General features: G+C 35.2%; 8 protein-coding genes and 1 pseudogene across 9 annotated transcripts; 8 read left to right on the forward strand and 1 right to left on the reverse strand.

Moving 5' to 3' along the window:
- The first annotated feature begins 496 nt into the window (after nucleotides 1-496).
- LOC128986925 (protein Smaug homolog 1) lies at nucleotides 497-61,832 on the forward strand. 2 transcript variants are annotated; one of them, XM_054407537.1, is made up of 15 exons: nucleotides 497-668; nucleotides 16,624-16,781; nucleotides 16,875-17,032; nucleotides 48,036-48,208; nucleotides 49,189-49,318; nucleotides 50,013-50,093; nucleotides 50,919-51,060; nucleotides 51,787-51,851; nucleotides 52,633-52,739; nucleotides 53,384-53,549; nucleotides 53,931-54,154; nucleotides 54,916-55,054; nucleotides 55,779-55,950; nucleotides 56,621-56,810; nucleotides 57,650-61,832. In XM_054407537.1, the coding sequence occupies exons 4-15, from the start codon at nucleotides 48,140-48,142 to the stop codon at nucleotides 57,857-57,859; spliced, it is 1,695 nt and encodes a 564-aa protein (XP_054263512.1). In that variant the 5' UTR covers nucleotides 497-668; nucleotides 16,624-16,781; nucleotides 16,875-17,032; nucleotides 48,036-48,139; the 3' UTR covers nucleotides 57,860-61,832. The 2 variants fall into 2 exon arrangements, with proteins under 2 accessions (XP_054263512.1, XP_054263513.1); XM_054407538.1 differs by lacking the exons at nucleotides 16,624-16,781; nucleotides 16,875-17,032.
- Nucleotides 61,833-76,524: 14,692 nt separating this feature from the next.
- LOC128986255 (cuticle protein 19-like) lies at nucleotides 76,525-84,871 on the forward strand. The gene is made up of 3 exons (XM_054406517.1): nucleotides 76,525-76,568; nucleotides 83,631-83,762; nucleotides 84,229-84,871. The coding sequence occupies exons 1-3, from the start codon at nucleotides 76,551-76,553 to the stop codon at nucleotides 84,475-84,477; spliced, it is 399 nt and encodes a 132-aa protein (XP_054262492.1). The 5' UTR covers nucleotides 76,525-76,550; the 3' UTR covers nucleotides 84,478-84,871.
- Nucleotides 84,872-99,781: 14,910 nt separating this feature from the next.
- Nucleotides 99,782-112,374, forward strand: LOC128988106 (uncharacterized). Its single transcript, XM_054409314.1, has 7 exons — nucleotides 99,782-99,869; nucleotides 104,855-105,006; nucleotides 106,655-106,763; nucleotides 107,434-107,559; nucleotides 109,439-109,680; nucleotides 110,496-110,629; nucleotides 111,976-112,374. Exons 1-7 carry the CDS (start codon nucleotides 99,843-99,845, stop codon nucleotides 112,251-112,253), a joined length of 1,068 nt encoding a protein of 355 aa, XP_054265289.1. The 5' UTR covers nucleotides 99,782-99,842; the 3' UTR covers nucleotides 112,254-112,374.
- Nucleotides 112,375-121,873: 9,499 nt separating this feature from the next.
- On the forward strand, nucleotides 121,874-123,579 carry LOC128986735 (uncharacterized). Its single transcript, XM_054407240.1, has one exon. It carries the CDS (start codon nucleotides 121,880-121,882, stop codon nucleotides 123,314-123,316), a length of 1,437 nt encoding a protein of 478 aa, XP_054263215.1. The 5' UTR covers nucleotides 121,874-121,879; the 3' UTR covers nucleotides 123,317-123,579.
- Nucleotides 123,580-167,729: 44,150 nt separating this feature from the next.
- LOC128985040 (uncharacterized) lies at nucleotides 167,730-196,757 on the forward strand. Its single transcript, XM_054404416.1, has 6 exons — nucleotides 167,730-167,811; nucleotides 171,665-171,905; nucleotides 172,724-172,843; nucleotides 176,567-177,004; nucleotides 183,313-183,453; nucleotides 196,609-196,757. The coding sequence occupies exons 2-6, from the start codon at nucleotides 171,725-171,727 to the stop codon at nucleotides 196,755-196,757; spliced, it is 1,029 nt and encodes a 342-aa protein (XP_054260391.1). The 5' UTR covers nucleotides 167,730-167,811; nucleotides 171,665-171,724.
- Nucleotides 196,758-207,230: 10,473 nt separating this feature from the next.
- LOC128986734 (muscle-specific protein 300 kDa) lies at nucleotides 207,231-391,020 on the forward strand. The gene is made up of 122 exons (XM_054407239.1): nucleotides 207,231-207,288; nucleotides 222,798-222,893; nucleotides 224,579-224,662; nucleotides 225,965-226,057; nucleotides 226,915-226,935; nucleotides 227,842-228,002; nucleotides 229,521-229,716; nucleotides 232,513-232,719; nucleotides 234,026-234,172; nucleotides 237,877-238,041; nucleotides 238,846-239,016; nucleotides 240,503-240,704; nucleotides 241,716-241,933; nucleotides 243,603-243,743; nucleotides 245,442-245,606; nucleotides 246,185-246,314; nucleotides 246,889-247,082; nucleotides 248,435-248,617; nucleotides 249,145-249,279; nucleotides 250,094-250,228; nucleotides 250,621-250,782; nucleotides 251,318-251,532; nucleotides 252,334-252,442; nucleotides 253,833-254,051; nucleotides 254,976-255,243; nucleotides 255,960-256,045; nucleotides 256,278-256,448; nucleotides 257,039-257,143; nucleotides 257,400-257,574; nucleotides 260,893-261,143; nucleotides 261,661-261,816; nucleotides 262,615-262,773; nucleotides 263,566-263,765; nucleotides 264,664-264,928; nucleotides 267,620-267,754; nucleotides 268,152-268,309; nucleotides 273,093-276,306; nucleotides 276,888-277,031; nucleotides 278,108-278,247; nucleotides 278,937-279,135; nucleotides 280,306-280,481; nucleotides 286,934-287,084; nucleotides 287,312-287,471; nucleotides 289,101-289,389; nucleotides 290,299-290,469; nucleotides 292,091-292,231; nucleotides 292,940-293,135; nucleotides 293,785-294,049; nucleotides 297,660-297,837; nucleotides 298,156-298,351; nucleotides 299,616-299,690; nucleotides 301,489-301,641; nucleotides 302,458-302,598; nucleotides 303,343-303,569; nucleotides 304,474-304,602; nucleotides 305,275-305,422; nucleotides 305,794-305,958; nucleotides 306,611-306,771; nucleotides 307,288-307,450; nucleotides 308,957-309,100; nucleotides 310,222-310,389; nucleotides 311,144-311,314; nucleotides 311,732-311,887; nucleotides 312,940-313,092; nucleotides 313,504-313,689; nucleotides 314,312-314,447; nucleotides 322,941-323,116; nucleotides 323,383-323,514; nucleotides 323,819-324,010; nucleotides 324,879-325,049; nucleotides 325,371-325,484; nucleotides 326,087-326,326; nucleotides 327,068-327,211; nucleotides 327,419-327,616; nucleotides 328,374-328,565; nucleotides 329,044-329,232; nucleotides 329,433-329,539; nucleotides 329,937-330,057; nucleotides 330,582-330,791; nucleotides 331,199-331,294; nucleotides 331,921-332,116; nucleotides 332,884-333,119; nucleotides 333,874-334,088; nucleotides 334,676-334,860; nucleotides 335,646-335,940; nucleotides 336,666-336,825; nucleotides 337,174-337,364; nucleotides 337,822-337,966; nucleotides 338,247-338,402; nucleotides 339,054-339,227; nucleotides 340,391-340,495; nucleotides 341,017-341,121; nucleotides 342,524-342,697; nucleotides 344,082-344,249; nucleotides 344,922-345,035; nucleotides 345,631-345,843; nucleotides 347,421-347,555; nucleotides 348,319-348,513; nucleotides 348,921-349,044; nucleotides 349,746-349,942; nucleotides 352,952-353,112; nucleotides 353,691-353,859; nucleotides 354,827-355,096; nucleotides 355,464-355,787; nucleotides 356,838-357,016; nucleotides 357,744-357,873; nucleotides 358,409-358,578; nucleotides 359,632-359,800; nucleotides 360,202-360,384; nucleotides 361,158-361,280; nucleotides 361,899-362,050; nucleotides 379,802-379,855; nucleotides 381,949-382,123; nucleotides 382,354-382,467; nucleotides 383,050-383,244; nucleotides 383,534-383,713; nucleotides 384,630-384,776; nucleotides 385,512-385,670; nucleotides 386,252-386,464; nucleotides 387,626-387,775; nucleotides 388,775-388,885; nucleotides 390,881-391,020. The coding sequence occupies exons 7-122, from the start codon at nucleotides 229,618-229,620 to the stop codon at nucleotides 390,992-390,994; spliced, it is 22,629 nt and encodes a 7,542-aa protein (XP_054263214.1). The 5' UTR covers nucleotides 207,231-207,288; nucleotides 222,798-222,893; nucleotides 224,579-224,662; nucleotides 225,965-226,057; nucleotides 226,915-226,935; nucleotides 227,842-228,002; nucleotides 229,521-229,617; the 3' UTR covers nucleotides 390,995-391,020.
- A 94-nt stretch (nucleotides 391,021-391,114) lies between these two features.
- LOC128986733 (titin-like) lies at nucleotides 391,115-486,011 on the forward strand. Its single transcript, XM_054407238.1, has 45 exons — nucleotides 391,115-403,451; nucleotides 405,630-405,740; nucleotides 406,612-406,785; nucleotides 407,687-407,839; nucleotides 408,171-408,356; nucleotides 408,914-414,703; nucleotides 416,008-416,243; nucleotides 417,202-417,304; nucleotides 418,063-418,215; nucleotides 418,806-418,967; nucleotides 419,780-419,935; nucleotides 420,445-420,609; nucleotides 421,229-421,372; nucleotides 421,717-421,851; nucleotides 422,600-422,733; nucleotides 423,452-423,647; nucleotides 424,118-424,411; nucleotides 425,087-425,295; nucleotides 425,987-426,110; nucleotides 437,734-438,036; nucleotides 452,077-452,334; nucleotides 466,190-466,363; nucleotides 466,775-466,963; nucleotides 467,483-467,626; nucleotides 468,278-468,427; nucleotides 468,955-469,121; nucleotides 470,702-470,873; nucleotides 471,528-471,745; nucleotides 472,453-472,680; nucleotides 473,156-473,237; nucleotides 473,394-473,528; nucleotides 473,985-474,130; nucleotides 474,539-474,737; nucleotides 475,084-475,280; nucleotides 475,748-475,880; nucleotides 477,230-477,433; nucleotides 477,653-477,841; nucleotides 478,539-478,723; nucleotides 479,871-479,912; nucleotides 480,647-480,818; nucleotides 481,197-481,397; nucleotides 482,112-482,246; nucleotides 482,817-483,053; nucleotides 483,845-483,909; nucleotides 484,859-486,011. The coding sequence occupies exons 1-45, from the start codon at nucleotides 391,236-391,238 to the stop codon at nucleotides 485,067-485,069; spliced, it is 25,377 nt and encodes an 8,458-aa protein (XP_054263213.1). The 5' UTR covers nucleotides 391,115-391,235; the 3' UTR covers nucleotides 485,070-486,011.
- A 2,445-nt stretch (nucleotides 486,012-488,456) lies between these two features.
- LOC128988085 (peptidoglycan recognition protein 3-like) lies at nucleotides 488,457-492,995 on the reverse strand. Its single transcript, XM_054409281.1, has 5 exons — nucleotides 492,810-492,995; nucleotides 490,191-490,319; nucleotides 489,629-489,738; nucleotides 489,291-489,439; nucleotides 488,457-488,795 (listed from the first exon to the last, which is right to left on the reverse strand). Exons 1-5 carry the CDS (start codon nucleotides 492,930-492,932, stop codon nucleotides 488,659-488,661), a joined length of 648 nt encoding a protein of 215 aa, XP_054265256.1. The 5' UTR covers nucleotides 492,933-492,995; the 3' UTR covers nucleotides 488,457-488,658.
- A 28,817-nt stretch (nucleotides 492,996-521,812) lies between these two features.
- LOC128985041 (dnaJ homolog subfamily A member 1-like) lies at nucleotides 521,813-530,848 on the forward strand (annotated as a pseudogene).
- Nucleotides 530,849-539,870: the final 9,022 nt, after the last annotated feature.

A 539,870-nucleotide genomic window follows, 5' to 3' on the forward strand; every position in this document is an offset into this window, starting at 1 on the left:
TCATCGGGCAGGGATACCGCCTTTTCGGCAATCTTTTCCATGGTATACCAAATACTAAATACTCAAATATTATTAAGCTGCTTCCAAATAAAACAGCTGTTACAACCCTACTTGTGAGTTGCCACTTCGAAGGCCACGGCTTGAAGTTAAAGGCGGCCGTGGATAAAACACAATTTTTTAAAATTATACTACAATTATAAAATACTAAAACTAGTACAGATAAGCATATATTTTGGTTTTGGCAACACACAATCATATATTTTAAGATGTATTAAAACTATATCTTACTGCCTCTGCGTAATTTCTGATGGCCAACACTTTACATATTTACTCCCTTGATTTATAATCGACGCTCAGAAGTGTTATATACCCTCATACATTCCTCTTCCTCTTTCTTTGCTCAAACAGTTTAATCGTCTGCTTGTTATCATCTTGTTTGATGTGTGTGTGAATTCGATCATATGATTTGGTTTGGTGTTTGGATTTTGGAATGGAATGAGTAATGACAGAAGTATAAAAATGCCAATTTGAGTTCGTGGTGTACGTGACATTTAATGTAATTTGATAACTATATATCTAGGAAAATGTAGCGTGGACTAAAAATTCAGACTACTAGCTACAGTTTAAATACTCCATCTCAAAAGTTTTCAATAGCAGCATGTATTAAGGTAGGCCTAGGCCAAGGGTTAGGTTAAGATTCGTAAATAATGCCATTTTACATTTATGCCTCATAACCATTAGCCTAGTGTAGTAAAAGATACTAAATTATATTAATCTAGTTAGTGCTTACTATTTTTAATACGTTATGTAAACTCCCTACACCTCCAATAAATTAAGCGGTATTCATTTACTCTGGGTGCCCCAAATACCCAAATGAATTTTTCAGTTTGATACCTGTATAGTTTTTTACCTCCTGAATCCAAATATACCGTTGAAATAAATAAATGAAATGAAATGAAATACCATTATTTCTGACCGCTGAAGAATATTAGGCCTACTCAAGATATAGCCATACATATATACAACATTAGAATAAACAAGGCTGTATTAAGTGTTTTGAAGTAAGGTTGGATTAGGACGCTGCAAGAACAGTAGGGCGCTCCCGCACTTTTCAGGTGTGGTAAGAGAGCTGGGATAGGGAGAATCCAGGACGTTGGACTGCCAGAATCATAAGATAAGTCCAACCGTGGGTGGAATGGTGGCACGGTGAGGTCGGCCACTATCTCACACAGTTCTTGTCAGATCACGGATATTTTCAGTCGTATCTGCACTTGATAGTCAAAACCAATTCACCTGACTGTATTTAGCCTAAGTTTACTGCCCGAGCATTCCCGAAGATGAGGAAAATACCTTTTCCGCTGTCGACGATGGGTTAAGCTCCGCCGGGAGGCCACTCACCATTTTGGGGCGCTGCCAGTGGAATCAATTTGAAATACCTTACTGGAGGGTGAGGACAACTGGGACTGTTGGTCACATTTTGTCCAGAATATATTTCAACTTAAAAAGAACAATCTATATCGAATCACAGTCTAGATCGTGTAAGAAACGAACGGCTGGACACGGAGTAAGTCCTTCGGGCAAAAGCGAACTCGGTCTATTTCTGATGAAGTGTGACAAGTGTTCTCAGGCTAGTGTCCGAAGAGTGGAGGAGATTTTAGTGGGTAGTATTTACTAAACTGAATTAGCCTATATAGAAATATTCCGTTTACGGCATTGATTTTAACAAAGGTTCCGCAATTGTATTCATAAAATAACTGTTTATAACCCCCTCTAACAGGATAGTGGTAGGGGGTGAATTATTTTGTTCAAATAGCAACCCCTATTGAGGGACCCCTCGTTTTGAAAGGTTTGTAAAAAAAAACACAATGACGTAAACCTGAGGTAGTTATCTCACCCCTAGCCAAAATGGCAGGTACCTATTCCAAAATTTGATTTAGGCCAGATGTAAAAAACACCTATTTCTCAAATTTGGAAACAAACTGTATTTTCTAAACTGAAATTGATAAAAACATTCTGTTTGTGGAATTGATTGTTCACAAAGGTTCCGACTTTTTACATAACTCGGCTTATACATAAACCAAATTTCTCCATGTATTTGTTATTTGAGTTAAATTTGGTTTTTGTTTTTCGAGTTCGTTTGGCTTGGCATGCATCGGCATATATTTATCTACTGTTATTACTCAAAAAAAAAAATGTCAATTTGATTTATTTTAGAATTCTTACTTTAATTTTAGATGTTTTTCACCAGGGTTATAATTATATAATCCTACACAACTTATTTTGGTCTAAGAACCTTCAGTGAAATACCGGCTTTCATTCAAATCGGAAGAGTTTTAAGCTAAAGGTGAACAACCAACATAAAAATTATTTTTTTAAGGGTTTTCCATGAGAAAAAATCAATAGCTGTAGTATTATTTATGTTTTTTTTTATGTGTTAGACTCAAAATAATTATTAAATTATAGGCTTTAATTTGAGCTATTGATAATTTGAACCAGTTCAAGATACTGTTATAACTCAATCATAATTCATAAATTTGATTATTTCTCGGATATGAAAGGCTTATTTATTTCAACATTGCAGAACATGGGTCCTCTAGTTTTATTTATTTTCTTATTGTGTTCTTACACTGTGTTTGTAAATCCATTGCACTTTGTTTACTCTATGAAACATGTTTATGTAGTAGTATGTAGTATCTTTAATATATGTGAAATAAATTAAACAAATCATACTATTTCATTCAGCCGTAAAGATAAAAATGTATTGCATTAGTTAACAATAAACTGAATTAGCTATGTTATACAGTAAAATACACTGTTTTCAGTTTTCAGGTTTGGTATAAATCAAAGGATCAAAGGTATTTATCTTACTTCTAGTATTTAAATGCCAGGTTTTACAATATTCCAATACGTGTGATCTTTAACTATTGGATTCTGTAATGAGAGATATTAACTTAATTAATTAAGCGGCTTTTTCCATACTTTTTAAATTTGAGTTGTTGATTCCAATTTTAAAGCAAAGGTGAGGCTGTTTTACAATTGGATGACATTGGCAAAGTCTTTTGAAAAAAGATATATTTACTATTTTGTTATTGGAAATTATGCAAATTACAATGAGAATATTCGATAATGCCAGATTTTTCTGAATCATTGAAAGTTGGAAGATTTTTATTTGACAAAGGGATGGGGGAAGAGTAATAATTTTGAATCCACTGTGTTAAACCAAAGATAAAGTATTCTTACCATCAAATTTTGGAATTGAAATTGATTTTTTTTTAATATTAGGTACTCATTGTTAATGCTACAGTGGGTTAGAAAATACTTTAAACTAAAGAACTTAAGTAACTAAAGTTTTTTACATTACGTATTAAATATATTTTAGCCTTGTATTATTTTATCAAACCGTTTCAGTTAACCCGAGTTCAGTTAACCGGGGTTATACTGTATTAAAATAGAACTATATATTGGTTAATTTTAGCTGGATTGTATTAATAGTCAAAGGAAATACAGGCAATTAATCACAACTGATATAAGGTAACTTAATAAATTAAAAGAATAACATACCAATAAGTACAGCTGAGATACTATTAACATTATGGAAAGTTCCCTTTAGAAAGGAATTAACCCAGTCACCTTGTTATAAAAATCAGAGTCTACCTTGCATGAAATGGGGTAGTAGGTTTCTTTTTTTTATGTTGTTTGTGATAGTACCGAGATGCTAAATCCAAATTTTCGACCTCGGCGACCTTCCGGATCACCTCCAAAACGCTTAAAAATCGGCAGAATTACGCACTATTTTTACGTTTGTCCGATTTTGACCCTGAAGCATCACTTTTTCATAAAGAATAACCATAACCATTTTTAAAGTATATAAAATTACCTATCACATAAGACCAAAATGGTTTTTACAGGCCTAATAGTTTTCAAGGTATGACTCCGCAAACAACGGCTAAAATTACCAAATTTTGAATTTTTTTAAAGTTTGGCTAACGTTAACCCTTAAGCATAACTTTATCGTTATTTTTCATTAAAACAACCATAATTACTTTGAAACTGCATTAACTTACTCACAATTTAAGACCAAAATGGTGATTATAGGCCTAACACATTGAGAGATATGCCCCGTCAAGGTTTATAAAATCTTCCATAAATGTTTGTATTTTAAGATTCAACTTTCAAGCTATTCAATTTTGTCAAGTTTTATAAAAGAACCTTAATAAGAAATAGACAAATTTATTTCATTTCGAGTAGCCTACAGATTGTGTTATAAAAATTTATTTTTAAATGGAAATAAATCTATTGTATCTATCTACATAAACACACACGTACATTGTTACAATAAATGGTTCTCGGGGATAGAACACAGGCCTGTGACGAACGGTATTCATTTTTACGTAATTTTGATTTTGAATTAAACTGTTTACAACATAGAAATACCAAATAATGGCTTAAATACTATGATTTTGAATACCGATATGGCTTTTGTAATAGCATAAAGAGTGTATAAAAGGATTACAATCGTATTTTTTCCAAATAAACCCCATTTAAGGGGTCAAAAACATTACGTAAATTAATTAATTTGACCTAACACATTTTGTGTCTTAAACTTTGAAATGCTTAAAATTGGCTTAAATATTATAATTTAGAATACAATTATGGCTTTTTTTAATTGCATAAAAAGTGTATGAAATGAATACAACTATAAGATATACAAATAAAGCTCATTTAATAGGTGAAAAACATTACGTAAACATTGATTTTGCGTAACAGATTTTCTGATTTCAACTTTAAAATGGCAAAAAAGCTTAAATTGAATAATTTTGAATAGGATTATGGTATTATAAATTACACAAAGAGTATATAAATGGAATACAATTCTTACTTAGACAAAAAAATCATATTTAATGAGTGAAAACATTACGTAAAATACTCAAATTGTTTTTGCTAACATTTTACTTAATTTGTTTATTTCCTTGCAGTTTATATATATTTAACGCTTGAAAATGCTTTATTACACTGAAGGACTATATACTCAATGGTATAGAACCAATTTAGACTATAAAAAGTCAATAGTTTGCTTCATAATTCAAAAACAAAGTCAGATTTACAAGAATTTAAGCGAGTTTTGTTGTGCAAACCAAACATCATTTGTTAATATTTTTCAAATTAATCACTATTGACTTTTTAAAACCTCATATATAAAAAAGATACTAGTTAGAGCAAGGTAAGAAACCAAAAAATACCAATAAAAACCTACAATTTACGCAAGAATTAAGTTTTAACACAGGAAAGAGCTAAAGACCACCCACAGTGCCATGGGAACTATGGACACCTGTGGTCACTATTACCTACAAACAACCATGATATGACTCATGATGACATATAGTTTTTTTTGTCAGATATTGTAAATATTTGAATTATATACATCCTGCAGTTAATCCCATACTGATGGGTTGAAGCATTCAAAAGTTATAGGACTTTGAAATTTCAAATTGAGACAACTTTTTTCACCCAAAAAATCATATTATTAGTCTTATTTTCAATTAAGTTCTTGAAATTTGTAAAAATTTGTCCTCTTGATTTAAAGCTTAAAGGTATAGCATACCTACAGGTTGTTTAATCTTATTCCTTATCAAGAAATTGTGAAAATTCATAAGCATGCAGGCAGGCAGATCCAGTGTAAGAGTTCCTTATCTATTACCAGGCTCATGTAAGGATACCTATACCCATGTCCTTCTAGTGTCAGTGCTGTAGTTTGAACAAGTTGGTCCTTCCCCCCACTACTGCTCAGTTCATACAGCACAGACAGGACAGGAGGTCCTGAGGAGTGCCAGTAAATCCTGACATAAAAGAAGTAATATATTGCATGGCATAACAACAGCAAAGTTGAAACCTTTTTTCACTGTTGCATCTTCATTCTTTATATCAATTCCTCTTGATAGTACTGTATAAACATTTGAATTACAATAGATTTCTTCCATAAAAAACTTATAATATGTTGTTGAAATTAAATAAATTTTATATATTCTTATTATGGTTATTTTATAAAATTTGATCAAATTGAACAACTCGAATCTTAAAATACAAACATTTATGGAAGATTTTATGAAACTTGAAGAGGCATATCTCTCAATGTGTTAGGCCTATAATCACCATTTTGGTCTTAAATTGTGAGTAATTTAATGCAGTTTCAAAGTAATTATGGTTGTTTTAATGAAAAATAACGATAAAGTTATGCTTAAGGGTTATCGTTAGCCAAACTTAAAAAAAATTCAAAATTTGGTAATTTTAGCCTTTGTTTGCGGAGTCATACCTTGAAAACTATTAGGCCTGTAATAACCATTTTGGTCTTATATGATAGGTAATTTAATATACTTTAAAAATGGTTGTGGTTGTTCTTTATGAAAAAGTGGTGCTTCAGGGTCAAAATCGGACAAACGTAAAAATAGTGCGTAATTCTGCCGATTTTTTAGCTTTTTGGAGGTGATCCGGAAGGTCGCCGAGGTCGAAAATTTGGATTTACCAACTCGGTACTATTACAAACAACATAAAAAAAAGAAACTTACTACCCCATTTCATGCAAGGTAAAATGCGTTAGGTTACTGGATTAAATTACGTCCTTAAAGAGCAATTTATGAAATAATGGATATTTTGTGCAAGGTTTCTCGTCATGACTAACATTTTAAGTAACTTATATGGTTTATGGGGGTGTGACTTGGGGGTGTTCATGGGTACTTTTGGATTTATATATGGATTCATTACCCAATAATAAAATATGCCATATGACAATTAATGAGTCCATAATTAATGGTCATAAGAACGTTTTTCCGTCATTGCTTGGAGTGCATTATTAAATGTATTACTTAATTTTCAAGATAATGGTAGTTAGCACTGGCTTCAAACGTAGAATGCTGCTCAGTGAGCTACATTGTTTGTTGGTTGCGTAGCTGTTAATGCAGGCAACCTTGAAAATCAGAATACCACCAAAACCTCATTGCATATTATTGTTATTGCTGAAATTGCTTAAACAATTCATATTCCTAAACCATACCGTAGTCGACTTCCGTAGTCGGACATAATCAAGCTAAACCTAAAGTAATAGGATAGTACAGTATAGTAAAATAATGAAATTCTCCCGCCGCAGCAAACCTGCGGACTAAGCGAATTTCCATTTTTTTATGATTTTCAATTAAATCTATCTAGCCCAGATAACATTTGATTTAACGAGTACCTAGGATTTCTGCTACAAGGATGCTAACAAAGTGTGTTTTTAAAATTAAAATACTAGCCGTGTGCCCGTTCTACTTGCGGGCATCTTGTAGTAAGTTGAAACCTTCATATTCAGAACAGGAAGGCATAATAGTGTACATTTTTCCAGATACGCTGGCAAAACTATAACTGTATAGGAACAATATAAACCTTCGCAAATACAATATCGGACCGGGACATTTTCAAGCCAACACGAATTCTTCGCAATTAAATTTCACCCGATCGTGTTAGTCCATATTTTATATCCAACGATAACTAAGTTGTATATAAATAGTAGTGATGTGTTTGTACGTATAAATCACAGAAAACATACTACTGTAATATGTTTTCTGTGGTTTAAATGATTCTTGCTGCCACCACCGGTTCTAAGGAAAAATACCAGTATGTACCAAAAACCAACGTTTACAGTTAGTTAGGAACTATAGTACTTATGCCCAATGCGTTAATCAAGTCCCGAAGTTATTGATCTCCATTGATTTTGGATTTTCTCAAAAACGTTATTGAAAATCAAAGTTATTATTGCATTATTATCAAAGTAATTATTATTTGGTGGTCCTGGGCCTTGATCAAGGCCCGAAGCTATTTATCACCCTTAATTTTGGATTTTCTCAAAAACGTTCTCGAAAATCAAAGTTATTATTGCATTATTATCAAAGTAATTATTATTTGGCGGTCCTGGGCCTAGGTCTTACCTTGCCACCTACGGTAATAGCATTCAGTATACGGGTAAATAGCTACCTTCCTATAGGAAAATTCGCTAATAATAATAAAATAATAGGATATAATCTATACTATTATATAAAAATCTAACGGTGTCTGTCTGTATGTGTATTACTTGGTGCAAAAACTACTGAACCAACTGGGCTTACATTATACAAAAATATAGCTACCAAGGACCATTATAGGACTATTCACATTTCGATACTGACCGTAGGCTTTGCCCCTTTGGCTTTAAAAGTTCTGAGGTGAACATTTTAAAAGTAAATATTGATTGGTCTCCTTGGCTGTGATGAGAACACTAACAATGTTTGTTTACATTTGCTTTGACATTTAAATGTAAACAAGAAAAACTGCATATTTCACAATTTCAGACAGCTGATACAAAGAAATTAAATATAATATTTTCCATAACTATGAGGTAGGTTTATTTTAATCTAACCTTTTATCATGGATTATTTATTCTAAAACTATGTCAATGATTATAGAAAAAAAGATTCTATAACCGTTGCTGTATCAACTCCGGCTCTGCTTTGGATTTTTTAAAGCGTCTAAGTTATGAAAATAATGTTATTGGTATGTTTTCATGGAAACAGCATTAAAATTACAAAGTATAGATGTTTTATATGAATTTGGAGGCTGCTTTAAATAAATTCTAACTGCTTAACATGTGTTGGATTAACTTAACATAACTTGCACATCACATTGTTTTTTATGTGTATATTTAGGTAAATTAAGTTATTGTGTTTTGCTAAACCTATGCTTAAAAACTAAAGAATATCATCAATAACTAACTTGTACGTTGATTTTTGTTTTCTAAAATCTGTTGTATGTAACTATATTTAATTATCAAATGCTAATACAAAATACTCTTATTTTATCTTAACATAGCTTTCAGTTCACATTTACTTTATTTGATACTTTATTACTTTATTATTTGTGTTTTGTCACACCACTGATTAAATCAAACCAAGGAAAATATCATAAAACTAAGCAGTAGCCTACAGTGTTCTTTTTTTATAAAATCAATGAAATATCTGTTACTATGTTTACTTAATGGTAAGTGTGAAAATGTAAAGGCAATGGACGATGGAACTGATTAACAAAACGAGTTTGTATATTAAGTTGTTTGTTGATATTTTTGTAGAGTAGAATCAGAGATGCAATGAAGCATATACTGTATTTGCTATTACATTTTTTAGTCCTTGATGCTTTGATAATCATATTAGTTTTGTCTGCTGTCTTTAATGCTAAATTATTTGTTTAAAATTTTTTATAGTACCTATAGATATAGTTTCTTTAATATTTTAAAAAAAAACTGTATTGATAAGGCACAGCAATATTTCTAAAGTTTATAACAGCTGACTTAGTTTTGCTAATGATTTATTGTGAGTGAAGAAACTGAAGATGGAAGGATTTGTGATTTAATATAAAGATAAAGAAGAGTGAAATTTAAAAAAATGTTCATTTAAATTTAATAATTAGTATTTTTGCAACTTCAAAATTGAAATTTAAAATGTCAACAATAAATTAAAAGATATGTAAGATAAAGGTAAATCATGTATGTCAATGTTTTATTCGAAGATTTGGTAAGTTTTTCTCATATCAGCCTATAGAGCGGAGGCTGGTCTGTACCCCCCCCTCCCCCCCCCCGTGGGAATTTTTGAAATATACATTTTTGTGTTCGTATTGACATGTACTTTAAGGTTTTAGGTGTTTGCCACTTGTGAATTACAGCATGTTCCGGAAAACACAAAAATATCATGAATATATATATATATTTTTAATGGTTTTTCTTTAGCGAGTTCGTTTGGCTCTTCAACCCGACCGATTTTCATGATTGAGGTCTCAAATTGAAGGTATTAACGCACAGATTTCACATCAAGCATCGGCATATAGTTGCCTACAGTCCCACTCGGCTTATACGTAAACAACATTTTTTCCCATGTATTTCTTATGGGAGTTAAATTTGGTTTTTCTTTTCCGAGTTCGTTTGGCGCTTCTACCCACCCGATTTTCATTATTGAGGTCTCAAATTGAAGGTATGCACGCACAGATTTCACATCAAGCATCAGTATATATTTATCGACAGTCCCACTCGGCTTATACGTAAATTAAATTTACCCCTCATGTATTTCTAAAGGGAGTTAAATTTGTTTTTTTCTTTTCCGAGTTTCTTTGGCTCTTCTACACGTCCGATCTTCATGATTGAGGTCTTAAATTGGTAGTATGCACATGTGTGCATATATATATATATGAAATATATGTATATTTCACATCAAGCATCATTGTATATTTATCTACTTTATTACTCGACCAAAAAACATAGGTTTGATATATATTTTTTCATTCGTATTTCAATTTAAATTGTACAGTATTTTACCATTTATAATTATATAACCCTATATATTTTGGTCTAAGAATCTTCAGTGAAATACCGGCTTGCATTTAAGATATTAGTTATTCAAATCGGACGGTTTTCAAGCAAACGCAAGGTGAACATCCAACATAAAAAAATTTGTAAGGTTTTTCGATGATTGAATATCAATAGCTCCAGTATTGTTTACGTTTTTTATATGTTTTAGACTCAAAAAAATCAGTCAGTTATCTATATATATAACTAGCTGTACCCGCGGGCTTTGCCCCGTTTTACTTCATAAGTGAGCTCGTTCGCATGGCTCAATCACGTCCTGGTTGAAGTGCGTTCGCTATGCTCACTCACCTTTAGGTTGGAGTTCGTTCGCTGCGCTCACTTGCCTTCAGGTTAGCTCGTTCGCTACGCTAACTCGCCTCCAGGTTGAAGTTCGTTCGCTACGCTCACTCACCTTTTGGTTGCAAATTTGCTGTTGTCATAAATTAAAGCAAAAATAATAGTGCTGCACCCTGTTGGTAATCCTTGTAACTTTAATGCTATTGCACATCATAAAACAGAACAAACTTGTTTAATTGAAACAGCTGTTAAGATTCATTAATTCCATTTAAATATGAGTACTCATAAGGTTAACATGGGAAACTCCAGAGCCACTGGGGCGGAGCCCGAGAGTCCGATCAGAATAAAAACAACTTAGTTTTCCTATTTAATGCCTAAAGAATCAGTGTACCAAATTTCAGCCTCCTAGGTAAATGGGAAGTGGGAGAATTAGTGATGAGTGAGTGAGTGAGTGAGTGAGTCAGTCAGTGAGGGCTTTGCCTTTTATATATTTAGATTCCGTAAGTCAAATTTTTGTAAAGAAATTGTGAGTGACTGGATGGCCGTAGAAGGATGGGAGGGGTCTTATTTTAAAGGTCTTGACGTGAATTTTGAGGGAAAACTATTCATTTTTCTTATTTTTTTACCATAAATTCGCAACAGAATAAAACTTTTCCCATTAAAACAACATGAGGTTTAATTTGTTTACATCTTTTGAAATTAAAACAGCTGTGCCACAGATTTGAAAACAGTGATCAATACACGCATTAGGTTTACTTTTAGCCAGTCAACTATGAAATGTATACTATAATAAAACTGAAATATTGAAGATTAGTCGGAAAAACGTCTGCATTCTTTGTTTAAGCTGTGCCACAGATTTGAAAACAGTGATCAATACACGCATTAGGTTTACTTTTAGCCAGTCAACTATGAAATGTATACTATAATAAAACTGAAATATTGAAGATTAGTCGGAAAAACGTCTGCATTCTTTGTTTATATTTAAATCATATACTCAAGTTTCATTTTTTCATGCTTTTACGTTATTGTCGTGTTAAAGGAATAAACGACATAGAATAAATATTCTGTATAAATAATCAAAGAGTCGAAATTAAATCTAACTTCTGTTTTGTTTTTATTTTTAAATCATATGTTCAAGTTTATTTTAAATGATGTTGTTTTCTTTATATTTCTACACATTTTAAGGTTAAGGTTGTGTGAATATATACAACTAAAATAACCTATAAATGTTATTGGTTCTAAAATTGTGTATTTGCATTCCTTCGTAAGTAATTTTTTTTAGTGCAGTGAATATACAACGTAGAGTAATCATATTCGATCATACTTTTATAAAATCACCAGGGATTCAAGATGTTTTGGTATGTAGGCTGCTGGATATATATTCTTTTCATTATAAGTACTGTAATTAGTATGAACGCCAGGGGAATACCACAAAGGCGGGGAACTGTTCATAGGAATGACAGTGCGCGTAGGAGAGCAAGATTAGATAATGACGAACTTAATCAAGATATGTTACAACCCCTTTTTAGGAGACCCATGGTAGACGAGAGAAATGTAAAGATCCATGATGCAGGATTATTGGACCAAGAGTGCATTCAATGTAGTGCTCTTCATTTTAGAGAAGAACTAACGAATAATCATTTTATGCCATGTTGCCATAACGGACTTATTAACCTTCCTCAGTCAAAAACTAATGTAGAACTTAAAAGTTTGTTTGAAGAGAGCCCACAACTGTATAAATTCATTCGACAATGCAACAGTGCGATGGCTTTTGCTTATTTTTCAGCCAGTAAGAAAGATATTCCAGGAAAAGGACCATACTGTTTCAAAATTCAAGGACAGATTTATCGTTCAATCTCAGATTTGCTGCCTCAACATGATGTGTATATGGCCAATTGTACATTATTGACACATCAACAGCAACAGAAATTCGTCAAAGGCGTCGAGAAAATAGTGACTTAAAACCTGAAATATTGTCAAAACTAGCTGAAACTCTATTAGAAAATCCATTTGCACAAATGTACATAAGAGCTTCGGAAGAAATGGTTGTACAAGGTGACAGTGAATTAGAACTTAGGTTTGTAGACAGGATAAATATCCAGGAAAAGGACCATACTGTTTCAAAATTCAAGGACAGATTTATCGTTCAATCTCAGATTTGCTGCCTCAACATGATGTGTATATGGCCAATTGTACATTATTGACACATCAACAGCAACAGAAATTCGTCAAAGGCGTCGAGAAAATAGTGACTTAAAACCTGAAATATTGTCAAAACTAGCTGAAACTCTATTAGAAAATCCATTTGCACAAATGTACAAAAGAGCTTCGGAAGAAATGGTTGTACAAGGTGACAGTGAATTAGAACTTAGGTTTGTAGACAGGATAAATATGGATCGTCGTATGTATAATAAGCCTACTGCAGATGAAATTGCAGGCGTCTTCAATTCATCTGAAGGCGAACCTCCAATGAATTTTTAAAATTCCAAACAGGGAAGCTTTTATTTATCCTCATTAACTACAAGACCAAAGCTACCTTAGTAAACCAGTATTTATTCACAAACAATGATATGTTTGCTGCCTTTTCATGTTAAACCACTGGAGTGATTCAAATTATTTATTGAAAATGACATCAACAAAAGCAAACAAAGAAGAACAACAAACTGGTTTTTACACAAAAGATATGGTGTAGGGATGCCTATTCTGACACATAGATAATGTTATTCTAAGTTTGTTTAAATACCGGTATTGCAAAAAGTTGTTTTACATTTGAGCTTTTTAGGGACTTATGTCCCTACAAGCCACTAGTACCAACAAAAAAAAGTATAAGTCATAAATTCCCACGGGGGGGGAGGGTTTCATATTGGTGGCTCATGGTCTACTACACAAGATTTAAAATTAATCAAAACCAAAATGGTGGTATCCACTACTTACCAGATTTAAAAGTCATATAACTTAAACGTTTCTATTAAGGCTATAAAAGTTGAATTTTGTAAAAGGGTTGGCGGATGTGTAACTATTATATGCAACAGATGTAAAGATTAAAATGTTTTTATTTTGTGTCTTCTTCCCGTTGCTAAGCACGGGTACAACAGCTAGTAGTAAAATAATAATTGGGACTTCCAGTAATCCATACAACTCGGATACCGTGCCCAATTAGTTCAGATTAATTTAATACTTCTAGCAGGGGTTATTTGTGGATATTAGACATTTTACACTGATGTTTATAGTGTTATTGATCACAAATGTTTAATTGTTTAAATGCTTGTAAGAGTCAGTTTATTCATTGTTGTGTCTGTTGCCATAATCATAACAACCGCTATCGTAATTTGTATATTTCCCCAATGCTGTTCCCACTAACTGAATTTACCCTCTGGTTAGTCGGTTGGGTTTTCTTAACATTTTCCAACCCTGTTCTCACGTTGTTCTGACCTTGGAGGTTTTCTGATGGCCCATAATTGTGCTGAATTGCTGTCACTGTATTTTTTGCCACCGATCTATGACTCAACAAGGGTTGGTCAGTCGTTGGCGCCGCGACCAAAGTTGTCTCACATTCAAATATGTTTACAGCCCTGTTCCCACGCTTTTCTGTCCCAGTTTTAACTTGTTCGCTAAAATTAGCCTTATTATGGGCCCGCCATAAACCCCTGAGCCGCGCCGACAAGGGTGTGAGAGCAGACACCCACCCCTATTTTGGCGACAGGTCGGCTTTTTGTACTTGCCAAAAATGCCGCCAATCTTCAGGCTAGAACATGAAGTGTATTTTTAATATTTAAATAGACACATCACCAAGACTTTACCTCAAATAAAAAATACTAATATAAGACGAGTCCAATATAAGACAATATAACTGACAACGCTTCATTTCTGGGGTGAATATGCTCGATTGTGGTTAACTGCGTTCAATAATTAAAACAATATCTTAAACAGACGCATTTTATGAATCAGGATTATTTTTTATGAATTAAGATTAATTATGAATTATTTGGTTCTTATTACAAACCATAAACATCTAATCGCTGAAAGAACTTTGCAATATTAGCAATTACTTTCTAATTATACTTTATGCAACTATGGTGCAACTATGGTCATGGTAAAAGTATGCAATAAAACAAAATTGAGATAAACATAAATTATACGATCATACTTGGTATATAGATTCTACTACAATATATACCGTATGGTGCTTATAATATAGATAACAAATCTCGCTATCAACAGCCCAAGGGCTACATAAACACATTTTTTAACACACCCAAAACGCCACGTCCCAAGCGTGCTCACTTGCTGCGCTGTTTGTCAAGAATCAGGAAACCCACAAGCATAATATAGAAAATGCAGATGTTTAGGTATCTCTGGAATATTTATGTATCAAACGTACATTACCAACTGTTGTCAAAATCATATTCTTGTAGTTCACTATTTATTTTCCACCTTCATACTATCATAGACCAACTCTTGAATCTGTGATGCTATATAGGCCTACATGTTATAATTCCAAGTAAATTCACATACCGGTACTACAAAAGTTATCTTGTGTCAATAAGTTAAAAAAAAAGTATGTTGTGTTAAGTAAACATTTAAATGTTTAATGTTTATAGTTTTTTCACCAAAAATTGTCATTTTGTATGCCGGTCCTCATATCTATAAAACCGACGCCACGGTTAAAATTATAAATTCCCGCTTAACAATCTTAAAATACCCACTTTTATCGTATGGGTGTTTCACGAGTTTTTAATTCCCCATATTTCTCATTTCATACCCATTTCATGTCATTTATACCCATTTTGATATTAAAAATCCATTGAACTATGCAAAACACGGTTGATGTTTATACTTTTTATAAATACCCACAATATTTTGTGTATAACATTGGTATAACCACCCGGCCCACATCACTAGTAGTAGACCACCTCCTTAAAGGCGTTTAGGAAACTTATTAGGGAACTGCAATTGCTGAAAAACCTTTTTAATCTTCACATCAATACATCCCTTTGCCTAGTACCTTTTCGAGTACAATTTCGTTTATTTCAAAACAATATTCGTCTAGTGTTAGTGGACTCATGAATAGTATACTTGCGCGGATACCACTGTTTTGTTAATGCCACTGTTTTACTCGATCAACTGATGATTTACTCCTAAAAATCAAATCAAATCAATAAAACACTGATGAAGACTATTCGCACTTTGATAGCAGTGTGTCATTGCGAAAGTTTATTGGAAAATTTATCTTTCATAAATAGTATATACTTCGTGGTGGGATCCCGTTTACGTCATGCTTAGCCTTAAGTTCTGTTCAAGCATTCGTGGGCCTTGTGTCCTGTGATCACGGTTACGTCGATATCATCTCTCGTTATCACGAAAACATCGTGGTATACCACGAACGCACGAATTGATCATAAGTGTGTTGGGAAATTGGTAAACAAAAGCATCACATGTCTCGTCAATTTTCATTTTTCAAAATAATAGTGTTTTGGCTAGTCTTCAATTATAATAACTTTGCTCAATTAAATAGCCTATAGCACAACATAAAATAGTAATAATAACAATTTTAATGTGTAGGCTAATACAATATGAGGGATGTAAACAAATCTACGATGAAGCTGGTTTGGACAAAATTAGGGAACCGCTAGTATAAAAGATTCTAGGTCACTCCACACCAGGGCTACATTATACCTGATTCCACACTGTACATGGCGTACGTTGCTGTATGTATGCTATTTACTTGTAAAAAATCGCTTATACCTTCCACGGTCACGTCCAACGCGGGGCTACCGTTCGCTCCTTCAGCCTTCAGCGACATTTTTAAACGTGGCGGACACATTTTGAGCATATCATTCTTACAAAGAGCGTAAAGAGCTTCATGTAAAAAGCGTTCATTCTTAACATTCATTCTGAAACAAGTGAATAATTTAATTTGTCATTTTCAGGTTCGAGGACACGCATCAAATGATGAAATTCACCATAATGCTTTCTGTTTCTGTCGGTTGGATGTATCGATGTACCCACTCGTCTCTTTTTGTCAAACAATACAACAATACCAGCTCATCATCAAAACATAATCATCAGCTGGAGTAATCAAAACAAGGTAAGCCGCACGAAAATCCAGATTTACACCACGGGACCGTCGCACTTAACATTCATTCTGAAACAAGTGAATAATTTAATTTGTCATTTTCAGATTCGAGGACACGCATCAAATGATGAAATTCACCATAATGCTTTCTGTTTCTGTCGGTTGGATGTATCGATGTACCCACTCGTCTCTTTTTGTCAAACAATACAACAATACCAGCTCATCATCAAAACATAATCATCAGCTGGAGTAATCAAAACAAGGTAAGCCGCACGAAAATCCAGATTTACACCACGGGACCGTCGCAGCTGACATCTTTCTGAATATTTACGGTTATAATAGTAAACGTGGCCGGTATAGCATCCGCGGGTGTGTGAGCGCGTTGCCTGCTTGGAGGGCTTGGAGTACATCCGTTGGTTGCCTAAAGGCATGCTGTAATCAGTGTTTGGATTGTAAATGGACATTTTTAATCACTAAAACACTCGTTTGCAGGATTTCTGTAAGAGATCGGTTGTCATGCCTTGCTAATACTTCATAAGAGTGTGTCCTTGACCAGGTCATCTACCTGACAGATGTAAAAACCGAATTCCAAATCTTTGTTTAATTTCGAGGAACGCCACCCCATCCCTCGTTCACAGTATTTCCTCAATGCTCGGCCATCTGCACTTTATGATGGTCCCCTGGACTTTGAGCCTACATTTGACAAAAGATCTAGGTTACCTGCATTTGCTATACGGATTGGGGTTTCACATCTTCTCTTGTTTCGTTCAAGGTATTCTTCTCAATCGAGTCGATGTACCGTTGTTTATTGTGGTCAAAAATGTTAAGTGCAGGAGCGCATATTCACTGCTTTCCAAATTTGAACGTCTAACTTTGTTGTCGAGATAAATGCGCGATTGACTTCTATATTGCATTTCGTTTAAGTTAAACATTTCAACTATAAAGTTTGAATACAGCCAAACAATTGTTTTTTTATCTTTTATATATAAAAAAAACTTTTGCAAAACTTATGACAGCTAGCCTGACCTTACTATTGGACCGAATTACACGCGGGTTGTACAACAAGAAAGGTTATCGGTCCTATATGTGCAGGTCTTATTTGTATTTTGAAAATATTTATGTTAATTCCAGGGTCAAAAATGGAAATTCAACTTTTCTTACAGAGATTTTTTAATATGGGGCTAATTACCTTCTGTACATTAATAGGCATGCATGTTTTTTAAACCTTTTTTTTCGGCTCGTGTGCATCGTAGGAAAAGTCTATGCATACTAAGAAAAGTATATCCCTTTATCAATTAAAATAGGCTCAAAAATAAGCACAAAAAATGAATTTAAAATAATAAAAATAACATTGGCCTCATGGGTTGCCATGTTGGTGACGAAATAACAACAAAACATAATCAGAAAATAAAAAAAAATGAAATTAATTCCAATCATATGTTTTATTTACAGCGTGGGGAAAGAATAAAGAAGTTTGCACAATACCACAGAAAACATACTATAACCATGTAGTATGTTATAGTAGTATGTTTTCTGTGACAATACATAACTTTTCCTACATTCAAAGTTTTCCTAGGCCTGTATTTCTATTGTACAATGAGGTATTGATCAGCTTTACGTATCTTTATGAAACTCATAAAATATGTACAGACTTAAAAATATTAAAGACTATTTGAACATTAATTAACTCGTGTCTTAAATTTATTGACGACATTGTTGATGTTACATATATGTTACTGGGTGTTTTCCTACCGCAACCAAACTAAAAGTACAGAGATTAACTGTTTAGGGACAAAACAATCTCATAACTATATTGGCAAATATTGAAAGTGTTAGCTATTGTTGATTATTTTAAATTATTAATAAATTTAATGTTTGACATAACAGTCTTAATACGGGGCCATGCAAATTAAAGCCTAGGTGATATTGACACCGCAATACCTATGTATGATTTTTTTTTAACGTCCCATTCTTGAGAATATGCTATACAATTATTCAAACAAATCAAAATGGAATCAAAAGTAAGTTATGTCGATTTAGCAACTCTCTCACAAATTCTCTCGACATAATTTTTATAATTTTAATATGTTTACAAATCAATAAAAATAGAAATCTTAGCAAAATATTACTTTGTGTTAACTACTGTACTTTCTAAAATGACATATAGACGATTAAGGTTTGTCAGAAAATGACATTATCATCCCTCTATTCTCTCGACATAACTTTTGGAGTTTCAATATGTTTATTAATTTACATAATATCAGTAATCTTAGCCAAATATTTTTAGGGGTAACTACTTTCCAAAATGACTTATAGGCTATTACGCTTAGCCAGAAAACGTCATTAGTATCTGTCGAGTCCATTGGGAGTTACAACAACGCAACAAAAGACCCTTATCAGTAATGGGGGGCCTTGTGCATATCTCGAGGTACAGCTGTAGATAACACTACCTCTTGGGGTATTTTGAACTGATAAGTTTTTACGAGTCCTAAATTATCGTTTACCCAGAAATAGGATTGTTATGTTTATAAGATTCGCAGTTCTATAATTTTGTTGTAGTGAACATGCAATATTCATATGGTATGAGCTGTATTTTAATATTGTTTACGGCATTTTAATGTATGCTTACTGCCTTTACCTATGATCGTTTTTAAACTAGCCTTTGGAATCGAAGGGATTCACTTTACCGCATTGTTTACTTACTTGACAGCACCAGTGTGGTAAATTGACGGACCAATGGGGTACAGTACATGGATTGAGAGAAAAGAAGTAAAATTGTAATGCTTGGAACACCAACTTATCAACTGGTAACGACCTAGGAGGATTAGAATAATGACCAATTCAATAAATTGTTGATCTCCCGACTACCATGTTCTAAACTTTTATTGCTATCGTCCACTGATAATAATAATAATAATATAAGATACTTAAATCTTTTATTTTAATTCTGTAACTAAACTGTTTAGATTCGTTCAATATTGCAAAAAACGTAGTCTTTCTCTATTTGTATTTGAAACAGTACTTATAGTAAGAATGCTGCTAGCAACACCTGTTCCCTGAAAAAATAATATAAAGAGTTTAGGCAATGAAGTTTCAAAAACGCACCTAAAATACGGTCGTAGGCAAAGTAGTGCAAGCAACTCGCGTAATTAGTTTTTACGACACTCGTAGAAGTTTTAAAATAGTCGTTAAAATTTCTACATGTGTCGTAAAGGCTATATTTACGTGATCGTAGTGTAAACAACTTTTACAACTCATGGTAGTTATGATTTAGTTGATGTAGGTACACTTGAAATAGTCGTTAGATGAGGTATTTGACCCTAATGCATGTTTATGCGTAACTACTACATGGTGTTTAAACGAAGTATTTTTCGTATTTTATCGCAACATTCGTCAGAAATCATACCTTTCGGCGGGCTTTTACATCTTTAGTTTTTGTAATGATAATTTTGATTTATATTAATGTCAAAAATTAATTAGTAAAAATACTGCGTTATTCTTTAACTCATTTATTTATTTCAAAACGAATGATTAACACGATTGATTACGATGTAAAACTGGTGGTTGCATTTTTATACCCAATTACGCATGATTATACTTGTTCAAATGCTGTTTCATAAAGTTTCATTGTTTTATTGATCAATGATCTTAAGGTTACGTCAAAGATTATTCCTATCCCAATACTTCTTAATGATAATTTTGATTTATATTAGCTAGCAGCCATCGTCACTTCAAATTTACAATCTTTTAATGTTCTAAAAGGTGAAAACGATTATTTCTCATTATACGGTGTTACATCCTAAATGTGTACCTTTACTTATTGCGTATTTATTTTATAACTATTATCAGCTGGTTATAATGTTTACTTGTTCATTTTGTTTTTAATTTGTGTTGAATAAAGTTAGTTAAAATTGTACTTTGATAAATACTGTTTTGTTCTAATTACACACAGAACATACAGAATCCCTATTATTTGCATTGCGTGCGCGATCTCTACGAGTTATCGAAAAATTACAAATGTTAATTAAACCTCACTACCACTATGAAAACACAAAATCGTTGAGAGTTATTTTATTTTTTACATTTCATACAAATAACATTACAATATTTCAATTGAATTCACTGAAACTTCACCAACTGTAACGATACCCCCATTTTCATAAGGATGTAAACAAAGTCGTATCATGACCATCTGTTTTGATGTAAACAAAATGAAAACTTGAAAAAAGTGCATATGATTGACAACAGAATTCAGCGAAAATTCTGAAATTTTAAAACCCTATAGGATGAAGGTCTTTCACGGGATCATCAAAACCCGCAAAAGGGACATCTAGAGGATAAGAGATTTAAATTGATAATCAATATGCCTATAAACAGAAATATTTAGGATTAGATTTTCTAAAAACAAAAATCCAAGAAATCCTTTCAATAATATAGATGTTGCGAACTAATGATAAAACAATACGGTTTTATTTTTTACTAATCTCATATTTTAAGTTCAACACGTATAAGTAGCTCGGTAAAGAATTGTAAAACTCATTTTCCAACTATTTTCTCCAAGCTAATTGTTTACAAACCAAATACTGTTTTATAAAATGTGTTTGATAAAATGTGATGTTACATTGATGGTCAACATTTTACCCCCACGGTTTGACGAGACTTGCTGTTGTGCTTTGGTTATGATCGACATTCCCGCTTGTTTCATTTAATGTATTTGTTTTGATTTTAAACTGTATAAGTGTCCCGTTCAGAGCTGGTTACTGGTTGCTATGTTACTGCGTCTACGGCTCTAATGGCCGCCGAGCAACCATCATACCACATGCCGAGTTGGGGCGTTGGGGCCAGTTGGGGCGTTCAGTGGTAGGCCTATACATCGGCCTCCGAATTCTGTCTCAAGCCTGGCAGCCATCTTGCCGGGATTCAGTTTTGCAAACATAGCCGTGCACTACAATTACGCTTGTTCCTCATAATCTGCTGATTTTGCCAAAGAAAATAGTCCCGATTTATATAAACTAGTACCAAAATATGTAATGTAGGACTTCTTTATTTTCACCCCACGCTGTGAATAAAACATATGATTGGAATTTATTGAATTTGTTTTGATGTTCTGTTTATATTTCATGTAGGACTTCTTTATTTTCACCCCACGCTGTGAATAAAACATATGATTGGAATTTATTGAATTTGTTTTGATGTTCTGTTTATATTTCATGTAGGACTTCTTTATTTTCACCCCACGCTGTGAATAAAACATATGATTGGAATTTATTGAATTTGTTTTGATGTTCTGTTTATATTTCATTGTTATTCGTCACCCATAAGACTAATGTTAATTTTTTAAATTAATTTTTGTGCTTATTTTTGAGCCTATTTGAATTTATAAAGTGATTCTGCACATCTACAGGAAAATATCTTTCCAACAGTAAGCGAAGATTTTCCATGGGATTCACACGAGCTGAGAAAAAAGGGTTTAAATAAACACGCTTGCGTATTAATATATAGATATTATTTTATGGTATAATGTTTTAGGGTTTATTATCAATTTATTGTATGTTTCAGTACAGTAACATTGACCCTTTATCAACAGTTAGTCAAATTTGATGCGTTTGTATTTATGATTTTTTTTGGTAGATATTTTTCAATAATGGTAACAAAACGGGGTTTATATTAATAGCAAAATTATACAAAAAAATAGTTTTTGGAGCTATTTTAATAAGTTAACAATGTCGAAATTATCGTTAATTTATTTACAGTATAAGTTATGCGATTTAGTTAGCAGTATGACGCAGAATCACACAGACCAGAAGCGTTTTTCCAACATCTTCCATTTTCAAATCTCGGCCTCGCATTTGTTGTTAAAACCATTGAATAGTGATTGTTTAACATTCAATGTTAAACTCGAGTTGGTTTCATAACAGTTACTCTAGACCCCAGGGATTAATTATACTATTTCCAACGTCGTCAATGATTAACAACTACAAAACAACTATATAAACAAGAACGAAAACAGTTAATTAACCGATTATGTCAATATTGAGTTAATATTTCACACCAGACAAATAGTATATTATGCCAACACTGATCATTGTTAAAACCAGGTTAAACTGACAAACACAAAACAGTGAGGAAAGTAATCAGTTTAAAATCAACTGAGTACGTATAGGGACAAAGTGGTCATAAGTAAATCTTTCTTATGAAATTAGATTAGATATTAAATTAGATATTCTCATGAAATATTATTTATTGGGCTTGAGTGTTGCTATTGCTAAAGATGTCTTTTATCTTAGATTTCGCCCAACTTGCAGGTTTACGATGGCACCACCCACATCGTGTTATTTTAATACATAAATTGTTAGCCAAGTTCACTATAATTGTTCAAAATACAACATTCCAATTCAATCTTCTCCTCATTACAAGAACACATTATACATTTGAACTAAATAGTGCTTTTAAGGAAATTCGTTTTTGTTTTATGTTAACGAATTGGATTCAAAGTATGATAACTCACCTGACGTTTCTGCTACACGTGGGATGACAAAACAACCGTAATCAAAGACAGATTTGTTGAAAAATAAACTTCATTATTTATTTATAATTTAACGAATTGGGTTCAAAGTATGATAACTCACTTGACGTTTCAGCTACTCGTGGGATGACAAAACAACCGTAATCAAAGACAGATTTGTTGAAAAATTAATATCGTCATTTATTTATAATTTAACGAGGTGGATTCGAAATAAATTATAGTTCACTTGAAATTCAGCTACAGCTGAGATGAACACGTGATAATATTCTCTTATTTCTGGTCCAAAGATTTGGCCTTGGGCGGGCGTTGGGGTCGAGGGGAATGCTACCCTTTGTCGCTAATGGGTTTCTTGGTAGAAGAGCCTAATAGCCTAAATACGCTGAAGGTCTGTGACCTGTTTTACTGTTGTCAGTAAACAGTGCAAATATTTTCAACTCTATAACGGTTACATTTGAAAAACTGCATTACCTTATGTCTTGAACACAATTTACTTGCGGGAGATATATCGAGGTTGATAAAATTACATGTATTCTTTATAAATTCTGTTTGTTTAAAGTTAAATAAAAATAATTCTCTATATTTATTAAAAATATTACAAACAAAACCATGACAATGTTTGCTTTAAAAGTGGAATTAAAAGTGGCATGACCAATGTCAAAATTAAACATCATGGTTCCAAATGATTATACATTTGTTTGAGAACAGAGTTGATGGAAAACTTTTTCTCATGTCTTTGCACTTATTTGCTAGACCGAAGTTGCCAATAAAATTACATTTACATTTGATTTATTCCTTCTGATGAGAAAGCATCTCAAAGTTATCCGAGACAACAAATTATCACATTGACAACGAGATTTGAAAAAAAAAAAAAAACTAATAGTGTAGTTGTTAATGAAAAAGAAGAACGTTGATGACCAAACAATCATAAATTTAGTCTTAAAATTAGATTTCAATTGGCATATAAAATAATCTGACTTTTGGCTAATCGCAAGGCATTTTACAGTAGTTTTTTCTATATTGAATAATATGGGATAAATTGCGTTTCTTCAATTTTTGAGTTGCAATTTTACTTTCTTTTTTAAATTTTGAGTTTGTTTGTTTGTCCTAGGACGCACAAGTCCGGATTGTTTTTTAACATTACTTCAGGCTAGACCTAGGGGTTGCGGCATTATCGCTTGGATGAAATCCATTGGTGATTTGGCAGGATTTGAACCTGGGACCTCAGGGACCGAAGTCCCTTGCTCTAACCACTAGATCAGCTCGCTCCCTTCATAATTTAAACATAAACAAATTTCGCCAGGTTTTCGAAAATCTATATAAAAATAAAAATTAACTTAAATTCGGTTGTCTAAAGTGTGTTTTTTATTGAACCGCCATTATTCTGTGCTGTCAAGAGATTTAAATAACTGAATCTACTGAAATTATTAGTAGGATACTTTTAAACATTCTTAAAATAATATAAACATCATTATTAGTTCCGTGTCCCGTTTTTAGAACCTCAGTGTTCAAAATCCAAACAATGTTTAATTGAATTAACTATTCTATGGTTTTACGGTAGTGTATTTAATTAACTCTTGATATGAGACATTCATAGTACCATTTTTTTAAATAGGTCCAATAAAATTTAAGATTTTAGAAAAAGTTTAAGTATAATAGTTTAAGTACTTGTTGGGTGCACTATTCGACTCTCTATCCATGTTATGGGTATAATTTATTGATTTTTGTGTGTATCCTTTCCACCCTGTGCCTGTTGTGAACTAAATCAGCCCATGTTCTTGTTTGCTAGTGTAAGTAGTTTAGTACATTTTACCAAAGATGTCCATTTTAACTGTTTATGTGATACAATGCACTTTCATCGGACTTGAAGTTGTAGAAACTGTTTTGCAAATTTGTCTCGTAAAAAATAACTAATTTTACTAGATATTATTTTTCTAATTACGTACAGTTTAAAGCCCTTTTGATATTTTTAATGCAAATATTATGCTGCTTAATAATTGTATAAATAAATTAATTGTTTTTCCAAATATTTTTTCTTACAGTCACCCGACAAAGTGGGCTTCTTTGCACTGACACAGAAAGTTGCTAATTGCTGCATTTATTTACTTTTGCCGCACTCTTTTTTTCCACTCACCAGTATTCCAACCAAACAACACAAAATAGCGTGCTTTTATTATGCACGTAATCCGTGTACGCTTAGAAATATGTTGGCAACACTTAAAAATACTACGACTACGATCAGCTGGTGCAGTTGTTTCCCATTTCGTTCAACGCTTGGCTTTAACCGGACCTAAAACGTGTCGTTTACTGTTTGAAATACTAATTATTTCTATGCTTTATAGTAACTGTGGGAAAACTCACTAGTTACACGAATAACCATTCCTTACCATGTACAGGTAAAAGCCCATGTGACATTTTGTTTCTGTGTAGATATTATGATGCTGCTTACAAATTATGTAAATACAAATATTTGAATTGGTTTCTATCGACAATAAAATCTACTACCAACGAGTTAAGTAACCTCCACCTGATTTACTTACTACTAAAAACAGCTGATCGTTGACTATAGCATAGATGAAGATTTATTCTATGACTATAGTCAGCATTACGTAACGTTTAGTGGAAATGTACAAAAAAGAACCAATGACGTTATTTGCGTAACTATGACGTAGGCATGCATCGCTTCAATCGAAGCAGTAGACAAGTCGATGGTTCGATCTCGTCGGTGCTAGTAGGGACGAAAGGCTGTTGGAGTTTTTGAGATGTGAGTATTAGTTTGGACTGTGGATATAATTAGACTTTCCATTCCCATGTTAAATTGTATCCAGTTTTACAATAATAATCAATATAGTCAAATTGGGCAACTGACAGGGAGTTCTGTAACTTGACATTCATAAATACGCATCATGCTAAGCCTATAATCTTGCTGTATTTTATTTATTTTTCACATTAATTCTTGTGTGGAAAATAAATAAAAAAACATTTATATAGATTATTAGGTAGCTAAATGCAGGATTTACGTGTTGTAGGGTCAATTGAAAACTGGATGAGTTTCCGTACCTTCTGAAATGTAGTTAAGCTTAAAATAGTCATCGATAAAAAAAATCCAAATAATTTTCTCAAACAAATAAAAATAAAATAAAATCTAAATAATGAACTTTAAAAACACAGAAAAAAATCAAAGCTATTCGAAAATAAAACTTTCCTAAATGTTTCAAGGACCGGAACTAACAGTAGTTCTTGTGTAGTTGACTCAAACAAATAAAAATAAAATAAAATCTAAATAATGAACTTTAAAAACACAGAAAAAAATCAAAGCTATTCGAAAATAAAACTTTCCTAAATGTTTCAAGGACCGGAACTAACAGTAGTTCTTGTGTAGTTGACTAATGGTATTACAGTATGTGTAAACTAAATATGTAATACTTTCTCCTCTTGTTGGTTCTTCACTAATCGTTAAATACACATATTTTACTATTAAAATCTCGAATATATATCCTGATATTATAACTATGTGTTTGGAGGAAAAATGTAGAGACTTTGGTAACGTATTACTGTATAGGGATAGTAGTTTGTTATTACCGTATTTATTTTAGAAAATTGCATGGAATAATCTGTTAGGTACTTCTAATTATTTGCGATTTTTATACCGATATTGTATAAAGCGTGAATTGAGTCCATATTTGACTTTTTTCTGTAATAGGAATCTTTCACCACCACATTATGAATCCACAATAATTAAGAATTATGCTACACAGAACAACTAATTGTACTTCTTATTCTTGAATCGTATTATTCAACATTTAATCTGGCATTAAAACGTTTTTAATCGTAAGTAGCTTTTATTACTTAAGTCTTCGTGGTATTATCTAGGAGGGAAACGATGTACTTTTTTGTTCCGGTCCTCATGAAATATAGGTAGAGCATTGTATTTGCGTGCTAGACGTGTTTGTTTATAGTCTTCGGAATGTTATAGTAATGACCACTTTATGCCGTACTGAGGTCACTTGGGATGTAATTGTACAATATTTGAATACAAATCTTATCAGTTAAAATTACACTCTCCGAAGTCAGTAACTCCAATTAAAAGTGATGGAATCAAAAGAGGAACCATTTGAGTCAAATCATTAACCACGAATATCCCAAATGTCGTTTATGCATTTATGTTTCTCATCAAGAGTTCATTCCCCTGGGTGGTTTTTATGGTTTACAGATAACATTACATCCAAATTACATGCTGTGACATATTTATTATTGCATCCACGCGCCCAGACCTTTCTGAAACAAAAAACTCCAGCTGATAAAAACTCTGCGACGCAGTAGGAGTAAACAAGTAATTTACCCTTGAGTGGAAGGGGGGAGGAGGGTTGACTTTCACTTCAAGGTCAATTTTGGGTCGGGTGATTTGCTACTGAAGCCCCAAGAACTGATGTATAGATTATGTTGTACATAGACACTGTAGCAGGTTGTTGAACATTAAAAGTTTATTTTTTATTGATTTTTGTATATTTTCTAAGCATTTTCACTTCATTTACATATTATAATATTCGACTAGGCCATCATGTATACATGATCAAATTTTACTATTGCTAACTTTCAATCAGTTCCAGTTCTAAAAGAAGAATTTAATTTCAGGTTTTTTTTTGCGTGAGAACTGCAATTGCTTCGAAATAATCTCCTGCGGTCTCGGCAACACTGATAGCTTTTCGTTATCATGGTAATATTAACGATCATAACGAACCATCGATGTATACAACCTAACTATACACATCGATGCGAACGCCTTGCTTATTATATGCTTATTTGAATAAAGGGAAGCAGTCTTAAGTATTTTGCACCTATTAGAATAGACAGAAAAAAAAATTAGTGCAGGCGGAGAACATTTAAGTCGTTACATGCATGGTTGATTTCTGTTGTTGAACTATTCAACTATCGAATACAACCTTTATGCTGTATCGAATATAGTTTTTATGCGATTAATCCACTTTAAAGTACTCATACAACAATTAACTCTGAATTTAATAACTATCATATTCTGGGGATCTTTTGAAAATGTTTTATTCTAATGTGTATATTTCAAACCATAATATTCTTTATTATTAAGAATTTCTTCATCGTTAGCAAAATTTCCTTTAAGTATGTAGCTATTCTATTACCATGGATGCCATTGAGAGACCTAGACCCGGGGCCGATTTACTGTTTCTTTTCGATGTTGTAAGAGGCCGAAAACACTATTCGTTCACAATATTAGGCTACATGTGTTAATACTTGTCCGTGAACACGATATTTTCAGTAACTTTGGGTCAATTGTGATGAAATTTGGTTCGAACGTGTAGTGCGGCATAATCATAGTGAGTTCGTGAACTAGCAAGATCGGGTCGTAAGAACAGTGTTATTGGGTTTTGACTTTTTTCAAAATTTGGTTGTTTCTAAACTGTTACTCGTTTGTGCTTAGGAGGTAGCTTTACTTCATTTGAAATCCGTTACGCCCTTGAAAATGTTTAAATTTATAAAATATTTTCTTAGGTAACTTATAAGCGCCGTCAACGAGAATATGTGAATATCTATATATAATAATACATATATAATACATAATAATACATATAGATATTCACATCTTCTCGTTGACGGTGCTTATAAGTTACATAAGAAAATATTTTATAAATTTAAACATTTTCAAGGGCGTAACGGATTTCAAATGAAGTAAAGCTACCTCCTAAGCACAAACGAGTAACAGTTTAGAAACAACCAAATTATTTAGATAGAAATTACAATAGTATATAGATGTGAAGATTTGCATCTGGTAGACGAAACAAGGAAAGATTTGGCAGTGCCGAATTGTAAACGCAGGTAGCCTCTGCATCTGTTGACAAAGGTAACCCAACATTCTGGGGGCCGTCGTAAAATCCACATTAAGAAAAATTCCTGTGAACGAGACAAGAAGAGTTGGGAGATTTTTCCTCGAAATTGGACAAAGGATGAATGTTTAGCTTTCACATTCGACACGTGGAGCATGGTCGAGATGCATACTTGAGGTTTTGAAATCAAGACACTCCTTCAGCAAAACAACATTTTTGTGTTTGCTGGAATTTACATAAACTTAAACCCCGTGGAATGAAGCTTTTGAAATCATATCGTTTAATTTTGTTTACAAACCAATCAGTGAAAAATACCTTAACACGATGTCTCCAGTTTTAATAGGTAAATTCATATTCGCGTTAAATTCAATATCGTCTACTAATTTTAAGAGATAACTTCCTAATTCCGCATAATTGTCAAAATGACGTTTGTCTAATTTCATAATTTACTGAACACTATATAGCCGCTTTGCTCATTGCGATTTAAATAGAGCTGAATTGTTTTTTCCTTGAAAAACAATGATACCACAGCCGCAGCAAACCTGCAGACTAAGCGAATTACAATTTGTCTGGTTGGATTTTTACTGAAGTATTTCCTTTAACATGTCCGATCTATTCCCTACTTAATTCATATATAAATCCCAAAGTACACATGAACTTTTGATAAAACTACGAGTCACACCCACCATAGACCATATTATACTTATGATTTGTTCGTCATGACGAGAAACCTTGCGCTAAAAACTCCATTAAATTAAATAAATTGCCCTTTAAGGTCGTAATTCCTTTCTAAAAGGAACTTTCCATATACCTAATGTTAAAAATACCTCTGCTGTACTTATTTGTTTGTTATTCTTTCAATGTATTACCTTATTAAAATCATGTGTGATTATTTGTTTGTATTACTGTATTCGGTTTTGTTTATTTCAGTTGAAGCAATCAATAGTTTGATCAAAGATTACACATGAAGTCAAACGGGGGTAACAGCTAGTTATGTTTAACGAGTACTTCAGTTTGCTACAACAGGGAGGTCAATAAAGTGTGGTTTTTGGTAACATATTAAAACCTTAGTATGAAATAAAATAAATTTGTCAATTTTGATCAAAATATATCCATAAACAAGCAAACTACAACAGTATTCTTTTTTATTTTCTCTGTAACCAATAACCGTACAAAAACACTTCAATATACTAAACTATTTGCTTTTTATGCTTTGCAAAATTGACTAGAGAGTAATCGGAAAATGTTATGTTTTCAGGGTCAAAATGGGCAAACTCAATTTTTACCAAAAAACCCTATAACCCTGTTCCCATGGTCCTATAATTCTGGTTCACGAGCCAGTTAAAATAAACGTAGGTTTACATATTTTTACGAAATTTAATCAGAATAATAAATTTGAACGGACGGCGTTTTTGGTCTGGGGACCTCAACACGGAAAAGTAAACCGGCCTGGGCCCAGGTATTGCCGTGAGACCTACGGTAATAGCTTATTCCCTAAATGGGAAATTCGCTAATATGATCTTAAAACAAAATGTATTATTATTGAATCATTTGAAATGTAATTGCTAAAATTTAAAATAAGAGAATACTGAGACTACTAAGGAGGTCATGCGTACCTAAAACATTAGTCATTTCTTTAAGAGCTGAAAATACTATTGAAAGGACTTCTCTGATTTTAGAGATAACTTCCTATTGCCGCTTATTAACACTTAGTTTTAAGACATTTAAGAGATAAGTTTCTACTCCCGCGTTAAAGTCATATTATATTTTATATATTATAGTCGGCAAGAAGTGTTAAAACCTCTTTATTTCCTATTCAAATGAGTTGTTTTGTCCCCCATGAGACTCACGTCTAAGTCATCATTCATGGTTTATTAATTGCACGTTACGTTTACATGTGTACACCTTCGTCTCCAGTTGTAAGAGATAACTTCTGGATCCCGCGTTAAAGTCACATGTGTCGGTAAGCAGTATTATGTATTCTGTCCAGAAATTACCTCTATTTTATCGCTATTTAAATGTTGCTGTTCGGTCTCCCTGAGATTCGACCTTGTTTAGCGTATTTCAAGATGTTGTAGTTGAAAGTAAAAAATAAATTACAATAAAACATAAACACTATGAGTTAACAATTATTGCTCTACGTCGCGTCGTTTTAGAGACCGAGATATTACGTTACTTTTTAACAATTTTATACCTACGCATCACATTATTAATTTTTGCAATGCTAATAAATATGATAAGAAAATATATGTAACTATCTCTTTCCTAAAAATTACCTAATTGTAAAGCTACCCCACTGTTCTTCCATTAGAAATTCCATAAGAATATAAAATGATATGATAAATTTCAACAAATCGTCATAAAGCATCGTATGTCATGATTACCATAATCACTGCCATGCATTTTAACACATGCATTTTTTGTTTTGTTTTGCTACGTTTTTGCTTGGCAGATAATGCGCACAATATGAAATGCTCAGTCAATGTTTAGATTTTCTAACTGCTTTGCAAGTGGTAGATTCTGTAATTTTAAACCTACAACGGTTGAATATTTAAACTATATACTTACATAGACAAATTATACAAATAATTAGCTCGGGACGATTCTAGATCCTCCGATCGAGCAAGTTGTATACAGTATTTTATAAAATTATGTAATGTTAACGTAAGATAGAGAATTTTACATGCTCCTGACAAAATCGCTCTGCGCATTACTTTACTACGCATTTTTATCTGCGTTGTATAACTTTGTGTAACTAGGAGTCTTAGCTAATGGTGGTAAGAATCGAATATACAGTATATAAACTTAATACCAACTATATACACGTTTAACTATTTTCTTTTAAGAAGGTGTATGGTAAACAAATAAAGTTTAATTTCATACCAAATATTTTCCCAAGACAGCTTTTGAAAAAATCAAAACTCAGCAAGAAATGGTTCATGACTTCAATTTATTTTCCCAAGACAGCTTTTGAAAAAATCAAAACTCAGCAAGAAATGGTTCATGACTTCAATTGGGCAAATTTTCTGTGGCGGAATATTTGTTTTCGAGCGTTAAAGATAGCGATTGAAAAAATCAAAACTCAGCAAGAAACGATTCATGTCCAATTGAACAAATTTTCGCGGTAGAATATTTGTTTTCAAGTGTTAAATCTGATTAACGTTTGGACAGACCTAAAACAGCTACTGAAAAACTCAGCAAGAAACGATTCATGACTTCAATTGAGCAACTTTTCTGTAGCGGAATATTTGTTTTCAAGTGTTAAAGATAGCGATTGAAAAAATCTAAACTAAGCACGAAACGATTCATGACTTCAATTGGCCAACTTTTCTGCGGTGGAATATTTGTTTTCAAGTGTTAAATCTGATTAACGTTTGGACAGACCTAAAACAGCTACTGAAAAACTCAGCAAGAAACGATTCATGACTTCAATTGAGCAACTTTTCTGCGGCGGAGTATTTGTTTTCAAGTGTTAAAAGAAAAACACCGTTAACAATATTAACGTTTGGACGGACCAAAATTTTTTTTTTTATAATTTTGAATACGTTGTAATATTCGTTACATCAAGGATTTCGAACACGAGGTTCGTTATATTGATGTTAGGTTTCCTTATATTATAGGTCGAGTTTTGACCTTGTTAAAACGCAATTAAATAGCATACGCTACAGTTTTGTAAAGTAGAACCTCGATTATTTGTGGCAATAGGGGGTAATGCTCACAATTTGCAATCTTTATCATGAAAATAAATTCTAAAATATAGGAAAACTGGACCCCGATTTTAGAAACTGCTTAAACAATAAAATATTACCACGATCACGAAAATAACAACGCCGTGGCCGTAATCGCGTGGATTTTATGCGGGTTTTCCAATAGTACTAATACTATAATTACACTGCATCTTATAATTATCATATTCTTGGGTTCAATTGAAAAATATTTTAATTCAATGTGGAAATTTCAAACCTTAACTAATTTATTTATAGCGAATTTTCCTATAAGAGTGTAGCTATTACCGTAGGTGGCGCGGCACGACCTAGATCCGTGACCGAATTACTTGTTCTTTTTGATGCCCTTAATGGTTAATAGTTAATACCATATTCGTTAAAATTTGTATACATCGGTTAATAAATTTGTTGGTAAACACGATGACTAGAGTAATATCAGTTCGATTTTGGTAAAATTTGGTCTGCATGTCTTAAATTGTCGATGACTAGAGTAATTTCGATTTTGGTAAAATTTGGCCTCCATGTCTTAAATTTTTTATCCCAAACATTTCTTTAACTTTAAAACTTGGCGTCGTTAAGGTAAGTCGGTGAATCCAACTCGGGTCATAGAAACAGGGTGTTATGGGGTTTTTATATTTCAAAATTTGGTTGTTTCCAAACTGTTACTCGTATGTGCTAAGGAGGTAGCTTTACTTGATTTGAAATCTGTTAAGCCCCGTCAACGAGAAGATGTGAATATAATGCAACTGGTAGACGAAACAAGGAAAGAAAACTGGCAGAGCCGATGGTAAACGCAGGTAGCCTCGATCTGTTGACAAAAGGTAACCTAACATTCTGGGGGCCGTCGTAAAAATCCAGATGGCCCACATTGAGGAAAATTCCTGTGAACGAGACAAGAAGAGATGGGGTTGTTTTCCTCGAAATTGGACAAAGGGTGAATGTTTCGCTTTCACATTCGCAGGTGCATATGTTTGAGATGCATACTTGAGATTTTGAAATCAAGACACTCCTGCAGTAACAATTTTGTGTTTGCTGGTTAATTTAAGACCAAACTCTTTGATATCAAAGATGGTTATTTAAATAAACAAACAAACTCATCACATTTACTTCACTTACTGTATTCACTTTACTTTGGTGTTTGCTCCCCGTGGAATCAAGCCTTTGATATCGGATCGTTTCATTGTGTTTGTAAAACCAATCAATTTAATAAATACGTATGTTCCTATGTAGAAAGTGTACAACTTCGTCACAATTTTTAAGAGGTAAATTCCTAGTCTTGCGTTGAGTTCAAAATGTGTAGCACTTCGTCTCCTAATTTAGGGAGATAACTTCCTAATTCCGTGTTTGTGTCAAAATATTGTTAGTTTAATTTCATAATTTACAGAACACTATAGCCGCTATGCTCACGACGATATAAATTAAAAAGCTGAAAGCTGAATGGTTTATTTCGTGGATTTAAATAACATTAGGTTTGAATACATAGGTGGCTACTACAGGGAGTAGTAGCACTAAGTAGTATGGTAGTATGATACTATGGTACTACTACTACTGTAGGTAGTACTAAAGTGCGTTTTTAGTAAAATATTAAGGACCTTAGTATAAAATAAAAAAATTGCCAAGTTTGATCAAAATATAGTCCTATCCTTAAACAAGCAAACTAAAACAATTTACTTATTCTCCTTAAGATTATTAATATGGGACTTTTAAAATTACGGGGTATTTTAAATTTTCTCCTTTAACATTAAGCGCATGAAAACATTTCAATATACTTAGTTATTGGTTTTTTGTAAGCTCTACAAAATGGTTTGGAAAGAAATTGAAAAATTTTAAGTTTTGAGGGTCAAAAATGGGAGAAAAACTAATATTTACAATAAAGTTTTCTCTTGAGGGAGAGCATGATATCCTCTGATACGTTACCGTTGATTGCCCACATTGTTATGACTGCGATACAAATACGATGCGATCTTGTAATAATTATTGAAGGATATGTAATAAAAAAAACTTATATAAACCCGACCAATCAGGCCAAAATATATGTATCCCTATGTATAATGTGTAGAACTACGTCTCCAGTTGTAAGAGACTTCCTCCTAATCCCGCGTTAAAGTCTATGTGTCGGTAAGCATTGTTATGTATTGATCTTTAATTTAATTGCTAGTACCTGGGGACCGAGCTTTGCTCGGAGAAAATCATTAGTTCACTCTGAAAGCAGTCTTAGTATCGGAGATACATAAATCTGTTCCCAAACTCCACACGGCTCGCCTTTACAACGTCCTACACCATTTCCTACGTCATGGACCTGTTTCCCTCCATTCCCATAGCACTTTAAGATTGTAGATACCTTAATCTAATCGTTATTAACAGTTCCCACACTCCGGACAGCTCGCCTTGACTACTTCCTTCACCACTTCCAACGTAGCGGACCTGTTTTTCTCCCTTCCCATAGCATTTCAGAATTGCAGATACGTTAATCTAATCGTCATAAACAGTTCCCACACTCCATACTAATCGCCTTTACTACTTCCTTCACCACTTCCTACGTCGCAAACATGTTTCCCTCCCTTCCCATTGCATTTAAAGATTGCAGATACATTAATCTAATCGTCATAAACAGTTCCCACACTCCGGACAGCTCGCCTTGACTACTTCCTTCACCACATCCTACGTCGCGGACCTGTTTCCCTCCCTTCCCATTGCATTTAAAGATTGCAGATACCTTAATCTAATCGTCATAAACAGTTCCCACACTCCGGACAACTCGCCTTGACTACTTCCGTCACCACTTCCTACGTCGTGGACCTGTTTCCCTCCCTTCCCATAGCATTTTAGGATAGCCCATACCCTTATCTAATCGTCATAAACAGTTCCCACACTCCGGACAGCTCGCCTTGACTACTTCCTTCACCACTTCCTACGTCACGGACCTGTTTCCCTCCCTTCCCATAGCATTTTAGGATTGCAGATACCCTAATCTTATCGTCATAAACAGTCCCCACACTCCGGACTGCTCGCATTTACTACTTCCTTCATCACTTCCTACGTCACGGACCTGTTTCCCTCTATTCCCATAGCATTTTATGATTGCCTTTACTACTTCCTTCACTACTTCCTACGTCACGGACCTGTTTCCTTCCCTTCCCATAGCATTTTAGGATTGCAGATACCTTAATGTATTCGTCATAAACAGATCCTAGACTTCGCACTGCTACCCTTGACTACAATGTCTCGAGTAATCTTAAGTATAATCAATCTTTGGTATAATCTTTGCTCAATATTAACAAGTGATGTTTTTCCTTTTGTACTGTATTTGTAATTTGCTAGTATACTGTGGGTAGTTGGTTTATTATGAACACGTGCTACAACTTCAAGTCTTTTGTTTACCTTTTCCTTGTTATTTAATTCAACCAACATGGTTACTTAGCAACCCATAAGACTAATGTTAAAAAAATGTGACTTTCAGTTTCGTTTTTCTACGTAATTAGATTTTTGTTGGCAGTTCTAACTGCATGAAACTTGTTTTTAGGACAAAAATAAACTATTTACAAGATTTGAAGAAAATCGTCGGAGCCGTTTTCGAGATCTTTCTGCAAGCAAGCAAGCAAGCAAGCAAGCAAGCATACATACAAGCAAACATTGCTCGTATTAGAGTATAGGATTTAAATGTGTTATACAAGGTTATACTTAAAATGCTTTATTCTGAAATGGCGACTATACGATGTTGTTTTGTCTCTCACACGCATTAAAATATATGTGTAGCACTTCGTCTTCAGTTTAAGAGATGACTTCATAATCCCGCGTTCAAGTCGTATGTTTACATGAGAGATTTTCACTAAAATTAGTAATAAGTACGACTGGGAACCATTGGTAAGTGTGTAACGGTTTTTTTTAGTAGATTTGAAGAACCATAGTTTCCTATTCCGTATTCTCACCTCGTTGCGAAGCACGGACACAGCAACTAGTTTTTATAATCTCAATAAATTAAATACCGGTATGTAAATAAAATCGAAGTAACTATTTCCTCCTAAAAGACCCTAATGATAAAGCTGCTCCACTGTTCCACCATCAAAGAAATCTATCTATTTCCATAAATCATGGTGTGTCGATCACCACAATCACTGATATGCATTTCAACACGTGCATTTGTTATTTTAATTGTATAAATAATTACTTGTTAGGCAGGTTATACACAATATAAAATTCTCTAAGTATAAGTTTCGATTTTCTAGTGGAACGGCAATTGGGACACATTGTAATTTTATACGTGAAGACATTGACACTACAAACCGTAAACTAGTTACACTTGTTTCGATTAAATAAAAAATAGTATAAATAATTTAGCTATATAAAAACGATTTTTTACCCTCCAATCGTGCAAATTGCCTATTTTAGAAGACGTTGTAATCATGACGCAGGATGGACAAATATGTTCTGCGCATTTTATCGTGCATTTTTATCTGCGTCGTATAACTATATGCATAGCTAAGATTTTAGCACATACAATTGTCTGTGTCTATTAGTTTTAATTATTTAGTTTTGTTTTTGGGACTGTATGCTAAGTGGTATATTTCTAAAAACCCGAATTCACAGTAATTTAACTATCTAGCTAATGTATACCACATTGTAAATTGGTGATATTGCCGTTGGAAGAAATAAATAAATTTAATTTCGTAACCAGTTTTGAAGGCTGCACGTACAGTACAACTCATGGTGGTTGTACGTGGTCAGCACTTCACTGTAAGCCGTAAGGTACCACCAATTTGCATCTGTGACTCCAATTGGCTTTAAATACGCCTCAGCTGTGGTGTTTATGTGACACAGTGTCATCGTGCATGCTATTGTGGACTTATTGGCAGAATTAAGTGGAGTAGTACCCCTTAGAGGTACGTTTTAGTAATTTAGTTTCTATTTTTGAACTGTACCGCAAGTGGTATATTTATAATAATCGAATCTACAGTATTTGAACATTATAATCATGTAACTAGTTTTAAAAGTTGTGTGGTAAACAAATACAGTTGAATACCAACCAATTTCTCAAGACAGCAATATACTATTAGAAAAATTAAAACTCAGCAAGAAACGATTCTTGACTTGCATTGAACAAAATTTCTGCCGCGGAATAGTTTGTTTTCAAGTGTTAAACCCTGATGAACGTTTGGACAGCCCAAGAATGGTGTGTTTGTCTGCAGAGGGGCTGGGGAAAGCCCGGGTCTCTGGTGGCCTTTGTCCAAGGGTTGCTAATACCTGGTGGTAGCTGCCGAGTCGCTGGCTTGTTTATGGCCCTCGTCCCTTTGAGAGGGCGAGACGCCGCCAACATAGGAATCTAGGTTGGAGACAGGAAGTCTGCAAGTCTGCACCTATAAACTTATCGAAATAACAAAGTGTAAATCTTGGTGTGTTCTCAAGGACAGAGTTTTAGGAGTGATGACGTGGTGAATACAATATTGAATTGTGGATCGCAAAATCTAATATTGATAGAAACCAAGTTGTATGGCTGCAAAATGTGGGGTTCTGGTGTCACTTGCACATCGGATAATATTTTTCTAGAAACGACAGAAAGAACAACGAGCTAATCTTTAGTAAATATTTCGGTAATGTTGTTCTCAAGGACAAATTTTAGAAGTGATTTATTGGCGAAAATAAAACAGAACAACTGTTGATCGCAAGATCTCAGTTGATAAGGATTCTACAATATACCAAATGTTTTGTAGTATTCATATTTCTGATTGCACATGAAAATCAGATGATATTCCGTTAAAGGAAACTTTTGATATGTTCGTATTCGTAAACATAAACAGAAATATTACGGAATTGTGCTCTAAAGAAATAAATAATTGTTGGGCCTAAACATAGGTTCTTTATGTTTAGTAAATCTAAATTTAACGATGTTTATCATAGAGAGTAAACTATACAAATTTAGTTTAACACTAACACGAGACGAAAGTGATGCCATACTTTGACAAAAAATATTTGAAAGACATTTTGTTGTAACTGCCATTACTAATATGTAAACAAAGTATATCATTTCATAATCTTATGGATAAAAACAGTTTCTAAAAGTATTTAAAGATGCTGAATTTGAAGATGAAGTATTTAAGATGAATAAGTCCCGTTGTAGGGTTTCGGGACGCATATTTAAAGAGGTTATATTGATGTGTATGTATCGTCAATATTGTATTAAGTTTACTTAGAGTATTAACTTAATTTGTAATTTCATAGGGACGCATGTTAAAAATGGTTAAGCAATAATAAATGTATTTTGATTACGTAATCAATTTATGTAAAGTGATTATGATGGCGCACCTGCAAAAAAGTTAATAATTAACAATCAAAATATGTGTTAAAATTAGGCGATAACGTTAATGTAAATCATATTATAAGCATACTTTTAACCATCAAGTGTTATCACAAGTTGTGCAGGCCGTGTTTGTAAATAATAACTAGGATACCGATATTCGATCGTAGAACGGTGTTTAATGGTTATTTATGTATTCGATTTGTGCGTAATAACAATAAAAACAGTTATTTGCAATTCCAAATTCAATATATATTTATAGGTTTCCCAAGATTTGTTCTTGCTGTTTGTAGTTTTGTTTGCGTATGTATCGGTTGCACTCATCATTATTTCATATGACATCCAATTTAAGGAACGTGTTCTCTACCAAATTTGGTAGAGGTGTAATTTTTAGTGGCGGCATTACATAACTGGGTGATTATACGATAGTTGGTCTAGTGTACTCTGTTGACTTTAGTTTTGATGTTGTCATCATCAACGTAGGCATATTTAAGTTCATCAAACTAAAAATTAGAAATTTTTTTTACAATGTGCTGTATATTTGGTCAGTTGCACAATTGTTTACTTCGATATGACAAGGAATCATCATTATTTTCACGAAACTAAATCGCACTTGTCAATTTGATAAAGATAAGGACATTATTACTGTATGTAAACAATACAATCGTAAAACGTAATTTTATTCTCCAAAACAAGATAACGCCGTGCGTGTTGCAATAGCTGCCAGCTGGACGGCGGCGGTGGGTGGGGGAGGGTAGGAGTAGGAGACCGGTTGTGGTGGGGAGGGGTTGCTGGGCCGCCTCAGCCAATCCCATGCGCTTTCGCCGCCGAGGACAGTGGAGGGGGTAAACGCTTTTAAGGCGCCTCCGCGTCCCTCTACCATCATTCACCCTTAGTTTCTTGTCGCGATATTTTATTTTCAAGTCGTCAGTATGGTCGGGTTTAACAAGATGAAGAAAATACACCTGCCGGGCAGCTGGAGACCACGTAAGTTACGATTTTATATAAATATTAGGTGATTTTTGCTGATAATTGTTCAGTCTTTACACCGTTTTGAGGTAATACAACTTAAAGTAAAGAGATAACTTAGTGTTTGGGTGAGGTCTAACTTTGTTTTGCACTATAAAGTTAGGATTGTCATTTTTGCAGTATTTCTCTCTTCTTTTATTTTGGTTTAATGTTTTCTATTCGACCTTTTTTCGACTAGCAGAGTAAAGTTTATTAAATGTTTTGAGTAGATTAGTTAGTACCTTTTCTTCCAAGTCCAATATTTTTGAACAACTTAAACTAAAACTTGTAAATCCGACTATGAGTTTACACATATTTTGAAAGAGTAGGTACTAAATTGATAATTTTCGCTGAGTTTTAAGTTAACAATGAGTTTGCACTGTTCTTAAACCACGATATTTATTATTGCACAACTATTTTTTCAATTAAATTTTTAGCCCTTTTTATATTCATTTTGGTAAACCAACCGGTAACACTTTGTTGGCATTTTCTTCAAGATTTCTAAATTAGATCTTTCGGTGAGGGTTTACAATTACTAGTTCAGATATTTTATTTTTTTGTTATCTGCAGTTCTTAATTTGCATTTGGGTTCATCGGTTCATGTTGTTTTTTATATTGGATTACTAAATTAGATCTTTCGGTGAGGGTTTACAATTACTAGTTCAGATATTTTATTTTTTTGTTATCTGCAGTTCTTAATTTGCATTTGGGTTCATCGGTTCATGTTGTTTTTTATATTGGCCGACTGGCTGAGGTAATTTTAAGCAGTTTTTTACATTGTTTTGGTTTTTTTCTGGTCTGGCTAAAGATAAACTAGGCCTATTATTATTATTATTATTATGAGACTATTATTTGATGGGTGTCTGAGGGGATGTTTTGAAGGACAGAAGAATTTTTATAACTTTTGGCCACTATATGTTTGCTTTTTGATTTTTTTGTGCTGATTATTTGCTAAAAGCTACTAACGAATGGAAGTAAAAGCCTACTAACGAAACTGCAATAATATTAATATTTTTTAAAAGTTAAATAGATTGTTCACTTTTTTAATTAGATAGGCAGGCCTTTCATATTCTTATATTTATAAGATTTTATGATTGTCTGTTTGAATAATCAGGAGTACTATTACTTTTCTTGAGTTAGAAACTTTAATTGTGGTTACTATTATAGGGAAAATACCAATATGTATGACAAAATTTGATTAAAACAATGACAATAACTTGCTACTGTAGGCCTACTTCTTATCTAGTGTATGTCAGATGGGCTAACCAAATTAAGCAGCATTGAATTTATTTTACAATTAATTCCACGCTAAAATAAACAGTACGGTCTTACTCTTAGTTTCGGGGCTCAAATATTAAATGAGGTTCTCTTTTACCTTTTACAACCTGTTCAATTGGTGAGACTCAAGTTGTTTTGAAGGTTAATTTTAATTTGTTATATTTACTCGTAACCAAATCCACCACAGAGGCTTCCGGAATACCACTGGTAATTTTACTAATTAATTAGTTGGCCATTAAATGTGTTCTCACAGCTTAATTTCTTAAAATAAAACTGTTAATTGTAAAACCCGATGTCTCAAAACTTTAAATCACACTTGTTAAACAATAGAATGCTTTACAACGTTCAATTTCAGTTATATTTATAAAAATATGGGGAATTATAGGCTTATTGTCTGCCTTGCATTTTAAAATCATCCTGTCTCTGAGCCTTAATTGTTGAAACTAAATTGATTTCGAATTGCGAGACTGTGAAATTCAAACCATGTTTGACGATTTATGGAATTGTGTTTTGAAACACTAGCTACAACATATTATTATGGAATAATTTAATTTAACATTTTAAACTGTTGATCTAACTAGCTAGATAAAGGCATATTGTTGCCCAGGTGTTAGTTTTTAACGACTTTAGCAGAGTGAAGTTAATCCAAATTATTTGATAAGTTTCTTTCAAGTCCTTTAAGTTTAGTATTCAGATAGTTTTGGCTCTAACTTTTAAAGCTTAACGGGTAAAGTCCCCCATATTTTTTAAAAGTCTAAATTCAATAGACTAGATTAGCTGATGTTTTAACTACGGAATGTGTTGCACTGTTTCTAAACCACAAAAATACACATCAAAGTAAAAATTTATTCTATTTTAGTTTTTTTTTTCTAAAAATTGTCACCAGAACGTATTGTAGGCCTATTTTATCAAGATGTAGTTTGCTATGGTAAATGTTAAAACTAAATAATTTTTCAGTGATTTTTTTTTATTAAAAAGTCTTTTACAAATCTACAAGTGCTTAATGTGCTTTCAATTTTTGTCATGTGTAATAATTCAGTGTTAATATCCGAGCTTAAGAGTCATCAGGACCGCCGGGCATCTTGAATTTTTTGCCTGTAACGATAATGTTAATTGTTGAAGCATTACAGCATTGTTTGTTATGATAAAAAGTTGCAAAATATCTCACTTTTTAAAGCTATTGAAACCACGGATGTGATTTGCTATCTACTTCTTAAGATTAGTTGTTTTTTTTTTATCAAACCACATAAATATATTGGCTTAAACTATGATTTGTTTCAACCTCTAAAACAAAAGTTTTAAAAATCCGAAAAGCAACTCGCACGGAAAATATATTTAAGAATCATATACAATTTTCTGCTTGGTAATCAAGCTTACGGTGCATGATTAATATGCTTCAACGTGAACGCATGTTTCTGCTGATCGACGCTCGGACAACCACTGTTTTGCCTGGCATCTGACGGTCAACAACAATGCAAAATTATTGCCTCCTGATGACTCTTAATAGCTTATAAACTATAAATAAAGTTTAATTATTGGTTTCATCATAACAGCAAGTAAAATTGTTAGCCTTAGAGTAGGCGCTTAACCTTTGAAGCATTAAGAGGGCAAAAGCTTTTCCTGCGTCAAAAATCATAAAAATGTATTCACTTTTCATTTGATTTTTTCACATACTTTTGCAGTTAAATTATAACTAAAGTGCAGGTATTCCAACACTAGAATATTAACTGCTTTGGTTTGTCTCTATTTTACTATATAATTAATTCAGTCTTGGTCTATGCATGTGAACTGTACTGAAACATCTTTCCTTCAGGGCTTTTGTAGTACTCATTAATTATTCTTTGGAACAGTTTTTCTACAAATTACAATTTAATATTTAAATTATATTTGCGTTTTAACAGATCTTTTTTATTTTCAATAAATTGAATTGGAGTTAAAGTTTAAGGTAACAAATTTTTTAATTGCCGTTACATGAGTATATATATTTAACAGTTTTTCTCTAACCAAACATGTTCCATATCGTTATAGCAATGTGAAATTGCCAGTGAATGTGAGTATGTGTTTTATCTGGTGTTCAGGGGCACTCCCATATTGCTAAGGGTAGAGCTACTCATCATACTTAAAACTGCTAATGACACGCTTGTACGTCATCAGTATATTAGCAGGTATATAATATATAATGTATATAATTATATAATATACTAGCTGACCCGGCGAACTTCGTATCGCCAAAGTTATAGGTTTCCCCTAAGACAGACCGATGGAAAGAAAGTACCGTTAAGTTTAATTTTCAAGATGATCTCGTTCGCATCGCTCAATCACGTCCTGGTTGAAGTTCGTTCGCTACGCTCACTCACCTTTGGGTTGGAGCTCGTTCGCTACGCTAACTCGCCTCCAGGTTGAAGTTCGTTCGCTACGCTCACTCACCTTTGGGTTGGAGCTCGTTCGCTACGCTCACTCACCTTTAGGTTGGAGCTCGATCGCTGCGCTCACTTGCCTTCAGGTTAGCTCGTTCGCTACGCTAACTCGCCTCAAGGTTGAAGTTCGTTCGCTACGCTCACTCACCTTTTGGTTGCAAATTAGCTGTTGTCATAAATGTAAAAGAAATAATAGTGCTGCACCCTGTTGGTAATCCTTGTAACTTTAATGCTATTGAACATCATAGAACAGAACCAACTTGTTTAATTGAAACAGCTGTTAAGATTCATTAATTCCATTTCTCATAAGGTTAACATGGGAAACTCCAGAGCCACTGGGGCGGAGCCCTTTTAAGAATTTCGAAACGGGAAATAGTTTACTTTCTATTCGCATACCTACAGAATTTACACACCAAATTTCATAACGATCGGTGAAGTCGTTCCGGAGGAGTTTGCAGACAAACACTGTGACACGAGAATTTTATATATTAGATTTTAATTCACAATTTATAGGATACAATTTATATTTTATTAAGATATATTAGCACTCCAAATACATGATGATGTTAATGTTTGTTTTTTAGCCATACCGGTATATAAAAGTATTACATATCATTAGCAGTGAATTTTTTAAGAGCCACTAATATATCTGCTCAATCATCTTCCAGTGCCATGAGATGACAAATTTACTTATAGCAACGCTAGTGGGGCTGCCTACGATTGACAGGCAAAGCTCTCTCAAAACACTTAATGCTTTTTACCATGCGGTTGGCATTCTTGGTTATAGTAGTATGTTTTCTGTGCTCACGCATTATTCTGGAACTTTGTTGTCCCGATAGCTTCTTTTGAATACAGACTAAGTTAGCTCGGTAGGTTTATTTTTAAGTTTTATGATTTGAATTTGTTTTTATCGATCAAAATATCTACTAATTCTCAAATAATCTCGTTGCCTATATGGACGTAATATATTGTTGGTTGTTCAAACATATTTCACTTTGATATATGTATATACAGGGTGTCCGGTCATAAGTGTTAAATACAATTTTGCATCAAACTACATGGTAATGGCGACATAATGACGCACATTTGAGGTTCCCAACCTCAACCGTTGGGGAATAACAAATAAATTACGGTTTTCCAAAAATTATTGTAGTTGTTATGAAAAAGGTTATATATTACTCTGTTAAAAATGCACTAATTGTTAATTTAAATGTCACTTTCAGAATCCTCAAAAAATTTTAAAAAGATATAACACATAATCGTTGGAGTACAGAAAATATTCTACTTAAATTTCTTCGTTAAACAATTATTTTTAATACTGACGAAAATTTAAATAACATTCAGTAATTTATTTCTCGGTTACCGAGATCCGCTGAGTTTAACAAATATTACTAAAAACTTCCTTATTTAAAGGGCTTTACAATGGTGTATAATAGTTTTTATCAAGTTTCAAATTTCCTAATGTAATTCAATCATTGTTGTGAAAAAAACATGGTAGGGCAAAGAAAAGCTATTGTGAAGAATAATACATTTAACTGCAGGCAACAAATAATTTGTATTTTTTTCTCGTATGCAACGCTTTTTTATAACTACTAAGCTAAGAAAAGAAACATATAGTAGCAAAATGTGTTTGTGATAAAGTTACGGTTATCGTATATTTTTCATATTTCAGATAAGATTTCAATTAACTCGCGGAAGTTCGGTTGTGGTTATACCAAAACTACCCGACACTGATTGGACGTGGAGGAAGTGTGACATGGCCTCCTCGATCTCCAGACTTGAGCCCGTTAGATTTTTATTGTTTGTGGTTACATGTAAAGTCTAGTTTACTCGACTGTTGTAAACTCTGAAGTTGAGTTACGGTAGAGAATCTTTGAGGCTACTGGGAAAGTAAGGGAAAATTTGACGTATGAGATCACAGTTGGCGCGATTCGCAAGCGAGCTAGGGCCTGCTTGCGGGAAAACGGAGGGCACTTTACACCCAAACTGTGATTCCACCTTAAAAAAAGTTGTGCTTCGGACCAAGTATGTCATAGATTTGATTTGTATTGTGTGTTTTTACTAATGTATTGTGTTTTTTTAGTAACAAATTTTCCAAAGTCTAAACAAAAACTCTTTAGTTTGATGAAAGTGTAGTCTGGTCAATCTTAAATTACACAATCCCTCATAATCAGTGGTCAGCTCATAAAGTAGTAAGTAAAATTCATTATTTTTTTACAATATCTGTTTTGGTTTAACCGTGATTTTTCACAATAGTACGTAAAATTCACCATAGATTCGACAGTAGATAAATGTGGTTATACATCACTGTAAAGCCCTTTAAATAAGGAAGTTTTTAGTAATATTTGTTTAACTCAGCGGAACTCGGTAACCGGGAAATAAATTGCTGAATGTTATTTAAATTTTCGTCGATATTAAAAATAATTGTTTAATGAAAAAATTTAAATAGAATATTTTTCCGTACCCCAACGATTAAGTCTTATTATATCTATTTAACATTTTGTGAGGGTTCTGAAAATGACATTTAAATTAACAATTAGTGCATTTTTAACAGGGTAATATAAGCTTTTTCATGTCAACTACAATAATTTTTGAAAAATCTTAATTTATTTGTTATTCCCTAACGGTTGAGGTTGGGAACCTCAAATGTGCGTCATTATGTCACCATTACCATGTAGTTTGATGCAAAATTTTATTTAACACTTTTGACCGGACACCCTGTATACTAAATTCCTTATAATACATGTTCTATTTTTTGAAATATTATTACTAAGTAGTTGTATATGAATTGTTTGCATATGTTTTGAGTTAATTTATATTGAGTTTGAATTATAATAGTCACTTTGGTGTTCGTACTAAAAGAAATCTAATGTGATGTCCCTTAAGAGTATTTTGGTTCTTCTAAATACTCATGCCAATGTCTGGGTTGTTTGATTCTTTGGAAGAAAGAAACATACTGTGACAATTTAATTGAGCTTTTTTGTATGTGTTTACGTTAACTTTGAAAACGAACAAATTACATTCCCTGGCGTTAAAATGTGATTTGTCTTTTATTGATTTTATAAAGAGCTTCCATTAATATGTATACCACATATACCATGTATAAGTCTGAAATTAGAAATATAATTTATTTTGAAGCTAGACCTAATAATAATGTTGAGTCTGATGTGAAATTTTGATACAAAAATATAGGTAACTATAAAATAATCGATGCATTCAAAATTGTATATTATGATTTATAAGTTTTATATTTGTTAGTAAAATCCTTACGCCTTACTTGAGTACTTTACTTTGCCCTTTTATTACTTTACTTGTTTACTAAATGTTATTTTTGCAAGCAGTTTGTTCCATTGTTAGAAAATGTATCCATTGCTTCTAAAAGCCTGTTTGTAGTATCATAGCTTATCTCATTAGTTCACGTGCTCCTATATTGGCTTATAGTATTTTGCATGTCTATGAAAATAATTGTTGGCACAGGATCAAATGTAAACTCTATTTTATATTTGAATGCATTAATATTGTTGTGTCATCAAGAGATGAACTACTACACTGTTAACACAAAAATAAACTACAATTATTATACGATAATTAGGCTTACACAAAAACTGACAATACCATAACGCAATAGTAACCAGCTATAGCGCGAATGGTTGGTGAGTTCCTCAGCGCCCACACTACTCTGCCTTGTCGAAACGCCAGTTTTATTGTGTCAGCCCGAGTGGTCCTGACCCTTGTGGTAAACAACCCTGCGTTTTTTGCCCTTCCTGAACGACCGGTCCGCCATTAGAACTGCCTTGCCGACGTTGATACCTTGAGCGACGGCAGCGCCACAGCTGTAAGTGAGTAGCCAGAGAGTTAAAAGGCGATTTTGAGTTCATGTCCGGCCCCCTCTTAATTACCAATTTCTAGCATTTATAATCAAGTCAAACTGATGTTAAGCTATGGTATCATTATGTCATCAGCTATCTCAGAACCAATAATCACAGGGAAAAAATTATTAGACACTAGTGCTATCTGTGACTGGCGCAGTCAACTATCTTCTTTTTGGATCTAAAATTTGCAACAGACGGTCCAATATGGGATGCCTACGTATAGTCTAGTTGTTGTGGTACTTGGGAATGAGTCTCACGTCGCACTTTAAGTTTTTAAATTTGTTTTGTTACAGTGCCGGTGATCAGAGAAAACGCCGGATCTCCTCCCACAGTGCCGGTGATCAGAGGGAGTGCCAAATCAGCTTCCACCAACGACCCATTTCTCAAAACGCCCCTCATGAGGATGTATCAGGAGCGGTTGGCCACGATGGTCTCGTGGTTTGACCAATGGGACGAGAGTTGTCAGGTAACGTAAATGCTTCAAAAGATTTTTAGTGCATCCTAGTTATGAGGACTGGAATGAACAGCCGTTTTAATGCATGCGTTGCGGGTCTGAAGTAGGTAAAATTTTGACTCTTTAGGTGTAATAATCGTTTTTAGCCCCGAGGGAGTAAATATCAGCTGTTTTCAACTCAGTTTTAAAATCCGATTGTAAACAATTACATGTGTCGATTGTAGCTTATTGTTGCCCTAATGTAAAAAGTTCAACATATCGGTAGTACCAACATATGATAAAAAATCACACGGGCAAAAATTGTCTTTTCAACTCTCACTCATTTTCTAATTTTGGCTTCTCCTCTATCTTAAAACTTGAGCCCGGGTAGAAAAGAGTTACTTTACGCCCTAGTGAAAATAATCGTCCACAATATCTTGATTCTCATGTTCCTTTAGCTTGGCTTATCCATTGAGGCGCTCTTTATGGAACACCAATTCTATTAATTTGTTGAACAGCCTTCTATAAAATAAAAATTGATTGGTTATTATTTTGAGTTCACGACGTACCTATTCATATGTAATTTTTTGAGGTATGTGGAATATGTATTTTTAAAGTACTTTTTAGCCAAATTTTTGTTTTTGGTTGATGTGGTTGGTGGTTTAGAAGAAAAAGTGGAGTTAGGCATCACCAACATCAACCAAAGCTTGTTGTGTTTCTAGTTTTGTAATGGATCGACACTGACTACACAGTATACTGTATTGACAATGTTAATACCAAAGACATTTGTTAAGAATTTCGTACGAAGGTGGTGAGCTCAGCTAGCGTAACTGAGAAAATTGAGGAGTTAATAGAAACCACATCACTTGTTTCTACAACCTATATGGTTTATACATTCACCTACGAATACTATTTCACTATAAATTGACAGGTAAAATGTCATCACATCACACTTAAATGTGAGATTTTAATCAGATTTTATCTCTTGATAACTTAAGTTGGCAACGTTGCAGGTGGTGGCAATGCTGCAGATGTTGATAAGACTGCCGCCGACGCAGGCTCGTTTTCTCACCATTGCGCTGGAGAACAGCTTTTCAGAATGTGCAGAACTGGCTCTGCGGGAGCAGGAGGCCAACAATGCAGGTATGTTTGCAGAAAATAGGGGAATCTTTGCAATTTTAAACACAACAATCGCAATTTCATTTTAGCCTAGTCACCCTAGTCACGAGACCAATTAACTTTTTCTTTCATGATATCCCCAGCGGCCAAATACAATATCCGTTGCATGATAATTAACTTTATAGTATTGTCATTAAAGAAGATTAATTTTACTAAACATGGAACTAAACCTCCTCATGAGTTACTAATTATTTAATAGTCTTGTTGGTGCAAGTTTTCTACTGACAAAAGCTTTTCAAATAATAAATCGTTAACAATTTAATTCAAAATCCATCCCTAATCTGACATTAGATAGATACTAATGACTAAGATTTTAATATTTGAAAACAATAATTATTTTCTTGTCACAGTCTATTTAAAAGCCAAATATTTGTGTAAAGTATACACTAGTTCATTATTCATTTGAGGTGAGACCATTTTAAAGTAACTTTAAAACTACTGTAAATTGTATTTGATAAAATTTAAATCATAAATTCTTCACTGATAATAAATTTGATACCAAGTTTCTCAACCTATTCCAACCAATACCAAAATGTCATGCACTCCATGGCCTAAAAATAAAAATTCTTTCAAAATGCAAGTGGTTACACATTACAAAATGTGTACAAAATACATACTGAGTGGTTACCCGTTGGTCATTTGTTCCTTTATTTCACAGGATACATCAGCAATCTGTTGAAGGAAGCAAAAGACAAAGCCATTGAGGAATTGTTGTTGCATCTGCCATTGCTGAGGCCAGGTCAGTAAACCGCCATTACCTAGGGTAGTGGGAGGGGCGTAGGGTGTGGCTAGACTAACAGATTTGGGGTTGTTTGATGGGGGGAGGGTGGAATCCTTGGCCATTGTTGCCTCGTAACAAAGAGAATGGAGAGAACTGCATAGAAGAATGGTCAACAATGTGTTGTTAGACATTTCTATTAACCGAAAGTAAAAAAAAAATATGTCTAATAACACCTTTCTCGTTAAAAACTCTTATAGGTGTAAATATGTGTTTCACACATTATTATAAATATTTTTGTTGATACTTGTACTATGTTGATTAAGAAGTTTTTTTAAATATTATAAGTATAGTTATATTTAAAATACAACACTAGAACATTGTCGCATAGGCATCGTCATTTATTTCAGGTTTTAAATTAAATGTTTACAGTTAACAGGTTTTTAAGAGACTAGAAGATAGATATCGGGGTTAAAATTACGATGGTTGCAATTTCATTGCAGAGAAGTTTTTTTATGAATTTGATTTTACATATCTTTGTCAGTTTTCTTCAGTCAACTTGTAAATGGTCTGAGGATAGACAAAGATACGTAACCTATCATATTTGTACAATCAGTCTTGGTGGCAAGAATGTTAATATTTTTACAAACATATTACGTTAACTACATGGGCTATATTACCCATGCTACATGATCCTCGGATATGCCTGAGGATGAGTGTAAAAGTAAAATTTTATCTTGTAGTTAATATATCAGTGGATTATCTATGCCACCGATGTTCAGAAAAAGAGGGCCGAGAATTGAACCCTGAGGTAGTCCGAAATTGAGTTGACTGTTTGTATTGCAGGCAACAAGGACGCCAAACACAGATACCTGGGTGTCATTCCTGTGTTGCTGAATTACTGTGTGGAACACAATAAGTTCTTGGATAAAGCATTGAACCTGGTGGTCTACACACTGGTACATCCGGCACTCAAGGACGACCGCAAGTGAGTTCAAAACCCTTTATAGGGTGATGCTTATGTTCTCTTTGTTTACTGAAGTAGTTGTTTGAGACAGACACAGATCGTGATATTGTAAAAGATATTTGTTGTTACTGAGATAGTTGGCGTGATAAAAAGATGCTATGACTTACATCAAATCATCCTATCAGTTTTACTTGGTTAAAAAGCCTGCATATTCGATATAAATTTGTATTTTAAATCAGTGCAATCTGTCGATGACTCATTTCAACTACGTCCATTTTGACATGAAAACTGGGGGCAAATATAACTTGGAGATCGAATGTTTAGTTCTATTAATGGTCAAAGTAGTACAGTCCAATATCTTGGTCTTCCAGTCAGAAAAAAGTCCTCCACAAAAGATTTTAATTTAGTTTTTTAAAGTTATGTTAATTACGATCAACTATTGAAATAAAAAAAAATGTTCATTGTGTCAAGTAAACAAAATGTATTCAAGTTTTTCTTTTTAACAAGTAAATTTTTAACTACAGTCCCTTAATGTATAAATAAATACAGATCGAAACAAAGTAGGAACCAATTATGACGCTAATTGTTTTTAGAGAAGTAATGTGAGTTACATGATCAGATAATACGAGGCTATAACTCTGATAAGGAGCCAGAAACCTACAGTAATGGCCCATATATCATTGTTAGTAATCAGATGTGTGTTGGGCTGTGGCCGGCTCAGTGTTTTAACATGTGCTCGTGTTACAGGACATTCGAGCCGTGGCGCAGATCTCTCGTAGAGAAAATCGCAGGTGGTAGTGTAACACCTTCCGGTGAGTTGTTTGTTTATGGTTTACATTCCTCAAATAATACTTGTATGTACTTTTATTGCACTTGGGAGTAAAAACTTGATAGGTAAAGCATAGATAAAACACCACTTAGTAGATTCCTCATCCTTATGGAAGAGCTGATGACAATTTTATTGTTAATTCTGTACGCTGCACTGTAGAGGTTTTGTTTTGTTTATATAATTTGTTTCTTTTTATTTCAGTAATTTTAAACCTCGTTTAACCAAATAAAACGATCTAATAATAAACAATAACTGGTCTCCTGGTTATATAACCAAACAGTAAAACAAAACATGAAAATCACCCTAAAATAATAGAAACAAAATTTTGTCTACAAAATTCAGCCATATATTGCCAGTAAATTATTTTGGACGTTTTCAAATCCTTTGCTTTTTTTTTCAAGTACGGTTTTACTTCCTTGTGCTTGTCGTAGGATAAAGATTAAGAAGAGCTGATAAAAAATTATAACCTCTGTTGAAAGATGAACAAAATAAGTACAAAGTTAAGGTTTTTTCTGTTAAAATATATTTATGATTCACTTTTTTTAATTAATAACCCTCGGTTCTGTAGAAATCTTTGCATGAAATTTTAGCGTTGCGTATTGTGAAATACTCTGATAGACATTTTATTTCTCTATAGGATAGTAAATTGTCTTTGTTTCAAATGCTTCTCTACCTTGTTGGTTCTGTCTAGATGGTTTGAATATTTAAAAAAACCCAAACATTGTTTCTTTTTAATTACTGACAAACTGCTTATGATATTGCAGCCGCCCCAGAAGGCGCAGAAGCAGGTCAGGGCAAGATCAGAAGAAGCAACAGTCTAACTCCTCCCTTTGCAGGGTCAAGTGCTTCCAACGAATTGTGGACTTCTCAGGTAATTTGCAAACTTAAAATCTAAACTACTACTTATCCAATAAATACAATTGCTGATTGAGTAAACCTTGTGATGAATCTTTTGGGCGTGGTATTCAAACATACTAAATTTGGTAGCTATTGTCATGATGTGAACCTTAGTTTCAGTTTCGCTAGTGTTTTGTACACTCAAATGTGGTATAGAATTTAACCAACTTTTTATCAATTTATTTTATTTGCCAGCTTATATTCCATACCTTTTTCTAACATTCTTGTTTCCTATTACCACTGCTCATTCATATAATTCTGTTTAGGGTATACCATACTTTTTTACCTTGATCTTGCGTTACAGAGACACACTGCTTTTAGGTGGTTGATGATAGTATAATCAAATTTTTATTATCCATGAAGGTTTCAATGCGGTGATTGATGAGTGTGTTTGCATTTATTTATTTTACTGTGCCCCTATCAGAATTTGTTTGATCAAAATGTTATCGAACAAAATGGATACGTGTTTGCTTTCAGTACTCATAACCCATGACAAACTCATATTCAAAATTTTTGATGGTTTCTTCACTAACTAACTATTTAGAACCCTATTTTTTTCACAGTAGTTTTATATTAGCTAAAACCACCTTGTTGCTCATTGTTTGTTTGTCCCTACAGGATGACCTGTCTGTAGTACGCAGAGCCAGTTCAGGACGCAGATTCTCCCTGTCTCTCTGTGAGCCTCCCCCCCTCTCCCCACAGAGTTCACAGGCCTCCTCAGGTAGTGGCTCCGAGTCCCACCTGGATGACCTGAGGCCAGGATTTGAGGCTTGTGGAATGAGAGGTCAGTAATTGTGATAAGATCACATTATTTTCAACTATCAACTTTCTAACGTTACTCTTTTTATTCTAGTTAATGCCATTAATCAATGACTAATCTGGGTCTAGAATCGTCCCTTTTTAGGATCGAACCAGCGGCCTTTCATTTTGAATTAATTGATTAGATTAATTTTTTCCTGGAAATATTTTTACCTAAGCCTATGCATGTTACCATGGAATACTTGACTTGTCCAAGATGTAGGTAAATAAAATAACCTTTCAATTTTGTTAAGATGTAGGTTAATCCAAAAAAAACCTTGCAGTTTTTCAAGTTTTTTCAACTTTGCACCCACAATACATTTTGCACATTTCATATATTGAAATCTAACCTCACATTATGCTGCAGATGTGAAGGGGTGGCTCAAGTCGCTGAGGCTACACAAGTACTCCTGGCTGTTTTCCCAGTTGACTTATGCACAGATGTTGTCCCTCTCAGAGGAGACGTTTGATACTGTAGTGGAGTCAGTAGGAGGTGGACTCTACACAGTCACTCAGGGGGCTCAACGCAAGATACTGCTGTCCATCTCCAAGCTGCGCGACCGCTACGGGATTTTGTGCAGAGTCGAGCGGGTAAGTCAATGGTTGACGTCTTTTATATAAAATAATCTTTTTGGCCTACATTATTGTGCTGCACTATGTCTGCATCTACTTGAGTGGGAATAAAAGATGACATCTATATCTTCTAGATTTTTTATTAGGTATTATCATTGAGTTGTTGCATTAATAGTCAAAGGTATTATACTCTGAATAATGGAACCTGTCTTCTGACCGTCAGGAGACTGCTTCCATCGTACAGACTATTTTATTCAAATGCCAACCCAAAATCAAGTTTTTAAATTTGTTGTAATTATTTACTTCAACAGTTTGCCTAACCCATTTCACTTTAATGCATTTGGCGAGCTATGCATACTAACTATACCTATATTTTTTAATAATTTATGCAGGTAATGAACGTAGCATTAATTTGTAACTTGAGTTACGCAGCAGATAATATCTGAGGGAAGCTGGGGTACGATAAGAAGCATACAAGATGTATAGGGATAAAATCTGATATTTTAAATTTAAAAACATTTCTTATTTGAAAATTTCTAGAACCCATAGAACATGTTGTCTCTCAACAGTTGTAATGTTGATTTGTGAGGGAAAACTATCATCCTTTGAAAATTGATAAAAGCAGAGATTCTATTCCCATGTTGAAGTTTTTACCAGTATTAGAATGAAAATTGATGTAGTTAAACTCTTTCACCGAAAAAACATGCTGTTGATCACTGCTTTGATTAAAATGTCATTACAACAAAACACATAATATACAACATTTAATTTCATTTCAGGAGCTGGATGAACAGACTTTACTCAACGCTATGGACGAGGTGAAGAAAGTTTTGTTGACTCCTCTCAAGCCTCATGAAGACTCTGATCTATCCCCAGTGGATGACCTTCCCTCTCAGGTCACCAGGGTTTTGCATAAAGGTAACTACCACCCTGTACCTCTCAACAGAATTATACAACCCCTAATGAGTGCGGAGTGTGGGAACCGTTTGTGGCAGTTGTATACATTAGTTAGATATACATATATTGGATTGTTAATATTTTTAGGTGATATAATACTATGATAGGTCTTTCGTTTGTATGTATATATGGCCTATTTGAATATCATAATTTTAAGCCATACAATCTTTTACATTGTGCTGTGGCGATTAGGTTAAGTTAGATTAGTTCAGTTTGGCTTCGTTTTTGTATGATAGGCCTAATAACAAATAAGAAACATTGAAAAGGAAACGTTAATCGGTTAAACCATTGTGTATAATTTTAAAGATATGAATTTACAAAAGACGTTTGTACAGGAACGGTGGATTTACCAACTATCGGTAATTGTTGGAAATCCACTACAAATTTTAACAATGATTTCGGTTAATTAATGCACAAGAATTTATGATTGTTGTTAACTGAGATTTAGTGGATTCGTCCTTACAAATAACATTAAGTGCGGTTGGACTCGCCCCTGCGATCACGTTCATCCCGTTACGCGAAGTCTAAGCGTACTACTAGTTTTAGGGATATGTTATCTCAGTAAATTTACTTTCAAAGATACCTCTGAACTATACTGAAAACAAAGAATTGGATCTTTACCAAATTTCTCTTCACTGTTGTGTTGTCTTCACTAGTGTTTACAGTATATGTTTTCTTTTTTCAGTTTGCACGTATCTCCTTGTGTACCAAGTGACAGATGAGGAGGCTTTGACTTCATTCATCAGTCTGCTGGACTCCTCTCGTCAGTTGGAGGCCTTCACATCTCAACAGAAGCAGAATATGAGTAGTTGGAGACTTGAGATATCGCAACACATCAGCCAAGTGAGGCAGCAAGTGTAAGTGTAGTCATGTTATTTAATTATTGTTATTAATAGTACTATCAAAATTGAGATGTTACTTTGAAGGTGAATCTAGAATGGAGGGAGACACTCCTTGTTGCTTTGTTACTGACTAAGATCAGCTGCTTCATTTGCCAGGATAATTGAAACACAATGATCAGAGACCAGCTGGGTTCAGTTTCAAAACATCAAGCTCCTGTTCTCAGGATCGACCCAGTTACCTTTTGATTGCTAGGCGAGTTCTATAACCACTCAGCCATAATGTATACCTTTATTGTGTCAAAAATCTGTAATGTTGTAGAATTTTTGTCAGCTCCCAGAGGTTTTTTCTGATGATTTTCTACACCATTGGTATTATTAAGTTCTTAATTGTTAGAATATTTTAATTGTAAAGTAACTGTTTAACCCTTGTCAATGTTTTGATATGTCATTGGATTATGAAATTATGATGTTATTTGAAAAGAGGTTAGCGATAGAGAATACTATATTTTTTATATTTTTAACATACGTAAAATACTAAAAATGGCAATGGTGTAAAATCAGTAGATGAAAATATGCTATCATTTGTTATGTTGTAGTCTATTTAATTTGATATTGACTACAAAATCTTTGCAATGAATAACATTTTGACATGAACTGTGTCCTATAATGTGTTGTTTGGTTGCAGTCATCAACAGCATCAGCAACGCTATGGATACTTGTCAGTTCCCCCCGCTCGGTTCTCCGCTGCCCCCCGCCATGGGGTCCCCCTCACCCTGAGACACAACCTGGGAGGGCAACGCTCTCAGCCCCACTCAGGACCTCCGCACTCTAGCTTCCTAGCCAAGCGGCCCAGCCTGCAAGACAACCCCTCAGAGGTAATAATGGTTGATTTTATTTTAGACTCAATATGTATTACAAATTTAGTTGCAGATTGTGTCAATTGGTTTCCTCCACCATCGCTTTTTTTGTACAGTAGGCCTACTCCAACAACAAGTTGCCAATGGATTAATAGCATTAGCACCTCAAGTGTGGCTTCCAATATGGTTGGGAGCCTTTCATCCTTTCCACATACCATTGTAATTGACACAATCTCTACCACGAGTCAAACTATTGACTAGATAATACTACATAGACATCCAATTTCCATGTTAAAGTTGACACCAGTTTTATAATAAAAATGAAGTTGAATTTAGTTGCTACATAGTGTATTGACTTCAATATGCTAACTTCTTAACAAAAAACTACTTGGAAATTTAAATTTCTTGTTGTAACTGAGCATATTTTGTGTCTCATCAAATTTGTTTGTGCGAGTGCATGACGACAATGTTTGCATCATGAGTGTGAATGATTGCCATTTAATGCAAGTTGTAGTTACCAAACTAAGGTTTTGACCAAAGCCTGACAAATTACGTAAATATTGATTTTCCTTTGCAAATAACATCTAGATCCAAAATTGTGACCCCACTTGGAATCAAACCAGTGAGGTTAAGATTCAAAGGCGAACCCTATAACCAACATACTACAAAAATTAACTTTTCTTGCAAAAGTATTTCTTTCTTTTTCAAATTTTTTATTTCACAAACCATTCTAGCTCATTCTTTGCCTGGAAAAACGTTGCTAACATTTGTTCAGTTCTAAATATTATTGTATTATTATGCAAAATTATTATGCTTAGTGTTTCATTATGCCCATCAATAATCAATTTTTGTTACAGTACTCTGTGGATCCGTCTCACTCCATGGTACAGAGGACTCACTCTGCCCCGCCACCCCCTGCACAGTCACTAGCTCTAGACACCCCGTCTACCTCCACCTCTGCCACGGCCCCCGCAGCCCCCGTCACACCCCAGGAGACTGACCCGGAGCTGAACCTACGGCTGGAGAGTCTCTGTCTCAGCATGACTGAACATAGCCTGGAACTGTAAACTTGACAAGTTGGTGACTGTTTTCTGTTCATTGTTGTGTAGTCTCTGAGAAAGGTTAAATTACCTTGTAGCGCTGTGTAATTCTTTTGCTGGTGTAACTTCCATGGTTTAAATTCAATTATTCTTTGAGACAGTGCCACACACTTAAGTGAGGAATGGAGTGGGATGATCTGGGCAGCTCTTTTACATAGATCAGGTGTTGGTTGCAGTCAGGATAATTTATTAATCAATTTATTTTAATTTTTTAATTCAATGATATTTATGGCTGAAAGAGTCATTTCCGAATCATAAAATACCTTAATTGGGTATTTTGGGTCAATTTTTGGGGTATTTTGGGGTAATTTTGTATAATTGGGTCACCTGCCCTGGTGATTGGGTTTGATTAAGCTACCACGAGAAAACTAATACAGTTTGGAACCATCAAAACTTTTAGTGGCGTACTTTCGAAGTTCCTTAAGACATTTAAAACCATGGAAGGCTCTTGCAGCAGCAAAAAAAAAATCACTCAGCGTTACAAAGTTTAGTTGATATTTTTATTGTGTTTGATGTTCTTCTGTAATTGTTGATTTGTTGTCTTTCTATAATTTAAGATGTTTTTGCTTGATCCCATAGTATAAGTGTGTACTAGTTTATGAAGTCTGAAATAGGGTGTTGGCTATCTTACACCTTTTTTATTATAATAGGAGTTTTTGGATGTTTTTGTAGTAAAAAATATCTTACCCCCGATTTCAGTTTTTAATTTAAACTTAGTGTTAAATATCTACTCTCCACAATATTCTATGTTGCTAAAAGATTTTGGAGCTGTGGTTTGTTGTTAGTCACATGATCTCGTATATTAAAATTTGAAAAAATCCTAATTATTTTTATTTGGTAACATCAGGATAGAGTAATCAAAAAGATTATAATACGATGGTTGGTATAAATAAGTGCAAAAAAGTGAATCTGCATAATTAATATACAGCAGAACCTCTTTAATCCGAGCCCCCGTAATCCGAACGTCCACTAATCCGAACGCCTCATTGCTGCACTTTATACACACTACAGTAGTTCTTTATTGTATACTGTATTCGATGTACAGTACAGTTTACTCACTATTTTTACTACTGTATTAAATAAACACTGTATTTTACTTTATAAAGCATTTTTTCACTTTTCCCGTACCAATTACAATCAATTTTAGCCAGGTTTTAGCTAATGTTATGTAAAAACATAATATGGTCTGTAATCCGAACTATTCAATAGTCCGAACTACCCCCGGTCCCAATTAGTTCGGATTAAAGAGGTTCTACTGTACTCCATAATATGTAATATGAAAATTTCAGCTCGTTTTGGATACTAGTATCATTTAAGTTTATGAATAACTTTCTACGTTCCTATATCAATAACAAGTCAGTTCTCATTGCTAAATAAACCGTAAAGTCTGCTTATTTTAGATTTTTCAACTTCAAACAAAGTGTAGGATGGAATGATGAAACTATTATTTTGTAATTTTAAATGTTTCAAATATGGGACCAAGCAAATTAAATAAACATAATTTTTACTCAAGAACTGCTTGTAAAACAGTTTTTACTGTGTATTTGATTTTTAACTGTACATTTTTAACATCAGTTATCCTGTAATCATTAATTGTATTATTGTAATTGCATGTTTTGGTGTTTGCTCAAATGAAAACCTTGGTAGTATTACCAAGATGGGTTTCTACTATTTGCTTGTTTTACGTTGCGCCATAAACGTACAAATGGTCTAGTTTAATTTTGATATTTACCATAAGTTTTCGAAAAAGTCAACCATTTTATGCCCACTTTATTTTTTAAATCGTAACCTTTGTGAAATATATCACAAGCACAAACTTATTATATGCTTTGGAATTAATTTATTTTGTCATTCAGAAATACCAAATACACTATGGTTTTGATTCATTACCATTCATACGGTTAAAATGGGTTGGATCCATCTAGTTGGTTCTGTTTCATCTAGTTTTCTGGATTTACTATTTATTTTTTTGCAAATAAAAAACGTTTCCCAATAGTTCTAAGCCTCTCTGTCTGTGGTTAAATTGGATCTTAAAATATGAAGTTTTAAGAAGTTGCTATTTTGTAAATAATGTAATAATTTAAACAAATGATAAAAGACTGAATATGAGTTACTATAGTCTAAAACATTTTTACAGCCATATTTATCTGAACAGATTTTTGTCCAAGCTAAACCATTTTGCATGTACAGTTTTAGCGAATACATTTGAACAAAAGAAAAAGTAATTTGACATTTTTAAGGTTAATTTTTGTGTATTTTTATAGTTTGCTTTTTAGAGATGCTTTTGAGACATCTGATTTAGGTTTGATAGTTGTAAGATGTTATGATTTTATTTTTACCAAGGTGGTTTTTTGTTTTGTTTTGTTATTTACTAAGTCTAGAACATATAGGCTATATTTGTAAAATACTATCTGATTGGTGGATTGTTTTCCATTTTTGTACCGTGTTACAACTGCCAAGTCATTTTGAGTAGAGTTGTAGGTTAGTTTTTGTGATGTTTCAATCTAGTTGTTTTGATTTAGCTTTTTTTTATTATTACCGTTTTATGTTATTTTTGTAAACGTTGTGTTTTCAACTGTATATTTTTATGTTTTTCATTATATGGGACGAAAGTGCCCGGTGATTAGATTTATTAATTTCATGTTATGGGAGTAAATTCTCCGGTGATTAGATTTAAGTTGTTGTGATAATCACTGTTCTCAATGTTCGTAAAAAACAATGGAAATTTTTGCCTTCTTACATGTAAAAAAGTAACAAGTTTTTATGAATAAATGTTCATCAATTATTAAATCCATATAAGTTAAATTATTTTTACTTTTGACAGGTTAGTCATCAAATAACTCTACTGCTGTATTACTGTCATTCACATAATTATTTTTACAGAAATTTCTTGATTTACTGTTCCATTGTTTGTTTACAACAATTTTGTACATTATTTGCGAGAGTTTCAAGTTAGTGGTGCAATGATACAATCTGGAATGTTGTGCAATGTCCAGATTATTGTAAATATAGTTTCTTATTTATTCTATACCATTTTGATTCTCAGATCTATGTTATTTTTATTTTATTATTTTATTAAATTTAACCAGTGATTGTGCAATTATGGATTTGTTTTGTATTTGTGGTAATATAGTCTTAGTATAATTTGTTTTATTCTTATTGTTTCTTAAGGGCAAAGGACTTCCTATTGTCAAAAAGTAAGATTACAATCCAACATCAAATCCTCAATAATGTCAATAACTTACAAATTAAATACATAGAATTTTCATTTGTAGCAATATATTCTGGATATATTTTTCTTAAGATTGTCTACACATTTGTTTTCAATTAAAAGCCTCAGTTGAATGTAATTGTTTGAAGTCATATGTTTAAACTACTGTAAGTACCTTGTATTGAATGTAGGTCACAAATAAATTATTAAATTTAACCAGTGATTGTGCAATTATGGATTTGTTTTGTATTTGTGGTAATATAGTCTTAGTATAATTTGTTTTATTCTTATTGTTTCTTAAGGGCAAAGGACTTCCTATTGTCAAAAAGTAAGATTACAATCCAACATCAAATCCTCAATAATGTCAATAACTTACAAATTAAATACATAGAATTTTCATTTGTAGCAATATATTCTGGATATATTTTTCTTAAGATTGTCTACACATTTGTTTTCAATTAAAAGCCTCAGTTGAATGTAATTGTTTGAAGTCATATGTTTAAACTACTGTAAGTACCTTGTATTGAATGTAGGTCACAAATAAATTGACTCTTAAGTCATTTACTAAATAAAACTATTGTTTCTTTTCTATACTTCCCTCAGGAATTACCTGACTTATAATTCCTGAGTCAGGTATTATAAGATATACTTATATCTTCTATCATAATTTTAGTTTAATCTCAATAATTTTAGTTCCTGTTTGTATTAACTGGATGTTTTGGATTTTAAATTTTGACCGTTTTGATTTAGTTACTGTAACACTAATATAAACAAAGTGTATATTTGTAATTTCTAATGTTAACATAAATAAATTTTGTGTACTGGGATCTATCTCTAATAATTGTAAACCCCGTCTTCAATAAACTATTGTAGTTTGGTTATTACTTGGAAAATTCAATTTTTCTTCAATTTATATTTTATTCTGTTAAGTATACCTTAAAATTTGTCAAGCAATTCAAATACATAATAGTACCTTGTAGATATTCTCAATTTTTGATAGATACAAAAACGACTCTAGGATTCAAATTTTATACAGGTTGTACTCAGCGGCACGGGACTAATGAAAGTTAAAAGAGACAACTCAATGATAAGAGACAGTTGGGTCTAGTCTCAAAAGTTATGTTTCAGTAAAATGGACCAGCGTTATTATATTATACATTTTAGTAGACACTGTACTTTGTCTCTTGTCTAAAAAGAAACAAATATGCAAAACTGTCAAAAAGGATTTCATTAATGCACAAAAGTTACATTAACTGCCAAGGATATTTAGCTAAAAATAAATCCGAACAAGAATATTAACTCAAGTTTCAGCTATTATCCTCTTTAACATAATATTATTAAGGTCCATGCAAAACTGATGGGGAAACGTAATTTTTGGACAAGTGTCTTTGCTGCACTCCAGAGGCTCTTTCACTCTCACTTGCAGGATTTTATGGCACTTAAAAATAACTTATTTCAGACACTTGTCGATTTACAGTGGCATTACACAATAACTGTTACATTTGAAACTTTCTTATGTATATCATAAAATAAAGTGTAAAATCCTTAATTTGAGGTCACTAAACAATAAACTATAAAACAACCTCACCCAAATTGCTTTGTGAGATAAGACCCAGGAATGAATGGTTGTAACAGTTCCCTTGACAATTAATTGGCAATAAAATGTCTGATGTTACCTCTTTATTAGATGGGAACTAAAAAGAAACCAACTCTAATTTTAAATTGAAAAATAATAGTTAAACCATAAACAGTTCTTTTTGCATCTTGAAATAAAATTTAGTTGTTCAAAGTTCAAGGTTTTGTAAGTTTTTATTGTTTATGTAATTATCATTGGAATTTTCAATTTCTGGTTATTAGGAACAAGATTCATGACGATTTGAAATCTCACTCTCCCTTCAGATGAAAATAAAGTATTAAAACATGTATAAAATTAGATAGTGGTGGAGAAAAAGGATAATTCAATATTGCAGCCCAAATTGCTTTGTACCTTCACTTAGTTACCGACATTCAAATTTACTTTCGTAACTGTTGACCCTTTTGCAGGACAAGGATAAAATCACAAACTATAACAAATTAATCTGTAAGAAGGGAATTGTCTAGTGTTTGGTATCGATATCCGATATATCGGAAATATCGATATTTTGGTTCCGATATATCGATATTTTTATATCGATATTAGACTTCCGATATTATCGGGATATCGATATTTTACTTCGATATTATCGTTAGAATTAATTTTAGCAATTTTTCAAAGAATAATGCAAGAATAAAATACAGTTTAATCTTTTCTGAACTTGTTTAGCAGTTATTAAATATTATTAATAACAAATTTATTTGTAGGCCTACACACAAACTATTTCATGTACCTATCTAGTTAAAAATATATTTTTAATCTGGTTGCCTCTGCCTGCATTTGAATAGTGAGTTGGCACGGTTGGCAGAAGTGGAGTGCCAAAATGAGGTGACGGCAGTGAAAACCAAACAAAACCATTAAATTCTCATGTGTTGTATATTTTTTTGTACACAAGCCTAAAAAATTATAAATTGTAAACAATTTAACGTCATATGTGTGCAGCTAACTGCTGTTCATATGGTGGTACTTTCCTGTTAAAGGGAACATTCATTATTATCGATTATTTCTTTTTGAATATCGATATTTTATTTTTCTATCCGATATATTGATTCATTATAACAAATTAAAACATATCAGCTGACAACTTCGATAAGGATAGGCTAATATTGTTCAGTATTAACAAAGGTACTTTCCTTCTAAAGGGACATTTTTATATCAATGATTTCTTTTGATGACATATCGATATTTTTTTTACCAAACCGTCTGTATATATTCCTTTGTTTTAATATCTTCAAACGCATTTTTTTTTAAATTGTTTGTTAAGGTAATTTCCTGTTAAAGGGAAGCATTGCGTTAGCATTCCAATTCCATTAATTTTTAACGATATTTTTCCGATATATCGATATTTTTGGTCCGATATTATCGGAATATCGATATTGAGGCTCCGATATTATCGCCGATATAAATATCGATATTTTCTTTCGATATCCCAACACTAGAATTGTCAAGATTTCATAAAATATAAAGAAGATGGAAGTTTTTTAGTTTATTCCTAATTGTTTTAACACATGCATAATTATACTGTATCCCTGTTGTTTACTTACACATCTAGGTGTTGTAAACATCAAATAAAAGGTGTGTTTATTCCTCATAGTCGGGCACAAATTAGGCATTGTCAGATGTTGATTTATGTCTAGACCAAACTAGACTGCATCAACGACTTGTCTTGTTGATACTGTACAATTGTCATCGTAACACCACGATTGTTGATTGGTGATTGGTGATTGTTGACAGTTGATTGTCGACCACGAGTATTGTTTGACCGCTTTCGCTCAGTTGCACCATACCTTTTCAATTGCTTTTTTGTCGCTCCCGATTAACTGTGCAAACAGCTGACGTTCGCTGCAGCAGCTATTGACACACGGTTATGCATTAATACATGACTGTTACGATGAGTTTTGAAATTAGCATTATATGAATACGGGATATAATTCGGGTGGCGATTCAAGGGATAAATGTTGGTGACATTAATTTTTGTTTTAAACTTTAATCACGACGGATTATGAAATTTTAGATTTCCCAAAATGCCCCAATGCACAACCTTTTGTACTAATATTTGTGTTTATATTTTATTTATTTTTACTTAAACAGCAATAGCAATTCAAAGATTCAAAATCAACCTATTGACAAATTTCTGAATGGGAATTTTAAAACATAATGTTACGTTTATTTTTATAGTTATTTGAATTTTAATAAATTTAGCTGCCGACGCCGAGGGTTACACTTTTAGTTAGTTTGTTGTGTGGCGCCATTTTAGTTTGTCAAACAGTTACAAAAAAAATCGCGTGTAAAAATATTGTATATTGAATAATAGCAAATATCAGTCAAGATTAGTTATCTGTGTAACTAGTGTGCGAAGTGGCACTTTGCTGCAAGCGGCTCGTGTGGAAAGTTTATGGAGTGCAGCAAAAGAACTTTGTACTCGCGTTACACATTATATTTTTCCTACAGTTACTACAAAGCATAACATTAAGTCTTTCAACCACTATACAACATGTTTTTAGGTTAGGTTAAATCGTTGACTGTTGGATACTGAATAGTCAAATCCAAAACTTGAACTAAAGCCAGTCGTCTACCGGGCAACCCAGCGGGTGACGCGGAAACGCTCGCTGCACCAGCTGGTCGTAGTCGTAGTATCTTTAGTGTTGCCAACTTATTTTCAAGCGTACATGTATTACGTGCCTAATAAAAGCGCACCGTTTTGTGTTGTATGGTTCAAATACTGGAGTGCGGCAAAAAATGTGTGCGTCAATTAAGTAAACTGATTGCGGCATAAGTAAGTAAATGTAGCAATTAGCTACTTTGCGTGCTATAACCAGTGCAAGAAACCCCGCTTTGTCTGGTAACTGCAGGAAAACAATTATTGTATGAACAGTTTGGAAACTAAAAAAATCATGAGGCCTTTTGCAATAGCTCACCGATGGAGTTTTGTTGTGTAGAAAAATCTGTCGCAACAAGCTGTTACCACTTAAAAATAAATATGGCGAAGTAAAAAAAATTAACAAAAGACATTTTGCAAAGAACAGTAACGGTATGTGACACGAATTTGGCATAAAAAAGACATGGGTGGTGTTATTTTATGTTTTAAGAATATTAATTCAATTCCAAGGAAAAACATAAACTGTCACAAATGTTCGTCACTTTTCACACTGTTGCACACACACCTACAGTACTAACACGCACGACTGCGCCTGTGCCTAGCGTGTAAGAGTTGTTCGGTCGAGTAACTCGGCTGATACCGTGATCAGGGACAGAGTCCACTTCCTCCCTTCCCTACTGTTTATTAATTACCACAACATTGGCTTTAGGTCGGTCACTGAACCAGCAGACCGTGCGACCACACCCATAGATATGGGTCAGGGGGATTGGTTAGAATACTATCCAAATATCCTATATCTAACATACCCTGCACAGTACTATCATAGATTAAACATAATATCCCATGTAAACATAAATAATGTTTATGAATGTACCCTCCTTCTGGATCGGCAGAGGATTCCCCCCCCCCGTACGGTTATACAGTAGATGGTGTTTTATTGTCTACTATTTATTTCTTACAATAAGACCCATTTTGGAGCTATTTTGACCAAACAAAACAAACGATTTTCTACCTGGGGAAGTAAGAAACTTCAGTAGCGAGATTTTTGTCAACGAATTATCTTCCGGAACCAGAATTACGGAGTCCTCAAATTTAGTATACCTGCGACAGCAGTTTTAATGAAGTGGTAATTCAAAAGTAATGTGGTAATAGAAAAAACTGTATATTCTGTAAAAAGAATCAGAATTGTTATACAATTCGTTAGAATTTCAAAACATGCTACTTAGCGTTATTGGTATAAGTTCTAATATAGTCAAGTTTATTACCTGATTAAACAGTACCTAAAACAATGGTTATATTTAACAGTAATTTAATAGTTTTGACTGTTCTGTATCACATTATATCTGCGGCTGGATCACATTAACCTAATCTAACTATCTAATTGTAGGGTCGAGGGCTGGGAGACATAAGGTTTATGTCAGGAGTCATGTGATGCAACACCGGAATCCTTTCTCCCACAAGGTCGGAACGCCTCCAGAACTGTTACGGTTTGAATTTAATGTCCTCAGTTAAACGATACGACTATAAAACTCCAATTAAATTAATCAATCAATCGTAGATATAGAATAGTTTTATCACTGTATACAACTAGAAAAAAACTGTCAGTTATATTACAAAAATAGGTAGTATATACTCAACGTTATGCTTTTAGACAAACAACAAACGGGATTGTGTCCACTGTTATAAGTCACTGTTATATATAGCTAATCAAACACAAGATGATACAGTTTTATATAATATGGTTTAATACGACCCACCCGAGGCGAATGAAGCCGAAACACAGTATAGCAATAATATAAATTGTTCTCCATGTTATGTATAATTTTGCTGTATGTCCTATGTTATTCTACAGTTCTGTTGAACAGTTATTTCTCTTCACATTTACGATAGTTGAAGTTATCATATTATTCAGCTCTGTTCTCTGTAGTCCCGCTATTCCTTGTCAAATCTACTGTCCTGTTCTTCCTTGTTTTATGAGTAGGCCTACTACATACAGCTCCAAAGTACCTTTATCCACAACCCGTTGCCGTTGACCCTCGTCGTTTCGCGGTCCTTTTCCGTCTGCTGTTCAATCCATGATGTTCCGTAGCCTCGCTGTTCCCTGTCCAGTGTCCAGTTCACTGTTCTGTCGCTCATTGTCAATGTTCCATCTCTGTCCAAGCCAACGTCTCGCTGATCTTTGCTTTGCTCACAGTTTGATAACCATGTCCTGCCATACATCTACAGCAGGTTCAGTCCAATGTACCTTTGTTCTCTATCAGGTGGTCCCTGTCCAGCAGTCCACTGTCCAGCGTTCCCCGTTCATTGTACCGCAACGACAAAGACCCTGATTGAGATGTGGTACTTCATTGCGACGTCCTTCGACCGACAATACTTCAACATTGATCCACATCCCTTGGGACGTGACGAATGCTCCGTGCAGAACAGAATAGACCTTTCAGTTGCGATTGGAATATACTAGACAAAGAGTGCGCTATAGTCGACGCAACTGTTCTATTGCAGTCTGAAAGTGCAGATCAACAGAGCCAAAACACATAGATTGTAAAACGTTGCTTAACCACTAGAGAACTAGAATAGGCATTGGTACTGGACAATGAATATTACGTAATATTGACTACCCCATTACTCTGTTATTAACTGCAGCTTAAACAATTGCATCTGAGCCAAAGAAATAAATATCACAAGAACAACTTCTTCATTGTCAATTGTTACTATTCCTCTTACTTTTTCCTAATCTACCTCCTGCGATCCAATTCATTTTAATATTCCTCGTTCGCAGTTAGGCGAATCTGATTAAGTTTGAGTTCAGCACCTCTCAAAATACCCTAATAATAGTGTCTACTAACATTGTATAACGGTTTTTGTACTACATGTGATCATGTAGTGACCCTATAGATCAGGGATTTGTGAACCATTTGTCTGAGGATTCCCTTATTCGTAATTGTGATGGCATTAAAAACCAATTGGAAAGTTCAACTAGTTGACACATAGAGCGGATTGGAACCATGAAGTGAAGTTGTGTTTACACCTTTAACACGAACGCCATTGAATCCGCTTTGACGGCGACTGTCGTGAGCGTTACGCGTCACGTTACATGCGTTACATGCCTCTCAGCGTTATGTCACTCCACTTCCTTCTTTCGCCGAAAATTAAGTGGGTGAATGGATACATGCTAACTGTTACTTAAATAATTTATAAATCTGTCTAAATTATGGCCACAGATTAGGTAAACCCGAGATGCATTTGCTTTTGATGCGGATGTTTACATTTTTAACTGTTAATATAAAACCAAACTCTTTGTCATTATACATATTACGGGATGATTTGTATAAATCATATTTTGCATGGTTGTGATATGTAATTTTTCAAGCCAAAATTTTTGGAAAATATTTATTAGGCCTACTTTTTTATCCAAAGTCCCATTGCAAGCAAGATTGTTCAGCTATTTTGGTGGTAATGGGGGGAATGTGTTAATCAGTTTTAACTGACGTTTGATGAACATTCATCTGTTGTCTCAGCGGAAAACTTCCGTAAATCAACAACCTCGGCCTTGATTGTTACGTATGATCGTCAAATCATGACGGATGTGACGGATCCGGCAGTTCGCTTCAGTGATTCGGGTTTGCTTGGATCAATGAGGAGAGTAGTCTAAAGGTCTAGGTCCGTGAATGTTGACGAATTTCCAATGTTTAGCCGTCCTTGATCATTGGACTTTTTACTGTTACTGTCTAAGGAAACAGCTGATCTGATGAGCAAAAAAGCTGTAGTCTCATCAATTCATTCAACTATGGTCACCTTAAAATAATACGCACCCGGATGGTTCGGCTTCGCACAGAAATAAAATTCCATTCAATCCACGGAATACTTTAATACTTTTTCTTTGATATGGCGGCCATACGAAAGTAGGTATTTTAAGTCAAGTATGAATGAATATGAGTGTAGGATGAGTGGCGCGATCTTGTAGTCTTGTTAGTGAATAAGGCCGACATATTCCTTAGACTAGACATGGCTGTTTATTAATAGCCCATACAGCTAATGGCAACAGGGACCTACAGTTTATAGTGGAATCCGAACCATGTTTTTTGCCTTGGTATCAACGAATTGGTCTAATTATCAGGATACCTGAACTTAAATGAGTATGGTGTGGAATACAAGTGCCAGGTCCTATTATGTCTAATAGTTTGGGATCTTAAAATCCAGAATACTCGAAGTTTTTGACGGATGTTCACCACAGATAAGTAATATTGTACACTATCTGACAAAGATTATGGGTCTGAAATTTGGGATTGAAAATTTAAAATTGTATGCTTTGAGACCTAAGATTTCAAATGAAGTACGGGTGTAAATCCAGTACTAAAATAACGATGTCATGGCTCATGACAAAAAAAAAGTGAAAAAAAGAAAAAAACACAGTGAGGTATATGTATGTATGAATATTCACAGTAAAAAAATAATGAACAAACTTCATAATTATTGTTTCTTGCACATTGTTCATCGAGGGGTCAGGCGGGCAGTTGCACCAAGTCGCTTGCACCATGTAGCCTACTCACCTCACAATTTTACACTAATTACCAAACACTCGGCTAGTTACAGATGCTAATGCGTGAGGTTACTTACAGTTTAGATATAACTAGACAACTGTGTCATCTTGTTGAGAGTAGTGTGATGGATTCTTCTGATCCAACTTCTTGTGGAATGTACAAAATCAAGACATTCAACTAATTTAATAAACTAGTTTACTTATTCAATAGGGTAATGATGATTTATGTTTTGTAGTATATTTGAACGGATTGATCCAGTATTTTTCGAGGTTGGTAAATTAGCTAAACCTTGGAAGGCTGTGGAGGGAGTCTTTGGTAGAAATTTAAATCGTCTAGTAAGAAGCGCATCTTGGATACGAGTAGCTTTCGTGTCATTGTTATAATTTCTTTTCCTTTAAGGTGAAAAAGTATTTCATTATCAAAATTGAATTCGAGATTACTACTAAATCTACTTAAGGGGAGTCGCTACTGAAACTAGTGATTTTTAACAAAATCCTTTTAAGAATTATCATATATACTTTTTTTAAGTTCATTTAGTCTTAGGAAAAGATTTACTGCTGTTAAAGTAAGAAAAAAAAAATTTTTGTTTGATATCTCATTTTAAAGAGCAAAGAAAGCACAAACTTTCTGTGCATACTCATGTTATTTTCTCAATTAGTTTATAAGTTATGGCTTCAAAAATAGGTTTTAGAAAAATGTATAGGTAATAAGTTTTTATATTTTTTTTGTCATGTACTTTTATTTACCCAATTACAATATCCATGCACAGAAAGTTGATTTATAGTATAAACAATGTGTGGTAAAAATTTCATTCATATAGCTGTAATAGTTAAAAGGTTATAAGAACTTATATATAAAATAAAACAAAATTTTAAAGTCGCGGAAAACAGCGGTTGAAGTTGATGTCCCAAAAGAGGTGTGCACGCTTCACTTCAAATATTTTTTTCACAGTGATAAAAATATATATTATACCAAATGTTATGTTTTTCTAAACCTTACAATCCATAGAACAAGATAAAAAAATCATAAGAAAATCATGTTTTTTACAAAATTGTTAATTTTTCAGTAGCGACTCCACTTAAGGTTTAATTACATAACTTGTAATGTATGCTGACGATACATTTCTGTTAATAAGTTATTTGTTTGTGTTTCTTTCAATAAAATTGGCATTTCCAGACGTGTCTTGTAATTTACCGATCCAACCCTTGGTTTTGTTAACAATAACTTCGAACTTTTTTCGACAAATAGCATCATAAATTAGTAGACTGAAGACGGGTGGTGTTCTGAGTTTAGAATGCGTGCTTGGCAAACCAGCAGCCAAGGATTTGAAAGTTCCCTTCCAGTGTACTATCCAGACAGCTAAAATAGATTCACATTTTAGGTACCTCGCCATATCAAAAATTATCTTTTTAAATTTAAAATTTTTTTTGTGTTTAAATAATCATCAATCCAGACCTTTGTTTTCGTTTCAACCAATTACAATCGAGATAAACCCCAACACACATTCAATAAACGTCGCAGTAATGAACACTATTAATCAGAATCGTTTCTCAACTATGACGAACGTCTGTCAAATGGAGCAGTGCTGACAATGGGCATCTACGATGAGGTGACAATGATGGGTACAATGGCTGATTAGGTTGCGCCACCAGCGGCCTCCGAGGACCTTGGGGCTGGAGTCGTGAGGCAAGAGAGGAGGCGAACCGTGGACTATGGAGAGGAAGTGGAGTTGAGGGAGTAGGAAATGGAAACGGGAGTGATTGCGGGAATACCGGGAATGACCTGGAGAACTGATGAAATATTGATGAAGAAAGACCTTGGTCTAGAAGATAAAGGGGAATTTTCATTGGTTATAGTTTGCCAAGAATCTGGAGTCTAGAAATTGCCGGGGGAAAGTCTGTAGCTAAATTTTGGTTCGAAAATGCACCCAGGTAACCTTGGTCATTGGACTTTTAATAACTGATTCAGACTTAAGAAACAGCTGATCTTATCTGATACACTAACTCCACATCACCACATGATCAGTAACAAAACTGTTACATTATTTATTCTTTGTTCGCTGGAAATACCATCCCTTATGTTTTGGAGTCATATAAATATAATTTATTTTAGTCTAGAGACAAAATTTACTTTTCAAAAAGTGTTTGACTTCACTGAACTAGAAATACAACTGGCAACGCTGCTACATAATCGAGACGCAGTAATTTTGTTAGGTTGCTACCAACTAGGGAATCAGCTAATTTGTTCATGGATTTTTGTATGTACGATCCCCTAGTTAAAATGTACAATGTATGTACTTTATATTCTCGTAATGGCGGCCAATGCCTCACAATCATCTCATTCAGTGCTACCTCCAGTTGTTCCTCTAGCTCTGTTATTTCCATGCTTCTCCGATACTTGTGGTGAACACCAAGTAATCTGTACTGTAAGCTTTTCGATGCTAAATAATATTATAAATAATTCGAACTAGTTTGAAATAGAATTGAAATCTTCAAACCCAACATTTAGCAATATCTTAGGAAAACATAAATTAAAAATGGTTCTAATGTTATATAGAAATTAAGTCCGTCGAGTACGTTTGTTTAACTAACTAATTTGACCATTACATAAACCGGAAGTAATTATATTTTGGACAGAACTTTGTAAACATAGCTTGCATAACTCTTGGCATCATTCACAATGTTTTACTGATGTGTCGTAGAAAGTAGGCTGGCCAGCGGAACACTACTGAGGTAACACGGCACGCGATCGTGAATGTGTGTCCTCAGAGTTAGGTCAGAGTGTAACAGTGTTATCGTCTATAGTTAGGTCAGAGTGTAACAGTGTTACAAACTTCAACAACCCTTCTTTTTAACTGTCTAAATGATTATCACACAGATTTAGCGCAGGAATCTCAACAATGCAGGAAAAGTATATACTCGCCTGGTAACATATTTTTCATTTCTATGTAGAACTAAAGCTGAATGTGGGTTTCAAACTATCGTTCGGCATAATCACACTGCTGATATAATTGATTATTGGCAAGATTTCAACCCAAACCTTATAGGTTAGAGGTTCCGCACACTAAGGTCTCTACCAGCCATTTATACTAGACGTGATACTATTTGACAACTGATAATCATAGACAACAGAGGTTGAATAAAGGTAGATCAGCCCTCTTCACGAAGTCATTCTGTTCCCTTGTACTATGAGACAAGAAGATTAATAAAAATACCTGGACACGTTGATGTTATTGCTAATTGTAGAACCATATCAAGGAGTCGAATTTCACGTGTTTTAGGCCAAGGCTACACAAATGAACAAAATTATATTTGAGTTGTTTTTAGTTACTTTACTACACGCAATATTACAGAAACTTGAAAGTAACTAAATATAGTCAAGGCCTATGCAATGTTTAACACGACACAACTCGTATGTAGGCTGTACCCCCATCGTAGCAAACCTGCAGGCCTAATCACCTGAGGTATTTATTGGCTACAGAAATATTAAGACTTCTAAAGAAAATAGGTTTTATTTTAAGTTATAAATTATGGAGTGTGCAGGTTTGCTAAGCCTAGAGAAGTAGGGGTGTTATTTCCATAGGTTGATATTTTTTCAACCAGAAGGAACAGATAATTCTAAAACATTGCATGTAATATTTCACTGTATCAATGTATTGCAAGCCAATGTATTGATATTAATGGCTTAAAAGAATGCTGTCTGGTTGTACCTAATATAAATTCGTATACAAAAGACCAATTCTTAGAAGCAAATTTAACCGTCATATATGTTACTTCATATGTTTCAATGGTGATGGGTAGTCTTTTTTATGTGTATAGTCGTATAGTGTATAGTAGTGTGTAATAATATCAATTTAGTACAGAGCTCTCAGTGTTTAACTATAAAATGCGTTTTATCCGGGTCTGTTTTCGACCGAGCCGTAGACTATAAAAAAATATAAACATTCTATTCTCTACGACACGACCTTAGTTTTGAGTACAGTTTGTTACGAATTTCTATCAAGTATTTTCCTGGGGTACGATTCTTCATTGAAAATATGATTCCCTTGTATATTATAATATTAGGCGTGTGCAACGATTGGAGTTTCAATTTAAGGGTTTGACCATTCCCAACATTTTAGTCCAGGACTCCCATCTGTGGGATTTCTGGTTGCTAAACAGTTCCCCAACCTTCCTCAACAATATCAAACTTTCCCTAGATATCACTTTTACCCACGCTAAATTATAGCTCGATCCAATAAAAAAATTTTAAAATTTTTAAGACTGTGGAAAGTGGAATGGCAATTAAGATCTAGATTATACAATAATGGAACGTTCACTGGTGAAACTAACATTAATTTAATGACTGGTTGATGTCAATGATAATATTGGAATAAATCAACCAAATCAGAATTAAAACATGAACATTTCATAAACCATTTAAATTATTTTGTTTCTCGTGGTATAAACTATAAGTTATTGAAACATTTTTTTCAATTAAAATCTATATTAAAATTAAAATCTGTATTTTATGTTCTGTTTCGCTGTATTATGATTTGTACCGCATCACCACAGATCATTAATTACATCAAACAATCAAACACTATTATATCAATAAACACGTTTTTATGAATTAATTATGCATTATTAGTTTGTTATTTTTTCATATTCCACATTAAAGATAATTTTCTAAAAATATATTGTTTCATTGGGATAGAATAGTTTAAAATGAGGGTGAAATGATAAGAAATACATAGTAAACGTCAAATGGCATAACCGCACTAAATTAGCCAGAAACACAGCTAAACTAAATATAGTCTCTATGTAAATATATATTTGTTATTTATGTCAATTCCCAGAATAAACCGTGTATGCTAGGTCTTCTGGTTTGAACCTGTTTTTATACATTACTTCAGGCTATACCTACAGTGTTGCGGCATTATCACAAAGATAAAATATATTGATGATTGGTGGGATTCGAACCCGGGACCTCTGAGACAGAAGCCCCGCGCTCTACCACTAGACCAGCTTCTTCCCTCCCATAATATACCTTTAGTTGTGATAGATTTATACTCAAGGAGACAGGTTGAAGTATTATTGTCACGTCAATCGACTTTCAACAATAAATCCAGACTTGGAGTACTTCTTCGTGGGATTCATATGTTTTATACATTATGACCATTTTGAGTTTCAAGATCCGGGTTCTTTCATTATAAAATATACTATAACGCACGCTCTGTTTTCTATTCTACAGAATATCCTGGTAGGCGTTAAAATTTGCAGCATCCTGTACTGGCTGTAGTATAATCTAGAGTAAAATATGTTTGTATTGAATAACATTTATTGCGTCCAGAATACCGTTACTTTGATTTTTATCTTATGGAGTCTTATGGAACATGCTATGCTGTAAGTGTTGTTACATTGGCATTTAGGTACTAAATAAATAAACAGGATAGTTACTAATCTTTAAACGGTTTGGAACATTTGGGGATTGGATTACTTACATACAAGGAAGAAAATGTGTAATTACGATGTCTTTAAGAATCCTCCAACTAGACAGTTTTTTTTTTTTAATTTTCCATGTAATGTTTTTATCGCCATAGTATTGAAAATCTAATATGTTTAATTGCGTTATTTTAACATACAATATTCATCCAATGACCTTAAGTCATTGTATTTTTTAGAAATATAAGGCGTCTAAGCCACAAACCTTTTTTTAAGGTAGCCGAGGAGTGTAGCCAGCCAGATGCAATATTTTATCTTAAGAAGGATTGAGTGTGGACCCAGACGCATTTTGTTTCTCATTATTAATTATTCATGCATTCCAAAAATGAACTGAGCTTTAAATTAATGTGGTGATAAAATAATTTGTATGTGGAATGCAACAGTTCCCTGACAATAAAACCTATAGATGTCAATTTCGTAAAAATATATCTTATTGAGTAAGAATATTCTGATTATTAGCGAGGCTGGTACTGTATGCTGCGAATAGGTCAAGGTTGCAAGGTTCACGTAAAATAGTTCGATTTTAGGAATGGATTCATAGAAGTATTTTTTATTTGATCACTTAAGCGTAAAAGTGACTCTTTTTGAAACGAGCTCTTGTTAAATTCAAGGATAATAAGCGAGGGTTGAAAATACCCGTGTAGTGAACTTTATTTTTCCAAGTTTCTTTTTGACGCTTGGCTTTGCCCCGGGTGACTCTTGTCGAAAAGAGTAATTTTATCCTCTACTTACGATACATACTATGCTGCCTTATCATAGACAACTTCTAATCAGTGTTTAACGAAAGCATTTCAACCCTTCCAATTCATTATCTCAAACTCCACTAATTCCAAAAATTGAATCACTGGAAACATTGAATATATACCCTATAGGGTAAATATTCAATGCTGGAAACCAAAAACCATTTAAAGCTGAATTCAAATAAGCATAACAAAATAAATGACCTTGAACTGATTACAATCACAATCTGACCGACAGCGCAGGTGAATGCGCATGCGTAGCGCACACAGACAATGCGTTACGTCACAGTAACGTGTGGTTTGCGGTGCGCAGTGCGCTGCGTGCAGTGAGTGTGCGTTATCAATGACCTTGAGAGACGCCACGCCCCTCTCCACCCCCTCCACTACTACAGCTGTATAAGAGATGCTCGGACTTACAACGAACAGTGACCGTTGACTAGTCTAAGTGATCATGGCTTTCCTACCTCAGGTAACTTTTTATTTGGTACTAAAGAGTTAAAAAAACTTCTTGACTTAAGTTAGTTGCAGGCCTATTTTTTAAATTCAGGGTTCGCAGACATTTTGCAGAGTTTTTAAAAATTAAGTATGTGGTAAAGGATGTAAAAATATATTAATTTAAAATATTTTTGAGATTTTTATTTTTTAGAATATTTAGTACTAATAAAGTAAAATAACTATTTTCCTCATGGTAAATCGTTTAAATGTGAGTAATCATGATGATTTTTTAAAATTTCTGAACCATACAGATAAATGTTATAAATAAAAGTATTAATAGAGGTTGATAATTAATTAGGATGTCACTGTTTTATTAAAATACATGCATTTACACATACATTGAGGGTTATAACAGTGTTAAATGTGAGTTGTATTACAAAACACATTAAGGCCCGGTTTCCCCAAAATGGTGTAAACTACGTTTATAATAAACTAGTTTATTTTTAAACTCCGTTTAAAATGTGTGTTCGGTTTCTCCAACATTTTACTGGCTTCGTTTTAGATAAACGGCAATTCAAGCGGTTGGCAATCCTGAATGTGTGTTTGTAAGGAATCTTCGGTGGGCTTTGGGCTAGTGTTTCCTACAACCACCACAACGCTACGCTACAACTCAGTAGAGCAGACAGCAAAATGCGAATGCAGCTAGAATAACGTCACTGTTTAGGGTTATGTTATCAAGTTATTATAAGTTGTTGCCAAATTCAGATTCATTCCATTTATTGAAATAGTAAATTCTATCCCTTATTTAAGTAGGCTCTCTTGTTCTAGGTACTAAAGTGTCATAATCTTTATCTTCTACTTCTTCTAAAATGTATATTAACTCTTCCGCTTGAGTTAAGGGGCAAGTACTGCAATCAAAGTAGCCTAACTTGAAATAAAATCAAATGTAAAAAAAGAACTTAATAAAAACAATAAATTACAATGTAAATAAAACTTAACTTATAAGCTAGCCCTAAACCAAGCATATTTTCGTCCAAATGAATTTGTAGTTGCTTTAATTTTTTTTGTTTTAACCCCTACGTTTTGTTTTGATTTGAGGTTATGTTACTGTTGTGATTTACTAATTTGAACTCAGTTTATTTTATCCCCGGTAGTTAAACCAAGTCGAGAGGTGGTTTAGTTTGAACTTAGATTAATACCTAGTTTAAATTTGGGGAAACACAAATCAAAGTTAAACTAAGTTTAAATCGCCGTTTAACTTAAAACTAAGTTTAAATGAGTTGGGGAAACCGGGCCTAAGTTTTTTTGCGACTTCCAAAGATTTAATTGATTTTATCATTTTGATATGAAATCACTGAGTGTTTGGCAGAAATTCAGATATTCCAAAAATATAGATTACAACCGAACAAAACAATGAACATGTCTCATATATATATTATCGCTTCAAGTATTAAAATTAGTTGATGAATTTTCGAAAGTAAATATAAGGTAAAACTTTTAGTTGAATCTGATGTTCTACTAAATTTTCTAATCGTCCGTAATTTAATGACCCACATACAAGATTGTGCACTGAATCAGGCTAATTATGATTTCCCCCAAATCAAGAAAAAAGGCTTTACGAATGGTTGTGTGCGTTTATTTTTTTATTGATAAATACTCAAAAATCTCTTTTCAACAAGATTTTAAACAATTAAAATAAATACATAGGCAATCTAATGTGTTTATGCTAAAATGTGTATGCTATGTTATGTTTCTAGCTTAAGGTTGAATTTACTCATGTGTTTGGTTCATTAGTGAATTATCAATAGAACCGTATTATTACTAGATTAGAAATAATTATTGTAATGCTTACGAATGATATTGATTACCAATCATAAATTATTTACCATAAAAATTGTTTTAATATCAACAATATTTTTTTCCTATTGGGTTTGACTAAATTAAAATTAAACTGTATCAGCAAACTGGTACATTCTTCCCCACATAGTCATCACTTCGAAACCACTGTTTTGGCTTCAGGGAAACCCAAAATGGATATTTCCGAAACCTTAACTCCAAATTGTTGACGCAAATTAGGGGGAGTCAGTAAACAACGTTAATGTTGTTTGGATAGATATAACTATTACGAATAACATTTACAAAATCGCATAGAAATTAGACATTCTTGACCTTTTATATTTATTTTTCAATTTTTTGTTTAGTACCTGTAGCCTACCTGTAAAGGAAAATAATTGAGATTACTAAATCTTAAAAACATATATTTTAAAATGATGTACCGATGCCAAAAATTTTAAATAACATGTTTGATTTCTTGCTTTTATAAAATGTAGAGGAATGGTAAAAATATATTTTGATTACTCAGTATTTTTTTCTTTACAAATTGAGGAATGGTTTTAGATGCCGCAGCGAGAATTCTGGGGGAATGCGTAAAAATATTAAAAAAATATAAATGCATTTAATATAAAATTAGTTAATTGTTGTATTCGACATGAGCTGCGAATCCTTAATTGTATCAATCACGTTTAACGTAAGAATTTTCGGACAAGGTTATTAAATTAAGAGTATACTCTCTTAAGGAAACTACCCTAAAAATTGTATCATATTCTATTCTTAGCAGCTATATGCTGATACACAGCTGCTATACAGCTATATACTGTATACATTAGGTAGAGTGGGACACCGGGTCGTGGTTTAATCCATACTAGTGGTCGTAAAAAAATATGTATGGTAATACTGTTACCTCTCTATTTTCACCCCACGATGTCAATAAAAAAAATTTGATTGCAATTCTTCCATTTGTTTTCATTCTCTGTTTAAATTGCGTTGTTATTTTGTAACCAGCATGGCAACCAATAAGGCCCATGTTATAAATCTTTTAAAATTTCAAAATTCATTTTTGTGCTTATATTGCTTTATGCCTTTCGGAACTGTAGTAACTAACCAATAAAAGACTGCAGCAGTACCGAGCACAACGCCTTCTTGACTCTGATAGGCAATTAGGATACAGAGTTCATTTTGCATCTCACCGTCTACAGGCGACATCAATGAATATCAATAAACATAGATATTGGCAACAGTGTTTCCCTATAGTATATCTCTCATTTGCAATACTATTTGTTCAGCTTGAGTACAGATTATCCAGCCAATAGTATGGCAGTTCGAAATATTTCCATCAAGAATGATTTGAAAAAGCACATATTTAATTTTTATTTGGTTTAAAACATTTTTGGAAAAATTTAGGAGACTAAAATAAAGAAAAAGATGTGTTTAGCAAGTATAGACTGTTCGCAAAAATATCATAACTTTATTTTAAAGAAGATGTCGTGTAACAAATATTATTTACATAAATGCATAAACACGAATTTCAGTATATTTTGTCTTAGTTGTATAGATAAAATGAGTGGTATTATACAAGATTATTTAGTAAGTAAGATTAGTAGGTGTTTTTTTAGTTTGGTAACTAACTTAAATTGAACACAACCTAAGGCTTACTTTAAAACTTAAATCATAACGTTTTGTTCTCGACAATACCAAGGAAATGGTTATGTATTTTAGAAACAACAGCAAAAAAAAAAAACTCTTATTTTAATTTAGGAAAAAGATCAAATTAATGGTTATTTGGCAATATTATACTAACATAAATCAGTAAAATATTACAAACCTGTAATTATTTTGGTGACATACTGTATTTACTAAATGTAGCTTAAATTAATATTTCTTTGCACATTCTTATAGTTTCGTAAAAAAAAAACTCCTCACACGAACTGAAGCAAACATTCGATCTTTACCTAGGGGGGATAATACAAATACAACGATTAAAACCATCAGCATGCGGTTGAGTTTGTAATACTTAAAAGATCTTAAATCACACAAAGAATTACACTCTTGATAACACGATATTTAAGTCAAACCATTCAATTAAATTTTGTTAAATTAAATACAGTGTATGGTTAGTATAGTACGATGATAAAAGTGCTCGTTTGAAACAACGAACACATGACAGTCATGAGCAAAGAGATTTAAATCTGATCTGAAAGAACATTCATTAAAATGGTGCTGTAAACTTATACAAATTTCTTAAAAGTTCAAAGAACCTAAATACAAAACTCAACAGCCATCTTGAAAGCAATGGCCTTGCTGACCGTTTACATAATCAGCGACCCATTTGTACTAAAGACCGGTGATATATGACTTTATGTATAGTTTTCGCGCAACCTCCAACAGTAGGCCAGTAGAGCAACTGTGACATAACTGTTTAAAATTCCCGCCGACGCGGGTACGGAGACAAAATGGCTGATTGTGGCGGAAGCCACTGGTCACTTGATTGTTATTCCGTGTAAACACAGTGATGCAACTTGGCCCAAGCAGGTGCGTGCGAGGTCCGAATCCTTCCGTTTGGTAAACACAGCCGGACTTTTGCGTAAAGCGGGAAACGCTGTCTATGTTTTGGAAAAAATATTGGAAAGTTGAGGAAGTTGTGACATGTGGTTTACTTAATAGAAAAATAGAAGGTTTGCATGTTTTCGTAAAGTGATTCGCCAGCTCTGTCTTGTATTTGGTAACCGCAAATTCACGGAAAAGTCTTTTAATCCATACTTAATCCATATTCGCAGCCATGACAATTTACAAATTTTAATATAAAACGATCAAAACTGTTTTAATGTAAAATTCTCTGAAGTCAGTACATAAGCTCATAATGGGTTATGGGAAAACCATATTCAAGGGGAATATGTATAAAATTAGGAAACAGCAATTAACAAAAAAACATTATTTGCCATGTTGTAAAGTATGCGTAGTATCATTTTTTTAAATGTAAAATTTAATTTTATTTTATATTTGACGTGTTCATTGTAATTTTGATTTCCTGCAACTATTGTTATTAGGTTCCATTTACAAAGAAGAAATTGTTGTTTTTAATTTTCTTATCCGGACATTAATATTCAGGAAAATGTTTTCTATAAATAAAATTTGCAGATGAAATACATGTAACCTAAAGAATATAAATAAAGTGTAAAGTATGTAGTGTCTTAAGGTTTGTACAAAATATGTCCTATAAAAATTGTGAAACTGTACTTGATTAGCACACCTCTTGATTGTTAATACTACAGAAAATAACTTCTCATTCTGACTCGACTTAACATTGATATACAGCTGTTAGTCGATTAAAATCTATCATCCTAAGTTATTGAGTTTTGAACTGTAGGCTTAAAATCCTACTAATATTATAAATGAGAAAGTTTGGATGGATGGATGTATGGATGTATGGATGTATGTTTGTGACAAGTGAACGCGAAAAATACTGGTCGGATTGGGCTGAAATTTGGCATGATGATAGCTCACATTCCCGATTAACATATAGGCATATTCTTATTTCAAAAATCCTTTCGGGCTCCGCCCCAGTGGCTCTGGAGTTTCCTATGTTAACCTTATGAGAAATGAAATTATTGAATCTTAACAGCTGTTTCAATTAAACAAGTTGGTTCTGTTCTGTGATGTCCAATAGCATTAAAGTTACAAAAATTACCAACAGGGTGCAGCACTATTATTTCTTTTACATTTATGACAACAGCTAATTTGCAACCAAAAGGTGAGTGAGCGTAGCGAACGAACTTCAACCTGGAGGCGAGTTAGCGTAGCGAACGAGCTAACCTGAAGGCAAGTGAGCGCAGCGAACGAGCTCCAACCTAAAGGTGAGTGAGCGTAGCGAACGAGCTCTAACCTAAAGGTGAGTGAGCGTAGCGAACAAACTTCAACCAGGACGTGATTGAGCCATGCGAACGAGATAATCTTGAAAATTAAGAAGTTAAACGGGGCAAAGCCCGCGGGTTACAGCTAGTAATAAATATATCAAACATATACGTAATCGAAATATTATGGATTTGCAAATCCAAAACAAAACTCATAGTTGACGCTTCCGTACAGTCCTGCTGTTATAATCGATGACTACAGTTTTAGTAGGATGATTCTTCGAAGTACCGCGTGTAGGTACTCCAGATGATGCCACTTTCTCAAGGTCATTGTCTAGGATGGTTTTGTGACACCGTGTCCACCTTCCAGTTCTGCGAAAGTTTAGAGAAAGCTGGACATAAAATCTAAACACTTAGCCGTGAGTGGACTGCATTACGGATCGTCGCAACTAGTGAAAATAATGCGAGATTGCAGGTCTCGTGTCGCTTTTCCTCAAAACCGGATTAATTGAGATCAAATAGAAAACGCGTGATTTCGGTATGTCGTTTGAAACTGTCTTGTTTGAAGATAGTTGGAGAAAATGTTGGTCAGTGATTTGACTTACTTTATGTCAAACTATAGAATTGTATTAAAATATAAAATTGTTTTCATAAAACTACGATTATGAATATGTGTTTGAGTTTATTTTTTGCATTACAAAAAAAATGACGATACAAAAATTAGAAAGATTTATTATTACTTTTTGTAGAGTTGATTAGTTTATAGCAAAAACAATCTAAGCACACTGTTAGAAATATATTTTAATGTAGATGTGCAGAATCCCTTTATAAATTAAAATAGGCTCAAAAAAAGCACAAAAATGAATATAAAATTTAAAGTAATTAACATGGGCCTTATGGGTTGCCATAGTGGTGACGGAATACAAACAGAAAATCAAAACAAATGGAAGACATTCCAATCACATGTTTTATTTACAGCTGGGGTGAAATTAGAGAAGTTTGCACCCTATAAGTTTTTTTTGTCGAGTTTTCGACCACTTATCGACCTCTAGTTTTTTTGATGAGGCCTAACCACAGTTATTCGGACGTTTTTAGCTGTCTAACACCTTTTACAACCTTGTTAATTTTTTTATTTCCCGTATTATTTTTATGGGTCACCATTCTTGGTGAGCACATTCTTTCTCAGCCCTGCAATATTTATCACTAGGGAGCAAGTTGTAGAGCGTGGCACTTCGGTCCCCGAGATCCTGGGTTCAAACCCCACCGATCACCAATGGCTTTTCTCAATATGGTGATACCACAACACTCTAGGCCTTGCCTGAAATCTGCATTAGATCAGGCTATAACCTAGTGTCTTAAGATGTGAAGGTGGGACAGTTAAAATTTATAGATATCAAAAATGTTCACAGATCCTGTGTGTGCTGGTGCTAGCCGTGGTAGCCCAAGGAGGGTATTTAGGAGGGTACGCTCACCCCTTAGCTCCAGTCTACGCCGCACCTCTACCCTACGTAAAACATATCCAGCCAGCTATCGACTACTATGTAAGTCTTGTGGGGAAAATGCCAAATACAGTAGAACCTCAATAACAAGACTCTCGATAGCAAGTCTTGTTTGATGATTCCCTTGAGAGTCTTGCTATCAGTGTTCTCCTCTATGGCAAGTTATAATGATGTTTTATAATAATATTTCATCTGACCAACTGTCAGTTTTAATGTTGTGAAATGAATCTTTGTTTGCCCAACAATTGTGCAATCATGTTTGCTATAGGTTTTAACAGTAGCTTAGGCCTACACAGTAACACAGTCAAATATAAAGTGGTGGAAAAAACAATTCTCATAGAGCATTACTACTTAACGTATTTCTAATGGGAAATCGCTAAAACAAAATTAAAGAAGAATTTTGAGATTAAACATTTTGAGAAGCCAAACTCTAAACTACAGTGCTACCTCTAAATATAATATCAGAGGATATATCCTACAGTAAACTTAATCATTATCTTATTTGCAGGCTCATCCGAAATACTCCTACAACTATGGTGTAAAGGACTTCCATACGGGAGACGTCAAGAACCAATGGGAAGAAAGAGACGGTGATGTGGTCAAGGGAGAGTACAGTCTGGTCGAACCCGACGGCACCATCCGTACAGTCTCGTACACAGCCGATGACCACAACGGTTTCAACGCAGTTGTACACAAGACAGGACACGCAGTACATCCTCATGCAGCCCCTGCGTACCACTCTCCCTACTACCACTAACTTCTATAATCAATGCCTCTACTGTGACGTTGAGAAAAATTCCTCTTTGGTAAAGCAAATTTTGTGGATTTCCTCTTTGGAAAACTACAATATTGCCTGACGGAATTCGAGTGAGATAAACTTGTTTTGATTCAGAAGTATTCTGTGACTTGACGATGACCCTTTTTAGATTATTTATCTTTATATAGTATTCGTTTTCGAATTCCCCTAATCCATTTTCTTATATTCGTTTCCTAAGTTCCTCAAGTTCCAAGTGGATGTTTGGCTAGTTATTGTGTCACTTGTACCTGTGTTCACGGAACTGCTTCTTATGTATATAGTATAGGTATATTTTTGTATTTAGCTTTGCTCATTTTGTATCAACAGGATTGAATAAACACTATTTTAATGTAAATGTTGGTTTCAGTCGTATGATCCCTATCAATTAGTTAATATTTCTTTGATCATATTCAGAGTGGTTTTAAATGCAACTCAAATGAAACGTCCTGTTTCGAAATATCAAAAAGCTAACCGACTCTTATCAAGATAAGTACTTGTGACCTTGTTGATGTTGCTTGTGACCTTTTGATTGCTAGGGGAGGACTAAAGCGAGTCAGCTACCTAGCCAATTTCAGTCTGATTTTTGTGTTGTTTTTTGAGAAAGTTGCTTATTATCAACTATTTTATGACTGCACTAGGAATAAGTCCACCTCGATTCAATTAATCAAGAGTTTTTTTACAAAAATAACGGAATTGAGTATAATAATTGATTATAATAACTACTTCTTACATTCTAAAGGTACTTAACTGACATGACTACGTTTTTCCTTTGTTCATTGGAAATAGTTTTAACATTATTGAGTAAACTATAATTATTACTATATATTATTAAGTAGTATTATTGAGTTTTTTTTTCATATGTTACCTTGCTAACATATGAGGAACCGAAGAAAATATTTAGTTTTCCAATGTAAAAGATTTATTTTGAAAACTTGCAAGAACATTTTGAAACACTATTTTTAAAACTACCCCCGGTCCCCGGTATACCCCCCCCCCCCCAACATACAGGGTTAGGCAAAAGTCTGGAACCCCCTTGTTAACTTTTTAACGCGTTGCAGTAGGAAAACCAAACTCAACACATATTTACAACATAAGGAATTGCACTTTTTCATCAAAGTTACAAATTTGCCCCATCCCCCAAAATGGGGTATTTTGCGGGCAGCCCCAAATTTTCAAATGTAAACACCTATTATGTGACCCCTCATTTTAAAGGGTTTATCAAGAGAAATTGAATGGCGCAAACCAGAGGTCAATACTGCCCCCCAATCAAAATGGCAGCCAATTTAATTATTTAGGATGAGCAAGCAAGTCTGGACACCTCCAGGTTACTTAAAAAATTGCATATTTTAATACTGACCAAAAGGTGAATTATTTTTTTAAATAAAGGTATGCTGAGTTTAGTTTTACTGCTATAACCTGTTAAAAAGTTAATAAGGGATATTTCAAAATGACTGCCATTTTGATTAGGGGTGCGATATTGACCTCTAGTTTTCGCCGTTTAAGAGGGCGCAGGAGTCAGCCGCAGGCCTTACGCCGCTGCCACCACTTATAACATGGGGGAATTGCTTAAAACTGCGTTTTAAAAAGTACCTGTCACGAATCTAAATAACTTTCACTATAGAAACCGAGCACTTAGTGTCCTATCGGTAGTGGAAGGTTGATTTTTTTATTATCTGTCAATATTATCGGTCTATAATTTTTATTTAAGATCAATGTACCCATAAGAAACTCCGATATTTTTCGTAAACGCGGTAGGGGTTTATATTTTCCTGCGACTGTAAATTTTTTTGAAAACTATACCATTATAAAGATAATTTCATGGGGAAGGTCTCTATAGTAAAAAAAATGGATGATAATTTATTCCAAACATGTTTAAATTCAGTTTTATGAATTCACCTCATCAAGTAGTAGTAGGCGGAGAACGCTCTCGAAATAAATAGTGTCGTAGTAGTGCCGTGAAGGGCTGAAGGATAGCACCACCGTCGCTTACTGTCATGACGTCAAATAGGCTCCATTGGTGGCGCTAAGAATATAATTTTGAATGTTCACAACATTATTCATTCGTGCGTGACCGACTACTGTGAAGAGACGTGCTAATATTTTGCCTGTTATAATTATAGTTGCATTAAAAGCGTAGTAGTTTTTAATGATATTATAAATGTTTTATAAGTCTAGTGTTGTAAATAAATATTTTTCTAGTGTTTTGCCGTAGTAATCACCTTAAATAAATAGGCTAGTTGTTTTACTGTTCAACAAAGTGTTTTATTGTGTACAAATGGGAAAAGCGAGACTCACCTTATCAGCTCATCGCAAGAAAAGAAGATTAAACCCAGCACTAGTTCAGTACAATGAAAAGAGAAGGCAAGCTGTAATTTGTGAATTATTTATAGCCCTTATGGGATGCTGTGGATGACTAGTTTCTGGGTTTCAACCCCATTTTAAAATCCTTTTTATCGCCAATCGTCAAACATAATCATTCATATAACTTAAGCACTTGCCGTCGTTAAATTTAATTTATACATGAAATACCTTAAGCTTCAGTATAAACTTTTAATAATTTGAAAATGTTATGTATAAACTATTTTTGACCTTATATTTTGATTTATATAATTCAATCAATTCTGAAGTCAAATTATGAACAATTAATTAAGTTAGTTAGTTTAGTGAAGTTTCACTCTAGTGAGCCAAACACCACTGGACTGAAGCTGTTTTAGGACCATGTCCTCTCCAGCCGTCATGTAATGTACACACAACATTGTTGTATCAACGCATGTCAGTGTGACTGAGATGAGGGCGTAGGTGTTTTTTCGCGCGCTTTTCCATTATAGCTCTAGGCTCGACTAGGTCTAGGTCAAGAACCTCACGGCTGTAAAGTCGCTTCACTGTCACCGTACGCCAAACAATAGACATCCACTTTCACCCCTACCCTTGACTCTTTTGTTTCCCAACGCGGATGGAACGGTACATGTACAAATTCCACGATCTTACGTCGTTCCATTTATCCGGGATTCAGGACATTTGTACAGCAATGAATATAAATTTAATAAAAACTTAGAAAACGTTTAGCCTACTGCCAAACTGAACATGACTTGAACAAAACATTTTACATAATTCCGCATCCCAAATAATTGTGTACGCTATAAAATAATTACAGTACTGGTAATTCATAATTGATAATTGATAATTGAAAAATTCATTTCCTAATTCAATTCATTAAAAAAACATACATTTGTTATAATAAAGAATAGTTCTAACTACAAACTGTAATTGTTTTGTTTAGGCCTACATGTTTGCATCTCTAAATTATCACCCTGGTACAACGCGGTCTGATAAACGGACCTCAAATGTCATGGGGATATCATGAATGAAATTAATTGCTAAATTGAACAAATCAAACAAGACAAGTGGAGATGGGCATTCATTAATTGCATAGTGTTATATAGTCAATGATTGCATTCATCAATGGGCATTCATAAAATGTTTTCTTGTGGAGAATAATTCAAATTGTATTATTGCTTGTACTATCGAACATATACTTGGATGAAACTTAGTATGTGGCTGTATGGTTTATTTGATAGATGTAGGGTGTGTGATGGAATTTTGTATTTACTTGAACAAATCACTAAAGAAATAAAATGTTAACTCAATTTGTATTTGTTTTAGAAGGCAAGCAGAAGATGGAAATTCTACAGATCAGCAGCTTGAAGGGGGAAATCTGACTAATTGTATGCTTCAACAAGTAAGCTGTGTGGATGATGAAGAGTGTGGGACAAGAATTAGTGGTAGAAGAATAGTGAATATTGGGGACCTTTTTAAACAAATAAAACAGTTGGACAATCACAGCCCATTTGGCTGCAAATTCGCTGATTTTGAAATAGTTTCGGAGAAGAGGGTCGGCATCAAAAGTGGATTCGGTGTCAAATGTAAAATGTGCTCTTACCAAAGTACTTTGTGGACTGAATTAAATAATGAAAAACTGATGGATGTGAACACTGGTGCTGTTTGTGGGACGGTTACAACTGGCGGTGGTCATGCTCAGGTAGAGGAGTTTTTAAGTGCCCTCGACATACCACCAATGTCACAAAAAACGTTTAAAAAGTATGAAGAGAAGGTGTCAGCGGGTTGGACAGCAACGGCGTTGTTGGAGATGGAAGCAGCGGCTGCAGAGGAGGCACGGCTGGCGCGAGAGGACGGCGACCTTGATAAGGACGGCACGCCGCTTATCACCGTGGTTGCTGACGGGGCTTGGTGCAAAAGATCGTACAGGACAAACTACTCCTCCTTGTCAGGCGTTGTAAGTAATCCAATATATTGCTATTTATCTAACCTTTCACTTTTATCCTACAGCTATAGTGCTATTTATTATTTTTGTATTCTTAAATAATTTGTTGGATTTTTGTGTGCAGCAAATCGACCCCTAAATATTTTATTTGTATAGGCATATTGATTATCAGTTTAAGGCTCTTCTCCTGTAAATGTACTTTGTGCGGGTTTGGATGTTATCCCGTGAAAGCCATTCGTTCGTAGGCTTTTAAAATTTCAGAGTTTCTGCTGAATTATTTTGTCAATTGCCTGAACTTTTACAAGTTTAGGCCTACATTAGTTTACATCATAACAGATGTCCATGATAGAATATTTATTTGTTTAAATCTACACGAAAATAAGGTTATCGTTACAGTTTGTTATGTTTTAGTGAATTAAAGTAAAATATTGTTATGCTCTTATTTGTATAAAATGTAAATAATAAAATCAATTACGTTGATTTTGTGGTTGTACAGAGCAATAGTAAATTGTAAATTAATTGAAATATATATCACGAATGTAGAAGTCACGAAGTTTCACAGGCTGCTAGTAAAAGCCAAACAAAATTACATTAATAAAAAATATTATTACGCGTTTTAACACGCTATCGCGAACACCGTGCCGAGTTGAACTGGCATTGTTATTGATATTGTACTTAAAAGAAAAAAAATACAAAAATGTGTTTTTATATGTGTTTCTAAAGTTCATGAAATTAGCATTCCATAACATATTATTTTAATTAACCAAACCATTAAAAATCAATGTAACAGAGTACTTTTTAGAATATTTTAAAAACAAATTTTACATTTCGTCCATGAGCAATTCTTCTTTATTCACTATTTCAACATATTTGTTCTTATTTTTTTCAGGCGGCAATCGTGGGTTTCAGAACCAGAAAAGTGATTTTCCTTGGTGTGAAGAACAAATATTGTACTACCTGTGCACGGGCCGAAGGAAAGGGTGATGCAGCTCAACCGCATACATGCTACAAAAACTGGGGGATGAAGCAAAGTTCGACCAGCATGGAGGCAGCCATTATCTGCGAGGGGTTCAAGAAAAGTGAAGAAATGCATCAAATACGGTATGCTAGATTAATCGCAGATGGCGACAGTAGTGTCTATAAAAGAATATTAGAGAGCCGACCATATAAACATTTTACGGTCGAAAAAGTAGAATGTAAAAACCATCTGCTTCGAAATATGTGTACCAGGATGAAGGCTGTTGCATGCTCCAAAACACAGAAGTCCTCTGTACTCCTTCGGAAAAAAATTGGGGATAGCATATTGCGATGCAGGGTGGCCGTAACAAAAGCTAAAGATTACCGGAAAACAGAAAACCGACTTATCAACGAGAAGATTGATTGTTTGAGGGAAGATATTCTCAATATTCCGAGCCACATCTTTGGCGAACACAAACAGTGTAAGGAACGAGGATATTTCTGCGAACAAGACCCAACAACTGCTCCAGCAACAAACAACTTAGTACCACAGCTCACCTCTGTTGGACTATATTCAGCGATCTGTGAAGTGTTCAGAGATGTAAGTCGACATAGCCGAAGAAAAGTCTGTGCAAAACCCGCAAGCCAGAAAATACGCCACAGTAATGCAGTAATGCACTTTGTTGCGGGATTGTTTGTATTTAGTTTTCTTTTGTATTAGGCATTCATTAGGGTTTTTTAATATCCATATCCCATGTAAATTTCCCTTGTTTTTGTTTTACACTATTTTAATCTCGTATCCCATGTAAAATTTATGTTTAGTTGGTATGTTTTGATATTTTTGTAAATAGTCTGCATTTTATTATCAATTTCTGTTATAATTGTGTTTACTATTAGGCTTTTCACTAAGACAATTATTATTTTATGCAATTTTTTTAATATTTATATATTTATAATATTTATCATATATATTTATATATAATATTATATATATTTATTTATAATATTATATATATATTTATTATATATTTTTAATATTTATCAATATGACTTAACGATTCTTAAAAAAAAGTGAATCGAGAATTTTTAGAGGAGTCTTTTCTCCACGTGGTTAGTGTATGACACGCGAGTATGAGGCAGTAGGACACAAAATATAATTAGTATTTACTGTACCGTACTACAATATTGGTTACCGGCTCCCGGTGGTGGGTGGTGTTCTCCTATTAGCTTGAGGGTTTTTAGTCCTACTAGTGACCGCGGCGATGGTGGCGCTACCGCATTTTTGTATTTGAAGGCGCTGTGAAACGGTGATATTTTGGTTGACTCCGGCCACCTCTTAATTTGACTTGAGAAACCCTCTAAAATGAGGGGTCACATGATAGGTGTTTACATTTGAAAATTTGGAGCTGCCCCCAAAATACCCCATTTTGGGGGCCGGGTAGAAGTTCTAGCTTTAATGAAAAAGTTCATTTTTTTATGTTGTAAACATGTGCTGAGTTTGGTTTTCCCACTGCCACACGTTATAAAGTTAACTGGTGGTGTCAAGACTTTATCTTGCTTGCTCATCTTAAATTAAAATGGCTGCCATTTTGAATAGGGGTGCGATATTGACCTCTGGTTTATGCCATTCAATTTCTCTTGATAAACCTTTTAAAATGAGGGGTCACATGACAGATGTTTACATTTGAAAATTTGGGGCTGACCCCAAAATACTCCATTTTGGGCGCTGGGACAAAGTTGTAACTTTGATGAAAAAGTGCAATTTCTTATGTTCCAAATTTGTGCCAAGTTTGGTTTTCCTACACAACGCGTTAAAAAGTTAACTGGGGGGTTCCAGACTTTTGCCCAACTCTGTATAACATATAAGACCACTATGTCTTAAGTGCAAGATTCCTGAAGCTGAACTTGATCGTCTCTTACGACATTGTCAAAACTACCATGGTCTTGATGGATACTCATGATGGACCTTGTGGGAGTTCAAACAGGAACTTGCCATGCATATTCAATGTTTATTGTTAGTAAACAATATCTATCTCTTTAGTCCCATGATACACGGACTGCAAAAATCTGCTATTCTCATTTTCGGAGACGATGTCCAGCTTATGTTTTGTTTCATGTATTCATGGTGTCAACATCAATAATAGGTGAGTGGTACCTTATAATCTTATTGTGTGGTACCTTCAAGGGGTTTATCATTGTCGAATTATGTAACTATTCCAAGTCCATATAACATATTTGCAAGCATGTAAATAAAGGTTTATGCACATTAAGACAAAACTCTTGAAGATGCAAGTGCTTCAGAATCTCCACATAAATGTGGTCAGGTAATTGCTGTTTTAGCGAATTTCCCATATAGGGAATAAGCTATTACCGTAGGTCTCAAGGTAAGACCTAGACCCGGGACCGATTTACCTTTTCCTTTTGAGGTCCCCAGAGGCCAAAATCACCATCCATTCAAACTCATATAGAGTATATGTCTGTTAGCACGATAACTAGAACAATACCCCCGTCGCAGCAAACCTGCATCCTAAGCGAATTTCCATTTACCCGGCTTGATTTCTACTAAAATATTCCCTATAAATTTTCAGATTTATTTCCTATTTAAATAACATTAATTTCAGTGAGTAGTTAGGTTTGCTGCTACGGGGAAGATGTTGAGATGTGTTTTTTCAATTAAATATTGATAGCTTAGTATAAAATAAACCAAATTGCCAAATTTGATTAAAATATATCCATAAACAAGCAAACTAGAACAGTTTATTTATTCTCCATAAGAATAACATGGGAATTTTAAATTTACTATTTTTTAAATTTTCTCCGTAGTCAATGAACATTCAAAAACACTTCAATATCCTAAATTATTTGTTTTTTTAAGCTCTTCAAAATGGTCTAGAGAGAAATTTAGAAATTTTAAGTTTTTAGGGTCAAAAATGAGAAAAACCCATTTTTACCCCATAAAACCCCCCATAAACCCCTGATCCCATGGTCCGATTATGCTGGTTCGCGAACTCGTTCGAATAAATGTAGGTTTACACGTTTGTACCAAATTTCATCAAAATCGGATCAATTTTGCTCGAGTTATCGCGCTAACGGACACATATATAAATATATATATATATATATATATATATATGAATTTGAACGGATGGTGTTTTTGGCCTCTGGGGACCTCAAAACGAAAAAGTAAATCGGTCCCGGGTCTAGGTCTTACCATGAGACCTACGGTAATAGCTTATTCCCTATATGGGAAATTCGCTAATATTCCCTATATGGGAAATTCGCTAAAAACTATCCGATTTTGATGAAATTTGGTATAAACGTGTAAACCTACATTTATTCGAACGAGTTCGCGAACCAGCATTATCGGACCATGGGAACAAGGGTTTATGGGGGGTTTTATGGGGTAAAAATGGGTTTTTCCCATTTTTGACCCTAAAAACATAAAATTTTGGTATTTCTTTCACAACCATTTTGTAGAGCTTAGAAAAAGAAATAATTTAGTATATTGAAGCATTGTTGTATGCCTAATTGTTACGGAGAAAATTAAAAAAAAAGTGCAAATTTAAAATTCCCATGTTATTCTTATGGAGAAAATGAAAACTGTTGTAGTTTACTTGTTTATGGATATATCATGATCAAATTTGGCAAATTTATTTATTTCATCCTATACTATTGACGTTTGGTCAAAAAACACTGTTTACCTTCTCCGTAGCAGCAAACCTAAGCACTCGTTAAATCTAATGCTATTTAAATTGGGAATAAATCTTATTTATGGAAATATTTTAGTAAATATGTATTCAGACTAGTCAAAATTCGCTTAGTCTGCAGGTTTGCTGCGGCGGGGGTATTTTTTGTATATTACTTGCCAGAGGATGTTAAAATGCGAATGACAAAATACATTAAGTTACCATCGCCGGTGATGGTATCATCATTATTTATATCATCAACCGAACTGCCTAGAATAGCAGCTACTCTGTTGGATGGAGAGAAATTAGCACCTCTGAACTTGAACCACGTTTAAACATCATAATACAACATTCCCAAGCAGAGTAATACAGCATATTAGCTCAGATAGTGTAAGTTAATGGTTGGGATGGGGTTACCATGGCTTACAAGAGAGGAACAAAGGCATTAGACAGAGATCTTCAAGACATCCGCAGTAATCGTCATATTGTCGGAATTGCTGAAATATTGGCCGCAGACTTCAGGCAAACATTACTGCCATTCCTCTAGGAACACTTGCTGCTAAGGTGAGGCTCTTTAAGTAATCGTACTACAAGTGCTTTTCAAGGGTATACAAATACAGGTTGGGGCTCAACAATAACAATTAATAAAAAAAAAAATAAAAAAACAGTGGGACTATCTTTTACATTTATCCCACTATCAAAAGAGTTTGCAGTTTTCCATAGATAGAGGTATATTAGTAATTTCATAACAAGAGTATAAAGTGAGAAATCTCGCACTTCAAACATGGTCGAGAATTAGTATAAGACCCCACTTTCACTCGTGTTTTGAACGTTACTTTTTGCTACACTACAAAAAATAATTATTTTCTTCATTAACAAAACTCATAGATTTTTTTAGGTTATACCCTCAATTTAAAGTTTATATTTACTTTAGTTGTTGACAGTGGAAAATTTTCGATTGTAAACAATGTTACTTTCGGTAGCAAACAATAGACAGCTGTTGAAAATATGATGTTTCGCAGGTTGTAAACGAAACAGCTCAACTCATAGTAGTGTAGTGAAATAGTATATTTCGTACCTAGGGCCGAAAATGAGGTTTTGCCGGCTCGAGATATTTTAAGTTCGAGACGAATTCGAGAACTTAAAAACGATCGAGAGCTGCAAAACCATTTCGGTCCGTGGTACGAAAGCTATTTTTCAGCACACTATACCCCATTACCACTATTCACCACAATAATAATGCACAAAGATAGTCAACACAACTACAACTTTAAGGTTATGAGAAGAAATAGGTATTTGCAGTATTCCGTAAAGGTGCCCCCAAACGAATTTTTAATTTTGATATCTTACTTTATAGTTTTTTACCTCCTGAAACCAAATATACCATTATTTTTCACCGCTGATGAATATTTCTCAAGATATCGCCGTAAAAGTATACAACATTACAATAAACAAGATGGGATGGATAACATTTACAAGTGGAATGAATTGTGGGTTAACTAAGCATAGAGCTGACTGTTTTCAACCCATTTTACTTCACTACAACTAGAATTCAAAACAAAAATTGCTGCGTAGTGCTAGTCTGCTACGCCGTCACCAGTTCAAGTTAAGTGAAGAGAGTAACATGGTTGATGAGAAGAATAACATCGTTGATTAAACATGATAACATCGTTGTAGAAACATTTCAAGTGATTCTGTAGTCAATAATGTTTTCTATAGTAGGAATTTTGTCACATTATGGAGATATAGATGGACTGGTGGACTAATTACATGTAGTTCTTATTTAGGCATGTCAGGGTGGTAGGTCGTGCTGTATGTTAATTGGTGACTGCATTAAGTGTTTTGAAGTTAGGTTAGATTAGGAAGGTAAAGTTTAGGTTATAATGTATTGAGTTGTTAGTTTATGTCGCCTGCAGACTGCTTTTGTAAAATTAAAATCCTGAGAAAAACACTTCAAATTACTTTTTCCAAAATGCTTTGCAGGCAACATAAACTAACAACTTGATACATTATAACCTAAACTGTGACTTACCTAATCTAACCTACCTTCAAAGGACTTAATGCAGTCACCAATTCACATAAAGCATGACCTACCACCCTGACATGCCTTTTCTGACATCAAAAGGAGTTTGCTTACATTTTAGAGGTTTGGTTAGGTTATGTTAGAACAGCACCATTTTATTATGTAATTTATAAACGGCGAAATATAGGTAATAAAAATAAAATAATAAAATAAATAAAAATAAAATACTGGTAACAATAATAGGCTACATTTTATTAAATGTGTTAACTTATTGGTGTTAGAAAGTGAAAAGATTAACTTAATCAGGTGATTTTCATATTGCAGAATCAGAGTTAGCTAATAAAGTTGTCACTTCCATTTGCTTGATGACTATGATTGAAAACAATCAGCTGTTGGCTTACTTACTTGAATACTTGAATACTTGATGTCTTCATCTTTGATCGACATTATCGGATAGATTGCGTCAATTTATTTATATATACAATTTATACAAAAACTAATATTTACAAACACTATACTACAGAAAAAATTGTGGCATGGCGGTTTTGAATAATTAGGTCCAGTTACCGTATGTCAGAATCAGGATGGAAAGAGTGGCTCTTCAAGCTCGGCCAACGGCCTTTTCACCAGTGCTTTGACCTAACTTAACCCATAGTTCATTCCACTTGTAAATGTCATCCATCCTACCTTGTTTATTGTAATGTTGTATATTATTACGGAGATATCTTGAGAAATATTCATTAGCTGTGAAAAATAATGGTATATTTGGATTCAGGAGGTAAAAAACTATAAAGTAAGATATCAAAATTAAAAATTCGTTTGGAGGCACCTATACAGAATAATTACCAAGAAATAATTTGAGGAATCAACGAAAAAATATATAGTTGCTAGGCAATGGTGACAATAATACAATTCTATTGTAATGCTATGGATACTGATTGTGTATTTAATATGCATTCATGTGTTTAAGAAAGTAAGCGAGCAGCTGATTTTGCGGCTCTAGGGATGTAAAAACCTGCTCCGTCCCCAAATGACGATGACAGCTGGCAGGGCCAGCAATACTTTACTTTTAGCCACCAATTAACGTATGTAAAACAGCTAAAAATATCATAGTGTGGTGAAAAAGTATATACAATTTGTGCCCAAAATACATATATTGTGAAAAACTTCTGCCACTGATAACGCCCACCCCCTTATTGAGATAATTGGCTTAAACGGGTAGACTTCCATATCTGTTGGCACAAACAACCGAATGAAAATATCAATTATTCGATTGTTTCATTCAATATATCGTTTGGTTAGTTAGGTTAGGTTAACCTTACCTAACTAACCAAACAATATATCGAATAATCGATATATCGATCTATATTTTCATTCGGTTGTTTGTGCCAACAGATACGGAAGTCTACCCGCTTTAACTGGTGTTTAGATTTAACAACAAACGATTTTTGTTACAACAATCCAGTCAAACTTTGAAATTGGTTGCTGTCTTTATGAGCAAGGTCCTACTAGAAAAACAGGCCTTGCTGCAGCACCGGCAGCGCAACACTACGTCACAGTGGTGGATAGTTGTACTAAACTCTTACAAACCGCCAGCTTGTTTATTTAATTGGAGATATAGCCTCTAGATCGTTATTGGGGTAGGCCTACAGTTTCTTAACTGGGCTATGCTAATATTGATTGAAACTAACAAATTGAAAATATTGATTAATAATCGATATTTTAAAATATATCTATCTTCTAATTCTAATATGAGCAATGTTTGCTTGTATGCTTGCTTGCACAAAGATCTCAAAAACAGCTCCGACGATTTTCTTCAAATGTTGTAAATAGTTTATTCCTGGCCTAAAAACAAGTTTACTGCAGTTAGAACTGCCAACAAAAATCTATTTACGTAGAAAAATAAAACTGAAAGTCACATATTTTTAACATTAGTCTTATGGGTTGCTAAGTAACCATGTTGGTTGAATTAAATAACAAGGAAAACGTAAACAAAAGACTTGTAAGTTGTAACACGTGTGTTCATAAAGGCATCTACCCACAGTATACTAGAAATAACAAAATACAGTACAAAAGCAAAAACATCACTTGTTACTATTGACCAATGATTATACTGAAACTTACTCGATACATTGTAGTAAAGGCTAAGTTAGCAGTGTGGAGTGTGGGATCTGTTATGACGATTGTCGATTACATTAAGGTACATTTCCCATCCTTATGGAACAGCTGGAGCCAATTTTATTGTTAGTTCTGTCAGGTTTTCTGTAGATGACGTGCTTTGTTTACAATTTGTTTCTTGTTATTTCAGTAATTTAAAACCTCGTTTTACCAAATAACTTAATACTATTTAATCAAAAACGATAACTCGTTCACTATATTACTATATTACTATCGTTGGCTATATAAGCAAACAGTGAGACACAAATAATAAGAAAATAACCCTAAAATAATAGAAACAAATTGTAACAGCTGTTCCATAAGGATGGTAAGGTATCTGCAATCCTAAAATGCTATGGGAAAGAAGGGAAACAGAGGTCCGCGACGTAGGAAGTGGTGAAGGAAGTAGTAAAGGCGAGTAGTCCAGAGTGTGGTAACTGTTTATGACGATTAGATTAAGGTATCTGCAATCCTAAAATGCTATGGAAAGGGAGGGAAACAGGTCCGTGACGTAGGAAGTGGTGAAGGAAGTAGTAAAGGCGAGTAGTCCGGAGTGTGGTAACTGTTTATAACGATTTGATTAACGTACCTGCAATCCTAAAATGCTATGGGATGGGAGGGAAACCTGGTCCGCGACATAGGAAGTGGTGAAGGAAGTAGTAAAGGTGAGCGGTCCGGAGTGTGGGAACTGTTTATGACGATTGGATTAAGGTATCTACAATCCTAAAATGCTATGGGAAGGGAGCGAAACAGGTCCGCGACGTAGGAAGTGGTGAAGGAAGTAGTAAAGGCGAGCAGTCCGGAGTGTGGGAACTGTTAATGACGATTAGATTAAGGTACCTATCTACAATCTTAAAATGCTATGGGAAGGGAGGAAAACAGGTCCGAGACGTAGGAAGTGGTGAAGGAAGTAGTCAAGGTGAGCAGTCCAGAGTGTGGGAACCACAGACAATGGAAACCAATTATATTGTCTGTGGTGGGAACTGTTTATAACGATTTGATTAACGTACCTGCAATCCTAAAATGCTATGGAATGGGAGGGAAACCTGGTCCGCGACATAGGAAGTGGTGAAGGAAGTAGTAAAGGCGAGCAGTCCGGAGTGTGGGAACTGTTAATGACGATTAGATTAAGGTATCTACAATCTTAAAATGCTATGGGAAGGGAGGGAAACAGGTCCGCGACGTAGGAAGAGGTGAAGGAAGTAGTAAAGGCGAGCAGTGTGGAGTCTGGGAACTGGAAACCAATTGTAACAGTTAGATTTAAGTATGTATCTGCAATTGAAATACTGAAATGCTATGAGAAGGGATGGAAACATGTCCATGGCGTAGGAAATGGTGAAGGAAATAGTAAAGGCTGGCATCGCAGAGTGGGGAATGATTTTCCCCGAGCAAAGCTTGGTCCCCAGGTACTTATAAAATAAAACTATCATAACCTAACCTAACCAACCAAACTTGATGATGGTGAAAAAATCGCATGAAGGTTACCTAATCGAATCGATAGTTTCAATCAATATTAGCATAACCCAGTTAAGAAATTGTACCCCGTTATTGAACATAATTAAATCTAAGGCTTACCTTACGACCCAATTTTTTATTATAGTGGAGGCCTAGGTTTCTACGTCGAAACGTTATCGTCAGTCCTTTGTCTCATAGGCTTGCTAAACTTCTTGTTTGCCATCTCTTTTTTTACTTGAGATATTGTCGATTTAGTATAATTTGTACAAAAATTGAACACATATAAATATTTACAAAGACATAGATTAAAACAACTTAGATGCATGGCCATGATCCTTATCAAACCTAACCTCCGAGTCCGAAGTCGGAAGTCGGGATGTGATGATGACTTGATGACTAGTAGATGACTTTCACTTCTAGCAGCCTGGTCTTATCACTCCATAGAGTTATGTATTTTTTTACAAACAGGTGTTTGATATTTTATTTGTTATTTCAATTAATGAATCAAACATGATGTTTGTTTATTTACCTAAAATATATGGGAATGGGATTGCAATGAATTTATCAATGAAATCTATCCACTAGTGTCAGTGTGACGTCATGGATCCTGCAGCATGGTCTGTTTTTTCTAGTGGGGCCTTGTTATGAGTCATTAAAATAATGCCACACAATTAGTCAACTGCCTCACTTTTCCCTTATTATACAATTGTCTTGTTTTCCATTGAACAATTTATAAAGGTGTTGGTTGACAGTTGCCACATAAATCATGTGGTTGGCCCCGAGAACGTGTCAGGTATATTTTCCATCTAGATATTTGGATGTAAGGGTAGGTTTTTACGCGTTTACTACAATGTTATAATACGTTATACAGAATTACTACTCTACAAATTTGTTTATTGAAAACTTCCTAGTTAACATGAGTTGTAACTTATAGGTTGAAATGTTTGCATAATTTTCTTTGCTTGTTTATTAAATTAAAACCATGGGTTTTTCAGTAAATTTTGTATGCATAGTATTTAAAATCCAATTCAGCCATTTTTTTAAAACAATGAAGTTTGTATCATTAGTGAGGTTAGGCATGTTTTGATGATTTACTCTTCTACTACTTTTTGCTGGATTGTAGGGTATGTTCTTATTATCTTCTATATCTATACTATTACATAAAAATTTAGTGGTGTCGGTCTGTATGTTTGTTACTAATAGGCACATAAACTACTGAACTGACTGGGCTTAAATTTTACAAAAATATAGCTACCATACCAAGGACCATTATAGGACTATTCACTTTCGGTGGGCTTTGCCCCTTTGGCTTTAAAAGTTCTGAGTTGAGAATTTTAAAAGTAAATATTGATTGGTCTCCATGGCTGCTATGAGAACACATACAATTTTTGCAATTTGCTATGCCACCCAAATAAATATTCAACACAAGCTGAACTGTCAAACCACATTAATTCACAATTCCACAGCTGGTTTATCCATAAAAGCTGGTTTTTTTTATATTCTGTACAATCATGTGACATGTTTATTTATTCTTATATTTGATGGTTCATTGATTATTGATTTAATGAAATAAGTGAGATTGTATATCTGTTGCTGTATCTAACCCTAATTAATTATTTTAAAATTCGCTAATGTGAATGATTGTATTGAAAGATTTTTGTGTAAAAAATAGTGAAATTATAAAGTCACATTTACTTGAATCATTTTAACATTTTTGAACAATTAAAATGTATTTAGAGTAGGGCACACACACCTTAAAAATTGAAAATTTTTTCTCAAGGAGATAATTAGATGTATATTTTTGCCATTTTGAAAGAAATATTGTTCGCACCATTTGCCTTTTCACACATTTTTAAATCATAATTTCATATTACTACCCATAGTTTAGTTATGATGTTTTCTAATCCAGAGGTAGCTACTAGCTATGTATATTATAACTTTTGACACTTCCTGTAGATTTCACATTCTATTCTAATAATGAATAAATTTGTACAAGCGTTCCATGGTCATTACACGTATATTTTCAACCAAGTTCCTCTTACCTTAACCGACCCTTGACATAAACATTGTTTGAATGATGTTAAATTTCCTAATTCTAAGCTGATATACAAATATTTCAATTTAAAGACAACAATAAAAAACTAAGTTGTATATGCACTTGCCTTTGGTGCATGAATAGCAGGAGCTATAAATAGTAAAGTATGTTTCTGTTTGTTTTAGTATGTAGTAAGAGTGTTAGTGTTTTTGTTTGTTCACATCCATACTATTATATAAAAATCTAATGGTGTCTGTCTGTATGTGTGTTACTAATAGGTGCAAAAGCTACTGAACCAACTGGGCTTAAATTTTACAAAAATATAGCTACCATACCAAGGACCATTATAGGACTATTCACATTTCGATACTAACCGCAGGCTTTGCCCCTTTGGCTTCAAAAGTTCTGAGGTGAATATTTTAAAAGTAAATATTGATTGGTCTCCATGGGTGGGATGAGAACACTAACAATGTTTGTTTACATTTGCTTTGACATTTAAATGCAAACAAGACGAACTGCTAAACTGCATGTTTCACTATTTCAGACAGCTGATACAAAGAAATTAAATATAATATTTTCCATAACTATGAGGTAGGTTTATTTTAATGTAACCTTTTATCATGGATTATTTATTCTAAAACTATGTCAATGATTATAGAAAAAAAAGATTCTATAACCGTTGCTGTATCAACTCCGGCTTTGCTTTGGATTTTTTAAAGCGTCTAAGTTATGAAAATAATGTTATTGATATGTTTTCATGGAAACAGTATGAAAATTACTATGTATAGATGTTTTGTATGAATTTGGAGGCTACTTTAAATAAATTCTAACTGCTTAACATGTGTAGATTAACTTAACATAACTTGCACATCGCATTGTTTTTATATGTATATTTAGGTAAATTAAGTTATTGTGTTTTGCTAAACCTATGATTAAATTAAACTGAAGAATATCATCAATAACTAAATTGTTGATTTTTGTTTTCTAAAATCTGTTGTATATGTGTAACTATATTTAATTATCAAATGTTAATACAAAATACTCTGATTTTATCTTAACATTGCTTTCAGTTCACATTTACTTTATTTGATACATGTATTATTTGTGTTTTGCCACACCACTGAATAAATTAAACCTAGGAAAATATCATAAAACTAAGCAGTACTCAGTGTTCTTGAATCTTGTTCTTGAATCAATGAAATATATGTTACTGTGTTTACTTAATGGTAAGTGTGAAAATGTAAAGGCAATGGACAATGGAACTGATTAAAAGAACTGGTTTGTATATTAAGTTGTTTGTTGATATTTTTGTAGAGTAGAATCAGAGATGCAATGAAACTGTATTTGCTATTACATTTTTTTAGTCCTTGATGCTTTGATAATCATATTAGTTTTGTCTGCTGTCTTTAATGCTAAATTATTTGTTTAACATTTTTTATAATACCTATAGATATAGTTTCTTTAATATATCAAAAGACTGTATTGATAAGGCTCAGCAATATTTCTAAAGTTTATACTAGCTGACTTAGTTTTGCCTATGATTTATTGTGAGTGAAAAAACTGAAGATGGAAGGATTTGTGATTTAATATAAAGAAGAGTGAAATTAAGATATGTTATTAAGAGAGATGAAGGTAAATCATGTATGTCAAAGTTTTACTCGAAGATTTGGTCAGCTTTTCTCATATCAGCCTACACAATATTTAAAATTAATCAAAACCAAAATGGTGGTATCCACTACTTACCAGATTTTAAAGCCATAACTTAAACGTTTATATTAAGGCCATAAAAGTTGAATTTTGTTTAAAAAGCGTTGGGATGTGTAACTATTATATGCAACAGATGTAAAGATTAAAATCTTTCTATTTTGTGTCCTCTTCCCGGTACAACAGCTAGTAGTATATAATGAGATATTTTTATAAACAATGCTTCGTGAGCAATGCTTTTTAGAAACAAGATTACATGTTTCATTTAATTCAAACCATGTATTAACCAGATGTTGTAAATTTTTGTTTGTCTATGTTTGATTTTATCATTTAAAAGTAAGTAAAAGCTTTGAGTTTTTTATTTGTTTTATCGTTTAAAATGTTTTTTATGTAATTAGTAAGTTACAAGTTTTTGATAGGTACATTTATTGGAATTTAATCTTATTTTACTCTTTTTTCATGTCAGATTTCAAAAAGCACCATTTAAACATACATCAACTCCGGGCGAAGGACGGGTCCTCTGCTAGTAAACAAATATATGCCAATTATAAGTTTGTTATAGGGCGGGAAGCAGGTTTATTTTACCTGATTTCCACATTTCTTAAAAGTTGTATTTTGGGGTTTTAAAAGGGAGCATGATTGAACATAAAGATATTATTTTTGGTATTTTAAACTAAGAAGAATTGAAGATTTTCCATTTTTTCAAATTTGGATTAGCTTAGTAAGTAAAATCAAGCAAAATGCATTTTATGCGCAGAATAATTCTCATTTTGATAATTATGTCTTAAAAAATTCTGTAAGAGGAACCTCATTTTGACCTAAATCTACATATTTTTTAGCAAATAATTTAAGATTATGTATAATTTACCCTCTGTAAATGTAAAGGTTTTTGAGATTTTAACCTTTTACCTGTGGTACTGCTCTCTCAATTTTGCAAGGGGTCTGCTTGGTGAACTTTAAACTGTTATTGTTTTAAGCATTAGAGAATTTTATTTACTCGTAATATTTTTTGCTTTCTTACGTTGTTGCATACTTCATCTAGTGATAGTAAATATACAGTGTGATTGAAAAGTCACAGGGGTGATATAGTACTGTATAATGTTTACCATTATAGATCAAGTAATGATACTTGGTATATCAACAAGAATTTCTTCTCTATGTTTTTAAATATTTCCCAATTCTCCCAATAGAGTGTAGTCCCAATCAGTACTGTCCAGTCGTGCTATCTGCAGCATTTCGAGTGAACTTTGAAGGAAGATTACTAAAATAGAATGTTGTTATAGGCCTGAATTACTGAGCGTCCAATATTTTATACCAAACTTGACCTAGATGCTGTTATTTAAGAATTTTGTTTGACTCCTCATGGGCTGTCCCCCTCAAAAGGATAAAAAATTATAATAGCTTAAAAGGATATACATCTATGGCTATTACTGATCAACCAAATCTCACTTTATCTGTACCGGTAATAGTAAAAAATATATTACACCGTTCTGGGACTTTTCAATCACACAGTATTACGATTAAAACTGCATATTTTGCCATCATTGTCCATATTTAGCAACCATATTCTTGGTTAATTATTTTTAAGACTTTATAAATATTGTACTAGTACTTTATAAGACTTATAAGTTATTTTTAATTTTAAAATATTATGAATAGCCTAAGCATTTCCTTTGGAAAGATATATTTTTTGTGATTATTTAAGCTCTAAAACACTATCTTGCTACTAAATCCATCTGAACTCCTGTAATATGTTCAATTTCCAAAAGCTGAGAGAAAGATTAAATTAAATTTTATTCATGATATTTGTATAGCTCCTTAATCTTATCATATATAACTTTAGTTCATGGATTTGATGCACTAAATGAAATCCATAAACATAATGTGAAACCACATTATGGACTTGGACATAAACATAATTTGTTATATTTCCTTATATCTCCATTCATACTTGGCTTAAAATACCTACTTTGTATGGGCGTCATTTCATTGAAAAGTATTAAAAGTATTACAGTTATACTAAGTTTGGTTTTTTACAGAACTTAAAAAAGTCTCATCCCTGGGCAGCTTACTATTCTTCATGGACAAGTCAAGTCCAACTGGCAAGAGTCCTCCCTCACAGAAAAGAAATAAATCGACCAAACTGGACTACCAACATTCTCACGAGTAGGTTAAATCTCAGGAGTTCAAGGTGAGAACTTTTTGTTACTCGTAGCCAAAACGTTGGATTTTGCATAGGATACTTACTCACCTTCACCTATACAGTTCTTTTTGTTTCTGTGCAAGCTCTAGCTTCTTCTTTTTTTTTTGTTCAGGGTGTTATATCTGTGACCTGGTTTGATTGTATGTTTCCTCCGTAGACTTTTGTATACGAAGTAGACATCCCATCTATATGTACCAGCGATCGCTAATTTTCTTATTAACAAAGAGCATAGTTCTGTGAGCCAGTTATGGATTGTGCAAGTGTGTAAATCTCGACCTTAGTGTTTCTGTGATAGTTGACGTGACATAAAATACGATATATCTTACAATCAGTTTGAATTTATTAAAAATTCAGAATATTCAATGGAAATCAGTAATTTAGACTACATCAGTGCACTCTGACGGAGGCTTGATCACTTCAACTACATATATTTGCAAGGAAACCCAATAACATGATCAAGCAGCAAGCAAACTTATATCAAATTCAACAAAATGGTTGACCAAAGATCTTGGTTTTGGCAATGTAACCCAATCTGTCTCCACATTCCCTTAAAACCCATAGTGGTGCGGCAACTCGGGTATCAAATTATTCCTTTTTCCAAATTGTGATGGATGCAAGACAACAACAGGCGAGCTTTTAAATAAACTCTTGATTGAATTTAATTTAGAACCTTTAAAGTTGTCTGACTATCAGCTCAGATATCCGTACACTTTTCAGTTTCATTGATGCACACAATTTTTTGCTCTAAAGATGAACCTCCATCAGGCTGACATAGCCTTTCGGGACATAATGCAAAGATCCTACACTATTCACAAGCTTTATAACTGGTAGGTCAGTGCCTCAGTCGGAGGCACCACCAACTTCGGGCCCTAGGCAGCGATGTCGTGGGTTCGGATCCTGGAACCTGCCACTACATTCTATCTCCACTAACAGTTCTTTGCTTTCATTCCTTGTTTAGATACGTTCAACGCATAGGCCTCTGTGGCCCATGTGGATGGACAAATGCAAGGTAAAAGAGGCTGCCTACCTCTTGAAAATAATCTGCTACCAGAAGATCTTACAATAAAGCATGGTAATGGTAATCAGATACACTAGTATTAAATGTATACTAGTGCACCTGTTGCTTGAATTTGAGCAATTGCAAAGTATTACAGGTGTTATTTCAAAACGGATAACAGTCATAATTTCCGATGACTTAAAAGAGTCAACTCAAAGATAATGTAATCAATCACTCGATTTCAGTTATCGAAACTGAAAACGAACTCAATCTGAAAACGAACGCTCTTATATGTATCATGTGTTTACTATGAACAGCTGTAATTAATACAAATTATAGGTCTGTTTAAGTAAACAAAATATTTTCTTCATAAGAAATAAATTGGGATTTTGATGGCCTGTGGGGCAAAGCCCGAGGACTTTTATTACAGGAATTTGTGAAAGGGGGCGTCTACAAAAAAAAATACAAAATCTTGACACATAGTTTGTAAAAATCCGTCCATTATTAACGGAGAAGTAGTGTTTCGTAGAAATTGCCTTCCCGTATTATATATAAGGATTCTATCTTGCAGACAGATTTGTATGACCTGTAATCCCTGTAATTAAAAAGATTTAACAATGTATGGTAATCACTTTTCAGGATGTTCAACAACAGTTCCTTGGCTTCTGATGTTTTCAAGGTTGTTAGTCTAGATGAGATACCTACATTACAAGAAGTGTTTGAAAGGAATTTTCCAAAATATTTTCCTGTGAGTAATTAATGCTATTTGAGTGTCTAATACAACGGTTTATTCTTGAATAGGAACAGTTCTACGCCCTATAAGCTACATCAATTCAATGTAACTTATACAGCTCACACACATATTAGTAAAAGTGAACAGTTTTGATAAATTAATGCATTTTTGTATTTATCATTAATTATTATAGATTAAGTTTTACCGGGTGTCTTTTTATTCAACCTAAATTAAGAACTGTTTGACTTATTGTTGGTATCCCTGTGTTTTTACTTCATCATCGATCAGCGGATATGCATTGCTGCATAGTTATCAAGATGTTTAGTGTTTTGGGGAATTAACCGTAAATAACACCTATAAGGTTTAACATGGTGTTTTCGCAATCTCATAGAGAATTCTACGTCTAAGTTTTTATTTGGTTTTTTATACATCTGGTTTCCATAAGTTTTCGAAGATTCTTTAAGTAGTTTATTTATTAGGTACTAGAATATCACCTGGAAACTTAATTTCAAACCTTTCTTGGTATAAAAAATGATTGTGTATTCAAAAATATCTGCACTCTTATGAGACCTTAATTTAATTTAAATTTAAACTCTCTTTTCTCTATACGTTTATAACATTTTTAACTATTATTTACTCTAAATGTTTCTGTTAGTATTTACAGTATATTATGATGCTGTTTTAGTTAAAACAATATGTCAGAGTTTTAAAAGAGTACAAGGAAGCAAAAGTAGAACCTCCGTACCAAACCATCTACAGGTATGGGGATGTTGAAAATGGAGTCTACATCATTCAATCGGCATTTCCACTTGTGAGTCTAGTTTGTATAACGTGTTTATAATGTTTCATACATGCCTTTGCTCATATAAAATGTGGTTGAATAAAAATTAAATACCCCCAAAAATATATTCTGGTAATTTATACCAATTACATTGTGAATTTGAATGGTTATGATTCAAACAAGCATCTACAATTTTAAATAAACACATTTTTCAATCGTAATTTACTGCTGAAACTTGTATTTAATAATCTTTCAACCACCAGAGGTTATTTATGAAATAAGAGATAAATTTACCTTAGTATCGTGTTTTGTGACTCTTGTATACCTCCTCTAAGGACGGGTGACGATCGTTTCCGCGACTATGTCGCCTTCTTCAGATCCTACTCAAGAACACCAAACTTCACTCATGATGAGGTCGTCGAAACATTAAATACGCACACACAAACATATATACAAAACATAAAATTAATTATTTCACTACTACTGTGGCCACAGGTTTACATACATCATGAGTTCGATGTTCTTGACTAGAATGTGAAGAAGGTGACATAGTCGCCATAACGATTGTCATCAGCCCTTAGAGGAGGTATATGAGTCACAAGACGGTACTAAGGTAAATTAACCTCTTATTTATATGTTAACTAGCCACCATACCCGTGCTTTGCAACGGGAAGAGAACGCTTAAGAGAATATTATTATTCCATAGATCTGCTGTATGTAGATAAACTTTTAGTAATCCACTAAAAGTATTAACTTAAAATATTAACTGGTTACTTTTATTTCCCATAAGTAATTTTTTGGGAAATAAACCATAAAAATTCAATAGGTTTTTATATACATTTTGGAAAAAGAAAGTCAATGATGTTAATGAAGTAATGATTTACGCACTTAAAAATAAAACTCCTTATTCACACACTATCAAAAATTATTTATTAAATTAAAAACATAAACATATATAACTGTAAACAATCCTACTTTGACGGTTAATTTTGTATCACAGCTGCTTGGTTGAAATTAGCAACTGTTGTCATAAATGTAGACAATTAATAGTGCTGCACCCTGTTGGTACATTTTGTAACCTTTTGATGCTATTGATCATCACAGAATCAAATTGTTTGGTTTACACATCTGTTAAGATTTTTTAATTCCATTTAAATATGAGTACTCATAAGGTAAACATGGGAAACTCCAGAGCCACTGGGCAAGGCCACACTAAAAAAACAGGCCGTAATGCTCGTGAAGCATGACGTCACGATAGAAGACGGCAATGACGTAGTTTACCGTTTGTGATCAGCTGCTTGTTTTAATCTTTCCTTGGAAAATAAATAAACAAATACCCTTTGTCACAAAAATATTAAACATTACGTCATTGCCGTCTTCTGTCGTGACGTCATGCTTGACGAGCATTACGGCCTGTTTTTTTAGTGTGGCCTTGCACTGGGGCGGCGCCCTTTTCACGGATCTGCACCAAACTTCACACAAACCACCCTTGAATATTGCTTAATAATGCCTGAAAGTTTCATTACAATCTGTCGAGCGGTTTCAGAGTCCATAACGTTCAAATATATATATATATATATATATATATATATATATATATATATATATATATATATATACAAACTTCCTCTTTTATAAATATAGATTTACTCGAGACTACACAAAAATGAGGTTATTTATTGCTGTTTTTTTTATTGACGGAAAACTCACAATTTTATATGTGCACACATTCAAGGTTCTAATAATAAATGACTATATTCAAAATTAATTCCTTGTGAGAAATATGGTTTCATCCAACAAAAAATTATTTCAAAATTCTATAATTAAGTCGAGTATAATTTAAGATATTAGGGTTCTTGTATTAAGGTTATAACTTAAATAGTTATTGATTTGCAATATCATATTTCAGGTAAAGAATGTCAAGTATTCAATGTACTATGTATACACAGCTTGTGAGGATCTGTCAGAAATGAAGTACGCTTTCATGAACACTAAGCAAATCCCCTGGACAAGTGATTCTGACATGTTTCAATTTGAAATCACGCACGAAAGATTTGCTCCTGTTATTTTTGAAGTAGCCAAAACTAAAGGTGTTGACTTTACCATCAAGAAATGGAGCATGTTATGGGTGCCAGATCCAATAGATCCAAGGTATGATGGACTTGATTAACTGTTCAAAAACCATTGCATTTATCAAATAAATGTGTTCTTTTTTCTAGGACGCTCGGTTCTAGCCCGAAATCATTTTTCACATTAATTTAGGCTATAACCAGGGATGCGGTATTACCACTTAGATAAAATCCATTGGTGATTTGGTTTGATTTGAACCCGGGACATCAGGGACCGAAGTCTCACGCTATTCCACTAGACCGGCTCGCTCCAATTATTAAGTGAACAATTAAACATACCTGAACGATTACCGTTGCCCTAGCGGAGTAAATAAAATCTTCATTACACACTGCTGGGTCCTTACAAACGTATTCTCTGTGTATAAAAATGTTTTAGAACAACATGTTGTTTAGGAGTCCAAAACATCCTGGAAATTTTTGTTAATGAATGTAAATTAAAATGGCACTTGAAAAATAATTATATTTGTATAATATTTTTTGCGGATGGTTACTTTACTAGTCTACTAACTAAACCAAGTATTTGGTGACCGATATTTTGGTGTTGAGTTTTGAGATTGCGCTACTGTGCCGTTGTACCATCAAAGTGACCAAACAATCTATCCATGTTTTTGTGAACCCATTTATAATATTTACCATATATTTACCACATATAATCATGTGCATACTAGGAATATTAATAATATTATTCTATAATGTTACCATAGGATTTTATTCAATTTTGATTGATTTAAAAGAAAACTATTGCAGAAAATTTACAAGTGGGTTTTTATTATTATACACTTTTCAAAACTTATATTCACCTACAGCTTAGCTGACTGCATTTGAATGTATTTCTAGCACAATACCTGAAGATGTGTACCTGCAAAGGCTCAATCTCAGCCATGCCGCTGAAGTGAACAACAACTGGCCTCATAGATTCCCTGGTTCTGAAGTCTACCTTGGTCAACAAATCTTCAACAACTATTGTCTGGGTAACTTGATAACCAACAAACTCTCTACAAACGTAAAACTACTTCGAAAACATACATGTTACTTTCAGTGGAGGCTCCAAGAGGGGCCTTAGGGGCTCCCCCATAGGACCGTAGAAATATAAATTTAAACATACATTTCATCATAAAAACTTGATGGAGGGTTTTTGACACATTTCTAGGTGCTAAAAATGGCTTTAAAAAAATCGAAAACAACTTAACATTGGCAAAATTTATGGGGGAGGACGCCCCGTTAGCCCCCTTTGACATGGTCCTACCACTGGTTTCTTTCTAGTTTCTCAGGAGGCACTCAAAAGGAACATCAGACCTTCAAGACCAAAAAAACTAAAGCTTACATGATCATAACTTACAATTCAAAAAAGGAAAAACTTGATTTGAAAATGCAAATACTTATTTTACATACTCACAAATTTTACTTACCTGAAGGGCTATTTATAGTGAAGGCCTATTTATAGTTACTAGAGGTCGTCCAGTGGTCGAAAACTTGAGCAAAAATATGTAATGTACAGACTTACACATTTTCACCCCACGCTGTAAATAAAACATGTAATTGGAATGTTTTTCCATTTGTTTTTATTTTCTCTCTATATTGCGTTGTTATTTCGTCAACCCCATGGCAACTCATAAGGTCCATGTTAATTTTATTAAAATCTTAAATTCATTTCATTCAGTGCTTAATTTTTTAGCCTATTCTAATTTATGAACAGATTCTGCACATCTACAGGAAAATATCTTTCCAACAGTATGCGTAGATTTTCCCTGCGATGCACACGAACCGAGAAAAAAGGTTTAAAAAAAACATGCTTAGTATATAGATTCCTGTTTAAAACCCTTTATGTGCATTTTTTGTGGGAAATTGTTTGATGGAACAGTTCACATTAAATAGAAATAATCAGGTATGAATACAGTACATTCACTCTAGAAATAGACTTAAAATTGCAAAAAGGCTTAAGCAAAATCGGAAAGTAAATTTTGGTTTAATGAGTTTTTATGTAGGTATAGAAGAATAGATGAATGCAAACGGTCCAATAGAAAGTGTAAATTACTGTATAGAAATACTAGAAGTATTAAAATTAATCAACATTCTGTAGAGAAACATGTTTTAACCTATGTTGGATCAGTTTATGAAATGTACTCAAGAAAATTTTTAAATGGGTTTCACAAAAAACTTCAAATAACACACTGTGACACTGTTTTGATATTCATTTTTGAGCTTTTAATTAAGTCCAATAGAGACTCAAATCTGAATTTAATCTCTTAATATGTAAATAAAGTTGTTTTAATTCTATAATTTGAAATTTATTTTATTTTATTGTTTTGTTATTCAGGTTTGTTTCGAAAGACTGACCACAAGCTGGTGTCTTCTGCGCTCACTTTCCACTCCGGTGGAATGTATGTTATGTATGTTGATCCCGAATTTCGAAACAAGGGGTATGCTGAAGTAGTTCTTCGGAATTTGACTTATGATGTACAACAAAAAGGGAGGATTCCATTTGGCATAGTTCTTCTGGATAACACCCCTTCACTCAAACTAACGGCGAAATTGAAGTTTCAATATTTCTCAACAGTATATTCTTTGGATAGATTAAAAACAAACATTCTGTAAGTGTGATTAAACAATACACTAGGCTCAATAAATATACTACAGATTTGTTCACTATGAACTGGATTTTGTCTGTTATCAAGTAGTATTTTGAAATTAAGTACACTCTTGACTTTTTAAATCTAGGTGTTTAGTTTGGAAATGTTGTGAACTAATAAAACAAATTTATCACGCTATATGTCTTATTTTATGTTTTTATACCAATATAGTTATTTTATAATCTATAGGATGTAACCATGCGAAGCCTCAGTGGGACAAAAGTGACAACACTGCAGATACGGCCTCATGTTACAGCTGTAGTTAATTTCACTTAAAATTATTTTATAACCAGCTAATCACTTGTTTCCCTAAGCCAGGTCGTGGCCATCGTGCCTAGTGGCTACGATAGAGCCATCGTGGCTAGTTATCTCTGGTATAAGGAAGACACTTAAATTTAGTTTAAGTATTGGAAGCATTTCTAAGAGTGCTTCAACCCGATGACTTGCAGTATACATTAAAGAGTGTTACTGAAAATGAAATATTGACCCGCACTAAGCAGCTAACCTGGATAAGATTTATAAAATTAGTTTTGTAACGGCACAGATGTTTTTTTATCGTTTATCATTTCAAGAATGAACACATACCATTTGGACCTACATATAAATATTTGAGATTATGGTTGGGAGCCATACGCATAATTTTGTATACACCGCGCAACTATTGGATACTATAGACTTTTACATCTCTGACTCACCATGAAACCCAAGGCAAATCTGAGTGAAAAATAAGGTACTTTCCTGTTAAAGGGAACATTCATTGTTATCGATGATTTTGTTTCGATATATCGATATTTTTGTTTTCCGATCCGATCCATTACAAATTTACAACAATAACTAACTGATCTTGTTTAGGCTAAAATAGTCTAATATATGGATTAAAAAATGAAACTGTTCTAAGCTAACCTAACATAACCAACCAAACTTGCTGTACCATTTAAAAATTCCGTTTGGGTTTCATAATAGAAAAGGCAAGTTAAACACAGAATTTTTAAATGTTACAGCAAGTTTGGTTAGTTGTTAGGTTATTTTTTTAGAACAGTTTCTTATACTGAAAAATATTTATCGTAGTTGTCAGCTGATATGTTTCAATTTGTTAATATCGATATATCGAAAAAAAATCATCGATAATAATGAACGTTCCCTTTAACAGGAAAGTACCAAAAATAAACTGAAAGACAGCTTTGCTACTAACTGAGATCAGCTGATTAATGACCAATGTTCCCCTGTTATACGAAAGATACTAGTAAATTTGCACCCTTTGAATCTATGAATTTCCAAAATCACCCGTAAGCCGGTCTGTAGGCTAGCCGCCGCTGGACTTCTGCCAGGCTAACTTTAGACCTTCTTCTTGTGAACCTCAGTTTGCCACCAGTTCGCGATTCGTCAACTCGTTTTTGACTCGAAGGTGAGAGTCAAATAGTTAACTTTCGTGTTTTAGTGTTGTGTGAACTAGTTTTGCTTCTTGGTATAGTTTAAATTTAGAGAATTTAGGATGTTTGTGTGTGGAGTGCAGTGACTATTCTGAAGAAAGGAGTAATGGTTGAATTTCCGGTAATTTTACTAGCGGGATTCAACAGTTTTGGGTTTCATATTTTATTATTTTAGGATGAGAAAATTTAAATTGGTTAATTCAAATACACGCGTGACCGATCATTCAAATTGTCTGAATGAACTGAGCTTAGATGACTGAGTATGGTAACTAGCCCGTTGTAAACCCCTTGCTAATGCTAGTTTACATTAAACTTTTAAAAGTAAAATATAAACATAACTGTAGTGACCATTACATTACTTATAATTCTTGACAAATTAAGATAGTGACTACACTGGTCGTATTTTAATTGAATATGGTGAAGAGTAAGTGTAGAATGGAGAGAGATGCTTTTTGTTGTGTTACCAGCTGTTTATTTAATTATTTGGATCATTTATTAAATGTACCTAAATAAAATTATCAAGGACCACTAACCCAGTTTCAACCAACAAATAAACAGGGATTTATGTCTCCTTCGTTCAAATATCTAAGTTTTAATATTTAAATAAAGAAAAATACACCAATATATGCTGATAGTGTTGATAATCAAGGACTTGATCAACAAGTCTGTACAAGTTACAAGACTTTAATATTGTTTTCACCGTTCCGGGTTAAAAAATGTAAACGGAACTGTGATTTATTAAATCTTGGTTATATTTACCATTTACTTAGCTCATAACGTAACTAACAAGGGAAGTAATCAAAACTGTAACACATTTTAACTACACAAAACAATAAACAAACTTCACTCAATAAAACCCTAGGTGTACAACGACGATTCATCCCATGTCAAGGTAAAACTGATATTATTCAATCGTCATTGTGATCCGCTATTCTACAGTACAGTTGAATGTGTATTTAACTAGCTGGGCTCTAGTGGCACTTTACAGACAACTATACTTCATGGCATGTAGTTGTGTTAGGGACGAATAAATTAGATGTATAAGTTTTGTGAAAAACTTGTTTACTGACCAACAACAGCTGATTCTTTAGCTGGAATCGTATTCTAACGACAAAGTAGCCGAAAGCCACAAATAGTTTTCAACCGTCAAAAAATTGTGGATGTGTCATTATTGTCGGGACAACGTAAGTTTGCGGTTGAGGGAGGAGCCTAATTACCATATGGTTTTGAATGACCCAATGAGAACCGTGCGGTGTAATAGTTTATGTTATGTTAACATATCTACCTGACGATAAATGGGATAGGCTCCATCTAATGCAAGGCTATGGCGAGACAAAGGTGACAACGTCTACCGAAACAAATGTCACTCGTAATGGAGAGTCTGTCCAATGTTATTGTTTAGTTATTACTGTTTTCAGTATGGCAAAAGGCTGGCCGGTGCGACTATTCCACACACCAACGCCGCGGCCTTATGGAGGATATGTTTAAATGCAGAATGTACACTGAATACTAACAATTAATACCTTTTTGAATATAATCTGTAGTCGAAATCATCCCGTGTATCCTATACATACAAATACATGGATTAGTAATCTACGTTTTTATACTGAATCAGCTTTTGTGTCAGTTCAAGCATAACTTGAAATAAAATCAGACACATGTACAATATAATCTAGTTGTGTAACGATTGGTATTCGTTACATTGATCGAATATAAAGTGATATAGCAAATGATACTTTATAACCGTTAAAGAGTGTGAAAGTGAGAGTGGTGGTCGATTTCATACAAGATGTCTAGTCTATTTATAGACCTTCCCCGCCTCCGCGTACTCCGAACACTCCTTATCGAAATAATTGATCTCATCCATTGCTCCAAGAAAACGATGCACAGGACTAGACAGTTTACATGGCAATCGTTTTATATAAAAGTGGTTCAGCTCTAATAGATGAATTAATAGAGCTTAAATTTTTTATTTCAGAATATATCTGGTGAAATAGTCTTTAGAAAGTTAATTATTGCTTATAGTCTTCCCTAAAGTAGTTAATTATTGCTTTCATTTTTAATATTTACTTGTACTCACTTAAAAACCACTGATCTAGATACAGCTGGACGTAGCACTGAGACGGAAACTGCTAGAAAATCGAGACCCTGTAATTTTGTTAGGTTGGTATCAACTAGGAGAATCAGCTCATTGGCTCATGGCTGCATATGTTCAATCACAGAATCTCCTAGGTAAAAGGTAACTAGTACATCGCAAGGCTTGAGTACAACGTACTTGATCCCCTGGTACAACGCCTCTTAATTCTCTCATTCAGTTCTATCTGTATAGTACCTAGGCCTAGGTCAGTGCTTGAAACTGGACTGGCTAAGGAAACGGGAAGCGGAGAGAGTGCCGTCCTATTTTTTGCCGTGAGGGTCATAAACTGTCAAAACCGTCTGGTAATCCCGAGTTCCGTTTGACTCCCCAGAGCGTAAGATGTATCAGAGCCCGGGTGCAATTTATTAATTGGGTTACCCTAGTATTGATTGAAAATATCGTTTCGATTAGTAAACTTGCATTAAATATTTTTATAATCAGCAAGTTTGGTTGGTCTAGGTTAGGTTATAATACTTTTATTTCATCCCTCAATCAAGTTTTGCTCATCCTGCCCCCTCCCCTATCGATCTTTTCATCCCCATACCCGCCACACCGATCACTGATACCTTGGCACTCGTCAAGCCTCAGGATGTTAAATGAACCTCGTCAAAGTTTTTTTTAGGCAACTGGCACTCGGCCCTGCACTCAAGAAAACAGGATCATTGTACTATAAACTTCGTACATTAAAATTGTTTTAGATGATTTTCATCTGACAACTGGTTTATTTCTGTAAATCCTTGTACTGACAAGGGGGCAAACAATAATGAATGATCTGTGTTGCCATGGCCTCCTGGGAATTAGATAAGGATCTGTAATAGCTATTTACCTTACAAGTGTAGTAAGAGCGTTTTTACCACGCTTGGGATAGGGAAGTTTAACATGGCGGGTTAGGTAAAGATCATATACACCATTATACAAAAAATACATACTCAGTTTAAAATACGTAGGTACTCAAATTGACTTTTTGTCTTTAAGGGTATTTTTATTGGCTCATTATGATTTTGTAGTGGAAATTAAAATCTGACCGTGTCAGAGAACCCACACGACCCAATTTTCAGTATCATGTAAATCGAAATCATGAACGTGTAACAATAACCATTAAACATTTAAGATTTTACATTAACAAAACTATGCTCAAACTTGCCAGTACCAGGTTTAAGCAAGAAGCCAGATGATTAATCCTCCCACGGATAACTAGGGGTCGACACATCAAAGAGTGTATTGGGCTGTAATTACGGCGGGAAGCTGCGATATTTTGGCGCGGCGTTATTTGTGTTCGGGGGAGGGGAAATGGGTCAACATGGACACAAGTGTCAGTAAACTGATAGTAATTTTGCTCTCTACATTCGAATCCAACTGCGTGGGACGTGAATACAGCTCGAGTTAGTTCTAGTAATAAACATGGCAACAGGTGTTGCGAGCTAAAAGGTTCAGTTTGTATTTTTGTTGCAATTTGATGATTAGAGGATCACTACGGATGCATAAATAAGTTACCTCATTCCAGTCGACCTTAGAAATATCAGGTTTCTTTGTTGAGTTTTGTTTTAGTTGGGGGTGCAAGGAAATTTGCGCTATTAAATCCATATCCAGAATATTTGCCCTGTCAGTACTGTACCTAGAACTGCTGGTAGAAGAAACACTAAAGATGTTTTAAATACACGTTCTAACCAAAAAACAATAAAAAGATTTTAAAATATATGTCCGCGAAACCATTTTACAACAATTATATGATTCTTTATTAGAATATCGGGAGACAGACAACGTATATTTAGCTCTTTAATGTCACGGAACCTTACTGGGTAAATAATATGCACATAGGCATATTATGCATGTAAAACCAGATTAATTGCATGTTTTAAATTAGTCAAAAAATAAAACAAAACTAAGCACGTAACCTACATTTTATGCTCGGATTTGGCTGGTTCGGAAATTGTTTTAAATAGTCGAGTTAGAAAGTTTGAATAGGAATTTGTTCAACTCGATTAACTTATTTTAGTAAGAATTTATGTATGAGAATATTAACGAAAATAAATTACAATTAAAATTACAGTTCTAACCCTAGGTCTTATTGTAATGGCTATGATAATAGTATCATCGCCTTTGTACCATAAATTAAAGTAGCCTAAATGCTAATAGCTACTTTCCTACAGGGAAATCCGCTAAAAGCAGATTTAATATACCATGATACTTTTGTTATCCCTGAAAGTGATGTAGGCCTATTTGCGTTAAACTCCGCATAAACTGAGCTCTTTATTTTCTATGACCTACCAACAAGGGATGTGATTATAATTTTTAATAACCTTTTATCTTTGGGTTCGAAAACAATACCCTAAGCTAAGATTAAGATAGTTATCTTAGCTTACCATAGACTATTTATTTTTTATTTTTGTAACCGCCCTATTGGGGAATGGTCAAAATCCTGGTCTTGCTACTATAAGGTTATGTTAGATAGTACCATTAATTGATAGCCCAAGTAGAAAAGGTTTGTAAAGTAAAACTTTACAACTTACTACCACGTATGATATAGCTTCACACTGAAACTAATCCTCTTACTCGATAAGTATTTTTTAAAGTACTAAAATGTATAAAAGGTACATAAGTAATAGAAAGAAGAAGAAACCATTTTTAATTCTCAAATATTTCTATAATCTCAATTAATATTACGCATAAACACTATGAAATTAATTACTCTAATTTACGAACAGATTAAGAGGAATGTTGAAAGCAAGTATTATTTCAGGATGTTAATTTTGTTTTGAAATGCAAATGATAAGTTTGAAAACAGTTAAGTTATACACGCAAAGAGGGGAGCGTTTCATAAACTCCAAATTTCACAAACTCCAACGCTTAAAATATTAAATAAACAGAGTGGTTCATAACCTCCAATTTTCATAAGCTCCAAATCTATAACATTCAAATAATCACTGTTTCACAATGTCCAAATTTCACAAACTCCAACGTTAAGATACCAAATAAACAGTGCGGTTCATAATGTCCAAATTTCATAACCTCCAACGGTACAGTCTGAGCCAGAAGTCTCTACAGTGGTTGCCACAGTCAGATAGCAGGCACCGTTCGCCAGCGCTCAACTACTGATAATACGTGCATTTTATGATTGAAGAACACTCAGCTGTGTGACTCAAATACGTGTTAGCACACAATGTGCAAATCAAATTTACATTTTTACATTTTTAATACCTTTAATTCAAGCTTTCAGCTGAGTTTCTTAACTGTTCCGTCTCTCAATTAAAAAGCCAATTATTACATTACAAATATCGTAAGAGATTTTTCACCGATGAAAAATTTTAAAACATATAAATATGTTTTATAAGTATATTTTCTAATAGCTGTTAAAATTTCATGATGATTACATCAGTTGTTTTTTTGTTATGTGTAAAAATAGCCCTTTGTTAGAAAAGTGCCGAAAACCTTGTACTTTATTCATTCTACCCACTAAAAGGATGAGTTTAAACTACATAAAAAGGTAGAAACTAACATACATAAACGCAGAAATACATTTTTATAAGTAGGATTTAACTTATACATCATATTGTAGGTCACGTTTCAATAAAAGCTCATACTCGAGTATTTACACTTTTTTACTCACAGCAGTCTCGTTTCTCTTTGCAACTTAATGTGGCTAGTTCAATAATGTTCAAGTTTTGACAAGGTGATAATTTATATTTGGATTGCCTTTTCAGTGGAGAGCTAAGCATTGTATACCTCTTATTTACCAATAAAAATGCGTAATCACAAACAGTGGAGTCTTTGACTGTCGTATAAAATATTAAGGTATGAAGTTGTTGTTGTTGTTGTAACGATTATTGCATATTCTATTTAAAAATAGTGTTCAATGTAAATAATTCAACAAGTTATTAGATAGGTACCTTGTAAAGTTTTTAGATTCTATTTAGCAAATTTCCCTATAAGAAAGTACAGTAGCTATTACCATCGGTGGCATGGTAAGACCTAGGTCCGGGACCGATTTACTTTTTGATTTTGATGTCCCCAAAGGCCAAAAACACAATTCGTTAAAATTGTTATATTTGTATATATATGTGTACAGCTGTCCGTGTGAAAGCATGCATTTTCTAAATTTAAACCGACGACTGTCAGGGATTGCCCGGTGTCTTAAAATGCGGGGGTGAACGTTTTAAATAGGCCTATTTCGATAGAATGTAAAGTCAATCGCACTTTTAGCAGGAATTCCACCACATAAACTTAGAATAAGAGTAGTTTCTATTTTTGTTTATATTATTTTGACCAGAACCAAATCTAGGGTAAAGTTTAGTCAAAGGGATGCATTTACACTAATTTAGTTTACCTTAACGAAAGGAGAATAAAAGTAGAAATAATAACTGGGCCAGGTCGCTAATTCAGTGGGTTTTACCAAGAACTTAAATTATCTCCACATCTTTATATGCCTTTTCGTATTTCACGAAGACAATTTCCGAAATTACAATCGGGGAAGCATTTATATCAAAGAATTTTGTTAACTATAGACTACCGGTAAGCATTAAAATGCACAAACATACGCCTGTAAATTAAGTTACCATTCTTCGTAATGTAATGACATATTTGATGTAATACAGTATAGTATAATGATAATTAAATGCTAGAAACTCAGTTTTTATATCCCGTAAACTGATGCTGAGCCGGCCAAACTCCTAGCGCCAATGCCGCGCCAAGCGATTTTATGCCTATTTTTAATCGCTTAAAAATGATACAAGCAGGCTCCGTATCAAAAAAAGCTTCGAATAAAAAATAAAATTCATACTTTGATCTAAAACTTTGCCGCAGGAATTTTTTTCCTGACCAAAAAATAAAAAAGTTCCTCGCTTACTACATTTTTCATGTTTTTTATGGTGTTAAAAAACAATCATCTGTTTTAATTTGCCTAAATAAATTATAAAAATTATGTTAAGGTAAAAACTAGCTACATAGTAATGAGCACTGGTTTTTCCAGAAAAATAATATATCAATTTGAAATTTGTATGTTAAGAAATAAGTGTAGCAGAGCAGGTTTAGTGAATGTATGTTTGTGTAAAACAGAGAGGTTCATTCGGCCCGTCCGCCTCGGTATCCCGCCAATTCGATTGACTTACGGCAGAGACTGTACCGTTGGAGCTTATGAAACTTGGAGGTTATGAACCGCTCTGTTTATTTGATATTTAAAAGTTGGAGTTTGTGAAGTTTGGACATTGTGAATCGGTGATTATTTGAAAATTATAGTTTTGGAGTTTATGAAATTTGGAGGTTATGAAACGCACTGTTTATTTAATATATTATCGTTGGAGTTTGTGAAATTTGGACATTATGAACCTCACCCGCATAAAGCACAGCATGCTGTGAGGTACAGTAAGACTTTGGATTGAAGCCAGAGAATGATCTAGGAACGCCCACCACAATCCTCAAATACACAATTAGGTCTCATTATTTTGCTACAGATTCTTAAATAGATTCAGTTTGATTACTTAAAAATACTTAAACATAAGTTAAGAATGCTATACGCATTTAGGTTTCTCTGTTTTTGCTACAGATTCTTAATTAGAGCTAATTTTAATAGTTACTTGTATGTCACTTTAAAACCTAAGCTTATGGCCGAATGAGGGCAGTAATAAAAAATTAGGCCCCTCACTAATTTACTACCGATACTTATATAAAATTAGGTTAAATAAATAACCTGGTTGAATTTAGGCTTAGAATTCAATGAAGGAATGTAATTGGAATTACTGAGGGTCAAAGGATACACACACGTTTTATATGGTCACCCAAAAATGTAAAACCACTATTTTCAAGCAAATTTTATTATTTTTGGACTATATAAAAACCAATTAATACAAACATATTTTTATTCATGCTTTCGGTTAGTGTTATGGTATTCAATGGCTGAAAAAAATATCAAATACAATTAATGTTAAACAACGACACTCTTAATACTATCAGCTGGTAAAAAAATAAAACAGGTTTCAACAACAAAAACACTTATGCATAAAAGTGTAAACATACAATGAACAAGTTAACATGTTCAGGCTCGTTAAACGTGTATTCCTGTCACAAATAATCTTGACTCTTCAACTGAGCTCGTCGTCAGAAACTACCACGGTGAAAAAAGAAGAAACTCTCTCGGAGATCGCAAACAAAATTTGTCTGGAGAAGACAGGATATCAACCGCTAGAAAACAACGCTTACTTCAGAGTGGTAGAAACTCCTGAAAACGGAAACGTGACTTTGCCCTGCAACTACTGCGGGGAAAAAGGCGAAGATCTGCCTATGATATGGACGTGGAAAACTCGTGATTTTGGAGCTGAAGAAACCGAAGTGAAGATGGGATTGGAGGCTAATCTAACTGAAAACAGAATTTTCACTTTGCCTGATAATTCCCTGACCATACAACGTGTGAACATGAATGACACCGGGCTATACTACTGTCGAAGTCCAGTAGAAGAGTTTTCCCAGTTCCACTTTAGCCTAGATGTTGTTCAAACAGAGGTGGCCATCCATGAGAAGAGAAGAGAGGTTGACGATGAACGCGACTTTGGTGACTTCAAGGAGAAAATCATCACGCCCACGAATGAGAAGTTGGCAAGCAATTTGAGTTTGGCGAAGGACCTCGACAGAGTAGTGGTGAAGATCGTCAGCGAGTGGGATCCTTGGCTACCCTGCGATGGCTGTTTGGGAATTCGTAAGAGATACGCAAAGTGTAGAATTCGTTCTGGTGTAAACATTGCTAAATATTCTAATAAGGAAGGTGAAATGAATCCGAATGAAAAACGTTTGGTAAGCTTGAATATTCTTTCTTGTCATTCCTTATATCTAGCTAGGTGGTTTCCTGGTTTGTACTCAATCACGAGTTCTTTACCCAATTATATGAGAGTGCAAAAGTGTCAAGATGCTTGTATCCGACAAAACCGTATGCTACACGAAGCCAAATACAGACTCGACTTTCTAATGGACGAACGATCATCGATGTCATTCATATGCCCGGACACTGACTTGCGAACTAAAGTAATCTGGCGTAAAAGTGGAACAATAATCAAACCTGTTGGTGTGCCTGAGAAACGAGTTGAAAGAAAGTTTAAAATATTTCAAAAGAAAACGGATTATGAACTCAAACATGCCTTTGTGGATCGAATGAATGTCCTGCAGCTTTGCTACGTAGGGGACGAGGAGACAGGAGTGTATACTTGCTATATTGACAACAAGCCGGTTAAAGATTTTAACATTACTGTTGTCACTCCGGAAGAAACCTTGAGAGAGAGAAAGTACCACTTTATGTTGCTGACGGCTTACACATGTACCTTGTCAGCAGCTATAGTTATCCTAGGAGTAACATGGGCGATCATGAGACGCCAAGAGATGTTCCAAAGCATGGAGAACCCCGGCACATCTCAGAGTGGATATTCCAGAATGAGCGGGCCTAGTTTAGACGAACTACTACAAAGTACGGATGAAGAATAGTGACTTATCTTCCAAAGTCATATTCGGGTTGAGTGTATTGTGTTAGTATCATAGCTTAAAAGTACCAATAAGGCTAGAACTAATTCCATTAGAAAAGATCAGTTTATTCTTTCAATGAGAAGTGAGATTCGCCCAATGGGAACTGTATAAAATGTACATAAATGCGTTAAACTGTCCTAGCTTTCTTTAAAAGTCGATTTTAATCCAACCTTACATATTTTATCGTATTACAAGTATATTCATTGTAGGTACACAGTGCCTCCATTTTGAGTACCGCCATTAAACTTTGCGGGACGCCAGAACCATAGTTTTGCGCTGATGCTGGGCAACACGAGTTTTGAAATACGTTTGCTCACTGTAAAAACTCAAATTGATGTATCTAGCAATAGTTTATTGGGCACTTTTTTGTCAACGATTTTTTGCATAGCGGAATGCAATCAATGGTCCATGAGCAAAATTTCATTTTCATCTTCCTCCGTCAAATCATCCGTAAAGCCATATGGCATTATAAAACATGTTTACTACGTTTAACAAAAACTTGCGAATTTAATAAAAACACATTACAATCAACTTTGTCGTTTAAAAATACGAGTGCAAACATAACTCTTGTCCTCTTCTAGTATTAAGAACTACTTGGGTGGCAAATGTTAAGAAATTCCTAACTCTGAAAGACGAGGAGGATCATTGTTTGTTTATGTTGCTTCAACGCGGAAGTTGCTCCAGACGACCTCTATATATAGTACTGCAACAATAATAATCAAAGATGCGTTGAAATAGAGAGATGTTTGCTTCCTATCTGAATCATATAAATAGTGTGTTCCAAGGGATTTACGCATGAACTTGTCAACATGGATCATTTGCTTAATTAACCCTTCAAGTTGTGAGTAATTTTTACCAATTTTAACGAGAGAGTAAATAGTTTACGATAACTATACTTTTTCACTAATACACTAAACAAAAACAAATAACCAGTTATCGTTAAAACTAGTTCAACATTTCAGAGAACAAGTTTAGTTCTGCTGCATTCGTGACATATGTGCCTTTAATCATGAATCACAGCCTCACAATCAATAATTCTGAGTGTTTTATGTTGTTTGCCTAGTATGGTATAATTTTATCAGTGCATTACTTAATTTACCACCAACTTCTCAGTTTTATTTCGAATTTGTATTAGGAAATTAGCTTGACCTTTCGAAAGCTGTTGTTCAAAATATCTGTTGGCATCCGGATCAACAATTAACCTGAACAATCACTTGGTCTGAAATCAGCTGATTAAGAACACGATTTTGGCAGCGAGTCGAGTGAAGATGCACAATGCGTTAGAATTAATTGTTGCAATGGAGGCGGTCTGAGTTGGATGAGCCAACATTCAGATTGCACCACTTTCAATTTACTCCTCTGGTTGGGGTAGCGGATTTCTACCCCCGGATATTTACCCCCATGAAAAAACGCCTACGTCATTTTGACGTCACGAGGGGCGGGGCCTATACACGATCGAGAAACAGCCCGCGACTGGAAATCTACCCCCGGACATCTACCCCCGGACATCTACCCCAAGACATCTACCCCCGGACATCTACCCCCGGAAATCTACCCCCGTGGTCAGCTACGCCACGTATCGGCCAAGATGAATTGTTGTAATTGATTTTATTAATTGGTTTATGTAAAAAAACGGCTCTTCGGTTATTCATTAGCTTCTAATATCCAGTACACAGCATGTGATATGTCGTTGTCATGTCATATTTGATTTACGTAGCTAAATAAGGTTATAACAAATAACATTTATCTTATGTTATTGGAATTAAAACAACTACAAGATTATGCAGTTAAAAAAAAACTAGGTATTCTGAAATCAATATGTTTTTTTTCTAAATATGCTATTATGAATATGCTTTCTTATTATTTACTTTAAAATATTTTTGATGATATCATCGTTTTGGTGACACACATGTCGCGTTGACTGTTGTGTTGGCAACGACTTGGGGTATATTATTGCCCAAGAAGAATAAAGTATTTTTTGAGTTTTCGTTTTACAAGAAAAAAAAATAATATGCATAATAAGTTAATGAATAACCGAAGAGCCGTTGACTTACATAAACCAATTAATGAAATCAATTACAACAATGCATCTTGGCCGATACGTAGCGTAGCTGACCATGGGGGTAGATGTCCGAGGGTAGATGTCTGGGGGTAGATGTCCGGGGGTAGATGTCCGGGGGAAGATGTCCGGGGGTAGATGTCTGGGGGTAGATGTCCGGGGGTGGATGTCCGGGGGTAGATTTCCAGTCGCGGGCTGTTTCTCGACCGTGTATAGGCCCCGCCCCTCGTGACGTCAAAATGACGTAGGCGTTTTTTCATGGGGGTAAATATCCGGGGGTAGAATTCCGGCGACCCCTCTGGTTCAATTATTGTTACAAACCATTTACGTTTAACCAACTCGGTGATGTCTACCTATGACCAGGTATATTATATCGTTTCAGCACCACTAATCCATTGAAATTTGCATAATGTAGTTAATACTTTTCATTGAAATGGCGACCATAAAAGTAGGTATTTTAAGCCAAGTATGAATGGAGATGAGTGTAGGATGAGTGGCGCGATCTTGTAGTCTTGTTAAGGCCGACGTATTCCTTAGACACAGATCTGTTAATTAATAGCCCATACAGCTAATGGCAACTAAGGGACCTACCGTTAATAGTGGAATCCGAACCTCAGTTTTGCCTAGGTATTAAAGAATTAACCTAATCATCAGGACAGTACTGCGGATAGTCGTATAGTTCGGCCGCTTAGAAAGCGACCTCCTCCAACATTGGTTTAGCATTAGCGTGCAGGTCGTTTTCTAAGCGGCCGAACTATAGTATCCACTAGTGCGGACGTTAATATACACCAGGAAGTATCGCATCCACAGTGCATGCGATAAAATACGATAAATATCCACAATTCGTGACCTGCCAGTAGTTGGATTACAGGACTACGCCACCACCCCACCCCAGGAAAAATCTTGTATGCTTAGAAAAGCCTGCTCACACTTTTAAACCAATCCTCTCTTTAGCTCCTTAACAGTTTTAGGTTGCATGATAATTCTCCCACTAGCCACTAAACACTTCCACGTTATAACACTTCACCCTCTAGCCACTTAACTTTGAGGTTATATAAATAACATAACACTTCTCGCACTAACCACTTGATACTTCTGGGTTATAAAACACTTCTTCCTTCCACTATCCACTTAATAACATTTCTTCCAATTGCTATTAAATAGGACTAGGTTATATAGCACTTATTTCATTAGCTTCTGAACACTTCTATCCTAAATAACTCTTCTTCCACTTGTCACTAATCAGGTCTAGGGTCTAGATTATATACCAAATCTTCCAATAACCACTTAACACTTTTAGGTTTTAAAACATTTCTTCCAATAGACATTAAAAACAGTTCTATAATATAGGTTATAGGTTCATTACACGTATTACTCAGCTTATCCGTTTGGTAACCATTATTTTTACCTTGAATAGCACTTCTGCTATAATCCAATATAGCCTTATATAGGCCTTGTGTAGTATGTGAGTCATTCTTTAAAAGAAACCTAATCAAAATTACACTAAGATAACAAACAGTCCTGACATAAAAATAACAATAGTAATCCAGTAAATGTCAATTTGGCGAATTTACTATTGGCAAAGATTACATGTAATCTTTGCTATTGGTGAATTTAGTGAATTTATCACATGGTCTTCATATATTTATATGAGATTATAATATTGGATTTTGCCTCAGACTCCACGCCTTCAGTGTAATATCCCCTTTAATGTATGATTTCCTATACTAAAATACAAATTGGTGAAAATAAAATAAATGAACTAGAGTTTATCGTTAGTGCAGGCGTCGACTGAACGTGCGGCTCGGCTACTTGTCAAGACATCGCTGTCAAGTCCAGATGCAGACGACAGATTGTGAGTGGCAGATCTCAAAAATAGCGAGGCTTTCTTGAAATAGCAATGACGTCATCAGATCGCTTGTTGTAATCGGTTAACATTTATTACTGCGTTTGCTCATCGACGTTTGTCGCTCTAGCCTATATGTGGCTTTCGTTGCGGTTAAATTCCAAAACTAATTTACAGATTAAACGAATTTTAAATGTTGTGTAAGGAGCGAGATGTTATGTTTGATGCAAATATTTGTGCTGATGTAGGTAAAATCAATTGTTGAGAAAATAAGTAATGAATGTTCTTCATAATGAAGGATTATACACGGCATGCTGGTATCATTTTTGTTATTTGATCTGTTTGATATTTTGTATGTATATTTGACTCAGATTGATTACAATTATTGAATGTGAAAATGTAAAACTCTAGAATCCCCCCCCCCATACGAACCCAAACATCAAGCTATAAGCGAGGTATTTTGCAAACCGTCAGCGAGATTTTTTCACATTTCTTTTTCTGTAAGAGAAGTTCTCATTACACTAAATAAAATTGGTTGTTTGTGTTTTATTCGTAAGCTGAGACGCCGTGCCGGAAAATTAAAAAATGCCAAATGTAGCTTACCCGTTTTGTATTTATTTTACCAAAACATACCATCTCACGTGACGGAACATACAAAACGCAAGAATATATGGAAATTTAAATAATGAAAATCCTACAGAACTCTATCGGAAAACCGAAGTAGTAATTCATTTATTAATAAATGACACAGACACAAGACCTTCCGCCAGGCTGTAAAATAGTGCTACAGTATATTCTGTTTTTCATTATCATAATGTAGTCACTTAGTCAAGCCCCCTGCACATATAAATTACAAATTAAAACAGGAAAGTTCAGTATTTCAGTAATCTTTCAGTTTTCTGATTTGGAGTTAGGTTAAATGGAAAATGTTGAGGCATTACTTGAAAAAAATCAAGATTTCCAACTGAGTGGACGAACGTAGCCTTCTCGGCCACTGACTCGAGAACACTAGGCTATTTGTTCTTATTTTAAGCAATGTTCAATTCGAGCCAAAAGTTGACAACCAAAAATAGACCCCGGCACCGGATTCAACCACGACACTGTATGTTTCCTTCGTGCGCTACAGTTTCAGTCTGATATACCACAGTGGATACATAATCTATTATATCTTCAATACTGTACGCCAACACGAAATTTGTCTGTTGAACTCCGCCATTTCTTAACCAATTTTGACCATTCACGTCTCATTGGAAAGAGCGTGTCGCGTAGACTTGCAAACTGGCCATAAATATTTGAATGTGGCTTTTGAAGTTCCCATGTTATCCTTATGAAGAACATATTTGTTTACATTATGATCAGCTGGACAATTTAATTGCTGTTAATATTTAAGCTGCAATTCAAGTAAACACATTTATAAACATTTAGGCCTACTGATTTGGTTGAAATTAAATATTTACTGTTTGAATTTGGGTTTGCTTACATATTACGATGGAAAAAGCGAGAAAGCCTGGACAATTTGATATATTTCACCAAAAAAGAAAAATGAACTGATATAGTACTGTGTTTTTTGAGCAATCATTGAAAGAACCGATTTGTAAACTACGGAAACAGGAAAGTCATAGACGCCACCAAGTAGAAGAAATAGAGATAATGTTTTTAAAAGAATTTATTATCGTTATAAGCCTATTTAATAAGGACACCTACAAGATGAAGATTCCTACAAACGAAGAACGAGGTTGTTAGTCGAATTGCTACCATTTTTAGTAGGAAATATGGACTTAAGTATGTGATAATTGCAGAGGAAAACCCTCTTAGGCTAAAAAAAAAAAAAAAAAAAAAAAAAAAAAAAAAAAAAAACTGGTACGTAAAGGACATTAAATGTGTACATAAAAGTCAAGTGATTTTCAAAGAATATGACTATATCCAAGAAACCTTTACTAAAACTTTCATTGAATGATTCAATTACTATTCACAGTTAAGGGAAACGAAAAATCATCTGAACAACATCAGGCCTCTTACTCTGACGTTATTACGGTAATCAACCAAAAGAATAACAATGAAATAAAATAAAATTGTGACAGACAGGTTATGCAGGAAATCCGGTAATTCTTAAGTAATGTAAAGACATTTTATTACAATAAAAAAAAAATACTGAAATTTGTAACATACTGGCGACAATTATGGTGCCATGCAGGCTATCAATGACGAAGATACACATGGACACCCTTATGTGGTTTTGAGTAAGTAGGGAAACATTTTTAGAACACACTAAAAAATAGGATCATATTTTAAAACTGATTATATCGAACCGGTATGGACACCGTGAGTATTTCCATTAGTTAGATAATCTCTGAATTGACTCTTTCACACTCATCAAAAATTATGTCTATTATTGGTTTGCAAATCCTATTTAATACTTTGCATTTGCTCGAATTCGAGCAACATGTACACTAGTTGGTAATAAACGCGTAATTATTGGTCATCGTAATATTTTTACTATTGCTTAATCTTCTTCCTAATTCAGCAATACCTATGACAATGGTATATCACTCTAAATATAGCGTAGAAATATGGGAGTGCGTACATTCGTGTAAATAAACTTTTTAGTTTAGTAAAAAATACTTTTACTTTTCAATATGTGATTTATATTTTAAGATTATTACTTTGATCTGTTTTATCAGAGAATTTCTGTGAGTAGCTTATTCAACTGCTGTATGCTGTGCCTGAAAATATATTAGAAACAACTAGTCCTTATAGATACAATGTCTACTTCAGTATCCAAAATAAAATAGTCAAAGGTATATGATTTAAGGATTGCATACATGTAGATGGGTTTTATATGATTAGATATAGTTTTGTGGTAATATAAAAGGATACACCATGATTTTTCACTGAGGGAAGAATATTACAAGTATTTTGTGTTTTGTTCCAGCGCAGAGTGCCGAGTCTTGACGGGGGTTGACCGGAGCAACTCGCCATGTCAGGGCCACCGAGGGGGTACCGCGGGCCTCGCCCCCCTGGCTCTCCCTCCCCGACCCCCTTCCTGAGGTCCCCCTACCGACCATTCACACCGAGTCCTCCACCCATCGCCTCTGCACCCAGGAGACCCTCCATGGGGTCTCCGTGTCCCTTACCTCCTTACATACCTTGTCCTACCCCGAGATGGCCCTCACCTCTGCCTCCTGGAGTACCCCTGCCTCCGGGACCTCGCCCGTACCGTCCACCGCCCATGGTAAGTGTATTAAGTGGAGGTTAGGGTATATGGAAAATGTGTGTTTTTGTATAGGAAAACTCAAAAAGAGGGAACATTGATCAAGTTCAGTTTAAAAGTAGACAGTGAAAAGTGCTTGTGAAAATAACTATGGAAATACAGTTTAGCAAATGCGTCGCAAGGGAGGATGTCCCACTTTTTACTTAGTTATGGCATATGAATTGGGATTAATTAATTGTTGTATGATTTTGCTTTTGGTAATATTGTGTAAGTAAAGAGATCTTATTGTGATGTAAATGTCTATTATAATGGCGAGAAGGCAAATATTAGGAAAAATATATGTTGAGGGAAATAACTAGAATATTGTCCTTAACAATTAGGTAAAGAATCGATACAGTTTAGCTGATGTTAAGCAAGAGAGAAGACTATATTGCCATGTAGGTAAAACACAACTGATAGGGGAAATCATCGTTTTAGCGTATTACCCTATAGGGAAGTAGCTATTACCGTAGGTGGCACGGTAAGACCTAGGCCCGGGACCGATTTACTTTTTCATTTTGATGTCCCCAGAGGCAAAACACACAATTCCTTCATGAAATAAACATTTTGGTTTTAAGGCGTAAGGCACGATAAACATGAATGATTTCGCGAACCAGCATGATGGGACCATGAGAACGGGGTTTTACAAGAGGGGTTTATGGGACAAAATTGGTTTTCTCGTTTTTAAATCTCAAAACATACAATTTTCCAATTTCCATTTAAACATTTTGTAGCCACGAACCTAGGTACCCGTTAAACCTAAAGTTATTTAAATAGATTTAATTGAAAATCAATTCAGACAAATGGAAATTCGCTTAAGTCTGCAGGTTTGCTGCAGCGGGAGTATTTTCTTACTAGCTGACTTGTTGATCAGTCTGGCAACTGAGTATCAAGGGAGCTAGCCTAATGTGTGATGGCAATGTTTGGGCTTATGCCAAGTAGGCGAAGAACAGCTGTTGGGAAAATAAATCGCCAATCTAGTACTATCTGTTGCAGTGAATTATTATGAATGTTATAACATATTTTCGGGTGACAATCTACCCAACAAAAGAGTTTTGTTTCCTAGTTTGTTCCTATTTTGTTTCCTGGAAAAGTCTTTACCTAGTTACAAATACTTTGCATGGAATGTAATATTTTTGCCCCAACAACTTTAAACTGCCAGCACTTTATAGGATTAGTTTAAAGCAACAGCAGAAGGAACTTTGATACATAGCGGTGTACATCAACAGTATATTTCATTGCCTTGTTTTTATTCCCGTCTCCATCTGTTCGCCTCATATTATTTGTCTTTGAAATAGTGCAGAGCGGTTACTTTTCAAGCGCAATGTTGTAGAAAATGTGCACGTCGAAAAGTCAGAACTAATAATTAGCTATATACACAACCCAAAATAAACAGAAATAAACATATACTTTGACTAATCAGCTCAGACACGGTGGCAGCCAGACGTAATCCCCAAAAGGTTCAAATTGTAATTTACTACAACTATCTTAACAGTAATCAAGTCCATGTTAACAAAATTAAAGCAGCATTTCTGCAGAACGTCGGAGTTTATTACATTGTTAATTCTTAACACTTGGCCAAACCTGTATGTTTCTGTCCTCCAGACTCGCCAAACTCCATAGGCCCAGTACATTTCCGTGCCTCTGGAGCCCCCAGGCCCCTAAGTGATGACGAGGGCCCCTCTACAGGAAAAAGTTGACTAACACAGTATTTTTCTGCCCTCAGATGGGTATGGGGAGCCCCAGCCCAATGTCGAGCCCTGTGATGTGCGCTTCCCCAGAGTACCTATACTCACCACATCCTGGGGCCCAGTATATTGCCGTGCCCCTGGAGCCCCCTGGGCCCCTCAGTGACGACGAGGGCCCCGAGGGCCCCTCTACAGCGGACATCATCGCATGCCAGTCGCAGGACTATGTGGACGAGAGACTCGCTGAGTACCAGGCTACAATATATCAACTGCAAGGTAGGAACTATGAACGTAGTGTGCTGACATTTGTGAATTGCTGATTCTGATGATTTTATTTTTAATTATATTCTTACGATGGAGAAATATGAAGGTGCGTATTTTGAGGCGAAGATGGAAGTTGAGTTTTGAAAGAATTAGATACAACTTTGTTTGTAACCAAGATGGCCAGATTTCACATTCGAATCATTACAATTCTGATCTATTTCTGGGTTAAACTGGTGACCGTCTGAGTCAGCTACTAAACTATTCACGTGTGTTGCTCGAATTTCGGCAGTTTCTAGCCTGTTTGGTAAATCATATAAATTAAATTGGTTATATAAATTACTAAACTATTGTACAAAGTGGCACCTTGATGCACTTGGGAGAAGGTTTCTCGAGTGCAGCAAAGGCTCTTTGTGCTCGATTACACATTCTATTTTTCCTACAGTAAAGCACAAATAAAACATAAAGCATAAATATTGGGTATAATCAGAATAAATATGTATGAACAGATGAACTTTTACCAAACAGTTTCAACACCCTCAAATTAACAAAAAAAACGGATTAACAAATGAAAATTGAAATACAATTGTTTAACAAGTTAACAAATAAAAATCTGAATGGAATATCACAAACATAATACAAAATCTGAAAGTGACTTTCTTACACACCAAGCAGAAGAAAACAGTTCATAGCCTAGTTCTTCTTCCTTGATTTTTCAGGCAACGATTTGCTGTTTCTGCTAATTGGGGTTCAACTATATTCAAAATCATATTCTCTGTGTCCATAATTTGTAAACATTTTAATAATAACAATAACTATTGTTTCAATATCTGAACTGTGGGTTATGGGGTCTGACTTAGGGGAGGTACGAATGAGGCATTTAGTTCAAAATTACTCCGCGAACAGCGCTGTAATAGAGAGCACTTTGTCAATGAAGGTTTACTATTCGCAAAAATAGTTCTGTTCATAAAATAAAATTATAAATGCCTCAAATTCAATTTTATAATTTTTTTAATTATAAAATTAAACTATCATAACCTAACCGAACTAACCAAACTTGCTGATAATTAAATAATATAAAAAAGATTAGTAATAGAAAAAATAATTATGTTTATTAAATAAAACTAGAAATTGCTCCTTTAAAATTGTATAATGACTTAATAATAAAATTAAACTGTCATAACCGAACCAAACCAACCAAACTTGCTGATAATGAAAAAATCTGAGACAAAAAGTTAATGCAACCAGCGAGATTCGAACCCGGGAGACCTTTTGCACGCCAGCCCGGCACGCTTAACCACTAGACCACCGAAGCCGTTGTCCACAAACCGTATTGTTACGGTAATAGCCGTTCCCTCAGCTAATAAGAAGCCCACAGCTGTCATCGTAGCCTCTTCCGTACCTCCCCTGAGTAAATACCTGTGTTATGTATGTTCAATCCAAGTGTTGACGAAAATAGAATGTTAAGCGGTACAACAGGTTAAGTCGTAGTATGAATAGTCAGTCAACCAGCTGATCGTAGTCGTAGTATAAGTGTTGCCAACCCATTTTCAAGCGTACACGTATTACGTGCTTAATAAAATCACAGTGGTTTGTTTTGTTTGATTTGAATACTGGAGTGCAGCAATAGTAAGTAAATGCAGCAATTAGCTACTTTGCGTGCTAAAATCAGTGCAAGAAAGCACACTTTGTCAGGTATGTAACTGTAATGATAATGATGTATTGGCATTTTTGGTGCTCCCTCTTCTAGACTCTAAATATTCCCTCTATATAAATCCTAGATAACCTCTTAAGATATTTATATTGCGCTAGTAGAAATGAATACGATCAACAGTAGCTTGCTTGGTTTAGTGAAACATTTCTTATATACTTTTAAATAATTAATTATGTGTTTAATTAAAAAATCTGAACCCGACTCGCCAGTTTCGGCATACCATTACTTATCTGTCCAGAGCAGTGTTCATATGGGGGCGGTACTTGAGCGTCGCCCCCGACCGACGTCACTGTTACTGCCCTCAAGCCAATTTCGTCGCCAATAATAAGACTCCACTGGTAGGGGCTATTTTTGAACACTAATTTGACAATTTTCTGTGATCGAAATGAAATCCATTTGTAAATTGGTAAGTTTGAATGACTTTGAGGGTAGTAATGAGAGGTTAAAAGGATGGGAGGTTAGTTCAAAGTGAAATGATTTTGGATGTATTGAATCTTTTGGTCGATTTGCTCAATAATAAAAATAGCCATTAAGGATTATGTATTATATTAATAAAAAAAATACAAAATGGCGGATTACAGCTAAACTAAGCCGAGATAAAAAAAAATATTCTACATTTTCGACTTATTTTTGCATGTAGAATCTGAAACTGAATAGCCCGCTACGCTTTACTGAAACACCCTGTATATGCAAAATATGTGTCCTTGATAAAGATAGCTCGAGTAATTTTGATCCGATTGGCGATTGCAATTATTTAAACGTGAATGTGAAGGTGGTATAAACTTAAATTAGTTTGCGAACGAGCTAGATCTGATCATAAAAAGAAGTTATTTGGGGGGAGGCGGTTGACATTTTTCAAATTTTTATTTGTAAAACATGACCAGTAAGGAAGTGCAACGTGTTAAAACATTAGATAGGACTTAGTGAACCTACCCTACTAAGTTGGTGCTACCCTATGTACATAAAAACAAAAGTATGTTCGTTCCTTGTACATTACGAAAACATATATTTCTTTAATTGATTGAAAAGGTTTCTGTACCATTCCCTTTCAATATGAATCCCAGGCTGTGTTACTTGGCATTCATAGAAGTCATGCCAATGCTTATAACAATAATTATTATGTAGGAATTTTTACAAAAAAATAATAATAAAATGTGTTTCTTATAATTTTTATCATACACAGTTACACAGTTCATTAGAGCGAATAAAATAGAATACATTTGCAAAAACTATGGAACGTTTACTTTTTGCGGCTTTACCTGTTATCATGACATACAGGGGCTACGCAAAGAAAACAAAACTTATGCACAGCTCTATAATATTGCATAAAAGTCAATTTTTTATGTTTATTTCTGTCAAGTTTTACTTCCATCGTGAAGACCGGTTAGTGATGCAAGTATAAAGCAATTTTAAATCATTAAAATATTATATGCTCAAATATAGAATTGTGTCAAATACTATGAATAAACATAACATGTATACATTCTAGTAATACATTGATCACAGATCATATAACCAGTACCATTACCCAATAGATAGAGGACAGCAGAGGAGATTGTTTACGTGTGTGTGAGAGTGTTATTTCGAGAGTGTGCTGCGAGCAGGTGTCAGTCCTCTGTCTTCCACTCCCATAAAACTCCTCTTGTATTAACACTTACAAAACACCTGAGAAATGATAAGTTACGGTATAATGCCTTGTCATAAGACAAACAAACAAACTGGTCAAATTCACTAAACGAAACAAGGAATAGGATGTAAGACATAAAATATTTTTCCTACAGTCACCTGACAAAGTGACCTTCCTTGCACTGATTATAGCACAGAAAGTTGCTAATTGCTGCATCTACTTACTTTTGCCGCTTTTTTGCCGCACTCCAGTATTCCAACCAAACAACAGCATGCTTTTATTAGGCACGTAATACGTATATGGTTAAAAATAAGTTGGCTACACAAAAATATTATGATTTTTGTCATAGGGAGTAAATAGTATATTTCATCACTAGGGCATAAGGTGACTCTTTTCGACCTAAGGTTCACGACCAAGTTGAAGCCGAGGTTGGAAAATAAGTGAGAGCCGAAAAGACACTTTTTGCATGTGTGTTGAAGTATATTTTTCGTTATAGTGCAGCATTATTTAAGAAACAAAGGTAGAAAACTACAATATGTCTTTGTTATACTGCAGCAAAACAGCCATTTTAATACATGTGTTGCGGGTCTAGCAGCTCTTATTCTCCATAGGGAGTAAAATGTCAGCACTTGTTGACCCAGTTGAAAATTTAGATTGCAAGCAATCGCATGAATCGAAAGTATGCATAGATTGTTTTAATCGGTTGTAGCTTATCGTTGCCATTTTATCAATTAGTTCGACATATTGACTAAAAATATAAAATTAAAGTCACCAATTAATCAATTAATCAAATAATAAAATATTAATGAAAAAAAAGGTTAGGTTAGTTTATTTTAGATTAGATTTAATGCCGAATAAGGAAACATGTGTAAGAAAAACCCAAAAAGCGTGTTTTAAACTTTACTGGTAGTGCAAACAGGTATTCTATAGAATGGCTGGGCAAAGTAGATAACTAGCTTTATTTCATACTTTGCCTGGTTAATTTTAGGCTCTGTAAAGAATGCCTAGCTATTTTATAGCGGGCCTGATTGTATTACTTTGCCAGTAGTAACATATCTAACGTAAAGATGGATATTCCCCTGACAACTACAGATGCAACTTGCAGACCGACGTGTACTAAGCATTGCATCTTATGTCAGTTCAGGCGCTTAGTGATCGTGTAAATTAAATAAAGATAAACTCAGCCAGTCTATCCCCGAAAAATGAAACAAAATATTTTTACTGTTGACGTAACATTGATTATACAGGGTGAGTTTTAAATAAGTCACCCCACTTTTTTCTACATTTCTTAGGATATCAACTCCGAACCACGTTAGATAATATTTATTGTAGAGTAGTAAATACTTCATTTTGACTGAGTATACATTTTTGGTCGCCATCTTGGAACCGCCATCCATTTTAATTTTGAAATTCGATTTTGAAATATTGACATTTTAACTAAAATAATTGTAATATTTCATCAAGAAAAACAAAATTTATATAAAACTACATGAATATATAAAATATATAAATTATATAACATTTGTGTTATATTTCTTGAAAACAAAAAAACGAATTGCGGCATTGAGTTCAGCATAAAAAAGTAATTCAAAATTATGGGTCACAACACCACCTTCATATTCAAAATAACAACAACATTTCAAAATGACGGATACAAGATGGCGGCCGAAAAAATACATCGTCATAACCAAGTGAAAATAGGTCGACAATAAAGATCAGTATACACCACCAGTCATTGTCGACCTATTTTCACGGGCGCACATGAAAAGAGCCCAAAAACTCAGGCAGACGCTTGAAAAGCGCCCGGACCTCCAAGGTCCCAAACAGGATGGTGCGAAAAGAGCCCGGTCTCTTTTTAGAACTTTCACAACTGGTCTTCAAAATGTAAAGAACAAATAACACAGTTGAATTACATGAAATTATTTACAATATTAAAAGATACACTTTTAAAAGATACATTAATAAAATATATATTATTCAAAGATATTTACAATACTAAGATATAGTCTGTTTACCTAACCTAACCTAACCTAACCTAACCCAACCTAACCCAACCTAACCTAACCTAACTTAACCTAACCTAACCCAACCAAACACAACACTATTTACTAAAACACTACTATATATACACACACAATTTATAGTCAGCTTCCTCCTCCTCAGGTACCTGAGGAGACCCGGGCTCTTTCCATGCTTAAGATTAGTGAACCTTTTTGGGGATTAAAATTTTGGGCTCTTTTCATGCGCTCCGATCTTTATCTAGCACTATTTTGAGATTCTGGTCGTAGTTTGTAAATGCACAATGTTAAAATGGGCTAAGAAATAAAGTTATAAAAAGTCCTTATTACTTTAGAATGGATCAAAATATTTGTTAAACGGATTGTGGCATTGTAATCAACGTAAAATTCTAGTTTGAAAATATGGGTCACAACCCTTCCTTTACATTTGAAAAAAACTTTGTATCCATTATGGCGGATCCTAGACGGCGGTAGAGTAGTAAGTCTTACTACTCTACAATGATCTGACGTGGTTTGGAGTTGATATCTTACTTAGTAAAGTACTTAGTAACTTAGTAATTTATTTTGACTGGGTATTAATTTTGGCCGCCGTCTAGGATCCGCCATAATGGATACAAAGTTTTTTTCAAATGTAAAGGTAGGGTTGTGACCCATATTTTCAAACTAGAATTTTACGTTGATTACAATGCCACAATCCGTTTCCAAACCACGTTAGATCATTGTAGAGTAGTAAGTCTTACTACTCTACAATGATCTGACGTGGTTTGGAGTTGATATCTTAAGAAATGTAAAAAATTAGGGGGGGAACTCATTTAAAACTCACCCTGTTAAGTCGACTAATTATTATAAGTATCAATTATAATGGTTATATCAATAATGTACTATAAAAAATATTGCCTAACACGTTCTTATATTGTAATTTATTATTTAAATTTACAATTATTTTTCTAAACATTATGTTATAAACAACTATATAATATCATTTCATCACGATAAAATGAAGCTGGAAAATCTATAAGTACGGTGACTGGTAAAATAAATGATTTGTTGAAGTGTGTACGTTTAAAATAATTAGCCAAGGTTCTCTGGGGGAAAACAAATTGGCCACAGCCACAATGATTGTACAATGAGCATCTTGCGGACGTGTAGGACTAGCATAAACAAGTTTTGCACCGAGACAACAATAAGATAAAAATAAACTGTATCAGCAATCTGAAATAATTTCAAAATACATGTAACTAGTGTACCTGTTGCTCGAATTCGAGCAATTGCAAAGCATTACAGGCGACTCAAAGATTATGGAAATACTCACGATCTACACAACAGTTATATATAATCAAAATCTTTAGTAAATATCTTATCTTTTTTCAAAAAGCTGATCTTGTATTTTTAGTGTTTTTAGTGTAAAAAAACATTATTTCTATTTCTTCTACTTGGTTGTGTTCTATGACTTTTTCTATGTTTCCATTGTTTGCAAATCGGTTATTTCAATGATTGCTCAAGAAATGTAGCACAGTGTTAATTCAGTTTTATTTTTAGCCTATATCAAATTGTCCAGGATTTCTCGCTCTTTTCCATTGAAATAATTACACCAACCCAAGTTTCGTCTACAGAATCAATATGCCAAAGAATATCACCTACGTACAATCTCCAAGAAGTGGTAAAAACGGCAGAAACCAACCCATACAATAGATATAAGTTAACTACATAAGAAATAATTTCAACAGTTACTGTGATATTAGGATTTTCCACTGGTTTGGTAATAGAACATTATATTGCGAAACATGACACGATGCAGAAGAAAATCAATTTTAAAATCAGAAAAATCCATTGCAAATACTGGACTTGATTTTGACAAATTCAATAAATCACAATTTAAATATTAACAGCTGTTGCATTTGAAAGTAGTGTAGAATTATGCATAAGGTAAACAAATTTGAAGAGGCAACTTTAAAGGCTTCTGGGGCAGAGCCCCAAGGGAATTTACCTCGTTCCTCTTTTGATGGCTCATCTATAGACCAAGACCTTTCTTTAGACACCTCTACCGAGTTTCTACGCCCAGTCGTTCTCTCAATTTAGCTATGACAAAGAAAAACAGTTTCAAATTAATATATAGATTGTATTACTTAAGACTTGGCCAATGCTAAATATTTGTTCTGGCTGAATAAAGGACTTTGACTTTTACATACACTTTCCCCTGTGCAAGTGCTGGGAGTAGCTATAATATTTTATTGGGATAATCACGATGCAATAACTTTTGAAATATAATTTTTACTTAACCAAAAAATATATAAAGAAATAAAGAAAACCTGTATCGATTATATGTACATTGCCGTTTTGAAACACTTATTTTACAGACTTTTTACAAGAGGCAACATACGTGATATGTTTTGTAAAATATATTAATACAGTACTCTAATCTCTAGCATGCATAACATCAATTGACTAATAGTAGATCTTGTACCGAGTATATAATTGGCCAGGTCAATCTTTTATTGAGCTCGATTAAATAATTGGTCTGTGCAGTTGGCTTCAATAACAATTAACCATATTTTATCTGTTTATGTAGTTTACGTGTCGATAGAATAACATATAAGATATTTTTAATTGTACTAGGCCATTTTATTTTTTAATAACGCGTTGGAATTTTGAATTACGATTATATACACTAGACAAAACTCACGAAATAAATCAAATTTTGATAAACAACGAACGAAGTACGTATGTAAAAATATTGTCATGTAACCGCTTACAAATCTATGGTTTCTATTCCCGTACAATCAAAGTCTACTTATTACTTCTCACTCGGCAAAAGCTTCACTTATTTATTCTAACATTTTGGAGAGCTGTGGCCTGCGAGTATTCAATTACAAACTGTATCCATCCAAAAAAGACAGAACTTTGATATACGATTCCACTGTAATAATTATCGATTGGTACAAGCGTATAGAAGTTTGGTTTTTGGTCAGGTTAAGTTTATTTATTGATCAAACCGGTACTTTTATGCTCGTAATACGATGTCACATTATAAAAATCACAAAACATATTTTATTCACAACTATCTAGCTGGACGTGTTAATTTATTCCCTCATGACAAAATGAAACTGGAAAGTACGGTGACTGGTAAAATAAATGATTTGTTCAAGTGTCATTACATAATTGCCGGTTGGAGTGACTGGTGTTCTATATATAGAAATGACGCCCTACAGTCTGTCCGGTATGAGATGGACGTTACTACATTGTTGCGAACACCTGGTGCTGGTGGTGGCAAGGCATAACTACCAGGAGTATTTCAACTAGGGATTGACTAAACGAAAACGATAGAATCAAATTGTTACGTGAAAATTAAAAATGTTGCGTCAAATTCATTGAGCCTCCCAAAACTGCTAGTAGAGAGACGAATCAAGTCATGAAGTTTGTCAAGCTTTGATATACCGGTTTGATATACCACTTTGATCATACAGTGTTTGCATATATGAAAAATATGTGTACTTGATTATGATAGCTCGAGTAATTTTGGTCCGATTGGCGATTGCGATGATTTGGTCATGATGAATCGAATGTGAAGATGGTACAAACTTATATATGAGTTTGCGTTTATTTTTAAATCTTATATAATTTTCATAAAGAAAAAACACTTTTTCCTTATCTTTAGTATTTGTAAACCTAATTCTATTTAAATAGGAATCGTTACGAAATGTTTAAGGAAATATTTCAGTAAATATCTCAGAAATTGTTTTACAATTATTATTAACGTGACATAATTAAATCGGAAAGGACCATTGCACAATGTTCCAATAATGAATTCTTTTGAGGTTGTCCTTATTATGTTATCTTGTTACTTCCATAGTTTTTTTTTTCACTACACTACTACCCTACACTTATATACACAACTAGTTAGTTTTTCACACAGAAATCCCGTACTTTTCCGGTAAATATGACGAATCTACAAATTAATCAATCACTGAACTATATTTCGTTCAGTAGTCATTAATTTGAAGAAAAAAACAGTTGCACTGGATTAGTTGAAGTAATGATCATCTGCACTAACCAACAGACATGGCATCCAATTGACAAAAAACAACTTTTTTGAGCGCGGACGTAACTTCACATGTCACCTCCATTAATTAAAAGCGTAATTATCGCTGAATGGTAGCAGGTGACGTAACCACGGTGGTGGGTTGGTTCACATCATCGCTATTCGCAGACAGAAGTTGCAGCACTGTGCTGTGAACCGCACTGGACGATGGCCAATGGCCTGTGTGGCGTGGGCGACTGGTGTGCCACAGGGTTTACTCATGGGACCACTATTGTTTGTTGCTTTAATGGTGTGGGTGCGGCGAAAATAATTTGTTGTGATGTATATCTTACTTGGAAATGATGAAGCTACTCTGTGTCTTTTAGAATGATGGGAAATAATGGAATTAGCTTTCAATATTTCTTTCAGGGTTGGAAAGTTTAGTAAAAGAAAATTTCGTTGTTGTCGATTAAAAGGATTATTCTACTTAGCCTAAACACTACTATACGTTGATATAGTGTCAGCTACTCAATAATGATAAACACTACCCCCCTTCCTTCATGGTAGAATAATTATTCGTTTCTTTCTGTACAAGGAGACGATACGATGTGAGTTCATAGTCTTAACAAAAAAGATACCTAAATAAAATACCACTTTTATGAACGTTGAAAAAAATTTATTGAAGGAATATTGTTCGGTAAGCTCCTTTCAGTACCTCTCCTTAATGTATGGCAGCGCGTTTTTGGTTTTCTCCTTCTAAATATGCTGCATGACAATGCTGGCATTATTAATGATCTACCCGTAGTTTGGCCCTAAAGTTCGTTGGGAAAACACTTCCATCAGCGGCAACGAGTTATTAATAAAAAAATCCGTTGTATCAAGTTTTAGGGGTTGATCAGTTCACCGATGACGAAAAATACCAATGAAGATGCTATTGAAAAAGTATTAATACATTTCACTACCATTTCTGGAGATGAATTCCATCTGAACAGGTAAAAAAATACAGGTGAAAAAATAACAAACATGATACGTTGTTGAGACTGTTGTTCTGCCTCGAGTGAAAACTCTGTTGAGTCAAGGATATATTCCAAACAAAGCAGTGTCAACATATTCCAGGTTGTATCCCACAGGAGCAGGAGGATGGGAAGGTCAGGGAGTTGTGTGGGAGTTGAGAGACAAGGAGAGATGTAGGCGGATGAATTATCCCTCAATTCGCTTCACAAACTCTCTTCCTGTTGTCACAGTCACCCAAGAGTTGTCTGCAAAAAAAAGGAAAGTCAACGCATACTCAAGTAAAAACGATGTTTCCACATGCGCGTTTATAACAAAACTCCACAGTTTCCGTTTGTAAATTGTGAAGCAAATACAACATTTTAAACATACCCTTTTATGGATATATCGTATTGAAGGATCAGTTTAAGATAGTTTTGAGGTTTGTCTCGTCTTGTTTATGTAGATCGCGTGTTGTTGTTTAAATTTTTTCGTGTATTTAAAACAGGTTTGAAATGTATTCTAACAAATATAATGACCTAGTTGTAACCATAGTTTATCCTTTAGTTTTGACCCCAGAAAAAAGATTAAAATTTCTAAATTATACTTAAAATAAGAGAGAAACATAGTTGTCACCAGCTTCAGAACACATATAACAGACTGAATATCAAATTATAAAATAGGATGAGAAGTCCATTTGTACAGTTCAAAGTTAAGGTAAGAACTAATTCGTGTCGATCTATGTTTCTGTATTAAAAAGTGGGAATTGATGAAGTAAACAGCTGTGTTGTAGGGGTATACGTCGTATTTCGTACAATCATTTCCCCATAGTCAATATAACACGCAAGGTTGCCATTAGTCGCCACGGGGAGCGCTAGTGACCCAATTTCGGAGGCACAAGGCGTAGTTCTGGTCCGAAACAGCTGATGGTATCCCAACTGAATGTCATCCCAATCTGACTGTAGACGGATTAATTGACAGTTTTAATGAGTCTGCAGAAACTTCTAATCAGGCAATATTTGCTTATTAGAACATTATACGTTGTTTAATACAAACACATTTATGCAATGTAACAGATGATCACAAAACAATTAGACAAAAGCTTAGTAGTGTTGATAAGACACAGGAACTGCTTTGAAAATCACGACAGTAAATAATTATTAACCCCAGATAATCTTTCACCTGTACTTCATAAGATATGGTTCATGTATTGATTATTTACGCTTAAAATGTTTTTATATACATTTACGTTTAAGTGACACACACACACACACAACAAGTCAACTTATGTAATTGAAATGTAATCACTTATGCATTAATGATAAAGTGATACTTTTTCGTTATCACTGTTGTAATTACATGTTTCAACTACTAAGCTTAAACAAATCAGCATGATCGTTATACCCTGCATCATATGATACTGATGCTGCATTTATTCATTCTGTCACACGTTTATATTTATGTAGCAAGGAGCAATATGCTAGTAACCTATGGTAACTATATTTTCAACGCTGATTTACAATATGGTTTTACCTTCCACTAAAAGTAAATTTAGCTATTATACCTGAAATCGTTAAAAAAAGAAGAGGATCGGGACAAAATGTTCCGATGTTGATTGGACTTCAATTTCTCAATAAGTTAGATTTATTTCAAAATTATACCTAATCTATAATAATTCGTTGCTAGATGCCTATAAAACCTTTTCAAACTAGCTAACACTAAACGTTAAACATATACTAACTTCATCAGATGTACAACTAGCACAAATTGCTTCTTTACATAGTTTCTTGGTAGAGATGTACAAAGAAGGCACGTCGACTGTTTGAACGTTTCGTGTAAATACAAACCGTACACAAAGTCTACCTGAACACACAAACACAGAAAGACTCGGTCAACAGACTGAGATCCGTGATCGCTCCTGAGATAAACATAAAACATTCAACATTCTCTGATTCACGCACCCTTGCAACTTCTGTATCTTTCATGTTAAGACATCGTCTTCATTTGACGTCCAATTTTCAACAGATTATTATGGAGCCAACTAAAAAGGTTAATAGTTAACATTAATCCAAACTTTGGTGTATGCGTTTTGTTATATTTCCAGAAATAATCCTCGGCATGATTTTACCAGCAACATACAAGTGCAACATGTGACAACCTAAACCATATACTTCCCAGACTATTCGATATACAGTAGAACCTCGATAAAGTCGGCCATGAGGATTATCAAATAAGACTCGTAATCAAGGTTTACTGCTTAAAGTTGCAATAACAAGTGATTGGGGTAGTATAAAATCAAGGGTTATTGAAAATGACAATTTGTTATCAAGGGTGACTTGTTATCGAGGTTCCCCTCTGCATTATAGATGCATTGTATTATACTTCATGCTATAAAATACAACATGCTGAAATAAAATACTGCTTAAACATAAAAAGTGTGACTATTTCATATCGTAACTCACCAAGGAGTGGCCAGCCGTGACCTAGACCTCAGTTATTGTCAATTGACCACTGCTTTAACACACACGTCATTGTAATTTACAACTACTGTATAAAGTTGTTATCCTCGGATTGTTTGAAGCTTACGTGATTCCCAGGGCATAAGTTCTTAGCTTTTTTTTTGTTGAAATAACGGATGTTTCATTTTGCTAAATGTAAGTACAGTAACTCCGTAAAACGACATATCAATACAATGTGCTGTGCAATTTCATCGGCAGTGTTTTTCTAATTAGTTTTAGAGTGTATTTGTCTTGCACACATTGTACGAAATAGCGCTATGAGTTGTGTTAGTTAAGTCCAAATGAAAACGTTTCGCAGATAATATTACAGCACAGACTATTTCAGGGATCGTTGTTTAAAATAATTAGCCATGCTTCTCTGGGGCGTAACAAATTGGCCTCAGCTACAATGAGTATACAATGAGCGTCGCGTGGACATGGGGGAGTTTTCTACAGAGACTACAATAAGATAAAAATCAACTGTATCAGCGATCTGACACATACTTTCCCCCGTTAGCCTGTCAACAACCCTTATCATCAGAAATTGGTGGGAGTAACCTTAAAATTGTATAGGTATAATCATGAAAAATGCAATAGATTTTAAAAAATAATTTTTACAGCGATATAGGTTGTATTATTTGGTTTAGCATCATAAAGACCACAATATACTAAATTTAAATAAAAATCTGTCGAGAAACTTAAAAAAAATCCGATTATCCGTTGTTTTATGGGGAAATTGCATATATTACAATAACTTTTGAATCGCAGTTTTTACAGTGATGGGGGTTGTACCGTTTTGTTTAAAGTTAAAAGGACTATAGCATACAAAATAATAATCAAAATCGATCCGGTTCGGTTTGGTGAAAATCAACTTTTCTGTTATTTTATAGGGTTTGCTAAGATAATCAGGATGTAAAAATGAAAATGTCCAAAAATGAAAAAAACCCTGGAAATACTATTTGTAACCCATATACCCACACACAGACATAAGTCCCTTCGAAAACCACTTTTTTGGGTTCATGCGGACCCAAAACGAATGCAGCCACCCAAAACGCTAACTAGAAAATTTTCACAACAATTACATATCCTATGTATTGGTGGAGAAAGTAATATTTACTGCAATTTGAATTCACTTTACTGCATTTAATGGTTTTCTATAGGTACTATTAACTTGTGTATTGTGTTTGTTATTGCCATGTGCATTTTATAACGTGCGTCTTATGGGAACACTGTCTTGATGTCCATGCACAGAATACTTTGAATTGTCGTTTTAGAATTTTCTAGTTTATATTCGATGGTACACTTTACATGAAAATATCTAGATTTGTGAGTTTACATTATTGTAAATATTTTGAGCTAATATTATATATTTTTAGGTATGTCCGAGCTAATTGTTATTGCACGCCGTTTGGTAAGTAAAACTGAGATAGTTGTGTTTGTGTTTTGAGGTCTTTATATTAATATCAACATATAAATTGTATTTGTTTTATCATCAATTGACATAACAACCTGAATCCAAAAAGTTCTAATTTATGTGTTTGCTATAAGTTTAATATACATAACGAAAATAGATCCTTGGTTATGGGGACTTGCAGTAAAAAAAACGCCATACTCCTTTCAATTTTTAATTGGTTTTTTGATTTTATATAAATTGAAACACTACTGGAATGGTGGGGAACTGTAATACACTGCCACGTTAAACCATCGCTAGGACTCTCGGAGAAATTAACTTAACCTGTTCTAATTGTTAAAGAAAGACTGTGCTAGGGAACGAAAATAAAACTCGTTCTTGAACAAAACTTCTTATTAGTGGACAAAATGTCGATTTCTTTGTATGAACAAATCAGAACAACATAATTTATGTTAATACACGGTAACATCCCGATTTCATGCACCAAAAGGTGCAAATGGAACATTAAAATGTCAGTTTTAATATGGATTATACTATGATTTTTAGAAATGTGATAGTAAAGAAATCGGTTGGTAATTAGTTGTATGTTTTGCTGTGCGGCGATGTGTGAAGTGCGTAGCTGTGTCGCAACTGAGACCTTGACACATTCATATATAGTTCTAGCGCGGGCGAGCATTGAGCACTGCTCTGCCATATTGAGGTAATATACATTATGGTAATATATTTCCAGTAATATTACTTCTCTGCAGCTCTGCACAGTCGCAAAACCCAAAGGGATGTATCGTAGTGAATCTGTGAATGGCTGTCCTTGTACAACGTTTATGCAAAGTTGATAACAGAGTTCAATGAAGACCACTAGACCTAGACCACCTAGATTACGGGGTTTGTGAAACGAATATAGCCTATTCACGAATATTTTAACAGAAACTGTATGAATCTTAAACATAAACGAATAAATTCACTGACTCGAATATCTGTACAGTACTAATATCCGTAAGAGCTGGTTTGGACTTTTTCGACAGTTCTGTTTAAGTAATAATACAAACATGATCACTTTCGCGCTAGTGACGTCAATTGCTTATGTTTATGTTCCAAACATGTTCATTTATCTTTGTAATTTATCTGAAACCACTGTTTTCATAGAAGATTCACCATCTTGATACTCCAGTGTCCCAGCGTTGATAGGTTCTGCCATCGTCTCATCTACCTCCACAGTTCAATCATAGATGGAGTAATATAATCAACGGTTAAAATCAGAGATGAAGTAAAAAGTCTATGTAATCTTTGATTTGCTGAAAGATAAGGAGACCATCTGGTTTACGGAGTTCGTGAGACGTATTTCTGTCTAATCTGATGATTTTGTTGGTTATTTTAACTTGAAATGTGTGTGCATACATACTTCTACACCTTCTCGTGTTTTTTTTCTGCAGCCATTTTCCTATGCACTATCTCTTCTGACATTCATCTCACATTTCCTAACCACATTAGTTTGTTTTTAATCCTCTGAAGCAGTCTTCCACTACCTCACTTTCAATTTAGTGTACTCCTTAAATTATAAATCCCTCGGCTCGTATTCCATCCATTGCATATTCCAAACGCATAAGTAACTTATGACTAGGGATAAGTATTTTACATGGATTATTTTGGTGTTAGTGGTACCTGATATGTGGGCACTATGGTGTTAGTGGTTAAGTATGATATGGTAAATGTTTCATGCTTTGGCAGAGCCCATCTGCTACTCCCAGTTTTTCGGTACGAAATTTTAGTTTTAATTGTCTTTTAGAGGAATGGTGTGAGTAGGATACTAAGAAGCTTCGTATGGACCATCCATACCACCCCAAAACCAATCATATATTGCCTTAAAACACTATCGGTATTTTTAACTGGTTGTAGAGTATGAAATCGTATAAATACATCCCTAATTTTAATTAAAACCAGTATGGATATTAAAAGTTGTTAAGAATTATTTAAACATTTCACGATTTTTTACTCGACTAATTTACATTTGAAATAAAATGCAAAATTATTTATTATGTGATTTCATAGTGGTTGTGAAACAGTACGGGATTCAGTGTGAATGAACGTCTGGTTCACAAGAACTCGTCTCGTAGAAAGGGTGTGTGAGGGTTGTGGGGTTGAAAGGGTGGAGGTGAGTATTTGGGTTTGAAGCAAATGCGATACTGTACAGCAATCGATAGTTTTAGTCGATCGATTCGAACCCAAAAATATCGTACGAATTGAATATTAAAGTAATCTTGAAGGTATCTTAACATCATATGAAAACAAATTTCGCACCAATTAATTCGAATAATTACAAGTATAATGCAACTTATAATATTGCTCAGTACAATGTCGGATTTGAAATTTTTGCTACGTTACTAAAAATAACTATTTTGTATCACATAGAAAACGGATACAGTACTTTTTATGGCATTAGTGGACTAATAATAATTTGGATGCTTTCAAGCATTGATATTGATTTCTGCACCAGTTTATATATATCTCGAACTCCTCAATTGGACATAAAACATTTTCTAAAGACAATATTTTGCAATGAACGAACTGTACTTCAATCAACCAAACAGAAGCATATTAACTAGAAAAAGCAACATAAACATGTGTATGACAAGGAGGCACAAGGACAAAGGACAAACAGCACAACAAGAAATTATTAGTAAAACTGTTTTTGACTGGCTTGTAGAAAATCCATTCTACCATGTTGATGAGTTTTTAAATATGTCATTGCACGACTCAATTCTGTGTTTCAAGTAGTAAGTTAATTTTGACAATCATGTTAAATGTGGCTTAATTTAGGCTATTTTAAATGTGACACTGTCTATTACATGTATTATGTTTAACGACAATAAAAGATTCTATTCTATTCTATTCTATTCTATGCTCTCCACATTAGTTAACATAAAATACCACACAAATCGGTTCAATAATGCAGGCCCAGTTTTCCTTAATCATTATAATTTTAATAGATTACGAGATGCTAAAAGCTACACAAGGCATCTCATTCCATTCAAAAAATGTTTATGAATTTCATATGATTGTAAAATCTTTATATATAACAATAATTTTTATTTGAAACCTCGGGTCATTCGACCTTCGATATATCGATGTAGTCACCGCATCACCCAGGGGGTGACACACCCTTTATCGATTGTTGTAGCGCGCGCACCTGAACCAGCTGATCGGTATGACAATGACACGCAGTACACCCGCGGCGCGGACCGTGGCATCCTGGCGATCCTTCAGGAGTGGCGATGTTTTAGGTTAGGTACCGAGGCACTCTAGTACCATAGGTCCACGACACAGAGGGTGTGAGTAGAGCAGGGAACAACCTGGGAGATACCTAGAGCAATTGGAATGTTTTGATTTTGTCTAGATTCTAGAACACTCTTGCACGTGCTTTTGAATCACGGTTTTGTTTTGTTACTCTGTGCTAACGTAACAGTGGTTGCGTTTATGACGTTAACAAGAATTACAAATAACCTAAAAATGTGAAATAATTATTTGTGTTATTAGATTTTTAATTTGCATAATATAGATTTTAAATAGTATTCGAGCTTACAGCTTGGTTTACCAGCTCCGATAACCTTAGCAACGGACTACGTACGTCTAAAGTGTTCACAGCATGTTTCCTAGATCCACAAGTTTTACCATATGGTAAGTTGCGGTGGATACTTTGTCTGTTATTGCGGCATCGATATCTTTTATATTTACAAGTATGCGATTTGTTTTAGTAATGTCATCATAGGTGAAAGAGATTAATGCACTTAACAAATCTAAATGTACTTCAGATGAAATAATTTTGTCACGAAAGCGTATATACTTGTTTTAGACGTTCAATTTTTGACACATTGGTGGCTAAGTCTATACAGCTTGCTGAAATTATTCACTTCCAACGGATTTTTTTTTTTTTTTTTTGTTAAGAAAAGTATTAATTTATGTTATATTACACGATTATACGCCAACCAGATCAAAAGCTAGTTGTCACAGTGCTTGCAAATTTTGACATATAGATAAATCAAATAATAACAATATCATTAACAGTTTTTCGTGCTCGTTGAAAATAAATTTACAATAATCACACACATTTAATAGATTTAGTGTATAACGTATATTTGTATACTTTATAAATACATCGATAAATTATATCATAAATATAACGTACAATGATAAATTATACCTACATTAAAATACTTTTCAAAGCACATTTTTTATGAAATCTTCTTATCATATGGATTTTATTTTAAGGACACATATTTTAAAACATACTTTTCTGTCTGTAGTTACATGAATGATCAAGTTACTCTACGATTTACTGTTACATATTTAATATCTAATCACATATTTCTTGAATAGGCAATTTCAATCGCAAAGGTTGGCTATGGTTACATTGTTGAATTTTCGTTTCACACCATTAACGGGGGTGTGGTGCAACAACTCCAAGTGTTCGGTGAAAAGCGTAATTCTCTCAATTCAATTTGATAGTTAAAAGTTTCCTGCTTGACACATTCTTTGTGAAATAACAAGTACTAGAAATAACAAAGCATCGTGGGTTTCAATGCTTTATACAACAGCTAAAACGTACGAAAAAAGTTAAATAAATAGAACCAATTCAAATATAAAATGTAAATTAGTAATCAATTACCATTTCACTAAGAACTCAAATTTTTATAATGAAATCACGTATTAATTTTTAACGAGCTTCAGTGAGAGCAATGTTATATTAAAGTATTTTACCGTCTAAAGTCACAAGTCAATCACAACAAATCACAGTTGTACAACAAATCACAACAAATAAAATTCAATAACAAATTAAATGTATTTACATACTGTAATATTTATATTTTGACTTTTAACGCAAGACGTGCTAAGTTAGAGTCAATTTCACAGCTACAATTCTTTAGGGTTCTTCGGTAAACAATATTATTGATGGCAATAAAACACGTTTACAGTAATATAGTAATATTTCTCTTTTAAATTAATTACTATCCATATAATTCTAAACTTTTAAACAAGGTAAAGGTAATGTAGTATGTTTGGACCAGAAAATGAAAGGCTTCCTACTCCTTAATAGGTTTAAACTTAAAACCACAGTCGAATATGATCGATTCGTTCTGTCGCTAAACTGAGGCATGGCTTTCTGTCTTTTGATTTGAAAACTTTCTGTCGACGGATTCGTCATGCTATTGGGTAGGGAAACGATATCGCCAAGTTGTATTGGGAACGGTATAGCGTTCTGTAGATAAATAAATTTGTAAACCGATACCGTAGTTCTTGTTGTAGCAGACAGCAGAATTTTACTCACGGTCACAACAAGGAGCAAAAATACCACGAAAAAGTAATACTAAAAACTATTACATGACTATGAACTATGTACATGACTAGTACATGAACACGAATGTAGATAATACATTCACAACTTCATAATAATTGTTAATTAATTCTTTCTATATAATCGCTTGAACGTTTATGGCTGGGGGGATTATATTTACACAGTACCTACCACTAACATATCACTAACAAGTCACTATCAGGATGTTGAAAGAAAATTCTAAAAGGGTTGAAATCAAATGTAGACTAAATTTGTTTTTTTAGAAGTTATACCTCTAACTCTTTGGATAGAAAGTATTCTTACAACTCAAATCCCCGATTCTTTATTGTGACTCATTATTAATTAAGCATTTGCGTAAAATAGAATGTATTTATGTTTTAAATTAATTACAAGAATTATTACAACTGTTCCACTCAACAGTAAGTCGACCGTAAGCTACACGAGGAGATCTAGTTTGTCACTAGTGGAGCTTCAAATATCAATTCTATTACTCTAAATCCCCGCCATTGCTTACCGACTCTTTCGGACGACAACAACATCGTCTTACTATTATTTATTTTCGTGGGTAGATATATATATATATATATATTCATAGCAATGACTTACTTTAGAATTTGCTGATTATTCTGTAACCGTTGTTAAGACTACTCAAGTAATGAGTTATGGTACTGGTAAACATCTTCTAATAGACAATATGAGTTTAATTGACGAGTTTTCATAGGACATACTAAATAATTTGGAATATTTTAAGTGGAGTAGGAAGATTTGAAGCTGTTTTATGGGGTTCGTTTGAATATGTATATTTTTTTACGTATTTTTTTAATTATTTGTACCATACTAGTTGGTTGTAAGACCAAAGGAAAAGCTATAGTTATTAGTATGGATCATTTTATTGGATTAAAATTATTTCACCCAAGTTAAATTACAGTTAACCAATAGTAAACAACAACACCTAATGGAATGATAACTTTCCAAGTGACTACTTTCCACCGGCGAATGTCACGACTCATATAATACCTTTAATCCTCAGAAAAGGCACAGTTATTATAAAAAAAATCCTTACATAACATCTAAAACATAACGAACTAGCATTTATAATAGCATGTTAATCCGTACCCTTTGTAAAAAGTTAGGTTACCAAAAATAACATTTATCTTTTATATAATAGTATTGAAGATACGGTTACGTAAATTGATTGTATAACTAGTTCTTCTCCTTCAACATACATCTTACGGCTGAGTTGTTTTCCGATTCTGAAATCGATGACCAAAGTCATAAATAATCTACAAACCGGTTATGCCGGACTGGCTAGATGTGCAGTGGACTGCAGCTTAGAGCTATTCGGTGCAACAATGTAGTAGGTTGCATCTGTGGGGATGCACTGCATAGTGCATAATTCGCATTTACCTCGGTACAAATTTGGTTGTGTTTCTAATGTGCTCATTCCTGATGAAAACGCATTTAGTTTAATCAATAATATGATGAATTAAATTATTGAGTGCTAGGAATATACAAATAATTACTATTTAGGTATATTAATTTTTACTTTAAATTTAGCAACGAACAATTAGTTCAGAAAATAAAAGTCAATATTATGAATCTAAGAAGCATTAAACTGTTTCAGGCCTATGTTTTCTTTTAACTATTAGCTTTGAATATCTCACTATTCTGGTGAAATTTTTGAAGTAATTCGTTAAACAAAATATACGCCTCCATAAAAAAGTATGATATTTAACTAAACAAGTGAGTTATGTACTACACACTACTTTTACTATACACTTATTATGCACATACTTTTGTTATTTATATCGATGTTAGTCTATTGAGGATTAGCTGGGGGTCTGTAAATTTATGTAAACGGGTAAATTGCCCACTAAACATTTTCATCAACCCATAGTAACAACAAGATCATCAACATAGTTAACATAACACGTTAACAATCAAGATCTCAATTAAATTTACCTGTTAAATATATCGCTATAAAATCGTTCAAAGTAATTTAAATTTTAAAATTACTACAGTAAAACAAAACATAATTTTACTTTGTATTCATACATTTGTGGTTGAAAGGTTCGCCGTAATTTCATTGTAGTTTCAGTTTAACCAGGAAGATAACATGTTTATGAAACTTAACAACTTTCACACACGCAGAACAAAACGTGGCTGGTGCAGTCGCAACAATCACTGTGAAAAAAATAAGAAACTCTCGATTTCCTTTTAAGTCCACGTTTTCTAAACTGGTCTCAGAGTGTTGAGATGAGACAGACCTTGATTTTTTTTAAACCGGTTCTTCTTACAATAGCCTCGACAAAAGAATGTTGTCTGAATTTTTTCGTAGCTTTATGCTTTTTTTGTCATTTGATCATTAATGAACCACACGGTATACGAATTTCATAACTGCACAAATTTAAGTTAAAGTGCACTTGACCAATGTATAGACATTATACAAAGCTAAAGCAGAGGTTTGAAGACGTCTTGGGATCTTACATAATTCCGTCAATTGGAAAGCATCAACATGATAATGTACACGTACTGAACTTTTTTGTTTGCCTTTTCATCTTTCGGGAAAAAAGTTTTTATTTTACTATTTTTGTCGATGCATTTGAAGTATTTAAATAGCTGACCTCCTTCCTTCTTCAATAAACGTAAAACTAGATTACTTTCGTGATTTATTTAGATTTGTGAGTAATAAATCAAACTTTCATTTGCACTGGGGTTTAAATATGATAACATAATAGTCTCATTATATCAAGCAATACTGAAATATTTTTTGGTTGTGGATCAGTTTAGTTTATAAAACGGTGCATTTAATAGAAAGTCGAGTTACTAAAACCTGTTATTAAAATTTCTGTAACTTATCTACATATCCCCACACAGCTATGGAAACTACATACCGAACCTGTGCTACCAATCCATCCCGGGTCGGATTTATGAGGTGATTTTGTATGATAACGGTAGGTGACGTCAGCAAGACATTGCTATGCAGGATACTGCTATCCTTGGCCCGGTAGGATACGACCAAGGCTCCAAGAGGGGCCAGGAGCAGACCAAGTTATAACCTGGAGGTTGCTGCAATCTTCTTTGAACCTCGCCTCTTTTACTCTGATTTTAGTTCTTTGATTTTATTTCCCACGCAATCCTCTATTTTTTCAGAAGCACTTAAGTTTGATTTTTATTTTCTTAGATATAGTTTACAAATTTAATAAACTAATAATTAACTAGTGTACATGTTGCTCGAATTCGAGCAATTGCAAAGTAGTACAGGAGTTATTTCAAAACGAATATTTACAATGAGTTTAAAAGAGTCAACTCAAAGATTACCTGTGTGTAACTCAGACCATGTTTATCTTCGTTATTGATAAACCTAAAGCATTCCGGCCGGTTTTCTCCTTCTCAAAATGCCTCGCTGTACAGGCCACAGCCAGGTCATTGATAGAGGGCCAATTGAGAACGAAAAGTCGTTTTGGGGTAGTGTTAGGGCGCTTTTGTAACCTAATAGCATTGACTTTATATCTCTACACATACATCTATGTGTAGTGTATAAAGTCAATGCTAATAGTTGAGGTTGTCCAGGGTCAGGTGCTGACTGCGATGAGTTAAGCCTATTACGCGCCACTGTTCTGTAGCTGCGGTCATTATCACGATTACGCCTTCTGTCTATGTTTCGTTGTCATCACGTCGGAGGCTGAGGCATTTAAAAGAATAAAATAACAAAAAAATAACAAATTATAGCTACACAAAACAACGATAAATGCACAAATTTAAGTTACAATCATGCTAACACGATCCGTCATAGCTACACAAAAAACGATAAATAGGCAAATTTAAGATACAACCATACTAACACGATCCGTCTTGGGGGTTATGTTTACACAAACTCAAATAGTAAATAAATGTACTCAATGCGTTTCATTGAATTGAAAAATAAATAACAGTAATTAAAATATACAGCTGATAAAATGTAAACAATTGTGTTCTTCATAAGGATAACATGGGAACTTTCAAAGCCACTGGGGCAGAGCCCAAGGCACTTTTTCAAAAATGTAAGGCCAGTTTGCAAATCTACGCGACACGCTCTTTCCAATGAGACGTCAATGAATAAAATCGGTTAAGAAATGGCGGAGGAGTTCAACCGACAAAGTTTCATGTAGCGTAATAATTATAAAGACTAGTTGCTATGCCCGTGCTTCGCTACGGGGTAAGAATGCAGAAAAGAATAATTTGGTTTTACTTTAAGATACTATAATATACTATAAGGAACAGTTACATTACACTTACCAGGAAACATATATAGGCAAAGGCTCAATCGTACCTATTGATTATTTAAATGAATATCTCTTAATGTATTACAGTACCATCATTTTATATAGTGTATATCATTTAAAATATATGCAAAAGTATAACTCATTGACCACATGGCGTCAAGAAACAATTCTTGTAAACAAATCTATATATTTAATACACAGTTGTAACACTGTTTTCTCAGTAATTACTGGACCGATCTACAAGATTTATGTCTCAAATTAAAGGGGATAGTGTGTAGATTTGCCGAACTTCCTTAGAATTTACGTTTTTTCTAAGGGCTACGACCTACAGCCCTTTAAAGGTCGAGTCAATACAATTCTTATTGAAGAATATAATACACAGTTATTCGTCAGCTGTTTAATGTTTGTCAGACATTTGTTATTATTTTTATAACCTCACTTTCAGTATGCAATTATTAAACTTGGAGTTTCTGTTTATAAACACACGATTTTGATAAAGGAAAGTGTATTGTTAACTTATTTTTGAAATGTTTTAGTTTTCCTGCAAAGTGATCTGAAGGAAAGTGGTAATTGAGTTTAAGTTTGAGTATGGAATGTGAAATAATACCCATAGTAGGGGACGGAAACTTATTGTTTTGATCAATATAATTTATTCTCTACGGCCACCAGAATAATCATGGGGAAATCCGCTTGCAAGTTGTACATATAATTGCTAATGAGTGGGAAACATACAAACATTTTATAGTAGGTGACGAATCTTACTCAAGATCAGTGTTAGACGTTCAGTGGTACCAAACTTTACCTTCTCGAGATGGCGAGTACGCTGGGATACGTGGAACTACAATATATCAGTGAATTTTTTTTTCAAGTACCCAGGAAAGTTGCTTGAGAAACTGTGACTTACCATTTGGTTCTGGCGAAGAAGTATGTGACTTGATGTTTAATGGAAATGTTGACTCGGGTCATTATAGCGTTATACAACTTTTATCACTAACCCCAGGGTGTGAAAAGTACAAAAAGAAAAAGAAAAGGTAATCATTAACCGGGCGTAAAGAGACATACCGAACGAAAGAAAATGTAGAGAACCGTCGAACTAAAAAGGTAAAGAGCAGTGTTGGTGTTAAGTGCTCTGCAAGTCCCTACAAAAAATACCAACTCTTGAATTGGGGTCGTTAGATTGGATTTGTCCCTACTTCAAATCTATGAATTTCGAGTCAGAACAGACTAACTGGGACACAAAAATGTTTTAGTTTTCCTGCAAAGTGATCTGAATGAAAGTGGTTATTAAGTTTGAGTATGGAATGTGAAATAATACCCATAGTAGGGGACGGAAACTTATTGTTTTGATTAATATAATTTATTCTCTATAGCAACCAGAACAATCATAGGGAAATCCGTTTTTTTTTAAATTGTTGTCGTTGGATTGGATTTGTCAGTACTGCAAATCTATGAATTTTGAGTCGGAACAGACTAACTGGGACACAAATATTTTTCCTTATGTTGTCACAAGGGGAAGGTAAAATTAACTCCTTATCAACATTGTGAGTTTATGGAAAATCTTATCAACAGCGATTATAAAAAAATATTAAGGGTCAAAAGAGACAAAAAACTATTTGAGTAAAATATAATACAAATCTGCATTCGAAATGGTCAGTTCTAAGTCTCACATGAATCAACATCTTTCTGGTAGCGGTAGTCTACATAGTTTTAAAATCCACGACTCCTTTTCCGTTAATACCCTCTAACATTGAACAAAGTATGCCCAACTTTATATATACGACGTCAACACAGCTTTTACTCACAGTATGGGTCAAAGATTCGTGAAATGCGACCAACTGCTGATGCGTGATTTACATGTAGGCTAAGTGACTATCTTTATTCCATACAACAAATGTAATGAAAAAAATACCCCCGCCGCAGCAAACCTGCCGACTAAGCGAATTTCCATTTGTCTGAATTGATTTTCAGTTAAATATATTTTAATAACATTAGGTTTAACGAGTACCTAGGTTTGCTGCTACAAGGAAACTAATAAAGTGTGTTTTTGAGTAAAATATTGATAGCTTAGTACAAAATAAATAAATTTGCCAAGTTTGATCAAAATATATTCATAAACAAGCAAACTACAACATTTGACAATATTCTCCATAAGAATAACATGGGAATTTAAAATTTAAAATTTTTTTAATTTTCTCCGTTACTAATAATTGAACAAAAATACTTTTATATACTAAATTATTTGTTTTTTTAAGCTCTTTAAAAAGGCCTAAAGAGAAATTGGGAAATTTTGTGTTTTGAGGGTCAAAAGTGAGAAAAACCAATTTTTACCCCATAAAACCCCCCGTAAAGCCCCCTTCCCATGGTCCGATCGTGCTGGTTCGCGAACTCATTCAAGTTTATCCCGCTTTACACCTTTAAACCAAATTTCATCAAAATCGGACAAAAATTACTCAAGTTATCGCGTTCACGGACGTATATATATATTATGTCTATATATATATATATATACATATATAAAAATTTGAACGAATAGTGTTTTTGGCCTCTGGGGACATCAAAATGAAAAAGTAAATCGGTCCCGGGTCTAGGTCTTACCGTGCCACCTACGGTAATAGCTACTTCCCTATAGGGAAATTCGCTAAAAACGACGAATTTAGGAAGATACTTGAGCAAATTATCTAAATAGCATAAATAGCTGCTTATTAGGTTATCAGCATTGCCCAGTTCGTATACTATTTATTTTTCAAATGAAACTCGAATTAATATAAAACATTCATTTGGTTAAAATAATATATCGGTTTGATTAACATAAAATAGTTTATACAGGCAAACTATCAGTTCTATTTCATGTAAAAAATTAAACAACCCCAAAATAGAATACAAAGATAAACAGTATTTGTTAATTATTATTTCTTTTATTGCTGACAAAATTCCCGTGGCGGAGCACGGGCGGTTAACTAGTTAAATTAAATAGCAGAACAGCATTTCTGACAACAGCTGGAGTTTCATAACAATGTTTGTTTCCCATGTTAATCTTATGGAGAAATACGAAACTTTAAAGGGCCCCAGGGCCTCACTCTCGAATTATTTCTCTATAAAAAAAGTTTCCTGCACAACTTCACGTTACGCTCTTTCCAATGACACCAAAAACATGTCAATCGGTTCAGTAGTTTCGGAGGAGTAATTGTCACAAAAAATCTGCTTGCGTATTAAATAAGTACTAGTGAACCTGTGCGGCTCAATGCCCCGCAAAAACATATTATGAATTTAGAAAACAAATTCATCGTGTTATATATTGACTCGTCGAAAATTAAATACAGTAATAATAAAGCATTAGAAGGGAAGCAATCCAGCCTTTTTCTAGCTGTATGCGTATTATATTTAGTAAATTAATAAGTGTTCAAGTATGTTATAGGGTAGTTATTTTTTTAAGACTTTTAAAAACACATTTAACAAAACATTTTATCATATCAAACCAATAGGCAGTGAATGTAGCATATACCTATGTAGCATATTTTGAGGGTCATAAAATGCTGCTTGAAGAAAACACTTTTAAAAATAAACACTAAAAAACAATATTTTTTTCACAAAAGCACTTCCATAAATACTACGATTATAGTCTTAAAGTTACCTTCAGGAATATTACCCTGGTCAGAATTTTCCGTAATGAATATGCTTATCCTACTATTAAACAACATATAGGCCTACATATACTGTATATAGTTGCTCATGACTGAAATTGGTCTGGCTAAGAACATTGCTGCTCTTTCATTAAAGTGCTTGTGCTGCAAATGCCAAAGATAACAGAAATTAGCATCTTTCCATTTTAAAAGGTAACTTGTTTTAGACGGGCAAATTTGTTATCCTCGAAATCAAAATATGTCTTTACTCACTTGTTCCATGTTAGGACTTAGATTCTACTTTACATTGTTGTTAACCGTTCTGATCACATGAAGCTTTGTGCCATTAATGAGGCCCTTTTTGATGTATTAATATCAATAAAATCACTGCCTCCTTCTATTTGTATAATCTGTGTCTTGGCAATCCACTGACCTCTATATTTAAAAACTCGGTTGGATTTTCTAGATGGGTGCCTCTGCCTTCGACTGTTTTCGAGGACCCACTCTTCCCCTCGGCATACTGACAATTAATGACCTAACTTGTAAAGTTGATGTAGTACTTCATTAATAGGCTACTGTTAGTTTATAAAGGAAATTAGATAAAAGGTACTTGGCTTGGTGTTTTCATAACTGCAAACTCAAAATACACCCACAAGTAAAAAATAATCAAGTTATTGGTAAAAAAAACTATGGTTGTGTAAAAACATTCACATGAAGTAGATGATTTGTTTGATTTCTCGATCAGCTGTTTCGTTTCTAATGAATTAATGTCAAAGATTTGTGATTTTAAATACATCAACTATTATAGTAAAATTTTCTAAATATGGTAACTTATTCTCAACTAAATTTTACTATTCCCAGCATGAAAATAAAGTAGTGAGATCCATTATGAGTAAAGTTTAAGGCACACAATCCTTGATTGAAATGTAGTATACATTAACAGTCATAATACACAGCAATTATTATGTAGTAGACTTTGACTATTTTCAAGTAACAAACATATTGTTGCGGGCTTAACAGGTTCTTTAATATTGCCAAACCACTAACTAAATTGACCGAAGACAAGAGAACCTTTGTTTGGGACAACGACTGTGAGAAATCTTTTGAAGAGCTGAAGGCCAAATTATGCAGCGCACCCATATTGAGCTATCCACGACCAGACGGAAAATTCGTACTAGACACGGATGCCAGCAATACCGCCATTGGAGGAGTCCTTTCTCAACTTCAGGATGGAGAAGAACATGTGATCGGATACTTCAGTAAGGTACTGTCAGCACCGGAACGAAATTACTGTGTCACAAGGAGGGAGCTTCTGGCAGTGGTGAAGTCCATAGAACACTTTCACAAGTATTTGTATGGAAGAAGGTTTCTCTTGAGAACGGACCATGCCGCACTGATATGGCTTCTAAGATTCAAGTCTCCAGAAGGGCAGGTTGCTAGATGGTTGGAAAGGTTACAGGAGTATGACTTCGAATCAGTCCATCGTGCGGGACCGAGCCACAGGAATGCGGATGCACTTTCAAGAAGACCATGTGGAGACACCTGCACACCTTCCTCCGATTCGACGACTCGCTTCAAAACTCCTTCTTCCATTAAAATCGAGTTCCACTGCGCCCAATAGGTCTTGACGTTCTTAGACAATGGAGCAATATCCTGCCACGACGGTCTTCCTTTATTGTCCATCTTCCACTGCATGACGTGTCTTAGGTCTGGGTCTTCCTTCTGGTCCACTGACAGTTTCTTACTGTCCCATTCGTCGTCAACGGCGGTCACGCGATGAACTGGTGCACTTTTGTCTTCCTTGCGTGTGCACTGCACACGCAAGGAAGACAAAAGTGCACCAGTTCATCGCGTGACCGCCGTTGACGACGAATGGGACAGTAAGAAACTGTCAGTGGACCAGAAGGAAGACCCAGACCTAAGACACGTCATGCAGTGGAAGATGGACAATAAAGGAAGACCGTCGTGGCAGGATATTGCTCCATTGTCTAAGAACGTCAAGACCTATTGGGCGCAGTGGAACTCGATTTTAATGGAAGAAGGAGTTTTGAAGCGAGTCGTCGAATCGGAGGAAGGGGGGCACCGAAAACTCCAAATAATAATTCCAAGGAAGAGGGTTCCTGAAGTGCTAAGGGAAGTGCACGATGGAATTTCTGGAGGCCATCTAGGGGTACATCGTACACTGGTGAAAGTAAGGGAGCGCTTCTACTGGGCTAATCAGAAAGACGACGTCATAGACTGGTGCAGAAGATGTGTGACCTGCGCAGCATCAAATGGGCCTGTCAACAAACGAAAAGCCCCAATGAGGAAATACAACGTAGGTGCCCCGTTCGAGCGCATTGCCATTGACGTTGCAGGACCGTTCCCCATGTCCGATGCTGGAAATAGATTTATTTTGGTTGCAATGGACTACTTCAGCAAATGGGTAGAGGCCTATGCATTGCCTAACCAGGAAGCGGTAACAGTTGCAGATATATTAATCAAAGAACTGGTTAGCCGATTTGGCGTCCCGCTCGAACTTCATTCTGACCAAGGAAGAAATTTTGAGTCAGCGGTATTCTCTAGAATGTGTGAAGTTCTTGGTATCCGGAAGACTCGAACAACACCTCTTCATCCACAGTCAGATGGCATGGTAGAACGCATGAACAGGACGATGGGAAGATATCTGTCAAAGGTTGTCTCCGAACATCAGCGGGACTGGGACCAATACCTGCACCTGTTCCTACTTGCTTATAGGAGTTCTGTCAACGAAACCACCGGCCAAACTCCAGCCAACGTAGTTTTCGGGCGAGAGCTACGTCTTCCATGCGATCTGCAGTATGGATTGAAGCCGGATGAATGTGTGGTTGGCGAGGACTACGTATCGGATCTGCGGAAGAGGATGGACGAGATACATGAGAAAGTTCGTCGCAACATATCTGGAGCAAGTGACAGGATGAAGGAGAGGTACGACGTGAAGGCCGAGAAAGGAGGGTTCACACCTGGTGATCTCGTGTGGCTACATAATCCCCGAAGGCGTCGTGGTTATTCACCTAAACTCCAGAACTCATGGGAAGGACCCTATGAAGTTATTTCCCGTTTAAATGACGTCATCTACAGGATTAAGAAACAACCAAATGGCAAACCAAAAATAGTTCATTTTAACAGGCTTGCACCCTACAAAGGAGATCACGGCCAACAAGTTCGGAACCTCTCAACCGAGCCAAGAGACGTCGTGCCTGAGAGACATGGAAATGAGGGACTGAGGTTGTTATACAAGGACCTCTTCACCTTGCCAGTGGAATATGCCTTGGCACACTGCGTAGCAGAAGACCTGAGAGCGTCGCGAGGTATAGCCACAGTCTTCAGGAAAAAGTTTGGAGGGATCGAAGATCTTGCGCGTCAGAGCCCCGCCATTGGCACAACCCTTCACCTGAAGCGCAATGGACAGCATTTGTTCTACCTCGTTACGAAGGAAACATCTAACAAGAAGCCGTCCTACGAATCTTTGAAGAAAAGCCTGCAAGACCTGCGAGACAAGCTCCTTCGGATTGGAATCAAAAAGCTGGCTATTCCAAGGCTGGGATGTGGTTATGACGGATTGGAATGGAAGATTGTAAGAAATATGGTGCAGGAACTTTTTGAGGACACTGGCATCGACATTGTGGTCTGCGTATACAACCCATGGGGAACCTCCGGTGGACCAGAAGATCGCAAGCTTCAGGGGAAATCTGTTCTGGGACAGAACAGTCTTAAGGAGGGGGTAGTGTTACAAGTCAGGAGCCCCGCACAACAATAGCCAGGCGCCGTCTCAAAAGGGTTGTTTGTTTACACGGGTTTCTCCTAGCGCATCACTGATAGACAATAGACCCATGTCAACGTACTACCTCAATAGGGGCCCTAGAACCTTCTACACTTCTACGGCGTAAACACCTTTGTCTAGGCTACCAGTGGTCTCCAGAATGTTCCACGGCAAACTTATATAAGGGACCGTCTTCCGGCACACGGCAGTTGAGTTGAGTTGAGCCTTCCGAGAATCGTCGCGGCAAGCGCCCGTCGGTGTTAGTGACCAGTGCTAGTGGCAGTGACAGTGTAGTGACGGTGTAGATACAGTGTAGTGACACTAGTGACAGTGTAGTGACAGTGTTGTAACAGAAGTAGTGATAAATCCTGTAGAGGCTAGCTGTAAGTAGAACCGTTGTAAATTAGAATAGGCATTAGCTAGGTTTAGATAGGGTTAGTTAGGTGTTAGGTAATTGTAATATTTGTAAATAGATAATAATTAGTGTAAATAAATAGTTATTATAAAATCGCCAAAATAATGCCGCTTTCTGACACCAATTGTTGCGGGCTTAACAGGTTCTTTACAATAAAACTTGGCGATTTTATAATAACTATTTATTTACACTAATTATTATCTATTTACAAATATTACAATTACCTAACACCTAACTAACCCTATCTAAACCTAGCTAATGCCTATTCTAATTTACAACGGTTCTACTTACAGCTAGCCTCTACAGGATTTATCACTACTTCTGTTACAACACTGTCACTACACTGTCACTAGTGTCACTACACTGTATCTACACCGTCACTACACTGTCACTGCCACTAGCACTGGTCACTAACACCGACGGGCGCTTGCCGCGACGATTCTCGGAAGGCTCAACTCAACTCAACTGCCGTGTGCCGGAAGACGGTCCCTTATATAAGTTTGCCGTGGAACATTCTGGAGACCACTGGTAGCCTAGACAAAGGTGTTTACGCCGTAGAAGTGTAGAAGGTTCTAGGGCCCCTATTGAGGTAGTACGTTGACATGGGTCTATTGTCTATCAGTGATGCGCTAGGAGAAACCCGTGTAAACAAACAACCCTTTTGAGACGGCGCCTGGCTATTGTTGTGCGGGGCTCCTGACTTGTAACAATATGTTTCTGTAAATAAAAATTATCTCCCTTGTTATCCTTATGGAGAAATACGAAACTTTAAAGGGCCCCAAGGCCTCACTCTCTAATTATTTCCTTAAAAAGAAGGTTTCCTGCACATCTTCACGTTACCCTCTTTCCAATGACACCAAAAACATGTCAATCGGTTCAGTAGTTTCGGAGGAGTAATTGTCACAAAAATCGTGCTTGCGTATTAAATAAGTACGAGTAATGTCCAGTGGTCGAAACTCGACCAAAAATATGTAATGTACTCACTTAACTATTTTCACCCCACACTGTAAATAAAACATGTGATTGGAGTTTCCTCCATTTGTTTTGATTTTCTGTTTATATTTCGTTGTTATTTCGTAACCAGCATAGCAACGCATAAGATCCATGTTAATTTTTTAAAACTTTTAAACTTATTTTTTGTGCTTATCTTTGAGCCTATTTAAATTTATAAAGGGATTCTGCACACCTACAGGAAAATAGCTTTCCAACGGTATGCGTAGATTTTCCCTACGATGCACACGAGCTGAGAAAAAAGGTTTTAAAGAAACATGCTTGCCTATTAATATATAGATAGATAGATAGATAGATTACTAACTTGTATTCCATTTAGTTTTTATAACCAATTAATTGGTTTAAAGATTATTCAAACGCCAAAAATATCAAAGAACTGAGTAATATAGGGATGAATGTGTTTTAAAAGCCTTAATGCTTGTTTGAAACTTTAGCATTCCAGTTGTACATCTACATTTTATCATAAACAAAAAGAATTAAATATAGACTGTCAGCCGTGCTTCGATTAGCATAGCTTCTGGCGTCCACCGCTGGGAGCACCGTGTAGTTACGTAGCGGTAGCACGTACGCCGTAACCACATGGTGCTACCAGCGGTGGACGCCAGTACCTATGCTAATCGCAGCATGGCTGCCGGTCTATATTTAATTCTTTTTGTCTATGATTTTATGAACAAGAACCCTGTAGCGCCGATACATGATTTATTTTACTGCGGAAACTTTGAAAATGAAGATACGTTTCCAGTATGGATTTAGATTTCGAAGTGTACTGTAGGCGTATAAAGATCAATGATATTGGTGAATAAATTTACCTTACAATTGTCAGTGTAACCAAGTGATTCTAATACAATCCTTAAAACCTGATGTCTACTGGTTCAATCCTGAGCGATAGCAATCCTTGACCAAGATATCATTTGTCAGTAGGCCATCAGTTAATGGTACTATCTATCTCAACGTTGAAGTTAAGTAATACCAAAACCAGAGTTTGGACAGTTCCCTTTCAAAAATGCATTAGTTTAGTGAGATCTTTAGTTTTATACAATTAAATTGTGCTACGCTAATATTCTTGATATTTCTTATCTTCTTAGAAATTACATTTGGGAACGTTTCGCTTTTGAAACTTCTCTCTGTTAACGCCTATAAAGTTTAATTATCTATGGCGATTCTCATGCTTCCATTCGCGAGCTCTCTCGACGTCCTTGGCCAAAACAAGGCAGTCAAAGCCACAGCACGGGTCATAAACTGTCCAAAGGACAATAAAATACTAATTTACAACTACAAGATGGCAACCAGTCCTTGGGGAATACGAAATAACAGTTTATAACACACAACGCCATCGAGGGAATTGGAGTTTGTTTCATCATCTTGTTAGCTAATTTACTCAACAATTAACTAACTTTATACCATTGGAGAATAAGGGTAGGGTTATAAATAGCGTACATAAACCGTCAGTAATGTTATGCTTGCTTCGCGATGGGGTGGACACAGAAGAGAGCAAAAGCAGGGTTGTAAATCTACTGAAGAACAGTTATAATTCTTACCGATGATTATAAAAACAAAACTAAATTGTAAATTAAATTGGATTCGGCACTTCTCTTTGATTCGGCTGAGTGGAAAATAATAAGTTTATGGAAATGTATACAAAGTAAATGTAATTAGAGAAAATGCAAAGAAAGGTTTTTTTCGGTTTTTTGTGATGGAGACGAATTAGTACTTAGTACTTAAGGGCCCCGCCTTGAAACTGAAATTGGCCCCCGAATCATCACATCGATAATATAGGATCGTCTTTTAAGGAATGTTCAGTTGATGTCACATGCTACACGTATGTCTGTCCTTTGGCCATTCAGATGAGTTTTTGCTCTCTAAATGGGCAATAAATTAGTTATACAAGGACAACGTTCTAACTATGCATTAGCTTTTTGCCCTATTATTTTCATATAGACATGAGTCATGATTATGTCATAATGAACAGTTGCTAGTAATTTTGTCTTATAATCTTAATTCATGTAGTTGAATACGCACACTTGAACTATTGTTATAATTAATACTAAGTCTCTCTTTTGTTTTGAACCTAATAATTTTCTGTTTTGTTCCTAAATCTTCCCCCCAACGGCCTTTATGAAATCACTGTTGTAAAGCCATACACAATACTCTAGTACCAACCGAAAAAACTTTATAAAAGATTCACTAATCGTTATTTTGTTCACATTATCAAGTGACTGCACAAAAATTGCATTAAAACGCAAATAAAGTCACGCTGCAAATCATCTCAACCGGAATCATCAAATGATCAATCCGGGTTACGTTTAACCGGAATCCGGAATCCCAGTGAAGCCAATGCCGATTAGATAACCGATGGCCCCACCAAGTGTTGTGCATTGTTGCTATCAGCTGTTCAGGTCACGTGACCCCTCTGCCACTGCCTGCTATGTTGCTGTCGCCTTTCGCTTTTCCCACCACGGCCATCACGATCAGTCAGTAGTTTCGCGGACGCGGTCGGTTGAGGAGAGAGTGCGTTTGCGTAGTGTTCGCGGTCGCGTTACGCCGGTTCGGTTTCAAAAATATCGAGTTTCGAAGCTCATCGCGGTTTTTCTGTGTGATTTTACACTTAACTTGCGGTCACTGGGATTATAGTGTGAGGTATACATCTAAATGAACCTATTTAACCTGGCTTTATAGCAATAATGATTTTGATGAATTCTTTGTTCTTTTTTAGTTTTATAGGAAAATATTGTAAATCTTTAAACTTAAATGCTCTTTATTTGTATGGATCTATTATCAATATCAATAATTAATGATCAATTATAAATAATTATTTTAGATTGGGACGCCATTATGTGCGTATTTTAAACCAAATATGAGTGAAGGATGCGTGTAGGATGAGTGGTGCGATCTTGTAGTCTTGTAAGTTGTAAGAGTATGTTTTCTGTGGTTGTAAGTGACTAAGGCCGACATGTTCCTTAGACACAGCTGTTAATTAACAGCCAATACAGCCAATGGCAACTAACACAATTTGTAGTGGAATCCGAACCACATTTTTTCCTTGTAATTAACGAATTGGTCTAATTTCCAGGATAGTACTGCGGATAGTCATAGTACCATGTAGTACTCACTAGTGCGGGGCGGGCGTTAATCCACACCAGGGAGCATCGCACCCACAGTGCATGCCTATAAATATCCACAATTATTTGTTAATAGTAATTAAAACATAACAAATAGTTATAGTGATACACATTAAATGCCCTCGATTTAAAATTTCATTTTCTTATTGATTTATTTTTAAGAAAAATATTTCTATTTTACTAACTAATTGGGTGGTAAACATGTAAAATAAAGTGCATTAACTAAACAATAAAGATTATTTATTACAATAAATGCATTCAACAGTATTATCACAAACAATTCAGTATGATATTAGGTAACTTGCTATAATTTTATTGTGAGAGCTCTTGTAAATAAACAAGGTGCTTTGACCAAATCGTGGGAAAGGTTAACTGAAAAAAGACTAAATAGTGTCAGGAACCGTAAGATATATAAAACAAACAAAAAAACTGGTATTGATGATATGGTCGCCATCCTTAGGATTTGAAAATGAAGGGCGAGCGTGTATAAAGAGGTCGTTTCAAATCTGCCAGTTATGAGTCAAGTAGTGAAACTTTTGAGCTAGGTTTACAGGTTTATAGTAAAAAAATTGATAAAAAATCGCCATTGATAATGTGAGCTAGTGTCAAATACCACTTTATTTTGTGTATACTCATATTTGAACTATGTTAAACTTAAATAAAGACCTATTGCGATGTCTATTGCAATTGTGTAATTCCACACGTATACCAACTAGAAGGAATTATTTCATTATACTAATTGAATGATTGACTATGGAATCATTTCCATAATGCTTTGAAGGAGCGTCAAAGATTTTTCCTAAGGGACTTGACACTCTTGCACTGGCGGCGAAGCTAACTATCATAACGATGTTAACTGTGTTATCACTCAAGTTCTAGTTATCTAACAAGAAAGCTAACTAACTAAGCTTCCACTTAAGACTTCTTAATCACTTAGAATTCACTGTAATTTACTGCATTCACCTTAATTTACACGTTAATGTCCCAATTTTGTTTTCTATGTTGAAGAAGTTACAATATCATAAAAAAATGCTTAAATAGGGCTGACAGTTTGTGATTTAAATTAAATGCTTTTAATCACGTCCCTGTCGATTTACAATAGAATAAATATAAATTTCCTTTTTTTCTATTGCAATTATCTATCTTAATGAGTATCAACCCCCTTTTGTGTTAGTTAATAGTAAAAAATGAGCTAACCATTACTGTATGTATATTCTAAAATGTCCTGGAGTCTCTAACCATTAGATATGTTTAGCTAATATTGCTATGTTCCGACCTAGAACTCATAATAATTAGAAGACATGCGGGACATTCATTTGATTTAGACGCTACTGAAAAATAATTGGATACTACAAAGCATCACTTAAAATTAATGTGCGGTGAATACCTTAAAACCTCTGTAATACTAGTTATGTCAGAGCCACAATGTAATATGCCTAACTCTATTTTAACAACTGCTAAGCATTTTCAATTCTAAATCTTAAATGCGTAACTCACTTAGCACTTAATGAATTATTCTAAATATTGCCATAGAAGGGAGAACATGTACAATTATGAGTTTCATCAACATTTAGGTTATCTAGGAAATTAGGTATAAAATATGCTGGCTATACAAATACATCATGAGACTATAGTAATACATATTTAATCTTGTATTAAGAGCATTTTTTTTTGGGGATTACATTCCAACAAATTAACTCTCAGGAAACATTGCTTCATTGAAATAGGCTAAAAGCTAAATCCCTTCCGCACTAAAACCCAACACCCGAAAACTTCCGCTTCGTTCGAGTCCGATAGGGTTATCAGCAGCAACCCACGCTGCAGTAATCAACGTAAAGGTCGTCGGTGAAGGTGTTGTATCAGTGGCAACTTCATTTATCGACAAACTTCACCAACTTCAACCGCAACTTCAGCCTGATGAACTGTGACATTTCGTTCCTATTACCATCCGCACGCGAACTAAGCTCTTCGCAACCATTAGTGGATGTTATTCTGATTTACACAGCTTGTTTTTAGCTGTACGAGACTCTGCTGAGGTACTCGCGACCAGACACCAACTTTTACAAGTTTCGGTTTATTCTGAACTGAACTATCGTGTGCTTTACAAATGGTTACAAATGCGGAGGACTTTTTACGTTTGCGGCGACATTTTGAAAAAGAGTGTGTATTATACCATGTTGTAGGTTACTTGGTAAAATATAGTTCAGTAACAAGAAGATTTTGGGTTTACAACACAATAAAACTATTTTTTTGGCTAACAATGGCTTGTTTGTTTTGCCGAATTGCCGAGGCAATCCTTTCTCTAACGAAATCCAGCCAGTTCAGCAATCTGTATTTGTGCCTTATTAACATAATCGGTTGTTTCCAAAAACCCGCGTGCGCTTAAACTGGCGCTGATGTCATCGAGCTCTTGACCTACTCCGGTTCTGCACAGCTTGTTTAAACACCCGGTTATCCGGACACGGAGTTTTCCGTACTTCGGTTCTGCTTCGACAGTCTTCAACTCAGTTTTTAAAACACCCAGTTATACGGGTACCGTATTATTCGGACACAGTTATTCAAAGTTGGTTATCCAAACGTTCGGATACCCAAATGTCAAGTATGCAAACACATGGTGATCCAAACTATCTGTTATCCACACGTCGAGTATCTAAACACCCTGTTATCCAAATAGGACTCTGAAGAGCCAAAAGTCTTTGATATTTAACAACTTGACGAACGGCGTTGGCTCGTTGGTTTGCCTTGACCCATTCTTAACATTTAGACTACGTTTCTGTCATTATCTGATAGATCTATCGTGACTTTCTAATTATATCTAAATCTGTTTTGACTCACAACAATTTTGAGCATAGTAATTACTTTTCGATTAAAATTAAATACATTTTTGATTAGTTAAGGCCAAAGTGTTAATTTGTAGAAAACTAAATAGGTTTGATATTTTATTCAGTTGGAAGTTGTTTTTGGTCTCTGATCAATCTATGTTTAGACCATTCAAGCTTTTTTAACTTTTATGCACGGATAAATTGTTTAGTTGTTATAATGCGTATAAACGTAACAACCGTAAAAGCTTTAATCAGGCTAATCTGTTTACATCCTACCATACTATTTTTAGTGACGTACTACGGCAACCAAAATTACCTTATTCGGTAAAAAGTGTTGTCATTTATAGTGGTTTATAAGTTGTATGTCACAAAACATGAACAGAAACAAGTTTAGTAGTTTTCACTAAGTACACACATATAAAGCAATTTTGCAAGAGTGTTCTTCCCTAACTTACATTAAAACTTGCAACCCATTGCATATAAAGCCAGGTTATTCCTATTCCACACCTACTATACCTAAAATAAATCTAAAAACCTCATCAATTCCAGGAAGTGAGTGTCAAGTGATGGAAGTAACGTGAAGTGCTACAGACCAATGTGTTAAACAAGATGGAGAATGGTGGCAAGCACCCCGAATCCCCTAGGAGGGGTCTGGGGGGCTCCCCAGGGACTTCAGGAACTCCTGAGTCACCCAGGACCCCCGGAGGAACCCGGCGACTACGGGACTTCTACGAGCAGCTGTGGAGCGGCAGCAAGACCGGGTCTCCGGTGCACGAGACGAAGGCCACTGGTAAAGCCACCGAACCCCTTAGCCACCGCCACTCACCCTAAATATAAACAAATAAATAGCTCTTTCCATTTAGTAGAATAAATCATAAATAAATAATAAACCTTACAGCACACTTAGTTTGACACCTAAATAGTAAAACTTGGTATCGTAGATAACTTGTACGTATTTGTAATTTTGTTAGATCGTATATATTTCCCTTATAGTAATATATTGTTATGTAATTGATGTAAAAAATGTGCATACAGCTTTATTTGTTTTTAGTATTCCCAAATTAAAATATATTTTACGTATATTAGATAACTAAAAAAACGTAGGTAGGTAGTATAATCGTTTTATCGAAGGCGTGGATATACTCTAAAATACTATTTAATTTATTGATTAATTTTGAACGAAATGTTTTCTCAAAATATGTATCCAATGTATGCAATTCTTTGCAACTGTAGAAGGGAAAAGTTAGAAGTGCTATAAAACTAAATACGAAATTAACTTTTTAATACATAGAAACTGAAAACAACAGTTCACGTGACTTGCTCACGTGTTGTTAAGTCGTTGCCAATGCCACCGTGATATTTAGCTCAGTCAGTGTACGTACACTCTACTTACTTCATGTATAACGTCATGCATTTAAATTAGCACAGTAATTCTAGTAACTTGCGCTTACTCAGTCAAGTTTAGGTCGACGAAAATAACTATTCCTCGTAAGCTAAATTTAAATCAAACTATTGTACGGAAAACGAGAAATAATTATAGGAGCAGTTAACAAAAAAGTGGAAGTGGCTTTCGGGGTTTTGGTAAGCTGAAGGTTGTTTCCGGTCCAGCCGTGGATGTGACCGAGATGGAAAAGCGACTGGAAGAAGAGAAAAGGAAGAGGATGACAGAGAGTGCAGACTTGAGAGAGAGGGTGACGCTCAGACACGCCGGGGCTACGCCCAGGAGAGGTACCTATGAGAGGGGACAGAGGGAGATGGGAAGTTTAGGGAGGAAGAGAAGTTAAAGTGTTAGGGAAAGAATGTTTAGAGGAAGGGAGCTGGGAAATAGTAATTAAACCAGGGAATTAGAGACTTCTCAAAATAATAGGATAGGCTACTTAGCGATAGTTGAAGGAACAAGAGGATAGAGAGTGGGTGAATAGATAATAATTGAAAACAAAATTTAGAAACATTGGTATTTAGGGAAGATGCCTAGAGGAAATAAATAGGAATATGTAACTAATATATGTCTTGCAATGGTAGCTCTAGCAATGTTGAAGTAAGCAGACAAATTACGGTAAATAGAGTCTTCTGCCAAGTCTTTAGATATTAAAAATTGTTAGGTTTTGTAATAGTTTGGTTGGACACCGGTTTATTTTTATCCTAGTGTAATAAACCTCGAGATATTTAGGTTCAGTGCAGAGAGTATATATTTTTTCGTGTGCACAATCTGTCATCAAAAATGGGGAAATATATACAAAAAACGTAACTAGGACCAAGAGACGAAAACATATTTTTTGTTAAAACGTCAGTCATTTTGCTAAACTAAATTACATTCATAACATTACACTCCCAAATATTTATTTAAACGTGAATAGGCCTACTCACAAATCAAATTTTTCATATTTAAATACCTACGGTATGTGCCACATTCAGCTGTAGCTGTTAAGACCATATCCTGTACAACAGTGAAAACGCCCTTTTCTTCCGGCTGTTTCGATAATGTGTGATGGAACACCGGCCAAAGCCTGTAGGCTACTATTCAGATTAAACCATGAAAATTCCCGTGTCATTTACTTAACTGCACAAAGTTATACTTTCACCGAATGAAAAGGCGTGGTAACAATTTTACAAGTAACATTTCCGATAATTTTATCAAGCGATCTGAACTTGAAATTGCAGTCTGATTCAAAGTATTTAGCATGAAACAGCTGATCGCAGCTTTCTAGCTTAGAGCCCATAAATTTACCGATCTGCGTTTAAACACTTAACCATAGGTTGGGCCATTTGGCTAAACCTAACCATGGGTTGGTGAAGGTGAAAGTATAATTTGCCCAATCAGTCAATGATTACTCGGTATTGCACGTCAACCTGTTATCATATAACCCACATACATACATTATACAAACAACACCCGTACACATACCACGGTTATCAATGAAATGTGACCTTTAGTAGTTTGTATTCATTGCCTATTTGTTGACGTTGGTGGTGTAAAGTAACAAATACATTTTTGCTACCTAAAATGGCAAGTTAGGTTTTTATGATAAAGTCAAACTTAATTACCTAATATACTCATATGCGACATACTAGTGGAATAAATTTAACAACCTTTTACAAAACCGATTAAACTGGGAAAGACTAAACTTTTCTTTACTTTTGTTTGTAAAATTGTTTTCTAACACACCACTCATATACTTTACATACAAGTTTCACTTATACTCTAAATATTTACATGGTGGTAAATTTAAATAAATGCTAAAAATACATTTATAAGAGTAAATAATATCGAAAAGCGTTTATCGGCCCAAAATTCATATTTACCATCAATTCAAAATTTATCTGTTTGTTTAAAGTAAATGTAAACATTAATATTCAGTTTTAACAAGAAGGATTCCTTATGCAAAAAAGCGTTCAAGTATTAGAAAACCTAATTTAAAATACACAATGAAGAAGATTGCATCCTTCAGCCTTGAAGGATATTTATTGAATTTCAAGACCTAAATGCAAAACTGTGTTTACGTAGCAACGAACGACCTCAATACATACATCAACGTCTTGAAATTACTATTTCCAGACCACTAGCTTGATCATGCTGTGGTCCACTTGCTTATAGATTCCAAGTAACATAACACATGCAAGTGGGGCGTTTAGGCTGAGTAAGGTTCATTAAGTGGTGATTTGGAAAATTGGTTAATTAATAATTTGTATGCAAAGTACAGTCTGTAGACAGTTAACTGGCGTGGATACAGATTTAGACACGAGAATGGATTTGAAGGTCGTTGGTTTACCACAGACATAAAATCATTTACAAAAATAATCTAAATACCGGTACGCGTAATTTTCAGATTCATTCGATACATTTAACACATTTGATATAATTTCGCAAGTCCATTACTCAACTTAAAACACTTAAACGACCAACTAAACATGCGGGAAGGGTACGAATAAAAAAAATAAATTGAACAATAACTATTCGATTTGCAGACTACAAGCTGCTGAAGTGGGTTGTAGATCTGGTGTGATTCCAATGACAAAATATGCGTAGAAAATCAAATAATGGTCTTATTTAAAGTTTATTACTGTACCTATATTGCGAAACGTAATTATTTCAATTTGAAGGTCAAATGTATGGATATTTCGTATCGCTAGTGTTTTAATTTTTACTACGTTACAGGAAGAAAACTCATCCTCTTTTCAAATGACACTGCAAAATTAACTTGGTCAAAACCCATGAATTAACTCGATCAAAAGGACTCTTAAATAATAAAATAATAAATAATAATAAAACCGCAATGTTTGCCACCTTAAATCAGTTACTAATTGTATACCTTCTCGAGTTATGCAATCTTTCATCTGCTCTAACATCCTATCCTACCATGCGGTGGAGACTTTCGTAGACCACAAGCGTTTGCAGTCCATTGTTAACCAATGCCGTAGGTTGTAGGTGTGCTGAAGAGAGGGGGGAGCTTGTACAGCAGACATGGACCGGCATAAAGATCTGCGATTGCCACACCCGGGTTATAAACGTGATAACATCGCGGGAACAAGCGCCCTTGAGTTGGATGACAAAGCATCTAAACCCGTGTCAAAATGTTCTGAGAAAGATTAGGAGGTCAGTTAAAGAATATTGAAAGCGTAAAAGTAATTAAATATTTCATTACGAGCTTAACTTTGCCTGCCGATGCGAATCCGAGGTTGGAAGATGAGCGAGGGTTGAAAATACACTTCCACACAGTGTGATGGATGGTTTTTGACATCCTGCTCCATTATTTTAGCTGAATAACTTACAAAATTACAATTTAGAATATTCCTGTTTACCTAAATAAATTAGCTCCAGCTATTATTTCCATCTTATTTTGCTGTTGTGTACAAACAGTTTTTACCATCATTTAGAAACAACAAGTATTACTTCACCAACTCAATAATAAATCAAATTTCATCATGGTTGTCTGAGTAATGAGTAAGAGTCAATGTTATTGTAGTAAAAAAAATGAAAATGCAACACGATAATAAATACAACATTTTGACAACGATGCAATTGTATTTTCATCAGCCGGAACTATAACCAAATCAGCGGAACAATTTTAATGGCACAAAATTGTACAGTTGATGTTGATGTCCTCGACTCCAGAATTTTTGTTCAGCGGAGTAAAATGACCTCTTTACCCTAGCAACTTATCGGTTGGGAAAAGCTGTTTTCGCTAACGGCATTGCAGTGAAACGAAAATAACATTTTAGTCTTAATAAACAAAGCTAAGTACGAAAATTGTGTCCAGCCAACTTTTCAGCATGGTTTATTTGTTAGAATATTGTTGGGTAAGGAGTTGGGATTTTGATCCATTTAGGGTCTAGGGGGTCTAGGGTCCAGGCTTGTATCTAAACCTTAAATACTTCAACAATGTATTCATGACACATTGCAAGACCTACCCCCTCTCATAGGACCATCCAGTAAACCAAATCTCCCAACAGATGTAAAAGTGTCCCGATGGGGCAGCGGGGCGTCCTCTAGCAGCAGCGCGCACGATTCCTTCGAGGAAGTGGTAGAACACACGGTGGAGGAAGGTGATCTGGCGGAGGTCGACGGAAAACTCACCGGAGGAAAAGTAGTTCAGTTTGAAAGAGTCACGGTTCACAAAACCGTTCGCGAGTTTGTGCCGTCTAAGATCTCAGTGAGTCGAACCCCATCCGAGGAGCAGCTCACTAGAGAAGACTCCGCGTACTTGAGTCAGAAGAGTTTGGGTTCGAGAACATCTTCGGTGACGTCACTTGCCAGTGTCAAGTCGGAGGATTTGCTGGAAGAGCAGCACCAGTGGTACCAGGACTACCAGCACACCATACATCCTGGGGTGGTCAGACGGGAGGTGAGGAGCAGAACACAGTATGACACCCACATCCAGCAGATCAGAGGTAGGCCAGGTGTATTATATAGGTGGAGGTATTACTTATATGTTGTGGTATTGACTGTTTAATGATCGGTGAGAGTTTACAATAGTTCTTGTTATCATATAAACACTATTTGAGTAGCTTTAGGCTTGGGAGCTGTGGGTTGTGCATTTGATTCTTAATCCTCAAGAGTGAACCTTAAACATCAATGGAAATCCATTGTTTCATGTAATATTGAACTTTGCATTATTTGTAACACAGGGTTTCTGTTGGTGGAAGGCTTTTGTTTTACAAACTTTTTAGAACCACGCAAGGTTTAAATCTTAAAACGTCTCCAATTCGTTCTTGGGTCGTGGTTACCATCCGCGAGTCTCTGACAGCTTAAAGTGTCCACCTAACCTCATAGTTCAGATTTTTAAAATCACTATTGAATCACGCTTTCCATACTACTAGTTCTTCCGATATTGTACAAATAATATAGCTGACCTAATAGGGGTTAATATAATAATTTTAAGAAGCATTTTCTATCATGTCATTGCAGTTGCCAAAAGGGCTGAAGCAGAACTAAATGTTTGCCAACCTAAAGGTTAAGCCTATTTTCCCCCTAAAATTAAATACCTTCAGAATTTTCGTAAATAATACTACTCTACAAAAGTTAATAGAGTAGGCTGACATCATGGGCAGGAAGAACAGATATTCCTCTAAAATCATAATGCTATGTTTAATAAAGGATTGTGTTTGGAAACACTTTTACTAGATAGTGTGGTAGTGTTTTACCATACAGTTTCGTAAGGATAGTGCGGAGGTTAAAGTACTCTTTGACATATAAACAACTTTCTCAAAAAATAATCGCGATTTTTCAATAGTATATGCTCAATAGTTGTATAAATACAATAACACGTGATCAGCTAATACACGACATTCGCATATTTGACTCCGTGTTCCACTAAAGCTAGTTTAGGCGGACATGTCATATGACAAGATGACATTCGCGAAGACCTCTGACAATATTACGTTTAACCTTCGCATGCCGCGTAGTTAATGTTAACGCTGAGGTTGCATCACGCGCTCAAACTGTGTTAGGCTAGGGCCACACTTGGCGACTTTGTCGCGGCGACTTTTTTTCGCGCGACTTTGACGCGACGACAAAGTCGCTGGGGGTGGCCACAATAGGCGACAATTTCAACCTTTCAGTTTACTTTTTACCATACCAGTAAATATAGAGTTTCGAGATAATATATTGTACTTTTAAAATCGTGTCATTGATTATGGAAATAAATAAGGATCTATGACTGTTTATGTATGTTTTTGGATGATCTTAGAATACATTGATGGTTTTTACTGTTATTTGCAGTATCATACAATTCAAGTGGATCTTACAAATTAAATCATATAGTTAAAGTATTTTCGTACGTGCACCGGCGCCTCTTTATATTTCGTACTAGGTCACGTAATAGTCTCTAATCATTTACCAGCAACAAAGGAATACAATTTTTACTAAATTAAAGTGTTAAATTATGTTTTTAAAAACAATGTGGATGTCTAAATCGTCAGATCACTGTTTAATGTTTGATGTTGCTATCTCTTGTATATCTAAATACCCCAACCGCAAAAAACCTGCAGACTAAGTGAATTTACATTTGTTTGGCTAGATTTCCACTAAAATATTCACTTAAACTTGTCGGATTTATTTTCAATTTATATAAGATGAATTTAAATTAATGCTTAGGTTTGTTGATACAGATAAGGTAACCTAATGAGGTGTGCTTGTTAATTAAAATTTTGATAGCTTAGTACAAAATTAACAATATTGCAAAATGTTATTAAAATATATCTATAAACAAGCAAACTACAACAGTTTATTCTCCATAAAAACGGGCATTATAAATGTAGGCTACAATTGTTTAAATTATCTCCGTAAACGCTAGGCTTTCAACACCGCTTAAAATGTACAAAAGTATAAAATTTTTTAGCTAACAAAACAGTTTGGAATGGAATTGTGAAATTTATGTTTTAGGGTCAAAAATGAGAAAGAACTAATGCTATACCCTATTAAAGCCCTTTAAAACCTTATTCTCATAGTCTGATCATTCTAATTTGCGAGCCCGTTTGAATTAACGTTGGTTTAAACATTTGTACCAAATACCATTAAAATCTCATCAATTTTGTTTAAGTTGTCGCCCTAATAAGCACATAGACCTAAATAAACATAAAATATATACACTGCATACGTATATAGATGCATATGTATTTATATATATGAATTTGAACGGAGGGCGTTTTTGCCTCTGAGGACCTCAAAACGAAAATTAAGTCGGTCCTGGGCTTAGGTTCTACCATGCAACCGTAATAATTTATTCTCTATATGGAAAATTCGCTAAAAGGATGAGAAACCACAGGTATGGAGCGAATTACCTTTAAAATCATTGTTTATGGATGGCGTTCTTGATATTATAGCTTTTTTGTAGTATTTTTTTATGTGCATAGCTGTGGCAAGCTAATGGCATTGAAGACGACGCACGACATTTGAAAAATACACGAGGTTTTGGTTTCCTGCTATACCAGACGAGTTAAATCTCATATATGCTACATGACACATGTAAACATGCCGACAATTATTATGTCGATGAAAATATTTGTATTTTAAAAGCATATTTTCCATGCCAGTCCAAAACTAAATAATATAGATATGAAAATAGAGCAGCAAAGGGGGGGTGAGCGAGCGACTTGTCGCCTAGTATGGCCGGTGCCGTAAGATAACATGGGGAGCGTATTTGTCGCCGCGACCGAAAAACGCTCCCGGTCGCGTTTATTTTTCTGTCGCCGGTGGTCGCTGGTCGCGAGTCGCTTAGTGTGGCCGCTTCCATTTAATTTAATGCTACGCAGTTTCATTCATTGACGCCGCGACTTTGTCGCCGCGACAAAGTCGCCAAGTGTGGCCCTAGCCTTAATGTTATGTTAACTGCTTCACCGCATGTGACGCGTTTAGCTAATGCTTTTAGTCTAGTTGAACGTCGAGCATTTCATAGTCTTTATCACAAGTAAGATAATAGACTTAAAATATTACGAATATATGTAGTAAAAATCTCTATTGAATTATTTACATTCTAATGCTAGGACATGTTTCAATTCTTCGTCACTAAGAAAGTTCTTAACTTTCAATAAGGCTAACTCAAGATGAACAGTGGGAGTTTCATCACACCTGTAATACCTAAGGAATATTATTGTAATTTATTGATGGCAATTGTTTCGGTATTTTTTATCGTACAGGAAAATACATTTAAAATTAGTTTTCGCCATTGTATTTAGTGTTGTAAAGTTAACTGTGGATAATCGTAAATTCCGATTCCCATTACCAAATTAATAGTAAATTCAATTTGTTGGGCTGAAGATGGTTCTCATAGATATGGGATGGGCTAATATGAAGTTGTTTATGAAGATGAAGTTTAGTTGGTATGGGGTTTGGGTTGCGGTTTACCTACAAATTTAAATACAATTGTGTTTTGTAGTGTTTATATCGCAAGCTGAGTTTACTTGCCGCTAATCACCAATTCATTTCACTATGTGATAATACTGATAATACGGTTACCGGCGATGGTTCGGGTCCACCTTAAGCTGTGGATCAACTAAGTGTGGAGAACAAAACGGGTAAGACCTTTGGACAGGTAAATGCGTCTAAATTTGTCTTTATTACTGAAAGCTATACGATTATTAATTGTGTATCAAGTCCTCAGTGAAGAAATCTGGACCTTGGTATTTTAAACTAGATTACGCACAGTATTGACCAATTATTCAAACTTGTCTGTGTTGTCAACAACAAACGAGTAAGAGATGTGAGTTAAGGTTGAGAAAGCGAGAGAGAGTAAGAGGTGTTAACTGTAAAATGCAATCTGTGTTTAATCAGCTTGTTAATTGTAGCCTATTATTAGCAGGTAGTAATCGTTACTTTGAACAATTGACTATTAAATGTGATTATGACAATGTTGTACGGTATGGAGGAAAGTAATAGTTTGTTTAGTCTACGAGTACATTGCTTGTTTCGCTTAACACTTCTTTTTTAGATTGACTTACTTTAAGTTATGGTTCTGATCGTTTATTTATCAAAATGAACCTAAAATAGATACCCAAAAGTAAAAGATTAATATTATTTCAACTAGTAACTCCTGTGTTTTTTATTATACTGTTTCCGTATCTTACGTGTTTTATTGTGTTGTAGGCTTTTGTGATAGGGCTGTAGAGTAGGCACTCTTTATTCTGTGCTCAGATGTAATGCTTTACTTGGTCTATTGTAATAGAACAGGGGTTAAAGTAGAACAAATATATTTTTCCGCAGGTAACAGTTGCGAAGTAACGGTCGCAGTGCAAAGAGTTCTCACCACGACCTTGTCCAAGTTTGTTTACAGATACGTCACTCAGATGCAATTGGTTTGATAACATGAAATAGGGATTGCAGTAGAAAAAACAACGGTTTCGCAGGGAACAGTTACAAAAAGGTAACGGTTGTAGTGCGAATAGGTTCTCATCGCGACCCAGTGCCAGTTGACAAGTTACGTAATAAGTCATAAACATAACGCTGATGTCACTTCTCGTCCTGTTAGCAGCTGTAAACCGGTTAGGCACGTCCCGCCAGGCAAAAGTAGCACATGGATAAAATGTTTACAAATAATTCAACTTCTCGTCAAAAAATTTGTTCGGCATTGTATGTTCAAGAATGGATCAAACAAGTATTTCTTATTGCTTTTTATCACGTTCTTGCCACTGTATAAGGGCATTTAAGTAAAAATTAGCTGATTTTAAGGAGTAGTTTCTTATACCATCTTGTGATAAAACGTTGGCTACAATCATGTAAATTGTATTTTTTGTTAATATTTTGTTGTTATTATTAGTTTTTTAGAGGTTAACTGTAAGAAAGGACCATGAGGTCCTAAGTTCGCCTCAATGAAGAGGAATTTTCATTTCATTTCATTTTAAATTTATTAACATTGTAGAATGTAGATGGTTGCAGTGATAAGTAACATACCCACTTTTTAATAAGTTTACGTAACTGTTAATCGTAATGGTAATGGTAGTAATAGTACATGGTAGACATAACTTTGACTAACTTTATAGGCGAGGTGTAAACAATACGCCAGAGAATGTTTCAAGTAAATTTGTGAGAAATTGTTTCCCAAGTAATATCTTGATATTCGAAAATTGCCCGAGCTTTTGTAAAGGTCAGATTCCTGTGACGTACGTTATTACATTTGTAAGGTTGTTACGTGGTCACTCTATTTGACAACATTTTATGTTACCACTTTACAATAACCTAGTGCCCATCGGTGGTATGTTATTGGACAAATATTTTACATGATCTCATAACAAATTACGTCATCATCAGGGCTAGCGACATCAATTGATCTTGACAGCTCTACGTCCTTCACCTAGACAATGATAATGGTATCGCGCTCTGGGTCAGTGGACTATCTAGATACACACTTGTGTTAATTAATTTCAAAGTTTAAATATGATCTATGTTATTACTATGCATAACGATTTAGTGTAGTGTAATTGATAACTTTAAATTAAAATGAGACTGCTATCCGGTACAGTGTGTACAGAATGTATTAACATTCAAATCTTTCATAATGAAATTAATCGAGCTTATAGAATTTTGAATTAAAATATAACTCTTTTTAGAATGATACTCCGAGTTATTTATTTCAAAAGTATGCATGTAAAAAGTATATCCTCTTCGAATGTATAGATCACAATTATAGTGCTTTTTGCCAAAAAGGGTTGTTACAATTAAGGTTTTTGTCATTAGTTTCAACGAGTTTTACATTTTCAATTAGCACTTAATTGCTTAAAGGGCAAGACATTGCCTGAAAGGTTAAAGGTTGCCTTGGTTTTAAAAGCTAAAACCTCTTGGCTAAAATGCACTAAAATGTATTGAGCTTGTTCTGTATGTCTTATCAATTATTTGTAGGGTCATAATCACATATTCCGTTAAGGTCTCAAATTTACTACATTAATATTTAGATTACCAAGCCAATCAATTGTTTTTGGAGATGAACTATTATTGCAACAATCAATCGTTAGAATAACAACATAAACAAAATGAGCATTGTTGTAAAAATGAGTGTAATAGTGTACGTTATTTGAAAAGTGTACACAACCTAGGAGGGTCATCGTAGTTAGTCTTTAGAAACGTGTTCAAGATCCTTCCTCCCAAAATGGACTTAAATATCTTAAATCGCTGTCTTGACCTTTCTGCTATAATTGAGCGATTTGTAAAGTGTTAAAATCATGCTCGAAACCGCTTAGCACTAAACGTACATCGCGATGACTTGCAGACATACAGACACACAGACAGACAGACAGGAGACGGATGTTCTCACAAAGGGGTCCAAATTCAAGACAAGTGGGTCAAATACCATGTGGCAATTTGGAGTCCTTGGACAACAATGAACAGCCTCGTCCGGCCTTCGCGCCCGGTGGGTCACTAACTCGATTATAATTATAAATTATATTTGGTAATTGTGTTTAAAGGTTTTGCTAATTAATTGATACAGCACAGCGTAATTAATCTTTTTTTGTTTACCAGCGTAGGCCAAGGTGTAGTCACGTTAGTATATGTATATATTTATATATACGATTTTGCTACATAATAGAGTAGATGTTACAGATTATAAATTGACTATATCATTCTTAAATGTAATGATATTTTGGTTTTGATAATAGTATCAAGCTAAAAACCATAACAACAAATTTAAGAGGTTTGTCTAAAATGTTAATAATTCAATATAAAAATTAAACATGTTTAATACATGTTTGTTCTGGTTTTTGTTTCAATTTAACATGTTTAACGTCAAATCTATTTAACTAATCCAAGTTGGCCTTAATTATCTGGTTTGAGTTATGATAACGCACGTATCGTTAACTTCGAGTTCACACTCGTATGTAGTTCACTGATAAATAGCTGATCCGAGGTCAGCCCTTGAATTTCCAGGACGTCTAAAATTGGTTTGAATCCGATTTATGATCATTTAACAGAGTAAATATTGTTCAGAACAGTTTTATGCACATTTTGGTTTTAGCTTACTTAAGAAACGAGAGCAGAAAAACTAGGTCAGTTTAAAAACTGTGTAATGACAAGTTTGAAATGTATTTTTTTGTATATCTTCCAATTTTTAAACTCTCAAATTAATGCATTTTGAACAAATTGCACAAATATTACTACAACTATTCTTTAAACCACACCTCTAAACAGCTGGTTATTTAGAAATCAGCTGTTTGACTTCTTATTTCGTGTCCATTTTCAGCCAAGTTGCCAAAGTTTTGCGACCATCCCCTACCAAGACGTTTTACCAACTTCGTCTAATGTTAGAGCAGTGTTTTATTTATACCAAGTTAAATAGGGTCCCAGTCGGGGAATTATACGGCAAGGAAACACATAAATCATAAGTTCCATCCAGGAGCGCACGCACGCCATCTGACGGCCATCTTTGGTACTATCGACCTTAGATGTCCCCTGTGACAGGGGAAAGTGGTAAACAGATTCCTCGAGTCGAGTTTGGACCAGGAAATGTCAAGGTAAAAAGTTTAAAAGGTCCAAAGGAATCTGAAGTAGTGTTAACTACTTTTATATGTGTATAGGTGCGCCAAATCAGCAATAATGGTCATTCGAAAACATTTAACAAAATTGTTATCTTATATTCGAGTTTTATTTATAATAAACTATGCCCGTGTGTTCTTCCTTACCTCCTGGATGCTTCTTTTCAGCCAGGCTTAGATTCGCTATAGCAAATTCCTTACTATTCCGATACTGCTAGTTTTAAGTCGTATTACGCAGGGAATCAAAATATTAATAAACAAGATCTGAACCTTTATCTTCAGTACTATTCCATCACTTTAAAATACATAACAAAAGAAATCTTTTACATCCCAATTGTTTACACAGTTCTTAGTGTTTTGTTAAGATGTACTAAAAGCGATAAGTCCCAAAATAAAAAATAAAAATTTCGGTGAGACACCCTAAGTAAATGCGAGTACATTCTGAATCAAACAGTTAAAACTTTCTAAAGTATTGGTGATGCTTATAACACTCAGAAAGTCACATAATTAAAATACAGAACCGTCTAAATTCATTCAAAATATCGTTCTTACATGAGGAGAGGTCTTACATAAAATTTACTCTCAAACCACCAACTTTAACGAATGCAAATATATGTTATATTTTTGTCATTTACTGTGAAGCAAGTGCTGACAACTCTTTTTATTTGCTAGGATATTCCCTCTAGCTTATCCACCAGCGAGGGTCTGGGGTTTAGAGTTTAGACGTCGTAAACCCAGGTTTACTGTTAGGGGAGCTCCCCTACCAAAGTGATAGATCCACACGCTAAGCTACGTCGCTACCTCCACAACAATACAACAATACTACGCCCTGTCACAATCTTGGTCAACAAAATCTGATGTATTTTTTTGCCAGTGGCATTTTATTTAAAGTCAACGTGAAACTAAAATCGTTTAAGTAAAAGTGGTCCAAACCCATAAAGGTTTTTTGGAAGTACCACTAAAGTCAGAGACGCTAACCAATAGGCGAGCCCTATAACTCATATACCTAGGCAATTAATGTAGGAAAGAGCCAAGAACAAACAAGAATGATTTGGAAACGTTTAATTTATTACCTTACAATAACGTATGCCAACTTAAAAACAGCCAACCAATGCTTGCCTAGCTGTGAGTATTACTGTCATTGCAGTTTCTGAGAACTATACTGGTGACGTCAATGATTTCAAGGTTGGTCTTCACAGCATTGTGAGATTTAATTTAATTTTGCAACCTTCTTGAGCTTTGCTTGGCTCCAGAACTGTACAAATCTACTCTTGTAACATAAAACCGTAAGCTTTGTGCCTGTCCGTAATAGTTTTTAATTTTAATATACAGTAGTTGTGAATGGTCACATACTACTGTAACCAATGAGCTAAGTATACTTAATTTTTCAATTTGTTGGGTTGTAGCTACCTAACTTAAAATAGTAAACATTTCCTAGTGATGTCATAAAAATACAAATTTTGAATTTCTCTCAAAATACGAGTAATAGTCCGCATATTTTAACTACCATTTATAATAGCTTTCCTTTTTAAAATGCCAATTCGACTTTAAAGTTAAAAAAGTTAAAGTTTAAAAAATCTGGTTAATTTGATAGCACGTACAGTCAATTAAAATAGATTAAAATGCACTGAAGACAGTTATGTAGCTATGCAAAAGGTCATACCATTTCTGCTTAGTTTTGAAACTAAGAAGCGGTTTTATATTGGAAATAGTTATGAAGTACTGCATATCTAATCATAAAGAAATCTTGGTGACTATTGTATACTGAAGGCTAAACTCAATTTTAATTTATAATTTTGACTATAGATACCTACTTTATAATTTATTTCAGGCTAATCTAGTCTAATGGTCTAGTGCTGTCCAACACATTTCACGCTACATCCTCCACTTATGAAGTTTCAGCTCAACCCATATTTCTAGGCTAGAGTTACATGTTAGACATTTTGAGACGTTGTACATGACTCGTGTTATATCCGGAAGTTATACCGTTCCCTTCAGCTCTCGACAATATAGTAACTATTACTAATTAACTAGTTACTACTAGAGTGATCACGTGATAGTTTATAACAAGAAGGTGTCATGTGAAGAGCTTTAGGCCTGAATGCTTCAAAGTAGTGTCTGATAGTTGGGAATAGGTCAAGTTAAATTTGAAAGGTATCAAAGTTTGAAAGTCTTTAAGGGCTTTGGTGTTTGGGTGTATGTTCTTCGATAGTTTTAAGTAAAGTTTAGTTTGAAAGATCCAAAAGTTCCAGCCACATCAGTTTGAATAGTCGATGTTTAGCTGTTTAATGTAATTTTCTTTGATCGTTTAAGATTATGTGAAGTTTATATACATACGGCAATCAATAAAATCACTCCAGTAATTAAAATTAAGGTAATTTTGATTACAATTTCACAAGCTATCAATTAATTATGTAATTCAAATCCCCCCACAATCATCGAACCGCCACCCCATCTCTACAAACTACCCCCCCCCTTCCACGCACTACCCAAGCTGTCGGGGTGAATAATGAAAACAGTTGTCGGTCGGTGTTAGTGGGTCAGTCAATACAACTACACACTAACACACACACACACACACATACTCAACGTACTCGCCTTGCACGAGTCACCTTGTGGCATTTAACCATTGATTATTTGCATCCATTCATGCCGTGTGAATTGATCTGTTCGTGTTCCCAGAAACGGTTATAGTAATCAAAAGAGAAAAAAATTAAAATAATGCAATATGGTACCCACATTTGGGAAAAAGCTATAATGATTCTCAGGTTAAATATTTTGTGCCAAGGGCACAGCTGAATATTTGAAAAGAAAATGTGAAAGGCAATAAGACACAATTAATATGTTTATAAGTTTTACCAAAGTTGTGCTTTTCTGATATTTTATAAAATTACTAGTTTTGTAAATTGATTTATTAGTACAGACCTCCTTTTAACGAGGCTATAACAATACAGGTTCGTCATCTGTAGTGTTTTCAAAAACACAGTTTTCAAATTAATAAAACTGTACCAATTGAAGCTTTTTTTTAGCAACACCCTTGGTGAATTTCCACTTTTCTGTTTAATCAGTTATCTAAGATTACTTTGGATATTTCGGTTCTCTGTATTTTTCTAACTTGAGTACCGTACCTCACTTTATATTCTTTCAAACATTCAGTGTTAAACTTAAGTAGACATTACCTTGTTTTTTCGAAGAAGAAAAAAGATTGAATGATTTACTGAAAACTCTTCTTCAACAACCATTAATTTTTGTATATTTTTGTATTTTCGTATGTGTTCTTTTTGAAACTAAACCTAGAAACATTTTCTCTAATAATGTTAAATTTAAAACTGTGCCATTCCCTTTAGCTAAAATCATTACTAATTGTATCATGCAGTACGAGCGAATTGACCAACCAACAAACTAAAGTTATTCTTGCAGCAGTCAACACTTCGATAATAATATGAAAGGTGATTAAGATGTTCATAATCTTCTTTGATGCCAGTCGTTCACATAGTATAAGCAACATAAAAGAGAAGCACGAGCCTTTATTTATTAAGAATAAACGGGTTCGGGGTATTTACAAAAGAGTCTTTCAAAAGGTTGACCCAGTTTTACAGCAACTAGCAGGTGTTCTAGTAGGGGAGCTCAGCAGAGGGAAGGCAATTACGTTATAACATGTGGCCGTTAAGTGCCCACCGGAAACGGCCACATGATTATAATGTTGAGAAAATACTATTTACATCCGAAATTGTATATTAACATTGTTAGTTTTCACTGAGTGAAGTGTAGCGGGTGAAAACGAGCTAGACAAATGGAATTGATAGATTTCTAGAGAGACGTTGTGTATGTGCCATATATTTTTTTTAAAGAAAGTTGTATAGCTTTAATGGTAATACTGTACAGTAAATAAAACTAACTATTGCAATGATTAAATGAAAATGAGTGCATGTATTTTTTATAACAAACAAGCCAAAAATTGTTGTACAAATGTGTCAATTTTTTCAACCTGTTCTGCAAAGATTATTGAAGATAAATCATTTAATTAATGAAAATGATTTTTTAAGATTTTACCTAAGAATCCCAGACAGCACACTTTCTCCTCAGGACATCCCACGGATATTGCGACAGGATATGCAAGATATCCCATAGTGGTCCTATGGTCAACTTGGGATATCACAGGATATCCACAGGAATGCGTAATGTCCCCGCCCGGGGATGTCCTACGGATAAGCTCACACGCATATCCGTGGGACATCCGAGGTCATCCCAGGGTAGTCCTCAGGACATTCTCAGGACATATGGGACTACTATGGGATGTCCCTGGGATAAGTGTGGTCTGGGCCTGAACATAAAAAACACAAAATAATATAGATTTAGTATGAAAAGCTTAATTATAAGTTTAGTAAATTGATTAAATAGTTAATAAACACAAATTTTGAAGAAAAAAACGAGAAAAAAGTTTTTGGTCCAGATGGGTTTCGAACCTGGTACCTTCGCCTTGTGAGCCTCTTACCTTACCTCCTGAGCTATCTGCGCTTGTTGATTATGGGTGTTTTCAAGTGGTTAAAGAGTAGCCGACAGTTGCAATGGTCGCAATACTTAAAATATTTTTGATACTACAGTATAGGCTATATATGATTCTGTTAATCTGTTTAGGCCTCAAGTAGTTGAATTGTTTTTCTGGTAGTTGGAGAGGATACTGGTATTTGAATATAGATTATTTAATCACCATTAGATTAGCACTGTAATAATTGATTGTTATATGATTAAAATTAGTTTTGTTGTTGTTTTATTAATTTAAAGTTAGAATTAAATTCACATTCCACACAACTATGATAGAACTCTAGTTTTCCTGAACTCAGTGGTAGTAATATGTCAGTAAAGTAAAGTCAACCCTTGCTAGCCATAGTATTAACAAGACATATTTTCAATCTGGGAAACCTTAAACTTTTAAAATAAATTATAAAACCTCAACATCTTAATGCGTGGGAATCTTATTTTTAGAAAAAAAACAGACCAAAATTATTTGTTAAATAATGAAGACGGCCCAATTATAAATTCGGAATTACTGAAAATAATTACATCAAGAACAACACTGTAACATATCCAAAATTCACAAGATTTATTTTTCTAATATTAATTTTTATTTTTCCAATATCCTTTAAATCATCTGTTTTAACTTTGTTTAAAATTAATTTATTAAGTAAATATTTACTTTTTGTACTAGTGTAAACACAGCCTGAAGATGGAAACCAAGTTTCTGTAAGCACTAGTGAAAAAAACAAATTATTATATATATTGGCCTTGTTGAACATTTAAATTTTGATATACTGTACATTTCATCAGTGGTAGTATTTTTTTCTTCAGTTTGTTACCGGGACATTACGGGACATTACAGGATATCCAGTGGATTTTGTACATGTCCCGGGATGTCATGGGACATTCTGGGATATCCTATGGCATTCGTACATATCCCGGGACTTTACAGGATATCCTGAGGTTAACTTACAAATCCCGGGACATTATGGTATATTGTAGGATATCCTGTGGATTTCGTACTCGTCCCGGGATTTTGCGGGATATCCTGAGGATAGCTCACATATCCCGAGACATTCTCAGGACATATGGGACTACTATGGGATGTCCCTGGGATAAAGTGTGCTGTCTGGGATTATATTTAGGCATAATTTATTTACTTAGAGATAGATCCATGTATCACAAGACTACAGGTTAATCGGTTTTATGGCTGCGCTAACAACAGTTTGTTAAATTCCGTGCACGATTTGGTTCATGATTCAGCTCATATCCGACACAATTTTCCTCGTCTGTCGTATGTTGGTCTGGTCTAATTCATATCCGTAGCACGATACAATATAAATACCTTAAACTTTAACAGTTCTTTATCAGTATTTACTTACATTGTAAACTTACATACACTGAATGAGTATTGGTCGGAACTCGATATCATCAAAGAAACAAGTTACACGAATATGGCCTGAATTGAGTTGCTTTAAAGCGAAACGAGCTTGTAAACTAGTTGACTCAATTTAAACTTTCTGCCTTCCTTTTGATAACTTTTTGGAATTTATAACAAACGGTAATTCTTGTGATAAGTTTGATAAAAACTCAGTCTCTTATCATGTAAATTCAGAAAAGATGTGAAAAGTCGTAAAAATGCCATTTTTATTTATTATACTTATAACCTTATAGTAACAAATCTGGCTCAGCGTTAAACTGGATTATATTTATTGGGAAGTCAATAGCTAAAATATACCTTTGAATATTTAATTTTTTGTGTTTTAAGTGCTTAGGTTAAATGGATTGTACTTTCATATGCTAAATGAAATCAATGAAATTAAGTTCCGCCCCACCTCGTTTTGGGAGATAGGGAAGATCCTTCCGTTGTCTAGTGACCATATAGGATGTGAAATTTTAAATGACCCAACGGAAACAGGAAGCAGTTTTCTTGCCTACGATAAGTGAATATAGTTAAAACGCTTAGCGATAGTAAAAGTACATTCATTTTACCTTAAAATATTTGTATTTGAGTTTCATGTATCAATATTTTAGTATGCATCTTTCAGTCGGTTCCCTTAATGTTTTGATATTATACATAACGAGACGTCGTATGTGTTATATTTTCAGCAAGATTTTCCTAACTAGAAGGTGGCAATATCGTATTATTCAGGACTCCACAAAGTAAATTATAGTTTTTTTACTTATTCAGCAAGTACAAGTAAATGGTGAAGGATTGTGTTAAAATATTTAAAGATCTGATAAAATTTGACAACCATATAAAAAATGTCAGCATCTCGTAATACATTTAACTTGGTTCAAAGGTAAAACAAGACGCCACAAAACTCAAAAATGAGTAAAAAAATAAATAAATAAAAGACCACGAAAGTAAACATAACATTTTGAACAAGATGAAAAAACCTACAGAACATCAGGATAGCTAATGGTTTAAGGGGGGGGGGCAATGTATAATTGTAAACTGAGTGAACAGATATGCTGCAACGGGGGATCTTGTTATCAACACCTCTCCGAGGTCGGGATACCCTACGTTACGTCTGCTACAGTTGGCAGACTTCGTTCAGACGGTATTGATTGCGATATTTATAGCTATCAGATCATGACTAACCTCAAGTATAGACTCTGTGTTTACTGTTCATCTGTATCTGAGTGGCAGACCTAGTTCAGACGGTATTGATTGCGATATTTATAGCTATCAGATCATGACTAACCTCAAGTATAGACTCGGTGTTAACTGTTCATCTGTATCTGAGTGACAGACTTAGCTCAGACGGTATTGATTGCGATATTTATAGCTATCAGATCATGACTAACCTCAAGTATAGACTCGGTGTTAACTGTTCATCTGTATCTGAGTGACAGACTTAGCTCAGACGGTATTGATTGCGATATTTATAGCTATCAGATCATGACTAACCTCAAGTATAGACTCTGTGTTTACTGTTCATCTGTATCTGAGTGGCAGACTTCGTTCAGACGGTATTGATTGTAATATTTATAGCTATTAGATCATGACTACCCTCAAGTATAGACTCGGTGTTTACTGTTCATCTGTATCTGAGTGGCAGACTTAGCTCAGACGGTATTGATTGCGATATTTATAGCTATCAGATCATGACTAACCTCAAGTATAGACTCGGTGTTTACTGTTCATCTGTATCTGAGTGGCAGACTTAGTTCAGAAGGTATTGATTGCGATATTTATAGCTATCAGATCATGACTAACCTCAAGTATAGACTCGGTGTTTACTGTTCATCTGTGTCTGAGTGGCAGACTTAGTTCAGACGGTATTGATTGCGATATTTATAGCTCTATCAGATCATGACTAACCTCAAGTATAGACTCGGTGTTAACTGTTCATCTGTATCTGAGTGACAGACTTAGCTCAGACGGTATTGATTGCGATATTTATAGCTATCAGATCATGACTAACCTCAAGTATAGAATCTGTGTTTACTGTTCATCTGTATCTGAGTGGCAGACTTCGTTCAGACGGTATTGATTGTAATATTTATAGCTATTAGATCATGACTACCCTCAAGTATAGACTCGGTGTTTACTGTTCATCTGTATCTGAGTGGCAGACTTAGCTCAGACGGTATTGATTGCGATATTTATAGCTATCAGATCATGACTAACCTCAAGTATAGACTCGGTGTTTACTGTTCATCTGTATCTGAGTGGCAGACTTAGTTCAGAAGGTATTGATTGCGATATTTATAGCTATCAGATCATGACTAACCTCAAGTATAGACTCGGTGTTTACTGTTCATCTGTATCTGAGTGGCAGACTTAGTTCAGACGGTATTGATTGCGATATTTATAGCTCTATCAGATCATGACTAACCTCAAGTATAGACTCGGTGTTAACTGTTCATCTGTATCTGAGTGACAGACTTAGCTCAGACGGTATTGATTGCGATATTTATAGCTATCAGATCATGACTAACCTCAAGTATAGACTCGGTGTTAACTGTTCATCTGTATCTGAGTGGCAGACTTAGCTCAGACGGTATTGATTGCGATATTTATAGCTATCAGATCATGACTAACCTCAAGTATAGACTCGGTGTTAACTGTTCATCTGTATCTGAGTGACAGACTTAGCTCAGACGGTATTGATTGCGATATTTATAGCTATCAGATCATGACTAACCTCAAGTATAGACTCTGTGTTTACTGTTCATCTGTATCTGAGTGGCAGACTTCGTTCAGACGGTATTGATTGTAATATTTATAGCTATTAGATCATGACTACCCTCAAGTATAGACTCGGTGTTTACTGTTCATCTGTATCTGAGTGGCAGACTTAGTTCAGACGGTATTGATTGCGATATTTATAGCTATCAGATCATGACTAACCTCAAGTATAGACTCTGTGTTTACTGTTCATCTGTATCTGAGTGGCAGACTTAGCTCAGACAGTATTGATTGCGATATTTATAGCTATCAGATCATGACTAACCTCAAGTATAGACTCTGTGTTTACTGTTCATCTGTTTCTGAGTGGCAGACTTAGTTTAGAAGGTATTGATTGCGATATTTATAGCTATCAGATCATGACTAACCTCAAGTATAGACTCGGTGTTTACTTTTCATCTGTGTCTGAGTGACAGACTTAGCTCAGACGGTATTGATTGCGATATTTATAGCTATCAGATCATGACTAACCTCAAGTATAGACTCGGTGTTAACTGTTCATCTGTATCTGAGTGGCAGACTTAGCTCAGACGGTATTGATTGCGATATTTATAGCTATCAGATCATGACTAACCTCAAGTATAGACTCGGTGTTTTATGTTTGTAATTGTTTTTTACTATTTCAAGATTTTAATAAAAATTGCTCACGCTAAACAATCTTTAGCGAATAAAGTACGTTTATTTACACTTAGCTGTAACTATTAAACGCAATAGTGGGAAACACTGTACATAAATTAATTCAGCCTTTTCTATAATGTTTCCATTGTACACGCAAATGCATGTATAATTGAAACGAATACTGTACTAGTTTTTAAGCAGATTGCAACAAAGGAAATCAATTCCATCCACGAGAAAATCCCATCTAGATTAAAGTATAAAAGGAAGTTTTTGTCTCGAAGAAGAAACTACTTGGTATTCTTGACTGAGTGGCGGTTTGACCTTCACTTGGCTTTGAAGAAAGAACTAATCCTTAGAAGGTAGAGCTGCTTGCATTCCATATTTATTTATTCAAGTTATCGATTCACGTTAGCATACTTGTATTCTGTGTTTAGCCAATGTCAATATCCGTAACCAACCATAATTAACCATGTAAGAACTATTTCATGATCAGTCAAATAATAAATCTGATTGATAACAACACAGTAAAACAGAAATATCGGTGTAAAATGTCACCGCTTCTCTTATCGGTATGTTTAGATCGGCTGGTTACAATAGATTTGAAAATATTCGTCGTACCAAAATTATTTTATACCTATCTGAAATAGACTTGAAAATTCATTGGGAAAATGAATATATACCAATCAGTAAAAAAACTAATTGATCATGTTTCTTAAAATTCCAAAACCTCTACTGGTTCTCTAACTGCAAACTTTTACAAAAGTTACCTGAACAAGTTTAAAAACATGTTAAATCGTAGCACACGATTAATTTTATTCTTAAACCAATCAATGTACTTTTTTATGGATTCTCCTGTAAGTTCAAATATTTTTTTTTAATCCTTAAAATCATACTTATAATGCGTTTCCAATTAAATTTCCTAAAATTCAACAACCGTCCCCTATTCTATCTTGCTAAAACATAATGTTAAAATGGATAATAAATGCACAGTTCGGTACATCCTTTACAATAGTCATGATTTCAATGTTAATCCGTCTCCAATAATTAATATTCAAATATCTAGAACAATCTTACATCCAGGTTTGTAATTTGCTAGTATAATCCTACAATAATGGTTTCCAAAATTTCCAACGGTAATCAAACGAGTTTTTTTATACCTAGTTTAAAGTTCACTTCACCGAATGGTTAACTTTTAGCAACGGTACAGTTCAAACCCCATCACATCTGTAAATAAAAAGTCCTTCTTTTACTGGGTTATTTCTTATTATTATTTTATCAAGTCCGAAATATTTCTACTTACTTAAACTCTATACATGCTGTTTTCATATTCTCTCAATTTTAAGCGTAATTATAGTCAGATTCCAATACTAGTAGTTTCACGCTCTATTTCTCTACGCATTTTAGATTACACGGCGCTGCCTAGCAATATAGATACACGCGCACTGCGGCTAGCATTCCACCCCTTCAACACTTGCTGTCGCGGTATACAGTCTTGACTATTTAGTGTACAAGTAGATTTTGAATTTCGTATTACTTATTTAAAATATTTTGTTAATGTTAATAATTTGATAAATTTAGTAGAATTCAAATTGTATTATGGATATTATTATTATTAATTAATTAATTAAATTAAAATATTGTATGGTTGAGTAATTGTAAAAAATACCTATTTTGAAATAAATAAATAGTGAGTTATTTATAAGAATTATAACATTTAATGGGATAAAATATTGTTTGTGAAACAAACATTAAATCAGTAAATTGTTGAATTAAATATAAACTTATGCAAATTTGTCAATTATTGAATTCAAGAGCAAACGTGGATTGTTGTAACTAGGAAATACAATATCTTGAATATAAAAAGAGCCTTTCGACTTATTTCTTAAAGTTAATTTACGTAGCTTATAAGCACGGTTATATGTAAAGCTAATATCATCTTGCTAATTTTTTTTTTAAGCTCTAATAAAAAACGTTGGTATTTATAAAAAATTTTCTATTTGTTCAGGCTTATCTATAAAGAAGTATCTATAAATCCGCTGATACAATTTTAGAGTTTTTTCTAAATACGAGAAACAATTCGACGAAAAATAAAAGATCGACGAAAATATACTGACCATCGGTGAACTTAAAAAAACATTTTATGTTGAACAACATAAAAAAAAAAAACATTGTAGCCACAAAAGTAGGTGTAATGCTTTAGGCAAATTTCCGCAAGCAAATGCCTAAAAACTATGGCAAATTTCCATATAGATATGTAATTTAAAAACTCGATGTGAAATTAAATTATTGAGTGCGAAAAAAGGCTGTATGAATATCTAAAATATTTTTGTATTTTTATCCGTCTATACTACATATAGGAAACACTGTAGTAAGAATTAATAAAAATCTACTCATATGTCAAATACCCATATGATATCATGCTGTTTTTGAGAACCACAATTCTTACGTACACTTTTTTTCTGCCTTGAAACACGTAAAAAACAAAAAATAGAAATCAGCCAGACACAACAGCTTGTTCCGTAGATACATTATATGGAGTGTCCTGTACGTAAACATCCGCACTCCGGGAAATAGTTTATAGGTCAAAATAAAGATAAAATGGAGAATAAACATTTTAAGACACACTGTAGAAAAAAGGTATATTTTCAATGCCGATTTCCACTGACCTCAGAGGTGAGTGAATGGTGAAGATATACAGCAGATTGTGGCCGAGACTGTGCTAGGTCGGGTGTCAGTGTCGGTGTCAAATGTCCTGGTCTGTATACCCAGAGTCCTCCGTCGTCACTCAGTACACGGTACACGCCCCGCGACCATGGACTGGCTCCGGAGGAAGTTCGGGAGAAAAGGTAGGCACAGTTGAGAGAATAGGGGACGTAGTAAGTCTGGAAAATAGTTTGAATGATTTGGCTTTTATTCCTTTTTATACTCCGTATTGAGGTGTATAATTTTTGGTATTTTGGATACCAAAGTATACTATGCATAACCAGTCTTTTACTCAAAGAGTAAGTTCAAACAAGTTTACTATTAAAGCTATAAATTTTTTTAAAGTTTTCATACTAAAATAGTTTGTGGGGCTTAGTATTACAAGATAACATAGCTGATCACATTGTAATTATCAAATGGTTGGTGTTTCAGAATAATACTCATTTATACCAGCAAATTCAGTCAAGTGTTTTTCATTCTAAAGCTCGGGTACATTTTGAACATTGGGGTGTTTTCTTCCCGGTAGCGTATCTATTATATTATTAAAGTGATACAATAAAATTTTATGTAAACGGTTAAGGTTATTTACCAAATAAAAATATAGGCATATGGCACATCAAAATGAAGCTTAGAGTGTGTAGATTTGCCGAAAAGTATTTATATGGACGAACTTCCTAAGGGCTCTGCCCCACAGGCTGATTTCCAAAGGGCTACGCCTGGCATGCTTCCAAAGTTTACATGATTTAATTTTATTCAGTTAATGAAACAGCTGGTCAGTACAATAAAGTGGTGTTTGTTTATTTACTCGAAAAAGATGTTTGTGACGCTTTATGTAGATTTAGGAGGGTTATGGGTTTTAAAGAAAGTTTGTATACGTTTTGTAAATTATTGCTCAAGGTTTCATTTTGTAATTTATATAGTAAGCTAGATGTAAAGAGGCTTGACTAAAGTTGAAGAATACATTATGGTAAAACATGTCATTCGTGAAGCATCAGATCAGTATGAAGCAATTTATGTTACTGCTACACTAAGGTACGGTATGTTGTCATATTCTTTTGGACCTATTAACATACAAAGTAGGGGCTTGAAGTAAGTAGGTTTACACTTTTAAAATCAACTTATATTTTCAAACTAAATCATAGAGTTGCCGTATTTAAAAACACATCAGAAATACTTTAATAGCTCTCTAGGTCACATTTTCTTCCCGTTGCAAGGCACGGGTATAGCAGCTAGTGTTTAGTAAAATGATTTCATAAGACCTATAATTTATGCAAGTCAGTGTTATGCTTCAAAATGTGTAGATTATGGCCTACGTAAAAACAATTACTCTACAATGTATATAGTGGTTATTTATTTGGACGAATCGCATCATACTACTAGCACCGTTACTCCATGCATTATGTTTAGTCATATATGCACAGGGTGTACCTGAAGTAATTCCTTGGGGGTAGGATCAAAGAAATTTTATAAAAATAATACAGTATGTCAATTTGAACTTTCTTGCTTATTTTTACCCAAGGAACGTAAATTAACTATGTGCCCACCTTTTTGAAAACTCTGTATAAAAATCGATTAAGAATTTTTAAGCGATGTGGTAAAAATGCAACAGTTTACCTATTTAATAGAAAACCGTAATAAAAGCTTAACTATTGTTTCAATACACAGACATTCGACAACGCCCAATCATTCAGCCATTCAACAACATGTTGTTCGCTGGCGAGAAAATTACAGGCTTTACTAGTCATTATGTCAACTGAATCAATGTAATCAGTATAACGCTGTTGAATTGTAACACGGTATAATTACATCCCTGGATGGATTAATTATTTGTTAAATCAAAATAATGATGGTGTTTGGACTTCAATTGATACTTGTTCTGTTGAGTCAATTATTTGTTTTCGTGTAGTTTCTGTTACTGGAGTCGTTTTGTTTGTTTATAGCACACTTATTACACCACTAGCTATGTGATTACTAAAATATATTTATGCAAATGAAAATAAAATGTAGCAATGTACAATGTAAGTCCCACAGACATCAAATGCAACTCTGGTAAAAATTTTGGTTTTAGCGAATTTCCCATATAGGGAATAAGCTATTACCGTAGTACTCATGGTAAGACCTGGACGCGGGACCGATTTTTTTTTCGTTTTGAGGTCCCTAGAGGCCAAAAACAACATCCGTTCAAATTTATATATATATATATATATATATATATATATATTTATATATATGTGTGTCCGTTAGCACGATAACTCGAGCAAAAATGATCCGATTTTGATGAAATTTGGTACAAACGTGTAAACCTACGTTTATTCGAACAAGTTCGCGATCCAGCATGATCGGACCATGGGAACGGGGGTTTACGGGGGGTTTTATGGGGTAAAAATAGGTTTTTCCCATTTTTGACCTAAAAAACATAAAATTTAGCAATTTCTTTCCAAACCATTTTGTAGAGCTTAAAAAAACAAATAATTTAGTATATTGGAGCGTTATTATGCGCCTAATGGTTACGGAGAAAATTCAAAAAAATTGTAAATTTAAAATTCCCATGTTATTCTTATGGAGAATAAGTAAACTGTTGTAGTTTGCTTGTTTATGAACATATTTTGATCAAATTTGGAAAACGTTTTTATTTCTTACTAACTATTAAACAGTTTTACCCTCCCTGATGCAGCAAACCTAAGTACTTGTTAAACTAATTCTATTTAAATCGGGAATAAATCTTATATTTTTAAGTAGACATTTCAGTGTAAATCAAATCAGTCAAATGGAAATTCGCTTAGTCTGCAGGTTTGCTGCGGCGGGGGTATTTTTACTCAACGTTTGTGCGACTGAAATCTGCTTGACATTCAATGAAATTGGTTTTAGTTCAAAAGTCCTTTGTAGGTACGAAAATGATTTGATGTAATCGTAATATTATATTCTTACGATACTGTACGAGTCAGATTTAGGAAGTTACTGACTGTTCTGGTATTAAACACATATATATATCTGGTATTATGTACATATAAATCTGCAACGACCACTTTCCTATCATTACTGTACTTTTTTAATTTTTGATGAGATTAAGCTTTTGTTGTTGTTGTTTTTTTTATCTAGTATAAGACATGTAAGATGTTCCCATCTTTCAACAGCAATTCGTAAAAATCAACTCTAGTGTTTAGTTATAATTTAAAAATTCAGATCTAGTTATTATTTTCTTCTAAAAGAATATTACTTTTATATTACTTCGAACAATTCAATGCAGTGTTCTGAGCACAACGTTGATTTTTATAAATCTCCTATTTTATGGATACAATAATTTAATTTATCTTTGATCACGATTCTTTATTTTCTCTTGTAATTTAATAATTTTCAAGTTGGTAAATAACATATCTATAACATATGTTACTTTGCCTATCAGACACAAGAGCTACCCCCTAAATAATATAATACTAGAGGTCGTCCAGTGGTCGAAACTCGACCAAAAATATATAATGTACAGACTTCTCTATTTTCACCCCACACTGTAAATAAAACATGTGATTGGCATTTCTTCTATTTGTTTTGATTTTCTGTTTATATTTCGTTGTTATTTCGTCACCAGCATGACAACCCATAAAGCCCATGTTAATTTTATTCAAATTTCAAATTCATTTTTTGTGCTTATTTCTGAGCCTATTTTAATTTTTAAAGGGTTTCTGCACACCTACAGAAAAATATCTTTCTAACGGTATGCGTAGATTTTCCCTGCGATGCACACGAGCTGAGAAAAAAGGTTTTAAAGAAACATGCTTGCCTATTAATATATAGATAGATTACAAAATACGGGAAGCCCACGGTATCTTTCTACACACATCGTTTAAATGTCCCTGTACATCTAGTTTAAAGGCCACACCTACACGTATGAACAATAATCATAACCTTATTTTCCTCTAAAGTAAAAAACTTTGTCTGATGCCCAAAATACAAGTAAACCAAGACCACTATTTACAAAAATCAAACTGTAATTTAAACTGTTCTTCAAACCCATTTAATGCTACAAGCTCGATACCTCGCTTTTGTGGATTTGCGTAAAATCCGTGGGCAGAATCAAGAAGTTATTTCCCTCTGAATTCAAACAAAGTACAGCACTACAAAATACAAGTGGACCTTAAACAATGTCAGCAACACTTCAATTAAATACCAATCTCACAACCCATTTTAAATGCCACTCAATTTTACAATCAAAAAGTGGTTCCGCTCTCATTAAGAAATATACAGTACCAAGACTCAAAATAAATAACTCGATTCCCAGCACATCCTAAGGGTTTGGACCGTTACTCTTGTAATAAGTCCGCCGGCGTAGATAGGCTATCAATAAAATTGCCAAAACATAATTTAAATGGCCTTGACAACTCCGTTTAAATGCCCCAAGCTCGGCGATTCGCATTAGCTTATCCGTGGGGTGAACCAGAGGGGGTGGTGAGTTTGTGTAGTCATTTAAACAGTTGGATTGTCGGTTGTGGAGGAATTGGTGAAGTGAGTTGTTACGGACTGTAGTTCGATACCGGACCAGGTACAGCCAACAGCACGTTCTCTCTCTCACTCACTCTCTTCCTTGCGTCACGCGTGCAGGCGTGCCGCTACAGTCAGGTAAACACGAAGTATAACTATACTTACTTTTTATTTTATATTATTCAGCACTTTTTTGTTGACTTTTCCGATTGGTCAGTTATCAAGTATGTTACACTTTTTGGTTTTTGCGTAGCAGTCGTAAGCGGTCGTATCAGGTCAATAGTATTGTAGTATCATCGGACTTTGGAAACGTTGGAAATTCTGTCTATATGGTCAATCTTAGATACGCTGCTGTCAAATTTGTGCATTTTAAAAGAACCATTTAAATGCATTAAAAGGCTTGAACCTGAGACATAGCTACAGGATAATGTTTCCCTCTTGTTATTGTATTGATTATGTTATGTACTCAAATACATTGTCGTTTACGTTTTCAATATTTTGTCCTTTTAGTTTTGTATTTCTTAACAATTTTGCTTATTTGGTAGATGCATATTTTTTCCAATTTACTTCAGTACTCAATGGTCCAGCGGTGGTTCAAATAACTACGTTCATTTTCATTCTAGAAGTGACCACAACTTAGATGGGAATGAAATATCTAATTCTAGTCAAAGGTAGTTTTTTTTCACATCTGGGTGGTTAAGGTGTTTATGCTATTCGCTTAACAATTGCCGGTTTAATTGTGAGAAATGCCAATAGCTTTTTGATAGTTTTAAACGGGTATAAACTAGTTTGAAACATATTTAATTATTTTATTTTAATAGACGGTCCTGAAAATTAATGCAATGAAATGCATTTTTGTAAAACACTAATAAACAAGATCAGCTTCCGGAAAGTTATAAAATACTTAAAATAGCCTAAATATTGTCTAAATATTAAAAAGAGCTTTTATCAACAGAGTCAGTACTTCCAGGAGATAGGTAGGCCTACTTAATATTTAATAAGACGTATCTAATAAATTAACATAGCATCATTGTTTCGAGAGTTATTTGTTTTGAATTTACTGCGTTTTAAATAACTCCTGTAATAATTTTTCGAATTGGAACAACAAGTACACTAGTTTTATTTGAACATTTTTATATTGAGTGTTTTTTGTGGTTTTGAATTGCCAGTTTCAGTTTAAATTGAATACAATACAATAATACCTTAAATGCAGTAGGAAAGTTATTCTACGTCACACCATAGATTACAGTGTGTCTACTCCTTTAATATATGGTCATGCAAATAGTGCTAGAGTGAAAACAATTCCAACCAAATCTGGGAGGTTAAACAACTAAATGTTGAACAAATAAAGTAGGCTACATTTTTTTAAATTTTGATTACATCCAAAAAATATTTATTTTTATCTAATTCACAACCTAAAACATATTAACCAAAATATTTCATGATTTAACTACTAACCGACCACACTTCTCTGTAACACAACCTGCATCAGAATATCGTCCATTAAAAAATAGACATTTAAACCTACGAACTGTTATAGTGTCGTCACACAGTTTTTACCTCTCCATTTCACAAGAGAAACGTACTTTAACAACCTATAAAACAATCATTTGTTTTATAAACCTTATGTGTATGTAAACCACTGCCTTTCTTGACAAACCTATTGTTTTATTCAACGGAAAAATAAAGCATCTATCCTCAATGAATAGCTCATACAAAAAACATAGCTCGTTCATGTACAATCTACGACAATATGAAGTTTCACCTTAAAGAAGAAAACCGATACTCCTGCCCACACAGGTTTTAAATATTCCAAACACTTTAACACCTTCCATACTTTAGTCGCAAATCGTAGTCAGTGATATAGTAAAACTATTTGTGGACGTTGCTCATGTACTTAGCCATTACCAAACTGTTCAGCAGAGTCTATTTAATGTACATATCGTAGCCGATGAGCTGTAGCACTACGATGAGGTAGCTGATTGCAAGCGAGAGCGTCTTGGTAACTAGAGACATGTCTATAGAGAAGACTCCTCCAACACTGAAGCTGACTCTGGCGTTGAACGTCGATAGAGAGAACAGACTGACTGTCTCGATGATCACATCAGGAGAGTTACACGTGACCAGCTGATGGGCAAGGACAACTGTCTTGTGAGCTTCTTGACAACAAGCCTCACTCGCGGCGCAATGTACTCTGTTGTCAATGTACTTGTCTGTGTTGTCAACTCCAGCATAATATAGGTGGTGAGAAGTAACCCGAATCCACCAGATTCAGTGGACAGAAGTAACTCACATCCCGCACAACAAAGGTAGATGGCTCTGTTGACCTGGATGGCGAACAAATACAACCCGAAGTAAGAGTTGACCTTCCGCACTACCTCCTGAAGATCGACGTAGAGGTGAAATGTGTCTTCCAACTGTGATGCGATCGTTTGAGAATCTGACCCTCCTAGTTCTACAATCTTCCCATTGATAGTTGAGAAAATTCTGTGGAGTGTAACCAAGAAAACCATGTGGTACAATTGTGGTGCCAGGAAATAACAGTTTTGGAACACTACTATAAGTAGGCTAGGGTGACTGAACATCCAAATAACGACGGTCAAAACTAACAGATCTGTGATCAGGCCGATCAGTAGTATCTTTTGCTGTCGGAAGGTACTTGTAACGTGTAGATTTAGTCTGTTCCATAGACGTTCTATCTCTTCCCAGATCTCTCCACAACGGCCAAAGTAGCTCAAGTTGTAAATCATAAAAACTTGAGGGATGGTTGAGAAGATACAATTTGTTATGATGTTCAAAGCTGTGTTTATGGTTAAGGCAGTACTTGTGGTATTGTATTCATTAAAACCATAAAACGCCGAGCAGAAATACCCTATCATGATCAGAATGGCAACGAAACTAACAATTTTGCTTCGACGATGGACCCCACAACAGAACAAACACCATTCTAGAGGTTTGTAGACGAACATGGTTGCGAAATGTACTGCAACTGTGACAAAGAAACTTCACTATGGCAACAATACCTCGATATAATTAGTTTATTGGTTGATATTATTGAAGAATACAAGTGACATTGACGTTTGAGTGGCTGTCATAGGTACTTTTAATGTAGTATCAAATAATATTAACACCAGCCGATTAGATTAATAAATATTATATTCTCATGTGTCCTTAGGAGTTACTTTAATACGACCTGAAATTATTGTATGACCTTGTGTTGAATAGGTTTATTGACAAAATTGAATAGTTTACCACTAGTAAGAATTAATATTTTTATAGTTTGAAATGGCTTTACTAAATAAATATCTTTTTTCCTTTTAGATTGTATGCGGTTTCGATAATTTAATCTAAAAATATGTCAAGAAATAATGTAACATCTCTAAACCTTTCTTTATTTATTTTAGCGAATTTCCCATAATATAAGGATTACGCTGTAATCGTAGGTCTCATGGTAAGACCTGAGATAGGGACCGATTTTTTTCGTTTTTAAGTCCCCAGAGGCCAAAAACACCATCAATTCAAAAAATCCCGTAGGGTGTTAAAATTGTTTGCACAACACTGATATTTTGTCCACTATCTTACTCATCCCGTGTTGGTGCGATGTCTCAAAGAATCTTGTATGAGTCCCATTAAAAAAAATTAGGAAATAATGTTTTATGTATATATAAATATTTTCCGGCAAACATTCAGAAAGTCTCATTTGCATACATATTCCACATTGGGATACATATCTCGACGTCTGAGTAGCCAGAACCTCGGTAGTGCCGAACCTGACCTTGGCCTGAGGATGATGTTGCCTTCTGTCCGCCCAGCCTACCTTCACTCCAACCTCCAATGTAAATTAGGCACTGGAACATTAAATACCACAGCTTGCAGGGTAAATAAACTGCTCAGTTACAACTATGAAAATTATCTAGAGGAAATTTCGTGCTAATTACTCATACCAACAGTTGAATTTAATGTTTTGCAAATTTATGTGTGATGGCATATCCTCTAGCGTAAAAACCTCAGTTATTAGATGCGGGTTTCCCTAAAAATAAAATAAACTGAAGATTAAATAAAATGTAGCTTAGGGTAGGCCGATTAGAATACCCATAGAATTTTACTGTTTGTAAAACGTATAGGTATTACCATAGACTAAGCAACACGTATGTTTTATCTATGGTATTACCATTGATGTGTGCATACGGATTACTGAAGTGGACATCGAAGACCAGCTGAAGCAGACATGCTGTAGTCAATGAGCCACTCACTGAGTTTGATACAATCTATAACTATTTTCTCTTTTAGGGTTTGTTACTGTGATGGTTGCATTACGATAAATTCTTATTCTATCAGTGTTACTTGCTCAAAGGTTTTCGTATTGGACACTAATTAATTAGTAATTTTCATCAGTGCAGTCAGTCCACTTCGGTGGCTCGATTCAACATCTTTCTTTTTTTCTTGCAAAAAACTGGCAAAAATCTTTCTTAATAGAGTGCAATTTCATTTATTGAAAACGAACAAAACTATGGCAAAGATATAAAATGTTTTAGTGTCATAGTCACACTCAAATCATCAACCTCTGTGATTAATGAATTTTTGAAAATGTAAAATGGGCAAACACTAGGAGAGGAATATATCTGCAAGAGTAACACACCGATGCCCACGCACACTCAGAACAAAACAGACACATTGGTATAGATACAGACAGACACGCACACAGAAACACACAGACGCAGCCAGACAGTGGCTACGACCTCCAGTTTCAAGGTCTCAATTCCACTTTCCCGCTGCTATTTTTACCCGACACGCTCTGTGAATGGACCCACGAAACTGTGGTTACCGACAAATCGGGCATCGCAAGACAGATATAGAGTACAGATATGGAAACTCCACGACTCGACTGGCGTATTGCAATTTAACGCCTTAATGACAGCTCTTTTTGCCTTTTAACCTTTTAGGTAGCCATTTCACCCAAAACCATTGTAACTGATGACTTGGACAAAATATCATTAATTCTTCAAATCTGCAGGTTACTGATTCAATCCCGAGTGTAGACGATTTTGGATCTAAATGCATTTTGTCTATCGGCGTTAGATTGAATAGTACAAGGCCTAGGTTTCTACCTTTCCCCTAAAACCTTAACTTGCCATAGGCATAGAAATAGTGTTCACACTTCTTATAAGCATTTCAAAATGTCTTACTCGGCTTCATTGTGTTGTATTTTGTTTATATGTGACATCCTTTCATGTAAATCAGGACGACGAAAGAATGCAACAACCTTACTATATACAGTGATACAGACCAAAAATTGTTTAATATAAGTAGTAGAAAATTGTAACCGTTATTGTATCTATTTGACTTTTGACATCTTCAATTCTCATCACCCCCATGTTAATGGCATAATCTAGTATTTCATAATTTGGAAGATTCATTTTACATGTTCTTAACCTATAACGGTCATGTCAGCGGTTTGTTCAACTGTTTATCACATTTAATATCGCGTAATGGTCATTAATAGACGAGAAGTGTTGAAGGAAGTCATTAATCATCAATGATCCGTGCGGAGGTTGAGGTTATCATTAAACAGCTTTGGATCCGATACATAAATTGCTTATAATGTATTTATGCCAAATGCCAACTCCGTGTGATTTATAGTGAGGGATTGAAGATAAACAAAAACTATTTATGATCAAGGTCAAATGAGTTTACCAAAATATTTTAGTTCTCGATTATTAATTATACTGTTGTTTTGGAATGTTGACGTTTAACTAAATATATCAAATCCGCTATTTCTCCCGAAACGTGAAAAAAATAGTTGAAAGCACATATTAAAGACCACTCTGTATTCTGTGCTGAAAGAGAGTTCAGGGCTACTATGGAATATGAGAGCGTTGGTTTGATATTATATACACCCCAACACCCCTTATAGCTCCATCGTATTAAAGTGACGTTTCACTATAGTGACATCGTTAAGTCGCAGTCATGTGTACGCGTAAGTTCTAATAAGTCTAAGTAATAGGTACACTCTGCTATGCGTTTTTGTGAGACGGATTACGATTGTAATGTGTTTGTATAGTTTGGATATAACTTATTTATTAAAATTTGAAATACTGCCTGTTGTCTGCTTAAACTTCTATTGGTTTTAATTGTTTCAGATGAACAAGAGCGTGTTCAAAAGAAGACTTTTGTAAATTGGATCAACTCATACCTCTCAAAGGTAGGTTATCTGACAAAACATACAGCTATTTGATAATTTTCGATTAAGTAACAAAATGTAATACATCTATATTTTACATACTTTATTACAGGTTAGACAGAGTCTTTCTTAACGTTACAGTCGATTTGACATTAGATTTTCATTTTTTTGTCTCACATATGACCAACAGGACCGACAGGATCTGGACGTTTTTTAAACGAATAGGATGCGTGCCATAATTATATCATACAATTTTAGCCATGGAGTATTGGACAGTAAACACCGTATTGCCTGTGATGAGTATTTGCAAAACGACGAGATTATCAAGGCAGCGATTTTTATAGTGCCCTTTCATCTTAGAAGTCGTCGCCATGATAGAGTTTCCAGGCAAAATACAATCCTCAGGTGATTTAACAACTTGAGGAAGATGGGATGTATCCGAAAAAGAAGCCGTTTGGCTGAAAAAGAACGCTTTAGAATATTGAAACTGTTTAGAAAGCTTTGACTCGTAAGTGATATGCTCCAACACTTTGTTGAGGTCTCAGGCGAGAACAACGATGTATGATAAAAATTACATATGTTTATTTTCAACAAGATCCACCACGCACACTATTCAGAATTCAATAGCCGTGGTGTGTATTATTAAGTTCATTGGAAGGTTTATAGCATTTATTTCACATTTCTGTGATATTCTGTTGCCGCAAGGTCGCCAGATTTGAGCGAGTCTGAATTTATTCTGTTGGGCGTTTTCAATGTCGAGTCTACACTCACAAACCCTGAACCCTGGTGGAACTTAAATGACGACAATAAACAGGGAGGCGGCAACAATCAACAGTGACCGGATAATGTCGTGATGTGTAACAGAAGAGTTAAGAAAATTATTGAAACTTGTATGAATGAAAGTGAACTCCACGTGACTGAGACATTGTTTTCTATGCGTAAAGGGCATCTGACAACCGTAGCCAACTATTTTTAGTAAATAGTGTGTTTCTCAAGCTGCAATAGTTCACGAGCATTGTAACGTAATTAAAAAAGTTATGCTTATTTTTAAAACATCCGGTTATTTTCGGTCGCCCTTTACAGCTTAGGACTGTAGGCTCTAGATCGGAACAGTTCTACACGTTACATCAGCATAAGCCTATAAGGTTCTTGATCTATAAGGGTCTTAGCTAAAAATATGAGATGTGATTTACGGATTTGAGCCTGGGACCTCGGTTACTGAAACTCCACGCTCTACCACAAGATCATCTCGTTTGCCAACAATTGGGTGACAAGCTTCTTTCAACTAACTAAATAAATACATGTACAGTATATTCAAATGGTTATATTCAAATAGGAATTATAAAAATAACCCATCATCGACTCTTCCAAGAAAAAAATGCAGTTCAACAATCACCTGACTTTAAAATCAGCTGACTTCAATCAGCTGACTTTGTTTATCAGTCAACAGGTGTTATCCTATATTTATCCATGGCCTAGTTATCGTCTCGTGACTCGCTTTTCATACTTCACACTTCCTCAAATCTCGACTCTCCAACAAAAAAGCAACAGATGAACTATTGTTGTACGATCCATTTTACTATAAATAAATACTTGTCAGTTTTCATTTTACCAGTTTTAAGTTTTGCAGAGAACTTCTTGTGAATTAACTTTTAGACTAACCCACCTTGAAACTGTCTTGAAATTTAATTGTTCCACAAACAGATTTGTTCTAGAATATTTACATGGCGAAACCTAATTAGAATTTTTTCCCAGTAAAACAGGACGAGGTATTTTCAATCTCAGCCTTATGTGTACATGTATGTGTGTTATACATGTGAATGTTGAAGTACACGTTATTAAATGTACCAGCTTTCTCAGGTTTTTAATAGTTCAAGGAGTTTCACAGAGATTATTGTTATTGATATTTTCCTGAAACCAATTTTTTACGTAGGCTTCAGATTGCATATTAGGATAATAAATCTGCTTTTATTTACGGTATTTACCCTTACTGTAATTTACGATAGTACACTTAACGGTAATGTAATTTACGGTACGTAAACTTTTACTAAAATGTAATTCGCGGTCTGTACACTTTCCTTTACTGTAATGTATTGTATGCCCTTTACACTTTACTGTATTGCAATTTACTGTCTGTAAACTTAACGGTAATGTAATTTACGGTCTGTACAATTTACTGTAATGTAATTTACTGTCTGTAAAATTAACGGTAATATTATTTACGGTCTGTACAATTTACTGTAATGTAATTTCCGGCATGTATCCAAAACGGTAATGTAATTTACGGTCTGTACACTTTACGGTAATATAATTTACGGTCTCTACAATTTACTGTAATATAATTTACGACCTGTACACTTTCACTTTACGGTAGTGTAATTTACAATATGTACAGTTTAAGGCAGATTAATTATTTTAGTTAAAGGTGTTAGACGATTCTGAGCCAACATAAATTATATGTATACGCACACAGGTCACCTTTTACATACAACATCGCGAGTGTAGTTTCCATAAATAATATTTCCGCATCTATGACGCTATTTTCCGAATGGCTTCGTTTAGTTTTATCATCTGTTTTGCTATCTTGTAAGATTTATGTTCCCTCTACTGTCGCGTGTGGCTTCATACTCTTCTTTCTTTCCTCTATCTTGGGTTAGTGTTATTGTGGGGTTTATAAATTTGCTTTGGTTCGTGTTGGAAAAGAAATATGAAGGGCAACCCGAATAGTTTATCTGCAATATGACTATTTGTAGCTTCACATTGTGGATGTACTGTACTGTAGTAAGAGGAGACCGCAATTTCGAGGCAATTAAAAACTGTAATTTTTCGTGTTTCGATTTTACCAACAGGGTTTTTAAGTGAAAACCAAGCACCCTCTTACTCTACAATGTACTGCATTAATGATCCAAACGTGCTTTAAATTATCTCATGCCTTTACCTGTAATGTAGAATACAGTCGGTGTATAGATGATGCATTTTAAAAGAAAATTTAATGCAGGTGTTTTCTAAACAAAAGATTTAAAAAAAGGTCAGTGGGCGATATTGTTGTAATTTACAGTAAAATCATACTCTCTAAAGATATTTAACAACTTTGTTACACATTTTACTAACTAATTTCGTTTACTTCGTGGTCCTACACATATAACTTGAACCACTGTACTTTTGACAAATTTTTGTGTTATTAATTGTAAAATCTAATGGTAGGTTTTGGTGGTTTTTAATAGTAAAATATGTACCTTTTCGATATAAGGAGCCCATGATCCAAATCTGTTTGTGCAAATACTTCTTCAAATTTGGAAAATTTAATTATTTTAGTGCCGTCTTTTGTAATTTGTGTTAGTCATACTACTCAATTCACTGAGCCAACATTAGTAACTTAAGATGCATCCAGATATAAAAAAATTATAAATTCACCTGGTCTTAAGTTTGCTGCAACAGGGTTGTGGTTAAATTTTTTGAACGTTAATTCAATAACAGTACGAGAGCAACATTCTAGTAGAGTATTGATATGAAGTGGATTTGATAACATTAAATAAGAAGCACGCCTCTTTTGACTTGATATGACATTTAGGATGTCTTTGTATTGATCAGATCACTTACGATACTAAACTATGTAGTTCAGTAAAAATGAGTCCAAATCCAATTTGGAATTTTCTTAAGGGTGGCATCAGTAAAAAGCGTATAATTTGTAAAACCTCAAATAAAAAATGTTTCCTCGACTTTTAAACACTCTAACACATTACATTTGTATGTAGATCAACTTTTTTATATGTAAAAAGGAAAAAGTCTGCCTTGAATTTTCTGAAAAGTATCGCTAATGAGTATTTTATAAATTGTTACTTTTCAATTGCCAGTTAATGTATAAAATTGAGGACTTCAGAGAAGAAACATGCCAGTAAGTAGTCGAAAATATTTGGCAAAGAACACCAAACATTCCCCCAAAGTTTAAAGAAGTTTTATATTAGTTTACCATAAGCGGCCAGTTTAACAAGTTACCATATTTAACTCAATATTTACATTGGTTGTATTTTTAATTACAAAATATACTTATAAAAAAGAAGTGATGTGTTTGACAAAAAGTTGCCGACGTCTTAGATACGGTATCTTATTAAACTCTTGTTTTACAGTCAGGATTTACAATGGCAACAAAGGAGATCAAAGCTATCAATGTTCTCGAAGTGAATCTTTCTTAAGAAATGTATGGGCTGGTGTTTTCATGCATTATTAACCGTTAAGTTGCATACAATACAAATTATCCACACATCCCTCTTCTTGCTCAGAAAACCGCAGCTGCTATTTTAGGACCCTAAAAAATTTGATATAAATTAATTCAGGAAATGCCTCGTTATGGTTCACCTTTCTTTGCTATTCACTCCGGCTCCGTAGGTGTAGATAGTGAGCCATCAATAGACCTCAAGTGGCCACTTGGCCCAAAACTTGACAATTAGCTCTCGAGCCGCATGACTCATTGGCAGGCTGTCTGTTGAATGCTAATGGATGAGTATGTCCAACATTACGTCATGGTCATGCTTATCTTATCATCAGAGTGGCCACTCACACCTTAGTATCCACTTTTTTCCAGCACAGTTTTGTATTCAACTGTATCATTTGGTTGATATTGTTCATTTATTTTATTTATTTATTTATTTATTTCATTCCAACGGCAAATACCAATACTTATAGGAGGCATGATGCAACATGGCTACATACAAAGAATATACAAAAAGTTCAGATAATACAATACAGAAATACACAGAAATATACATTCATAGTTAGTATTCAACGGTTAAGCTTGCCATAATTAATTGAACATTTGTGCGTAGAACTATTACTTGAATTGAGCATAATAGTATTTATAAGATTGGCCAGAATTGAAATCCTATCTGGTAATCTTACTAATATTATAAATGTGAAAGTTTGTGTGTTTGTTTGTGTGTTTGAAGTTCAATCACGCATAAACCACTGGACGGATTGGGCTGAAATTTGGCATGATGATAGCTTACATTCCCGATTAACATATAGGCATATTCTTATCTCAAAAATCCTTTCGGGCTCCGCCCCAGTGGCTCTGTAATTCCCCGTGTTAACCTTATAAGTATCTATATATTAATTTGAAACTGTTTTTCTTTGTCACAGCTATTTTGAGAGAACGGCTGGGCGTAGAAACTCGGTAGAGGTGTCTAAAGAAAGGTCTTGGTCTGTAGATGAGCCATCAAAAGAGAAACATGGTGAATTCCCTTGGGGCTCTGCCCCCGTGGCCTTTAAATTCCCATCCCATGTTATTCTTATGGAGGAAAACGGGGGTTTTGTCACAGCTAATTTGAGAGAACGGCTGGGCGTAGAAACTTGGTAGGGGTCTCTAAAGAAAGGTCTTGGTCTGTAGATGAGTCATCAAAAGAGAAAAGAGGTAAATTCCCTTGGGGCTCTGCCCCAGAAGCCTTTAAAGTTGCCTCTTCAGATTTGTTTACATTACGACCATATGCATAATTCTACACTACTTTTTAATGCAACAGCTGTTAATATTTAAATTGTGATTTATTGAATTTGTCAAAATGAAGTACAGTATTTGCAATGGATTTTTCTGATTTTAAAATTGATTTTCTTCTGCATCGTGTCATGTTTTGCAATATAATGTTCTATTACCAAATCAGTGGAAAATAGTAATATCACAGTAACTTTTAAAATTATTTCTTATGGAGTTAGCTTATCTATTGTATAGGTTGGTTTCTGCCTTTTTTACCACTTCTTAGAGATTGTACGTAGGTATATTCTTTGGCATATTGCATCTGTAGACGAAACTTGGGTTGGTGTAATTATTACAATGGAAAAGAACGAGAAATCCTGGACAATTTGAGATAGGCTAAAAATAAAACTGTATTAACACTGTGCTACATTTCTTGAGCAATCATTGAAATGAGCGATTTGCAAACAAAGAAAACAAGGAAAAAGTCATAGAACACAACCAAGTAGAAGAAATAGAAAAAAACGTTATTTTTCTTACACTAAAAACACTAAAAAAAAAAACAAGATCAGCTATTTGAAAAAATATAAGATATTTGAGCGGAGCGAGCGAAGCGAGCGTAGCTCTTTTGGATCAACTTCAATGCAACAAATAGAGAAACATCACTCAATAACGGCTGAATGCATTTCAGCCAAACTTAACAAAATTACTTAGACTAATGGGGAGATGGTTTTTAAACAAACAAATTTCAATTAGATAACGCTAATGCAATTTAAAACGAACTTAAAATTTCCAATTTTTAACATTAGGCTTATGGGACTAAAGTAGCCATATGACAGTTTTTTGTTTACAAGAAAAATGTAAACAAGAGTACCCATAAGGTATTTCTGAACTTTCTAGACTTTTCTTTTAAACGTTCTTAAACCATTCCTATGATTTTAATAAACAAGGAAATGCTGTTAAAACATTTTTTAAGGCGCGGAATTCACTGAAAATCGAGAAAATATACGGAACTACTTTCTCAATGCGCGGAGCATAAACAAGGAGCGGAGGGATACGGACCAGTGACTACTTTCTTGGGAACCTATTTGTGTTGCCAGCTGATTAGAAACAGCCAATTTAGAAATCAGGATTTAATAAGCGATATATCGAACCGCCTCGAAATCGATATTTAATCCGATAATACATCACAGGTTATATTATGTTGAATTACATCGACGGTACTGTAAGTTATTACACTTATTAATAAAACGCAGATTGAACACTGATCTAATTTGGGCATGTGGGGAATGTAGGTCGGGGTTTATGAGTATTCGTGACTAATAAACGAAATAATATGTTTATGACGTATAATTATTATTACAGCGTGGATAAATAAAAAATATACTTTAAACGCCCAATAAAAACCAAGAATACGCTAAAAATAGTAAAGAAATTTCTGTATTAAGCTAATTAATTTGAGTTGTTTAGATAAGGCCAACGTTGTGACAAAATAGGATGACGTAATAGGAGACCAAATCTACATTGTCTCTGGCATGTCTTCCCTTCTATTATTATTATGTTTTCACATAAATCAGCTGATGTGATGTTTACTTTTCACTTTTGTTATTATTATGCCTACATTTCAGCCATGTTTAATTGTTCAATAGTATTTTTAGCAGTTCTTAAGTTTTTTGTTTTACATAAAAATACAATTGATAATTTTAGTAATTTAGGCCGGTATTACACTATCATAGTTCTATGACATATTATAGAGAGAACATATTATCATAGTTCAAAACCATTATAATAGTTGGTACATTACACTGTAATAATTTTCATCAAAGACATATGATAATAGATATATGTCATAGAACTATGATAGTGTAATACCAGCCTTAGAAGTGTTTCAATTAATTTGAGTATAAAGTATTTTACGGTTGTGTTTTTAAGTTAAAACAGGCCTACCTTTTTCGTGTTATGTTTTATTAAGGCCAATATTAAAACCAATTCAACCGATTGGAAGGGTTAAAATGAAGACAAATTTAATGTTTATAATGCACAGTTGACTTTCAAATTTCAAATTTCCCCTCATGTTTTTATACTTAAATGCTCGTTTTTTTATACTTATTGTTTTTTTATACTTCAATACTTTTTACCGATTGCAAGGGTCATAATGAAGTCCACTGTTTTTTTTGTACAGTTGAGTTTAAATGTAAAATTTCCCTCTTCTTTTTTTACTTTAATACCCGTTTTCCATGTTATTATCATAGTCCCAACTACTGTAATTTAATCTACTTTTGCAAGAGGTAGCCTATCTGAATCACATCAAGATGTACAGTAGTCAAGAGGTAAATTATTAAAATTTCAATCAATAAAACAAGCATTAGTATATTGTTTTTTTTTATTTATTTAGTTAGTTACCCAAATATTAAATCAAGTTTTCTCCGCTCAACTGGCTTTCACCGCTCTGAAAGCAATCCTAGTTACAAAAGATTTTGATTATATCTAACTGTTTTGTAGATCGTGAGTATTTCTATAATCTTTGAGTTGCCTGTAATGCTTCGCAATTGCTCGAATTCGAGCAACAGGTACACTAGTTCATATTTAAAGGGAATTAAAGAAATTAGTCAGCTGTTTCAACTAAAAAAGTTAGTTCTATGATATGGAAAAGCATTAAAAAGTTATAAGATTTACCAACAGGGTGCAGCAATATATTTTTTTGCATTTATGAAAACAGCAACAAAAAACTGTGATTCGCAATGAGAACTGTCAAAGTAGGATTGTTTACAGTTATGTTTATGTTTTTCATTTCATGAATAATTTGTGATATTTTGCGAATTGTTGGTAATTTATTTTTCTCTATTGTTTAGGTGAAGTGGTAGAACATTATGGCTATGGTAGATGTGTAATACTATAGAATACTGTAAATTTAAAAAAGCAAATTGTATCAAACTGTGTCCTCCCTTATTGCAAACGCAAAGCTTGAGTATAACTGCAATAAGCATTTTATACTTATATTCCAACCCCGTACGAAGGACGGGTACTCTGCTAGTTGTAAAATAAACAGAAAGCAATGGCATAAGCATTACTGTATAGTAATTTATTGAATGCTTTGTAAGGAAGCCTTAGAATTAAAAAAAATAATTGTCTTGATTATTTTCAATGTTAAAAGTTAGTCGATATTTTTTAGATAACCCTGAATAATCTTCCCCTTCCATGGAGAACATGAACATTAAAACTACACCATAAATTTATATTTCAATAATTACAGTTAAAATTAAATCAACCCTTTGAGATAATTGCCGTTCTTGACTAAATAAAAAGGTTATAAAGTACTCATTGAACATTAAACAATCGTTTGAATACTAACCAAAGGACTCGAAGAGGACTTGGTCACGCAGCCAGGAGAGCTATTTGTGGTACATTGTCAGTAATTGTAATAGTAGTTGTGGTTTAAGATTACGTCATGAGGCACGTTCATGTTCAGCACCAAATGAACACGACACAGACACAGCCATAGATACGCGAGTCTAATGATCGTAGGCACGCCATTGCCATACCTACACTGGAATTAAGGCACCTCTTAGGCACCTCGGTTGAGGCATTATTAAATATAGCATGTCTAATTCGGATTTGAGGCACCTGAATTGAGGTAAATTTATTACATTCGCACTCATTCCGTAATTGATAGTATTTTATATCCATATATAAAATATGTATATAGTATTGGTGTAGGCCTAACTAGTTCCAATTTCCAAAACGCAATCGTTCAAATATATTCATAACGGAAAACATGTGGCCATCCCACCCAAATGCATCCTTGTAGCATTGACTTTATACTGCAAAATACACTTCTTTCTCGTCGTATTATAAAATACGAATCGCGTTTAGATCCGTGTTTGGTAATACCTATTAACATAGACAAAAAGAATCAAATATAGACCGTCTGCTGTGCTGCGGTTACCATAGGTTCTGGCACACACCACTGGGAGCGCCATGTAGTTACGGCCTACGTCCTACGTAACTACACAGCGCTCCCTGTGGTGTGCGTTAGAACCTATCGTAACCATGGTAACCACTGCACGGCTGACAGTCTACATTTAATTCATTTGTCTACGATTTTTTCTTTTGACTATTTACAACAGTTGCATTAGAATGTAAAAAAACTCCAAAACTGTAACTACTCAGTTCCAATCAATTTATATAGAAATTGTCAGGGCAAAATGTTCATAATATCCAGTAATTACGGTACTATGGACTGTTTCCCTTTGCTAGTGTAGGGTATCTTGATTAAATGTTATCTCTCACTTTGATCCGTCAGAACACGCCTTGGGGTATATTTGCGTTAACACAGAGTGAATTGCTATGGCTAATCATTGGATACAGCGTTATACGTCACTGATGTAGCTCACTTTAAACTTATTTTTTCTGAATCGATAAAATTTGATGAAACTATGATCTTATTTCTATTATGGATAGGCTATTTTTGTAGCTTTGACATAGTAATTAACTGTTGATTTAAAGATGATTAATGAATGGACGAATTTGTGTACCTTCAATGTTGTAATTTATTCGTTGTTTAAGGGTGATTAGGTTTCGGCAAACTCAAACTGTCATGCTTTAATAAGAAATAAACTTTATTAATTCAGTTAAGAGTTTATCAATAATGCTTGTGAAAAGTTTGCACCTATGCATTATACATAATTTGTATGTTAGGAAATCGTAAAAGGCTTAAAATAATTCCAAAGGCAACTAGAAAGTACCAGTGACTCATTCACGACGATTATTCATTCACAAAGACCTTGTCGTTCATTCATGGGCGCGTGTATGCTAGTAACGTCTGTCGATGTCTTAATCAGTTGTTAGTAATCATTTCATGTCTCTGTACTGCGATGGATAACTGAAATTTTTTTAGATACTTGTTAATAATTATCCTATAAGTTTGTGGATATATATCCGAAGTATATACGGGTTCCCTTATGGTATAGCTGTAGGAATTTCTCCTACCACCTTCCGTTCGGTAGAGTTGATCTTTAAGGTTTATTTTATTATTTTACATCTTTTTATGGTTTGAAACCGGCTATTTATAAAGACCATAAGTGCAGCTTAGATTTAAATTATCGGTCATTCCGGTTGGTTTTTACGAGTTGAAAATAACACGTCAGGGTGATATTTCGCAGAAGCTCAAAAGTGCCGTAAATTACATCTGAGTTTATTGCTGCTTTGGCTGTTATTTTGCCGCGGATTTTTCTTTTCGTAGCAATAAACCCTTTCGAGTTATCTTAGTCAAAATGACAACCGAAATGGAACCAACCGAACACATAACAAATGTTTTAACGTAAAAATATTATATTAAGTAAGATTTACAAACCATGAGTGTATAGTATAAGTTACAGTTTTTTATCGTTCCAAACACGACTATATTTTGGCGGTACCCTATGCCTATATCCTAAGTAGTTTTGGTGGTTCTAACCAGGGTAAAAGATACCTACGTTATTTTTCTATTTACTTTTGAATTTGACCCTACATAATTGGAAAACACTCTCTATCAACTACGAGTGCAATTAAATGTTTTTCATGACCTTTTTACCAAGAAGGTAGAGTTTGTTCAAGAGTGAACCGTTCTCTAAGGTGCGGTTCGGTAGAACCTTGTCCTCTTTAATCTACAGGTTCTGGCTCCGTCGCCGCGGGGCTCGGGGTTCCTTAGTTTCGCGAGACGTGTAGATTGTTAGATTGCCAGATTGTTTGCATTCTAAGCAGTTCGTGGAACTGAGACTGCAACCACAGACCGTGGTTTGGTGGTTCTAAAGTTGTAGGTCCTCTCAAGGCCAAAGTTGCAAGAGAATCACGTCACAGCTGCATACTTGAAACTGTTTCGTGTTGAAGAGTAATACCAAAGAGTATACACGCATAAGACTTGTATACTCAATTGTAATATGTACACGTAATGTAAACCAATAAACCTTTCTGTAAGCCTATAACTGCGTAGCTGGCTTTTTAAAAGTATATTGAGGACGTCTTATAATAGTCCCCGGATAAATTATGATTAACGTTTCTTTTACCTAGTACAATGTTCTAATTTCTAATTAGTGTTACTTAAAACTGGAAACAGTGTCCTCTTGTATAAGAGTAATTGACTAATGACTACCATATATGTAAAAGCCTTAAACTATAACGATCTATATTCAGACAATAACAAGCATCTTTATAACAAATGAATCCAGTGCAGGGTTACCAATTATGCAACAAGTAATCTATGGATAATGGGGGGATCTGGACAGAATATATATGAGAGTGTCTAACTGTTGACAAATGAATGATTTATATTCCTCGTGCTTCACTCGCCAGAGGTTAGCCTTGAATCCCATACCGGGCGCTCTGTAATTATTTCTCTTCGTCTTTTTTAGCAACGTATAATTTTTATAAGCGAATTAATTCATTTTTTTTAGATTATAGGAGTGTCGGTCTTCAACTTTGTAATTTCGCTACTAATTTGGAAGTTCGCTACTAATTTGGATGTTCGCTTAGCCCGAAGCAAATGAGGACCAGTAGGCGTCGTTTGAATACTCTTTGAACACGGTGTTCAGGTGCAATTTTACTGGCCAAAACAGTTTGCTATCTTGGCAACGATCTCTGATCTAATGAGGTGGTGATTTCATACACTCTAAATTAAAGGAACTTTGAAATTCAAAGTGTACAACCTTAGATGCACAATACTTAGGTTGATGTAAAACTTACTGAGTTGACTACTTTTGTGACAAGCCTAAGCATGAGATTTTTCGTCAACTCTGTCACAGGAATGAGGATGAGATTTATCTAGGTACAGTGATCCATGTTCAAAGTGAGGTTGCGGCCATATAAAAACAGATGTTTCTGTGGCGGAACACCTGAACCTCTTTATATTCAATGACGCAATGGTGGCCACTGGCCTCGAAACAAAAAAATGTAGAATTTTATGGGACCTGGTTTTGCTAAAATTTAATCTTGGTAGCGGCCAGCGGGTTTTGTCCTCAAATTCTTTTTGCGAAGAGAATATCTTATGCGTTTAGGTTTAAAAGCTAGAAAATCGTCAACGTTGAAAAGTTAACAAACCGAATTTATCCGAGCCTATAAAAAGTAAAAACTTGTTGTATTACAATCAATCATTTTCATTATATACCATATTAATGACTCTGCAAACACTTATAAACGTCATTAGGTTAAGTAACATTCTTGTAAACAAGTGCGTATTTGTAATTTTACACTAAATTTTTTTTGTATGAAACCATACACTTAATCCACCTGGTTATAGTTAAAAAAAGGTAAAATAGTAAAACGTAAAAATTTGAATGTTGACGTGATTTTACACATGTTTCAATGCAATTGATAATGTTTTCACTGATAAATATTGAAAGTTTGTCTGCACTAATTCGGTGCCGAAACTACTGTAGGTGTTGAGTTTGTTCGTCACCAGACATCGGTGACTCTTCGACTACCTATGAAAATTATTTTGTATTATTATTATAATTTGGCTTTGCTAGAGGTTCAGTATATATATATTAAAAACCACAAACCAGTAAATGGTGCAAGGGGAATTAGCAGATTGCCTTTGGCCATTGATCGAAAAATTAAATTATGCTATTATTATATCATAAACGAGTGATTTTTACCATCGAATGTAAAAAAAACTAATATGTTGTAAATTTCCAGGTTAAAATCCCCATCATAATAGATTGAAATTCAGCTGTAGCTTAAATAATTAAATCAAACATTACCACCTGTAAATAACACGTGAGTTCCCATTAAATTTATTTTACGATCGAAATAAACTATACTGAACATGGCTCGGCCTCCCCCGGTACTATATACATATTACGCCCTCCACAGTAAACTTGTAAATGGTGCACGGGAATTAGCAGATTGGCTTTGGCCGTTGACCAATAATTAGCTCTGCGGTAATTTTATTTTTTGTCGAGTCAAGGTTAGACGATTTGTTAACACAATAGCTCCTCATTACACCAACGAAGCCACTTTGCCAATTGCATATTTGATATATGGCGTCCATTTAGCACAATGCTCATCTTAACCGACGAGGCGACGCTGCGTAGCCTTAATGTGCAATATGTAATAATATTGTCCAGACGCGTGGAATGAATTCAACTTACATACCTACCGTACCGTCTATTTTCATTGTCAACTTCAACGGCATTATGTACTTCGCTCACAAAGGAGGCGGTAAATATGGTATAAACGGCTACTAACTTACTGTATAAAACACTCTTTCCTGTGATCAATGGTCTTGGTTGGTGTTCTTTTTTATCTCATAGCCTGTTTGTTGGTAAAGATTCTCATGTTTTCTTCTTCAATCTTGCTTGATAAAAAAAACTGTGTTTTGATTTTGTATTTGTTTGACATTTAATTTAAAAAGTCAAATTGGTTGTCTGCTTGCTATTGCTTACGTTTGTTGTTTTTAGTTTATCACTGGCGAAACATTGACCAAAAATGGAAGATTTGAAGATTCTTAGCCTTTTATTCTTCTCTAGCCTAGTTAGTAATTTTCAGAGTTTGATCCGCTGCTATTTTGTGCAATGCCTTTGTCGCTCTCGGAGTTTCTTGAACTGTATAAGCGTTTTGGGATAACTATAGCCATGAATAGTGAGTTACAAATAGACGTTATGCTAAGTTTACAAAAACATAAAACTACCTTCATTATAAGTATTTTGATGCAAGGTAATCTGTTGTTTGTAATCAATCATTTAAAGACTGATTGACCTTCTTCCTAAAATGATTTAAGTTAGGTACTATTAATCTGTTTCAAATATATAAGCTAGGTCTAACTAGAAGTCCCATAAAGATAGGCCTAGTTTGATAAATTGTCTCAATTAAGACATCTTGTAGGTTGATATTGGGTACACTTGCTTGATATTGGTCACAAACAACCGAATGAAAATATCAATATATTTGTTTGTGCCAACATATATGGAAGTCTACCCTTGATATTTGTTTGGGGATTTATTCAATTTTTTTGTCACTGGTTAACATTGACCTGTCCTTAGAAAGAATTTCAAATCAAATAGGCCTAATCTTTATTTTGCACAAAAATTCAGTAGGCTACCTATTAAGTATAGCGTCACCAGGTTTACGAAGAATAAGTTAGGTAGTTTGTTACCGGTAATAGACTAAAGGGAATTGGAGTAAAAATCAATGTTGTTGTACAGTCTACAAAATTTGATAAGTTAGGGTAACTTAACTTAACTAAGTTTAATCTGTGAACAGATCTAAGTTAGTATAAGTCAGAAATACCCTTTGGAGTACTTTGACTAAATAGCCTATAAGTTAGTGTATCCGTGAGACGAAAATTAATTTTAACAGTCTACTTTGATTGTGGGGCAGGCTACATAGGTAACTTAAGTTAACTTGGAATTCTCAATAATGGTGTAAATACCTGCATTTATGTGATCAATGTGTTGCTAAATTGCAACCGGTTTCGACTCACAAAGGAGTCATCGTCGGGCCAGTACAGATGTCTTCTTGCTTCATTCGAAGGTCGTCAATTCATAATAAATAAATACATTTAACACGCACGAACACGAACATAGAAACCAACATTTAGGGTTAAAAACGAAGGATAATACTGCAACGGTAACAGGACACGACGTGATCGGGCGGGGGTTATGTCTAGAAGTATTATCCTTCGTTTTTAACCCTAAATGTTCGTTTCTATGTTCAAGTACGGTACGTGTGCGTGTTAAATTGATTTATTTATTATGAATTGACGACCTTTGAATGAAGCAAAAAGACATCTGTACTGGCCCGACGATGACTACTTTGTCAGTCGAAGCCGGTTGCAATTTAGCATCACATTGTTCACATAAATGCAGGTATTTACACCATTTTTCAGTAACTTATTTAAATGTGATCAGGAGGCTAAAAATTCAATATAATGGAATTCTCACGACAATATAGGCTACTTGTAGGCCTACTAATTAAGTTAACTTAGTGGACAGTGTGCCATAATTATCGTGCAATTACTTACATGCCATACTATCTCACTGGGTTAATCATCATCAAATTCTAAAATGCATTCTAAATATGTGATATTTTTCAGCGAGTTCCACCGCTTCGAGTGGATGACTTGATTGAAGACTTGAAAGATGGCACAAAACTCCTGGCTCTACTTGAAATACTCTCAGGGGAAAAACTGGTAAGTTAATGTTGTATTTAAACCTAGAACCATTCAGGCCTAAGTATGGCCTAGGCTATATTAACTTCTATTTTTGTTATTTTGTTAAAAGTTTATATCCAATCATGTCCTACAGAGCCAGGCCACTCTATACTCTACTAACTTAAGACGTATTATAATTATATCATATAGAATATTTGCTCCAAGTTGGCTGCTAAATGATTTTCAAACTGTTCCTTTTTTAACTTAGGGATTACGTTTTGTCATATATTTATGTCGAGTACTGTTTTGGTTGTTTGACCGTTGGAATGAATACTGTAAATAATAAAGAAATAAAAGACAACTTAGTGACAGTAGAGGCGTCTTGCTAGAATAGTAGTCAGCGTCTCAGCCTTCCGTGCTGGAGGGTCAGGTTCAATTCCCGGCATATATCCATTTAAAACTTTATGGGTTTGGACAGTTGTTTCCTAAAAGCGTTTGCGTTGACTTTGATTTTAAAATGCCACTGTGGTAGACACAAGAAAGAAAAGACAATGTGTGAGAATGTGCCTTACTTAGAATCAAGTAATTTTTAGTTGGCCAACTGATAAAAACTTGGCCTACTTATTGTGATAGTAAATTACATCAGTGTTTTATAAATTTTGAGAACCATTGATTGACTATTGGATACTGAAGTAGATATCCCATTTAACAGCTGTCTTCAATTTTTTATTAAAAAAGAAAACAGTTTGTGTGAGCTAGTCATTGAATGCGCTACCGGTAGTGTATAAATTTATATTGTCCATCAAATTTTCTGTTGCTAACCAAGTTCATTAGTTATAACAGTTGCTTCAGCTCATAATAAGTCATTTCATTAGTTAAACTCCGTAAAAATGTTAGTGTAGCCTATTCAACAGATTTAAGTAGGTACTAGCCTAATTTAGATTCAAAATCTGTAGGTGGCTCACATTTACTAACTTACAACGATTTTGATTGTAAAACTGGCGACAACTTTATCATGGAGATGGAATGTCTAGTTATATCAATGGTCAAAGATAGAAGTCAGTGCTTTAATTGAAGTTGTTAAATCATGATTATTTAAAGTACAGTTTACTGACCAGAAGTCCACAATAACTAACTGTTGCCAAGATCTCGCTGGCATAATATGTTGATGATTTACATTATTCAAAGTGGCATATAATTATCATACAACATTAGCGAGTAGTCTAGACGGATGCACTGCCCGACCTATTATTAGAGTTTATTTATAGAAGAAGTATGTAGTGTGAAAGTTTTTTGACAATGGAAGGAAGTTGGAGAGCATCCAAACCATGTAATGCCACATACATTTCACGGTAGGTCCTCAATAACATGGCACGGTTCTACTGGATCAATTTCGCCCGACACTTGGCACTGCATAATTTCGCAATGTGCCAGGCAATCGACCGCATTACGCTGTTTGTTTATTACTTCTTTACGTTGACGAATGGCCTCTCACATCTATTAGATTCTAGTTTATGACGGTTAAAATATTGTTTCATTATAAGCTGTATTGTCTGTTACCGGTGGTTGATTTTTATTTTCTAAAAGAAATGAAGGTGCAAATTATTGCTGTAATGCAGTGTTTAACTATTCTTTTGGAGCAGCAAATTGCACAATGTATTGAGTCAGTATGGATTTTACACTCATATTTAATGGTGAAATGATAAATATATTTTGGTTTGCAGCCTGTAGAGCGAGGTCGCAACCTTAGAAGACCACATTTTCTTAGTAATGTCAACACAGCACTACAGTTCCTACAAAGCAAAAAGGTGGGAGTAAAAATATATATGCTAAATAATTAGGTATTTTACAATTATATAAATAATTTCCTACATTTTTTGTTCTGTTTTGAATGCACAAAAAGATTACAAAAGCATGCAGTCATATTTATTTTTTGACCCAACAATTCTGTGGTTTTAAGTTTTTTAGAATTCACTCTCTAAGAGATTCAGATAGTTGTACCATGGATAAAACATACTCCCTTAGTAGATTTGTCATCCACGTGGAAGAAAAATTGTCTACACTAGATCAGTGTCGACGTATGAACTAGACACAAAAAATAAGCTTCAAAATTTACAATGGGATGAGGAGTCTACTTGTGTTGCTTAGTCCATGGTTGTAGTTCTACTATATGTTCAAGTGCGGAATAAAGAACTAACAGTGCTTGAAAAGGTCAGGTAGTACCATAAACTGATCGTACATTGAATGTTGTTAAAATTTGACATTTTTGGAAGATGGGCATGTGAAACTTAGCACTCAGAATTTCCTCAAAAGTATGTTTAATAACCTTGACTGAACGTGGTAGTTCAGTGGATGCATCTTGGGCTGATAAACCAGATGTTGCTAGATGGGAACGGATTACTGTTTCTAGTATCGTACAATTTCCCAATATAAATAAAAATCAAAGCATGTTCCTTGGTGTTGCAGAATACAGTAAGCATGTGACCTGTATATTGTTAGCAGTGTTTTAACTTGAGTACCTAAATCAAAAATTCCACATAGGTATCAGCTTGAAATAATCCCATTTTATCCTGCTTTAATGTAATGAAAATTCCCATTCGATCCAACATGAACTTTATCCTAACAAATACTGTTACATCCCAAGTGTTTTTCATGTATCAAATAGTTCTTTAAAACCTTGCTAATATTGTACTAAGCAACTAAATTTATTGGGTTTATTCTTTTACCTCAAAAGAAGTAAAAAAAGATAACTAGGTGTTAGAACCTAAAATCCTGAATCCTGTTCTAACCCCGCGCATAGCATAACAATCCTGTCCTGAATATAAAAACACTGTTCGTTAGTTTGTTTCCAAAATTGCATTCCACAAATGGTTTTTCAAGTGGAAATAATCTAGTGCTCAAATATGAATAGTTATTTTAGTGTAATTACAGTAACATGTACCGTAATATTATGCAATGCATGAATATCAGCTGAGAGACATGGTGGTAGAAGTACCGGTAATGTGATCTATGGGGGGTTAGTGGGCATTCCTTGTAATTCACTTTGTAAGACGCCCCTCAGAGGGTAAAAGCATTCTCTGTACTGGAATGAAGTATTTGACCTTTTTCAGATCAAACTAGTAAACATCAATGCAACGGACCTGGTTGATGGAAGACCAGCTGTTGTGCTAGGACTAATATGGACCATCATATTGTACTTCCAGGTAAGAACTCAAGGTTTAAATTTGATGAAATCATCATCTTTAAATAGGATACAACAGCTCTTGTTGGAAAATCTTAATTGCCCTAATTTGTAACATTAAAAAGTCAACATTGAATAGTTCTGACAAAAGATAGATATTCTAATCATGGTTAAGCCTATTTAATTGTAATGTGATCATGGGCCAACACAGATTTCTAAAATCTTATTCTAGGTTCAATTTAAAAATAAAATGATAAGATCAGGCCTATCCCTTTCTATAAGTAAAGAAAACATTTTTTTGAACACTTAAAATTTCCTTTAATTGTTCAGTAAATGTAGGGTTTCTCGAACAGTTTGTAGGAAACTGAAATTTAGTTTGATTACTTAAATTTCAAATTAACCCATGTTTTTATGTTAAGACATCATTGTCAAAATGTACTTATCAAGTTCTTTAGAATACCAAAACATTTACAAATTTAGCTAATATTGATCTGTATTAACAAAACTATGAAAGTATTAGTTTAACTTCATATCTACTACAGCTCAGCGGCTGCCTATCCTTGTAAAACATGGACTTAAACTTTAATGTTTAGAATCAAGTAATATAAAGTATATAGGCCTACACACCTTCCTTAAATATTTTCATATTATCTTTAGGATACAATCATTAAGCATTCACAATCTGTTATAAATCAATAATATTGGTTTTTAAGTACTCTAGGAGAAAAGAGCTTTTTTGTATCTTCATTGAGTTTAAAAACTAAAACGTTCTATTAACCGTTTTACTGGTATTTTAAAAACGATAAAAATGCTTTGTTGTGACGATAACCAGTCTCTTTCACCGATAGTACAAAACTAATATCTAAAACATTAACTCAGCTCCGACTTAAGGAAAACCTGGTGAGTTTGAATGTTGTACAAAACGCACATTTACTGCATGTAAAAAACTTATGTGAATAGTTTTAGGCGTTGTTTTTCTATTATAGTTGTCAAAACTTTTATTCTTTTGGTTATTTTATTTTAATCTACATTTTGATTTAATTTTGTTCATGCTTTTTTATAATATACAAGTTAATTTTTGCAACTCCAAATACAATTTATTTTCATTCTTTAAAAGTTGCATGCATAAACTTTTTATATTTTAATTGACTTGTTTTACTCTTGAAAAGAAGCCCTGTTTTGTTGGCAGGATTTTTTCTTGTTACCAGTATTAAATTGTTAATCCTATCTACCAAACATTTTAAGGGCAAGTTACTGATTTAAATCTTTTGAAATTTGAATTGAATTATTGTCAAACTTTTTTAAGATCACCATTCCAAAGCTTAACTAAAAGGCATGTGTACAAATAAAATATAGTGATGTGTTCAATCAATAGATGGATTAGGTTACTGCAGATACATTTGGATTTTGCTTGTATTTTAAAACAACCGTAAAGCCTTTTTATCTTTTAACTGTCATTCACCGTGCCATATGTGAAGGCAAATATTCACACTATGTAGGCCTACAAACATATTTCACATGTTTTGTAGCTACTGTAATGACACTTGTTGTGTAGGCTTTATGGTGTTGGTCATCTGGTATTTATGTCATCTACCTCTAGGTTGATCTAGGTAAATAAAGTTTGATTTTTATTTAAGTAGCTATTGAGAACATTTTTCATTACTATTAGTGAAAAACTAAGTTTATACACAGAACAAAATAGTCTACAATATTTTCTCAATTACCATTAACTTACCATCACTAAAAATTAACCTCAAACACAGAACTGTTCATTTTATGGATGCAATTTTCATGTACTTTCCGCAGATCGAAGAGAACACCCGAGCCTTAGCGTCCCTGGGCTACGGGTTCGGCAGCGCCAGCAGCCTCGAGGGCAGCCGAACACCCGACTCTACCAGCGAGAGTCGTCGCAAAGGAGAGGGGGCGAAACGAGCCCTCCTCAACTGGGTGTCTAACGCACTGCCAAAGTGAGTTACACAACCTTCAATGCAGTAGTTAGGCAGAAAATCTTGCAAGGGTTCAAACTTTATAGTGTTGGTATGGAGAAGAAAACACTTACAAGTAACAAATATAAAATATTACTTATCATTGAGATGGGGACGCCACTGTAGAACGGAACAATAGTTTGTGAAAGGCCTGAAACATTACAGACTAAAATGGTTAACTATTTTGTCAACACTCAAACTATGCACAAGTCAAAATGGAACCATTCAGTGTTTTTCTGTCATGAAAGAAGCAATGGATAAAATAACAATGTTTCCAATTATGTTGAACTGTCTTGGTCTAATAACTAACATAACGAATTCTTGTAAAAAGTAGTGTGGGAAAGCTGTTCGCCGTGGTTTCCCCAACTACATGACCGGGTGTTTCCATTACAATGTAGCTTAGATATACAACTGGGAATCTGATACCTAAACTAGCTGGTAAAGCATTTGCTGTTAATTGAACAACACCTGGGTTTGTGTAGCCGCCAGGTCTTTCAAGTTTCAACCTGATGGGACCAAGTAGTTCATCCTCCTTTTTTATTTGGATTTTATGTGCTAAGTTTTTTAAATTTGAATATAGTTTCAGTTAAAAATTAACACGCCACAATATTTCAGCAACAAGGAACTTAATAATTTTGTCATTTGGTTTAGAAACAATTTCAATTGTCACATTGTAACCTATGCTTTCAACTACCGTACATATTTCCAAAAACGTTTTGATGCCTAATATGAGAAAAATCACTTAAAATATTATTTGTCGGATGATATATGTTGATAAGAAAAGATTTACGTACTGTCTCGCATGTGCATTGATTTACGATCATAGAGTAGAAAATGGAGAGTGTTTGAAGCATGCAACATTCAAATAGATTCTGTCAAAGCAAAACTGATAACTCTGGAAGTCTTTCATGGCTGTCATCACGTTCTGAACGCTCAGAATATCTCAAGAATAAATTTACATTACCCCTCGGTTTACAATAGAGTTAGTTCCTCCGGTTCAACCTATTAGCTTCAGACTTATTAGCACAATGTTATTGGCTATTTATTAAGTTTTTATTTTTTTAAATAATGTAAAGGATTTGCAATATCTTATGCATCATATTAGTCTAGTGAACGGCCATATTTACAATTTAACAATCAACTAACATTTAGCAAGTTTTTTGTGAACAGCAAGAGCAGTAATGATGTTTTGATATCCTGATAGCTGATTGGTAGTTTCTTGCTGAAAAGCTAAACTAAAATGATTTGAGTTCAAGGCCTAAATTTGTTAAGGATTTATTTTGAACAGTGCAAAGAATTGTTTAATAATGTTTCTACCATCCTGCCTCTGATTGTATTTGTTTTGTTAGCTGCATCAACTACAGATTTAGACTCTGACCAGTTGGTCATGTTTGTAATTTTTATCAAGGTTTTTAAACTGTAGTATGAGTTAGGGTGTGCAGTTAAACCATTAAGTAGGTGGACTTAACTAAAAAATTGAATTGTGACGTTGGTTCACAGAGACATTGGACTACAAGTGAAGGACTTTGGTCAGAGCTGGCGGGATGGTCTAGCTTTCCTCGCCATCGTGGATCAAATCCGCAAGAACGTTGTGGACATGGCGGCACTGCGCCGGGCAACAAACAGAGTTAGACTGGAGGCTGCGTTTGATGCTGCTGAAAGAGAGCTCGGTGTGGCCAGGCTGCTGGATCCCGAGGTAACATTATCTTCATTACTCGAACCATTCTTCTGTTGAAACTGGTGGTCAGAAACCATAACCTGTAGATCTGTTCATAAAAAGCGAGGTGCAAGCTGATATATGGTTCTTCATTCCCCAAGGTCACAAATTCAAATCCTGCTAATCACCAATGGATTTTTATCTAAGTGATAATGCCACGACCCCTAAGCCTAAAGTCTGGAGTAATGTGAAAACAGTTCCATGACCTTTTGAACCGGGACTATGATGATTAACTGACTAGAAGTATAATACATAATCCTCGACAGAAAATTAGTTTTTGGAATATTACAATTTACAATGATTTCAGAAATTAATTTAACATTGTGCATGTGTGTAATACATATACAGTAGTATAATTTTTTATTTTTATTCATGATTATATATAATAACTTATACAAAATACTATTAAAAACCTGCTATCTATAAAACTAGGGGAAACCCGTCGAAATCGACGGTTACTTTCAAGGCTTACGTTAATTCAACTAACTGCGATGAATTGGGTGAAATATACATATTTTGAGCATTTAACATTGTTCAAAGAGTAATAAGTGTAAAAAAATAACAATATTGCGTTAGTTGCCAAATTTGGTTGTTCATTCAATGATTAAAATATTTCCTATCCTGTACGTCATCGGAGTTATTATTAGTATGTTATATGGTATCTCTTCCTTTGGTAGAACCTTTAAATAGTATTTAAATCGTATTGGTGGATCTTGTAGTTAAACACTTCTGCGACTTCATCAGTGTTTGAGAAAAAATATATGTTTGTTGAGAAGACACGTTCTAACTTCAAAGGGAGTTATATCCGTTACAGTGTAAGTTTGATTTTCCTTCGTCACGTCGCGTCAGTTCATATCGTACTTCTGTGCCAATGAATGAACCCTCTAGCATAGTTTTGAGAAATAGACTATGGGGTTACTGATAAAGCTGGAATTCCTTGACATGGGGGATGTCAGTTAGTTGTCTCGGCCTTATCAATAACATAAAGTTGTCAATACAATCTCTCTACGGAATGTTAGGTGTAGTGGAATACATGAAGTAAAGTTGGCTTTTATTCTTGAACTGTCAGGGGCCTCCTAGTTCATATGATCTTGGCGGCTTCATTGGCAATAAATAATGCAAATGACATAGCAATGGAACATTTCCAAAAAGCAAAAATACTGTAAAATGGCTGTTACATATACGTTTACATACTGTTAATCAACGTATATGATAAATACTTTAATCCTTTAATACGTTTTTTATGGCGACCATTCATAGTAGGTAAGCCAAGTATGAATGGAGATGAGTGTAGGATGAGTGGCACGATCTTGAAGTCTTGTTAGTGACTAAGGCCGACATTCCTTGGATACAGCTGTTAACTAATAGCCCATACAGCGAATGGCAACCAAGGGACCTACAGTTTATAGTTGAATTGGAACCAAATTTTTTTTGCATTGGTATTTATGAATTGGTATAATTATCAGGATAGCACTGCGGGTAGTTGTAGTACTTACTCGTGCGGACGTTAATCCACACCAGGGAGTATCGCATCCACAGTGCATTCCTATAAATATCCACAATTCGTGACCTCCTAGTAGCTGGATTACAGGACGACGCCACCCGTCCCAGTCAAAGGATTATGTGATCTAGTTTAAAAGGAATATGACCTTTCTGTCATGACAGTAGCTGCTTAAATTGTATTTTCTCTTTGTACCATATTTTACAGCCAAAATGTCGTGTTATTTTGAATAATGTTACAAATTCGGTGCGCCAAAGTCCGTAATATAGGCAGGTGCAAATAATTTGTCAAGATAGGTACTATTTTAGGCAATTTTTTTAAGTTTGGATTTTATTAGACACAATAAGAGCAGATATTTCTACATAAATATTTGATATTTTGTAGAATAATATGTTAAAATGTAGGCAAAAGTGGCAAAAAAGGCACACACCAACCCGTACAATAGATATAAGATAGTTCAATAAGAAATGATTTAAGAATTGCTGTGATAAAAGGATTTTCCACTGATTTCGTAATGGAACGTTATATTGCAAAACATGGCATGATAAAGAAGAAAATCAATTTTAAAATCAGAAAATAACATTGCAAATACTTATTTGGTAGAATTCAACTCCCAATAAATATGTGTTGTTTGAAATACAATTTAAAAATGAACAGCTGTTTCATTAAAAAGTATTATTCTCATGGCCAAAATGTAAACAACTCTGTGGAGGGATCTTTTAAGGCTTCTGGGGCAGAGTCCTAAGGGATTTTGCTTAGTTTTTCTTTTGATAACTCATCTACAGACCAAGACCTTTCTTTGGACACCTCTACCAAGTTTCTACGCCCAACCGTTCTCTCAAATTAGTGGGGACAAAGTTTCCAATCAAATATTTAGATTCCCCCATGTTAATCTTATGGGAGAAACTCCAACTTTGATGGCCTGTGGGGCAAAGCCCGAGGATTCTTACTACATGAATTGGTGAAAGGGGGCGTCTACACAAAAAATACTTTATTTTGATGTGTCGTTTGTAAAAATCCGTCCATTATTAACAGAGGAGTAGTGTTTTCTAGAAATCGCCTTCACGTATTATATATAAGGATTAGCGGAATACTTGTTTTTGTTTTTAGATGACTGATAACAAATACAGATGGTTAAAAGAGTAGTGGCCATTCTTAAAAATCTCTTAAGAATGCACCATTCTTAAAAATCTCTTATATAGAACATGAAATAGTTGGCATCGTTAAAATTCATCTTGTCAGCTATTTGAAATATGTCATTCGTTTGTCAACAGGACGTAGACGTAGACAGGCCAGATGAGAAGTCCGTGATGACATACGTTGCTCAGTTTTTACACAAGTACCCTGAATTGAGAAGTGATACCGGAGACTCGCTCACTGCTATACAGTCAGAATACAGTTCACTCACACATTGGCTGCAAGAGAGGAACCACTACCTACAGCATCTTAGACAGACCAACTCTCTACCCAACAACTACCAGGTTAGCAGTTATAATTAAAGTTGATGAACATGTAATTTTGAGTTTTTTACTACAAATGGCAGAGTTACACTTAACATGATGTGATCAGTCATGTTTTATACTTTTGATTTTACACTTAAATAACACTTGTATTCTCTCTGTGGCAAGAGATACAGGGTGATTGATATAAGTGTGCCAGCGGTTTTATTCAAAAACTATAAGAGATACCAAAGAAAGTTAAATGGTAAGTGCCTTGGATTTTTTATTTAAAAAATTGTAGCCAAGTGGGAAAAATTATTTTAGCCGCCATTTTCCCAATATGGCCGCCAACTTTGATTTTTCTTACAGAACACCCTGTATTTTATGATGTTTTCCGGTAGAAAATGTAATTTTAAGACGATTTTATTCTTGTGATTTTTTTCATAAACCTAATTGTTTCAAAGATAATAATGGTTAAAGTTTTGATATTTCTGCATGAGAAAGAGTATCGATAAAGGCCTATAGCAAGCATGCCAGCTGTTTTATTCTAAAACCATTCAAAATTTCACAACTTAAACCATTATTATCTTTGAAATGGTTAGGTTTATGAAAAAAATCACAAGGATAAAATTGTCTTAAATTTACATTTTTTACCGGTATACATCATAAAATACAGGGTGTTATTCCATAAGAAAAATCAGAGTTGGCGGCCATATTGGAAAAATGGCGGCTAAAATAATTTTTTTGACTTGACTACAATTTTGTTAATAAAAAATCCAATGCACTTACCATTTAACTTTTTTTGATATCTCTTATGGTTTTCGAATAAAACGGCTGGCACACTTATATCAATCACCCTGTATATTTTATGGTTTGAAAAAAAAAATACTTCAGTAGATCTTTTCTATTTTTAATTAAGTTGCACCTAACCCTGTTAGGATTAGCGTTAATTCAGATTAAACGTATTTTTTAAACACAGTAATATCAATGTATTTGGCATAATCGCTGCAACAGCATATCGATATCACTAACTTTGGCAATATTGCTTGCTCCTTTGACATTATTGACGACATTGCTGGCATTTGCGACATTGGGACAACATCGCGAGCTTCAACAACTTTCTCAGTGACATAGTTAGTTTTGTACTAATGTAAAAAAATAATAATTTCTGAACTTTACTGTGGAATAAGCGTATTTTTGAAATAGGGTTCAGAATAGCAGGACTCTCTTTAAATTACACAATTAATATCTTTTTGGGACTAGAGATTTAAATGAACGATTGACTTTTCATTAACACATTAGTTACCAAAACATTCTAATAATACACAAATGTAAACTCTAATTTCAGGAGTATGCTGCCTTTGAAAATGAGGTACAAAGCAGGGCAGAGTTGTACAACAAGCTTCACAAACTGGTTGACTCTCCTAGTCTTATCAGTATAACTGGAGAGTCCTGGAGGGAAATAGACAGACTCTGGAGACAACTGCATGCAGAGGTGAGCTACACAAACTACTTGTAGTGGATGTCATTTGGACTAACTGTAAATACAAGGAAAAATAAACGGCATCAGCAATCTGACACATACTTTCTCCAATTAGCTTGTCAACAACCTTTATGGGTAAGCGATGAGAGTAGGCCTAACTATAATATTTAATACTTAAAATCACAAAAAATGCAATATCTTTCGAAGTGTAATTTTTACAGGGAAGGGGGTTGGACTATTTTGTTTAGAATTATAAGGACCAAAAAAGACAAATTTCAATCAGAATGGTTTTTTTTTAATAAGATTTTCTCTTGTTTTATGGGAAAACAACATAATTTTCAATAATTTTTCAACTGTAATTTTTACAGGAATGGGGTTTCTACCATTTTGTTCAGAATTTAAAGGGCTACAACGTATTAAATTTTTATCAAAATCGTTCCGGCTTTTTTTTAGAGAAAATCAGATTTTTTCATTATTTTTTGGGGTTTTATGGGGAAATCACTGTTAAAAATCAAAATTTCTAAAAAATGAAAAATGTGCTTGGAGATACCATGGATTAGTACCTACATAAATCGGACCACAGGTGTAGTCTGTAGTAGCTCTGTAAATATTCACACATACAGACCCTCACACACACAGACATCACTTTGAAAACAACTTTTTTGGGTCCCTTTGGATCCAAAACCAATATATATCCACTCATAACTCAAACTTGAAAATTTTGACGAAAACAACATTACTTTCTCCATCCATATACATGTATAGGTAGTGATGTGGGCCGGGTAAATACCCAGTGGGTAGGTAAATATAAATTGGGTTTTTACCCGGGTATTTACCCCAGGCCCGGGTAAATACCCAAAAACTGGGTATTTATAATATTTATTAAAGTTAGAGAAGATTGAGATGTTTTTTTGCAATTATTACCCTGGAAGAATAGTAAAATGATGATAAAATGTGTTAAACAAAATTTCATAAGGTCACTTCTAGCATTTTACTTCTGGTTATAATCGCCATAAATACCCGGGTCTCAGCATAAAGCTTAATCGGCATAAATACCCTGGTCGCATGGTTGCACTGGTCCTAACTACTTATGATTTTTCTACTTATGAATTTCTATGATAGATAGATGAATTTATTTTATTGAAAGTGAAGAAAAATAATTTGTAAAGTAATAATTATTATTTAGAAAGACAGGAAAATTTAACCTAGTAGTGGAACTTAAGAAAATAAGGGCACACTTCCATATCTGTTGGCATAAACAACCGAATGAGTAATATTGATTATTCGACTGTTAAATTCGATATATCGATCAATATTTTCATTCCGTTGTTTGTGCCAACAGATATGGAAGTGTACCCGAAATAATTAAAATTCAATCTGTAGGATGGCAGGATTTAATAATATTTTTGTTCTAGATATTTTATTGGTATCAATGGTATCAACATTAAAAAAAAAAATTTTCATAAACTTGTGATACAAAACATTTGAATCTATAGCACAATAAATCTTTTGAAATGATATTGAGTTAGACCAAAAAAGAAGAGATACATTCTTTTTGTAGGTTTGTCCAAATATATTACTGTTTCCAACTAAGCGGTAACACAGAAAAGTTTAATTACTTTTAGTATTCTGCCATTCTGCCTATGTCAATCAAGCCTTAGGTCTGTCTAGCCTTCCAAGCCATTTAATACAATAAAAATTTTTACTATCATAATTTAATAACATTTGGATATTTACAAATTAAAATAATTTTGTTTATGCTATTTAATTGAAAAAAAAAATTCATGAAAAAATTTAATTTATTGAAAAAATTATGACATGATAAAAATTGAAATAGCCACAACCTTTTTTAATATACTATTTTTAGTAAGTTAAATTTAACTGATGTTACTCAATTTAAGACACGAAACCCCATGCCTTTTGGAAACTTTATGTATTATTTTTTTTAAAGTGCTTCAGTAAATCATTAAATAAAAGGTACTAGCAAAGTTTCAAGTTGGCTGTAAAAGATGTTATAGACTATTCTAATTTATCATGTAATATGATAACAATAACATATTTAGGGGTAAATATAAATGAATTTCAATCGATTTCATAAATACCCAAAATACCCGGGTATTTATGGATTTTGGGTATTTACCCGGGTAATTACCCAGGGTATTTACCCCGAGTTTTAAATACCCGGGTATTTTACATCACTATGTATAGGGGTAGGAAGTAAAAACTGTCAAGTGTGATGGTAATGGTACGTCTACCATTGTCATTCGCCACTATTAAATTATAATTAACTTATACTAAAATACTTGTTTGTTGCAAGATAATTTTTGATGATGTTAAGACTATGTTATTCGAGGGACTATCGTGGACAATTTTCACGAAAATTTGTCTAATCCTAGCTATCACAACGTTTTGTGACCTGGATTTTCTTGAGGGGGCTCTCCTGAGCATGGAATCAGATGCTAAATCCTGAAATGTTGTGACATGTTTTTTACTTATTGCGATGAAAAATGTACATACTGTATTAAATACCGGTACTTGTACTTTATTTTACATCAAATTAACACTTGCCTAAGGCACCTACATATATTTTCCATTAGTATTTGTAATTTTTAAGATAGCACACGCAATGAAAATAATAGGGCACACAATGCAAATAATAGGGATATGATGAGAAATATTTGTTTTTACCCTTATCAACTGCCTTTAGCCATGGACAATTCAGTAAATCCCCCTCTTATTAAATTTGGACTAATGAATGCATGACATGTAAATTCAACTTCACTCAGAGCAATAGAAAATTGTAAATTAATACAAATATATCACAGATTTTGAAGTCTCGAAGTGACGCTGGCTGCTAGTATATTTTAGTTTTATTTCCTGATGTTTACTATCCATAATTTCCTTCACAATCTATATAAATGTTTTGCATGCATACTTAGAGCAATATCTCACTCACGTGGAGCTGGAAAGTAGACATGCTCAGCTTATAGTCAGATTTTTTACCGGAGTGCGGCTGGAGCTCAGCCCTACCTGCGAGGGACCCGACTCACGCACGCACAATCACCACCGTCCTAATTGCCTGAAAGCGCCGATCCCCTATTCACTAAGTAGAAATATAACATCTGTGTATGATGCTTCAAAATTGCAATTCATTTGATGTTAGATATATACAGTAAAATGGTTAGTGTTAATACATTTGTTGTTTAATTCAATGAAAAATGAGTCCAAAATGATTATGACAAGTAGCTAGCTAATCAAAGCGTGTTAAAATATTTGTAGCTTTTACACTTTGTAAGCAATATATATATATTGTTTGGTATCATTTTACTAAGCATTTTGAGCTGAAGTCAAAAGCGTTACCAGATTTTATAACAAATATAAAATTAAAAAATTGATAGTTTAATTTCCGTGAGCCAGCCTTGACTCGCGCGGCAGTTCAATGGTCCGTCTCACGTCCGTCCTAATCCTTTGTGTCTGTGTGTGTGAGTAGGGTCGACCCTTCAGCCAGCCGCTTTCCGTCAACAATCACACTATAACTCTAATTCATTTGTAACTATGTTTTATGGTTTTACTATGAAAATAATATATCTGCAGAACAGTCACTATCCTGAAAAAGTCCAAACTGAAATAGGCAAAACATTCAAGTTTGTATAGCACAAACCCTTATACACCCTAGTATGTCTCTTGAAGATTGTATTTTTAACCCTTTGTTTCAGATGCGCTATTGGCTGAGGCTCCTGGACTCACAGTTGCCACCTCCGTTCTGTCAGGTAGGAGAGTGGCTGGCTCGGGCTGATGATCTGATAGAGTCCGATGACATCCCTACAGCCATGAATGAGGAAACGGCAACCATCATCAGTCGGAAACTAGAGGAACATAAGGTGAGTGGTGAAGGCTTGTCTGTCATCAGTTTTGCTATATATGAGTTAGATTACATGTATTTACTAGTTGTTTACAAATATGACTCATGCAAAAAATGGAGAAATGTTAGTTATCTGTGGCTGAATAAGTCTTTGGATTCATTTTTAATAGTAGTAGATTCTGGAAATCACTTGATAAAAGAAGAGGCTGCAAATATTTAACACAAAATATGAATAAAAAATCAGGCCTACTGTGAGACATTGACACATTATTATACCCTAACTTTTTTACCAAATTTGCTTGTAAAATATTATTTGCCTTAATTTAAACTCGTTATTTGCAAAAAGGTAAACTATTTTTTGCTTATCTGATAAAACCAATTAATTTTAGACACTGAAGTTGACATCCACCTATATGGACCAGCTGTGGTCAATTTTTATTCAAATAGAACATAAATGATTGAACAATTCAAAGAGTGTGGTACTGTCAAAATGCTATCGTATCCTTTAATTCCTTATACTTTATGGGACTTAAAATATGCTATATCTAGTGTTCAATCAATTCTTTCAGCTTGGCTTGGTTAAAAAATTGGCATATTTCACATATGTAACTGTAACTGACATAATCACATTCTGTTAGTGGTTCAATTCAAATGCGTTAATTTTTATTTTTATGTAAATGGATACAGTTTTAACATATGAATATGACGTCTAATTCTGTCAATAGCCTAAAATAAAATTATGTAAAGTTAAAAACTTTGGTTGTGAGGATGGCACAGATTGAATCACTCATTTAACATTTTCATCACTTCGCCATGTCAACAGGCATTCTTCGCCGAGCTGCCCAACATAGAGGCTATGTTTGAGAAGGGTGTGGTGTCTGGTGTCTCAGCGCAGGTACCTCAAGCTCAGCTGGAGCATATGGGTCGCAGACTGCGCAGTGTGCCACCAAGATCTGCCCGTCGCAGAATACGACTCAAGTTCCTTGAACATAAGGTAAACTGGACAAACCTTACAAATAATCTTTCTGGATAAGAAATAGGCTCTTTGGAACCTCTGAGATAAACTCTTCAAATTTCCCTAATGTTGTAATGCTTTTGCCAGAGTTGGTTTAAACGCTTGGTAGGGATGGTCAAGTCTCGAAATTTCGGGAAATTTTAGGGAAATTTTACATCTCGATACAGGAGACGAGATTTCTTTTTGGCCGAGATTTTTATCGAGACGAGAATAAAAAATAAAAAGATTTAAAAAAAAAATTAAAAACGCCTGCAGAAAGTAAATGCAATACCCGCAATACAGGAGCGTGTTGTAGTTGCGTTTCCTTTGCGAAGGCGTTCTTATTTAATTAATTCTTTAAATGTAAATATTACTTTAATTATTTTAATAATATTACTTTAATAACATTTGAGAAGTTTTGTTAAGTGTAAGCAGTGTGAGGAATGTTTTATTACTATAAAAAGTCAAAACAAGTAACTATTATATAAAAATGAATATTGCTTTTATTTTATGATTTATTTTATTTTAGGATAAGTTGAACTCTATCCTAACTGATATCACTATGTTTCCTAATTGTAGGCATTTTTAATAAGTAAGGCGTGATTAATAAAAAAAATTTTATGCTGATGTTTTTTAATAAAAGATTGTAAATATTCTTGCCTATTATCATTATTTTTGTATTTAAACAGTCATCTAACAATGTTACAAAATCAGGTATAAATTTTGAACGTGCATTTCCCGTTGTGTATGAGAAGGGAAATCCTGTCTCGATCTCGTCTCGAAATTTTATGAGAAATAAAAAATCTCGTCTCGTCTCGAACTAAAAATCCAATCTCGTCCATCCCTGACGCTTGGATTTTTATCAGATAATATGACCCAAAGCAGCACATCGAGAATAAAAATTTAAGAATCCTTTATTGTCATTAGACACAGTTGTGCAATAGACATTGCCAAAGCTATAAACTAAAAAAGTATAACAAGAGTCATGAACCACAGTGGACCTTATGTAACATACATATAAATTGTCATGCTTTAAGTAATTAATTTTAATTAATTTTATTTTACATTAAGCCAATTGGCTGACAGATAATGCCCGGTCACCCAAAAAGGTCTTCTTCTTCTTTCCGTGTCCGGAAATCAGACTTTGCTTTTCCAAAAATTAGCTACCGATAAAATTAGTCACCCAAAAAGGTGACTATAACCAAAACGGTCTATAATATCAGACGCTGGATTTAATTGCCTCTATCCAGTTCTTAATTTGGCGTCCAATGAAACGCTTCATGATAGGGTTAAAAGTGTTTTGGCAGTAAAATAAATGCAATATTATTTCTTGTGTACTATGTTAACATTTGAAAAGACCTAGAAGAGTGTTTTTAGCCTGTAATCATGCATCTATAACCAAGTATTGGATTGTTCCTTTACGAAAAAATTAAAAAACGCCAGAGAGATTGAAAAAGACAATAATCCACCGACTTGATTGTTCCAGTGCTGCTTGATAGCGTTCCTGCACCTGACGGAGACAAAGCTACGAGGATGGACAGTCAAGTACGGACGAGAGGACAAAGTGCAGCAATTGTTGGATCAATACACAAACTTTGTGTCTCGTAACCGCATCTTCCAGGAGTTCAACAAAGCCTACATTGACATGCAACAGGTGGTGGACGAGTACAAGAGAGAGGCCTGTGTCGGTGAGTTTTTTACTGACCCTAACTGCTTGTAACTATAGACCGATATGTGTGGTGGCTTAAAGCATAGATATAAAGAATTAAATATACACTGTCAGCCGTGCTACTGTTACCATAACTACCATAGGTTTTGGCGCACACCGCTTTGAGCACCGTGTAGTTGCGAAGGGCGTACTCCGTAACTACATGGCGCTCCCAGCGGAGAACCTATGGTATCCGTAGCACAGCTGACGGTCTATATTTAATTATTTTTGTCTATGCTTAAAGTTAGTAGTGTGTTTTACCCTGTAGGCAATCCAGTGGTGAATGATAAAATAAGATAGGTCAGTTGATCTCAGAACTCTTAAACCCAAACCTTTATTTTATTTGGAATTTGGAGGATTCTAAAGAATTTGTCCCATCCCTATGTGTGTATAGATATCTACGTTTAGTTCATGGGCAACAAAAACTGTATATTTTTATTGTATTTCATCTGTAAAAATGGTTTAGAAAGGCGGATGAATCATACAGTGAGGGGTGTATAAGGCATTGGTATAATAATTCTTGTATTTATTTTTTATTCCACCAAGATAACATGTACAAAAAATGAAAGTATAAGGTCAATTGAAATTAAAAAAGTAAATAAAAAAAAAATAAACAAAAAAAGTAGAAGTTTAGTTCTACAAATTATAATTGTTTACTCACTCATAGCATCTTACAATAGAAAGAACAAAGACTGAAGTGTCATCACAATAACAACTTAGCGTAAACTAGTGAGCGTCTAGACTCACTCATTGCACGTATTAAAAACAGTTGAAGATGGTATATAGTTCTTACTTATTAGTTGTGGGAGTATGGTGGAAACTTTAAATATCTCTGAGTTCGCTCTTGTACTGTTTTAGGATGGGTATAGAAACAAAATGTAGGCTCAGAAGTATTCCTTGTTATAAAAAAAATATCTTCTGTGGTTATTTTAATAAAGGGTCCATCAACACTAAACGGATTCTATTACTAAAACAATCCGTTTTGCCACAGACCAGAAAGAGAGCATGAGCATAGACAAGTTCATGCGTGAGACGGGTGAGAGGTGGAAGCATGTGTCCATGGAGCTACGCTGTGTACAGTCCATGCTGGAGGAGGTGGTGGCGTACTGGCGAAGGTGGAACTCCCTGTCCGAGGAGTTGCTACAATGGCTGAGTGTGGCGGAGACCAAACTGGACCTGCCTGAGGAGGAGAGGATGGAGTTTTTCCAGGTGATTTTATGTTATATAGACTGTAGGGGATATTTTTCATCTTAATAACAAAACTGAAAGTTTTCACAAAAATTTGGGATCCCTGATAATGATCTTAGGTAAATAAAACATTAAAAATTGTACTCAATCACAGCCAAAGAAGAAACAACACAAAAACAAAACTACACAGTGCACTAAATGGTTTTCAAAATGATAAAAAAAGTTTAAAAAGATAGTGGAGGTAGGAGTATACAATGGAAATTTCTGCACAAGTTATCTTGCTCAACCGGGACTCCTGAGACTCAAGTTTGTGATGTATAAATTGAAATTTTTTTGTTAACGTTTACGGCAGAATAATTTTTGAGTGAAGAAATCATTGCACCGAAGAGTTGCTAACCATTAGGTTAAATAAATATATAGGATGGAGAGGACACAGCTAACTCACCTGATGAAAGGTTGCAGATGAGTCAAAGAACACATAAAATCTTTATTTTATGTGATTTTATGTGTTCTTTGACTCATCTGCAACCTTTCATCAGGTGAGTTAGCTGTGTCCTCTCCATGTTTCTCCATATTTATTTAATCCAAGCTAAATGCTTTTTCATAAAAACATAACCATTAGGTTAGTGTTAGTTAGTAGCTTACCCAAATTGATGATGTAGAGAATATTTAGCGATGGTTAGAATTAAGTATTTTACTGCAATAGGAATAATTAAAAGTGGTTTTTGTAATCTATATATATATAAAATGTAGACTTTGTAGTAATACACTTTTTGTAAACAAGAGGTATACTTTAAATTAAATCCCAGTGGCTAATTAGGAATATTTTTGAAAACAGACAGAGTTCAGCTAGCGCACCTGAAAAAGTTAGAGCCAAAGGAATGGACTTTCAAAAAAATTCACAAACATAACACTGATATTCCATCCTAATTCTTCACAGAGTAGAGGAGTAGATTTAGATAAAACTAATTACTAGGGAAGCTTACTTTCTTATTCTTTCTCTATTTTGTTCAACTTCAAAATATTAATTTACTCCTTCCAAAACAGGAATGCCAAAAGGTACAGAAATCTTCAACCCGCTACTGTTTCTATCAGATTGTTGGTCTAGATAAAAAAGTAAGTTTACAGCTCTTCTAATGGCACAGCATTTGTTTGGGGAAAGCACAGAGCTTTGGTCTTCGAAGATTCACCAGTCACTTGAAAAAGTCTAAAGACTATTGGTGAAGAAAACATTTTATTTTAGAAGCTTAGTTTTAACTCACTCATGCTTGAGAATGAAGAATCACTATCCTTCACTTTTACTATAGGTCTACACCTAACGCCACCATGATTGGTTCTATTGGTCGCATCAATATTTTGTGTACTTCCGAGGAAAACCCCACTATGCGGATTATTTTGCGAGTATCAAATAATATACCAGATGACCATTTTTACCTCCAAATTCCCTTAGAAACTCCTGACCCTAAACAGAGATTTCACTCTATCAATAGGTTATTTTTCGTATTACTGTGTTTGAAAATCAATAGGCTAAACGATAAAACTAGTTTATTTCAGCATAGCATCACATTGTTCAAGAAAAGAAAGTTGAGGAATGATTCATGCTCCTCCACCTAAGCGAGTTAAGATTTTTATTACAATAATGTAAAGTTTTGACACGTTAAGAGTGATTCAACAATGTGTCTGTATGCAGGACCTGAGTGTGTGGAAGGACAAGCATCAGCTGTTGGGAGACACAGTCAGTTTCCTGATTGCCACTTGTGAGGACAAAGTGTCGCAGGAGCTCAAGGAGAAATACCAACAGATCAACACTCGCTGGGAAGCACTGTTCCCGGTAAGTACAAAACATTCAGCTTGTTTAGTCAGAAGAAACTATTTACTATAGTCCCTTATCAGAAATCTTAAAAAGATTCACCCTTACTACATCCTTTTAGATCGATTGGTTTAAACTGGTTTGAAAAAAAAACTTTTTTGAAAAATAAGAGTTTTGTTCAGTATGCTTATTAGGTTAACAAATTTTTGTAACATCCATTGTTAAATTTTTTATTGCGTATATTTAAAATACCTGGCTTGGCTAAATTATAAATTATTTTTGCACAATTGATCCCTCTTTTTCGGATACCTTGGGAACAAACAATCGTACAAACAAGCAGTGAGAAGTTAAAAAACCTAAAACAACAGTAACATCTTGAATTTACAGTAATGTGTGAACATTTAATAAACTAATATAATAGTTTTAAATACCTTCAGTCACCAGTTCAAATTAGTCGGCTATTGCGACCTAGGTTTCGGCACGAAGTTGTACCATCATCAGGCGGGCCAGTTTTGAGTCTTCAGTCCAATGGACGTCGTTGGGTTAAAACAAATAACAGTTCACGACATACAGCACTGTTATTTGTTATTTGTTTTAACCCAACGACGTCCATTGGACTGAAGACTCAAAACTGGCCCGCCTGATGATGGTACAACTTCGTGCCGAAACCTAGGTCGCAATAGCCGACTAATTTAAACTGGTGACTGAAGGTATTTAAAACCATTATATTAGTTATTATAACCAGTTCAGGGGCAATCCCACATCTTATGATGTCGAAATTATTTAATAAACTACTGTACTATAATAAACAATCAAGAAATACAGCAATAAAATATGTTACTGTTAGTATCGAATAATACTGGATGAACAAGTTGTCACTTGTATAAGCATCTAGACTGCCAGTGCAACTCCTAGGATCGGTAGGATCGTGGATCAGATCGAAAAACCCCCCACCACCGCTCAGTGCCGATGGCGTGACGTCAACCATTACTGCAACGATACGGAACTGAGTCATGAGCCTTTGTGGTGTAGTGGATAGCGTGTCGGGCTGATAATCTGAAGGTGCCGGGTTCGAATCCCACCGGGAGCACTAACTTTTTGTCAAGAATTTTTTTCATATCAGCAAGTTTGGTTGGTTTGGTTAGATTATGACAATTTAATTTTATAATTAAAAGATTGTAAAATTGAATTTGAGACATTTATAATTTTATTTTTAGAACAGAGCTATTTTTCGATTAGTAAACCTTCATTCAAGTTTATCATTATCAGCAAGTTTGGTTAGTTTGGTTAGGTTATGATAGTTTAATTATATTTAATTCAAATTTAATCTACAAATTATACGTTTTGACAGCGACAGTGATACAGATAACAATTTTCCACGAACAGTTAGATAAGCTATGCTGATGCGCCGGTATGATTCGGAAGCGTACGACATGGTGCGGTGGTGGGGGGTGATCTACTGATCTGATCCACGATCCTCCGATCCTTGGACTTGCACTGGCAGTCTAGACGCTAGTGTGACTTGTTTGTTGCCAGGCTACGCGTACAAACCATCCAAAGTCAAAAGTTTGTAGCCAGGCTAAGCGTACAAACCATCCAAAGTCGAAATTAATCAGATTGAGAAGCTAACTACTGTATTGATATTGATATATCTTTTTGGAAATTATTCCACTAACCTGAGAAAAAACAAAATACTGACTTACTGGGCCATGATTGCAGTGGGTGAAGCAGTACATGCACGCAGGAGACATTCTACGCAACCGTAAGGACTACCGAGCTGGAGTGGAGAGACTACAATTGTGGCTACGCAATGTCGAGGCCTTCCTGTCTTCGCCTCAGCTGGGCTCTACAGAGAATATAAAGGCTTATGGTCAACAGTTACAGGTAAATATGTAAAAATGAAGATGTAAGTCGTAAAGTCATGGACTATTACTATTGATACAACTAGACACTCCATCCCCATGTTAAAGTTGTTGCCAGTAAAAAAAAAAAAAAAACTTCGTAGTTGATGTGAGCCACCGACAAATTGTGCTGATCTAAATTGGTAATTTCTATAGAATAAAAGAACTTTTTGACCAATTCAAACTGATGGAATGACTTATTGTGAGCTATAGCAACTGAAATGACCCGTCAACTGTCAGCAACAAAATATAAGGTAGCAAATAGAATTTTAGACACCTATGTTCCTTTTTATAAAAAAAAAAAATATGATAACTGGTCCAAATAGATGGGATGTCTACTTCAATTTTATTATACATTAAACACTCCAATATAACACGTCTCCCTCTAACTTTTGTATTAGAATTATACTTTTTGAGTAATTGAATTAGAGTGGATGATGATTTAGTGTAATATTGTAGAAACTAATTGTTAGAAATTACAATTTAATATTGTTTTATAGTACTGATTTAGTTTTGTATGCATTAAAATAAATTAATACAATATGATTAACTTGCTTTCAGAAACTGCAAGGAGAAGTCGAGGACATGGAAGAGCTTTTCAAGAGCATCAGCAAAAAGTTTCAAACCCTAATACAAGACTTATCCAGAGAAGAAGTAGATAGAATGATGAACACACTGAAGAAAGAAAAGGGCAAGTTTATGAAGTGTTTTGTATATAGAATTTTGACTCAAAGGCTAGTTATTCAAAGTGCATTAATGTTGTAAATTAACCTAAATGTCATGTCAAATTCTGGAGGTAGTTACAAACATAAACAAGTCTATTAATTTGATATCACAACTTTGTCTAGATTATTATTGTATTGGTTATGATTTGATCTCTTTACATTAGGAGTTTGCAGGCAGGGGTTGAGGGGGGGTTTAAAATCTTTGTGGGCGAAATTGATTTCTCCCATATCACAATGATGAAACAAGAACATCTTTCACGATCATGGCAAAATCGTGGTCACCTCAAAACTAAGATCGTCTTTTGCGGTCACGCTGAAACCTAAAATATTTTTTCCAGTTGAGCTGAATCTAGATCTTCTTCTGCGGTCTTGGCCAAATCAAGAACATCTTCCATGGTCACTTAGAAAATCAAGAACATGTTCCGTAGTAACAGCAAAATTGTTACCGTCCTGAACCAAACCCTTTGGATAACTGTTGACCCTACCCTAAAACATGCAGACCTCTAAAGTGTTACAATGAAACTTGCTTTACTATTTCAGAGAACCTAGTGAGAGTGAGAGCTTTGATACCGTCACAACTACAGCTGTTCCATCAGATCCTAGTACAACATGAGGCTCTAGAGGCTGGCCAGACAGAGATCGCTCAGTGGCTAGACAACGCTGAGGGTCTCATGGCAACTCTTTCTCTGACTGGAGGCAAGGAAGCTGTGCAGACGAACCTGGACAGACACAAGGTAATTGAGCTGTTAGAAGTAATTTATACTGACTCTCTTCTTTTTGGGAAAATCATTTTAAAATACTCAGAACTTAAAGTAAGTTTCAATGTCTATACAGTCCAACCTCAGTATAACGAATCTGAAGGGACCGAACTGAATATTCGTTATATCAAGGATTTCGTTAAAACGAGGTTCGTTATATTGAGGTTAGGTTTGCAGGAATTTCGCTAAGTCGAGGTTCCAGAACCAACTTCGGTCAATATAGGTCGGGATTTGACCTCATTAAAATACAATTAAAGTAGCATAGGCTACAATACTTTACAGCTCAGTGTTTACATTGTACAGTAGAACCTAAATTATCCGGCATTAATAAAGGGGAGGGATCTTGAATATTGCGCAACATGACAATGGCATTGACCTTGGTACAGGTTAAAAGCTGTAAGTTTAAAATCACAGCTTGTTCTAACCCTCCTAAAACCTAGCCAAACACTGTATTGCGTATTCATAAACCATGTAAAGAACAAAACAAAACAGTAGAAAGTTTTGTAAGCTACTGCTTGTGATAGGCCGGTAGGCTACTTACAGTACAGTACTGATTTATCACAACAGAGGAATGTCAATGACAATCATTAACTATAGCATTGGTGTTTCTAGTTGAAACAAATCGTATTAAAACAATAAATTATTAGATAAGTCATTTTAAAGTGTATAATCATAGCCAACTTAAGGATAATAAAAACACTCGTAACAATTCACCATAGTTATCCCATATCGCCCAATCACAGCTTACTAAACATTACGTCGTCATCAGTCATCAGTGAATGAAATCAGTTCTCAGTGCAACATAGCGCGCGCATCGACAGCAGACAAAGATGTAAAACGGAGTAGACGAATGTTAGCGCAAGCGATTACGTCACCTTTCCATTTCATTTGATAAAGAAACAGATTCTCCCAAAACAATAAATGGGTGGGGGATTTGTTATATCGAGGGAAAGACGTAGACAATTCGTTATGCAGAGGTTAAATTCGCAATGTAGAGGTTCTGACAATGACAAATTCGTTATATTGAGGTGTCTTATTTCAGCCGAAATCACGAAAAATTTGTTAAATCAAGGTCGTTGTTATGGTTTGTTCGTTATGTAGAGGTAAAATATACATTGTGTCTTATGGAGGGTTCTAGGGGATTAAAACAAATTCGTTATATCAAGGAATTCGCTATATCGAGGTTCGTTATATCAAGGTTAGACTGTATTTTCTTTCAGTATTACTAGAAAACTCTTTCACCAGCAGATTAGAACTGAACGTTTTTTTTTTGTTTGACCACCTCTATTATTACCTTGCAATTTTGTAAATGTTCTTTAATGTTACAGTCCTTCTTCTCAAGGATGCTATATTACAAGTCAATGCTTGAAAGCAAGAACAAAGTTTTCCAAAACATTTGCAAGTCACTAGACCAGAATGAAGGCATAGATTCAAGTGATTTCAAAAACAAGATGGTCGCTCTAAACCAGAGGTTTGCAGATGTAGCTCAACGCGCTGTTATGTGGGAACAGGTAAGTTATTGATATTATATACACTTTATATTAGAAGTTTATGTATGGAAAATGCATATTGGAAGGAAAATCTAACCATTTGGGCTCAAAAATTTACATTTCACATAGGTTAATTTAATTTTCATTTTGATTTACAAAATGTATGTGTAATTATTCCTTCCTTAGACATAATAGCCCAAATCTTAATCAAAAACTTGCTCATAAATACTTTTCTGTAACTGGAACTTTATGATTACCTTGTTTCTTGCTGTTAATTTTTATTTGATATGTTAATTGCAGTTCATATTTGGCATGAAAGCTTTATCTTGAGGATTTTTACATAATGCTGAAATTGAAGATAATTCAACATTGGTTGATTATAAGTAATGTATTTTGCACAAGACTATATTATAACAGTTGCAATGACCGAATAATTAGGTTACAATAGCATAGCTCAGTTAAGTAATTCTAATTACCTCATCTATTTAATTTCAAACAAATGCATGAAATTTTAAGATGTGATAAATTATTTTTGTTTATGTTTTCAGAAACTTCAAGAAGCAATCCGCTGTTGGCACAATTTCCGTGAGATTGAAAGAGTCATCGGAGACTGGCTGCAGAATGCTGAGAAGTTAATTGCGGAAAAACACGTTGACTCAAAGGCAACTGTTGAGAATCACAAGGTACGAAACACAAACCAATTAGAGCAATTTGGTCTAAGCCTGAATTATAGTTTTAAATGGTTAGCTTACTCTGTAGTGAATCAAAGCCAAATAAAGATCCCCACACAATAACAAGAAATGATTTGAATCAGAGAACATGTATGTTGAATTTAAATATGTTAAAGTTCATAAAGTTAAAAAATGTTAATAATTTGTATGTAATTTTTTTGTAGACTACTCTTAAGAAAATAGTATAAGCAGTTTTCAAGCATGATCAGGGATTCTAATGTTAGGAGTTCTGAAAATCGGTCCTAAGTTGATCGCAAGTAGAATTGATTAAAAATTAAATAGGCTACAGTAAGAAAACTTTTAAAGTTAAGACAATTTTTTACAGATAAGAACGATTTTACAGTAAATTTTAAATTGTAAGTAGGCCTATTTAATAAAAGTTGTTCTTGGATTTGATTTTAGATTAGTAAACGGATTTTCACCATTAAAAATTTCCATTTTTTACAATTTGTTGACGTACCACTTTAAGTAAAACAGTTTCCTCAATGAAGAAATCTTTTTGAACGTTTAACTGAGTGTGAGAGTATTGTTTGTTAGGTACACTTCTGATTCTGATTAATGTCTACTCATTAATTTAAAGTAAAAATTAATTTTTGGAAAATTTCATTAAGATTCATTGTCAAATTGTGTTTTTTGTGTTACCTAACATCTGTAACACAAGACCATAACATCCGTATATGGTCTTTTGACCCGGTAGTGAATGTGTTAAAGTATTTGATCTTTTTTAACACCTTATAATCTATATTCACTTGTGGTTTTATCATAGGCATTCTTTGAACACATCAATGAGAGGTGGCTAGGAGAGCTGGTCAATGCAGCTCAAGATTTGTCAAACTGTCTTCCACCTGAAGATCACCCTCAAGTGTACAACACTGTGGAGAAGCTGCAGTCTAGATGGAAGGTGGGATAAAGACATTTCAATACTACCTACCTAGTAATAGTTACGAATGTGACAGCTGTTATTTAACATTGGGTAATTTTTCATTGATTATCGTTGCTGCCCAGACGTCCTAAGTATGCATTTGTATGTTTTCAATTATCTACATCATAATCAATACCAGATTTACAGTACTTGAGACCTTAGGCGAGATTAACTCGAGCAGTCTCTGATACCAAGGTAGAACGTCCCAGAATAGTGGTAAATCCAGCAATGATTCTAATGTGTTATAAAATAAACAGTTTTTTTAGTCCTTTGCGGCATTTCAGTGAGTTCTTCTTATTGAGAAGCAGCTATATTGACCACCAAATATGACTTAGGGTGTATTTTAATTATAATTTTATTTATTTACACAGGAAGTTGTTTCATTCGCTCCTCTTCATCTGGTGAAGCTAGAGTTCCGCCTTGACGAGAACACATTCAACCAATATATAAAGGAATTGGAGAATGAACTAGCAGCCGAGACCCAGGCCTTCAACAGGAATGAAGATGTAGAAAATATTCTAACCAGGAACAAGGTTTGTGATTAAGACACACCTGTGTACAATACTAAATAGTTACATTTCTTGAATACAATTTTTTTTATTAATTAAATCTAAGAAATTACATTTTTCATACAAATTCATTTGGATTACTTCTCATTGGCTGAGATGCTTTCTGTTAAGTTTATGTTACATAACTTACATTTTATTTAATTCCTGTAAAATTTTTTTTAACGTAATTTTTTTTTAAATATTTATTTGTGAGAATATAAGCACTTGTACTTCAATGCTTGTTTGTTCCACCAGAAACTACATTTACGAGTAGCTTACCTTCCTAATGGCCTTTATGAAGAAAATAACATGAGGTCTACATTTAAAAAGAATGTAAATTTGTTTGCTATGAAAATAATTCAAATTTTCCCCGAATAGCTGGTTCTATCTATCCAAAATTCAGTTGCTAAAATCAACAGTAAAATCATTTTAGCTGCTGGTTTTTTTACGGGGTACACTATAATCAACTATCCTAACCTCTAAAATTGGAAAATATGAATTATATAATCACTTTTTACAGCAATGTTTCATCTCCGGTCCTCCCGGCACTGATGCCAAAAGATGCTTGGCTGATATGACCAAGGGCAGTCTGTCAGTGAAGGGAGCAGCAGCCGGAGAAATGGCTGAAGCTGTACGCAAGGCGGAGCAGCGATGGGGCGAGATATGTCAACGAGCCGAGCAACTCAGGGGTCAACTACAACAGATACCTGACAAATGGAGGGTCTACAGACAGAGGTGAGGGGTCAAGTACCTTTTATGAATAAATTTACAACATTGATTTTTGGATATTGAAGTAGAAGTATACATCACTATATGGACCAGCTGTAGCCTGCGTTTTATTAAACTAAAAAGTAACTTAGTTGAATAAGCCACCTATATCAAAGTCTAATTAGATTTTTGCTTTTTGTTTTTTTTCCATTGATAATTGATGTTTCATAAACGACGCTGTAGTTCAAGCAAGTTGTCCTTTCGATTTGGCTTGATTGAAAAAATCTTGGTAAAGTACAGAAATCAGTATTGATATTAGTGTTTTATGTTGGTAACTTAGTTAAACTATGTTCTTTACTCTAAAACTGGTTGCAGCTTTAACTTGGAAATAAGTTTTTTACTAATTTCAATAGTCAAAGGTTATACTTGATCAGACTTGTCTATAATTTTATCTTACATGGTCTATGTTTACAACAGGTAGGTTAGCAGTGAAGTTATTATTTCTTTTTTTATGTTTTTCATAACATGCATACCAGATCTTCAGATTGCTTTCTCATACATTTAGTGACAACCAATGTCGAATTTACTGTAAATTTGTATAAAAAATTGGCAACGAATAATTTAAATCCATTAAACTATCTTGTGAATTGAACAAAATCAATCCTACAGCCATTTAAAAAAGTCTTCACTAGGCCTATTTAAAATATAAAAAAATAAACCTCTTTAAACATTCCAATAAATAGTTTTGTTCGAATTTGTTTATTTTTCTTTTGGGACATAAACATTATTTTATGAAATATATCAAAACCATTCAAAAAATTTGTTTAGATTTTCTGCAATGGTTCAATGGATGGATGCTGTTGATGTGAGCATAAAAAATATCCTCAAAGAACTTGCGACAGCTGAAGAGTTTGAGAGAGAGAAAGCAGTATTCCAGGTGAGATATGTGTATTTTTTAAACTTGTAACTAAAATTTTACACAAAGTATATTACTAAAATTGGTGTAAGGCCTTTGTAATGCAATTGATGATAAAATGTTAATTATGTTCCTGTTTTCTATTTGCTGCCTTGGAAGCATCAAGCTCGCATTGCTTTGGTAATATTGGCGTGAAGTTCAGTTTGTGCCGATTGCACTTGTCCTGTTACCTGCAATCTTTGTGTCCCTGTGATTGTTTGCTGTAAACGTGTAAACTATGCAATTTATTGTTTGATGTTTAATTAATCATTTTTGAATCCTCTGTAATATGAACCTTTGTGTTTAACCAATGTGTATGTACATATAGAATGAATCCTAGAGTACTCATACAGTTAAGTAGAAAGATAGACGTTTTGTAAACCCTCAGCTCTTAGCCCCTCAGCCCTTCTCTTTTACTTTTGACCAAAAACACATTTGTATAACCTAACCTGTAATTTTAAATAACTTAACATTTGATAAATCGTGCATTATCGGTACACACTCTTTGTAATTTACATGTAATATACTGATTTATCTTTCATGAATATAATTGGTTTGATTGATATAAAATATTCAGAATATTGCTGTTGTTGGCTGGGACCAGTAGTACGTAAATATTTGTAGTTTGTTTGGAATTTTGAGAAATTGTTCCCCACATCTCGGGGGCCCGTTCTTTGGCAAAATTACACAAAAAGTATTGAAAGTCTTGTCCACAAATCATCACGATTGTTACTGCGATAGTGAGGGATGATAGCAGATGTTGCCGCGATTGCAATTATTTATCACCCTATGAGCATGAGCCACAATATGGTGATGGGAAGAGAAGAGACATTTTTAGTAGTAAGGAAAAAGAATTTGCCCGCTCTGAATGTTTGGCCCCGCACTACCTAAGACCGAATCTGCCCTTCATTTCAGAATTAGAAGATTCTGATAAGGGTCAGTGGAAGATGTATAAATGTTTAATTTTTTTTAGTTTTCTCAACATTTCTCCCATGTACAATATACAATAAGGGGAAGGTGTTACTAGTAAGTAACAAAGGTATCTTTAAATGTACTGTAACTTTGCATTGTTACCAAAATGCAAGAAAAAACAAAAACAAAAATGTAAGATTTGGAGATGGTTCAAGGTGGGTTTTTATCAAATCTCACTGACATTAAGATGACAATGCTATTAAATGATATATGCTATTTAAGATGATATGTCTTCGCAAAAAAGTGTAACTGAATTATCAAATCTTGGTCGAATCTCAAATTCAAATGTTTTCTTGTAAATTCAATTATTTTGAGATTTAATGCAGATCCAAAACCAGCCGGTTTGATGTCCCAATGTAAATTTTTTACCTTCGGCAACTAAAGAGTATTGTGCCTACAGGGTATCTGTAGAGAAGTAGATGGCAAGAGAGAGGAGATGAAGTGGTTGGTCCAGACACTGGACGCTCTCTCCTCTCACTCACCTGACTCTGGGGAGGAGCAGACGAAGCTGCAACAGCTGATCACTCGGTACAAGAACCTCATACCTACTATAGAGATGACCGTCACTCGCACTGAACTGTACACCAAGTGTTACACTTACAAGAAGGAGGTGAAAGAGGTGAGTGAATCGTGAAATACATCATAATCCTTCCTGAATGGGCGATGGACGTTTGCTTTGTTTTTTCTTCTTTTTGTTCTGATGGATGGATGATGGATGTATTCAAATAGTGGTAGATGTTAGAGACGGGAAGCGGATATTTCCACAAATTAAATATTTTTGTACAAAATGTTATGTGTATTTATTTAGTAGGGATGGAAGGGAATTTTAGTTCGGATTAACACAGGATTTTTTAACTTCCTGATTCACGGGATAAGTGTTTTCTTCCCATTAAACAAGGAAAAATGAAGTTTATGTTTAACGTCTTTAGTAAAAATTCTTGCCAATCCCAATAATGACAAAAAAATCCATACATTTCAGTTCTTATTGAACTGTCCTGTTGAATGTAATCAGTGTCATCATTATCATCTCCCATGAGGCATCATCTCCTATAATTTGCTTGAAATTGTGATCATCTCTCACGTACGCAGAAGCATCATCATCATCTTCCGCGACCATGTAGACATCATCATCATCATCATGAACGATTGCAGGAATATCATCGCCGTCACTCACAATCGCGGTGAATCCCCAAAAAGTCTGAACAAAAATCCTATCTTGAGGAAATACCATATCGAACATAATCTCTCCTGAAAATTAAGAATATATCTTTCACCGAAACTTACTGAAATTTTTGGATCCGTCCATCCCTTGTATTTAGAGTAGGGATGTCCTTATAGTGTTAAAAGTAAAAAATCTGTAATTAGATTTACAAATTAATGTTTGCCAGTCCCAAGCCATAAGACTTTGTCTGTAAAGGGTTAAGTTGAAAAATATCAATTCAAGTGGATTTGAAGGTCAAAAGTTGTCTGTTCAGGAAACTAAACAATTTCTTATGTGAACTATCAAATCTTGGTCTTCTCAATGTAAATGTTTTGACCACAGGTGTGTAACCTGCTGGAGAAGGTGTGTGAGAGTACATTGCCTCGACCAGAGACACTGGCCTCGGTGGATCAGCTGATCAAACAACAAGAGACAGCTGTGGCTCAGCTGGACGCACACAGAGGCAACATTGTCAGCATGCTGCAGCAAGGCAAGGATCTCAGCAAGGACAAGGCAGCTCCTCAGTTCATCAAGGAGCAGGTGTTGTGTTTGGAGACTGAGTGGAATCAAGCATACAACACCACACTGGACAAACTCAACCAGCTCAAAGGTAAGTCTGTAGCCTTACATAGTAGGTGTGTTGCTAGCCTAGTGGTTAGTGTTTTGGGCTTGATTGCGAGAGGGACGGGGTTTGATTCCCACAATATCCATGAAAATTGTGTGGTTTGGACCTTACTCGTAATGTGTATGAGTTTTTTTCACAGATGCTACTGGCCCAGAACATTGGACATTGGTTAGGAAATTGTTTTTTTTGTCATGAAATGCTCCTCAATTTTTTTAATGTGTATTTCCAAAGTCTCCCTAAAGTTTAGCTTTTGACTCCTCATTTGGTTGATTACATCTTGTTTAGTATCCAGTTATGTCTGACACAATAATATAAATATAAACAATAATAATACTATTTATGAATGCATTAATCCATTAATGTAAATGACAAATTACACTATGGTGGGAAACGAATTTGCTTAATTATCCTGAAACTCTTTTAAAATTTCTTATCCTTTATTATTTGAATCTATTTCCCAATCTTAATTGCAAGAATTAAACAGAAATTTTTGAATGAAGATGTTTTATGCAGAGATGAAAGCAATGAATATCAAAGGCATGTGAAATTCAATAGCAGTTTATTATTTATTTCATAAAAATAAGAATTTTCCTGTAAAGGCTTAATTTGTAGCATGGAAATCAAAGCTGGTTAGGAACTCTGTTATAAATGTATGCTATTTTAGTGTTAACATTCTTATAGGGAATAAATTATGATTGCAGGAACACAAAAAGTATGGCTGAATTACCAGGAGCAAAAGAATGAAATCCTTGCTTTGCTGAACCAAGCAGAAGAAGAACTCAAACAGGTAAACTGAATATGACATATTTTATAAACAAGAAGATTACATAAAATAAACAACAACCAATCTTCTTCGTCAGGTCTCAACATTCTCATATCTTGGTTACTTCACTTCCTCTCTCTCGGTGGTTTTGGGGGGTATCTTCCAAGTACTATAAATTGAAGTTATACAAAATAGACAATGCAGTTTATTCATGAACAGTTTAGACCTTGAATTGAGTTTAACTTGTTTCTTCCAGGTTGGTAGTGGAGCATCTCCGAGACACATTGCGGCTGAGTTGCAGTCCAAGCAGGATCTGAGTGTTGCGCTCAGAGAAGCCACAGAAAACATGTTGAAGAAGCTGCGAGATCTCGGGGCTAACTTGGTGGCTGTGGCGGCCCCTGAGAATAAACCCATCATCACCAAGGAGGTATGTGATTGCAAGTTATTCGTCTGAAACTGTCAGATTATTTGGTTGTTGTAAGCCTCCGGATTAGCAATATGTTTCTGTTTATTGACACCACATTCAGCCTAGTATAGTGCATTATAGGTATACTATGCAGACAAGACTGCTTAAGATTAAGGTTTAGTAATGAGTAGTAAACGAGGCTGACTATTCGCCACTGGTAGATACTCACACTTGAATTTAGGTTAAGATAGGTAGGTAGGTTGATGTATTAGGCTTTTATGCACTTAATCAACAATTAAGTGTATTGCGTATTGTAGGTGACTCTTTCATTGTTGATTCTATACTATGACAACAACACAAGGATGCATTGTTTGAGGCACAAATGAGTGAGATCAGTTTAGTATAAATGTGTTAATGGTTTTGTTACTGACCAAGATCAGCAGATGATTTTATACATACTAATGTATAAGAGAAAAACAGTTTGGGTATTTCACAGTGTGATCTGTTTTAATTATGGTAGCCTAATCTGTCTATTATACACTCAAATAACTGAACAATTGCATTGTTTATTATTATTCTCTTGCCTCACTTTTTTTTTATTGTGATTCTAGGTGGCTGAGATTGGAGATCGGCTGGAAACAACACTTCATCACGTACAAGAACGAGTGCTCTCACTGGAGAAGTTGGCTGCTAAATGGACCACACTAGAAACTCAGGTAAAGAAACAATAGCCACCTTAGATTAGACAATAAACAGACTTAAATTTTGTTCATGTTTTAAAGTAGCAGCCTGGCACATGAGAAAAGTCTACACATTTGCCAATCTTCCAGGAAGTGTCATCAAAAGTCTGACTGATTATGAGACAAGTAAAACTTATTATTCAGTTTTAATGTGTTTACTTTAGAGTATTTTATGTAAAAGCTTCTTGCAAGTTCAAAATTTAGTACAGACAAGTAATTAACTCCGTCGCAGGTGGCGTCAGTGAAAGCGTGGAGTGAAGAAGCACCTGCAGCTGTTCAGAGCCTTCAGATGCTGGAGGTATCTCCACAAGACAAGCTCAGCAAGGCACAGCTTCTACAGGCGCAGGTGGCTGAGAGAGAGAACCTCATAGACCAGCTGACCAAGGAGGCAGAACAGCTGATTAAAGGTGATTCTCAACTACAACACAGTTTTGCCAATTGGATTCTACTATTCTAAAAATCATCATCAGGAATTAGCACAGTCAATGATTATAAAAGGGCGATATCAGATAGCTTACCTTAGAATAAATACAGGTAGGTCATAGAGACACATAAAACACACATAATGTCATCCCAGTGTTGCTACTTCTCACCAGTTTACTGCATATGCGGCAACAGCCATGACAGATACCATTTTGTGAACTCCCTTTCTCCACATGTGACATAGTCTCCCCTGGAGACAAAATATTGTGTGTTTTTAGGGATGGACGAGATTGGATTTTTAGTTTGAGACGAGATTTTTTATTTCTCATAAAATTTCGAGACGAGATCGAGACGGGATTTCCCTTCTCATACACAACGGGAAATGCAAGTTCAAAATTTTTACCTGATTTTGTAACATTGTTAGATGACAGTTTAAATACAAACATAATGATAATAGGCAAGAATATTTACAATATTTTACTAAAAAACATCAGCATAACAGTTTTTTATTAATCACGCCTAACTTATTAAAAATGCCTAGACGATTAGGAAACATAGTAATATCAGTTAGGATAGAGTTCAACTTATCCTAAAATAAAATAAATCATAAAATAAAAGCAATATTAATTTTTATAAAATAGTTACTTGTTTTGACTTTTTATAGTAATAAAACATTCCTCACACTGCTTACACTTAACAAAACTTCTCAAATGTTATTAAAGTATATTATCTATAATATTAAAACGAAACAGTGTTTTTTTATTTCACGATTCTGAATCAACCACTCGACGGTTTTTCATGATTTTTGTGTTGAAAGAAAGATAATTTTGAGAACTAGGGAATGTCGAAGCCATAATTTTAGTTTAGGGTCCCAGTTTTTTAGAAATTAAGTTTTAATTTTTAAAAAGTCTAGCAGCCGACGCTAAGATTCTAAACTAGCTTTTGGCATAAAATAATTTGCTTAACATAACAGCTGTAAACATTCAGCTTTTGTGTCACAAATTCAGCATTTGGATAAAAATGTAAAGACATACTTAGGGTTGACTTATTTATACTATGTGTAATGCTAATCATTGATACGTTCAATTCTTCTGTAAGAGGATGACATATTAATTAAATATACATAGTAAAATACTAGGATGTTCAAATTATTTTGTAAAGCAATCTTTGTAATCTTCGATTTGTTTTAGAGTAATATAATTTGTTTTAACTAACAGCTGGTTAAATATAAACTATGGAACTATGAGGTTATTATATTTACTCTTATTTTGTCATTGATTATAGGAAATAAGTAAGATTAGTAGAGATAATTAGACCACAGTTTAAAAGAGTTTAGACCAAAATTAATTAAACCACAGTACAAATCGAGGCTCTGTACACGAGTCTTAATAAAAAAGGATAAATGAAGATTATTTTACTGCTCCACTTTTCAAGGAAAAAAATAGAAAAATAATGTTTAATTGTTTAATTCTTCATGGTAGCATTTTGTTTACAATTAATGTTTGTTTGTCTGCTTTAGCTTTGTTTGGATTATGCCCGGAAATATTGATGTCATAAAAAGAAAATAAAGAATAATCAGGAATCACGATTTTAAATTACCACCACAACCTCAGCCGGGTTTTAAACAAAGATAAACAGATGGATGACATAGATTGAACACAACGTCAACATTGACCTAGGATACTGCAATTAGACAAACCATCCTTTTATGAAATCGTGTTCAGTTGTGGTTACGTTTGGGGGTGCCTATATCAGCGCCCCCAAACGTGAAAATATCACTTTTATTTAAACTATGAATATATTGTAGTTTAAATTAACTAATATGGGAAATTACATTTATTCAATGAGGGTGGGTAATTATCAAGGATAGAACTGATAACGGTATGGATTAATAAACATTGACAATTACGTCATTAGCTTTACTAGCGTGTTTACTTTTTATATTCCTGCTACATGTGACCAGTACTTTTTTTCAAATGAATGTTATTTGAACCAAACAGCTGTTTCAAAACAAACTGTTATTGTTTTTACTTTTCTTTGTTTACACTTATTTATTTAGCAATTAATGCAGTGAAATTGATATAAAGGATAGGTGTGACGATTAGTTTTGATGTTAGGACACCAAAGTTAAATTATGTGTACTGTGAATTTTATTGGATATTATCGTTTTATTTTAGGTCGTTTCTATTCAGACCTACTGGAAATTGTGTATAGTAGTTGTATTGTGGTGATAATAATTATGGAAGAGGCAGGTATGCTATGGAAGGTGGTATCGTTGACTAGGTCTATACACTTCTCAATTGACTATTACCATTGACTATTGGATACAGAAGTTGTATAAGATAAAGAAGTGTTGTATTAATAGTCAAAGCTATTACTCTCTCTACTGTAGGCTACTTATAATCAGTGTGCGTCTGTGCGAATCGGCTGCAAATCTCACTTCAACGCTTTTCAAATCGTAAAAATTTCAGAATTGCTGTTTTATTGTAAAATTATTGGATTTAAAATGCATATCGTATAGGCCTATGATGGAATAAAAACATATTTGGTCACACAACATTTGTTTAAAGATTATTTTTCACATTAAAACTGCAAGAAACTTTGTCTTTATATGTGTAAACTAGCTGATCTGAATTGTACACGGTTTTAACTGACTACTGAATTCCCGTACGTAGGGCGGGCTAACACCTCGTTAAAATAATTAAAGTAATATTTACATTAAAAGAATTTATTAAATAAAAACGCCTTCGCAAAGGAAACGCAACTACAACACGCTCCTGTATTGCGGGTATTGCATTGACTTTCTGCAGGCGTTTTTAATTTTTTTTTAATTCTCGTCTCGATAAAAATCTCGGCCAAAAAGAAATCTTGTCTCGTGTAACGAGAATTAAAATTTCCCGAAAATTTCCCGAAATTTCGAGACTTGACCATCCCTAGTTTAATGTTTCTTCTCTTTGTTCTATGGCCTATCTGTATTTCTTCTTAGGTAAAATAGCTGCTTTCCACCTTTTTTCTACAACTTCATATCCTGGTCTAAAGCCTTTTATTGTACAAAACATTTAATGTACACAGTTTGTAATTTTTCAGCTATCATTGGGTTTGTATACTAATATGTTCATTTTTTAGTTACTTTTTCCAAGAATGTGATCAGATTATAGATCACGTAACTTCATCGACAGAAAATTTTTGTCTTATACCTTAAACACAAACGTTCTAAGTTACTATCTTCAATAGTGAACCACGAACAAAGAAGTGTCTGATGCACTGACATTGTAAAACTTTTCCAATTTTAATGTCTACAGGAGGGGCTGATGAAGAGGCTCAGCAGTTGAAGGCAGAGTTGTCTGTGCTGAAGCAGTCAGTGGCTGAGCTGAAGCAGCAGATGCAAGGTCAAGGGTCAGCATTGCAGAGGCAGTCTCAGTTGTGGCGAGAGTATCAGCAACAGGTTGATGTGCTGAAGCCATGGCTGGAGAAGGCTGAGTTGCAGATCAACATGGGCACAAGCAAACCTGCGACACTGGCTGACGCTCGTGAGCTGCTCAGAGTCGTCAGGGTGAGTGGATATATTAATAATTAATATCCAGCCATAGTCAAAGAAACTTTAATTTAACCAAGAAATACAATGCTGTTATAGGTAAGACCATTGCACATTTTTTCATGTTAAAGCTTTTTAGTCAAAGAATTCTTTAAGGGTGTAGTTTTTCTTTTACAGTCATTATTATGTTTTGTTCTTGAAGCGTCTATCTTTTGTCATTTTCTTATTGTAGTTTGGAAGAAGCTTGCTCCGACATAATTGGGTTTCTCTTCGGTTAGGGCACAATGATAGAATTGGTAGTGCAAAGTTGTTAGCATTTCTTGTGTTGTATGAGTGTGTTTCTCATAGTAACAATATAGTTTCCATTAGAGCAACCCTTTAGATGTTTACAAACTGTTGAGCTGTTGCGGGGCTTAGACCACTTTCTCTTAAAGCCCTTCTCCTCAAGCTTCCTTAAGCTTTATCTTAAGGTCTTATCTTTTACAAACCTACACTGGAATTATGATTAAATAAAAAATCTGTTATAAACTTGCAGATATTCGTGGAGGAGTGTGTTGAGCATCACAAGATTGTGGAGATGCTATACACCATAGGTCGAGATCTGACGCCTTCCTCGGCACAAGACACTGCCAGTGCTCTGGCCAGTCGGTGTCAGGCTGTAGAGACAGCAGCGGGGCAGCGAGCTGAGAAGGTTGGTGTAAAGTGTTGTGCGGGAAGGTTACTACTTACTGTATGCTCAGGGTGTAAGTCCCATTCATGGTTAGGTCTGTCATAAGGAATACTGGCTATAGATATTTTGCTGTGTTTAAAGTCTAATCGATTGTTAATCGACTATAACAGCAATCTGACACATACTTTCTCCCATTAGCTTGTCAATGTCAACAACCTTTTTCGTGGATAAGCGGTGGGAGTAACAATGATATTTTATGGGGAAAATCACAAAAGTTCCAACCAGTTTTGAACTGTAATTTTTACAGCAATGGAGGTTGTACCATTTTGTTAAAAGGGCCATAAAATACTGAATTTTAAACAAAAATGTTTGAGTCGTATTTGTAAAGATCAGATTTTCCGTTGTTTTATGGGTTTTTATGGATAAAATCACCATACAAAATCGAAGTTAAAAAAATTGTATAGTTCCAACCTGAAAACAAATATACTGAACTCTCAGGGTAGCTGAGTGGGTAGTGCTCGCTTTCAAATATGAAGGTCGCTGATTTGATTCCATCTGAGATCTTTTCCAGACTTAGATGCCATTTGTCAGTGGGCTATGAATTAATAAAGCTATCTAACAAAAAGGTCGACCTTAGACAGTAACAAGACCAGGGTTTGGACCGTTGTATTCCAAAAGGTAAACAAATGTCGTCAGCGTAGAAATCATAAAAAATAAAAATAAATAGACAGTCTTAAAACAATGCAAAGTTTTGTCTTAAATTTATCTGGCTTTTATCAGGAAAAATATTTCTATATTAATATTTACTTGGTTTGACAGATGGATCGGTTAGTGAACCTGTGGGATGAGATGGAGGACACGGCACATCAGATGGAGCTATGGCTTAACAGACCAGAGTTTGCTGAAGTTCTCAACTCTGACGTCAGCCCCAACTCTCTGTCAGAAGAGGAGTTGAAGAAACAACTAGACAAGTTGAAGGTAAATCACTTAATAAGTTGAGAGCTCTCGTTGACTTTTGGATATTGAAGTAAATATCTTATTTATATGGAACATCTATAGCCAATAGTTTATTCAGAAGAACGAGTCTCTCATAGGACGTTCCACTGTAAAATTGTATTTGATCTATTAGTTGTTGATATGTGACATAAATGTTATCGTTTCAGTTTGGTTTGTTTAAAATGTTTATATCTTCAGTAATTGACAGCAGGTCACTCAGTCAGAATCTCAATTCAATTAGATTAATTTAAATTTTAATCTGGTTATAGTCTTAACATGGGATTCAGATGTCAACTTCCATTAATAGTTGCTATACTAAACATCATCTAAATGCAGCCTCAATTTGATGACCTTTAATTTGACGTGCATATCACCCTATGCTTACATTTGAGATTTTCTTCTGTCTTCTAGGCTGCCTTCCCCTGAGGGGGTAGCGTAATCATTGAATTAAATTAAATGTATTAACACTATTTTAATGCCCAGTAACATTTACCAAGTTTTGTAGCTCCATCTTTATTATTTTTTGAAATATTTTACTGTTTCGGGACTTTTTTGCACTTTTTATAAATGGAAAAGTAATTAAAGTCAATGGGTTGTAATTGGATTAGTTGTTAGATAGGGTTTGGACATGCAGATAAATGTTTTTTTATAGAAAATATTTTATTTTGAAAAAAAAATTCACTAATTTTATATTCCCTTTTTTATTACAAATAACATTTTTTAAATACTCTTTCACCAGTATTTTACATTTTTATTTTAACTAATCATGTGCAGGGCCTGAGTCAAGATCTATCAACGGCCCAGTCAGACATGGCCTCATTGAGTCAAACCGCCGATTTGATATCTCAGAGCATCGCATTGGAAGGGGCAACTGCTCTCAAGAATCGCATCCAAGAATTGAAGAGTAACAGTGGAAAACTGTCCGAGGCAATCAGACAGAGAGCCAACCTTCTGGCCGATGCTTTGGCAGCTAGGTATTAAAATGTAGAATTTCATGTTTTATATGGTTGTAGGTATCTTATTAATTGGCTTAATGCCGTACAGAGATACTTGAACACTATAATACACCTTAAAATCTAAATCTACAAGGGTTAATTTAATTTGAAGTCACAATCCACCGGGCTAATAAGGTATATATTTAAATTTAAAATAAATGTATCTGTAGCATTGAAATAACTTAACTGATTTTTTTTATGAATATGTTGGGGTTTGAACAATCAATAAGTACATGAATAAAGGCTATGTTACTTGTGCTGCTGTCACAATGAATTATACTACATTATGAATGTACGGTACTACAACTGTTTCGTGTTGTCAGAAATGGAAAACATAATTTAGTTCAAATGTCTTGCTATTATTGATCATTCATGGTAGAGTTCACTTGAGAAGAAGTGTTAATTATAAGCAAATCACATACTGTAGCACAATAAACACTTAACAAAATTTATTTTATACTGGTCGACCAGGGGCTTTTAAACATAAGACGCAGTGCTAGTGGAAGTTATATTGTAGTACAAATGTAATAAACTTTTTGTTTGGGTTATGTGTCAATTTTATAATTGAAAACAATTGAAAACTTTTATAAGGAGGGAACAATCACAGCCGGACATTCTGACCTAAAGATTTTTTCTATTTCCAAGAGCACAAACAGCTTTAGTTCAAAATACAATGTATGCACACCATACGAGCACACCACCATACCATACCATACCATACGAGATTGTAACAGGAATGCAAGTAACAAAAATCTTTATTTTTTTGTTATGCCATTACCCAATCCATCATGGGAAAAATGAAGAAATTCAAAAATACATTGTTCACTCCTCCTGAAATTGCCAGCACTACTAACTATATTGTTTATCTAATTTCCAGACAAGAGTTCACCGCCTACATGAACAAGTTCGGCGAGTGGCTGACCATCATGGAGACCAACACTGCGGAGGCTGCCGACGTGGTGCCCTCAGACCAAGCAGACGCTCGGGTACAGACACTCCACGCACTACAACAGGAGCACTGTGAGAAGCTGCCAGCCTTCCAGGCCATCTACGACAATGTGAAGCGACTCACCAACGGAGCCAACGCTCAGGAGGCCGAGCGGCTCAACCAGGTGTACACGGTCATTGCAGCCAGATACAGGGTACGTGTGGTTTGGAATAATGGTTGTTTTATATATTCATCTTAGAGAGGGATAGTTCGTCCAGAAAGTAACTGACATTTGCATCGGCATCATTTAGGGCAGGGCTATTGCCGCATCAGAATGCTCCTAAACTCAGTACACATTCAGCTACGGTCACATACACATTCAGCTACGGTCACATACACATTATACAGGGTGCGGCAAAAATACGATCTATTTTCTGCAGAGCACTGTTCAGCGACAGGTCGTCCGAGAGTGGTGGGGGTAGGCTCGTTGGAAAGCCCACACGATCCCATTTTTTGTAGTCATAGAGCAGTGGTCGCCGGAGCTAGTGCATTATTAGGTTGTTATGGAGTCGTTTTTATAAAATAGTGAATTCATTCATTGCTACTCAACGGAAGTTTCATGCATACTTTCAATTAAGGCTACATGGAGAAGTTCCCTTATGTAGCACAATAATGTGGTCGGTTACTTACTTTAGGACAACGGCTTCTGCGTTGAAAAGGAAGCTGACAGGCCTTCCAAAGGACGCCACACAACAAACATTCGATAGAGTTCGTGCTGCTGTGTGTGGAAAACAGTCCTCGTAGGCCCACCCGAAAACAAGCGGGTGCCTTGAACATGTCTGACTGCTAAGTCATACGAATTTTGAGGTTAATTCCATGTTTAGATTAGAATAATAAATGTTTAGAATAATAATCTGTATAATTTGGTAATCGCCCATTCAGATAATCACGACGGAACCTCTCTATGTTGACCTAATTGAATAAAAGCATGGAACTGCCGCTGAATTGCAATGACTAAGGCCCGATTTCACCAAATTCTCGCTAACGATGGTTTAGTTAAACTTCGGTTAAAACTAACCGATGATTTAAACCACAGTTAAGGAAATCTGGTTTCACCAACGAAAACGCGTCAAAACTAACGCTGGTTTTATAAACGAGAGTTTAGAGTAAAATCCAGGTGGCAGTGGCAGTGAACTGTCATAATACCGGGCTGTTACGGGAGCAAGTAAACATAACCTAGAAAATAAATCAGTGTTTATGAGGTAGTGAAAACAAAACTGGAGACAGCAAGCTTACAGGAATACAATAGATTCTGAGCAAAATAACAACAGAAAGCAAGAATAAATACCAAAACAATTAACATAAGTAAATAAAGGCAAAACAATGTTGATCAAACATATTCGAGGAACAAATTGCTTGAGTTTTGCGGTCGAGTCAAGACTCATCAATCCAACTTTTTACAGGGATGTTCAATATTCTGTTTGTTCACTAACCAGTTTGGTACATTTGAAGTAGTGAAAAAAACTGGAGTCAAAAGAATTACAAGAACGAGACACAATGTAGATAGCACCAAAATAATTATTTTCTATAAAATACTAGCAGAATAATGACAATTTAGGTTTAGATTTTGCTTTACTTACGTCTGACCGAACGCAAAACAATTGTTTGAACGTTGGTTAGGGTTACCCAAAGCCGGGAGAAGGAAAGGGAGCCTATTTTTTCGTACAATGAAATAATAAATTTGATAATGTTGGTAGAAGAGCCGGGACACTCTTTTTAGCCGGGATAAAAGAGTACGGCTCTTGATCGCCAATCAGTTCAATGCGGTCACTAGTCATAGATTCATAGACGCCTTAACTAAAAACCTTGTAGGATAACCTAAAGCAATGCACTACGTGGGATAACCTAAACACAAACCACTACAGGAGTTTGTATTCATTTCCTAAAGAAAAAGGCTAAACGTTTTGATAGTTCATATCTAATAATAAAATCAATTTCATCTTTGTTATTAAAATCATTAACCCTTTCTCTTATCCACCTAGTTAGGCGAATAACATAGGCTACTCTTCATTGCCATCACTAACTTTCAAAAGCTAATTCGTACCGTATTCTCTCCTACCATTTCGCCTTTCCATATAAACTTTAAACTTAAAGACAGCTGATACTTACTTAACGAAAGATTAAAGAAGTTAACCGGTCAAAATTGGGCAGTTAATTATCTAACGACGGTTTAGTCTAAACTAGGGCTAACGGCGAGTGGTGAAATCCGATTTCGTCAGTTAAGAGCTAACTGCAGTTAGAGCAAGGCTTAACGGCGGTTTAAAAGTTTGGTGAAATCGGGCCTAAATCATTACTTTTAAAAACGATTCGATAACAACCACACGTAGCTCATACGACCACTGCTCTATAACTACATAAAATGGTATTGCATAGATTTTCTAAAGAGCATACTCCCACCACCCTCAGATGACCTGTCGCTGAACAGTGCGCTGCAGAAAATGGATCGGTTTTTTTGCCGCACCCTGTATTTCTTGTAGTTTGTCTGCAGCGGAGTGTTAGGATGAACACTGTAATTTCAAACTGTACTAGTGATATCCACAAAAATCATAAACAATTTTTAAAATATTCAAGTAATGATGGTAGGTTCCTGATTTCATTCATTTGGTTTCGATACTTTTAAGTGGTAAGGTGCGGTCTGTGATCAAATATTGTTGGCAAAAATCACAAGCCAATTCAAATTTATCCCCAGACTTGTGATGTTTACTTCAAAGCAGTAATGAGAGAAGGTTACATGAGACAGTGGTTGGTGCATTGACTTTAAAAGTTATTTAAAAACTATGTAATTTGTGTCTTGTCTTGTATAGAATCGAGTTTAAATGTTGTTAAATGTACCTTTTGACTGTAGGACCTAGAAGACAAGCTACAAAGCAAGAGACAAGCCCTGGAGAAGTGGAGGGAGTTGAGAGATTGGAGCAAGGGAGTTTTGGAACAGATAGATCATCTGCATTATCAGTTAGACTCCAATGAGCCTCTGGACCAGGTAAGTCACCCTCAATTATTACGAAACCTTAGGGACCTCAAAGGCAGGTTAATGACATTACATAATTAGGGCATATTTATTCAGTAGACATAGACTCCAATACAAATCTGCTACAAGTGTTTGACTCTCAAGTCTTTCAAAAGACTTTAAGAACTTTAAAACCCAAATACAAAAAGGTTAGACTGTTCCAATGTGTTTTAGTGTAACAGTAAAGATACAAATTTTTTACTCAATTCAGTATTTTGGAAACTTTCTGAATTACTTCAGTCAGCAATTTCAACTTAAATTTAGAGACAAATAATAAATACAACCTCGAGTCAGTTTAAATTATAAGACAAAACCTTTGTAAATAGCACTTCTCAATCAATTGATTTACATAATGTGTTTCCCAATACAGGTGGAGGCAGAACTAGCCAAGTTGTCAAGTGAGGTGGAGACGTGGGGTAACACAGCACGAGGTGTCGACTTGCTGTGTGAACAATCTGCAACGGAGGTGACAGGCAAGAGTGCTCGCTCTACAGTACACGAAGTGGCCACTAGGCTGGACAGGCTCAGGTAAACAAGCTTGTTATTTGAAAGATTCTTGCGGACATTTTCCCACAAAGATAACCCTACTTCCTTCATCCATAGTTTATCTTGATACATTACCTAACTAAATCAATTGCCGTTTTAATTAATTCAATTGTTGTTAAAGCCCCGTGTACACGTAGCTAGTTTACTAACAGCTAATATTCGCTATTAGCACTAGCTGGGCACACTAGCGCGAAAATTCCCATTTACACGTGGCTAGTTAATAGGGCTTATTATTAGCGCTAGTCATGTAGAAGTGAAAAGTTCATTGGTCGCAATAGTCATTTCAGTTTAGCACAAAATGTATTTTGTTCCCTTAAGGCCATGTCACACCGAGCTCGCTTCCGTGGCGGGAGTGAATTATGAAAAATCGCTCACGATGTTATCAAATGTGCCAAGTCACACCGGGAGTTTTGTCTGCCACATGCGCAAAGGGTCATCTCGAATGGCCAAGCTATAAAGTTTAAAAGTAATACAGATTAATACAGTTTGAAAGTAAATTTAATATGTTTCTTTTGTTTGACGATGTATGTTGTTTTGTATTATCTTGGTAGAATGTTAATCACAAGAAAAAATGAATTTTGTTCAACATGCAAAAATAATGTTTTCAGTAAAAATGTATTGTTTACTATCAAATTATTTATATTGTCGACGTAAACAAATATTTTTTTTGTTTCATCAAAGGTTTCAACTTGCAACGACCAAAACTGTACAATGAATGTAAACTTGAACTTTTAAATATAAGGTTTAGCAAGAAAATTACATTAGTTTTAAAATGGCCCAATGTTTTTATTTAAAAAGTAAGTAGTCTTTATAGTGTAGCAAAAAATAACGATCAAAATACTGAAAGTGGATAATTTATCCTCAACCATATTTAAAATTGTTGAACTTCCAACATAGGGTCCAATTCATATAAAAAAATAAAAAAAAATAATTACAGATCACTTTTTAATGTACGCTAACAAATAAATAAACGCATTCAATGCTTCTTAAAACACTTTACTACTTTAAAAACCAAAAAACTTACATGTCATACCCAACAGGTAGATGTGTTTCTTATGTAAAACGAATTGTAATGAAATAATCTCAAAACTCCCGCCGCGGACGCAAACTTTTGGTGTGACATGGCTCGAGGAAAAACATCCCCGCACGGTACTCCCGCGACGGGAGCGGCGGATGTCGGTGTGACATGGCCTTTAAATTGAAATGTTTTGAGACAAATTTTAAGAATTGGTGTACAAGAGTTGTGTGAACATGAACTTAATAAAAAGAGACGATCTGTGTGGGTTCGAAAGTAGATTTTTTTTTTTTTTTTTTTTTTGGGGGGGCTGGGGTAATGGCATACCCCTGGCTACTTCGGCCTGGAGACCTTTTGTAGCACCCTTTAATTCATTCTGACAGCCCTAGGCTCCTCAAGTAGCCCAGGAGCTGAAAGACACCCAGCTTCCTTATCTCTGTTGGTTCCAGGAATAACCTCCCCAGAGATATAAGCCTTCTATGGGCCAACGCTGGACAGTCCAGCCATAAATGTTCTGAGGTTTCTACCTCGTTCTCACAGAACCTGCAGAGGTCTGTTTGTGACCTCCCTATGGTCCTGAGATGTTTCCTGATAGGACCGTGTCCTGTTAACACTCCTACTAGCAGACTAATGTCCCCTTTCTTAAGGCTCAGCAAGTCTTTCCAGCCTTTATCAGTGGGGTCGATTAGTAATTTGGACGTCCTCATACCTGGGTGGTTCATCCAGGCCAGAGCCTTTTGAACCTTGACCCAGTCTTGGACTTTGGCTACTCCTGAGCTTATGGGGGTACCACAGTAGGGTTCTGGTCCTGACAGTTGGTCTTCCGCACCCTTCCTGGCCAATGCATCGGCTTTTTCGTTCCCCTCATGCCCCGAATGTCCAGGAACCCAAGACAATTTGACTTGGTTTCGCTCTGCTAACTTTTTGAGGGTGTTTTTACACCCTTTTACTGTTCGTGACTGTGTCACACATGACCCCAGCGCCTTCAGTGCTGCCTGGCTGTCAGAGAGAATAAGGATTTTACCCTTTCTTAGATTCTTGCTAATAATATTATTAGCACAGCACTCAATCGCCAGGACCTCTGATTGAAAAACTGTTGTTGTTCTGCCCAAGGCCAGAGATATTTTGGTTTTGTTACCATACACTCCCAGCCCTGATCTCTCATCCTTCCGACTTCCATCGGTGTAATAGACCAAGCATGCTCTGTCATTGCTGAAGTTGCACTGTTGCCAGTTGTCTCTTCCCCCTATTGCAACTTGGTAAGGAATCTCGAAGTCGTATTCCTTTGTCATGAGGTCTGGTGTGCCTAGTTCCATGTCCATGCTTGGGAATCCCCTCAGGATGGACAGGTGGCCAGACTGCCTCTGTAGATTCAGCTCACCTCTGCTGCCCATTTTTAGTGCAGATATGGCTGCGCATTTCTTAACTTCCAGCCCTAGTGGGAGCATGTCGAGTATTGCCTCCATTGCAGCTGTGGGACAGGATTTCATGGTTCCACAGATCCCCGAGCACGCTAGCCTTTGCAGCTGCTGCAGTTTCCTGCCAGCTACTGTCTGCTCTGCCTTAGGCCACCATACTAAGGCTGCATATGTAACCATTGGTTTGACTATGGCTTCATAGGTCCAATGTGTGAGTTTGGGACTGAGTCCCCATTTCTTGCCAAAGGTTCTTCTGCAAGCACCAAAAGCACCTGTACCTTTTGCGAGTACATAGTCAAAGTGCCTGCTCCAGGTCAGTTTCTGGTCGAGGTAAACTCCAAGGTATTTTGTTTCCTTCACAAGTTTTACACTTTTCCCCTGAATTTTTGGGGCTGTTAGGTTAGTTCTCCTTCTCGTAAAGGAGATTAGCTCTGTTTTGTCAGGGTTAATTGTGAGCCCCTCTTTGGAGCACCACCCCTCAATGAAGCTAACGGCTGTCTGGGTAAGGTTGTTCACTGTGGCTGCGTGTTTGCCTCTGACAGTCAGCACTAGGTCGTCTGCAAAGGCTTGGAGGTCTATGTCTCTCCTGTCAGCCTCTCTCAGTAGATCATCCACCACAAGAGCCCACAGCAGGGGTGAGATAACCCCTCCTTGAGGGCAACCCTGCCGAGCAATGATAGCTGTCGAGTAGCCTCCCAATTCTGCCGTCACCACCCTGCTCTTGAGCAGGGCATTTATCCAAGCTGCTACGTCGGGGGAGATGCCCCTGCTTCTGACTGCAGCCTCTATAGATTTGTAACTCACGTTGTCAAAGGCACCCTGTATGTCCATGAAGACCCCTGCCATAATCTCCTGGTGTTCTAGGGTTTCCTCGATCTTTGCCACTAGGGTGCTTAGGGCCGTCGTTGTAGATTTGCCCTTCATGAACGCATGTTGGCTCGCACTTAGGGGGTTGATAACTAAATATGCATCCCTAATGTGGCGGTTTATCACTTTTTCCATAGTCTTTAGCATGAAAGACGACAGGCAAATTGGCCTGTAGGATTTAGGCTGGGCCTGGTCTCTACCTTTTTTCAGCAGAAACGCCACCCTTGATTTCCTCCAACAAATTGGGATGTAACCTAGGGCAAAGCTGCCCCTGAACAGAGCTATCATATGATTTAAAAGGACCTCTAGTCCTTCTTGGATGAGAGCTGGGAATATTCCGTCCCCGCCTGGAGACTTGAAAGCGCTGAATGAATCGACAGCCCACTTCACGACCTCCGGCTTGAACAGCTTACTCGAAAATCTTCTAGCCAAAGCAATGTCTCTAGGTGATTTCCTATTCCAGGGTATCACGTGTTGTCCTGTTGAGTTGCCTAGTGGGGTGTTCCCTGGGAAGTGGGTGGGAAGTAGATTAGGAGGCGAGAACTTCTTGGTGCCTCCAATACTCTTTTAAGAGAACTGGCATTGGAAGACCCTATAGAGTACTTTAAGTTTTTGAGAATGAATGCTTTAAAGAACTGTTTTGGAACTAATCACTCCACTTAAGTCCACTCATTTTAACAAACTAACAAACAATTCTACTTGTCAGACAAACAACAACTGATGCACTATCATCACTGGAGTATGGCAAGTGGCGATTAGCACTAGCAGAAGTGCAAATACGCCGCTAGTACCGCGCTAATTCGCTAGCGCTAGTGGACTCCCTCCACTTATTAGCGCTAGTATTATCAAACATGTTCAAAACGACTAGCAGGGAGTAAAATGCTAGCGCGCTAGTAATTTTTTACGCTAATAGACCGTTTACACGGAGCGAATTTATTAGCGCTAATCAACTAGCTGCTAATACTAGCCTCGTGTACACGGGGCTTAAGTGACAGACACACTTTTGTCTCATCTGTTTCTGTCTGATCCTGTTCTGTCTTATTTTGTACTCATATTCTCATAAATTTAATTTATCTCTGTTTTATCATTCATAAACTTGTTTTATTCCTCAATCCTACTACTATAATTGGAAATTTACTTACTACCAATGCTCGATTTGTAAAACATGAGGTCTCGGAGCTGTATTTATAGGTACCTGTTTGTGCCAATATTTTATCTTTACGAAAAAAAGGTACCGGAATGCCGTTCTGCCGCGTTCTGTCACAAATCGAGCACTGCTTACGAATGTAACTCAAATGTACTTGATTCAAAATTAAAATAAACCAAATAAATTTATGTAGACTACCCAAGCAAATACATACTCTTGTTAGTTGTTATATGTTTAAAAAAAACTGTCAGCAAGTGTGATTTTACCATTTATAGAGATCCTATTCATGTCATCCTTATGCTTGATTTATTTTTGCAGGGCACAACTGACAGCTAAAAAACAGTTCCAAGCAAAAATTGGGAAACAGTGGGAGGACTTCCAAACAAACCAACATAAAATGTCAGAAAATCTGTTGGCAACTCAAGGAAGAGTGCAAGAAATTGTGTTCAATGCTGATACTTGTCAAAAACTACCTTCGGCAATCAAGGAGCTGGATGTTCTATGGGAAGCTCACAACACCACCAGAACTGCCAAGGATGGTTTGGCTGCAGAAGGAAAATCTCTCATGGCTGAAGATGAGTCCAATGTCAACACAATACAAATCATCCTCGCTTCAATTGATGCCAACTGGGATAAGGTCAATGAAATAGTGAAAAACAATAGAGCACTGCTATCGAACATTGTGTCTTCTTTACAAAAGTTTAATCAAGCCAAAGATAAGCTTTACAACGCTATCAAATCCGCGGAAACCAAACCAAAACCAGAAGAAGAGAATGTCAACGACTTGACTCAAGCGACTATAGCATATGAAAAATGCAAGAAATCATTGGATACTCTGAAGAAAGCCAAATCTTCTTTAGATCAGATGGACACCAAGGCTGCAGATATTGCTAAACAAGTGAAGAAGCTTGAATCTTTTGACTTGAGAGACATCAATAATCAAGTGGAGAGTGCTCACAATGATTGGAAGAAAGCTCAAGATGATGTTAGTAAGCAATTGCAATCTGCAGAAGCTGAAATGGTTATTTGGAAACACATCGATGAGGCCAAAAATGACTTGCTGCAATGGATCGGTGAAACAAATGCTGCGCTAACTGATGCTGCTGAAAATGTTGCTGATAGTGAGATGGGTAAGACTCGACTTGCGGCTTATAAAAATGATCTACCAGCAAAACTTACTTTGAGTGCAAACATCAAAACAAAAACTGCTCAGCTGATAAAGATTCATGGTGGAAAATCCATCCCTACTTTGGAATCGCTCGACAAGTTGTTAGAGGAAGAGTTCAATGACCTTGCTGAGCTTGCAAAGAAACTTGAAGATATTACAAACACTTTGGGAGAGAGTGAGAAAGCTGTGAAAGATAAAATTAAAGTTGCCGGAGACAAAGTGGGACAAATTCGAGAGAAGCTTATGAAATGTGACAATTTGACTGGAGAAAATAACAAAATTTTACAAAGACTAAAAACATGCCAAGGGTTGAAATCAGAATTAAAATCCTTGAAATCTGATGTAGATACTATTAATAGCTCTGTGGACAGTTTAAAAAGTAACTATCCATCGTTTATCGATTCTCCTATTGTAAAAGAAACTAACAGCTTGAACAAAAGATATTCTGGTGTAACCACTCATGCAGATAAAGTGGAAAAAACTCTTCTAACATTCCTTGTAAAGTATCACAAAGAAAAGTTGTCAGCTTTACAGAGAGGCATAGCGACCTACAAAGAAAAAGTATTATGGTGCCGACCAGAACCAGGTAGTGATAGGTACAATCTAGAAGCAAAGATAGTGTCCCTACAAGATCTTGAGGCAGGAATAAATGATTGTGAACAGAAGAAAAAGGATCTTGATGCCTCCTTTGATATGCTAATGAAAATTGAAGACGATGTTAATATTCAAGAGTTAAAAGAAGAAAGAGAGCAATTAGAAAAAGATCTTGCAGCATTGAAAGCTAGTTATACTGAGACAAAGAATACATTAGACAGTAGTTTGGATCTGTGGCAAAACTATGATGTGAAATCTGAAAACTTTTCATCTTGGCTAAAAGATATAGAGGCACAAGTAAGAACAGAAGGCAGCTCACAGACAGATCTATCAGTTGTTCCTGTCAAAGTGAAAGAAATGGTAACATTTAGAGGTGACATAGAGAAGAAAGAACCTGAGCTCAAAGAAGTTGAAAAACTAGGTAATTTGATGATGAAGCAATGCCCTGAATCCAGAGTTGGTCACTTTGTTGGTCAGTTGGCAACAAGATATCAGGCTGTCAGGAAGTTTGCTGATGGATTCATAGAAAAACTTCAGACACTTGACAAAAATCATGGGCTTTACAACAACGCCATTAAGAAATCAGAGACCTGGTTAGAAGAAGCCAATTCAAAGCTCACAAACTTTGATGAGGCGATCAAAGCTGGTGCCAAACCCTCTCTTTATCAAGAAAAATTGGATGAGTTGAAGGTTTTCACAGAGCATAGAGAGGCAGGACAGGTTCTGCTGAATAAGGCAGTGGAGCAAGGAGAAGCTTTATTCCCTGATATAACACCAGCCAACAGAGATACTGTAAGAGCGCAACTGCGTAGCTTGCGTGATTCCTCAGAAACTCTCATTGACAAAGCCAATGCCATCACAAAGAAGATTGAAGGTTTGCTGATGCAACGGTCTTCCTTTGATGACAGCTACAGCCAAGTAACACAGTGGCTCTCAGATGTTGATAAAAAAATTGGCGAAAAACATGAGTTGAAGTCTACTCTGCCAGACAAAAAAATAACCCTGCATAACTACAGGACTCTAGCACAGGATATTAACTCCCATCAAGCCATTTTCAAACAATTAAAAGAAAAAATTGCTGCTCTTTCTGATTCAGAAGCAAGTGGAAAGTTTGATGACATCATGAGTAAATATGAAAAAGTATTGAAAAAAGTGGATGACAGAGTGTCTCTTTCTGAAAAACATGTGGTTGATCACGAAGCTTATGTTCAAGCACTTGAAAAATTCAGAGATTTTATGAATATACTTGTTGCTGAAGAAGCAAAGTCTGAAAAAGACGGAACTAATGCTCAGTTGGGAATTTTGGAAGATTTACTCCTTCAGAAGGAAGAAGGTGACAAACTTCTCAGCGACTGTGATGGGAGGTTAAAAGCTGTTGTACAACAGACTTCTAAACCTGGTCATGCCTTTTTGATTGGCGAGCTTGAAGAGCAAAAGAACAACTGGAATTCATTTATCAACAGGTGTAATGAAAATTTGAACAAGCTGAGACAATTGTGCAGCAGATGGACACAGTTTGAAGAGAAACTTGAAGAAATTAATGCTTGGTTGAAACAAAAAGAAAGCCAAGTAAAAGACCAGAGCCTAAGAAGTACACAGGAAGCCAAGCAGCAGCATTTAGATCGACTGCGAAATCTAGAAGAAGAAATCATTAAAAAATCTGACGACTTTTCTGCCCTGCATTCTGAAGTCACTGATGCTGGTGGTGAATTAGTTGAAAAAGTATCAAAGATTACAACTAGATACCAAACATTGCGGAACCAAACAAAGGTGAGATATGAAGTGGATATTATTTAATTTATTACGTTGATTTGATAACTATTAAATAATGATTCAAACTATACAGGTAAAAGACTGCTTACTTAATTCTAAAAACAATGTAAAATCTGCCGTGTTGAATTACAAAAATGTTATGGTTAGCTACAAGTGCTATTTTGTGTTTATATAACAATAACAACTTGAATCATGACAACCTACTAATTTCTAGTTGGCTGGTTTGATCCTGGTAAAAGCCAGTAGCCTTTTAATGTTGCAAAATTGAACCTAGCTTGCCTCAATCATTGGGTTTTTAACAAATGATCCTGGCTAAATAAACTGCTAGTATAACAACAAAGCTACTCAAGGCATCTCATCCATCGTAATCAATTTTATTTTTAATTTTGTTGCACACTTAGCCTTTTTCCAATGCTTCCTCAAAAACATTGTGCTGTTTCTATAACTAAACGGATATTTGATATATCTTGTAAAACTTGCATGTAAATTTGTCTTGAATAGGGTTTCTTGTATTTTGTTCCTCATACAACAAATCCTACAACCATAAGAAAGTATTTAACATTTACATTGTGTGGTAGGAGGCTGTGTCCCGGTATGATCAGTTTGTCAAGGAACATGCAGCTTTCAACAGCAGCAACGCAGAGTTCCAACAGTGGCTCGGTGAAAGACAAGCGGAGGTGAAACAACACAGCGAGATTGTCGGGGACCTGGCAGTGCTGCAGGTAGCTCAAGTGTAGAGTAGAATACTTTTATTATGGTTGTGGTGTTATATTCAAACATGTAATCTTTTATTCCAGTTATATCCTACATCGGCCTCTTAATCTTCTCCTATCCCTCTAGCATTACTCTGCCTGCTGTCGCCGCACTTCACTCTTTTTCCTCATCCCTTTATAACTCAACCATACACCCATTGTAAAACTTTCTCCTAGTTTTTTTCCCTCCAATACCATCAATTGAGTTTTTCTAGGGATAGGCCCTACTCTCTTCTCACATTATTTTACAAGTCCAAACAATAACATCGTCTGAACTTAGTTAATTTTTTATACAAACTTAGAGATAGCCATAGCAGCTATCTGTGGCTCTGTGTGAAAAGGCCCTAAGCCTGACATGTTCTTTAGACACAACTGTTAATTAATAGCCCATACAGCCAATGGCAACTAAGGGACCTACTGTTAATAGTGGAGGAATCCGAACCACAGTTTTGCAATGTAATTAACGAATCGGTTAAATTATAAGGATAACACTGCTGATAGTACTCACTAGTGTTGACGTTAATCAACATCAGGGAGTATTGCATCCACAGTGCTTGCCTATAAATATCCACAATTTGTGACTTCCAAGTAGCTGGATTAACAGGACGATGCCACTGTCCCAGTCCAACTTTGCTACTTTTATCTTTTTTTTTGCTCGTATCTACGCCAGTGGCATTTTTGTAATGAGGTAATTTCAAACACTTTTAAGGGAAAGCGGTCCAAACCCATTAAAGTTTTGTGGATGTGCCGGGGATTGAACCCGTCCCTCCCGCACCGAAGTCCGAGATGCTAACCACAAGGCTAACAACACAACCCTTCTTAGAATCTTAGATCAGACTTAATAGTGATAGTGGTTAGCAGTTGAAATTGTGTCCCTGAATCAAATTTATAGTCTTAGAATTGGATGGATCACTTCCTCTTTGCACTCTCATGTAGATAAAAACTGTACATTTTCAAGACTTTAAAAAAATACATTCATTCCATTCGAAGTTTTATCTAGACTAATACTGTGGAATTTACTAACCCTTAACTGCGCTTTGTTCCAGGAGAGGCAGAAGAAGCTGAGAGAGTTGGCGGATGTAAAGTCTCGTGAGAGCGCAGTATTTGACGGTCTTATGGAGAAAGGAGAGAAACTCTACGCCCACACTTCCCCTGACGGACGAGAAATCATACGGCAACAACTCAGGTAGGCGGATAACCCCTATAAAGATAATCTAGAGTTATTGTTAGTATTTCTTAAATATTTTTCTTTGATTCTAAACTTTCAGTGATGCTAGGTTTTGTTTTTACGTAACTAAGGGTCACATGTGTGTAGGTATGGTAGTTAAACAATATTATAGGCCTACTCTTGAACAGTATTGCTGAGTGGGTGTATTATTTTCAATTTCAAATTAGTTCAGCAACTCATTACTGTGGTGAAAAATGTTACATTTATCAGGACTAGTAGATTTGTTGTTTTGTCTACTAAAATAGCTGTGAGGCGAGCAGTTATTAGTTTTATGTGCTGACTTTGCAATGAGAATGTTACTGGTTCAAACCTGAGAAAACCCTTATGGTTTGATACAGGACCCAAGTATTTTTATTATTGGGCTTACATTACAAAATAATTATCCTCAGTAAAAAATCAAAATAAACAACTGATCAGGGTAATTTGGGTAAGGTGACAACAGAAAAACAGTAGTCTTGGCTTACAAAGACCCATTAAAAACTCATTGGGTTTTTATGGAGATGACTACTCCTCCTTAGGGACATTCACTAAAATATATTATTGTTCATTTTTTTAAACATAGATTATTTTGCACTTTAGTTCTGCCTGACGCTATTTGAGCCTGTATTCTTTATTTACTCCAATAATACTTTACACCTGATGCCCAGGACACTGAGGACGTTGTGGGATGGGTTCTCTGAGGAGTTGCAGGCTGGCACTCTCCGTCTAGACCAATGTCTGCTGCAGTTTGCTGAGTTCACCTTGGCCCAGGAGCAGCTCACTAAGTGGCTCAAGGGTGTGGAGAAGGCGATGCAACAACACACCGAACTCAAGGGTACCTTGCAGGAGAAGAGGGCTCAACTGCAGGTACATATATAGTAGGCTACAGTTAATTGCTCTGGAGACATTTTTGGATTTCGTGCATGTTAGAGAATAGGAGTACATTTTTATGCACCATGTTTTGACGTTTTAATTACTGTGAAAATCGAAAGACACACCTTTTCCACAGTGAGAACTGAGAAGTAATCAGAGTAAAAAATAAGGTTTCCTGTGTTGCTTTTGAATTGAAACCAAAAGCTGTAATTTACCATCTGCTGTAATGTAAAACTTCTCCTACTACAGACCCAGAACTTAACCAACTGGTTTGGAAAATGGAGCATAATCTTGCTGTAGTTGAAACTTGTTCCAGCCACAACTCACGTCACATTAAAGTTTTGTTTGTCAATTCCGATGATTCAGAGCCCAATCCATCATGAAGTCAGAGTGAGTCGGATGATTAACACTTCCAGTGTAGCAGTTTGGGTAGAAATATGGACTCCTTTCTGATTTTGGGAGAGTGTTTTCCATGCACTCAATAAAATATCTCTCAAAGTCTAAATTAAGCGTTTCCAGTCTAGAAATTTGACAACTTCTCCATAAAATATGTTGTGGAAAAATTGATAAGTTAGTTGTATTAAACAATGTTAACTTAACCTTGTACCTCTTTAATGCACCCCTAGGACACTTTAAACGGAAATTTAAACATCATCATCTGATTTCTTCATCCCTTTCTTCAAGCCTCTCTTTCTTTCAGAACTTAAGTAGCAGCATTGACTACTATACTGAAGCAGACATCCCATCTATATGGATCAGCTGACGTAAATTTTGAATTTCAAAAGAATATATAAAAGTGAACCAGTCACAGAATGCGCTAGTGTCTAAAATACTATTATCTCTACCATATTTTTTGTTGCTTACATAGTTTATGGGTCAGAACAGTTGCTGTAGCTCAGAATAAGTCATTCATCAGTTTGACTTTGAAAAAAAGTTTGTGTATCCAACATAAATCAGTAATTTACACAATCTAGTAACTCACATTAACAACTACGATTTTGATTTAAAAACTGGCGACGACCTTAACATGGGGATCGTAAGTTTAGTTGTATTAATAGTCAAAGGTAGTCCCCCCATTCAACGACTTATATATTTCTTCAAAATGAAAGATAATCATTCTAAAAATAATTTTTTTTAAATTTTCTGACATGGTTCTTGTTGTAGAATCACAAGATAATGCATCAGGAGATCACGTCACACCAGCAACTGGTAGAGTCAGTCTGTGATAAGGCACAGCAACTGGTTGACCAGACACAAGACAAGAGTCTTAACATCTATCTGCAGAGCATCAAACAGTTGTTCCAGAACATTGTGTCCAAGTCACAAGATCTGTTGGACAGGTAAGAGTTATCATATGTTCTTTGTGTAACAAAAAGGTTTGCAAAGGATGCAATGGCCATTGTGGCCGCTAATGGCATTTGACCATCTTTAATCTCAGACAAGGTGGTTTTGGTTGTAGACAGGACCTGATTAAGGGTCTAGTCGCCAGTAGGCTGACATTTTTTCGCGCCCCCCCCCTCCACCCTACAACTACCACTCCCCTCTGCCACCACTTTCAAAATTTCAAAGTATATGTTCAATACTAATACCTAATTCAAAATATTAAAAATGGCCAAAGATACTACTATTACTTTACTACTATTCAGTTTATTTAAAAACAAAAGAAAACTGATCATAAATTAATGCATGGTTTGATTAGGAACTTTTAAAACTGCAAATCTTGACTTTGAGATAATATTTTAAATTTAAGAGCTAAACAATATGTCATAGTCATAGGCACTATTAATTCTGGTTGAGTATTGATACAGAAGGTACAGACTTTGTTTAAAACAAAGTTCACGGTACGGCCTTATAAAGCTTCATTCGTACTAGGGTGGCACCGCACGGACGGGCAGCCGTCACGGAATTATTTAATATTGAACATATGGTGGAAAATGCCGGCCGTCCCAGGGACGCCGGCAACGGACAACCTGCGATTTTTCACCTTATGTTCAATGTTAGACAAATGTCATGTCGGCCGCCCGTCCGTGTCGTGCTGCACTTAAATATAGTAACAAATCGGTTGTTCAAGGAATGTAAAACTTTTTGATTTACATTTTATTAAACATGATTGTATTAAATCAAAAGTAGACATAACCTAAAATATCAAAAAACCGAACGATAATATACGTACTTTCTAAATTAACTCTGTTAATCACCTGGCCTAAATCAATTTTATTAGGGCCTTTAGATAGGGCTTTTACGCCCCCGGTCCCAACTTTAAGTCTTAGCTGTCTGGCGCCCCCCTTAAACACTTGGCTGACTGAAAAAAAAATGAAATGAAAAATCATTTATTTATACAGGCAACGTTAGGGCCACATGGCCCTTTCTTACACTTAACCTGTACTTTAAAACATAATATAAATATTTTAACATAATCAGCTTATACAATAAAACAAAACAGAAATCTACCAAAACTCAGATACAGAAACTTTTATCAAAAATCAGTAAATTTAAAAAATACTTACACACACACACTCACTCACACAAACATACAAGTCAGCGACCGCCATGCGCACAGGCCCCTACGACAAACCTACCATGGCCATACGTTCAAAATAGAGATTTTTTAGCGCTGCCACAAACCGGGAACGACTATCGAGGGATTTAACAGCTAAAGGAAGATCGTTCCAAAGACGGCAAGCAGTTACAATAAACGCTCTGTCGTAAACTGCGGTCCTATGGTGAGGCATACGCAAAGTTAATGATGCATGGCGTGAGTATCTGACACTTTCTTCAGCTACAAACCTAAAATCATCTACAAAATATTTTGGAAAATTGTTTTTAATATTGAATAGGTTAGCGAAAGAATTTTGATTGATCTCAGGTCACATAGCTTTAATAACTTAGAATGAATGTAGAAAGGTGTGATGCGCTCACTGCGTCTTAGATCATAAATGAATCTTAGGCAGTAGTTCTGAGCGCGTTGGAGAGCATCAGCGAGGTTTACAGTCATGTCATTGATCACAGAGCTGCAGTAAGTGAAGTGGGGAAAAACAAGTGATTTAACCAGGTGTAACTTTATGTGCAAAGGCAAGAAATTCTGTAACTTTTTAAGTGAGTGGATTGATGCAAACACCTTTTTACGGATGTCTACTACCGCATCGCCCCAAGTAAGTGTCGAGTTGATAGTAAGCCCTAAGTTTTTGACCTTGTCATTGTAAAGCAAATCTGTTCCATTTATAGTTATTGGATTCGTCGTCAGAAAGTCAATAGAGTTCCATAAACGTGGATGACAAATTATGATCGGTTTAGTTTTTTCGTGGTTAAGTCTGAGTCCGTGTTTGTTAGTCCAAGTAATGATTTTCTCAATATCTTCGTTCACTCTCAGAACACTTTCGTTGATCTGTTTGGGTGAAAAATGTGTATAAATCTGTAAGTCGTCAGCATACATGTGGTATTTACAGTGTGTGAGGACTGAGCTCAAGTCATTTATGTATAGTACGAACAACAGAGGACCAAGGATGGACCCCTGAGGTACACCACTAGTAACTGTCTCCCAGTCAGATCGTAAGTCATCAACCTCAACACACTGCCGCCTGTCTGACAGATAGGATCCCAGCCAGTCCAATACACCATTTGAAAACCCTATGGCCCTTAGATTTTCCAAAAGGAGCTTATGATTTACACAGTCAAAGGCTTTAGAAAAATCAAATAGGGTAAGAATCGTACCCTGCCGATGTTCCATTGCTAGTCTAATGTCGTCCGTCACACGTAGGAGTGCTGTTTCTGTACTGTGAGCTGCTCGAAAGCCAGACTGTGAGTTGCATAAGATATTGTTTTCAGTCAGAAACTCAGTGATTTGGCAGTGCACGATTCTTTCAAGGCCTTTAGATAATGCGGGCAATATACTGATCGGCCTGAAATCCTGGCAAGAAGCAGGTGCTGGAATCTTATTTAAGGGACGAATTAGGGCAGACTTCCAAGAAATCGGGAATATGCTTTGCCTTAGAGATGTGTTGAAAATGCAGGTGATAGTGGGGAGTATAGCAAAGAGAATGTCCTTAATGAAGCGAATTGGAATGCCATCAGATCCAATAGCATTACTGCGAATACGTCGAATAGATTTCAGAACATCAGACTGCAGTACAGGTTTGAAAGTGAACTTGGGGTATCCTAATTCTTGTACAGGGGAGTTTCTTTACTCCGTTATATAACTTTCAACTTGTTGTTGATTGATGCTTTGACCAAAGGAAGAGAAGAAAGAGTTTAATTCATTCAGAGGAATATTGACTCTCTGTGCTTCAGGTTGTTTCCCAAGCCCAAGACTTTTTACGTTACGCCATAAAACTCTAGATGGTTGGTTATTGTTTTCAAAAAGCATACGAATATGTCGTAATTTTGAATTCCGCAAAAGTTGTTTAACTCTATTTCGAAAATAACGATACTGTTCCATTTCTTCTTGATTCCGGGAACGTTTTGCTCTCCTGGAAAGACAGTCGCGCTCAGCCATCAAGCTACGTATTTCAGGGGTAATCCAAGGCACTGGTTGTTTTTTGGTCAAACGTTTTGAAACAATTGGAACATGTTTGTCAAACAGATTTATAATTTTGCTGTTTAGTTCATTTAACATTTCATCAAGAGATTGAGAATTTTCTATTAAGTGCCATGGTGTTTTCTGAATATCTGACATAAACTCAACTTCATTCATATTCTTAAAATCCCTATATTTTATAAATTTAGTCTTGGGTTTAGGTGCCTTAACTGAATACACACAAAATATGAGATCATGCTTGGATACTGCTGGAACTGGAAGCTGCCCATGATGTACAATGTCTACAACATCTGATACTACGATTAAGTCAAGAAGAGTTTCAGACTCGGCTGCATGATGTGTAGGGTCAAGTGGGAGTATGTTAAAGTTACATGAGTCGAACAATGTAGTCAGTTGTCTGTATTCATAGTTTTCATTGGTTGAAAGAAGGTTAATATTGAAGTCCCCCATGATCAAGACATGACTGTATCCAAACAAACAATTTAAGAGAGCGTTTTCAAAATCCAATAGATTGCCTGCTCTAGGTGGACGATAACATACACATAACAGAAAATTCTCAGCCCCAGATAGGCTAACTTCAATAATTAAAAATTCCGGTTTTGCCGAGTACTCAGAGTTTGAGCAATTTACCAGTTTAAATTTGATTCCCTCCCTGATATAAACTGCAACACCGCCACCCTGCTTGCCAGTTCTGTCATTGCGCTGCAGAATATAACCAGGGAGGTTCACTTCCTGTGATGGAATACTTGGCTTCAACCACGACTCAGAAACTGCGATTAAATCAAAATCTTTGTATCTGAAAATCTCCTTCACCTCATCAATGTGCGCACGTAACGACTGAGCGTTGATGTGCGCCGCCTTTAGATGCTTGGGGAAAGGAGATAAGGAGTGAGAGAGATAGTCGGCGGTAGACAGTGGGTGCTGAGGGAGGGGCGAGGGGGGAGTGATAAGCCGGCCGGCGTGACGAGCACTAGGAGGACGTGGACTCGCTATCCCGGGTCCACGGGTCGCAGCGCCACGGCAGGCACATCGCAGGCGCGCACACACACCGCGATCACTGACACATTCACACACACACACACATACACTTACTAAAAGTAAAAACAGACAACATAGTTTAAATTACAGAATTTTTTACACGTGCAACAATTTTGGCTCCTAAAAACAATGGTGATGAAGTTGTTGAAATATTAAATTAGGTATACTATCCAAAATGTGAGTAAATAGAGCAGTATAATTAATATGTACATAACGAAATAATATATGATTCTTCTTTAGTTTAACTAAACTTAATCGAACACTTATAAAAATACAATAGTTTTCATGTTTATTTAAACAGATAAGACACAAAATAAATACTGAAATTAAAAATAATTACAATTAAACTAAATAAATGATTTGATGTAACATAAATAAAGTACTGCATGGTAATTACTTTCCTCAAACATAAATTAACTGATAAAAATATACATACACATACACATGCATAACACGCATACATACACACACAAAATACATACATACATACACATAATATACATACATATTGTTATGATTTGTTTGGATACCAAAAACTAATTTAACGTTCTCAATATAATATCTTAGTGCATTTTAAAAAATACTATTGTTCATCATAATGGTAGAACCAGCCTATAGCATAAATAAAAATAAAATGTTATGAAACTAAAACATTCCTCTACTGAGATAAAAGTTTTAAACATAAAAATACCAGAATAAAAACATTTTAAAGCTGGGGAAATTGCATTTTAAAACATTTCGTTACCACGGGATGAAAAAAAATATATTATAATTTCAAAAATAAAATAAAAATTAATAAATATATAAATAATGTTATTCAGATTATCTCATAAATACCAGTCAAGGCTAAATAAATAATGTTCTTATCTGGGTGAGCTGGTTGAGCTGGTTGTAGTGGGAATTAGCACCTCAGCCGGCAGGTCTTCTATGCGCGTTGCCACATTCTTCTTGCCATTTTTGACCCACAGCACCCTGCCGTCAAGCGTCCAGACGTTCTTGGCGCCGTACTTCGTCGCAACTTTCCGGTACAGCTCCAGGCGACGATGCGTAAGATCCTCTCTTATGGTGATGGATGTTCCTTTAAGTTTCTTCATTAAGTTAAAAACTGACTGCCTCGTTCTGTAGTTGTTGAAACGAACAATAATCGGTCGTTGTTGGGCCAACTCGCCAGGCTCCAACTCCCGTTGTCGTCCAACACGATGTGACCGTGAAATTGCGTCCTTTGGCAAGTCAATTCCTAGTTTTTCCCGGCATAGTTGCACCACCAATGCATCGGTATCTTCGTCTGGAGTCTCTTCTACGCCGAAAACACGGATATTTTCCCGTCGCTGGTACTGCTCAAGCTCGTCAGTTCTGTCTTCAAGTCTGACGTTGACCTCCTTCAGCTTGCCTCGTAATTTATCAACCTCGTCTTGTAGTTGGAATATAGCCTCGTTAAATGTAGCCAGCGCCGCCTCCACTGCTACTCGCACGGCCTTCTCCACTGCCGTCTGTATTGCGGCGAGTAGCGCTGCGTCGACGTTATCGTAACATGCGTAACGTACGTTTAGGACTGGCGCCCTAGGCTCCAGCCTAATTAGCCTAACGGGTAATCAGGCCCTGGTTGTAGAAATATTTGAGAGAAGCTAAGTACGAAAACAAAAATCTTAAAGAAAAAAAAAACTTACCTTGTTACTAGCAGCCAGTATGTTCTTTTTGAGATTTTCATCGTTCTTTGTTACTGTTCTTATTTGAGAGGAATTAGAGGTAGAACCTAGTAATTTCAATTTCATAAAATTATCTAATCATTTGAATCTTTGTATGGTTCAAACATATCTAGAGAAATGAGTTTGTAATTAGTTTGTTAATCGCTGATACCTTTTGACAGTTACAGAACCTTCCCAAAATTAGAATCCACAATACATTTATTTTGAATAAAATCAGGATGTATTTGATGTTTTAATTTTGATCAAATGTATTACAAAATGTCTTGAGTCTATTTGGTCTTTTAACTGTTCAATTCAATTTTTATCCATGAAATATCTTTATAAGATCCTTATGGGAAGAAGTATCCTATGGTTAAGCAATGATAGTAGATAGCAATCAAAATCTTAATTCTAGTGTAAATAAAATCTAAATTAACGTGGTTATCTAAATAAACGAGCCATTTATTCAATAGCAAACATTTTGACAGCTCAACCTTTAAAAGTATACATTCAATAGTCAATACATTTTGTACAGCCTTGAAGAGAACGTTGACAGACATGCCAAGTTCAGCACTGGATGTGACAATCTACGAGACTGGCTGGCGAGTGAGAAAGAGAAACTAGAAGAGTGTGATGATGGAACAGGAGAAAAGGCTGATGTCAAGCAGCGACTGGAGGCTATAAAGGTGGGTGCAATTTTATTTCTTTTCAAAAATACCTCATTGGTTAGCCACTATGGGCTACTGAGCTTTTTGCTGGCTAAAAGACTGTGAAGGACTGTACTACAATACTACTACAAGAGTTCATTGACATTTATGAGAGTCGATAGATTGCTTCGAAACTGTCATAGTTTAAGCAACATTTAAAAAAGTTACTCCTGTTCGTGTGTGTCAAATACATATGCCTGTTTCAGACATTGAGAGGCAACGAATCTGAAGGCAACAAAAAGCTGACTGAGCTACAAAGTCTATTCTCAGTCCTCAGCAATACAACTACAAAGAAAGGCATTGCTTTACTGGAGAAAGAATTGAAAAAGCTACAAGACGGACTGAAACAACATTCCTCTCAACTTGGTAACTGAACAGCCCTCTAATAAAAATAAGCTTAAGTTTCAGATGCTGTTTGGATTGTGTTTAGCAGGGAAATATCACCTTTTAAAAATAACAAGTCTTTGAAGTAAGAAGTAACACTTTAAAATAATGCTACTTTGTGACTCAATTATGTTCAGTAGCTACAAATGTGTTGGAAAGGTAATAATGTTGGAGAGTAAATGGTTTTTGATTATTTTGCAGTACTTTAATCACTTTTTTTTTACTTAACCATCACACCAGAGCTGTGTGTTTATTGATTATAGGGCCCCTTCACACGAGGCCACTGGTGGCTGCCACCAGTTACCGGCCGGCAACTGACAAGCCAATCTCCAAAATGCCACTTTAGGATTAGTTGATAAAATGCTGACGAGCAATAACAGGGTGTCCACCGACCAGGAAAACCGGGAATTATGTGTGAATTTTGTATTTAACCGGGAATTTTTTGCCGCGATCACGCAGGACGACCATGACGTATCCGTGACCGCGGGAGACGACGATGACGTTCCCGGTGACCGCGGAAGACGACGATGATATTTCCGTGACCGCCTGTGACGACGATGACGTTTCCGTGACTTTGGGAGACGAAGATGACGTTTTCGTGACCGTGGGAGACGACAATGGGGTTTCCGTGACCGCGGGAGACGACAATGTTGTTTCCGTGACCGCGGGAGACAATGACGACGTTTCCGTGACCGCGGGAGACAACGTTGGCATTGTGCAATTTTTGTCAATTCTGCATTATTATTTCTGTAGGCCACTTAGAAAACAACCCGTTACTCCAAAATTATACAATATGAAAGTACATAAAGTGATAAGTTTTTATTTTTCGATTATTTAATCAGTTATTTATAAACATTGAACACTTGTGTCAGGCAATTTTACAGCAATCATATTTTTTTCCTTACTGAGAATGCTCTTTCTCATAACTAAAATAGCGAGCTGTGTTAGCGCTAAAATAGCATTTTGAGAGTTGGCGCAAAACACGTTGGAAATTTTAGTATGAAATGTACGACCTGAACTACCTGGAATTTTTTTTTTACTCATGAATTACTCATGAATTTTTTCTGGTTGGCCTGGTGGATACCCTGAATAAACATCTCCTTCTTCTTGGATTACTTTTTAAATTTTCACTTTTCAATCCTTAAAATTAGATGCACAGTATTAATTTCCTCTTGTTTAATCCCTATTTCAATTCTTCTTTCTCTTTTGCCTCAACTTCTTCTTATTTTTCTTCTGCCTGCTGATTTTTTTCTAAACAAACAAATAAACAGTTCAACAATAGAAAAACACCCCACAACTAGCACAGGTGCATTTGTATCCGCGCTTGAACTAACGGTTTACTCCATAACAGTTTATGCCCGCTCTTACCCGGTGTCGGCCACTAGTGGCTTTGTCTGAAGGCTCCCATTTAATTCAATGTCCCAAGACCAGTTGCCGTCATTGCGATTGCTGGGTAGCAGTTGCGCAAGGAGGCACTGCTCTGCCACTGTGTCCTGGCGGGAAATTGCAGTGGCCGCATCTGTAAGCCCCCATTAAAAAGAAAGTGTCTATAAGTATTTTCATTTTTTAATCTTTTATATTTGAGTAAACACAAGCTTTATTTACCCTCAGATTCTGTGGAAGCGAGACTAAATGGCGTACTTGATCAATGGGCTGAGTTTGAGACACAGCTAGACGCTCACACCAAGTGGTTCCGAGCGACAGAAGTGGCGTTCCGCGACCAACAGCTAGCGGCTACGCTGGAACAGAAAGAACAACAGCTGGCCTCGTTCCGAGACAAACGCAAGCTGATTGCTGACAAGGAGGCGGAGATTGATATGTTTGTAGACAAGTCCAACGCTCTTCTGCACACTAGTGGAGCCGACAAGATCAAGACACTGATATCTCAGATTAACAACAGGTATGTGGACGAATGATTTGTATTTTATTTAGATAAGTAAAAAATACCAATTAGATCAAATTAGAAGAGGGTGGATTCTGATTGTTGATTCCAGAAAACCATTCTGCTGCTATGTTTACTGTGTTATTTGCCTCAAGCTCAAGAGATTCTAAATCTCTGCTGTCTGTAAGCAAAGTCGTGTCATCAGCATAATGATATGTGTTACATTTGAGACTGGATAGAAGGCCATTTATTGAGATTGGGAAAAGCAGAGTGCCCAAGACTGTGCCTCTTTCGCATTCTTTCTCCCAGACATAATATATTCCATTTGGAGGAATAATAAGAATCTATATATTAATAGGCAAGCATGTTTCTTTAAAACCTTTTTTCTCAGCTCGTGTGCATCGTAGGGAAAATCTACGCATACCGTTAGAAAGCTATTTTCCTATAGGTGTGCAGAATCCCTTTATAAATTTAAATAGGCTCAAAGATAAGCACAAAAAATGAGTTTAAAGATTTGAAAAAATTAACATGGATCTTATGCGTTGCCATGCTGGTGATGAAATAACAACGAAATATAAACAGGAAATCAAAACAAATGGAAGAAACTCCAATCACATGTTTTATTTACAGTGTGGGGTGAAAATAGAGAAGTGAGTACATTACATATTTTTGGTCGAGTTTCGACCACTGGACGACCTCTCGTAATAAATAATTAGGCTACTCCAATAAATTTGGTTGTATTTGTTAATAGTTAATTTACTTTTTTTGATGCTGTTTCTTTTAATTGTATATTTTTTTACTTTAATAATGAAAATATAAATGTCTAGAAAACATTCTCTGGAATGTTTTTGGCCCTATGACTATTTGAAAGGACATTCAAATATGCTAGACTATAGAGTTTGTTGTGATGATTCCATTTTTTCCCAGATACCAGCTGCTACATGTGCTCAGCAAGGAGGTGATCAATAGATGGCAAGGTCTAATGGACGACCACAAGACGTACAGAGAAAAACTGGACGAGACCATGGCTTGGCTGCAACCACTGGAGGCTCAACTGGAGAATCTGCGAGGAGAACCTTCTCCAGACGCTGTGGCAAAGTGCGTAATTTGATAATAATTACACCTGTACCTCAATAATACTACAACGCTTTTACAGTTCCTAATTGTGAAGTCTATGGACTTCCTATGCTAAGAGTTTTTTGAAAGTGTTTTGACTATACTACGTTTTGGGAGGTAAGGAACCCCCTCTAGTTTTCAAGTAACAAACTACTAAATCTATATCTACTTAAATACTCTATTCAACTTAACTTGCCTAAAGTCTTTTTGTCCAACAGTGATTACATACTATATACCTAATCCAAGACACAAAAAAACAGGATGAAACTAAAACCAAAGCTTAACATAACTATACTCATCAGTCCAAAGCCTCTAAAATGTGGAAATAAACCACAACACACTCTAACATGCCACACGGACCAAACTAATTAGCACAAGGGGTTTCCAGGTGGCATTGATCTGGGAGGTGGGGGGGACCTTCTCTAGACTAGGGGCACATTTTGGCTGCTGATTTTGACTTGACACAAACAAGAGGAGTTTACTTACCTCCCGAAACGTAGTGTGGACTAAACACTTGGCATAGGAAAAGTTCATAAACTAAAATTAAAATACAACCAAGCTAGAGAATAGTCCATTAAATGGGACCTTCAATAGCACGAGCAGTCCACAAAACCTGAGGGAAAGTTTGTAGGGAAAGTTTCAAGGTCTTACATTTGAGATTTACTGTAGTAGTTTAAGGTTTGTTATAATTCAGGATTTTGAATAGTAGAATGAAGAGAATAGCAGCTAGCTTAGCTTTGAAAAAGTTCTGGTGAGCCATAGAACAACTAGAAGACACGCAAAACACAATATTTCTTCGTGTTGTCACATGACAAACTCCCCAGGGGACGAAATATTGTGTGTTTTGTTTTGCGTCTCTTCTGTGTTCTCTACTACCTGAATTTCTTCTAAGGTAAGCTAGCTGCTATTCTCTTTATTCTACAATTCAAAATCCTGGTCTAAAGTCTTTCCTTGAAGAAAACTGAACTTTTTATTGTTTTAGATAGTTGAAGTAACATTACTGTTTGTAATCAAGCATAACTTACGCTCAAGTTCTATAATTTGGTTTGTGCCAGAAATCAAAATTCAAACTTTCAATCTCTTTAATGGTTACAGACAATAGCCTGACTATATAGTCAAATGATAATTTGTTAAGATCCTTAACCATTTTTAAATATTTTTATTGATGGCAAGAAGAGCAATCAAACTTTTTCGCGTTCATAAACGAGAATTACAACTTTGATGTTGTATCAAAACATTCAAAACCCTTGTCTTATTGCCTTATCACCCCTCTGTTGATCTGTTTTTGATCTTTATAAAACTATAAAAGCTGTTGATGACTTTTCTGATGTTGGTAATAAATTAATAGCCCAAAACATAGCAGTTCAGGACTGTTTATGCTCAAAATCAAATCAGTAACAGTCAAAATTATAATTCTAGCCAACCAATTGATTGATATATTCTTGGCTTTACAAATTTTCAAATAATTTGAACATAGTTGGTAATTGGTGGCAAGCATTATAACACTTGATGCTAAGTCTTATTAAATATTCTTAGCTTTAAAGCCTTTCAAATAATTTTCAAATTGTTGGTAACTAACTGTTGTCGCAATGTCTGATGACAGGCTGCAGTCTCTTGTTTCTGAGACAGAGCAGGCACCTCACCGTCTCACCTCACTGACCACGGCTGGCGAGAGACTCTACCCTGACACTGCTGCAGCTGGACGAGAGATCATCCGTCAGCAACTGCGGGAGATAAGAGACAGGTAGGCATACGTCAAAAATATAGTAGTATTTTTCATCCTTAAAAGTTTTTGTAGTCAAACTAAGATCAGAGTGATTACTGCAGATTTGTGCCATAATGACTTGTGAATTCCAGTTTTCATGTTGTTTTGGAATCTAAAAACAGAAGAAACTGATCCTCAGGAAAGAAAGTATCTGAAACATTAAAGAGTTCTAACAAACTCTCTGCTAAGGCTAGAAATGCATAAAATTGAACTTATACAAAGAACTGATTTACAATTGATTGAAAGAACTGAGGGTACAAAATCCTAATAGAAAATAACAAACATTAGAAAATTAAGGAAGGGAGCAAGCTAGTCTATTAGTAGAGTGTAGGAATTCAGTCCTCAGTGTTCCGGGTTTAAATCTTGCCGATTACTATCGGGTATGATCTAAGTGGCAACCCTTTAGATCCAGCCTGAAGTGTGAGAAACGGTTCAGAGGTAGAGCCTACGTTTTATGACATGAAGGTGGGACAAATGACGAACACAATGGACTTATCCAATAACTTATTTACTCACATGAAGACAGGATAAAATATATTTTGAAATGTCCCCAAAACTAGTTTTTCACTAATTGTGATGGAATATTTTTGCAATCCATCAAATAACATAAAATTACTATTACCCGAAATTAAATTCAAACAATAGTTGCTTGTACATGATATTAAAATGCCCAAATTTATTTGACAGATGCGACGCTCTAAGTGAAGGTGTAAAGGAACAGTTGAAGATTCAGGACGCCAAGGCGACACAGTGGTCAAGCTACCAGGAGACACTGCAGGCTATGCTGTCCTGGCTAGAGGGTGTGGAGAAGAGTTTGGACCAGGACACTCTTGCAGCGCTGACTGCTCCTCAGGAGATCAGGGCGAAGCTCATAAAATACAAGGTCAGAGTCTGAGCATTGAATACAGTACACTATGTTTGTAAGGCCTAATGCTCCAAACTGTGAATGAAATAAGCAACAATTCAATCATTCAATTAAGGGGTGAGTACTAATTAGCACCAGTCATTACCACCATTGCTGTATTCATAGTGTTCACAATTTTCCTCTGTAAGTATTCATCCGATTGCAAAATTTCAAGCGCTCTATTGTTAACTTTGTGTACATAAATGATTCAAAATTTCCAATATTTTCATCCTGAAGAATGTTAGTTGCTCACAAGTTTTTGAGGACTGATGCTGCAATCTAGCCAAACTGTGTTCACCAAATCTTTTTCTTAAACACAGGTTGTTTTGTTAAAATAGTACCCCTGATAGCTGGCTCTCTAGTAAGTGATAATTTTAAAGTCACTGATAGTGACAAAGCTCACAGTAAGATCTCTTTTCGGTAGAAAAGCATTTGATAATAGGTCTGAAAAATGTTTGGACAAACATTATAATAGTAACTACATCACATAATAATAACTGCCGTACTTATAAACAAGCTTTTCTTGTAACGTAAAGATTATTCATATTCCTAATACATTTTAGTGTTTTCCAATAAAAATGTTGTAATATAAAGTAACTCTGTTGACTATGAAATTTTGTGTCTTCAGACGTCTCTTCAAGAAGTCCTGTCACACAAGCGCATCCTAGAAATGTTGAGTGAGAAAGCGTCTGCGCTAGACTCTGGCGCAGGTGCAGGAGAGTTGGCAACAGTGCAGGGTATTAGCGAGCGCTACGAACAGCTCGTGGATCGTCTGCTGAGGACCATCACCCAGCTGGAGGACTCCCTGGACGTGTTTCAACAGTTCACAGAACTCACCAAGACACACCAAGACATTCAAAAACAGCTGTGGGACCGGCTGTCTTCCTACACTGGTAAATCTGATTATAAGTATTGTATGGCTTTTATAAATAGCCAATATCGGTAATTTTATAAACTAAGATAATTTGTTACTAGTTTGAATACATACTTCTCGGCGTTTCTAAGCCATGAACAAAATACTTTCACAATGAAAAGATTGACAGATGGATTGGAAATATGGATAAGAATAGTAACACAAAGTACCAGGCAAAGAGTAAGTGGTATGTTTGTTACTTCAAGGTTAGTTTTGTTTAAGAAATAGCTCTAGGCTAGGGTTGTGATTTTTAGGGTAAATTGAGAGTAGCTTACAGAAGTAGATCATCTAAAGTAACTCTAATTATTTTTAGAATCCCACCTGAATGAAACGTTCACACTGGCATGAGGAAAACCATAATACACAAAAATTATATTAGGCTGTACTAGCTGTTACCTACGGACTTCAACCCGTTTGACTTAATAAGTATGTAATAGAACTATTTATTGTTGAAGTTAAGCAGGAATAAATCAAACAGAATACAGTAATACAAACAAACAATCACACCTGAGGTAATAAATTAAAAGAATAACATACAAATAAGTACAGCTGAGGTATTTTTTTACATTAGGTATATGGAACGTGGAACATTTCGTTTGGAAAGGAATTACGACCTTAAAGTGCAATTTATGAAATAATAGATAGTTTTGTGCAAGGTTTCTTGTCGTGACGTACATTTTTTAGCGAATTTCCCTATAGGGAAGTAGCTATTACCGTAGGTGGCACGGTAAGACCTAGACCCGGGACCGATTTACTTTTTCATTTTGATGTCCCCAGAGGCCAAAAACACTATTCGTTCAAATTTTTATATATGTATATATATATATATATCTAATATATAAAATTCTCGTGTCACAGTGTTTGTCTGCAAACTCCTCCGGAACGACTTCACCGATCGTTATGAAATTTGGTGTGTAAATTCTGTAGGTATGCGAATCGGACGTAAACTATTTCCCGTTTCGAAATTCTTAAAAGGGCTCCGCCCCAGTGGCTCTGGAGTTTCCCATGTTAACCTTATGAGAAATGGAATTAATGAATCTTAACAGCTGTTTCAATTAAACAAGTTGGTTCTGTTCTATGATGTTCAATAGCATTAAAGTTACAAGGATTACCAACAGGGTGCAGCACTATTATTTCTTTTACATTTATGACAACAGCTAATTTGCAACCAAAAGGTGAGTGAGCGTAGCGAACGAACTTCAACCTGGAGGCGAGTTAGCGTAGCGAACGAGCTAACCTGAAGGCAAGTGAGCGCAGCGAACGAGCTCCAACCTAAAGGTGAGTGAGCGTAGCGAACGAGCTCCAACCCAAAGGTGAGTGAGCGTAGCGAACGAACTTCAACCAGGACGTGATTGAGCGATGCGAACGAGATCATCTTGAAAATTAAACGTAACGGTACTTTCTTTCCATCGGTCTGTCTTAGGGGAAACCTATAACTTAGGCGATACGAAGTTCGCCGGGTCAGCTAGTATACTTATATATATATATATACTTATATATATATATATACGTCCGTGAACGCGATAACTTGAGTAATTTTTGTCCGATTTTGATGAAATTTGGTTTAAAGTTGTAAAGCGGGATAAACTTGAATGAGTTGTCGATCCAGCACGATCGGACAATGGGAACGGGGCTTTACAGGGGGTTTTATGGGGTAAAAATTGGGTTTTCTCACTTTTGACCCTCAAAACACAAAATTTCCCAATTTCTCTTCAGACCTTTTTAAAGAGCTTAAAAAAACAAATAATTTAGTATGTAAAAGTATTTTTGTTCGATTATTAGTAACGGAGAAAATAAAAAAAAATTGTAAATTTAAAATTCCCATGTTATTCTTATGGAGAATATTGTCAAATGTTGTAGTTTGCTTGTTTATGAATATATTTTGATCAAACTTGGCAAATTTATTTATCTTGTACTAAGCTATCAATATTTTACTCAAAAACACACTTTATTAGTTTCCTTGTAGCAGCAAACCTAGGTACTCGTTAAACCTAATGTTATTAAAATATATTTAACTGAAAATCAATTCAGACAAATGGAAATTCGCTTAGTCGGCAGGTTTGCTGCGGCGGGGGTATTTAACCATATTGTGTATTTAGCTGTGACTTCTCAAACGTTCATGGGTACTTTTGGATTTATATATGGATTTGATATTACAATATGTTGAATATCACATTCTATTTTCCAGATAAACATGTTATCCTAGTAAAGACATAAAAACCTATAGCCTTAACTATGTTACACCCTTAACTCAATCAACTATCTGGTTTTATGTGTAAAGGTGCATTGTCCCTGAAGCGACTCTTGCGATAGTAGCTGAGCGATAGTAGCTCAGCGATAGTAGCTGAGCACTGGTTAGCGTTGTTTCAAATGGGACCAATGTCCTTGACGCGACTGCGACTGGAGCGGCTAGCGGCTGAACTACTGCGCTAGCGGCTGAGCGACTGTAGCGGGTCTGCTCTGAGGGGAGTCAGAGTCGCAGTCGCTGAGCGATTTGTGTTGTGTGTAGACTTTTTTTGGTCGTAATGTCTTCAAAGAATACAAAACTGCTTTCTACCCCTGAATAAGATGAAAAGCTGTTAGTACAGAATAAGTATTGAATAAATACTTGAAGATTTAAAACGTGGGGTGCATGCTAATTTAGAATTATCTTCACCTATTTAACTATTACTATCCATTGAATGCTCCCCACGTTTTTCGTTTTAACTTACAAGTATTTATCCTCTCCACATATTTATAAATTATTTTTACTTTTGAGTGTGTTTAAAAACGTGGTATTTTTAAAAATTATTTTTATTTATAATTATTTTCTACTAATTTTAGAAATAATTTTATTATTTACAGCTGACTTCAATTGATATATTTAGGCCTACATTCTTCCAAAATGTAAACATTAAAAATTTGGAAGCCCATGGGGCTTAGCCCAAGGGAAATATGAAAATTAAATTATATAATATTGTATTATCATCCATTTTTGAGCTATGTTTCAAGTTTCAATTCTCTAGCTCGTCGGGAAGTTAGTTTTTGATTGCAAAGTTTGTACCGGGCAAGAAAGTGAGGTAATAAAAACGTTTTAAAATTAGCTGGTGTCATGGCACTCATGGCACCAATTCACTCGAAAAGTCAGCAAAATGAACAAAATCGCTCTAGAACAATCGCTTCAGGGACAATGACATGGTTAGCTACTATCGCCGAGCTACTATCGCTGAGCTACTGTCGCTCAGCTACTATCGCAAGAGTCGCTTCAGGGACAATGCACCTTAAAGCGTACGTTTTGTTTTATGTTCACAATTTTTCATAGGTGTGAAATAATTATTTTCTCCATCAATAATTTGTATTTTAAATCAAATAAAATCAAATCAAATCATATTTATTAGCACATAAACGTACAGAGGTTACAGATAAATGCACAGGTGCTTTGAACAGGTGCTTAGGACAAACTATCAACAAAACTCTTCAAGCTCTTATCTTGTTAGACTGTTTAATTTTAAAGGATTAAAGGATAGATTTCAGCTAAATTTCTCAGGTACCGGTAAGCTAGCAGAATACTATTCTTTACCAAACAAAATACTATCAACAATTGTTTACAGATTACAGTGGCAACAAGCCCACTATAGAGGCTAGACTAGCCAAGGTAGTGGAGGTTCAGGATGGACTACCAGAAGGTGTGACAAGGCTGCAGCAGCTAGAACAACATCTGACAACCAAACAAGAGAAGATCCCTGTCAGGGCCAAGGAGACCATGGAGCGTGAGCTCAACAACCTCAAGTAAGTGTTACATTCAGTGCCTATTTGAACAACTGCCCAAGTTCACTTTTTCTCAGTCACACACCCAAAAAACTACAACAATCCAACTACAACGACCCAACTACAACAACAAAACCTTCCTTTACATCAACCACAATAAGTCTTTTGTATACCCACCTGAAAACCTATAAGTAAACATTCGTCGGTCGGGAATCCTAAATATCTATGTTTTATATTTTGCCCCTAAATCAAATTAATTACCATTCAGCAATGCTCAGTCCTCTGGTTCTCGTCTTTTAACTGTCAATCAATCTCTAACAACTCGTAATCACTGACCAGATTTGACCATGGTAAGCTGACCACAGCCGTGGGCGATGTGAAGCAAGGCTTGGAAGGTCGTCTCAACCAATGGAACGAGTACGACAGCTCCATGGAGAGACTGCTCGCTTGGCTGACAGAGTCGGAGATGGCTCTTAAGAACTACACCACTCTCAATACAGTGGAGGAGAAGCAGGAACAGCTGGGGAAATATCAGGTGAGCTTGAGATTGTACAGCTGCTGTTTGAAACGAGGAGTTTTGATTCCCTTTTATTGCCAAGGTAAAAATACTTATTTCTAAAGTTAAGATGCAATGATGCTAAGATCTTTGGGTTATATTTTAAGGGAAACCCAAGTGCCTGATTAAGGAGTTTTATTTTCATTTAATAGAGGGATAGAGTTCTGATAGTTTTCCTGACAAAATATTTGAGGCAATTAGTCCAAAATACATCTCTTTAAAATTTATCTTTTAAAATCTTTCATTCCTTTAATAAGTAGACCTACATGTACCTATTGCAAAAGAAATAGTTTGTAAAGAATAGCAAACAAATTATATTTTGTCCTTTTTTGCCAAATGTACATCTCTTATTTTTGTTGGATATTTAAAAGTAAAATATTTAATCTTATAAATATTGACTACCCAAGCAAATTATGCACTGTGCTCATTTAAGCTTCATATTATTGTGATAAAACTATTAGGCTAATACTAAGAGGCAGCCACATTTGTTGCAATTCACATCATGATATGTAGTTAGTTGCATTTGTAAATATTATCATTTTCACTCATAACATCAGGCAGTGTAACATCCACTTTTTGTTAATGTTTTACGCCTTGATATAATTTTCATGTCAGTCAGTATTAACTCCAAATTCTGTTGCACTCTAATAACATTGTTGATATTGTTGTAATTCTCAATTAAAAGTCAGAATTTTTTATCAGCTAGAAAAATTGTTTCAGTTTTTCAAACAGAATATTTAATTTTGAATGATCAGAGTTAGATGTCTACCTATCTAAAACCATATACCATAGAAACGGGGTAATCTGTTCCAAACTTAACTTAACCTTATAAAACCTAACAGAACCTCACCCAAAAGCAACTTATTTGAAATAACACAAATAATTGATATGTCTAAAAATCAATTAATTGTCAACTTATTTAAACATTTAATAACCGATTCAGCTGGCCATATTCCGAATCAGTTGTAGGGATAAGATAAGATTCATGTATTGTTTCAAAAATCCATTACAAGTGCAGACTGCATATCAACAAACATTTTTTTTTATAATAGAATAAAAGAATATACATTTGAAGATTGGTAGACATCAAACAGAATTTGATTTAAAATAGATTTATAGTTCTCGGATCTCTGAGACTTTAATTTAATTTAAAATCCAGAATGTTTACTTAACTTTAGACTGTGCATCATCCTCAATAATAGCAGTTGCAGTACTTGTGTCCCTTAACACCTTTGGTTCGTAGGACCAGAGTAAGCTTATTGACTCGTACGAAACAGAGATGGCGGACACGGTTACACTGGCCGATCACTTGGAGCAAGTAAGATCACTTGTCCGTGTCACTTGTCACTTGTCGCTTCACTCTGTCACTTGTCAGCCAACTTGTCGTTTGTCTTGTAATCTTCTCGTTTAGTCACCGTTCCCAATAGCAGCTGATCATTTATAAACAACATGTTAGCCAATAGTTCTTTCTGTAGAATAAATAACAGAGCTACAAAGTAAAAATAATTTCATGGTTTTGCATTTTTTGGAAGACTTTGAAATAATAAATACCATACCAACCATTACAGATTGTTATACTTGCTAAACAAAATCAGATTTTTGTATTTTTGCATGTATACACAATTTATAGTAATCTGAATTTCCCTTGGTTGTTGTATTGAAGTATGGTTTTGAATTTAACGAACAAATAAAATTGTTTGATCTAAAGTATCTACTTGCAAACAGCTTAGCTCCCATAAGAAAGGTTTGGCACCAATTAGAGTTAACATTATTGCTAAATGTTGTAAACGATTTTTCAAATCATGAGAAGGAATTGATCAGCTGCTATCCCTAGTGGCGTTTTGTTTCACGTTCATTTCACATTGTTTTCTGAAGTTCTACTATTGTTTCGACACCCTTGACAGTGCTCCTAATGCAGCCTTTGACGTGTCTCTTATAAAACGGATTTTTGGCATTGCTAGAGTAAATTTTAACTTCTTCATTAATATTTTCCTTATTTCAATTAAACAATTTTTCTTAGGTGTTGGTATCCTTCTCTGTTAAGAAATGTTACGTTAATTTAGTTTTAAGGTCAGTGATCTGATACGTTACTCGTTTGTTAAAAGTTAGGTACACGAGTGACCTTGAATTGAAATATAAACTTTCTTTGCCTAAAATATGCTTTTCTCCCAGTTGGGTTTATTAATACTTATCAAACTCTTAGCTTATCAAGCTCTACTAATAAAAAAACTCAAATAAAGGTTTTTCAAAGAAATCTGAATATTTTTAAATGTTTAGTGGGATTGTTATTGTTAGAGATCTCACATTGTTTTTTAGGTGTATGGTGTATATTTTTTTGTTATTCAAAAGCACCGTAGTTTTTTTTTTTTAATATTGCTTGTGTACATACACTGCATGCATAGGGTGTTACCTTTGACTATCAATACAATAATTCTGTATCCAATAGTCAATGGTGTTACCGAAAGGTTTGTCTCTATACTGAATATCAAGTTCTAACCAGACTTACAAATATAAGAGATATAGTTAACCTGATATTGATAATAGTTTTATCTGATAGTCTGTGTTATTTATATTCAAGTCTATCAACTGTAGAATAAGTGTTATTGTAGATGTGTTTTTTAGGGTTGTTGTAAAATTAAATGTGTCGCAACACAACATCTGTTGTAATCTGTCATCGTTCAACAACATTTTAATTTTTTTTTACTTGTTATAGAATTACATTATAAAGACAAAAGTCTTTCAAATGATTTCAGATTATTGTTTGAGCGCAAAACTATAACAGTTAATTAGGCTATGAATATAACTAAACTATCAATTTTTGAAAAAAGAAAAATCATTTCAAAACACTAAATGTTTAATGAAAACTCACCAATGAGTTTAAAAAATTATATTACTTTGTATCAATAATATAACTAAGATTCCTAAATTATATAGATTTTAAAATTTTAATTTGACATTAACCTTCCGGAGGTCTTATCACGGAAGTAACCTCCAGGGATGTTTTAACATGAACTTTATTAAATGAGTAGTTTTATAAGTTTATATTGGTGGAATAAAAATGTCTTTGTTCTGAGATCATAGCATAAGTACAGTACTAATAAGTGTGACTGTTTTAGTCAATGTTGGTAAGCCTGCGCCAGAATGAAGCGGAGTTAGACAAGATGGCCGATCAATCGTCAGAGTTGGTACAACTGTCAGGAGAGGCCAAGATATCCGTCAATGTTCAACAGATCACCTCTCGTTTTCAGTCCATCCAGACGACTGCAAAGGTGAGTTTGAGTTGGAAACTACCTCGGTCACAGAGGGTCGCCATCAATGACTTTTAGTTTTAAGTGATTTGGTGTTAAATTATCTCTTGATGTGATAGACTGGGACGGGTGGCATCATCCTGTAATCCAGCTACTAGGAGGTCACGAATTGTGGATATTTATAGGCATGCACTGAGAAAGTGGATTAATGTCCGCAAGAGTGAGTACTACGACTATCCGCAGTACTATCCTCATAAATAGACCAATTCATATATACCAAGGCAAAAATGTGGTTCAGATTCCACTATAAACTTTAGGTCCCTTAGTTGCCATTAGCTGTATGGGCTATTAATTAACAGCTGTGTCTAAGGAATGTCGGCCTTAGTCACTATCAAGACTACAAGATCGCGTCACTCATCCAACACTCATCTCCATTCATACTTGGCTTAAAATACCTACTTTGTATGGTCGCCATGTCATTGAAAATTATTTAAGATACCTAAAGGAAGGATTGTCTAATTAAGGTATCTAACGAGCTAATTCCAATCTTACTCCAGCACCATCTCTCCTTCCCTCATTATTCTAGCTGGTTTCCACCAATATGGAATGATAAGTCTTATCATAGTGGCCAGTAACAATCTTAAAAAAATCTACCCTTCAATTCTAAATCAAGGACTGTGATTAGGTTTCTCACCTGTGGGAAGGTAGTTAACCCCCATTGAAATTCATTGCCCCCTTCCCACCCTAGCACTTTTTTACCCTCTTTTTATGATTGTTGTTTTGTATCTAATACAAAAAGGACACAAACTGTATAATTTAAAGTTACACAATTTCCAGGAGATTGTCAAGAAGTGTGAGCAAGCCGTCAGTGACCACAAGGCATATCTTGGCAAACATCGAGAGTGTCTAGAGTGGCTTGGCAACGCTCAGACTCGTTACCAGTCTTGTTGTGACGCGTCTGCCTCCGCTACTCAACAGGTATACTGACATCACCTTTGGAACAAAAATTAATACACGTAAAAGGTAAAAGTGATGTGCCCAACTTTACCATCTTGTCTCAAATTCACCAAAATAATTGATTTTAAGAATTTAAATAGTTAAGGATTTTTTGAGATTTTGAATTTTACGATGTGATTGAGATTTTATAGATGGCCACGGGATTTGAAAATAAATTAGAAGTTTTAATAAAAAAAAGTAATTATCAGTGAGAATTGATTTTTACGGCACACACAATAGCATATTCAAAACAATTTTACTAATATTTGAAATTTGAAACTTTAAATTCCTGGATTTGCCCCTACCTAATATCAACTGGTACTAACAGTTCCAAATTTTGAACTAGATTGCTATACAAATTTTAAAGATGGCTGAAAGTCAAATAGAATCGTATTTTTTATTTTTTTGTAAATCTGTCTTTTAGTTATTATTTCAAAGCAGAGAACAACCTGAAACTCTTTTGGATTTTTCTTAACGTTTTTGCCTTTACATCTAGGCCCACTCTACATTTACTGCATTAAAAATGTAAGCACTGCTAAGTTCTCTCAGAAATGGTTATAACTGTTCATATTAAATGCTAAACCAACATTAATTTTTAATTTTTCAATGGTTACTATGCAAATACTCATGTACATGTGTGGGTTGACACATTTGGAAAGCTATAGCAAGCTTTGCTGATTCACATTAGTGTTTGTACTGAAGTAATTTTCACACTGTTGTGTGTAGGAGTTGGTGGATCGTAGTGGCAAGCTGCGGACGCTGGTGAGTGAGCGACAAACAGCAACGTTGTTGTTGCATGGCACTGTGGAGGCAGGGGAGAAGTGTTACCCAACAACAGCTGTTGAAGGCCGAGAGGTCATCAGGTCACAGCTGGAGGAACTGCAGACGACGCTAGACACTCTGTACGATGGAGTGTCCAGCCTGGAGAGGGAACTGCAGGCCAAGTTGTCCAGGTATGGTGGACACTGATCCAAGGAAGTCAATCTGAAGAAAGACTCTAGGCCAGGATTATGAACTGTGGAATAAAGAGGATAACAGCTAGCTTACTTTGAAGAAGGTAGACCATAGAACATACAGAAGAACACACATAAACACGTACACAGAAACAGAAACAATATTTTGTCCCTTGGGAGACTTGAAGTGTAGAGACTCTTTCACTTTCTCTACACTTGACAAAGCCCCCCAAGGGACGAAATATTGTGTGTTCCATGGCCTACCTGTGCCAAGGTAAGCTAGCTGCTATCCTCTTTATTATACAATTCAAAATCCTGTATGTGAAAGAGTTCACTCTGGCACAAGAAACATAAAAATAAAACACTTATCAAGTGTCTTATCTCACTTATCAAGTGAGTTTTGTGTAAAGGTAACACAAGAGTTAAAACATTTCTCTGACTAAACACTTTCTCTTCCCAACATGAATCTTCCTTGATTTTATAATGCTGTCGATGACAGTGAAATATTCTAACTTTTGTGTAAAATATCTTAACAAATCTTAACAATCTAATCACTTTAGACACCCAAGCAGTTTTTGTGTGTGTTAAAACATGACTTTAAGAAAAAGCTTTTTGTGAATGCAGGTTGAATGTTTAAAGTGTGAATGACTTTGTAGCTGTTACTGACTTAGACCAACTAGTCCCAGTTAATCAATATCTTGTATCTTGGTTTTTAGCTTCAATGAATAATGTAAAGTTCTTATAGCTCATTTTGTTGTGTAATGAATGTTCTAAACTCATTATCCAGTGTTTAATCTGTTTTATATTGTAAAAAATTCAAATTCTTTAGCACAACAGTATATTTGATCTTTTCATTATGTACTAAATATTCTGTCAAAAACTGAACATAATTGGTGTTGTTTAGGTGGAGTGGCTTTGAAGAGTGTTTGGAAGCATTGTTGAAATGGCTGAAGGAAGCAGAAGCTTCTCTACCAAATGAACCTGAGCTGAAGGCAACTTTAGATGAGAAGAGGGCCCAGCTGCAGTTATATAGGTGTGTAAGCAGCAAGTTAATGTAAAATTGAATATTAATTAGTACAAAAAACTTATTTTTAAAAGCTTACCCACTCTACCAGGAACACTTTAAATAAAACCACAATTAGCCTTAATGTTCTAGTAAAACCTTGAAAATAGGGTTGACCAATTCTGTATCTCAATTGTAGAAACATCAAATCGCGATACATTTTTGATGGGCACTGAAACCTTAATAGGCGCATTTGGTCTCACCATTTTTGATGCTATGCCAAACCAATATTTGATGTTAATTATCTATCCCACAAACTTTGCAGATAGCCTCCATAATCGCTGTTCCAAAAAAGTGATGAAATGTTTTAAATCCTGCCACAGGACCAGGAGTACGAATTTCTAAAATAAATAAGTCTTAATTTTAAGCTGCTTGTTTTTAATTATTGTGTGTCTCAAGCTGACATGCTGCTTCTGCTGCTCGCCTATGTAACCTACTCCAATTGTCCCTCAGGTCTTTTTAATGTCCTAAGCTCTTTGAGACTTATCTCATCACAACAAATGTGACTGAAAATCGGTGTGTAAACTGTGAATTTAATTTTCAAACAGAGGCAACTTGTTTGTTAAAATAGTCTAGTTTGAGTTGAAAGGGTTTTCTTATGTCTTCAATAAGTTTTGATTTCACTCTTTACTTTTTCTCCAGAGCCGTTTTACATGATGCAACCATCCACAATCAAGACATTGTTGAGTTGAGGGACAAGATTGAGTCGCTCCCAGAACACAACGCCCAAGTAGAACAACAACTGGCTGCCATAACAGCTCAACACGGCAAGATACTCAACCGAGCTCAGGTCTGTCGATTGATTGCCTTAACTGTACAAGTTGACTTTTAAACTGATAACTAATTATTTCCCTAAAACTTCTTGGAGGTGTCAGCAAATGTACTTTTTTGTGTGACGCTCTAGATGTTACCAAGATTGTTAGGAATGAGTACGTAATTGCTACGATTCTTGATAAATAGGATTGATTTAAAATAAATTTAATAATGTTGGATATCAGATTTCACAGTTGATTCATTTTCATATTCTATTTGTAGTTGGATACGAAATTTGGGAGTAAGGTTTTTAAGGATTTAGATTGAGGTTTAAGATTAAATTCCTGGATTTTACCATCCCTTATCAACTGCAATCGCCATTACCTAACCGACGACATGTTGTTGTAGGAGTATGTGCAGCAGTATGAGGAGATAGTCAGCAACCACCAGTTGTACAGCAAGGCAGTGATGGAGGCTCAGGAATGGCTAGATGCTACACACAACACTGTGTTGCTGTGGGGTGACACGGAGTTGGAGCGGATATCTCTGCATACCAACCTGGAGAGACTCAAGGTAATGGTGGAGGTGGCATTTAAAGTCAGCCTATCGTAACTATTAGGAATGGGTCAGTGCGGTTGTAAGTTTGACCAGTTAAGTACACAAAAACTGAGAATTGATGGGGAATGTCGGTTTTAATTTGTTGTTAGTCACGCAATAATTTTGTTGATAATAACCAAATACCAAGATACAACAAAACAATAATCAATGAAAAATCAAACTTGTAAAAAGTAGCTGTTACCCACGGGTTTCATCCTGTTTGACTTCAATAAGTATTAATACTGTATAACTATTGATTGGTTAAGCTGAAAAAATAAAATAGAATAACAAATAAGAACATTTGAGGAATTTTTAACATTAGGCATATGGCAAGTTCCCTTTAGAAATAAATTACGACCTTATAGGGCAATTTATGAAATAATGGATAGTTTTGCGCAAGGTTTCTCGTTATGACGAACATTTTAAGTATATGGTTGAGGGGGGTGTGACTTGTAAATTTCCCAATTTATATAAGGATTGCAACTGTTTAAGTATTTACTTCACATATTGTGTTTTCATGTTGTTTAACTGTTTTCCCATAATCTGGATTTACTCCTACTCTGCACTCAGCATCCTGCTATGTTGACTTCTAAGTGGGTATGTACTAAGGGAAATGTTAATGTTCAAGAATCTTCAAACATCTCTGCCAGAAGAGGAGCCGAGAATCACAGGCATCAAGACAATGGGAGAGAAGGTGCTTCCAGGAACAGTGGACTCTGGACAAATCAACATCCGGGCACAGATAGACTCTTCCCAACAGGAGTGGGAGGGACTACAATCTGCTGTCAAGTAAGTGTTAAAATGTAACAGAGATCCGTTACTGGCTCTTACCTAAAAGTAATTCAATAATTTGCAGAGACAAGTTTTTCCAATGGATTTTGCTGCAAGTCGATTTACTGTGTTAAACTCATGTGTGATGATTGGCTAAATACTGTTGACTGTATGATCTATGAGAATAATCACAACAAAGTAGATTATACCTAAATTATTCAATATAATTGCAACATCTGTTCATAATACTCTTGTCTTGAATTTAGTTTAGCAAACTGCAAAAGTTATTTGTGATAACAAATAGTTAGTCTTACAAACAACAAATAGTTTCAAACCTAGATTCGAGAGGAAATTGATTCAATTCCTAATGTTTCCGTTTCCACAATATTTTGGTGGATTTAGAACACGTATTTTAAAAACGTTTTGTGTTCCTCCCAAGTCCCAACTAAGTGTTGATGGCCTAAACAGTTACAAAAACTGCTTAATTGAAACTTTAATTTTTTTTTTTTAAAAGGTTTATTTTTTTATTTCAAGGTCCACAATGGAAGCGTTGGAAGCTAAGCTACAACAGTGGGCCGACTATGAAACACTCAAAGACCAATGTCTTGCCTGGTTGAGAGAAACAGACACCAAACTACACACAGTTGATCTCAAGGCTACTTGTGCAGAAAAACAGAAACAACTGGAGGTTCTTAAGGTAAGTTCTGATGTGGTTGTAAATATTATTGCTAGTTTTAGCGAATTTCCCATATAGGGAATAAGCTATTACCGTAGTACTCATGGTAAGACCTGGACCCGGGACCGATTTTTGTTTTCGTTTTGAGGTCCCTAGAGGCCAAAAAACCCATCCGTTCAAATTCATATATATATGTGTCCGTTAGCGCGATAGCTCGAGCAAAAATGATCCGATTTTGATGAAATTTGGTACAAACGTGTAAACCTACGTTTATTCGAATGAGTTCGCGAACCAGCATGATTGGACCATTGGAACGGGGGTTTATGGGGCTTTTATGGGGTAAAAATGGGGTTTTCCCATTTTTGACCCAAAAAACATAAAATTTTGAAATTTCTTTCCAAACAATTTTGTAGAGCTTAAAAATACAAATAATTTAGTATATTGAAGCGTTATAATGCGCCTAATGGTTACGGAGAAAATTCCAAAAAATTGTAAATTTAAAATTCCCAGGTTATTCTTATGGAGAACAAGTAAACTGTTGTAGTTTGCTTGTTTATGAACATATTTTGATCAAATATGGAAAATGTTTTTATTTCTTACTAACTATTAACATTGTACAAAAACAAAACAACAAAAAACAGTTTTACCCTCCCCTAATGCAGCAAACCTAAGTACTTGTTTAACTGATTCTATTTAAATAGGGAATAAAAGTGATATTTTTAAGGAGACAATTTAGTGTAAATCCAATTAGGCAAATGGAAATTTGCTTAGTCTGTAGGTTTGCTGCGGTGGGGGTATTTTTTTCCTCTCTCGTGGAGATGTATTTTGTGTGATCATATAAATTATTGTTATATCATACAGTTTATTTATTTATTTATGTTTAGCTCTTTTAAACTTAATTTCATTGCTTTAATGTTTTTTTTATGTTAGTGAAGGGGTTTTCTCTTAACTTTTATGATCAAATGTGATGGGTAAAAATGTAAGAAGTGACATATAACATATGGTTACGAATTGTGTATACTATACAGCAAATCCCAATAATCCGTCGCATTGAATATTCTACAATCAATCTAAGTGTATTTTAATAATGAATTAACATGAGATTGGGTCAATTTAAAAATGCATTTTAGAACATAGGAAAATTGTCGTTGTAACTCTCAGATTTAGAAAAAATGCATTGTTGTAGGAAAAAAATTCCTGTTGTGACCCACTAAATTAGAAGAAATGTATTGTTGAATATAATAAAATCACTGTTTTGAGTTTTTGTTCTTTGATAAAGGAAAGTGCAATGTAGAACATCGGGTGATTGCACTCAGTAATCTGCCACTTCTAAAGTCACAAATGCCCTGGATTAGTGAGTTTTTAGAGTAGTTGTTATTTCAGTAACATTATATCAACAGTGTCAGGACAGTGTTTAGTTAAACTCAAATTGGTAATCACTGTCTAAATCTGTTAAAGCATAAATTTAAATAGCTTAGTTGTGGATTGAACTTAGGTCATTATGGATACTCGTTGTTTGTCTGGCAGGCTCTGCAAGGTGAGGTTGTGGCCAAAGAGTTGGAGATGGACACAGCGACAGAGAGAGCTCAGCAATTACATAAGGGTGGGTCTCGCAACACACAGATAGCCGAGCTGGCACAGAAATACCAACAGCTGTCTGCCAAGGTCAAGGTATGTGTCAGTACTAGATGACAGTAGTGGTAACTATTACCACTTAAGAGAATATTTGAATAAATTAGGCAGTAAACAAATAGCTATTTATTTGTGTATTAAGAGCGCAAAGTACGTCATTGCCTCTCGAGAAATGTAATTGGCAGTTTTAGCTGAGTGCGGCCATTCGTTTAGAGAGCGGAAATGACTGTTTATGCTCGTAATACGCACAAGATATTTCCTACCTTACTGCGTGTTATCATAACACACAGATTAACTTTCTAGTTTTATATAAAATGTCATTTAGGTTATGTTTAATATTTAGATTATGAATCCCTTTCATTGATGCATTACCGGGTGTTAGTGTTTTATGGAAAGGCCTACAGTGAAATCAGCTGATTTAGTGAGCAGGAATGTTTTATGGAAAGGCCTACAGTGAAATCAGCTGATTTAGTGAGCAGGAATGAATAAAGCGAGAATGAGCTATTTTGCGTACTGTGGCAATGTGTTGATCCCCATGTAGTGGTCGGAAAAAGATCCAACTTTAAACCACTGATGTAATATATGTCCTGTGCGACTAAACACATGTCATATTCTTTAACATATTATGGTTTGCTTTTGCTGAGTTTCTTGTCTTTTATGTGACATAAAAAGTATAAGATTCAAAGTAATCTTAGTAGCCTCCTGTCAGTAACTAATTGCATTAACATGACTTGATAGCTAATGATTACACAAGTACCAGGTCCAAATGTTCTCGTAGATACTGCATTTAAGTACTTTTTGCAAAATTAGAGGCAAGCGACAGTACATCAACTTACTAGGTTGTAGGTGAGAAGGCAAGTAGTATAAATTGATCACAATTATGGTCTGATCCTTATTTTGTATACATTTTTTGATTTTTATTATAAAAGAAATAAATGGTTCCATTACTTATCTCGGTGATGTCTAACAAATGTTTTACTTCACACCGTTCAACTTAATATTGGAAAATAGCACATAGAATATACCACTACTAAACAATGTAGGCCTATCTAATTCATAGTTAAGCTTATGGCCAAAATAATTCCATGAACAATATTTAATTGCTTTTTGTATCGTTTACAAAACAGTTATCCTAACTTGACATCATGAACTGTTTGCAGGGATTGAACACCAGGTGGCAGCAGTATGTCAGCAGCCATCTTGAGTTTGACTCTCACATTGCCGAGACTTCTCGTTGGCTCGAGAACATAAAAAATAAACTGCAATATTGCTCGGATCTGAGCGCTTCCTCTCAGAAAGACCTTGAGGAGAAGCTGGACACGATTCAGGTTTGTTAATCTTCAATTTGTTTTTATTCAGTAGTTTAATTTACTGTGTAATTAGTTAGCTTTGAATAAACGCTGTAAGCATATGTTGAAACCAACTTGGTCAAGAAAATGTCTCTGACAGGCAAATTATGGGGGTTGGTTTATCTCCCCAAAATTTAAAAATACTGGTAACTAATTTTTTAGGAATCTAGAGCAGGGTCTATCAAGGGTCTAGATCTCTATTTCATTTCAAACAATCTTTTTTTCATTTAGCACATATTTACAGTAGGCCTACATTGAACAGTGTCGATAGGTGATATTAGTAAAACTTAAAACTGTTTTTTAACTTATTTCTATTTTTTTACCATAAAAAAGGTTATTTATACTATTACAATAGAAATGCTCAAAAAAACAAATAACAATCATGAATAAAATAAGAAATATGTCATATAATCTAAACATCCAAAAGCCCTTCAAGTCCCAAAAGGTTTTGAATTAAACTCTGGGTCAAGAAATTCTTTCTTATCATTCTCATATATTCTCATCCTTATCGCTGTAATGAATAAAATTGGTCTAGTTTTCATATAAACCAACACTGGAAACACACAAAGCGATTGAAAAGTTGAAAAACGCAAACTAGTAGTAAACTTTATTTGTTATTTTACATAATCAAAAATGTATTTAACTTAACTTCAGTTGTTTGTTTGTGTATCCATATCAAAGTTTTGCTTTAAGAAAAAATTTAATTTAATTACGTATAGTTATCCCTCTGCAGGATTTACTGCTGTACAAGGATGAAGGGTTTAGCCGCATCCAAACGTCAGTGGAGCTGGCGCAGACAGTGTTAGCCAACACTGCACCAGCCGGACACCAGACGATCAACCAGGCACTGGCTGACCTGCAGGAGCAATGGAGCAACTTGGCGTCCAAGATGGTGGAGACTAAGGTCAGTGCAGTAGTAATTGGTAAATAAACAAGTGTTGATACTTGTACCACCACTAGGCTCATCAATAATCATAATTAATTGATAGCGCAAGATCGATGTTATATAGTAAAAAAAACCAGGATTTGGACTGTTCCCTTTCAACATGTTAAAAATGCCATTGGCATGGATAGACACAAAAATATATAATACTTTGACTACTGATGTGATATAAACGATGTCATGGTGTACAGGTTAGGTTGTTATTTTAATTCGGACTTGTTCACAATTTGTGAAGTCCTAGTACCTATGCAAAATTTGTCATACGTATCAATCAAATCAAACCATAAACCATAAAGTAAAAAAGCAGGTAATCTATTAAAGACCAAAACATTATTTCCTTCTATTTCTATTCTAATTTATTTCTTTTTTTATCTGTAGACAATCCTGGATGAGTCCATACACAAGTGGGCTGGATTCCTGGAGAACATTCAGCAACTCAACAAGACTGTAGAGTACTTGGAGGCTTCCTACGCAGAGATTCTGCCCTTCCAGACAACCATGACAGAGAAACGTGCCCAGCTGGAGCGTATCAAGGTTAACATTTGCTCTGATTAGAGCATATTAGCTTTATTTGGGTGTTTGACTTAAACAAATGTACTTGTCCTATTAGAATATTTTTACTTAGATACCATTGAGAGAAAACTGAAAATCACAGTTTCCTTTACATACAATACACTGGTTTTTGATTGAGTAAATAAATTGGTCCCACTTTACTAGTGTGTCTTATGCATGGATGAATGAGTTTATTAAACTTTGTAGGAATAGGGTTTGAAGACAAATATCCCTTAAGCTACAAAATCATGCTTAAACGTTTCTTACACTCTCTACTACTTACATAAAGCCATGGCTGAGGAATATGCTGATGTGAACAAACACTAAACTTGTGTGTCCGCTTTTAATTTCGTTCTGATCTTAATAAGTAGTAATTTAACCAGACAACAAATTTTGGATGACCATTTGTTCTGTATTCTATTATGGTAAATCAACATTAATTGGAATGGAATAAGTGAGTAGATAAAGGGAAATGAACGGAATGTCAATGGTAATAGAATACAGTAGTCTCACTCTCATCCGAACTCCTTAGAACCAAGGCCAGTCCAGATAACGAGTTTTCTGGTTCAACCTATGTCCCCTGAATCACTTGATAACTAGCCCGAATATTTTACCTAAATTTGGGAGAGCATTGTATCTAACCATGTGGCCAAGGGTCTAAAATATTTTCCACAAGAAAAGTTATATCAGTACCGCCCACTTCCTGCCAATCTAGTCCGGTTAGACCGATAGGCTGAAAAAAAATGGTTCAGTTAAAGAGATTTCACTTCTGCCGAGTGTAGTCTGATCAAATCGATGTCTGGTTAAACCGATGTCCAGTTAAAAGGTGTCTGGATAAGAGGGTGTACAAGGTATTCAACAGATTCATTGAAAGTAACAAAAGTAGATTAACAGATAAAGATGACAACAAAAGTAAATCCAACACTTCAACAGAAGATCAAGGGGATCTCAGTGGTAGACTATTAACGTCTTGCTTTTAATGTCTCATTGTATGTTATTGTTGTTTCTTCATACTTGTTCTATGATTGTTGCAGCATCTGGATGAGAAGGTTCGCTGTGAGATGATCGAAGTGGAGGGTCTCAAAGCGAAGGCCTCTGAGATGCTGGCGAGCGGACAACAGAGTCACGCAGCCTCTCAGGCTCAGGAGATACTGCACAAGTTTGATTCACTCGCCAACAAGATCAAGGTCAGTCGTATGGGAATAAACTATGTCATTGACTATTAGATACTAAAGTAGACATCCCATCTATATAGACCAGCAGTCACAAATTTCTTACTAAGAAATAACCTAGTTTTGTAAGTCAGTCACAGAATGTTCTAGTGTGTAAAATTCTATTTTATACCTATCTTTTGTTGCTGGCTAGATTGATGGGTCATAACAGATGCTATGGGTAACCATAAGTCAGTCCATTAGTTTGACTTGTTAAAAAGTTTTTGCATTCAACTGAGATTAGCGCAATCTGTCGGTGGCTCACATTAACTACAGCGATTTTGATTAAAAATCAGGTAACAAATTTAACATGGGGATGAAATTGTGTAGTTGTATCAATACAGTCAAAGGTGCTGTATTGACATGCTGATGTTGATTATCTGACAGAGTCTACTGGGCGAGCGAGAGGACCAATGTAGAGACCACAGGGTGTACAAGGAAGCTCATGACGAGCTAGTGTGTTGGCTGAACAGGGCAAGAGAGAAGATCCCGTCCATGAAGCAGCGATCTCTCAGTGACAAGCTGGCTCTGGAACAAGCAGTGGCACCACTGGAACAACTGTACAACAAACAGGTCAGAGCAATAACATTGACTTGAGTAAACTAAAAATTATGTCTACACGGGCCTAGACCAGTTTTAGCCAGTTGTTTAAATACTCGAAGAAAACAAGATTGCATTACCTTCTCTCATAGTGTGTTCTATTGATGTTTTGTAATTTTTTATGTGGTATACTACAAAAGTAAATTAGACATAATATATTATAAACGGTTTGTTGAAAAAGGGTACTAGATAGAAAATATATTTCATGGCAGCTCAATTAAGAATTTTTTAAATCCTTGTGAATAGTGTTTAATTTATCTTTTGAAACAAATCAAATGTATATCTCTAGGTACCGGTACCTCAGTTTGCTGGGGATTGAAGGTTTGATGGTGAGAAAAGCTATTTCAATAAATGATTATCGGTATCGTATTCTGTAAAAAGGCTAATATAATTTTAATTTATTCAATACTCATCTTCAACTCTTCTTTGCCTTTTAAAAACACATTCTAGTGTATATATATATAATGTGTTAAAACAATTCAGCAATATAAATATTTTGGTTCATCCAATAATTGAATACATATCCATAATACTAGCATGCATTTTAAGGTCTTTGTTGACTGATAACTGTCTTCAATATTCTGTTTTGCCTCAGGCCCAAGGAGAGCTGCTGGTAGAACACATGCAGAACACAGGAGAGGTAGTTCTAGCCAGCACGAGTCCAGAGGGTCAGACACTCATCAGGAATGAGATACGAGCGCTCACTGAGAGCTTTCACAATCTGTTTAATGGCAAGTCTTCTCATATATTGTTAAGCCATTGAGTTTAATTGAAACTGTAAATTGTATGATGCAATACTCTTGCAGTTCACAGTGACCTGCAGTTTGCATGTGGTGTGCTATAGGCCCGAGTGATGATTGCGGGTCTCATTTTCTCTTCCTTACACCCTCTACAAACCTTAAACCTCCTGCGCTCATAGTTAATATTATTTATTAAAGTGACCCTGTGCAACCCACATTCAACTATACTTAGATGGGGAGTGTTGCTGAAGGTCTAATTAGACCTTCGACACACATTTTGCAGTTTGTACTTGTTGCTGAGGGTCTAATCTGGTAGTATGTCGAAGGTCTAAGTCCCGGAAGGTCTAAGAGTACAGTCAATGCAAAAAACTCATCCACTGATACTGTTTTAGACCTTGCGGGATTAGACCTTGGGCACACAATGTATATTTTGTAAATAAATTATTATAAAATGAGAGTTGCTGAAGGTCTAATTCCCTGAAGGTCTAAGATTCGAGTCCCTGAAGGTCTAAGATTCGAGTCCCTGAAGGTCTAAGATTCGAGTGACGGAAGGTCTAAGATTCGAGTCCCTGAAGGTCTAATTCCCTGAAGGTCTAAGATGCGGGCGGGCATTGCGTCGCCAGAGATGAAGGCTACACAAGCAGGCAATAACGCAACAACTTTTAGAGTTGTAATATTCTTAGTGATAGTTTTAATAACTCTCACGTCTTTTTTTTGCTAGCTCGTTATTACAAGTACGATGGAGATATAAAAAAATCCTTATTTATATTATATCATTGATTATTGGATGCTTTAATTTTTGTTATTGGCATAGTTGCAGGGCCATAACAGTTGCTGTAGCTCAGAATAAATCATTACATCAGTTTAAATTGGTAATTAAAAACCATTGTGCAATCGGCATAAGTAAGTTAAATAAGTGGTCGGCAGAAATAAGTTAAAGTTGGTGTTAAAAGAACATCGTTAGTTTCCTTGGTGTTCAGGATTCTGTTTTGTTTATTTCAGCTTATCTTAGCCAATAAATAGTTTCATCCATTGACTTAATACCACAGATGTTAATGACTAATTTCTAGTGATGGTCGGATCCGGATATCGGACTACCGGATCCGCCGGATCCAAGCTAGAACCGGCACCGGATCGGATCCAAAAAATTCCGGATCTTGGGCTGGATCCGGTTTTGATAGATCCGATTTTTTTACCAACACAAAGCTGTCTGTATCACTGTACAACACCGATTTTTTTACTAACACAAAGCTGTCTGTATCACTCAACAACCCCGAATGTTTTTACTAGCACAAAGCTGTCTGTATCACTGTACAACCCCGATTTTTTACTAAGACAAAAAGCTGTCTGTATCACTGTGCAACCCCGAGTTTTTACCAACACAAAGCTGTCTGTATCACTGTACAACACCGATTTGATTACTAAACACAAAGCTGTCTCTATCAATGTACAACCCCGATTTTTTTACTAACACAAAGCTGTCTGTATCACTCTACAACCCTGATTTCTTTACCAACACAAAGCTGTCTGTATCACTGTACAACCCCGATTTTTTACTAACACAAAAAGCTGTCTGTATCACTGTACAACCCCGATTTTTTACCAACACAAAGCTGTCTGTATCACTGTACAACACCGATTTTTTTTAACTAACACAAAGCTGCCTGTATCACTGTACAACCCCGATTTTTTTACTAAGACAAAAAGCTGTCTGTATAACTGTGCAACCCCGAGTTTTTACCAACACAAAGCTGTCTGTATCACTGTACAACCCCGAATGTATTTACTGGCACAAAGCTGTCTGTATCACTATACAACACCGATTATTTTACTAACACAAAGCTGTCTGTATCACTGTACAACCCGGAGTTTTTACTAACACAAAAAGCTGTCTGTATCACTCTACAACCCCGATTTTTTACTAAGACAAAAAGCTGTCTGTATCACTGTGCAACCCCGAGTTTTTACCAACACAAAGCTGTCTGTATCACTGTACAACACCGATTTGATTACTAAACACAAAGCTGTCTGTATCAATGTACAACACCGATTTTTTTACCAACAAAAAGCTGTCTGTATCACTGTACAACCCCGATTTTTTACTAACACAAAAAGCTGTCTGTATCACTCTACAACCCCAAATGTTTTTACTAGCACAAAGCTGTCTGTATCACTGTACAACCCCGATTTGTTTACTAATACAAAGCTGTCTGTATCACTGTACAACCCCGAATGTTTTTACTAGCACAAAGCTGTCTGTATCACTGTACAACCCCGAATGTTTTTACTAGCACAAAGCTGTCTCTATCACTGTACAACGCCGATTTTTTCCAGATTTCTTTACTAACACAAAACTGTCTGTATCCATGTACAAGACCGTTTTTTCCCAGAGTGTTTGTCTCTTGATGCAAACAACTTATATGGCAAGGCCATGTCTCGATGTTTGTATCTAGATGCAAATAACTTGTATGGCAAGGCCATGTCTCAGTGTTTGCCTCTTGATGCAAATAGCTTATATGGCAAGGCCATGTCTCAGTGTTTGTCTTTTGATGCAAATAACTTATATGGCAAGGCCATGACTCAGTGTTTGTCTTTTGATGCAAATAACTTATATGGCAAGGCCATGTCTCAGTGTTTGTCTCTTAATTCAAATAACTAATATGGCAAGGTATTGTCTTAGTGTTTGTCTCTTGGTGCAAATAACTTATATGGCAAGGCCATGTTTCAGTGTTTGTCTCTTGATACAAATAAATAACATATATGGCAATGGCATGTATCTTTCCGAGCTGAATCCGATATCTTCACACCTCTAGTTTTTAGTTTTGTACCTGGATGATAAGCTAACGGCCTATAATTTTGTCTCAAAAATATCCCGTTAGTTTTTAATCTCACCCGATGCTTCTTGATAAAAAATAATAAAAGTATGATTTAAATTGGCATTCTGTTAATTACGTTTTTTTTAACCCGCCCTTATGACAGTGTGTATCTGGATCCGGATCCGAAGATCCGGATCCGATTTTTTCAAGATCCGGATCCGGATCCGGTACCGACATTTTCTTGGATCCGCCCATCACTACTAATTTCATATATATGTATGACCATTGATTAATCTAATCTTTATATTTGTGCTATAACTTATTTGTGAAGATTAATAATGTCACAGGTTTTTAATAATGTTAAAATGATGGGTAAATAAATAGTGATTGAAATGTTGTACAGAAATTGACTATTCTTATTTTGACTTTGATAATTGACAATTTAATAACACATATAGTCAATGTTTCATCTTACTAATATTATAAATCTAAAAGTTTGTGAATTTTTGCGTGCGTGCGTATAAGGCCGGTTCCGAGGCGATCGATGTGAATTTCCACCGTGGGTCCGAGGTCCCCGCTTGTTTCGAGGTCCTGGTGAGGGACCTCGGATCCAAATACAACCGCAAACGTGTTCGTTGCCAGAGAATAATTTTATATCAATATTAAGTGATTTTGAGCGAGACCTTGGAACCCTAATGGAAAGTTTAAAACTTCTTCGCGGAATTTCCGATAGGAACGTAGGGATAGTTTTTACTTGTACACAGTGTGGCATCTATTTATCTATCTATAATATTAAAACGAAACAGTGTTTTTTTTATTTCACGATTCTGAATCAAAAACTCGACGGATTTACATGATTTTTGTGTTGAAAGAAAGATAATTTTGAGAACTAGGGAATGTCGAAGCCATAATTTTAGTTTTGGGTCCCAGTTTTTGATAAATTAAGTTTTAATTTTTAAAAAGTCTAGCAGCCGACGCTAAGATTCTAAACTAGCTTTCGGCATAAAATAATTTGCTTAATATAACAGCTGTAAACATTCAGCTTTTGTGTCACAAATTCAGCATTTGGATAAAAATGTAAAGACATACTTAGCGTTGACTTATTTATACTATGTGTAATGCTAATCATTGATACGTTCAATTCTTCTGTAAGAGGATGACAGGATTAATTAAATATACATAGTAAAATACTAGGATGTTCAAAATATTTTTTAAAGCAATCTTTGTAATCTTGATTTGTTTTAGAGCAATATAATTTGTTTTAACTAACAGCTGATTAAATATAAACTATGGAACTATGAGGTTATTTTATTTACTCTTATTTTTTCATTGATTATAGGAAATAAGTCAGATTAGTAGAGATAATTAGACCACAGTTTAAAATAGTTTGGACCAAAATTAATTAAACCACAGAACAAATTGAGGCTCTGTACACGAGCCTAATAAAAAAGGATAAATGCAAATTATTTTACTGCTCCACTTTTCAAGGAAAGAATAGAAAAATAACAATGTTTACATGTTTTATGAAATCGTGTTGAGTTGTGGTTACGTTTGGGGGTGCCTATATCAGCGCCCCCAAACGTGAAAATATCACTTTTATTTAAACTATGAATATATTGTAGTTTAAATGAACTAATATGGGAAATTACGATGTACATATATTCAATGAGGGTGGGTAATTATCAAGGGTAGAACTGATAACCGTATGGATAATAAACATTGACAATTACGTCATTAGCTTTAGCGTGTTTACTTTTTATATTCCTGCTACATGTGACCAGTTCTTTTTTTCAAATGAATGTTATTTGAACCAAACAGCTGTTTCAAAACAAATTGTTATTGTTTTTACTTTTCTTTGTTTAGACTTATTTATTTAGTAATTAATGCAGTGAAATTCAAACAAAGGATAGGTGTGACGATTAGTTTGATGTTAGGACACCAAAGTTAAATTATGTGTACTGTGAATTTTATTGGATATTATCGTTTTATTTTAGGTCGTTTCTATTCAGACCTACTGGAAATTGTGTATAGTAAGTTAGTTGTATTGTGGCATTGTGGTGATAATAATTATGGAAGAGGCAGGTATGCTATAGAAGGTAGTATCGTTGACTAGGTCTCTACACTTCTCAATTGACTATTACCTTTGACTATTGGATACATAAGTTGTATAAGATAAAGAAGTGTTGTATTAATAGTCAAAGCTATTACTCTCTCTACTGTATGCTACTTATAATCAGTGTGCGTCTGTGCGAATCGGCTGCAAATCTCACTTCAACGTTTTTCACATCGTAAAAATTGCAGAATTGCTGTTTTATTGTAAAATTATCGGATTTAAAAAGCATAAAAACATATTTGGTCGCACAAAATTTGTTTAAAGATGATTTTTCACATTAAAACTGCAAGAAACTTTGTCTTTTTTAACTAGCTGATCTGAATTGTACACGGTTTTAACTGACTACTGAATTCCCGTACGTAGGACGGGCTAACACCTCGTACTTATTTAATACGCAAGCAGGATTTTTGTGACAATTACTCCTCCAAAACTACTGAACCGATTGACATGCTTTTGGTGTCATTGGAAAGAGGGTAACCTGTGCAGTTATGTGTAAGTTGTGCAGGAAACTTTCATTTTAGGGAAATAATGAGAGGTTGAGGCCCTGGAGCCCTTTAAAGTTTCGTATTTCTCCATAAGATTAACATGGGAAACAAATATTGTTATGAAACTCCAGCTGTTGTCAGAAATTAAAAGTGAAGAGAAGAACATATGTTAATTGTAAACAGTCAATAAGTTTGCTAATATTAGTTTGCCACAAACATTTACTTACTCGGTTGAAATTAAATAGTTACTATTTGAATTTGGGTTGGCGTAATTATTACAATGGGAAAATACCCCAGCCGCAGCAAACCTGCCGTCTAAGCGAATTTCCATTTGGCTGAATAGATTTTCAATTGGTCTATTTAAATAACATTAGGTTTAACGAGTACCTAGGTTTGTTGCTACAAGGAAACTTATAAATAGTGTGTTTTAAGTAAAATAATTATTGCTTAGTATAAAATGAATATATTTGCCAAGTTTGATCAAAAGATATCCATAAACAAGCAAACTACAACATTTTACAATATTCTCCATAAGGATAACATGGGAATTTAAATTTTTTTTTGTTTTCTCCGTAACCAATAACCGTACAAAAACACTTTGATATACTGAATTGTTTGTTTTTTTAAGCTCTTTAAGAAGGTTTAGAGAAAAATTGGAAATTTTGTGTTTTGAGGGTCAAAAGTGAGAAAAACCAATTTTTACCCCATAAAACCCCCCATAAAATCCTGTTCCCATGGTCCGATCATGCTGGATCGCAAACTCATTCAAGTTTATCCCGCCTTACACCTTCAAACCAAATTTCATCAAAATCGGATAAAAATTACTCAAGTTATCGTGTTCACGGACACACATATATATAAATCTATATATATACTAGCTGACCCGGCGAACTTCGTATCGCCAAAGTTATAGGTTTCCCCTAAGACAGACCGATGGAAAGAAAGTACCGTTAAGTTTAATTTTCAAGATGATCTCGTTCGCATCGCTCAATCACGTCCTGGTTGAAGTTCGTTCGCTACGCTCACTCACCTTTGGGTTGGAGCTCGTTCGCTACGCTCACTCACCTTTAGGTTGGAGCTCGTTCGCTGCGCTCACTTGCCTTCAGGTTAGCTCGTTCGCTACGCTAACTCGCCTCCAGGTTGAAGTTCGTTCGCTACGCTCACTCACCTTTGGGTTGGAGCTCGTTCGCTACGCTCACTCACCTTTAGGTTGGAGCTCGATCGCTGCGCTCACTTGCCTTCAGGTTAGCTCGTTCGCTACGCTAACTCGCCTCCAGGTTGAAGTTCGTTCGCTACGCTCACTCACCTTTTGGTTGCAAATTAGCTGTTGTCATAAATGTAAAAGAAATAATAGTGCTGCACCCTGTTGGTAATCCTTGTAACTTTAATGCTATTGAACATCATAGAACAGAACCAACTTGTTTAATTGAAACAGCTGTTAAGATTCATTAATTCCATTTCTCATAAGGTTAACATGGGAAACTCCAGAGCCACTGGGGCGGAGCCCTTTTAAGAATTTCGAAACGGGAAATAGTTTACTTTCTATTCGCATACCTACAGAATTTACACACCAAATTTCATAACGATCGGTGAAGTCGTTCCGGAGGAGTTTGCAGACAAACACTGTGACACGAGAATTTTATATATTAGATATATATATATATGTATATATATATATACATATATACAAATTTGAACGAATGGTGTTTTTGGCCTCTGGGGACATCAAAATGAAAAAGTAAATCGGTCCCGGGCCTAAGTCTTACCATGAGACCTACGGTAATAGCTACTTCCCTATAGGGAAATTCGCTAAAACGAGAGAGCCTGGTTAAATTGATATACTAAAAAGAAAACTGAATTAACACTGTGCTGCATTTCTTAGTAATCATTGAAAGAGACGATTTGCAAACTATGGAAACATAGGAAAGTCATAGAACACCACCAAGGGGAAGAAATAGAAATAATGTGTGTTATAAACACTAAAAAACCAAATCAGCTTTCGAAAAATGATAACATATTTACAAGAAATGTTGATTATATCGATCTGTTATCTACATCTTAAGTATTCCATAATCTTTGAGTCGAATCTTTTATAGTCATAAAAAATATGACTGTTTTTCGTTTTAAAATAACGCCTGTAATACTTAGCAATTGCTCGATTTCGAGCAACAGGGACACTAGTTAATTATAAAACATGTTGTTGATATTGTATAAAATGTACAGTAAAATTCAAAAAAATATATTCTCTACTTGTTAGTCTACTTATAGAGCTAACTATACCCGTTGGATTGAATGAACAGTGGAGTGAATGAACAGGCAAATAATTTGTAAAATTACTTTTTGGAGTGAACCATCTTGGAGCGAATGAAACATATCGATAATTACAACTCAAGTTGTTGCGTTATTGCCTGCTTGTATAGCCTTCATCTATGGCGACGCAATGCCCGCCCGCATCTTAGACCTTCCGGGACTCGAATCTTAGACCTTCCGGGACTCGAATCTTAGACCTTCCGGGACTCGAATCTTAGACCTTCCGGGACTCGAATCTTAGACCTTCAGGGACTCGAATCTTAGACCTTCAGGGAATTAGACCTTCCGGGACTCGAACCTTAGACCTTCCGGGAATTAGACCTTCAGCAACTCTCATTATATAAACATTTATTTAAAAAAGTAACATTTTGTGCCCAAAGTCTAATCCCGCAAGGTCTAAAACAGTATCAGTGGATAAGTTTTTTGCATTGACTGTACTCTTAGACCTTCCGGGAATTAGACCTTCGACATACTACCAGATTAGACCCTCAGCAACAAGTACAAACTGCAAAATGTGTGTCGAAGGTCTAATTAGACCTTCCGGGAATTAGACCTTCAGCAACTGATCCCTTAGATGATGAATGAGACTGAGGATGTGTTTTCAAAGAGTAAAATGTCTTGCAGCAGTCTCCAACTAACACGGTTGACCCCAAATACCACTTTAAATTCTTATGACACTTGCTTTAAAGGACCTGTGAATCAAGATTGAAAATAATTTCCTACCTAAAGAAAGAATCACACGGTTTGTTTTAATTTCCAGAAATCAAGCTGCAGAAGGAGCAGATGGAAGCCATGGTGGTTCAATGGAGGGATTACAAAGATGAGTATGAGAGATTGTCTGACTGGCTGCAGCAGATGGACATTCTAGTTAAGGCGCAGAAGAATGCATTGTTGGCGACCGTACAGGAGAAACAGAAACAAGTAAAGGACACACGGGTGAGTTTCCAACCACTAGAGGCTACTAAAATCAGAGTTTATATTTTAATTGTTTGAGAAATAGTTGTTTAATGGAACCCTTTTAGTGGAACCAGTTGGAAGCGCTGTTTATGAATGCAGGTTGCAATTTTTTTTAGGAAAAACTGTTCTATAGTTTGAATTTGTTTTTAATTTGCTTTATTTTTTTAATTTTGTCTACATTGATTTTAGTTTTAGAATATGTATTATGTTACCTTGTATTAATTTACTGTTTGGTTTCCCCCCAGGATGTGCTTGATCAGCTAGAGAAAGGTCAGGATCAGATTGAAAGGTTCAACCAGACAGCTGCAGTGTTGCTGTCTTCACATCTCGACACTTACGTCAACAACCAATTGAGACATCTCAACTCTAGATATCAGGTGAGTTAGTAGTGAAAAATTGTTTGAAAACTGTACAGATAAATTTTTACAATCACCATCTTTGCAAATGATAATTGAACTATCCTAGAAATATGTAGAATTTTTATCAATGAAAAGATAAGAAGGTACACTTTTAGCTCTAAAAAAAAAAAAAAAAAAAAAAAAAAAAAAAAAAAAAAAAAAAAAAAAAAACAATAAAAGAAAACTGATATTGCAGTTTTACAAAAATTTGTATATTAAATCAATACAATAAGGACGTGTCAATAGAGTATCAAATAATTTGAAAGTCTATGTTATTTTTTAGGTGCAAGTCAATCTAGCAAAAGATGTGTTGAAGAAGGTAGAGACAAACCACGAACAACACAAGCAATACGAGGACAATCTACACAAGGGTCAGGCGTGGATCGAGAACGCCAAAGAAGTGATAAGGAGATGCAGTCAAGCATCAAGCAATGCTACCAGAGAACAACTAGAGACCAGGCTGGTGCAGATACAGGTAGGAAACTATATACCTTTTTTGTATCAAAACAGTTAAAAGTAAAATAATCTGGTATTTATAGAATAATGTTTAGAATGATTTACATTTGACTTTGTTCTGATTTCTTTGTGTAAATTAAATTATACTGGTGTGAAATACACCTCGACATAGTTGAATTGAGCGAAAAGAGTGTGTTGATTTATATTAATGATATCTGTTCTATTCACTGTCTAATCCGTACAAACAAAAATAAGAAATTACAATAAAGTTGAGTTTTCATTAGCGTGGAAGCGTAGTGCTGTACGCGGACAGTGGAGTGTGGAAAAGTGATTTCCCGCTCGTCCTGTGGCAGTCCGTTGTGCTTCTAGGAAAACAATACCATTAAATTATCAAAGACAAGAGGAGAGTAGACTCCACTCCCCCTGCTCTGCCTTTGTGCTAGGAAAACCCAGCTTAAGCTATAAAACATCTTTGATGTCATAACAATTAATTGTCAAAAGTTACAAAAATTAAGAGGGAAAGTTTTGTCACTGTTTTACTGTGAAAGAGGGTTAGTTTATGTCTGTATTGCTGCTAATGTCAGCTCTTGATGAATGGTTGAGCTTGTATGGTTTCGTTTTGACTGTAAAAGCCTTCACTACGGTTTTACAGAATGAGAAAGCCACTATTTGATTTGATTACCTGTTTTAGGCAATGACTGGTTAGAATTTAAAAATGATAAAGGCATATCTGTTGAAATTTTCTACAGTCTGTAAATGATGAAGGTATTTTTGTTGTAACTCCTTAGAGCAAAAAGCTGGAATATCTTAAAATTTACTACTCCTATGATAGCTAAGAAACTTTTACCAATCTCAACACTAAACTAGTAAACTACTCATCCCTACAGGAGCTTCTGCGCAATCGAGAAGAAGGTCAGAGTTTGGTTCACGCCACGGTCAACTGTGGGGAGAAAGTACTGAGAAACACTCGATCTGATGGAAGAGAAGTCATCAACAACCAGCTCAAGGAGATACAGAACGAGTGGGAAAGAGTTGTACGCAAGATTTCCACTGCTAAGGTATTACCACAATTTTGTAACTAACGTTCAGTCGCTAAAAAGTTGTGGACCGTATATTGAACCTTGAGCTTATTCCTTGTTGGGTCATGTTGATGTTTCAAGTAGTGGCCACAGTATTTCACTTATTGCCTTTTTTCAATCTAAAAATGCACTAATAAGCTTTATATAGTGGTTTCATTGGATCAATAGTAAGATTGTATACCAACAAGCTATAATTTTTATCATAATCTTCTTTACAATTGCTGCTAAAAAGCCCAAAGTTATCACTTTAATAAAACCCAAATTTGTGACACCTGTGCTATCATATGGTGAAATTTGTAGGTTTACCTAGAGACAAGTCTGCTACAATGGGCTGACTACTCATCTTCATACTCTCAACTGCAACAGTGGATAACAGACAGAGAAGCTAAGCTGCAACAAGTCTGTGAACAAAAGGTGACAATCGCAATAGCAAGATCAGATACCAATTTTTTTAGAATACATTACAATTTTAAATTATCTAAATGTTAAACATTGGTAGCAAACAAGCTTACATTTTTTAATACTCATCAAAGATGAACCAAAAGTGGTACTTTTATAGATTTTTAGTTTTTTTACACAAATACATTTGCCCAATGAGACTAAACCAACTAAATATTTCCACCAAACAAAGTTGCAAACAACACTTTTTGTGCGATTTTCATGACTATTGCATTGTATATTTTGTTTTGAAAATATAAAGGTTGGCAGCTCTTGTACAAGCTATTGAACGCCTGGAATCTGGCTATGTGACCGCCAGTCTTCGTGTTTTCTGAAAATATTTACTTTTGTCTCTTGTAATATTGTTTGGATTACCTATTCAATTGTAGGATTTCCCTAGCTACCAATTATTTCTAGTATTAGCAATCTCTCAAAAGATAAGAAGAGTCTCTCTAACTTTACGAAGACAATTCATATAGTTTGTCTTTTATAAGGGATATATTTTGTTATACGGTACATATTTAGATTTTAAGATGTAAAGTGAAGATTCAAAAAACATTATATTTTCCAACTCTCAGGTGACCAAAGCCAAGAAAGGCCAGACAGGGTCAGGTCTGAGCTCGTTGGCTATCGGAGAGCGCAAGGCGACTCTACGGCAGACCAACAGTATCATGCAAGATATTGTCAGCTTCCAGCCGATGATTCAGTCAGTGACCAGCAAAGCGGAGGATCTACAACAAGCGGCTCCAGCCAGTGAAATCAGCAGCAAGTACGAGAGCCTTAGCAAGACGGCTCAAGAACTGTATGCCAAACAGAAGGTACTCATCTGTACTCTGATCTACTTTAACGTACGTCACAGTGCAGAAAACTAAAGCTAAGACATTGGCTCCAAAGTAATTCACCATATCACCTGCAAGCACTACAATGTTCATTTAGGCTTTAGCAGCACATCACGTCCTGCCAACGGTTACATAGTGGCTGAACAGGCTAACTCGTTGCATTGACGAGTGTACTGCTGAGGTCGTTTCCATGTGGGGGTTTAATTCCCATATGTGTACAATCTATATTAAGCTCGTTAGTCGTTAGTGTGTGGCTTAGCTGCACTGTGTGGATCTTTTTAGATTTTATTAGTTCACTAATACAATCTATACCTTAGGGATGTATAAGGCTTAGACTTTGATTAATTGCTGAAACAGCCATGAAACATGGAGGAATCTATTTCGATTACCTAATGGTTGCCAGATTCTTGACTTGATGTATTTAGCCCATACATATCTTCCAGAATCTGGCCACCATATCCTAGTAATCCTACAGGGTTAATTGTATTTGAGACTGGGAATATTGCAAGAAATTTAAGAGACTGAATCTCTTGACAAAAATGTATTACCTACTCTAGTTTTTTAAAATAAGCTAAGGAGTAGGAGTGTGCCCTTAAAGAAACCTGGTAATGGTCTACTGAAAAACCGAACAAGATTTATTTAAATAATTCTTAATCGTACACCTCTAACCTTGAGGATTCTTTGGAAACTGCCTCAACCCTATTCCTATCTGACTTACAGGAGACTGTAGAGCAGCACCAAGCGTTCATTGACGCAGGGAATGACTTTGGCCAGTGGTTGAGAGCGGCCAAGGAGAAGCTTGGGAAGTGTGCTGAGCCGACAGGAGACAAGGAGACGCTCAGTGGCAAACTGTCTCAACTCAAGGTAACAAAGCTATTGCTTTCATATAAATAAAGTAGGAGTATTTTGTATTTTCCGCATCACTCTCTGGTAAGTTTTGCTTCTGTATGACAGCACATTGTTTGGGTAAGATATGCCATTGTTTTGACAGAGATATCTGCACTGTTCAGGTTTAAAACAAAATAATATGACTCAATTTTGTTAGGAAATTGACCCCAATCTGTGTGACAGGTGTTGCAGAGTGAAGTGCCAGTGGGTGAGGAGAAGCTGCAGAAGGCTCTACGCCAGGGAGAGGTGACCTGCGCCGTGGCCGAGCCTGAAGACAAGGAGGTGATTGAGGAGGAGGTGGCAATACTACAGGAGGAGTTTGACAACTACACGGACAGTCTGCAGCGGACCAAGACACTGCTTGAGGAGGGCATTGTCAAGGTAAATATAGGACATTAAGAAAACTGTAAGTGTTTATGATATTGGCAATTTTAATGGCAGAAGCTCAAACACTTTTAAGGTGAGTCGTTCAAAGTCCTCAAATATTTGTGGTGATGCTACGGAATCAAACCCGTCCCACTCACACCAAGGTCTGAGTTGCTACCCACTAGGCTGGCAACACATCCAAAATAACTGAGTTTTTTCACGTACTTACTCTTACTTCCATAGCCATTTATATCCAAAGATGGTATCTGGCCTCACCAACTATCTCTATTTTTTCCAATCATGGCTGTATTCTTCAACATTCTCTTGTATTTAGTTATGTCCCCTTTTACCAAAATGTTCGAGAGCTAACCTTTCAAACGGGGGTTTCATCTCAATTTGTTTTATCATAGCTTCATTTTCCTATCTTATAACATGACCGTCTCAAACGTTTACTTTTTTAGCAACCTTGTATGGTACTTGTTCTTACAGTTCCCTGTAATGCTTCTGGTTTTCTATTCTCCATTTCTTTTGTTATCCGAAGATTTAAATAACTATTATTGTTGTATATTACCGTTAATGATGATTGAGAGGTGCCTGTAAACATGGTTTACAACCTTTTTAAATGTGATAAGGAAGTGTAATCAGGTCACTGTATTAATTAAGCCTGCTGTATTTTGTAATTGACAATGTCTGTGTTACATATAATATGCTAGGGACATATTTACCAGTGTTATTTACTTATTAATAATGTTTTGCTTATTTACCTCAACAGTGGACAGAATATGAGGAACAACACAAAGAAGCATCGGATTGGTTGAACCAGACGGAGACACTTGTCAGATCATACAACAAGCTGCAAGACAGCTTGGAGGAGAAGAAGAACGTCCTGGAACAGTTTCAAGTCCACTTGCAGACTCTGTTTGATTGGCAGAAAGAACTCGACCGTCTCAACATGAAAGCACAGGTGAGACTTGTCTCTGCTCAGTTAATATTCAGCTTTACCAGATGAAATTCACTGTCCGACATTTTGCCCTTGCTGTGAAGTGAGATCCCCAGTTTAGAATCTTAGTTTAGCCACTGAGGATGCTATATTACTGCTATAATACTGAGGGCAGTGATTTTCACTTGAGAAAACAGTTAACCAAAAATCTATGAATTCTGAATTTCCAAAAATCTATATGTATGAAGACTGTCTGTGCTACCAATTTGTTACTCGTTACCATTTCACTCCCACACCAGTCTTAGTATTCTGCTGTTTTTCCTGATTCATTCCAATGAGGTTTTGTTGTCATGAAGTATTTGGACAAAATATTTGTGGTATTGGATAATTTCAATGGAGATTTGTCATATTGAAATATCCGAATGAAGATTTGTTTTGTCTGGTTTAAAACCTTTGTTCTAACAATAACTATTGTACAATTGCCCTGTTATTTTTATTCTAGACCCTGCTGGAGACGTGCGCAGACACTCGTATCTCCAACGCTGTCACACAAATGACCACCAAGTACAACGCTCTGTTGTCATTGGCCAAGGAGATGATGAGGAGACTGGAACTGCACTACCAGGAGCATCAGCAGCACAGCACATTGTACCAAGAGTGTCAAGACTGGGTGGACCGCACCAGAGACAAGGTAACTATGTAGCCTCAATCTATAGCCTTGATCAATTGATACAAAGAGGCTAAAGCAAAGGGTTGTGAGGTGTAAATTGTTTTGATTTGATTTGAAGTCCTAAACAAAAATATGTGAACATTTTAGTCTGTTTCAATATTTGATGTGAAAGTTTAATCAGATTTTAAAATATTTATTTGACCTTTCATATCTGTTTGCAGGTCAATGAATGCATGGAGATTCCAACTACTCTGACAGAAGTGAACAACCGACTGCAGAGTGTGAAAGCAATAAGACAAACATTGGAACAAGGACAGAACCGGCTCAGGTAAGATTGTAATAACTTATTAAATATCTTAATACTTTAATTTAAATTTTCAAATGGTTGTCAAATTGCAAAGACAAAGATTTTCAAGAGTAAAAAATAACAATATAAGATATAATTCTAAGGAAGGTAGAGTGCATATTAAAAAATATGACAGAAAATGATTTGCAATGCAAAAGACAACAGTTTTCTTCAAGTGCTGAATTGCATAAACATTTTAAATGGAAAGTTTAAGAGTCAAAGCTGTTGTAAGGCCAAAAAATTGGATTCGAATGGCATTTGAAGGTAGATTAGGTAAAGAAAATATTTCCAGTTAACTTGGAATTCCTTTAAAGTATTAGATATTGATATTAATAACTTCACTGTTTTCATAGTGTGTTTATGGTAATTCACTGTTTAGATATGCTCTTGAGCTGAAGGAGAGAGTAATCCTCAACACAGAAGTCAATGGAGCTGCAAAGATACAAGAAGATACAGACACTCTCCAAGCAGAGCTGGAAAAACTGGTGTTGGATGTACAGGTATGTTTGCACCATAACATTGGGTAATATGTTTTACACTACTTTATGTGATGTAATGAAGCTTTCTCTATTTTCAAGTGACATCTACATTAACTAACACACATGCATCTACATTATCTAAGATCTACATTAACTTGACAATTCTATCTAACCTGACATACCTAAAGACTTCAAACAGAAAATAAAATTGTCCACCTATGGAAAGTATGTACTTACCTACTTAAAGTGTATCTTGCTTGAAACGGTTTCATTCCTAAGCAAAACATGAATACAGGAAAATCCCAATGTACAATGGTTGTCGAGTTAATGTTCTAGTTCTATACAGTTGGAACTTTGTTATGGAATACCAACAATTTAGACCTCTATTTGTCTTGTTATTAGTTAAGAGTCTTGCTATTAGTTACAGCTTTGCTTCTTATTTTGATGTTTTTTTTTTACTTCTAAAGGCAAGCACAACATCATTTAATTCCTGGGAAAAATGCATCTGTTTGAAAATACAGGCTAACGTGCAAATATTTTACCAGGATGTGAGACAGAAGTTGACCAACAGAGCCTCGCAACTAGAGGAGATCCACAAAGCCAACAAACTGCTCTCTGATTGGCTGAAAGAGCTGGAGAGTAAAGTCACTTCAGACGACAACAACGATCTACTCTACAACGACCTCAGTGAGAAACGAGCCAACCTTGAGAAGTTCCGTTCTCTACTGAGGGAGATTGCCAGCCACAGTGAACTGGTAGGTTTTGAATGAGAATTGTAATACTGACATCTTGTACATAATCAGAATACTATTTGATTATGTAGGTTGTCTCTGCAATGAAAGGTGAAAGAGAATAAATCAGAGAAGGTAATGCAAATTGTTGAGCTCTGCACAGCAAAGGATCAGAACATCAAAAGAATCGCTGGATTTTGTAAATATTACGAGGGTATAAGTTAAATGAGTTTACATGTAAGATAAGGAAAATAATTACCTATTGAGTATATCTGCAATGTATGTCATTTATGTCCGTTACCATTAGGATTGTCTTTTGGATGCCGAAGTGGACATGCCAGCTACATGGACCAGCTGTAGCCAATTTATCGTTCAATCTAAACATTGTTACTAGTTCCACTATTAAAATTTAGTGTACAATGACTTTGCAGGTTGAGAGAGTCAGAAGTCGGCTTGCTGATGATCCTACACTACCTACAAAGGACTTCCAGCCCAACCTGGACAAATACAAACAACTTCAAGACACAGTGAGTGATTCTCATCAATAAGTTTTTTTACAACATATTTTCCTTCATGTATGATTGAAGTGGTAAATTTAGGTCTTGATTTAAAATTTGTGGGTTTTCTAATTATGTATTGTATATTACTTACTTACTACTGATGGGGCGTCACAGATCTCAGTCAATTTGTTGCATCGTAGATTGGCCTCCTCCACTCTTTTCCATCCTCCGCCATCTAGATTTCTCCTCCGCATTGGATCATATCCTTCTTGACTTGGTCATACCATCTTAATTTAGGCCTACCTTGTAAACTGGTGTCACACTCATATAATATTTTATGGAATACCAATCATTTGACTTTTTAATAAATGAAGCATAATCTATGATCACTACAATACACAGAAAAAAATATTTTTTTAGTTGAAAGTTATAAGTTATAGCTGTTAAAGGAAGACGTTTTGAAATATATATGCTTTCAAATTTTAAATTGGAGGAAAATATTAAGAAAGTACCTAAAGAGCTTTATAGGCCCTTTTTTACTCTTTAAATAATTTAAACATTTAGATCTTAGTTTTAGTATACAAATTCTTGTACAATTAAGAACACTAATAAATTGATAGTTTTGTCTCTGACTGAGCTTGTAAATTGTGTAGGTGACCAACAACGTCAGCCTACTAGAGGGTTACGTAAAGGAACATGAGGCTTACCACAACGCACACCTGGAGGCTCTAGACTGGGTCCGCAAGACTAGAATATCTGTGCAGCAATGTAGCGACTGTCATGGCGAGAAACAGGCAACAGTGGACAAACAGTGGAAGATCAACGATATTGCCAACACCCTTCCTATAGGTGATGATAGCTTTATTGTTGTAATCATTGGATTTATATATATTTGATAGAGTACAGGCGGTTTTTGTGAACCATTTCATTCCCCTGGGATTTGATCCGTTTGATTAGAAGTTTCTTAACTGCTTAACTGCTTGGGGATGTTATACTTCCTGAGATACACTATGGGCTACTTTCCTTGCTTGAATAAATTTATTTTTATATGTGTATCCGCACCATTATAATTTTTTATTTTTATGTAATTGAACCATCTGAATCCTGGTATTCTTATTATCTAACATATTTTTTGTCAAGCACATTTAATCATAAATAGCACTGTTAATTGTTAGCCCAATGACAAATGGCATCTCGATTTAGTAACAATCTTGTTTGGAATCGAACCAAAGAGTTTCATATTTGAATGGAACCACTCAAGTAGGTACCAGTTTCAAAGTGGCAATTTCACCTTAACCTTTTTTACAAGAAATTTGTAGCCTCTTTTAGCCTGACATTTGCCCATCCACATAGACCTCGGGACTGTTGGAGGAATATATCCAGTAAAGCAAGGGTTGAGACGTTATAGTAGAAGACTAGAACCATAGGCCCTAATGAGAAAGATTTTGTCTGACAACTGAGCACATATTTGTCACTGCTATAGATCCCCTTTGCTACGGACCGAGCCACCAACTCATCGTAATTGATGATCTTTTATTACATACAACACTTTTATCATTTTAGTCAACTATTAATTGATTCACTCGTGTTACTGTTTCTCTGTTATTGTTCTGCAGGAGAGGGATTGGTGCAGAAGGCCATTGCAGCCAGTGAGACAGTGTTTGCGTCTACTCGGCCTGAAGGTCAAGAGCCTCTGAGACAGGAGACTCGTCAACTGACATCGGACTGGGAAAGTCTGCGGAACTTGATCTCAGACACTCAGCGGACACTCGCCAAGTGTCTGACCGCTTGGAACGACTTCAACAACGCAAGGGAACGTATGAAAACATGGCTAGCCACCTTTCAGAAAAAGGTTTGCTGATATGTTTTACTGTAGATTTTGATGTACCCTACTTATATTTGAAGAAATTTGGTGAAAGTGCTTTAAGGGGTGATTTGTATAACTACTGAAGGATTAGGCTATTTCACTATTTCCTTTGAATTTTGTTTATTTTCACTAATTTCACTAATATTTCTCAAGATATATTCAAGCAAGTAATAGCTCTTTTATTTACTCCAAATGGTTTAGCTCTCTTAAGTAGAGATCTAAAAACATTAGGAACACAGTGGTTAGTCAATTATAGAATGGATTTTCAGATTGATTTGCTTATAAAAAGACAATCAAGTTTCATTTTGCAATCGTAGTTTAAGTTCTTAAGTTTAAATAGGTCGTGAATAGTGAAAGAGGGAGAATGTGACCATTTGGCTTGAAAATTAAACAAGCTTTACTATTACCTACTTAAAAAAACAAGTACAGATCTAGCTTGTCCAAAAAGCAGATTCACATAAAATGAACACAAGTTATTACGCTTGTTTTTTGTTGGTCATAACAGCTGTGCTAAAGATGTCAATCCATGTTCATCAACCTGAAATAAATACTGCATCATTATCAGCAAAAAGAATAACTCTGCCTGTCGATATACTAAATTAACACTACTTAATTTCATCATGACTTTCCCCGATAGATATAACATTTATCCCATAACCTCCATGTGTTCTAAACCCCTGTGAAGACATGTTCTCAACATAATTTCTGGCCAAAACTAATACATGTCATCAATGTGCAGGTGGATGCAGAGACAGACGATGGGGACACCAAGACTCCCGAGGACTTGCATCGTTGTCGAGCTCTCCTGGAGGAGGTGCAGGCGCAGAAACCATCCGTGGAGGAGCTGAATGACAGATGTGAGGCACTCATGGAACTAAGCGCTTGTCCTGGAGTGCGAGACGAGACTGTACAACTGCAGAGCGCCTACACTAACCTGCTTACTAGTGTACAGGGGTGAGTTATTCAAACTGTTTTCCCCATTCTACGTACAAAGGTTCTACAGAGATACAATTTTTTTAAGCATAGAAACTTGTGACAGTTCCAAAGTCCTGTGATACTTGCTCGTGTGTTCTTTGTAAATTTAATGGGATTAATTCAATTATATGCTGCAGATAACCTACCTAAACTGCAACCAATTTTTTCTGTAACTGTAGCTGACAATATATTTGTTAAGTAAACATCTTCAAACACAGTTATTCCTCCTATCTAGAATAAGCATTTCTGACTTAACTAAATAAAAGCTATAGGCCCTACTATTGGCTTTAGTAATCTTATTTTTCTAAGTTGTGTAGTGCCTACTTATCCAAAGTACTCCCCTCGATAGCAATGAAATTGCAAGATTGTCATTCCTAAACCGGCCTGATGTTTTTATCCCACCCAAACAACTTATTATTATTATATTATTTGCCGGAAAATGACCATAGTTTTGGGCTGTGAACATCAATAATATGTAATTATGTAGATTAACTTAAACATTTATAATTCTTGGTATTGAATTAATCTTGCGAGTAGACATATTTGAAGTGGCTATTATTGGTCAGGTTGGTATCCAGAGTAGAGAAGAACCTGTCGGACCACACAGAGTTTCTGAAGGCCAAGCAGGAGGTGGAGGACTGGTTGTCTAGAGCTCACGGAACAGTCAAGGACTGTATAGGTTCCGGAGACCTCGGCTGGGCCAGGGATAAACTGGACACGATCAAACTTGTCGCAACACGCATCACTGAAGGTCAGTTGGCTATAACACTAGTTTTGATTTTCTTGCGAGTGAGTTTCCCTATTATTGAAGGTAACATGGTAAGACCTGTGGTCGATGGTAGATGGTAGATCTGTGGCCTATTTACTCAAATAAAAATCATAGGATTTTGATGAAATTTGATATAATTGTGTAAACCTACGTTTATTTGAAGGAGTTCATGCACCAGCTTGATGGGACTATGGGGACGTGAGGGGTGTGCTGGATAAATAGTTGGTTTTTCCCATTTTCGATCCCTAAAACATAAAAATAAAATTTTACAATTTCTCCCTAAACCATTTTTTAGAACTTAAAAAACAAACAAAGAATGCAGATCTGAGGTATGTGATCATTCAAGTAAAACTGGAAGCTGGAAGCTAACCTTTCTTATAGATAGACTACCGATCTATTACTAATTTCAAAAATTTTAAAATTTTATCTTTTCACACACTCCTTGAAACATTCCTACATTAGGACTAAATGCGTGTTATGATTTGTGACTTATATTGCGTAACTATTTTCCCCTGGACTATAATCTTTTTCTGGCAATCTAGCTGAACTCTATCAATTCTCAAAAACTTTCTCACCTTTCTTTTCTCTTCAGCCCACCTCTTGAAGAAGCCCTGTAATAGAAGGAAATAGCAATGTTGTATTTTGTTACTTTGTGTGTTTATTAGCTTCTAGACTCTCTATCTCAGGTAAACTATCCAAACTCTACCCAAACGATTCCTTACATGTCTTTTACTAGATTTTTGACTTACGTTCTGTCCTGGTGACAGGTCAACATCTCATGTCCGGGATGCAGGAGGTGTTCAGCCGAGCTGTCAACACAACTCCAAGTGATCAGCAGGAGTCCCTGAGAGATGCAATGACAGTGCTGCGTAACAGCTGGGACCAGCTCAATATGGATCTAAACTGTGTGACAGCTCAGCTCAAGGCACTGGTTGCCCGTTGGGACGACTTTTATGACTCCAAGGGCAAACTGGAGACTTGGCTGGGTGAAACGGAGGGGCGACTGGCCGAGAGACCCAACACGAAAGCCGAGTTGGGCGAGATGAAGACGTTACTTGAGAGGTACGTAATGAAAAGTGGTTCCTGCACTGGTTAAAAAGAACATAGAAAGACAATCTGTCTCTTATAAAATAAATTACTGCTAATTGTACACTTAATAAACTAGTATCTATTTTATTTCAAACTTAGGCAGTTAATCTGAGAAGTTGTCAATCCAAGGTTGGTTATGAGACAGTATACTGTATTTTCTCCCCTTTTAGCCTACATTGATAATTGGTAAAATGATAATTTTCTTAATTATTTTGTGTCTAAAGTTTTGTGAAAATGTTAGTTTTGTTATAATTATAAAAACAATTATTTGTGTAGTACAGATGTTAGAGAATAATGAAATTTATTATATTATTCATTACTAAACAAGGATATATACAGGGGGTGTTTTTATTTTAATTAAGATATTTTAAGGGTATTCATTGACCTATAATGTTAATTATTAGCCTAGTATATCCAAGGCTAATAATTAACATTATAGGTCAATGAATATCCTTAAAATGTCTTAATTAAAATTAAAACACCCCCTGTATATATCCTAGTTTATTATATCATGGCATAACAATTAATTACTTATGTATGGATTTTATAATGTTTTTGAGAAACTCAATTTTCATAAAACCCTGTTAATATTGGTAAGTTTTAAGTGTTTTTGACTAAGAGGTTTCAAAGTCTTCCTGTTTCAGTTTGCACAAACCTTAACCATTAGAAATGTTACAAGTGTGATATTTGATTTTCAGGTTCAAACACATTCATGAGGAGATAGAGTCCCGCCGGCCAGACTTGGAACACTTGCTAGAGGAGAGTGAGGAGTTGAGTCAGTGTGTGAAGAAAGACGATGTCAAGAGAGAAGTGAAGGCTTTGGAGGCTCGCTGGGAGAAACTAGACGCAGACTGCAAGGTGTGTTACTCTCTACGTAGTCTAATCTATAGTTTTTGCACTGTTGCACTGTTTGATCAAAGAAAGTGTTTGTTTTATGTTATCTATTTCCTATTTTTTTTTTTTTTTTTTTTTTTTTTATAGATAGGATGAAAATTTTCAGAGCAAAGAACAGTTCAGTTTTTTTCTCTTCCCTTCCTGTATGGTAGTGACAAAATATCAACTGTTCAAGTGCTGGATTTCCAATGTTTCAGACAACACTTTCAAATGCCAATGACAATTAAAATGTTTACTTTTCAGGATAGTTGCTAACGACTATTGAACTAAAATTAACCACATTGTTCTCAAACTTTTACTCTTGTCGCACAGGTGAAGAGAGAGTCAGTCGAGCGAGAGATACAAGAACACTCCACGTATCAACAGTCACTGCAGGAGACTGAGAAGTGGCTGCTGCAGATATCCTTCCAGCTGATGGCTCACAACTCTCTCTACATCACCAACAGGGAGCAGACACAGGAGCAGATCATCAGTCATGACGCACTGCTGGCCGAGATACAGAGGTACCAGCTATCCCACCCATATACAATAGATAAATACAACTTGTCTGTTGGTTTGCAATCTGTGGAATACACTCTTGACAGTAATTTTTGAGATTTTAGGCTACTTTTCACTATATGTACGTACACTTTACTTTGCTGTAAATGATTTTTTTATGTGTTGTTGGTTTGAAATGTTTTTCAAGTTTACATTGTTGAAATACTGGAAACATAAAAATCAAATCTAGCATACCTACATGAAATTAATTACACATAATAGGTTGCCAGATTCCTCCAAATTCAATAATTACAGTTTTTTGCTGTATAAAACTAGTTAAAGTCTTTAAGTTTCCACTGTCATAGACTACTCAGAGAAAATATATCATCCCAGGTGAACTATTGTCTTGATATTCATTGCAATGAAGCCACCCTTTCATATTGATTATGTCTGTTACTGACATTTACTCGTGCTGCTGTTCAGGTACCAAGCTAAGCTGGATGAGTTGAAGGCTAAGGGCCACAGCCAGATAGAGAGGTACCCGGACATTGGAGCTGTGATAGAGCAGCAACTGTCTAATGTACAGGACAGCTACAACTCACTACTACACACTGCTCAGCAGATTAAGGTATATATACAGTTCAATGCAATTCTATTAATTCAGCAAGGTCTGCTGTCACCCAATCAATAATGCACACATTATATAGGTATATAACATTGTTGTTTGTTAATAATTTTCAAGTGAGATTTGTGAAGGTGATGATGGTTAGTCAAATTACCTCGTGATTTAGAGGATGAACAACAGTTTGTCATATTCTTTAAAGGGTTTTATCAAAACTTTGTTTGTACTTATTGGGAAACCAGGAAGAAGTTTTAGGATGAGTTTGTGATGTGTGCTGTTTGTGCAGGCTCGACTGGTAGACTCATTGGCCAAGTTCCAGCAGTATGAGGACACACTGGAGAGTATCATGGCCAACCTGGACGAGTGTGAGCCCCTGGTGACACTGAAGGTAGACGACGGACTTTCACTAGCGGAGGCACAGGATCAGCTGGAACAAGCTAGGGTGAGTATCACTAAGTCTCTTTTTAAAAACAACTCATAACTAGTTATCTGGTTTCAGTACTGAAAATTCAGTTTCGAATCTGTTTTTGGACAGCTGGGCGGTTATAGAATCCGCCACCTTTGATCCTGAATCCTCAGAAAAGTCTGAAGCTATTTAACAGTTCAATACTGGAACCTGCTGGACTGATTGGCTAAAATAAAAGATCCAGAACCAACTTGTCTTAGTCAGTAATAAAGGTGACATCTCATTCATTTTAGACGCACTGTTCAATCATCATTGCTTTTAAGTACACTCCCTACTCTGTCGGTGTTGTCAAACTTTAACCAAATGGCTAAAAAAACCGTTTCATTCCTGATGAAAGTCAGTGACTCTTTGAAGCCGGGTTAACACGTTTAAACGTGCTATAGATGTCCTAGGTTATTGGGCTTTAGGAAATGTCATGACTAAAGAAACAACAGATTTTAACTTATTAGGTAAAATACTTCACTCTACATTTGCTTCGTATTAGCTTAAAATTTGTACACAAAGTACATTGTTCACTGCAAAAAGTGTTGAAGTAGTAATGTTAAGGTTCTTACACTATTATCTCTAATGATGGATAAACACCGGAAGTGGTTCCTTCTTGACCTCTTGGCCTATCGTTGTCTGCAGGTGTTACACAACAGGCTACAGGGTGAAAAGTCCCGACTGGCTGTTGCAGTACAAGCCTGCGAAGCTGCGGCTGCTTGTATCTCTCGCCCCTCGTCACCCCAGGACCCGGCCCACGCACCTATACCTGACAAAGAGATCGCTGTTAGGATACGTCTCGAGGACCTTATAGATCAGGTGATCACCTTGCTGTGTTTCCTATTGTGTAGTGCATGCCATGGTCTATACCGTTTTTATCACATACAGTAGTGTTGCTATATATTTGCTTTATGACCATATAAATCTGCCAAATCCAAACAGGACAAGGGGAAAAGAGAAAACGACATACGTACCTGCCACACCTGTTTTATCACTTTTACACTAGAGTGCAGTCTAAAATGTATTGTATCAGAAAACTAACTTAAGTTTTTGAGGGACCTACATGTGCATTACAAGACAAAATAAGACATTTTCCTAACCAAAAGAAGATTCATTTGACATAGTTCAAATTGGCATGATTCTACTACATACATAAATACATTTTTTAACTGTAGTTTTGTTACTTAACACTGGTACATTACACTGCACAGATACGATTTACAACTAAGTTTGGTTAAAAGCACAAAATATTTTGGTGTTTGACTTCAAAAGCGATATAATTTTTAAATTGACAAATGTGCATAAAGAATATTCCTGCAGAGTGAAATGCACTCACTTTTGTGTGTAGGCCTATATCTGAAACTGTGTTATGTAGATTCTTTAGTTTTGTTTTATAGTAAAATGTGTTTTATATTTACACTCCAAATATGTGTTTGCATGGTTAATTTATATATTTCTTGTCTAATCATGATTTATTTTAGGAAAAAAATATTAATGTGTTAACATTTCATTTTTTTACCCTTGAAAATAGCTTCCAAATGACTTGTGATTCAAGCATTTCAGAGGAAAAGCTTATGTTATTTAATATTACAAATTTTCATTTATGTAAAGCCACGACTCACTTTTTCTTTTTATCTTTTTTCCCAAAAATTCTAATAGGCCTAGGTTATAATAAATAGTAAACTTACATTGAAATCAATTGATGAAAGATAAAAAAACTCGTCCTTTAGCATTTTTGCTACAACAACAAGTTAATAAATCTTCCACTATATTTGTAGATTAGTTGTCAGAACAGTGGTTAGAGAAATCAGAAATCAGTTTTCTTTTTATTTATATTTTTTTACCAACACAAATGTTTTCCTTTCTCAGTCAAAGGGACCTTTTTATGTGTATTCAGTTTTATGTGTTTTCTTATTCTTTAACTGCATGGTTTTACTGTGTTGGTGTTTTCATTTGTGTTTGCATGATGTTTTGAATGATAGAGCCAAGTAAAGGACGAAGAACCACAAACAATTCGTCTCCAGAAACTGCTTAAGAGGTTGAGAGATGAAGGGTTCATTGACAAAGTAAACCTTGAGATAGAAAAGGTAAGTGGATGTGCACAATTTTGTTATTTAGTCATGTTTACTCTGATATCTTGTTGAAGGTTTTCAACCTGTTTTTACTCAACATTTCCAATATAATGTTATTTCCTAGGTCTTGAAACCCTAAGTGTATTTAGATTTCCTCTTGCAGAAAAGCCAGATATCAACAATTCCTTAAATTTAAGTATCCATATACATTCTTTTGCAGCAATTAACTATTTGTTTACAAAAAACCTCCAAAAAATTATTATTTATTTAGAGTAAAAATAGCTATTATGTCATCATTTTTTGACAGGTAGTTTTATAATGGTCATGTAAAATACCAGCTTGTAGTAGCTTAAGTTAGCCATTATATAAAAATAACATAAGAAGTTTTTTGCTGAATAATTTTTAAAACATGTTTTCTAACTTCACACAGTTAAACATAAATTCTTTAAAGTTTTATTAATATGTTTTTCATTTGTTAATTTACAACCTCAAGATTATATACTGGACTTGCTTTTATGTTTACTCTCTATTTTCAGGCGCAAAATCGTTTGTCTGCGTTGACGTCTGCTGTCTCTGAATTAGAAGAGAAGGACCGCCAACTCGCAACATTGGGACAATGGGTTGCAGACCAAAAGAATCAGGTCAGCAGTCATCTATAACTTATGATTACTACTTAAAGAATAATTTTGTTTTAATTTGTATAAACCATTAACAACATTTAAATTAGTTATGGTCCAAACCAAAACTAAAAACATAAAAACATTAATAAAAATAACAAAACGCAAACATTTTTTGGATTTCAGTTTTGTAAAAGCGCTTCTGTCAACTGTGTGTAATTTTTTTTTTTTAGGTTAACTGTAAGAAAAGACCACGAGGTCCTAAGTTCGCCTCAATAAAGAAGGATTTTCATTTCATTTCATTCCATTTTTTAAGCTGTTAGGAGGATTTTGGGTGTCTTCTTGGGTAACTCCCTCAACTTGGGGTGTAGCAAGGGCTAAACACTTGGTAAGGGAGATACTGTTAAACATTGTTTGAAGTAAAAATTCAACCTGAGCGATATTTGATTTTCTCTCATTATAAATAATAGTGATGATTAAAACCAGGAATGTTAGGATAAATCTTAAAACCAAAAGCATTAAAGTCCAAACCCAAGCCTCAAAACTTGAAGGCAAAATGTTATTCCTGTTGGTTAAAGATACAAAACAATACGTAATAATAATAATGTATGCAATCAAAACTGAAAGAAATTGAACTCCCGACCCTGATTACTAAGACACTTGAAACCTGAAAGAACCAAGTTTTGATTTTAATTTTTATTCTTGAACCTTGCCGATCAAATCTCAAAACCAAAACCTCTCCTTAGTTTTTGTGGTTTGACTCATCACTAATTTAAATACTGTATTTTCAATGGGAGCAAATATGTTTTATTATATTTGAACTTAAAAGTAGTATTTCCTACATTTTATTTTCTACGTCTATTTTCTTGTATTTGTTACTATGCAATTCCATCTTACAACATCTAAGAAGTTGTATATAAGTTGTATATATATATATTGAAGGGGTTTTAGTCTATAATGATAATAAAACATGCTGTTCTCTGTAAAACCGTCAGTATTCTGACAGACTAGCAACATTGTTCTTATGGAGATGTGGGTTGTGTCAACTGCCCTCGCAACCTTCATGAATACACAAAATTACGGGAACTTTTTTTATATATTGGTCTCTTGGTATTGGTTTGGTAAGGACTCTTGATAGTCTTCACACATGGCTTCAGTTTAAAAAAGGAACTAATATTTATTTTTACCTCCTCAGACAGCGTAGGGTACAGCTCTGTGCTTCTAATGACACAGAAAGTGTTGTTCTAAAATGTTCTATAACTGTGCGAAACTTTGTATCTAAAATTACTAAAATTAGTAAAATTATTGAACGGCATTTTTTCTACTTTATGAGAGTTTATGCAAGCGTATTGAAAGCAGTAGTATTAACCAAAGGATTTCGAAATATTTGGCTTTACACAATCGTAATTCCGTAATGATTTTCCAGGTGACAGAGTGGCGAGCCAAGCCAGCCAAGTTGAAGGCCGACACAGCTAGGTCAGAGTTGGCAGCCATGCAGGAGCTGTTGGTGACACTGGGTGATAAGAAGTTGAAACTGACAACAGAGATGTCCGGATCACCACCTGAGATTGAGACTCAGCTGGATAGCCTAGAGACTTTGGTGAGCCAAGTAGTAGTATTGCTGTTTACGTCAAACTAACGGATGAATTAGATACAGAGGATTCCTTATTGGTGTAGCCACCGATAGGAGTTATTGGCATTGTTCATATAAAAATATCCTCACAAGCATGACAATTCTTGTAAGAGTTCTCCAATTTAAATTGATTTTAATTTTCGTAAAATAAAAACTATCTGGCACTTAAAAATTATTAGTCTACGCCTATTTGTTATCAAGATGTATAAACTTTCAAAATAAAATATCCCATGTTATACCAAACGACATTAATGGTTGTAGATTGCTTGTTTACAAACACATCTTAAAAAACCTTTGGCAAAATGCCTCTACACTACTGCAAGCTTTAAGAAATATTTTTTTCGAAACAACAACTTCACATGTTTACCATAGAATCAGACCTGAGTAGATCTATAAATCCAATATTATTTAGAAGTGTATCTAGATGTATAATTTTGATAATTATAAATTTGAATGAAAACTTATCCAAAGAAATTGGCTTAGTCCGCAGGTTGGCTGCAACAGGATTTTAGGGATGGATGAGACGAGATTCTATTTTCTCATTATAATTCAATATAAGATTATAGATCTCATTACTACGGGAAGTATTCATATGCTCAGTTTTACAATAGTTAGTTAATAAATAACACTTCAGTACTATTAAAACAACTAAAGTACAATAACTAATTATTTATTACAAAGGTCAATACAAAAAGAGTGTATAAAATAACAAAAGCTTACAGGAACTTGAATAGTTATGAAAATCTTAAATGCAGTAAGAAAAAAATTTAAAATAAAATGAAAATAAGACATCTTTAATGTAAAACTACAACATGCATACTACAACTAATTGTCTCAAAACAAAAACAGTCTATAAGAAAAAGAGTTGTAGTACAGCACTAAAACCTGTTTATCCGGTGTACATTTATCCGCGATTCTTCTTTATCCACAAAGATTCTGCTTCAACCTATAAAAACTATACTTAGTGCACTCAATAAGGCAAAAATCTTTGTTATACGCAAAGAATAAATTAAATAAGAATACCTTTGCAAAGGAAATACAACAACCACTTTATGATGGGGTTTTTTAATCTCATCTCGAAAAAGTCTTGGAGCAAAGTTAATCCCGCTCGAACAAACGAGATTTTTTAAATCTCTCATTCTTAAAAATTCAAGACCTGTCCATCTCTACAGGACATTTTACAATAAGCTGTATTGCTGAGTTGTGTGTTAATTTTTCTGTGCCATTATTTTCCTTGAATATAAATAAGAGCTAATAATCAACCTTAGTTGAGTAATCACTAATCAATACTTAGATATGACATATTTCCACAATCATGAAAACTATTCCATATGTTTTTTATTTCAACCAGTTGATGGAGACACTAGCCAAGAAGCAAGGAGAGCAGAGCCTGATAGACGAGTACCGAGGCTCGCTGTCCAGTACACAGGCTTACCTGGACACTCTGGCCAAGAAAGTAGATTCAGCGGAGAAGGGCAGTGGACTGGACTGCCAACATAAGCTGGCCACTCTAGCTGAGGTCAGTAGGTTGTTGTTAGTCGATTATGGTGTAAAATCTTCACCATTACTGTATCTCCATGAGCTTTGACCTTGTGGTTAAATGTTTAGTTCCCAAGGAGGAAAAACTACAGAATAGGGAGGAATTTGACAGTTTTTTAAGAAATTTTTATTTTTTTATTTTGTCATAAACACCAATAAAACAATGAAAAAATAGAATTTTCACAAAAACGGCTTGATTTATTTTGATAAAAATTTAGTATGTTATGGTCCTATACACTAAATGGTAAAACATCCAATGCTGCACATTGCAACTTTTGTGATTTATCCATAAAATACCGTAGTTACTCCCACCGCTTACCTAATATAAGGGTTGTTGATAAGCTTATGGAAGAAAGTATATGTCAGTGTTACCGCTTATTTTAAATTGGCTTTTTAAATTGGCTCTGATTAGGCAAAAAGATTTACTCTTTTACTCTATAAAAACCATAAAAAAATGTTTAATGTCAAAGAAATTTAACCTATGTTGAACACTACCCATATTGTTTTCAATTTAAAAACAACGTGTAATAAATACCTCCAAAGGACATCTTAGTAGTGCATTATTGTTAAGCAATTAAAAAACTAATAAAAATTTTACACTCATAAATTCTTCACCGACTTCATTTAAGAAATATTCATTGTTCTTTGTTAGGTTGGTAATGAACTGCAGGAGAAGGCTTTGCCAAAGGTGGAAGAAGTGAAGACTTTGGCCAACAATGTGATTGCAGTAGTCAGTAACCTGGACTCCCAGCAGATTGAAGACCAGGTAAATGTTAATCGTACATACAGCCTCTTCTGTTGCATCAATTCTTGGCCACCCCACCCCTTCTCTATCTCCGCGATTCCTCTTTTTCCACCATATTCCATGTCATTGTTCTTTTCATCACCTAATACATGACTCCTCGTCTGCCTTCTAAACTATTTTTACCTTCCTCCACTGAAATAAATAAAAATGCTTACTCCTTTGGTAGATATAAATTTGTTTGACGTTGCATTAACTTTATCTTGTGTCTTTCCCACAGGACTTCTTTTTGGGGGAGAAGTATAAGGTGTTGTGGGATTTCCACTACTTTTTTTTATAAGCCCTCTGGTTAAGAGACGATATCAAGTTTAGTGTTACGAGTAGTTTTGTCTGTGGTACAATTTTAATCCATGGAACAACTTAAAAACTGAAATTGAGACTTCAAAATCTGAACTGATAACAGGTAACTTGGAAGGCAAAATCTTGAGAATCGCCACATAATAGGATCGCTTGGGTAAAATAACTCAAACTCACAGTAAATATTACCTTACACAGACTAAAGAAAAACTATTCAAATATATCGATAAAATTTGTTATTGACTTGTGGATTTTGTGGCAGGTTAAGGCCGTTGAGAGGCGATACAACGACCTTGCCAAGAGAGTGCAGCGCAAAGCACAGGTGTTGGCGACCACGCACAAGGGTGCGGAGGCTGCGCAGGCGGAGATAGGACAGGCGCGGGAGTGGGTCAGGGAGAAAATGGTGTATGTGACGGCGCCTCCGCCACTTGGCTATGAAAACAAAGCTACCGAGGAACGGCAACAACTGCTAAAGGTGGGTGACCAGAGTAGAGATAATAAAGTTTGTAAGAATAATATTATAGCTTTGACTATGGCTATAGTAAGAAATAAAAATGTTTATTTCCTATTTGTCATGTTAAGTCTACATTCTACATAAATACTACCATTATTTTTTTATCTTAGTTTTTAAGTTAAATTTATATTTTCTTAAGCTTTGTAAACAACCTTCAACTTAGGTCTACAATGGAAACTCCATGTACAAAATCGAAAATTAAATTTATTAATTATTATACAAATCTGATAATGAAAGAAAAGAAAGGGGGTTCACAATAAATTGTACAAACAGTGGGAAATGAATTTACTTTAAAAAAAAACTTTAGGCTAGGCCTATTACAATGGTTTTAATTATTTAAGTTCAATGTTATAATTTAGGCTACTGCAAGGATCTTTCTCAGGTGGGGTGATCGAGCGGCATTTGAAATTAATCTTGTGATATAAGCCTAATTAAATTTTGTTTTAGAATATAAAGTATGTTCGAATTATAGATTGGTTGAATTAATAATAATTTTGAATAGGTTAAGCTTCTATAAGTTCTTGACTTTGAATTTGAGTACAAATGTCCAAAGGTTGGGCCTAAAAAAGTTTTAATGGCTTCCAAAGGGGTAAAAGTCTATTGGAGTAATCTCACCAAAATTGATGTCTTCTTTGAAGTAAAGTTCTTGATGTTATAAATTATGAATGTTCGTCACAAGGATGGTTCTTCTTTCAACAAATTTCACAAATTTTGTCCGAATAATGTACTTTTCTTTATAAAATTTTAATATTAAATATGTAGTGTCTAATTTGCATCTTCATACTATCTTGGCTCTATTGGAAGTGATGATGGTCTGATGTATTGTTGCACTCACATATGTCAATGCCGACTTAATAACATAAAATTATAGGCCACTGTTCACACATATATATTATACTTAACACATTTCATTTGCTAGAGAGCTGAATTATAATTTTGAAAAGTTATTTAAATAAATTTATGTTGAATTTGAAGCAATTTTGTTACAAAAGTTATAGGCTATTATGTATTTACATGATATTAGGTTATTTGAAAATTTCTATATTATATTGTATTAAATTGATTACCTATTGTTCTGCATGGACAATTAATTACTATATATGGTTTGAAAAGGGATTAACGTTTAGATAAAATGAAAACATATGGTGGAAATTAAATTATTCTATAAAAAAAAATATTGGTGAAAATATTGAATTGTTACAGCTTTAATTTTTTTCTAGGAGTAATTGTTGTTCTATGGACAGAATATTGCACATCACCCCTGTGTCAGGTGTATTGATAACTAATTCTTTGTCAGAAATTCCTTATAACTTCATTTAACATAAGTGCACAATTTGAGAACATAAACTAGTAAACTACATAAATTGTCAAGAGTTTCATCTTATAAAAGATAACTATAACACTATGATGACCAAGTAAAAATTAAATATACTTAAACACCGCACCTTGCAAACCAAATGAACAATTAGATAAATTACACATGTTTTTCCTAATAGGCAAATACCATTACATTAAGTCAATAAATGTTTCTATTGCAGGTCTTACTGAAAGAAGCTGAAGGCAAACAATTACTAGCAGAGTCGGTGGACAAGCGATTGCAGGCTCTTGCTAGCGAGCTGGAGCCTAGCGAAGTGCAGCAGTTGGGAGGCAGCATTCGCTTGTTGGAGACTGAGGTTTGTAGCCAGTAAACGGTATTTCGTATTAAAATATATGAGTTACAAATATATTTTCTTGGGGGTTTACAAGTACTCTCAATAACGAATTGAATTCAGTAATCTCTACTAAATGTGGAACAAAAGTACACTCACCGACAGTTATAAAAAATGATCATGATGAAAATTTCCTTTACAAAGGATTGTGATAATTTATGCAAATCTGGATGAATAGTGTTTTTGGCCTCTGGAGAAATAAAAATAAAAAATTGGTCCCGAATTAAGGTCTTACCATACCACCTACAGTGATAGCTTCTTCCCTTGAGGGAAATTTAATTTGGTAAATATGATTGGGAGGGCATCACTTGAAAGATCACCATTTTTCCACTCTTAAATCATTGCTTAGGGATGATGTATTTTCAAGTTACAATTCGTTTTTTAATCATCATAGCCATGTTTGAAAAACTCCTAGAATTATTGAAGAGAACATAGTGAAATACATGAAGTTTCGGGTTCCCATTGCACCAGAATATTCTTTATGTTTTACGGTTACATCTCATAGAAATATATTCACCCTTATTTGGTTGATAAAACTTTGCATTAAGCAGCATATTTTCCAACTGCACTCTTCATCACGGTCATCCAAAAAAAAAAAACAGGTAAACAGTAAAACTGTGAAGGGACTGGGTTTGAAGGGGAGACTTGTCGACTAGTGTGGCCGTAGCCGTGAAGATTGTTTTTGCACAGATCTTAGGTTTAATCGTAACCTATGTCTTGTCTCTAGGTTGGTGAGCTGAACAAGGGCTTGAGAGGAGAGATTGAACGAGTTGGAAGTGCAGCAGGTCAGAGGAAGCAGTTTGAAGACAAGTTGGCCGCTGTGCAATCAGCTCTGCGAGACTTGGCGTCTGAGGATCTCGATCCGATAAAAGAACAACCACTGACAGCGGCTGGTGTTGAGAAAGAACTTGATCACTACAAGGTAAATAGTTAAATAGGTAAATAGGTTAAAGTGCTGAATATGTCTACTACAGTTGTAGTGGGTGTCCATAGCTTCTTCCGTTCCAGTTAGATTTGGGTGTTGATTAGGCCTCCCCAACATCTCCTATTACTTCCACAGTTCTCTTCTACACACCCTACTTCACGCTACCGATCGTAATCTAGGTATTTGTCTCTCTTTTCAAACTCCATCAACACAACTTAATTTTCCTATGAATTCCCTCCTCTCACAAGTTCAAACTATCTTAGTTAATTCCAATTTATATATTAGTCTGTCTTCAAATTACCATAATTAATATCTTAATTCTAAAGGTAAGTATTCCTGCATATAAATCGTAATATGATAATTATTTAATTGCTTTGATTTTGATGGTTTGTTGTTATTCACAGACTTATGAATCGTCCTTGAAGAAGTTCGGAGACAATGAGCTTGGTCCATTACAGAAGCAAGCCAACGCTCTCATTAAGGATTGTGATGAGGCTGACAAAGCCAAGCTACTCGCTGTTATTCAAGGTGAGTTTTCAACACAATGTGAAGTATACACAAAAGTTTGTATGTAATGTATACTGTGAAATTGGTTGCCTTATTTTATCATAACACAAACCACAATGTGTGAAAGTCTTTTTATGTTGAGATGATGCAAGATGTTTTAAAGATTTTCTTGCCACATTTTCTACAGGAAATACAGCTATATAGAATGTAAAATCTTTTCTCCTTGTGCTCTTGAAACTTTTTCCAATATCCGTTTTGCTCTTCTGAATGATAAACTTTGTTTAAGCTTGAGTTTTGTTGTAATCCTACTAATTAACTATTCAAAGTCTAAACAGTAAACACTTCCTAGAATGCTTGTATAATAGTATTTGATATGTACCGGTATGTTTTATTGCTTGTTCATATCTTGTGTTAAAATTGTTTTTTTTTTCAAATAAAATTTTGCTTACAGTAGGTCTATATTGGTCAAATCCAAGATTGACGATAAAAATTGTCATAAAATTATGTAGTTAATGTATACCGCCACCGCTTGGGTAGCTTTTTTATTGTTAAAAACCAATTGCATTGATCCAGTTATGGATTAGTGACAGAAACAGGACACATACAAAATTGCATCCGATTTAAACTATCCACGAATAAAGTACTATAGTAAATGTATAAGAACAAGCTCTTTTCAATCACTAATTCCTTTTCTCACAATTTATCTTACCATCCATCTTCAGGTTTGGTTAAGGAGCACGAAGGGCTGCAGAAGAAGTGTCGCAACAAACTGTCGTCCATGCAGGACTTGCTGACTGGACGGCGCAAGTTTGAGGCCGATGTCGAGGCTTGTCAGGCTTGGATGAACGAGGCAGAGGTCGCATTGTCAGCCGAACTGAGGACCTCCAACCTTCAACTCATACAGGAACAACTCAATAAGGTGTGCCAACTATCTGAATAATACGTTCACAATAAGTTAAAAAGATATATCTTGCTTGACCAATGTGAGTACATCTCAATCTTTTTCTTTAACAAACAAATATCTGATTACAAATTTTTTTGAACAGATTACATTATAATTGAGACATACAGCTACAGAATAACAATGGAAATAAAAATATGCTGTTGACTCAATCACTTGAATTGCCACTGAAATACTGTGGAGAAAGCGCTGATATTGGCAAATCTTGAGTATTTTAAGAACTAACTGGATTTGAATTGCACCAAGATTCCTTTACTTTACATTAGTTTGATTTTGGTAAAAAATAACTTGAAATTATACACAGAAACCTATTTTGTGGATAAAGTTAGTCTTATCCATGAATTTCAACTTTTTATGGGTTTGTTATTGTTTTTAAAGTTTTTAATTAGCCTACTATGTATTCCTTGACAGATTGATTTTGCTAAAATGAAGTTAACCAGTCAAAAACTATATTTCTCTCTCCAAAATAATGAATTGTTTCCTAAATAAGTCAATTTGATCCATTTCAGTGTTTTTATCTTGTCATCAATTTTACAACAGTAATAAACTCCGATGAAAAAACATATAGCTAATGATGGCCAAGGAAAGGTAAATTAAACTAGTAAAATTATTTTTCTTTTATGAAAAAGAAATAATATAAGTAGGGATGGAAGAGATTGGATTTTTAGTTCGAGACGAGACAAGACAAGATTTTTTATTTCTCATAAAATTTCGAGACGGGATCTCCCTTCTCATACACAACGGGAAATGCACGTTCAAAATTTTTACCTGATTTTGTAACATTGTTAGATTACTGTTTAAATACAAAAATAATGATAACAGGCAAGAATATTTACAATCTTTTATTAAAAAAACATCAGCATAACATTTTTCTATTAATCACGCCTAACTTATTAAAAATGCCTACGATTAGGAAACATAGTGATATCAGTTAGGATAGAGTTCAACTCATCCTAAAATAAAATAAATCATAAAATAAAAGCAATATTAATTTTTATAAAATAGTTACTTGTTTTGACTTTTTATAGTAATAAAACATTCCTCACACTGATTACACTTAACAAAACTTCTCAAATGTTATTAAAGTAATATTATTAAAATAATTAAAGTAATATTTACATTCAAAGAATTAATTAAATAAGATCGCCTTCGCAAAGGAAACGCAACTACAACACGCTCATGTATTGCGGGTATTGCATTAACTTTCTGCAGGCGTTTTTAATTTTTTTTTTTTTAATTCTTGTCTCGATAAAAATCTTGGCTAAAAAGAAATCTCGTCTCGTGTAACGAGATTTAAAATTTCCCGAAATTTTGAGACTTGACCATCCCTAAATTATAAGCAATAAATAATTTCCATCTCGAGTCTTAGTCTAGTCTGGTACTGAGTGTAATCCACTGCAACAACTTTAATAAATCAAAAAGCATTAGTAAAATGTTTATAAGTGGTGATAATCTAGTTTATTCTGTTTACTCCCTCTTTTTATTACATTAATTATAATTTATTGCCATTAATAAGATTTATTAAAAAATATATATTTTTATTTTTAATACACCTGTATATCATGTAATTAGTTTTTCTTACTATGCTGCATGTATTTTGGACATGATGTTCTTAGACTGTAAGTATTATCTTAATTATTTAACTAGTTAATTGCATACCGTGTTTTAAGAATTATTGAGTTTTGCTGATAGATTAGTTAACTTACTAGGAAGTAGTGAGCAGAAAGTACATTTGGGCAAAAATTAAGTCCCCAACCAGTATCCAGGATACTATTGGATTTACCGAGCTTTTAATCACACCAATCATAAATTATGAAATCATTAAATCTTTGTTACATATTATTATCCTGTTTCTAATTTTGCCTTTTCTCAGGAGAAAATAGGCCTATTTAAAATACCTAAATTTGTTTAATCAATGGTCACGTTTAAAACTGTCACAAAAAAAATCACTATTTATTACCTAGCAAGCAGATTATACAGGGTGATTGAAAAGTCTGGGTACGGCCTAATATTTTACAAACCATAGCAGAGAACATCTATAAACTTTACAAAGTCTCATATCGCAATGTAAACTATTTTTTGTTGCTATTGCCATGAAATGAGAGACATGGGGGGACGGCTCACAGAGAAAGTCATAGAAATCTTAAATGTAAGCATGGGTCAAGTGATACCTCATTTCAAAGAGCTCAGGTAGTTGAGATGAATGACGCAAACCGCATCTCAAAAGATGTATCCAATCAGAAATGGTGGGTTGCTTTAGGTACACGTTGTGAAGTACATTATGCGCTGCCATTTCTGACTGGATTAAAAAATAACAACAAAATTTAATTCTAAAATGAAGTGGTAAGTTAACTAATCTCACCGTGAAAACATTAGTAGAGTGAAACGCCACCTACCGCATCTGAATAAGACAATACAGTCAGAAATGGCAGCGCATAATGTACTTCACAATGTGTACCTAAAACAACCCGCCATTTCTGATTGGATACATCTTTTGAGATGCGGTTTGCGGCATTCAACTCTACTAACTGAGCTCTTTGAAATGAGGTATCACTCGACCCGTGCTTACATATAAAATTTCTTGACTTCCTCTGTGGGCCGTCCCCCCATGGTTGTCATGTCATGGCAATTGCAAGGAAAAATAGTTTACATTGCGATATGACATCGTGCAAAGTTGATATAAATAAATAGCAATATTTATTTGCCATTGACATTATACATGTATTAGCAACAGTCAAGGTCATAAAAAAGTAAAGCTTACAAGCTAAAATACAATTTTCTTCTCTAAAAGCTCTGAGAGAGATGTTTTCTGCTATGGTTTGTAAAATATTAAGCCGTACTCAGACTTTTCAAACACCCTGTATGACTTTCTGTATAGGTAATATGTATAAATGCTGTTGCCAAAACATCTAGATAACTGTTCAAAGTACAACACAGAAAACTATATACTGTGTTTTTCAATTGCAGTATACCAAACTCAATGAGGAGTGTGTGCGTGTGGGTGATGATCTGAACAACCTTGACAAGGTCGGACGAACAATGGTACTCGGAGCTCCAGACCTGCTTCAGCTGACAGAGAACCTCAACAACCTCCACGAGCGTCACGGCCGAATTGCTGCCAACATAAGGTACGAGAATACTTGCCATCAATACCACCATGACTATGTGAATACATTGGAAGTAAAGATTCGACGGTCAACATTACACTAATAATGTTGATTTTTCGGCCTTGTTGCAGACAGCCATCTTTAGAGTAGTTCATCGGAACAGGTGTCAGGCATTACCATTTATCAGTACTACTTTATCAGCAGCAGAACCTGTTCACTTGTTCCTGTGACTTTCCAGTGATCTTATAATACATGTTTCATTACATCATTATTGTTTCTTTCCCATAAGCAGAAAGTTATTTACTTAAAAATAATTTTTTCCTGTGAGAACAACACGGGTAAGACCTGAACTAGCCATGTGATAAGAAGTAGAGACGAAACTATCACCAAGCTTAATGGAAGGAAATCTTGGATGGAAGAAGATTTTCTGATCATTCGTAGAAGAGGTGGAAAAATGAAGTAGTGAAAGACGTGAGAATGTTGTGGACTTATGAAAAGGAGTAGGATCAGAAGTGGAGCCTAATAAATTAACTTAATGCTTATTTATTTAAATCTTTATCTTTTTTGGTAATATGTAATCAGTCTGACTTTCTCTGCAGGGATCGCACTAAAGCTCTGGGCGAGGCGTTGCAAAAATGTCGTCAAGCACAAGAGCGTGCCAATGAGAGTCTCGCCATGTTTGCTCGCATACAGGCTGAGTTGAAGGATCTGCAGAGACCTGTAGGCAGCAAGGTGGAGGATGTGCAGGCAATGCTGGAAAGCTATCAGGTTTGTAAACATACCCTCCAAAAATTTGTCTCATGATCAGACGCCAAAAATCTAGACTGAAAATTTTGAGATTTTTGGGTTGGAAGAAAATGGAGGGTAAATATCCAGTGGTTAGAATGTGTTGACTGTGTCTTATAAATTTTCAACCTGGACCCAAAAATAAGTCCCTAGTGGCTAGAGAGTTAATTGGAAAGTATCTCAAAGAAATTAATGGTTTGTTAATTGCAAACCATAAAGTCAAACCATATTGAAAGTAACCTTTTTATATCCCAATTGTAACAACTTTCAACGGTAGCAAAACAATAGAATAGTTTTAATAATAATAGAATAGAATAATAATTTTAATAATAATAATAGTTTTAATAATATAATTATGACTCTTAATTCCAATCTCCAAATATCAGCAGCACAGTGCATTAGGCTATTTACCAAATAATTAGAATATTCATTATGAAACTGAGGTGTGGCTAGATCCAAATATGTATCAACAATGAGTGTAGGTGGGGGACATTCAAGATGATTTGTGTAGCTTTGGATATGAGACTATCTGTTATTTTAGCCAGAACCATTAATTAAAATCCTAATTATCATGGACAGCTAGGTCCATCAAGCTAAATATATACAAAAACATTATCCTTTACTGTCTATCTGCTTAAATTACACCGTCGATACCTGTGATATTAATGTAACCCTATATTCCGTTAAAAAACAAAAATGCAAACAATTCATAAATTGCTCATGTTTGTTGTGCTTTTTATCTTCTGTTTCCCTTTCACTCCTTCGCCATTGACACCTCAGTAGGTTTTGTGCCTCACCACTCACTTCTGCCCTCTTCTGCTTTAACTGTAGTCAAATGTTGAACTTTAAGTCTTCCTATGTCTTTGTGAAATTGATGCATCTTCCTCATTCTTGATGGAAGGGTTCTTCTCCCTCTGGAATCTTATTAAAATATACCTTGAAATTTCAGAAACTACTGGACGACTTGAAGAACTGGAAGAGCAACGTTGGAGATCTGGAGGGCATTGCTAACCTTCAGGACATAGTTAAGCAGCAAGAAGACCTGATCAGAGCCATAGAGGATCAGCTGGACAGGCTGAGGCAGCTGTTGTTGCTGAGGGAACAGTTCATAGCGCTGATAGCTGACATCACAACATTCATAACACGCTACACTGAGGTCATCAAGGACATTGAGACCGGCGGACACTCTACGCAGGAGAAGATCAGGAAATATGACGATGTACGGGAGTAGGACTTGTGTTGTAGTATTATAGCTTCTATATAGTATTTTTCAAGGAAAGGCTCTAGTCCAGGACTTTAAACTGTACAATAAAGGAGGATGGCAGCTAATTTACCTTAGAATAAGTACCGGTAGGCCATGAAACACGAAGAAGACTCACAAAAAACACACAATAACATACAAAAAACCAGTCCTCCATAAATTTACCATCACCAAAAATACATTTTATACAAAGAATTGAATCATGTTTATTCTGTTAAGCTTAGACACATCCATTGTTTCAACATATTCCTTTTCAGCTTTCTTTTTAAACTTATATCTTAAGACTCTAAGCAATAAAAAAAATATCTTCTTGGTTTTACTACAGGTTATAGTGAAGATCCAAGAGTGTGAGGCCTTGCTGGCCGCAGCCACCGATAAGGGTGAACAGATCGCTGCAGAAGGTTCCGCATCAGACCGCAACATGGTGACGGAACAGCTGCAGAGTCTGAAGCAACAGCTGACTGCACTGCGAAGAGCCGTGGAGAGACAGAGGCAGCAACATGAAGCTGCTGCGGCGGAACATCTCAAGCTGGCTGCGGAGCTGGACACAATACTGGAGTGGCTGCATAGTCACGAGGCGGAGGTCAAGTCTCGGCCACTGCTCAACATTGATGTGTCCAGCGTTCAGCTGGAAATGGAGAAACACAAGGTTAGAGTCTTGAATATTTGTTGATTATTTACATAGCAATTCCTTTTGTTCATTATACAAATCAAATCAAATCAAATCAAATATATTTATTTCCATTCGGTACAATAAAGTACAATAGGATAGGTCAGATTGCATTTTACAAATTGTCATGAAGCAAATTAAAGTAGATGTAAATATAAAATTAAATTTAAATTTTATAGTATATAGAACAAAACAATTAAACAAACAATTTCTCCTTCAAGCTGGCCTGGAACATCAATAACAGATAAAATAGAAAATAATTTCTGATAACATCATATCTTAATGAAAAAAGAGAGGATTAGTTTTCAATAATAGTTTTAATGTGAAGAATGATTTATATAGACTATTAATTAATAGAGTGTGGGATTTGTATTTAAGTGTATAGAACGATCTAGAAAGCAATTTGGCAAGAAAAAAACTCATTAAGTGAATAAAGTGGGTTTATTAATAACCAGTTATAAAACTTTCTCTTGAATTGTTTGACATCATATTTTGAGATAAGGCCAATGAGTTTATTGTAAACCTTTGGAGCTACAACAACATGGCTGTTTATACACATAGTAGAACCCTCAATTTCTACTTCAAAATAACCAAGCTCTAAGAATTCTTCTTTGACCTTGTTTGACCTCGATGCTTCAGCTCTCTTGCTATCTGTTGAGTTAACAGCAAACTACTACGATGCGAGCAAGCAGTGAGGCCACTTCATCAAAGTATTTTAGGGCGCTCGGCGGCGGCGAGAGAGACTCGTCAAAGTAGGCAAATGGATTCCAACTTGTGTCGTCAACACTATCTTTACGCAAATGTTGTGTAAACTACTACAACCAAATTTAAATTGACAACAGCTGTTTTCAAACTCCATGATTGTATCAAGTAAACATCTAAAAACACTCCTAGCTACAATTTTATTTTCAGGAAAGAAGGGAAAATGTTTTCAGCACACAGGTAACAAGACAGCCTTTAATGCCAGACATCTGAATTGATCAGACTGCTTACTGATAACCCCCTATCATAGAAATTTAAATGTTTCAGAAACTAGCTGCAGAGGTGGAGAGCCACCTGGGGAGGATAGCTGCTGCACAGGAGTCAGTGAAGCATGAGGAGGGGCTGCCGATGGAGTTGACGGAACGGCTGAGTGAAGCTAACCTGCTGCTGACCACTCTTCCTCCACAACTGAGTGAGAGAGCCAAGTATCTGGAGGACAATAAGAGGTAGAGTGAAACATAGGCGACGTTAAATATTGGTTCAAATCCTGAATTTTGTCAATTTTATAAAACAAAAATCAGGGAACTTGACATTAACATGACAAAATCAGCTTATTTAGTCAGACACAAACCTCGAAAGTTACAGTAAACCAGTCACCCTCAGATTTAAAGCAGTTAAGTCTAAACTACTGCAAATCCTAGTCCTAAGAAGCTAAAATTAAAATGTTTGAAAATTCCACATGGATAATCTTGAACCAAACGTAGGTTTATTAAATTAATGTTAGTATAAAATCGAAGGCCAACTATATCTACAAGTCTAAGTAATCCTCATAAGTCGCTATAATCTAAGTCCCTTATAGCAGGATCTACACTAAATCCCTGAGCAATTAAAATGGGGGGGATGCAACCAAGGTGTATTTTGTGGAAATTATTTACCTCAAATATTTTCTTGACTGGATATTGTAAGAATCTTGGCATCGTTTCCATTGCCTCAGATGAAGGATCAAAAAAAGAAATAAAACATACATTTCACTGCCGCCTATGCTGTAGATATTACATTAGTGCTACTTGAAAATTCTCCTTGCCTACTAGGTGTAAAGATCGTATTGGTAAGATCGTATAAGAAAATAAAAATATAATGTTTATAAAATATTGGAAGGTTAATTAATTGGTACTTTTATTCTTTACTTGTCTGTATCAGATTCACTTTACATTTTTAAATTTTATATTCTAGATACCGGGAAGATTACGAAGCTTTAGTGGAAAAACTCCATATTTGGGTCCGAGAAGCAGAAGCAAAGCTTGAGGCTGGCAAAGATGGAGTGGACTTTGCAAATATTGCTCATGACCTGGAAGATCACAAGGTACTAATTTGTTAAGACTGATTACTTTGTTATAAACATTAAAATAAAATTTTAGCTAAAATATTACATTTTCCACCTAAAAATATATAAATTCCTCTAAATTAATAAACAAAATGTCAAAGATTTGTTCAAACAATGTTTTATCCATAATGAACCAATGTTTAGTACATATATGCACTTTGCCTTAAAAAAATCTTATCAATGTAATAGAAATCCACTGATTATGTGGATACTAAGCGGAAGGGAATCCTCCTATAAAAAAACACTTCTTCTTGACTGAAGGAAAGGGGTGGACTATTAATCCAGGTACTTATTATATCCAGGCATATTAAACACAGCTTATTGTGCATGAGTTCTTACCTAGGAGACGTAGGATTAGAAATCTTTAAAGAAAAGAGTCGTAGAATCTATCCTTTAGCTCGAACCAAATTGTATGAAACTAGCAAACTGAGCATTGATTGACACTGTACTGAGCAGATCTTAAAACCTGCAAATGTAGAACATTCACCTCACCGCTGTAACATTGTTGTTGCAGTTGTTCTTCAGTAGTGAGCCGGCAATCAGAGAGTTGGTGTCTCAGCAGATACAGGCAGCCAGCAACGAGATCTGGCCTTCACTGAGCCCTACTGAGCAGGAGGAGCTGAGCCTCAAACAACAACGGCTCACACAGCTGCTCAAGAACACACTCAATCTGGCCAAGAGCAGGTTTGTCACCTCTGTACTGGTGTGTTATTACTCATACGCCATGATTTGATATACAGTAGATCTCCAATTATCCTAACTCCAACTATCCGAATCACTGATCATCCACAGACAGAATTTTTAAAACCTGAAACTACAGAAATAAAAAAATTGTTTTTGAAGAAGTAAAAAGCTGTGATTTTGACATCTTTCTGAACATCTCCGCCGTACATGATCGTCTTTCATAATTGACAAAAGGGTTGTGTACACATCATCATCGACTCGCACAGTCAGGGAAAAATCATCATTGTTTTCTGCAATCATATTTCTGTTATTAAGGAATCTATTTCAATTGCTAATTCCTCGTAGACACGTTCTGCGATCGTTATGGTAAAAGCTCTGTGCTTGTTTTATATAAAATACTCCAAATTTCGGTAAAAAACTGAATTATTTTAAGTTTGTTTGACTAACATGTTGTTATGTAGTTATAGGAATATGCTAGGATCCCAATCGATAATAATTAAAGTTCTACTATACAGACTTAATTTCTGTTGCACATACTGTTGGAGCAAAGGGCTTCGACAAAACAACTACATCGATCTCAATATCCAGCTAAGTCCTTCACATGCCTCCAGTTGCCCCTCTTCTGTAATGTTCTTTTCTATTGTCCTCCTCCAGGTATGTTTAAGTTTTTCTTATCTTTGTTGTCCCTGAGACACCAGTCCAAAGCCTGTCTTCCTATGATATTTTTCATTTCATTCATAATATCTTTTTCTGAACTGGATGGTTATTTAATTTACTATGTTTCAAATCATTTTGTGTTCTGGCCAAGTCAAAAACATCAATAGTTCAATGGCTGGTGGTAACCCTATTTTTGCTTGTGTAACCTTGATTTTTCAATAACGGATGTATTTTCTATGTATTGTTCTAATTTTGAATTACCGGTACTCCTAATGTAATATTAAAGTAAACTTTTTACAGTTGATAATTTTCTGGTTATCAAAATGTTACTGGTTCATAGGTTTGAAAAATATGATATGGTAATAAATATTTTGTAAATTTGGTGTATGTTTCCAGACAAGCTCAGCTGGAGCAGGATGCAGAAGTGTGGCGAGACTATCAACAGTCGCTGGACAAAGTCAAAGCTAACCTGTCCAGAGCTCAGTTCACTGACGAACCTGTCACGTCACTGGCTGGCGTCCATTTCAACATACAGAAGATAGTGCATGCCGAGAATGACACTGAGGTTGGTATTGGGCCTGTTAATGTGAAAGATTAGATGAGATCATCTATTAACTATGTCGCCCGTTACTTCTGTGTCATAGGTGGAATATTATTCCTAAGTGCTGATGTGTTGGCCTCATTGCAAACAGCCGTCTTCAGAGTAGTTCACGGGTTTGAAAAAATATTTTTGGATGAAAATTAACTCTTTAGCAGCTGTTTAAAATTATCTAAAATGGCCGCTATCCTCCAATGACTCTTAAATCATTCTAATCCTTATAATGCATCGTCAACAAGCTTTCAAGTGTTAACTTAAAGCCATTCGATATTATTCATATTGATATTGTATTGATATATGATAGGTGCTGGTTAAGGGACAAAAATTAGCATACTAAAATAAAATCCTAACTATATATTTTTTTATAGCATCACCAGCCAGAGATGGATTTGTTGACGCAGCGTGCAACTGAAATACAGTCCAAGTCTGACGCTAAGAACAAGACAGCAGTTGCTACCGAGGTGGCTAATGTTACGCAACAGTGGGACAATCTTCTGGGTGATCTCAGCAGTAGGAAACAGACCTTGCAGAAGCTGGCAAGTCATTGGGAGGTAAATTATTGTCTAAGTTGCGCTTGTTTTTAATAATTAAGTTGTACGGCAGAGTTTTGATTTTCTGACCCAAATCGGCGCAGTTAGGTTGGATACAGAAAAAAATAAAAACCGCTTTAACATGTTCAAAATCGTTTAAAGAATCAAGTTTTTGGGGCTTTAAGTTTTTTCATTACAATATTTCAATTTTGAATCCATCTTTACATATTCAACATTATCTTTGACAGATTGGTTCTACATTAAAATACCAATGAGGTAAAAACTCTCCTACATTAAACTGTAAAAGCCTATGATGAGGTTAAGCAAAAATTGTCCACTTAACCAAAAACTTTGCATCATAATCAGGGCTGCTTTAGTAAACGAAAGAGATTTGTTAGTGCACAAGGAAAAAAATGCGGCTGCAAGGAAGGCGGGAGGAAAGTGCAATCATCTCTCGGGTCCATAGCGCGACTCATGCTACTCATGCACGGGCCTGTGCACCAAAACAAAGAAGTGAGAGGAAGCAAAAATGTATGCAGATATGAGGAGTGGACAAACCTCAAGACAGTTGTAAATAAATAGTTACAGAAAAAGTGTGAAATCAAGATGTTGTTATTAGTATACATATTTAATTTATCCATATTACAAAATATTTTTTTTAATCTAAAATTTTGTTGCATAAATATAAAATGAGTGGCATATGCAAAAATAATTCTCTTACAGTTAGTTAAATAAATGAGGTTTTACGTTATCAAAACTTTAATTACAGTGTTTCAAACCAGTGTATTTTTCAGGAGTTTGAGTCAAAAATGTCTGAGTTTGAGTCACTACTATCAACTGCTGAAGAGAAGAGCAAACACATAGACACCATCGTTCGTTCCAAACCTCAGATAACTGAAGTCAACCAGATGATCCAGGTTTGTTAAACTTACATTGTTATTACAGTAATTGGAAACTATAAGTTCATTTTTAAGTGATACGATACTATAGTAAAATAGGAATCATGGTAATATGTGTACAAACTGAAATTAAGAATCTGTTATTATAATATGTTCATTCAATCAAATCAAAATTTCATTTTATCGTAAATTTACAAGTAAAATTAATAAGGTCAGTGAGAATGTAACTTATTTTATATTCACAGTATTTTAAATTCTAAATTTTCTCATAGGGCAAAATATGTTTTTGTTTTAAATAAGAATTTCTTTGGTTTGGAGTAAATTTTGTTTGTCATTACATTCATTTCTTTCTAGAGAAAACCTAAGAGTATTTCAAAACCTGAAACACGGTTTTTTCACAAGTTCAAAACCTAAATCAATCAGGGCTTTCTTATGTGTAATTCCCATTATGTGACCCTCTACAATCTAAGCCAAAATAATATTGATCTAAACTCTTTTCACATAACTGGAAATGGACTTATTAGAAAAATGAGTTTTATTTGTGTTACCACTTCACCATATTATTGGTTTTTTTTTTTTTATAAAAAAGAAGTTTCTGAGAACTATTTGTTAACTGATTCCCGCTATTGTTCATAGGAATTCCTGAAGGATGTGAAGGGTTACCAGTCACAACACGAGGAGGTGCTGTTCCTGTCCGGATCTGTACTGCTGTATCTGGACACATTCTCTCCTGCGTCCACCTCGGCCCTCAAGGATAAACTCAACAACATCACTGAGGCATACAAAAGGTAAGCCACACTTTTGTATCATTTGTACGTTGAACTGATGATAAGGGAAAGTCGTGTGGTTGATGAAGGATTGTTGATTGAAGGATGGAAAGGAGGTTTTAGTTAGCTTACCTGGAAAATTATAGTCCATGATTTGAGAGTTGGGCACGGTACTTTATTGAACACAATGGTGATTAAGTATGGTAGAGTCCCGCTATTCTAAACTAGCTGGGACTGAACCTTGTTTGAATTTGAGTGTATCCGGAATAACTGGATTCCTTTGATAATATCAATGTCAATGATTACATTTTTGCAATCATGGTCGACGTTTGCGTAGCTGCCATCACAAAAGATGTCGTTATTGGTGCAATCTTGAGAGATGAAGATGATGTTGCAGCATATGACTGAGATAAAAACAAAGGCTTCACAATCACAGGAGACAATGGCAATGTTCCTGAACAATTTAACTGCATTGAAAGCTTCTCTATTGTTTACGGAGATATACCTACCTAACTTTGCCAACAGTTCCAGTAATATTACTAACTTTGTCAACGTTAGTGGTTACTGCTGCTAAATTTGCTGATATTTGTGGGGTCATTGCTATAATCTCCAAAATACTTGACTACAAAGCAAATTTTGCCTACATTCAAGGTATTGTTCAATTTGCCACTGTTGGTAGAGATAGTACTAGCTTTGTCAATATTCCCGACTTCATCACTTGATTGTAGAAAATTTCAGGCAACATAATTAAAACTGCAATGTTCTTTGCATAATTTGTAGCCTTGCTAACATTTGTGAAATCATTGCCAGAATCTTCAACTTTTGTAACGTTATTGTTAACATCGCCAGCAGCATATCATTATTGCGAACTCCAGTGATATTGCTAGTTTCAGTGATGTTTGTAGCTAATGTTTGTTGATAATGCTAGCTTTTGATATTTGTGGTGACTTTGTGATCTTTTCCGACATTTGTGACAACATCGCAACAACAGAAGAATCGGACTGCATACATTTTTTAGATTTAACCATAAGGAAGAATGTTGACAGTTTCGATTATAGCATCTACAGGAAACCAACTACTTCTGCACAAACAATCCACAACACCTCATACCACCCATATTCTCAAAAAATGTTAGCATTTAATTCATTGGTCCATAGGATGTTAACAGTTCCATTAAATGCAGTAAATTATGAAATTGAATACAAAATCATAAAACATATAGCTACAGTCAATGGTTATAATAGCGGTTTGGTAGATAGGCTCATCAAAAAACATAAAAACAAACAAGGTGTGAAGATTGACAGCTCAGGGAAGAAAAAATATGTCTGCGTGGAATATAGTCACACTATCCAACACGCATTAAAGAAAGAACTCGCTAAACAAGGCATTGAACTAGCCTAAAGAACTACAAACCGTACCAGAAACGTGTTGGCAAATAAAGTTGAGATAGGTGACAAATTAGATAAAACCGGCGTGTATAGGATATCTTGTCCGGATTGCCCAAGCAAATACATAGGGCAAACAGGTCGTGCCTTTCAAACACGATATAAAGAACACCGACCAGATCCTAAACACCATAAACAAAAATCTGCGTTTGCTCAACATCTTGTAGATTGTAATCACTCAATGAGTGATATTATGACCGGCTTGGAAGTCCTACATTTTTGCGGGAAAGGTAATAAGTTGGACACACTTGAGGAGTATGAGATATATAAAATGAACGTAAACGAAGAACACAAGGAATACATCCTCAATGATAAACTACAATTCAAGTCCCACTCCCTCTTCAACACTGTTATCTCATCTAGAACAGCTGACCACCGAGCTGATAACAGAGAAGGACGGGACGAAGTTACTTAACTCGTGTCCAGTCTACCTACAACCGCTGCCGTGCCGTGTCATGATAGCGCTATCGTGTTATTTCGTGTTTAAATGTTTCGTGTTCCGTGTTTTGTTATATGTTTAAATTATTTGATGTTTTTGACAAAAAGCTCCGACGATGTTGCATTGCAACGAAACATGTAAGCTTTGAACAACATTAGTTGAAATAGAACACAATTTTGGACTACTGACGGAGGTAAGCCTATATAAGTCATTATTCGTAGTCCAGGGGCTATCAGAATGAATAGTATAAAGTGCGTTGTCGCACAACGACCAATCCCTTAACGCCCAAAGCTTGTAGAAAGACTATGTTTCTTGGAGTTACTGTACTTTTGGACATGATGATATTTGGACGTTGTGCAACAGTCAAATAGTTTATAATGGACGTCTTGACATTTGGACGTTGTGCAGTACCCCCCAAATTATTCACATACGAATGGAAATTGGCTGAAATAATAGCAGTGGCGGTTCCAAGGGGGGGGGGGTACAGGGGCTTAAGCCCCCCCTTGGGCCCTGGAAAAATAAAATCAAACGTACATTTCAATTTCGTCCTTAAAAAAATCCTCAAATTCGCATGTCATAAAACAGACATCATCAAAGTAGTTTTTATTAAACTTAATAAGCGATCAGCGGTAGCACCAGTAGCCTATTTACCATTGACTATGCAAACAAACACTAGTGTTAAAGTTAATACAGTCAATGCTATTACTGAATTCGATAGATACATATTGTGACAGATCTATGAAATGGAGAAAAACGTATAAGGTTAAAAACGTGTCTACTTGCTTGCATGGCATACAACAGGTGAAATGGAAGGTTTTATGACAATTGGGCACAGTTCTAGCCGTTAGAAATAGATTTATAAAGTCACCATACAGCTTTTAAGAGATATGGCTTCTTAGTCTACAGTAGGCCTATGTTTTGAAATTCATGAATGCAAGTTCGTCATAGTTTGATTTATTAAATGTCTACTTGCTCATGACAAAGACAAATAACAGGTGAAATGAGAGGTTTTTCGACAGTTGGACACATATAAAGACATTAATAATGGCCTTAGAATGTCAGTAAACAGCTTTAAGGAGGATATGGCCGTAGCCTACAATATGTTTTGAGATTTATTAATGCAATTGTCAATTGTCATAGTTAGTTTTAAAAATGTCTACTTATTCATGACAAATAAATGGGGAAATGGGAGGTTTTGCACAAAGTTCTAGACGTTAAAACTGGCTGTTGAAAGTCACCCAACGGCTTTTAGGAGGATATGGCCGTAGTCTACAGTGTGTTTTGAAATTCATTAATGCAATCGTCATAGATTAATTTTTTTAAATGTCTACTTGCTCATGAAAAACAACAGGTAAAATGGGAGTTTATGGGCACGGTTTTAGGTGTTAAAAATTGCTTTAGAAAGTCACCAAACGGCTTTGAAAATTTCAAATTTTCCAGTGGGGGGCCCCCGGACCCCCCTACTATTTTGGGAGGTGCTCCACTCCCCCAAGCCCCCCGGTAGCCCCCCTCTTGACAAGTTCCTAGAACCGCCACTGAATAATAGTGAATAAAATAAATAACACAATGTTGAATGTTGTTCTAAGATATGAACTATGGTGGTGACAGGAAATCATTGGAGGTCTTAATATATGGAAAGCCCTCGTATTTAATCTTTTTTGTATGTATGTAATCTTATTTATACCTTTTTATAATCCTCAATTCACCAAAAATGCGGCTGCCAGGTTTTGAGGAATTTTTTGAGACAATGATTATGTTTTGCGTTTGGATGGTTTAACTTTTTACAATGCATCCAAATTAATATTTAAAGATGTAATTTATAATAGATATATAATAAATATATTTATGTGAAAGTGGGGGGATAGGGATTAGGATTTAACGTAAGATTTTTCAATTGTACATTTTGTACAGCATTTAAATCAACTGTAAAATAAAAAAAAGTATTATTTATTAATTTTATGAGGTTTTTGTTGAGAATTAGTATCTACAAATCAATCTACGAGCTAATCTTGTGGAAGACGGATTCGCCAAGGTCAAAAGAGGGGAAATGGAAAATTAGCAAAACATGTTTAAACTATTAATTTGACTTCACTTTTAATTTACAAGTTAAATCTTTTCTCATCACTATTACATAAATTGTAATCCTGCATAATTAAGAAAGCCTAAAGAAGAACAAAAATACATACAACAGTAACACAGCCGAAGAAGACTGGGATACTAACTCATGTAATAAGCCATTCCCTGATATCAGGAATATTACCTGAAAGTCTTAAAATACCCAGAGTCATTTTTTTCAAAAAGGAGGATCTAGAAGACAACAAGTGCTTTAGGCCGATATCACTACTTCCAGTGTTCTCAAAAATCTTAGAAAAAGTTATATTTATTCATTTTTCTCTAAATTAGAGCTTGGGAAACAACTACTTTCATTGATGTCAACTACATAGTTACTTTCGGGGCGGAGTGATGAAAAATGTTTTACAGTAATTGAATTTACGTTTTTAATCCATTCACAAATTTTTTTACGTTAAAATCACTTCAAGACAAAAGAATATCTCCATTGATTTTTCTATGTTTCTTTTATTTTAACTTGCATTGACATGTTTAATTAGCTGGGTCTATTGTCTAGATGAAATAAAATTGATGGAAATTCATTTGAACAAATTTTCCTGTAGGGAAGTAGCTATTACCGTAGGTGGCACGGTAAGACCTCGGGCGGGACCGATATACTTTTTCATTCTGATGTCCCTAGTGGCCAAAAACACAATTCGTTAAATATATATATACGTCCGTGAACGCGAACTTGAGTAATTTTTGTTTGATTTTAATGAAATTTGGCTTAAAGGTGTAGGCCGGATAAACTTGAATGAGTTCGCAAACCAGCATGATCGGACTATGGGAACGGAGTGTTATGGGGGGTTTTATGGGGTAAAAATTTGTTTTTTTTCATTTTTGACCCTCAAAACATAAAATTTCCCAATTTCTCTTCATATCAAAGAGCTTAAAAAACAAATAATTCAGTATATTGAAGTGTTTTTGTACAGTTATTGGTTATGGAGAAAATTGAACAAATTGTAAATTTAAAATTCCTATGTTATTCTTATGGAGAATAAGTAAACTGTTGTAGTTTGCTTGTTTATGGAAATATTTTGATCAAACTTGACAAATTTACTTATTTTATACTAAGCTATTCATATTTTACAAAAAAAACACACAGTTTATTACCCTCCTTGTAGCGGCAAACCTAGGTACTTGTTAAACCTAGGTAATGTTATTTAAATAGATTAATTTAAAATCCAATACTGGTAAATGGAAATTCGCTTAGTCTGCAGGTTGGCTGCGGCGAGGGTACTTATATATTTTTTGCTTTATATTTCAAGTAAAATTAATAAACTATCTGCTGTAATAATGTATAACATAGTTTTTCCATATTCAGGTAAGAAAACTGTTGTGACACTATTTTCATGTACCAAGCTGTACAATAGGTGAAATAAACAAGATATGACGATGATGATGGATTTTATATATTTAAAAGTTTCTAAGTAGTAAAGCCTCTGGCCAAGACTTCTGGCATTGGGCCCATCCCCCAAAATCCTGCCTGGCTATACTACTGAGATACATAAATTAGTAAGAGTATTCCCGAGTTTGCAGCAATTGTAATCTCCGTTTCAATTTACGGCAGAAGGGTTGATTGTGTTGATTTGTGAACTGGTTGGGAGGCAGCACTCAAGATTAGTTCACTTGTGACCTGTTTTTCAGTGTTCATTTCTTTTATTTTCCACTTTCCAATGAATATGTTCATAACTTTTTAAAATTACACAATTTGTTATTTTGGTTCTTCATACGTTTAATCTAAGTAAATTAAGACTGTTATGTTTAATATCTCAAATTCTGTTGTTCTTTTTGTACATGTGTAAACTGCTCCAAATGTTTGACCAAAGGACAAGCCTACATATTTAACCAGATAAATTAGAAATATACATTTGACGTACACATAAACGTACAAAAATAATGTTTGTCTAAAATTTATTTTAAAAACTACAGTGTTTATTGACATTAGGCTTATTTCCCAAGAGGGTTTGGTAAGTCATGAGTCCAACACTGTCACCTATATTAACCTTGCGCTGATGGCAATAATGTTATTTAACTGTAATTTAACAATAGAAGAAACACCAAGTTTTAAAAACCCAGATTTTAGTAATGATATCAGAATCATCCTGGCAGTAATTCAAACAAAATGTACAAAGTTAAAGCTCTTTACAAACATGAATCGCTGCCAGTCTAAATTTATATCTGTACTGTTTCCAGAGATCTGTCACTATTCACAATAGATCCACATAGTTTGCTATGGATTTCCTAATACTGTAAATGACATTAAATCTGTTTCAATTGTGGATTCAATCTCTCTTTTGACAGTCTTATCACAGCTTCATTTTTTCAATAAAATATATAATTTATCAATTATTTAAGATGGGGACGCCACTATGTGCGTATTTTAACCCAAATATGAGTGAAGGATGAGTGTAGGATGAGTGGCGCGATCTTGTAGTCTTGTTAGTGACTAAGGCCAACATGTTCCTTAGACACAGCTGTTAATTAATAGCCCATACAGCTAATGGCAACTAAGGGACCTACAGTTTATTGTGGAATCCGAACCACATTTTTTTCCTCGTAATTAACGAATTGGTCTAATAATTAAGATACTACTGCGGATAGTCGTAGTACTCACTAGTGCAAACGTTAATCCACACCAGGGAGCATCGCATCCACAGTGCATCCCTGCAATATCCACAATTTGTGACCTCCTAGTAGCTGGATTACAGGACGACGCCACCCGTCCCAGTCAATTAACAATATAAATTTACTTAATCCTGGTCTGATATATAGCATACACTAAATTTAACTGAAAAACAAAACTGCTACTCATAAGCTGTAAGAATGTTAAATTAAAGTACATTTTTTAGCCAATTTCCCATATAGGTTAAGACCTGGACCCGGGACCGATTTAATTTTTTATTTTGAGGTCCCTAGAGGCCAAAAACATCATCCGTTCATATATATATATATATATGTGTGTGTGTGTGTGTGTCCGTCAGCGCAATAACTCGAGCAAAAATGATCCGATTTTGATTAAATTTGGTACAAACCTGTAAACCTACGTTTATTCAAACGAGTTCGCGATCCAGCATAATCGGACCATGGGAACGGGGGTTTATGGGGGGTGTTATGGGGTAAAAATGGTATTTTCCCATTTTTGACCCTAAACCAAAAAAAAATGCAATTTCTTTTTAACCCGTTTTGTAGAGCTTAAAAAAAGAAATAATTTAGTATATTGAAGCGCTGTTGTATGGCTAGCGGTCACAGAGAAAATTCAAAATAGTGTAATTTAAAATTCCTATGTTATTCTTTGCTCGGGGAAAATCATTAGTTTACTCTGAAAGCAGTATTAGTATTGCAGATACATGAATCCATTCCCCACACTCCGCACTGCTAGCCTTTACTAATTCTTTCACCATTTCCTGTGTCGTGGACATGTTTCCACCCCTTCAAGCAAACATTGCTCGTATTAGAGTATAGGATAGTAAGATATGTGTTTATAAAATCTCTTCCATAAAGATACACAATTTTAATAGGCACAATTTTTATTGTCATATAAAGTGAAAAATCTGATACTTGGTATAGTCCTGTCACCATGTAGGCGATGTACTTAATTTTGAAGTCAATCGTTGAGAGGGTTTATAATTTTAGGATACATTTGTAAAAAATGACATACAGACAGACAGTCAGAAAACCATGCATTTTAGTTTAATCTCCATTATGATCTTTTTTACTGTCCAGGGATTATGTATAACTTACTCTCTGTATTAGGACAGTATGCACTAAAAGTAGAGCTAGCGTGGTTTAGTTGCATGTCTGTTCAGCAGCCTCCAGATGGCATGTATTGACAGACATTTTCAAGGACCTCCTCCCCCTTCCACCCCCTGAAGTGGGTTCTTAAGAGATTATGGAATGTTTAGTCTTTCCAACAAAGGATTTACTCATGATTATTTACACATCAGAATATCCAAATGTAATAGCAATCCCTTCATGAATATCATCTCATTTATTTGTATTGCTCATTGTTACTATAAAACACATTCAACATAGGTAGTATTTTTTTTTTATATGTTAAACCTATAAATTCCTTACTGAATAATAACACTAAATTACTCAAATAAAAAGATACCCACAACCAATAGAATCCACAGGTTGATCTTAATCATCTCCCAGGACCTCATTATAGTAATGTTTTTCCTTTTGTTTGATAACAGTAGCATCTGCAATATCCCCCGCCTTCACACAATTATTGTTTTTATCCTTCATGGTCGCAGTAACATCGTCAATACCCTCCGCGAACGGGGTGCCATTTTTATCATCCTTCAAGACCATAACAGCGTTTTCATTAAAAAAAAATCGCAGTGCCACCTTCATCAACCTTTAGAATTTCGACCTCATCGTCGCGATTGCAGTGTAATGTTTACGTAGCAACGTCGTCATTACCACCCGCGATCGCACATAATCGTTATCTCCTTTTGATATCTCAACGAGATTGTCAATATCCTCCGCAGTGTCATTTTTATCATCCTTCTAGATTGTAACAGTGTCGTCATTATCTTCCGTGATTTTAGTGCCAGTTACATAATCCTTCGTTATCGCCATTATTATGCGCGATCGCACAAACATCGTTGTCATCCTTCGGGGTCGCGCGACCAGTGTCATCGTCAAACCTTCCCGCGATTGCAATACAATCTTTAACGTAGGCCTACTTCAGCATTTCTACGTTTACGGGATATAAAACGTGCAATAATCACCCTAAGCCAAGCAGTGTACTGACATACTTCACCTGGTTGATTTATTGTCCCAGTGCCAAAATTGGACACTGTGGGTTTTGCATTTTTAACAACATATGTTTTCGTCCTTTTTCACGCCCAAATGGGTCCCCTCCCCCACTTTTGACGGAACAAAAAACGCCCTCCCGCGCTGTCAAGTCAATTTGTAACCGCCCTCTCCTGGTGCGGGCTGAGCGAATTGATGGTTCTATTAGTTTATTCACGAACGCTCGTAAACCTGTTTATTCATATTAAAATAAACCTATACGTCTTATGATTCTTCAGATAAAAAGTCATTTTTTGTCTTCTGGTAAAGTATGATATTTTTATTGTTCTTTTTCGTTGTTTCCGTGTTCTTATCTAGTCTGGAGTATCTTCTCATCATCCATAATGTTTTCTAAAACTTCATTAAGTGCAAATGTTATGTCAAACATAATAACTGTTAGTTTGTTTTGGACAAAGATAGAAAGATAATACCAAAAGAAGTTACAACCCTTATAATATCATTCTGTAAGAGACTCATTCAGCTATTTTTGTGCAAATAAAAATGTACATTAGATTCAACGCTCAGTTAGTTGATGTATAGAGTAAAATTGTATTGCCTTTGCTCATATTATAGACCTAGTTTTGTGCGGGATATTAATTATTTTGCAAAACATCGGACAATAGTAAAAGTTGTTTATGTGTATTGGGAAGTTGTGCAATCGTTGCCAAGATTATGATGTGAAGAATACTATTAGTAGTAGTAGAATACTTTTAGTTTTAGATAATACTTCACTTGGGGCAACTGGTATAATCAATCATAATTAATTGAAAAAGACAAAACAATTGATGGTATTAGATCAGAGTGACTTAATTCATTGATAACATTCATGTGCCTCAAAATATTTTAGATGGAGAGAAGGGCGCTAACACGATACCATGACTCGCTTCGAAGTAGTTTAACAAAAGCGAGATCCATTAATAGCCACCGTCACGCACGGTTGCGAGATGAGAGGGTCGCGATTATGGTGAATCGTACAAATTATGGTATCGGAATTATCGTGTTGTATACAGATTATTTTAGTAACGTTATCGCAAGTAAATGGAGTGTATCAATGCTGGAAAGTGAAGATGAAGGCCTTGGGAAGCATCGAGCCAAATAAACAACAATATAGCCTAGCGCTAAAACTCGCAATAAATATATCATAGAAATATGTATTTGTGAGCGTTTTTGTACAAAACTGTCAACTCAAATTAAAAACTATACTGTAACCAACCCAAAAAATAAAATTTTGAATCCATTTAGACGAAATTAAATAATAACCATTTATTCCAGTTTATGGCTGTGGCGTTTTATTTCAAGCTTAAGAACTGGGGTTCAGTTTTTAAAGTATCGACGGAGGTTTATGTTGGGATTGGTATCGAAATGAAAAAAACGAGATTGTTTATTGTAAAACAATCCAAACTTCTCGGATTCGCATTGTTTTGTACAAAGATGCATTCTTCGTTCGTTTCACGTTTTAATTTTCACCGTTGATTTGCCGTAAATGTTAGCTTACAACTCATTAATTTGATAAACATTCTAGATTAGGGTAGCCACCCTATCGTACTGTTACGATGAGTGGTACCCTGCAGTCACGGTGGTGATTTTAGGGGGGTCGATCAGGTAGGCACCGGGCAGGAAGTTTACTATAAACACTTTATCGATTTTGTATCACATTGTTTGACGACTCGGCGCGGAGTGCCGCAGGGCTTTCTTTTCGGTCTATTATAGTTTTGTTTTTGGTTTTGGCGTGTTTTTACATTTGTTCGAAATGGATAAACTGACGATTTGGGAGTAAGTACAGTTAATAAAAACATATTTTACTGCTCATCTCTGTTTTTTAGGTTTGAGCTGTAGTTGTCATGTTTATTTTTAAATGTTTACACTATTAAAATAAATAAAAAAAAACTTAATCTGTTCCAATACTTCTCCTTGCACTTTGGTTGTAGTATTATATTTTGTTACTAGTTTACGCATATAATTGCATTAAATTAACTGATACCTTTATAAAAATCAACATCTAAGTGTTTTCAATATTATTACCTGGATTTGTGTAACTATCTTGGCAATTTATGTCTCTACGAAGTATTTCCAAAGTACAAACGTTTGCATCACTAGGCCACAGTCGTGATCTCGTAACTTGTTATTGGTAACAGAGTAACAACGTGTGTAATTTGAATTTAGGAAAAGCAACTTCATAATTTTTAAGCAAGATGCTTGCAAAAACTTGAGGTATTTTCGCCTTACTGTAATAGTTGACTTAAAAAGTTAATCTATCAAATACGTCCATTAAAACTTACAGAGTTGATATAGTAAATCCAATGACAACAGCATTCACAATTAAAGTAGACTTGTCATCATGTAAAATCTGGAATTTGTTTCTAATTGTGTTAACATGTCTCAAATTGCTAGACTTTTTTTGACATCAACTTAATGTTTCTATCTCACTTTAAGGTATTATTTCAATGTTTTCTCAAATCCTGGGTTGTAATCCCAGAGGATAAGCAATAATTAATGTATACTGTATTCCGTTTAGTTGGAATAAATTTAATGATAGTTTAAATAATAAGATAGACCAAAAAAGTATCATCGCTCTTTCGTTACCGAACATAGACGTACTCAAATATCGCCTTCAGCCTTAAGATTATTTATAAGGATGACAAATCTACCAGGGGTGTATTTTAATCCGTCGTATACTTTTTGTAGCTTATAAGACATTTTAATTCAACCAAAACCTTTGTTTGGGCAAAACCCGTCGAATAAACTCCCGCCATTCAAGAATATCGTCGACACATTATCCCACCCTTAACTCGTCTCTAAGGGATTGAATTCTTGTCATAATATCGTATACAGCGTAAAGACAAGTACGGTAATCATATAAATACAATACTTGCTCACAATACGCCACGACACGGTATCGTAGACGTACTGTATATGGTTTGGGTTGGTGTCCGTCGAACAGCTGCGCTATGTTGGAATCTGTGGTTGTATTTAAACAATGACGTCATTGTTGAGTCATTGCTATATCCGATGTACAGTACAGACTCGTTTGGTGACTGCATTGTTGGATTGTATACAAACAATGTAACAACAATGAGACTCTCAGTTGGCATCAAGTATACTCTAAACAGTCTTTCAATGTTGGTACTGTAGTGTGATGTCGTACGTTTGGATCGTTCGATTAGGACCGGGAAGAACCTTAAGGGCTGTTCCATCGTTTTGTTGTTTTTTCTTAACGAAAGAAATGTCCCCTGATTTTAACCTACAGGTAACGGCACTCCCTTAAGAAGTATTAGATACATTGTGTTTTGTTACACTTGTGTCGCGTCGTTTGGTGTCTGAGTGTAAATGCGGCATTTCTTGTTTCAGTGTAATAATTTACGGTACCGTAACTTACACCGTTGCATACACAGGACAAAAACCACATCCATTAACAACAGTCTAAAGTCATTGTACAATTATTTCTCTGATTAAGTCATCTGTTGCGGCGCCAGTGTTATGAAAAATACCCCCGCCGCAGCAAACCTGCAGACTAAGAGAATTTCAACTTGTCTGATTACATTTTTACTAAAATATTTCCATAAATAAGACATATTATTCCCTATTTAAATAACATTAGGTTTAACAAGTGCTTAGGTTTGCTGCTACAGGGAAGGTAAAAAGTGTTTTTTGACCATACATCAACCAGTATAGGATGAAATAAATAAATTTGCCAAATTTTATCAATATATACCCATAAACAAGTAAACTACAACAATTTTCATTTTCTCCATAAGAATAACATGGGAATTTTTAATTACACTATTTTTGAATTTTCTCAGTGACCGTTAGGCATACAACAGCGCTTCAATATACTAAATTATTTCTTTTTTTAAGCTCTACAAAATGTTTTAGAAAGAAATCGCAACATTTTTTGTTTTTAGGTTCAAAAATAGGAAAACCCCATTTTTACCCCATAAAACCACCCATAATCCCCCATTCCCATGGTCCGATTATGCTGGATCGCGAACTCGTTCGAATAAACATAGGTTTACACGTTTGTACCAAATTTCATCAAAATCGGATCATTTTTGCTCGAGTTATCGCGCTAACGGACACACACATATATATATATATATATATATATATATATATATATATATAAATATATATATAAATATATATATAAATTTAAATATAAATATATATATATATATATATATATATATATATATGAATTTGAACGGATGGTGTTTTTGGCCTCTAGGGACCTCAAAATGAAAAATTAGATCGGTCTCGGGTCCAGGTCTTACCATGAGTACTACGGTAATAGCTTATTCCCTATATGGGAAATTCGCTAAAACGACACTTTTATGTATTTTAAATAAGAACTGTTTATTAACACTTGAAATGAATTTGATATGAGTGGACTGTAATATGAATTCTAAATGCTATTATTACTAATTCGAACTATGATATAATACGTGGAGGGGTCTGCCTCACATGTCCGATAAAGTCAATGCTATGCGAGAGCAATACTCGACCGACACGACAATGAATACAGATCGATCCCACAGACACGGTCCTGGATAACAATTCTAAAGACAGATAGAAAGGGTTCGTTTATGTGACCATGTTTGTTCCCTACGCAGAAGGACGGTCTCGACTGCTTTGCGACTGTTGCCTTAGCAGAACGAATGGGAGGTTGTTGCGATCGTAAACAACTCTAAATGTTTGACAATATTTGAAATTTAGATAAAGATAACTATCTTCCAGCAACATAAATATAAAGATACCCAATAGATGAAATAAAATTATTCTCTCCAACATTAATTTGGAATAAAATACGCTCATAGGCGGCGTCCCAATTCCCATCTTATGAATGTGAATATACAGTTTAATGTGTAGTGAAATAAAGGTTCAATCGTTAGGTATGCTCGGAACATACCTTACGTCGACAGTTCAACAAGTGGTTGTGAAACTCACTACGGCTACAGTACATGTTTCGCCTATTCAGGCGTAGTCAGGTGATCTTTCTTTACAAGAATGTTTCGTCCAAATAAGATTCGTCATGACAGTCAAATAAATATACACAATACATGTATTTGACTGTAATCATACAGTTTCACCACCACTTGTTGAACTATTGAGTAATGACATGTAGCCTACCTATAATTAATAGTCTAATTAAATAGTTCAGGGGCTACACAATGCATTTGTATGTTTAGAAATCGGAAAATATATTCATCCCGGCAAAAACCAATTTTACCTATTACATCACCTTGGGAATGAATTAAAACGTTAGCACATTGTTACCTATATCACTAAAGAGATAGGCCTAATTTAAGTGTATTTGGTGAAATGGATCCTAGAGTTATCTTTTTCAAATGATTACATTCCATATATATATGGACGCGTCGAAAGAATGAAACTTCGGCAATAGTGTTGAGAATGCGTTTAATGAGCAATTTTGTCTCCTCACTTTATTTTCTTTTGATATATTTTACACAATATTTTACTTAGCAATTTCTTATGAATGTGACACCTAAACCAGTGAAACTCACAATAAAATATCCATTGAGTTTCGATCAATTTATCCAGCTATTTGTGAGAGTAAACACGGCAAGTTGGCACCGGGTTGGATAGCACTATTTTGTCTGGGCCGGGGAAGGGGCAGTGGAGGTGTGAAAAGTCACATACTGTTTCGAGCGAGCGACACGAACGTGGGAGTCTATTTTGGGATTGAAGAGATATTGGGATCGGTCTAACACAGCGAGGTATCGATATCATCTGTTATCAGTGTTCCATTGTTGTGCTTTTGCTTCCTCTCCATTCTGATCAGCTGACGGTAAATTATTGTTCTTAACCTAAAAAAAAAATGTTAAGAGTTTAAAATTGGCTTTTGGTTTTTGAATCTGTTTAAAAGTTTTCTTTGTATATCAAATGTATGATTATTTTTAAATTTGTTTATTTAAGTCCATGTTATTGATTGTACAATAATGGAATCTATTTTTAAATGCACATAGGTAGTGAAATAAGTTTTACTTGTTGTCTTCATCAAATCATCTTGGATTTTAATTTGACTCTAAAAATATATGTTTACAGCCTTCAAAAGGTCCACAAGTACTGTAGTGAAATGTCCTAAATTGTGTGAATGGGGTCAAATGTAGTTTGATCAAGTTAGTTAACAGTAAATGCTTTCTAAAACAAATGTACTTAGATTATACTAGTTTTGAACCTTTACACGTTTTAGCATATTGATTTTACCATACCTATACCACTTAATGCATAGAATCACTTAAAAGTCCTTTCATCTGTAGTTATGATAAGCTGTAATTTTTAATTGTGGGGAATCAATATAAACAAGCATATTGAAGGTAGCTTAGATTCATTGAACAACAAAATAGTATTGTTTGTGGGTTTAACGAGTAGCCTACTTAAGTTTGCTACTACAAAGAAGGTAATATAGTGTTTTTAGTTCAATTTTAAGAGTTTAGGATGAAATTAATCGATTTGCCAAATGTAATTAACGTATATCCATAAGTAAGCATAACTAACTTAGTTAACTTACTCTCCATAAGAATAACATGGGTATTTTAATTTTAAAGTTTTTCTGGATTTCCTTCGTATCTAACCATTTGGCACACAAATAATGCGCTTCATTAAACCAAAGTTTATGTTTTATAAGCTCTACATAGATGTTTAGAAAGAAATTGTGAAATTTTATGTAAAGCGACCCCTGGTCTAGGTTTTACCACGACACCTACGGTAGTAGGTTATTCCTACATGGGAAATTTGTTAGCCAAGATGGTACTACAAGGTACTACAAAAATTCTAATAAGATTTAACATTTAAGCTTTAGAATTTCAAGAAACTTATTATTTTCCTCAAAAGATGTGACCAACTGGTATTTATTTATTTATTCATATCAACGGATACACCATTTACAAAATCTTATGGTATTGTATGCTAAATTTTTAACCTACAATATAAATCTATCTAATGACTCTTTTGACTGATTCAGATGATTTCTGCTGGCATGTAGATGTAGTTGTGATGAAAGTACAAAATAAGTTAGTGTTTTTGGCCAACAATTGTCTCCCCAGCCTACAAACTGTGTCCCCATTAAACTCCCTGGTTGCCAAAGCCGCTGTGAGTCTGCCAAAGTGATAAACTGAAAATATGTGTTGTCTGTCTCATTGTTAGGTTGCGTAACTAGACTGTCCTGTGACCACTGCTCGAGTCATTCCAACTTACCTGATTCAAAAATTTGTTAAATCAATTTTGCCGCAATCGTGGCCCCTGTATGATGTATTTCATGACAGATTAATGTGGGTGTTATATGCATTTTATTGCAAAGTCGATAATCCAGTGGTTGCTAAATAATTGCAAATTAATACGTTTTGCAAAGCAGTATACAAACACATTACATTTATTTTATTACCTCAGATAAATGTGTTTCTAATTCTGGAAATTGCATATTTGGAATCTGGTGAATAGGTTGCTTTCAGCTGCATGAGATTTTGTTGAACAAAATTATCTTTATAACCCTAGAGTAATCTAATAATATTGCCTTTTTCTTAAATACGTATAACTTTTTTAACACAAAAATGAATCATTAAGTTCCAAAGTGCTAAGGTCATCTACAAGAACTTTATACCTCCCAAGAAACGAGCTAGATGTCCACCAAAAGTGTTCATTTGTTAAACTAGTTTGAATATTACTGTTAATTTGCCGTAAATAGTTATGACCTTTGTAGACAAATACTATATCAAATACTGTATTGTACTGTACTGAAGTAACAAACAATACTAGAGTAGGTTTGGTGGAATGAAAGCACAAGTGGACAGTAGGAGGGATGGTCTAAAAGTAGTTCTGGCAGCTTCATCCTCTGTCTCTGGCATTTGGTCAGCAGAAGGCTGTGTCACAAATATCATCTAAATAGTTGAGTTGATATATTTCATTGAAAATGTGATGGGAGGTCAAATAGAAAGAGCAAAGTTAAAGTTAAACAAGTAAAAAAATTTTAATTTTTGGTTCTTAACTCAATATTTGAAGTCAAAATTTTGCTTGTTTTGTCGGTTTTAAATTTAATAGTGAATTTTTGTTGTAGATTTAGAATTATTAGAACCTACAAATGAAACGCTTTTTGCAAATATGTGAGTGCTAGAAAAATAGCTAGTTAAAGAGTCTAATACTTTACTTTCTAATCGGTAACCTGATAATAACATGTTTTTCTTAAATGATGAATACATTTCTTTTAGTTTTCAATGATAAATTTAACTACAGTGGAAGTACCGTAATACTGAACTCATTGCACTGAAATTTCTGATTTTAAAACAATTTGAACGTTTTAATAACCTTTCCTTCATTCTAATTGTTGCTAAACTCTTTTCTCTAATTCCCTTATAAAACGTTACCAAAAGTAATGTTTTACAACCACTATTTGAGATTTATAATTCGTTTTCAGAAAATAACTTTCTTTGACTGTATATGGAACTATTAAAGTTTAATAAGGCATTATTTAATTGTGTAGAAGTGTAACAATGTGTCTAATGGTATAAATTTTGTCCATCTTCACTTGTTAACTAAATTCTTTTAATTGATAAGGTTACTTTGTAGTATTTAATTTAAATACCCCAACAAGTATGTAAGAGTTTTTCTTTTCTAAATTAAGATATCTGCTGGAAAGTTAATCTGAAATCAAATTATTTAACTAAAGAACTTCAATAAGAAACTAGTTTACCTACGCAATTGTAACAAATCATTAAGTCTAAGGAAAACCAAGTTTTTTCTTCTGGATTCTTTCCTGAAAGAAAGGACCATGAGGCATAGGTTGGCCTCAGAATTGCAAAGCATTTTTCATTTCACTTCAAGTTTCATATTATTTACAACAGGAATTTCATGTTTGTTTTGTTTAAATGTCATGTATTATTTTGAATTGTTCATCTAAGTTTTACAAATATGTCAGTGTAATTTTTCATAACCAACTGAATATATTTAAACTTGGTTGTTCAGGATAGTACAAACCCCTTGCAATTCCAATCGGTGGAAATTCCAAGATGACAGCGGGTTCGTATGGTGGCAATCATTGTTCCCCGTATCTAGTTATATTTGTTACTCTTTGTGTTGTACAGGGTGTCCCCATAAACCTTTTTTGTTAAAAAACGTCAACTAATAAATGTAAAAAGTAGTTTGTCAAAAGTAGTTAGTGTAGAATATAACATGTTTTCCATTTGGTTTCTTGGCTCCAGAAGAAAACCAGCATGACTTACATAAGTCTGCAAAATCAATCCACTAGGTATCAAAAGAGAATTACTTAAGCAGGCTGAAATAAATTGACAGCAAACCTTTTATTAAATTACTTTACAATGTAATTACATAAAGCTACTCAAGCAAAAAACACTGAGCAATGATGTCTCGTTTCTGAAATTTCCTGTTTTTTGTATTTTTTAAATTTCTTCTCCGGCTGTTCATACTTTGGGAAAATTCAGCTTTTTCTTTCTCCTTCCATTTAGCTTTGATTGTTTCTGAGTTTTCGTCTACAATTTTCTACGTTTTTTGCCAGTTTTAGCTAGGTGTAAAGATGATGTGGCCATGGCCATGGTCAGGTTTTGATAAATCATAGCGTTGTTTTCATTATACTTATTATTATTTCTAAGCCTCCACCTGTGATGCAACAGTGCAGTTGAACAGGGTGGATCATTGTGGCTGAAATGCCATCTCTGGTGTATGAAGGCACTCCCTTTAAGTATTGCAAATAGCGTTTCCGAGATGAAATTGCCTGGACTGATAGGTTTTTAGTGTATGAGAGTCCCACACACCAGGGTAAAAAACAACTTTAGACCCTGATGGTGCATAAAGCATTAAATAATAAACATAATAATAATACACATAATAATAATAATAAAAATAAAGTGTGAAAATAATATAATAAACAATAACAAGTAACATAGTCTACTGTTGTAATAATCATAGGAATTCATAGTGCACAACACAATAAAACAATTAATGTACTAAATTTGATATTGTTCCTAAACAATTTTATTTGTGTAAGGTTTTTAATAATTTTTAACAATAATAGGTTGATACAGGCCCCTTCTTTGTCAGTATAGCCTGGGCCCAGATGTTAGTCTGGGTGGTATTTTTGTTGTCAAGTACAGAAGCCCTCTTGGCAACTTATCATTGGCTGTTTCTTGTCTTCTCAGCTTCACTTCATAAAATTCAGATCGTTGTGTACCTATGTGCAGTTTTCATGTGTTCCAGAAATGTAAATAAATATGTTTTTATTTGAGCATGCTAAGTGATTACAAAATTTTGAATAGTGGTGTTACTTTTTAAATTGATTTGTTTGAAGTATGATTATTTCTTGAGAATTCCTACATGTATATTTGGTATGTTTTTAAAATTTGGATACTCACTTTGTTTGTATTTTTATTGTCTGTATTTTGATGGTATATTTTAAAGGGTAGTTCTGTAAATAAACTGTAAACTGTTTCAATCATGCAGTACACATATATGTTATAGTCAGTTTATATTTTCTAAGCAGCTGTTTGCATTTAAAACTGATAAAGAATTGAATATTAATTAAAAAAAAGTTTATATACAATTATTAGGTTATTTGCAAGTATGGATGTTCCCCTGTAATTTGTATATTTTTGTTAGTAGCCATGCAAAAATGGCACTGCAAGCAATGCCAAAGTTTTATTTGATTTGCTGTCATGTTATACGTAGGCCTAAGACATGAAATTCAACAGCAAAATATGTATGGAGAGTAACTAATTTGTAAATAATTTGTAAATATGTACTACCCAATACTACAGAATATCGTATTAACATAACTTAACATATTAACCCGCAAAATAAAATCCGAACCTCCATGACTTGCTGTACTCAAATCACTGTTTAAATCCAACCTTAAAACCTAAATAATCATGTACTGTACATGTTGTCACACTACATTTAGATACCAAAAAGAGCGATAAAGTTTTGAAACAAGTGGCATAAATAAACTATGCTAGTGGTCAGATATAGCTGACTTTAAAAATGTACGTAACCTATTGGTTTTTAGTCATTTTTTCCTTCGAGTATTTAATTAAAAAATTAATCCATTGCCTATTTCTTGGCTGTGTAATTATTTTGCTGATTTTTTATGTTCTGTGCAGATTGATCGAGTCACTGGAAGAGAAGGGTCTCCGGGTTCATCAGGATCTGCTATATATAGAACAGACACAAACAGAGATAGAAAGACTCAGCAAAGAGCTCAGTGGACTTCAGAAGGAGGCAGAGACATTGTACGTGTTTGGTGCTGACCTAGCTGCTGCTGAGGTTGACCTTAAGGTGAGTCTACACTGATTTGTTTGGAACCCTAGAAATTATCCCGCCTAAATTATCTTGAATAACGTAAGGTAAGTTCTTAGTTTGGCAAAATTTTCCCGGATAGGCACATTTAATTGATCGATAATAGCTTTTTATATTGGTAAAATGAGCCATTGGTTCTGTCGATTTAAGGAAGCATTTACAAATGTTTTAAGATCCTGCACACTAAGTATTTTCTTTTACTGTTTCAGAATTTAGAAGAAAGAGTGAAAGACTGTGTGGGAAGAGTTGGAGGTTTGTGTTCCAGCACTCGTAATAAGTACACAAGCACTCAGCAGCTCGTGCCTACAGACATCGCCCAAGAGGTGAGCATTTAGATTCAAAGCTAGTTTATATTTGGCTATTAATTTCTTATAACACATTTTACCCAGACACTATTGCAACTGCATGTCACTGTTTATTTTCTTTGTTCGCAATAGGTATCTCTTTTATGGTATGTGTAAATGTACACAGTGTAATACAGGAGTACACCTGTTTCTTATTGCAGATTTTTCATCATTGCAATGCTCTTCACCAATAGCTTGAAGAAATATTTTAGCTAACATAGAGCAGTAAGATTCTATAGTTGCTGTTCATTGTCAAAAAGAGCTAAATAGAAGAAAGCTGATATTTTAAATTGTAGAATTCTTGTCAAAATTCTTTTCATACATAGAGCAATTAGCATTTATAATTATTACTCATACTAAGCACCCAAACGCTAGACACTTTATATAAAAATCACTTGCAGCATTCTTTCCTGTCACAATAAATAATTTCCCCTGAAACTGATATTTCCTTTCAAATAGAACAATGTTTTATCGATACAATACATCAAACAAAAATGAAATTTAAACCTTGCCCAATGACTTTCTGCCATGTCAGATACTTAAATTCATAATTTGTTATAGCTCACGTCACTAGAGTTGATCTCTGAGGGCGTCCAAGGAGCAATGGAGGAGAAAGGGCGAGAGCTCAAACGAGCGAGGACAGTTCGTACAGAGTATGTGGCCGATGTGGATGAGATCCAACGCTGGCTGAGAGAAGCAGAACTGAAGGTTCAGGATCGCTCCATACAACCTCACAAACTCAAGGAGTATATACAGGTGAGGCTAGAGAATTGTATCTCTTACTAACTATCTAATAATGTAATACTGTAATTGTTTTATAGCTGATTATAAGGAAGAAACTACACTAATGCTATTGCTTCAATCTAGTCACACAAGGTGGTTACATATTGTTATGGCGTACCATACTTGGTTTTCCTTTCTCCTGTATCGTTGCTTGCTGTAACTTATACTAAATTGTATGACTTACTTTGGCATCATTATCAAATCTTTTGTGCAACTGCAGAATATACTTACAATTTGTAATTGATAAAAACAATATTTACAGCAAATACAAAGCGAGCTGCCGAGTGTGACTGATCGCCTCGACAGAACCAAGAGGAATGGTCAAACTTTGCTGGAGAAGTCTCAAGATGAAGAGGAGAAGAAGCTGATCCAGAGTACACTCGAGTCCTTGGAGGAACAGCTGGGACTGGTTAAGTCTTGGCTGGACGAGAAGAAGACACTGGTGAGTAAAATGTTGATTTTGTAGTGAACAAGCGAACTCCTAATCCAAACACCTTCGCTATTGAAATGTAGATGTTATCTTAACTACTAAAATTTAATCTATGGAGGAAAGAATATTAGGCTTCAACATTAAGGAAAGATGAATTTATACAGTATTAAATTACCAAAGAAAACAGTTCCAGGCAGTTGAGACAACACGAAAAGTTTGCAACACAATTAGGGCTTTAGAAGAATACGATTCACCTAATATGCTGGCCTCATGGTATAAAAAAATATTTTACTAAATATTTGCATCACTTTTCTCCACAACAAAAATTTCTGTGGTCCAATGGTATATATTTTGCTAAATTCTTGGTCCTAAGTAGAACTATGGTTTTTCTCATTGAACTAATATCTAGCAGCAAACATAGTTGATACTTTGACCCAAACCTTGCCCCCTCTATCCTGATCCAGCATTAATCCTAGTAGTCTAGTCCCCATCTGTTCAAAACTGTATTCATTCTAGTTCTTATTCAATTTTTACTGAATTCATATAAATCTCCTTTCTAAACTAATAACTTTTTAAACAACAGTCTACATTCCATTATTAATCTTTTTATAGGCAATAATTCCATATGACTTGGTTACTATAAATATTAAATAGCAACCCAGCACAGGCAGCACTTGCCTATGTCTGCTGTATTTCATATAATCGATTTAATTAATTTACACAGAAATGTTCTTTTTTATTCTTAATCTTAGTTTTATTTTGTAAATAAATTTTGTATTAAAAAAGTATCTTTTTGTTTATTTTTTTGATAACAAAAACTTGGAAGTGACCGTAAGAAGTCCATAATATTAATTCCATAATTCACTAGGTATTTTAAGGCACAAACTCATAAACTCTTGGTATTGATGTTTTTGTTTGTCCGTGACAGGTGGGCGACACACTCGATGCCTGGCAGAGATTCATGACACTCTACGACTCCGTCATGTCCTGGGTCTCGGAGAAGAGAACATTCCTGGTGGAGCCTCTGGCATTGACGTCTCTACCTCAGGCGAAACAAAGGCTCCAGGACTACTCTGTGAGTGAAGCTTGACAATTTTTAAACATTAAGTACAGTTAAATCTAAATTAACAGACGTTTTGGCTCTAGAAACACAAGACATTTTAAACTATACTAAAAATTCAAACATTTCACTATCACTCACAGTATTTGAACAAAAAAAGGTTCCATAGGGTAGAGAGATGTCTTCAGGTTCAAGTCTTAACTCAACAAGACATCTCTCTTCAGATTTGAAACCATTTTCTAGTAGAAAGTGTTGTCAATTGTCAGTGACTTTGAAATATTCAATTTTGCGTATTGTGTGTTTTTTTTGTGTTTCTTGTACCATAGTGGACTCTACCCATTCTAGTATGGCTGCTATCCTAAAATATGCTATATACCTAGGCAGTCCTGGAGCTGTATGTTACATCTACATCCTTCAAACATAATTTGTAATCCAGTAAAATCTCAGATAACTGAGACTTTGCTAGTTGTCAACTCCTGTTGTCTGCGAAGAAACGCTTAGAAATTTTGTTTGGCACTACTTTGCTCCATACTAACATAATGCTTTTGTTGAGATGGAATTTTATATCCTAAAACAAAGCTGTAGAAGGTCAATAGCTAACAACTAACTGTTTTGTTCAAGGAAAGGCTCTAAGCCAGGATTTTGAATTGTAGAAAAAGGCTATTCTCCTTTTTCTACAATTTAACAACCGACTGTATTTCTTCTCGCACTGGAAGCTAACAAGACATTGATGTCAATAATGTGTTGTAGGTCGGTGTGAAGAGCTGCAAACAAGTAACCAAGAACCTTAGTGAGATGAGCAAAGAACTGGAGACACTGACGCAGACGACGAGTGTCGGAGATCTGCCAGACAAGATGGAGGAAGCGGAGGCAGCCAAGACTGAAGTGGAGGCTCTGCTTCTTGAGAGGGTAAGCTTCAATGTTGTGAGATGACTGCCCGTCACTGTAGATTACTGATCTGAGTGATATTATGAAGACAGTCAAGTACTATTACGGGATAAGTCAAATGATATCGTTGAAATCAGTGGTAAGATAATACAAACTGGTCTCTAACAGCTTTGTCTGGCTTTATCAGCCCAATATCAAATCAACCAAACATGTACAATAAGTTTTGCTTGACGTGCCAGTACCCTGAGTATCAGTATGCTACCGCTGAATTACCGTGTTGCGTTAAAGGTATAAGATTTAAATATTCTTACGTCCAAAATCAAACCCAGTAGAGTGTTGATTATCCGGCCTAAAATTCAATAAGGGTGTTCATTTATAATTCTTATACTTTCAACAGTGCATGCTGATGCTTTTGAACTTAACCTGTTTCTGTTTGACATAAGTGTTTGTGTAATAAATAAGCCTATGATGTCAATTTAGTTTTCTAAATTAGAATAATTTTTTGTATCAAAGGATTGCATTGCTGGGAAGTGGTACCACACATTTATGAGTGCTGGAATCTTGAAAAGGAACCGGTTTTAATAGTTTTTCTCTTACAACAGAATGCCTTACTCCATGAGACCAGTGAAGAGTGGGAACAATGTGAGAAGAAGATGAAAGAGGTTCGCAGTTGGATAGAGAAGGCCCGCACAAGCTTAGAGTCTGCTCCGAACAAGAAACGACCAATTAGAGATCAGCTCCTGCTGAGGGAGAAAATGTTGGCCGACATTGCAATCCAGAAGTCCAAACTGTCTATATCCGTTGAGAAACTGCAGGTAAGTTTTTTCAGTTAAGAATCTCCAAATATTTCCAGCTAATCTCTCTTCTCATTAACATTATAACATTAATAGTATATTTCATCACTAGGGCCTGAAGTGACTCTTTTTGACCCGAGGTCAAGTTTTACGTTTGAGGTGAAGCCGAGGATGGAAAATGAGCGAGGGTTAAAAAGTCACTTTTTGCCTGTTTGGTGAACTATATTTTTTGTCATATTGCATCATTAATTAACAAACAAAGCTAGAAAACGAAATAACTGTTATGTAAAGATAACCTCTCAAAACGACTTCCAGCTTGTCTTCAATTCTGCTAATGCAAATAAGCAGCTGTTTTGGTAAGTGATTCCATCATTTCAACTATTACGATTGTGTTACAGTACATTATACCATCGATATGTCGAGCAATCAACAAAAATAGTCTAAAACCTTACCTAATAAATCAATCGATAAATAATTTTGATCGATACGATTGCCACATTCGAAACTCACAACTGTTTACAACAGCTGATTTTACTCCCTAGAGACTAAAAAATATTTTTACCCACTAGAGAGTAAAAATGCTACTTTAGACCCACAACGCATACATTAAAAACGGCTGGTTTTGCTGCAGTATGACAAAAAAATAATTGCTTAACTTGCAGCTTTGCAACTATTGATAGTATTTTTCAGTTTTTGTTCAAATGCATCTTCGGAACATAATTTGATTTGGCTTCATTTAATTTCAATCTTATTAAAAAAATATGTTTCAGTAATAAATACCCAAGTGAGTAGTGTGGCGAACTGCAAATCTATGACTGTAAAAATCATCACTAAAAGTGTTTCAGCTCTGTTCATTCCTGCGCTGTACTAGCTGAACTTTTTCTTTGCTTCATACAGTCCTTGCTCAGACCTATGTGAACACCCAAATAAGGTCACTGGTTGCCAAACAGAACAAGAGGCTAAAGGGTCGCCAACCTTTTTTAACAAAGAAAGAAATAAAATAACAAAAATTGGTTGTAAAGAGTACAGTTCTAACCACAACCTGGCAATAATTGGTCTTTGTTTTACAGTCACTTGTGTGTAAAATCTCCATAAAAAGTCCATATTTAAAGGTCCCACATGTCCTCTCTTTAAACTGTCTTACACATATCTAGTGTTACCAATATCTGTGTTGTTTTGCAGCTACATTTCCGCTCTGGAGTGGAAGGTGACCCGAAAGTTACGCAGGCTGCCGAAGAGTTACTGCAGGAGTTGGAGTTGCTATTGGCCACTGTCAAGGAGCAGACGACAGCCCTGGAGACCACCTTGCAGCAGATAGAGCATTACCAGCAGGTAAAACACAAAGTGTATTCACAAATTTTACTGTAAAGTCTCCATTTTACAACCTTGGGTATTCAAATCCATGTATACCCAAATGTGAAATGTTTCCTTGTCGGCGATTGAGGTTCATCGAAACTTCTTAGTTCACTCAAGTGCTCAGTGCTCAATTTGATCATTTTCTTTGTTGATTACTAAAAATGTATTAATTTTATTAATTCATACATAGTTGGGTCTTAGTGGTTCCTCTAGTAAGTGAAATAGGTAATAAACGACTAAACCTATTCTACTTTCTGTTTCTAGTTCCACACCTATTTTATGTGTGTACGTCTATTTACACCATTTGTATTTTTTATAAGGGAACGACCCAACCCTGGTCTCGTTATTATCTAATGTCAATGATTTATAAGATAGCATCATTAAGAGTCCTTGGAGGCTAGCGGCCATCTTGGATAATTTCAAATAGCTGCTGAAGAGTTAATTATCGCCCAAAAATAGTTTTTCAAACACCAAAGTGATTATAATGTAAATATCTAGTACATTGTGAGATTAGAAATGTTGTTTGTTGTTTGCTGGTTTGAATGTATTTCCAAAGGAGTCCATGGAAGCCAACGGCCATCTAGGATTTTCCTGCCATAAGAGCAATGTTAATTTTGTTATTTTCAAACGGCCGCTGAAGAGTTATTTACCACCTCAAAATGTTTTTTTAGATACCAAAGTGATTGTTAGATTTTTAATTGTTTTATGAGTTAGAACGTTTAGGCTCCAAGGACTCTTAATTGATAGTCCAATGACAAGTGGCATGTGAGTTCAGAAATTTTCTTGTGGGGTATTAAATTAGCAAACTTCAAATTTGAAGGCGAGCACTAATCACTGCAACGAAGACTGATTTACTTGTTAAAAGCACTTTTATCTGTCCAATTGAAAACGGTGTTTGGTTAACTTTTGAATATTGTTAATGCCATATTACTTGTTACAATATCTTTAGCTAGTTGTTGATGAATGTTGTTGTAGGAGATTCAGCAGCTGAAGCAGCAGGTGGTGCAGGTAGAGCAACAGCTCAGAGTCGTGCTGAGTCCCACGTATCAGCCGAATGATCGGGAGAAAGCCGCGGAAGACCAGAATGTAAGTTTCGTCCTCTCTCTGACCCTTTTATTCGTGGCAATGACACTTGTTGAATCCTCGGACATTGTGTGCCTGCTTCGTCCAACTCATTCTAGAAAATATGTCTTAAATGTAGTTGTAGGATTATTTTGACTCCTCGTGCAAGAGAAGTAAGTTGAAGTGTATACACAGTATTGGTATTTTGATTGTACATGTTAATGTGAATAGTGTATCCACGTTTTTACACAAGAAATCCTTTTTTAGTCTACATATAGTGTTTACAATTCATTATGCACATTTTGCTTAACTTATGATCTATGAAGCTGATAGTACTTTTTTACTGTTAACCGTATCAGATGTGCTTTCGTTCATAATAAAAGTGTTACTTGTCAACTTTCCTGAAACCTTCAAGGAAGTAGAGGTTGATCAATTTACTATCTTTTATTAGACAAAATCCACTGAGCAGCCTACACATATATTCCAAAATTTTCATTGAGATATTCCTCTCATTAAAATGTTCAGCATCTAAGCCAACTTGTTGTATGGTTGATTTAAAATTTCTCATATTTCTTGAAGTAACTTAATCATGAAGTCTTAGAATCATTTAGAGAGGGGTTGTCTTCTTTGAAAAGGTATATAAAAAGGTATCAATAACAGATATACTAAGTAGGTGTAATTTTTGTTAACAACAAAATAAAATAATATTTACATTTCTGTAGATCTATACTTGGCACTTTCTCCTTGCTATGTGTTCTTCCACTCTTATCTATTAGCATTGACAATGGATTCAATCTCTAACAATTAGCTGTGGTAAATTTCCATTGTAAATTAGGATTGATAAAACAAAATTTGACTGAATCACAAACAGGATTTTAGGTGCTGAAGTATTTATTTCAATAGAAATGTTTCAGAAGTAAGAATTAAGTTTTCAATTTATTTGACCTTTTAGCAAAGCATGGTTTAAATAATATTGTATCTATAGTCAATGCTCTTTGTCACCTGGTAGTGCTACTAAAATGATTGTTTTTGATATAATAATTTTTATATCCCTAACTCATTAGGTTCCACTGTGATTTTATATATAATTTGTATAAATTGTCTTAATAACTGTCTATTTGCCCATCTGAGATAAATAACTTATTTATATAATTATGTTATTATATAATTTTATTTAATAACATAATTTATATATAATCTTTTCATAAAAGAGGCTATTAAAATAAATCTTATATTGCTTGAAATTATTGTGTTTGTTACATTTCCAAAGTTTATTTTTTATTTTTAAAGTTTTTTAGTTGTTATTATAAAGATTTAAAGAAAATAGGTTAATCTGTTGGGTTGTTTAGCATTCAACATGCAAAGAAGAACTTCTTTATATAGAAATATCTTGCTAACACTCCAGGCACATTTTATATCATGGGGATTAAACCTCTATTCTGGAAAATTTCCTTATGAAACTTATGAATCATTGACATGATTGCTTGTAGACTAACCGTGTGGTATTAGTATTAATCTTGTATGTTTTCAGTTTCGTCCAAGGATTCAACAGTGTCTTGCACTAAGAGGAAACTCAGAAACTCTTGTATTGTGTAGTTTATCACTGCCACAACATTTAGATGGCTGGAAGCATTGCATTGTGCACATGTATACATATTTTTACAAACATATCTAAAAAAAGGTTTCCTTATCAGAATTATTGATGCCTGGTGACTTAATGTCAATGTTTCCTCTTGTTAATGCTTGGAATGAATTTTGCTTTCTGTAGATCCATCTAGGTTCAGCTTTTTGCTTTCTTTTCTGTTCTTTAATTTATCTCTTCTAACTTTAGGGACTTCCAACTGAGGTATTAAAATAAGTTAATTTATGCTTTGGGATTTTGGTTGTTTTGCTCGGCAAAGTTCTGTTGAATCTATTTCAAACATGCCATTGTTTATTTTTCAATGAGGTTGATTCAACCGAAGCTTGCCGGGTGTTTGCCGATGCAAATGCTTTGTTGACGGTGGCTGGGACTTGCAGGCATGTCGGGAGCGGGTCAAGGCTCTACAAGGGAAGATTTTTGCTCGCACAGAGCGAATCAAACTTATGGTGCTGAGAGGAACGCCAGACTTGGATCCTTTAATAGACTCTTAGCATCTGTCACTGCTCAAACGCTCGACTCGCTTGTAAATTGATTGCCGTGTGACTCTTCACCAGGCATCCCTAAACAGTGCTCCCTAGGGGTCGCTTCGTAAGCTATCTAAATGTTGTGACAGAGGCTCACAACTAGTTAATAATTGTTATTTTTTTATTTTAGTGTTATAAGAACTCTTTAGAAAGTAGATTGGAATGAAATGAATTGAGACGTAATCCCATTCAGGGTCTGGCTCGGAAGATGGACACTTGCCGAGAACGCGTTCAAGAACTGACTCGACTTTTAGAAGACGCAGATCCGGTTCTGGCAAAGTCACCAGAGGTCGTGCGGGTGGTTGAGTTCATCAAGAAAACCACCAAGCCCCTAACTGTGACAGAACTATTGGACCCTAGCGATAAATTTACATATGCCGACATAGCGGCTGGTCGAGTCAGCCCTAGTCCATTCTCAGAAACAAGCGATAGGAAAGTTGAAACACCCACTCAACTTATAGTTTCTAAGCCAATTGCAATTAAAACTCAAACCCCTAAACACTATGAAGAACATGAAATTGAAAAAGAAGTGGTATTGAAACAAGTCCCTGCATTGACTTTTGAAAAACCCGTAGTAAAAACAAATGAGGAAATTTTCTCAACTACAGAGACAAATGACAACTTAACCCCACCAAAGTCATTGCGTCGTGGACGATCTCCGAATCGCCGTGGAGCTCCTAAAGATATTCAAGAGGATGCGTTCAAACTACCCCCAAAATCAAAACCTTCCACCAACGGTACAGCTAAAAAGTTTGCTGATTCTATGGAAAGCAATAAATCCGAACTTAATGCCAAAACCCTTGTAAAAAGACTACTAGCCCCTGAATCTGTACGAGGAAGATCACCTAGTCCCTTTTACATCGCAGGAGAAAGTGCTTCATATGCCCAAATGGTCAAAAGTGGATCTAGACCACAAAGCAGATCCGCTACCCCTGATAGATCAAGAGAACGAATGATTCAAATCAAAACGGCTGATCAAGAACTAGTTACCCAAACAATTGATAGTAGACCTGCAGACATAGGGAAACAAATTGTTGAAAATATTAAAATCATACAAACACATAAAAAAGATATAAAGGGTGTAAGTGAAAATACCTCACAGAGTGCTAAGGAAATTGTAGAAATTGCAACTGATTTAACAAAGCCAACAATACCTGTGCAAGAGCTACATGCTGTCCAAAAACCTCGAAAACCCACCAAAGTTTCTGCATCACCTTCCATTGTGAAAACAAAAGTTGATTCAACCAGCAAAGACACCAAACAAAAGCTCCAGAGCAAGTCTAAATGTGATAATAAACCAACTACTCCTACTCCATCTCCAGTCGAACTTGTTGGACATTTTCCTGTCAATCCTATTCAACCAGATATTCACATCACTGATTTTCAAAGCTTAACCTCTGAGTTACAATATCCTACAACATTCACAGACCCTCAGGGTGGACTACATTATCCGCCAGGATTATTCCAACCTTACATCGGACCTGAAGGTGAAGTGGCCAGTTTTATCGCTTCAGGACAGCAACTGATTAGTTCAGGATTAGGAACTTATACGACTTCAGAACCGTACTGCGAACAACCTTTATTTGTTGAAGATTCATTTGGCGTTAATACAGGGATGTATACCATTCCACAAAATCCTGACTATCAGTCTCATGTCTTTGTCAGTAACTCACAGAGCTATATTCCAAGTTTTGAAAGCCATACTGCATTTACTCACCTTGAGAGCGAACCGTTAGCTCTTCGAGCTGACAACGAAAGTGTGTCATATGCAAGTATTTTGGCTCAAGGTATAACAGAAGATCCACATCTGAGCCAAAGCCGTTTGCAGTTGCAAACGGAGGTTCAGCAGTGGAGTATTCCACCTACTCGTGATGTCAGCTTGATTACAAGTAGTGTTGGAAGTGAGACAGTTGGCAAGAAGGAAAATGAATCTAAATCTTTAATAAAACCTGATAAAAATGTAGATGGTAAAGACATAAAGAAAGAAGATAAAACTCATGGAAAGAAAGGAGAGCCTTTTGACACAAAGTTAGGCGGAGCTGCAGAAAAAAGTAGTTCAGATCAAAACCTTGATGGTCAACAAAAGAAAAAGAAACAAAAAACAAAGACCCTCAAACAAGCCAAAGACAAAGAACAAGTTGAAACCCCAGAAGAAAAAGATGTTCCAAATAAAAAGCCAAGCCAACAGGACCAAAACGAAAAGGCGAAATCAACAATCACAATGAAAGATTCACCTTTACCTGAAGATTCAAAAATTGAGAAATCAGCCAGTTTAGAAAACCAATCGCAAACAGATAAAGATAAAAACTTATCTAATAATGCCAACACAAAAAGTGCAAAGTCTAAGTCAAAGGAGAAGCAAAATACAAGTGAAAAAAATAAACCTATTGCTAATCCTGCTGTGGTTGTTAATCCCAAAGTCAAAGCAGTTGAGATTAAAGACTCAGAAGAAAAATCATTGTTGGGCAATAAAACATCAGAGACACTTTCAGCAACTCCTAAAAGTGGTGAAGGATATACTCTGAAAGGAAAAAGGAAGGAAAATACAAAAAATAAAAGTGGTAAAACTACCTCACCAGCAAGAACAGTCGAAAGTAGTAAAGGTGTTACTGAAGAAGTTCAAGAAACACATGTGGATGCAACAGTTTCACCAAGTAACGAGCCACCTGCAAAAGAACTGATCAGTACTGAACCAAAATTAGCCAGTAATCAATCCAACAAAAAGAAGAAAAGGAAAGTTCTTGAGAAACTAGACTCTGCTAAAAGCAACATTTCAAAGATGACTGATGACGAGGGAAAAGAAGTTGAAACTAGCCTTCCAACGGTAGAACCAGTCAAAAAAGAAGATTCAATTGGAAACCCCAATTTATGTGAAGACCAAACTGTTTCAGAAAATGTGTCTGCAAAGAGCAAAAGAGTCCATAACTCTCACCAGAAACAACAAAAAACGCAAGTTAAAAGTGCTAAAATGTCCGAGTCAAGTGCTGAAAATAAAAATCAACAAGATGTTTTAGAAATAAAAACAGGAGATGAAAAATTTTCCAACCTTACTAAACAAGAGAAATTAGGTGACCAGCAAAATAAGAAGAAGAAAAAGATAGCTATCAACCCCGCTCCACCTCAGGATACTACAAAAGGTAAAAAAGAAGACAGTGCTATAGCATCTCTTACGGATGAAAATCAGAAAATTAGTGAGCAGTTTAATAAAAAGCAAAAAAATAATCCTGAAACCAAATCTAATGTTACTGGAGAAACTGTTGTAAAAGAAGATTTAACTATTAGTGTTACAGTTGACAAAAAACATGATGGGAAAGGTAAAAACCTGAAAGCCGTTCCACCTCAGGATACTACACAAGATATAAAAGAAGTCAGTGATAAAACAACTTCTTCTGATGCAAATCAGAAAATTAGTGAACAGTGCAATAAAAAGCAGAAAAAGAAACCTAATGCCAAATCCAGTGTTACTAAAGAACCTGTTGTAAAAGATTTGCCCATCAGTGTTACTGTTGACAAAAAAGAGGATGATAAAGGTCAAAACCTGAAAGCAACTCCCCCTCAAGATACTACAAAAGATAAAAAAGAAGACTGTATTAAAGCATCTCCTGCTAATGCAAATCAGAAAATTAGTGAACAGTCCAATAAAATGCATAAAAAGAAACATGATGCCAAATCCAGTGTTGCTGAAGAACCTGTTATAAAAGATTTGCCTATCAGTGTTACTGTTGACACAAAAGAGGACGAGAAAAGTCAAAACCTGAAAGCCATTCCTCCTCAAGATACTACAAAAGATAAAAAAGAAGACTGTAATATAGCATCTCCTGCTGACGCAAATCATAAAATTAGTGAACAGTCCAATAAAAAGCAGAAAAAGAAACCTGATGACAAATCCAGTGTTGCAGAAGAACATGTTGTAAAAGACTTGCCTATCAGTGTTACTGTTGACAAAAAAGAGGATGAGAAAAGTCAAAAACTAAAAGTAACTCCATCTAAGGATACTACAAAAGATAAAAAAGAAGACAGTGATAAAACCTCTCCTGCTGATGCAAATCACAAAATTAGTGAACAGTCCAATAAAAAGCATAAAAAGAAACCTGATGACAAATCCTGTGTTGCTGAAGAACCTTTTGTAAAAGATTTGCCTATCAGTGTTCCTGTTGACACAAAAGAGGACGAGAAAAGTCAAAACCTGAAAGCCATTCCCCCTCAAGATACTACAAAAGATAAAAAAGAAGACTGTAATATAGCATCTCCTGCTGACGCAAATCAGAAAATTAGTGAACAGTCCAATAAAAAGCAGAAAAAGAAACCTGATGACAAATCCAGTGTTGCAGAAGAACATGTTGTAAAAGACTTGCCTATCAGTGTTACTGTTGACAAAAAAGAGGATGAGAAAAGTCAAAAACTAAAAGTAACTCCATTTAAGGATACTACAAAAGATAAAAAAGAAGACAGTGATAAAACCTCTCCTGCTGATGCAAATCACAAAATTAGTGAACAGTCCAATAAAAAGCATAAAAAGAAACCTGATGACAAATCCTGTGTTGCTGAAGAACCTTTTGTAAAAGATTTGCCTATCAGTGTTCCTGTTGACACAAAAGAGGACGAAAAAAGTCAAAACCTGAAAGCCATTCCCCCTCAAGATACTACAAAAGATAAAAAAGAAGACTGTAATAAAGCATCTCCTGCTGATGCAAATCAGAAAATTAGTGAACAGTCCAATAAAAAGCAAAAGAAGAAACCTAATGACAAATACAGTGTTGCTGAAGAACCTTTTGTAAAAGATTTGCCAATCAGTGTTACTGTTGACAAAAAAGAGGATGAGAAAAGTAAAAAACTGAAAGCGTCTCAACCTCAGGATACGACACAAGATAAAAAAGAAAAAAGTGAAAAAGCATCTTCTTCTGATGCAAATCAGAAAATTAGTGAACAGTCCAATAAAAAGCAGGAAAAGAAACCTGATGCCAAATCCAGTGTTACGGAAGAACCTGTTGTAAAAGTTTTGCCAATCAGTGTTACTGTTGACATAAAAGAGGATGAAAAAAGTCAAAACCTGAAAGCCACTCTCCCTCAAGATACTACAAAAGATAAAAAAGAAGACCGTAATAAAGCATCTTCTGCTGACGCAAATCAGAAAATTAGTGAACAGTCTAATAAAAAGCAGAAAAAGAAACCTGATTCCATATCCGATGTTGCTGAAAAACCTGTTGTAAAAGAAGAAATAACTATTAGTGTTGCAGTTGACAAAAAAGATGATGGGAAAAGTAAAAACCTGAAAGCCGCTCCACCTCTGGATACTACACAAGATAAAAAAGAAGACAGTGATAAAACATCTCCTTCCGATACGAATCAGAAAATAAGTGAGCAGTGCAATCAAAATCAGAAAAATAAACCTGATGCCAAATCCAGTGTTGCAGAAGAACATGTTGTAAAAGACTTGCCTATCAGTGTTACTGTTGACAAAAAAGAGGATGAGAAAAGACAAAAACTGAAAGCAACTTCATCTAAGGATACTACAAAAGCTAAAAAAGAAGACAGTGTTAAAACTTCTCCTGCTGATGCAAATCAGAAAATTGGTGAACAGTCCAATAAAAAACTGAAAAAGAAACCTGATGCCAAATCCAGTGTTGCTGAAGAACCTGTTGTAAAAGATTTGCCTATGAGTGTTACTGTTGACAAGAAAGAGAATGAGAAAAGTGAAAACCTAAAAGCCTCTCCACCTCAGGATACTACACAAGATAAAAAAGAAGACAGTGTTAAAACCTCTCCTGCTGATGCAAATCAGAAAATTAGTGAACAGTCCAATGAAATGGAGAAGAATAAACCTGATGACAATTCCAGTGTTGCTGAAGAACCTGTTGTAAAAGATTTGCCTATCAGTGTTACTGTTGACACAAAAGAGGACGAGAAAAGTCAAAACCTGAAAGCCATTCCCCCTCAAGATACTATAAAAGATAAAAAAGAAGACTGTAATAAAGCATCTCCTGCTGACGCAAATCAGAAAATTAGTGAACAGTCCAATAAAAAGCAGAAAAAGAAACCTGATGCCAAATCCAGTGTTACGGAAGAACCTGTTGTAAAAGATTTGCCAATCAGTGTTACTGATGACATAAAAGAGGATGAAAAAAGTCAAAACCTAAAAGCCACTCTCCCTCAAGATACTACAAAAGATAAAAAAAAAGACTGTAATAAAGCATCGTCTGCTGACGCAAATCAGAAAATTGGTGAACAGTCCAATAAAAAACAGAAAAAGAAACCTGATGCCAAATCCAGTGTTTCTGAAGAACCTGTTGTAAAAGATTTGCCGATCAGTGTTACTGTTGACAAAAGAGAGGATAAGAAAAGTCAAAAACTGAAAGCAACTCCACCTCAGGATACTACACAAGATAAAAAAGAAGACAGTGTTAAAACCTCTCCTGCTGATGCAAATCAGAAAATTGGCGAACAGTCCAATAAAAAACAGAAAAAGAAACCTGATGCCAAATCCAGTGTTACGGAAGAACCTGTTCCAAAAGATTTGCCTATCAGTTTTACTGTTGACAAAAAAGAAAGTGAGAATAGTCAAAAACTGAAAGCCACTCCACCTCAGAATACTACAAAAGAGAAAAAAGATGACATTGATCAAATATCTCCAGTTGATAAAAATCAGAAAATAATCGAGCAGTCCAATAAAAAGCAGAAAAAGAAACCTGATGCTAAATCTAGTGTTGCTGAAGAACCTGTTGTAAAAGAAGATTTAACTATTAGTGTTACAGTTGCCAAGGAAGGTGATGAGAAAAGTATAAACCTGAAAGCCCCTCCACCTCAGGATACTACAAAAGATAAAAAAGAATACAGTGATAAAATATCTTATGCTGATTCAAATCAGAAAATTAGTGAACAGTCCAATAAAAAGCAGAAAAAGATACCTGATGCTAAATCCATTGTTCTTGAAGAAACTGTTGTAAAAGATTTGCCTATCAGTTTTACTGTTGGTAAAAAAGTTGATGAGCTAAGTCATAACCTGAAAACTGTTACACCTATTATGGATAATCCAAAAGATAAAGATGGAGACAGTGAAAACTCATCCCCTGCTGGTGACAATCAGAAAAGAGGTGAACAGACCAATAAAAAAGAAAGAAATAAAACTTATATCAAATCCAGTGTTTCTGAAGAATCGGTTGTGAAAGAAAATTTGCCTATCAGTGTTACAACTGTTGCAAAAGCGGATGACAAAAGTCAAAATCAGAAAACTCATCAACCTAAGGACACTAAAAAAGATAAAACTGTTGGCAATAATAAATCATCCCCTGTTGATGAAAATCTGAAAAGAGGTGAACAAGCCACAAAAAAAGAAAGAAAGAAACCTGTGGCCAATTCCTGTGTTTCTGAAGAACCTGTTGTAAAAGAAAATTTGTCTATCAGTGTTACATCTGTCGCAAAAGAGGATGACAAATGTGTAAATCTGGAAACTGCTCAATCTAAGGATACTACAAAAGATAAAAATGTAGAGAGTGAAAAACCATCCCTTGCTGATGAAAATCTGAAAATTGGTCAACAAAATAAAAAGCAAAAAATGAAACCTGATATTAAATCCATTGTTACTGAAGATCCTGTTGTGAAAGAAGATTTGCATATTAGTGTTACTGCTGACAAAAAAGTGGATGGGAAAAATCAAATCTTTGAAACTACTCAACCTCAGGATACTACAAAAGATAAAAATGTATTCAGTGATAAACTATCCCCTGCTGTAAAGAAAGGTAAAGGTCAAAAAGATGAAACTGTTGCTGATTCTAAAGTAAATACTGACAAGGATAATGTTAAAAGTAGTTCAGCAAGTGAAACGCCAGGAAGGGTTGTGTCAGAAATCAAAAGTATTCATGAGGATGGTTTTAAACAATTTGAGCCTGCTAAAAATAAAAGTTTTAATCAAGAAAAGGAACCATCAAAGAATAAGAAAATTAACAAGAAAGAGGATCATTTAAGTACTTCCAATGACTCCCATGTTAAAACTGATCAAACAATTTCAGATCAAACTACCAAACCAGTAGAAAAAAGTGATTTGAAATTAAAAGAAGTTCATAGTGTTTGCTATTCTCCGATCACAGATAAAAGTAAGTCGTTAGATAAGGAAACAATAACAACAGACACAAGTGAAAGTTTGTTTGAAAGACTTTCAACCAGTAGCAATCCACAAGAAGATGAAGGACAGTCATTTAATAATATAATGGTTGATATAATTTCAAAGCTGGATGAAGCAATATTAAAAGCTGATGCAAACATAAAAGAAAAAGAAATGCCTAAAGGTAATTCACAAAGTAATAAACCAAGAACTATAAAAGAGAGTGAACAAGAGCCATCCTTTCCTGAAACTAAAGTGCAAACAACACCAGAGGGTTTTAAAAGTGAAATCAAACTTAACATTGGTAATCATGGTAGTATTGATACTGCTAGGGAGAATGAAGAGAAAGGAGTGTTAGATTCCTGCAAAACAGAATCGTCTGCTCCTCCCTCACGTTTAGTTAGAAGGAACACAAAGAAAAGTAAGCAGCTTTCTATCAGACAAATTGAAAATAACAACCTTGAAAATCCAGAAAGTGTTGCTACAGGAACATCACCAATAGAAAAAGACAACGATTTTGTGAATCAGAGGGTTGCTGAAAAGCCAGATTCTGTTGATGGCCAAACAAAAATTAATGAAACAAAAGAAGAAGCTTCTCCAAAATCAACCAAAGAGCAGAATATAAACACTCGTAAAGAAGTTAAAAATATTGTTTCATCAGATTCACCAAGTGAAGAAATCGTTACTAAAACACCACCTACCATTGAAACAGACTCATCAGAAATTGTAAATACTAAACCCAAAAAGGATAAGAAAATCCCAAGAGAAAACAGGAGTATTAAAACTACTGAATTACAGAAAGAACCCTTAGCACTAAAAAAGGATGCTAAGGTTTCTATAGACAACCAAACTGAAAAAGCCCCTATTGTGGTATCCCTACCAGAAACACCATCTACAGCAGAATCTCCTGCAGTCATCGAAATCGAGTTGAATGAAAGTACACCACTAAGCGACCTAACTAAAGATGTTATAAAGCCATTTTTCAAACGTTCATCGCCAAATATTTTTGCTTTTGATGACACTACACCAACATTTCAAAACATCAAGGAAACAGATGGTAGTACAGAAGCAAAAAGTGAGCAAAAAGATGATTCACAAACTAAAGGAAAACCAAAGAAAAAGCAACCAAAATCCATTCCTGTTAAGGCTGATCAACCTGGAAAGGTAGATCAGGTTAACATTAAGGAAGAGAAAGTTGTTTTAGATGAAACTGAAATAGAGCAAAGTACATCATTCAAAGATCACAGCCAACGTTTGCCATCTTTGAGAAGAGAAAAATCACCATTACTAGCTCTGGCACCGCCTTGGATGGCAAAATTGGTCCAGGGAGAACAATCTAACATTGAAGTAGAAAGTAAAGGGTTGAAAACACATGACAGTTCAGTTTTAAAGCCTTCTGAAAAAGAAACTGAAATCGTCTCAGAAGCAATTGAAGTTGGTATTTTTGGATCGGTAAAAGAAAGACCTAAACCAATCACGAGTCCTGATGAAATAAAGATAAAACAGCAACCAAATATCAAAAAACACAAGAAAAAATCTGATTCTGAGACCAAGGCGAAGACAGGCAAAAAAGAACTCGTCCCTAGTAAAGAAGTCTTAGATGAACAAGATGGCGGTCTTAAAAATAAGCCACTAACCTCAGAAACCAAGCCTGTTAAAAGTTCTTTTGAAAGCACTGAAAAAGCATTGTCAACTCAAATATCAGAACAAATTTCACTGAATGAACCTGTAAAGCAACAGATTGATAAAAACAAGAAGAGTAAACAGAAGAAGGGAGATAAAAGCGATGTACCTGTTACAAATAAAGACTTTTCTGTAAATGTAACAGAAATTGAATCAAAACCTCAAGAGGTTCAAACAATACTGAAGGGTCAAGATTCTGTCAAAGAGGCTCAAGAAGAAAAGTTGTCCGATATAAACTTGAAGGCTGTAGATAAAGAAAGTAATGAAAAAGGAAAAACCAACAAAAAGGATCATCCTAAAGTAAATAAAGTAGAAACACCTTCAAAGAAAGCTTCCGGTAAGATAGATGAAAATGTTGAACCAACTAAAGCAGAAACAGCAGCCAAACTAGAAAAGGATATCCCGGTTGATGAGTCTTTAAACACCAATAAGACAAGTGAAGTTGAGAAATCTCCTGCAGAAAAAACTGCCAATCGTCGAAAAGAAAAAAGTATTGACAGAAAAGATATTACTGTTCCTCCTCAAACAAAGAAAATTGAACAAAAAGACCTTCAGAGGGAAACAGAACCAAAACAAGAAAAACATTATCTAGTATTTCAGGGGGATGTCACTGCACCAGTTAAGCATAAAGAAAAGAATATGAAAGTGAAGGATGAGGAAATAACCAAAAGTGTGACAAATGTTAGGACTGTTGAAAATAAAGTTCAAAAAACTTTGGTCTTGGAATCATATGTGTTGGGTCAAGTAACTGACATACCAGAAACTCTAAATACCGTTATAACCGAGGGAAATAGGGACACAAGTATAGAAGTTTCAGTCATTAAGGAATTGAAAGTGGATCCATTTTGTTGTGCTCCAAAGTACCCTTTACATGAAATTGAAGAAGCTGAAAAACAAATGCATCAGATAAATAATGTAAGTGAAAGTGTCGTCACAGAGGGAAGTGATGATATATCAACTCATTCAGACATAAAATCTAATGAATCGGTATCTTGGGCTAAGATAGCAGCAAAAGATAAGGTTGTTAAAGAAGAAATAACAGAAGTTGTCTCAACAGGTGCTGATAATGTACAAAAACCCATACCAATTGTTATCTGTTCTGATGAGCCAGAAGATAATGTTGTTCCCACAGAGCCACTTGTTAACGTAGATCCTGAAGGTTTCATGGAGTTTGTTCCCAAAAAGGAGATTCGTAAAAGAAAGTCAAGATCTAGATCTCGAACTCGATTAGATTCAGATAAACTCAATAGTGAAGACACCAAGAAAGAATCTTCAAAAGAAATTAAAAGTTTGGTCATTGACGATGTTGACAGTATTAAAGTCCATGTAGTTTCAGAAGTAGATTTGGAAATGAAACCTAAACCAAAAGAAGGACTAAGTTCATGTTTGTATCAAACTAAAATCGATAACAAGAAGTCAGTTAAATCACTTAGTGAGCCAACAGAAATGAATCAATTATTGAAAGTTGCAGGACACCATTCAAGGACTAGAAGCCGTAGTCGGAGTAAAACCCATTGTCGATCCCGAAGCAGAAGTAGGAAAATTTCAGAAACTGAGAAAGAAGTTGATGACATTCTAAGAGCGTGGAGTAGGGAAGAGGTTCTTCAGCAAAACATATTTTTGGACAATACGTTCTGGGTGGATAAGTGGAAATATGATGATGCAGAAAAATCTCTTCACAAAATGTTTACCAGCCCCTCAAATGAGCAAATACTTACCATTGATACTGATGACAAACATGGGGATGATCGTGACGATAAAGGTCCAAGTAGTGGACCATCTTCACCTGGATCAAAGAGTGATGAAAAGGGGAATCAAGGCAGTAAGTTCAATCTATTAACAGACAAATGTACTGCTGACTTGCCTCATGGGGTTGGAGCATGGTCAGATTCCAGTACGTACATTTCAGATGAGAAGTCTCTTGTTCAACAGCCAGACGACATTAATCCTGTGAAGGTAACACAAATTTCTTCTACTAGTGAAGATAAATACAACGAAAATTCTGTAGAAAAATCTGTGACAAAAGATATTGTCTATACTATTACAGAGAAATTCCTGATACCAAATGCTGATGTCTTGGAAGAAAAATCCTCCGTACAGCCTATCAAAGATGATAGGACGATTACTGAGGAGGAGGTCGATGATCACAACAAGAAGATGTATTCAACAGAAGAAATAATAACAACAGGCGTACAACCAAGTACAGAGGCATATAATAGTTCTACAATTGACTTTAGTGAAGAAAAGCCCTGGAAGCAACCTGCAGAAGAGGACTTAAAGAATTTTGTTGGGGTTGGTGATCAGAACAACAAGATCTATTTAGGAGAAACAGTTACAGTAGGTATGCAACCTACAGTACAGACATTTTGCGGTTCAAATAGTGACGTCCCTAAAGAAAGTTCTGCGACACAATTTTTAGTTGGTAGGTCCCTCGAAAATCCTGTAGGTCCTGTCGTTGGTGTGGGTGATCAAGCAAAGATTTATACAGCAAAAGAATCAATAACAGGGATTATGTCTGAACGAGTAGATTTGTCAGAGACTCATTCCCTATACTCAAATGAAAAAACTCCCATTCAGCATCAGCCAGAGAGTGGATCCCCGGACACTCCAATCACCACGTCACAGTTTACCAAACTGTCAAAGGTTCGACTACTTGACTGTTTTATCTTTTGAGTGGTGGTTTGGTTTTCTGTGTTGCTGTCGTTTTCAAATTGGCTTGCAACATCGGAATGACCTCATTTTGCTCTTGCTGGAGATACTTTGTCTGTTTGGCTTGCTTTTATCGATTGGTTTCATTGGATCCAGGGCTGCGTACCCAAGGTCTTGGTGTAGTTCGGCTTTTTGTTTAAACTAATAAAATCTACTGATAGTTGGAGCTTTATCACTAACTGCTTTCAATCAGAGACATCACGAGACAAAATTTTTCTTGTGAATGAAGGATTTATATAGAGTTTAAGTCGTAACACTTTCAATAACTTTATTGCTGTTAGTAAATAAAATATTTTTTTTTTCTAACGAATAATGTTTGTCTGGACATTTATTTATTTAGGAAATTTATTTAGGAAAAATATCAGCATTCTAGATTGTGATTTTTTTTTTTTTTTGGATCTGTTACATATAATAAATTTAAATATTGATTAGGTTTGTGTTTGACCCACCACGTACTACAAGCATAAATCTTTTGCTTTAATTGCAGAAAGATACATAAACTGGCACAGAAAAAATTAATAAAATAATTTTAAAGAAACCAATACCTACTAAGGATACTCAATTCTACTAAGGATAATGTCAAATACATAATTATACTTTAATGTATTGCATTCATCTTTTGAATTGTTGTTAAAATTTACCCATCATCATGGTGGATAGATAAATCCACAGTTTAGCTTCAAAACTGTGTATATTGTGATGTTGAATGTATTGTTTTTAAAAATCAAATTCACGCACAAAGATTTTTAGGTTTTTGACCCTGACATTTCACAGGAATGATAATAAAGTTTTAGATTATTTCATCCATAAATTTTTCTTTAAACTATTTGAACACTCACCCTATATGTTGTAAAATATGTGATAAAAAGCATGAATGTAACTTTGTAATGAAACATAGTTCCATACTCGCATGATAACTAATACTGGTCGATTGGTTAAGCTTTATTTTTAACAGTTCTCTGCCATTGTATATCTATATTAGTTTTGTTCTTATTCTGGGTTTGGTGCTTGATTGTTCATACGAAACTGGTTGTTGGTGTTTAAAGTCTTGAGTTGTAATTCTTTATTGGTTTAAATAGGTTATTTTTAGCTAAATGTTTACAATTTTGTATATGAGCTCCAATATATTTTTGTTACTAAACGGCATAACTGTATATCATAAAAAAAATTATAGTGAAGGAAAAATTACCCTGTTTTACATTCAGTCCTGAGCATAATAGAATTATATTTCATACTGTTAAAATACTTGTGATGAAACACATTTTATGAACAGTGTCCTGCATGTAAGTACAAACAATTTAGGAATAGGTTTAATGAGCTAAAATTAAAGTTAAATCAAGAATAATTTTTTTTTCTAAAAATGCCTTGTTAGTGAGATATCTGCCATTTTTAATTTCTGTATTTTACCAAAATGTACAAAAACAGCAAAAATATGAGCGCTTGTAAAATTCATCTCAGAAACTTAAAATCTTTCTTGAGTTATCCTCTATTTTTTTTAGATCTTGGTCCTTAGAAATCTGTAATAAATATTTCCCGAGACCATGGATTTTGCATCTACCAGTTTTCATTTATCACCCACATAAGATTCACTTTAAGGCCTATATTGTAAAATTATTATCTGTTGCCAACTTACCATTAATGCTGAAATATATTTAACTTGAGCACAAGAGAATGGAAAGTTTAATTTTAATAATTTAAAATAGTATAACAAATTAGTTGGGATCAAAACTTTGAAGAGTTCTAAGTTTATAGATTTTTTGTAAATTCTTACAACAGACCTTATTTATTTTAGGTAAACCGGTAACTCATTTTTTTACAAAACACTAAAATATACGTTCTTCAGAATAAAAAAAATTACCAATAATAACTTCCCATGTTGGTTTATTGTTGGAAAAATTAGTTTTGTAATCTCTTGATGTATCAATTTGACTCTGACTCTAATTTCAACCGTTCCATCAAAAAGATATCTACAACAAAATTAAGTCAAGTAGTAGTTTTCAGTAGTTATATACTATTACAAGTTTTTACAGATTGGTTGTTTTTATGTAACAGGTTACTTTGTTGTACCTGGTTACTGTGTTCTAAATGTAACAGGTTGCTGTGTTGTAACAGGTTACGTTGGCAGCAGATCTGGATAGTCTCAGAAGAGATTTGGCAGTTACAGAAGACCAGTTGAGGGCTTTACCTACAGAAGGAGTGGAGGAAATGCTGGACGCCCTAGTAGTGAGTTAAAGTGGACATTTATTATAGAGCGTAGTTTCTAAAATTTAAATGTCAATTTTAATTTAAATGTGGGAAAAGTAATGTAAATTTTTTGTCTATGACAAAAGTATCGTGATGGAATGGCCTCTGGTATTGTCTGAATGAACTAATAGAGGCTTAAATTACTTGGTCACTGTCAAAACGATTCTTGGTTATCTTTGTAAACCACCAAGGATTGTTTTGACAGTAACCAAGTAGTTTAAACCTCTAATAGACAAAATAATTTTTTTATCACACTCAAACACGTTTAATTTGCGTTTTTGAAATGTATAGACTTTTAAATTTGTGATGATGGATTCCTTAATCATTGGGTTTTTATTAAATGATTATGGCAAAAAAAAAAAATAAACAGACGATTGTTACTATGCAATCCATTCTAAACTGTTAATTCACACTAATTTAGCCTAAAATGCTTAAAAAAATGTGCAACACTGTCTTATTAAATTGATTAAGTTGATGTATATAGTATTTCAACTGATGCCCTTCTTTTTCATAATGATAGTACTTGATCAAATGTTTTAAAATTGACGTGACAAGAAGAAATTAAATGAATAAAGAATAGATTGCAATATTGCTCATGATAAAATCAAAAATTCTTACATAATTATTGTGTTTTGCATTATTAAATTTTCTTCTAATCAAAATCAACAGCTGATCTGATTATTATTGTACTGTCTTACAAATTAAATTCCAATCCCAATAATCCAATCCTTCCACTTATAAAGTGCATTGTTAAAAGTGCAAATGTGAGTCCCAAGTGATGAAACAACATTAATATTTAGTGGGGTAATAATATTTACCCTACATCAGACTAATCACACGTTTGATACAGAAATGTGGAGGAGATTTGAAAACTTATGAGCTGACTGCCGGGTGTATCCGCGAAGGAGTTCTCGTACTCCCTCAGGACGAGGAGACAGAAGCCCTTCAAGTTGAGGTGGATAAAGTCCAGGAGAGAATAACAGTTCTGGAACAACAGGTGGAGGCTGGAAAGCAGAAGCTCCAGGTGATTTAAACATGTTCAGCCATGGTCAATTGAGTTGTAGTATTGCATTAAATTACTTTGTAAATAAATCAAAATCTGAGTGTTTGCCTCGGGATTGTTTTGTAAGCGCTCTTCATCAAACATTATTAGCCTTAATACAATCCTAAATTAACCTAGACAAGCTAGGTTTTGATTGTATTTAAGCTTAATTGGTGTGTAAAATAAAATTTGGTTCAGTCATTGTCAGCACAATGAACTTTAAAAACCATTACATTGTCGTTTTGTATCCAAATCTGTAGTAGTGAACATGGCAAATGTCTCAGGTGTGCAGCCACATGGTTATCATTCACTATGTTTCCATACCTTAAAATTCGCCTCTCTGTCTGTACCTTACCACATGTACCTTCTCAGTCGACTTGGTAATTTTACTACTCCATCCCAGGCCCTGTGACTTTATAGTCTCAGCTCTTCTGTCCAATCTGACATTTCACTATATTTACTGTACAATCTTCTACTACTCTTCGTCCCCAGTCCTCTAACGATTTGCTAAATTTAAGACGGAGGGAAGTTTGGGTTGCCTCCTCATGGTAATAGACTTATAATCCCGTACCACTGTAAAAATCTCAAACCATTATTGTATCAGTACATTTTTATTTAGTAGAGTACTAGTTCACACCCAGTTTGCTTGATATGGACCAGGCCCTACCCTAACACAAGGAGGGAGTCTTTCTCTTAAAAAAATTTCTATTTGCATAGGCTACTCAAATATTTTGGAAAGTATGTTTTTTACCCTGACAAAAAATTGAGAAAATCTTTGTAATTTAAGGTGCTTAATGTGTTGGATGTTTCAAAGAAAATATTATTGTACTGACTTTAATTCTGTATGAAGTATGCAAGAGATGAGAACATTGATTTTTTTCAGTCATGCCATGATACCAAGGACAAACTGCAGAAGGAGGTTGTTGAATATCGTATGTTGATGGAGGAACTTGAGAAATGGGTTGCTGGAATAAAACTGATGCTACTAACTGACCTACACAAAAACAATGCCGAGGAGCAGGTCAAAGTCCACCAGGTATCAATTATAAAAATCAACTACAATTGTTAGTAATTTCTAAACATATTGCATATGAACATATCAAATCTTCAATTAACATGATGTGATTACCATTTAAATGATTTCCAATGCATCATATTAAACTTATTATATGTGAATAGGTGGTAGTCTAGACTAGTTGAGGAAGGTTTAAGTACAACTTTGTATTTTCATGTCTTATTTAATGACTTAAGGCACACAGTTAAATTTTTGTTGTAAATTTCTGATGACTACAATTGTTATGACTCATACCATTGATACTAATTCATATTGTAAAAATGATTTCATTGTGTGTTTTGCTTTGTTTTAGAAATTGTTGGAAGATCTGGTTCAGAGGCAGAAGAAGCTATCAGAGTTGAGGTCTTTGTGTGGCAATCTGGAAACTTTTAAAGACGTTAAGGAGCTAGCAGAAAATCTTAATACTTCACTAACGTCGCTCGACTCTGAACTGTGTTCAGCCAAGAACCTCACTGAAGCTCGCCTAAAAACTCTTCAGGTACAAACAAATGCAAGCACAAAGGAACTGGAGGCAAAACAATACTTACTAAAAGAATTTTTTAACTCCCCATCTTTTATATTTCACCTTTTTGCAACATTTCTGCTGCTTACGGCATTGGCAAAGCTTAACAACATATTGACTAGCTAAGCTGGGGCTTTGGTGTTGGTATTTTTGCGTTTTGTCTTCTTCTGAAACTTTTTGTATAGACCTTCCTTTTTTGAATTTTGTTTCACTTTTTAGAACGTAGACTGTGTAGTGGGTTACTTTTAGTCTTCATTTTACCTCATTTTGTTGGTTTTCATCTCACTTTACCATCCACTCCCAATTTTGTCAGGAAATACCTGCACTGCACCGCATTTTGCACTGCATTTTGGATTGTACGGTAGTTTTAGTTTAGCTAATAGTCTAAGGGCTATTATCTTATCATTTTTCATCTTATCTTCTATTTGAAATACATGATCCAGGTCCAAATATTATGTATATACTTGTATTAGAGAAAATTACAACTCTCGGTATAATATATTTCTATGACTTATTGTGGATTGCTTTTGTAGGATCTGCTCAAAGTTGAACCAGAGTTGCCAGCCCCTGTTCTCACACCTTCCCCTGTTGCTGCTACTTACCCAGTATTATCTCCTGTAGAATCTCCTGTTCATGAGGCCTCTAGAGATGATACAATTACTTCTAATGTATCTCCTATTCCGGAAGAAGAAATCGCTGTACATGTTTCACAAGATCTAGAAGCGCCCAAGCCTGAATTAATTGCTCAGGATTCAGGCACACAAACTGGTAGAAGTCTAATTCTATCTCCAGAAAAACAGGTACACATGGAAGTTCAGACAGATTCAATAGCAGATGCGCCAACTGCTATTGCCATTCAAACTGACGATAAAGGTTGGGAACCAAAGGTTATGCCTAAAGGAAAAATACAGATCCTTCAAAAAGTTGAAGGTAATGAAGAAACTATAGAAATTGCTACTAGAAGCAATGTTGACAGTCAATTGGACCCTGAAACAACTAGACCCGGTGAAGACTTAACCGTAGAAATCAAATACAAGGAGAATAAAGATTGCAACGAGCCTTCTGTATCTGAGCTTAATATTTCTCATGATGAACCTCAGTCCTTTGAAACTATTATAATGGACCCTGGAGAGTGTTCTACTGAAGTGATTGTAGACGCTGATGGTACGAAGCGTATTGTTTTGAGGAAGACTAGGAAAATTATTACCCATCGCACAATGACATCTGGTGTGAATGTGGAAACTGTAGATATGAAACCCATCGCATTTTCCCAAGTAACACTTCAGCAACAACAGAAATCTGTGACTCAAACGATGCCTGATGGTAAGAGAGAGATTACCACCTCTCAAGGATACCTGGGTCAAATTGCCAGTGGGACTCAAGACGGAACTATCACCACAGCTGAGTTCTCTAACATGCCACATCAATCAACTACTTACCATACACTTTCAAGCAATGTAGATCTACGTAATATTCCAGACACCTTAGAAACATCACAAATAGACCTAGCTGAACCTACTGGACTCACTGAATGGACAACTGGTTCCTCAACAGTGAGAGCTGTGGTTCACCAAGTAAGAAGGAGGGTCATTAGAAGAACCAGAAGAATAATCCGGAAAGTTGTCATAATTGATGGCAAAGAACACATTACGGAAGAAGTTGTGGAGGAGCCAGAAGAAGTTGAAGTTTCAGAGGACGGCATTCCTCGAGTTAGTATTGAGATATCTAAGGAAGGCCAAGGTGGAATGACTGTTCAAGAACCATATGAAGAAGACCATTCTCTGCAAGATGCTGGAGTTGAAATATCAGAAATACTTCCTGGAGATGACTACGATGACAAACTTGAAGGGAAGGAAGTCTCTCCGACCACAGTGAGCCCACCATCTGAAAGTTGTAAATCTTACGGTCACATACCTTTGTCAACTAGTGAGCAAGTGAGAGGCCAACATTTTTCAGATATATTGGATGCCGATCTCAATGAATCTTCAGGATGTGTTCCAGAAAATTATAGTCTGGCTGATTATCAAGAAGCTTTACCAACAGAAAATGTTAAAACTACAGATAAAAACGTCAAAACCTTATTTATAGAATCCCAAAAAACTTCAACTAGTTCAACACCTGTTGTTTCTGAAATTCCAGCATTAATCAAAAAGGATACCAACCTAGAATCTGAATGTAAACTCCATGAGGACCCTGCTTTGTTAGAATGCAAACCTTCAGAATCTATACAGAGTACTCCATCAAAAAAACCCCTTTCTGCTGAAAACCCATTAGCTGGTGAAATTTTACCGGGTCGATTACCAAAAAAAGGTAAGAAAACTCCTGATAAAAAGCCTCCAAAGAAATCTAAGGAAAAATCTCCGAGTCCTTCAGACGAAGCAAAATCTACTTATGATAAACAAATTCTTCAAAAGACAAGTGAAGTTAAAAAACCCCAACATGAAACCTCTCCACCCTTACCAGTGGATGGTGAAATCACAGTGGTCACAAAATCACAAAAGTCTACCCTACCACTAGAGAAACCGATTAAGTCTAAAATACATGAAGAACCTAGTGTAAGTGAAAGTCCTACTTCTGAAGACAGTAACCCTGGCCTGCAATCAGGAGCAGACAAACCAAAAGAAGAAGTGATATCAATTCCTGGAGTTGATGACTCTAAACCTACCCCAAAAACCAAAAGTGGCAAAAAGGCAAAGAAAGGTTACAAGGATGAAGGAAAACAACCCAGAGAACAACAGTTAAGAACAGAAGAAGAACCTGAAAAAAGAGTTCATCCAAAAGATACATTGACCAAACAAGACCTTACAAAAGATGTAATTGACATAACTGAAGTAAAGGATGTGCCCTCACCCAAAAGTACCATTGACAACAAACATAAAGAACCAATTAATAGGGAAACAAAAACTAAAGTAATTGAACGGGAAATAGATACACCTTCAGTTATCGAGGACAAAGGACTTGATTTGGAAGGAAACCCATCATTATTTAGTGATAAAAATAGTAAAGATATATCTTCAGATGAATCCTTGCGTGATACAATTTCAGACATTACTAATGAAGCAAGCAAATCCACCATACCTGTGGTTGAGAGTGAAGAAAATAAAAAGGTTGACATTTTACCTGTTGTTGCGTTGAAGAGGGGTGAACTGCTTCAGGAAACCTCTCGGCCTGATGGTAAATTGTTAGGCAATATAGAGATAGAGATAACCGTAAAAGAAACGTCAGACTCATTGGAAGAGTGTATTCCAAAAGTGGCTAGTGGCACCAAGATTGAACCAAAAGTTGTAGAGGATGAAATAAAGGATTCTATGGAGATTGTAAAACAAAAATCTGATGTTGTTTTACCAGCAGTGGTGCAGGTAACAAAAGAAGTAGTAAAAAAGATGGAACCCTCAAATTCTAGTTCATCATCTGAAAAAAGTAAAAGAAAACAGAAAACTAAAACACCTTCTCCTGAAGAACTGTCCACACCTACATCTCTTGCAGAATCAATGGAAATTTTACTACCTGAATCTCCAAATTCCACTGATACAACAAAACCAACACATCAAGAGATATTTGACATTTCATCACCAAGATCCGATATTTCTCAGCTTGATAGTATTAAAACGTATGATACTGGATATGAAGGAGAAGATAAAACTACAGTGGATGAATCCTCTTTGAAAGAGGATGATATTTCTAAATCCAAAAAGAAAAAGAAGAAAAAACAGAAACTCAAGGAAATAATTCCTGACGAATCTAGTATTGAACCAAAATCAAGTGACTTTGAGCCTTCAGATGCTGTTGAAGATGTTGGTTTTACTGCAAAAGACTTAAAAACTAAAAAAACCAAGGGCAAGAAGGGAGATAAAAAGAACAAGAGTGACAAGAAGGAAGAAGAAATTCATGTTGCTGAAAGTGCTGCTGAGGACATTGCAGAAGGTTCTGTAAAAGATTTAAGTGACCATTCAGCAAGTGAAGGCATTGTAAAAATTATTCAAGAATCAATGCCCACTGGCTCTTCAAGTGAAGCTGAGGAGTTTAAATCATCCAAAGTACTCACATCTGTACCTGTTTTGGAAATACTTCCAACACAATCAGAATCAGTCCAAACAACACCACCCATACTGGAAGATGTACAGCCCACTGAAACAGCTGAAACATCAACTCAAGTAAGTCAAACTACTCAAGAAATGTTCGCTCAAACACTCACACCTGAGAATTCAAGCATTGAGGCTTACATTCAAACAATTCCTGAAGAGTTAGTTCCTACCACAGAAGAATCAGCGCAGACACATACCCCTAAAGCACAGTCGCCCATTCAAACTATGGATTCAACCATGCAAACTTCAGAAGAAGATAAACCATCTCAACAAGAAGAAGAAATTCAAACTGATAAGGTAAAAATAAGTTCTTCGGACAATGTAGATACCAGTATGCAAACTGTAGCTGAGGAAAAACCTGTTTTCCAAGAAGAAATGGCTCAAACATCTCCGGAACCAGAAATGATTCAGTCTGCAAGCCAAGTAATTTCAAGTGATTTAATTCCTACAGAAGAAGAAGAAAGTCAGACTGTTGAACAAACTGTCACCACGGTTGATTTATCAACTCAAATAAAATCATCTGATCTGATACCAACTCATGATGAATCAATACAGACAGTCGTTGAAGAAACTGCCCCATTGAATATCACCCAACTTGCTGATAAGCAAGAACTACCTGAGGTAACTGTTTCTAAAGATATTATAGCTTCACAGAGTGATCCTGTATCTGAACAAGCTAAAGTTTCGCCACCAGAAATTGTAAAAACTGCAGATTCAACATCACAAACAAAACCAGTCAAGATAAAAAGTGATAGCGGGTCTGATGAGACCTACCCTGTAACTGAGACACCTTTTAAAATACAAATAGAAGCAACCGTGACTTATGGGCCGGAGTTTGACACTGATCTGTCAACTTCAGAGAGTAAGAGTGAGTTGAGTACCACAAATAAACCTCCCAAACAAATCTGTGCTCAGCCATCAACTGATACCACTGATAGTGACGTTTCTTCTTGGGTGTCACATAAAATGAGATCACCTTCTCCTCAAAATAAAAAGAATAAAAAGTTCAAACAGAAAAAACAGAGTTTGTCAGAGAAAGGTATTAAACCTGTTGTACAATCTGGCTCAGAACTTAAACCTGATACAAAAGAAGAAACTTATGAGGAACACAGTGGCAAACCTGACATCAAAGCCAAAATAATGTTTGATGTTGATGAACACAGGTCTTCAGTAAAACCTGAACTCGTTGCAGAAATATCTCAAGATAAAAATACATCTGCTCTTTTCATTCAAGCTGAACTTAAACCAGAACCCAAATCTCAACAATCAGAAATTGTACCTGCCTTTTCACACAGTGTTGAGTTAGAAATGTCCTCAGATAAACCTAAAACTTCAGATACTTCCAAGTTAGGTAAAAAATCAAAGAAAGATCGTAGAATACGCCAAAGAGCAGACACTAAGGCTCTTCCAGAAGCTTCTTTAGTTCTCAGTCACGAGGAATTAAGAGGAGAGCATTCTCCTGGACCACCAGGTAAATTTAAAGATAAAATTGATGGTTCAAAAACTGAAAAACCTAGTAAAACTACAAAACTTGAGAAGGATCCTCCTTCGGAGATTGTGAATATTCAAAGCACATTGACAACACCTCGAGAAACAAGAAATGTAGAATTTTCTTCACCCAGCAGTACAGTGGACGTTCATTTCACGATCCATGAAAGGCCAGATAAATTGACTCTTCAGGAAAAGATAACTACAGGTAGTAAATCAAAGGGCTTTGAAATTGACACAAAAGTGATTTCTCCTGATGGTTTCAAAACCGATAGTCAAACCTTTATAGACTATGAAATCACATCAGATTTTATCTCAACTCCGAGTGAAACACCGCAGGACTCGGATCTTGACACACAAAGCAAACCAAAATCAAAACACACTACTAAAAACCGAGATAAAGAGCCTAAAGTTACTGAAACTGAGTTTAAAAAACCTAAAGTCAAGACAGGAAATGTGGAAGACACTAATGTGGACAGCCAACTCAAAAAGGTTGGGGACACCATATGTAATAGGGTTAAACAAGCACAACAACCAGCAAGCACTACACATATCCTGTTTTTAACATCGTTGGAACAGGAAAAACCGACCAGCGAAGAGCAGGCTAACCAACTAGAAGACAGTTTGGAAAAGCTTAAAAAAGCAATCAAGAAACAAGATGTGATCGTGATACAGCAGACAATCATTTTGACAGTCGAGACCATCTCTACTTGGCTGGAGACAATTGAATACAGAATCCAACATATAAAGGTAAGGAGCCTCTTTTTATGTAGATACCTGAAAAGTGTAGAAATATTAGCCAAAATTGTATTTTGGACTCTTAGTGTTGAAGGATTCTTTTGATTCTCAAACAAAGCCTTAAATGCTAGTCTTAAAATCCTATAAATACCCAAACACTATTGTATTACAACTTATTTTTTATATTGATCATATGATTGGTACAATTAACGAGAAAATATTACTTTTAACATTAGATATGTGTTATCATTGACTATTAGATACAAAGTAGACTTCCCGTCTATATGGACCAGCTCTCCCCATTTTTTTATTTAAAAAGACATAGTTGTGTGAGCAAGTCACAGAATGTGCTAGTGCCTAAAAATCGATTTTCTACCTAATTTTTTGAGCAAGTTTATGGTTCATAAAAACATAACAGTTGCTATCGCTCACCACTAGTCATTCCATTAGTGTGACTTAGTAAAAAAGTTTGTGTTTTCAACAGAAATTGGTAATTTAGATCAGTACAATATGTTGGTGGCTCACATCAACTACGACAATATTGATTAAAAATCTGGCGACAACTTAAACATGGGGATGGAAGGTATTATGGAAACTTATTAAGGCAATTAGTAGATACAATCCATCCATGTTTTCCTCGCTTGATTTATACAAATTATCACTAACCTAAACTCAGAATGTATAATTTTGTATTCTCAAGTTTGACCAGGTTTCATCAGATTTAAGTTAAAATTAGTTCTCAATAAACTCATTATGTAACAAAATACAAGTTAAATTAATAAGAAGTAAAATTGAAAAAAAAAACAATCAATCATCTAAAGCATTCAGTTATATGTACAACACTGATGGGTTGGATAATATTTCATTAATAAATAGTATTAGTTCTGAACCCATGGACCAGTCAATAAAATTAAGTAGGTATAGTAGTTAAGTAGGTCCTCGCCACCCTAACTTGAGGCAGCCTAAGGCCGCACTAGATATACGGCGTGCGGCCTTGGGCTGCCTCAAGTTAGGGTGGCGAGTACTATAACAAATGTAGTTAATTAAAATTACTTGTGAAAATGAAAATAATTAATTCTTGGATGTTACTTACTGTATAAATGTGGATTTTTTTAATAGGCAACTAAAAAAGTGTGGTTAACTATGCCAGTTAAATCATATGTGAAGAATCACATATGTCTGGAATTGAACTTATCACTCTTGTGCCAAAGTCCAGGATGCTAGCCACTAAGCAACACAAAGGTGACATGGTTCTTGCATTATTATTGTTACTTACTATTTTCAGTTTATGGGTTTAATGATTTTTTTGTGACCAGCAATCCTCGTCGCACGGCACTGTACCCGAGCAGAGACTCGAGCAGTTGGCGCAACTGCAGGATGAGATTGCTAAAATAGAGTCAGGTGTGGCAACACTGGGTGGTATCATCACTCAAACAGACGGCAGCGGGGAACAGAACATCCGCTACATCATAGACAGTCTTCAGCAACAGGTGGCTACAGTGGAGGAAATCGCAACGACTACACGCAATATTGCCGACAAGGACTTGGCCAGGTTAGTGATTTATGTCCCACCTTCATATCCGCAAGGCTCTTACTCGGAACCGATTCACACATTACTTCAGGCTAGGCCTAGAGGGTCACAGCACTATAACTTAGATAAAATACATTGGTGATTTCTAGGATTTGAACCTGAGCACCTGGGACCTTGGAGACCAAAGTTTTGTCTGAGACTAGCTCGCTCCCTTAGGTTGGTGATAACCTCAAAGACATTATTATTATTATTTGGGTTTAACCTGTCTTGGGTTGTGCCATTGAATTTTTGATATTGAGGTAGTCATCCCTTCTATATGAATCAACAATAAACTATTCTTTATTTAAAAAGGAACATGGCTGAATGAGCCACTCACAAAGTGTGCCACAGTCCTTACAGTAGACTCCCTCTCATCCGGACTCCTTGGGACCGAGGCCAGTCTGGATAGCGGTTTTTCCTGTTAAACCGACGTCCCCAAAAACGCGTTAAAACAGACCGTTTTAATGCATACTGCATACAGTATTTAACTTACATTTAAGAGAGCATTGTATTTAGACACGTTATCACTGGTCTAAAATCTTTCCCACTAGATCAGTCGTTTCAGTACCGCCCACTTCCTGCTGATCTAGTCCGGATAAACAAATTCGCTGATAACAATTGTCCAGTTAAAAGGCGTCTGTATAAGAGGGAGTCTACTGTTTATTTTTTGTTACTGAGATAGTTGATGAGATAAAGATGCTATAGGGTGCAATAGTTCATGTCCTATCAGTTTGAATAGGTTAAAAAGTTGTTGCAACAGGAATTAGTAGCTGGCATCAGCGTACTTTGCTGGAAGCTCAATTAAACTACGTCGGTTTTGATTCTACAAATGGCGACAACTTAAACATTCAGGGATGGTTGTGCCAAGCACACACCTGTTTTTACACCTAAGGGTTTTGCACCATAGGGTTTCTTTCTTCAACTGTTTGTTTTGTTTTAGATGGGAGGAGTTTTTGAATAAAGTCAACAACATCAGTGTGCTTGTTGAGCAGTTACAGACCGAGTTGGATGAACTGGTTCAAGACCAGAACACTCCTGCCATGGTGAGTTGTGAAAACTCTAACTCGTTAGTGGAATCTTGCATATAAATTCCGAATCAGTGTGAGTTTCATATTTTATAAAAGTATGTTTAAGAATAGTGTATTTAAAAACCAAATGCCAAGCTCTTTGAAATCACACAGCCATTTCTGCTACCTGCAGACTAGGGATGGACGAGATTGGATTTTTAGTTCGAGACGAGACGAGACGAGATTTTTCAATCTTTTATTAAAAAACACCAGCATAACATTTTTTTATTAATCACGCCTAACTTATTAAAAATGCCTATGATTAGAAAACATAGTGATATCAGTTAGGATACTTAGAGTTCAACTTATCCTAAAATAAAATAAATCATAAAATAAAAGCAATATTAATTTTTATAAAATAGTTACTTGTTTTGACTTTTTATAGTAATAAAACATTACTCACACTGCTTACACTTAACAAAACTTCTCAAATGTTATTAAAGTAATATTATTAAAATAATTAAAGTAATATTTACATTTAAAGAATTAATTAAATAAGAACGCCTTCGCAAAGGAAACGCAACTACAACACGCTCCTGTATTGCGGGTATTGCATTGACTTTCTGCAGGCGTTTTTAATTTTTTTTTTCTTGTCTCGATAAAAATCTCGGCCAAAAAGAAATCTCGTCTTGTGTAACGAGATTTAAAATTTCCCGAAATTTCGAGACTTGACCATCCCTACTGCAGACGTATATGTGCAAAGTCTTTTCATGTGATCAATCTGTTTATTGTAGGTGAAGCTAAAAAACCTAGAGACACTGGAGGCCACTAATCAGAGCCACAAAGCCAAGTGTGCAGAGTTGATGTCTACGGCTCACGTCCTGCTGAGAGACTATCCTGGCAGAGTGATACCTCTGGAAACTTACACCACACAGGACAATACACAGGTGAGCCCACACAGAGTATAGCCATAGTCCTCGCCACCCTAACTTGAGGCAGCCCAAGGCTGCACGCCGTATATCTAGTGCAGCCTTGAGCTGCCTCAAGTTAGGGTGGCGAGGACTATAGCTGCTGTTGTTTCAGGAGAAATATAATAAAGAGGAGTTTTTGTTCAGGAGAAACACCTTATGGAGACGTAGTTGTTATCCAGGAGAAATACTTTGATTAAGTAGAAGGAATTGATAAACAGCTAATTTAACGTTGAAAAGCGTATGCTGTTGATGGGGCAAAAAAGTTACAACTTAATTAACTTGATGTCTTCAATAGGTCTTCTTCAGAAATAGTAAAAAAAATGGTTTTTCTATTCAAAGGAAGGATCAAATTAATTCTGTTGTAGACTCTTGTGTTCTTGAACTGCCTGGTATCTTTTCTTGAGTAAGTTAATTGTGTATTTGTATTCATAAGTCAAGTTGTCTTTCTTTTAGGAACTGTTCACACCATGAAAAATTCTCACCTGGAATAGTTTGTCTCAAATGTTTCTCCTGTTTGGTTTTCTACACTTTTGGTACGGATTCAAAATATAATTTCATGTTTACAGGCCATACAGCACAACATCAATGCAGAAAGAGAAAAACTGCTACAGCTGGTATCCCTGGCTGAGGAATACGAGCAGACGTTGAAGGACTTTGCCCAGATCACGGACGTTGCTGAAGCGTTGGTCGATGGACCGATAGTAGTGTCGGATCTACAACATCTACAGGTAGGTTACTCCTTCTGGTTATCAGTGTATTATTCTCTTTACCTTAAACGTCTTTTGATATTTCAACGTTCATAATGTAATAGTGGCTATACCTGTGCAAATATATTTGTAAGATTTAAAACTAAAAACGTGGGGCACATGCAATAGATAATTATAAGCAGGGGGTTGCTGTTGATAGGAAAAAACAAATTCACATAGTACATCCTGTTTGTATGATTTACATCTATATTCCTTATTGAGGTTAAAAAAAGCTAATAATTCGGTAGGTGCAGAAAATCGTTAATTAGCTATTGCATGTGCCCCACGGATTTCGTTTTAAATCTTACAAGTATTTATTCTCTCTACATATTTATAAATTATTTTCTACTTTTTAGTAGGCTACGGTATGTTTAAAAATGTGGTATTTAAAAAAAGTTTTTTTATTTATAAATTATTTTATGTATAGAGAAAATTAACCAATATCTTCAATACTAACCAAATAATACAATACCAACCTTTAGAGACTTATTACATGAGGTAGCCAGTGATAGTAGCTGGCAACGCACTGGCTATCAATATCAAACCTAGTAGCCTAGCCAGTGGCGACCGTTGTGGTGACGGGGCTCGGTTGCCAGTCGGTTGCCAAGGTGTGGCTACGTCGCTGGCTACCTTCGTGTAATAACATCCATAAGAATCAATGACCCATGACATACTGTGTAGCCAGTTCCGTAGCTGGTGACGTCGCCAGGCTACCTCGTGTAACAAGGGCCTTAAATACAACCTTTGATTCACAAAATTTTGTATTACGATTTACATTGAAATAATGTTGACAGGAGGAGATGCAAAAGCATCGTAAGTTCTTTGTGAACCTGAGTCATTGCCGAGGTATCCTTGAGTCTCTGGAGGGTCATTTGGACAGTGAGACAAGGACCAAACACTCAGCTCTGCATGATGAACTGCATCGCCGTGCCTCCATGATCTTAGACAAGGTAGGTGAATAGTGTATATATATAGAAAGGAAAATAAAAATATGTCTAATAACACTTGACAACAGTTCATACACCATAACGATTGTTTTTATTTTAAAATACATACTGCAATTGAATAAGCCACCCAAAGGATGTTTTACAATCTAAAATTATATTTTCTCCCTCATAAATAATGTTGATAGTTGATAATGTATAGAATATGCTTCAGTTTACAATCGACAGCCATAAACTAAAGTTTACAGCCATGACAGCGACAATTTTATGAACTCTCTCTTTTTCTACACTTGACTACGGTTAGTCTCCCAGGGGATGAAATATTGTTTTGTATGTTTTACTGTGTGTTCTATGGCCTACCTGTACTTCGTCTGCTAGCTGCTGATCCAACAGAAATTAGCAACTTACATCAGCACATTTTGACGATGGCTCAATTCTAGGTCCAATTTGAAAAAAAAAATGGTGACAACTTTAACATGGTGATGGAATGTCTAATCGTATACTGTTTGTCGCAGGCCGCAGGTAGAGCCCAGCAGATGGCGTTGGCAGCTTCACGCTGGACTGTACTGGAGCAAGGGATGAAGGAGGAAAGGGGGTGGCTCCAAGTGGCCAATCAGAGAGTACCTGACCTGTCTAGCGTTTCCACCACTGACTACAATCAGTACATCTCTCTGTACCAGGTCAGCAAAACTGTCTGAACAGTGATATAAACAGTGATTGTCAATATTTTTAAACAAAAACACCTGGGGATTGTCCTTCGGAACATACACAGCAAGATTCCCAAAATCAATAAAAACTTGAATCATTGGTTGAGTGCATAAAATAGCTTAGTAACTCTAACTGTCATAAACAATAAAAAATACATAGCAACTCAAATTTAATATACACTAAGAAATTCACCTCATATGAAAAACATTTAAGTTACTGTTACTATACATTTTTTGATAAGCGATTTTGTGACTTCTTTGATTGCATTTTTCAGTTCCTCTTTACTTTATACTATCAGGCAGTTTATTTTACATTATTTTGAACACCTGAAAACATGTGTCAATTTTATGATCTAGATATCCATCGAAACAGTAAATAAATAATATACAATACAATACAACTAATACAACACTTTCAAGTTGTATGAAAGGACTAATCTCTGAGGAATTATAGAAGCATTTTCCAACCAATGATTAAAGCCATCCCAGCACCTCCAAATTTCTGCAGACTCGCTTCTACAACGTGTTCACTCACACCAATTCCTAAGTGTGCTTGCTATACAGAGTTTATAGTTGTGCATCACTGTTTCAGGCGTTGTCAAGTGATATCGCACTACACTCGGCCAGAGCAGGTCAGCTGGTGTGTGTGGCTCATGGGCTGCAAGGCTTAGTGCAGAGTGAGAGTTGTGCTTCCTATGACGAACATCACGCTGCTATACTGGCACTCCAGACTGATGTAAGAAATGATACATGACTTTGCAGTAGAAAAGTTTGTGAAAGATTGTCTGAATTAGAACTGCATGTGGGAGGGTTGAGCAGAAGGCTCTTAACAACACTGAGAGTCACACCAGGTGCTAGTGGTGTTAAATTAATCTAACTTTTTTTGTTAAATGGCAGTTAACTTTTGAGTTGGTTGTACACAAAAAAAAGCTAAGGTGGGGGAAAGGGTTTTTATGCGTATGCGTATCTTGCTCACCACTCCAATCTTGTGCAAACTAAATTCTTATTTGCCTGTGTCTACATTTTGTCTGTCAGATTATCTAATTGACAATGAAGGTTGATCAAATGTTATGTTTCCAGGTAAACACCGAGCTTGGTAGATTGCTGGCCTTCAGAGATAGCTGGACGGCCTATGAACTGCTGTCTGATAAACTAGATGCCTGGGTGAGAAGTGTCCCTGCAGATACCTCACCTAACAACATGAGGCAGTTCTGGGTACGTTGTTTTATTTCATTCAACAGTACGCAAATAACTATGATTTTCTTTTTGTAACCATACATGTAAGATTAGAATCCAATAAAAAATCTATTCAATTGTAAGACTAATCATCCACTAGAAGAATTGTTTAAAGTATTTTCATGAACAATACTCTAGCAAAATTACTACCGAGAGTAGCACACTTTATAAAGGTTTTATTGAGCAACTACATACATACTCTGTTTTCCTTAGTGGTTACACTATTATTACAGTGTTTTTTTTCAGGTATTAAAATCAAATTTTAGTGGTAAAAAAATTTACCAAGATTAATAAATTAGAATTGAAAATCAGAGAGTATAGGGAACGAAAAGACTATTTAAAAGTTTTCCAGTGAGGATGAGATCACTCCTCCAATCAGTGGGCTTTATTCAGACAATTCCATCGCTACCGTCATACACTGGACGTTGTAAAACATACATTTACTATTTATGTTTTGGTTTCCAGTACACAGCACAAAATGATATGATGGTGTACTCTAGCACAACTATGACAACCTAATGCATACACATTTATTTGTCCTTAAATTTATTGAAGATTAGTATAATCATCTCTGATAATTTATAAAGTTGAAGTATTTCAAACTACCTTGGTAAAAACTATTGGTGTGATTTGTACGTTCAGAAAGAGTGCCCAAATTGATCAGGTGCCAACAATGAAACATCTAACTAATGTTTGTACTCCAAAGTTGACTGTTGTTTGTTTGTAGGAATTGAAGGCTCAGTTTGAGCTTCACAAGCACTTGAAGGACGAGGCTGCCACACACCTAGACACAGCTCTGCGGGTGATCCCAGCGGCTGATGAGACACTACAACGGCAACTATACACTGTGTTACTGGACAGGTTGGTCATCACATTCAACTCTTCTCATTGCATTGTGTTATGTCCGATCTCACATCCTAGGATGATAGGCTGTAACCCCCATAACCCGTAAGGCTCATAACCGTTTTCACATTACTTCAGGCAAGGCCTAGAAAGTTGGGGCATTATCACTTGAATAAATCAATTTTTGGTCAGATTTGAATCGTTAAAGACCTTAATTTATAAACAACCCTTGTGTAATGATTCGACAGGGTAAAATTGACTTTTACCACCTTCATTCGGACTTTCTAATACTACATGAGATCTTCTAAATTAACTATCTCAATTAGTTATCGAGTACCAATTATCATTTATTACTCCTTTCAAACTCCAGTTGGTGCCTGAAATATGGCATTTGCAGATTTATGCTTCAATTATGATTTTGTTGTCTATTACTAGTCAGAAAATGCCTTGTTTTAGAAGTTAACCTTTTTACACTTTAAACTTTGAAATCACAAAATTGACTAACTAATCCATCTAGATTCTAGAGTACCAAATCGGCTCAAGTTACGTTGTGTGGCTGCTCTAGTGTTGAATAGACTTAACATGACCGTAGGGTGATTGGTATTGCTATCAATGTATTGTTAAGACAATACAGATACAGCTATAGTAGAATTTAATGATGATCCTTTCACGTTAAAATGGTGTGCTTTATTGTATCCATGGCTCCTGTAATGCTTACAAGTGACTGATGTTGCAGATGGAAAGCCCTAGAAGGCAGGCTGGACAGTATGCAGTCTGTGGCCTTGGAGAATGTGAGCTCCAGCAGTGGTTCAGTTGAGGACAAGCTAGGAAGGCTGGAGAGAGAGCTAACTGAGCTGGCCACTCTACTGGCTGACATGCACGGCGTCATCAAGACTGAGGAGGAGTTGCAGTTGTACATCGAGAGGCTCCAGGTAGAGTGGCGAGTAGGACACGCATGCACAAGGGTTGCCACATGACCAGATTCTGTTGGGACAGTCTCAATTCTAACCCCTTTACTGTGTTTATCCTGTGGGGAGGAGGAGGTCCTGATTTTCCCCTAACCAAAGGTGGCAACCCTGGCATGCACATTAGCAGTCTTAAAGCATGCACATTAGAACCCTTCTCCTACCACAATCGCTTTATTTATTTTACCTCAGAAATTACTGTTGGATCTAATTTGTTATAAGTTTTCAGAGTAGGAGAAGAGTGGTGGGAAGTTCTCTGTTCCTCATACTTTTCACTACCCTCTGTACACACTATCTAATTGACCCAATCTATATCTAAACATTTTTTAAAGTAATTTTTTAAACCTCACCTTTCGTTTTAATCAACAACGTTCATTGAAATTTGAAATTATACACAATTTTTTTCACTGGGCTTATCGATTCACAACTGTCCACAGGTGATGAGAGGCAGTGTTGATCACATCATGGAGCAACTGTCTCGTCTAGGACTACTGTCTACTGCACAAAGCGACCGTGTCAGTTGTCTGCTGAACGGAGCCCGCACCACGGAGATGTCCTTGCGCGAGGAGCTGGAGGGCGCGACACTGCTGCGTGACAAGCTGGCGACTCTGAGACGAGGAGTGGTGCGCGTGCGACGCGACCAACAACGGGCTGCCTCGGTGCTGGACCAATGTGAGGCTAGTCTGTGTGAAAACCAAGACACAGTGCAACAGGCCCTCGTCAACTGCCAGGTGAGTTATGATTGATTATGTTTAACTAAGGTGTAATCTAATAACTCACTTTTATAGAAGTAGATAACCCATTGATATGGACGAGCTGTAGTCAATTTTCATAACAATATAGTTGATTGAGCCTCTCACAGAGAGCGTTCCTGTTGAAAATGTGTTAGCTTCCCAAGGACTTGATAGTTTAATTGACCTTAAAGATGTTATAGTTTACAATATTTTGTACTGAGAGTTTGACTTGGTTGAAAAATTGGTATATTCAACTGAAATCAGTGCATTCAATCGGATTTTGTGTTTAAAATGCATTAGCCTACCTATAAAACACCTTTAATATTGAGTGACAACTCTTCTGAAATTAAAGACACAATTGGTTCTTCTGGTCTCGCAACAACCTCATGATCTAGAAATTTTTTTTTTTATTCCTCCCAGATGGACTCTGTCTGTGATTTAATTTCTGAAACTACTTATTTACTAATTTTTTTTAAATACCATACTACACTAATTTCTTTTTGTGACACCGTACTTATTAACGTTACTTGTATTCCCTTAATGTACACTGTTTTCAAATAGTTTCAATAGTCAATACGGTACAAACATCTTGCTATCCAAAGTGCAGCCTTCAACTTATCTAGGCTTGTGTAGCAATGAGTCAGTAAGTGACATGATGAATGTCTATCTCAGGGAGTGGAGGAGACCCTGACTCTACAGTGGACAGAGCTGATGGCGTTGCGTCAGCTACTACACACATTGCCATCACGTCTGCGCCTGTCTATGAGTCCAGTGCGGGTAGAGAGGGAACTGGCGCAACTACAGGACGACCACAGCGAGCTGACGGCTCGATGCAAGAATCTGTATGGCAGCCTGGCGCAGAGGCTAGCACTGTGGCGCAGGTAAATACATCTTTTCTTTGCGTTTTTCTACCTCAATCACACTTTTTACGTTTTTGTAAGGGTTTTAAACCCTGATATTGTTAGTGTCGACACCATATTAGCATTTTACATTGTTTGCCTAGTAGAAAATAGGTCAAATAAGCTTGGTCAAATAAGCTTGGTTGAATCAGTATTGTTCAGATTTTATGGCAAGTTCTATTACAATCTCTTTGGACTGAACGTCTTTACTGACAATGAGCAACATTTACAACAATGATAGAACATATTTCTTGGAAATTTACTTGATTTAATCAGGAAAATAAATTGCTTGGTGAAAAAAAACCTATAAATCCGTTTTACTTTCCAAACAAACCCTATTTTCTAAAAGCACTGGTACCATAGTGTTATATTGTTGTAATTAACGGTAAATTGTACATGAATATGTTTTAGCCATTGATTGGTTCAAGGAAAATTCACCAATCTATGTTCACAAATTCGGATTTCCAAAATGTTTGGACTTTGAAGTGTTGATTATAGGTTTGCTGTGTAGCCAAGCAGACAGTATCTTGTTATGTTTGATTCATAACAAGGTTCTAACTGTACAATTAACTGTGTGTGACCTATTCTTCAACTGCATGAATTAAAACATTGTGATGGATTAGTGTTAGTTGAGGAATTTGTATGTTTTCTAACAGGTTGTGACTTGTTGCAGGTTCTACAGTCAGCTGGAGCTCGTACAACAGTCAGTGAGAGAGACCGACTACATGATGGAGATTCTGGCTGTGCAAGGCAAGGTGGACTACGAGCGACTGGTCAAAGCTACTGAGAGACTAGAGGTTAGTGTAACACAAGACATTACTTCTAATTGATTGAAACTAAAGCTCAAGTGTGTTAATCTATATCATACAGAGGTGCCTGTCTTTGTCTCTGTTTATCTGATTGTTCCAAGTCAGAAGACAATTTTTTTTAATCGGTAAAAACTGCTGAACCAACTGGACTGATATTCTACACGAAATGTTGAAACTGTCCAACTCAGTGTCTGATAAAGCTGGATAGCTGAGTGGATTACTCGCTAAAGAAAGAAAAGGTTTGCCAGTTCAATCCTAAGAACATGTTTTGAAACTGGGCCCAGCTGATTTTGATCGTTGACTATTGATAGGACTAGACGTTTAATTGTTTTTAAGAGTCTTCTTCACCCCTGCGAAAACTGCTAAAAACATGCCTTAGAAGTCCCTTGCACCTGATGGAATTTGTTAAGATCTAATTTTAAATTGTTTTCCCCTACAGATAAATGTTGGTTCTAGAGCTGTCATACCTGATATAGGTATCCAAGAAAATCAGTTGTTTAAATTACAAAAAATCTTAAAAGTAATGTAAATTGAGTTACTTCTAAACATTGATAAAACTATAATTTTTCTCATTTTCAATTTGTTGATGTATAAAAGCTCTAATATTCAACTTCATCGCTACCAAGTTTCAAAAAAATCTGTTGAAAACCTGCGTCTGGACCGAGGGACAAAATTTACATGTTTTGTCCCAAAAGCGGAGAGGCTACTGCGCTACTAGCCTTTTACAAAACTTGGCTCAGGCGGCAGATAAGTCACTGACCCGTCGCTGTCTACACACGTGTGTTTACAATGTTTTCATAACGGCGCGCATACTAACCCCGTGCTACCCGCCCATCCACACCACCTTCCCCCACAAGGCTATACGCCTAAAACCCAACTACACCGAGCGTGATGAAGACTCTAAAGTCAAAATGGACGTAGTTGAAGTGAGCCACCGACAGATTGCTCCGACGAAATTACTAATATCTATTATATCTGTCAAATATTCTGACTGTTTAACCAAGTCAAGCTGAAGAGACTACTTATTGTAAGCTGTAGCATCTTTTATTTCATGTCAACCATATCAGTACCGGTAATAAAAAAATGCAGTAGAAAATAGAATTTTAGACACTAGCACAATCTGTGACTGGCTCACAGAATTACATTCTTTTTTTAATACAAAATTTACATCAGCTAGTCTATAGATGGGATTTCTACAGTATCTAAAAGGTAAAATACACCAACTTGATCATTGTGCTTCTCTGCAAACTATATAAAAGAACTATAAGGCTGATGTTATTCAGTATCATGCTGTCATTTCATTTATTCAACATTCATTGTTCTGTCATCCTCACCTTTATGCACCTTGGTATGTTGGCATTGCATAAATCCAATGTTAACTTATCTATCTAGTTCTTATAATACCCTCTGGCTATTCTGGCTTCGTTTTGTGCATGTCTTAAGTTTTGATGTGCCGATTGCTGGGAGTAACTATTATCCGTGGCAATACAAAGAAAAATAGTTAACTATGGTCAGTGTATCTTAAAAATACTCCCTCCATATACTAAAGAGAAAATTTGTTAATAAGTACAAGGATGAATTTAATTGAAACTTGAAACTAGTGTTGAGATATGTTTAACAACGTGCCTTGAAATTCTATTTTTTCCTATTAGAATAATTGTTCATAATTATTTTCTGTCCTGACTGCCAAAGATCGTTTTATCACAAGTGACATAATAGCTATTACCAGATGACAGAGCTGAATAACTGCCAGACATTGATTTAGAGATCAAATTATCTTACAATGCTAATTATATTACAATTTGCATACAATTGAACACACCTTAGAAGTGTCTTTGGGTAGTGTCAAAACTATATGAAATATTAAATCAAATTTGTTATGATTTTAACTTTTAGAAACTTTCTTTAAGTATCATAGTTCAAGCAAATAAGTCAAAATTAAGAAAAATAGAGGAACAAATCTATGTATTCCCATTTTTTTCAAAAATGTGTCGGGGAGGGTCCCCTAATGAATATATGATAGGTGAGAATAAAATCACCCTGCCGCTCTCTGGTGGTAGGAGGTGTAAATGCCCCAATTTGCGCCAGTGTAACTTTTACCTACATCTTATCTATTTACATATTTGTATATATTATTGAAGTAAATTTAATTCTCTACAACCTTCTTTCGGTCAATATTTCTGGAAATTAACAAGGAAGGAGAAAAATAAGATTTTAACAAAAAATGTGAGGTGAAAATTCTTTTCGAACATTTTTTTTTTTTTTTTTTGAGCGCGGATATCTCAGAAACTATGCGTCTTTCACTAATAATGTATATGATCAAAGTTGTAGCAAATTTAATAAGCTTTAACTTTTACACTGAACAATTTAAGCTACGACACGCCGTTTTCAAGTTATAAGCAAAAAAACCGCAAATTGGGGCATTTACACCTCCCACCACCAGAGAGCGGCAGGGTGATTTTATTCTCACCTATCATATATTCATTAGGGGACCCTCCCCGACACATTTTTGAAAAAATTGGGAATACATAGATTTGTTCCTATTTTTTCTAATTTGCTTGGGCTATCACTAATAATCTCTAATACGGTATTTATATCTATTAAGTATTTGGGATAGGATAAAAACACGATGAAGTTAAAAAAGTACCATAATGTACTAGGTGAGTCAGTGAAACGGAACGGTTCCGAATCAAGCTGACGGTGTGTGGGGGGTTACGAGAGTACAGGGGAAATGACCTTAAGCATCTAGACAAGTGTAAATTTCATTAGCCATGGAGCGTTGGACGAGTGCACAATGTGCATTTGGTGTAAAGGTATATTACAAAAACCCGGATAGTGTGGTTTGTGCTCAGCGCGCTTTCTGTTTTGGATTTAAACTACAGGATCCCGTGCCATAAAGGAAATAATGGGTGAATAACTTTGAAGCCACTGCTAGCATGACAAAATACTACAAAACAATTGCAGGATTTCATTTCAGACTTCAAAAATGTTTTCACAACCAAGGATGCCATTTTACTGACACTATATTTAAAGAATTATTATTTTAACGTAAAAATTAATTTTCACTCACGTACTTAAGATGATGGATGATTCAACAACCCCAAAACGTTATTTAAGAAATTAAGAGATTTTTGCAGATTGTGATATGACTGTCTCTTATTCTTGTTCTTTTGTTTTATTCACGCCATCAAAAGTTTTGCAGAATACCTTCCTCTGGACTTGAAAATCGTGTTAGTAAAAACTCTCATTTTAACTACTGTAATGTGGTGATCAATGTCATGACAAATGAAGTTTCTAGCAGGCTTCAGGGAGTGCAGAATTCATGTATCAGATTCATATTTGGCCTTAGACGTTATGACCATGTTACTCCATATTTCAACCTGCTTTCATTAATGAAGTTAAATGATCTTCTTGAATTTCACACTGTCTGTCTTCTACACTCCATTATCAATTGTAAAACTGCTAGGTATTAAACTGACAACTTCCATTTTATTTCTGACATCAGCACCTGTGCCACTAGTACAGGCTCTCTCCTTTTGTTTATACCAATTTACCGGTCAACAGTTTTTAATAAACCTTTCTTAGTATCTGCAATTTGAATGTGGAATTCTTTTCCTGACCATATAAAATCTATATCTGTGCTAGGTTTGGGGCAGAGCGTAAACCTAATTATTACCTAAATAAATTGGTTATTCAAAAATAGGATTTTTCCGTTATTTTATGAGTTTTACGGGAAAACAACATAAGTTACAATAACTTTTGAACCATAATTTTACAGCAATGAGGGATGTACCTTTTACTTAGAGTTAAAAGGACTATAAAATACAAAATTTAAATCAAAACCGTTTCAGATGTTTTTGTGCAAATTTGATTTTTTCTATAATTTTAAGGGTACTTATGGTAAATCACAAAAAAATTTAAAAAACGGAAATTTGTCTGGAGACCATGTGTTAGTACCGACCCACACGTACCAAATTTTATCAAAATCGGACCTTAGGTGTGGTCTGTAGCTCTTTACAAATTAACACATACAGGCAAATGAATACACATACACAGACATCACATCAAAAACCACATTTTTGGGCTCAGGGGACCCAAAAGGAATATGTCCACCCGAAATTCTAACAACTCGAAAATTTTTACTACAGTATAATAATAGTCAATACTTATCATCAACATTTTCCGTATACTAGGCTATGTAAATAGGGGGGAAAGTAAAAACAAAATATAAAATAAAATGATTAAAAATGTAATTAAAATTATTTAAATTTACTATCTTTAGAACTATATGACACTGAGACATTTTGAATGTTTAATAATGCTACAATTAATACTTTGCTAAACTTTTTTTGAATCAGTTTGACTCAGTTATCAGTTATTTGAGTTTTCAATATTTTACAGTTAATTTTCTCAACAACATAACATGTTGTTAAACACTTCCAAGTCAAATTAGTACTCAGAAATAGTTTGGTTCAATTTCGAAGAATAATATCAATTTTTTGAGATTTCATATTTATACAAAACATTTAACAATTAGATCCACACCAAAATGTGTCAACAGGTCAAGCAGGGAAAAATATTTGATATGATTTATTGTTTATTTGTCATCACAGAATAGAGAGTAGTTTAGAGAGTAGTATATTCTTTAATCCAAGGCGTTATTAAAAAAAACCAAATGCCAAAGACAGTGCAAACAATTTCTGTCAATACAGGTTGTATTTCATAATCGCTGCAACTGAATGGTAGTATACCTTAGCGTGTTATATGATTGATCGTACGGTAGCTGAGATGTGAGGACTCTAAAAAATTATACCGAGTTACCCAGTTAAGATGAGACTATCGCTATTTTTACCTCCGCAATATCAACAACCAAGACTGTACCGTTCGCCCACGGCTCGCGTCAAGGATGATGTCAGCAACCACGATGATCGCGATCAAAACAAACAACGCTGAGAGACTGTGGTACAGTTTAATCCGCGAATACCTTCTTCTCCTTCTCAGTGTATATTCTAGTACAAATAACATGGGATCGTTGAAAAATATCTGTGAATCAAACATTTCAAAAACCATCAACAAGTAAGTGAAATAATGTCCTACCCTCATTGCAGCGGCACTGAAAATATTGCACAACAAAATGTATTCTTTATTACACCGAGCTAATTTGAGCAAATGTGTTACATTAGACTTAACGAAATATTTTAATAACTCACTACCCTAATACACATCACTATACTAACATTAAGAGCATAATTAAAAGATTACAAGTTTTTTTCAAAAAATGTTAAGTACGGCAAACTGTTTCTGTATCTCGGAACTATTAAGGTCTTGTCGGGTAATTGGTAAAACATGCCTTACTTTACATAACCCACATAATTAAACACTGCAAATAAACTACGAAATCTAGCCTAAATAATACTACGATGATACTTGCCCAAAATAATAAAATATTACAACAAAAAAGCTTAAAGTTGCCTTTGTCCGCAGGTCGATCCTATTGTAATCCTTCACAGGAGATCCATTTCGGTGAATTATATCGCCATCATCAGTCCTCAGTCCTCAGTCCTAATACCAGTCCTTGAACTTCCCCATTACGGGTGCGTCTTGAAGTTTGTAGACACATACACATTGCACAAAACGTTACATTGACGATTAAAAATGAATAACTGCGCAGTGCGCGGTAGGCCCACTTATAATAGAACTCGGGACATGTAGACGTGCGTCGGTCGTGTGTCGAGCGCCTAGTCTCGACTGTACTACAAACCAACTAAAAAAATAGGACTAGAAGGAAAAGCAGCAAGTGGAAAAGTGTTGATGTACCGGTACTATTAAATTACAGGTTATTTGAGCTAAATTTTGAATCTGAAATTACTACAAACAGCTTGTTTACCATAACAATGTTTAGACTTGGGGTATCTTCTGCATAAGACCCACATTCATACTGTCAAAAATATATAATTCTTTATCACTAAAAATTCCGAAAGTATGCCTATGTTATTTTGTCTAGCGATTTTAACTTTCGCTTCAGATGTTAAAGTAGGTCTCAAGTATGTCAATCACCAAGCATAAAATAGATACGAGGTTTTTAATTTATCTTTTCCTCCGTGTTCCACTTTCTGGATTTTCTGCGTGCAAGTGTATTTTAGCTCTACACGCTATGGGACTCGGATGAATTCTCGTGTAAAGTGAACAATAAATTCACGTTGCTGCACTGTTGCGTTCTTGTGAAATACAGTTCATACAAATACAAAACTACTTGACGTGCATGCGGTATTGCGTGTAAATGTAAGACATCTTGTATTTAAAATACAGCATACAGCCGACAGCGACGCCCGCAGTGCGAAACATATGTTTGCCACTAGTGCCAGTGGTGCCAACGTGAAAAATGAAACTATGGAACCACTACGAAAATTATGGGGGAATGTTTGATATTATCGTGCATTGCTTGTTAAATTGTTGCATTTTTTGTGTATAGCTAAGGTGTTAACGTAATTGTTTACGATATTGTATAGTGCGTATGAAAATGTGTTGAATTCGTTACATAGTCGAGGTTTTAAACACGATTTTTAATACATTATAAATTACATGTACTGTAATTTGAAGTCAAATCTTAAAAAAGCTTAAAATTTCAAACTTTTTACTTTTATTTTAGGAATCATAATAATTATTTATTTCTGACGTGTTGCCTTCCGGATTACTATTCTAGAGCTTAAATACCTTATAAATCAAGTTTATAAATACTTTATGCTGAAGTTTATAAATCAGCAACGATGATTTGAGAAGCATAAATTACTTTAGCACCATAAAAACTCAGTTAAAATGAATTAAAAATAAAATACTCGTGCGTGCACGATAATTCTGGTACGTCTGGCATCACTGGTTGATGATACATAGGTCGTCCAGCTTGTTATCACTTTATCAATACCATAGTGTGCCGGTATTGACTCAAGTCGGTTTTCGTTGTGTCGTCTGCTATGTACTGATTATATGAAACTCCGTACTTTCTTTACAACTTGTAACATTGTACCATAAGAATACATTACGTAAGTATACATTTAATTGGTGTTGGTCTATTTATGTTGTGAAAATTGCACATTTACATTGATATTTGCAATCGTATGCTGTGTTAGTATCGTTTTCTGCACCACAGTTATTTTATTTTTGTAGTTTTCAGCCTATCAATGTTATAGTAACTTTCAATCTAAAACAAAACATATGTTACGCATAACATGGCATCCTATTGTAATTGAACGGTCTGAATTCTGAATGTTCGATTAAAGTGTACGATAATAATAAAGTCTACAGTTGGAGCCAAAGTTTACAGTTATTTCGTTAGCTCAATGACCAGATCGTAATTTGTGACTTTTTTAATTGTTTCGTGGAAACAGTTGTGAAAAGTAGTTTCCATCTTAAGATATCGTAAAGTGCCTGAGCAGTTGCACATTTTCCACTCTCTGGTTAGATTCTGCTTACCCAAATAGGACACTACTGTTATTAAGACCCCTTTTCACGACCTAACAACCTACCGATCCAAATTTCTATTGTATTTTTACGTTGGAATACATTTTCACTCGTTTGACTAGCTAAAATTTTAGTAAGATTAGTTAAACGCGTTTTTGTGACAATTTTCTTCCTTTGTCGTTTTTTTGTATCGTAAGCGCAAGTGCAAGTGCTGGTATCAAACAGCAGCAAAGTATTATAATTGCAATATTAACATGAGTTTTAAAAGATCGGGGTGGCCCCGTATAATTTGCTCATTTTATCGTTATACTCTGAATACCAAGTAACTCAACTTACAGACTCTTAGCAGTGTTACTGGATTTAGAAAAAACTGTTACACTACTTCTGAGACGCGTAAGATCTATTTACGATAAAGCCTATCAATCCCTGGTTAACGATAAAAGTAAAACATTTTTGCTACCCACACACATTCTGTTGCTTTAGAAACTGGTTTTAAATTTGTATCCATATCATCCTGACGATCCATTGTGGAGACTGGAAATTTCCTCTAACTGATCCAGAAGAAATTGCCTCATTGTTGGTTAGATACGCAGAGCAATTTAGAACTTGAAACTACCTTGACATTCACTTCACTATCTGATGTAGTACTCACGTCGATAACGGAGCGTTCTTTGTTGAGATTTTCTGCAGATTTTACTTTGGCCCTAATTGTAAAGTTATCCATCGTTTCTTAGGGACTAATCAAACAATCATTTCTCTCAACCATTGGATATAAAGGCGTGTAAGATATGAGCTGTAAGCTTGAAAATATATTCGAGTGTTGCGTTGTTTTATTATCTTCAGCAATAAATGAGCTGTTTTAAAAATAAATACTTGGAGAGCCGTAGACAAATTGTCATTTTAGTACAGTAGGCTTCAAAGCTCGTTTCTGAGATATAATTGGTAATTCAATACTAGCCTATTTTTCCTTTTACAGATAACTTCGTAACTGAAAATTGCCGTTTAATAAAAACTCCATTGTATAAAAAATTATGTGTTTGCTATATGGCAATAATTAATTATTAAATGAAAAACTACTAATAAATCAAAACTAATATTTATTATCTTTTTCGTCTCTTGTTTACATTCTGGCTGTGGTTAAAGTTCAACTGAAGGTAACAGCTACTAAATAAAAAATTATCACTTAAAAAGTTAGCCTTAAAAAATTATGAAAATTACCTTTTCAAACACATTCTATAAATAGTATAAATATATCAAAGGCTAGGGGGCGAATTCTTGTAGGAAGTTTACTTTTTACCTAGGTACCAATCGTCCGTGCGTTAGGTCACTTTATCTTTTAAATGACACCTCAATAATATTGTAAGTTAAGTAGGACGGGTGAAAAAGCAAAAGGGATGTATCAGAGAAACCCCATTTTGTATTTAGTATACAGAAGATATAGATAATACTTTTAAAATAAGATTGCAATAATTTTCTACCAGTGTCTGAAGTTGTTTTGAATCTCTCTCAGCCCCAGACTTTATATTTAGTTCGTCTGTTTTCTTACAGAAATAGAGGCCTATAATAACACGACTCTCAACAGCGGCAGTCTACCACAGATTAGATCGCACTAATGTGTTTGTGTAGGGCTGTGTTTCTCTTAGTGTACCTTTTGGTGTAGATACTTTATTTATGTCTTAAACATAAATTTTTGTAAATACCTTGTAGAGATTTACAGATTTGATAAATCAACTGACAGCAACGGACTTCATCTACTTCGATTCTGTGTAGGTCTATTATTTTTCTTAGCGCTATGTTTCCGTGTGAGTGTATGTTATTAAATTATGTTTCTAACAACTCAATGGGTTTTGGATTTTAGGTAATGTATTTCTCTTTTATATTGTACTCCGGTTCAGTATATGATAGAATCATTCATTATCTACCTAAATATTATGCAATGTAAATATTTTAACTACTTACAGTTTATGCGTATTCTGTTCAATTTTCATTAGAATGATTTACATAATTGTTAGGTAATTTCTATAAACCCTATTACCTACATTAAGGTTTGATTTGTTTTTAAATCTTCTAATATATGTTGATGTTCATGTAAATATTTTGACAACAGTGCTGTGGTAAATGTAATGACGAAGTTAAATGTGTTTAGGAAAATACTCTAAACACTAAACAAATCTTAAAATCAATCTTTTCTTTTTCTCAAAACAATCTGAAATACCTTGGGTTTGGCCGAACACGAACCACTTTTGAAAGCTGTTTATTTTAAGATTAAAACTTGGCTCCGCCGAACCTGAATGTATTCTCAACGGTGTAACGGACAGTGAGTATCAAACTGTCTGTAAGGTGAAGGTGTGAGATGGTGGTTTCCGTGCGTGCCACAACCTTCCAACTTCATACAACCTTCCATTATTCTAGACAACGTTACGTTGTACCAGACAATATTCATAATTTTAAACCGTTAACAGTGCCAAAAACGTCTAAACATAACTTCAATAGACCTCCTGGGTCATACAACGTCCCCCCAACTTCAGACTACGTCCCAAAACTTCAGACTACGTCCCAAAACTTCATACTACGTCCCACAACTTCAGACTATGCCCCACAACTTCAGGCCACGTCCCACAACTTCATACTAAGTCCCACAACTTCAGACATCGTCCCACAACTTCAGACTACGTTCCACAACTTCAGAGACAACGGTCCACAATTTTAAACTACGTTCCAAAACTTCAGACAATGTCCCACGACTTCAGACGTCGTCCCACAACTTCAGACAACGTCCCCCAACTTCAGACAACGTCCCACAACTTCAGACCACGTCGCACCACTTCAGACCACGTCCCACCACTTCAGACAACGTCCCCCAACTTCAGAGACAACGGCCCACAATTTTAAACTACCTTCCACAACTTCAGACAACGTCCCATTACTTCAGACACGTCCCACTCCAGAGCCCTCATCATAGCTTCTGAAACACACCACAACACCAGACACTGTTCCCTAACACCGGAACGATTCAAAGCACAGGTCAAAGTACCAAATTACCATTGCTAATTGCGCTCTATAGACGTTTCAATGAAGTTAGAATAGAAGACAAAACCTGTTGTGTTTAGTAACATTTTTACCAGCATCGCTTATTTCCTGTTCCGTGCTGTTGTTTTCACGCTGAACCTTGTCTTCGTTGTAGGTATTGGAACTGAATATGTATACACGGTAATTGCTTGTTGTCAATTATCAACTCATTTCGCCAAAAAGCTCGTTATTTACCTTTAACTGGGGTTCGCCTGTTATCTTTTATCAGTTAACCCTAGGTGGACGAACTCGTATTATTGATAATCGACTAAAGTTTTGTTTTCATCATTGGTTGGAGGGTTTTGTTGATAGAATTTTGTGTTCTTTAGAATATTTTACATCCAGCCTAGTGAATATCTTTATGACTATAAAATGTCTTTTAACACAACTGTTATTTTTGTATAGTAAAATGATGTGTGTGCTCAATGCGTTTTACAACTTGAACTCTCTCTGGTGGTAGACTTAACATAAAATGAATTCAATACTTCCTAGAGTGTCCTTTTGATGGTGATATGAGTTAATATAAGTTGAGGCCCATTTTTTTTTGTGAGTATTTCCGTTGTGCACAACTTTTATACAAAACGACGTTCGCTTATACTTACTACTTTTGCTCAATAACTTAATCCACGAACAGTTTCTAAGTTTGTGAAACCATTTTTCAGATTTCTTGGTGTAACTCGATCATTTAAATTCGCAGCCAGTAGAGCCTTCAGTTCTTAGTTTTTTTTGTTTTTTTTTATGATCAGAGCATCATTTCACAATTTTTAACATAAATAGCACCACCCTGATCATCACACGTTGGAGTTTTTCGTAGTCTTCATTTTGCCAATCCTTGAGTGTTTTGCTGTTCCTCCCTTCGCAGCCTGACGTGTTCGTGATATTTGAGTGGGTGGCGAGCCCACAGGATCTATCCGCACAGGCTTCGTATTCGGACTATCGCAGTCTACATTTCTGCACTTGTGTAACTGCTCCTCAATTTCCAGTTTTCCCCTGTCCCCTCTCACTTTACAGCCGACACGTTCGTAATATCCTAGTAAGGATGCTCTAACCCTACAGTTCTGCAGTAACCTCACGTCTGTTACAGGGTCTGTCCGAGTCGCTGGGTGAGCGAGAGGTCCAGCTGGAAGGTCTGCGGTCGGCCGCCGAGCCTCTGCAGTCGTCGTGTTCCCCGGAGGTGGCCAAGGAGATAGAGGCCGCGGTGACGGAGGTGGTGGCCGCCTGGGAAGACACGGTCACCTCGCTGCAGGGACTGTGTACCAGGTACCAGCACGCTGTGCAGCTGTGGCGGCAATACAGGGAGGCCAGCGAGGCGCTCAGCACCTGGGCTGATGGCGCTGCTGACGCCGTGGACAACGTTGACCCCAAGCTGGCGGTGCAGCATGTCAAGGTAGGTTCAGCACGATATTGTTGTTTTCAAATTATATTCTAGCATCGCTAAGGACATTTTGTTTGTAACATCGTGCTAATTATTTCCACTAGTAAATTTGGCTACATGCCGTCCTACTACAGTGTACTACAAGCCGCGGCTCTCTAGAAAGTGGCTTGCTTATTGTTTATGTTTGACCAACTACACAACTTCTTATTTGTAAATTAATTTGGTTGTAATGTTTTTTGTAAACCGTATCAGTATTATTTTTAATGACACATGCATTGGAGATTCCATCATATTTCATTTCCTTTATTTGTAATAATGAAAAACTAATTGGAAATGCCAAGTAACCTATTTCACTTTTGTATGAACTTCATGTCCAACTGTGTCGACCATTGTGAACTACTACGTTGATAAAAAATGTCATTGAAGATACGTAATCGGAGACGTGAATATATGGGAGTTTCGCAGAGCTATGGATGGTCGCAGTGGTACAGTGTGTTTATAAAAGACTCTACACTTAAAAACCTATATTTTACCACATCAAGCTGGGGTATAGCAACTATCAAATTCTATATAGAAAAATCATTTCAAGTTTTGGTACTTAATAATGATTTTAACTAAGATTGATGGGTTTTGCAGAATGTTTAAACATTATCTATTTTAAGCTTCCTCTCCTTTCATTATACGATCGAGCTTTTCTAAGTTTGTAAACAGTTTGAAAATGATGTTTTGAAAGTGAAAAGTAACGATAACGTGTAAACTGCCCGCCATCATTCACAGCTCCGACACCCGACAAGGCTCGCTGCGAACTATCTCAGCCTAGCAACACGTAAAGATTTCAAACACTTCCCGACGTTCACAGGAATTTTATAGGCTTTCGTCAACTTGATGTAAAACAGGATCATAAAAACGGGTTTTCTCGTCAGTTTTTAACCGTTTTTTATCAAATTTTGTACATTGTTTAAAAATGTTAAACAAAATCTTAGGTCTGTCTGTTATTGTTATTGTATGTGTATTGTTCCCATCGTTGATCAATTCTCCAATGAATGCTTGTGTTTTCGGCGTTATTTGGTGTTAATTATTTTGATTTTCTGTTTTCTTTAATTTCAATAATTTCTACGGATTAGCTTTGTTGTTTAATGTTTTTCTTACTGTTTTTCTTCAACTTAAAAATTTATTTTATAAAATAAATGCTGCAAATCTCTCTTAATAAAGCCATGACTATTCATATTCTATTATTTGATGCTTTTGACAATACTAACTGTATGAGTAATTATAATTGTGTTTGCCGTGGAAATTAATTTGTTAACGTATAAGAACGCGTTAGTAAATTGATTAAGTTAGTTTTTATGAAATTTCGCAATTGTCATATTAAAATTTTTTATTCATTTATCAAATTAAGCATAAAAATTTGACTTAAAATAAAATGATTATTACAATAAAACTAGGTATTGAACTAATAATTAAATTGTATAGCCTACATTAATTTTCGAAATCCGGAAAATCGTGAAATAGTTATCAAAACCGAATTACATATGAAGGAAAAGTCCCACTTTAAGGAAAGTCGGGATTTTATTGTTACGACTAAATTTGTTTCCACTTTGGATTCGAAAGAACAAAAACACAGTCATTTGTCTGACGGTAACACACCTGGGTACATATTAATCACATACAGCCCCATTTATCAGTCTGCGTTTAGATTTTCACGATTTTTACTATCATTAGAAAGTAAAGTTTTAACATCTTTGTTGCAATGAGCGAGTTGTTTACTTTTTCGTAGCAATGTCGACATATTTGGGGTTTTTAGATTTTTACGATTGGGTTTAGTTGTAATTAAATAATTAGTAGAATTTCGTAAATTTTGTTTTTAAAATATGATACTACTAAATCTACTTTTGATTTAACTAGCTCTAAAATTCCTCATTGGTTAGATGACTATTCAATTATCTCAGGATCGCTTACATAATTCAAGTATCAAAGCTATACAATTTTTATTGAGCGTCTTCTCAGCCTAGTGGCTAACGTCTCTTCACATGTAACTAAACACGTTTTTAATTATTACTCCAAACTCCCTTTAAAGGATATTTTGAATTTTCTATTACGAATTCCACAGACATAGACAGTCACAAATGAAAACCTTCCCATTAGCTTTTAGTGGTATCATCTACTCCAACCCAAATTTATTCATCAATGTCAAATCTGAAATAAAACTAAAAACCCTGTCCATAACTCAACATAACCTCGTTTGTGTATTTTGACATCTGAAGTCTCAAATTAGGTTGAGGTTGTAAGAATATCTCAGTGATGACGTCACTAAGATGGCGACCTCGGGGTGGTTTTGTGTTTACACTGTGAGTCAGAGGAAAGACAGGTCACAGATCATTGGGTGATAAACCCTTATACCGAGTCAGGACTTTCGACAGATTAAACATTGGACTATGCTAATTTTGAGTAAACTCGCTAGCCATTCCCTGACGTTCCAACACTCAACACTCAATATGGAGATTTCGTTGGTTTGACTGTTTAACACTTCATTCTGATCTAGGAATGGACTTAGTGTGTATACCTAAAATATTGAACATCTCCTTACCGGAAGGTGTCTAATTTTCATGAAGGTCAATAAACATGAATTGTTGTAAAACTAGTTTGAAGATTATTTTATTTAATAAAATTATTTCAATTAACTTTAACTTATACAAAGTTAATATACGAGTTATACAGACGATAAGTTTGAGAAATCGCATGTTCCTTCATTTTGCTATCATATTTAATATGTACCTATGTTTTATCGACCATTTTAGCGTGGAATCGGGATTTTTTTCTCAGTATTGTATTGTATTCGAACCCAATGCAGTATAGCATTACAATTGTAAGTAATGCCATCACTTAAGCTCCTATTATTTCTTTCAGATTTCATGCTTAGTGTAAACAAATTGCAAACCGGTTCAATTTCATTTTAGCTATGTAGAAAAAAGTTATTTAATTAATTGTATATCAGCTTTTATTTTAACCAAGATGCGAAAAATATCAAAACCACGTACGCAACAAACCACGCTTATTTGGCAGAAGACGCCGTCTCAGGGTCCAAATTGGCAGAGATTTCAATGGGTTTATAGTTAGCATTGAACCATTACCTTGGCCGAATTGTGTTGAAAACGTGAAAATAAAAATGTATTTCAAATAATAATCCTAAAGTGGTCTAGATTTGAGTAGTATTTTCTCCACAACTGTTATGTCGAAATATTTTTTAAGAAAAACTATGTTAAAATATTTTTTTAAACATTTATTAGATACATAGCTCATTTTTCTCATTTTTTTGTAGGTTCGTACGTATAATGTTTAGTGGGTTTATAGTTTGTGGTAAAATATTAGTGTCAATTTAAATCTAATTTTTCATTAAAGTAATTTTTTCTACACACCTCTTACATAATATTTCACGTTGAACACTTTAAGGTCGCTCATGTTTGTCTGATGACTAGGTCAAGTTTAAGGTTTGTATTGGGATGGAAGGAGGGGCAGAACTGTAGTGTCAATGTCGAGAAGAGTGTAAGTTGCGCTACTGTAGTTGAGCAGTGAAGTTGTGTAGTTCAGTACTCCGACGACTCTAGATGAGTGCGGGCCACTCATTATTGAGTGCGATACAGTAGTTCATCTTGTTTTTATCGCGTGTTTCGTGTTTTGTACTGTGTTCAACTTGAGTGCACTGTTGTGGATACACTTTAAATATTGACCAGGTGTGTGATTTAATGTTTTTTTTTAATAAAGATTAAGTGAAAAAAATTATTGTATCTGTTGAAATTTCGTGTTGAGTCGATGCTACGGTATATGGCTTTACACTATATTGTTGTTTAGTAACCGTGGTATATTGTTTTATATAACATAGTATTTAAAAAAAATTTAGTCATGATGAACGAAATTCAGTGTTTTTATTAGATTTTTCAAGTGATTCTTGAATTGGGTCGCTGAAAAGATACTAATATAATTGTTGTGAAATCAGTACGTTGTTGATCAAAAAATTGGAAAATTTATCAAAAAATGAATTTAATCAAATTACAAAAAACCAAAATGAATAATCAACAGCAGGTAAAATATGTAACCTCAGAACACCTATCGTACCCTTCTTGAACGTGTATGTTTTCATAGTTACTAGCAATACTGTAATAGTTTATTGCAATGATTGTTGGTTTATTATAGAGTCGATGCAATTTAATTAGTTGGCAATAATTGACAGATTCAACACTTTTATTTGCCTTCTTATATTTTTGTTTTACATTTTATAAATAAACTTGTATTAATTATTCTTGTGGAGGAATAATAATGTAAAAAGAACACAATAATTAATCGTTGCTCTAAATTTTCATTTTAAAACGCGTGGGCGCGATTTTGTTCCTCATGGTGCAATTCACTAGTACCTTCTTCGTAATTCAATTTATTGCTGTAGATAACCTAAAAATGTGAACTATAGGTTATCTCATAAGATACTGAAACACTTGTTAACTTATCTCTAGCGTGTTAGTTATTCGTTATGACGTTTACATTTGAGTTCCATAAACTAAGTTACTTGCTTTCAAACTAAACGTCTTTCAAAACTCACCCCAAAATTTATCGGTTTAAATTGTAGTACAATCAGAATACCTTTTTTGTGAACTAATTAATATGAATTAATCGAAGGATACGTCTAACTGCCACACTACATACATCTAATGTATGTTATATCTTTGCTATTAAAATATCCCCTAAAATTAATTAAATAAGGAATAATAACAAGTAGGTATACAGACAAAATAAGAAAAAGTCTTGTTTTAAGAGCCTTATTGCTTATTACAAAAACTTTATTTCAAAATTAAAATCGTTTACAAGCCTGGAATTTGTTGAAATTGTTCATAATCACTTTACTATTAACAGTGCGTATTTGCAAAACTAACAGTTAGTTTGACTTTTCCCGTGGTGACCAAGAAAATTGTTTAAACTCCTACAATCGACGTCGTTGTTCTGAATCCATAAATTACAGAAAACTCGTGAAACAGAATTAAAATATCCTAATCGTTTTACTGTAGTTCTAAAACAACAAACCACAGCGAACAAAGACTATTTCGCATTAAGATTCGCTGTATAGATTCGTCACACCATAGCTAAGTTGTAATACCGGTTTTTGGCCGTAAAACTAGTAGTATGTTTTCTGTGGTTGGTAAAACTATACCAATACTAAATCCCACGTCATGTCCTTAGAGCAAATGTACGTATTTCGGTTGGTACGGTTTTGATTATCAATTCATCGATTTTTTATAATTTGTTACAGAAAGAACAAATTCTACCGATTGTTATCCAATAAGGTGTTGGGTATTCCCAACACCAATTAACAAACCTCTAATTGAATGCTACCATCTAATTCATCTGTTGTCATCTCAACTAGTGTTTGCTAATCAGAGTAAAATGTATTGGTGTGTATTTAGTCTCATATCATTTTTCTGAATTCGCTGCTGGTATTTTCAAGAAGAGGGTCGTCAGTACTAAAATGTTAATTTGCTAAAATTTTAATTTTAATTTGCCTTGTGCAAATGAAGGTTATGTAAACTAATCCAACCTAACCTTGCCTAACACAACCTGACATTAATCTAACCTAACTTCCATATGGTAGTTTTTAATAACTATACGCCCTCTTCTTGAAAAAAAAAACACATTTCTGCTGAAGAGTGTATTATTGTGTTGAGAAATGCAGAATACTCAGAATAGGTTCTGTGGCCTTATTACTTATTTCGGTTAATACATAGATCAAATACATGTTACAAACATTAGACAGGGTGTTTCTTATCTGCCTGAGAGATACGTCCTATCATAGTATCTGGAGCGGAGATTTAGCCTACACTAGGAAGTGTGTGATAAGATAGGGTGTTCAAATGTTGGTCGAGATTGTTCTCATTGAAATGCAGTACTGTTACAAAGTGTCAAAAACGTCATGCTTGTGCGAGTGAATTTCCTTTATAAGGAATAAGCTGTTTATGAATTGATCTTTAAATTAACACGACAACTCGAGACTCGAGTAAACACTATCCAATTTTGATGAAATTCGGTAAAAATGTGTAGGCCTAACTCTACGTTTATTTTAACGATGTCACAAACCGCATGTTGGGCTTTGGATCAGTGTTTTATTTGGTAAAACTTTGTTTTCCTGATAGAGTTCAAAAACAAATAATTTATATATTAAATTTATGCGTTATTGTACACAATGTCTAAGAAGAAAGTTCCAAAATAACAAATTAAAATTTACTATGTTATTCTATAGGGGATAAGCAAACTGTCGCATTTTGTTCATTTAGGCTATTATTGCTATAGTTATATGTTGTTCATATTTGGTGGAATTTGTGTTTCCATAAAACATTTGTTTAGTTTCTTGTAGCGACAAACGTAAGTTCTCGTCAACCGAATGTTATTTAAGCGGGGAATAAATCGGACATGTTTAAGGTAATATGTCAGTAAAAGTTTAATCAGGCAAATAGAAATTCGCTAGGTTTGCTGTGGTGGGGGATACCTTGCTGTTCCATTAAAGTGTTTTAAGATTGATTGTGTAGAGCGATGAATATTGCAAGTTGCCGCACACAACGCAGTCTCTATCGATTGCCGTCTGGACTGTTCTCGTTTTGTTTCTCGTCCAACTTTTAGTTTGTTCACGTCTTTCATGAGCCAATAGAGATACTATCTACAGTAACAAATTTAAAAAAATGTAAATCTCACAGTTTCAAAAACGGAAACAGTGTTTTACGTGTTTTAGATCGAATAGAACACAGCTCCTAAAGTTGCGTGGTCAGCATAAATATTTTGATTCATATGTTTCGATTCCAAAGATAGAAATGTTTATTCCCCGTCATCCAAAGTAGCGAAATATTCCCTTATAACATTTATTTCGATTTTCACAAACTGGGTTGTAATGTTTAAGTCTCATGTTGTAAACCAAACATAAAATGTTGAGATGAAAGCTGAGTTTAAAATTACCTTATACACCAGAGTTTACTAAAATGCCTTAAACTTTCATTCAAACTATTAAGTAAGTTAAGTTGAGTAAGTTTTCCTCTGAGCAGCCTGTTTGCTGTTTTTGCATAGTGCATGCATTTTGCATTAACTGCATTTGTTTGCTTTGTATCTTTTTGTGCATGGTCTTGAACATATTTTTTTCACATGGTTGGTTTTGATCGATTTTTGCTTGGTTTGATTTTTAACTCTTGATATTTATTTTATTTTATGCTTGTACATTATGCTTGTACACTGACATAGCCTGTAACAATGGTATAGTTGATTGGCCAAATAAATTCATTGTATTCATTGTAACAATTTAATGTTATTAAAAATAATTAAAAATAACAACGAGGAAAAGTATGACTATTTTAAAAAGTGGTATGTTATATGAATCCTAGTAAAGTCTAATTATATTTAAATCAGTCAAGCTCAACTTTATAATCAATTTTATTTCCAATTCTAAAAATTAAATTATCTACTTCAAAATTTGACGGAAAATGCATTTAACCTTAAAAATGTTATTCTTATCGAAGAATTGTCGTGATAACAAATTAGTCGTGAAGCATAATCAGAATCAGGATTTTATTTTGCCATAAATACAGAAATGTACAGGGCAAAAGTCACCAAAACCAATATAAAGGAGATAAGATCCGTTAAAATGATGATAGAAACTACATTCATACTATTTACATTAGAAAAATAAGAAACACTGGAATTCCTATTAATGCTGAATTTAAATTGGGTATTTTTATGCGAGAACAAAATTAGGGGTAAAGTGGAGATATAACTCATATAACTACTACACAAGCCTACATAACTACATAAGCCTACACACACTCTCTTCTTATGCACTGTATTTCCCATCAACAGTTTATTTATTTGACGATTGTTGTTTGAGTTTACAACGTTTGTGGTAAAGTCAGCCGATTGTAGAGTGTGGAGTGTTTGTGCTGAGTGTTTATGTGGGCCAAGTTGTGAAATTGTAGATGATGAGTCGACTTGACTGCGGCGTGACATGAGATATTGTAGTGCAAAGTGAGGAAATGCAAACATAAACCTGTGGCTTTATTCTAGTTAAACACTCGGTCGAACTAAAACACGTTCTTGTACGATATTGTTAAAGAAAATATTTAAAGCATTCTGTATTCCACCAAACATGTACTTCCTTACTAGCCATTTTCTTAGACTTTTGCTATTATAAAATGTAAATCGTAGTTAAAGAGATTGAAATTTCGTTCGTCCAGTGAAACATGGATAGTATGTTAGTTATATTATCGCTTTTAATGTGCAAGTTGAGGTATTGAATTTTCTGAAAATTTGTTTCATTTAGAATAAACCGCTCAAACCAGTAAAATCATTCATGTCAAAGGCATACAGCTTTCCAAAGACTGCTCTCAGATATAGACCTACTTATGATTTCACCCGAGAAAAGCTCGGTCCTCAGGTACTTATTTTTGATTAAATACTTAACGAAAAATCCCTTGCAGCTGCTATTCTTTCATAGTACTGTAGTCCGTTTCTTTGGATATTCTTGTTTTCTCATTGAAAGTATTTGTTGATTTTCGTCTTGTTTTGGCTTTTGTATACTCTTTTATCTGCACAGGACCGTTTTATATGTCTGACAAATTTGATACATTAACGATTACTCTATATAAATCATACTACAAATTATTGTGCTTAAAATAACTATTGGAGAGTTCCTCACGCATAAGTTTATTTACACTTGTTAATAACAGAAAAGTTTATGTCTCAAGTATTGGCTACAAAACAAACGGTTATGGTTTTTGCACATTTTTTAGCATGTTATGTATGTATTAGTTTTCGAAATAATTTAGTTGACTGATTGTTTGATTGCATAAATATTTGAATACAACTCCGCCATAACACTATTTAGTATTTACCAATATGTTATGTTTATGAAAGTATTGATCTGCAAAGCTATATACAGCACACATACCGCACACCAATTTACTGTGCATACGTTTACTACCCATTAGTTTATTGCATAAACTTTTTTTTTTCATTGTACACAAATTTACAAATTGTATACAAGTTTATGTGGGGATAAATAACCCACAAATCCACCAATCACGATCTCCACTACTCGTAGTTCTTACACACAAAGTCCTCACACATAACTACACACGTATCATAAGTAAAAAGAAACAATCAATTATAACATAGATTATTCTATTTTTAGCTCAGATTAAGATAATCAATGATAAAGGTTGTTGGAACGGAACGAACTAGACTAATCTATGCGTTGAACATGTTTATAATGTCAGCGGAAAGGTCACAAGAATATATTACTATTAGAATGTCAACGATGTTTCCATGCTTTTAATGTGGTGAACTTTTGACACAAGCTCAACAGTTGTAAAAACACTGGAGCCGTTGTGTTTCTAGTTTAAAGGGATTGCCTAAACAATTTAAACTGAAAAACTCCACACTACAGTAGTATTCTATTCAACGTACCGTTGGGTGCAGCGTACAGGTACATACTATTTTCATGTGATCTAAAAATCAAGTTGTACAATTATCCAATATCCATGATTGCTTTCTGTCTTAAAATAGGTATAACATGCAAAAAGCATCTCATATGTTCATTTTATACTCTTATATGAACAGTGTTTGCTTGTATATGTGTATTGCTTGCACCTGATTTAAAACCTCGTTTAACCAAACAAAACTATACAATCATAAACAATAACGCATCCCTTAGTTATATAACTAAACAGTAAAGCGCAAATCATGAAATTAACCTTAAAATAATAGAAACAAAATTTTGTGGACACTGGTGATCGGTGTCACCGGACATGAACTAGACACGAAAAACGACCTTCAAAATTTACAATGGGATGAGAATACTTGTGTTGGTTAGTCTATGCTATCATAAACGAACTATTTTTACCATCGACTGTAAAATAAATTAATGGGTTGTGGATTGCCAGGTTAAAATTTCCATAATAATAAATTGAAATTCCTAAATAATAAAAGCCAAAATTAACGTTAAATTAAGTTGTAAATAAAACGTGAGTTTCCTTTTTATTGCGAAATAAACTATACCGAGCCATGGCTCCGTCCCCCAATACCAGTTATTTAAATTAATAGATCCAATTAACATGGTTAAAATTATAATATTTCTCAAACTGTTACAGGTTATGTATGAGTCAATTAAACGTATAAAAAACGAAGTTTTCGTCGACTTTATCGTTTATTTCTAGTGAAGAAATAAACAATAAATATACCTTAATAAACAATATACCTTCCATTCTTTAAAACCACGTATACGAAGTGAGCATACGTGCTTTTGGTGAATGGAAGGTATCCAAGGTTCCAACACATTTAAACCTGCACTGTATTCATTAACGTATTCGTTTATATCTTTTCAATATTGTAAAAAAAATAATGACGATTTCTGTAATATTCTTTACGGTAAATTATAATTTAAAGTGCAAGTAATTACGAGTAGGTAAATAAAGTTCAGTAGGTACATACTTAACAGTGCTTTTACAATATTATATTTTGTTCTACATCCACAGCTCAGCTGATTAATTTGTATATTTTCGCAGTTCCAAGTTTCCCTGAAACATTTCAAAGACGCGATGACTCAGTATTGTCTGTCACGTACAAAATCCATCATTTCTATTGACTCACTAAAGTTTGACTAGGTTGTTTAGAGGAAGTTTCGTTTCGCTCAACAGTTTACATAAACACACGGTCTTTAGGTCGCATTTGGAAACAAATATTAAAACCAACAATTCTTTTTCACGATTAGGTTGTATATTCACGAGGTTTTACTTGTTACTGCATGGTTTGATTGGTCAAACTAAAAATGTTACGATTTTATACTTTCATGACCAACCCCAACCAAATTGTGATTACGTATAGGCCTAAAATAACATTACTGCCATTCTGTAATTTATTTTACACGTATGTGAAATGGAACAGTGTTTTTTATTTCACTGCACATTAATACAGGATATTGAATTTAAACTTGTACTCAAACTTATATTGGATATGAAAATCTTGCCTTTAATTTACCATATTTCACATCTACAACTATTTTACTCTTATTAATTCTCCTTAACTAAATAAGTCACAACAGGAATGTGCTGAGAAATTATAGTGAATGCGTTCGTTAATTAACTCGCCCTCGCTGATTATAACAACAAATTATGCCAAAATAATAAAACCAAGTGTGCATAACGTGGCTGATGATGATTTGAAAGACCGGAATTAAAATGGAGATATTTTTCATCTTTTCGGGTGACCCTTTTTTCCTGCGTGCTACTTCACAAGGATTTAAAACCTCGCTTGGGGGTTAAAGAAGTGTTATATTTATACAAATATTCCTTGCTCATTAAATGAGTAGAGGTAAGTATGCTCAACTAAATCGTTAACTCTTCTTTCTTACGGATATGATTGTTGATTTTACATTACCGCCCCGCGACGGAACTCCAGAAGGTTCGCTACGCATGTGTTTGTATTTTCAGTTCTCCCGAAATAATTTCTGGATCCGAAAATACGTCAATGTTTATCGTCTCTTTAAAGGACTGTTCACACCGGCGTAGCCAGACGTATTAATACTTTTTCGGAATACGTAGCTGACGTAGCTCGTAATGTAATTCATAGAGAGTGTTCACACCGGCGTATTAATACGTGAGCTACGGAAGCTACGGCGCTGCCGCTACGTCGGCTAGCTACGCGTAGCTCGCATAGCCGAATACGCGCATGCGCACTAGCACACCGGGCTGTCGCCGCCACCCTCCCTCCACCTTATAATTAATTTATTAAGCGGTAAATGTTGGATTATAACACAAAAATTAAGAATCACTTAAAAAAATGATTAAATCACTATAACCTCCTATAACGTAACCTTAAGAAGACTTTATATGATCAATATAATAATACTTCATCATACGGGTACCTAATGTTCACTAACATTTTGCTTGTAAATCTCCTTATCAAAAAAGTCGTCTCTATTAATATGGTTTATTATGGTTCATATTGTGGGCTGATAATTGATGAAACATTAATGAATTATTTTTAGACATAGGCCTACGTCTTACTTATAATACACCATAGAATATTTTATCATGTAATCCGTGGATCAGCAAAATTATTGCATGTTTTCTGATAATATTTATTTTATATTATAATATAGCACAAGTCTTATAGTCTACTATATACGGCCTAAAATTAGAATGAAACATTTTTGTCAACATTAACTCATTAATCAACAGACTTTTCAGGGTACTATAAAAGCAGCAATTGAACCGTGACAATCTTAACTGAAATCCATAAAACGCTAATAAAAATAAACAATAAAATTACCAAATATAAAATAATATAATGAAATAAGCAAACAACAGCCGGCTCACCGGCTACGTAGCCGTCAGACGTAGCTGCGGTGTGAACAGTGCACGGGCGACGTATTAATACACCGAATACGTCTGCAGACGTCGGGCTACGCCGGTGTGAACAGGCCTTAACGCTACAGTATCATCTTTTCTGAACGCTCCATCAATAAAGCGTAGCTCGATATGATGTAGGAGCTGTATTTCCTTTTGGTCCCTTTGATATTATTTTTAACTTATCTAGGAACAGCTGTTGTATAGCCAAAGATGTAATTGTTGGAGATTAACATCCTGAAGTAATTTTTCTGAAGAGATTAAATACAGTGGCTAATTAGTATTCTGAAACGAAGTTGTGATAGCATTTGTTTGCAGTAAAATCGTGTTGGAAGGTTCTAAACTAGACACAGTGTGTTTTTTTGCAGAACATCCCCACATTTATTAAACATTTTCAGAGTTCAGAGACCTTTCAGTTATTCTGTGCCGGTGTTAGTGAAAATTCACGATTTAGAAATATCTACCTAGTCTATTAAAAAAAAACTGCTAAAAACTAAGTGAATTGTTGAGGTATTATGTTATCTACTCAGGAAGAAAAAAAACTTCTCAAATTTTGATTGTAAAAATCAACTACTAGAAAAAACTTTTATAACAATACATGTTAATGATCCGCAAACAAGGAAATGCTCTAAAATCTTAAAGAAATGTAGGTTACTTAAATAAAGGTTTCTCAGCTTACAGAAAATTTTCTGAACATTCCACAAACTGCAAAATACTCTACTCTGTTACTGTATAATTGGGTAGCTAATTTACCAATACCTCACACTTAAAGTAAATGTTCTTAGTAGTTTCGGTTTCACCAATTATAAAAACTACTATTAAAATGTACTCTAGAATTGTAACCATCCAGTCAAGATGGGAATAGTTTTGGCGGGTGAACTACAAGTCGTATTGATGTCAGCGTGGCTATCACCAGCTGATAAGAGAGGTCAGGTCACTGGCGCGCGGGAAAATCTCTCTTGATTAGTTGCCGATCTAGTGATGCTTTGTAATGATGTCATCGATACAATTGAATAATAAATGGTAGTCTTGAATAATGATTTTTATGAAAATCTTACAGGAAATGGTATTTGTATAATAATCAAGCTGTAACATTAACCCGGGGACTAGTTTATCCTCATGTTTGGTAACAATAGATTGGATTTTCAAATCCAAAATTATCAGAAAATATTTCATTAGCTGTCTATATTCAAGTAATAGAGCTAATTTGGTAGTAACAATTTTTACTTGTAAATTAGGGGGCTAATTATTTCGGATTATTTTTCGTGTGATTTTTAAATATTTTCTTTGTATGTGTTCGAACAGTCACACACGTGAAAATGCTTAAAATTGTGGTCAGCATTAAGTCCTGTTACGTATGCAGTGTTTGATAGGGTTAGTTTTCCACTGTTGCATAACATTCTTGAAACCCCGTCTGCAAACCTTTATCCTTTTAGCTGTTAAAATGTCAGTTTACTATTTGTTGCACGAACGTGTATTGGCAGGATTTGAACATGGGATTTCAAGGACAGAAGCAGTCTACCACTAGACCAGCTCGCTCCCGCGACTGAAGGATATTGAGATTTTTAGTTATGGAGCCACCTCAATCATGAGACTCCACGCTGACGTATGTCTTCTCTTGTGGTTGTAGGTGTGCGAAGAGAAGCTAGCCTCGCAGCAGGCGCGGCTGGCCGAGCTGAAGGAGCTGGTGGCTAGGATAGCCGCTGACGTGGGGCTGGACCCGGACACTCTGCTCGGGTCAGAGGTCGCCGTCCTGGGAAGCAAGCTGGAGGATGTCCGAGAGACGCTGGCCGCGCTGGTTGAGGCGGCAGAGGACCGGGTCGACCATCAGGAGAAATGCGCCGAGGACCTGCGGGAGGCGAAGGATTTCCTCACCACCGTCCAGAAGGTACGTCAGTTCTTCGTTACTTTAGTCCTTGTGAGTTGTTTGGTTAAAAGGCGATGTTTTAAAAATGATAGAATCTCGAAGGTGGTTTAAATTCGAGGGATAAATATGTGGCCACGATAGGAAAAGGTGGATTGCAGGGGATAATTAAACATTTATTCGAGGGATATGGGGGTCACAATTAAAATAGATGGGAGTTCGGTTGGGATTCAAACTTCTATTCGAACGATAAGTATAGGGCCAAGGACTAATAAAATGGGATTTCTGGAAACACAACTTATATTCGAGAAAATAATATTATATTATGCGTGTATTTTAAGCTGGGTGTATACCCGTTCCTGACTGATTCCGGGCCGCTCCTTGCCGCACGATGCGCTGGAGAAAACACGATGAGTTTTGATAAAAATACCCCAAACACATCATTGAAGAGGAGCTCAAATGAGCAAGTAAATTCGTTTGAAGTGGAGCAGAGCCCTTTTGTCCGAAGCTCCAAACTTAAGAGGTCGCCACCACCGAAAAACGTGAGGACATCTCCGCCACCTGCACCTTTCAAGTGCTCTACGATTCCCCCGTTAGGATCTCCTTCGGGAAGTGGAGCTGGGAACGGTACAGAAAATGTTGGCGATGTAGATGCTGTAGGGATGCCGAAGGAAACCCTCACAGCGACGCCGCGGTCGGAAAGCTCTGAGATTGTGCTTCTGCGTCAGGAATATCTTGACGCAGATAGTAACATTGAAACCCGGCTCCGTGACATGGAAAAGACCATTAAGGCTATGCTGGACACCTTCCGGACCCAGAGAGCCGTAAATCAAGTGGTCAAAAATGGAATGGCCAAACTAGAGGATGACCTTGGCTTTGTCTTTGCCTGCCGTCTGGTAAGCAAGGCGACCATGGAAAAGATTGCCGAAAAGGTGGTGTCCCTGCCCGATGAAAGAGCGCTGCCCTCTAAGAAACGTCGGAGGCCTTCCACATCGGAGAGTCCTCCAAAAAGAGAAGAAGGCGTCCAGACCAAAAAGACCACGGTTAAGGCCAAGGCGACTCAGACGGACCTCTCGTCTGCTGTGTCCAGATCCTTTTCGGACGCAGCTGCAGCTCCAGCGAGGCGCCGACAGGCACAGCAACCCACGACCCCCCTTCAGGGAAGTTCCCGAAAGGGGTCAGTGGTGGAGACACCTGAGGCTGTGTGGGAAAAACGCCTTTCCAAAAAGGAGAAGAGGCAATTGAGGCGGGCGGAGGTCGCCTCCATGAAGAATGAGGCAGTGAAGGCACAGCCAACCGGCGTGGCCCAAACTGGGCCCGGCTCGGTCCCTGCTCCGAAAAGGTCGCGGCCCAAAAAGCCCAGGACGGAGGCAATCCTTGTCAAACCCTCAGGGGGGAGATCTTTTGCCGAGGTCTTGGGCGTAATAAAGGCCAAAGCTAAACCGGAGCAGACCGATACGGTTGTACGGTCGATTAGACAAACCCGGGAAGGGGACGTTCTCCTTGAACTGGGTAAGTCGAAAGACAAGGCTGCTTTTACTGCCGAACTGAAGGCAGCTGTTGAAGGCCAGGGCACCGTCCGTGCTCTTGAGCCCAAGACATCAATTGAGGTTCGAGACATTGATTGTGTGTCGACGGAGAGTGACGTTGTTGAGGCCCTGAAGAAAGCTGTACCCGAGCTTGCCGGGCAAACGGCCATCCTAAGGGTTTGGCTCACAAAACCCAATAGGAGTCAGCAGCGGATGGCAATCGCCGAAATGGCAGACGCGCTTGCCACTAGGGTGCTGGCACTCCAGCATCTGTATCTGAGAGTCGGCTGGGTCAACTGCAGGTTCAGACGGAGAGTGGAAGTGAAGAGGTGTTTTAAATGCCTCTGTTTCGGCCATTCCTCCCGAAACTGCAAGGGACCCGACCGAAGCAAGAACTGCCTGCGGTGCGGGGAGGTTGGTCACATCCGTAAGGACTGCAAAGTCGAGTCCTGTTTCCTTTGCAAAGAAAATGGGCTCGCTGACAAACACGTAAAACATATAGCTGGGTCTGGGCAGTGTAGTGTATTTAAAACTGCTCTACAGCAAGCGAAATCTCTCCCACGAAGATAAGAATCCTTCAGTGCAATCTGGAGCGATCCAGGACGGCTGACGCACTTCTTTGTCAGTTTGCCCTCGAACACGATGTCGACGCTCTCTTAATCAGCGAACAGTACCAGTATCGAGATAGGGACCCATCTTTATGGGTCCCTGATAGTCTTGGTACTGCTGCATTCTGGGCTCGTAATGCAGCTAAAGTACAAGTGCGGGGTCACGCGAATGGCCGAGGTTTCGTTTGGGTTCGGTGCAGGGATGTCACTTACTTCAGTGTCTACCTTACTCCCAACGAGGCCATCCGTGACTTTCGTGAGAAGATAGACCGCCTAGAAGAGAGCGTGCGCGATACCACCGGACACGTCGTCGTGGGTGGGGATTTTAATGCTAGGGCTGTCGAGTGGGGAATGACCCTCACCAACTCCCGGGGCAAGTATATTCTGGACTTTGCTCTTTCTGGAGAGCCGGACTCGTTGTACTGAATGAGGGCAACACGCCAACTTTCCGCCGCCCTGGGATGCGGGGGACGATCCCAGACATTACCCTTGCATCTGAGTCCCTTTTGCCAAGGATCAGATCCTGGAGAGTCCTGGAGGATTACACGGGCAGTGACCACCAGTACATAATTTTTGACGTCCTGGATGGTCATCAGAGACAAGTGGCAGCGTTTCGTCAAGTGCCCGTTCGATGGAACATTAAAAAACTGGACGTGGCAAAATTCAATGGAGCCATCCTACGAAGAACGCCGGATATTCATCCCGCAACTGGCGTGCCTCACGCAGAGGCGTTAGTTGCATCCACGATGGAACTGATTGTCTCGGCCTGCGATGAATCTATGCCTCGCAGGAGATACCGGTGCAATAAGCGTCCTGTGTACTGGTGGACTGCCAAGTTTGCGGAATTGCGACGAGCAGCATTGAGAGCCAGAAGACTTGCTACCAGGGCTAGAGAACCCCTAGACAGACGGCGTAAGTCGGATGCTTATAGGGCGGCTAGGAGGTATCTTCGTCGAGCCATCAATCGGAGTAAACGCAGTTGCTGGGATAAATTAAGGGACGATGTTGAGGGGCAGACTCAACTGGTCCCGTAAGCCAGGTACCCTACTTCTACTGGTCCCAGTCTCAAGTAAGGTCTCTAAATCCGCACTTCCACTGGTCCCGTCGGCAGCCCCTTTGTAATTTGTCTAACAGGATTACAGCTAGTGTTTGTATAGCTATCAATGCCCATTCATCAGTAGGAGGAAGGGACCTGAGGTATTTCGCTGTCTCTAAAAACACATGTTTTGAGAGTGTTTGATAGATTTAGATAGTGTTACCATTAAAAAGTACAGCATTAATGTTTATATACTTGTGAGTGTTTAAATGGTGATTCAGCGAATGAGTTTCAGTAATATGGCAGGTTATAGAATTCATTGGGTTTTAATTCCTAGGGATACTAATACACAGTGTTGTGAATAATTTTCGATTATTTCATGCTGAAAATATTTATTATAAAATAGCCTACAAATGCGTTAAGAAAAGAACTGAAAAATATACAAAGACATGTGTTTAAAACAATCTATATAGCCTAAATAAAACTAGAGTTTTGTCTGTACATTGCTCAGAATCATAAATTTTTAGGTTATTTTTACGTTTTATACATTAAAGAAGCCGAAACAAGTCTCATCTCAATTTCTGTCAGCCTGTCTTCCGTCTGTCACGGCCCAAGAGCCATTTACGCGGCCTTCTCCTGAAAAACGAGAGTACCTACCTATCAAGATCCGAATCATTTTAATGTATTCACTGGATTGGCGAGAGTGTCTTTAGCTATTAAATATGGCCTCACTACTTTTTAAATAAACTTACGGACGTTTAAAACCCCAATTTTGAGCAATTTTTATCAAGTTTTCTCCCAATTTTTATGAAATAGCGAACAGCCCTTCGGATCAAGATTATTTTTCTCTAGATGTCACTGATATGTTTACATTGAATGTTGTTTCAAATACCGCAATCATTTCCGATCACGTTTCAAAAGCAAATCCAAACCAAATTGGATTAAAACAGTTTTTCCTTACATAACGGATTTAATTAATCGCAAGTTCAATAATTTGTAGGGCAACCGTAAATGAAAATAGAGATTCTTTGAGTATAACAGTTTTTTTGAGTTTTGATAACCAGGAAAAAGACCTTGAATCTGTGTTTTATAAGGCTGGGAAACTTACATTTTTTACATAAGCATTACCAATAGCTTGCATGAAAGGTTTCAACTCATTGATAGCACTTCAATGGTGGTTGTGTAAAGTGTAAAGTGACAACTGCAGTGGGTGATTGTAACAGAGGTTTACGGATTATGCTCAAATCGCTTTTCCAATGTGTCTTCTCAACGCTATGTGCTGCTCGCTGGACCATACAGCCAATAGACCAATTGCCTATCTCTTGGGTTCGTATGCCTAAACAATTATTCATAAGTTGGTAGCGCATATTATATTACTCAGTGTTCCGTACGGACAGGACAAGAACACCTTTGATAGTGAAATTTCCAACCTTCATAATTAATAGCGAGGTTGAGGTATAGTATTTTAACTAAATATCGTTTGGTTAGTTAGGTAAGGTTAACCTAACCTAACTAACCAAACGATATATCGAATTAAACAATCGAATAATCATTATTACTCATTTGGTTGTTTGTGCCAACAGATATGGAAGTGTACCCCTTATAGTTCTATTACGCATTTTGAAACCGTCGGATACTGTATTTGTTTATATATAATAGTTTGGCCAGCATATTTGAAAATATGCAAACCAACTGCTGTTCTTTATATACAAGAGGTACAATAACATGTAGGAAGGTTTCAACTGACCACTATAAGATCTCCGTGCGTAGAACGGGCACACAGCTAGTACATAAATAAAGATGAATATTTACGATTAAATAATTACTAAGTACATTTAAAAACATATTTCACAAAAATTGACATAAACATTGATAAAAAACCAGATCAAATACGATGATATATGAAATTAAATTGCGGAAAAGATATATTTACATTGATAACGAAACAAAAAACTCATAAAATATACGAAAAAAACGAAAAATACGACAAACTGAATGCTTACAAAGATTTTACAAACTACCCTATTACAAATGACTAAAAACTATATTTACAGACTCTATTCCCCTCAAATAAACCTCTGTTGGTAAATGGTAAGGAAACGTTTGATACACATTTTAAAATACCCCCGCCGCAGCAAACCGAACCCACCTGCAGACTACGCGAATTTCCATTTGCCTGATTGGTTTTACTCTAAAATGTCTCCTTAAAAATGTCACATTTATTCCTTATTTAAATAACATTAGTTTAACGATTACTTAGATTTGCTGCAACAGGGAGGGTAACAATGTGTTTTTTTTTTTGTAAAATGTTAATAGTTTAGTATGAAATTAACGCATTTTCCAAATTGATCAAAATCTGTCCATAAACAAGCAAACTACAACAGTTAACTTATTCTCCATAAGAATAACATGGGAATTTAAAAATAACAGATTTTTGGAATTTTCTCCGTAACAATAAGGCGCATAACAACGCTTTAATATACTATATTATTTGTTTTTTTAAGCTCTACAAAATGGTTTGAAAAGAAATTGCTAAAGTTTTTAAGTTAAAAAATGGGAAAACCCAATTTTTACCCCATAAACCCCTGTTCCCATAGTCCGATCATGCTGGTTCGCGAACTCGTTCGAATAAACATAAGTTTACACGTTTGTACCAAATGTAATCAAAATCGGAACATTTTTGCTCGAGTTATCGTTATCGCGCTAACGGACGGTGTGGTGTTATATATGAATTTGAACGGATGGCGTTTTTGGCCTCTAGGGATCTCAAAACGAAAAATAAATCGGTCCCGGGTCCAGGTCTCACCATGAGTAGTACGGTAATAGCATATTCCCTATAGGGGAAATTCGCTAAAAGTGATCTCCCCTGTTGAAATAGATTCTAGCTTTTTGTCGATAAAGTATTTCATTGCTACAGTCTTCTTGTTCCTCCACGTTCCTTCTCTCCCCATAACATTTGATTTTGAACATAAATATCCCTACTAACTTTGCTTATTACAGTACTACCTCTTGTACTCCATTTTGTTTACTTCTCTCATAGATTTTTAAAGGTATATTTATCGACTTCCCCTTATGGTAGGTGAGTGCTACAAAACCCCAAATTCGCAACATTCTTTGATACAGAGAGCGCTGCAAGTATTTGCTGTTGTTGACGTGTAGAGCGAAGTGATGCATTGCACCATAGCCATCTCTAGTATGACGAGGGAATTCCAAAATTCGCACCATTCATTGCCGAGGATAGGACTGCAAGTATTTATTGTTTGTTTACATCACGCTTCATACCTCATTGCCCCGCTGGATTAGCCGCCCCAAAACTACCTGGACCTCTCGGGACCAGTGGAGTCGTTTTATTGCCCCAACCTTTTTCGACCCTCGGATTACAGGACCAGCTAACCATTACCCGATGTTGATTCCAACCCGTGGGGCCTGGGTTACAAACTTGTAACCAAGAAACTTGGAACCCGCTCTCCACCTTCCGTTATGGACAGGGTCACTATGGAGAGGATAGTCGAGTCCCTTTTCCCGGCTCACGCGTTGCGACCACTGCGGGATTTCGGAAGGGTGGACGACGTCCCACTTTTCAGCCCTGAAGAGCTGGTGGCGGCCGTCATATCCCTGAAGAACAACAAGGCTCCTGGTCCTGATGGGGTACCCGGTGAAGTCCTCAAGAAGGTTTTGACTACCAACCCCTTGATCCTTTTGAGCATGTACAACGCCTGCCTGGTCGAAGGGGTTTTCCCCTTGTGCTGGAAGACAGCTAGGCTTGTGCTTGTTGGGAAGGGCAAGGGAGACCCAGATCTGCCATCCTCTTACAGACCTCTGTGTATGTTGGATACGGCTGGTAAAGTCCTCGAGAAATTGATCCGTTCCCGGCTGAATTCAGCCGTTGTCGCTGCGGGGGACCTCTCCCCTCGTCAGTATGGATTCAGGACGGGGCGATCAACGATTGATGCGATTGATGAGGTGAAGCAAGCAGTGATGAGAGCTGAGGATTTTAACCACTACTCTCGCAGGGTTGTGCTGCTCGTAACGCTCGATGTGCGAAATGCATTTAATTCGGCGAGGTGGTGCGATATGCTGGACGCTCTGGAGAACACCTTCCACGTGCCGGCATACCTCATGCGCATCATAGAGGATTATCTCCGGTTTCGCCTCCTAACGTATGACACTGCGGAGGGCCCGCGGACGATGAGTGTCACTTCTGGTGCTGCCCAAGGTTCCATACTCGGCCCAGACCTCTGGAACGTCGCTTATGACAGCCTTCTGAGGTCTGAAATGCCTGAGGAAACGGTCTTGGTTGGGTACGCAGACGACGTTGCAGCTTTGATAGCTGCACGTAGCGTTGAGCTGGCTCAGCTAAAGCTAAACCGAGTTATGCGTACCATAAACGCATGGATGGCAGACCACGGTCTCTCACTTGCTCTGAGCAAAACCGAGATCGTGATTTTGACAAAAAAACGGATTGACACCATCGTGCCGTTGAGGGTGGGAGCCGTCGAGGTTCAAACTGTTCGTTCTGCCAAGTATCTTGGGGTCATGGTAGACAGCAAGCTTAGCTGGCGGGATCAGATCTTCCGAACAGCGGACAAGGCCGCTAGGGTGGTTTCTTCTCTTAGCCGGTTGATGGCCAATGTCGGAGGGCCTCGGTCCAGTCGTAGACGGACTCCAGTCGTAGTCCGTCCAAACGCACGGACGGTATGGTTATCTTGAGTGTGGGGGGTTCTTCCCGGAACCTCAATTGAGTCAAGGGTGTCGCCACCTCTGGTGGATAGGTTCATCCGGGTGGGTCCCACTTCTATACCTGCCTCCTTTTGGGAAACCCTGATGGCCTGGCAGTGATGTTGGGTCTGACGGGCAAACGAAGTAGATCGGGTGCTGGGTCCGAGCCCGCCAGGGGTATCTGGGGATCTATCGCTCTGGTTATCTCTGGTTTCCCAGCAATGGGTAAGGCCTCGATCGGGCAGCGGTGTAAATGGGAGGTTGGGGTTCCCCCCGTCAGCGTGCTGACGGTCCCCTTCCTCCTGGCTATCGATGGCGGGTTCTGCCTGTCAGGGATTAGATAGGTCCCGAGTGTTGCTTGCACTAAATGCGTCGGGGCGCTCTACCATGGACCTCTAGGTCTCGACCTAGTGGAACCCAGGTGGAGTGACGCTTAAACAAGCAGCCGGAATCCCTGGTTAGGATTGAGGGGCAACCCTCCTTCCGAAGGGTCTGCTTTGGCAGCCGGCGAGCCTGATGACCTTAAGTCATCCGCCCATGATGTGCTAAAGGTTGATGCGTAAGCCTCGGCCTACATCATGGGGCCCGGGTATGTCCTAAAGGATAGGTACCGGGTATGCAGTCAGGGGGCTTCGGCTCTCATGACAAAACGAAATGGAAATGGAATGGAAAATGGTCCAGTCGTAGAAGGCTGTTAATGTCTTCGGTCCAGTCCGTACTCATGTACGGTGCGGAGGTGTGGGCAGACGCACTAAATAAGGAGGCATACAGGATGCGGCTCGCCCGAGTGCAGCGTCAGGCAGCACTGAGGGTAGCATCTGCCTACCGAACAGTGTCCGAGCCCGCCGTCCTGGTGATTGCTGGAGTCATCCCCGTCAAACTTTTGGCGGCGGAGAGAAAGGCAATTTACCGGCGCCGTGGGGAGGACGAGGCACGAACAGAGGAACGCACCCGCACCTACCAGCTGTGGCAGGAGGGCTGGGAACAGGAGACACGGGGACTCTGGACCAGGCGACTGATACAGCAAGTCCAACCTTGGGTTGATCGGCGGTACGGAGAGGTGGACTTTTACCTCACCCAATTTCTGACGGGACACGGCTTTTTCCGGTCGTACCTGTTCAGGATGGGCAAAGCCGTGTCTCCCGACTGCATATACTGCCCAGGCATTCTCGATGACGTGGAACATACATTTTTCCACTGCCAGCGCTGGGAAAGGCCCCGCCTGGAGGCTCAACAGTTAATAGGACTGCTGTCGGTGGACACGGTCATACCGATTATGACGGACAATTGGACCTGTGTGTCACATTATATCCAGGGTATCCTCCGCGCCAAGAAGATCGACCTTGACCGGGATGCGGTGTAAGTCATAAAGAATCAAAATGCCAGAAACGGTGCGAGCCCTGAGGGCTTAGGTCACATGTTGGCCTGACTTGAAGTAATGTGACAAACAATTCCAGGTCTGTGTCCAACAGAGTAGAGGGGGTTTTTTAGTGAGTAGTCTGATAATTTCAGGAGTCTCACACTACAGGCTGGCTACCTGTGTGCGTAAAAGCATTTTCCCTCCTCTCCCTAAAAAAAAAAAAAAGCTGGGGACTGTTAAATTAAGACTGAATGCTGTCTTTTTGATGTCGTTTACAATCAAAGTTGTCACTCACGTGTTGATCGATATTAATTTTGTGGCTGGAAACTGAGATTATAAAATTGTAGGGAAAATTGTTCGCGCTTTAACCGCTGCATGATATGAATAAATTTGCGATTCATATTTCGTTTTTAAGATGTCAGTTATTAGTACAAACTAAAGAATCCTAAGCTCTATTTACTTACCTCGGGTTCTTTGAGGCGTAGCCTAAGTTTACCTAAATGCCATGAGTTTATGGTACATATGCATGTGACTCTTTGTTTACTGTTCCTATGACGAACTGCTGTCGTTGTCTTTGTCAAAGCTGAATATTTATTCTAGTAAAAGGTTTGCTGACTAATTTGGCCCACCTATGTAAACCGTGATATTCAAAACCATGCAAATGTTGAACTGAGTTAAATATCAGTTTAACATTGCTCAATCATTTCTTGTTGCACGTATGTTTAATTTGCTACAAAAACTACACAATGCAATTTCGAAACTTCAAGCGTAGATAATCGTCCGCAATTTGTGACGATTATTCGAATTCGTGTCAGCCGAAGAATTTGTTTGCGCCAAGCCCAAAGTTGCGCATAAAGTGGTAATTGGTTTTGAACAATTACAAACGTTTAGTGTTTCGCGGAAACTACGAATGCAGAGTCGACCACTCACGCTAGAAATCTCCCTGAGCTGGAATTGCCTTCATTAGGACATAAGTTAGGACTTGGGATAACTCAGGGTCAAATTGTAAGTTTGACTTAACTTTCTCAGCCGACTTACCTTATTGACATTCTCTGTGTCTCTTAATTTTAGACCGTTGTTCTTGAGATCTGAAGTTATGTGTTTTCGTTTGTGATTTTATTATGTTTTGTCTACTTTGTCATTGCGCGTGATCACAATTGTTCGATATTTTCCACTTTATGTGTCTTGATTCCAATGTTACGTACCTCTCAAAAGTAACCTGTACTGATGGCATTACAGTATTTAAACACATTTTCGAAGATTTATTATTTTTCATTTAAAACTTAATTTGGAGTTTTTTTGTTTTTTTTGCCATGGATAAATACAACTAGCGAATACGAATACATGTATGTTTCTTGAATTACAAATTATCATGATAAACTATACCAAAAAGTAAATTCAAAGCAGTGTCAAACAATCATTTGGAGAACACGATCATATTGTAGTAATTAATTTGAATAATAACAATTGAATTGTTAACGTACGTTATTGCGTGGGGTTTTACAGAAAGGCTATGATATCACATTTAGTAAGTCCATGAGTTTATTTTACAAGAATAGGCTACAAAGTGTGTAGTTGTAATTGAACACTTTTGAGCTACTCCTAAAGTAATGAAAAATACTCAAAGTGCTCTCGATTATCAATTCAACTTCTACTACGTTACAACCGAGGTTCATTCACTGGTACAGTCTGTGCAGCAGCTAATTGATTCAGCGGTGGTCTATTGGCCGTGGCGCTGACTGTACCTATCGTGTTAACTCAACTTGCACCTTTCTAGGTCAATTATCCCCGACTCCGAGTATCGGGCAACTTTTAATTTGAAAAGTCCGCCGTCGAGGTTCGCCGTAACCGCTGTCTTGTCGGGCGCTTCCGAACAAACATTCGGTAAACTCCGTACCTTCCCAGCCATTCAGTAAAAAATCTATCGGTATTCAATATCGGGTGTTGAGAAGGATTCTGAATTTGATTTACTTGAAAATATAGCGTCGATGTTGACGGAATGTATTTCTTTACTTTACATGCCTTAATGTTGACGAAATTTAACTCTTAGATGCCTCAACCTCAAATCAATTGTCTTATTGAGAAATCCTTTTGGTACGATTGCTTGGGTCTTGAAACAGGTAATTCGTAATGCAATGGGTTGAAAAAAAACTGGTCAATCATTCATGATTTGTTCACGTGAAATTGTACTATTATAAAAATAAATTGGTATCTAAATATCGTTAAAAATTTCTGATTGATCTTAACTGTAAAATGTAAAGTAAGGGTACCCTACTGCTAGGTCTTTATAATGCTGTACCGTAACACCAATATTATGCAAAACTCTATAAGTATATTTGTTTATAGTCTGTATTCATAAAAAATTAATGGATTGTTCAGTGACCTAAAATTCGTATTGTGTAGAACTATTTTAATAGGACTTTTTCGTTGGTTTCGTTTAAAATGTTTACCTCAGAGATTCAATGAACTTCGCGCGCGTGCGGTGTCAAGAATGGAGTTACAGTTATTTAGCGGTATCTCATGCCGAAGCTGAAAACTATCTAATGAGTCGGAAGTGGACTGACGTGCCGGAGGTGTCAAGAGGCTAGTGGCACGAGACCGAACTTCACGACACCGAATAGTTGTCACTGTCGCATGACGCCGATTGTTATGTCATTGTCGCACGGCACCGAATATCGATTTTTCTAGTTAATATTGTTATATATCTATAATTTTTTAATATCACTATCTCGTGCCACCAATTTGTGATGTCATTGTTGTATGACACCTATATGTTCAAGGTTTTAAATTGTATATTTTAAAAATAGTAAGTACAGTATTGCCAAAATCGGAAATTGAATTATCATTGATCAGCGTGAGTATTACAGTTCATTATGGTCCTTCTTGTGTTTTCTCGTCTTAAACGTAACTATATTAACGATAGAACCATTCAATGTCGCATACTTTAATTGGTTTAGTAGAAAATCTTGAGGAAACATTTTGTACGTAATTATTTTACGTTGTGTATCATTGCCTACATTTTTTTTTACTAGAAGATTCTTAGTCACGTGTTTTCAGATTATAATTGTATATATATATATATATATATATATATATATATATATATATAAAGGAACTGCCTTTTATTACTCTATGGTGCATACCTCGCTCCTGGTGGCGCGATGTGTAACTAGTTATTCGTAACAGGAACCGGAATTCGTGAGACTTGTGACGTCGCTGGCAGCGCCGCCGGAAATGTAACGTTGTTCCTGCCATAACGCGCGAATCTGTTCAAATTTAAGTTTCAGCGGTACTATCTCATGCCTACACAATTAAGTTTAAATTTTATTAGTTTAAACGAATTAAATTTTTGGGTTATTATATTATTATTATACCAGAAACACAATAAATCTATCACTTAGAACCAAAGGACTTTTTATTTTATTTTAAGTGTTTTGTAGAACTTTAGTGTTTCTTTTTATCTTCTCTGTTTCAAATTTGCCTTAGTTGAAATTTACAGCTTTCTCTTTTTTTTACCTTAAACATTGTGTTAGGCTACATAAAGCTATATTTCTACGATTATTACTTTTTATTTTAGCTTGAAAGTTATTTATTTCCTTTATTCTTTTGTTTACCGACTTAGTTGACAGTGGAATAAAGCATTATATTTTTTAATGTCCGTTTCAATATCATCAGGAAATAATGTTGAAAGTATTAACATATAATACTTCACATATAACAGAGTAATTGAAGTGATACAAAATAAAGCAATAATAAAAATTAGTAACCACTTGCAGTTTCAATTACACAACAAACCCACCAACATACAAATACAAGTACCTATAAAAATACAGAACCCTACCCTCATCAATCACACCAACAAGAACAATCATACCCCCACCACTTCCATCAACAATCACCACTACAATGACATCATCGTGAACAATAACCCCCCCCCCCTCCTCCACACTCACACTCTCGTACTATCTCTCTCTCTCTACCCCCCTCTCTCTCTCACCCCCCCAAAAAATTGCTTCATTTCTCTAATTCCTCCCCCAATTTCTCCATTATCAATCTCTCTCATTCACCCCCCCCCCTCACTAGCAAGTCACATTATACCACCCCAATTACATGGATTTGGAACTATCCATAAAATCCTCTCCTATCATAACTACTTAGGCCATACAACTTAAAAATTGGGTAAAGTGCCATGCAACTTTTAAAAGCATTTAGATAAGACAGGAGCCTGTAGAAGTTTTTAATTAGTTAAATACTAACCCTTAACCTGCAGGAAAAAGGAAATAGCTGTATTAAAACTTTATTAGTTGCATCATTGACTATGTATTGGAAACATAAGGTTGAATATATTTTTCTACAGCAGTACAAAAAATAATTATAAATCGTTGTTTCTATAGAGTTTGGTCTTGAAACTATTAGTTTCGTCATATTAATAGGGAAACTCGATTCTCCTCTCAAGTATGAATCACATTCGGTTCTGAAATTTTTCCATGGGAAAGGGTTAACACCTATTTGAATCCATTTACAGTATGGCACTTGATGATTCCACACCAAAAGTGACCTCTTGCTTAGTTGTAAAAATTGTTTCTCTGATTTGTCTGATTTATAATAAAGATTTTCTGTTGTACAGAGTCTGCAGGCAGTGGACTCATCAGGTGGGGAGGGTACACTGGAACAGCTGACGGCTCTCAGAAGCCACCTGATAGCTCTGGGGAAGACTGACGGACAGATACAGGCGCTGCGGGACAAGAGTGCAGACCTGCCACCTACCAAACAGGACATCTCTGTCATGGATATTCTGCAGGTATTGTCCTTGGATCTGTTCAACTTTGAGGGAAGATGAAATTTGTACATCAACTTTGGTGTGAGTTTATACTACTGTTTGAAAATTTAAATTTATGTAAAGCCAACATGTTAGAACTTTTTCTGTTAGAAAAGTTATCAAGCAGTATATCTCTATCATATTATGCATTCTGCAGGTAGTGTTCTTGGTCTGTTGATCGGGAAATTGACAGTGTATTGTACATTGTACATTGGGTATGGAAACTAAACAAATAAAATAAAACTAGTGGGTTGATATAGAGGTAACGTATCAGATTTAGTGAGCTCATGAAGAAGTAAATTAACCCTTCTGAGAACGTTCCTAGTAAACTCTATAGCTACAGGAGGAGTATCTGTTATGTTCTGTGTGGTATATACTCTGTTTTGTTTGCAGCTGTGGCAGCAGGTGTTCCGTGAGACGTTCCAGCAGTACCACCGTCTCTCCGCCCGACTGGTCCACAACCAGGAGGGTCTGGAAGCTCTACGGCTTTGGGAGGAATACCTGCTGCATGTTCAGACCTTCCTCACCTCCGCCATACCTGACGACTACAACACACTGTCCGAGCACAAGAACCTCTGTCAGGTGAGTCAAATTGTTCAGTAGATCTTTGTATGTGTAAATTTATGAAATTCTTGTAGCTCTACAACTTTGTATAGTCATAGACAAAGTTAGCCCTTAGAAAATGCTCTACAAAAAAGTTATAGTTTTGATTTTCATTGTAGAACATATTTAGATATTTTTATCAATGTTTGTTGTTTCCGTCAGATGAATTGACATAGTTTTACAAATCATTTAATCGTTTGAAAGAAACCGTTAAAAAGGTCTATTCGGATACTATTAAGAAAACCTTAACAACGTAAATGTAAAAGTCTTTTTAAATATTTATTGTCCATACAAATTATTTTCTTCTGTTTTTTATTCTGAAATGATCTACATAAGACATTTGGTAGCCTGGGGCCTGGAGTATGGCTTTAGCTTTAGTATGGCTTAATTACTTGAACAGTTTATTTTATAATCCAGTTAGTTTTTAGCAAAAATAATTTTCATTATTTCTTTTGAATACACAAACCGGATAGACTAATAGGAAAGATGATTTTCTAGGTTCACCAGAATCTACTGAGCAGTCAACAGTCTCTGTTGAACAAACCTGAGGCGTCAGTGGAGCTGTCAGTCGCAGAGCAGTTTAACAGTCTTACCAACCTGCACAATGAAACGTTAGCTCGTATCATGGAACGGGAGGCTCAGGTATACCAAAACAAACTTTTATTCGTACAGATTGTTTGTTGACTATTTGGATTTTACTCATACTTTTACTACAGTATACGCTTGTTAATCTGCCTGTTGGGACTTTGGCAGATTCGAGAGCTTTTTTTAAATGTTGGATTACTGAACATTCTCTAGCCGTTACTGCATGACTTGTATACGCTTGTTAATCTGCCTGTTGGGACTTTGGCAGATTCGAGAGCTTTTTTTAAATGTTGGATTACTGAACATTCTCTAGCCGTTACTGCATGACTATTGAAAATACCACTAATTGTAGAGTGTCAAAAGGAAATCGTTGGTTGGCAGACCATAATCCTGTACTTGATTGTGTTTTCCCTTTTTTCAATAGTGATATAAAATGAAAAAAAATTAATAAAATTAAAATATAACTTTCTTGACTCTGCTGATCAAACTAATATGCCTAAACATTTTTTAAAAGGATGTGAGACCTTCAAACTAATCTAGGATTATTGATAGTACCGTATTATTGTATGCCAGATTAGCAGGTTTTTATTGTAGACATTAACTTTTAAAGTTGTTGTTTAAAATTTCAATTTAAAATTTCATTTTTTTCCTAGTGATTTAAAGAAGTGTAATTCTCAAGATGAATATAAATTGGTTTGTATTTTGAAGGTTCGCAACCGCATGAATGTCTGGGACCAATATCGCAACGAACACAAATCTCTGCTAGCTTGGCTGACCGAGACGGAGAAAGAGAAGAACAGGATGAGGCTGAGATATGTCCACATGAGGATGATACCTAACACCATCCAGAAGATACAGGTAATGAAAATCCTCTCCCATTGTTTACTGGCACACATAGTGTAGGATTTGTACAACAGTAGAAACTTTAAAGTGTTAAAGTTGATTTTTTTTAAGTTAATACTGTAAAGTAAAAATACAAAGACATATTATTAAAAACAATAAAATAAAATGTGAATTTAATTTATATAGGTACACTCCAGTGCAGTATTTTGCAAATTTCAAGGGAGAATATGGAGTAAGGATGAGTGTTGTTAAATGAGCAAATTTCATGATAAAAAACTAACGTAGATGTAGACTTACTTGTCAGCAGTCTATGAGTGGCATGATCAACAATATTTTGTTTGAATATAAATTGGTTAGGCCTGCAGCTAGTCTATATGGAAGATTTACTTTGGTATGTAATATTCAATGATATGGTATAACTAAAATAGATACTTACAAATTCTCGGTACTGTGTTGGTAGCAGTAATGGTATTTCTACGGTTTACTGGAACTTTAAGATATTCAATAAGTCAATAATTTCATAACCTTAATGTTTATTGCAGATAATGCTAGACAAGTTGCCGGAGGGTGAGCAGAAGGCCGAGAGGCTGGGAGTTTTGCTTCAACAACTTTGTCAGTTCTGTGATGAGACTCTGGCGACGTCACTTAGGTTGGAACATGCAGCCGTATCAGAGAAGATCAACAGCATGAGAGCTGCTTTATACACTTGGTGCGTATAATGCTGTCATTTTTTCACTGTCCCACTTTCACATCCTAAGACGCTAGGCTCTAGCCCGGGACCGCTTTCACGTTATTCCAGGCTACGTCTAGAGGTTTGTAGCTTAAAATATATTGGTGGTTAGCAGGATTTTGACCCCCGACTTGGGGATCACAGTCTACCATTAGAAGCATTCCCTTTTAGCGAATTTTCCATATAGGGAAAATAAGCTATTACTGTAGTACTCATGGTAAGACCTGGACCTGGGACCGATTTTTTTTTTGTTTTGAGGTCCCTAGAGGCCAAAAATAGCATCCGGTCAAATTCATATATATATATATATATATATATATTTATTTATATATATATATATATATATGTGTCCGTTAGCGCGATAACTCGAGCAAAAATGATCCGATTTTGATGAAATTTGGTACAAACGTGTAAACCTACGTTTATTCGAACGAGTTCGCAAACCAGCATGATCGGACCATGGGAACGGGAGTTTATGGGGGCTTTTATGGGGTAAAAATGGGTTTTTCCCATTTTTGACCCAAAAAACTTAAATTTTTGCAATTTCTTTCCAAACTATTTTGTAGAGCTTAAAAAAACAAATAATTTAGTATATTGAAGCGTTATAATGCGCCTAATGGTTACGGAAAAAATTCAAAAAAGTTGTAAATTTAAAATTCCTATGTTATTCTTATGGAGGATAAGTAAACTGTTGTAGTTTGCTTTATTAACATATTTTGCCCAAATTTGGAAAATGTTTTTATTTCTTACTAACTATTTATAACATTTTACAAAAAAAAAAACACTTTAACCCTCCCTGTTGCAGCAAACCTAAGTATGTGTTAAACTGATTTGATTTAAATAGGGAATAAATGTGATATTTTTAAGGAGACATTTTAGTGTAAATCCAATTAGGCAAATGGAAATTCGCTTAGTCTGCAGGTTTGCTGCGGCGAGGGTATTTTTGTTTTTAGGTGTGAAAGAATTGTAAAATATGAATAGTTATGTGTTGTTACACACTGTTGCTTTGATCCAGTTGAAATAGTGTTTAGACAGGTTTGACAAACAACATTAGTTTTTAGTGTGTTTCCTTACAATAACTTCTTTTGTCTTTACTTGTATTAGATTTTTTTTAGTTAATAACCTGAAATAAGGAAACTGAATGGTTCGAGTCTATTAGTCTATGATTGGGGTTGTATTGTTTTTACTCTGTTGGTTTATCTGGCCATTGTTGCCCTATACTAGTGGTTAGATGTGAGAGATTTTACTGTGCCAATGACTCTTGGTGATTTTAACAAACAAACTAATGAACAGTACTTAAAACTTAATTTGTGAATTAGAATCCATAGTGGGTTTCAGGATCAACTCCCTGAACTGTTGGAGATTGCTGCCATATGATTTATCCTTACTTTGAAGATGCATATTCATCAGCTTGGCTGAGGTCTAGTCACTGAGGATACCTCTTCTAAAGGCAGAACAAAACATCTGACAGCAATCTCCAGTTGACGCCAAAAACCACTAGATTCCAGTGACACTAGCTGCAAAAGAACAAACAAGGATTTAATAATGAATGTTTGCAGGCTGAACTTCCTAAGGAGTCTGCGAGAGCTGACGGAGAGGTATGAGCGAGAGGTGGAGGGAGTGCAGAGGACATTTAGTGACATCCATGTAGCTCTGGAGGACAGTGTGGTGGAGGGCGGATGTGTACCCCCTGGACATCACGGCCTCCAGCAGCGACTAGACACTCTCAAGGTACTCCGTCTTAGAAGAAACAGGAAATACCGTTGATTTGCAATAATAGTCAGAAACGTTCGTTAGCTTTTTTGTTTTAGGCGAAATAAAAATAAATTTTTGTCACCTATTACTTTCTTGTCTAGCATGTTTTTTTTCCGGATGTTCTTCATCAGTAGTTCCTTAGATAGACTGTTGCTCTCATTTCAAGATTCTCGCTGTCCATAGGAAGAGCAAACAGCTTTATTTCACTTACTCGTCATAACAGTTTAGACGATAAAAAATAATAGGGTACCGTACCGGTATTCTCAGTAATCTGTTACCAAGGTTATAAGTGACACTTCAGTAACAGTATTATCTATCTTATTGTGTTAAATAATGCCCACCTCAATCAACTGATGAGAATCGCTTTGTATCTTTGATATTGAATACTGAAGTTGTCATCCCATCTATATAGATAGACCCAGTTTTTTTTTCTTTTTTTTCGCTCAAAGAGAACAAAGATAAATTTTCTGCTCACTGAGTGCACTACTGTGAAAGCTATTTTCTTTCAATCTTTTGACACTTTGACAGATATAGTTTACAGTAAGTTGTCCATTCAGTATGGGTTGATTATGACTTCGTTTTATACTACAGTTATCATTGGTTGGCTTGAACCATACTTCTTGTGTGCAGGCTGCCAGGGAACGGGTGACTGCCGTGTCCAAAGACTTGGAACTGCTAGGAGTGACTCAGGAACAGCTGAAGGAATCGTTGGACCCTGTAGATGTGAGGACAGTCAGTCAGAGGGTGTGGCTGTTACAGCAACAACAAGGCGACCTGGAGCATCAGCTGGACATGGCGATATACCAGCTGGACGAGCGACTGCGCCAGGGACAGATGTTTGACAAGAGGTAAACAGCTGAGTGGAAAGTTATAGGGTGAAATCAAATGATAATCCTTTATTTCAACAGGCAAACCAGGGGCCCTTTCAGTACACTTAACCTTTAAAATATAAAAATACATAGTATCAACAAACTGACACATTTTTCCCATGAATTTACCATTAAAATTGAATATCCTTCTTTTATGGGAAAAAAACTAAAAACAAGACCGCTGGTGTCGTCTGTAGCTGTAGATTTGTATTAAAGTTAATTGGGAGGATATAAAAATTGCAAAGGGTTTTGAACCTTAATTTTTACAGCATTAGGGACGTTGAATTTTGTTCAGGTTGTAAGCGGACATTAAATACTAAATTTCAATCAAAGTTGTATATATCGTTCTGCTGTTTTAAGGGGTTTTATGAAAAATATGGGTGCATAAAAAATTTAAAGTAAAAAAAAATAAAATAAAAATTTCCTCAGAGATACTATGTATTAGTTCTCACACACCAAATTTCATCAATCACGGGTTTAATATGTAGCTTTGTCCACATTCATACACACACACACACATACACACACAAACATAACTTTAAAAAAACAAGATATTTACATTACCCAAAAATGTTAACGAAACAATACTTTCTTCATATAGGCCTACATTGTAAATATATAAAATGCCTATATAAAATCATGTTTAAGAAAAGCAACACAGTAGTACAAGCTGTTCATTGTGACAGGGCGGAGAGGTTCCTGGTGTGGGCCGGAGGTGTTGACCGCAGACTGGAGGGGTTGTCCAGCGGAGGCGCAGGAGAGCCCGCAGACCAGTTACGCAGATTGGAGACAGAGCTGGAGGCCGAGGTGGGGCTGCGGCGCAGAGAGGCGGAGTGGCTGCAAGACTGTGGCGCAGAACTGGTGGAGGCTGAAGGGATGGATGCCACACCTCGCCGGGCCCATCTCACTGCCAGGTCTGTGTGTAGAACAACATTGGAAAAGTATTGGTTTGAAGAAAGTTGTATCATTGACTCCCATCTATATGGACCAGCTGTCACCATTTTTTACCAAACTAGAACATAGTTGTGAGCCAGTTAGAGAATAAGATAGTGTCTAAAATTATATTTTCTACCTTATTTTTTGTTGCTAACAAAGTTGGTGGTTTATATCAGTTGCTATAGCTCATAATAGGTCATATCAGTTTCACTTGGTAAAAAAGTTCATGTATTTGACAGAAATTAGTCATTTAGATCAGCACAATCTGTTGGTGGATCACATCAAATTTTACAAAAATTGAAAATTAAAATGAAAAAAATGTTGATTAATTTTAGCTATATATCGTCAAAAGTACACAGGTGTGTTAACACACCCCTTCAGCTTTAGTTTGTGTTCTCTATACAAATAAGCTTTTAAAATATGTATGAACAACATTTTCTTTTCTGCCAACAGATTATCAGCAGTCAACGATGCGTGGGAGAGAGTCCAACAATTGACAAGTTCTCGAGCCAATAAGCTTAGACAGATCATTGAGGTAAGTTCTGAACAGTAGTACAACAAGTTTATTTTTAAAATTACCTGAAATATTGTTAACATGCTTCAAATTTTGTGACATGATGAGAAGTCTACTTGCAGTATCCACAGTACCTCAAACTGTGTAGGTTATTTACTAAATCAACAACCGTTTCAGGGCATGAGCTCCTTAGAACAAAGGATAGAAGAGTTGAGAGGCTGGTTACATTCGATAGAACTTCAACTCGCCACACCGATCATACTCGAGCACTGTACACAGGCTGGGCTGGACAAGTGTATGGCCCACCATGATGTGAGTATGGTATTACAGTATGTTGTGCAGGCACAGAAAGATGATCAGCATGATGTGACTCTTAGACCATAAAAATTTACTATGATTTTTGTAAATCTATGGTCAAAAATTACAATTGGTTTTCAAACTGAAGGAGTTATTCCCTCATGTTAGTTTATATTTTGAATACTCTTCAAAAAGTAGAACTTCTAAAATTAGAAATTTTTCTCTCTTGACTCGTTTATCTTGATCTGTTGCTTTCTAAATTAAACTTTTGTCATTAATGCGTGTAGTTTCTGTTTAATTTGTATGTGTTGTTTTTCATATACCTATACACATTATCAATTGGGTGCTAAGTTTCTTACAAACTTTTAGTTACAAGGTGAATTCAACTGTTACGGTACTAAAATGTATTTTAAAATAATAAGTTTATGAACATATTTTTTTTTTTTTAACCAAAACTGTATTTGACTGCAGGCTCTGACCAAGGACATAGAGCAGCACAGTGGTACAGTAGCAGATGTACTGAATCATTGTGAACTTCTGCTGAATGACTGTGACACAGCCAATGTACAACTTAACACTGACGGAATCTCCACATCTATGCAACTGCTAGAGAGGAGGTCTGTATGATACTCAACAGAATTATAGCTACCAAATCATAAGGAAACCAAAACGTTTTGTATATTTACAACTTTTAGCTATTTAGTGTTTCTAAGGGCACACACTTAATGTTATGACAAAATATTTGTCAAATTTGATGGAAGAGATTTGGTTGGGTCATGTCTTGGGTTTTCTCAGTTACTGTACTCTGGTTTTATTGTATTAATCTAGAAAAGTTTTCTCCCTGAATTTAATCACAGCAAGTTTGTCAACCTTAAGCCTGGTTCCCCACCCATCCTGGCAGAGTAACATTGTACTTAGACCTACTTCCAACACGTTTTGACTTGTGTGTCACTACTCCTAATATATTTTGGTTAAACTTGTTTTGTTTTTCATAACAGCAAAGTTTGTGAACTGTTATGTTGAAGGTGGAAAAACGTCTGCGTGCTAGTGACAGAACGGAAAGCCAAGCTGCTGCGGACATGGCAGTTACTTCAGGAAGTGCTGCGTTTGTGTGAGCAGCAGGCTGCGTGGCTGCGTGTGCAGACTGAGGCTCTAGACAGAATAGCCACACAGACAGACGAGGCTCAGATACAAGCCATACCTGGATTGATCACCGATGTGGAGGTGGGGACTATAACATGGTTTTGTTGTGTTTGAATTCTTAGTTACAATTAAATTCCAATACTGCCGTATTCGATATTGGGGCAAATTCAACAACCCAGGTTCATTCCAAGGAAAACTATTATTAACACAAAATAAACCAAAATAAACCATATCACAATACTTGACGGACACAATCTTTGGTGTATCAGCTCAATACGCTACCACTGGGCTACCTAGCTCAATTAGCCAGACATTGCTCATTGGATACTAGCAGTATCATATCACTTTGGTCAGTCATCCATGTGAGCTCATGAGGCTTATTCCGTAACGTTACTTCACTGCCTCTAAATCACCGTTGTTTGCCCAGAGAGTGGTGACCGAGGTGGAGTGTCAACGACCGGCACTGGAGCTACTACAATCCTCCTACACTGCCTTGGCTACACAGAGCTCGTTGGACAGCTTAACTACGGACGCACGTAGCAGGATAGCAGAGTGGTCTGCACTGCGCAGTCGGGCGGATCACCTGCTGACTAGACTGCATGTGGCACAGGACCGGTGGTTGAGGTAAATCAACATGTGCAAAAGAAAACTTTCTTATGCTAGACGATTTTTAGGTTGAATATTAACATGTTTAATAAAAACTGAGTGGATCAAAATCAAATTGCGTCAAAATCAACGATTATCTTATTATTTTACTGCCATATTTTTTGTGTGTACAATACATAAATCACTTGCTGCACTAAGAATTTTTACCTTATTTAATTATTAAATAAACTTTTAAATTTACTACTTTAGGACTTCTTCTTTCCTTAAAAATATTTTCAGGAGAAACCTAAACGATTATAATACTGCTTATGGTTTGCTTTCAAATTCTAGAAGTCAAGTGCTATATCCTTTACATTAGATCATTTGAAAGTAGATTTTATACCATCTTTTTAAGGTTTAACCAAGCAAAATTAATGGAAGTTCATTAATAAAAAAAATATAATTTTTAAATTACATCGGTGTTAAATTAAGTAATGTTTTGACAGGTTTACAGAGGCTCATGGTGCAGCTGTATTAGCCTTGACCAATGTTGACGTACAGCTGACTCAGATAGACTTGCTGGAGACTGCAGACAACGCTGATATTGACTCTTACAAGAACAGACTGAAGGCGCTGATGGTAAGTAATACACCTACATCCTAGAAATTCTTCTAAATGGTTAGGTGTTAAATGTTCTTCTGATCATGTAATAATCTCAGATTAAATTTGCCCAATGATCTATGCCTTTTCACATGTTTATATTTAATAATTCTTATTCTTGTGTAACAGCTGTTTGTTATTTTATTTTTGTGTAATTGTTGCATTGCAATGGCTTATAAATTTTCTTGCTGGGTATATATTTGCAGTTTAAATGTTAATTCAAGAGTCATCTACATCTTGGGAAAGATCAGTTCATATACAATATTCGGAAGAGTTAAATACTGCTTGAACGTTAAGGTTGAAATGCCAACCGTGATCAAAATTGTAAATATTGCTTCATTAATATGAAATGAATACTTGTAAATCAATTCAATCAGAAATTACCAGTAGGGACGATGATGAGAGAGACAGAAAAGCTTCCAACAACACTTAGAGTCACTTGTTAGTGGTGTCAAAGTTAAATTAACACCATTATATTGTTGAGATTACTGTAAAAAAAGTGATGTGGGAGGAAGGATGCAAGAATGCATCCACATCTCACTTACCACTCTAATTGAGTAAGGACAAAAATATGAGTGATGGTAAATAAATTACTTAATTGGGTATGGTTGATATAAAACTGCAAACAAATATTCGGCAGGATTTTGATACATTTTAGTGCAACTATTTACTTAAGATAAACTCAACTGTTCAATATGATAAATAGTTTACATACCTTACAAATCCGACAAACAGCTCATTTTTATTGAAGGTCGTTTACATGTTTCGGCTTGTATCGGCCATCGTCGCAGTTGAATGGTGAAATCCTTATACACAAACACACATACACGGACGGGACGAAGACATTACGAAAACGAATAATACTTTTAAAAGGCATATTACTTTAAATACACGGGCAAGACGCACACCGTCTTCAAGGTCAGGATGTGTGTATTTCACATAATAGGCCTATTAAAAGTATTATTCGTTTTCGTAATGTCTTTGTCTTGTCCATGTATGTGTGTTTGTGTATGTACTTTTAGTAGGAAACAATGACAAGGATTTCACCATCCAACTGCGACGTTTTGACAATGGCCGATACAAGCCGAAACATGTAAACGACCTTCAATAAAAATTAGCTGTTTGTCGGATTTATAAGGTATGTAACCTATTTATCATATTGAATATTACAGCTCAGGAGCTAGAATGGAAATGAGTTTTAATTCAACTGTACAACTGTACAAGGCTAAGTACTTGGCAACTTTAAACAATCACCTTTGGAGTGATCTGTATACTTTAGCTGAGGAGTGTTATTTCAGTGTGATTTTAACTGTAGTTTACTGTTTCAGCTGTTGAAGAGAGAACTGGAAAGCCAAGGAGAGTTGCTGAAGAGGGCCGACCAACTGGGTCTAGACGTGATGAACAGCTGTTTGCCCCAGGACGTCTCCTCTGTGCAGCTGATGGTGGACGAGTACCAGCTGTTATGGAAGGACATCATGGAACGGATGAAGAAACTCATCGAGGCTTGCCGTGAGGAGTGCCGAAAGAGAAATGTAAGATTGTTTTTCTAGTCTTAGTATAGTAGAGGGTTCTTTATTCAGTAAAACTACTTTTCTATCTTCAGTTGAGGTATGACCAAAATGTTGACCGACAAAAAAACTGACTCACCTAAATGATATGTTGACTATTCATCTGTACTGATTAAAGTACAAGCTATGCATAAATGCAAGCGAATGAATTTTGTTCATTAAATTTCTTGTTGGTGTTTGCAGGTTGTCCATGAAGAGGTGCAGGTGGAGACGCTGAGGTTTGAGACTGACACGTCTGTGCAGGTCAACACTCTGCCGACACCCCTGTTGCGGCGAGATGCTTACATCTATGAGCTTCAGACGGCCATCAATGAGTGCAACTCCAACCTTGACACGCTGGCCACTCTTGAGAAACTTACAACTCAAAACTCTGTGAGTAATCTGAATTACTAACTAAGAGAGTCAATTTAAATTTCAGTGAACCATTGAAATTCAATGCCATTCAATGCCACAGAGTCTAGTGGTTGATCCCTTATTTTATTACCAATCCGTGATCAACCAATGGGTATATCACCAAGGCTGTTGTCTTAAGCCTTAATAAGGTGAAATAGTGTACAAGTACAACCTAACTGATCCATTCATGGAAAACTGATCAAACTTGTGACTAAAAAATTAATATGTGCTCCCTTTGATTTCTTTACATCAAAATGTAAATTTGTAATACATTTCGCAGTACTTTGGTACTGATACTAAATTTCAAACTATGTAAATTATCTTCAAGAAGAACTATGTTTATATTGGAATTAAAATAAATTTAAAATAAAAACTTCACCAATATAAAAAAAAAATTCATTTCATGAGGCCTTTCGCCAGCTATGCTGACATCATCAGACACATCACAAAACTGAAGGTTATGTTTATGTTTAAAAATATATATAAATATTTTTAAACATAAACTTAACCTTTATTTTGTGATGTGAAATATTACAGCTTAAAATACTCCATTGTGTTACTGTCCTAACAATAGGGATCAAGTTATTTAAGACATTATTTTTTAAGATATTTTCCATAACAATTAGTGAAAGACTAACACTAACTTTGTTATGCTAACTTGTGATTTACATTGTAGGCCAAGTGTGTGGCGGCATGTCAGTCGAGTGTGGATCTGGTGAAGCATCTGAGCTGTTTGTTGATGGAGCAATGTGGAGCTACGGAGCAACAGGCTAGCTCCACGGAGGTACTCCAGCTGGAGCAGCGCTACCAACAGCTGTTGTCTCAGAAACAAGCCGAGGACAGGGAGAGACGAGAACTCAGGTGAGAGACAGAACTAGTCTCAACTGTTCTACTTTTTACTCAACTAACTGCATGAAATTAGTGAATGTTTGAAAACATTCCAAAGAGTGTGTTGCTAGACTAGTGGTTACCGTCCCAGACTTTGGCGTAAGACAGGTTCATTCAGATATACCAGAAATATAACGAAAGTGTTGTAATTTTTCCTCACAAAACGCTTAAATCATATTTTAATTATGTAAATCATTGAAATAAGAAAACGTAAGGCTATTTAGGCCTCCCTGTATTATTTCAACATCTTTTGGTGTTTTTTGTAGGAGAAACTGCAAAGCTGCATTCACTACAGCTGTTTTATTCACAGTCCAAAAGTCAAGTCCAAAAACATCAAGTTGTCAAGTCAGGTCCCTTGAAGAAGAGGCTATCGTTAACTTTAGGAACATAACTTGTCTTTTTTCATACCTGAAGATGTACATATGAGTACAAATCAGCAGGCTGTTACTGCAACTATTAAATAATTGATAATTGGTGAATTATTTGACTGAGAGGTTAAGCAGACCTAAAAAGCTGAACCGAAGGATTTATAAAAAATGCATTTGCAAGTATGGTTTAATATTCATAAAGTTTTGCCTCAATAATGCTTTTCACACATAATTTTAATATTAAGTTGTGACAAAAAAAACTTTGCGATCTGATTAAAAAGTTAACAAAAACTTAGTTATCAAAATTCTTAGTCAGTTTTTAATGTTGTTTCGGTGAAAGATTAAGATAACAATTTTAATGTTTTATTTTTATTTTCTAGATCATAATAACTGTACTAGGCCTATATACTTTTCTGCAATGAATTTTAATTTTACAAAGCGTGAATAACAAATATTTTTTAAACAAAAATAATTTGGGTATTTTTCCTGCAGGAAATCTCCTCAAATTCTTTCATAACTTGTTTTTTTAAAAAACAAACTTGAAACATAAGTATACATTTACTTTCAGATTGACTAGTTTTGCTCTACTTAGTTTAAACTTGATGTTTGGCTTTAGATAAATAGTTTGTCCGTGCTTAATTTTATACGTTGTATAAAAATTCAATGCTTTGCTGTCTTGTTTAACCTGTAGCTTTCTAACTGCTTTGTTTAGTGCAGCTACTAACACACTAAACACAAAAACTTGTTTACAGGTGCCCTACAGACGAGTCTTCCTACACGTTTTATTGTATACAGTTAAGTGAAATTCTGTAACTTTGTTGATATTTTTTACTACTTTTTTATCATAATTAATTCAATGGATTAGTATGCTAATTTTTTGAATCAGGTAACTTATATTTTAATTTGTTTAAACTTTAATTAAGTTTTCTGAAATGTTTAAAGAGTGTTTTTTTGTAATTTTTTACTTTAATTTACAAAGTTAAATTTGGGTATTAAACCATCTACCTTTCTACTTGTTAGTTCTAGGTTGTTTTTCTTATGGTTTACTATGAGTAAAAAATATGAGATTATATTAGCGAATAAGTAGTCATTACCGTAGGTGGCACAGTAAGAACTAGGCCTGGGACCAATTTACTTTTTCATTTTGATTTCCTCAGAGGCCAAAAACACTATTTGTTTGAATTGTTATATATGTATAACAGTAAAAGAAAACAGAAACAGTATAAGAAGAGTTTTTTTGTGTCTGTAAACTGGATAACTCAAGTAATTTTGGTCCCATTTTGTTAAAATTTAGCTTGGCAGTATAAACATGAATGAGTGTGCTAACCAGCAATAAAGGGCCCAAGGAACAATGTATTATAGGGTTTTGAAAATGTTTCAAATTGTTTGTTTGAAATTTTTACCTTTAAAACATGGAAATGCCATTTTTTGTGAATTTCCAATAAAGAGGGGATAATCTATTACCGTAGGTCTCATGGTAAGCCATTACAGTGACATTTCACTTAACACGTTGTGTTGATGTTCGCAGTGAGTCAGGTCGGTTCACTTGTCCGCTGTGTACTCGCCGCAACTGGAAACAGCTGGACAACGACCTGTGGAGGCTACAGAAGTGGCTGGAGTATGCAGAGGCAACACAGGGTGCTCAGACCTCGCCTCCGACCAACATCAACCAACTGGAGGATGTCATACAGGACCAGAGGGTATGATACTATTTACTTATGTTGGTAAAATTCTTACTTGTATCTGATCCATCTTCACATATCCTAAGTACATTGGTGATTGGCGGGACTCGAACCTGGGTGGACCTTGGGGACCTAAGTCCTGCTGTTTACCACTAGACAATCTCTATTGATGAGTTGGTAAATCTTGGAAATTTATGATATTTTCAACTTTAAAAAAATACGAACATACCTTCTACGACGAAAATACCTGTTCAAATACTTTTTGTTCAGAAAATGCAAAATTAATGCGGTTGAAGAACAAAATATTTACTATACTTTTTTATTTTTACTTAAAATTCTCTTAAAACAACTTTCTTACTCAGTATAACCTATTTTACACCGAGTTTTTTCTTGTAGGAATTCCTACTGGACCTGGATAGCCACAAGTCACTGGTAGTTTCACTGAATACGGTCGGCCGACACTTAGCCGAGCACACTGAGGACGAGGCCCGCGCACGTGACATGACCGAGCGCCTGGCAGAGATCAACCGACGCTGGGACAATGTGTGCGCGGAGGCTGCCCGGTGGGAGACTCGACTACAGACGTCGCTATTGCAGGTAACATTGTGCACATTGTTGAAATTCTGATAGTTTTCAGATTAAGTTAAGTTGTGGTTTTTGTTATGTTGTCCAGAAGACATAATTAAATTGTACTTCCTAGTCCTTACTAATTTCACTGAACTTTTACAAGACAACTACCATTTTTGTGTGCTTTAAACCACCTGCAACTATTTTCTGAGGCAAGTAAGTTGTGTATATTCCTCCCTCCTTAATGTATTTTCAAGCCAAGTTATTTTTGTTCAAAAAACAAATTCTTTCTACATAGTCGTCCAAACTCCCTGTACATTGCACCTTTGCCTGTTGAGTAGACACCCTATTATTATTATATTCAAGTAGTAAAGTTTTAAAACTAAAACAAAGCTAGATGACTTAAGTCACTGAATGTGCTAATATCATCCATAGATAGGTTGTCTATTTCAGTATATCCAAAAGTCCATTAGTGTGCTAACAATGCGGCTCGTGTCAAAAACAATCACATTTCAATACATATAGAACTGCTATAAAATCTATACTGTTTATGATTTTTTTTTTTTCTTTAGCAGATAGATTTGATGCCATGGCGGTATATTGTGTAAAAGCACTATTTCCTTGTAAAACTTCTCATATTCCAAAACCAAGCATTATTTTCAATAAGTATTACGTAGATTAATATGTGGTAACTCGTATTATTTTCATAGTTACTTATTTGATTTATGTGTTTAAAATTTGTAGAACCCAGAGTTTCACGAGACCATAGATGAGTTGGTTCAATGGCTGGAGCAGACGGAGATTCAGATTCAGCAGATGGAGCCTGTGGATGTTGCCGAGGGAAGGGAAGTCATCGAGTCTAAGTACAACAAGTTCAAGGTAAATAATAGTATATACCAACCCAAATTTTGAGGCATGTTTATCTAAAGGGGTTGAGAAGCAGAGTTTCTATTTTACAAAACAATATGACAATTACTTTACTCAACTACTACATACATCTCCTGGCAATGAAGTGGATTTTCATCATATCACAGTAGTTTTAGAAAAGTTAGTTTTACTAAAACTCCATATTTTCTCAGTAACCATTGAACACACTATATATTGTCTTAACAAAATAGTTTTCTGGCAACGTGAGACAGTGCATTTATGATATTTTTTAAATTATAAATAATAATAAAAACAATAATAATAATTAAAAATAGGTATCTATCTTTGTATACAGCTCAAACAGTTGTGAATATGTTGTTACACGAACATAATTTCTTTGAACCAATAACGTGATTCTTTTTTACTTGTATCAGTATAATGTTTCATCATCTTGTATTTGTGTAATAAGTCTCTAGACTCTATTTTTCTCCAATAAGCTTGCTGAACTCCACCCCTTTATCAAAACAAATCCATATTATAATAGTTGTAACTCAACGTTAACTCTCTAACATGTTTGTGCAGGATCTGCGTCACGACCTGGAGGTATGTGAGCCGAGAGTTATGTCACTACAGGAAGCTGCGTGTCACCTGCTGCGGCACAGTGAGTCCGTGGACACAGATGCCTGTGAGCGACTCACACATCTGCGTCTGCGTCTGCAGAGTCTTACACGGCTCACGGCGTCATATCTGCTCAAACTGGGTGCTGTGCTGGGCCGTGACCCCGTGTCACATGCGTCACTCGCCACACTGTCACACGAGGTGAGTAAATGTGACTGCGGGATTGTGAATTTTCAGCCCTAAATACTGTATTTATCATGAATGAAGAAAATACTAAACATGAGGTATATCTTAGTATTCTTGGCAATCTAGATGCTATTAATTAGTCAAGATTTAACTGGTGTTCTTCAGATCCTTAATCATAACTGATATGTAAGGTAGGTGTGATTAACTGTAATATTCAATTATATTTGTATTTTATCAATCTTTCTCAAGTTTACACAATTCACAAATTATATTTTAGAATACACCTAGCAGTTGCTGTCACCTAACTATATTATCTAATTGAAAGACATTTATTTTACTAATTCAATTCTTGTCTAAACCAAACTCTTTCTTTTCTTCAACTTTTTGTATTGATGATTACTTTTGATTAGTATTTTTAGTTGAAATCGCTTGATATTTGTCATAAAATATTTTGAAAATATTTTAATTGCAATGCATTGTTTTTATTTAATAGTAACATCATTGATGAGTTTGACATTTTAATTCAAATTCCAATGCTTAAAGCTAGGAGCAAAGTAAATACAGTACATTGGACCGTTTAAAGTGTTTAAAACTGTGGTCTTTTGTGACATCATTTCAGTTATTATTTATTTTACAGAAGATTTAATTGTGTTAAAAAAAGACAATTTTAAAATAGGTGAAGATTTAATTATTTGTTATGGAATGGATTGTAGTGGCTGCCAATTTGCTCCTAGCTGCACCTTGTAGTTTGTAGAAGTTTTCATCACGTTTTAATTTATTTCCTCCTTGTTTTCTTCTTTTATCAGCTATTGGATCAAGCTGCAGGAGGTGCATCCAGTTCTCGATCTTCTACCGACCAACTGCACTCAAAGTAAATATCTAGTCCTTGGTTTGTTTAAGTTTATTTTGTAAACAAACATATTTTTAGCTAATCTTAAATACAGTTTAATTATGTTCTTTACCAACAAGTACTAAATCTACGACACATTGTGCTTTTTTCTTTTTGTTCTATTTTAAGTTTTTCTATACATTCTGTTACGATTTTTGCTATCTACAACAGGAAGAGATATATATGCCATCACAAATTTAGCACTTTTATGGCATTCTAAATACGATGATTTCTTAGAATGTGTTTAAACTTGGCATAGAATTATGATTAGTATGATACACCCCCTTGTCCTTTGAAATATATTCAACATTTTTTCATGAAATACCATTTGATCCATTGGTTTAGAGGTTTCTTAGGCTTTTTTGCACTCTATGAAAGCGTTTAAGTTAAATTTGAATCAACCAATGATATGTATTCAATTCACAACAATCAATTTCCTCATGAGATTTTGGTTGGGTCTGCAGGTTTGCAAACTACAGTATTTTCTTCCTCACTTTTAGCTTTAACTAAGAAAATGAAATGAACAAAGATCATTCATTAACTGTCTCATGTTTTGTTAATTTGTTTTCCAAGATAGTGATTCAAAGTCAACTTTGGCTCAGATGCAAAGTCAATGATTTTTAGACACTGAAGTAGAAGTCGTGATTAGGAAGGAGCTGTAAAATTTTTTTTTACCAAAAAAGAACATGGTTGAATGAGCCAGTCAAAGTGTTCTACTGTCTAAATGTTCCACGTTTCTCTACTAGTTTTAGTTTTCCTGAGATAAGTCAATGTGACAAATTCAGTTTGGTTTAAATAAAAAAGATTCTACTGAAAGAAATCAGTAATTTACATCAGCGCAAAATAGACACTTGTTTGGTGACTATATTCAACTTCGTTCTTTTTATTCTGGAGCAGGCTACAACATTTACATGATGTCGTTTTGTTACAGCTCTGAGGGTATTGTGGACACCAGTGTGCTGGCTAGAGGTTATCGCTTCCTGGGCCGTGTGGTGAGGGCGTCCTTGCCAATCCAGGCGCTCATGCTGGTGATGCTGGGAGTCGCGTCTCTAGTGCCGATCACAGAGGACGACTTTGCGTGCAGCATCACCCGGGGCTTCGGCCCCACACTCAGATATGTCAACGGGCCACCGCCCATGTAGGCAAACAACTAGCCTACAATTGCAAAAAATAAATGGATTTTGACAAACCTAGAAACACGTCAATGGGTTATTACCCATCTAACTGACAAACTAGGTACTTTGTACTTGTCAACTGTGTATGACGTAACAGACAACTAACCGACCAAGACAAGAAACAGGCTGTGATACTGTTATACCTATTATGTCAAGAAACATTCATTGACCAACTATTTTTTTAACAAAAGCTTTAACCACTTCTACTTTCTAACATTGCCATCAAACTTAAGGGGTACGGTTTTATTTATAGTTGTAGATGTACAAATTTTTAAGTTGAAAAACGTCCAGACATTTTTTGTATAGAGGTCTAAAAATATTTTGTAAATTTGTATCGTTAGTTTACTTTTCTATTTATATTTTGATACGCTGATTTTTTACTTGGGCTAACTGACATAGAGTGGGTGTGTTTGAAGAGTTTGAGAGTTTTTCGGCAGAAAAGACACGTAAATTTGTGGAACATTTACGTCTCCTTTCTGTCTGTGTCCATTACGATCGAAATGACTCTTCTCGTCACTTTCATTTCATTTCCGATCCTACTTTGGGAGTAAGTTCCGGTCCGATGGACCAACCCAGTGCCTACTCACTAGGAGGTCTTTGTTAATAGGTTAGTAAATTAATGTTAATCCTCAGTTTGGAAAATAGCTTTTTCAATCTCCCCTATATATGTTAATTTTGTCTCTTACTAAAACGTTTTTCGATCTGCCCAGTTATAGAATTGACAAAATATTAACTACACAGCTGTTATTATTTTGAATTTTACTGGAAATTTATTGTTTCTGTTTTTTTGTGAAATCGTCTATCAGTTTTGTTTCGATATTAAGTTTTAAAATATTGTAGTTTTTATTTTTTCAATGTCTATCGGCTGTAATAAATGTTATGTTAAATAAGAAAAATAAATATAAGGTTATAAAACATGTGCGGTTTTATTTCCGATCTAATTTCTTGTATGAGTGATTTAGTATTATTAATATTGTATTGAGACATAGAAAGGCAAACCAGTATTGTAATTTACAGTACACAAGTAGAATATCGTCGCCTAAGAAACAACACAGCCTAAGTGACAGGAAGCAAACTTTCCAGGAGAGCGAAAAAACCTTGCCAATTGCATCCATGATAATTTAAAAAGTTGGCATTACTTCAGATTTACATTATAACCTATAAAAAAGAGTTTATCAACCACTTTTGTGAGTTTTTTTTGTTTATTTACCATTTTTCTGGGAGATAGGCGGTATTGACTCTTTTTCTGGTGGATTTAGGCGGTTTTGCCTTTTAATTTTAGTGAACATCAGTGGTATTTCTATCATATTTAAAGGTAATAGGCAATATAAAATAACACTTGAATGGCTTATAATAAATTTATTAAGACGAAAAACTGTATAAAACAGACATTTATATACTGTAAAGGCTTTTAAAAGAACAAAGTCTTATTTATAACCAATTTAAAATAAAAATAAAACTAAGGGCTTTAATTTATTTTTAAGTATACTTTTTATCAAATCTTTTTCAGTCAACTAGTTTCAATAACACTAAGAACAGGAACAAGTTATTTGTCAGCTTCATAAAGGATCCCATTTAGTGACACTATCACTGATACCAAGACACTGTCAACAAAAACAAGACACTATACTTGTTATCAAGACATTGTCACTGATAACAAGTCACTGTCATTGATGCTAAGACACTGTCATTGACAAAAGATCCTGTAAGTGATAACAAATACACTGCCGCTGATAACAAGCCAATGACACTGAAAACACACTGTCAAACAACAAGACACTATCATTGATAACAAGACACTATCACTGGTAACAAGACACTATCACTAACAAGGACATGTCATTGATAAAATACACTGTCACTGGTAACAAGCCACTATCATTGATAACGAGACGATAACAAGACACTGTCACTAGTAACAAGAACAAGACACTGTCACTGATAAAATAAACTGTCACTTTCACTGGTAACAAGTCAATGATACTGATAACAAGACACTGTCATTGATAAAATAAACTGTCACTGTCACTGGTAACAAGCCAATGATACTGATAACAAGACACTGTCATTGATAAAATAAACTGTCACTGTCACTGGTAACATGAACAAGGCACTGTCACTGATAACAGACACTATCACTGATAACAAGACACTGTCATTGATAAAAGACTCTGTCACTGGAACAAACCACTGTCACTAGTGACAAGAAACTGTCACTGGCAACAACACAATGTTACTGTTAACAAGACACTGTCATTCATTACAAGACACCGTCACTGATAACAAGCCAATGACATCACTGATAACACACTGTTACTAGCAACAAGACACTGTTACTGGTAACAAAGACACTGTCATTGATAACTGATAACAAAACACTTTTACTGATAACAAGCCAATGACACTGATAACACCCTGTCACTGGCAACAAGACACTGTTACTGGTAACAAAGACACTGTCATTGATAACTGATAACAAAACACTTTTACTGATAACAAGCCAATGACACTGATAACACACTGTCACTGGCAACAAACCACTGTCACTAGTGACAAGAAGCTGTCACTGGCAACAACACAATGTTACTGTTAACAAGACACTGTCATTAATTACAAGACACCGTCACTGATAACAAGCCAATGACATCACTGATAACACACTGTTACTAGCAACAAGACACTGTTACTAGTAACAAGACACTGTCATTGATAACTGATAACAAAACACTTTTACTGATAACAAGCCAATGACACTGATAACACACTGTCACTGGCAACAAGACACTGTCACTGATAACAACACAGTAATAAAGCGTTCTTGCACATTTCTCATAGTTGAATGCACCTAAACAAGATTTATGACATAAAAATATCAACTGATGCAAACTTTGTTTTAACGTATGTAAACTTTCAATCCTCAGACTGACTCACTTAAATAATTTTATAAATCAATTATTATTTTGTCATTTTGTCAAATCAAGCTCTCTAACGCCATAACCACAATGCTAGACTGAGGGATATTGGCGGTGTTGCCTTATTTTAAGAGCACCACATAACCCCGCCTATCTCCACTTAACATTTTAAACTATTAATTTTACTATAAACGTGGTATTTTTTGTAATAAGACAGTAACTGACACTCGCTGTAAGTCTTTTAAAAAGCAAAGAAAAACTTAGTAATAATTAAAATTTGACTTAGTCGATTAAAATGACAAAAAAATGACACCTCCACCAGGATGAAAGAGCCTCTCTCATTGACAACCATGTTAGAACTGGTGGACATAGGCGGTGTTCTTTTAGCGAGTAAGATAGGCGGTGTTAGAAGAAATACGATAGCAGCGAATTCTGTTGGATTTTCATTAAACTACGTCGCAAGGACGTGTAAAATGCATAGGTTTCCATAGAGATACAAAAATCTCAATTTTGCCAAAAATGTCACTTAGGCGGTGTTATTTCTTAAGCGACGATATTTTTTCTATCAACCATGAAAATCAACTAGGTTTTCAGTAGCAGCAGGAGTAAGATTAAGTATACTAAATAAAGTTGAAGAAGAGATGTTATTTCACTAATTTTGGATCAGGTTTTGAAAAAAACCCAGGAATCCGTAAAAAGTCTTTCTTCAAATACTTTTTGGCAAGAGCCATTGCTATCAAATCTCTCATTGTCAACATAGCTTTCTCATTCGGCATTTCATCTGGAAAAGATAATAAAAGTGATCAGAATTTTTGTGGCCAATCCATCAATCTAGACAAGCAAAATATACATTAACAGGTGCGATGTTTTATGAATTGTTTTATCATATTATTAAATTATCATAGTCAATATTGAAATGCTGAAAACACCCCCCTATCTATTCAAATACTTTTGCTTTCAAATTAATATCTGTATGTTTATTTTTTTCATAGAATGTGTTGTTTTTTTACATTTTCATGCATAAGATTATGAAACATAATGCAACTCTCTGAAACCTAATTTACGTTAGATCTTGACAAAAATGCTCCTTAAGCTTGTTTCCCTATTTTCCTTATTACTAAATGTCTCTTTGCCTTTTAGAATCTAGCTTGGAAGTTAGGTTAACTGACATTTTTTTACATAACTGATTTGCAATTAAAATACAAATTTGTCAAAAGCAAAGCTTTTTTAAACTTATGTAAAACCACACTATACTCCAATGCATGTATGTACCTACCGTATGGAGCTATGTAAGCAAATATGAGACATTTTCCATTCCAGTCAAGCTTCTGCCAAGACTCTTCGGCTCTTTCAGGGTTTGTGTGGTAAATTTGCACATCAAAGCCTCGTCCTTCATACACAAAACCATTTCCACCAACTAGGAAACTGCAAAACATATACAAGTGAATCTTAAATTTTGTCATTTGGAATTTCGGGAAAAGGCATGTGGCTGGGGATATTATCCACAATAATATCTCTCATATAACCTAAACTTTAATCATCAAAACTTAACTTCTAACAAAGAGTAAATGATTAATTATTGTAAAGTGAATTTACCTTCATAAGCTTACAAACCTGTACTTAATGTCCGGAACATCTTTTCCTTCGGTCATATGCTGTTCCTGAAGTTTCCGACAGACTCTTATGCAGTCTTCATGGAACATACATTGATGTGTGCCTGTCATCTGCGTAATACGGACAACTCTCTAAATCGTTTTAAAAGTTCAAGGTGTAAATTTAAATGATTGAGTGAGTGGTATTCTTTGCCAACTATATTTATGGCCACTCTTTTTATCCAAACATAACTTGTGAAAACCTAAACAAATCAATTGGAAGTAATCAGTTTTTTTTTGTTTTTAAAATGCTTCAATGTCAATAAATCATATTTGTATTAATTTTGTGCAAGTAAGAAAACAAGTGGTTAGGGTACAGAGGAAGGTACCTCAAGATTTTATACAAAAACAAAGCTGTATTATGTATATAGGAGGAGTAAAAACAAATACTCTACCAGTTTAAAGAGCTGTAAAGCAATTTTTCACATGCATGGCTCACAGTCTGCTTTTCAAAGCTCGTCTGTACTGTAATCACCTAATAAAGGAAGCCTAACAAAGGTAGGGTAAGTTTCAAAATTGCTTACCTCAGTAACAAGGTATTCACAGGGTGTATCCAAAGGAGCAAAGAATTTGGGGTCTTTTGCCCCCCAGTCGAATCTTTTCACATACTCAAATGGGTATCGTGGGTCCACCCATACCTCTGATTTCTTAAACTAAAACAAGAGTTTAAAATTGTTATGAGATGATATATAATTAGAGGGGAAACCAGTTTCTTACTTTATTTGATTTGATTATAAATAGCAAATATTAAAGAAAACCCTACCTAAAAGATAAAATCTACAATAATGAATAAATCTAATATATAAAATTCTCGTGTCACAGTGTTTGTCTGCAAACTCCTCCGGAACGACTTCACCGATCGTTATGAAATTTGGTGTGTAGATTCTGTAGGTATGCGAATCGGACGTAAACTATTTCCCGTTTCGAAATTCTTAAAAGGGCTCCGCCCCAGTGGCTCTGGAGTTTCCCATGTTAACCTTATGAGAAATGGAATTAATGAATCTTAACAGCTGTTTCAATTAAACAAGTTGGTTCTGTTCTATGATGTTCAATAGCATTAAAGTTACAAGGATTACCAACAGGGTGCAGCACTATTATTTCTTTTACATTTATGACAACAGCTAATTTGCAACCAAAAGGTGAGTGAGCGTAGCGAACGAACTTCAACCTGGAGGCGAGTTAGCGTAGCGAACGAGCTAACCTGAAGGCAAGTGAGCGCAGCGAACGAGCTCCAACCTAAAGGTGAGTGAGCGTAGCGAACGAGCTCCAACCCAAAGGTGAGTGAGCGTAGCGAACGAACTTCAACCAGGACGTGATTGAGCGATGCGAACGAGATCATCTTGAAAATTAAACGTAACGGTACTTTCTTTCCATCGGTCTGTCTTAGGGGAAACCTATAACTTAGGCGATACGAAGTTCGCCGGGTCAGCTAGTAATTTATATAAATGTAAATAAATAATAAATCTATCTTCTATATATATAAAATCCAATGTATGTTTGTTTGTATGTTTGTCCTTTATGGACTCCGAAACCGCTCGACAGATTGTAATGAAACTTTCAGGCATTATTAAGCATTATTCAATGATGGTTTGTGTAAAGTTTGGTGCAGATCCGTCAAAAGGGCTCCGCACCAGTGGCTCTGGAGTTTCCCATGTTAACCTTATGAGTACTCATATTTAAATGGAATTAAAGAAAATTAACAGCTGGTTTAACTAAGCAATTTGATTCTGTGATGTTCAATAGCATTAAAAGTTAATAAGTTTACCAACAGGGTGCAGCACAATTATATTTTTTAAATTTATGACATTTGACAACAGCTAATTTGCAACCAAAAGGTGAGTGAGCGTAGCGAACGAACTTCAACCTGAAGGCAAGTGAGCACAGCGAACGAGCTCCAACCTAAAGGTGAGTGAGCGTAGCGAACGAACTTCAACCAGGATCTTGAAAATGAACAAGCATTTGACATAAAAGCATAGGACAGGACGACGTCTGTCGGGCCCGCTAGTATATATATATAAGGCAAAGCCCTCACTGACTGACTGACTCACTCACTCACTCACTCACTCATCACTAATTCTCCCACTTCCCATTTACCTAGGAGGCTGAAATTTGGTACACTGATTCTTTAGGCATTAAATAGGAAAACTAAGTTGTTTTTATTCTGATCGGACTCTCGGGCTCCGCCCCAGTGGCTCTGGAGTTTCCCATGTTAACCTTATGAGTACTTATATTAAAATGGAATTAAGAATCTTAACAGCTGTTTCAATTAAACAAGTTGGTTCTGTTCTATGATGTGCAATAGCATTAAAGTTACAAGGATTACCTACAGGGTGCAGCACTATTATTTTTTTTAGTTTATGACAACAGCTAATTTGCAACCAAAAGGCGAGGGAGCGTAGCGAACGAACTTCAACCTGGAGGCGAGTTAGCGTAGCGAACGAGCTAACCTGAAGGCAAGTGAGGGCAGCGAACGAGCTCCAACCTAAAGGTGAGTGAGCGTAGCGAACGAACTTCAACCAGGTCGTGATTGAGCCATGCGAACGAGCTCACTTATGAAGTAAAACGGGGCAAAGCCCGCGGGTACAGCTAGTAATTTATATAAATATAAATAAATTATTGTCCTAAGGGTAACACAACTTGTAAGCACTTTTTCTTTCTTACACCACCTTCAACCCCTATATGGGGGTAGTTAAAAAAAATAATGTGTTTTACAGGAGCAGTTGTTTCTCAAGTTCTAAGATAGAGATATCAATAAACTTTTTTTATTTCAATCCTCTCAGTAGTACCTACCTGTAGTATGGGTTTTCCCATAAGCCAACTATAGCTTATAAAATATAAAATAAAATTAATTCATATTATTTTTTTAGTTTTTTTCATATTAAGTTTATTTTTTTTAATACTTATTTTTATATTTTAAAGTAATCTAAACTACAGGTTATAGATACATATATTACCTACAAAATAAGAAAAATTAAGCTTCTAAGTAAGTTAGAACTGTAGTGACAGCTGTTTGTGTATTTGTAAAAATCCATCCATTATTAACGGAGTAGTAGTGTTTTTAAAAAATCACCTTCTCGTATTATATATGAGGATATGTCATAACTGTATGTATACTTTAATGTAAAATAATGAATTTTACTTACATTAAAATCTGTTTGAAAATCAGGATTTTGATCAAGTTTTGAAGGCCAAACCTTTGGCCAGGTTGGTTGTACTTTATTAGCTTCTGCAGCCCATTCAGGGGGTTCATCACTGTACAGAAACATATTGGAATAAAGAATTACCAAATAAAACAATAGTGTAGAGACATTTAAAATTATACCTAAACAACTGAGTTCATACAGCTTACTAAAAAACTTTACATGGTTTTATCTCACTTTTGATATTTTGTTAATTCATGATATAATTTATCAGCATCTGACAGTATCAGCTTTCAGAATTAATAATCATATTTTAGAAACACAGAGCACTATTTTTAAATATCATTTTGTGTAGAAGGGGGGGTCAGAAAATTATGTTTAATGAAAAATAATTCTAAACAATGCCATGTTAAAGAATAAAACATGTTTTCCAATGTTTATTTAAAACTGAAATGAATTTTAAAACTGAAAATGCTTATCCATATTAATGTCCAGGGGGGAGAAAGTAAAAACTAAAGATTGTTCTCAGTTTATGGCGTGGGGTTGAATTCAATTTCATTGTATTCACTTCAGTGGGTAAATTAATTTCAGGATTGTTAAGATGTTAAGTTTCATGTATATTAATGCAAAATCTTGGGTGCTATTCTTGGGGCAATTCTGATTCATAGAATTGATTGCTTCTAGTAATTAATGCTAAGGATATATATATACATATAGTACAGCATGAGGAAACTTTTGCCATAAAACAAAACATTATTTATAATTTGATATTTTATAAAAAAAATATAAAACATGAGATTTTCCCTATAGATTGACATTTCTTTCAACTGATTAAAGATTTTAGTGATTCTTTATGTATATTTGTTTGTTATTTCACTAAACTGATTACCTATACAAAACATTGTTAAGAAATATTTTTCATGTTAATATAAAATAGTATAATTACCTACAGAAGTGTATGTTTTTATATTGTTTTAACAATTGTTTGTTGAGCAGAAATGATGATCTTACTTTGACTGATTACTTGAACAAAATTTACACAGTATAACTGTGACATTTAACTAAATATATAACCTTTGTAAAGTCTATTAGTATTCTATTCTTTTTGGTCAGATATAGGATTCTTTAATTACATTAAAATTCAAACGTATATAAACCGTAGCATAAATTTAACAACCACTTCTCCACCCAAGGGACCCAGGTTTGAAGAAAATGTTTCTGAATATTAATTACGTTTAAAGGCTTAAACCTGTTGTCTAAAGGGGTTAGCAAAATGGAATGAACAGCAGTGTAGAGGGAGAGGGTTTCAATTAACTAGAGTTAAATTGCTTGTAAAACAAAATTATTTTGAGTTAATTTCAACAAGACTTGTTGTTGACTGTTGTGGTGTGTGTAATAGCAGTACCCAAAAAATTATATTAAATTATTCTACGGATAAAGATACTGTATGAGATTTTTACAACTTCTTACTCAGCTCATTTTTTCCATTTGAACACCTATAACCATTTTCTATTCACACATTTTATTATAAATCTTTTGTTTGCACATGTTTTTTGGTTTATTAATTAATTATTCTACCCATGGGAGTTTCTTTTTTTGTTAAATAATTGTAAGCTGTGCTGAAAACGACTATTTTGACAAAAACACACCTCCAGCATATATTTATTAAGCTATTATATTTTCAGTTCACTCCTATATATGACAAACCATAGGATCTTACTAAAGTTTGTATATAACCAAATTTAATTAATATTGTTAATTATTATAAATTAAGTATTATTGTATGGCTTTATTAATGATGGTTAATCCTGAGGTTTTGGCTTATCGAAATCGCTTATCAATAATTTGGTGCTGGTCTCTTTGGCTTCTCTATAATTATATTTCTACTTGATTGAAGACAGAGATCAAAGTAAGAGAAATTGAGATAAAGCTGAGCAAGTAATTAAGACTCTTCTCTATTTAAACACAACCAAAGTGTTCAGTGAACAGTGAACCTGATGTGAGCATCAATAGTATGACAGAGGGTGTCATAAACATCTTAGCCTATATTTGAACAGATTAATTAAACAGTACCACACATCTGACACATACTTTCTCCCATTAGCTTGTCAACAACCCTTTATCATGGACAATCAGTGGGTTAACTCACCGTGGTTAACTACGTATGATATTTTATGGGGAAAATCACAAAAACTGCAATATATTTTTAACTGTAAATCTTGCACCATTTTGTTTGAAGTTAAAATGACTATATCACTAAGTTTTAATCAAAACCTTTTGAGCAGTTGTTGTGTAAATTCAATTTTTTCTGTTATTTTATGGGTTATCATGGGGAAGTTACGATTAAAACCAAAATTTACAAAAAAAAGAAATTGCTGAAGATACTATAGATTATTACCCACATACCAAAATTTCATCAAAATTGGAACACACGTGTAGTATGTATAGCATGCACACACACACACACATCACTTCGGAAACCACGTTTTTGGGTTCAGGGGACCCAAAATAGATATAAATATTGGAAATTTCCAACCAAAACTAAAATTTTGATGAAAAACTAGATAAATACTTTGTTCAAATACTATGTTTAGAAGGGCGGGGGTAGTAAAAAAGACAAATTAAGTCTTTCAATTTTCAATATAGCTGTAAATTTACAAAATATTTGATTCAATGGGATTAATGTTATTATTTTTGTATGGATGAAGATTCTATTTAAATCATCTATTTATACAGGGTGAGTTTTAAATGAGTTCCCCCCCTACTTTTTTCTACATTTCTTAAGATATCAACTCCGGACTACGTTAGATCATTGTAGAGTAGTAAGTACTTCATTTTGACTAGGTATAAATTTTTGGCCGCCATCTTGGATCCGCCATATTGGATACAGAGTTTTTTTTCAAATTTAAAGGTAGGGTTGTGACCCATCGTTTTAAACTAGATTTTTATGCTGAATACGATGCTGCAATTCGTTTTTAAAAATCTTGATCCATTCTAAAGTTATGAGAAATTGTTATAACATTATTTTTAGCCCATTTTAGCATTGTGCATTTAGAAACTAAGTTAAAGAGCCAACGTTTGGCTCTCATCTTTATACTAAGATAAAGATGAGTATACACCACATAATATACATAAATCTTTTTCTAGCACTATTTTGCGATTATGTCCTTAGTTTCTATATGCACAATGTTAAAATGGGCTAAAAATAATGTTATAAAAAGTTCTCATAACTTTAGAATGGATCAATATTTTTAAGCATACATAAAGTAATAAGTAATACATCGTATTTAGCATAAAAATGTAGTTTAAAGCGATAGGTCACAACCCTACCTTTACATAAAAAAAAACTTTGTATCCAATATGGCGGATCCAAGATGGCGGCCAAAAAATTATACCCAGTCAAAATGAAGTACTTACTACTATTCAATGATCTGACGTAGTCCGGAGTTGATATCTTAAGAAATGTAGAAAAAAGTAGGGGGGGAACTCATTTAAAACTCACCCTGTATGTATATTATAATTTTTAAAGAGTTTTTTTTTTGGTGGACAATAACTTCCTTAATTCTTCAACAAATTTCATAAATGAGGTGTCATAAAGCTTTTTTTCCCACTACGCTACTTAAGCACCTATCTACTTTTACCTATCTTAAGCAGTTTTATTTATTTTTTCAAGACCCTGTATAAGACATTCTATTTCTAATATGAATCTCAGTTCTATTTTAAAACGTTTTTATTAGCTCGTTTTCTTGTCCAGTACAAATGTTGCAATCGATATCAAACCAACTTCCCGATGAGCTAGAGACTTCAAACTTGAAACATAGATCACAAATTGATGACAATGCAATATTAATTAATTGTATTCTCATATTTCTCTTGGGATACGCCCCAGTGGCTTCCAAAGTTTCAATGTTAACATTTTGGAATAATGCAAATAGTCAAATATATAAATTTATTGAAGTCATCTGTAAATACTTCAATTTGACAGTTCAAATAGCAGATGTTAAATACAGTTTCTGCTCCCGAGAGATTCTAAATATAAAAACAATTTTAATAATTAAATAGATTTAACATAATTACACATAAAGGCTAAAAGTATAAAATGTATAAATAAATCACTTTTTTAAAAATTTCACGTTTTTAAACGCACAAAAAAGTAGGGAGAATAAATACTTGTAAGATTTGAAACGAAAAACGAGTGGTGCATGCAATAGATAATACAGTAGTTCAATAGGTGAATGTAATTTTAAATTATCTATTGTATGCACCCCGCGATTTTAATTTTAAATCTTACAACTATTTATTCTCTCCACATATTTATAAATTATTTTCTACTTTTTAGTGCGGTAAAAAAAAATTGACATTTGTTTTAAGTGATTTATTTATAAATTATTTAGGTTTGAGCTCAATGCTCCTCAGATATGCACCAGCTGTAAGTGGACTTGCCAACACATACTTTGTCTGACTCCCACACAACCTTGTTTGACAGCTGGTTTACTTTGTTGCAGTATCTTCGCTAAGTGGTCCAACAACTTCTCAAGAGATGTGCATTGCAATCCTCCCGCGCGTTGGCACTTGCCCAAGCAACAAAGTTAAAAACGTAACGGTACAAAACATATTTGTACAACTGCCAAGGGTATAACGGGAGAAATGATTTCAGTTTAAATAACTGACCTTCCTCTATGTTTCTTTGCATGGTCTGCTGTGCTATTCATTGCTGACGTAGTTTATTCATGAAGGAATCATAAAGGTTGAAACAACATTACAACAATACAACAATGCAAACAATACTTTCTCTGGATATTATGAACTTCAAACAAATATAAAAACACACAAACTTTCACATTTATAATATTAGTTTGTACGAGAGCTTGCTCCATGGTTGAAAACTTGACCAAAAGTATGTATTGTGCCAACTTCTCTATTTTCACCCCACGCTGTAAATAAAATTTCTTCCAGTTGTTTTGATTTTCTGTTTATATTTTGTTGTTATTTCGTTACCAACATGGCAACCCATAAGCCCCATGTTAATTATTTTGAAATTTCAAATTCTTCTTTCGTGCTTATTTTTTAGCTGGTTTTAATTTATAAGGGGATTCTGCGCATACAGGAAAATATCTTTCATTTGGTACCAACCGCGTGTAATTCGGTCCAGTATAGTCAGATTAGCTGTAATGAGTTTTGCAAAAGTCTTTTTAGTATATAAGATATGATGTATTTCAGCTGCTAATTTTTATTGTAGACTTTACAAAAGAGTTTAAAAAGTGTATTTGGTTCTTAAAAATCGGAAATTTGGATTGAGGTCTTCAAAACTCCAACAAAAACCAGTATCATATCATGTAGGATTATTGGTTGATTCCAGAGAAAGAATCAATTATATTTCTTGTGTGCATAAGCAAACATAAATATCACCGCATCATGTTTCAAACGGTTTGATGAATAAGAATATAAAACATTTTCACCACAGAAAACCGTGCAAGAGTTTGTTAGTAGCAGCATTATCTATTTTTATTGCTTGATATAGCATTAATAATTATTCTAATTGTTAAACAACTTACATTTTTTAAGATAGTGGACACCATGTTCTGAAAGACAAAAAATAGCCCCTTGAAGCTACTCAATATTGTCTCTTTTAAGGAAATATTTAAAAATTTATTTCTAAAAATGTTTGTGTGTAAATTTATGTTTTAATGTTGCTGTTCAACAATCAAGGCAGCGGTTTCATTTACAAAAATTGTTTATTGAGCGAAGCGAAGCTCTTTGTATATTTTTCCCCTCTCAAAATTCAGCCTAACCTTAAAGTATGTTTTATTGTTTATAACGAGTATATGTTTAACATATACTCAAGAGTATATATGTTTAACAAATATAAGAGAGGGAGCACTTGGCTAAAAATATGAAAAAATAAAAAAATTTTATTTATTTTTTATTTAAAAGAATGGACTTTTCTGAATAAAATGGCGTTTATTTTATTACGATATCTCAATTAAAAGTGCTAAAAATATTTTTTTTACAAATGTAAGCAGGGTTGATTTTTGTGCTCAAGGGTCGTCTTTATTGTTCGTTTTCCGAAAATCGATATTTGCAAACTTTATGTACCTTTTTCTCAAAAAACCACTTATGCCATTTCCTTGAAATTTTTCCCCCAGGTACATCTATATGAAATGTATAAATGTAAGTAAAATTAATGTCATAAGTCACATAATAATAAATTTAAAAATTAAAGAAATATAAAAAATAATTCTTTTTTTGGACGTTTCTATGGATACAAAAAAAAATACCCCCGCCGCAGCAAACCTGCCGACTAAGCGAATTTCCATTTGTCGGAATTGATTTTCAGTTAAATATATTTTAATAACATTATGTTTAACGAGTACCTAGGTTTGCTGCTACAAGGAAACTAATAAAGTGTGTTTTTGAGTAAAATATTGATAGCTTAGTACAAAATAAATAAATTTGCCAAGTTTGATCAAAATATATTCATAAACAAGCAAACATTTAACAATATTCTCCATAAGAATAACATGGGAATTTTAAATTTACAATTTTTTGAATTTTCTCCGTTACTAATAATCGAACAAAAATACTTTTATATACTAAATTATTTGTTTTTTTAAGCTCTTTAAAAAGGTCTAAAGAAAAATTGGGAAATTTTGTGTTTTAAGGGTCAAAAGTGAGAAAAAACAATTTTTACCCCATAAAACCCCCCGTAAAGCCCCGTTCCCATGGTCCGATCGTGCTGGTTCGCGAACTCATTCAAGTTTATCACGCTTTACACCTTTAAACCAAATTTCATCAAAATCGGACGAAAATTACTCAAGTTATTGCGTTCACGGACGTATATATATATATATAAGTCTATATATATATATATATATACATATATAAAAATTTGAACGAATAGTGTTTTTGGCCTCTGGGGACATCAAAATGAAAAAGTAAATCGGTCCCGGGTCTAGGTCTTACCGTGCCACCTACGGTAATAGCTACTTCCCTATAGGGAAATTCGCTAAAAAAAATACTTCTAATATGTAATGGGTAACTAGTTTACTTCTATTTGTGTAACAAAGTATAAGGTTTAAAGAGAAAAAAAAATCATAATGATATCTCATATAGTTTTTGAGAAAAAGGTACTTTTGTTAACATGGTTGGGCATAGGGCCAAGTGCTCCCCTTAACCTCAATGTCGCGAACCGGAGTTTTGCCAACGGGTGTCAGGTTGTAGATGGGGGGATGCCTTTGGCCACCTCTTGGTGCGGAGATTTGCCAACGGTGGTGGTGGGAGAAAGAGTGTGACGGAGGGAGGGAGAGCGATTGTCAGGGTTGTCTACGCTTGGCAGTTATGCGCTTGTCGCAGTGGGTTAGGTTAGGTTAGGTTAGGTTAGGTTAGGTTAGGTTAGGTTAGGTTAGGTTAGGTTAGGTTAGGTTAGGTTAAAAATTCAATACATTTCAATTCACAGTCAGAGGTGCATAACTCCATTACTTTGAATACAGTCAGCATCCTGCCTGGTTTGTCCACCCCTAGCGGAAGCCACTCTCACGGTCACGTGTAATCGCTCTCGCTCAACCCACAACCGTTGGCAAAACTCCGCAGTATGTGGAATTCATGGATGGGGACCCTTTCTACCTGATACCCGTTGGCAAAACTCCTACACTCCTCAATGTCAATTCTATGAATGCTTTCTTAACTGCTCTTGGCTATTATTATTATATTTATTACAAATTTTTGGTACAATATTGACTTAATTTTGTATCCAATACTACTTTCCAGAATCTGAAATTTTGTTGTTCCAATGTTGATGAATAAATATTTCCACATATTTTCGCAACGTATATGTTAAATTTTATTGGCATAGTATTACAAGTTTTGAAATGATGTGGCTAAGATTAAATAGTCTCAATTTTGTCCATTGAAGTTTTTAAGGTTACAAAAGCTTATGTAAACCTTATAATAAAAGCACACCCAGTTCCATGCATTCAATTGATGGTACAGTGGTACGGTGCATGTCTCAAATTTGCAGTTCTAAAAGATCAATAAAAAAGTAATATATTACTATTTATACTGGACAGTCTTTTGGAAAGGGGTCAAGGAAATAATCTTTGGAATGAATAGCAGTACTCAGTGTCATTAAATTAATTATTAAATAATTATACTGAGATCATGAAAGGTTGTGTATTTCTATTTTAACAAAAACTCAATCAAAATATCAAACAATAACACAAAACATATGTTGAACAATTACCATATGTTATTAACATATTAACTACTACTGTCATCCCTCCTTCACAAGTCAAAATGATTTGGTTTTCTTCTAATCCTTTCCCCTCGTCTTACAACAGGAGCTGAGTCATTGTTTTGTAATTCTGACCTGGACGATTGACCTTTATTAACATCATGGGAGATTCTGAATGACTTGTCTCTTCTTAGGAACCATGAGTTTCTTCGGTATTCTCGTCCATCACCAGTCTGGATTTTGTACGATCGAGGTTCAGGACCAACTTGAACAATCTTTGCTCTCAGCCAACACTTTGGTTTGAATCTGAAAAGCACTCTGGTTCATCGAGTTGAAACTGATCAGGCTCTGTCTTCCTCATATCACCGTATAGCTTCTCTCGTCTTTTAATTTTTTCTAGCTGTTTTGAAACATTTTTTATGACCATCGGAATAAGGTGGTTGGTTGTAGATGGAAGTAGAGTCTTTGTCCTCCTACTCATCAGCCGCTGAACTGGGGAACCTAGGTTACCTCTTGGTGTGTTACGGTGATGAAGAAGTGCAAGATAAATATCGGACTGTTCTTCTTGACACTTGACAATTAGGTTTTTTCCTTCTTGAACATACCTCTCCGCTAGCCCGTTGGATCTTGGAAAATGAGGAGATGAAATTCTATGATTAAATTTCCATTCGGATACGAATTTAGCAAATTCCATAGAAGCAAAACATGGTCCTCCATCAGTTCTTAGTTCATCTGGAATACCATGAGTTGCAAAGTACTTTTTTAGGTGTGTAATAACAGTGATGCTACTTTTGTTCCTAAGATTTTCACACTCAAAATATCCTGAGTAACTATCAGCAACTACTAAGAAGTCTTTACCTCCACATTCAAAAACATCAGCTCCGATGAACTGCCATGGCCTCACTGGTACTGTTTCTTGAAGGATCACATCTTGAGGTTTATCTCGTTGATATTTGCTGCATACATTGCACCTTGCTACATATTGTTCATCTTTTTCCATATTAATCCAATATACATAGTCACGTACTGAATTAATTGAACTTTGAACACATTTGTGAGGACGGTGAATATTCTGTAACACTTCAAGTTTCATTTCATCAGGTATAATCAAACGGCTTCCTTTAAACAAAAGACCATCATAGCAACTTAGTTCTTCTCGGAAAGTGAAATATTTTACTAATTCCTTGGCAACAGTGCTTCTTTCTTCGGGCCATCCATTCAAGATCATTTCCTTCAATTTAGAAAGCTCTGTGCATTTTCCAACACTAGTTCTGATTCGAGAAACTGTATCAGAAGACATAGGAATTATCAACTGAATATCAAAGCTGTGAGGTTCATCATCTTGGTTGTCATTGTAGCAATCTCTACTCAAGGTGTCAGCCAGATGAAGCTCACAACCCCTCTTGTAGACAACTCTTGGTCGATACGGTAATATTTCCAAACACATTCTTTGGATTCTGGGAGGAGAGTCAGACAACGGTTTCTTAAAGATAGCCTCTAAAGGCTTATGATCTGATTCAATAATCAACTCCTTGCATCCCCATACATACTCATGAAACCTTTTGCAAGCAGTCAGTATTGCGAATGTCTCTTTTTCAAGTTGACTGTAGTTCTGTTGCGATTGAGTCAATGCTTTGGAATTATAAGCTACGGGCTGCCCAGATTGTAACATAACAGCACCTACTGCATAACTGCTTGAATCCACAGATAGAGTCACAGGAGAGTTAGGGTCATAGTAACGAAACACGGGAGTTCTTTGCAGTTTTTGCTTTAACTTGTTGAATGCTTCTCGTTGTGGTGTATCCCAGAACCAGGCCACATTTTTCTCAGTGAGAACTCTTAGAGGTTGAGTATCAACCGAAACATCTGGTATAAACTTTGACAAGTATGTTATACAACCCAAAAATCTCTGAAGCTCAGACAAACATGTGGGTTCCTTCATTCTTGAAATGGCTGCTACTTTGTCAGGATCAGCTTGTAACCCTTGGTCTGAAACTATGTGACCAAGAAATTTCACCAACGGTTTGGCAAATATACACTTTTCTTTGTTAAGTGTAAGTCCTGATTCACACAGCTTTGTCATTACTTCATTCGTAATCTTTTGCAAGTCTCTTTCATTGTTACTGTGAATGAGTATATCATCCATTGAACATTCTACATTCTTAATTCCTTTGAGCAAGTCTGACATAATATACTGGAACACTTCAGGGGCCGATACCAAACCAAAGGGCATGCGTAAACAAGAGTAGCGCCCCCAAGGTGTTGAAAAGGTTAGTAGTTTGGATGTTCTCTTCGTAACTTTTATCTGCCAGAACCCTTTTTTACAGTCTAGGATGGTGAATAAAGTAGAACCATTCAATCTAGCTGCGATGTCCTCTAATGTAGCCAATGGGTAATGTCTACGCTTTACATTTTTGTTTAGATCAGTTGGGTCAATGCAAAGACGTATTTTGTCTCTTTGTTGCACTATGACCATAGGAGACACACAAGGAGTAGGCTCACTTACTGGAATAATAATCTTGTCTTTTACCATTTGGTCAAGTTCTGATTTCACTGCGTCACGTATTGGATGAGGTATTCGCCTGGGTGGGTGTATTTTGAAACTAGGATTTTCCACAAGATCAATGTCATACTCAAATGACTTTAAACATCCTATTCCATCATATAAGCCACTTATAGACTGATCAACTATACCAGCAATCCGTTTGACGAACCCTAGTGTTTCACATGATACTCTTCCTAATATTGATTGATGCCCATTTGGAACTATGACAAACAAGACAGTGTCTTTATGAGACTTTTTGGTTACAACTGGACAAATGGCTTCACCCAAAACTGGCGTTTTTTGGTTGTTAAAAGAAACAAGGCATTTAGTAGCAGAAGGTACAATGTTAAGATTACAAGCTAGAGCCAAATCTTGGGAAATAACATTGCACTGAGCCCCAGTATCTAATTTAAACTGCACAGTTTTGTTATTTGGCAATTTTAAGGGTTCTTTCCAATCTTGATTCTTGACTGGGTTAGAGATGCAATCAACATGCAACGGATAATCAGAATCTTCATTCTCTACAACCTCTAAAACATCAGTATTTTTACTCTTACTAGGGAGATTCTTTCGAGTTTTACACATCTTAGCAAAATGACCTTTAGTCAAGCATTGATTGCAAGTTCGATTGAAAGCTGGACATTGGCCTCTAGAGTGTTGTAAACCACAACGTTTACAGTCAAAGACTGAATTTTGTAACGTAGGCCTAGAAAAAGAATTATCCCTCTTTACGACATTAACATTTTTAGGGCTGTCAGAGGATATTTCTGCTAGTTGTTTCTTAGCTTGTTCATGTGCCCTACACTTACTAATCGCATCATCTAGGGTAAGGTTATCAGTAGAAAGTAACTTTTTCCTTAAGCTAGAATCTGATATGCCTATTACTATTCTATCTCTTATCAAACTGTTTTTTAGCTGCTCAAAATTACAAGAATTAGCTTGGTTAACCAATTTTGTAAAAAAATCTTCAAAACTTTGATGGGTTTCTTGGGTGATTTTGTTGAACAAAAATCGCTCAAATACTTCATTAGATTTACCAACAAAAAACTTATCAAATCGTTGAACAACTTCATCCAATTCAATATCTTCATCATCAATGAAACCAAAACTGTTATATATATCTATAACATCTGGGCCTAAACTAGACATAAATGATGCTACCTGTACTGCATTTGATCTCCTATCAAGGCCAGAAGCTGTGTAGTACCAGTTCCACTGTTGCTTCCATTTCTTCCAAGAAGGAGCCATCTGAGTACTTGAAACCACAAGACATTTTGGTGGTTTTACATTATTATCCTTGTCTTCTGTATGGTTTGAATGGATATCATCATCTTCCTTAAAGGCATACTTTTTATTTCTATTCCGTGTGGGTTTCGGCACCATGTCATTAAATTAATTATTAAATAATTATACTGAGATCATGAAAGGTTGTGTATTTCTATTTTAACAAAAACTCAATCAAAATATCAAACAATAACACAAAACATATGTTGAACAATTACCATATGTTATTAACATATTAACTACTACTGTCACTCAGAAGGGAAGAGTGATTTAATACCCCATTAATTTGAGATTTGTCATGTTGGAATCAATATCAATAAGCTACTAATACCCCACCATTGACAGAGTTTTAGTAATGATTTCACCCATATGAATGTTGGGTTATGTTGATATATTGCATGCATATCACACTGCTTGATTTATAAAAATGGAGGTTCTTGAACTGCAAGAAGTTTTTAACTTTCCTTTCCCCTCTAGGTAGGAGGTGAGGTCCCTCATCACTCTTTCAGGTTTTTCTGACAATATCAACATATTAAACCCATGTTTCGTAATTTTATTGAACGACTTTCACAGAAATTTAGTATGTTATAGTACACTAAACTCTAAATAAAATTGAGCTCAATTTATTAAAAATTACTGCTCAAATGCTATTGCAACTTTTGTGATCTTCCCCATAACAGTTACTCCCACCGCTTACCCATTATAAGGGTTGTTGACAAGAGAAAGTATACTCGTCACGCGTCAGATAATACCGTTTATTTAAAGCCGTTTTGTTTTAGAAGTTTGTTCATTTATGGTAAACAATAATATTTTTCATCAAGTGTATCCAACGGCTTACGTGATCCAACCATCTGTTTGTAATATACTGGACTTCTTTGAACTGTCCGCTTCCTGTCGACGGGCGATCGTGATCTCGTGGAATTGTAAACAAACTCTTGAGACGTGACGTCACTATCTTATCAAAGGCATTTCATCAAGTCCAACGTAGATAACAGCAGTAACTGTAGATGATATAATGTTGATAGTAAATGCTTACGTTTCGTCTAGACTTGGCTTGCAGAATGTCATACCGGCAACTAGAGATGCAGTTTGTACTGGAAGCGTGTATTGTTCCATACTTAGTAAATATTTATTTCGTGATGTTACTTTCATTTTGTGTTTACATGTGATATTCTATTGTTCCAAACAATTCGAATTGTCCGAAATATAGCTTACATTTCAGTCAGGCGTCAAATTTTCTATACATCTATATTATTAATACGCTACATGAAACTGTGTAAACAATAAGGTTTTTTTAATATAACCTCACTTATTATATACCAAAATGTTCGTCTAGGTGTGTAGATTTGCAAACTGACTTTGAATTAAAGGTTCCTTGGGCTCTACCCCAGTGGCTTTTAAGTTTTCATGTTATCCTTATGAAGCACATTATTTGTCTACATTATGATCAGCTGGATAACTTAATTGCTGTTAATATTTTGGTTGCAAAATTTACTGACTTGGTTGAAATGAAATATTTAAGTTACTATTTGAATTTGGGTTAGCGTAAATATTACAATGGAGGAAAGCGAAAAAGCCTGGACAATTTGATATACTATAAAGAAAAATTAATTAACACTGTGCTGCATTTCTTGAGCAATCATTGTAATAGCCGATTTGCAAACTATGGAAACATAGAAAAGTCATAGATCACCACCAAGTAAAAGAAATAAAAATACAGTTTTCTATTTATTTATTTATTCATTCCGACGGCAATTGCCATTTTAGAATTTTTAAATGTCATTATGGAAAACCTAAATGCGGAAAAACATTTTTAGAAACACTAAAAATCTTGAAAAATGATTAGATATTTACAAGAAATGTTGGTTATATCGAACTGAGTCGACTCTTTTAGTCATCTGAAATTATGACTGCTTCATTATTATTATTATTATTATTATTCGTGTTTCATTTGGTATACATAAATTATTAAGGTACTCATACTTACATACTATGAGAACACCTACTAATGTATTAAATTGTCAATTTTTTGCATTCTACTCAACATTTAACCTTACAATTCTATATTCACTTGAATCATGAATTCATGATTCACTTGAAAAAAGGTATAGCCTACACTGTTATAACAACACAACTACCTACATAAGGAAAATAGATAATAACTAGGACTAATAAAAAAAAATCAATTTAGCTACTCCCATATTTGTAGATGACTGTAGTTATTATTTCCAACCTCAGAACGGGCGTAAAATATTCATCTAAAATCATACCAGAGCGACTATGCATATTTTCTATCTTTTCTTGTAAACGATAAGTGAGGATAGAAAGTGACGAATTGTATAATATACTTCCGATAAATCCCATCAAATCTCTTTTAAAGGGGTATGGGATGAAATACCTTGACAACGGTGTTCGAAAATCCCGACACATGACGGCTCTAAAGCCCTTTTAACGACTTCCATACCTGTTATAGATTTGGTTTAAAAAGTACTCAAGTTAATTGGAAAATCCTTTGTAAGGAATTGTTTGATCCATTGTAAAAGGTTTACACTGAATAAGATTCAACGAATAACTCAGTAAATCGTATTTTAGCATAATTCAATGATTTGATTACGGTGTAGAATATATATACACATTTCAATACGTTTTCATGTTTATAGATATTTTCTAATACTTCAAAATTTTATCAGTAAAATTTCAGAAACCGCCTGATAAAATAGTAAAAAGAGTACGGTAAATATTTTAACAGTATTTACGTTTAAAATCAAGCGATTCTAGTTTATTAAATTTATTTGTATACATTTTAAAGTTAGAATTAATTTACCATGCTTGAGGTTTTGAAAGATAATTTCTCACATTCTAAAACCAATGCTAATCTGTGTTTAGAACTCATATCGGTCAATAAATTCTGTTGTCCCCGATTATAAAATCTTGTTTCTGCCGATTAACTTGTCAACAGAATGACAGGTCGTATTTGGTAAATTTATTTTCAATTAACGCACAAATAAGTAAGGAATTGAATCAGACCAACTATTATTGCATCACGGTATTAACCAAGATCTATAAAATAGTTAACATTTGTTAGTAGACCAAAATAGCTACCCGCCTATTGGGTCTGATTGGAGTGTAGACTCGGAATCGATCACCACTTAACCATCTTTCATGTATACTTATTACATGTTTCTAGTGTTTTAGACTTATTTATATTAACTTAATTCAACTTTACTCTTAGACTGTTGCTAAAGTAAATTGAAAATGTTGTATTTTTCATCCCGAAAATGTTTAATAAAACTGAACTATTGCATTCTTACTTGACAAGTTGACACAACAGACCTATTCTACTGTATTAGGTTTGAAGACGGAAGAATGTCCGAAGATTTTTACGTTATAAATATTAAAACCCAAGTCAAAGAAAAAATTCCAACTGATACAAAGTAACTTTACTGACTGATGGGAAAATGAAAGCCAATAGCATAATTGGAAACTTGGTGAGTGGCAGACCGAGAAAAAGGAGCTACTTTTCATTTCAGAACACGATCTGTAAACAAAAAGTCGTTAAGAATCGCATTACTGCATAACCTTCCGCGAGTTGTCTTTTTTCAAAGGGAATCCATGACAACTTTGTTGTATTACCGGGCTTACTGTTAGTATTTAATTGGGTATTATGTTTAGTATATATTTTGTCAAGAAACGGTTTTGTTAAATTTGAAAACTACAGTAGTAGATCTACAATTACTTGTGTTTCACTGTACACTCTTAATTTGTACATTAATTTGACTATTAAAAAAGTCCATGTATCACAATATAAATACGCAAAGACAAGACCCCCAAAATATTGCTTTTGTAACAAATTGATGTCAATTTGGTTTTCCTATTTCAAATCACACGACTACCTTGTGGCATTTCATCATTAGTTAGAATAATTCATTTTAGCCGTTTTGTCGAGTTTTGCTTTCAATTACGATGCCACTTGTAGGCCATATTACGTTTTTATTTTTTATATTTTTTATTCCACTTTTGTAGTTGGATAATTTACGATCGACCATGACTTAAAGCAATACTACTTTTACTTTAATACTACTGAAAACTACGATAATGCAACGCAGGTAATTCTTCAGGCTTATCTATTTTGGGTTTATCTCAAAACTAATAAAATCGTAAAGAAAAACAAGGAAATAACCAATACAAAATATATAATTATGTGTGTTTGTCCAGTATCGAACCATCAAAAAGCTACTGACAGGATCGAACCGGCGACCTTTCAGTTGACAGGTAAATAGTACTTAACTATTCAGCCATTTAGCCTTTGCTAGGGATCGAACCAGCGACCTTCAGATTTGATGTACTAGCAGCTCGGATACGTAAAAAATTTATTATTTACAAGATAATCTGCAGTGAAATATTCTGTTATCACAATAATTATTTATTACATATACAGTATTACTAGAGCTCGCCCCGTGGTCGAAAACTCGACCAAAAGTATGTATTGTGCAAACTTCTCTATTTTCACCCCACGCTGTTAATAAAACATGTGATTGGACAGTTGCGATTGCGAGTATCCTAACCACCGACCCAGAACAGCACCAGGATTCCCCTATAGATAAGCAACCACTGAAGACTGGTTCAATGACCTTCCCACTCGTGTGTAGAGAGATCGCTGTGGACCTGGCTGTGGGCCAAGTGTAGTAATTATGACCTTGACCTAACCTAACTCTACCAGGTAACTACTGTAGATATGCGGATGCTGTATGCAAATTGTAACGTGATTTGTTTTGTCGAATGCAATTGCCACCTCCCTACAAGGGCCGCTATTTTTGATTCAAGGTTTTCTAACGAACTTGTTCTGATTGTCGGTTCGTTTTCATCTGACCATATTGTAGATTACCGAAAAATGTGGTTTGTAAAATCTATAGAAATGTCTTTTAAAATTTCTATAATATTACATCTTGATTCGTACAGTTATGAGGAAAATCAGCAAATGAGAATTAAAAATGTTCTAAAGTGACGGATGTAGCTGTGTGTTATACTGGGTGAACGAGTTCGTGGATCAAGTGGTAAAGTACATATTTGGGCTTTGGATATCGGAGTATATCCTGGCGGTGTTTGTCTTGTTGAGTAATTGAATTGTAATTTGTATTATTCTATGTTCAACTACAGTGTATATTTTTGTATTGAACATGGCGCATGTTATGCAAAACCTGAATTGTCACTGATATAATACTTAGCTTATTGTAACGTAATCTAACACTACTGAACCTATCCAAGCCCGAGCTAAAAGCTACTGATAAAATAAAAGAAATACCTTTTAGTTGGATTGGTGTATCACGTTTTTATATAACCCAGAAAATAAAATAACATTACCGTAGTAAAACACATTTTAAACCGGGACAAAAATTCGTAGAATCAAATTAATTTACACAACTGTTGTGGCCTCGGTTGAAGTGGTAGGAAGCTTTTGTTGAAGCCGCTGAATCCAAGCTCAACCCAAGAAATCCAAGTCATAAGCGAACAATATCTTTATGATAGTACTTTAATTTCAATAACATCGAAATGTGATAATATCTAGCTGTTAAAAATCGTCTAAGGGTAGAAACAGACAGACAGCGAAGCGAAGCGAGGCGACGCGACGCGAAGAGAAGCGAAGCGAAATGTTTGAGAGCGAAGCGATAACATCGCACACATACAGCGATTACAAGCGACGAGATAGGAGCGAAGTCAGTACCAAAATGGCCCTCTCAAAGAACAGACTTAAATTTCTAGAGTTCGAAAACAGTTTTTAATCGTTTATCTTGAGTATGCATAACATAAGTGAATTGGTGAATGAAGTGAATACCGGCAGAAAGTTGTATGGTGAATATCATCACTTATTTCCTGTATTGAGGAAGCATGAAAAACACGATTTGTTCAGTATATGCGCATACGCGTATAGCGCAGTTTGTATAGTAATATTATGAATAAGTTTACATACTTACACAAAAATTCACTACACATGATCAGCCAGTAAAAATAACTTACAAACACACTAAAGACCCTTTTTGTACCAGGTAATGCCAGTTAATGCTCATAATATTTTATGGTATTCTTTCTGTAATAACAATGACTACAGGCGTAAAAGCTGTAATACTTTAGACGATTTGGTTAATATGCATTTTAGGGTTTGCACCCGATTTTTTAATTTATTTTTTTCATTCTACTCGAAATTGAACGCTGAATTCTAAAATAACGCTCATCCTACATCTTGTCCATGATCCCTCGGTTGTTGTGGTTCTTGTGTTTATTCTGCCATATGTTTATATATGTGGTTTTTCATAAACACACGCAATAGTAGTTCGATGTCCATTGCACTGTTGTACTGGTCACCACCACCTGTTTTCGCTCCAAATCGCGCTTGAAAAACAAAATAGTTTGTTCCACTGAAGTTCGCCTCGCTTAGCTCCGCTTCGCTTCGCTCTCAGTCGCGCTTAGTCTGTTCGCGCTAACCTGATAACATGTGACTGATCATGTCGCGTCGCTTCGCTTCGCTTCGCCTCGCTTTGCTTCGCTGTCTGTCTGTTTCTACCCTTAGTCTCAAAAACATTGAAGCTGACTGAAAGTGGGAAGGATGTTGATGTACGTTCACCACAGTATGTACCCTTGTCTACTCACAGCAGCCCGAGCTAAACTGTTGACTCTCAAACAAGAGACAGGTCCAGTCACTTCGACCGTTCGACTCACTTGTTGTTCGACCGTTGTACCCCTTAATTTAACTTTGGTTTGTTTATAAAACTATTATACATGATTTTTTAACGAATTTTCACTATTACAGCTTGCAAAATACCAGAGAATTCATCTTCAGATATAATGTTGTCACACAATTGTATTCTCCTTCATTGTACTTATGATCAAAATTAGGTTAATTATATAAAGGAGATATCCTTGTAGATTTCGTCCACGCGTCACCACGATCACATGTCGAGAAAATTGATCGATGTAGGTTTAAACATTGATCTGGAGCAGCAAGCTCAGAATAGTATTATTTAAATTGTGATCTCGTCCTCATTGGTCCCAGTTTAGATTTAACTGAATATCAAAATTGGCCCAGTTGAAATTCGCCTGTTCGCAGTTTTGCTAGGGCGATGATATTTTATTTACAACAATTAAGAAGTCTACTGTATTATAGGGCACAGTCCAATATCTTCTGCCCCCAGAATACATATGGTACACACAGTATTTCACAATAGATTCTGTATAGATTCTGCACACTATACAATCCCACGCACAGGAAGTAAACCGCTTGCTGGAAGGCTGGAGTCAGCGTCGCCGTCCAATGACAATATTTACGGATCTGTCACCATTCATCGCCAAGTTTATGAGCTCTATTCTGGGAACCTCAGTGCTTTCTGAGTAGCCTACCGTACTCAAGCAAGGCATTTGTTTCGTTTCATTAGCTGTAAGAGCGCGGCTTTTACAAAATACAAACGAAACAGTGTGATCGAGTTAATTAGGTTTACTCATCCTTATTTGGTTGTTGTAGATAATAAAAAAAAAAAAAAAAATTAAAAAAAAAATAAAAAACTCAGCGTGCACAGAGTAGAAATTTCTATTCTGTGCTCGCTGAAAAACTCTTAACTGCGTAATACTTGTTTATTGTTGTTCAGAACTCATGTCAGAAAATATGATTTGTAATGAAAAAACATTACGAAGGATATTTGAAGAATAAAATCTCTTTAAAAAGGAATAATAGTTGCAACCACCAATTGCTGATAGCTGTAAACAAAACTAGTACTAATACGATTATTGTTCTCATAAATGTTATACAGTCCTTAAAACTCACAATTATGAACCCCTTTGTATTCTTAGGTACCTCTTTTTTTAGTTATGAACTCGCTACGTACTCGAATTAGTGAGTTCATTGCTGAGATGTCTATTAGCCCAGATTAAAGAGTAGGCACTCCTGACTCGGTCTACGCTCTGAGCACAGAAATGCTAATTGGTGGTCCTATCGGACAATTTCGAAATCAGATTATCCAAATCGGCCTTTAGACCCTCCAGATCGGCCCTGTAGACATTTGCGTCACAGGCATGGGGGATTATTACAACATTCGCTACGAAACCCGGTTATCTTTTGCATCCTGAGTTTTAACCTACGAGTATAAAATGGTCAAATAAAATCACTCGCGCATCATGTTAAAAAGTTCACCTGGTCTTTTGTCACATTTCAAAAACTCAAACTTATTCCTTTGTTCCTGGTTTACGGGAAATTAAAGGAAATTACAATTGTTTCAGTGCGTTTCTTATAGAAAAATATGTTTATAACGCACTCAAAATACATAATTTTGTAAAATTGAATGCACCATTTTTTGTAGGTGGGACAGGAGGAGAGGTGGTCTAGTGGTGGAACGCGGGAATTTGGTCTTCGAGGTTGTGGGTTCAAACCCCGCCAATCGCCATTATTTTTGTCCTAGGACGCTAGGCACACGAGCCTGGGATTCTATTTCACATTACTTCAGGCTAGACCTAGGGGTTGCGGCATTATCACTTAGATAAAATCCATTGGTGACTTGGTGGGGATCGAACCCGGCGTGTCGTAACACTTCGGCCCAAGTAACACTTCGGCCCAGTAACATTTCGGCCCGAAACCCTCAGCTGTGGCCTACGGTCCAACTCTCTACCTGCCCACTAGTAACACTTCGACCCAACAAAATATTTGACAGGTTAGGTTTGGTTAGGTTAGGTTAGGTTAGGTAAGATTCCATCGATTCTCCGTCATGTGAGGTCAGAGGATGCAAGGGGTGACGGTTGGGCGACATTCCACCAGAGGGTGGTTGCAAAATATACAGGTCATGTACCTCTTACTACCTGAATTGCGTTTCTCAACCCTTGTCAGTTTTTCGTCGGGCCGAAATGTTACTCCATTAGCTTATTTAATCATCTGTAAAAGCGAGTGGGACGAAGTGATACTGTTTTTTTAAGAAATTTGAGTTTGGCCGAAATGTTACTGGGCCGAAATGTTACTACATCGAACCCGGGACCTCAGGGACTGAAGTCTATGGTCAACTGAAGTCTATGGCTCCCCAAAGCCAATCTCCAATAATGGACTTTATCTAAGTGATAATGCCGCCACCCTCTAGCTAGTAGTAATGTGCAGAACAACACACCTATTATAAGCGGTGGATTTCGAACCACTGAGTCGTGGCTGGGTCATGCAACAAAATGCTATTCTAGATCTCGATTTGCATTCCAATTATCCTACATGTAAAAATTGTTCTAAACTAATGTAAAGTTCATATGTGCCTTTACTGTTACAATACAGTATATGCATTGATTACGATACTATAGTTCGGCCGCTTAGAAAGCGACCTGCGTGCTAATGCTAAACCAATGCTAGAGGAGGTCGCTTTCTAAGCGGCCGAACCAAATGGTAAAGCGACAACAGGACTGAATTTGACCTGGGCCAGCCAGAGCCCTCTGGGGCAGTCGTGCGGCATAATGCGAGGGTGCGACATTAGGACTGAATGGAATCTCCCCGTTCTCCCTGCCTTATTCCCATCACCCTACCCCCGGACACATAGTGAACTAGTGGGATAGTGAACGGATCGGCTCATGGAATCGTTCACTTGTTAGCATTCGTCTTTATTAATATAATTTAGCCGCTATTCCAGTGCCTCGCAACGAGATCAAGATTCAGAAGAGACAATTTTGGTTCCTTTAAAATGCCGTAAAATGGTTGTTTGATCACCCATTTTATTTAGATACGAAATTCAACCGTACCACTTGACTTGATTCAAAAGTCCGCTTTGTTAACTCAGATTGTAAACACTTATTTAGGCTACCTAGGATGGTGTAAAAGTAATGACGATGCACTCATTGAAATATTACATTGAGACCTTTATGATTTTATGTTTAAAAATACGCTTACTAACAAGTGTATTTACTAAAACAAAGTGTTGTACGTCAATTGTTACAACTAATAAAATCCTGATCAGCTGATTAGTTGACGTTCGAAACATTACAATTTTACTTCTTTTCTCTCAATCCTTGAATCTCATTGGTCCGTTACCCGTGTTGTTATGAGAAAAACTATGCTGTTATAAAATGAAATATGCTGTTATGAAAGTAAACAGCTGTTAAGTGAAACTTTTCAATTCTGAGAACTAAACTGAAATGGTTACTTTTAAAAAACGGTCGTGGGTAAAATAATTAAAGGGCTTTAAGTAGACTGTAATTGTGTATATTTAAAAAAACAAAGCATATAACAGATGTTAGTTAAATCATTCCAAATACAAATGTCATAGAGGAAACAAGCAATTATGAGAATATGGCAAAGAGTTTCTAACACCCCCGGTGTTGCTAGTTAGTATAAGATTCGTTCAGTTCCGTCATTTGTTTATGCTTATCATCCATAAGTTACCAAATTTTATGATAATTATTAGCCAGATTTATTTGTTTGGAAAAAGCTTTCGAACCCGCAATGGCACTTTTCAGATGAGTATTTACATTATTTTTCATTACGATATCGAAAAACTTGTAAACAATACGAATACCTTTGTTTAATCAATATGGGGTCTGCACAGCAAAATCCCATACCGGTTACGTTCCGTGCACCACAAATGCACAGAAAGTTAACGTTATGTAATTTTGCTGCAGTAGCGGAAATAACCTACTGTATTTTCTTAGTTCATTTATATCAGTTCCGTCACAGTTCCACCACAGACCAGTCACAGTTCAGTCTCAGTTGAATCCAAAATTTCTCAGTCAAATTATATAAGTATAGAGTATAGGAACGAGTAATTTTACCATCGACTGTAACATAAATTAATGTGTTGTGGATTGTCAGGGTCTTTCATTTGGTTTCAGTCGGACTTGCGTTACTATATTTACAGCGATGTTACAGTGAAAAATGGTAAATTAAAACTTAATATTCTATCAAAATCTCATCCTAAATCTTGTCCATTGTTACAAACAGTACTTAAAATACAAACTCGGTAATTTAAATGAAAAACCCCACTATTTTTCTAATCTCAACTCAAACACGTCCGACAGGAGGCCGAAAACCAAAAATGTCGGTAGAAAGAAATCTGGAATTGACTGACGGACGCCGAGAGAGCGACTGACGGATTTGCGCCGGATGAGTGTATATAAAGCAATAGAAAATCCATTAAAGAATATTTTGGCTAACTGTGACGTGACTGATATATCTGAACTGTGACGTGTCGTAACTGTTATGTGTGAATCGACCTCAAAAAGTGTAGGTACTTTCGTGTGTAGGGTAATGAAAATTACTATTACATTTCGGCAAGCGACACCATTTATTTATGTTTATGATCCATACAGTTTTTGTTTAAATATTTATGTATTACTAGCAGTTACCCGGTGCGCGCATCGATGTAGGCCTATAATACTCTACGGGTGTGCGTTGCAGCGCTAACAACTATTATTTTAAACTAGTGCTTCTGTTGCTCGTATTCGAGCATTGCAAAGTATTTCAGGCATTATTTCAAAATGAATAACAGTAATAATTTCCGATGACTTGAAAGAGTCAACTCAAAGATGATGTAATCAATCACTCCACTCAAGTTATCGAAATTGAAAACCATAAACGAATGAAAACGACAATTTATATCGGACCTCGCGTTGAAGCAGGAAACTACATGAAATTTAAAATTACAATATTTTAATTTGTTTGGAACGTATAGTATCATAAATGTATCTGTTTATCTAAATATATAAATGACAATCAAAAGTGTGTCACTGATGTAGCATGTAAATTCAAGTAGTATAAATATTTTTTTACTTAAGTTCTAGCAATGTGATGGACAGTATCCTCATCCTCTGTTTAGCAAGCACTGCTGGAGGATTGACATATATTAGTGTCAGTAAAGAAATGTTTTATTTCTTAAACAACACTTCACCATGACAACATTTGGTACCGTTAGTTATTGAGATTTTCTATTATTTACCTGATGCATAGTTAACAAAGAGAAACGTCTGCGTCGAGCTAGGAATTCCAGGAAGGGTCACACATTCCCTTTCCTCTGTTCATAGTTCCCAATGTTCTGTAATCTGGACCTTCCAGCTATTAGGTCGTATGTAATGGATTACTGAGAAATAATTTATGTACTACAACACCAATGCCAATGAACTTTCTGAAATATGTTCACAGAAAATAACAGATCAGTATCCGTCCACAACAAACCCTATGACATCAAATTTTAATTCTATGAGCTGCATTTGCCGCAATCCAGGGAGTTCGTGAGATGCGTTCCGGTTCCACAAACTAACAATACCACACTGTACTGAAACGAAAATCAGAGCGTTGTTGGTGTATGTCCACAGTAGTGAGTTCTATGCTTGAAAGTTGTACCAAATATTTAAAGTTGGCATTATTTAAATAAATAAACCCAGTTAATACGACTTAACGTCAACAACACCTTTACTCCTTATATCAATACAGTAGTACAATTTAACACTGTACTACAAAATTAACTAACAACCTAATAATTACTTTAGTTTAATTTTAGGTTTTACTTTCATATCTTTAACTATTTTTAAACGTATATATTGCCCATGACGAACATTAAATTTTTTATAAATTTACTAATATGAAAAGCCTAAATTCACATTAGGTCTACATGCAAAATACCCCGGCTAAAAAGTGTAAAGTGAAAGTTTAAAGTGTCTTTGGGTAAACTGTATACCCTATTTAAATGTATTTGTTTGTTCAAACTGAGCTGGTTTTAATGCAAGTAACGATTTTATAAATAATAGTAAACTAGAGGACCCATGCTGCTCCGCAGCGTTAAGATAGATATAATATCCGAGATATAGTAAAATTTCTGATTTTTGATTGAGTAACACAGTATCTTGAGCTTAACTGATTCAAACGATCAATAGCTCAAATTAAAGCCTATAATTTACTAATTATTTTTAGTTTTAAACATGTACAAAAACATGCACAATACTGGAGCTATTGATTTTAATCATAGAAAACCCTTTTGGAAAATAATATTTCTGTTGGTTGTTCACCTTACGTTTGCTTTAAACTCGTCCGATTTGAATAAATAATAGCTTAAATGAAAGGCGGTATTTCACTGGAGGTTCTTAGACTAAAATATATAGGATTGTATAGTACTCGTGAAATACATCATAAATTGTAGTAAGAACTCAAAAATATATCAAATTATGTTTTTTGTCGAGTAATACAGTAGGTAAATATTTGTCAATTATTGGCGAGCATGCCTTCATTTTGAGACCTCAATCATGAAAATCGGTCGTGTAGAAGAGCCAAACGAACTCGGAAAAGAAAACCCTAAATTAACTCCCATAAAAAAATATAAGGGAAGCAATTTTGTTTACGTGTAGGCCAAGTGGGATAATAGATAATTATATGCCGATGCTTGATGGCAAATCTGTGCGTGCATTTCTTCAGTTTGATACCTCAATCATGAAAATCGGTCGGGTAGAAGAGCTAGAACTCGGCAAAGAGAACCCAAATTTTACTCCTATAAGAAATACATGGAGAGCAAATTTCGTTTACGTATAGACCGAGTGAGACTATAGATAATTATATGCCAATGCTTGATGGCAAATCTGTGCGTGCATACCTTCAATTTGAGACCTCAATCATGAAAATCGGTCGGGTAGAAGAGCTAAACGAATTCGGAAAATAATAGCCAATTTTTTTTTAAATATTTAAGACAGTGTACAACTAAACAGCTTTTTAAATTTACTCCTCGTTTTTCCATTCACTATACATTATGTAACTTACTAAATAATAGAGCCTATATTTTATTCATTATTTAATGGATATAACAACTGTTAGAGTGATTAAACATTTTAGTTTTGAACTGGAAAGAATATGCTGCACTGTCGAGTTCTCTCAAAAACACGACGCAGCAATTAGGTGAACGATTCCATGAGGTGATGCGTTCTCAGCGACCTAGTGAACGACTCCATTAGGTGATTAGTTCTCTTGCCTGTGTCTGTGAGGGTAGGAAGAAGGGTGCTGGCCGCGGGAGAACGGGAAGAAACCGACGCGGTGAGGGAGATCTCCCTCAGTCCTAATGTCGCACCCCTGAAATTATCCGCATGGCTGCGCCTGCGGACCCAGAACGGACCAGGTCAAATTCAGTCCTGTTGTCACACCACCGAACTATATATACAACACATGGATTGCTGTATGCTTTTCCAACGCTTACGTGTATGGTAAACGGTTAGGATTTTATACTTCAATTGATCAGTAAATAAATAATATTTACTCTGAAGAATCAATTTGTTTTGAGTTTAGGCATTAGTTAATTAAGTGAATCAATGAATTGTGCCAAACAACTATTTCATGGCTCATTTTAGTTTTCAAACACGTTAAACTATAACTTATAAGGAAACAGTTTGTTCTCTAGTTCCTTTGATTTAATATGTGCAATTAATTTTGCTACCCTATAAATAAACCGAGCAACTAGCTATGAAAAGAACATAAATTAATACTAATGAGAAAAGCAACTCCACTGCAATGCTGATGTAAAGGTGTAAAAGATGAACACACCAAAGAGTTGTTCAACCCGGCAAACAACCACAGGATATTGTTAGTTTAGGCTTTGATATACAAATTTGTAATCAGACCAAACCAATTACAGTACTCGTGATTGAGTTTATGTTCAAGCGTCAATATTCAATAGTGAACGTAGTAATTAATCGTGTGTTGAGAATGCTGATGCTATTTACGACGTAAATCGTATTTAGTTGAACCTAGTTATTAGACTATGTTGGATTATTTGTTAAAGTATTTCTATTATAATCTGTCTTGAAAATGATGTACAGATAGAATAAAGAGGTAGATGCAGCTTTCGATTTCCAATGTGTGTAAAACGTAAGGGGTTTTAATGTGTGTAAAACTTAAGGTTTTCCAATGTGTGTAAAACGTATAAGAATAAAGTAGTTACAATCGTAACTAAAACCTGTGTCAGCCGATGGTTTGCTTTGGTTCCTTAGGTACAAATAAAGTGAATTGTCAGTTTGTGTACATTTTGAGTGCATTTTTGTATAACAATAATAATACAAATTAGGTTGTATTAAAACATTCTGTTGATGAAGTTTTACAAAAAGTTTTTAAATTTATAAAATGGGGCTATAAAGGTTGTAAAGCACAGAATAGTCTTGTGTAAATTGTGTTTGCATTTTGGATTCGAATGGTATAGTGGTTGAAGTGTTCGAAAGTCACGGGTTCAAAACTCACTAATCACCAATAGATTTTCGGTATGTTTTAACGACGTCAGCTAGTGATTCAAAATCCACATTGACCCATTTATTAAGAAAATAATATTTCCTTACGACAAGGTGAAATTTATCTTCCTTAAAATAAAAATAAAATACAATTAAAAAATTAAAGAACTCCTCCCAAAAGATTTTCGCACAAGATATTTCAAAAATATTATTCTTTGAACTAAACCGACAAAACACATACATAATATATAGAGTTGGAAAGAGTAGATGATTGGTATGATTCATCATGCATTGTTCTAAATATGTATTATTTGAATGTAATCGGTAATAAAGATAAGATAGTTATTTTAGTCATCAGACATAGAATGTGCACCGCACCAAGGGCACGTATTAATCATCTTTCCACGCGCTCACTTTAGTTTAGGCTGCGCACTTTAAGTTTAGGCTGATTTTAAAATTGATTTTTCTCTGTATCATGTCATATTTTGCAATATAACTTTCCATTACGAAATCAGTGGAAATTCCTTTTATCACAGAACTCTTACAATAATTTCTCATATGAACTATCTATTTTACGGGTTGGTGTCTTTTCTCACCACTTTTGCATATATTCTATCATATTATTCTACAGATCATCATAGGTTCATGAGATTACTGTCATACATGTTTCCAATCATTGGACAAATCTTCGTTTGTGTAATACCATACAAAACAAAATAATACAAGTGCAGAAGGGCATGTTGCCCATTTGAGCCGTGTCCATATTTTGTTAAATAATAGTAGTAGTTGCTTTACAGCAACTGGATAAAACATTTTAAAATATTTATGTAGAACTATGTGAGAGCCTATGAATGTTATTAGAATAACGAAATGGGTTGTGCATGTTTACTAGCGCTACTCAGCAACAAAAACCTTTTAATTTATCTCTAAAAAATATATTCTTAAAGTGCACTGAGTAGCAGCCTAAAAAATACAATGTAACTTACCCATATAGTTACAAAATGCTCGAACTCGCATTTTAACATTTATAATTTGGCTTATATTTCTCAAGCAGATTATTTATCTGCAGAAGAAATTTATTGTGCTCTTATCGTGTCTAATAACACCCAAAGACAGAAACCTTGCCTAAAATGGTACCTATCTTGGCAAATTATTTGCAGTGGCCTATATTATGGACCGTGGCCCACTGGGTTGTTAACATGATTATAACACGACATTTCGGCTGTAAAAAAGGCATAAAGTGTAAATACTATTTAAGCATCTACTGTCACGACAGAAAGGTCATATTCCTTTTAAACTAGATCACATCATTCTTTATAAGATACGTTGTTTAATAATGCATGTAAATGTCAATATTGACATAACTGCCAATTTACAGTGTCTTTTGCTTTTTGGAAATGCCGCATTGCTATGTCATTTGCATTATTTGTTGCCAACGAAGGCACACAACTATATAAACGAGGAGGTCCCTAACAGTCCAAGAATAAAAGCCGACTTTACTTCAAGTATATTCTACTACACCTAACTTTTCGTAGATGAATAAGCGTAAGCCTTGAAAGTAACCATCGATTTTGACGGGTTTCACCTAGTTTAGTATAAATCCACATACTTTGGTAATTACTTATAACCAATGCATAAACGTAGTAGACAGTGTACACATTGGGTTCTAACTTGCTGTAGAAGCTAGACAGCTGATTATACAAAATACTCAAACAATAAACAATCATTACTATCTTTGGCATTTTTATTTGCAGCTAATTTACAAATGATTACTGTTAGAAGTTTTAGACAGTTTGAGACAGAATAACTTGGAATTTTTAAACAGCTTTTTTCGTTTATCTTGTTTTGCGTTACAACATTGACTAGTTGGATTCATAAAATGGTCAAAGAAACAGGATATTATGACATCCTTGGCGTCAAGCCCAACTGTACTTTAGATGAGTTGAAGAGAGCATACAGAAAACTAGCTCTCAAATATAATCCGGACAAAAACCCAAGTGAAGGTGAGCGGTCCACGTCCTTCCTGGAATGGTTGACGGTCAAAAAATCACGTTTACAGAAGAAGGAGACCAAGAACCTGGGTATAAACCCGGTGATATTGTTATAGTACTGGACGAAAAGAGTCACCCCAGGTTTAAAAGATCGGGAAGTGACTTGATCTTTCGAATGGAAATTGAGTTGGTAGAATCCTTATGTGGGTTCAAAAAGGTGATCAGAACTCTAGATGACAGGAATCTTCTGATCACTGTCATTCCAGGGGAACTAGTAAAACATGGGGATATCAAGTGCGTTATAGGGGAGGGGATGCCTCAGTATCGTAATTCGTCCGAGAAAGGTAAACTAATTGTTCACTTTAGTGTAAATTATCCATCCGTGATTCCATCTACTGTGATGGCGCAACTGGAGCAGTGTTTACCACCAAGGCCTCAGCAAGACGTCCCTGAAAATGCTGAAGAGTGTCTTCTGAGTTCTGAGTGATATGGACATGTCCTCCGAATCTAGAAGACGAGCACCCAGAGGACAAGAAAGTGAGTCAGAAATGCCTCAGGTCCAGTGTGCAGCTAGTTAATTGATTGGTTGAATCAGTTGTTATGTATTTGGAGTTTCTTGTTGTCACCGTTTTATCAATTTTATTTCCTTAATAAAATGAGTTTAATAATAATGTGTCTACTGGATCTTCTTTTTTTACATACCTCTACATCTGGATAAAATTGCCCAACCAAGTGACATGACATTTATGCAGGTTACGAGAAATCATACTTCAAAAACAATTTCCAATCGCATGAATAAAAACCCTACCAAATAATTTTAATCATACAAATAAACAAAAAACGTAACAAGAAGAAGGATCAGTAACAAATACAATGACATTAGTGTTTTGTATGCGTTTTGTCTAAGAATAAACGGTACTTTCCTGTTAAAGGGTACATTCATTATTATCGATGATTTATTTTCAATATGTCGATATTTTAATTTTCATCCAAAATTGCGATATTAACGTATTGAAACATATCAGCTCACAACTACGTTAAATAAATAAAATTCTGTTCGTTATTCCCAACATGTTTTTTTCTATTATCAAACGGAATTTCTAAATGGTACAGCAAGTGTACCATTTATCTCTGTATTTCTAAAATACAGAGATTTTAAGAACCTGAATGTAGTTGACTTTATGGCAGACATTTATGAAACACAATGGCACTTAATAGAAAACTTACCATCAGTTGATGAAATGGTGAATGAGTTAAACACTACAATTATTAATCTTTTTGACAAACAGGCTCCAACAGTAACCAAACGTTTGACTAAAACACGTCCGGCACCATGGATAACCCCAGAAATCCGCAGATTAATGGCTAGACGTGATTGTATTTTTAGGAAAGCTAAACGTTCTCAAAACCAAACAGAAATGGAACAATATCGTTATCTTCGAAATAGAGTGAAACAGATTTTGAGAAATTCAAAAATAAGACACATCCGTAATGTTTTGTATGCGTTTTGTCTAAGAATAAACAGTACTTTCCTGTTAAAGGGTACATTCATTATTATCGATGCTTTAATTTCTATATTTTGATATTTTAATTTTGATCCAAAATTGCGATATTAACGTATTGAAACATATCAGCTCACAACTACGTTAAATAAATAAAATTCTGTTCGTTATTCCCAACATGTTTTTTTCTATTATCAAACGGAATTTCTAAATGGTACAGCAAGTGTTGTTAGCAATGTGAGGTTAGTTTAGAATAGTTTAATTTCTTAATCCATACATATTATTTTTGCCTAAACAAGATTAGTTCTCAATTTGTAATATAAATCGATATATCGAAAAAACCATCGATAATAATGAATGTTCCCTTTAACAGGATAGTACCCACAAAACTAATAGCAATAACAACAATTAAAAGAAATAATCTGCTTGGAATAATTTAGTAAGGCCGCTAGAAATTATGCGAATCGGTGTATTGTTAATCAACGCTTAATGGTATTCATCGGACTCCTTTTATTTTGTACTGTCTTTTGTAAATAGGCCATATGTGCATGTGCAAGCTGAGGTGCCCGTGGGTACAGAATGTCGAGTCGCATACGCTACTATTCTTTGTTTACATCTACGTTGTTATCTCGTAACCATCATGGCAACTCATATGACTCATGTTAAACATTGCAAATTTTATGTCAGTCTTAAATTGTACAGGTATTATCAAATTGAATTTTTTTTTTGTTTCGAAACATCAAAACTATTTGTCGAAATACCCCTGGTAAGTTTGGATTCAATATGTTCAGCCGTTATTGAGTTAATTGATTAGGTACATAGTTTGCATAAGGTCCGATCTCAAAGAGCTTCGCTCAATTCCTTATAACCAATGCATAAACGTAGTAGACAGTGTACACATTGGGTTCTAACTTGCTGTAGAAGCTAGACAGCTGATTATACAAAATACTCAAACAATAAACAATCATTACTATCTTTGGCATTTACAAATTATAACTGTTAGAAGTTTTAGACAGTTTGAGACAGAATAATTTGGAATTCTTAAGCTTGCTCTCAAATACCCGATGGATACATTTAACAACTTCTTTGGAGGTGGCAGAAGAGGGCCGGGTGAACGGAAATGTCAAGACGTTGTACATCAGCTCTCAATATCCTTAGAGGATCTGTACAAGGGTTGCACGAGGAAGCTGGCAATCGAGAAGAATGTTGTTTGTGAAAAGTGTGAAGGTCGTGGAGGTGAAGAAGGTGCCATTGAGAAATGCGGGACCTGTGGAGGCTCCGGAATGAAAATCCAGGTACACAATATCCCCACAGAAATCTGTATGCTATGAAATGAAATACAGATTTCGACAAAATATGAAATGGAATCATGAATCATTAATATGAATGATACTTAAAGATAGGTATGAATAACATTAAATGATTGATTTTCTGGATGATAGAACATTGGGTGATAATACTACAAAATTATAATCTAAGTTAACAAATGTGTAGGACAATAACATTAAAATGGGGAAAATAGAATAGAGTGTTCATATGGCCTGGCATGGGAAGAAAGGGATATTATGGCTGTTGTTCCATACTGTTCAATATCAAATAACTTTATTGTTTCTTTGTTATTAAGGAGATCACAGTTTATTAGTAAGTGAGTATTGTCTATAAACTTTATCACCTGGGTATTAGTTTATGGAAAACACAATTTAAGGGGTCACGCACTCGCGATTAAGGTCCATGGCACAATTTGATTAGAGATGATGATGCACAAAAGTCTATTGATGGATGAAATACATTATGAAATTTATTAATATACAATGTCTTCGAAGGTAGGGTCATCATTATCTATCTCGTCGATCGCAGCTTCTATTGCTCGGGTTGGTTCCAAATATTTCTTGAGGGCTGATATATGGTAGGGGCCGTATAAAACATCTTCATCTTCTTTCGCTGATATTTATTTAATAAATTGCTTAATGTTTCACGTTCTTCTGCGGTTATGTGCCTATTTGTTGCTAGGGAATTCTCTATTTCTTCTTGGGTTAATGTTTCATCTTCGATTGGATCTGTTTTTCTATTTTTGAAGTTATTTATTGTGCTGTTAAATTTATTATATATTGGATCATCGTGATATACATCAAACGTTTCATCATTAAAATATTCATTATTTGGCCTATGGCTATCATTAATTATTAAGTGACATATTTGTCCCTCTTGGTTGCACATACAAAACTTCAAAGTAACATTGTGATTATTTATCTGCATATCTATTTCATTTGTGTTGAAATTCAGATCCATTTTAAGATTAGACAAAACATCTACTCCTAATATTATAAGTTTTATTAGATTTGGTACAATAAGATATTCCAATAGCAAGGTGTGTTCTGCAATTGTGGTGGGAACGTAAATAATTCGAGAGACTCTTTTAGATCGCTCATTTGTAGCAGTTTTGATTACTGTATTATTAACTGGAAATTCTTCAAATGGTGAAATTTTGGATTTGTTTTCATTGAACCAGGATTCTGATATACAAGTTATTGATGAACCAGTGTCGACTAATGCGTTTACTCTAATATTATTAAGTTTGATGCTAATTTCTGGGCAACTTATTTGAGTGAAATTTGGAGATTGATTATTTTCTGAATCATTTTCTAATAAGAAGTTCTTATCACACATTATACTTTGGGATTGAAGATGATTTATTTCATTACCGAGACTTTCATAAATAGGCGCTGTAATTTTAGAGTTAACTAATGATAATTGACCCTCTCGGTTGTCGCTTACATCGCCGAACCGTTTTCCTGTATATTTGGTGCAGGATGAGTCTGTGGCTCGTAACTGTGTGATGATTGGTTGTTTGGAGGAGCACTTGGCACGTAGTTATTTTGTCTCATTACTGCGCAGAGCTGAGCTTGTTCTTGGGTTGGGTGGTTTCTGTAGGTCCGTTGGTTGTTGTCACCGTTACGAGGAGGATATTTGTCTCGTTGATATGGTTTGTTTTCATGGTTTCGGTCGTAAGTAGGATGATTGTGATTAGGACGGTAATTTTGATGGTTTGGATAACTTCTGTGTTGGTGATTGTTGTTGTATGAATTGTTGTGATATGAAGGTATCTTGGGTTGGTACGCTCTCTGATTCTCGTAGCGGCCGTTTTGATGATAGGTGTGTGGTTGTTGATTTGGAGTTGTCGGTCGGTTGTTGGATGAGCTGTTGTGATTCTGGTTGTTGGTGCGTGTCTTCTTTGGTCCGTCTTTGAGGTCTTCACGTTGTAGAAGTCTTTCTAATGCACGTACGGTGGTGATGTTTTGTACATTGATGCAGTCTTGTACGATGGAGTCAAATCTCTCTGCCATCAGTGTCACGATTTCTTCTTCGGTCAGGCAAGGGCTCATAGATTGGAGTGAAATTACACGTTCTGTAAGGTACGCTGCGGCTGAGGGTACCATTTGACCGGTATTTTTCTGATTCGATTTTGGCTCTTAAGCTGCGTTGTACTTCTCTTGACCAGTATTTAGCTTCGAATTCGTTGGAAAATTGTTCCCAGGAACTTAAGTCAGTCTTTACAAGTTGTAGCCATCTTGAGGCGGGCCCTTCGAATGAAGTTTCTAGCAGGTCTTAGAGATATTCAATCGGGTCATTATTACCGTTTCGCTCAAGTCCTCTGTCGTAATATCTTTTAAATTTATTAAGATATTCTTTTGGGTTGCCACTTCGGCCGTTGAATTTTGGTATTTGTCGGTCTTTCTCTTCATTTCCATTGCATATAATTTTGATTGGGCCTTGGAAGTTTTCAAATGTTTTGCTCTGTTTGAGGGTTTCCACTTCTTGTTCACATTTTATTAGATTGTGATTTAAATTTTGTATTTCAGCTTGCTGAGATTCTAAAGTTTTGTTTTGGATGGTGAGTTTTGGGAGAATTTCGTTTTGTATAATAGCCAAATTATCTTTAGAATTCTGTTCGGATTCTTGCCTGGTTCTTTGAGAAAGTTCTTCAATTTTTTGGTCAAAATTCTGTTCATGCATTACCAATTGTGTTTTGACAGCAGATAGGATGTCATTTTGTCTCTGTTGATTTTTATTATCAGATATTGATTGTTGTTGTGTAAGATTATCAATGACGAATTGTCTCATTTGATCTTGTGATTCATCAATTTTTTGTGTGAGTTTTTCATTAAGTTTAATGATTTCCTCAGCTTGTGTTGTCTGAGTGATCTTAATTGAGTTTATTTCGATCTGGAATTTATTTTGACTTTCACGATTTTCTGAAATTTGAGTTTCTAGCGTGTTTCTGCAAGCTTGAATTTCTAGGCTATTAGCATCAATTTTATCATTGAAGCTTTGAGTGAGTTCAACTTTTAATTCATTGAGTTTGCTGTTGATTTTACTGTTAATTTCGGCATGGGATTCATTAATTTTGCTGTCAATTTTAGCATGAGATTCGTCAATTTTGTTGCTCAATTTAGTGTCTAGTTTAGTCATGAGGGCAATTAAAGTATTAATATCTGATGGTGCAATTAGTGTTGATGTGACAGTTGCTGTTGCACCGACAGTTGCACTAGGGTTGTTCCGTTGCCGTGTTGTTAGGTCTGGGTGACGTTCGTCGGCGTCGGCTATATTCGGTAACGATCGGCTGTGTTCGGGTGCGGGTGTCTGAGTTATTGATCCGCTAATGTGACCTTGGCTATCACCTGGCATTTGGGAAACATTCAAACTTTGTTTACTGGACAGTTCAGTGGCAACATTTGCAAACAGACTTGTAGGAATGGGAATACTAATGTCTGATTGGTCCATGGAATCGTTGCTCTCTTCCTCTGTGAGTTCTGATGTCTGCTGTGGATGTGTTTTTTTGTTCTGTGTCCGTGCGTGTGATGTCATCAAAATGGCGACCTTCTTCTTCAATCTCGCTCTCGCTGTCAGTGTTGTTGTAGTCGTAATTTGGGTTTAGGTTAGAATTTTTCCGGTTGGGTCTTAAATTATATCCTTTCTCGGCCATGATTAATTATTCTACTAATTATGCATATTGTGCGTGATTAATTAGTGTTTTGTATAACGGCTTTGTGTTGTTATTGGGGTTGGGAATATTAATTACGGGTCGTACAATAGGCTATGGGTTCTTACAATCTAGTACAACTTAAGGTTAACTTAGCTTAGATCGAAAATTGCAATATTTTATGACTACCGTAATATATCATTCGAAAGCCGACACGTTGGGTCGCCAAATTTGCTACACACCATAAAGCTTTCTATAGACTTTTCATTAACTTAGGCCTACAAAATTCCTATGGCTATTAAGTTAGCCCACATTGAACTCAAAGTCATTTCTTTCTTAATAAAGATAATTCCTAATTTGTGTTTTATTTCTGTCTAATAAGGTAAGTCTTTGCTCTTAATCTTATAATTATGAATTATTTTAAGAATAAATAAATTTGATTTGTTACAATATAAAATTTATTAATGAAATACAAGATAAGTTAAGTTGGTTGAATTAGCTACAGGGTAAGTTAACAATGGTAAATTTTCAAAATGGTGGGGTTCCAAAGTGGATGAAAAGATTCTCTAGGCTTAGGCCTATATTGGGTTGGTTTCTTAAGTACTAATTAATATTCAAATAGATGACCTCTTAATCTCAGGGAGGGGTGGTCGTGCCGGTTCGAATGATATATTGGGCTTCTTTAAAATGCAAATAATTTAATTTAGTTATTGTTCTGAAATAAGTTAAGCTAGGTTCATGATGCTATTAATATAATAATGTTAATGTCCAAAGAAAGATTCCAAATGGTTTCACTGAATTTAATGAAATAAAATAGAATTTGAAGATTAAATTTTGAATAAGTTCAATTTGAAATATATATATATATCTTGATGAGTTAGGTTAATTGGGCCTAGTAGGCTATGCTGATTAAATGTCCAATGAAGATTAAATTTGTCCTTAGTTAAATAAGATGGATGATGGTTACCAAATTTGGAGTGTCTGTCTTCTTATAAATTTGTACTCTTCAATGCACTTGTCCAATACTTTTGGATGATGAGAAATTTAAATTTTAGGTTTTACTTTGGGATTATGAATTTTAGTTTAAATTAAACACAATTTCCAATAGAATGATGTTCACACTGTGAAGAGTTGGCAGGATCTGGGGAGAGGCAATGGTAGAAGCTCAGGAAGTCCATGTCCATTGTTGAAGTGATGTACAGCTGGTTAATTTACATGAATGACACTTGCCACAGTAATTTTGATTTTCTTTGGATAATTTTGAAAAATGATACTATATTTGAGATGTTATTATGATATTGCAATTTTCTTACAATTATATATTATTCTAAGTAAATGATTATTGTTGGTTTTTGATGAGTACTTAATAGGTATGGAGAGAATTTGCATAAATATTATATTGTAACATAAAATAGGATGATGTTTCTGTGGGGTGATGGGATATTATATAACATTGAACAAAATTGGATAAAATACTTAACACATTAACAAGAGGAACAAATTAAATAACTGATAACACATTATCAGGGGCATTAACAGACATGAGAGAGAAAATATATAAAATAATAGAGAAATTAATGTTAATGATGAATGAATGACATGTAATATTACAACAATCAGCTGGGATGCATGATAAATCAAATACAGCTTATGTGCAGCGACTGTAAGGGCCAAGGAGAGAAGATCCCCATCAAAGACCCCTGCAAGACGTGCAACGGGAAGAAGACAGTTAGAGATCGAAAAGTCCTCAAAGTCCACGTCCTTCCTGGAATGGTTGACGGTCAGAAAATCACATTTGCAGAAGAAGGAGACCAAGAACCTGGGTATAAACCTGGTGATATTGTTGTAGTACTGGATGAAAAGAGTCACCCCAGGTTTGAAAGATCGGGAAATGACTTGATCTTTCGAATGGAAATTGAGTTGGTAGAATCCTTATGTGGGTTCAAAAAGGTGATCAGAACTCTAGATGACAGGAATCTTCTGATCACTGTCATTCCAGGGGAACTAGTAAAACATGGGGATATCAAGTTCGTTATAGGGGAGGGGATGCCTCAGTATCGTAATTCGTCCGAGAAAGGTAAACTAATTGTTCACTTTAGTGTAAATTATCCATCCGTGCTTCCACCTACTGTGATGGCGCAACTGGAGCAGTGTTTACCACCAAGGCCTCAGCAAGACGTCCCTGAAAATGCTGAAGAGTGTCTTCTGAGTTCTGAGTGATATGGACATGTCCTCCGAATCTAGAAGACGAGCACCCAGAGAACAAGAAAGTGAGTCAGAAATGACTCAGGTCCAGTGTGCAGCTAGTTAATTGATTGGTTGAACCAGTTGTTATATACTTGAAATTTCTTGTTGTTGCCGTTTTATAAATTTTATTTCCTTAATAAAATGAGTTTAATAATAATGTGTCTACTGGATCTTATTTTTTTACATAGGTACCTCTATATCTGGATAACATTGCCCAACCAAGTGACATGACATTTATGCAGGTTACGAGAAATCATATTTCAAAAACAATTTCCAATGGTATGAATAAAAACCCTACTAAATAATTGTAATCATACAAATTGAGATGTTTCAAAATGATCCTCATTGTTTACTTTTGAAATTTGTATATAAGTTGTTTATAAATCATGTGTTATGTGTCTTGACCAAGAATCTTCCCTGTGAAAGATCTTATCCCTTTTACTAATTGTTCAAAGTACTGAACAGATTGTAAAATAAAATTAAGTTAAAAAAAAAAAAAAAAAAAAAAAAATGTGTTATGTATCCAAACACCTAGGCCCACTATTAGCTAAATTAACCTCTAAATTATCACATGTTTACATACAGTAAAAGGGCAAAAGGTTTCCCTTATTGTAAATTTCCATATTTCACATTCTCATCAAACACTGTCTTTTTAACCGACTTCCCCACTACCAACAAAAGGAGGAGGTTCTCAATTTGTTTGTGGTGATGTTTTTTTTTATGTATGTTCACCAATTACTCTGTGATTCTTTTACCGATCAGTGTGGTTCCACCACCAAAATAACCAGGAGAGTTTCTATTTGGTACACTATATATTATGTTTAAGTATAATATTTGTTTCGGTGAAAAATTCTGAAAACCTTAAATATTCAACATTAGTTTACATTTGTGCAGATTGTTTACATTTGTAAAGAGAAGGCAATAAATAATGATAACATTCCTACAGCTGTTAGTTGAAACCATTTAAATGAAGCTAGAAACAATTCTTCATGAAACAGTTGCTTCATATTGATCAATAAACTATTTCTTGCCATGCATTTTGTTTTGGTTACTATAAAAAATGTATTTTAACGTTTGATCTGATTTGTGTATACAGTAATTCTGTTTTTAGTATTGAATATTCTGACTTAAAAAAACATATATGTTTCAGTGAATAGCTGTATGATATCTAAATATATAAAAGGCAAAGCCCTCACTGACTGACTCACTCACTCACTCACTCATCACTAATTCTCCCACTTCCCATTTACCTAGGAGGCTGAAATTTGGTACACCGATTCCTTAGGCATTAAATAGGAAAACTAAGTTGTTTTTATTCTGATCGGACTCTCGGGCTCCGCCCCAGTGGCTCTGGAGTTTCCCATGTTAACCTTATGATTTTTCATATTTAAAAGGAATTAATGAATCTTATCAGCTGTTTCAATTAAACAAGTTGGTTCTGTTCTATGATGTTCAATAGCTTTAAAGTTACAAGGATTGCCAACAGGGTGCAGCACTATTATTATTTTTTAAATTTATGACAACAGCTAATTTGCAACCAAAAAGTGAGTGAGCGTAGCGAACGAACTTCAACCTGGAGGCGAGTTAGCGTAGCGAACGAGGTAACCTGAAGGCAAGTGAGCGCAGCGAACGAGCTCCAACCTAAAGGTGAGTGAGCATAGCGAACGCACTTCAACCAGGACGTGATTGAGCAATGCGAACGAGCTCATCTTGAAAATTAAGAAGTTGAACGGGGCAAAGCCCGCGGGTACAGCTAGTTGACAAATAAAGGTGTATTGTGAAAACCAAAGCATTCGTAAAACAGGTCTAAATATAAATTAAATGCAATGATTCCTTACACGACCTAAGAAGTGTGACAGCACATAATCGTCATTCTCATCAAACACTGTCTTTTATTATTTAATAAGCTGAAATTTGTAATCACTAGAAGTTATTTATACAGTTTGAATTAATTTACAAAATTATTCTTCTCTTTCACTATTGCATAGTAAGTGATGAAGAAGCAAGGAAGGAATCTGATTTGAAATTTTTAATTGGCGATTTAACTTAACAGTATTTAAACCTCAAGATCCATCTCAATTACTTATACCTATCATTTCTACATCAAGAAATATTTTGTTGTGAAGACTACTATAAACTTTTGGGTGAGATCAAACTGAACTTGACTTAGGCCTACTTTGCTAAAATACTCACATTGCAAAATTTCTATTGACTTTTGCCGTTTTGAACTTTAACCTAAATTATCATTTTACTAAATTCAAAATTTGAACTTTCATCTTTTCAAAGGGGTATACCTAATTGAACTGTAACTTTTGATGAACATTAGGATTATGCCTATCCAAAATCACATTTAAGCCTACTTTGAGCCGTCACGGTGCTTCGCAATTGCTCGAATTCAAGCAACAGGTACACTAGTTTCATCAAAATTTATAACCATATTTGTACAATTTGATAAATAAAAGTTTATATGTGTTCATTACTGTAAACCCTGGACATTTATTTATTTACCTACACACATAGACTAATAAAGAAATTTACAAAATAAACAAAAAACGTAACAAGAAGAAGGATCAGTAACAAATACAATGACATAAATGTTTTGTATTCGTTTTGTCTAAGAATAAACGGTACTTTCCTGTTAAAGGGTACATTCATTATTATCAATGATTTATTTTCAATATGTCGATATTTTAATTTTGATCCGATATTGCGATATTAACGTATTGAAACATATCAGCTCACAACTACGTTAAATAAATAAAATTCTGTTCGTTATTCCCAACATGTTTTTTTCTATTATCAAACGGAATTTCTAAATGTTACAGCAAGTGTTGTTAGCAATGTGAGGTTAGTTTAGAATAGTTTAATTTTTTAATCCATACATATTATTTCTGCCTAAACAAGATTAGTTCTCAATTTGTAATATAAATACGTTTTAAGATATTAAACCAGAAGGAATATAGGTCGTAAACTATAGCCAAAATATCGATATATCGAAAATAAATCATCGATAACAATGACTGTTCCCTTTAACAGGAAAGTACCGAATAAACTTACGAACAAAAAAATAACTATTTCCTGAGATTTAAAACTGCATCTTTTACAAAACACTGGAAAGTATTTTATCATTCAAATAAAACAGTGTTTGAGCCTTGTCAATTTATGTTTGCCTTAGTTCAGTAAACATTAAAATCTTGGTGAAGTGCTCGGGTACCGTACTGTAGTTTTGCAAAGTGTTTTTAGTTTTTAGAAATCATTATAAGTTTGGGCAGGATATTCCATCAAAGTTAGGTTTTCTCCCATAAGATTAACATGGGAGAATCTAAAAATTAATTGGAATCTTTGTCTCCACTAATTTGAGAGAACGGCTGGGCGTAGAAACTTGGTAGAGGCACAGTAGAGGTCTCTAAAGAAAGGCCTTGGTCTGGGAGATGAGTTATCAAAAGAAACACAAAGTAAAGTCCCTTAGGGCTCTGCCCCAGAAGCCTTTAAAGATCCTTTGACAGATTTGTTTACATTTTGGCCATGTGGATAATACTTTTTAATGAAACAGCTGTCAATTTTTTAATTGTGTTTTAATAACAAAATCACTATTACAAAATTTGAAATCAATTTTTGAAAAAAACCACAATACACCAACTTTAAGCAAAATCGGACCACAGGTGTTGTCTTTAGTGTATACAACCACACACGCATACATTATTTTCGAAAACCACTTGTTTGGGTTCAAGGAAAGGCTACGAACCAAGAACGAATATTTTAAAACAAAACTCAAACTCGAAAATTTTAACGAAAACAATATTCCTCCGTCGGGCATACTATGTATAGGCATTGACTATGTAACCACAACATAGGGGAGAAAGTACAAAATATCATCACCAGTCGCATTTCGTTGCCAGCAGAGAGCACAGAATTGCCAGTAATCATTACATGACCAGCAAATCTGTATGTAGTTGGATTATTTGATGCTAGCATGTCTCCAACAGCAATTAAACGTCGATTTTCCTTTTGTTTTAGACATTTGATAATACCATCGTCAAAAGAAGAAAATATATTGCTATACTTGTCTATGTGATAGTTCTGTAATCTGAGAGCCCTGAAGGCATGATATTGAGTTTAATATCAAGCTGACGGTCAAAGATGTTTGATCTGTTCCACAAGGTTCACTAACCTGACTGTAATCAAAACTCATCAAGGGGTGATTATTTGTCGTGTAGCAATTAAAGGAAAACGTTTAGAATCAGTACCTTAGCTTTAAAACGATAAATCTAAAGGTATGACAAGAAATATTAAGAAACTATCGCTCTTTTTTGTAAGTATGGGGTAAAATTATTGTGCACTCAAAAATTACTTTAGGGAAAAAGGCAAATTAGACTAAAGATGTATCCAAAAAGGATTTATCCAATGTTTTGAATGCGTTGTATAACAGACAACCTTGGTTTATACTTTTTACACGCACAGAACAAGAAATTTAACAGTTGAATTTGAACAAAACCACTATTTAATGTGGCTATTAAAAGTAATTTGAAGGTAATGAGAAATGTTTTGTTGAAATCGATATATAAAGCCCAAAGTACCCATGAGCTGTTGAGAAAACTACAAGTCACACCCCCATAAACTATCCATTATTTCATAAATTGCCCTTTAAAGTATTCCTTTCTAAAGGGAACTGTCCATATACTCGTACTAACGTTAAAAATACCTCAGCTGTACTTATTTGTTTGTTATTCTTTCAATTTATTACCTTATTAAAATCAGGTGTGATTATTTGTTTGTATTACTGTATTCTGTTTTGTTTATTTAAGGTTAACTTAACCAATCAATATTTTTATTAATACAGTACTTAAGAAGTCAAATGGGGTGAAGCTCGTGGGTAACAGCTAGTGTTTTAATAATAATCAAATACTGAGAATAAATTTACAGAAAAATTTTACTTTTTTTAATTAAGGCCAAACATACTATATTATTTACCTATATAACTTTTGGCAAACAACATGAACAAACCCATTCTTTGGCATACTCTATGTATAATCACTCGCTGTTGTATTTATTTATTTTACGACAATGCTACAAAACAGACAAGACATTGTTGAACATAAGTGGCCTAAGCTATCTTTCAAATCTTGCTCATAGCTCATACATACATCAAAGAGATTTATGAGTAACTTTTTGAAACTTATCTAATGTACAGTATTATTTTTCATTGACATTTCCTAAGGAATATAAAGCAATTTAATTAATGTTTCATCCGTCACTCAGTGACCAACTCAGCGACTGCTAAACGCACAGCTTCCGCTACAGACGGTGACGTCATCGTTCAACAATATGCACAGACTACTTGTAGTTCCGAGTCTCGCCGTTGTAAACAAAGGGGCGCCATTGTCGCTAGTGTCGCGCGCCGGCCGGTGAGTCTAGCAAAGCAAAGCAAGAAAGCATCAAAGCAAGCATTTCTGTTATAAAGGTTGAGTTGTCTTTCATTCCGCGCAAACCCATCGTTCCTACCGCACACGTCAGGTCTGAGAATTTGTTGTTGTTCGCGTGTGTTTTCGTGCGTGTGAATGTTTTTATTTAGTGACTTGAATAGTGAGTTTTGATGTTAAGTTTACTGTGTTAAATTGTAAGAATTTAAGGTTAGGCCTATAAAAAATCTAAAAACAACTGCATGCTCGTTGTTTTATTTTGGACGATTCAATTTTATAATATGGTCTGACCTTTTTACTAGTTTAGTTAGGCCTACTAGTTACTGTTTAATTAATGCACTGAACTAGTAGAGCTTATGGTGAAAATGTCGTGTTAGTTTAAAACACTGACTAGGCCTAGCCTAACTTACGCCATTATTTCCTGTGCAGTTATTTCCGGTCATAACACAAATTTCATTATTTGATTATTTCATTTCTAACATTTGTTGAGGTTATGATTTTATTTTAGCAGAATAATCTATTAACTTGAAGGTTACTTTGCCCTAGTCAATAGTGTTTGCAACTATGTGCCTTTATGTTTTGAATTGAAACTATTAATGTTCGTTATATTGAACGTAGTTCAAATTTTAAATCCAGCTGGTTTTTTTAATTATATTTTTTTCTCATATTGCCGGCACGGAAAGAGATTGAAAAAATAGTGTTATAGTAAATAACTTACCGAATTGATGCGGCTCTAACCGGAAGACCGAGAATTCATTTGCATAATTGTTTTTGTCTCCTTTTTTGCCTTTGTTTTTAGCCTTGTTTTTTGCTCGACAAAGGACGATAATAGTTTGAGGTTATTCAGTACTGTCCAAGTCTTGTTCTTTTGGGTTAGCCGTGGTAAATGTCTACAAACTCTTTTAAACAAAGTAACTAAAACTAAACTTAATCACCACCAACAATATAACTTTAAACGTTAGCCTATTTCATGTAAGTTAGTTACGTTTATTTCTGAACAGATTTTTATCAATTCTTCTTAAAGTAATTAAAATCTCAGATTTTAATTACTTTAAGAAGAATTGATACCTTAAGAATTTATCAGAATGCATCAATGCAACAAAGTATTTGAAAACGTAGACTCTCTTTACTTGAGCCAATTTAACAAGCTTTGCTAGACACAACTTGCAATTTGAAGTTCGTACTACGTCGATCATTAATGACTTTGAGCATCTACGATTCGGTTATCGTTATCATTCCAATCTACGGTACCTACGTTAACATGTTAACCTACGGCCGTTTTTAAAGTAGCCATTTCAGTTCAGTTCTTAAGAATTGAAAGATTAACTCAACAGCATTGTTTACTTACTTAACAGCATTGTTGTTTAAACTAAACGACAACGACGGGACCAATGAGGATTGAGAGAGAATAAGTAAAACTGTAAAATGCTTTGAACGTCAACTAAATAATCCCGAACTAATCTACAATCTACTGTTTAGACCAATTGAATATTGAATTGTTAATGAGAGGTGCTATTAGTGTTTGGTACAATGTATATGCATCATTGTCAGTGGCATTGAGACGTTCTAAACGAGAACATAACCTATCTAAGAAGTTATGAACAGTGATTGTTAGTGGGTAGGCCTAATTTAAAAACTGTCATAGGTAAAGTAGTGTAGGTACGCAAATCGCGTAAAGAGTCAAAACGCGATCGTTGCGTAAACAACTAACTGTAAACAATGCTTAGTACGGGACTTTTGCCCCATTATCATATATTCTGTTTATTTGTTCTGTTATAGTAAAATTTCCGCAGTCGTGCTTTCGTCGTCGTCATCATTCGATTTCTGTATGTTATTTGCAAAGGCTGAACTAATATTTTAAGTTAGACGTTTTGTTTACTTGGAAAATATGAAATGACCATGCGACCACGTTGTTCTGTGATATCGCCTAGAAGAACGGGTTTGATAGTGACGAAAATGGAGACTATTTCAGGCCTATTATTTTGTCTAGCTCAATATGTGCGGCTTTGGATTCTGGTCACGTATTCTTGATCTTAATATAGGCCTAAAAAAATAAATTGTTGTAGTTAATGTTAGTTGTTAGTTGTTGTAGTTAGTTGTTGTACCGAAACTTAATGCGTAAAATACCCTGGCCACAGCAAACCTGCAGAATAAGCAAATTTCCATTTGCCTGATTTGACTTTCGCGTAAATCTATTTAAATAGCATTCGAGCTTAATGAGTACCAAGGTTTGCTGCTACTGGGAGAGTAATAATGTGGATTTTGAGTAAAGTTTTAATAGCTTAGTATAAAATAAACAGATTTGCCAGGTTTGGTCAAGATATATCCATAAACACGCACATTAACTCTTATAAAAGTTTTTTAAATCATTCTCCGTAATATTAACATGGGGATTTATGTTGGAGAGGAATTAAAACATTGTACTTATGTTTTAAGAGGGAAAAATTAGAAAATCCTTTAAACCCCTCTCAGAACCCCGGGTTCCCATGATCGGTTCATGCTGGTTCGCGAACTCGTTGAAATAGTAGGTTTACACGTTTCACCAAATTTGATCATTGTCGGATGATTTTTTGTGTTTTTGGCTTCTGGGGACATCAAATCCAAAAAGTAAATCGGGCCCGGGTTCAGGTCTTCTACCATTATACCTAAGATAATTCCCTATAACTTATGGGAAATTCTCCAGAATGCGACTATTGGTGTGAGCACCGATTGACCGATATGGTGTTTTGGTTATAAATCATATGTGAACAAGGAGAGGGACGGAAGTGTCGTCTGACCTCTTTGTTAAAGAACGACGGGACGCCGAACACGGTCACACGTAGGACCATCGGACCCTGAACCAATCATCGTCCTCCAAACGACAACTTTCGTTCTGACTGAGCATCAGGTGAACTTTATCACTTTGTTGACCTTTGGGTGACAGGAAATCACCTGGACGTATACAACTATCGTCCACGAACATGGTGAAATAGTTGTATTAACAAACATAAAATATCCCTATAATTTTTAACAATTAATACGATTTTGTTTAAAATGTTGTAAGTTTTTCTATTTTTGTTTTTCCATCATGTAATGAAGTTTTCCTACAGTCACCCGACAAAGTTGGCTTCCTTGTACTGTTTATAGTACAGAAAGCTGCTAAATGCTGCATATTTATACGTTGTCGTACGGTAGTTTGTCGTGCGGTTTTGTACTTTGTCGTACGGTTTATACTTTGGCGCACTATCACGAAACAACACAAAACAGCGTGGTTCTATTTATGTCCGTGTACGCTTAGAAATAGGTTGGCAACACTATTATATTACTTCATCTATGTTAATACTATGAGCAGCTGATTGACTATTATAACTACGATTTAACCTGTCATTTCGTGTTTATAGTTTCGGTATTTCTGAACTTTCTGAACTTTTCTTTAACGTTTTTAAAACATTCCTACGATCTTAATAAACAAGAAAATACCTTTAAATTATTTTTTCCTACAGTCACCCGACAAAGTTGGCTTCCTTGTACTGTTTATAGTACATAAAGCTGCTAATTGCTGCATATTTATATTTTGTCGTACGGTTTATACTTTGGCGCACGTCAGGATTCCGACGAAACAACACAAAACAGCGTGGTTCTATTATGCTCGAAATCCGTGTAGGTACGCTTGGAAATAGGTTGGCA

Source organism: Macrosteles quadrilineatus, unplaced genomic scaffold (genome assembly GCF_028750875.1).
Source record: "Macrosteles quadrilineatus isolate MER2022 unplaced genomic scaffold, UCM_ALF_1.0 Scaffold_2__2_contigs__length_208266976, whole genome shotgun sequence".
In the NCBI taxonomy this organism is placed as follows: domain Eukaryota; kingdom Metazoa; phylum Arthropoda; class Insecta; order Hemiptera; family Cicadellidae; genus Macrosteles; species Macrosteles quadrilineatus.

Coding starts and splice junctions, on each gene's coding strand:
- LOC128986925 (XM_054407537.1), top strand. CDS start 48,140: ATGAGGATGTATCAGGAGCGGTTGGCCACGATGGTCTCGTGGTTTGAC. Junction 48,209..49,188: donor AATGGGACGAGAGTTGTCAG/GTAACGTAAATG, acceptor GCAACGTTGCAG/GTGGTGGCAATGCTGCAGAT. Junction 53,550..53,930: donor TGAGGCTTGTGGAATGAGAG/GTCAGTAATTGT, acceptor ATTATGCTGCAG/ATGTGAAGGGGTGGCTCAAG.
- LOC128988085 (XM_054409281.1), bottom strand. CDS start 492,932: ATGTTTCTGTACAGTGATGAACCCCCTGAATGGGCTGCAGAAGCTAAT. Junction 490,320..492,809: donor ATTTTCAAACAGATTTTAAT/GTAAGTAAAATT, acceptor CTCTTGTTTTAG/TTTAAGAAATCAGAGGTATG. Junction 489,739..490,190: donor GTGAATACCTTGTTACTGAG/GTAAGCAATTTT, acceptor CGTATTACGCAG/ATGACAGGCACACATCAATG.
- LOC128986734 (XM_054407239.1), top strand. CDS start 229,618: ATGGCGGCACTGCGCCGGGCAACAAACAGAGTTAGACTGGAGGCTGCG. Junction 307,451..308,956: donor AACAACTGGAGGTTCTTAAG/GTAAGTTCTGAT, acceptor TTTGTCTGGCAG/GCTCTGCAAGGTGAGGTTGT. Junction 323,515..323,818: donor ATCTCAACTCTAGATATCAG/GTGAGTTAGTAG, acceptor GTTATTTTTTAG/GTGCAAGTCAATCTAGCAAA.
- LOC128985040 (XM_054404416.1), top strand. CDS start 171,725: ATGGAGAATGGTGGCAAGCACCCCGAATCCCCTAGGAGGGGTCTGGGG. Junction 172,844..176,566: donor CGGGGCTACGCCCAGGAGAG/GTACCTATGAGA, acceptor ATCTCCCAACAG/ATGTAAAAGTGTCCCGATGG. Junction 177,005..183,312: donor CCACATCCAGCAGATCAGAG/GTAGGCCAGGTG, acceptor GATGACTTGCAG/ACATACAGACACACAGACAG.
- LOC128988106 (XM_054409314.1), top strand. CDS start 99,843: ATGTGGTTGGCCCCGAGAACGTGTCAG. Junction 99,870..104,854: donor TGGCCCCGAGAACGTGTCAG/GTATATTTTCCA, acceptor GGTTTTTTACAG/AACTTAAAAAAGTCTCATCC. Junction 109,681..110,495: donor CCAGATCCAATAGATCCAAG/GTATGATGGACT, acceptor ATGTATTTCTAG/CACAATACCTGAAGATGTGT.
- LOC128986733 (XM_054407238.1), top strand. CDS start 391,236: ATGGACACTTGCCGAGAACGCGTTCAAGAACTGACTCGACTTTTAGAA. Junction 422,734..423,451: donor TACACTGTGTTACTGGACAG/GTTGGTCATCAC, acceptor CTGATGTTGCAG/ATGGAAAGCCCTAGAAGGCA. Junction 482,247..482,816: donor CTAAGTACAACAAGTTCAAG/GTAAATAATAGT, acceptor ATGTTTGTGCAG/GATCTGCGTCACGACCTGGA.
- LOC128986735 (XM_054407240.1), top strand. CDS start 121,880: ATGTTCAGGCTCGTTAAACGTGTATTCCTGTCACAAATAATCTTGACT.
- LOC128986255 (XM_054406517.1), top strand. Junction 83,763..84,228: donor AGCCAGCTATCGACTACTAT/GTAAGTCTTGTG, acceptor TCTTATTTGCAG/GCTCATCCGAAATACTCCTA.